Source organism: Plectropomus leopardus, chromosome 9 (genome assembly GCF_026936395.1).
Source record: "Plectropomus leopardus strain MGB_pleo_1.0 chromosome 9, ASM2693639v1, whole genome shotgun sequence".
NCBI lineage: Eukaryota > Metazoa > Chordata > Actinopteri > Perciformes > Serranidae > Plectropomus > Plectropomus leopardus.
In genome coordinates this window covers 25,456,275-26,032,990 of record NC_142184.1, presented here as the reverse complement: position 1 = coordinate 26,032,990, position 576,716 = coordinate 25,456,275, and the positions used below count along the sequence as shown (strand labels likewise).

The 576,716-nt window shown below is 38.8% G+C and overlaps 31 protein-coding genes, 2 long non-coding RNA genes and 3 other non-coding genes across 81 annotated transcripts in view; 17 read left to right on the top strand and 19 right to left on the bottom strand.

The window, feature by feature from the left end:
* The window catches only part of il17rb (interleukin 17 receptor B), an 8,136-nt gene extending 1,492 nt beyond the window's left edge, over positions 1-6,644 (bottom strand). The window contains exons 1-9 of one of the 3 annotated variants that reach the window (XM_088082391.1): positions 6,626-6,644; positions 2,936-3,017; positions 2,833-2,857; positions 2,197-2,310; positions 1,301-1,410; positions 1,040-1,166; positions 740-769; positions 619-633; positions 424-525 (exon numbers count right to left, since the gene is read on the bottom strand). In XM_088082391.1, coding sequence (XP_087938517.1) covers positions 424-525; positions 619-633; positions 740-769; positions 1,040-1,166; positions 1,301-1,410; positions 2,197-2,310; positions 2,833-2,857; positions 2,936-2,998 — 586 coding nt within the window. In that variant the 5' untranslated portion in view covers positions 2,999-3,017; positions 6,626-6,644. The other 2 variants (XM_088082392.1, XM_042491810.2) reach the window with 2 other exon arrangements.
* chdh (choline dehydrogenase) lies at positions 4,148-18,157 on the top strand. Its single transcript, XM_042491339.2, has 10 exons — positions 4,148-4,269; positions 6,502-6,955; positions 7,753-7,983; positions 9,132-9,298; positions 9,427-9,578; positions 10,216-10,345; positions 11,011-11,145; positions 12,535-12,677; positions 14,466-14,568; positions 14,870-18,157. Exons 2-10 carry the CDS (start codon positions 6,531-6,533, stop codon positions 15,286-15,288), a joined length of 1,905 nt encoding a protein of 634 aa, XP_042347273.2. The 5' UTR covers positions 4,148-4,269; positions 6,502-6,530; the 3' UTR covers positions 15,289-18,157.
* Positions 7,847-11,943, bottom strand: LOC148188758 (uncharacterized). The gene is made up of 4 exons (XR_015777545.1): positions 11,295-11,943; positions 9,456-9,537; positions 9,136-9,272; positions 7,847-7,987 (listed from the first exon to the last, which is right to left on the bottom strand). It is a non-coding gene; the product is annotated as an uncharacterized LOC148188758 (long non-coding RNA).
* cacna1db (calcium voltage-gated channel subunit alpha1 Db) lies at positions 15,132-119,139 on the bottom strand. Of its 22 annotated transcripts, XM_088082385.1 has the most exons (52): positions 118,992-119,139; positions 113,644-114,115; positions 112,244-112,349; positions 73,874-74,013; positions 72,199-72,341; positions 69,293-69,445; positions 67,117-67,313; positions 64,089-64,192; positions 63,609-63,778; positions 56,324-56,398; positions 54,621-54,705; positions 54,457-54,483; positions 53,780-53,940; positions 53,455-53,680; positions 52,689-52,896; positions 52,051-52,171; positions 51,720-51,834; positions 51,554-51,611; positions 51,215-51,275; positions 50,284-50,428; positions 49,973-50,102; positions 48,873-48,932; positions 48,727-48,786; positions 46,955-47,061; positions 46,719-46,806; positions 46,472-46,579; positions 46,010-46,062; positions 45,746-45,892; positions 45,343-45,544; positions 44,823-44,981; positions 44,459-44,569; positions 43,292-43,369; positions 42,584-42,667; positions 40,090-40,131; positions 39,138-39,266; positions 38,216-38,281; positions 37,976-38,067; positions 37,711-37,870; positions 37,450-37,577; positions 37,120-37,216; positions 36,416-36,518; positions 35,418-35,519; positions 29,952-30,088; positions 29,428-29,544; positions 27,624-28,078; positions 25,920-25,946; positions 25,458-25,598; positions 23,810-23,964; positions 23,265-23,377; positions 22,985-23,119; positions 22,496-22,681; positions 17,581-22,011 (listed from the first exon to the last, which is right to left on the bottom strand). In XM_088082385.1, exons 1-52 carry the CDS (start codon positions 119,023-119,025, stop codon positions 21,706-21,708), a joined length of 6,879 nt encoding a protein of 2,292 aa, XP_087938511.1. In that variant the 5' UTR covers positions 119,026-119,139; the 3' UTR covers positions 17,581-21,705. The 22 variants fall into 22 exon arrangements, 21 of the variants coding, with proteins under 21 accessions (XP_087938511.1, XP_087938510.1, XP_087938509.1 ...); XR_015777541.1 differs by lacking the exons at positions 43,292-43,369; positions 48,727-48,786 and adding an exon at positions 15,132-15,270 and having other exon boundaries at positions 19,369-22,011; XM_088082384.1 differs by lacking the exon at positions 48,727-48,786.
* Positions 59,315-63,958, top strand: LOC148188757 (uncharacterized). 3 transcript variants are annotated; one of them, XR_015777543.1, is made up of 4 exons: positions 59,315-59,732; positions 60,468-60,597; positions 60,678-60,873; positions 61,294-63,958. It is a non-coding gene; the product is annotated as an uncharacterized LOC148188757 (long non-coding RNA). The 3 variants fall into 3 exon arrangements; XR_015777542.1 differs by having other exon boundaries at positions 59,315-60,597; XR_015777544.1 differs by lacking the exon at positions 60,678-60,873 and having other exon boundaries at positions 59,315-60,597.
* Positions 119,140-120,147: 1,008 nt separating the features above from the next.
* Positions 120,148-133,008, top strand: dcp1a (decapping mRNA 1A). Its single transcript, XM_042492121.2, has 9 exons — positions 120,148-120,338; positions 120,697-120,737; positions 121,607-121,734; positions 125,569-125,635; positions 125,842-125,980; positions 126,437-126,532; positions 128,091-128,708; positions 128,891-129,112; positions 130,430-133,008. Exons 1-9 carry the CDS (start codon positions 120,207-120,209, stop codon positions 130,508-130,510), a joined length of 1,524 nt encoding a protein of 507 aa, XP_042348055.1. The 5' UTR covers positions 120,148-120,206; the 3' UTR covers positions 130,511-133,008.
* Positions 133,009-135,034: 2,026 nt separating this feature from the next.
* Positions 135,035-162,885, top strand: LOC121947100 (transketolase-like). 4 transcript variants are annotated; one of them, XR_015777540.1, is made up of 16 exons: positions 135,035-135,340; positions 137,402-137,519; positions 137,843-137,956; positions 139,062-139,159; positions 142,360-142,551; positions 142,843-142,961; positions 144,942-145,138; positions 145,319-145,483; positions 146,486-146,642; positions 147,592-147,722; positions 147,831-147,914; positions 148,031-148,124; positions 148,248-148,370; positions 151,968-152,151; positions 162,394-162,490; positions 162,595-162,885. XR_015777540.1 is itself a non-coding variant. In XM_088082368.1 (15 exons), exons 1-15 carry the CDS (start codon positions 135,234-135,236, stop codon positions 162,617-162,619), a joined length of 1,908 nt encoding a protein of 635 aa, XP_087938494.1. In that variant the 5' UTR covers positions 135,035-135,233; the 3' UTR covers positions 162,620-162,884. The 4 variants fall into 4 exon arrangements, 3 of the variants coding, with proteins under 3 accessions (XP_087938494.1, XP_087938495.1, XP_042347936.1); XM_088082368.1 differs by lacking the exon at positions 162,394-162,490 and having other exon boundaries at positions 162,595-162,884; XM_088082369.1 differs by lacking the exon at positions 162,595-162,885 and having other exon boundaries at positions 162,375-162,408.
* Positions 162,886-177,589: 14,704 nt separating this feature from the next.
* LOC148188756 (uncharacterized) lies at positions 177,590-185,368 on the bottom strand. The gene is made up of 8 exons (XM_088082367.1): positions 185,210-185,368; positions 184,955-185,122; positions 183,453-183,550; positions 181,472-181,552; positions 180,458-180,605; positions 179,310-179,389; positions 179,136-179,229; positions 177,590-178,640 (listed from the first exon to the last, which is right to left on the bottom strand). The coding sequence occupies exons 2-8, from the start codon at positions 185,064-185,066 to the stop codon at positions 178,231-178,233; spliced, it is 1,023 nt and encodes a 340-aa protein (XP_087938493.1). The 5' UTR covers positions 185,067-185,122; positions 185,210-185,368; the 3' UTR covers positions 177,590-178,230.
* Positions 185,369-186,010: 642 nt separating this feature from the next.
* nsun5 (NOP2/Sun RNA methyltransferase 5) lies at positions 186,011-191,448 on the bottom strand. The gene is given in 6 exon segments (XM_088082366.1): positions 186,011-186,257; positions 186,259-186,319; positions 187,093-187,257; positions 187,536-187,746; positions 189,405-189,928; positions 190,800-191,448. Coding segments are annotated over 6 exon segments (1,506 nt in total). The 5' UTR covers positions 191,201-191,448; the 3' UTR covers positions 186,011-186,113.
* Positions 191,449-191,764: 316 nt separating this feature from the next.
* Positions 191,765-201,361, bottom strand: mybl2a (MYB proto-oncogene like 2a). 3 transcript variants are annotated; one of them, XM_042490974.2, is made up of 14 exons: positions 201,214-201,361; positions 201,011-201,106; positions 200,722-200,781; positions 199,178-199,286; positions 198,811-198,882; positions 198,487-198,579; positions 198,159-198,379; positions 197,862-197,982; positions 197,465-197,518; positions 196,958-197,181; positions 196,046-196,748; positions 195,375-195,617; positions 193,710-193,910; positions 191,765-193,444 (listed from the first exon to the last, which is right to left on the bottom strand). In XM_042490974.2, the coding sequence occupies exons 2-14, from the start codon at positions 201,019-201,021 to the stop codon at positions 192,848-192,850; spliced, it is 2,709 nt and encodes a 902-aa protein (XP_042346908.2). In that variant the 5' UTR covers positions 201,022-201,106; positions 201,214-201,361; the 3' UTR covers positions 191,765-192,847. The 3 variants fall into 3 exon arrangements, with proteins under 3 accessions (XP_042346908.2, XP_087938491.1, XP_042346909.2); XM_088082365.1 differs by lacking the exon at positions 200,722-200,781; XM_042490975.2 differs by lacking the exon at positions 200,722-200,781 and having other exon boundaries at positions 201,011-201,321.
* Positions 201,362-204,760: 3,399 nt separating this feature from the next.
* On the bottom strand, positions 204,761-219,224 carry sgk2a (serum/glucocorticoid regulated kinase 2a). Of its 4 annotated transcripts, XM_088082363.1 has the most exons (14): positions 219,031-219,224; positions 216,281-216,345; positions 215,995-216,097; positions 214,020-214,081; positions 212,953-213,010; positions 212,122-212,205; positions 210,775-210,906; positions 209,652-209,764; positions 209,452-209,488; positions 209,247-209,333; positions 208,999-209,094; positions 208,018-208,173; positions 207,570-207,659; positions 204,761-207,315 (listed from the first exon to the last, which is right to left on the bottom strand). In XM_088082363.1, coding segments are annotated over exons 2-14 (1,176 nt in total). In that variant the 5' UTR covers positions 216,283-216,345; positions 219,031-219,224; the 3' UTR covers positions 204,761-207,159. The 4 variants fall into 4 exon arrangements, with proteins under 4 accessions (XP_087938489.1, XP_042348488.1, XP_087938490.1 ...); XM_042492554.2 differs by lacking the exon at positions 215,995-216,097 and having other exon boundaries at positions 219,031-219,220; XM_088082364.1 differs by lacking the exons at positions 215,995-216,097; positions 219,031-219,224 and adding an exon at positions 216,969-217,995.
* A 1,067-nt stretch (positions 219,225-220,291) lies between these two features.
* On the bottom strand, positions 220,292-242,989 carry l3mbtl1 (L3MBTL histone methyl-lysine binding protein 1). The gene is made up of 22 exons (XM_042491814.2): positions 242,774-242,989; positions 240,722-240,917; positions 238,552-238,739; positions 236,759-236,888; positions 235,097-235,259; positions 234,692-234,830; positions 233,034-233,082; positions 232,399-232,487; positions 231,271-231,375; positions 230,964-231,099; positions 230,159-230,250; positions 229,599-229,750; positions 228,838-228,914; positions 228,473-228,558; positions 227,313-227,423; positions 226,599-226,740; positions 225,975-226,077; positions 225,653-225,841; positions 224,930-224,979; positions 223,805-223,962; positions 223,654-223,716; positions 220,292-222,415 (listed from the first exon to the last, which is right to left on the bottom strand). Exons 2-22 carry the CDS (start codon positions 240,885-240,887, stop codon positions 222,281-222,283), a joined length of 2,523 nt encoding a protein of 840 aa, XP_042347748.1. The 5' UTR covers positions 240,888-240,917; positions 242,774-242,989; the 3' UTR covers positions 220,292-222,280.
* Positions 242,990-243,130: 141 nt separating this feature from the next.
* Positions 243,131-248,872, bottom strand: LOC121946853 (uncharacterized). Of its 3 annotated transcripts, none has more exons than XM_042491647.2 (6): positions 248,670-248,872; positions 248,089-248,249; positions 245,502-245,620; positions 245,162-245,364; positions 244,947-245,033; positions 243,131-244,777 (listed from the first exon to the last, which is right to left on the bottom strand). In XM_042491647.2, the coding sequence occupies exons 1-6, from the start codon at positions 248,774-248,776 to the stop codon at positions 244,336-244,338; spliced, it is 1,119 nt and encodes a 372-aa protein (XP_042347581.2). In that variant the 5' UTR covers positions 248,777-248,872; the 3' UTR covers positions 243,131-244,335. The 3 variants fall into 3 exon arrangements, with proteins under 3 accessions (XP_042347581.2, XP_042347582.2, XP_087938488.1); XM_042491648.2 differs by having other exon boundaries at positions 248,116-248,249; XM_088082362.1 differs by lacking the exons at positions 248,089-248,249; positions 248,670-248,872 and adding an exon at positions 245,722-248,082 and having other exon boundaries at positions 245,502-245,616.
* A 1,066-nt stretch (positions 248,873-249,938) lies between these two features.
* Positions 249,939-256,913, bottom strand: eif2s2 (eukaryotic translation initiation factor 2, subunit 2 beta). Of its 2 annotated transcripts, none has more exons than XM_088082361.1 (9): positions 256,755-256,913; positions 254,386-254,569; positions 254,161-254,282; positions 253,828-253,957; positions 253,645-253,745; positions 252,560-252,708; positions 252,384-252,440; positions 252,142-252,227; positions 249,939-251,374 (listed from the first exon to the last, which is right to left on the bottom strand). In XM_088082361.1, the coding sequence occupies exons 1-9, from the start codon at positions 256,767-256,769 to the stop codon at positions 251,199-251,201; spliced, it is 1,020 nt and encodes a 339-aa protein (XP_087938487.1). In that variant the 5' UTR covers positions 256,770-256,913; the 3' UTR covers positions 249,939-251,198. The 2 variants fall into 2 exon arrangements, with proteins under 2 accessions (XP_087938487.1, XP_042348453.1); XM_042492519.2 differs by having other exon boundaries at positions 254,161-254,261.
* Positions 256,914-258,340: 1,427 nt separating this feature from the next.
* Positions 258,341-267,014, bottom strand: LOC121946602 (charged multivesicular body protein 4b). The gene is made up of 5 exons (XM_042491246.2): positions 266,669-267,014; positions 262,760-262,937; positions 261,678-261,792; positions 260,983-261,109; positions 258,341-259,684 (listed from the first exon to the last, which is right to left on the bottom strand). Exons 1-5 carry the CDS (start codon positions 266,850-266,852, stop codon positions 259,620-259,622), a joined length of 669 nt encoding a protein of 222 aa, XP_042347180.1. The 5' UTR covers positions 266,853-267,014; the 3' UTR covers positions 258,341-259,619.
* A 2,166-nt stretch (positions 267,015-269,180) lies between these two features.
* LOC121946600 (vesicle-associated membrane protein-associated protein B/C-like) lies at positions 269,181-280,834 on the bottom strand. Of its 2 annotated transcripts, none has more exons than XM_088082360.1 (6): positions 280,491-280,834; positions 277,260-277,412; positions 275,672-275,775; positions 274,167-274,247; positions 273,603-273,734; positions 269,181-271,252 (listed from the first exon to the last, which is right to left on the bottom strand). In XM_088082360.1, the coding sequence occupies exons 1-6, from the start codon at positions 280,546-280,548 to the stop codon at positions 271,082-271,084; spliced, it is 699 nt and encodes a 232-aa protein (XP_087938486.1). In that variant the 5' UTR covers positions 280,549-280,834; the 3' UTR covers positions 269,181-271,081. The 2 variants fall into 2 exon arrangements, with proteins under 2 accessions (XP_087938486.1, XP_042347179.1); XM_042491245.2 differs by having other exon boundaries at positions 273,603-273,785; positions 280,491-280,832.
* A 3,650-nt stretch (positions 280,835-284,484) lies between these two features.
* gnas (GNAS complex locus) lies at positions 284,485-316,359 on the bottom strand. Its single transcript, XM_042491384.2, has 12 exons — positions 314,642-316,359; positions 309,924-309,996; positions 302,409-302,463; positions 302,098-302,217; positions 296,276-296,373; positions 291,692-291,746; positions 291,101-291,174; positions 290,877-290,935; positions 290,660-290,780; positions 289,731-289,861; positions 288,888-288,955; positions 284,485-287,036 (listed from the first exon to the last, which is right to left on the bottom strand). The coding sequence occupies exons 1-12, from the start codon at positions 314,778-314,780 to the stop codon at positions 286,890-286,892; spliced, it is 1,140 nt and encodes a 379-aa protein (XP_042347318.1). The 5' UTR covers positions 314,781-316,359; the 3' UTR covers positions 284,485-286,889.
* A 17,037-nt stretch (positions 316,360-333,396) lies between these two features.
* Positions 333,397-359,135, top strand: LOC121947178 (piezo-type mechanosensitive ion channel component 2). The gene is made up of 44 exons (XM_042492112.2): positions 333,397-333,627; positions 334,984-335,092; positions 335,333-335,454; positions 336,223-336,282; positions 338,239-338,387; positions 338,580-338,744; positions 339,032-339,073; positions 339,386-339,418; positions 339,636-339,748; positions 339,994-340,169; positions 340,512-340,688; positions 340,800-340,964; positions 341,782-341,982; positions 342,085-342,289; positions 343,387-343,488; positions 343,586-343,751; positions 345,116-345,359; positions 345,464-345,560; positions 345,801-345,960; positions 347,146-347,235; positions 347,391-347,473; positions 347,922-347,987; positions 348,236-348,348; positions 348,531-348,651; positions 349,144-349,218; positions 349,420-349,586; positions 349,784-349,983; positions 350,173-350,334; positions 350,731-351,054; positions 351,185-351,443; positions 352,391-352,579; positions 352,703-352,910; positions 353,066-353,198; positions 353,341-353,488; positions 353,569-353,783; positions 354,242-354,400; positions 354,615-354,762; positions 355,112-355,300; positions 355,645-355,737; positions 356,370-356,539; positions 357,179-357,295; positions 357,421-357,500; positions 357,698-357,923; positions 358,048-359,135. The coding sequence occupies exons 1-44, from the start codon at positions 333,427-333,429 to the stop codon at positions 358,301-358,303; spliced, it is 6,678 nt and encodes a 2,225-aa protein (XP_042348046.2). The 5' UTR covers positions 333,397-333,426; the 3' UTR covers positions 358,304-359,135.
* Positions 359,136-359,235: 100 nt separating this feature from the next.
* Positions 359,236-360,583, bottom strand: atp5f1e (ATP synthase F1 subunit epsilon). Its single transcript, XM_088082359.1, has 3 exons — positions 360,425-360,583; positions 359,960-360,081; positions 359,236-359,416 (listed from the first exon to the last, which is right to left on the bottom strand). Coding segments are annotated over exons 1-3 (156 nt in total). The 5' UTR covers positions 360,457-360,583; the 3' UTR covers positions 359,236-359,414.
* Positions 360,584-361,243: 660 nt separating this feature from the next.
* Positions 361,244-367,929, top strand: LOC121947411 (PRELI domain containing protein 3B-like). The gene is made up of 6 exons (XM_042492459.2): positions 361,244-361,402; positions 363,121-363,289; positions 364,100-364,189; positions 364,675-364,745; positions 365,557-365,659; positions 365,766-367,929. The coding sequence occupies exons 1-6, from the start codon at positions 361,371-361,373 to the stop codon at positions 365,880-365,882; spliced, it is 582 nt and encodes a 193-aa protein (XP_042348393.1). The 5' UTR covers positions 361,244-361,370; the 3' UTR covers positions 365,883-367,929.
* A 625-nt stretch (positions 367,930-368,554) lies between these two features.
* Positions 368,555-375,321, bottom strand: bpifcl (BPI fold containing family C, like). The gene is made up of 16 exons (XM_042491752.2): positions 375,164-375,321; positions 374,899-375,011; positions 374,479-374,593; positions 374,260-374,391; positions 372,882-373,037; positions 372,731-372,794; positions 372,557-372,617; positions 372,280-372,371; positions 371,542-371,718; positions 371,396-371,455; positions 370,412-370,579; positions 369,746-369,813; positions 369,614-369,656; positions 369,448-369,508; positions 369,022-369,098; positions 368,555-368,911 (listed from the first exon to the last, which is right to left on the bottom strand). Exons 2-16 carry the CDS (start codon positions 374,996-374,998, stop codon positions 368,852-368,854), a joined length of 1,434 nt encoding a protein of 477 aa, XP_042347686.2. The 5' UTR covers positions 374,999-375,011; positions 375,164-375,321; the 3' UTR covers positions 368,555-368,851.
* A 4,683-nt stretch (positions 375,322-380,004) lies between these two features.
* LOC121953983 (uncharacterized) lies at positions 380,005-386,818 on the top strand. 2 transcript variants are annotated; one of them, XM_088082358.1, is made up of 6 exons: positions 380,005-380,345; positions 381,701-381,739; positions 382,966-384,922; positions 385,055-385,126; positions 385,332-385,406; positions 385,756-386,818. In XM_088082358.1, the coding sequence occupies exons 2-6, from the start codon at positions 381,704-381,706 to the stop codon at positions 385,980-385,982; spliced, it is 2,367 nt and encodes a 788-aa protein (XP_087938484.1). In that variant the 5' UTR covers positions 380,005-380,345; positions 381,701-381,703; the 3' UTR covers positions 385,983-386,818. The 2 variants fall into 2 exon arrangements, with proteins under 2 accessions (XP_087938484.1, XP_087938483.1); XM_088082357.1 differs by having other exon boundaries at positions 382,966-384,958.
* A 1,514-nt stretch (positions 386,819-388,332) lies between these two features.
* LOC121947409 (vesicular inhibitory amino acid transporter-like) lies at positions 388,333-392,250 on the bottom strand. The gene is made up of 2 exons (XM_042492457.2): positions 391,407-392,250; positions 388,333-390,363 (listed from the first exon to the last, which is right to left on the bottom strand). Exons 1-2 carry the CDS (start codon positions 391,791-391,793, stop codon positions 389,176-389,178), a joined length of 1,575 nt encoding a protein of 524 aa, XP_042348391.1. The 5' UTR covers positions 391,794-392,250; the 3' UTR covers positions 388,333-389,175.
* Positions 392,251-399,160: 6,910 nt separating this feature from the next.
* On the top strand, positions 399,161-409,845 carry actr5 (actin related protein 5). Its single transcript, XM_042492044.2, has 9 exons — positions 399,161-399,622; positions 400,503-400,741; positions 400,916-401,085; positions 401,577-401,794; positions 402,897-403,061; positions 403,633-403,737; positions 403,947-404,086; positions 404,263-404,395; positions 405,211-409,845. Exons 1-9 carry the CDS (start codon positions 399,227-399,229, stop codon positions 405,532-405,534), a joined length of 1,890 nt encoding a protein of 629 aa, XP_042347978.1. The 5' UTR covers positions 399,161-399,226; the 3' UTR covers positions 405,535-409,845.
* Positions 409,846-412,374: 2,529 nt separating this feature from the next.
* LOC121947288 (cytochrome c oxidase hypoxia associated subunit FA4L2) lies at positions 412,375-419,030 on the top strand. Its single transcript, XM_042492270.2, has 4 exons — positions 412,375-412,534; positions 416,859-416,944; positions 417,872-417,932; positions 418,063-419,030. The coding sequence occupies exons 1-4, from the start codon at positions 412,490-412,492 to the stop codon at positions 418,117-418,119; spliced, it is 249 nt and encodes an 82-aa protein (XP_042348204.1). The 5' UTR covers positions 412,375-412,489; the 3' UTR covers positions 418,120-419,030.
* Positions 419,031-422,133: 3,103 nt separating this feature from the next.
* Positions 422,134-435,277, bottom strand: LOC121947535 (serine hydroxymethyltransferase, mitochondrial-like). Its single transcript, XM_042492617.2, has 12 exons — positions 435,230-435,277; positions 433,985-434,179; positions 430,038-430,117; positions 428,821-429,021; positions 427,663-427,744; positions 427,384-427,506; positions 426,946-427,085; positions 425,046-425,208; positions 424,751-424,850; positions 424,125-424,280; positions 423,734-423,841; positions 422,134-423,160 (listed from the first exon to the last, which is right to left on the bottom strand). Exons 1-12 carry the CDS (start codon positions 435,260-435,262, stop codon positions 423,033-423,035), a joined length of 1,509 nt encoding a protein of 502 aa, XP_042348551.2. The 5' UTR covers positions 435,263-435,277; the 3' UTR covers positions 422,134-423,032.
* Positions 435,278-435,281: 4 nt separating this feature from the next.
* On the bottom strand, positions 435,282-442,800 carry LOC121947479 (neurexophilin-2-like). The gene is made up of 2 exons (XM_042492550.2): positions 442,616-442,800; positions 435,282-437,290 (listed from the first exon to the last, which is right to left on the bottom strand). Exons 1-2 carry the CDS (start codon positions 442,700-442,702, stop codon positions 436,442-436,444), a joined length of 936 nt encoding a protein of 311 aa, XP_042348484.2. The 5' UTR covers positions 442,703-442,800; the 3' UTR covers positions 435,282-436,441.
* Positions 442,801-445,800: 3,000 nt separating this feature from the next.
* On the top strand, positions 445,801-445,915 carry LOC121947607 (U5 spliceosomal RNA). The gene has a single exon (XR_006106097.2). It is a non-coding gene; the product is annotated as a U5 spliceosomal RNA (small nuclear RNA).
* An 816-nt stretch (positions 445,916-446,731) lies between these two features.
* LOC121947605 (U5 spliceosomal RNA) lies at positions 446,732-446,846 on the top strand. Its single transcript, XR_006106095.2, has one exon. It is a non-coding gene; the product is annotated as a U5 spliceosomal RNA (small nuclear RNA).
* Positions 446,847-448,428: 1,582 nt separating this feature from the next.
* On the top strand, positions 448,429-448,543 carry LOC121947604 (U5 spliceosomal RNA). Its single transcript, XR_006106094.2, has one exon. It is a non-coding gene; the product is annotated as a U5 spliceosomal RNA (small nuclear RNA).
* Positions 448,544-450,376: 1,833 nt separating this feature from the next.
* Positions 450,377-452,386, top strand: LOC148188754 (zinc finger BED domain-containing protein 4-like). The gene has a single exon (XM_088081493.1). The coding sequence runs from the start codon at positions 450,377-450,379 to the stop codon at positions 452,384-452,386; it is 2,010 nt and encodes a 669-aa protein (XP_087937619.1).
* Positions 452,387-453,257: 871 nt separating this feature from the next.
* On the bottom strand, positions 453,258-460,218 carry stac3 (SH3 and cysteine rich domain 3). Its single transcript, XM_042491009.2, has 13 exons — positions 459,875-460,218; positions 458,886-458,926; positions 458,285-458,363; positions 457,044-457,197; positions 456,811-456,908; positions 456,616-456,676; positions 456,363-456,460; positions 455,770-455,839; positions 455,460-455,509; positions 455,229-455,311; positions 455,001-455,052; positions 454,716-454,853; positions 453,258-454,519 (listed from the first exon to the last, which is right to left on the bottom strand). The coding sequence occupies exons 2-13, from the start codon at positions 458,891-458,893 to the stop codon at positions 454,412-454,414; spliced, it is 999 nt and encodes a 332-aa protein (XP_042346943.1). The 5' UTR covers positions 458,894-458,926; positions 459,875-460,218; the 3' UTR covers positions 453,258-454,411.
* Positions 460,219-462,204: 1,986 nt separating this feature from the next.
* Positions 462,205-480,169, top strand: mbd6 (methyl-CpG binding domain protein 6). Of its 2 annotated transcripts, none has more exons than XM_042491512.2 (13): positions 462,205-462,434; positions 463,402-463,613; positions 464,529-464,668; positions 466,469-466,571; positions 466,971-467,142; positions 469,366-471,807; positions 472,795-473,813; positions 474,220-474,328; positions 474,480-474,625; positions 475,925-476,686; positions 476,905-476,957; positions 477,450-477,516; positions 478,415-480,169. In XM_042491512.2, exons 3-13 carry the CDS (start codon positions 464,553-464,555, stop codon positions 478,484-478,486), a joined length of 5,061 nt encoding a protein of 1,686 aa, XP_042347446.2. In that variant the 5' UTR covers positions 462,205-462,434; positions 463,402-463,613; positions 464,529-464,552; the 3' UTR covers positions 478,487-480,169. The 2 variants fall into 2 exon arrangements, with proteins under 2 accessions (XP_042347446.2, XP_087938482.1); XM_088082356.1 differs by lacking the exon at positions 462,205-462,434 and adding an exon at positions 462,466-462,807.
* A 2,795-nt stretch (positions 480,170-482,964) lies between these two features.
* Positions 482,965-509,983, top strand: kif5aa (kinesin family member 5A, a). 2 transcript variants are annotated; one of them, XM_042492117.2, is made up of 29 exons: positions 482,965-483,585; positions 487,742-487,829; positions 487,911-487,984; positions 489,001-489,105; positions 489,310-489,358; positions 489,510-489,565; positions 489,752-489,839; positions 495,171-495,295; positions 495,425-495,529; positions 496,228-496,376; positions 497,202-497,350; positions 497,511-497,689; positions 498,032-498,100; positions 498,834-499,040; positions 500,058-500,204; positions 500,368-500,556; positions 501,163-501,280; positions 501,458-501,519; positions 501,886-501,995; positions 502,195-502,296; positions 502,621-502,681; positions 502,993-503,064; positions 503,572-503,676; positions 504,381-504,597; positions 504,752-504,926; positions 505,208-505,287; positions 505,551-505,590; positions 506,282-506,346; positions 507,313-509,983. In XM_042492117.2, exons 1-28 carry the CDS (start codon positions 483,457-483,459, stop codon positions 506,337-506,339), a joined length of 3,108 nt encoding a protein of 1,035 aa, XP_042348051.2. In that variant the 5' UTR covers positions 482,965-483,456; the 3' UTR covers positions 506,340-506,346; positions 507,313-509,983. The 2 variants fall into 2 exon arrangements, with proteins under 2 accessions (XP_042348051.2, XP_087938481.1); XM_088082355.1 differs by having other exon boundaries at positions 482,970-483,585; positions 506,261-506,346.
* A 15,456-nt stretch (positions 509,984-525,439) lies between these two features.
* On the top strand, positions 525,440-563,650 carry LOC121947331 (pleckstrin homology domain-containing family G member 4B-like). Of its 6 annotated transcripts, XM_088082350.1 has the most exons (26): positions 525,440-525,789; positions 537,703-537,900; positions 538,635-540,576; positions 540,679-540,915; positions 541,038-541,241; positions 542,538-542,658; positions 542,832-542,925; positions 543,230-543,316; positions 543,973-544,092; positions 544,195-544,293; positions 544,506-544,657; positions 545,524-545,662; positions 546,904-547,026; positions 547,111-547,308; positions 548,827-549,539; positions 550,256-550,702; positions 551,561-551,810; positions 552,192-552,281; positions 552,982-553,308; positions 553,404-553,574; positions 554,444-554,621; positions 554,741-554,857; positions 556,217-556,501; positions 557,155-557,396; positions 557,685-557,743; positions 561,631-563,650. In XM_088082350.1, the coding sequence occupies exons 1-25, from the start codon at positions 525,787-525,789 to the stop codon at positions 557,721-557,723; spliced, it is 6,576 nt and encodes a 2,191-aa protein (XP_087938476.1). In that variant the 5' UTR covers positions 525,440-525,786; the 3' UTR covers positions 557,724-557,743; positions 561,631-563,650. The 6 variants fall into 6 exon arrangements, with proteins under 6 accessions (XP_087938476.1, XP_042348266.2, XP_087938475.1 ...); XM_042492332.2 differs by having other exon boundaries at positions 538,635-540,915; positions 543,976-544,092; XM_088082349.1 differs by having other exon boundaries at positions 538,635-540,915.
* Positions 563,651-563,977: 327 nt separating this feature from the next.
* On the top strand, positions 563,978-573,197 carry tgm2a (transglutaminase 2, C polypeptide A). Its single transcript, XM_088082354.1, has 15 exons — positions 563,978-564,118; positions 564,496-564,681; positions 564,793-565,026; positions 565,267-565,385; positions 565,817-565,945; positions 567,072-567,240; positions 567,788-567,920; positions 568,055-568,158; positions 569,598-569,686; positions 570,050-570,203; positions 570,502-570,590; positions 571,519-571,702; positions 571,846-572,006; positions 572,523-572,659; positions 572,765-573,197. Exons 1-15 carry the CDS (start codon positions 564,109-564,111, stop codon positions 572,928-572,930), a joined length of 2,064 nt encoding a protein of 687 aa, XP_087938480.1. The 5' UTR covers positions 563,978-564,108; the 3' UTR covers positions 572,931-573,197.
* The last annotated feature ends 3,519 nt before the right edge of the window (positions 573,198-576,716 follow it).

Here is a 576,716-nt window from a genome sequence, read left to right as displayed (position 1 = left end):
TGTGAACAAGACAGGCAGTCTGTGCATCTGCATCAGGTTGAATATTTTTTTCACATTCATCATCTGCAAGTTTAGGGCCTATAGGCAGAGATGTGACCATGTACTTGTTTTTGCAAGTCTCATGTCTTTGCAATAAGTCCCAAGTAAAGATAGGCAAGTCCCAAGTCCTACAGTGTCAACTTGCTGGGAATGAATAGCGTTAATGATGGGAGGTAGGTATCAAGTATATTCAATTCAAAGGGCTCATGTCCATGTGAAGTCAAAAATCACTTGTGGTAAAGTCAGAGACGAGTTGCAAGTCTTTTTTGATTTTGTCTAATGTCATCAAATTTGTGACATTTAGTCCAAGTCATGTAACTCGAAACTACACCTCTGCCTGTAGGTCCACCTCCATCTAAATGTATGTTTAGAAAGTGCATTTACAGATTATGTAGCAGGAAGTCAGGATACCCAAACCAGCCAGTCCCCCGACAATGGCCACTGCTACGCTGATGAAGTTCACATCTGGGACAACTGGTCCCGAGTCTGCACAGACAAACACACATAAACACGCTCCTCATTTTCCTTCATGTAATTAAAATTAAGCTGACAGCATTTAAAGTAATTGTGGAGTCTTACCTGTAGTGGACAACTCTGCAGGGAAATATTCCAACGTATTATTAAAGATAGAAAAATCTACATCTTTTTTGTAAAGTTCAACACATTATATGCACATACACAAGTAAATGAGATCACTCACTTGTAGGAAGTGGAGTAGGCTTTGATGTGACTGAAGAAAACAGAGAAGGAGGTTAGACATTTTAATACTTTTCACCTCACACTGCCTGCATGGAAACAACAGAGCAGCCGTACCTGGGATTAGGAGATTAGGGAACACATGACTATATGGTGCCCAGTACATGCTTGTAAGACTGAAAAATGAGACATTATCACAATGCTTTTGACTTGTACTGAGTTCCTCAAAGTGTGGATAACGAATAATATTCTCAATAAAACTTTAAGAAAGTATCAAAAGGTGAGAATAAAAATATGAGCTTACTTTTTGGAAAAGGTATTACGATCCTGGTATACTTGTAAGATTCAATCTCCGGTGGAGGCAAAGGGAGATTGGAAGCTTGGATGAAGTTGGAGCCATAGCTTGCTTTTACTAAATAATGAAACCATTTCTAGATATGAAAAGATGAAAATCACTGCGTCAAATTGAACATTTTTAAGCCTCATGTAATCTTTAGAAAGTCTATGATTTCAAACTCATGTTGTGCAGAAAATCACCAATTAAACAAGATTCCATCTGCAATACCTGCTCTGATCCAGCAGGGCATGCCTCTGCAAAAACTGGGTCATATGTACAATGGTACGATGCTTCTCCCGAGATCATGATCCGAGTGCCTGTCAGGTATTCATTACTACCTACAAAGAAACAGAAAATGTCAGAGATCCTCTCAGACAAAATAAAGATATATATATGCTCTCCTTCCTTTCCTTCCCTTTCACACCCTACCATTCATAAGTTACACCGCTGTCTCCACCAACTCCAAAATCAGACCATCTTTCCAACCCGTGCACCACTGTATCCTGAAAACTTACCCACAACTCAATTTATGTTGTTATTTAGTCGTAGCAGCTCACTATATGTGTACTGTGTCTGTCTGATTCCTGCTACATGTACAAGTTTATGACTATTCTTGTTTTTAGTGTTTTATGTATTTGGTATTTATAATTAAGGAGCTGTTCATAATTCTAGTTTTGATGATTGTCCTCTGTTATAGAAATCTGACATTTTTCACAATGGTTTTAATAAAAATGAACCTCTGGGGTTCAGTGCCTTTAAAGAAAAATGTATTAGGGTTCCTGTTTTTTGTTTATATTTTGAGCGTTGCAATTTTTTTAAAAAAAAATCTTCATCCTGCTGCAGTGTCAACCAGACCAAAGTCCTGTTTGTTATGTAAATAAAATGAATTTCTGGCAAATCTCCTCATTTGATACGACATACTTCCTTTTTTAAACAGACAACCAGTAATAACCAGTAAGTGACTTTATTGTATTTAAAATATATATTTAACAATCAGTTCTGAATATGCCATATCAGAGAATTCTGCACCATCCCAAGTGTTTGGAAAACTATAATCTTAAAGTAAACAACATCAAGTCATTTTTTTATGTTTCTATGTGGGAAAAATAAAAAGTGTTGCATACCATCAACATTGATTGCCCAGCTTATGTTCAACATATCCTCTCCTCCTTCTTTCACCAGCTCCACTCTCAGGTCCGCCAGCAAAGATGGAGACTTGTCACTACTAGGAGGGAAAGCTGCAACAAGAGATGGCAGTGGCACTCACACTTTATAATGTCTGATATTTCAGCTGTTTAAATGTATCTGATGTTTGCTTACAGTTTGTGTAATGTTCAATGTCAAAACGTGTTCAAATTCACAAGAATCTGGAACTTAGTGGATCAAATGTTTTGAAAAACTTTGTGGCTACTGGTTTTATGAAAATGTCAGTAACACATTTAAATAAACGTATCTCGTTCACCCCTGACCTGCAATAAAATTAAATAAACAGGCAATTAAACTTCTGTCTATATCAAATTGTCTTTAGGCTATAACTTTATCTTGTGGGCTATATTTTGAGGTAATGGAATCTCCACTTGTTCCAAATGTTTCATTTTCATGCAAAATATAAAGATGAAAGCTTTGTAAAACAAACATTAATCAAACAGTACAAAATACCTTAAGAGACTGGTTTCTGCATTGGATCAAACACTGTTATGGCTTCAAAACCAACATGATAGGCCTATAAATAACAAATGTATGAATAATAAATAACTTACTGTGAAATTCATGACACTCCACTTTCTGCAAAGAAATCCCAAAAATAGATGAGTTAAATCACTGTCAACTTCAACTAAAACAACTGATGGCTCAGTAACTTACAATTTCATGAGATGTCACCTGGGCCGCCACAAAGGAGAAAAAAATCAGTATGGGACCCCACATCACCAGCTTCTGGTTGGACCTTAAAAAAGTAGAAATATAAAAATAAGGGATGTATCCACTTTTAGAGTCAACAGAATCTAGCTAACTGGTTACCTGCAGTGGGATCACTTTAATGTGACTCACTGCTTTAATACAGTTAAGTTATAGCCTAAATACAGCCCCGCCCACAGCCGTTTCCTCATTGGGGTAAGCCAGCCTCTACTCTAAACTAGCCCCATTGGTATTTGATATTCGTGTATACAGTAAGCATTACGTTAAGACCGCATAAGAAGTGACTTCAAAATAAAAGCTACGATCCGATGAACGTGCAGGCACACATAAATAGAATGAGTCAACAGTATTTCAATCACTACGCATTTTCACAATAATTCAGTGACTCAGTCAGTCAGTCACAAAGTCAGTCTGCGAAAAAATAAATAATACATGAAATTAATGAGAATATAATAATCTTCATCTGCAAAGTGTATTTCAGTCATCAATTTGATATACTTTCTTTTATAACCTAAATCTAATGGAAACATAGCTAATATATAAGATTTGAAAGGGCTTTAACTTTTAAAATCTGCATCAGAATAAGTGAAATAGTGTGTGTAAGGAGGCCATTTCCTCAAAATTGTAGAAGTAGTAGTAGAAGCTGTAGTTTATTCCGAATTTGAACTGAAAGGAAAAGAGCTGGTATATGACATATAGGGCATCAGTTTTGAAATGTAACATCAGAATGTCGTGGGAATGTCTGAGTGACATCCTGAATCTGTGCACTGAAGTGAAGTGGTCTACTTTCAATTACAAATGAATTTGGTCTGTAGCAACAGGATGTCTCAGAATGAAACTCTGAGGGGGTGTACTCTCGTTTTAAATCAGATTTTCTTTAGAAATGTATTCACTATTATTAAATTTGACTAATTATTCACACAATTTAGAGTCAACATTTTGAGTGGAATACAGTTTGTACGGCTTAGTATTAGATAGTTATTTTCGATTTCACGTAGCCTATCATTAAATCTTATTTATTTTGTTAAACTATTCTTTATGTATATTCATGTTAATTTCATTTCATTTTATTTATTCGTGTATTTATTATTTTTACAGATATTTATTTTTATTTTGAAGTCATCGCTATCACGCTCTTACCGTAATGCCTGTTGTATACACGAACCGTAAAACAGCGTGGGTGTTGCTTTGACCGTATTTTTTAGGAGAAGGCTGGCTCGACCCCAGCTCGGCAGGGGTTAACCCGTTGAACTGTGAGCTAACGTGAGTTACCGAAAACGGTAAGTTTCGCTCTCTCTATTTTTTTTTTTTTTTTTTTTACAGTTCATAATGCAGTTGCTCACGTGCATGTTGGCGTGAATCCACCACCTCGATTCAAACTAAATGTAGTTTGTAGAGTTGCATAAAAGTAATCCCATGCTCTGCAGACGACGTAAACAGTAAATCTAAACAACGGTTAACTAATGCAAACTACAAAAACAAGTATCAGCCGCGCTGCCAACTTAAGCTGAATCCTCCCAACGATATTAGATGCAATATAAACGTGTTTTAGATTACTTGAAATGCGGTTTAACCGAGCAGAAAGGTGTCTTAAAATGTTGCCTGCAGCAGACCTATAGACCCAGACTGTTACACTGATAAGCTAACGGTTGCGAAATTGACCTTTCGTCATAAACATTTATTCGGTCCCAACTTTTCTTCAGTTGCCCACTTGTGGTGAATGTTTTTGTGTCTCAATGTTTTAGAAGGTATTTACCAACATTGTCTTCGTAGAGGTTGTATAATTCAATTTGCCACTGAATCTGCTGGTGAGTAGCTGGTTTTATTGCTCTGACCTATATACCCCCGCCCTGTCCTGCATGACAAGACATAACTTAAGCCCATAGATAAAATATTTACAAGATCAGACACTTTACTGCAGCCTTTGCTCTGTAGCCTTTTATACAGTAGAGTAGACATGATACACATGTCTCCTGTTCTCACACTCCTACACGCACGCGCAGAAAACGCTTTCCTGTTGCTCATCTGAACTAAATTAACACACTTCCTCTCTAACGTGACTAGGTATGATGTTGGGGTCACATCAGGCTACATTACAAAGTAGGACTGCAACAGAGAAGAGCCTCTCAAACTGGTTAAGACACAAAAGCAGTGGCGGTTCTAGCACATTTGGTGCCCTAGGCTCCCCTTCCCCCTTCCCCTCCCCTTAAAAAATTCAAATTCAAACCTGGCTAATAACAACTAAGTGTACTAATTTTCTTTCAGTACTAGTAACATGTTGTACATGTGTTACAACCATCAAATAAATCAATAAATACTCAATAAATAATTGAATAAAAATTGTTCAAAATAGAATTACAAACTAACGTTATCAGAAAAATAAACAATATGTGACAATAAAAAATAACAATAAAAAAGTTCTAATGAACTTTCTAATGAACTAAGGATGCACTGATTTTAAATTTCTGAGCCAATGTTGATACCAATTTTTAAAACAATAATTTGGCCAACAGTTGAAATTGATGTTATACATTGTCTACACTAAAAAAAAAAACTGAACTGTTTTAAAGTAAATAATCCTGTCATTGCACTACCGTTCCGTGAGCAAAAATTCAGTGATACGCATTTATGAAACAACCTCTAATACAACCTTTATTTACATGAAAAATAAGCAAAAGCCTCTTTACTATAAATAATACTTAAAACAATACCTGTATTGTATATTGCTGTGAAAATAGCAAAACTTTTCTCCCTCAAACATGTATATTTATTCAAATTTCTCACCAAAAACTACATCTTGCAAGATTACATTACACACATCATGAGACCTTCACCCAGTACTCATTTTTACTGCATTGAGCTTTAACGCATCACAGTGTAACTAAATAAAACCTGTTAGTTATGGCTACCAGCTTCTTAGACGTAATGTTAATTAGCTCTCTTCCTGTCCATTTCAACACAGATTTATTGTTTGATTTGTTTGGTCTTATCTCTCTCCACATACAGTAGTGCAGTGGCAGTTGATGTTGAAGTTGACGGAGGAGGGAGTAGGTATACTCTTTTTTGTACTCCAATGCCTTTTGGTTAACAGATGGGTATTCTGTAGACAGAAAAATGTCCTCTGACATCCGCTCGACTCGTGCATTTTGTTTTTTCTGGGCACAATTTTGACACCCCCCGTCGAGATGGCGCCCTTGGGCGGCCTTCTATATCGCTAATGGCAAGCACCGCCGCTGCACAAGAGACTATTGGCTAATAAAATATAAGCATTTGGCACTTGATTTAAAAGTTAAGGGAGACGTATAAACCCCTCTCCTTGACAGCAGTGAATGGGCCATTACAAATATCTGTCTCCAGGTCAGGTATTTTTCTAGTTGTCCATTAAACTGCTGGTATTTTAACTAAATGAGTTGAGGCCATGAGAAGGACAAGGTATTGCTGAGCTAATGGTTAATAATACGTAAGCCAAAAGCCCTCAAGTGTATCCTAAAGTGTGTTGTTGTGATTTACAGTGAATAAAGAAAACACTTCTTGAAGCAGAATGTTGTCTTTGGCCACATCAAGCCAAACTGGAGCCCGACGATTCATGACTGCGACCCGAGGGAGGTTTATGAGGGACGGCAGGTGCCTGTTTACCTGTTTTCCAGATGTTGTCCCCAGGACCAGAAGCACTGGCCAGTCCTTCTCCTGGTCCTCTTCCAACCACTACAGATGCTTCAGTGCCACCGCTGCTCGCTGGAACGCTTCATCGTCACCTGCAGCCAATCAGAAAACACCGTCCTACAGTTACATCATTGTCGGGGCAGGGTCGGCGGGCTGCGTCCTCGCCAATCGTCTTAGTGAGGATGCCCACGAGTCTGTGCTGCAGCTGGAGGCGGGCCCGAAGGACATGGTGCTAGGCAACATACAACTCTCATGGAAGATCCACATGCCAGCTGCGCTGACCTACAACCTCTGTGATGACAAGTAGAGTAGTTAAATAATTTTACTTGAAATGTTTTGGTGCTGATGTGTGAAACTATTTTATTTGCCTTACAACTCACCACACTTTTTCCAAGTGTAAGGAAGCACAAGTAACTTAAAAACAAGGTTGCAAAAGTACCAGGCTTTCATGGTATGATAACCGTCTTAAAAACTATCATGGTGTCATTTTATCACAGTATTATCGAATTATTATTATTGTTTTTATTAGTTACAAAAGCCCTTAAAGGAATGAAAACAGTAACATTTTTTTAGGTAAACAAAGTAACCTCTAGCGGTGAGGTTGCAGAACTGAAACTTCTCCTGTATGCAAAGCATGGAGGAGAACTACAGTGACTCATGCGAAAATGGCCCTAGAAATTGGTCTAGAGCCAGTTTTTGGTTTATCCATTGCGGACCACTGTAGAAACAACATGGCGGACCCGCTCAATGTGTCGATATAAACAGTTCATTCCAAGGTAACAAAAACACAGTTCTTATTTTCAGGTGATTATAAACTAATGACAACACATGTAAGGATATTATATACCATTGCTGCCAATAAATCCCCCTAAATCATACATACTGGACCTTTAAAGCCACAATGAATAAAAAATGGATGTATAAGTAATTTGAACAAATCATTCACCCATTTATCACAGTGGTGCAACTTATCAGTCTTGTCTTTTTGTATCTCAGTATAACAATAAATCACTAAACTGTTGTTGTCCAGAACATTTAAGCAGACAGATATTGATTCTACTCCGATGCTATGCTGTATTTCTTTTCAATTTTGCCCTCAGGTATAACTGGTACTACCACACTCTACCTCAGGCCCACATGGACAACCGGGTGTTGTACTGGCCGAGGGGCCGTGTCTGGGGCGGGTCCTCTTCACTCAACGCCATGGTGTACATCCGTGGACATGCTGAAGACTACAACCGCTGGCAGAGAGAGGGAGCCGAGGGATGGGACTACGAGCACTGTCTGCCTTACTTTAGGAAAGCTCAGTGTCATGAGCTGGGAGAAAACAGGTACCTAACAAAAAATATTCAAAGGCCCTTTTGACTTGTGTTAACATCATTAATATATAGTAAATAACATATACTTAAAACTCATGGAATGAAGTTGAGGGGAAACCTGGCTTTGGCAGTGTCAGCGCTTCAGTCCCATAGACTCAACTTGGATCAAAATGCGTCCTGGTAGGTAATGTAATATAATATTCCGTAGCACAATAAAAAAAGTTCCCACACAAAATTGTGCCGTATGAGTATCAAAGATAAAATGCAGTGCGTCACCAGTCTAATGTTACCACAGGAGACTTGGAAATGGGGAAACACATGCAAATGAAGATGGTAGATGGCAGCTCAGATATTAGCATGTTGGTTAATGATAAAGACTTGTGTGGCCTGGAAACAAATATGACATTTCGGAGAATCGATGCACATGGTTGTGTTATTTTAAAATATAGAGCAATCAGGTTTGTAGTATCATGTATCAGACTAAAATTCACTGGAAGCTTATCCTGCAGTTGTAGCTTAACCTATGCTTCCACTGAATTCCTTATCACCAAGTCTTGTTAACACACACTTCACACGGCTAAGCCTGATTAGAGACATTTGATCATCTGTCTGGCATGAGGTTACTTCAGCCTGGGTGATAATTTTTGTTTTTTCATCTACATGCAAAAGTAGGACATTCAAGTCAGTCCTATTGAGCACATTTTCACATTCTTCTATTTTTATGTGTCCAAGCTTTATATTGTTTTCAAACTGTTTGGATCAGATAGATTTTAGAAATGTGTCGATGGTTTTACAAAACAATTGCAGGTAGAATCGTCTCAGGAAATTTTTGTTTTTAAACCCTTTAGGGACTCTACTGTCACTATTTCAAGGCTCACCGTTGTGGGTCAGAAATCTACTTCCTTAAACTCAATTTTTGATTGCCCCTCTATAATTGTTTTATTTAGTAGTGGTTATCAAGTAACAACAAAGACCTGAGATAGGTGCCATTAAAGAAACAACACTGTTTTGTCTGCCTTGCTCTCACACTTGCAGCAAACTGCGCAATGCATGGTTGGAGTTACGTCTAATGCTGGGTTCACACTGGATGTGGAAGCACCTTTGTGTGTTAATTTTCCACACAGCCGCCAGTCAGTGTGTGTGTCTTGTGTGTGCTGTAGGTACCGGGGAGGCAGTGGACCTCTTCACGTGTCCAGAGGGAAGACAAACCATCCCCTTCACAAAGCTTTTATTGAGGCGGGGCAGCAGGCGGGGTACCCCTTCACTGATGACATGAATGGACACCAACAGGAGGGCGTGGGCTGGATGGACATGACGATTTTTAAAGGTTAAAGATTAAAAAAAGAACAACTATAACCACAATTATTTAGGAACACTTTTTACTACAATTCAGTATTTTGACATCTTTTATAAATGAGCTGTATTGTCAACATCTCCCTGCCCGAATCTGTCCAGGAAAGAGATGGAGCACAGCCAGTGCCTACCTGAGACCTGTCCTGGGTCGACCCAACCTGAAGACGGAGGTGCGCTGCCTGACCACCAAGATCCTGTTTGATGGTAACCGTGCTGTGGGCGTGGAATACACACAGAAAGGACAAAAGAAAAGGGTAAGGTGGATACGAGTTCCTCGTAAAGAAAAATTATGTTATGTAAGGTGATAAATTAAAAAGTAACACACAAATTGGGAATATCTTTTTTTGATTATCTTTTTAGTTACTACTCGTCTTATTGTATGTAGATATTTATGGTAATATTGGTCTATTGATCCATCATTTTGGTTCCATCTAAAATATCTTAATAACTGTTGGATGGATCAGCTCAAAATGTTGTACAGAGCACAAATACTCATGACCGTGGCAATCTCCCGACTTTTGCTCTAGCACCATGATGATGATGTCTTTGGATTTTGTAACTTTCTTTACCATTTTTGAATGGAGAGCAGTGAAATTTGGCACAGATGTCAATGTTGCCCAAAGGATGAATCATAATTACTTTGGTTATCTCCTGGTTTTTTGTTTAGCACTACTAGTAGGTCAGAAATTTCACTTTCAAATTTTTCATTCAGTGAAAATCAACATTCTTGGTTCCCAGACAAATAACTCTGATGACCCTGTCATGAACATGTAAGCACCCTGACATTATCGTGAATATTAAAGCATGCCTGTTGGTAATCATATAGCCACTATCATGGATGGAGATTCTTGTTCAATAATTCCCTCATCAGTTTTTCTGGTCCCTTTTCAGGCATTTGCAGATAAGGAGGTGATATTAAGCGGTGGAGCCATCAACTCCCCTCAGCTTCTCATGCTGTCGGGGGTGGGAAACGCTGATGACCTAAAACAGCTCGGCATCCCTGTGGTCCAGCACCTACCCGGTACATTTTGTGCACTCAGAGATGTGTGTTTTTTTAAACCATTATAGCATACAATGTGTAGGATCAAGTGGCATCTAGCTATGAGGTTGCACAAATGAAACGTATCTTCTGTGTGCATGTAGGAGAGATATGGTGTCTGACGTAAAAGCCTGAATGGGCCTATTTAGAGCCAGTGTTTGATTTGTCTGTTCAGGGCTACTGTAGAAACAACATGGTGGACTTGATGGAAAAAGACTCGCTCCATTTGTAGATATAAACGGGTCATTCTAAGGTTTCGAAAACACAATGATTCTCAATTTGAGGTGATTACAAGCCAATGAAAATATTGTTTTTAATATTATAGACCATTTCTGCCAATAGATATCCATAAATCCTACACACTGGGCCTTGAAAAAGCATCATTTTAACAAACTGATAATGGAAAAAACTCTTTGACTGAATAAACTGAAGATGCTGGTTTACACTATCTGCACACTCCACAAACTCCCCACACTGCTGTGAAGCAGACCAGGTTGGAAATCAAGTGTCTTTTTCAACACATCAAAAACCAACACAAACTGATATAGTGATTCCACCTGTTTGATGCTGATAAACATATCAGGCCTGAAATTCATTTTATTAGAATGACTGGTTTCCATGCCTCTCTTGGCTCTGTTGTTTCTCAGGTGTTGGCAGTAACCTGCAGGATCATTTGGAGCTGTACGTCCAGCAGCAGTGCACTCAGCCCATCACCCTGTACAAGGCCCAGAAACTTTTCCACATGGTGAAGATAGGCCTGGAGTGGCTCACCCTGTTTACTGGTAAGCAAATAGGACTTTTCTGTTCGCAGCTTTGGCCATTCTGAGTCAAACCATGTGCTGACTTCCATTTGCATTACCAGTTTAAATGTGCTTAGCTGTGTTGAGTCATGTTCAAGAGAGACATTTTATATAGTAAGGTCAAAACTCACCCAACTGCCGCCCAAGCCAGTTGCATTGACGTCAGATGAGCTTTGTTGTCATTCAGGGCCGGTTCAGCGTCGTCGTTCAGTGACGGTTCAGTATCATCTTTCAGGGATGGCTTAGCGTAAACTTAGCTCCTCCTTTTCTTCTAGAGCCATTTCACCATTTCCCTTTTTCAAACAAGAAACAGTAGATGCCAAGCAAAATCTTAACAACAACCGGAAAATCCATGATGATATGTAGCAAGGTACCAACAACCATAGCACTGTGCAATGAGTAAGGAGTGCTAAAGGAGGCACTGCTTTTAAATGTCATAGACTCAAGACAAACACACCATCGCACGTGGAAAAGGTTTACATTTTTTTTTAAAGTTCTACAAAAAAGTTAATTTCTGAGGGTTGATACCACTGAACTTCAATAAAAACTCACTTAATTAATGCCTATTATTAAAACAGAAAATATAAGTTAAGGACAGATATGGGTCCATATCAATTTGGTGTCACAAAATGTAGAAGTATTTGAGGTAAAACAAAACTACTCTTCCTTACTATCCTCCACAGCCTTATTGGATATTTTATTCCGCAGGTGTTATGCATGTTCAAAGTAGCTCAGTTGTTTTGTTTTTAATCACAGAAGAATAACTAGCCAGATTCAAAGAAAACCTCAGGGTGGTAACTGTTTATATAACCAATTAGCAGTAAATGAACTCTTACAACAGAGTTCTTTCGAGGGTGTGTCGGCCTGCAGCAATTTTTTTTTTGTTTTGTTTTGGGATTTTTGGGTTTGAAGTCTGCAGGCGGGCATGTCTATATTTGCAGGCCTGATGCACGTGACAGAGTCAGTGATTGGTATCACAGCACTATTCATAGGGATCTTTTAATGATTTTTCTTAGTCAGGACTCCTGAATCATTTGGTGGATGTTTTCTGACACAGAGTACACAGCGTGGACTGTAAGGTGAGCTCAGTACAACTTGAATATGGCAGAAAACACTGGTGTCACAATAGCAAAAATTTCCAGAGTTGCCTTCGCAATCATAAACACAAACTACTGACATCACACCACTGGCAACTCACCAGACGCACCAGCAGACCAGACAGAGATTGAAACACGCAGTCTGCCAGTACAAACACTCTGACTGAGTTGTTTGAACTGTCTTTGAAATGTTTGTGAGTTGGACAAAACAGATGCTGCCTGTCTGACTACACCGCATCTCGCCATCTCTCTTACAATGACAACTGTCCCCTAGGTTACGGAGCAACAGCCCACTTGGAGAGCGGAGGGTTCGTTCGCAGTCGGCCGCACGTCACACACCCTGACATTCAGTTTCACTTCCTGCCCTCTCAGGTCATCGACCACGGACGAGTTGCCTCCAAGATCGAGGCATATCAGGTGCGTGTTCAGGAAATGGTGGCTGTGGGTGCGTGTGGAAGAGTTATGAGGTTTTATTCTTTGGAAGTTGTTTGGGTTTGATGTCAAGTATGTGTCAGGTTTCAGGTTGCATGGTTGTTTCATTTTATTTAGGGAGATGTGTGCCCATGCGAGTATGCGTTTCGCCTGTTTGGTATGCGTCAACAGTGTGTCACAGAAAATGGCAAAACATAGAAGTATATATGCTCCATCACTCACTGAAACTACACCACTCTTAGTCATGACTGTCTTGATGAGATCCTTATTTAATACAAAAGACACAAAGGTGTTTCAGGAGTCACAAGTGCTATTCCACGGAAAAACACGATCACTTCTGACATTCAATGCCAGAGCCTCCTAGAAATTTCCAGAGAGGCGGTGAAATTATTTATTGACGCTTTTCCAGGGAGGCATGGTTGCCAGGTGTGAGATAATTGTTTTACACATCCTGAAATGAGGCTTCTTTTGTAGTGCCGCAAAAGGCTTTAGTTATTCGTTTTTAACCCTTTGAAACCTGGATCGACATCACTTTTCTGGTGCTGCATTGAGACACTTTTTGCAAGTATTTAAACCTTGGAACCCTAAGCAAATGGTTTGATTTCTTTCAGAAACATGGGGAAAAAGGCAATGAGAAACGTGGCGAGAAATGTCCCCTGCATATTGCAAGAAATTAGTAGATTAAGAATTTATTTTTAAAAAAGCTCAGGAAACATTTCCAGAGAACTAGATTTTGATATATATAATATTCAAAATTATTTTTAAAGAATTATCATAATTTTCAAGCATTTTTTTCTAGTCATTCTTTCCCTTTTTTGTTTTGTTTTGTTTGTTTTGTTTTGTTGTTTAGTGTTTGTGTTTTGGAAAAAAATTTTGTTGCTAATTTTCAGGTTATTTTCTTATGCTTTTTACAAATTTCTTGTTCATTTGGGGGATGTTTCTTCTTTTAATCATAATTATAATAACTTTATTTATATAACACCTTGAAAAACACAGTTTACAAAGTGATTTGACATCGATTAATATAGAATAAGAAATAAGTCAAAAGATAAATAAGTAAGATAAGTAATAAGATAAATTTAATTAAAAGACAAAATTAAAAAGTATAAATAAATAAATAAAATTAAAAGATGAATTAAAAGTCGACATCACATAAAGTCTATTGATTGCAGGTTGAATCTTTTTAAGAAGTGACTTAAAACAAGTCACTGATTCTGCCAGCCTTTTTTTGTTGCTCATTGCCTTTCTCCTGTTTTTGAAAGAAATCAAGCCAGTTTGCCCAGGTATGAAAGGGTTAAACAATGGGCATGTTTGTTTCAGAAACTGAGGTGCGTAGGAACCAAAAATGCAAAAACACTGGGAATAGCATAATGGGTAGCACCTGTAGTGCTCGAGGACAACAAAGCAGTTGTTTTAAAAGTGTGTACTGGATGAAGGTATTGTTGTGATTCGGTTGACAGGAATAGTTTGGGAGAAAGAAAATAGTTCCTGCATGAAACTGCTCACAACAAAGTCTGTGTATTATCTTGAGTAACCGTGTCATGATTTCTGGAAAGAGACATTGCTGTTGAGTTTTTTTTTATTTATTGATTTTTTGGTGCTCTGAGCACCATGTATTTTGATTTTGGGGTGAAGTTTCTCTGTCTTGCGTTAGGAGTTTGATCAGCTCACAGTGAGTACAGAGAAAAGAAAGTCTAAGAGTACAGCACATGTGCCATGGAGGTGTGAATATAAAACATACCACAGAGATGAGTGTTTCTGCTGGTGTTGCAGGTTCACGTCGGACCAATGAGAAGCACAAGTATCGGCTGGATGAAGCTGAAGAGCGCCAACCCTTTGGATCACCCAATTCTCCAGCCAAACTATCTCTCCACCGGTAAGAGTCAGTCACTGCACTGTCAAGTACAGAAGTCAACAAAAGTCTGAAGAACTTCTGTTTTCCCACAGAGCACGCTTTCTATGAGGCCTGTTGGTTCTGGATGTGCTTTGCTTGATATTAACTTTGACGCTTCATCTGGAGGCTGAGGAGTATTGATATTGTGCACGTGCTCAGGCTTAGTGCCAAGTGCAGAGCAGCAATGTGGAAGATGATTTGACTGTACGCCTGGAGTTGAGTTGAATGGTAAGCTAATCATATAATCATATTAACACCAGTTTTTGCTTGTCTCTCCTCTTAGATGTTGACGTGTCGGAGTTCAGGGAGTGTGTCAAACTCTCCAGAGAGATTTTCGCCCAAAAAGCTTTCAACCCGTTCCGCGGTCCTGAAGTCCAGCCCGGTCCTCAGGTCCAATCCGACGCTGACATTGACGCTTTTGTTCGGCGAAAAGCTGACAGCGCCTACCACCCGTCCTGCACCTGCAAGATGGGCTCGTCAACCGATCCGATGGCAGTCGTTGACTCGAACACACGTGTTTTGGGGATGGAAAGGCTGCGTGTGGTCGATGCCTCCATCATGCCCAGCATCGTTAGTGGCAACCTGAATGCTCCCACCATCATGATAGCAGAGAAAGCTGCTGACATCATCAGAGGTCGCCCTCCTCTCGTCGACCCGGGGGTTCCCGTGTACCAACCACCAACGCTTGACACACAGAGATGAAGAAAGCACGAGCAAAGGGTAAACAGATCACAATACCGTCCGTTATTACACACCAGCAGCGTGTGACCAGCTCACTGTGTGTTTGATCTGGAGTGGATCATTTTGCCGTGGATCTGATAAATGAATAATGTGAGTGTTGTAACACACCTGATTTGCACACACAAGGCAACATATCAGTGTTACATGTTGTCACATTAACAGTAATTATGAAAAAGTGGTCTATGCTATCTCAATTCAAGGCCACAGTGGTGTAAAATACAGTTGATTTGAGCAGTTTACATGTGAAATTTAGGATTAGGAGACGTTTACTTTGTCGCTTCCTTATTTTTCCAATAATGATATTGGTCCTATTGTCATTTCTAAATAACATACGGAATTTCTTTAGTAAACTTCAAGAAACACGTCACTCATAAAATGACCATTTGTTGCCCACTTGTGTTGTTTGTTACCTTAAATTGAGGGAAACATCATTTTTCTCACATGCCTCCACAGAAAACAGATTGATGTATTGATTCAGGACCACGTTTAACAATATAAAAAACCATCAATTTACAAACTCTCCTACAACCCATGCAGTATAACCCAAGTCTCATTTATCAAGTTGTATGTTCAGTTCTTCCCAAACACACATTTTGGCAAAAAAATTTTTTTTTTATCAGAGTCTGGGTTTGAAGAGGGCATAGCTAGGCTTTAATTTAGGTTCAGTGTTATATAGTAAGCTTTTAGGAAAAATTGCATGTGTACTGAAGGTACGACTGGATATGACACTTAAATTAGACTACGCCAGTTGTAAGTTTAATTGATGTTTGAATATATTTTTTCTGTTGTTAAACATGATCCCCAATCCATCAATAGATTATGTTCACCATTTTCCTTGGAAGCATGCCAGAAACACAAATTGAAAAAGCCAAACAAAGCCATAACTTTCAGCTGACAGAGTTTAGATAACATTTCACCCACACACTGCTTTCCTGAGTGGTTTCACGTTAAATTCCACACTACATTAATCACTTTAAAGGGGGCTCTAATTTCACAATGGAAAATTTTTACGCCTGTTACAACACAAGTACAGCTAGGTGCTTTAAAAGAATGAATCCATTAATGAAGCCATTTAAGTCACAGGCGAGCCAAGTTTTGAGGAACAGGTTGTAACTAGAAACACTTTTTTTTCATCCCAATGTTTTTTTCTCATCAGCATTCTGTCTCAAATTTTGTTGACAGCTGCATTCAGTCAATAGCAACAGTCATGTGTGAGTGATCATTACTCATTACTGTTTGTTAATCAGCAACCTGCAGACTGTTTACCCAAACAGCACCTTTTGTTTTGTCAGTCAGATCAGTCGTCACCAAGATAACATTCCACATCATCCTGGAAAACTTCAGATTCAACATTGTGACAAATACTGTTTTCATTGGTTTGTTTCATACAGTGTGAATCAGTGAAGGGATTATCAAACTACAAGGTCTGAGTTAAATCCACTCGAAAACCAGAGTAATTTAGCCTTTGGTGATGCCCCCCCCCCACAACCACTCGATGAGCACACCTGTATGTGTAAGTGGAAAGATTTTATCTGTTGTTGGTCTTACAATAACTACATTCATACACTCATACACACTCATATTCTACATTTACTGAAAGTATGACATATTCTGACTGTGATGCAGGTCATTTTTACTCCTTTTTACTGCAGTTTGCGACTTATGGCCTCTTGCCTGTTTATGGTCAACTCTGTGTGTGTTGTACACCAACAAAGTCATCTACAGTTTGCAAGGCTTGGTTAGAGATGCATGCCCAAAAGAAAAAAACACATTTCATATATGGAGGAAGAAACACCTACTTTTAAACATTCTGAAAAATTCAGGTATCAGCAGGTTTTTGGATATATGGACATTTCACAAGGTCAACCTTTTCAAGAAGGTGGTTGAAGAAATGAAAGAGGGAGGCTTTTCATGTTCAGACAAGTTTGCCACCGGTAGGAAAAAATCCGATTTTGATGGAAAGAAGCAAAATGACACGCGTCTCCAGCTGTTCTAGTTTTCCATTTTTTTAAATGTATCGTGGATGTTTACTAAGAAGCTTTTGATTATTGATCTGATCAGATAACACCGTCTGTGCCTATAAAATCATTATGTCCCGATGTCAATGTGAATTACTGCACATATACAGTCATTGCCGATGAAGTGTGTTCATTTGGTCATGCCAAGCGTGATGCACATTGATGTTGAGAATATTTTAGAATCAGCTTCACCGAAAATCTTAAAATTTATACATGAAGGATTGATTTCAGTAAAATTGACATTTCTAATGCAGCCAAGTGCTAGAATGAATTGATTGTCTTAGTAAGCTTTGCACTATTCTATAAAGTACTTTAATTACAGTGACAGTTATTGTTTACATTATATGCAGTGTTGTACAATATTACTTGAATGTTTAAATCATTTATGTCTTAATGAAGTAGAAACTCGCAGATCATCAAAGGGAAGATTATCATGAAAATTCTTGAGCTTTTATGCTTGCGTGTTCTTATTTTCTCTTGTATGATTGTAAACAAACACTAGAAGCCGTCCTGACCTTGTCCTCGTTACTTTATTCAGCGACCCTTACAAAAATCCTCAGCAAGAATTCAAATGTACAAAACGGGGTTTTTGTTTTCCATTGGTACAAAATCTAGAAGGTACTAGTACTTGTGCTACAAAGAAGATAGAGCTATTGTTTTTTTAAATTTCCATACAACAAATGGGTAGAAAGCAGAAATCTTCATCACTTTATACAAACACTGTACAGATTGTTTACATTGTTGTCGTATCATAGACATCTGTAAAGCAGTGGAACAGTACAAAAAAATAAAGCTGTCAGTTGCACGACAAAGCTTTGTGTTGGTTCCTGTTTCTTTTGTGTGTCTAAATTTGGATGCATTTGGATATTTGTACTGTGAATAAGCAGCAGGTGATCGCTGACTTTCTGACATGTTGTTTGCCATAAAATTTGGTTTCATTGACTTGGACTGTACAAAGTCATGGATTGTTGGCCAGTCAATTTTAATTCAATTAAAATCAAGGATAACACGGAATGACTTATTCTTTTTTTTAAAAAAGTACTTGTAATTAGTGTCTGTTTCTCTCATTGGAGAAACCATCACAGTTTCCTAAAAACAACCAGTGTCCATCCGTCTGTACGAGACGCTGCAGCCCTGCCTCTTGTCTGCAGTAAATATACTAATTTCTTACAGCATGTGTGTAATATGGCTTTTGAAGTGCTCTCAATTATTCTAAAATATTTTTTTTTGAAGTCCGTAAAATCCAAAACAATCAACAGAACCTCTGCATGGCTGCATTTACACAAAGAGATTAGAGACTTTAAATAGGTAACTTTGCCCTTCTTGATTTTTTTTTTCTGATGTTGGTTGTTCCAATTAAACTGCTACACATTTACCTGTCAATCAAACACTGATGCAATTTTAGGGTTTGGAAGGTGAGAGTCTGTGTGTTAGATCACCATTAACCAATCAGAATTTTGATCGAATCACTGCAGAAACTCGCTGCATTTTTACAACTTTAAATATCTTTCTCTCTCCATTTTGTGCAAATGCAGCCTTTGCCAGAGTTTCCCTGACACCTTAACCTACACACCCGGAAAGTTAAAGAGGTAATAATTGAAATATGTCAAAAGTTTAACAAAATTTACATGCAGTTAGAAAATGCATAAGTCATTTTTATCAGCTGTATTGGCAACTAAAAACTGTATATATGTATAGGGAGTACATTTGAAGAGTATTCCAGATACCAGCTCAGGTTAAATTAACCTGCACATACTTGCTATAAGTATATGCAAGAAAAAAAACTTTTAATGTTTTATTACTAAACTTTTAATAATTGTACACAAGAAACAGTACTTCTCAACAACACATTAAAAATGGAATCAAATCAACGTATCTGGAATAATATTTCAATATTAATGTGCATGTAAATGCACTCCTTGTTTTGGTTCTATATTCGAAAGAGCCCTTTGATTGCACAGATTAAATATGTTCCCCTGACAACAGTATTTAAATTGAGGATAAAAAGAAAAGCAATGATTACCCTGCCACGATCCAGTGTTGACCTGAAGACGTTATTACAGTTGGCAGTGGTAGACAAACACCGGTTAGTGGTGGAGCAAACGTGAAGGACAGCAGGTGAGAAGTGTTGCTTCTCGTTAGTGTTTTTAAGTACGAGCAGGTTGTGCAGTTCTCTCTTTACAGGCAACAGCCTAAAAAAAAGGCAACAGCTGACATCAATCATTTCATTCCAAAAACACAAATATACTGAATTTATATATTGTCAGGAAAGTTTACCTTTCTGTGTGATGTTGGAATTACATGACAGTGACAAACAACAAATAACTATCAGATCTATGTGTTGCAGATCTACTTAATGTGACTTTATGATGAAACAAGCACTCAGATGCCTGATGAAGACTGGCAGTTAAGTTTGTTGCTGCTCGGCAGGAAGCAAAGCTCATACAAGCCACATGACTGTAGAGTGATGTCAGATGATGTCGAATGACACTGTCCTGATTATTTTGTGCCTTTAGCATTCAGGCATGAATATCTGGGTCATTTTTAAGACTCATTTAAAACATATTACCAATTGGGGTCTCATGCAGCAGTAAAATAAATGCTTTTAAAGATCATTTGAATATAGGTTTTTACCGAATTCAGGACACATCTGTGAACAAATCATGTTCTTATTCAAGCATTAAAAGTGAGCATCAAAGTATGCGGTACAGCATTAGTTTAATCTACATTTTGCCAACAGATAAGTGCAAGTAAGTGAATACAGTATTAGGTTCAGTTGTAGGTTTAAAGATATTTAACATTAGAATGTAGACAGCCATTTAACACCCTCAACACGCTTTGTACCAATATGCCAATAATTTTCATTTATTTTTTAAACCTGTTTTTTCTCCCACATAGTGTTGTCTCTATAATGTCTTTCACTTGTTTTGTGCCTGCATCACCTAAAAATGTGGACTTTCACTCATAACAGCTTTGACAAACTTAGACAAAGAGAAATTAAAAGATGGATTAATAAAATTAGGTAAAATGTTGTTGGCAATTAAGACCTCTCAAACTGACTTTAAAGTATTGACTTTGAAGGCCTGATATTTTAAAAATTGAATTCAAGACTTTTTAAGGATCTGCAGACACCCTGTACCTCAGTATAAACACTCAGGCAGGTTGTCTGAATTTCACAAATAAGGAGGTCTGAGTAAAGTGTCTCTTTGCATATTCTGAGTGAGGCTTCGAAAATTCGCTATGGAAACGAGTGTGACATTTTGCCATAAAATCTTCCGTAATTTTCAGGGTGTTTAAAGTAATCAAGTCAGTAAAATGGGTGTAAATTTAGTGTAAGTTGTTGATGTAAAGGGGAGGATGACGTGACACACAGAAACATGCTGTAAGGTTTCCATGTGTCATATCAGTGTGCATGTCAAACAGAAGGATATGCCTGAGGACAAAGTCTTTTTTCATTGATATGTGATTTCCTTTTCAAGTCAAGTACCGAGACAAGCAACATTTAACCCTGAAACCGTGAATCCAGATGAGCCTGATCATCACTCTGCACTGAGATTAGTTGAAATAAATTAAATAAAAATATTATATGTTTTTATCACCTTTTTTGTGTTATTTGAGTCATGGAGGCCTAAATGTAATGTAAGTAACCAGCGTTTGTTATCATGACCTCTAAAGGTTAAAATCACACACTGTATATACATGACATTAAACTCAACTGAATACAGGGAATCTTTTGATACACTGGGAAGCCAAAGACATTTTGCAGCAGGACATATGCAGCTTTACAAAGCCAGCGTCTCTCCATCAAACACAATCAATGTGTTTATAACGGCGTCACATTTTCTGTTTTATTGGCTCTTCATTCTGAGTGAACAGTGTACGATTCATGGCCTTATTTAGACAAAGTAACATGATTTAAGGGCAGTGCAGCAGGAAAATGACACACCAACAATCCCAACACTGTTCACTCAATATGGATACAAAGGCCTTCAAATGAAAGCGTTGCAGTATAGAGCCAAAACAATGCAAATATCGATGAGGTGTGAGCTGGCTTTGCGAGGCTGGCAGGTTATTCAGCTGTATCCTGAATCCCTGCTTAATGACAGGCAGCTGGCGAGTAGATTGATTCCCTCTGGTTTGATTTTCTCAGCTCTTCCATATGGCCATCAGTTTCATCTCTAATCTCTCCCACGTTTCCATTTTTATTCCACAGAAAGAGAAAACAAGGCACTTTGTTCTCTTATCCATGTTTTACATTTCCATCTATTGCAGGACGCTGCTGAGCAGAGGCATCCCCTCGCTGTGGAACAGTTGTAGAAATTCAATTGAAAAAACCTAAAAGATCCCATGTGAGCCACTGCTATAGCGATGTGATGCATATCATCTCGTCTGTAAGGTCCTCCTCGCATTTCTGAGCCACATACGGCTCCTCGTCGCTGTAGTCGCGGATACTACGGTCTCTAACATGCGTGGAGTCATGTGGGTCCGAGCTGATGCTCCCGGCTCCCCCAGTGTTGCCGTTACCCATACTCCCATTCAGCAGGTTACTAGCGGCGCTCTCCATCTCATCGATGGTCAATTCGCATGCGTCTGCAATTTCGTGTGTGGTTGCTGACACAAAGTTGGGGTCCCTGGCGAATTTCCCGAGACCCTCAGAGATCAGGACCTGAGGATGACAACATAATCAAAGCTAAAAAGATAATTTTTTAAATAATTTCCCATCAGAATGACCTGAATGTGAGATTTTGGTCTTGAGAACAGTTGTGGATCTGAATTGTATGTGTGTGTGTGTGTGTGTGTGTGTGTGTGTGTGTGTGTGTGTGTGTGTGTGTGTGTGTGTGTGTGTGTGTGTGTGTGTGTGGTGTACATTAGGTTGTTGCTCTCTGGTTTGATATCATCACAAAGTTATTATTATAGCTAAGGAATGTTAAATAAATATATGGGTATTGGATATCATTTTAAAATTTCGGAAATTTAACAAAACATCAAAACAACAATCAAGAATGGAACTGATACTGAAAGTAAAAATTGCATCCCTGCTCTAAGAAACTTAAAGAACCTTCCAAATCATCATCGCTCCACAAATGAATCAATGAAATCTTATCAAAGTGTAGTTCTTATGTTTGAGGCTCCATGTGTTTTTTACTCACAGCCTCCACTACACTGTTGGCGCTGCCTCTCTTCTGCAGGAAGTGTGAGCAGCTTTCTGCAGGTAACTGCAGACGTGAAGGAGAGTGGCTGCGGCTAGGAGGACCGTCTGCACCGTCTGTGTACCACGAGCTCCTCTTCACTGCGCCAGGGATGCTGCTGACGCTGCCAGGACTGCGCCAGTCCACCTGAGTGCACACATGCACACACACACACACACACACACACACACACACACACACACACACACACGGGTGTACATTTGTAAACTACATGTTTCTGGGTGTCAGAGATACTTCTTTGGTGAAGGGTTGGTATCAGATTGATTGATTGATATCAGCCATCAAAGGCTCAATGAGAACTGTTTTTTCTCTTTCTTACAGTTAACATTTACTTTCACATATTTGGCAATATTATATAATAATAATATTATATATAACCTTGATTAAACGCGAGACAACCTGTTGTGCATGTTAACATGTGAACCAGACCTGTATGAGTGGTGTGTAGCATGGTGAGCAGTCGCGGGTGATGGGTGAGGCAGGAGGCGTGACCCATGAGCGAAGCGACCGCGTAGGAGACAGACGGTGAATCCTACTGGCATCGAGTCCAGCCACCGCCATCACCTTAGGTTCAATCAAGTAGGGTGGGCATTTTTGGGTAGAGAGAGGAGACAAAACAGGTCTCTTACAAGAGCAATTCCTGTGCGACCTTTGTGACAGCTGCATTTTGTGAAAATACTATACATTCATTTTGTCACAATATTCTTACTTGTTGCTGCACCAAGTGTAGTGGAAGAGCTGTGCAGGTTGGAGAGGGAGGAGCTTCTTCCTGACTACTTCTTCTGCGAAGACACTCAAAACTGAATGTTGGTCTGTTGGAGGCTGAGAGATAAAACAAAGACCAAGAATTAGCCCTCTGGACTTCAACTTTGGTTACTTACAGAAAAATAAATATTGAGATAAGAAAAAGTCAAATGAAAAACAAGAAAAGCATATTTTTCAGACAATATAGGTATCATACAATATTAACATCTAATAAATCTCTTCTTGATATCAATACTTATTTAATACAATAAAGTGAACCTGAATGCTCATGAGTGAATGAATCAGCCCAGTGTATCAATGTGTGAATAAATCTTTATAATGAGTTGATCACAAAGAAGCTCGAATTAGCTTTCATATAAATACATAACATAAAGAGTTGTTTTACATCAAATCTGACAGTGTCAAAGAATCTTAGTCACCTTTCAACGACTCAGAAGAAATTCTAACAATAATAAAATAAACTGCAGTTTTTGTGCTGTGGCGTATCACCTTGAGGTGAGGGTAAAAGCCATCTCCTGGGTGACCGCCTGCCATCTTGGTAGATTGGTTGTTGGTCATCATCATCGTCATCATGCTGGTGGTCGCCCTTGGAAACCCCAAGGTCAAATTCACTCTCTGCATCATGGTGGTCTTTGTTGGACAACCTGTCAAAAAAACAGATTGAAAAATAAATTCACCATTTTAGTAAAGTGATGTGGCCCTAGGAATATCCCTGCAGTGTTGCAGAATATATGTAAATTACATAATGAACATACATATTTGGAGGGGAAAAAAATTGGAAAAAGGTGACAAATGAATTAATTGTTATTATGTTGTAACTGGTGATGCACAATGAACCATAGGTGCTTACTGTACAACTTCAAATAAAAGCTTAGTCCCAATTAAACACCTGTCCCTTTTACTCGCCAGGTGGGGAAACAAATTTTGACAAATAAAGCCCTTTCTCAATTAGAGCCCTGGTCTGGTAACCATGCAGGTCATTTTTATAGAAGTTCTTTGGATGTATAAACCGAGTTGTTGGCTGCCTGCTGGAGAAAATGATAGTTTGTTGCTTAGATCATGCATACAATATGTATATATGTTGAAACTTTTGTCAATATGGACAAACTACTTACAATGTTAGCTTGGTAAGATTCTCCACAATTCAATCATTCAGTTAATTTTACTGAAACTGTCAGCACCAAAGAAGACGCGATTAGCTGCACGCATAGTAAACAAGAGAGATGCAAAAAAGGGAACAGTAGAAGTAGAAGACTATTCTCTAAAAAGCAAAGGAAAAATGTCCAGTGAATTGTATTCATAATTAAAATAATTATACATTTTAAATTCTTTTACAGAATAATTATAATTGTTACGATTTCTTTTCAGGTAATTTGTCACTTTGCATTTTTTTGTCTTACTTTCTCATTTTGTTTTGTTTTTTGTTGTTGTTGTTGTTGTTGTTGTTGTTGTTGTGGTTTAGGTCATTTTCCTCTTCCCAAGTTTTTGAAAAATAAATAAATACATTTAAAAATGTCATTGTTTTTCGCTATCTTTGCTGAGCAGCAGTTTTGTGTGAAAGGAAATAAAGGCCAAAATATAAGCCTGAGGAGGTCAGTGATTTAAGCAAACAATAGCCCGGGCTATAAACTGAAGTTTTCTGGCATTCTTGATAAATTCTAGATAATAGTGGTGGCCACTCAGAGAAAAAATCCTTTTATAAAGTCATATTAACGACATGCAAACATGGCAGCGGTCCACATGTGGTGCTTGTGGCTACAGCTGCATTAAAGGTCCAGTGCGTAGGATTTAGTGGCATCTAGCAGTGAGGGTGCAGAACTGAAGCTTGTCCTGTGCATCAAGTGTGTGAGAGAAATATGGCAGCCGATGCGAAAATGTCTATCTGGAGCCAGTTTGGTTTATTCGTTCTGAGCTACTGTAGAGACAACAGAGGACTGGAAGAGGACACGCTCCATATGTAGATATAAACGGCTCATTCTAAGGTCGCAGAAATACAACAATTCTTACTATCAGGTGATTATAAACTATATAAACATAATTATGAATATTATTTACCTAAATCCTACACACTGGACCATTAAGTGTGTCAGACAGTTACGTTTCCTCACACTGACAGCTGTCCTTGCCGACACAGTACCTGTCCTTCGTGAGCATGATGTCGTCTTCATGAAACTCCTCCCCGCTGTAGTACTCTCCCGAGCCCCGCTCGTCATCACTGTCCCCGTCTCCCGGTTCCTCTCGACGAATGGTGGGGTAGAGCACGCCGCTGCTTTCTGACCTGGCGTCAGAAAAGTCAAAGATATCATGAGTCAAACACTGATCAGTGAAAACCTTGACATTTATATCATACATTCATATCAGACATACTACAGTCAGTGCAATAAAGCACACACAATTATACTGTGAAACACAAATTTTACTGAAACATCATGAAGCCTCAAAGTTGCATTTCCACACAGTGCTTATTCAGTACCACATTCTTTGCAACTGACATAATTTGGATACGTTTTTTCTCTTTTTTTCCAAGTAAGGAGCTTTCACAGCATGTTTTGCCACAAAAAGTGCATGTTGTGAAATGAAGCTGACCTCCTGCACATACCTAATGTAGGCCTCATAGTAGCGTGTCCTGCTCCGAGCAGAGAAAGCAGGCGGTCAGGGAGATTATTTGACACAGGAGAGCAGGAAAGGAGGGGAAGAGAGGTTACATGCAGTCACAAAAGACGAGAGCACATACATTTATCTATTCAGAAATAGATGTTTATAAAGGATGATAATTAATTGAATGGTTTTACTGCTTTACCAGCTTACTGTCCCAAAGTATACAGGGGAAGATACTTTAATGAAACTACATATCATATGTAATATGAAATGTATAAAATTAGTTGTAGCTGTTGAATAATTATATCAGTTAAGGACTGTATCTTCATCACTATTTGAACGTGTCTAAACTGAAGCAATTCTTGCTGCAATCTTTGGAACAGGAAGCAACATTCATTAAGATCCATTTTGCGATCAGCCATGTGAGAAGAGATTGAGCCATTTGAAAAAAGTACATATTTGTACATCAGTAGGGAATAACCAAGGTTTGACATGGACCACTGAGATGTTGTAATGCTGAACAGGAAATGTGGGGAGGTTTAAGGATGGGTTTCTGTCAAGCATGCCCTTTTTTTTCATTGTCTTCCAGCATCTGTTGAGAGTTTCGAAGGATAGTCTCTAAATCAAAGATGGTATATACAAGAGACGGACATCATGAAAGCTCCTTAAAGTGAAACCAAAACATTGTGATCACCCCCTGTTGGCTAGCTACATTATAGGTCAATGATATCAAAGGGAACATGGGACTGAACTTGAAGCATGTCTTGAGTACATTGTCAAATAAGTATTTCCCAAAGATGGTTTCCTTCATTTTAGGTAGTTCTTATAACACTTATTTTTGTTCAAGTGTTCGTTGTCCTGATAGGGTTTTTTTTTAATTAGTTATATGATGCTATAAAAAGGAGGTTTGAATTCATGATTGACAGCTGTGCTTGCAATGAATAAGGCTGCTACCGATTGGTCAGACAGGTGTATGCAAGGGAACTTGATATCGCAAAGATCCCTACTATGCAGACTCTGGCTCCAAATGACGTCACCAGCGCTTAAGTATTTTGGCTTCATTTTAAGGAGTAAGTGGAGATGTGTTGACCATCCTGATGGACAGTCATTTGTCTAGACAGTGCAGTCAGGCTGGCTGTAATTAATAGAAAATGTTTAACATTTTGGCGCAGAGCCTCCATCAAGCACAGCTTGGGTCTCCTCTCGCTCTCTCTTATCATGTATTATAGTTGTCATTCATAAGCCATACTTTATCAACATGCACTTCCAGGGATTTGTGGATAAACAAAGTGCTGGTGCCCGCTGACTTTACTTGCATGTTAGACATTCCTGCTGCTAACTAGCTGCAAACACCGATTTGTCACTGTCACTGGACCCGTAAACAGGCCTGGTTATGGGTTATGACACCGAATTGCAGGATGCATCACTAACTGACTCCATTTCTGGTGGTTATGGGCTAGGGCCTAACTTTCATCAAATCTCATCTCTGAAAATTTTGCGGAACATCAGATGTGTTTTAGGATTATTATGACCATATTTTAAACAACAACCAAAACAATGTGTATTCAAAACATTCAAACATTCTATCAATCCCAAACCATTTCCAGGCCTAGAAAATAGTTTTCCTTATTTCATAACTTCTCCAGGAATTTTGTAACAGTGGGAACGCTGTATAAATATAAATATAAATCTTCTTTTCACTGACCTTGTGGAGTGTGACTTCCAAAGTTTGTCATGTACTCCTTTGCTGTAAGTGGACACAGATGATCCATTTTTGGTGGAGGACGAGCGGTCTCTCGTTATCAAACACTTCTGCTGCCTTCCATTGGTCATGGAGAGAAGTGAGGGCACGTTGGCATTGTTGAGGTTGGCATTGGAGGGTATTGGCGATTGATGGCAAGTGGAAATACAGTGAGGATAATGATACGGGTGAGGGGTGTGATAATGATGGTTATACTGGATGGGCGAAGAGTTCAGCTCTGTGTCTCCTCCTATGTCAACATCGCTGGATCTCCGGCCTGTTTGGGTGGGTTCAGTTGAGCCACTACAGGAAAAGGGAAGGATCTGTAGCGGCCGTTGGGTGACAGTGGTTGGGTGAGGGTAGCCTTGCTGATCAGCACTGACATGGTTGACATGGTTCCCAAAAAGACCACCATTACGCTGCAGAAAGACACCAAGAACCAGTGAGGACAGAAACAAGCATCATAAACACTGTAAGCTGCTTAAAGTACAACTGGCACGCTGGCCAAAAGTAAAAACATTTTGCATCAATACACATCATTTTAAAGACATACTTTAACCACCAAATGATTGTACAGAACATTTGTATAGCAATTACCCACCCAATGTTGACATTTAATTTGTGAGGGAAATTTTTGTTTTTTCACTCAAGCCTCGAAGATGAAAGATGAATCCAAAAACTGAGCTCGTGATGAATTCGGGTCATAGGCAACCACATTCATCAACATATCTAAACAAACTCTCAAACTTACAAACTCTTTCAAAACTCATGCAATATAATCAAAGTGTCATTTATTCAGTCGCATTTCAGTACTTCCCAAACAGATGTATTCTAACGAGGAAAATTTACCTTGCTGAACACGGGAGGTGTACGACTTCTTTGACTGGTCGTTTGTTTGCGTTATTGTGACACTTTGCTGAATCCAAACTATCTGTGAAGTTGCTCAAAAACACAAACTAAGTGATTGAGGCAACAGTAGACCGGCAGCTCCCGTGTTCAGTGAGGTAAAATTACTATTTTTGTAAATGGGGTCTAGCTTTGAAGAGAGCTTAGATAAGTTTCAATTTCAGCTTATTCAAAAGGTGCTGCTTTGAAAGTACTTAGTATACGACTGGATGAATGAGACCTGGATAATACTTCATGAGTTGATAGTATTTGTGAATTGATATTTTGATATCATTTTACTGTTGTAAATACAGCTCCTTTACTTTAATTTAAAAAAAAAAGAATTTTCTCTGTTTTTGGATTCAGAGTGAGTTCTTGATATACAAATAATAATTTAATGATCAATCAATCATCCAGCCCCGCTCTATGTGTTTTCCTTTAGTTTTTCATACTTAACATCAGCGCCTGTTATTAATCATGTTAATACAGTAAATCTTGAAAAAAGTGCACAGTAGATTACTGTAGATCATTAAGATCTATGTGATATCTGACTGTATCAGGTTTTTCTCTGTGCTGTAATATGCAAACGCCAGACTGAATGGAAATTAATGATGAGTTTTATTCTATTAATTCTTATCTCCATCAGAAAATATAAAAAATAATAATAAAAAATAATGCAATGTTGTGTAATACATGAGATTTTGTAACACTAAGACAGCAGAAACCTCTATTTGAAGGGTGGGATTAAAGACAAAATAGAAACTGGTCTAATAGGGCTTTATTAAGGAAAAAACAAACAAACTGCACCTTTAAAAAAAAAAAGACCTAAAAAACAAAACAAAAACAGTCTGAATGTCTGGGAGGGATCTTCAAGGACGTTTACCCTGTATATTTCTTCTTCTTCCTCTCCATTTGCGTCTACTAACCCCCCTTCTTGCAGGTCACATGATATGGCTCGACGTATCTCTGGCCCAATGTCATGCAGCGTGCGCAGGCCGGCCTGCAGAGAGAGTAGCTGTAACTCCAAACCTACCAGCAATTACAGGCTTCTTATCTACAGCTGAATCTTATCTGGTTAAGACAAATTGAGTTTTAATGTTGCCAAACATTCCAGTTCTTTCCAAGTGACAACATGTCTCTACAGACAGATCCGCAAAGTACTTCAGAAATGCTAACACGGCTTTTCTCCAAATTAACATATCATCTCACTTACTGAGACCATGCAAATAGTTTTGGTTTTTCTTGTTCAGGTTACTCTGACTACAGGGAACCTTTTTTTGGTACAAAAGTACTGTAGATAAAGGACATTTAGTAACATTTAATCACTGATTTGTATAATGCACTGGTGAAGTGTATCTATGTGATTGTATTCCCACAAACACAGAGCATGATACATTGTACTCTTACCTGTAGAGCCATGGTTGTGTTCAGTCTCTCCCATGAGCGCCTTCCTACAAGACCCTGCTCTTTGCGCCTCTTGAACTTCCTGAAGTAGTCCTGTATCAGGAAGGTGGCATAGAACTTCCCCACTGTTACCTCGTCATCTGAGCGAACAGACCAGACACACCCAAGCCTCCCAAATCAACACCAAAATACACCTCATAACTGAAATTCTGTTTGCATCCAAAACACTTAAAAAGTAAAACTATCTCATTATCTAAGCAAACAGAAACACATTTTGTCAAAAAAAAAAACATCAACAGTATAAAGCACCACCACTGCACAATGCTATCTTGACAATAGAACAAAACACCTCTGTAACAATCAAAATGAAAAGAATACCAAGACAGGTTGATGAAGTGCCATAACCACTCGCTGCTGCATGAGCATTACAACTGTCCAGTCTGGAAAACACTACTTCAACAGGATCATAGTAGAGAGATACACACACCACTGCTGTGTCAGAAGAGACTTCAGAGATTTGGTCCAAAGTATATTGAGACACACAGACTTGAGGAACAAACTTAATGAGAGGACTAATATTTGAAGCCGGGGCCCCAGATCAGATTGGTCCCATGTTTTGCTGTCCAGCTAATACATCTACATTTTGTGCCAGTTTTTCAAAGCGTCATTGGATGGGATCACTCAGATCCAGGTACAAACTTTTCAACATGACCAAATCCAAAAGGGGACCACACATCTAAATGGGACCACACATCACAGTATAGACTGCCGGCTACATAAAGAACAACAGGTAGAATAGCCAGCTGAGTGTTTTGAAGGATGCAATTGTAAGAAACTACTTTTGACTGTTACTACTTTTAACTTTACACTCTATGTAGACCTATTATGTAGTCCAATGTCTACTTTATTTACCTTGTCATTAACATTTAAACGAATTGGGTGCAAAATGAAATGTTTATACATATATGACCAATTTAAACGTTTTATTGCAACTTGTTCCTGAAATCCACCCTGAATCCACCGTGCTGCTGGGATCAGGATAATCAAGTTTTTTTGGATTAAAGTTATCCCAATCCTACTAAAAAGACAACACAACAGTTTACAACTACGACTGGCTTACATAATATTACCTGATTTAAGATTTTTTTCTTGAAAAAAACATGAACAAATCAAGATTTAATACACTCAAATAGTCAAAATCCTTAGTCCTCTTATAAAGTTTGATCATTTAAGTCTTTGTACTTCAGTATACTTTTGGACCAAATCACTTTAGTGTCTCCCAAAACAAGATTGCTCTACTCTGAGAGATTCAGACAAGCCTAGAATTCCTTTTACATTAACCTTCATCAGAACACAACACTGTGTCATACACTCACTTTTCAGGTGCACATAAAAGAATCTGTGGTCTTCACAATTTATCTGGATGTAATACTTGCTGTTCTGTCACAAAGCAAAACATAGTCAAATCCCCTTTCAATTTAAATTCAAAAACATAGGAAAAGCTACATTTTATTCTTGGCACTGTTTAAATGTCATAACTGAATGTATTTGAAGGAGGTGACTGTGCTGTGATGAAAAGGCTGAATACCATTTTCAAGAGTTTCTGCAAATGTGAAAGACTGCAAATGACATTTACATAAGTAAATGTCTGCAGCGTGTTTTAACCCAAAACCAGATTACATCTTTGTCAGCAATGCAGATTTTGCTTTGTCTCTGAAAACATGCATGCGGTTTGGAAACAATCCTTTTGCACACAAAAAGAGAAAAACACACAGAATTGCTCATGCATGCAAGTGTGTATGAACCTTTTTAACCTCCTAATTTACAGTAATTTATGGCTGCATTTCCTATAAGTCAAAAGAATATCTAGTTACTACCACACATACTAGTGCTACATCATACGACAGCAAAATTTACTACATTTCACATCCACCACCCCAGAGACAGATGAGCAGAGGTGTTTTTTTATATTTATATATCCCAGAAAAACAACATAATCTGCAGGAAATAGCACATGCAAGAAGGCAGCGAAGAGAAGCAGCGTGGGTCAGATCTACAACCCCCATTTTGAAGGAGAACACACAAACTACATTTAGCCAGAGAAGAAGCTGTGACTACACACACTATCTGCCATGCAGGTAGGCCACTGAAGCATGGGTCTGATTCACTCAGATAAGGTTGCTAAAGCAGGGTGGGGAAAGAGACTAAACAAGAAATCAAGAGACTGAATCTGTGTGTGTGGAAAATGTGGGTGGTTTTTTTTTTTTTCAAATGTCATCTTTCCTTTACCCATTTTAACTTAAGAGTAACTGAGGAAAGGTGACTTACATCAGGATAGCTGCTTTAAAATGGAAGCACCATTCAGTCCAGATCTGATGATCCATCTAAAAGCAGCTGACACATTTTTCCATATCAACTGACACAGCCTGAGATAAAGTGTGAAAAGATCTGTTCAGAAAGAATACCTTTGCCAAAAAGCACACTCAAGGTCATTAAAATGCCACTTTCACTTTCACTAAATTGATATTTTTCAGCTTGTCTGAGTCATACTTTCAGATGTGCATGAAGGTGTAGGCCAATCATTTACCAGATAAATCATGTTTTCATTACACATTTCAGTTCAAATTTTCTTGTTTTTGAAGGAAGTGATCTGCATCATTCTGACATATTTTCAATCAAAAGAAAATAGCTGAGTGATTTTAGGTCTGCGTTTAACCCTTTAACACCTGGATTAACATTAGTTTTGGTGTGCTGAATTTAGATGCTTTTCACAAGCATTTTAACCGAAACCTGGTTTAAGTTAAGTTCTTTTAAAAACATAATGAGCAACTTGGCAAGAAATGTCGCGCTAAAAGAAGAAAGTGAAAAAATAATAGATAAATTGGATATTATTTAAAAACATGAGAAAAATGTCAAGAAAAATATATTCATAATTATCTTACTAATATATTTAAAATTAGGTCACTGAAAAAAATGCTAATTTTCTTGCTCATTTTTGGGCCATTGCTTGTTGAATTTCTCGTTGCCATGTTTTTGAAAGAAATCAAGCCTGGTTGTTCAGGTTTTAAAGGGTTAACTACATAATGCATCAAGCGTGAGCAGATCAGTGTACAGTAAATTTTGTGCCCACAGGTGACAGCGGGTTCTCTTTCTGTACAGAGCCTTTTGAGGTTCTAAAGGAGTATCAGTAGTATCATGCCACCAGACTAAAACAGAACTGCCCCAGAGAGCTCAGGACGGCAGAAAGAGAAGAGAAGAAGACCAGAGACTGACTGAGCACTCTACTGAGAACAGAGGAAGCTGTGGAAGAGCGAGCCTTGGCGGAAAAGATTCAAAAAAACAAGAGAGGTTAGCAAACTAAAGCACACAAAGACATGCAATTAAATGAATTTCTAAAACATAGCAGAGCTGAAGCATTGTAAGCATACAAGGACACTGGATGAACTCCATGAACACACCTACAGAAAGCTGCTTGTACATGCTAGATACAGGTGTCACTATCTTCAGCCCTCTGTTAGACTAAGACTTGTTAGTGTGCGGTGAAAATTACGCTATTTTACCAGCTTTGCATGACTGTACAACATAAATGAACTGAAATCAAACAACACCACACAGTAAAGATCATATTCAGCACATCTTGACTATCTGGCTTTAACTGGCATCAACAATAGATGGAACAAAACATAGCTAGCGACTCAGACCACAAGTCTATCAGGTTTGGTTGAAGATACAGGGACGTATGTAACATTTGTTCTAACTTGTGATGATGTGCAAACCTCAAACTTGTTAAAAAAAAGTTGATTTCCACTTCAAAACATAAAATAAAGTTCATCCAACTAATGGCCGGTGTGTTTCTCGTAAAATTGCTTCTAAAAATGATTGTAAGACTGTTTTAAGAATGTAACCTCTGCACAGAAAGAAAATTAACTAAAAATGCTGTGTCAGCATGAAACACAGTATAATACAGTAATATTATAATACAATACAATAATACAATACAGTAAACAACATACCAGGTCATCAGCTTTCAACTTCATATATCAGCACAGCTTTATCTGATCAGCACAGTATTTTTATCTGATGTATACTTTACACACAGTGAGGGAGAGCAAGAGGAAGAGAGAATGTAGAACCAGATTCAGTGAGATTTATGAGAAACAGAACTATAGGATTATGACGGAAACCGCAGTGAAACTTTGAACGGCTGACAGAGATAAGAGTTTTCTGTAAACTGATGGATTGTGTGTGGTAACGCTGTATGTCTCATTGTTGGTTTTGGTCAGTAAGTGGGCCTCGCTTTCAGAGGTACAAAAACAGGATGCTGACGTCGTCTGACGGACTAACCCTTGACACCAGTGTCGTAAAGCGATATGAAACTTCCTTCTGTGGATTATAAATTACAACATTGAAAGGTAGCTTTTAAAACGTTGTAATTAGCTTCTTCACAGTGGACAGCTGCAAAAACCAATGGAAAATTTTCACAATAGATATTTTCCAATTTTGATAATAGGGTTAACACAGTTATAAATATAACAATTAATAATGGCTGAATTGTATCTAGCTGCTTCAGTTTCAGCATCCTGGTATTGTGCCCGTTGTCTCACTGTCACAGCTTACTGGGACACTTGAAGATAAAAAAAAGCCACTGTTTATGAATTTAGTAACAACTGCGCTTTTCCTGCTCTGAGACTTCAGGATGTGTGCTGTGAAAAAGTACTTTCAGACTGCATCATCTGCCTCTGTACTTTCCACTTGTATGCTGAGCATCTTGCAAACACTAAGAACACTAAAAAGAATATTGCTAAATATTTGTAACTGAGTTCCCGTGCTTTAAGAGCATTGTAGTAAAGAGTGTGAGAACTATTTGGATGGAAGACGCTGAGCATATGTATGCACAGCGGACAAGTCAAGATGATTATAGTGTATGTTCCTGTGAGGAAGAAAGTAATCAACAACTAACAGCCTTTTCAAAGGATGGAGTAAGTTTTTATACCAAAAAGACTACCAAAATGTATTTGAAATGAAGTGTTGTTGTGATGTTACTCCTTGCTAGTGGCCAGTATATATCGTAGTAAAAAATATAGGTGAGACTGTATCCTGACAAGCAAACATAATTCAGCAAACGAAGCGTGTAAATAAAACTGACTTCCTTTTTAAATTCAAATGTAGGTAATATTATATTTGCATTCAGATGCATGCCCACTGTTTGTCATACTTCTTGCTTCTATAAATAAGAACTGTTTGCTGTGTGGCTGCCAAAACATTTTGATGACGTAAAGTTGCCATTACTACCTTTCGGGAAATACAAATGAGAAGCAGCATGTATTCAAATTCATTGTGTGCAAGAACACTACAGATGAGTGGAGGGACGCAGTAAGGTGACTGAACTGTGAATGATGCTCAACAGCAAATAGTGATCACTGTTAATGCAGTGTGCTGCCCACGTGCATGTGTGTAATGACCACTGACCGCCTGCAGGGGGCACCACTTGGTCCAGCAGCTTCATGCTGGTCCTCTTCCAGATCTTCTTAATCACAGCTCTGAGCTCCTCATTGGCTTGCTCCAGGTTACCTTGGAAATGACCAAAAAAGTGAAAAGTTGAATTTCAGTCCACTTTGGTTAAAGGACACAGTAACTGATCACTACATCAGAGTATTAAGTGAAAAAAATTATCTATCTTGTTCTCACACACACAAAACACAAATCTTAATGAATACAGAAAATTCCTTAAGATAAATGAATATAATAGGATTAATCATGAGATGTCTTTACGCAAATTAGAGCATACAAGTAAATGACCTGAATCAATCGAGCTTTTATGACAGTCTGAGGTAGCAGAGAGTTGTACTGATGCTGTGTGTGGAAAGACTGCTTGTTAAAAATCTATAGCCCCCTCTTGTGGCAAAATGTTAAACTGGAATTTAGGTTTTATGACTGCAAAGAGTCAAGGCAATGACACAGTTGTAAATAGCAGATTAATATACTCACAGTCCAAGTTGCTTGACATGATATTAATTCAAAATACACTGCATAAGGCATCCCGGAGTAAATAATTCAGAGGGACAAGGTGTTACATCAAAACATTTGCATGATATTTGACAGACAGGTAGATAACAATGTAAAAACATTTAAATCTCAAATATGATTTCATCACATACTGCAGCCCAATGATGAGATCAATATATCAACACATTTTATTGTTAAATGAACAAAAAAACAAACATTGAAGATGAAGAGGTACAACCTTGGCTGCTCAATGCACAAAAAAATATGCTTGCCAAAAAAACTGCATCTCTGTTCATGACATTGTAGTTTACGGCTTAATAAATGACCAAATAACAAGCACACTGACTGCTCCTGTTGGTTTCTCTTGGCTATTGTCATACAGCTCAAACTTAAATCTGTTTCATACTTTAAGTCCCTTTTATATTGCAGATTTCTGATGGATCTTGACAGTGAAGACTTACCCTCAGTTTTAATCTTGAGTGCAGTGCGGACCAAAGCAAACAAGGTGGCATTGAACATGACTGTGCCATCGCTGTTCAGCGGCATGTTCATCGCCACAAGACGCTGCAACAGAAGTACAGATCCAAAAGGATGCATTAAATGTGAAATAAGCAGAGGGGCAACCGTTGTTTTGAAGGTCACAAGTAAGTCTCTTTGTGCTCGAGTCCCAAGTCAGGACAGGCAAGTCTCAATCCCTAAACTTTTAGTTTAGAGCCTTAAATAAGTTACGCTGCCCTTTTCATCACATCTAATGCAATTTCAGCAACAGTTTTATTTTATTAATTATTATTATTATTTATTATTCAATTTACAAAAAACGTAAATGCTTTTTAAAATCTGTCCTTTTTTTTTTTTAAAAAACAACTTTGTAGGACGTTGTTCTTAATGTTTCTCTTCTGCAACTTATTGGATGCTGTCTGTTTGGTGCAAACAAAGTGGATCTGTGGAATTAAGTGTGGACTTGTTGGGAATGAATAGTGCTGACATTAGCTGATTCAGGAAATGAGGGGAAATTGATTGAATTGTGGAGCACTTTTTAAGTAACAACTTTTAATGTTTTGTACTCTTTCATGTATTTTGGTCACCCTTACCATTCACCACAATAGGAGTCATGATTTCTTTCTGTCTTTATGCATGTGAGTGTTTCATGCTGTGAAAAACCCACCTTACAGGCCACTCTGTGGGGGCAGAGCTTGCCAAACCCCAGCGGAGGCTGGATCCTTCTCAGCAGAGTCACCACATCAAGGTGCTTTATCCTGCCCCTGACAAAGGGACACATTAAATATAAGGCACTATCACACATTCTTGACTGCCAGCAGAGGTTCTAATAAGTGATGGATAATCAGTAAGTTCACTTTAGAAGGTATGGCTGTTGTAAAACAATCACTATGTCATGTGTACTTACAGTATGTAGTATTTATTAGCAGTAGCATCCAGGATAAATAACAGGAAGTAAATGTTGCTGGTGCTCTTCAAACAGGGCCTGAGTACTTACTTGGCTTCAGGGTCGTATTCAGACCAGATCCTTTTAAACTCATCCAGGTGATGCGGTCCAAGAATTGACCAATCACGGGTAAGATAGTCAAAGTTATCCATAATGACAGCAACAAACAGGTTGATAATCTGAAACCAGGACATGCAACATTTTTGTCATATTCTATTGTATTATTACTTGTATTGTAAACTGGTAGATGTATGCTTGAGTCTGTGCTCAATCAGTACTGATACTACACACAGTGAACTATCTGAAGATTACCAGAAAAGCACAGAGCATGTAGAAGCTGATGAAGTAAATAATGGCGAAGCCGCTGCCGCAAGTTCTCTCCTCTCCGGGGTTGTAGTCTGACTCTGAATCACACAGCTTCCCTGGCAGACAGGCTAGCATGATCTCCTGCCAGGCCTCACCTGTGGCACACCTGCCACACAACAAGAAACAACATGAGCACAGGCGCAATGTGGGATTTAAGCATTCAGAGTGCTTTATCATAGTTTGTAACCAAAAAATTAAACTTTTCAAACACCTGAAGAGCATCAGGACAGCTTGAGGAAAGGTTTGAAAGTTGTTGTTGCGATTGATTTGTGTTCCATCTACCATGGCGATTTTCCCAAACACCTAAAAAGGACAAATATACATTGTTTCAAACAATCAGTCAGCAAGCTCTCAAATTCTTAATTATATACAAGAGCATTAGGCATCACACAATGAAAACAGTCACTAAATATACCCTGCAGGGTGTCCAACAGGTTATACACCATATTACCTGCATTCCAATTACGGCATAGATGAAGAACAACATCGCTATCAGGAGTGCAACATAGGGAAGAGCCTGAGTGTGGAAAAAAGAGAAAAGAATGAGACACTGCTGCATAACTCTGGAATCTGTAGTCTCTAATTTGAGTGATGTGCAATGTCAAACCACATTTACATCATCAGATCCACTGATTATCATGCCAAATTATGTACAACTAGCCCCATCCTGTTGCAATATGTATGTTGTCTTATCTTGCTTTGCTACACAGTTTCTTTAGAGCTTCATTTGAACTGCATCCAAAAAAACTTGGTTACAATCGTGGTTACAGTGGTTATAAGTGAATTAGGTCTCTCCAATGATACAGTTCACCCCAAAATCAAGAAACATATTTTTTCCCCTTACTTTAGTGCTATTTATCAATCTAGCTTGTTTTGTTGTGAGCGTTGTGAGTCAGGAGCAGGAGATGCAGACATTAATGGCATTCTCCTCAACTGAGCTCTAATGTCAGCTAGCATAGTGGTGTTAGGTAAACTAGCAGAAGATGCACAATTTCTTCGGTGCAGTGATATGGTTAGTGTAGTTTGGTAGAAAGAAAATAGTTCCTACGCAAAACTGCTCACAAAAAGGTCTGTGGATTGTCTTGAGTTTTTCAAATGTATTTTGTGGTGCTTTGAGCACCACAAGCAGAGTTCGATCTAGTTCAATTTTATTGGCTAGAAGGGCGGACACATGTACGGCCGATATTTCTGCAACACACACAAAACAATCTAAGTTGATAAATAGCACTACAGATAAGGGAAAAATATATATATTTTTATTTTGGGGTGAGACAAATGTTTAAACTTGTGATTTGTCTAATCTCTTATCTCATTGGTTCAAATACTGCAGATTCAAGAGGGCTGTTTAGTGGCTGCATTTGTTGGAGTCTCACCTGGAAGGACTTGATAAAGGTCCACAGTAGAGTCCTGATGCCCTCCCCCCTGCTCAGAAGTTTAACTAATCGCATCACTCTAAACAGGCGGAAGAAGGTGATTGAGATGCGAGCGCTGTCCTCTGTGTTCTGGGGTGATGGACGTAGAGAGTGATTAGAGGATGAAAAAACAAAATTTGTACCATCCAAACACAGACAGTGAGAAAGCTCCATACCACTCATGCAGTCAGTCATACATGCTTTCTTTTAATCATCATGTATGAGTCATCTTAGCTAACTATTAACATAAAAGTAGATAAAACCTGTAAAGACAAAATATTCCCATTTGTGATCTTTCTGTATCTTTGCAATAACAACAAGCAATGTGCATGCAAAGTAACAGAGTCTTAATCACCATTCCCTGTCAAACAGACCTGAAGGACCATCACATACAGCACATTTAACTTTTGATGACCGATTACAGGCAACAGACAGATCATCTGCAGTCCAAAGACAAACAAACCAAGACAAGCTGTAATTTAGTTTCTTACAATTGATACAAACACCAACAGATGGATATTTTAGTCTTGTTACAGTACAATCAGGCAAGACCTTCCACAAGTAATATAATCTCAAACAGTGCATAATGTTGGTGTCTGATTGCTGGGGAAAGCGATGTTGAAATGAAGACATAAGACAAGAGACCATAGAGTGTTATCTCCTCATCTGCCACATGCCATGCACCCAGACAGGACAAGGTCTCAACAAAGTAAATGTCAGCTGAACAATAAAACTGGAGCCAAAATGCAATAAACAAGGCAGATTCAAATCAAACACTGAGTGTTCACTCACAAACCATCACACAATAAAGCATCTCAATGTTTTCATCAGTGAGTGAACGACAGAGTGACAACAAAGAGATCTTAATGCTGGGTGATCACAGAAAACTGAGGGGCTTCGATCGTTTTCTTACCCCCGGCTCCACTATCACCTTGACGACAGGAATGGCTGCCGACTTGAAACCAAAAGCCTAAGGTTAATCCAAGTAACACATACCAGCTGTATAGCACCAAATAGTTCATGAGTCAGTGCTGCTGCAAACATCACATATCATCACTACCTTTGACATATTTAACATGTAACGGCATGAAAAACAGTCCTAAGCACCTTCACTTAAAAAACAACAACACAGGGTTACAATTTATACCACAAGCAAGACCACCATCATCATAAAGCCCGACATGCAAAAGCTTTATCACATATTCTCAGCAGTAACACCAGACATGAGATGCAAGCATTAAATGCTGACAGAAAACATTGCTGTTAGCACTAACAATAGGGAAAACGCATATATACACCTAATTTAAGGAAAATGCTCAAATTGTTATTTTTGCTATTTTATTACTATTGTCTATTTTTTTTCCAAATGCATTTTACATTTTACCTAATGATTTTGAAATGAATGCTGGACATAATAACTGATATTATTTCCATTTGTCCAGTTTTAATAGGAAATGATCTTTTAATATCAAGCTTGATTCAAATAAGTTTTGCCCTGATTAACACTGACATCCCAAATTAAAAAAGACTACTAACTTAAAAAACTTCTTTTAATTTAATTATTTGTTTCTGTTAGAGACACAAATCTCTTTCTGTTAACAAAACTGTTAAAATGTGCTATGTTTCACAAATTGTCTGTTTACCTCTAACAGAATATCCTCCTTGACTCCCACTAATGTAGTTTCAAGGCAGGTCACTCAACTGAAAAGGCTCTCCTTGTGATAACAATGACAGTGCTCCATGCTGCAAAAGTGAACACTGTCCTCATACTCCTAGGCCTATCTGCTGTATTTTATTTAGTGCAGTATCAAATCCTAATCTCCACTCTTAAAGAAGAGGGCATCTCAGGCTCTCTACTCTTACTATTTGTATCTCACCTGACGGGTCAGTCCAAGCAGGTGACACTGAAAGATTTGGTGTCTGAGCCACACAGCCTGACAACAGGAATTCCACAAGACTCCATCCTGGGCCCTCTATTATTCTTCCTCTACACAAGGATACTTAATGCTGCCATACAATCACATGGCTTCTCCTACCAATACAATACTGCTGACACCCAGCTTTTCCTGCATTCACCTCATCTGACACTCCTCCACCTTGCTCCTTGCCTGACTGACATCTCAGGGTAAATGTCAAGGCACCACCTTAAGCTCAAACTGGACAAGTAGGAAATTGTGTTCCTCCGAACTAAGTGTTACACTCACCAAGACCTGCACATGACCAATGTTCCTCGCTATGCCAGTTTGGACAACGAGGAAGCTGGGAATGACATTGCATTCTCGGCAAATGTAACAGCATTCGCCCATAACCATAACCCTCTGCCTAGAGGTTTAGCCATCCCATCTACTTTTTTTGGATATCTAGCTCCGAGTTTGAAGTTTTTCTTTCCAAAATAAACAGTGGCTGTGTGGCAAACATATATATATTTAAGGGAAAATAAAAAAGAGAGATGATGGCTGTTAAATGTCAATACAAAATGGTACAAATAAATAAATAAATACACTAGTGACAAAACCATTGAAAACATACTCAGCAAGCGCTGACATTGTGGTATATTACCTGTTGCTTTAACTCACACAGGTAATAGTCAGGCTTTCTGTGTGCAATGATTACATTGTACATTACATAATATGCTAGAGTTTGACCAGTGATGTTGTACAGTGTGTTCTTTACCTAAAACATTAATTCAAAGAAAGGGATGGACAGGGCAAACCAACATAGTCATACTATAAGGATGAGCCTGCAGCAAGCATAGAGTGTTGACAACAGCTGCTGCAAACTAGGACACAGAGAGGCCTTGAAGTAGCAGTACAGCAGATTCAAAGGAATTAAAAGCAAAATCAATTTGGCACAAAATGATCACATCCAAAATAGTTAGATGATGACTGAGTTGCATTCAAAAACACCAGTTCACAATTACAATTAAGAAGCTATTTTTAACTTAATATTTTATCAATTAGTGGTGGAAAAATGGCTAACTGGGAGGAATTTGAAGGAAATAATAAAGACAAAGACACATTAGCACTAAAGGTTTTTTTACGTATGTACATTTGATAAACATAGTGTACAGAAAAATATATCAAAAGTGAAATAAGTTGCATCTATTGTGTAATCACAACCAGACTGTAACAAATTAAAGCACCATTAAGTGCATAACAAGTGAAAGGAGTCATGATTCTCATATTAAACAAATAAAGCTGTTTACACTCAAACACCATTGGTTAAGCAGCCTCATCACAATACTACCATGTCATGAAACTCTGGTTTCAAGACAGATTCTGGAGTTGTGAAGAATAGTGATTTTTTAAAAAAGGATGTTGTGATCTTGAATGCAACTCTGATGCTAAAGCAAGGCCCTCTTCCTGTGAGCGTCACAGTAACACAGGCTTGAATGTGTGACTACTTACATTGATCTCAGTGATGGCAATGTCAACCACGCTACCCACAACAATTAAGGCATCAAACGTATTCCATGCATCAGCAAAATAGTTCTGCAAGCATGAGCAACAAAGACGCACAGAAAAAGAGAGAGAGACAACAGACCAAGAAAGAAAATGTAAAAAATAAGGATTATGAAAGATAGAAAGAGGAGACCATCAAAAAGTTGTGATTAGATTTGAGAGAGTGAGGTGGAAAGTCAAATCCCTCCTGCCACTGAGTCTGTGGGAGTACTTGCTTGTTTAATTATTCAAAATAATAATAGCATTTAGAGATCCTTTATTATAAACTGATCATCTCTCATTAATCTCGATTTTAAACAGCATTTTTAACTCCCACTGATGCAGTGGCAGGCTGGAAGAAATGGCCAACATAGATTTAAAGCTAAAAAATTTAACAAGTTCCAATCATTATGGAGCAGTGGCTTAAAGTAATTTATGTGTTGGCATTTAACATGCAGGTAGATGATGTTTTTTTTTCAGCCAATCAGCAGGTATTTCAACTATCAAGTCAACAACAGATTCAATGGACTTGCTCCATGAGCCTAAAAAATAAAACAAAATTAAGGCAGGAGGGAGGGAAAGGAGGAAAAATGTGGAGAGGGGAAAAAACAAGCAGCAGCAGTGGGAGAGCAGCAAGAGGGAATGACAGAGTTGTACATACTAACGTCTTTCTACCTGGCTGAGAATGATGTCGACTACACTGCCAATCACGACCAGAGCATCGAAGACGTTCCAGGCGTCCCCGACATAGCCCTGATTATGGCAGCATGCACAGCCAGCAGGAGGAGAGGGGAAGGCAGGAGAGGAGGGGGGTGCAGGGAGGTATAAGAGAGGTTACGGTGAGGAGTAATGGAAGGTGACGATAAAGCAGCGAGTGGGCAAAGAGCCCATGAGGGAGATGTTAGAGGGCAAGGAGGAGTGTATGAGGGCTGGATTAAAAGGAAAAGTGGAATGCTTTCAGAAATAAACAGATTTATTTCTAAAATCAGATCTTAAATACAGACTATGCACACTGCTATTTGCTATTGATCAGATCAGATTTATGATAAGTATCTGTATGGATTGCTGTCGTAAAAACGTAGGTGTCAGTAACTATGTAGGTGCGCTGGTGGCTTTCCAGCGTGGAAGTGGAGGTCCATCATTTGGGACTTCCTAAAAACTTGGTATTTGACCCGGCTGGGTGTGGTTTTGCAGGACACAACTGTGCATGCTTCATTGAGCTCTGTGACCATCTGCTGTGAGTGCATGTTCATACTTTTTATTATAATCTGTATGCACCTTTGTAACTTAAAGTTGTTTGAAGTTGGGCATGAGGTCTCCTGTAGGTTTAATCTTGGAGCTAAGGCAAATACTTAATTAACAAACAAACAACTTTGTTAAGTTGTGGTTTTGCAAGCTTATTCATAAAGTGATAAGGTACTGTGGATTTGATGTCGTTGTTGTGTTTCACATTGCGAGTGACAAAAAAGAGTGTCCGAATTAAGACGCATCTCCAACAATCCAACTGGAATCTCATTTCAAATCACATCCAATTGCTGTTAGTATCTATAAAAATCACATTTCGTGTGGCTTTTTTTGTTGTCCAGACTTTCTGAAAACAATCTGGATACAATCTCAATATGCCAAAAAACAGATCTGGGCTGGCAGTCTGAACAAGATCAAAAACTTGGAACGCTTTTACAGATGAAATCTAAATGGAGTTTTAAAAGGAAAAACTCTAAGAAGATGATTTAAGTAACAGATGGTTTTGAAAACATTTGCATTAATATTGCAGAGAGAAGAGGAGAGGAGAGGAGAGGAGAGGAGAGGAGAGGAGAGGAGAGGAGAGGAGAGGAGACTTACTCTGGGTTTGAAGGCGATGAGCTTGAGGATCATCTCCACAGTGAAAACCCCGGTGAAGACCATGTTGAGGATGTCCATGGCATAGTTAAACAGATGAGACTGACCATGGTGCTGGAAAGACACAGGCAGACTGACTGATCAGAAATGTAAAACAAACATTTAATAATAATACATGTACCATTTTTAAAGTGTATTTTATTCATAATATAAGGCAAGGAAGTTTGATAACCTCAGCTGCATGTAGCATTGTATTAGTTCAAATTGAATTATCTATTACATTCCCACACCATGCGTTAATCTCTCTCAATGTCTGAAAATTGGATAAATTAGATTTACCAGCTAGAACTGAATAAAGAGCACTTACCTGAATGGCCAGACACAGGGTGTTGAGGATGATTAGGACAAACATAACGTACTCGAAGCCAGTAGAGTTGACCACATACCAGAACTTGTACTGGTAGGGGTTTTTGGGGATGTAGCGCCGTAGAGGACGAGCTTTAAGAGCATATTCCACACACTGACGCTGCGGGGGTAGTGGTGAGAGTATGTGGGGGCAAACAAAGAAATGGACAAACAACATAAACAAGTGTAACATGATGTTTGTTTTTTTGTGTAAAATACACAGGCACTATTTGGAACGATCAGTAATAAGATATAGTGAATGAACTGCAGCTTTTATTTCATCTATTTGTACTATGTCATAATTCTTTTTCAAGCAGAAAAGTTTAAATGTAAAAAAACATGCCTCATTATGTAGCCAGATCCATTTGGTTAGAATCATCAAACGACAAATACTTTTCCTACTTAATTTAAAGTTTTCCATAAATGCACCAATACACAGAAGCATTATGCACAGACACACAAAGTCAATAAGTCCCTCCTACCTGGTTCTTGTCCAGCTCACAGTTCTTGTACTCCTTCTCCCCCTGCTCCTGAAAGGTGACAATAACAAAACCGACAAAGATGTTCATCATGAAGAAGGCGATGATGATGATGTAGATGATGAAGAAGATGGAGATCTCTATGCGGTAGTTGTAGATGGGGCCCATGTTCTCTCTGTTGGAGTCGATGGCCTTGTAGAGAAGACTGGAGGGACACACAAAACACACAGGGAGAGTCAAGATAATGAACAGTAGTTATTCATATCAATCTGCTAGTTTCTTCGTTAAGACAGACATGTATAAAGGTGGCAAACAGAGGACAAAAACACATTTAAAAAATCTAACCATTATCCTCCATCACAATATTCAAAGCTAATTTCTACCTAAGATGCAAAGCAGTACTTACGTGGGCCATCCTTCGAATGTGGAGACAGTAAAAAGAGCCATCATAGCCATGAGAACGTTGTCAAAGTTGAAGTCGCTGTTGTACCAGATCCTCTCTTTCACCATGGGTAGCGCTGTGTCCCCGTTGTTGTAGAGAATGTAGGTTCCTCTGTGATTTAAAGATGGGATATTAACCACATGTATGCACAAGCACACACACACAAAACAGGTGAAGGCCAATGTCCAAAGCTGGGAAACATTTAAAAAAATAAAAATAAAACCTCACTTGCATTCCTCTGGGCTGGATTTTGCATCATCTGTGCAGCGATAAAATTTTCCCTATGTGGAAAAAAACAGAGAAAGTCAGAGGTAGTCTTTGTTTAGGTTATTCTGCTTTTGTGAAAATACTTATTGTTTTACAAGAGAGGAACCTGTTGCAATGGTTGTGACCCCATCTTCTTATGTTATTTCTTAAATTCTGTTTTATCATTTTTACCACATTTATTGTTATATCTTATAAAATTTTACTCTTTTAATACTTGAAATCCTTTTGTTTAACTTTTATAGACCTATTTCTGTTTGGCTTGATTGTTAGTGGTTATTTTATTTTTGCCTGAGTTCCTGCATTTGCTTTGTCTGTTAAAGCACTTTGTAAACAACTGTTTTTAAAGGTGCTATATAAATAATGTCATTATAAATAATATTACCATCGATCTCTCCCTTTTGCTTTTCCATCTTTTCACTGTACCTTGAAGAGCTGCACTCCAATACAAGCAAACATGAACTGCAGCAGTGTGGTGACAATCATGATGTTGCCGATAGTCCTAATGGCCACAAACACACACTGGACAACATGCTGCAAAGGACACACAGTAATACACTGTTAGTAGAAATACACAGTATCATATGCAAAGGCACATGCATGAACAACCATTATAGACACACACATTCAAATACACACTGACTGCACCATGTTATGTTATTGTCATTCTGACCTTGAGTCCCTTGGCTCTGTTGATGGCCCTGAGTGGACGGAGGACTCTCAAAACACGGAGAATCTTTACCACTGAAATAGCAGAGGACCTGTGGAAGAAATAAAAACACACTAGTGTATTTCAGAAAGAAATTTCTTTTCGGCTCAAAGAGCAAAGTTTATATGTGATGGCAAGAAATATCACACAGATGCTAAAAGAGACAGTTCAACTATGAAAGATGTTTGAACGATACATACTGAATGCCGAAGGAGACCAGAGACACACCAACAACCAGCAGGTCTAAAAGGTTGAAGTAGTTTCTACAGAACGCCCCTTTATGAAGGAATGCTCCAAACGCTGTCATCTGGACAGAGGAGAGACAATCATCAGGACTAAAGGAGACAGATCTGCCATCAAACAGACACATGGAGCAGCTTCAAGTTAGGCTGAAGTGGGATTTAAATGACTGTTATTACGACTTAAAATATCTGTTACATAAAACTATATGCAGTGTTTTCAAATTTTCAAAAAGACATTTTATAAAAAAAAAAAAAAAAAACAAGTTTAGTTGAGTTTTTCATTTTCTTCTTTCCATTACATTCAAATTGAATTTGAATTTCAAACATGAGTGTTCGTGCAGTCTACAACTTAGCTCGATTTGCAGTTTCCCTGTTGATGGTCCTGCACGGATAGCACAGTCGCCAGAATACATGTGCATTGTACGTGTCTGTTAAGCACAGTTATGTTACATTTGTATATTTCATATGTATCCCATCAACCTTTCTAAAGTGATGTAGTTCAGATAGTATGTATGAATGCTGTGTTTCTCATCAGGAGGAGAGGGGAATTGTGAATGGCTGGAGACCTAGGTGAGATGGTTGCCAAGTAGCAGACAACTGTGAAATTTCCAGCGGTGTTTGTTACGACAACAACTGTGAATTTTAAACATGATGTTTTCGAAACCATAAGAAAGCATTTTTTGTGCCCAAAGCTAACCAAGTGTTTACCACAGTATTCACACAATATAAAGCTAAAAATTGTGTAGAAAAAGGATGCTTTCAGCATATGGAACATATAAATGTAAGATGTACAATGTACAATGCCAACATTTATTCCTGCATCTGGGTTGTTCATTTATATTGTTATTGCAATTATGTTATATAATCCTGGATTCCTACTCACAAACACTTTAAAAATACTGTGGTCAGAGATGCATACATGTGCAATACTGCGTGCGCGCACACACACACGCACACACACACACACACACACACACACACAACTAGACAGATCAGAAACAATGCAAAATGTTCAGAGAGGGGACATGGGGAACAGTATTCAAAAGCCACCACACTCATTTCTGGTGCAGCAGATTAAGCCAGGGACAGGGCCTTTAATCCTCTACTGATCGAATTTTAGGCTTAAGCCATAATATATGAGATTTACCTGGTGCAGGCATGCAGCGAGCAAAGGGGTAAGGCAGAGGATTTGATTCTAGCAGCAAAAATGATAAAACTGTTCCTTATTCCTGTGGATTTTTTCAAGCACATTATTTTGGAGTGCATTATTCAAAAAAGACATGAAAAAAGGGGGAACATCTGTGTGTACAGTATGCAATCAGGCAGTGGGATAAAAAGCTTGAGGTTAGTTCAAGTTTATCTCTCCACAGTCCAGAATGTTTCAAAATTGAACAAACATAATTCTAATTAAAAATCAAAAATGTAATATTTGAACTGTAATATTTGAGAACAGCCAAACAAGTAGTTGTACTCTGGAGAGCCAACGGTCCATAAACTGGTCGAGGATGAAGAGGGGAAGTGGGCCGTGATGGAAAAGTGACTGACAGACATAAAAAATATCTGACGTAAACGCATGATCTCCACGTCAACGGACTGGCGCCATGACAACAAGACAAGCAGGCGGCCATTTTGACCAAAAATTAGAGACAAAAATGAGGGGAAGGAGGACGTGTGCAGCAAGCTTGGAAGTGGTGGGTTGTTGCTGAGGCAGAACAGTTTTTATAGTTTACCTTAATAAGGATCTCAAATGTAAACATACTAGTGAAGACATAGTCTGCATAGCCTAGGATCTGAGGAGGCAATCAGAGTGACATAAGCACGCAGGGTTACTGAAGCTCTACCCAGCACAGCACGACACAGCACAAAGGCCATTTACCTTCAACAGGATCTCAACAGTAAAGATTGCGGTGAAAGCATAGTCAAAATAACCAAGTATCTGCAAGAGGCAATGCACAAGTTCAAGTCATCAAGTCATTCCAGGATAACAGCACAATATGATGCAGTATATATATGTTTATAGTAAGAGTCTAACATAGATGACAAATAACTAACTACCATATCAAAGCTGCACGAGGCAAGATTCTGTTGCAGTATTGTGTGGCAGTGATATAAATTGGTAAGTAGGGTAGCAAAGAGTGTGTTGTTGCTTTCAAGAAAAAAATCATACCAAAGAAAATGCTGTTTGTCAAACATATTGATCAGCCCTGTCTCCTAGAAATCATGTTTATACTGTATAAAACTATTTCAAAACCACAAATATGCTTGAAGAAGGACTTAAGGAAACATAATGCGTCAACAGAGCTACACTATGAAGCTCTAGGTGCCCCTCCAGCATCAGTTTTGGATTCTCAGGGAAAGTTTGTCAATTTACGTTTCTTACATGGAAAACTTCCATTTTCACAGGAGATGAACAGTTTCCAAGTACACGGGTGAAAAAGAAAAATTTGCTTTTAGACAGTGATCATGATGTCACTACAAGTAATTATGAAATCAATCTAGTATGATACAAACATAATTACTAGGAGGCAGGGTAAATTGGTTACTTCTCAGCATCAAAATGTTGCCCAAGTACTAGATGTTTCTATGTAGCTAAGGCAGGTGGTAAAAAATATTATTTGAGTGTCATTTACCAAATCATGTTTTCCATAGGCCTTTTTCACTGCACTTATTTTGACTTGTCAAGGCACAGGTGTTACTGATAACACTAATGATGGCTTTGTCCCAAAAGTCATGACAGTGTGACAGTTAGATAGACTGCACGATAAAAAGACACTGATACTGAAGCAGCTAAATGAAATTTAGCCATCATTCATTTTATTATTTACACCTTGCTTTCCTGCTGTGATATGTCAAAATATCGGCTGTGATAAAAGCCGATGGTCAATTACAGACTAATAAACCTTCCAAGTATGATGTGCAAAATAACATTTAGTTCCCTTTTCAGGCAGCAAAAGACTTCATTGGTCGTCTACGTACGATATTGCGAGCAGAGAAGTTGCGTATTGGGTCCTCAGCAGCCAGAGAGACGGAGCTGAGCATGATGAAGACCAGGATGAGGTTGGTGAAGATCTGATGGTTGATCAGCTTATGGCAGAATACACGAAACCTACAGCGCAAAGACAGACAGTGACGGGAAAGGAGACAGGAAAGATACTGAGGCAGATAACGCACAGTGAGTCAAAGAGACACATCCTTAATTTCTGATATCAGAGTTATTTCTGTTACACATCCATCCTGGTTCTTATGCCTCAGTATCAGTTTCATTTAACAATGTTTCAAAGACTCACGGGTTAGTGCTGCTGAAGACGAAGAAGGCGCTGCCCACAGGGATGGGCGGAGTCTTTTCTTTGATGGTGAGGTCAGACAGCCTCTGAGGGCGGGGCCCTGGCAGGACTTCAGGGAGAACGCCATTCTCTTCATCATCGTCACACACTAGAATACCAAAACTTATTTTAACCCCTCTAAACATAAAACCATCTTGCTGTTGTATATGTAGTTTCACAGCAATGGGTATGCATATGAACACCAGCTTTTTTTAAGCACACACACAGAGCAGACATATGGCAGATCTTGTTGAGATTTTACTGACTTTGACAAAATGTGTGTTAGACTAGAATCGCCGACTCACCCTTTAATGTACAAGGTCGTGCTTTATGTTCTCCTTGTATTATGTAATACTTTGTTTTAAAATTGTTTTGTTTTAGTGTATGTTGGACATTTTATTGTTTAAATTTAAGTCTGCCGTGTATTGATTTATTAAAAACAACCTATTTTTTATGGTCTGTTGAGTTTATTGTTATACAATGCAGAATTGTGCAAAAATAATTTCTAATCACAGGATTATTTAGATACAGAATGTGCTCTTCTCTTATGGATTGGTCAACTTTCATCAAAGCTGCAGGCTGCTGTGTAATATTTCTAACATCAAAATGTTACTCATATCTTTCCTTTAAATCATCTTCTGTTTAAACCATTGTTGTTAAAATGTTAAGAAAACTATTTTTTCCCCATAAATGTCCAGCTGAAAATATTTTGCTGCCTATCTAAATACTGTATGTGTATTTAAAAATAAGAACCTCATCAGCATTAGTTGTACTGTATTAAGAATCTTGTATAATGATTAATAAACTAGTCAATCACAACACCATTAAACTGAATAACTTGATGGACTGATTGTGGATCCATATATGTGTCTCACTCAAGACACGTGACTTTTACCTGGAGAGTCGATGGCGGGATACAACTCCTTGTCTTCCTCCAGCAAGACTTCTGATGGAACCTACACACAGTGATATGTTTTATAAAAATGTGATATATAACAATAAGAGATGAAAACTATATAAATTATGCACTTGACCAGGATCTCTGGGAGAGGAATGACCACTAAAGTACTTGTTTTTGTTTCCCTCTCTTACAAACAAAACAAGCAGAATAACCTGAAAGGATTCTGGAGGACACTGAACTGTAACTCTGCACCAGCAACAGGCCAGTGTTAAAACAAGCTGTCAGTTAAATCAGTGTATATGAGGAGATCTAAAGCTAGTCTCAGTCTTTTACCTTGGTCTCTCCATCCTTGACATCTATTGTTTCAGCTCTCTTATCTGTGCTCAGATCCCTGTTAGAGAGAGATTAAGTGCTTTTAACAAATGTGACAAATGTCTGGAAAAACACTCAAACAGAAAATTGTGAACAGAAATTAAAATGTGAAATACTGAAGCTGTACTTGGCACTATTCTTCCTCTTCTTGGCCTCCTCTTCCTCCTTCTGCGCTGTGTTGAGGCTCTCTGCGTCTGCCAGGTTGTCAACAGCAATGGCCAAGAAGACATTCAGTAGGATGTCTGGTCACATGACTTGAGGAGGAAACACTGACCAACATGAAAAATACATCTGGGCTCCAAGAATATGAAACAACATCAACTGGCTCAGTTTTAAAATATAATTTTTTCGCACAAGCAGGCATGAACATGTGAATTTTTTTTTTGTTGCATGCATTATGTGTGACAAGTGTGTGAGCTTGTGTGTGTGTGTGTGTGTATCTGTGGTCAGTAGGATACAATTTCCACAGATGAAGAGGATGATGAAGTAAATGCAGACCACCATTCCAGAGGATGCTGGACCGCCATACGCCATGATACCGTCATACATCACAGTATTCCAGTCTTCTCCTGTCAAGATCTACAAAAAATAATGTGCAGTGGAAGCCGGTTCAATCATTTATTCGATGACTGATTGACGAAAATGTATACAATGATCCAACAATACAAAGTTAGAGTAGCAGACTGAGGATTAAGACCAAAAAAGTGAATGGCACTATGTGTTCATGCTGTGCCACCTGCACTATTTTACCTTTATTGGAGATAGAACAGCTTAAGCATGAAAGGGGGAGAGAGAGATGGGATGACGAGCAGCTATGGGCCGCAGGTCAGAAAAGCTCTTATGCTCCCTTGAGGTGGTTTTTGCCCTTGTTGTACATTTCCTCTCGTAGAAGGGGTTGGAGTCCCTAGGCTACTTCTTTGTTTCCAGTTTGAAACCTCTATTTCTTCTGCTCTGTTCACTAGTGGATTACAGCCATGAGTAAATTGTAGCCTAAACTGCCAACTTCTGATCAAACAATGCTTTGCAAAATTGTGATCAAATGATAGAATGTCTTAAAAGTTATATCTGATTAAACTGAATAAAGCTAAACACTCACCTGGAATACAGTGAGCAGGGCCTGGGGGAAGTTATCAAATGTGCTCCTTTTGGTCACAGTCTCGTCAAAGTTGAACTTGCCCCCAAAAAGCTGCATGCCGAGCAGGGAGAAAATAATGATGAAGAGGAAGAGCAGCAGCAACAGGGAGGCGATGGACTTCATGGAGTTGAGCAGAGAGGCCACCAGGTTACTCAGAGATGCCCAATGACTGGGGAAGAAGAAATATAAAACAAGTTAACAGACAGACAGACACACCTGTGAAGGTAGTGAGGAAAAAAATTGAAATGAAGACCACATGCCCCTGCATCAGGCATTATCTTTTGCAATATACTCACTAAGGAAATGTACTACTGTACCTGTTGTATTCATTTACTTTCAGTGTAACTTACTTTAATGTGACAAAAGGAAATAAAAATACCATCCAAACAATACCGAGTGTAAGCTGTCATCATAAGAGGTGTGTCACTCCTCTAAGGTCTGCTGCAAACTTCATGCCCTATCAATAGGCTTGCATGTGTATATTGATTTTTTTTAAGTGGAGCATCCATCTTGATAGCAAAGGTTGACAGCAATCTTTACAACTTTAGGGTAAGTGTTTTTTGCCACCACCTTACTTATGCCACAAGCCTGAATCGTACTGGAAATTCAAAACCCTAAAAGTGTTTTCCTTATTTAGTGTAAACGAATTAAATTAAGAATATGGCCTGAAACATTTCAGTCATCTCTATCACATCCAAAATATAAAGAGACGACTTTTTTTCCTCACCGTGTAACCTTGAAGATCCTAAGGAGCCGTACGCAACGGAAAACAGAGATGCCCAGTGGAGACATGATGGCCAGCTCCACCAGGATGGTCTCTATGATGCCTCCACACACCACGAAACAGTCAAAGCGGTTAAACAGGGACACAAAGTACGCCTGAAGACCCAAACTGTACATCTTCACCAGCATCTCCAAAGTGAACATCGCTAGAAGAACTTTGTTGGCTGCATCTGGAGAAGAGCAGGGAGGAGAGGACTTGCTTTATCAAACATCTCATAGTTGACAAAGGTCGAGAAATCTGACCTAAATGCATGAACAGAAAAAGTTACCCTGTACTTCCGTCAGCCAGTCAGGTTGGTTGTAGTGCTCAGAGGCAATGGTGAGAGTGTTGAGGAATACCAAGATGATGACCAGCCAGTAAAACGTCACAGACTTCACAGCTGCACGACACTTTCTGCGGCAGAAACGGTTCCACCGTCGCCACTGCCGACTGACAAATCGCTCAACTTTAGGATCAATGGTCAGGATCCATACAGCCATATTCAGAAAAGTTTAGTTCCACAATAAAACGTCATAAGCCACAAAAAAGCCACACTTTTATTAAATTTAACACATTCTGGAATGAACTCTTCTGACTTTAGACTTCCAGTATGTGTATTAGATTAGAATGTTTCTCACATATACAGTTACACATGCAGTGAAATAAAATGACAGCACAATAGTACTATGTAAAACTTGACAAATAGCGATTATGAATAGGACTGGGGTGGATTTTAGGTGAGAAGACAGGGAAAAAATACAGTGATTATCCTGTAGTGAGGTCAGGATAAAGACTGATTGGTCACATGTAAACCAGACATGAATCAATCGCAAAAAAATTAGATGAAAACATTGGGGATCTGAAAAATTCAAATATGAGGTAAGAATGAGCCATGCCAGATGAGTTGGATCAAATGAATGAAGAGGACATCTGCCATGCAGCATCATGCAGTACCAAAGTACTAACCTGCATTTTGATTTAGTAATTTTTTGACTGGGGAGAATAAAAAATAAAGAGACTTAAAATGACAACATGTGCAAGTGTGCACTCTGTGTTTGAGTCAGATTTTCACATGACTGTCCTTTATGAACCTCTTTTACTGGCTCATCATAATAACATGTCACACTCACCACAGCGGCCCACAGCAGGGGGATTTTTCTTCCTCTCCGTTGTGATTCTCTGTGTTCGCAGACTCTGTCTCACTGGGCATGCTCGCTGTGAAACCACACACATAAACAAGAAAGAGTAACGTGAGTTGAGAATGTGCAAAGAACAAAATTAACAAAGAGGTAATGGATGTAAAAACTGTGTCCTGAAGGAAACAGGTTTCACCTATGAAAATCACATTTATAAAAGATTTTCCTATTGACACGCAGGCATTTTTGGTTTGGCTTGACACTGGAAAGAACAATTCTCAAATCTACTATTAAGAGAATCACACATTAGTCTGAAACTATTGCAAGACTGCAAAATAAATAGTAATAATAAATAATATCTGTTGTAAGCCTTCACTAAATTAAATTCCTATTTTAAAATATTAGCAGTTGATTGTAGTCTCTAATTTCTCTTTTTCTGCTTGTAGATGAGTCAGCAATAACTACATCTTTCTTTCATGTTTCACAAAGCTTACAGGCTGAGCCAAGCCACCAAAACAAAATGCAGGTGTGAATAGAAAATGCTGGGTGACTTCTTCTCAAAGTATGATGTTAATGAAAAGGATATTCAGCCAAGTTTTTCTTAGAACAGAATATTTTTGTTCTCAAAGAAAGAGGCTGACGATGAGCAAAAATGATGTATTTTAAGGTTTCTGTGTAGATCAAGTCACAGTGAGTACATGCTGCCAGACCTGAGTCAAATTGAACTTTGTAAATTTTATGAAACCATTTATCAATTGGAAACATCCGAACACAAATGTTGTTACTCAAATGAAAGAGTTTGCTTGTTGAATGTTGAATATTTTCAGTACTGACTGCAATGTCAAGTTGAAATATTTGATTAAACTATTTGGTCCAGGTCTTTATGCTGCAACAGGTATTAGTTACATAGTCACAGGGTTATGGCATACAGTATATTTGAAATCATACATACTGTCCATGCAGAAAATATTGTCTTTAAAAATGACAAATGAAAGGAAAATGACAATGACTGGATGAGGGATCTGAACACAAATATAAGATAATTCCGTTTACTACTGACCAAAAATATAGTAAATGCACTCATGAAATCAACTGAAAACATTATTATGTATTTCTATACATTACAAGATGTGTCAGAATGTAATATTTGAACTGTTATTAAAATACAGTGTTTTAGAAGTAAATAATTGGCTTATTACACACTTAAACACTTTGAAGTTGATACTGTACATGTGTTTCTGTGTCATATATGTGCTAGATGTTAAAGCATGTTTGAGAACAATGGCAGTCTCTCTTGTTTGTGTTATTCATAACATTATTTTTGTTGTTCTATCCTCCCACATGGTGACACAGAGGTTGAAGGTTGAATTTTCGATTCATCAGCCTTTTGTCTGTTCTACATCACAACGTGTTGATTCAGGCCTTCGTTCGCTGGTAGCGGACAATGTGATGCAAAGCTCAAAAGACTTTATTCATAACGGATGACGAGATATATGTGTTCATTGAAATGAATTTGCTTTGACGAGAATGGTAAGGATAAGACATTTATTAACGAAACAAAGGGCATGCAAACACAAAAGCACAAACAAGGGCATGAGCAAAGCACATGCAAGCAGAGGCGCCTTCCAGAACAAAGATGGTCTGTCCTTATGAACATGCGCAGAAAAACACGCACTCTCAGACACTCGCACATTTACCCTGTGTCTCTGTGGACTGAGTGAACCAGCCAAACTTTCCTTTCTTCTTCTCAGTGAGATCAGCCAGTGTGACCCCTTGGTGTTACCAACATGCAGTTCACACAGCCAGACAGCAGAGGAAGCAGTGAGTCAGTACACAGCAGAACAAGAGAGAGAGGAATGTACGGCAGGAGACAGCTGCAATACAAACTACAGTACAGACACAGCTACCAGCTACAAAACAAGTGTACACAACATACAGTACTATCTTCTTGCGGACTATTTTGTTGTACACTGTAAATTATTCACTTCTAGCATGAAGGGGATTGGCACATAGCAGTCAAGAGGAAGGTTACACAGACCTTGAGACAGTACAGGAAAAGGACTATTTTTTTTAATATTCACAAGGATTTATGGCGCATGTGCTGCATAAATGCTGACATGAGAATAAAAAGTCTCAGAAAAGTTTACTGACATCTGGCACTAAATACTTGCTAACTCAAGTAAGACAGTAGGGCTGAACGATGACTTGTCATCAGACTGACATCACGATGTAATCAAATAATTTTTAAGTCACAAAAGCTGCAATTTTTTTCAACTCTACAAAATCAACCACAGGGTCAGAAAGACATGGGCTTCACAGGTCTTCATTTGACAAATGCAAATGAGAGCAGATGAAGAAAACAATTGAGTTTAATGCCACACGTTAGATTTGATGCCCGCAGTATTACTGTGTGCAAAAAGGCAAAGGCCGGCAATTGTAATCCACATGTTTACATATAGTGTGTGGTCAAGGCAGCAAGAGAGAGAGAGAGACAGGAATTGCAACGAGAGCTGGTGATTGGTGCAGAAAATCCATGTTCTTCCTGACCATGGTTTGGAAGCTGAAGTAAAAGTGGTTAACCTGTTGACAAAAGTTGTAATATTCTTCTGACACTGAAGGTTTTCACATATCAATAACTAAAAAATTATTATTAATATCACTTCAAACATATATTCACCTCATCAATACACATACGCCTTGCCTACATGGAAGAGATGTTTACATTCTGACTTTATCCAATGTTGTATTGGATATAGTATAAAATGACTGCTTGAGTATAGTGGGTTATACGGACATAAGGAACTTTTTTTAAAAATTGCAAAACAAATGTCTATCGCAATCTTAATTTTTCCATCTCGTTCAGTCCCATATGTTAGTAGTATGTTTTAGACGGTAACTGTTTATAAGTCAGGCTTATATAGCTTAATGCAGATACACTAGTGGTGTTTATGTCAGCCAATAAATACCAAGACGGTGCAGTACAGAAATGTCAATGATATGTTTGAGGTATTTTTGAAACACAGTCATCATTGCATTGTCTGCACAATATCTTGCTCAATACATACTGTATATCTCAAAATTCTTTACAAAAAAACAAACACACAAACCAAATTCTCAGCAGTATGAGTCTAAAAAATCCACTATTAATATCAGTTTCTGGAAAGAGAAACTGTTATTATAACATAAGACATAAGAGGATAAGCAATTAACAAGACTTTAGAAAGATAAAAAGAAAACAGGAGGCCAGGAAGAGAAAAAACGTTGGAGACAAGAGAAGAAAATAAGTACAAACAAAAGGAAGAAAAGGGAGAAAAAGGGAAAAAACTAGTGTTAGCAGCAATCTACAGACAAATTTTTACAAGGCACACAGTCCCTGCAGGAATCATGGAGAGAAAGTGAGTGTGTTTTTTTGGGTGTCTTATCTAAAACAACAGCAGCAACAGAGGGAAAAGCAGGGCAGTTACTGGAGGACATAATATTTCTGACTGGTGCACATGTACTGATTGCACCTTGAATGCTTTTAAGGCACTATAGCATTATGTCAAAACCTGCCACGCACATTACCTACAGTAAAACCCTGCCACCCACAACTGACCCTTCCTAAGTCCGCCCCTTCGCTCTGTGCTCCAATTACAGATGAGCAAGCCTGGAACGTGGCTGAACCTCGTCAACTTTTGCTTTTGGTGTTTTATTTAAATATGCTAAGTGCTAATTACAAATGTAGGAGTTAGACTAATGTCAGATCAACATCACCCGGTGTGCTTCCTTCTTATTTCTGTGATATTGTTAAAGAGATTTAGAAAAGGACAGATTGGACAGGTTGGTTGTTAACATATTTTTAAGATGAGATGAATTTTTTCGTTAACCACATCAAGGCTAACATTCCTTTGTTTATTATATCCCTGCAGGACTATGTGCTGCCCCAAAGTAACCAACACAACTCTCTACAGTAACTCTCTAAAGTAAGGACATAATAATGTTCAGCACCATGGTTAGATCCACTGGAGGAGAACTGAGTTGTTTCAGCAAGGTAGAATAAAACAAATGTAGTACAGATTTTCTTGACTTGAACCCTCTTCATATTCAACAAACAAACCAACCTTCAATATAGCAATAAAAAAGCTTACTTATTTTATTTTAGTGTTTTATTTTTAAAACATAAGATTTCAAAAATGGGATTGATTTGACTACGTAATTAACGGTAATTAATCACAACTTTGCCCAGTTTAATGTTTTAAGCTGTAATGTATAATTTCAGTTAGTTTGTTTAGTGTTTGCTCAGCAGAGATTTAACAATGAAAATAAATTAATTAATCACTTTCATTGAGGCAGATTGAAGAGTGTAAGTGGAATTTTGTGAAATGTTGCCTTGATCAGCTTTAAGATTTGCCAAGTCAAATGCTTAATTTTACAAATGAGACTAAAGAAACACATATTAAAATCCTAAAGGCCGGCTGAAAGTGATACACTCACTCTCAGCCAGCCTGGATAGGGCTGTATGATGACGTGAACAGCTGGACATGGTCACTGGCAGATAAAACTTTCTACAGAGACCAGGAGACCGCAGTGAGGAAAAATAATGGAGAACACTGCACACAGTTGTATGATAATAGATATTGGAATGATGTGAAAAACCCTCTGCATCAGTCTGCTTTGATGCCAGAGGTGAGAATTATAGCTACCAATCTATAGTTATGTGCCTTGAATGTTAAGTTTCTGTTCCAATTTCATCAGTTTCTCACTCATCAAAGTCTACTCTTTTTTTCTCTGCTTCATTTTTAGACATGGTAAGGTGGCAAAAAAATACTCTTGTTAACATTTCCTATGATATCAATCATTATTTGTACAAATGCATTAGTTTACTGATGTGGTTCCTCATGTCTTAACGTATTTATCATGGCATGAATACTGCCAGAGATTGGATGGCAAACTACTGTACATGTACAATACTTCTGCACAAAATGTCACTGTAGAATATTTTCAGGGTTGAATGAAACCTTTGTCCTCATTAACAACTCCATGACACGGACTGCAGCGCAGAGCTACTGCAGAGCACATCACACAGACCTGACCAGTGTGAGAAATGGGGCAGAGACTACAGTCAAGGTAAGGGGTAATACAATTATTACACTTTTAGATGTAGATTTAGGTTTACTTTCTTTGCAGATAAATTGGGAAAAAATAGCCAATGTCCGAGTGTGTGGACAGTTAATATGTAGTGGAAATCAAGTGATTATATTTTAAAGGTCTCAATAGCTGCCTTGATGACAATGGAGCTAATGGAAAGTTTAACTACCAGTTTTTTTTTTTAAATTTGAAAGGGTGCCAATAATTATTATCCCACCAAATATGTCATAACTGAAAATACTTGTTTGTTTTTCAAAGTCTGTTAAAAAAGTTCTGAGAGTGAGGTTGGTAAAAAAAGGACTCTTCTCTGGATCTGTATGACCCTGTTGTGATGGAGAACCTCTTAAAGCAGGTTAAATATATGATCTTTGTAATTTTTTCATAAAAATAGGTGAAATTATGTATATTATGTAGCTGATAACTCAGAGCAACCTAAATACAGAAAAATGTACAGTGTAAACATTTATGTCATCATTGTTGAATGTTGACTTGGATTTATAAAAATAGATGCAAACAATGGAACAACTATACTCTAACTGGGAATACAAAAAAATTTACACATAACTGCTTAAATATAGGTGTGAAGCAGGGTGCTCAAAACACAGAGTTCCCAAGTTTGAAAAATGTAAAAAGGTATGAGGATTTGGTAAAGTGTGTTAAGTGAGAAATTCTCTTTAAGTGATAATCTGGAAAGTAAATCTTTCTGTATTTCAGCTCAAACAGTGGCTAAATAAGAAAGGAGTGACTGAAAACATCAAAATGAGCTGGAGGAAGCAGTAGGATGGAAAGGTCTTTCACAAGGAGGAGAAGAAGCCAAAGAAGAGGAAAACACACAAGTCATATGGTATGATTATGGTGAAAAAGGAAACATTAAAGTGTGAGAGTTGCTTTGCTGCAGGTATAACAAGAGCTGTCTTTGTTTAGACTGTGATGGACAATGAATACTAACAACCTGTCACGGCTACCAGCAGAGGAACTGCAGGCCAAAACATATAAATGCAATGCGATGCTGATTTGCATTTAACAATGCGGATCCTGACAGACGGTTCTGTGTCAACACTGGACGCATACAATTTAACAAATAACCCTCTCAGTGCTGGGGGCGGAGGGTTGGGCAAAGGTGAGATATAGATTTAATGAACTGTTAGTATAAAAGATACTCTATATCAATATTTTAATGCTTTTTTATTTCATCTTTGTCTCAGTTTTTTTTTATTTATTAATGCAAAAATCTTCAAATAAGTAAAAATATATTAATTGTAAAAAAAAAAAAAAGCCATGTTTTTGCCTTTATGATATGTAAAATAAGAACTATCAAATTGTTTGTGTATTTCTGCCTCCTGAAAAGCAACTTACATACAGTAAAACAGTTTGGATATCAATATGTTATTATTTTTGAAACTGGACTTTTATTAAATAAGTGGTACCGATAATAAAGGAACTATAACTTAACTGAAAAGGTAAATAATAATAACAGTACATGTCCAGTTTGTGATGATTAAACATTTTCACTATGTCACTTGTATCCTTGCTCAAACAGAGGTTGGCGGACAGAGGTGAGCAAACACATCAGCCTGAGCTGGAGGAAGCGGTTAAATGGAAAGATCGGCCACAAGGAACAGAAGTAAACAAAGAAGAGGAAAGCTGTTACAAAAATGAGGAGTGTTTCTGAAAGAAACTTTTAAAGCTATTGTTAAGCTAAATGTAAACTTTCTTCCTTTTACGGTTGTCTTTTATGTAACGTGCCTCAATATGTTCACAGGAGTTTTGTCGAAAATTATGATTATATACATTCTTGTTATGGTTTCACCTGATTAGATAAGCGAACTTCTAGAAACTTCCTTAAAGCCCCTGCGGTTTGTGCAAATGTTCATGTAACTCTAGAATCTTTCAAATTAATTTAATATCAAACAAAGTGGCAATCTGAGTGAAAATTGCTGTAGTCTACAGTTCCTGTTGCCTTTAGCCCATTAAAAACATATTGACACATCATTACCCAAGCACAGTGGGTATTTAAAAGATTAAAAAAATAAACAAGGAAAATATTTAAATTGTAAATTAGATAATTAGAACACAAGATTATGTTGTCACTCCAAACTACCTAAACTGCTGCTTGTGCTCTTGCTTCATCTGTGAGTATACAACAAATGACTTAGCAAATTTCAAAAAAGACACCCTGCAGGCTTCATTTAAGGATGCACAGTAGATTAGGTTATATATAGGTTAAAACTAGCACATTATTTCTGAAACACAGAAAGAGTCTGTAGCCTCTATTAGTGGCTGCTTGCATCATGTAGAAACACATGATGAGAGACTGTAGACCGCTGCAGAGTACACAGCAGGAAGCACACACCTGTTGCTTCCATCTAATCAAACAAAAAGATCATATCACCAAAAACACTGGTACATTTCCTGACACCACATGCCCCTCATCTCCTACATTATACATGTATTATTAAGGTCATCTACAACAAACAGAGGAAAATAAAAGGAATAACATTGCAAACTGAGTTTTAAAGTGACAATACTTAAAGTTTTTATCAAACCGAATTACATTACAGATTCAAAAATAACTACTAAAGAGAAACAGGTTTAACTGTGAAAGAGTGTCAGAATACCACTATTGTTTTATAGAATAAAGACAGCCTGATATATATAGGAATCATATATTGATGATTAAGTTTTAGTAAATAATAACTTCATTTTTTTTATAGATACTCTTACAATACTTTATGCAACTACCCACACCTCATTTATTCAAAGTCAATCCTCATTTTTAGTCTGGGGCAGCCGCCTCCTAGTTACTGTACCAGTCAAACCAGTAAGTGTAAATGGATTCTAGTTATGTGAAGTCTGGTTTTCTCATCAGAACAGGGTGCAAACACAGTTTCCACACTTCCAAATAAGCAATATTTTTCTTTACACACACAACCAAACATCCACAGTTACCCCTGTGTTGTCATGGTGACAGCACACACAAGGCCATGCCATAAAGAAGACAAAATCTCACAGAGCTGCTGTCGCCCACTTTGTTACTTTTACCTCAGAAGTCGCTACCAAGGTTGACAAAGTCACAATTTTCACTCACTTACTTCACAGCACTGTTGCACCATCCCAAGGAGTTTTTATGTTTCGTTTTTTTTTTTAACTCCTGTAGCATTTATGTCGGGGGGAAAAAAAACAGAATTGATAAGAGGCAGTATATTCCTCTGAGTAGCACACATGGTGGCTGGTTCCAATTAAAGGGGAACACAACTGCCCTAACCTGCCCTAGTTTATGTCTGCTCTGATCAATGCATGATCATGAGCATCTTCATGCACAATGAATAATTATTATATACATTATTTGTATGTGTAACAGTTTAAAACTGTATACACAGTGTGATACCAGAGCGCACTGTGGTTCACGTACAACAGATTTATATTTCTATCCTTGACCATATAGCAGCAGCATAACATTTATACAGTCAAGATGTAAGGACAAAATATAAGGACAACGTAAAATAGTATTGGTCAGACTACATGAAAGTCTCAGTCAACATCTAATTGTGGGAAAAGCCATGTATTATTTGCAGAGCCTGCCACTGTGTCCCAGATACAATGAAACATTTTCTTTTTTGATACATTAAAGGCATTGGTGAGCTTGAGCTCAGAGTGGAATAACAACAAATAGATGAGTAATGGTCTGCCCTCCTCACCTGCCTCCTTCTCCATGAATGAGACAAAGACATGTGCAACATCATTTAAAGGCCCAGGAATGCAAGGATCTGTAACTCAAACTTACATCTTCAATCTTCATTTTCCTGCTTTAGATAAGGATAGAGGGACAAAGCGGATTAAAGCCAGGAAACTCACGGTTACGTTTGCCCTCCTCATCTCCCTCCTCCTCGTTCTCGGGGTCGATGTCCTCGGCCTGGGTGATCCAGTCCAGGTAGCCTTTCAGGTCTTCCTCTAACTGCTGCTTCTCACGCAGCTTCTGGAAATCTCCCCGAGCCTTGGCCTTCTCTCGCTCTTTGGAAAACTCTCTGGACAGGGCAGAGCATAATGACTGTCAAACCTGAGTCAGATAATACTGTACAGAATCAGAAGAAACACCAAACAATCAATCCACCCATTTTTGTAACCTGCTCATCCTGTTCAGAGTAACACAACTGAGAATCATATGGCTACTTCTACTTAAAAAATTAAAAACATACTGAACCATTTCCGATTGTGTCTGAAAGTGTTCTTAGTTTTTGTTACTAATTGGTGGCATTAAGCACATCAGAACAAGTCATAAAACCCAGCAGGAAAACCCCCCAGGAAAACATAATGTTAAAAGCACAACAAACCTACCCACTTAACACACCCAAAACCAAGTTGAGAACAAAAAAGGATCCAAAGATGACCAGACTGACAAAGTAGACCCACGGCAGCTCAAAGCCCATTGCATCATTCATCTAAAGAGAAACACAGGTATAGAAGGAGACATATTAGATATACTTTATTCGTATTTCATGTTTCATAATTGTGCACATATTCTCTCATTATTTTTCTTATTTGTTCAAAACTGATCAAAAATTCTTTCCCGTTTTATAAAACTTGTCTGAGTGAATTGAACTGTTGCGCTCTATTAAACTCAGAGAGACTCATAACTCATGAAAAGATCTAAAAATTATGGAACAGAAAAAGAAAGCGAAAGGGAAGGAAATCTGCGCAGACACATACACACACCAGTGTAATATGTGTAATATGTATGTAGTATTTTTCTACCAAATGGTTTTTACAGCTGGTTTAGTGTTGCAGCTTGGCCAATGGGCTGGGAGGTCGGTTTGTGCAGTGTCTGTGATTATTCACATCTTTATATGTCACGAATAGTATTACTTGTACACTGAATTAATGAAAAGAAATTATTTAATTCTCTTTATTTGCCAGGTTTACAATTTACCTCCAGGCACAGGGATTATCATGATGACATGACTGTAAGTAAACACATGGAGTGTCAGTGGTGTAATTGTGTAGTGCAGGTTTTTGTGCACCTTTACAGATTACAGATTAGTTAATTTGTCTGTAGCTCTATGAACAGGACCCTTCATTTATATTTTCATCAACAGTATTTCTACAATCATTAAATTCTGCAACTATCATACTCGAAATAACAATAATTTGAAACCTTAAATCAGCCGAACATATCATTTACAGTGTGGTAGAGGTTTAGTGATAAGGAAGGAACTGCCATTTTATTTTTTAAATTACCTCCTGCATAATTCAAGAAAACTTTTAAAGACTTGTTTTTATCGCCCATTACCTATGTAATTTCGTTTTATTTTATTGCTTTGTGTACTTGTGTTCATGGATGTCTGTTAGGGTGCAATTTTGTCTTTATTCTTTCCCTCCTTTACATCCTTGTAATATTTACTCCTTTATCTAACGGATTAAGGTATACCCAGGAAAATGACCAGGCCCCCCTGAGGGTGATTTGCACCTCTCCGTCAAATTTCACATTTGTGACAGGGAATTAAACATACTGTATGTTGCTCACTTTCCAAATTCAAAAAATAAAAAATAAATCCCCAATACCTGAGGTATGATTAATATTGTGTAAGAAATGTCTACAAATGTTAAAATTGTTGCTCTTTTTTTGTTTACTCATATGAAAACATGCTTATTAAAGATGTTGGTATAATAAGCTTAAGCTTCAGCCCGCACCTTTTGTCTATATTTTTTGTTTTTCTTTATTTTTTTTCTTTTAATTTCATGCATGGTTGTAATTAATTCTTTATTATGTGCATTTTTTGTCAACAAACCCAAAATAAATTGCTGCTACTACTATTTTATGTTGTTTAATTATATGCTAATTTGTTTTGTTGTTGTTGTTTTGCATATGTGTAATCAACTAAACTAAACTGACTAAACTACTTTTTAGAGTAAAAGCCTATGTTGTGTCACTACCCCAGTACTGGAATTTCATTAAAAAGTAAGTGACTGGAGGCAGTTCAACAACCATAAAGTCCCTCAGAGGGAAAGATAACTTCAGAGAGCTTCAATTAAAACTGGAGCAGAAACTGTGGCCACTAGAGGGCACCATGTGAGAGACAACAGGGATAGTAATGAGTAGAGGAGACATTAGTGGATACCTATTAGTAATGGGGATGTGGCAAACGACCACACTACAGAGCTAAAGTGCCTTTTAATAGAGCATTTATCAATGAGACACTGGGAGTTGATAGCTGAAGTGTGTCCATTTATAACCACAAACTGGCTTTTTACACTGTCCAAAAAACAACTTCATGCTCAACACACAACTTTTCTTCGCCCCATTCACTTCTACTTAAACACCAATATTCCCTCTGAAAAAAACTCCCTACAAGCCGAAATAGCAGAGACAACTCTGCCTTCAGCCACAGCACCATACACAGCCGCCCACCCTGTTGCAATATCTGTGGAAAAGGTCAGAGGTCAGATTTAATCTATCCATCTTTCTATCTGTCAATCTATCTATCCTTCTTTGATGTTTATCAAGTCTCCTTCCTTCACTGCTTAAACACTAGTATTAGCATGGGATTGCCATGGTAACACATACATGCATAAGAGAAGTAAAGAGTCTGAGGGAGAGAGAAAGGATGACAGGGACAGAGGGAGAGAGGTTCATTATTTCATAGATGAGGGTCTCATCAAAAAAAAAAAAGATGTGGGTGGATTGTGATGAAAACTCACTCTGAGTTGAGCGTTGACGCTGAGTGTTCGGCTAATTAAAAGCTGTTGGTGATTTTTTGCTAATGAGAGGCTGAGGGTTTTGAAGTGAGACTGGCTCTTTCAGTTTTAAAATACTTGTTATCAACTAAAAGAAGGGTGATGGTTCAGACTCAGGCTACAGCTCTCAATAAGGACTTCCTTGTAATTAAAAAAAATCTTGAAGCTTGAATTTGGAGCGGACTGAAACAGAATGTCCTTTGAGATTTTGTACATTAAGGGCCTAAATGATTATGTTTCTGCAGATTTTCAGTAAAACAAAACTTTTGTGTATCATCTTATTCATCTTGTCCATTAAATGAGTGTTTCTTGAGGTAAGATATGACTTTTAAGATATGATGTGATATTTAAGATATGACAATTACATAACCTAAAAAAAGAAAAAAATTAATGTGCTCTCTAGCAAATGGGGGTAATCACGACAAATAATCTAAACATGTCACCTTGTTTTTATATGTAATGTTAAAAAACACCCAGCATGTCATCAGTATATTTTAAAAAATACTGGGAGTAACACAGTATTTTATAAGCTTCTGTCCAAATCAAAAATATCAAAGGATGGATTAATAAACCAAAAATATTGAGACCCATTGGCCTTCATGAATCTAATTTTGATGCAGTGTTAGATTACCCAGTAGAGAACGTCAGTCCAGCCCTCCATGGTGATGCACTGGAACACAGTGAGCATGGCAAACAAAAAATTGTCAAAGTTGGTGATGCCGTTGTTGGGGCCTTGCCAGCCCTCTTTGCACATGGTACCATTAAGCAGGCAATGACGACCGTGCCCCGATACCGCACACGGTGTGGGCTCTTCTTCCGCCAGGGCACCTGGTGGACACAGGATTAGACAAATGACTCAACTCATCCAAAGTATTTCTACTGATGTATAATAAAAACTACAAAAAGTTTAAACTGACTTAAAAACATTGACGCTAATATCTCCAAGGTTTGTAATCGATTCATTAAAAAAAGTGATGTGTACATAAATCCACATTTAAGCAAAAGTAAATGCACACGAGCCAGATGGGGAGCCATTTTTCATCAGTAGTCCCTTGCCTGATGTTAAAAGGCATCTTTTAAACACCTCATGAGCCGCCTGCACTGATGCATCTGCATTGTAACTAACTGCTTTCAGTTTGAAATGAAAAATAAATGACACCTCTGTGTTCTTAAATCTCACCTCAAACCCTTTAAATGAAATCCTGTCTTACCAGCATCCTTTTGCTACTTACAGTGCAGCGCTGCCATTATAACACTCTTACTCAAACAGTTTTTTCATCTCCTTTTACTGATTATGCCAAATATTGTCATTACATTACACTAATATTTTATTCTTTTGTATTATTGCGTATTCTGGTGTCAAAAATATCAATTTACCAATACATTACAATTCTAAATATTTCCAGTTTCAATAAGTACAAGCTTATTATAAGGGTTTACTGAAGTAATTCTACTGACTTCTGCTACTAACCACACCTTATTTAAAAAAAAAAAGAATGTTATGCCCTCAATGTCAGTTTTTTTTTCCCTATGGTATTAAATATATTCATATATTAATATATTTCCTTAAATTATTGTATCAAAGTCTGAAATTCCTGTATCCTAACAACACTATTCTTTTGTCATAATTTATCTTTTGTCTCTTCTTTTCTCCTACTCCTTTGTTCTTATGTCCTGTAACAGCATTTTCCTTTGATTTGAAGAGTGGTAATTATGATTATCATCATTTTCATAATTACTCTATAAGGAGATAATCATACACAGTTATTTAAGCTGATCACTGAGCACAAAGAGATCAGCTGTCCATATATCCCTTCACACAGTCCTCTGGGTTACATTTCATTGCTGGATGTTCTGTCATCATGAGATAATTACATAATAACTGCAGAAAACAATGCACACACATACTGTATATATGCATAATCAATGAGCCCACAACATGTTAAACGTTCCCTACTTCTTAAAATATCCACAATGTGCGCACGCACACATTCACAAATACACACATCTACCCTTGTTCTGTAGTAGACATATGCCCCCTCCATCCACACACACACAAAGATCACAAGCTACAGTTAAGTGCCTTTCTCTGGGCAAACAGAGCAGACCCGGGCGAGCAGGGATTAAAGGGAGCTTCCATCTCGCTCCGTCATGAACTCTCAACTTAAGTCTACAATGCCTCTCCTGACGTCCACAAACAAACAGATCAAAGGGAGAAAGGAGAAAGCGGGGGAGATTAGGTGAAAGGTGTGTGAGAGAAACAGCCAACCAATCTCTGTGATTTCAGCTCTTGTCCGTCAGCCATTTTAGAATATGACTGTGGTTAAATACATGTTTGCCTGTATATATAGTGTGTTCATGCTTCAGTCAATTTATCTTTATTTCTTGAATAATTCTACCACATTTGAATCAATGCTGGAGTAAAGGTCAAGCCTGTTTACATAATAGCCAGATATTAGTCATTTAATCACTGGACTTAACCCACCATCTGTTGTTCTGTTCTGTTTTCAGCAGCTTGCCACCATTCACATACAAGGTACATGTGTCCATTCATTCTCAGGGATTAAAACCTGTGTTTATGCTGACATGAGACGTATATGTCTAGCCATACTGTAGGCTGGATGTGGGACTCAATAGAAAGAGGATTTAAAGGGGGCGGTGGGTGGGGTGGGTGGTGGGGTAGAATATATTGGATGAAATTCACCAGGCTAGACTCATCAACGCTGATACAGTGGTGAAAAAAATCAGACATACCAGAATGATACCAACAATTAAAAACAAAATAAAATGACTCAGCTCTATCATACCTGTTTGTGTAATATAGCATGTGGCATGCATTTTGCCAATGAAGAGCTCCAGGCCAATGATGGCGTAGATGATAATAACAAAGAGGACCAGCAGAGCGATGTGAAGCAGGGGAACCATGGCTTTAATAATGGAGTTTAAAACCACCTGTAAACCTGCAAGCACACACAGAAGCAAAGGTTAGTGGGAACACACAGAAACATTCATGTACACCCAGAGCTTTCCAAATTTTTAAGCTGCCTTTTGAGAAAATTAGAACCAGGTTATAGGTTAGAACATAATGTATGCCCAATGCTAAATAAAAATCATATGTGAATAAAACCTATGTGTGGTGCACACCAGAGTAGAAGAACATTAGACTAGAACCAGAATTAGCATTGGGTTTCTTTTTTTTATTAATCAAACAGCTTAGTCCAGAAATTCTGAGTAATTTAAATATAAGAAATAGGAGGCAACTTAAAACTAACAATTTTATTTGTATTACTGATTATTTTCAACAATTGTTTAAACAACTGATAAGCACAAAAAAGAAAACGGACAAATACACACTTATTGAAACACATGCAAGTAATTAAATCTATCAGTTGTTGTAATGGCATTATCTTTATCTCTCAAAACCTTGTGGTATCATTGAATAGGCACAAAAGCCAACAAACCACCTCTGTGGCAACAGCAAACAAGCTGAAATATGACAGCTTAATCAAACTGCACATACCATCTAACAATGACAAATGTTAAACTGGAACAGAAGTGAAAATGTCGTCTCAGCTCAGGTTGTCTTTCCCGGAGGTCCTTTCCTCCCTGAGACCACTAGATGATACATTGCTATGGCAACTCGAAGAATGCAGACACATTAGGGTATCTTCAGGTAAGGTCAAAAACAAACTGAACAGAAATAGTGAAGGAGGCAGTATCTCCTGGTGATAGAGGAACTGGGCAGAACAGCACGGGCTAAGCAGATATTTCTTTGCAGCGGAAGACTTTCACAATTTATCTTTAAATATTTAAGGTAATATTTCTAATCATAGATGCATAACAGATTTCCAGATTAAAAAATTTGAAATGTTATGTTATTTCTATTTCTTTTTAGGTAAAATGATTAAATGGCTGATGTTATAACAATCTTCAGTGTTGCGTACAAGGCAAAAATCAATTAAATACATTCAGTGTAGGTTTTCTCAAATTCAGTCTTGTGTTACATTATCTTGTTATGACAAGTTAAAAAGACTTCTGTGAAAAGAACTGTCATCCACAACAGTATGTATTGACAATGTCCATACAATACTCATCCAGTCTTCAGACTAAGAATTGACCTTCAAAGCACCTTTTAGGTACTTTACTGTACAAGCTCACATAGCAACCTTGCATGTTTTTCATGAAGACTGATGCATGCAACACTTGTTTTCTGTATGAACAAACAATTAAAATAACTTTAAGCTACATAAATAATTATGATCATACACAACAACCAGGCTAGGCTAGTACTACTTAGCTACTTTATTAATTTTACCACGGTGTTCAAACAAACTAACATTCAAGTTACGTCAGCTTAACCTTACTTAGCAGCTAACTGAGGTTTGCCACAGTGAAAGAAAAAAACAAACCCTCCCCGCTAGCTACGTTAGCTTATTGTTGCAAATATAGCAATGGTGTACAAAAACAGATTAATTAAAATATTCTTTTGTTCCCATTTGTTGCTGACTGAAGAAAATTAAAGTTTGGACTCCATTCTCACAAGTGCACCTGTACTAAAATTATACTGATCTGGACTCACTCAGCACACAAATGAGAGGAGTTGTGTTAGCTTTAGCTACAATGGCAGTCTTTGTATGTTTTTAAAAGTGTAGTTTTGTCCTTTAAAGATGTGAGTTTTTTTCTTTTTTACCAAGTAAAGACAGAGGTGCTCCCAGTCTTATTGCTAATGGCTAACATTAATTGGCTAAACTTTGCTAATATTAACTGGTACTAACTACCTACAATGATGCAAATAACAACACAAAGAAATCTTTTCAACAGTTTTTTTACTGAGCTACTCCAATTTTAGTTTATGTATAAATAATATCACCAACCTTTAAACACACTCACTTACAGCTAAGGTTAGAGTCCTGGCTGACATGAATGTTCTGTTTCTTAAAATCAGCCTTCAGAGGGTAGTATTTAGTCATTATCAAACCGCTGCACGTACAGGTGCCTTATTGATATAAATACATTAATTAATTAATTTAAAAGGGTTTTTTTACTTCAATTTTGTGTTTTAGAATGAAATATAATTTAAAATGTTGTTCGTGATAAGAAATTGAAATATGAACAATTATTATTAGAATTATTATTTATTGCTGGCTGTGGAAATCACGCACCCCACTGTACCCTTATGCTACTGCTAAATGGCCTTCTTTGTCCGTCCGCAGACTTTCATATTGTTTTTTTTTTTTTATAAAACTCTGCTTGGGCTGGTTACTTCTTACCTGTGTACACATGTAAAAACAAAAAACATGAGGCCTGTGCTCTCACAATATTTTCTTGATGTTGGTCCTCAGGGTTTGCATTGAACTTAGCAATAAAAAAGCTTTTATATATGCTGCCACTTCTTTTTGGAATAACTCCCTGAAAGACCTGAAATTGTTTGAGCTGATTACTACGGGGACTTAAAGTCACCTTTAAAGGATTGAGAAAATAGCACTTTTGATCAACATGATTGCTACTCAAATTTTAACTGAAATCAAAAATTGCACGTTTATGTATTTGACTGTTTTTGTGTTGCATGAAACATTTCATATCCAGGTTAGGGTTGGGGTGCATAGCTCCACCCAAAATCAACCTGAGTAGGCTGTGTTAAAGTGATTCAAGTCTTTACTTGAGACATGCTCAAAACTGCTTAAGACCTAAAAACAACTCTGTTTTAACTCACTAGGAACTCCAGAGACAAGGCGAAGGGGTCGTAGCACGCGAAAGGCTCGGAGGGCCTTGACATCAAACCCCCCAGGTTTGCCTCCAGACTGGCCGCCAGAGTCAGCATCTTTGGTTATCATCTCCAGAACGACACTGAACAACCTGATGGGGAAGAGGGGAGCAGAAGAGGTTGAGAAAGAGAAAGAATAGAGTAATGATTGAGACGTCATAAAACAGGGAAAATAACAGAAAAACAAGAGACAGAAAGCAACAACAAAAACGCAGCCATGCGTCGTCTTTGTACTGCTCCTGTCTACATGCACCTGTGTGTGCAAGTGTGTACTCATGCTCATGGTTTATGTGTGTGCGTCCTGTATGTCTGTGCATATTTACCTTTAGTTTTTCACACCTCAGCTCAGTTTACATTGAAGTCCTACTGGGGCCAGGTGGTCTACTGATAAAACATCACTCTGGCTGTGTGTGTATGTGTGTACGTGTTTGTGCAGACGTGCCCACGTGTGCATATGCAGAGACATTACAGCCATCTATCTACTGGACATGATGAAAATGATAAGCCGGTGAGCCACACAAATGACAGACAGCCAAATGTTTAGATGCTGGTGCAATTTATATGTGTGTGTGATTTTGTGTCAAAGTTCATGAGAGACTGTATAGGCAATAGCGTGTTTGGTTTAAACTCAAGTGTATCTAAGAAATAATCAAACTGTGTCTCTGTGTGTTTATGCCTTTGATGCTTTGCATATGCACGTACACATGTTTATGTGCCATAGAAATAGAATGAGATTAGAGTGGACATTTCCATTCAAATTAAAGTAGCAGGATGGTCAGAGTGGCAGCCATTTTTATGTGTACCATTGCCACTGCAACTGTTGTATCCTACATGCTAACTTCTTTTAAACAAATCGTTTTGCAGCAAGTCGTGAATTTAGAGAGATAAGATTTTGCAATAACAACCAAATGAACAGTTGAGTGGTACATTTTCCAATAAGCAATGCATTAAGAAATAGGCAATCCGTTACTGTTGAAATGTTACCAAAATTGTTATTTTTGTATTACTTTTGTTGCCATAAATTGCATGTTTGTTGAAAAATGATGCAAGCTAATCTTATTGCAGCAGCCTCTGAAGAATGAGTAAGAACCACTTCTCAGCTGAGTGGCAGAGACTGCAGGGAAAGTCTTGAGCAGATAAGCATTTTTTCACATGTAAATTGATGAATAAGGGTTTATTTCAGCCAAACCAGAGCTGGTGATTGTTGGAACAGTCGACTAACAAAGTAATCAACAAGACTAACTAAGATTATTATCTTAGATTATTATTTACCTGACTGGTCACCCCAGGTACCACCCCATTATGATTGGCTCTGCCCAGTCAGTTTAACCAGTAAATTATTTTTTTCTTTATAGATGCAATTCAGTTTTAAACCTGAGAGGCAGTAATGTGCCAGAGTAGTATTTAACCTGACTAATTTCACATACAAATAAATTGATACAAGTGGTGGTTTGGTTTAGTGCCATCAATTGGTAGGTTTGTTTATCTTTTAAACTAAACTATAAAAAGTAATCTAAGTAATCAAAGTTATCACAGTAGTTATGGGACACGTGTGCAAACAGTACACAGTTCAATGTCTATTCTACTCTGATTCTGTTTCTATGTGTGCTACCTATGAACTCACCCCACTATGACGATGACAAAGTCCAGCATGTTCCAGCCGTTTCTGACGTAGGAGTTTTGGTGCATGACCAGGCCGTAGGCAATAATCTTCAGAAATGTCTCTATAGTGAAAATGATCAGGAAGGCATATTCTACTGTTTCCTGTGTGGAGTTTGGGAAGGGGGTGGGAGAAAGAGAAGAGAAAAGAAAAGAGAAAAAAAGAAAAGAAAAGAAAAGAAAAGAAAAGAAAAGTTTATTCATCCAAGTTCACCCAAACTTTACCAAAGAAATGCACTGTGGGCTAAATATGCATTATGGGGATGCCAAAATAAGAGGTAGCGAGGCAAACAGGTATGAGGCACAACGACAACATTTTCCCTGGTAACCACAACAGTTGGCATGGCAACCAGTTTCCTTTTTTGGATTGACTTTGATCAGATCCACAGCCTCCTGCTGACTTACAATAAGAGCATGTCTTTGACAAAGTGTTAAAAATTGTCTAAGAATACATACATCTTACTTATAATCACACTCTGCTTTGCCACAGTACCCACAGTTTCAATGCCAATTCTGTAGCAAAAAAACAAACTGAACATAATACTTAGGCATGGTTTGGCACTGTTAAGAAATGTAGCCTCTGAGATTTGATGTACACATTACTTCTGGATGACATGTTGACTGTTTTACTGGAAATAAAAAAAGTATTTGTGAGCCAATGCAGTCTGGTGAAATGAGTTTGTGTCTATCAGCTTATGTGCATTTGTCATGACACCCTTTTTATGTGCAATTAAGCTCAGTGATGCAGCAAGAATAGCAGCAGCAATGCAGGGCTGAATCCACAGAGAAGCAAGATAAATTATGAATTTATGAGATCTGAAATCTACATGTAAGGAGGGATGTGAATCTCATGAGTGGGTGGAGTGACTGTCTGGCTGTAGGTATACTGTTTCTGTGTCATGTCCCATTTTGTGAGTAGCAGCCTCAATATGACACTGGTTTGGTCCAGGTTTCTGATTAAGCAACAAGATCTATACGAAACCATTTTGTATTATAGAAAATACTACTACTAATAATAATAATAATAACAATAATAATAATAATAATAATTTATAAAAAACTAGGCCACAAGTTGGCTGTTCATTCCATTACGAACTGAAGTAAGTAGTGATCACAAAAGGAAAACTGATTTTATTTACACACACACAGTATATATATATATATATATATATATATATATATACACACACACACAATTTAACATATTCTGTTGTTAAATACATTGGCATACTTTACATATGACTTTAAGTTATGATGAGCGTCTTACAGGCCCAGTGTGTATGATTTAATGGGGTTTAGTGCCATCGAGTGGTAAGGATTGCAGATTGCAACCAGCTGAAACTTCTCCTGATTAGAATTCCTTCAGAGTTCATTGTTCAGGAGGTTTTCATTAGGAGATGAATTATGCACAGAGGCCTCTTTCTCTCCAAAACAAACAGACAATAAACCACAGAAAAAAGCAGTTTCACGTTACAAAGTAGTACAAACTGTTCTGTTCAGCATGTCATCAAACGCCAACCAGGGGACGATTTATCTTCAGAGGTGTCCTCCTCTCCATAACAAATTTACCAGATGATTTAAACCGGTGAAAATATTGAATAAGCATGTTTTTCCGATGCTGTTAGGCTCATCGCTGAGGGGGTGCTACCTATGGTGGTCAACGTGAAAATGCGAATTCTGCTATCTAGACCCAGTTTTTGGTTTGTCAGTTCTGGGCTACTGTAGAAACATAGCAGTGCAATGTAGCGGGCTGCGTGGATGAGAACCTGCTCCTTATGTAGATATAAATAGCTTATTCTAAGGTCACAAAAACACAGCAATTCTTATTTTTAGGTTACCGTATGGTAAAGTAAACATACTTATCATATAATGTTCTATATCTGCCAAGATGTCCCCCCTAAATCCCACACACCTGACCTTTAAAGTGAGTTCACTTATGCTGGAAGAACACAATACGTGATGATTTTTTCGTTATTTAAAAATGTACATTGTCCTTTTCAAAGCAAGATCCATGGTCTAACTGCAGTATTCAAAGAAAAAAACTTAAACAAGAACTTCATTTTGTAAGCAAAGATACAACTCATGAAATATCTTTTGAGTGCTCAAGGTTTTCATCAAGCAGCAGCATTGTGAAACATGTCAAACACTGGCCTTTTATGGAGGGATGTGGGTGGAGAAGACCGGTATGAAATTATAGCCCTCCTGCCTTGGACCATTTTATGATGCATACCGGCAGCAACCCTCCTTATAAACACAGCACAGCAAGTGATGCATTTTACACTCCTAGTTTGGAATAAATTGAACTGGGCTCATAGCATGAGCAGTGATGGTCACACTGGATGAGTGGACAAAGAAACTCAAAAGATGTCACAGTGATACCATTACTGTTTGATTGACAGATGATCTCAGGGAAACACCAAAGCAATGAACACTTTGGAGAATGAACATGTCGCTAAAAGATAAATTTCAAGGCCAAACCCAAACGTCATCCAAGCAATGAAAAAGCTCTTCAGTCATACTGTATATCCTGCTGCATCATCAGCATGTTTCCATGGCAACACTGTGTCTGGCAACGGAAACAGATCCCTGAATTTGGACATTTCCACACACATCTATTTATTGAGCTTACACATTATTCCACTTTCTCACCTCCAATTTCTTTCTCTCTCACAGAAACACCTTTCACTCTCCTACGTACCATTTTTCTCTCCCTTTCTCTCTCTGTCTCTCCCACACACACTCGCTCTCTTTCTCTCTGTGCATGTCTCTCTCTCTTCGTCTCCCTCAATGCGAAAGGTTAGTGAGTCGGCAGATTTTAAGGCCCATTAAGCTAAGCACTCCTCTTGTTGATTTAAAGGACACAAACACAGAAGGTCCACATGGACAGCGCGCACAAAGACTCACACAGACACATTCATGCCCACTGAAAGACACTGACGACAACAGTTACACGCACACTCAGACTTCACACCCACACACTCAGGCAAGAGACCTGCAGTAGTACACACACTCCTGAAAGGCAGCAAGCCAACCAGACAGACAGTTTCACACAGGGATTATAGACGCTCCTGGCAATGGGGACTCAGCCACAGTTAGGATGTGTAATTAAACAGCAGCCATTGTTAAAACACTTCAGCTTCAGTTTGTTTTTGCAAGTTTTAGCCTAATAACCACATGTATTACCACATATTTAATTCAAATACTGACTATTTATCATTGCCTGGAGAAAAAGTTAAACTTTCAGAATGCATTTTCTTTTCAGTCAGCCACTGGATTTGATTTATTTCCTCAAAGTATAAAGATCATTCTGACTTTTAACTTGCTTGAGTTGTGTAATCCATTACAATCAGCATCAAGTGTGCAAACATTTCTAATGATAAAAATAGAAATAAACTATATCTATACAGAACCTCTCATACAAGACATACAGCACAACATTGTTCACAATAAGGGTATTATAAGCACAGAGTCCTGAACATGAACATTTTATTTAGAAAATCAGAGCTAGGTAAAGGCTAGCGCAAAGGGATGAGTTTTTAGCTTTCTTTTAAAAAATATCTGGTGAGCTGGCTTGTCTGATACCCATAAGTGGTGTTTCGGAGCTTTGGGGCGTTATTAACAAAGACTGCATCCCCAATTTTCTTTTGGCTGTTGCTAGGAACCTCCAAAAAACCAGCAGCAGATTATCGCAGTGTTTGTAAAGGTAAATAATTGACAACCATGTTAGTGCCATCTCTCTAGAGATGGCAGTGTTGGTTACCTTTTTACATTTTTGGTGGAACATTTGCAATTGGGGAGGCAAGCACTGTCATCAAGGTTCACTTATGGTATATATTAAGATACCTTTTACGTGTACGTCCTTCCTTGTTGTTACTTATTTTGGGTTCTTTTTGTTTTTTATATTGTTTGTTTTGAAGCTGTATATTTTGATTATTTTTGTTCTATGTCTGTCTGTAACTTATGTTGCTGCCTGTCTTGGCCAAGACACTCTAGAAAAAGAGACTTTAGTTCTCAAGAGTTTTTTATGGTAAAATAAATGTTAAAATTAAAAAAGTAAAATAAAATGGCTAAAAAATGCCATAAAAAATAATAGGCCTAAAAGATGTATGTCAACTGTGTGATTCCACTTTTACTAATAAAAAACCCACAAATATTATTTGATAATCAGTGCCCAAGAGAAAAGAAAAGAACTCACTGGACCCATTAAACCACAGAAAATTTGCAGGCTGTATTTGGCTCAAGCAGAACACTTTTCAGATAATATCACAAAAGCTTGTGTAAAGTAGAAAGGATTGCTACAATTGTGAAGTCAATGGCACTGACGCATGCTACTGCGAGGAGTAAAAAGGTATGGCAAATTAACTCTGACTGGCTGTGTCAGAAAACAGATCAACATCAGGCATGAATGTCTCATGAGAAGGACTATGGACTTTTCCGAGATGCGTCACAAGTCATTTCATTCATTCAAAAACTATCATAATTGAAATTATAACTCGCTGTGATGGATTACCAAATTCAAGCAAGAGTCTTCTATTTGATTTTCCTACTATACATACCTTCCTTTGAGGTAGGAAAGACACATTCACAAATTCTAAAACATTTCAGCATGGTTTGCAAAGTATTCATCAGTAATGTAAAATATTCCTTAATCTCAGTGAATGTGCCAAAATATGCAAAATCACTGCTATGGTGCTTTCATACTGCAGAACAGCCCAGATGCTTCGGATGAAACAACTAAACTGTCGTGTAAATATTGATTTTTCTACAATGGCCATGTCTTTGTCTGACTCCTAATTGTTAACTGGCGTAAGCTGAGAGGGGTGCCATTCCAGTAGCCGGGTGATGACCTGTTAAGGTCAACAAGCGCCACGGCTCAATGCTGTTAAACACTGATAAGAGCCTCCGAGGCACACATGAACACACACCTGCCTCCATCCGATTCAACATTCTTGTTCCATCCTGCTGCTGTTTACATAGGTCTGAGATGTCCGCTCCTCTGCTCAGTGAACAGCTGACAAAGACCGAGTATGTGTGTGTGTGTCTGTGTGTCTGGGTGTCTGGGTGTCTGTGTGTCTGTGTGTGTGTGTGTGTGTGTGTGTGTGTGTGTGAAGCTCAGTCAACTGCATTCAGGTTCTGACGCAGACGGGCGTAAGACTGATAATCAACAAAGCTGTGTCTGAAGAATGGAGATTACTGCAGGACAATGGAGATAACAAATAGAGCGGTCACATGATCTTACACAGTGAACCAACACACACATACACACACACACAATAGAAACAATGCATATGGGAGAGTAAGCAATTAAATGAATAGTTTAAAAAACTGCCAGATGTTCAAAAACAAAATCAACAAAAAAAAATAATAATAATAAGGAATATCGAAAATTAATACATTTTTGCAGCTGATCGTTGAATAGTTTCAGTAGTTAAATTTTTCTAAAACGCTCCTGAAGCCTTGGTTGTTTCTAACTTTATCTTTTAACTTATTCTCTCTGTTTAAGATATACTGAAGGGCTGCGTTAAAGTTTAAAGATCTGTCGATCAAATTGAGTTTAATTTACACACATTTCATGTTATACACGCATATTTTATATTTCTAATTTCACATACTGGTTTTATACATTGTGTAGTTTTGCATTTTAACATACTTTACACTCTCAGCACATTATACATATTTATAATTTTTTAATAATCACATACAAGTTGTAATTGCTTTTGTTATTACTGTATTTCTATTTTATATTTATATTTTTACATACTATGTGCTGGCACTTAAGCCTCTGGTAGTTAAGCCTCATCCCCACTGCACAAACAAACCCACAAACACCCGCTAACATCAGGCTTTTTAATGAAATAAGAATGCGTACAATCGGCATTCACACCCGGGTCAAATGACTCTGCAGTAGACACATGGGTTTTTCATTGCCTCCAGCTCCGATCAGCATTGATGGGAACACAACACCCAGGTGAATGTGCCAATTTCAGCTCCTTAACCACTGAGATGCAATGATGCATCATCATTAATTACTGTCCAGCACTGTAGCAGCACTAAAACACAGATCCAAATACATCTGCACCTGGTTTGGAAGAGAGACTGAATAAGTAAGAGACATGTAAAAAGAAGAACTCAGCTCAAGTGTTCTTTCTTTGGTTCTTTTTTTTTTTTTAGATATCCTATAGTTTCCAGTTTCCAAGTATTGGTTTACCATAGGACAGTTCCAAACCTGCTATTTCTCTATAAGTCAGCAAACTATGGAGGCATCTGAAACCTATTTTGAACTTAGTGCCAACAGTTTAGTTTTGTGCTCATGTAACTCCCCTCCTCCCTCAGAGGAGAGTGGATTTAATAGGCAAGTACTAGTCTTGACCCTCTGCCCTATTACAGACCTCATCATGGTAACTTTAATACTCATGGCCATCATGTTATATAATATATATTAAACCCCTTATATTTATCACATCCTCAGTGGATTCCTGGATAGTAAGTGAGTGTAAGAGTGTTAGAGTAACACGTGGCGCTGTGCAACAGACTTAGTGTGGGGCTGAGTGTTGACCAGGAGCTGTAAAGACAGAGATGACAAGAGGCGCCCGAACCCTGTCAACCCTCTCCTCTAAACAACACTTTGTTCTGTTACAACTGGGGAGAAGCCTGGGAAACACAATGTCCATACTGTTGTCTTTGGATTAGTTTCATGTAAACTGTTTCCCAAAATGATAAATCAGGGGTGTAGTTAAGGCTCCACCTTTTACAGTCCAAAAGCTAAAGTTAAATAAAAAAAAAAAAACAAAAAACAGAAAAAAGGAGAAACGGCACGTACTAGAACCACGTGAAAATAGCACCTGCTCAAGCTCCTGGTCCCCAGTCAAACTACTCCTCCCCTCTCCTCTCATGCTCTCATTTAAACTGATTCAAATATCCAGCCAGCAGCTCAGCAGAAACATTACCAATGTCCAAATTATAGAGGACATGAGATTTTTGTTTGCTTGTTTGTTTTTTTGTTTTTGAGAATGTGGAATGTTAGAGGAATGAAGAATGAAGAATGTTAGAAGTCATGTATTGTGCAACAGTCTCTCATAGGCATAGGCTTTCATCTTTTATGTACATGCACCTTAAGGCACTGGTTATCATTTTAATGTTTATGCAGTCAAAAAGTACATAGTATTGCTTCTTTTATTTGTGGTTTGTAAATGAAATTTGTTGAAATGATTTCAGTGTGTGTGTAGTATATGCTGAAAAAGATGTTCAGCAGATCCTAAAAATATCGCATTGATACTGAGAACCATAATAATTTCGGTCACTATAATAATGATATGAAATTTTTATACCATTTCATCTTAAGTTCTAACTGTCCTTGTTTCTTGTGTCCAAGCCTTATGAAGACCACCACACTTGAGCATTGTGGTAAACTCCTGCCGTGCTTGTAATACAGCTGTGACAGGAAAAACGTTGCCATGGAAATCGGGCTTGTTTCATGTGTGGGCAGAGACAGACTTGAAGTTGGAATACTCAAGACAACCGCCTGCAGTAGCGCATACCCGGTGGGATAAAAAGGTGTTTACACTGATGCGCTCGAAAAAATGCTGTTCAGTCCTTTGACTTGAACATTGAAAAAAAAAAACATTTTAAATCTATTAAAGCTCTCAAATCTGAACAGCACACATTAAAAGTAAGTCAACATGTGTTCAATACCCTTAAAGTTAACATTTGGTTTGACTATGAGGATATAGTTCCAGTATTTTTTTATTTTTTTTTTTTAACAATTTAAAATACTTCTTTTTTTCAAGTAGTCAGGATCTCAAGAAAATTTACTTTGTAGGCTTGTCAGTAACTATTTGTAAACATATATGCTGGTAAAAGTGAAAATAAAAGACAGTGCCAGACTCATTCTCCTTTGGCATTTTGGCTCTCTATATTAAAGTTTTTTCTTTTTATGTATTGTTTTTCAATAATATTGCACAAAACAAACAAACCTCTATACACATATAGACATGCACACAAAGTATAATAATAGTAATAGTGCATTGCAATTGAATCAACAAGAAGGGGGAAAAGAGGGGGATTAAAAGAAAGTCTATAAAACACAGAATAAATAAATTAAATTAAAAAAAATTTAAAAGGTGACGGATGCAATCTTAATTTCATATAACTGAAGTGATATACACTATATACACATATATAAACACATTTATAGTGCTGTCTCCCACTGTGTCTTTGTGATGTCTGCTGCTTACGGTCTGGCACCTGGTCACTACCTTCTTCACTACCTTCTAATAAAGCCCAGACCTCACCTGAGCACTGCGGGGGTACACACCCATAAGTGTTGTGAACACAGAAAATAAGAATATAAGAACATACTGTCAGAGGGGAGAGTTTCTGCAGGAGAATACACTCTGGGTCATAAGTGATGACTGAGAAGGATTACTTTTGTATAAGTCTATACATTGATTTTTAGTAAAATCCTGCAAAGTATGTCTTTAAATTCTTCTGATGTTTGTTGGTGGTTATTTAAAAAATAAAAACATCACAAAACCACTGCTCCAAATAGGTTCCACCCACACTGCCCAAAGTTCCCCATAAAGGGATATATAAAATTCCTTGAACACTACAATTCCATGTTTTTCTTGGTAATTGCTGCTGGCTGAAGTTTTAAGAGCATTTGTCCTTCTTTCCTTTTAACTTTCCCCCTCTGTGGCTTTAAGATGCCTTTACTAACCACAGCACAACACAAACCCAGGCACACAAAGCGCAGAGAAAACGAAGCAGCTTAATTGATTTAAGGAGGAGCAGTGTGTCCTGTAAGCTCCCAAATCCTCTCTTTTGGGAGCTGGACAAGAAATTTTGGTTGCTGAAGCCAAGAGAGCTCACAGTCTCTGTACAGAGGACAAACAAAATGTCCTACTGTGATGTTTTTGGATTTGCAGAGACTGTTTTCAGTCAGGAGAAATCAATAACTGTATGATTCTGGTTAAAAACACTCCGAGTTGTGCTGGTAATATGAAGAGATTTATCCTCATCCTCTCTATCATCATAGCTTTATTGATCGCCCTTTTAGCCAAGCTAAACCACAATCACCACTTTTGAGACAGAGCTGTACGATAAATGACAGGTCTTTCCTGCACTCAGACAGCAACATGAACGGCTCCTACTGGACAAATGAGTCTTACTGAGTGTAACTTTTGAGTCTACTTTTTTAACCCTGTTTCCTCTAAAAAAAACATGACAGCTGTTCTGGAAACATTTCCAAAACTGTAAAACAAAGTTACAGAATAAAGAAATGTCTAGTTTGTCATGATGGAGTCATGGTAAATTTCACTGATTGATCTGTATGTATCTGGCCAACCTGTACAACAAGTACTATACTTAAGTAGAAATTAAGAAGAAGAAATAAGGTACTTGTACTTTACCTGAGTATTTTCTTTCCATGCCACTTTATACTTTTAGTCCAGTGCATTTCAGAGGAAAATACTATACTTTATTTCACTACATTAATATTTATGCATTTTGAGCTTTAGTTAATTTACAAATTAGGATTTTTGCAGAAAAAACAAAAAAAGAGTTTGTAATATATGATGTTTTGTTATAAATTAAATTACCAAACAGTTTATACAGGTAAAGCTGAAACAATTTGTTGATTAATCAATAAGCCAGTAATTGCCGACTATTTTGCTAAAGTGTGGTATTAGTAGCCTACTTTTACTTATGTAAAGAATACTGAATACTGCATCCACCACTGACTTCAATGAAACATTTGATGGAGGATCCAATCACAGCCTAAAAAAAGAGTAGAGTAGAAAAAGAAGGGTGAAGGATGAGGTGCAGATTATGAAACCACAAAAAACAGAGAAGGAGCAAAGCAAAAGAAGGATATGAGAGTAAGAACGAGATATATGGAGAAAAACAAAAGATGGACAGATGAAGATGAGACAGACAGAAAGAAGGACCATCTGTTTAATGGATGGTTTAGGGACACACAAAGAAATAAAAGGTCTAAAAAAAGAGTTGTTTATCGTACATTAGCTCACTGAAAATCTGTTTGTGAACCCTTAATGAACTCAAATCTATCTTTCAGGCTGTAAATATAGAGGCAGAGTTATGGCTAAAGGGGGTAAAAACATCAGATTCCTGTTTGCTTTTATAGGCTCAGTTTTATTGGTGGTTAGTGAATCAGATTGCATTATATTGCAGTTGTTTGTGTGGTTACTGTATTATACAGTCAGCTGTAAAATGGTAAGAATGGAGAGAATGTATTACTGTGATCTCCAGTAAGATAGACTGGTAGCAGCAGTGGCGATTTGGCTGTTCTCAGCAAGCGCCACATTATGTTGTGTGAATCTTTGCAGTTATACTAACAAGTTCATTTTCTGTGCACTCCCACCACACATGACCACCTAATTAACTATCTGAATGTGATTTTGTCTATCTGATTCAGAATTAGTGTTAAACTCTTCCATGGATACTATAATACAAGGCTTAGTACATTTGTATGTGGCATTTAAAAACAGGTTACAGCATAAATTCACAAAAGCACTGCTTGGACAACAATGCAATGTGATAAAGTGTTAAAATCAGTGTCTATAGCAGTCTATAAAGTCTAAATAGAAAAAGAAACACTTACTCCTCACAAATATATAATAAAGAAGTAATACAAAACACAAAACAATGTAATTAGCTTTGATGTGTTAGCAAACAGCTGACAACTTTTTCTCCTCATGCCATAATTAGATTGACTTAATACGATGTCTCCTTGTTTGTTAGGCCTATTTCTTAATTGAACACTGGAGTTGGTTCCGCTGCCTTAATGAATTATTTATCTAGGTCAAGTAGAGCAAATATTCAATCATAGTGTACACTTGCACCAATATTGTTTTTTTAGGTGCTTAAAATAGCCTACATTTTTGCTGTGGTCCTTGTCCACAGCAGCACATTGCTTAGCTTTCCTGCCAGTAGATTTGGTCTATCAAAGACGCAAAGCAACAAAGTAATTCATAAAATAAGTACAACAGAAACGCCAGACAGGCCGAACCACCATCTTTAACTATACTTTAACATTACAGTTTTGGCTGAAAACTACAACAGAAATCAACAAGTTTGCAGATTTGACATATTTCTGCAATGGAAATGAACTGCCAGATGGCATTGATTGTTGTTAGTGTGACAGCACAGTGACTCTGTCTCTTTCTTGGCTGAATAAAGTTAATGGTCCTTATGCAAGGCAACCATCAGAGACTCCACAAATTGTGGTTTTTACACTGAAGATTTTGAATTGGGATTTTAGGATAATTGGTGAGCTTTAGGGGTGCTGGGACGTGGATTTGTTACCTATGGACAGAGTAAAGCTAGTTGTTTCCACCGATTTCCAGTCTTTCTGCTAAGCTAAGCTAACTGGCTGTTGAGGGTAGACATGAGGGTGTCTTCTCTTTTAACTCTCAGCAAGAACTCCAGAGTATTTCCCAAAATGTAAAGCTATTCCTAAAAAAAAAGGTTGATTGTTATTTAGATATGTCATATTAAATCAGAGCCAGTTAGAAATGACAGTGCTCCTTTTTTCTCTTCGATTAGCCTCTTGGAGAATGATTGTAAATTTGAAAGGTTTATTTTTTCTCAAAAACATTTTTGGTGTTGTGATGATGAGCAGCTGATGAGTGCTGAACCCTTCATATGAATTATGCAGCATGATTTCCCGTATTTCACAATTATACAAGCTTTGTTCGCGACCACAAACTGCAAATCAATACAGAGTTATTATATCATAAAACCACTGGGATCAGTCTGACCTACTACATTTTACTTCATTGTCTGCATTCTCATTACTGGAGCCACAACACACTTTTGAGTTTAACAAACAAGCACATGATACAGTCACTCCACAGGTCCTCTTATAACCAAACACTGGTTAAGACACTATAAACAATCTCACTGGGTCTAAATTGTGCACAAGTAAGTTGTAAGCGTGAAGTCATTACGTGGCTCAGAAGCAGTTTACAAAGTCAAATTGTTCTAACCATTGTCTATTAATGAAGACTGTGTGCACTGTTATCTTCTTATTCATTTTGTTCTTTTTCTCAGACGTAGTGCTGTTAGCCAGCCCAGCTGAAGAGAAAACTATGCCACTTCCTCCACAATTTCTTCCCATCAGTTTAGGATCGTGTTAAGGTTAGGCACGTAGTTGAGATGGTTAGAGCAGGAGAGTCTGTTATGTCAGTGAGGATTCTCACATATAGAATGAATGGAAGCACAAACGTGTAGTGTTTTGATCACTGCGGCTCATGAGGGCTGTTGTGCATTAAAAAGGCTCACAAATGTGTACACACATAAATGAAAAGACTACAGACATCTTTTTTCAGCAGTGGCCGCATCTGAATCACTGTATCAGATTTGAAAAATATCTGCATCAGCAATATAGCAATATATATATATGTATATATATATACACATCAGAAGTTTACATACCACTGCATAGAGTATGTTCTCCTTAACTGAACCTACATCCACTGAAAAACATGCACACAAGTATATGAGAGCAGTACAAACTTAAAATGCAGGGAACAGCAGGGCAGTGTTGTCATGGATGAAATGAAGAACCAACCGCAGGCAATGTGCCTCCTGTCTGGCCCAATTTATCCAAAGTAAATCAAAAACATTATTCAACAGGCTGAATCTGGGCAGAGCTGACACCAAGAATTCAAAATCAACTTCGAAGCATGTGTTTTTTGCTGTTGTTTTTGTTATTGTATGTCAATGACAAGTTATGTGTGTTATTGCTGTTAGTGCTGTAGATTTTACCACATACTTTCAACAGCAACCATAAACAATAATTTTTCACAGTATGCAACCCACTTAGAGTCACATGTAAGTGACATAAATCCACCCAGTTACCTGAGGCTGCAAATATTTTGGCATGGCCGAGATATTCAGACAGAGCGAGAGAGTGAGAATGAGTGACAGGAGTTGACAGGGGCAGGGTTAGACAGATAGATATAATTAAAGTCCCTTCGGAAACACATCATGTATGTTCAAAAAAATACACTGTTAAAAAAAAGTTCAAAAAATGTATGATGTTTCTAAAATCGACAAGTGTTAAATAACTGTGATCTCAATAACGAAAATAATTTTAATAATGATTTTGGCTTTTATCGACAACCAACACATGAAACAGGCGGTGTGATACCTTTTTTTATAATCGCCCACCCTGTCTTCACTACCTGGAACTCACAGGTCTTGTGACTTTCTAAAGATGGCTAGCTACTTTACTGACATTTTCTTCCATCTGATCGTTCATGCCCACTGTTGAAAGTAACAGTGTACATTCTGGTGCATGTGTGCGTGTGTGTGTGTGTGTGTGTGTGTGTGTGTGTGTGTGTGTATGTGTGTGTGTGTGTGTGTGTGTGCGCGCGCGTGTGTTTAAATTGATCAGAGAAAAGGGCTGGCCTGGCACCACTATCATGCCTGACCTGCCTAATGGATCAGCTGGGAGCATCACACACACACACACACACACACAGACACAAACACACACATGCAAACACACAGCAGATGCAGAGTCACTCGATGTCACTACCCTCATTGATGATAACACAAGCTGACATAACACTCAATGCCATGTGGCTCTGTGTGTGTGTGTGTGTGTGTTCAGTCTAACCCTGGTCATTCCCCGCTCCACCAAACAGGAACTGTAGCATCCCATAATGCTTTGTCTCGGCGATGATGTCAGCCTCAGTCACATGATGTAAACAGGAATTTGCTTTATAAAAAACTTTTTTAACTTTTTTTTTATATTCAACCAAACTTATCAGCAAACAAGTTGCAATGGATAACAAATATGAAAAATGACCAGAGACCTTATGAACTAGATTCCATGAGTAAAGCCTGCAGCACCTTAAAGGAACTAATAGTAAAGACAAACAGAATACAGGGCTCCATGTCTTCAGCAGAAAAATCTACTCTCCAAACTCTGCAGGACCAGAAGATGACAATCGAGCAAGTAGGATTATGTAAGATCCTCACCAACTCAGCAATAGATTATACCAGCTTCTGCACTCAGGAAAAATTCTCTATAGTCCAACAGAGATAAAAAAGCTGCTTTCCTCAGGTCACTGGGATGTTGACCTCTGACCTCTGACCTCTGACCTTTGTATATCCTCAGCCTTATCTAGCAAATTGCATATTTGCAATTTAGTGCATGCATTTTATATACCTACATGTTGGGAAATATTCACTTTTGAATTGTAATTACACACATATTCTTGATTTCTGAATTTTATCATTTGTTTGTTTGTACATTTTTTTAATTCATATTCTATTTATTCGTTTTTTTATCGTAAACTACTCTTGAGTGTGTCACCCTGCTTTTCACAACACATACTGTTTGAGCATATTATAAAACCTTTAAATCATGAAAAAGCTGCAGAGTTGTTGTGCCTTTAAGCCGGCAATGGAGGTAGTAACAGCAGTGAATCAAGGTCAATGTAAAAGGGACCGGTGGCACTATGGGCGGTGATGGTGTGACATTTTGATGGCATGTTATGCATATGCAACCCACTGCAGTAGATTTAAAAAGCAGCCAGCAGCAGTTAGCAGCTAACTCAAAGAAGAAAAACAGCAGCCTGAATCTGTGCTTTTTGGGAATACAATGACATCCAGGAGCTTCTTACCCTGCGAGCAAAGGGCATTAACCATCAGAGATGGTGAATGATTGTTATTGCCATATTATGCCATGGTTATTGTTTAGAAAGCACTGCCCGGCTCATAAATTGCATGTCACACTAGAGGAGGACATAGTTGCTGCCACAGTGCTAGCATGCTAAATCACACACTGAGGTGCAAAAATGCAAAGGCCTCGTACAGAAGAGACTTTGTAGCGACCCCCCTGCATAATCTCTGTATAAAAAAGTGCTTGTGTCTCTTGTGAAATAGAATAGCACAATGTCAGTGCTTCTGCATCTTCACAGAAAGCAAGCCATCTATGCATCCAGCCCACAGAGAGTGGACCCAACACAAGATCTAACAAGATCAAGACAACACTGTACTTACAATACAAAAGCATGCTATCATTACCATACTGTCTCTCTCACACACACACACACACACGACCTATTTTATTTTCTCTTTTATATCTTTACTATTGCACTTTAACAATTCAAAAGTTTCTTATTTCTTAACCGATTACATGCTTCATAAAAGGAATAATCTGTAGAATACTCGATTACTAAAATAATCTATAGCTGCAGCCCTACTCAATATATCATAATCAGGAGTGCATTGTGAGTCGTAACTTGGCACACAGGAGCAAAGAAGCAGCTCTGATGGTCAAGTACTGAGTTACAGTCGGAAGTTTGATGTTTGCCAGCTAGGTCTCTATTTTCACCTCAACACCTTTCGAGTTGTTGTGTTGCCTCTGAGACTTGCCTTCTGTATCTGCTAACCAACTTTCTCAGAGAAACCCTCAAAGTGTTTATGTATGAGTATATTTTTTTGGATATCGGTGTGTTCTCGTTTGAGAGGGTGTGAGAGTGTGTCAGTGTGATTCTGTCAGTGTGCTAGTGTGTGTGAGGCCATGTGCATGTGAACGGGTGCATGGAGGTGAATCAGCCAGGCGGCCAGAAGCAGACTAATCAGCTCCTATTAGCCTGTGTTCCCATTGGTCTTAATAAGATTAATGAGGGCCAGAGAGGCTGAGGATGTTCATGCTGATTGCTCCAGAACACGACCACAGGCTGAACAAAAGAGCCGCCAGTATCTACACTATTAGTGCACTTCTTACTCTTACAAGAAGACTAATGGAGTGTTTTCCTTACATCTACAGCATCTGTTTTCTACGAGACCACCGTGTCAGGAAATGATGCTAAAGCCCTTTTACACACATCTAAATTAATAATGTATTTTAAACTTCTCTGAAAATGCTAAGTTAAAAAGAATACAACAGGATTATCATTACACACACATGCATAGAGGACACCGTGTTAACAAATAACTCAGGTCTCCTTTGCTCAGCTGTCCATCTCTCTCTGTCTCTGCATCTTAAGGCCTTTGCAAACCAAGGCTTTATTTTTCATGCGCATGTTTCGCATGTTTAAAAAATGAATGGAACCTTTGTGTCAATTACACAGTAATCTTAATAGTTTTTCATCATTAAAGTTTCAAGAACAGGTTCAATTTTTTGCCATTTTTTGCATCCATCAAAAGCTTTGAGAGAGTTGTTTAACCATGAAGCAGAAAAGAAAATGTGACATCATCTGCAGTGGGAATACAGCCAATCGCTAATATTCAGAGTTTACCTGTGATTAAAAAACCCGTGTGCACACATTTATTTTAGTGGGAATGGGATAAAAGTTTCAAAGGCTTAAAGATTTAATAATCCGAAGTCCCACAACACAATAATTTGGTAAAATACAGTATGTCAAAAAAGACATAATCTTAAAACTGGTCTACTACAGCGGTAGGTTGGACAGACTACTTGTCACTACTTTCAAGACACACCAGATTTACAGAATATAAGAAATTAGAGTATGGCAGAAATCGTCTTCTTACTTGGCCGCTACCTGCAAATTTTTACAAAATCACCCAAGAACAAGCTTCCAAAGCTGTTAACACTACATGACATTGGTGCTTATTTGGTCTGAATCTACATGAAGCCTTCTGTTAACTTGTTACCGTAGAATTTATCCAGGACAGGAGCAACCAAGGAATGAGGGAAGACTGTCAATAATCCTACTTTGTGTCGAAGCACACAGTAGGACAGGAGTAATCACTGAGATGTGATTTATATTGTCATCCTCCCGCCTCTCTTCTACAGCATGTCTGCTTCCCTTGTGTCTCTTTTACTTTTGGTGTCCCCATTCCTCTGTCTGCATCTCTCTTTCTATCTCTGCATCTCTCTCATCTCCGGATATAGAGGTCTGTTCTGTGATATTAAGTTTGATGTGACATAAGTAATGAACAGAGAGAACTCTATAATTGCTACGTGCTAATTATTAAGCTGATAAGTCTTGCCATTTGGTGTGCATGAGGGAGACATTACACTACCGTAGGCTATATTTTGTACATTTTTGTCTATTTTACATTTCATTGGGTCAAATTCAATCTATTTACTTCATTACCTTCTGAGCCCGAGTTACACAGACACTCGCATCAGAGCTATGAAAAGTTCAAACTGTACAGACGATGTGGTCAAAGAAAGGTTATGTGTTTTTAATACTGGCCAAAGACTCAAAGGGAAGCTACTTAAAAACCGAAGTATCCTCTTTGCTCATTGTATAAAGGTTGTAAAAATGTCTTTGAATAACTAAACAAGAAAAAAAAAATTTAGATGATATGTGGTTGTTAACTGCTGTGAAAATATTCTCCTTCTTATTACAGGAGGGTGAATCGTGTGAAAAAAAAAATTCTCTGATGCCAAAGCAACAGCGATAATTTGATATGCAGAAATGCACATTTTATCCTTTGTAGATTGTGACATCCCCAGTTAAGAAGGCATCCTATTCTTTTCCTCTTTTCCAAAATGTTATAAATGTAAAAATCTTTTTACAAAGCAGGAGGACGCAAGCACTTCATTAAGAGAAAGCTAACATATACTCTACATGACTCTTCTTGAGGATCAGAGTTATAGCATGACCTCACTATCAACTGTCAAAATGATTTTCAAAGTTGTTAAATGCAACTCTGTTGCTGTTTTTGATGTGGCAGAGCACCACAGATGAAAAGAAGAGTGCCCTTTGCCCTGATTTTTTTTTCCTTTGAGTGTGTCATCATGCTTATATCACAGCCACCCAAAGAGAAATTATAGCTGCTGAGCAGCAGTGAGTCGGGTCCATGTAGAAAGAGGAAGTTAAAGAAAAGGAAGATAAATGAGAAATACATGAGGGTCTGTCAGCAGAATTTCCCATACCAAATTTACCATAACTTCAAACTTCTTAAATATGAATAAAAATATCTTAGAAATCTAGTTTCTCTAATCCAACTAGCACAATGCCAGCGTTGGAATCAGCATGTTTATTCTGCATCACCCAGGGCTCAAATTCACACTAAATTATTTCTTTAATTGCTAAATCTTGCTAATGTTTGGGGTCATTTCTTCTATCATTGCTTATTGCTTTCCTTCCATGTTTTTGAAATAAAAACCATGCCAGTTTGCTCAGGTTTCAAAGGGTTAACATCTATATACAAGTAACAGTCATAGCCTACTTACTTGGTTATTCATCCGAATGCCAAAGAAAACAAGTGCAGATTTTTTAACTACTGAAAGTAAATAACAAAAAATGCAAATCAGGAAACTATCTGACAGCTGTGGAGCTTCATTTTCACAAATGATATATTCTGATGACCACACTGCACTGATCCCGTCTATCTCCTCTGCCTCTGTGGCAGCATCAGTTCAGACAGCGTGTATCGATGGTTCAGCAGCTGGGTTTGGCCCCTTTGCCTTTCCTCTGCTGGTTTTCCGATCAAGCCCATACAATTCTAACCGGCGTCTATTTTTGGACGTGGATATTCATAATCCTGATGTCAAAACAGCGAGCATGACCACAAACACAGTCAAAGCAGCAGCATTGGTACTGGCTGACCACCAAGAGCTATACTTACTAATCCAAAATTGGTATTAAGAACAACAACAGCGGTGGCAGCAGAGATCTGCCTCGCTACGAAATGTAAATAGTCATGTGTGCAGTGACATGGCTTCATCAGTGTGCAATTAAGTGATGATACACACACACACACACACACACACATTGCTGTTGTTGTTCAAAGCAGCTGAAAACAGCATTACGCCGATTATCAGTTGAGTTTAAACATGTTAATAAGAGATAAGCAGCAGGTTTCATCTAAACAGGATGAGAGAAAAAGGTAAAAACATTCATCTCTTCTCTCTTTCACTTCCCCCCGATTCACTCATCTCTCCTCTTGATCCCTCCTCTTATTATACTGCTCTCCTTTTCCTCCTCATGCTCTAATTTCACCCATTCTTCTCTCCTCCTCTTTAATTCTTCCCTCTCTTATCCTGTCCTCATTCTCCCCCCTCATCCTTTCGTACAATCTTAACCTCTCCTCTCTCCCTCCTTCTGTCATCTCCTTTCCTGTCTTACTCTTAATATCCCTCCTTGTTCTCCTCGCACTCCTCTGCCCTCTCTTGACCGCTCTCCCGTCCTCTGTTCCTCTCTTTTTCCTCTCTCTGTCTTTTCTCTCTCCTGTTGAGAGCCTTCTCCTCGGATACTCCACAAGTCTCCATGGCCACAGTTGTCACGGCAGCAGGCTGTGCTGTATGTAAAATGAGGTGAAGGAGCAACACGATGAATATGGACACCCAGCCATTGTGAAATACATATACAATACATGCATGGCAACTCATGGTCTGGAGGAAGCACGTGTAAGCATCCTCGCAAAACATGTTTGTTTTCTCACAGATCTTGTGTTTCATTGCAGAATTACAGGTGAGAAAACACACTGAGATTTGGAGTGAATGCACAAAATATAATTGGTCATGATGAATAATTTTTTTAGCTGAAGTAAAATGTCGAATATCCTGTTGTTTCTTTTTACATATGACCCAAGTCATTAGTTCATCCCTAGTTTTATCTATTTATACATCTTAAATACATTAATTTATTAACTTTATTTAAAAGTGACCATGTTTGAATGCATCGTACCAGCTTCAAGCTAATTTGCATCTGTGGTGTGTTCGCGTATTAGATTGTGTTTAATTTAACATGAAAATTACAATTAGAGGAATCATGTGCTTTCACACAAATAACTTTTTTTTTAAATGAAATTATTAGTAATACAGCAGTTCAAACATAGAGCCAAGATTAGACTTTTTTTCTGGTTATATTGAAAGATTTTGGCATCATTGGACAAGAATCCCACAACATGAACATATCATAATTCAAGTGGCCTGAGAAAGACCTCTGCATCTCCTCTTGGCTCTGTTTTCAGGCTTCAGAAAATCTAAAAGTGGACAGGAGATTTTGGCCAATCACAGGTCATTTCAGAGAGAGGGCGTTTCTATTGGCTGTCCTCCACCTTATGCCTACTACCTACCTACTATATATATATATATATATATATATTCTGACTAATCTTAATATTGCAACATCAATATGAAGTTACTATGCAGTAATCCTGGTAACTATCCATAAATAACTACGAATTTTTAAAATCCAAACAATATCTATATTACATCATGTTGCAAATTCATAAAGGTTTTAGGTAGCTGCTTCTTCACAATAAAAGCCTCCCTGTCTTTCGCTGATTGAAAGCTATGAATGTGAATTGGCAGCAGGTGGTGTTTGGTCTGTTTGTCATTACAGACTTAATAGCACAGCAAGGTCACAGAGCAGCGAGGCTGTTTTGAACAGAGAGGCAGAAGTAAAATAAAACTCCAAACAGCAGCAACTTAGATGTTATACAAGAGCCACAACACTATGAAAAGATAAATATGGTGTCTGTCTCACAGACACAGTAAGTTAGCATGGGCATAGAGATCAACTGAGGGAAGATGACAGTCCCAGGCCAATAGTTGGCCTAGTAATAGAATGTAATTGTTAGATCTGATCAGAAGGATTAGTATCAGGTCCGATCATGCATTTTTAAATTGATCTGGATTGATTATTTTAAGCATAGGCCCCACCCAATCCTTTGTTTTAATGCCGTCACACAGGTGTTGTAAACACAGAGCATGATTTGGAGCAGATGTTTAGGTTTTATTGTAATGCTGCTGCACCAAAAAGTAGACCAGGATTTTTTTCATGTTCAACTTCAGTTGCTACATCACATTAATTGGAATTTAATTTTTTGTTGTTCATTTTTAGTGAACTAGTTTTACTATAATGCTGTAATAAGCAGAATTGTGACCAATTTTTAATTGTTGTGACTGGGAATGTCAAAGTGCAGCTATAACATTACTTTAAAGTGGAGTTGTAATTATCTTATTTGATTACAATAATACACTAAGTGGATCTGACAGTTTGTTCACTGGTTATTTTTAAAAAAATGCTGTACCACGTGGGATTGTGATACGAGCCATATATAATATTTTTAGTTTGTTCACTTTTTGCTATTTTGTAAAAATAAAATTTTAAAAATTTGCAATTAAAAAAATTGCATTGCAGAGCTTTTAAACTGTAAAGCATGCACTGCATCGATTTTAATACTTGAAGTGTGCATTGTGAAGCTGTTTTAACTAGGTAAATACAAGTATCAGATCAGGACTTGGTATTGGCAGATACTTGATATCAAATTATTTAGATCGGAATCGGGGGAAAAACTTGATCAGGATATTCCCCAGTGATTGTTGACTGCAGTTATATTCCCATGGTAGGTGCTGAGAAGACTCACATCCAGGCCAGCCTTGCTTTGATAGAACAGTAAAATATTTTCAATTTCAATTCATACTTCAAATTCAAACATTTTTAATGATATTTTAAATGTGATGTGTATTTTAAATTAACTAGCACAGTCAAGCATCCTGCTGTTATAAGGAGAAAACTGTTGCACGCTACAAAGAGATTTAAGTTCTCATCTATCCCACAGGCCATAAACCTGCTTAGCTGTAACAGATAATCTCCTCATCATCATTTCCTAGTCATTCAATCTACCACCACTTTCATTATTCATTTTGAACAGTTTTATCTGAATAATATACACTTGTCATCTGAAACAATGAACAGTAACAAAGTGTCTACTGTTGCAACATGATAAATGACTGTGATTAATCCAGACAATAATAACTAATACGATGACACTCTAGTTACTGAATATTGAGCATTTTTGCAGCATTTTCATAAAATAATTCTATTTCATATCTTAATATTTTAACCCTTCAAAACCTGAGAAAATTGGTCTGATTTCTTTCAAAAATATGAAAAGGAGGCAATGAGCAACTTAACAAGAAATGGTCCAGAAATCAGGTCTTTAATACAGATGCAGTGAAAATATGTTTTGTACTATCTTTGTTTACATCAAACACAACACCTGGCCATCAAAGACAGGTTCATGCCAAGGATGTCGATACGCTAACCTCTGCCTCACTTTGTGCCTGAATGTGTATAACACGAATATTTTTTGTTTTTGTATCTTGTCTTTTCACTGAAATTCAATCAAAAGAGCTTCTACTGAGCAGACACCAATTTGGGTCAAGTCCATCAGCACACTGTGTATTCAGTCCCTCAGTCTGGAGTATAAGGCTTAAGAATGAATTCATTAAGTGCTCTCTAATGGCTGCACAAAATGTGGTTTTGGAATACACAGCTTTAAAATTTTAGCGTGTGCATGGGACTGTGTGAGACCGAGTTAGAGATAGAGAGAGAGAGAGAGAGAGAGAGAGAGAGAGAGAGAGAGAGTGTGTGTGTGTGTGTGTGTGTGTGTGTGTGTGTGTGTGTGTGTGTGTGTGTGTGTGTGTGTGTGTGTCCCACATTCTGTGCAGTGTCTGCACTCCCTGGGCCTTTGGGTGCTAAGCAGTCTGTCCAACAGGCCTCTATGAATCTGTGAATCTGTCCCTCATTGGTCTGAAAACCTGTAAAGCCCCTGGGTACCATTTAATATACACAAACACTTGCATAACGCTTAGTCATGCCCACATTAGTCTTGTGTGTGAGCATGCGTGCATGCGTGTGTCACAGTTTATGTAGTATATTGTTTATTAAAAGTAAAATCATAGATCGCCAGGTGGAGTTACAAGAAAAATGTTTCTGGCGAGCATTTTGTGCTAACCCACTGAAAAAATATTTAAGTCTTTTTTCGTGAGAGTTTGAGTTTAGCAGGCCGTATATTTGTGAGCATGTTTGCCGTAGTTACAGAGAGAGTCTATATTTAACGCATGATAATGATGAAGAGGAGTGACAGCTCTGAAAAGGAAGGAAATGACTCACAATGATGGGACTGCACTCTAATAAAGCTGTATGATCACAGATGTCCCAAGGCTACTTTAACGGTGAGACACACACACACACACACATACGCACACACACACACACACACACACAAATAATATAAAGGTTACAAAATAAATGACAAAACATTTTTTCCTTTTTATTACTAAGAATTTTCTAATTTAAAAAAGGTTACCGAATTATGTAGTTACTCTCAGGCACACAATCATTAGGTCTTAAACTAATTATATAATTTATTAATGACTAAATAATAGACCCTTTTCACAGCTGAAATTTCGACATGTCACAGCATAGCCGGAAAACCACCACTTTTTCCTGCAATGTCAAGTCAAATTGACTGCTTGAAAAAAGGGCCCATAGGAGTGGGTGATATTGATCGAATAGATTTTAGGTAACTTTATAACACATTACCAATGTATATTTGTGACACAACACATTGACCACTAATGAATTAAATGAGATCGGAAGGTTTTTGACTACTGCAATGAATTAAACATATGCATATTAAGGTACCTTAGAAAATGTTATCAAAAGTCATATAAACAAATACTATTGTCATAAAAAATCCCACAAGATTTCCCAAAATGGCCTCATACACCAGGATATGTTCATAATATACAGTAAAAAACCACAGTATAAACAAAAAAGTAAAATCTGTGACTGCTGATACTGATTGCAGATTTTGTGAAAATCAGAAAATCAAATGGAAAAGTTATTCTATTTATAATGAAGAACAGAAATCAAGCAGCTCCTCGTTTAGAATTGTAACTGCTGATTTTTTTTTTCAAACAAACAACTCAATAGAAATGATCAAAATTCATCAAAGTTTCAAATTAATTCAGTTTGGTGCTCTGCTCCCAGACACTTGATGCAGACACATACATGCCCTTTTCAATCCAATCCAACAACATTCAACCAAACAATGATTTAAAATTGTCACATCAGAAGCTGCAGCGAGAAAATGTTTTGTATTTCTACCAACTTAATGACTTAACAGAATCCTCTATTATCAAAATAATCATAAATGAATGTTTTGTTAGTGGTCACTGGTTAGTTAACTAAACATTCAGGTTTGACACACAAACACGCACACTAGATGATAATCTTGAACATACTGCAGTTCCTTTGTTAACAACACCGAAGGTTTCCAAAATATGCTTTAACAAGATCCACACATAAACCTTCTTTTCTGCTCATGGTGTGGTAGCACAGTAAAGACACACACACACACACACACACACACACACGCACGGCGACAGTAGAAAGTGAGTGCGCTTTAACAGACTGTGAACCAACAGGGTAAATGAAGCTTTAAGAACATTAAGAATGGTCTTCTTCACACTATACCACCCACTCTTCATGCCTTTATCTCTCCATCCATACATCCATCCTGCCATCCGTCCCTCAGTGCTGCAGGTTTCTGCCAATCTGGCAAATCAAAACATGCGAGCATTGGGACATTATCAAATGCCCAAAACTCTCATACAGATTTATTAAAATGTAATCAGCAACAGAAGTAATAACAAAATATAAAACATCTTTAATATACACTCATATCCATATCCTCTTTATTTTATACATTTAGTGGACTAATTTTAGGACGTCTATTTGTGTCGAAAGCGAGTGTGTGAGCAGCGTTGTCACTTGATGTAAATTTAAAAAATGGGGAAAACCAAAAAAAGCCATGAGCAACTTGGTAAGAAATTATCCACATATTGCAACAAATTAGTAGATTTAGAAAACTTTTTTTTTTTTTAAAGCCAGGGAAAAATGTCCAGAGAAAAAAGAAAAAAACTTGGGAAAACTACATTTATCATGATCATAATTATATATGTACTATAATTTTTAAGTACTTTTTCCAGGTCCTTTCCTTGCTCCTTCCTATACTGTTACTCAATGGATGGATGATGTGACAGGATTGCTGAGGTGGAACGGACGACGAACGGACGGACATTTACACTTAGGTGTGTATAATCAAGACAAACTTGATGCCTATTATTATGTCTTAAACAGCCATGTACAGGACTTTTTTTGTATTACCATGATTTAACTAATTAATTTTGTGTCATGCGGTCCAAAATTCTGCCCACCCTATGGCGAGGACAGAAGTCGGGTAAGGTAAAAAGTATTTACTGTTGTAGGGATGAACAACATTATGTGTATTAAAGGTCATCATGTCCTCCTAATAAGAAATTGAGGCGGTATTAAAAGGAATATTGGATTTCTCTATAATGCTAACTTATAGCGCTAGTTTCATTCACAAAACAAAACAGAGGAAGCTGTTCAAGTGACATGTGTATCTGTGTGTTTTGATCATAGACTGTATATAAGATGGACAACATGACACCTCCCCCAGAGTGAAGCCAAAACAAAAATCTATATAGTCTATGCTGAGCCATTACCTCTTACATTCTGTCACCCAACAACACAGCAAGACATTTTAAGACACCTATGCACTCCTGCAGTGGTAATGTGTTACCCATGGATGTATCAGGAGACCGGTGTTTTCCTCCAGTTTTTCTTTCTTTTACCTCCAGCTAATACTGTGACGTCACCATGATGTTGGCCCTAAAAGGGTCTACATAAAGGAAAAGCCATTTTTCCTGCATTGGCACCAAACTTTCTCAGGATAACGTCAATTAACAGTCCTGATTCCAATCTTAAAAATGTTCCAGTGTTGTTCACAATCATCTGAAAGATGGCATCAAGCATCGATTTGATCAGAAGGAAAACAGTCAGCATCCTTTAACACCACACACGTTATGTCCTGACTGTCAAAGCCACCTGACCCGGACAGCAGTGGTCCAACGTGGCTGAATGTGTGTCCGCTTCCTCGAAATGTAATACCTGCCTTTGAATAATACAATGAAAACACTGACCACCGAATATGTGCCAGGGATTATGTTCATGTGTTTTTATAACTTCATAACGGGATAGCTATGTATTCATTTAATGAGATTTTTGATTCACAGGCGTGACGTCAGCTATCTTCACCAATAGCCAGAACAATTTTAATAAAAATCCATCTCGGTATCCAAACATGTACCACATACACGCACACACCATCCATGCTTCCCAGTGCCTGGCTGTTAATGAGAGGGCCTGACCTCACATACTGCACACTCACATAAAGATACCTACATCCTTTCTTACACCCGCCCACACACACATACAGTACACACATGCATATAGAGACATGCAAACAGACTGAAGACTCAGATGATTAAAAATCAGATGGATGTTACTGTGTGTGCAGATATTATAGTGTGTTTGACTGTGTATGTTTGCATCACAATACTGCCCTAAAGGCTGACAACTTAGTGGGTCAACAACCAGTCACACGCTGCCCTATAGACTGATCACCAATACAATCAATTGATCGCTTTCCTGCTCTCTTTCTCATTTTACATGCTTTAAAATGACAGCTGATACTCAATACTGTCACAAATGGGATAGCATCACACCAAAACTCTCTCACTTCTGTCTTTCTTTTCAACACACACGTACAAACACACACGCAAAGAAGAAGACACGCCCATATACGCCCACACACTCACGTGCTTGATAGAGCAGTGCTGCTTAGTGTGACTCTCATTTCCCTTCCTCTATAAACCTTTAATCCCTGACTTAGAGAAAAATGACGCAACCTGACATTCTGTTCTCAGAATCACACACACACGCAAAAAAAAACCATGTCATACATCATTGCAACACATGCACATACATATATACACAAGTGTGTGTGTAGACTGTGTGTACAAGCTATGGATTACGTGCAAACAGGCATTCATCCTGCATGAATGGATGCACACAAGCACAGAGACACACACAGTTTGGGCAGATGCCTCATCCTCTGAGGTCACAAACATATAGTCTTTGCTTTGACTGTCTGACTGATAAACAACATGCATGTATAAACACACACACACACACACACACAACTGAATGAAATCACTCCCTTTCGGCTGTTCTGGATTAGCCTGCCCACCTTACAGCATTCAGGTCTTATGATTGCTGTTATACAACTAACTCGAACATGTTTTTGAATTATTGAGGAGAAATGTACAGACAAAACAATCATTACAGTTTGTGACAATGAAATGCCATGTGCCCTCTTCTCTTTGTTTATTTGCTTTGACGGATTGTCTTCACTTTCACGATACTAACACCATAAACATGAGCTGCATGTCTGAACAATATAATCAGATTCAGAGTACTTGAAATCTCCCCAGGGGGAAAGTGAAAGACATTACAGTCTCTGTGTCTTTATACTACAAAATAATAAAAATAACAAGAAATATGCAAGCAGAAAAAATAGCATCATGCTACAATATAAGCTCATTAGTGTCAGAAATGTGCACAAGAAAATGTTAAAAAAATATATAAATATGTGCACAAAAATGTAAATAATACTACAAACTTTTTCACAAAAATATATGAAATATGTACAAAAATGTGCACAAGAAAGATAAGAAATATGTACAAACAAGTGCACAAGAAATATAAGAAATATGTACAAATTTTTGCACTAAACACATAAGAAATATTTACCAATATGTGCACAATATATACAAATATGTGCACAAGAAATATATGAAATAGGTACAAATGTGTGCAGAAGAAAATGTGCACAAAATATATGAAAGATAGAAATTAATAAATATGTGCATAGCACAAATGTGTAAAATATAAACGCAAGATTATTCATTGCATTTAAAAAAGCTGCAATACTACACTAACACAGTTGTTAGAGGTAAAGCCAAAAGTTCCTAAACCTTCTGCACAATGAATCCCTTCAAGGTTAAACCTGAAACTATTAAGAAACAAAAGGAACTCGGTTTGACAGTCATACAGGTTTTATGTGCCGTTAGTGACCTCGACTCATCTGATAATAGATTGAGACAAAACAGTCAGACTTTAAACCTACAAAGACTTGTTCAAAATTGCAAAACTGAAATTACAGTGGAAACAAATTGCCATGGAGATTTCATTTTTGCAGCCAGGTTTATGAAAATCAGTTTTTAATTTGAGGCAAATGAAATTAGGGTGAAGTCTGGAGGTTTTCTGCTGTGTGCTTTGACTTGATGTCATGACTCGGGCGCAGTAAAACCCCCCTGCTGCTGAGTCCGCCTATGGTTTTAATCAGAAAATGATGTGGCTCGTTACCATGCTACAATATCCACACCAGCATTAGCCAAAATATTATTTACCCTTTGATCTCTGACTCATGCTGTTCATGAAGGCTCACCCACATGCAGTAAAAATGGACTCCAAAAATGAGGACAGAATGCAAACACATCCAGTGAGGTTAACTTCATCTCATGATTCTCTGAGGACATTTCAGAGTCTAGAATATTGAAAAAATATTATCTACTTATAAGAGTCTTTTACTTCTTTTCATTGTGAATTATCTATTAATTTAAATGCCAATGCAGTGTAGCACTTACAATACATGTTCTCATTGACTATCATAGCTGCTCCTTTCACTTCATGCCAGGTTTCTTTATACAGCAGGTGCTCAGAGAGAGCTCAGTAATGACTCAACAGCTTCTTACCATTTAAGAAAAAAAATATCATTGTGTGATTAATGACAAAATCTACAGAATCAATGTAAGATATAAAATGCCTCAGACTGTATATTTTATTTTGTAAATCATAGGACTGTTCTGGTAAAACACCAGAAAAACAATTTTACTTTATAGATGAACATGCATTTTAATCTAAATGATAGGATTTTTGTATACTATGTTTCATATCACATCATTATTACACAGAGATTAACACAATATTAATGTTGCATTTCTATGAAAATCTAAAGGATGCCCTGCTTATTACCTGCAAATTAGTAAAAAAAAAAAAAAAAGACATTACAGCTATATTATCTACATGATTATCTTGACCTAGTTGTGTTTGAGTTTATAAACATTAATGTTTAGAGTTAATATCTAAAATAGAAGCAGAATTTACATTAAGAAAAGTAGAAATATATCTATACTATGCTTATTTGTCACACGTCACCATCTTGTCGTCATTTCGCCAATAAAAAAATTAAAAGAAATATATCTATACATGATTTTAAATTACAAAAAAATGATAAAAACTATACATCTACATACATAGGCACCCATTCATACACATGCACACCATACATCATACATTTACACATGACCATGTATACATTATAAATGCCTTGAAAACAACAATATAGAGTTCTGTATTGTACAGTATGATGCAGGGTTGCAGCTTACTCCGCAGATTACTGTATAGTTTTTTCATATGATTTATCTGACAGTTTGTTACTCTATCCTCAGAAAATATGAATACAATCCTTGAAACAACAACAAATCACATAAAGACTGCATTTTATGATCATTTGTCTGCGTTCTTTTTTCACAAACCTGACTGAGCATGTCCACTATAAGGTACACACATGCTTTTAAGCTGTTCACTCAGAGTTACACACACACACACACACACACACACACACAAACACACACACACACACACACACACACACACACTACGTCTCTTACACCTCCTCTCATACAGCAGATTCATATAGGACTCTTATGGGATTATAGGCTGATCAGCAGTGTATGTTAGTCAGATAGCGGTCAAAGGGGCCGTCATAAGTCTGCTAAATCACTAACCGGCTTAATAGGATATTAATCATTCTCCATTCTGCACAGGAAGAGGAGGTGGGGGGAGAAAGGAGGTGGGGTGTGTTAAATAGAGAAGAGAATAACTGAGGAGAGAATATGGAGAGGAAAAAAGTAAGAATGGAAAGGCGTAGGAAGAGACTGAGACAGTTAAGTAGACAGAGGGACAAATTTAGTAATCTGAGAGTAATGGAGAGCTGAAGAGAGAGCATGACACATGAGTGGGAGCAACAAACAAAACAAAAGGTCACAAATAAGAAAACAGCAGGCCTTCATGATCAATTTCAAATTTCTTCCTGCATGTTGTATTTGGGGTGACTTTTGATATCTATGTTGGCATGTAATTCATGAGTAACTTCAAGTTGAGCTGGCAGCAATGACAGAAATGTGCAGAATAACAAAACACATCATATAATTTCATGGCCTTGCACTTCTCCTGTTTGTTTGAGTACATTTCAGTTGCAGTCAGTTATTGAGATTCTAAACTGAATAAGGAGTCTGTCCAAAAATATCTAAGTTATATGTTTATATTAATTGCTTTTGTTGTGTGTTGTTGTCCACATGCTAAAGTGATACGGAATAATGCAAGATAAGGGTGCACAGTTTAATTTTTACAAATATGTTTATTTATTCGCATTTGTGTTAAATATTTGGGAAAAAAGTAATTGCAGTGCAGGTTTTGTAGTTTCACTATTTTTGAGGTTGTTTTTTTTTTTATGTATTACAATTTTATAAATATTTATTTATTTTTGCAGCATAATGAGGAGCACTGTTTTAGTTTCTCCCAATTAATTTCTCCACTTTTAACTTTTAAATGGAATCCTATTCAGGGCTGTATTACCTGTTAACATCAGGTGAGATTCCTTACAAGCCACTACGGCTTCTTTAATCTCACTTGAATACGTTTGTCTTCATTTCTGTTGTATTTCTGCTGTTTTGTTTGTGCAAAAAAACAAAACAAAAAAGAAAAAAAATCTAACTGTGAACTGTGGTGGCCAGAACAACTTTGTGATTAAATCCAATATGAAAATCTTTTTTTAGTCATTACTTGTGTGAAAATTGATTGAAAATAAATATGTTGAGCCTGTAAGAATTTATCATGTAGACAAATTCTGATTTCAGCATTCAAATATAAGCCAGGTGCAACTTGGAGGAGTTCAATTTAACACCTGATGAAAAGTAGCTAAATCAGATACAGAGCATCTCTGCTGTTTCTTTGAGAATAATGTTTTGGGTTTTTTTTTTACAAATGACTATAATAAAATAAACATGTAAAGACATTTGCCGGATGGTACCTCCCATTTGTAAGCTCCTGCCCTGCATCTCTCCACCCGTCCACCAATCCTCCCATCAATCCATCCATCTCTCTCTTTCCCCCTCTCCTGCAACCTCCACTCATTTACTGACGACTAATCCACTGCCCAGCTTAATCCCTCAACCTCTACCCGCACACACAGCTCATGCAAACACTTTCGCTCTCCTCCTGCATTCTCAGTCCCTCATACTCACACACAATCTCTTATAAAACACATACTCAAATACACATGTCAAAAACTCATGACCTGCAGTGACATTTCTTCACTGAAAGCAACCATGAATGGTATATGTTACACTTGTATGAATGGGATGAAAATTATTTTTGTAAAACACAGAAACAGAACTGGTGCCTCGCAAAAAGACCTGAAAGGTACAGGTTGAAATTGGTCGTTTTTTATGAACAACAGGTCAGTTACATTTTGTGCCATTCATGCATAGCTCTCCACCAACTGGGTAGCAATGTAGCGGATGTCAACATTCAACAGACTCAAACCACTAATGCACTATCCACAGCGCCAGCCTGTCGTCCAAATATGGTCACCTCTGGCTCCATTAATCCAAAATGGCAACTGCCAAAATGCAAAACTCAAGGCTTCAAAACGACAATGCACAAACCAATTGGTGACGTCATGGTAATTACGTCCATTATTTCATACAGACTATGGAACTGACAAAATTAGACTAGACTTAATAAAAACTTACAACATTAAGGTTTGCCAACAGCAGTGCACTTTGTCTTCTTTGTGTCTTACTCCTTTTTTCTATTTATTGCTATGTGTGAGTTGTCCTATGTGTAAATTAACATGTGCAAATCGATGTGCCTTTCAATTGCTCCTTGGGGACTAATAAAGTAATTTGAATTGAATTGAATTGAATTGAATTGAATTGAATTGAATTGAATTGAATTGAATTGAATTGAATTTGAATATGAATTAAAACCATAGCTGGCTATTTACCTCACTAACACAGCAAACTGCCTTACTGACAGTCTGTCTATTACCATCACTCTCTGTCAAATTAAAAAGTATAGGTCACCTATGATTTGGAGTAGAGAAAAACATTTATTACAGTCTGTAAGACATATCTCTCATTAGACTATTAGTAGAAACAAGTTCTTTCAGAGTAAGAACTGAGGATATCAGAAGATGGAGAACTTGGGGAGCCACAAACACACCATGGAACTCTTTGAGATGTTTGAGAACGAGCTCAGGCTGCTTTGCAGCAACCGCAACGCCCTCAAGCTTGAGAATGTAGCCATAAAACTGCATTAAAAAACAAGCTCTCAGCAGAGAGGAAGAAGAAAAGCTTCAGAGTTCAATCCATGAATGTCAACAAAGTGAACAACGTAAAGATGGCCATTTCCTTACCAGCGCAAACACCTGGTCAACACCTAGAGGTCAAGTGTGCTGCTGAATACCAGTTGTTTGCTCAAAATGGAAAAAAAAAAAGAAACGAAAAGTTCTCTCTGAAAATATGATGGAGCTCAACCACCAGCTCCAAATAGAGAGGAAGCTGAGGACCAAGGCAGAAGCCAAAGCAAGTGAGGCTGCTGACATTGAACAGATGAACTTATACGGAAACTGGAGGAGATGCACAACATTTCAGATGAGCATTCAGTTACGACCCAGATGCTTGATACTGAGCTTAAAACGAAGGTAGAAGACCTACAGTAGGAACATTTGCAGCTAAACCAGATCTCTCAGAAGGACAAAGAATTATGGCCCAGGAAGAGGCTGACAAATCTGAGGCGATCAAGGTTGCAGAGGCACTTTGCAAAGAAGTGCTATGCAAAGGGTCCTCAAGGTTTCAAAGTGCTTTGATAATGCTGACAATGCCCTGCAGACACTCAACACACTGGAGAGAAGCACAGAGAACATGGCCAGCAGGTACACAACAGAGAAGAAGGCAAAGGATGATCTCCAACAGGTGACTGTGGAGCTACTCCAGAAGCAAAACCACCTGAGGGACCAGAATGAGACAGCCAGCCTCAGGGACTTTGAGATCCTGGAAGCTCTTTGCCAAGAATGGGCTGAAATGGAAAAAATCTCCAAGGTGCATTCAGCTATAAGGAAGACTCTTGCAACCAGGCTAATGGATAGCGAGAAACAAAAAGGTCTCTGCCACGACGTATTGCAGCTCATTCGAATTCTCGAGAAGGAGATAGAGTTGAAGGCTCAGGCAGAAACTGGCAAATTCGAGGCCATTGAGGTTGGGGAGGAACTTTGCCAAAAAATGGAGAGTTGTGAAGTTTGCTGAAGAACCCAGAAAGGTAATCGCTGCCAAGACAGTGACACCCAGAGGGAAGTGAAGACCTGCTAGCTAAGCCCTTTATCTGTCTGTCTTTACTCTTGTGACTTTGTTTTTGTCTTGCATTAAAAAATATGAAATCTCTCAAAAATACATAAATAATGGAAAATAAGGACAAATTCCTCCCTAAAAAATAACAAAGTGACAGAGCCACTGTTTCCTAATCCTAAATTCCACTGTAAACATCTAAAATCTTTTGACTTGAAATAAGATAGCGTAGATCAGCCCTTCATGATTATTGGTAACCCATGCCTAAACATCTAACTGATATGTTACCTTTTCCAAGCAAAGTAGCATATACGTTATGCATATGCATGCAAATGGTTCCACACATCACTTGACACAGTTTACCACAGTTCCCTACATTATATCACTGGCTCACCACTGTGAACTCAGATTGTGGGGTGGTCTTTTCTCTGACAGAAGGGAAATACGCTGCCTGCTGTTTAAGGCATTACTCTGAAAGTTACCCCTCCACCTAATCTCTCTTTTAAAAATCAAATCCATTTCTCATCACACATACTCACTTGAATTTTTATCCCTTGAAACGCCTCAGGTGAGTACTGAGCTTGGTAAATTAGTTTTTAGCTTTTTTTGCACCAAATAAATGGAACAATTTACAAGAGGGATGTGTCTGTAGATCATTTTAAGTGTTTGATAGATAGTATGGTTATTGTACAGTGTTCCTGCCTTGGTTAATTCACAGACATGGTACTTATTGTTTTTATTTTCTGCATTTTATTGTTTTTTTTCTGTTGTTGCTGTTGTTACATATCCATGGCTAACGGCAGATTTGTTTGCTATTTAACTTTTTCATCTTTTTTTTTCACTATTTTTATTGCTGTTTATGACTTTTGACCGACATTGCTGCTAGTTATTTGTTTATGTGGAATTCATCGTATTATTGTGATTGCTATCATCCTTTGAGCCCACTAAAGTAAACTCAGGGCATTGCTGTTAAAGACCTTAATGCTCGGTCAGTTTCCCTGAAAAAACAACGGTGTGATTATGATAATGATATCAGGTGCATTAATAAGTCATCACAGTCACATTATTCATTTATATCAGATCGAGGGCAAAACGATCAGTTCCTGATCAAACACACAATAAGCTGATCACTGCTGCTGTTGTCTTATAATAGGTTGTGTTGTGAACTATTGTTTACCTTCTACTCGTTTTCTGTCCATCTCTGCATGGCACGTGGCACACAGGAGCCCGCAGGTCGACAGATAAGCATGAGTGACATGACAGTTGTCAGGGACAGGATTATATCAGAGATATACTGAAAAGTGAGAATGATGGGGTCATTGTTTATTAACTTTAAAGTGATGTAATTCATAAACTACTTAGCAACTAAGAGGGATAATACCACTTGACTTTGCACCATTGTCTGATCAGCTGTGATGCACAAACTGCCACTGCTGAGGGTATAGCAGTGATACAGCAGCAATATCCCATTATGCCTGCTTGCTGCTTGACTTAGCACTTTGTTAAGTTTTCTGTTTTCTGCTACAAATAATAGTGAAATGCAGTGATTTGTACTATTTTTGATATTAACTATTATGAACTAATATTTGTATGTTATTTGTTTATTTGTTAGTGTTTATAATGTGTTGTTCATCACATGATAGTTTATGTAATTTGTAAACAAGCTGAATTTTGCAGCAGTTATTAAGGTTACTGACCTCTGAAAACCTCTGTTATTGTCAGATTAACAGTACATCCTGAGGGTACTGCCTTTCTTGTCACAATACTGTAAACTGATATGCTCTAAGGTGGAAAATTCATTGACATAATTCTTTATTAACCAAAACATATTTTTCTACATTGTATAAAAAGTAGTTATTATGCTGTCATAATTCACACAACATACATCAACACAAATATAACTGATAGGCCACGAGTAGCCCAAAATATCGACAGACTAATTAATCTGCCAGGTTCTAATCTCAAGTGTAAGCATTCATATTTAACAGGATAAAACATACAAAAGTGCCATTTAAGAGCGATTTAAAAGATGCGTCATAAAATCTTATTAGCTAAGTAGCAGACACCAACTGACTTAATAATCTGGATAATTACATCACATTACTGGATAAGTTCATGTGAGGACTTCTTTTAGCTGGTGTAGCTGTGTCCCCCGACTGTCTATTTCTCTTCCTCTCTCCCATCAAAAAGAGCCGATCAAATAACACCTACACACTCTCTAAAAAAGTATGAAGCAGTAGGAAATACTACTGTGGAGAGAGAGTCAACCTGTGTTTCCCGCAAGTTGAATGAGTTAAAAAAAAACAACATGTATGTCTTCTGTAGAATGTATGTTGTTAACGGTCTATAACTATATATAATATCCGCACACAACTATGGAGGATATATATATATATATATATATATATATATATATATATATATATATATATAAGCATTTTGCACTTTGAAATTTTGCAGAAGAAAAATGTTTTTTTATTGAAAAGCTAAACATAATTCCACCTAAGTGTCATGCATGAAATTAAATGTCCTTTCACACATTCAGTGGTTGTTATAAAATGTGCACCTACCAAAGAGTGAATTTATGGAATGGACTTAATTTCATATGAGGAAAAAATTCTGTGTACAAAATCGAATGAAAGATCAACTACCAATTTCTAATATTGCAGAATATTAACAACCACAAAGAAGCAAGGACACTGTATCTCCAGCACATTATACAAAAATCATAATACTTTTTTAAACAACTCTGATTAAATATTTACTGTGACCAAACAAACTGTTAGAAAGGAAAAAATAGCAATTAATGACAAATTGCAGATGATTCAACATCTCATCTCTGAAAGCAGAAAAGAGCAGCTGGACATGTGACTCTTACAGAGATGCAAAAAGCTTCACAAACATACACACACACACACACATACTGTACATTGTGCAGTGAGTGATGACTTGGACAGCGTTAATAATCCCCATCTGTTGAGGGAACATGCTACGTCTCTCTGTGTCCATCTCTAACTATACACACAAACTACTAACACACAAACACACACACACTCACACACACAATCCCCTATGAAGCTAAAAAGGTCTCTTGCTGGCCTCAAAGAAAAAAGCAAATGTTTGCACTGCATGACAAAGTCGTCTGAGGACATTGCCATACTTGCAGGATTAAACTACTACCACAAAATTATACTGCTCTTTTGGCAATAAAATCTGTGGTGTAATGACTTTAAATGAAGTGCGTAAACCCAAAACTTTATCAGTGCACATCCTTTCCCATAGGTATTAAGAATTTAATCTTAATGCTGTTTCCAATTTAGATATGTATTTGTTCTGTCTTGTTGTGTTTTGACTACAAAAATCTAGCTCTAAGGCTAAACCATCTTGAAATAATAATAGAAGACAATCAGAACTAAGCCTTTGAAACACCAAAGTTACTCAATAACAAACAAACTAGTCAGCAGTAGACAGGCAGCTCCTGTGTTCAGTGAGGTAAAATTACTGCTTTTGTCAATGGAGTCTGGCTTCAGAGAGAGCATAGATGTGTTTGTCTGCCCTGTTGCAAAGGGCTGTCTGATGGGCAATATTAAGAATACGACTAGATTGGATTATACTGAGTTGTGGCAGAGTTTGTAAGTAATTGATAAAAGTGATCATTTGGGAGGTAAAGTATTCCTTTAAGTAAGCTTACCTTTCATACATTTTTAAAAATGATACCAGTCCCATCCATGAAGGTGCAACAAAACTAGCAGGACATTGCAGTGAGATATCAATATCAATCAAGCCCAAACAGTAGACGGCAATGCAGATCCAAAAAAAAGGTCTAATCAAGCAAGGCAAGTGAAAACACCTGTCCAACAAACCAGAAACAATCTTTACTACTTACAATTACTACAGGACACATGAAATCAGCCAGAGCTTGCTCTACCACTGACAGTGCAAACAGTGTGGGGACAGACTTGGGAACACAAGCTGTTAAAATGTCAGCATCAGTTTCAGGGTCCTGGTATTGTGCATACTGGCTCACTGCCATGACTTACTGCCACACTTAAATAGAACAGAGCCATCGTTAATGTCAATAGTTTCATCTGTGCTTCACCTACTATGACAAGTCCAACGCCTGCTGTGAGATCCTCTGAGTGGAAAGTAAATTTTTGTTTAATTTTGTTTTGTTTTGTTTGTTTGGTAAAACTTTGCAGATTTACGTTTGTTGATTTTCACGATTTGGGCATACAAGGTTTTCACAGCAAAACATTACAAAGGTTAAATAATATAATAGTATAGTTTTTCTATAGTCAGATTACACTGTCATTATATGGGCATCAAAACAAGCAGGTTTTCATCTCTCACTGCCTCTCTGTCTTTTCACCTCAGTGCCGCTCTCGCACCATGGGGAGCTGCTGCGAAACGCAGAGGGATGACCCGCTGTGTGTGTGGAGTGTATGTATGTGTGTATGTGTGTATACCAGTAATTGTGTGTGTGTCAACAAAACAATGAAACCCGACACATACATCCAAATATTGCCAGGAAAGCCCTCTGACGCAATCTGCACGTCAAGCCGATCACACGCATGCAAAGGTGTTTTGTCTAGCCTTTGTGTGTCATCTGGCTGATGACAAATAGTGGCACGAGCAGCTAGCGGCACAGTCCACGTGCGAAAAAACTCATCTATCTGCATGGTTTGCTACCACTAGGGTTGAATAAGAAAATATAACAGCATCTTTTATTGAAGCCAATTCAAGTGCTGTGGCTTCAACAACATGCAACACCAATACTGTTCTGAATGTTCGCACTGCTTCTCACCAGTAAACTACAGTAAAAAGACACTTTTTGAATTCAACTTTGGCTGAAACTCGGCATTTCCACAGCTTTTTACTCCTGCAGATAGTATAGACCAAAAGCATCACTGCAATGTGTTCCTCTCATAATCCAATTTAGCTCAACACACACTTTCTAACAACAAAAAATACACATTTTTGGCCAATGTGTTACTTCTGACCTGTAACCAAAGCCTTGAAATCCCTCTAACATGCTGATGATCTGCACCATCACACAGTATATCCTCCTGTGCATTTTACAACAACACAATATCTACATGGCAGTGGTGTGTACTGGGGGATGTATAACATATGTCAGCAAACCCCAGTTTATCAGATAGATTGTGTTTTCCAGCCACTCACCAGTTCTTGGTTGGTTGAGTTGGAGTCGTCTCCGGGGAAGGGGATGTAGATGGCTAAGGCCACACAGTTGGCAAAAATAGACAGCAGTATAAAGATATCAAATGGTCTGGAAAAAAGGAACCGTTAAGGAATATGGTTATCTCAAAGAGAGACATTAAAAATATATAATGGTATCAGTGTGTTTGAAGTTAGTGAATCTTTGGACATAGCAAGGCTTCAATTATATAATTGATTAAGTTGATGACAGAGGTGTGTTGTCTTGTCTTGTCAAGGAACTTTGATACTTTTTTTCAACCTGGACACTATTTCTCCATGTTTTTGTGTAAGTGAGTAATGGAGACAATAGTTTTGGAAATTTGGAAATCCAGTATTGAGCAAGACCGCTGCAACCAGCAACAGCAATCAGGCAGGAATGTAACCACTTCAGGCATGTGTGCTCAATCAGTTTACAAGGTGTAGTTTTTTTTACCACTGATAGGCTCAGATTGTTATTATAATGGTCTGACAACATTACTTAACGGATCCCTACAGAGAAAGACCTTTTTGTTAAGGAGTAAGATCCCTTTTGTTTGACCAGAAACAGCCCAGAAATCTCTATTGCCAAACCAATCAGACTCCAATTAAATTAACATTAAATTTAGTGTGTATAACCAGCATATTTTCAAATTTAACTGGGTGAATTGAGAGCTTTTTTAACCAAACTACAGTTGATGATTGTTGGAACAGTGAACAGATGAGCCAAGAAGGTTTTCTGGGAGTTTTACTTTGTTTCTGTTGACTTTGAATAAAGCTTGTTTTACAATTATAATTGTAATGTTCATTTAAATGTAGTCTGGTGGGTTTGGCAGTAGCTATTTCAAAGTTTCTGGTTAAACAAAAAGAATCTTACTGTTTAACAAAAAAGGTCTATCTCTGTAGCGATCCTTCCCATAATATTGACAAATACTTATGATAAAAATCTGAGCCTGTCAGTAACAAAAACAAGGACTTTTAATGGATGTAAATTGACAGCGCGTACATGCTCCAAGTGGTTACATTGCAGCCTGTATCATGGCTGCAAGCAGAAGCATTCTTGCACAATACTGGACCAATTTAAAAAAAAATATTATGTCTATTAGACAATGTACCAGGATCCAGGTAAAAAAAATATCAACGTTACCCTGCAAAGTCCAGCACTTGAAGCCTGAAGGCCGTTCCCATTTTAACAGTTGAGTTACGGTCAATTATTTCACCATCAGATTGAGTTAATTTAATGAAACAATAATTTATCAATCCCCCACCATCCACCTACTAAGCTACAAAGAACTTTATATCTATACAAACACATAATCCATGGAGACACCCCAGCATCTGTCATACATCCATTTAACCAAAACCTCTGTCTCGGGGCTAAAGGATACTTCCACTCCACCAGGCTGATGCAGGCCCTGCGGATCGGGTTGTTGAGGGTGAGGCAGAACAGAGCTCTGGGTGGCCTGCTGTTGGTTGATCCTCCCTGCTTTTTGCTTTTGGCGTACTGCTGCCTCTTTCTCTGCGCAAGTGAGCCCACAGGAGCTGCTCCAGTGGTGCAAACTGAGGGCCGTGAACTCATGTCGGGCTTTGCAACATCGCCGCCCTGTGCTTGGCGAGCAGCGCTAATGGCAGCATGCCAAGCAAGGACAGGGCTGACACCAGTGCCAGTGCCACCAGGGTTCTGGATGCCACTGTTGGCCCCGAGGAGGCCAGAAGAGGAGCCGACAGGTTTGCCAGTGGTGGACGGGGCCTGAAGGGGCTCAGGTGGATGGAGCTGGTGCAGATGGGTGTTGCTTTCTGACCAGAGAGCTGAGGCGTCAGTGGAGAGAGTCGTCCTTTTGTTGCTGGCATACTGTGCCCCTGGAGGGAGAAAGTGTAAAACACAGACAAAATGGTTATAACATTGTGAGACTGTGAGTGTGAGTACAAACATATGCAAACATCATGTTCCCCATGCAACAGCTGATGCTGTGTACGTGTATTTCAGGAAACTAACTTGTTAATAGCTTTTCTTAGTTCTTTTTATCCAAGTTTTTAGTCATAGAAAAATTCATTCTTTAGCACATGGATCAACGGAATTTTTCTTGTGCTTTACTAAGACGCCTTTCACAACCATAAATTTCTGAAACCTGAGAAAATTGGTTTGATTTCTTTTGAAACATGGGGGGAAAGGCAACGAGCCACTGCAATTTGCAAAAAGGATTAAAAGGTGACAGGAATATAACCTGACAATTAGCTGTGGGGGAAAATGGGAAAATGTTCAGAAATTGTATTTATAATTCCTATAATTACATATTTAAAATATGTTCCAGAAAAAAAAGATACTTTTTGTATTTAGTAAATCAATTCTTTAGCATTTAATTTACTTATGGGAATTTTCTTATTTGTTTTTGTTTTTTACATTTACTCTTTTTTTGGGCGTATTTTCAGGTAACTTTTCTACTAATTTCTTACCAATTTTTGGGTCATTTCTTGTGAAGTTGCTCTTATGCATATAAGGATTCAAGCCATTTTTTTCAAGTTTTAATGGTTAAAGGAGCTGTAGCCTATGCAACGTTCAGATAATATCTTTGATTCAGCATCTAAGCCAGGAATGTCTACACACAGCTCTTGACATGGCAGTGTCTGAACCAGCAGCTAACGGTGCTAACAGTGCAAACACTGTTAATTACAGCAACAGTGGCTTAGCCATCATAAAGTGCAATAATTACAAGTCATAATATTGCATGAGAACAACAGCATGAAAAGTGAAATCAACAAAGCTATACATATTTGGCAAAAAATCTCTGCACTCTCTACCCTGAGCCTGGTCCTGATGGAGGGAAGCTGGGGCCTCTGACCTTTTGTTGCGTAGCCAGTCAGGTGCTCACTGTGCGGCTTACAGAACTAGGCCATTACCATTGTCTGTTTTTTTTTTTTTTTGTTGCAAATCTTTATGTGGAGGGGAAGAGGCTTTACTGTGTTATTTTCTACCCTGTCAGTCACCCAAGACAGTTTATATTGTTTGTGTTGTATTATGAATCTGGAAATAAAAGGAAAAAGAAATAAATAAAAAGGATAAATGCTCTTAGGTGGACAATCTATGTGATAGAGACATTGTTTCCACACTACCTCAAATATATATTTGTGACATTACTATACAGGGTATTCATATCAATATATTGCAAACGAGCTAATAACTGCTGGTAATACTGTCCATGTTAATTCATCAACAGCCTCTACTCTTTACTGACACCTTTTGTTGGTATCTTACTTTTTCATGCAGTTTTTGGTTGTTATAAGTAGGCTAACTACAAAATATAAACCTAAATATCTTTAAATCAAACGACTAATAACATAAGTTAACACATAAGCACAGACGCTCATGTAACTACAGCTGGTTCTTTTGAAAAGAAAGGAAAAAAAGAAAGAAAAACAGTGCTCACTCGCTATGAGTTAAGGGATGATGTGTATTTCAATTTATAATGACATGTTTTCAATTTCTGTGAGCTGAGAAGTGCCTGAATTTTATTTGGGAAAACTGCAATAGTCATCTTCAATTAGGGGACTGGAGGTAAGCTACTTATTTTCTATTTCTATTTTCTAATTTTTGCAGATAAGAGTAGTGCATTTTCACATTAAAATTCCACCTTGTACAACTTTAATAGTCTATGTAATGAATATGTATCAGGACAAAAGAAGATGGAAGTTTAACTTGGATTTCAAGGAGAAGATGCAATAAGACACAGAAAAGTGAGGGAAAAGAAAAAGAAGATTGGTTTGAAAGAGTGTGGGTGAGAGAGAGAGAGAGCATGACAGCCTGCATTAATGAGAGAGACAGAGTCATTAAAATCAATGCGAACCACGAGTGAAAAAGACAGTGCCCTTGACACAGTCACTTTGGTTCACTGCAGCTCTACAGCAGAATGACAGCAGAGTCTACAATCACAGCTGACCAACATTTCATGGCATCCAAAACAGTTCTCACGCTGAGATGATCAAATCCACAAAACTGATCGCTTATCAGAAATGTATTTAAAATATACGTCAAAAGAAAACTTTCTGGAAGTCAGTGGTATAACCAGGCAGGCTAAAAACATTGGCATCCTATAGAACCTGCTTCTAAGTCTTTCATTTTATATTTAAAAACATTTAATAACACCAGCTCCTTGAGTTTCATATCATTCTGCAACAAATTCTGGACTGCTCCTTTCCCAATTTTTGTCCAAGAATTTGGGACAGGGAGCATGGAAAGGTCCTGAGAACGCATTGAATACTGTTCGGGACTCTACTTTTGAGAGTAGGCGAGAGCAAGATGAATTAAACTTCTATTAAACAACTAGAAAGGGTGAATAAATGGAAAATACACCAAAGCAAACACTGCAAAAAATTGTCATGTTGATCTTACCTAAAATAATCTTGGAAATCAATTGCCTTGAAAAAGAAAAGTTAATATATTAATCTTAATTTAAGTTTACTATATATCTAATCTAAGTGTGGGCAACTTCAGTAAACAAAGTTAGTTTGACTTAACTTGATCATCACAAAGAGGATTTGCCAATGATGAAGTTCGGAGATCTGATAGTTTGCATTTTCTTTCTTAACATGTTTCAGAAAATGCAAACATGACTGGCTAGTTTGCAACCAGCAGAATACAGATAATTAGCTCAGTAAACTGACGTTGCTAAAACATGGAAAGATTGATTTAATTGAACGTGTTATTTAAAGGTTGCAACAACTTCACCAAACAAATTAAATATAACTGACATTTAAGTAGGTGAGTAAGTAAGACTAATGGTTATATTTACTTACACTTTTCAAGGCAATCAATTTCCTAGCTTTTTCAAGTAAAATTCACATGGCAGATTTTACAGTGCAAATGTTAAAAAATCTATTGTTGACAAAAAGTCACCACCAAAACTATAATATTCATCCTGATGCCTGAATTCAAGTGGTTTGTTTATTCTTATGGTAGAGGAGATGCAATACCCAAATTCACAATTTCTAGTTTCATCTCAGCAAGACAGCTGACCCTTCTCACTACATAGGCAAATGTCACCACGAGTGCAAACTAAAAAGCGCAAACTGTTATTTAATGATGATCACAGCTTCTCTGACATATCTGAGATGTAACAAGAATAATCCCAGCCGCCCTGCTGGACGTCGCACATCTGTTACACGTTTCTGGATAACAACTGTTGACTCCCAGACTGTTATTAACGACATACTGTGACCTGAGGCAGCTTTTTAAAACACCAAAGTACTTGTCTGAACCTCTTCTAAACAGTGAAAGTGATTTAAAACTAACAGGATCTAGGGCTATTTGGAAAGTTGATTTAGCGTCGATCAGTTCATTGTGGAGCACCCACAAATCCAAAACATCCTCCACAAGCTGTCACATGGCTCCAAAACGACCACTTGACCAGAATATGAGACCAAAAATAGTCAACCATTTTTCGGATAACTAGCTGCAACTCGTCTCCCAGTGGATTCAATAATTGCTGCCATTACAATCACCTAAAACAAACAATCACAGTGTTAAGACTCTCTCCACGACCTAAAATAAGTTGTTAATACACCCTGGACGCTGACACGTCTCAGATCATACAATCACATAAAATAAACAGACATCCAGAAAATAAAGCAAACGAGCGCTCTCGCCCCCTCTCTCTCCATGTGTGTCTCGCGCAGCGCTCCAACTCTCCTCCTGCGCTCCACGCACCGTTTTTACCTTCAGACTGTTCATCTGCTTCTTGCATCCTCGAATCCACATTGAAAAGATCCGTTTTAAATCCAACTCATCGCTGGAAGAAAAACAGCCAAAAATGTCGACGCGCGAGCCGGAGCCGTGCCGTTAACCTGAATTATAAAATGTTTTCCGAGCGCAAACCCTGAGAGGAGCGCCAAACATTTTCGCCACATCCGGGTGCCTGCATGCAGATTCACGGCGGATCCGAGGGGACGCGCTGACAGCAGCAGTCAATCCACTGCTGTCAATTATTCTCACTGAGTGTGGGGATGGACAAATGCGAGCTAGAGCGATCACAGGCTTGTGCACGTATACTGAAATCACATCCAAACTGGATATGCACCTGTTGCTGCCCAGTAAACGTCAAACGCGCGCTTTGAACAGCTCAGATCAAGAATAAAGTTTGACAGCACTGTGCTTTCAGACAAACAAAGCCAATTATTTGTTTCTTTAAAAAGCCTATATCTGGAGTTATTTCTATAGGCCTACAAAATAACAGTCATGGATAAACCGGATGTTAGGTTATGTGACAAGAAATAAATCTTTATTAATAACAAACGACCAGTAAAGCCAGCAAGAAGTCAGTTTGCTGCTCATTATATCTAGTTACATAAATCGTAATAACAATGTTTGAATAAATCAAGCACCTTGCAACAATCAGAGAAAGTTCAACAAATGAAGGCCTCGTCTCCAAAAGCTCTGTAAATGAAGCCTTATCCTATAGGTCTGTCCGTCTTAAAGGTAACAATCATTTAAAAACAAGGACTAAAAACAGCATTTATGTGTCGAATCAGCCTTTTCTGGGCTATATTTCTGTCCACGTTTCAGTTCAAAGCTTTACATCACAACCTGTAATTCATTATGATGCGAAATAAACAATTCAAATAAAGACACAGTTTCTGTAATTGACTGTGACTTTCCCCCGTCAGAGTAATCTCAATCAGGATAAACACCATGCCCTCATCCTGTCCGTTAAGACATTGCAGTGTCCCAGGTCCGTGGACTTACCCCTCAGGGGTCTTCCCCTTATAATGAACGGCATTCTGTCACCTGGCTCTTCTCTGGGGCCTCATAGCGCCGTTTTCTGCCCTCACTCCGCGGCGATTCGAGAGGAAATGAGTTGTCGGAGCTGTGCTGGAAGGTTACCAGTGATTGGATTACCTGTGCCTGTATGGAGGATAACAGTTTCACGGTAGCGCGTAATCCTCCGATTATAATCCCTGCTCCAATGTTTTCCCCAACGGAGGCAGGTGATGCAGGCAGCTGCAGCTCAATTTGACCAAATAATTGCGCAGAGAATTGTATTGTTTTTTTTCTGTCGAAATTTAAATATGGTGGTTTAAAAGTTTTCTATCCAAATAATTAGAATGTATAGTGTATGGGCGAGTATTGGGGGTATTTACAGAGAGGATTTACTGAGTTCTTTCATTTATAACCTATTCTTTTCACTACCCGTTTGGCTTTTTTAAGGTGCCTAGAATAAAATAAAATAAAAACAGGAATTAAAATAATTACAGAGATATCATGAATTAACTTTGGATGCAAACAACTGGTTCACTGTGAGTAAAATTACAACTACACAAAGATCCTCAGCGAGACTGGACCCAAACACAAGTACTGCAGCGCAGCCCTGTGGCGATTATACAACATGAAGATACTGTCAGTGTGTTTTCTGTAGATACATGTCTTTAATGCTGAATAAAATGACATCATTCTTTAATTCGCTTTAGTATTATGAATGTCAAATGTGTCTATTAGGCTATTCAGCACACCTATCTATTACGTCTACAGTGCCATATCCCCTTCGATTTACACTTTTTCACAATTGTGTGGCTAATTTCATTTCATTCAAACACGTACAAATACCATTGAACAAAGTATTTAGCCAAATTCTTTGTCACTTTTTGCTGTGTTTACACCATACAAAAAAATTTTTTTTAATCATTAATTTTGTCTATTTTGTTTATTTGTAATATAACTCGTTTGATTTTAAAAGCGCACTGGCTATAGCTAGGGTCATAAAGCTGCCCGTCATTTCCTACAAACATTTCAGTTTTAAGCGGCACTCTACCAAATTGGTAATGGCCTATATTACGTTTTAATCTCTGCGGAATAAATAAATAAATCCGGAAGCTTTCTGAGAGCGGCGATTTCCGGGGACAGTGGAAGTTATGAGTGTGTCTGCAGAAATCTGTCCGTGCGGGAGCAACAATCACATCCAAGATGGAGACCGTAAATGCTGGACAGATGATGAGCTTAGCAGCTCTACAGAGACAAGACCCGTATATAAACAAACTACTCGATGTTACCGGCCAAGTGGCTCTCTACAACTTCAACTCCAAAGCGAACGAATGGGTAAGTTTGTCAAAAGACCCGCAGAAGTTTCGCTAATAGCTACCAAAGGTATGCTAAGAACTCACTTAGCATACTAATGCTAGCTCCTTGATAACAACATTAGAAAACACCAAGACATACATTAATATTTGTCTCATTGTAACTAATACAGACATGTTCACAGAAAAAATGTTTTGATACTAGTGCAATCCTGTTTGTGGTTCAATTACTTGTTCGTCAAAAAAAAAAAAAAATAGCGCTATCTTACCTGAGCTAACACAAGTTAGCTAATGACGCCAGCAGTCAGCAGCTATTTTACTCAGCACGTTTTGGATTAGAGATTGTTGTTTTTGACAAATAGTGTCGTTTATCTTTTCAGGAGAAGACTGAAATCGAAGGAACCCTGTTTGTTTATGCAAGGTAAGTAAAAAAGTGTCGTTAACGTTAATTATTTAACACGGCGATCATGGAGGTTGTTTACTTGAGTAGAGTTGCGTTTCTTGGCGCTGCCGTTTGACGTATCCGGCGCACGTGTGTAGGCCGCAGTCTTTGTAAACAGACATTCACTGCGGCGCGTTTAGGGATACATTATATTTTATGACCTTTAGTTTGTTTGCTTTTTTTTATCGCATTCCCGTGCACACTGTGAGTCTTTATTAGACCCAGCGTGATGTACATGTTCATAGTTTCGAAACTGAAAGAAAAGTACACTATGTTTAGTAATAAAAAACAATTCTTTAAATTGGTTATGTCGTTAATCATACTAATAATCAGGGTTCCCAAAGCCATTAACAACCTGGAAAAGTCATGCAATTTCATAATCACGTTTTCAGGCCTGGAAATGGCATGGAGTAAAAATAATTGAAAATTTTGTAAGTCATTGAATTTGTAACCCTTTTAAAACCGTAGTAAGCTAAATTGGCGTTTTTAAGCAATTTATATGAAGATATAACCCCAAAGATTGCAACAAATTATTTAAAAAGTACAAGAAAATGTCCTTAACATAAGCACAAAGAGTAAAGTAAAGTAAAAAATTTCGTTCAATTTTCCATTTTCTCTACATGCAAGTGTTTTGGCTCGGTGAAACTAAAAAAGCTACTTTAAGGCACCAGCCTTGGCTCTGGTATTCATTTATTTACCAGAAAAGTGGATTTGTAATGTGATATATATATTACTTTTGAATATTTCAGTTTTGTTATATGTTATACAAGTTATGTAAGTTATATCAGGGAGGTGATGATACCACTAGAGTATTATCTTACAATGTTGGCATTCTTTGTTTATTTAAGGTCTGCCTCTCCTCACCATGGTTTCACCATCATGAACCGACTTAGCACAGAGAACCTGGTGGAGCCAATCAACAAAGACCTGGAGTTCCAGCTGCAGGATCCCTTCCTGCTCTATAGGAATGGCAACTGTGAGTATTTTGTAGAAAAGCTCTGTGTAAAAGCTCTTAAACAATTAATATCATACACAATACAGACATGTTGTATGTTTGTGTCAGACTGGATTGAAATAAGATGTAATTAGAGATTGTTAGTCAGTGTCCAGGATCCAATACTTTTAGTGCTTCACTGTTTCTTGAGAAGACACTTGGAACATTTTCAACCAGCTTTGCGTCCTAACAATGTGGCTAGTATGTGTGAAGGAACTATGGTTAACCTGCTTCATCTTGCCAGGACCCAGATCTCCTGCTGAACCTCCCAGCTCAGATTTACAGAATTATGCATTTTGTTTCACCATCTGACAGATTTTTCAATGACTCTAGGGCTGTTGCTTGAACTACAGATTGTACTTTGCATTTTCATATACCTGTCACCACGGACATAAAGAGTATAGAAGCAGGCTGAGAGAGAGAACCAGCCTTCTTGCTCTCTCTCTCTAAACTCTGACCAAATTCAGGTCAAACCGTAAAGTTAGGCAGTGCCGATCATATATGAACCAAGATTCTGTAACTTTGTTGCCTGTTCCTCAAATGTTTTCAGAAACATATTTTGGCTTACTGACAAGATTGTTTGTTACCAGCCGGACGCCATATTGTTTTCTGTGAAAATCAGCCAAGCTCGCAAAGCATCACCCACCAGTAGGAGTGTTATTGGTCCGATGGGGAGCTATGCATTCTGCTAGTTGTAGGTTTTCTACCTCTGGAGCAAAAGTAAATGCAACATCCATTTTCTCTGTTTTCTGTAGTCATATAGCACCAATGTCCAAAGTATTTGCAACTTTTTACTGAATAGACAGCCCAGCATTATGAAAAGAATATCTTTCCAATTTTGAAGAACTTCTTTAAGGGCCACAAGTCCAACATTCAGAATAGCAGGTGAGCTTCGGCCTAATACCAATCCCATATAAATTTTAAGGAACCTGCATGGTGTCGTGTGAGATATTATTAAAAATAATTGTCAAACCACTGTCATTACATCATTACAAATGCTGTGCAAAATGGCAATAATTCTCTGCTTTCAGTGGGAATATTATGCATTGGTTCCCAGCTACAGTATCTGATTCTGTTAGGTTTCTACGTCACTACCATGAAACATTGCTGCTCTATCACAAAGATTCTGTCAAAGAAATGCACACACTGTGCACACTTAGTAGAGACAGTGACAGTATCACACACACATAAACTGAAAAGAACAAAATGGTACCTCTGAAGATGCTGAACAAACAACTTCCCAACGTTCTTTGGAACATCTCTTTTCCTTTTTTCTTGAAGTCATTTTGGCGTCTTGGAGTCGCGTCGAGCAAGAAAACCTCCTCTGAAGATATTTTTCCGCTCATGGCCTCACACAGGCCTAGCAGACAGCAAAGGTTTCAGCTCGGTTTGGCTGCTGTCAATGTCATTATGCATTGGGGCAGCAACCAAAAAGAGCTATTTGTTTGATTATGAATCTGACTACTTCTTGATTTGTATTTTATTGTATACGTTTTGCTTTTGTTGATGGCATTATCTATTAAGGTTCCAATGCTGCAGTCAAACTCCTGAAGCTTAGCCAGAGTTTGATATGAGATATAGTACGAGATACCTTTAGACAGAGTTCCAGACAGAGTTTCGCATGAAGTAAAGTTAAAAAAAAGAATTATGAAATTCCTCAGATCTTGAGAAAGTAACTGACAGCGCTGCCACCGAGGTAATCTATTAGAAGTCTGAACAGGAGTTTCATCAAGGCAATGAATAAGGAATTGGACTCTTTTCCCATTTGTTTGCTTATAAGGAAAAATAACATGGCCAGGGTCAACGTCAAAGTAGACTGCTCCCCTTTTGGACTTGGTTTGCCCATCAGCCTGCCTGGTATGGAGGACATGATGTAGTTTCTTGTTAGTATTCAGCTTCTCCAGTAGCTTCACTTGAGTCCAAATGCTGTTGTTAGCATTTTAATTCCTCTGTTGAGCGATGGACAGATGAAACAGGGTACAGTTGTTGAGTAAAAAAATGATTGGCAGTATTCCTCAGGTTTTTTGGAGAGGCGTCCAACCTCTTGCAGCTCTTGGTCACTTCTGGAAGACTGGTTAGGAGTAAGTTTTCTGGCTGGTCTCTTACTTGCTCACTTTTTTCAGTCCATTAGTGCCCTTCAGTAATGCAGCTTACTGGCTGAGGATCCTTTTCGGTAGTTCTCGGATATCAGCCGGTCAGCATGTAGTGTCTGTCGTAGAGGCTGCGCTCCTGTGAAGGTGTGGTTGTTGTGGAATAGATCTCAGGTTCCTAATCTTTAGAGAGAGAAATATTCTCTAGATGGCTCTGAGACTCCTCCCTCTGCTGTGAACTAGGAAGGGATGATGAAGTTATATAAATAATCCAACACAGGTAGGATGTAGAGATATTAATGATAAATTGTTATTTGTTTCTTGTTCCTCTCTTGGTCCTGGTGAATTCACTGCTTGAAGTTCACAAGTGTACTCAAACTAATAAGAGTGCTGTTTGGAGAGACCAGTGTACTGAGACGCACAGACACACACACAGACACACACACACACACACACAGACACACACACACACACACACACACACCTGTTTACGCCTATCCATATTCCCCTTGGTGGCAGGAGATGCTACAGAAGAGCAAACACTCAAGTTGCTAGGTTACCTCAGCCTCTTGAGGGACCTTGAATACACCAGTATTTCATCACATACGCTCACTCAAATGACACACAAGCAGTGTTTAACAAACTAGTTACTGTTTCAACAAAAACTGCTGATAAAGTTTTTAAAAAGGGGTTTTGTTGTAATACAATTAATTGTTACAGTAAACTCTTGGATCTTCAGAAGTAATCTGATCAGATTTCAGCTATTGGATTGGATTGAGTCTTGACAGTGGATTGTTCAAAGCAACAAAAAAAGGATTCTGAAATCCATTCTTGGTTTTCATGTGTATCAGACTTTTAGTATATGTTAATCAAAACTTCTTTAGTAAGAAAAAAAGAGAATTCAGGATTATCCTGATCCCAGGAGAAAGTTGGATTTCAGACAAAATGTAGAATATATTATGGTGACTTGAAAAATCATGAAAAAATAATAAAATGTTGTCCATGAAAATGTGTGGGATGATTAAAGTTACAGTGATGGTTTTTATACTGTACTTTTGGAACTTGGTAGATTAATATCATAATTGTATTTAAAACAATTTGATACATGCTACATTGAAATTAAAGATATAATATGCAGGATTTTTTAAAAAACTCAATATATAGACAAAGGTCATCCCTTTCCATTATCACTTATGACTCCCTGGAAGTGTGTGGAGGTGTAGTTTTCTGCAGAGACTCTGCCCTCAGGATGTTTCTGTCCATAACACACAGCTGAGGTTGGGACTTAATATAAAGTGAGCAACACTGTAAGCAGCACAGATCCAAGAGAGAGCTGTGGAAATGATGAACACTGCCGAAAAACACAAATAAGCTCATTCCAAAATGAGATTGAATCTGGGGTTGGCAAACACTTTCACTGGGGATACTGTTTACAAATAGTAGCCAATAATAATTTACCTTTAATAACAGTGATAAATGCTATACTGTAGCCCTGAGCAATCTCAGTAGTGTTATAAATTGACTTTTGGTCTAATGGTATTGTGATGATATCATTTTATAGTTATATTATTGTACAGAACTCAAATTTAAACAAACTCTAAAATCTTACAATTAGTTATTGTGGTTGGTTATAAATTTTGTTTATGTGTGAAGAGTTTTATCTAATGTAATGCTGCCTGTAATATATGCTGCAATATAATAAACAGCACTTGTGTTTTTCGTGCAGTGGGTATCTACAGTATTTGGTTCTATGACAAGAGGGACTGTCAACGAATCGCCCAGCTGATGGTCAAGTAAGTAGCTGTCATGTGTACTATACCATATCTGAAGAGCTAACAGTGTACTGTCCAATCTCGTCCAAACAGAGTTTTTTTACCCATTAGGTGTTGGCTTTAGAAGCAGCGCTGCTTCCATCACAGGGAGTATATGAATCCACATCTGATAAAGCAAACAGCAGTTTGTTGTGTAGCCTACATGTCACACTTTAACTCTCCCCCAGGATCGTGAAACAAGAAGCAGACCATGCCCAGAGAGAGTCGCCAGAGAGGGCAGAGCCGGGGAGGACCAACGGTGTTGCAGAACCACGGCCCATCGACATCCTGGAACTGCTCAGCAAAGCTAAGGAGGAGTACCAGAGAGTGAGGAGGCAAACACACAAAAAACATGTTATTTAGGATTTGCTTATTACTTATGTTTAGTACTGGCACTGGGTATTTTTTATAGACAACCAGTAATTGTCATTACAGATTATACATGCAAAAACATAAATTTTGATCACAGGTTGTACCAGGCCTGAGTAAAAATTTTGGTTTAATAGTTTTTTATTCCATCAATTCCTCTTAAACACTGTCTGAAACCCTTTCACAGGTCTGACTAAACAGATAAAGACGAGTCAATTGTATGCATATCCAGGTGTGAGATTACAGTGGTACTAAATTTGTTATTATTTCAAGTCTAGAGGTTTCTTTTTAAGCATCTAGAGATCAAATTTAAATTTATGCCTTGTCTAGTTGCTTTATCCCAGATGTCAGTCTTTATCCTCTGGCTCCTTTAAAAAAAGTACAATTTAATTTCTGTTTGTGTGTGTTTTGCAGGCTCAGGCAGGTGAAACTGATGTCTCTGCAGAGCCTAATATGAAAGCAGCTATCAACGCCACAGAGCATGCTCACACCGCACCACAGCCTGAAAAGGTACATACATTACACAAACATTTATGCAAAGGTTTGGTATTTATCCATTTATCTTATTTTATTTTAAAAGCATTGTCTTTCTGTTAACTCCCACACACAGAGACTGTGGAGCTGATGCATTTCTTTATCTCAGTGTTCCTGTCAACCCATACACAGTTGAGCATTTGGCAGCAGAAAGCTGCTGATAATGTAGGTTATGTTGCAAACAGACAGATATGCTAAAACAAGCTCCAGCTTTTATATCAAGTAAAGGGCTGACTTTAACAAAAAAAAAATTAAATGCAGCAGTTGAAACAATGATATGCAAAATGCTTTTTTGTTTGTATAGGTGGGGTTGGGGGATCCATCTCACTGTCAGTAAAATACTAGATTTCTGAAGCCCCAACAATAACAGAACTCTTTATTTTTATGCAGTTATTGGACTATTCGTGATTGACATCTTACCCCTAAGCCTCGTGGGCTCCTGTTATTACCACCTCCCCAATTTCTTTTTTCAGTGAATCTATTAATTGCTTTATATTAGGACTGTCAGTGTTAATGGGTTATTTGCGATGCAATTTAGATTTGTATATTGTGTTTTAGTTGGAGTTTTTTTAATAGTCTTAATTGCCATCCAACATTTCTGCGCCTAAAAAATGTAAATAAGCATAACTAACTAATTTTGCGATCAATTACAATTAAGCCCTAGTTTATATATAAAATGTCAGAAAATGGTGACTAATGCCCATCTTAAAGGGGACCTTATGCTCATTAATAGGTTCATACTTGTATTTTGGGTTCATACTAAGAACATGTTTACATGCTTTGCTGCTTCCTATTTTCTTCATACTGTCTGTGCTGGAACACCTGTATTCACTCTCTGTCTGAAACGCTCCATTTTAGAGCCTGTCTCTTTGAGCCCTCCTCCCGAGAAAGCTCAGTATGCTCTGATGGGTCAGTGTTTCTGGGTCTTTCACATCTCAGTGTTTTGGTATCATCATTACAGGCAGGGGAATGACTGTAACGTAGTAAGGCGGCACGTGCGAGCGCGAAAAATCACCAATAAAAGCTTCTAAACCAACATGTTTCCACCCGGACATGTTCCAGCAGGAATATGATCTGAAATCAGGAAGAAATTAACATAGACAACCAAGTTTACATGTTTCCTGATGTTAGCCTGTAGCTACATGTAGCAGTGTATGTGATGTAAACACTTGCAGTAGTAAAGCAGATATAAAGAAGTCATTATGATTTGACTTGTAACCAAAGTAGAAAAAGAGTATTCAGAACAATCTGAAGCCTGAGGTTATTACTCACAAGGATTACTTAAACATATGTTTACCTCATTGCTTTAAACTTGCATACATAACATTATAAATGACAGAAAATATGGAAAAGCATAATAGCCCCTGATTAAGTTCCTAGAGCCCAATGTAGCCTCCTAATAGTGCTGGTTTTTAGAGAAAAGCAGCAAATCCTCACAGTTAAACTGTTGCAGTTGATTTTTTTCTGTGTTTAAACACAGCTTTGTATGTTTCTAACTTCTACTACAGCTCACATATTTCTTTGTTATCCTCAGAGCTCTCATACAATGGTGAAACAGATCACAGTTGAGGAGCTGTTTGGCTCATCCCTCCCTAAGGATGCTTCTCTACCCACCATGCCCACACAGAACACCACCACTGCTTCCAGCGACCCCTCCTCTGCTTACCTCCAGAACCAGTCTTATCCGCCTCCAGCCCACCAAAACCCACTCTTTCCCTCCCATCTCACAGCCCAAGACCCTGGGTCAAGTCAGCGGCAACAAGTCCCTGGCCTTCTCCCAGCTCCGTACGTGCTACACCCCAGCCCTGTTTTCCAGTCAGTGGTCCACAGGTCAGACCCCCAACCTCGGTGCTCAGTCTCCCCTCTCATGGTGCTTCCAGCTGGCTCAGAGCCTCGAGGTGCTCCGCCTGGTCCTGCAGCACCACCAGCAGCTCCCACAGCCTATTTGGGACAGGAGATGCTCGGCACCCTTAAAGCACCAGTGCCAACTGTGAATTCCGACATCCACAAACCCATCCTAGCACCCAACTTTTTGCCGAGCACTCTGTTTCCACCTCACAGCTTCCAAGAGCCCGTGGGGAAACCCCTTCTCCAGCATGGCAAGGAGATAGATGTTTTCTCTCAGCCTCCAAACCTGATCAAACCAATGTCTGTGAGTCCAACCATTTTCCTAAGCAGCTGTTTTATGGATCTGTTTGCTGATATTACCCTCAATACAGTGCCTTGTATGTCACATATATGTTTATTCCACAGCATACAAGGTTATAATTAAGCATGTTTGTTCTTATGTTTATACTTCTCCTTTTCTACCCGTCTTTCCTTTTCTATTGTCAGGCTGTCCCCATGAGTCCAGGTCTTGCTGTTCCAGGGCAGCCAATGTCCGTGCTTCTCTCCCCCAGCGCCTTCCAGCAGTCTGTCAGTAAGACAACAGCCGCAGCATCAGTGGTCCCTCCTGCCCCCTCTAAGCTCTCCTCCACCTCTGTAGGAGCTTTAGAGCCTCCACAAGCAGCCTGCAGCAAAACACAGCTACAGGATACTCTGATACACCTTATTAAGGTAAACAAGAGGTGGAAAATACATAAAAGCAGTACTGTTGCCTCTTGGAGAGGAAAACCATTCAGTTAAAGCTGTCCTTCATTACCATACCATTGTAATTTCAAGTGAAAAGACTGTACTGGAAAGTAAATGGGTCAGTTTACCCAATTTTTTTTTTTAAAAAAAAGCTGCATAACATGAAATTTTGATCAAAGTTTTAGGACGTAGATCCAAAGACTTCCATCTAGTTACTGTCGATAGTTCCTTGTAGCAAAACAGTCCATGCTCCAGAGCTTGTACTCTTGATAGTTCAGGAACTTTCAGAATATGTTGGGCTGAAAGTTGCTTATTAGTCAAACGTAACCCCTCCGGCAGCTTTAACATGTATACATATTACAGGGTTTCCCAAACATTCGTTTATTTGTGTTGGGCTTCCACAAGTAAAACATATGCCGCCATGTAATGATTTAGCTTCCTGGCTTCGGGGCGCTTTAGCCTCCTGTTTGAAGTTGAACCCCGGGGGCTTCTTGGAGCTCCATTGCCAGCCACCGAGTAAGGTATCCAACCCTACTACAGTTTTCATTGGAGCTCCTGTCTGCCAAAGAAGCTGCTCCAAGCAAACAGTTGATGGTGTTTTGTGAATATCCTGAGTTACAGAGACCCTGATTCTGAAAAGACACACTGCTGTTAAGATCAGAATGTTTGAGACACACCTTTGAAAGATTTTGGGTTGTCAAAGGATTAATTTTTTTTAAACTGCAATTAATTGCAGCATTTCATTAGTTAAACACCATTAATCACATTTTTTAATCACGTGTTTTCAATTCAGTTATTTTGCATTACACAACAGTTTTGAAGTCCATATTGACAGGATAAAACAGTTCTTACCAGATTGTCTTGATCAGGAATCAAATGACAGCGAAAAACTGCATGGGAAAAGCCTAAAGTTGGCATGTCTGTAAAGGGGAGACTCATTCAGGTCAGAGGTCTAGGGAGCCAAGTGAAATGACTGCCATTTTTCCATCACCAAAATTTAGCCTACTTTTTGTTATTCAGCCCCCATCTGGAGAATCCTCTTTAAGACGGAAATTTCGTCTGGCAGTTAATGCAATTAAAAAATAACAAAAAACGTATGTACTGACCTTAATCGCAAAGCGATTAACATGTTAATGCTTACAGCCCTGGAAATAATTTAGATGTAGTAACAGTTTTACAACTTGTTATTTCTCCAGTGCAAAAGTTGAATTTCCATGTACCATGTTATTGTGTACACACAAACACATACACACTCAGGTGTAGTTTGTTCATTCCTTTCCCATTTCCCTCTTCCCCGTCTAGAACGACCCAGACTTCCTCACTGCCATTCATGATGCGTACCTGCAGAGTCTGTCCAAGGACTTCAGCAACATGAAGTTATAGTCTACATCAGCCCTCGTCGCTGCCTCCGTCAGAGTTACGAGTCCTTCGTGACCTTTGAAGAGTCCAGACGTGAACAGGAGTTAAGTGCAGATAACAGGTTTTTTAAACGCTGCACACCACAACTCTTCTAAACTAGTCTGTGTTTATAAGGGTTGTTATAGCACGCAGTGCGCCATTCAACCCTCCGTCTCCAACTCCTAACTTGTTTTTTGAGTTCTCGCCTGAACACTGACACTCTCCTGGCTACTCGCATTATCTTGGATCGACTTTTTTGTCTGCTTTGTCAATCCAGAACTACAGGGGGAGAGAAGCATGAGATGAAATTTTCCAGCGGGGCCTTGAGTTTTCATTTTCATTTTTTAAATATGAAAGAACAGTTTGCCACATACTGGTAAAGTTAAGCTGTTGTTGGTTTAACTCACTTGGCGGACGGGACCACAGTGGCGCTTCGGTGACCTCGGATCATTTCACTCCTGAACAGACGATGTTGCAGCTTGAACATTAAAGGAATCACAGGCGCTGCTACTCTTACTCATCTCACGTCATTGGACTTCTCGCAGTGCGAGCGAATGGGAACAGAGATAACAGACTGACACTGCTTATCAGGAGAAAGACCTCTGTGCTCGGGACCTCAGAACTGTTTTTGGGGTCTTTGCAGACAAACTGTCTCACTGTCTGGCGTTAAAAAGGACTCTAATTTTCCCTTCTTGACTTAATGAACATTCACCCTCAAAGTATCGATGAGGCCTGTGTGTATTTTTGGTAACACCACAGAGACACCAACAGTTTATGTGGCATTTTTTGTTTGTCAGTGTCTCTTAATAAGGAGGAGATTGTTGAGGATTTTTTTTCAGTCCTAGACCAGGAAAGACAAAAAAAGTCTGTTATTGTTTGGAGAAGCACTTGCAGCTCAATCTGAGAATCAGTTCTTCTCAGCTGCTTTTTTACTGTTCTGTTACGGACTACGACATGCTACGACACCAGCTTCTTCGCTACCTGTCTTTTCTCCAAATTTCTCTTCACCCTTACTCTTTCTCTCTGTGTCTTTCTCCTCGTCTATATCGTCCGTCTTTCCTCCACCAGCTGAGCTCAGTATTTGATGTTTTCGGAGGGGAACGTGCAATAGATGACAGTCGCGATGCCTTTAGGGATTCCAGCATTTTGGCATACACTGGGATGGTACGGTAGAGCTAAATTTATCTGAACCTCTGGGTTCTGCAACGATGTAGAATTTAAATATCACGAGAAGAAAAATCATATATTGCTTTTCATTATGTCTACATTCACACCCCTAACATAAAAAAGGAGCTGATGATAAATATGGATTTGATAGCTTCAGTATATTTCCAACCAGTTGAGCTTCTACACCTAATCCAAACTAATGACGAAAAATATGAACTACCTCCATTCCTGCCTCTAAATTTATTTTTCCAGGCCACAGTAAAGTCTGAAGTCACGAGACTTTGAAGACAAAACAAACTGTGGTGACTTGTTGTTTTTTTTTGCAGTAAAAGGCTACTGCAGTACAGAACACCAATGGGAACACGAAAAAACACGTCCATTTATCGATGAGGGGACAAAGTTTTCATAGCTTGTGTGCATTTGTGAAAAGGATACTGTTAGGTTTCATTTTCCCTTTTTTCACAAAATGTTTTGCTCATACAGGACCATTAAAACAGCCTACAGATAATGTAAAAGCATGAAAATTTGAGTTGTAGTGTTTTCTGACAAATGGCACAGTGATGACCGACATCAGTTTTCAGCTAATGGATGATAGGGCTACTTATTCACACATTACTGTTCAGATGTCTGTAATAGTTTTCTAAACAATCAATATACCAAGTCATTCAATAAGGAAAGCTTACTAGTAGATTTTTTTCCCCAGGTTTGCGAACATGAATTGGAGAAATTACATTACGTAGTCATCATTTGGAAACAACGATGTCAGATAATTACCTGCAGAAACACCTGTCTTGATTGTGACACCATAAATTTTCATTTGGTCGTGCTATTTGAATATATTTAATAACTCGCAATATGTATGTGCCGGTCTTGTTTTCTTCTGTGTCCCAAGTATTTAAGTTGAACTCAGATCAACACACACATGCTATTAACCATGTTTTTCTTCCTCTTTTTCATTTTTCTAAATTAAGATTTATAATGCAAAAATGTCCACAACCAGGGAGCAAATCAAAAAACGTGTTCACCTCTTTGCCCTGTTATTACTATTTAATTTCAGAGGTCATCTTACCAACACTTCTGGCATGTGTTGGTTAAATAAATGCACACAGGATGAATAATTGAAATGCAGAGTTTTTAATCCCGGTCATATATTTAAGATTTTAAGGTTATTTTACGCTTTGGTATAACTAATCGTATCAGCCAGAGATATGACTTTGGGAAAGTATTTGCAAATTATATTAATTTTCCAAGATTGTTGCCACTGTACATAATTTGGTTTATTTTGACTATTTTGTGATATTAAAGAATTGAAAATATAGTTGTCTGTTTTTGTTTGCTGCTGTGAGCAGACACTGTTTGTCAGCTGTGAAAATAAGATTCGAAAATTAAACTGGAAGTCAAGTCAAGGTGTTTATTGTCATATGCAAAGTTAAAAAAATTAAGTTCCCTTGACAATGAAATACTTCCTTTGTTTTTCACACTGAATGAAACACAAAGTATAAAAGGTGAAATATATAAATATAAGAAAATGATAAGATGAAAGATGTCAGAGAGATGAGGAAAAGAAAAACTATCAACATATAAATATACTGTATTAATATAAATATAGTGTATCAGTGTGATTTTTTTTTTCTAAAGAAGGTTCCTAATTGTCTTCCTTTTCTCCCAGTTCTGTAACTGAGCATGAATTAAGAGAAAACCTGCTGTGGGTGAGATTGATGCATTTTCTCTTATTGACCACCAGATGTCTCAGTGTGCTCACTGTGTATGTGTTGTACTGTAACAGTATGCTTCTAACAGTGTCGACATTAAACTATAATCATTTGTTTTCAGGCCCAATCACGGGATTATGTCATTAGAGAATTTGATCTTTAAGTTTTTGTGAGTTTATGTGACAAAACAAATGTGCTGAGACAACAGATTAATTGCCATTGAGAATGTCATTATTTCCCCTTTTGAATCTCCCTCCCCAGGTCTCCTGCAGGCCAAGTGTGAATCTCAGCCAGTGGTAAGAATCGCCCAGCCTTTGGAACGCTCAACATAGCGAGAGAAAAGGTTAGTCCACTGAAAGGAATCTTTAATGACTGTGTCAAACCGAAACAATGCTTACAAATCACGGATGTGACAAATCAGTGTCTGCTAGTAGCTGTGTCAGTCCATTAGTGAATGACATGAGAGAGCATGTTGCAGGTGTAGTTTGCTCTGCAGCTAATCAGGTCAGCAACAGTGGCAAATGTCATTAAGGTAAGATTACAGACATTTGTGATCCTTCCTGTTGGATGTCACTGTTCCTTCCTCTCTTCTTGTAATTGCTGTAGCTTCACAGGACATGTACAGATAGCTTAAAGAGATAACTGATCATGTTACACTCAACTGTATCAGGCACAGTTGAGTGTAACATGATCAGTTATCTCTTTAATCTCTGATTTTGAAAAAGCCCTAAGTGAATTCCTTAGCATCATTAGCCGTGACCTGTTGCCTTAAATATGCACATTTCAGGGTTGTGATTTCAATACCTTCCTCCAATTTTCATGTGTGTGGGTGACGTCCTGTCGAAAATTTTACAGCTGCTAGTTTTTAAGCCCTTAGTGAATCTCTTGGCATCATTATTAGTGACCTAATGCCTTAAATATGCACATTTCAAGGTTAGCTTGCTAATTTCTGAATATATTTACATAATTGACAATCTGAATACATCTAAATAAAGAAAAACAAGCCTGTTGGGCATCCTTAGGTTCACTTTTTAACAAAACTATTAATGCTCAAGCCAAACATACAGTGTGTTTTATAAAGTATCAGTTTGTTCAAAACCATATGCATTTGCATTAGAGGTTTCTTTATGATGTTGGTGCAAATATATGACAAGTTATTTCCACATCCATACTGTCACATGGTTCAACTACAAGGAAAGACCATTAGTATGAAGTGAGAGCAACTGAGAACCCTTTTGTAGGTGTTATATGTGATGGAAGTTGAGGACAGTAATTCATTCACTGTGGCTCCACCATGCAGCTCCAGAATATTTTGCAGTTCTGGCAGTTTATAATGAATTTATCTTAAATTGTATGTTGTTTGCTTTACTAGATGTTTATCTGTTTAATTGCACCCCCATGTTTTTCTCTCTGACTGAAATTCCCTGAAAAATGTAATGACATACATTATAGAACTACTGAAAATAAGCGACCCTGACCAGAGCGTGCCTGACTGTGTGTGCGAGCTTGCCAGTGTGCGTGTGGCCTTGGACTCAGCCCAAAGCCCTCCTACTATTGGCTGTGCTCATGCGTGCCAGTTTGAAGTAACTGTAGGCTGCTTTAGCCCTAGATTAGCCATATTCATAGGCTTTGCTTGCAAACACGCCCCCCTCACCCTCCTCTCTGTCCGTCAGGTTCAACACCGCTGCCTCTTTTTAACCCCTGCAACCATCCACTGCACACTCATCGCCACTATTCTCGGGACAGCAGACCGGGGACTTTTAACTCTTCACTCCATTTAACCGGCTTGTGTGTGCGTGCGTGTGCTTTTTCTTCTGTGCATTGGCCAGATGGAGGACTACCATAAACCGGACCAGCAGACGGTGCAGGCGCTCAGGAACATCGCCACCCGGCTTCGGATCAACTCCATCAAGGCAACAACTGCAGCGGGCAGCGGGTAAGAGGAGGGATCCTGGGAGATTAAACAGATCTGGAGATAAGAGTTTTATTACACGACAAAACAAGGCTAACGTCCTGGACCAGTTGCTGTGTGATTCATGCACTTGCCTGTTTCGAGGGTAAATTATAAAATAGAAACGCGGGATGGAATTTACACAAGAGTAATTCCTGATGGACTGACTATCTGCAAACTGCGTGCCGGAGGATCAACGGTATAAAGCTACAGATGCAGATTATCAGAATATTTGCGCTGTGTGTGGCGAGCCAAAACTGAGGGACTTAACATTTTCTTATCTTATTTTCAGCATGCGTAAAACAGTTAAGTGCCATCATGCGTTGTGCGTAAATTACGCATTTGGCCAGAAATAACAGTTGTTGGTTGTAAAGGGTCAGAGTTAATTTATTTGAGGTTATCCCATCTAAATTCCATTTTAGGTTTCCCAGCAATTAATTAAATTAACAGGCATGATGGTTTGCACAACCTCCCCTTCAAATTATAAAACATTTATTTAAACGTGTCAGATTTGGAGGTTTGGCATATATTGCTGCAGGTGCACCGTGTTCCGCTCTCCCTTAACCTTTATTCTGTGGTCCGTTATGTAACGGAGGAGGAGCAGAGGCAGGATCGGTGCATGATCCCGAGCAGCCAGCTCGTGGGCCGACGTGGTGTACGGCGGCTGCAGAATGGGACCGGGAGACGTAAAGACGCGCTTCTACCGCCGCGCCTGTGCGCCGGTGACACAAATGTCAAGTAACTGTATTTAAATAGGACAAATACAGCCGGGGAGAAATTTCAAAATAAAACCCGAGTTAACAAACGGGCTGCAACGTTATCGGTTTTTTTCAATGATGACAATTTACAGATTACAATTTTAAATTACAGGATACGTAAAACCATAAATTCTGCTTGTTATCAAAGGGCTATAAAGAGTATAGCATTTAGCAGGGTAGAGAAGTTACATTAGACTCACCTGGTATGACTTGACAACACAGTGTTTGAAAATATTATGTGTTAAACTTCTTTTTTCATTATGGTTAGCTATTTGATTTTGTCCAGTGATTGAATATTGGTGACTGAGATCCATGTACCCTACTTTTCCTTAAGTCATTTGAAACGTGCTGGTATTCAAAGGCTGTATGAATAAGTGTACTGAGCTAATTTAAAGCCAGTCAAAATGTTTAAAGTTCTGGAATTCCCGTTTGACAACTGAAACATACACAGAATAAACGGTGGCCTACATTGCTTCCGTTTATCCCATGTTTTATTAATTCAGTGCTTTTATCACAGTCAGCATTCACATTGCAACCACAGAAATAGTATCAGACACATTTCACCCTCTGGTAGAGCATCCTTCATCAAACATTAGGACATGCTTATACAGTTCCCTAAGCTGCCTGTGTCATTATATCTTCACCTCGTTTTGGTTTTTGCTTTTTCTCATTTTTGATTTTTTTTGACCACATTTCACATTTCAGGAGAGTAAGGGAAAAAGCCTTCACAGAGGAGGTGTGAGGTATTACTGGCATGTGGTTTGAAAATAAAGAGCATAATGATGTTCAAGACATAAATTCTTATTATAACCTGTTTGATGTTGTATTGGCTTGACTTGGACCAACAGTTTGGGACTGCATGTAGAATTATGTTATTGTCTTGTATTTATGTGTATTTGCATGTATGAGAAAGAGGGAAAAACATCCTTAAAAAACATTTACCCTTCTTGTGTGTGTTTGAGAGCGACAGATCCTGTATATGTACATATGAACTGTCTGACACTGATAAACTCAGTCTCACTAGTGTACTGTCCGTCTTACATAATAACTCCTGACTGCAGCTGCTCTAGCATGAATTAACAGACTACATCCAAGTTTACAAAGAGTCAAACTCTGCCTCTGATTGCCACTTTGTCACTGCCTTTTTTTCTCCCTTCTGCATCTGCGTGTGTGGACACTATGCTCTGAACATGCATATAGATTTTAACAGAGCAATCAGGATGCACGTTGAGTTTTTAGTTTGACTTGTTGCATATCTAATTCATCTCTTGCCATTATTTCGTTGCAGTCATCCCACATCATGTTGCAGTTCAGCAGAGATCATGTCTGTGCTCTTCTTTCATACCATGAAATACCGACCTGAGGATCCCCGTAATCCCAACAATGACCGCTTCATCCTCTCCAAGGTAATTTACACAAACACACATACACACAGTTATATGTTTGGCAGGTGTTCCTCTGATGCATGCAGAGAGACAACACACACAAGGGACATCTAAAACAACTCAGTGACTAATTATAAAATGACACACATTGGAAAAAATGTGCATGTGTTTTTGCATTCATATTTTATTATTAAAGTGTTTTGTGCCTATAAGGTGCCAGTGACAAATTCCAAACAATACTGTAATACCTTGTGTGTGGATTGACCAAAAAGGATTTTTTTTTTCTTAAATCAGATATACAGTATGTAATTTTACACTCTAACCTTTGACCCCTGCCTCCACAGGGTCATGCAGCCCCTGTGCTGTACGCCGTGTGGGCGGAGACGGGTTACCTGAAGGAGAGCGAGCTGCTCAACCTCCGTAAGGTCGACTCCATCCTGGAGGGACACCCTGTGCCGGTGAGGCGACATTCACACCTGCTGGAAGTTGTGGGTCTGGAAGTTATTTATTCCAGCACACCAACACATGTGCATTAGGAACACATTACACTGCCATTCTCAGTGTGTTAATATTGAGCACTTTACCTGATTTTTAGCAGCAAATAGATGTAGATGTGAAAGTCAATATTTAAAACACAATCATACCAGTATATGAGTATTAAGACAACACTTACAGCACACTCTTGAACCATTAACACATCAGAAAAGCTCCCTAAGCTGCCTGTTTCATTATATTTTTTATCAACTTAAAGATCATTTTGCTAATGTTTTGTGCTTAAGGTTAAGTTTAACTTTGCTTCCAGCCTCTTTCTGCATGTAGCCATCTGTTAAACTGCTTGCTTGGAGCTCTTTGAGGCAAACGTTGACATCTAGGAATCTTAACACATTGATTTGACATGACATAGGAAATATCTATCACTGGATACTGAAACTTTCAAAGATGCAGCTTTTTAAATTCCCTTTAGCGATTTAGGATACTTTTATCTTTCCAGCATTACAATATTGGAACAGTAGTTCCTGACCTGGTGACTGAGACCATCTGATGGGACTGCAAGATAAATAGGATAGTGGAAAAGGAAATATAAATATCTTTCTGCAGCACACAAGTTAAGATTTCAGTTTTCCTGCATTTCTGTAGTATTTGCCCTTCTCCTTCTTAAGTACTGGATTGTTTTACTTCTCACGCCCAAAACTGTGTGAATAACTACTTTATAATTTGCTGCAAGTTCTGTTTATTTGGAGTGATGAACACATGTACTTAGATGACAGACAAACTGTATGCAGGCAGGAACATGGTGACAAAGATGTTCTTGTGTGACAGAGATGGGCTGTCCTTGCCTCCATTCTCCTCTGCTGCAGACATTAATAAGACATTGTGTTCACATAACCCAGATACTGACACACTGCGAGACGCAGACTGTTGCTGCTGTCTCCACAACATGACCTTTTTTCTTGGATGTTAAGAAAAATAATCCTTTCACTGCACTTCACTCTTTCTGTTCGCAAACTTGAACACTCCTGCACTCTGTAGAGTAAGATACATGTTCTGTGTGTGTGCTAACAGAAGCAGCAGTTTGTGGATGTGGCCACTGGCTCTCTGGGTCAGGGGCTTGGAGCTGCCTGTGGAATGGCCTACACTGGGAAATACTTTGACAAGGCCAGGTAACACACACACATACACACACACACACACACACACACACACATAATGTGACACAGAGACTCTCCAACATGCAGAAGACATACATGTAGGAGCACCGCAGCCTAGTTTGTGTCCGCATATATTAAGGTAGATAGTATGAAATTATGCATGACATAATGTACGCTGCAGTGGGCCATGCTGACATGTGACATTTCAGCCTTTAACTCTGGATCAAACCGCAGCTGACAGGTCTAACCTGGGTTGAAATGTAGGAAGCCACTCAGAGCGCCAGGAGATCTGACCTCTGATCAGCTGAACCTTTCCACAAAGGTGGAATTAAAATTCATAGATTGAGAGTAATTGATTTTATTAAAATTGAAAAATAGTGCACATGTCTGCAGCTCACTCTTTCTTTCTTTCTGTCTTTCTGTCTGTCTTTCTTTCCATTTTCCCTTCTTTCTTATTAAACATATTTATGTCACAATAGATTAACAGACCTGAAATGTGCCATTGTCATCTCCTACTCAACTGAATGCAGATCAGTCCTGGTGTGTCTCCTTTGTTCTAGTGTGATCTAGAAAGCGCCACATGGTTTCCAGCCATGTGGCTCCAACAATGGAGAGAGCACATGCCATTCACATTTTCATCGAAAATGGATGTGAGACAAAAGCGTCTGAGCCGAGCTCATTTTTTTTCTCATGGTTTGACAAATTTCACTGTGAGTAGAACAGAGGGAGACATTTTAAAGACAAATTTGTTTTTTTTGGGGGGGGGGGTTTCACACACATTAGATGCAGTGAAACAGGCGGTGAGGAAATGCCATACTTGCAGTCTGAGTTGGCTGCCCTTCATATCTCTCACTCTGCATTCTGTGTGCACTCGATTTGTTTCCGCTCTAATAATCACACATGCGAGAGCACAGCTCCTCCCTCATTTGCCTCACCCTTTACTCCCATCCTATCACCCAAAAAGTGGCAAAATCCTACACTGTGCTTCCGTTGCATCTATATATGCACGGTAGATTATATTGCATGCTCTGTATGTGATTGTGGACGCCGTGTGTGGTCATGCGTGCATGAAGAAGGGCGTGTGCATTTCCCCTGTGATGCTCTGAGCAGCTTGTCAGGCCGATTCACTGCATCATAACGGCTAAGCACTCAGTGTAGAAGGCTGTATCACTTGTTTCATAACATAATCTAAGACAAAAACTGCTGAATGGCGACCATATCAATCCCTCCTAGAGGCACGCACACATATGCACAACTTGCACTGGAGGATCTACAGGAGTGCAGCAGCAGGAATATGTCACGTATATTTTTACTATTCTAAAGGTGTGGCTTATTAAAATAAGATACATGAATGAATCTGTCAAATGTGCTTATGAGCAGAGTGAATAACTGACTCTGTTCATTGCTTGTTGGGACTCTGGTTCAATACTCTGCAGTTGCAAATGTGGAAATAGAAAATTATTGGATTAAACACATGCAGGGTACCTCCTCATGCTCTTTTATGCTTTTGCACCAAACCCAGGAGACAATGCAACCCAACAGCAAATGTATCAGCTGGAAGTTTCCTCTTCATTGGTTTTGTGTTGGCAGGTTGTGTGTGACACAAATTGTATATATGTGTGTGTGTGTGTGTGTGTGTGTGTGTGTGTGTGTGTGTGTGTGTGTGCGCACGTGCCAGTTGGATGGGTCTGGACTGTTCTCAAGTAGAGGTATCACCATGTCTTAATCGGTTATTCTCACCTTGCAAAGATGGGATGAAACAGAAGTACACAGACACACAGACACACACACACACACACACACACACACACACACACACACACTCCTCATCCCTGCTGAGTGGTTACTTTAGTCCTGTAGCTGAAGCACTGCCTCAACCTACTGTAGTTGTACTGGATGCCCTTCAGACTGTGTGTTTGTGTGTGTGTGTGTGTGTGTGTGTGTGTGTGTGTGTGTGTGTGTGTGTGTGTGTGTGTGTGTGTGTGTGTGTGTGTTTACAAATGATACTTACAATTTTGTATACCTCAGAATTGAAAAGGAATACAGACTTTTGATGACTTTATCATCTATGTTAAACATATAGACTGGAACATAGGATCTTTCATACACATGCACATTTGCAAGGAAAATAATTATAGCAAATACCTGAAGGACAAGTAATTTGTAATTTTAATCTATATTTCAATGACACAAACCACAGCTTTTATACAAATCTAAAAAAGACCTATAGTCACTTTTCACTATGTCTTTCAATGTGTTTTGTCTCCCAGATATGATTAAGTGATCTGAAGATGATTTAAAACAATACTGAGATTATATAATTCCTTGAATGCAAACTTAGAGTGGAGCCTAACCTTGCTGACTCTGCTTTTTTGTAATTATCCTAATAATTCTCAGGCAATAAAGGATTTTAAAAATAAATAAATATATACTGTAAATATATTTAAAAACCAGATAATAACAGATGAGTTATTTGCCATTTGATTTTAACAACTACTCTTACTATATGTCTTATTTTAACCTGCTGATACTGAACTGAAATAAATTCTAGATTCTTTCTAACTAATAATAATTAATAATAATAATTCTCTATATTTTAGAGACCTTGAATGATGAGCAAAAGCCAGCTATTTTGCCAGATTTTTTTAGTGCACCATTATATATCAGTAAGGATAGTTTCAGAGGACAGGCGACACATTTCAGAAATCCACCTTTTGAGATCAGTCTAACTGGATTTTTTTTCTCCCTCTACCTCTTTTGTCTCCCTCTCTCCATCTCCACCTCTGTGGAATTCCTCTCCCCTCTTTCTTCCCTTCTTCCTCTCTTGTCTTTCTGTGCCGTGTGTTTTTCTCGGGGTTGGAATGCATGGTGTAATGCGCCATGTCTCGGCCTATCTTCCAGCTTTAATGAGAATGTGTCTATTTGACTGGAAAGCTGTCAGGAGACGTTACGCCACGGGAGCAACTAGTGAGGATGATCAGAGCGCAGTGGGGGGAGAGTGGAGTGTGTGTTTGTGAGTCTGTCTGTTTGTGTGTGTTGAGGTGTGAGGGTCAGCTGTCACATTGAACCCTAGAGGAGGAATCAGGAGATGGGTGGATGTGCCAAGAGGGAAAATGGAGCCGATATGGAAAATTACCCCTCTGAACTATTTATTCATCTCTTTCTAACACGTCTCTTTGTATAATCTCTGAATTGACTCTCTCTGTTTGTAGCTACCGGGTGTTCTGCCTGCTGGGTGATGGAGAGCTGTCTGAGGGCTCAGTGTGGGAGGCCATGGCCTTCGCCTCATACTACCAGCTCGACAACCTGGTGGCAATTTTGGACATCAACCGCCTGGGTCAGAGCGACCCGGCTCCACTCCAGCACCATGTGGAGAAGTACCAGCGACGCTGCGAGGCCTTTGGGTGAGCAAGGGGGGGGTGTCAGAGGGGGAGTGTGTGCACAGGAAGGTGGGTGGGAGGCTGTGAAGTATTTGCGCATCTGAAGTGTGAAGTGAGTGTTAGTCCTTAAGTGCCAAAATGATGAAATAAATACTTGAGTAATCAGCCCAAAGAAAATTAATCAGCAGCAACTTTGATAATCAATGATGATTATTGATTATCATTATTATTATTTATGTCAGCCAGAGTTTAATTCATTCATAGAAACACACATGTAGGACTGCATTTAAAGTTTAATCTCTTTTGTTTTCCCAGCTGGCATGCAATCATTGTGGACGGCCACAGTGTGGAGGAGCTGTGTAAGGTGCTGAGTCAGCCCCGCCACCAGCCACTTGCCATTATTGCAAAGACTATCAAGGGCAAGGGCATCCCAGGTACCATTATCAGGCACACACACATACTCACACACACACACACACACACACAGTGCTCCACAGTATGTGAAATCAAATATCAGTGTGGTTTGATCCTCTTAAATGTAGAGTAAATTAAGTTCTAACATGCTGTGTTTCTTTTTTGATTACACAATAATTCCTTAATAGTGGATATAGGATTTCAGCTGTTGAATGTGCAACATGGATAAAAATGACATTTTTCATCTTAATTAATAACAGTTTTGTCATTATTTTGTGTCTAGATGTCTCTGTTGCAAATTTGGATATCAAGCTCTCAGTGACATAACACATTTCAAGCAGAAAAATTCAGAGTATTTGTTAAAGCATGCCATATTTCATAACCATGGCACTGGGTGCTTCATAGACCTGTTTCTAGATGATGACTCAGTAAACCGGTGGCAACTGACTGGGAATAATATTTCTGTCAGATGTTTTCTTAACTGCCCCGGGAACTCGCCGTCAGCGCAAAGGGGCCCTAACTCGCCGTAATCCAGGGAGCGCTTTAGTGCTTTAGCTGCTGCAGCTGGGTAATCCCTCAGAATGTGTAGGATACACTCCCAGCAACAGCCCATTGTGCATGTGTTGTCATAGCGGTTTAGGGGCAGTGTGTATGACCACATGCGTTTGTGAGGGACAGAGATAAAAAGAAAGTTGTTATAAAAGCAGCGTGTGTGTGTGTGTGTGTGTGTGCGCGTGTGTGCGTGTGTGCGTGTGTGCGTGTGTGCGTGTGTGCGTGTGTGTGTGTGTGCGTGTGTGTGTCTAAGAGAGGAGTCTGTCTTTGTACGTGTAAGATGTTTTTATACAGTAAGCCTGTGGCCTCCCAAATCTTACCTTCTGATGTTTGAGTCGCCTGTTGGGACTCACTGAAGTGGACGAGTGTTTTGAGTGTGACAGCTGGCCATAGTTTATGTTAAACACATGCATAGATGTGGAGGAGATTCCTGTGAAGGATTACCGAATACCGCTTACCGCTTTATAGTTTCAGGTATGTCAGCATTTTATATAAACGCCCTTCAGTCGTCTGTGACCATCAAAATAGGAATCTCCATTAATTAGTCACTTATTTGGTTGTTGCAAGAAGAAAATATGATGTCTTTCCTTTTATGACTTAAATTTTCATACTACTTGTTTTTTGTACTACCAATTTTCTTACTACTATTTGGTCTGTTGGTTGTTCACTGACAAGTTCCTGGTTGCTGTAGGAACGCCTAACTCAAAAATGTGTTTTTCTTCTGCCCCTAAAATGTGTAAGCATAACTATACAAACTGTACTTTAGCCATCTTGGTGCGCTCTTGCACCGGTCAACGTAGTGCGAGCATTGGTTTAGGCAAGAAGGGACGGATGCGTGATCCAGAATTTCTTGAGGGACGGAGTTGATCTGCTTTTAGCCCATTTTCAGAGCTTTTTTAACTAATATGTGGGAACACTGTTGTATTAGTGCAAGTATTTTTATATACTTTAAAACATGTCTGGAGGGGGTCTGTAAGACCACAAATGTCCCAGAAACACAGAGGAGAGCCCAGTGCTAAAACTTTCCTTCTGCTGCTGTGCGTCATAAAAAGTGTCATATATGCAGGTGCTAAGGACTCCTTTTGCCAATGTTGGAATTTCTGTGTTAGCACTCATTATACTCTAAAGACATTAAAATTTAGTACGCTAGTTCTTTTGTGTGACCACTTATAAACCTCCTAATCCTCACAGGATTACACTTTATTCTTTTGACTGTATTATATCTGCCACTTTTAGTTCATGGACTTAAGACAAGTTGACAACATATGCAGCAACTTTGATCACATAAGGTGTCAAGCTTTCTGTTTGGCACCATCTTAATTTTTGTTATGAAAAAAAGGTTGTTTAATCACTTCCACTTTGTAATAACCTATTTTTGTGTATCATACTGTACAATGTAAGTTATAGTTGTTTGCTGTGGTCCTCAGTTGTGTTTATGTGTCTTTCAGTGGCTGAGGATAAGATGGGCTGGCACGGTAAACCCCTGCCCAAAGACATGGCCGACAGCGTGATCAAGGAGCTGCAGAGCCGCATTATCAGCTGTAACAAACGCCTCTATCCTGCTCCGCCCAACGAGGACACATCACCTGTCAGCCTCCGAAACATCCGCATGCCGAGCGCACCCAGCTACAAACCCGGAGACAAGGTATGATCAGTGATGGCAGACCAGCTCAGATGTCTTCAATAAGTTTTAGAAAGTCATCATTTTGGCTTAAATTGTGTGTTATTTTCGCGTAAACAAATTTAATACTTTTTAGACAGAATACAGTTTCAGCCACATTGGAGTACCTACTAAGTGGTTGTCTGTTTGTCCCTGTGTAACCAGATCGCTACGAGGAAGGCATACGGTATGGCTCTGGCCAAGCTGGGACGTTACAACGACCACGTGGTGGCTCTAGATGGAGATACCAAAAACTCCACCTTTGCCGAGCTCTTTAAGAACGAACACCCAAACCGCTACATTGAGTGTCACATCGCAGAGCAGAACATGGTGAGAGAGAGACATGAGCTCTCAAGTCTCAGATGGCGGGAGAGGTTTGGGATCATATAGACGGTTAAAATTTTAATTTTAATAAGTAAAATGCATACATTTTGGCAATATATAAGATATCAGGTTCATTTTATGTCATAACATAAGTATCATTTTTCTCATGTTGATTTCCCCTCTGATTTTTGGTTCTTTGTGTGTCACACTTTTACTTCAGGCATTAACCATCTTTTGGTGTTCACTTTCTTGTTTTATTAACATCTGACATCATTGTCTGACTGAATTTACTAAAAGTCGGCATTATCATGATTTAACATAAAATGTGTGTTATTATGTGCTCTGTTATTATGGGCTTTTCAGAGTCTTTTAATAACAGTGAAAGCTACATTACATACAGATGACAGCGAGGTCCTGGGATAATAGAGTGAATTTTCTTTTCATGCTGCAATGGTAGAATCATGTTTTGCGACTATTTCAAAAAGTACTTTATATTATGAATTTGATTAATTTTGATATCTGCATTTCTATTTGTTGAACATCCTCTTGACATTGTATCACATCTTAAACTTGTTTTGATCTCATAAATGAGTAATCAATTTTGCATGTACTGAATGTACTGCGGTGTAAAATGTGTAAAGTAAAATTTGTCTGACGGCTTATCTAAACAAAACTGTATTTTTAGCTAAATGCTAACATCAGCATGCTGTCAAAGTGCAGCTAAAGAACAATTAGTTGCAAGTTGAACCGCAGTTTGTGTTTGCAGAAGTTGTCACCTTGCCAAACTTTTTTACCTTTCCACACACAGAGTCTGTAAAGCTGAGATATTTCACCAAGAACCAAAGTCAAACTCATGGTGGTCCTAGATGAAACGTCTGGGGATCACCAAAGTCAGCAGACATATCCTCTTGGGGCCAAAGATGTCTGTACTAAATTTAGTGCCAAATTGTTGCCAGTTTTGTAACTCTTCCTTTTCCCTCCTTTCTCGCTCTGTCTTTACCCTTCCAGGTGAGCGTGGCGATGGGCTGTGCCACACGGGACCGTAACGTGGTGTTTGCCAGCACCTTCGCCACGTTCTTCTCCCGGGCCTACGACCAGCTCCGCATGGCCGCCATCTCTGAGAGCAACATCAACCTCTGCGGCTCCCACTGTGGTGTCTCTATTGGTCAGTTCCTATCTCTCTTTTCACCAGTAATGACCTGAAAGAACTGACCTTTGACCTTTCATTGTTTTATTTTAATGTCCTTTTGCTTTTTTGGACTTTTACCGTTAACAGTAATGTATCATTGTTATACAGTACATTTATGGTTGCAGTAGGAGGCATTTTGTAGGATTAGGTAGATTGTAGAATGACATTCAGGATATTATAATAACTCAGGGTAGTGAACGTTTTGTTAGCATCTATATCCCAAGCTGTGCTTTTAAAGGTGGAGCTATCTTGTATGCCGGCCACTAAAGTAGATATTATGTCATTATGACCTTCAATGTGACCCGCCTTTCCTCCCACTTCTTTTCTTAAATCCAGTTTGGCACATACTGAAATGCTTTTGGTGAGACTCAAACCACTGACAGATATAACGACCGACTGATAATATTTTTTAAATGAGTAGCTCTGTCAAAGTAGCTCCAAAACGTTCACAATGCATCTTGCATCATTTTAACTGCTAAACAAGCTGCCTGCAGGGGAGATTTAATTCCTTTATCAGATGTTGTTGCTGCTTTAATGTCCCTGCAGTGGGTTGAACTTCTCCTCAGTGTGTCTCAGTTTTAATTTTATTGATCCTGAACTTTTCTTCCCCCATCTTCTCACCTCCTCCTTCATTCTGTTGTCCATCTTCCTCTCCTGGTATCAGCACTCTTCCTCCTCCCCCTCCTCCTCCTCCCCCTCACTGTCTCTGTGTCATGGAGGTGATGACAGAGCGGCCTGATTCTCTTTCACCTCTTCCTCCTCCTTCCCTTTCTCCTTCTCCTCCACATCGCCAGGTACATTGCATGCACACTTTTCCAGACTGAATGCATGCTCGTCTACCAGAATTAGATTTCCAGTCTACATTTAACATGCAAGCCTTGCTTTAGTTGACTTTAGTCTGGTTCTGATGTGTGTGTATATTTAGGTGAGGACGGACCCTCTCAGATGGGTCTGGAGGATCTGGCCATGTTTAGAGCCATTCCCACGGCAACCGTCTTCTACCCCAGCGATGGTGTCTCTACTGAGAAAGCTGTGGAGCTTGCTGCCAACACAAAGGTACCGTAGTCTCCTGTAACAAGAAATTAATAAATATTAATAATTGACAACCTGAAAAGAATAATCTAAATGTATAGAACTGTGTAAATAAGTTTTGGTTTGTTTCAGGGTTTGTGTTTCATCAGAACGAGCCGCCCAGAGAACAACATCATCTACAACTGCAATGAGGACTTCCATGTTGGTCAAGCCAAGGTTTGTAGCAGCGTTTTTCCACAACCACATTTATCCTTCATTTTCCTTCTGGTATTTCACTGTGCATGTTTCCTTATGGAGTCCAACTGCAAAGTATCTCTACCTTTCCCTTTCAGGTTGTGTATAAAACCAATGACGACCACATGACTGTGATTGGAGCAGGAGTGACCCTCCATGAGGCTCTGGCTGCTGCTGAACAGCTGAAGAAAGGTATAAAGAAAGAAAAAATTAAAGAAATGAACCCATGTCAGCATGAAAGTATACAGTATTTATATCAACTATCATTGACTGAGGTACATTGTCCTCCCTCCTCCCTCCACGCTCCTCCCTCAGAGAGAATTAACATCCGTGTGATTGACCCGTTCACCATCAAACCCCTGGACTCCAAGACCATCATCGAAAATGCCAGGGCCACCAGAGGACGTATCATCACAGTGGAGGACCACTACACTGAAGGTAAGGAGTCACAAATAACTTTCCAAAAGTGGATCGAATGTGGAGAACAAAAAACAGATATAGCTGAATTTATTGAATCGCATACTACAGCCGAGCAAAATGCATACTGCTGCATGGAGAATTCATACATTTGGGTCATACTACTTCAACTTAATATTGCGCCTTGAATCCTGACCCCCTCGCTCATAAGGCTATTACACACCTAGCCAATATCTGAGAACTAGTGGTGATGAAAGCCCCTGCCCCCCCAAAAATGTAATTAAAAAGTAAAGAGTTGCGATCTGAAATGCAGCCAATGTGAAAGGTATCACTTAGCATTAACTGTTGTTACTTTTTAAAACATGTTGTTTGAACTTGTAAGTTATTACTGCATCAATTGATTTTAGTCATTGTGGCTTCTGTCAGCTGTCAGCAGGCTGTCAACTGTCTGTGACTTGGTCGATGTGACGTACCTTCCGCTGTGCAGAGGATTGTGGGTCAGAATAGCCAGAAAATCATGCAGGCTGTCATACTGCAAAATATGACCAATCGGACTGTACAGTATGGTAGTATGGGTATTAGAATGCACCGATTCTTAACCTGAGAGAACATATTGCATTTCACCTTACGGGGAGATACTTTTATCATGTGTGTCTATCCTGTATCTTTCTGCCACAGACTCACCAACAAATGATTTTAAAAACTAAAACATCAAATTAATTTTAAATCTGATTTTAGAAGCACAGAGAAGCGATATCAGTGAGAATTACATTTGTTTCCTGTGGTATATTCCTGAAATTATGATTTGATATTGGATTGATTTATATTGTCCCTCTGATAAAGATGAAGCCAGAAACACATGGTTCCATTTCTGGACACGTAACGTTGCTACATGATGCCACATACATACAATGACGCTCTTCAATAAATTAAACATTATACATTTCAACAGGTTCAAACGATATAGAGCTATACAAAGAGCCACTCTACTGCATAACTCTACTGAATCAAGTCCAATTAAAATCAGGACAGTCACATCTGTGTGGAGTCTTTTGCATTAACAGGGCAGCCTTAACTAGCAGGCATAAGGATTGTTATACAGTTGCTTGCGTGTTTGTGCTCATGAATAAAAATGCCTGCAGCTGCAAAGGACAAAAGGTCTGTCTGCAGACAGAGAAGCTCTGAAGAGGCAGGAGACTGAGGAGAGAGAAGAGCAGCGTGAGGAGGGGAGGAAGATGACAGGTATAGGGATACTGTGTGTGGCAGAGAATCGTGTTGAACATTGTGGGTATGAAGAGATGGAAGATATAGAAAAGGTGAAATGGATAAAAACAGTATATGAAGGGGGAGGGGTGGAGGAGCTGGCAGAGCCTGTCAGAGTTTCTTAATTTCAGCGTCGGCCTTTGGGCTCTCGCTGACCTACATACAGTACCAGCATGACAAAAACAAGTGTCCAGAATTGGCTTTCTCTGTCTCTCCTTTTATGTTTTGTGTCTGTTTTTGTTGTCCTTGTTCTAGCCATTCTCTCCACTTACTGAGATTATTATGTCTGTTTGCCATGATAGAGTCAAACAAAAAGAAGGGGAGACGACACTGTTTGGTCACACACACTCCAATACACATACACACCCAAATTCTGTTTCATGTCAGTAGTTGATTACATGCAAGTGGAAATGTAAAAGGTTTGCAGGAGTTATGATATGTCTGCAAATACAAAGAAAAAGTGTTTTTGGTGTGTATATTTGTGTGTGTTGGCACATGACAGAGGGTAGAAACCAAGTGGTATCCAGGGAACAGGGGGATGAGTTGAACAGATGGGTAAACGGCGTGCTTAGTGCATAGGGCAATATCCCTCCTTATTTAGTTGTAATTCATTTTATTTTGGTGAAAAAGTCAAATGAAGGAAGGAAAAGTTAAGGTCCTGTTGTGACCTGTTAGATTGTCTTCAGTTAGATAATATAAAGAGGATTTCTTTTATCAGTCTTTTGAAAAAGTCTGATGAATGATGGTTTACTTTTTAGGTACCAGATTATATGAGAATATGAACAGAAAAACAGTGTAATTATTCAGAGAAACACTCACCGGTAAAGCCCAGCACCAATGCGGCTCCCCATAAATTAAACATACTAATTCTTTTTGTTTATTTAAATGTTTTTTTTTGTCTCAAAAGCAAGATTCTTTGCTCAGCTGAGATCTGGTATGTTTCCTTTAATTGCTGAAACTGAACAGTATGTTTATATTGAAGAGGAAAAGCAGATCTGTTAAATGTGCTGTGTAAACAATATAGGAAAAGAGTTCCATTTTGTTTACTTTTTATTGTGAACTGTATGATGCTTTATGTAGAAAGATGAAACTAGATATCGATGTTGAAAATATGGAAGATTCATAAGCCATAAGCCAGTTATCTTGAAAAAGCCTGGGGGGAGAGCGAAAGGGCTCTTTGTTGTGAATAATCTCTCAGTGGTTGATGGTTTCTCGTGTGAGCAGTTCACTGAGCATGTCAGTTTTTTGTTTTGTGTTAAATTTGCTTGTTTCTTTTCTTTTTCTTCTCCACATTTTGTTTTGTACCTGAAGGATTGTTGTTAAATATCAGTGTCATGTAATCCCATGTGGGATGGGCTAAAAAGGCATTACGCTTAAATATGAATGGATGGATGGATGGATGACTACATAGTACTATACTACTGGGCACAGTAGTGCAGTAAGTGTTAAACTGTTTTGCAAGTTTATATAAGAAGTATTAATAAGTATATTAAGTATTATTATATAAGAAATTAATTAAGTACAAGGATTTATGACACCAGATCTGAGCTGTTTGCAACTTTGAAATACTACGGGTTGTAACAACATGGTGACAAAATGTGTTATTTCAAAGAATTTATCTTTTCCAAACTTTTTCCAGAGCGGTCACACCACCTTCTGCACTCTTTATATTTTCCCCAGCTGCAAGAAGGTCTAAAATTTCAATAATGCATTGGATTGTCAGACTACGGCATGTAGTTACACACAAAAATAACCCTGAGAAAATGTTTGCGTACGTGCAGGCAATGAAGCGTCATGTGTCATTCCGACATGAACACTCAAGAAAGTCAAAGCATAGATTTTATTTGCATAATATACTGTCAGGCATATTGCATGCCTCTTTCTTTGACTCTCTCACACACCAGTTGGTAGCTGCATCACCGAAGGCTGGGAAATATTTCGTAGTGAAGAAGGACTGAGAACATGTAATGACTTTCTCATTCCTCAGCTTTCATGTTCACTCAGTCAAAATGTCTGAATGACAGTTGAGCGTCAGAAGTTAAAAGGAAATGAGTGAGAGAAGAGAGAGGATAGAGGCCGAGGAGAGTCTTGAGGGAGGGGGGTGACAGTGAGACAGGAGGGGTGAGAAAGACAGGGAAGGTCTTTACCCATCTTGTCACTACACATCACATCACTGCAGAGCTGAAATGCATATGAAGGTGCGAGAGATTTAAGACAACAGGAAGGTGGAAATCGAAAGGAGAAATGATTATAAGAGAGAAATTCTAGAAAAGAAACATTTTTTTTCAGTGTGTGATTTGGGTGAACTGACCCTTTAATCATTAGTCCTGACTGCTGTTTATTCCAATTACTCAGGTGGTCTAGGTGAGGCAGTGTGCTCTGCGGTCGTGAATGAGACCGGCTTCACCGTCCACCGCCTGGCAGTTTCCCAGGTGCCCCGCAGCGGCAAGCCCCACGAGCTACTGCGAATCTTTGGCATCGACCGTGACGCCATCGCTCAGGCAGTCCGCAAAATGCTCAGCAGCTCCGCCAACGCCAAGTAAGAATGCCGTAGCAGCAGCAACAAATATGGTAAAGGACTCCATGGTTAACTGGTGATCACCATGGAGACAGCAAACAAATAAACCAACACATAGGGAGGGGGAGCACTTTTGGCCCGCTCAAGCCCTCCTCCTCGTAAAACAATCTAAAGCATCCGTTAAAAAAAAATAAAAAGATAACCTTGTTTTTCTCCTTAACTGTCATCAATGTGGTTTTGACACCCAAGATTTTTACCCCCTCAGTTTGTGTAAACACACCCCCTCCTCTTTACACACATCCACACCTCCACCCTCTGACCCCTTCCTACCTCCCAGAGAAAGTTCTGGTACTGCTGTAGTGTTTCAGTAAAAGCAGTGAATGTGGTTTGGAGTAAAGTGAAGTCTTTTTTTTTTTTTTTTAAATATACATTTTCTGTGGAACCCCTCTCGCTTCTTTAGCGAGGTGTTTTGTACGTCTGCACCCAGTACCACTCTATAAATCCCACCCCACTAGATCCATCCGGGTGTGGAGAAAATCTGGTTTGGTCTGTTTGAGCACTGACTGTTTTTAACCCTTCTGACCTTGACTTGGATGGGACTGCTTCACACCAATAAAGGGAAGGTTTCTTCACAGTACTTGTGTCTGAGGTCTTTCTTGTAGGTTGTAGTTGTATAAAACTCGTGTTAATTGCTCCATCTTTTTGGCTGAAACGTCATAATATAGTATGTTGTCAAAAATGACTCAAAATGGCACAAAAAAACATCATGGTATAGTATGTCCTCAAAAATGACCCAAAAACATCATAGTATAGTATGTAGTCCAAAACGGCCCCAAAATTGCACAAAAACATTACTGTACAGTATGTCGTCAAAAATTGCCTAAAAATGTCATAGTATAGTATGTCATCAAAAATCACCCAAACTGGCACAAAAACGTCATCGTATAGTATGTCGTCAGAAATGACCCAAGGCTATCCAGCTTCTCACCTCCCATCCATCGCTGTCCCTCTTCTCACCCCACGAGGTCATTGTCGTTATTTATAGTTTTTTTACCTTACTGCTCTGCCTGCCTTACAAATTGTCCCTTTGGGGCAAATAAAAGCTTTTGAATTGTATTAAACCAAATTGTCACAAAAAACCTCATTGTACAGTATGTCGTCAAAAATCACCCAAAATGGCACAAAAACCTCATAGTATAGTGTGTTCTCAAAATTGACCCAAATAGTCATATTATTCTATGTTGTAAAAAATTACCCAAAATGGCACAAAAACCTCATAGTATTGTCATCAAAAATGAACTAAATAGGTGTTACCATAGCACTGGTTCTCAAAAGTTCTATGACGTTTTGGGTCTTTTTTTCAACATTGTATACTATGACGTGTCTCTACAAGCTATAATAAGTCATTTTTAGCCATTTTTGCATTATTGCTTTTTTTTGGCAATTTTTTGACATGCTCAATTATGAGGTTTTTGTCCTTTTTTGGCCTTTATTCCTACTTTTTATACTATGACACATCTCCACAAGCTATTATATGTTGTTTTAACCATTTTCAGGAGCGGTCAAAATTTGCCTTTTTTCAACATACTATGCTATTGTGTTTTTGGACATTTTTTTGACATGCTAACTTATGAGGTTTTGGGCCTTTTTTGGCCTTTATTCCCACTTTTTATACCATGGCAAGTCTCTAGAAGCTATTATGTCATTTTCAGCCATTTTTGGGAGTAGTGAAAATTGGACTTTTTTTACATACTATGCTATGGCATTTTTGTATTTTTTTTGACATGCTAAATTATGAGGTTTTTGGCCTTTGATGGCCTTTATTCCCACTTTGTATACCATGACGCGTCTCTACAAGCTATTATATGTCATGTTCAGCCATTTTTTGGGAGCAGTCAAAATTTGACTTTTTTTGACATACTATACTATTGCAATTTTTGCCAATTTTTTGACATGCTGAATTATGAGGTTTTTGGCCTTTTTGGCTTTTATTCCCACTTTGTATACTATGACGCGTATCTTCAAGCTATTATATGTCCTTTTCAGCCATTTTTGGGAGCAGTCAAAATTTGACTGTGTTCGACATACTATACTACTGTGTTTTTGGACACTTTTTTGACATGCTAAACTATGATGTCTTTGGCCTTTTTTTTGCCATTTTCCCACTTTTTCTTCTATGACACACCTCTATAAGCAATTATATGTTATTTTCAACAATTTTTAGCAGCAGTCAAAATTTGACTTTTTTTGGACATACAATACAATTGCATTTTTTTTTCTCCATTTTTTGACATGCTAAATTATGAGGTTTTTTGGTCTTTATTCCCACTTTGTGTACTATGACACATCTCTAAGAGCTATTATATGTTGTTTTAAGCCATTTTTAGGAGCAGTCTAAATTTGACTTTTTTCGACATACTATACTATTGGATTTTTGTATATGTTTTTGCTTTTGACCTCTTTTTTCCCTTATTCCCACTTTGCATACTATTACGCGTCTCTACGAGCTATTATATGTTGTTTTAAGCCATTTTTAGGAGCAGTCAAAATTTGACTCGGGCTATAGTATGGCAAAAATGTCAAAACATGACATGTCCCAAAAACAGCTGAAAACCACATTAAACCCCATAAAACAGCCTGTGAAAGAATTCCATTGCATACACAGTTGCAAAAAGGGCCAAAACCACCATAATTTGGCATGTGGAAAAAATGACTGAAAATGCAAGGCTATAGTATGCAAAAATGTCAAAATATGACATATCCCGAAAACAGCTGAAAACCACATTAAACCACATAAAAAAAAAGCCTGTGGGGACACGCAATAGTAAAGAAATTTGCAAAAACGGCAAAAAAACAAAATATTTATCAAGTGGAAAAAATGACCGAAAATGCAAGGCTATAGTATGCCAAAATGTCAAAATATGACATAACCCAAAAACAGCTGAAAACCACATTAAACAAAATAAAATAGCCTTCCGAGGCATGCCATAGCAAAGAAAGTTGCAAAAAGGGCCAAAAACACCATACTTCCAAATGTTGAAAAAATGACTGAATATGCAAGGCTATAGTATGCCAAAATGTTGAAATATGACATATCCCAAAAACAGCTGAAAACCACATTAAACCACATTAAATGGCCTTCCAAGACATGCCATAGCAAAGAAAGTTGCAAAAAGGGCCAAAAACACCATATTTTAGCATGTGGGAAAAATGACCGAAAATGCAAGGCTATAGTATGGCAAAAATGTCAAAATATGACATATCCCAAAAACAGCTGAAAACCACATTAAACCACATAAAAAAGCCAATGGAGACAAGTATTAGCATAGAAAGTTGCAAAAAGGGGCAAAAACACCATAATTTGGCAAGTGGAAAAAATGACTGAAATTGCAAGGCTATAGTATGGCAAAAATTTCAAAATATGACATGTCCCCAAAACAGCTGAAAACCACATTAAACCACATTAAATGGCCTTCCAAGACATGCCATAGTAAACAAAGTTGCAAAAATGGGCCAAAAACACCATACTTCCAAATGTTGAAAAAATGACCGAATATGCAAGGCTATAGTATGCCAAAATGTTGAAATATGACATATCCCCAAAACAGCTGAAAACCACATTAAACCACATTAAATGGCCTTCCAAGACATGCCATAGCAAAGAAAGTTGCAAAAAGGGCCAAAAACACCATATTTTAGCATGTGGGAAAAATGACCGAAAATGCAAGGCTATAGTATGGCAAAAATGTCAAAATATAACATGTCCCCAAAACAGATGAAAACCACATTAAACCACATTAAATGGCCTTCCAAGACATGCCATAGTAAAGAAAGTTGCAAAAAGGGCCAAAAACACCATATTTCCGAATGTTGAAAAAACGACCGAATATGCAAGGCTATAGTATGCCAAAATGTTGAAATATGACATATCCCAAAAACAGCTGAAAGCAACATTAAACAACATAAAATAGCCTTCGAAGACATGCCATAGCAAAGAAAGTTGCAAAAAGGGCCAAAAACACCATATTTTAGCATGCTGGAAAAATGACCGAAAATGCAAGGCTATAGTATGGCAAAAAAGGAAAAATATGACATAACCCAAAAACAGCTTAAAACCACATTAAACCACATAACAAAGCCTATGGAGACAAGCATTAGCATAGAAAGTTGCAAAAAGGGCCAAAAACAGCCAAATTTGGTATGTGGAACAAATGACCGAAAAAGCAAGGCTATAGTATGGCAAAAATTTCAAAATATGACATGTCCCAAAAACAGCTGAAAACCACATTAAACAACATAAAATAGCCTTCCAAAACACGCCATAGTAAAGAAAGTTGCAAAAAGGGCCAAAAACACCATATTTTAGCATGTGGGAAAAATGACCGAAAATGCAAGGCTATAGTATGCCAAAATGTCAAAATATGACATATCCCAAAAACAGCTGAAAGCAACATTAAACAACATAAAATAGCCTTCCAAGACATGCCATAGCAAAGAAAGTTGCAAAAAGGGCCAAAAACAACATATTTTAGCATGCTGGAAAAATGAGCGAAAATGCAAGGCTATAGTATGCCAAAATGTTGAAATATGACATATCCCAAAAACAGCTGAAAGCAACATTAAACAACATAAAATAGCCTTCCAAGACATGCCATAGCAAAGAAAGTTGCAAAAAGGGCCAAAAACACCATATTTCCGAATGTTGAAAAAATGACCGAAAATGCAAGGCTATAGTATGCCAAAATGTTGAAATATGACATATCCCAAAAACAGCTGAAAACCACATTAAACCACATAACAAAGCACATGGAGACAAGCAGTAGCATAGAAAGTTGCAAAAAGGGGCAAAACCAACATAATTTGGCAAGTGGAAAAAAAGACCGAAAATGCAAGGCTATAGTATGGCAAAAATGTCAAAATATCACATATCCCAAAAACAGCTGAAAACCACATTAAACCACATAAAAAAGCCTATGGAGACAAGCATTAGCATAGAAAGTTGCAAAAAGGGCTAAAAACACCATATTTTTTGCATGTGGGAAAAATGACCGAAAATGCAAGGCTATAGTATGCCAAAATGTTGAAATATGACATATCCCAAAAACAACTGAAAGCAACATTAAACAACATAAAATAGCCTTCCAAGACATGCCATAGCAAAGAAAGTTGCAAAAAGGGCCAAAAACACCATATTTTAGCATGCTGGAAAAATGACCGAAAATGCAAGGCTACAGTATGGCAAAAAAGGGAAAATATGACATATCCCAAAAACAGCTGAAAACCACATTAAACCACATAACAAAGCACGTGGAGACAAGCAGTAGCATAGAAAGTTGCAAAAAGGGGCAAAACCAACATAATTTGGCAAGTGGAAAAAAAGACCGAAAATGCAAGGCTATAGTATGCCAAAATGTTGAAATATGACATAACCCAAAAACAGCTGAAAACCACATTAAACAACATAAAATAGCCTTCCGAGACATGCCATAGCAAAGAAAGTTGCAAAAAGGGCCAAAAACACCATACTTCCAAATGTTGAAAAAATGACCGAATATGCAAGGCTATAGTATGCCAAAATGTTGAAATATGACATATCCCAAAAACAGCTGAAAGCAACATTAAACAACATAAAATAGCCTTCCAAGAGATGACATAGCAAAGACAGTTGCAAAAAGGGCCAAAAACACCATATTTTAGCATGCTGGAAAAATGACCGAAAATGCAAGGCTATAGTATGGCAAAAATGTCAAAATATGACATATCCCAAAAACAGCTGAAAACCACATTAAACCACATAAAAAAGCCCATGGAGACAAGTATTAGCATAGAAAGTTGCAAAAAGCGGCAAAAACACCATAATTTGGCAAGTGGAAAAAATGACCGAAATTGCAAGACTATAGTATGGCAAAAATTTCAAAATATGACATGTCCCAAAAACAGCTGAAAACCACATTAAACCACATAACAAAGCACGTGGAGACAAGCATTAGTATAGAAAGTTGCAAAAAGGGCCAAAAACAGCCAAATTTGGTATGTGGAAAAAATGACCGAAAAAGCAAGGCTATAGTATGGCAAAAATTTCAAAATATGACATATCCCAAAAACAGCTGAAAACCACATTAAACAACATAAAATAGCCTTCCAAAACACGCCATAGTAAAGAAAGTTGCAAAAAGGGCCAAAAACACCATATTTTAGCATGTGGGAAAAATGACCGAAAATGCAAGGCTATAGTATGCCAAAATGTTGAAATATGACATATCCCAAAAACAGCTGAAAGCAACATTAAACAACATAAAATAGCCTTCCAAGACATGCCATAGCAAAGAAAGTTGCAAAAGGAAAGCCAAAACACCATATTTCGAATGTTGGAAAAAATGACCGAAAATGCAAGGCTATAGTATGGCCAAAATGTTGAAATATGACATATCCCAAAAACAGCTAAAGCAACATTAAACAACATAAAATAGCCTTCATGGAGACATGCCATAGCAAAGAAAGTTGCAAAAAGGGCCAAAAACGCCATATTTTAGCATGCTGGAAAAATGACCGAAAATGCAAGGCTATAGTATGCCAAAATGTTGAAATATGACATATCCCAAAAACAGCTGAAAGCAACATTAAACAACATAAAATAGCCTTCCAAGACATGCCATAGCAAAGAAAGTTGCAAAAAGGGCCAAAAACACCATATTTTAGCATGCTGGAAAAATGACCGAAAATGCAAGGCTACAGTATGGCAAAAAAGGGAAAATATGACATATCCCAAAAACAGCTGAAAACCACATTAAACCACATAACAAAGCACGTGGAGACAAGCAGTAGCATAGAAAGTTGCAAAAAGGGGCAAAACCAACATAATTTGGCAAGTGGAAAAAAAGACCGAAAATGCAAGGCTATAGTATGCCAAAATGTTGAAATATGACATAACACAAAAACAGCTGAAAACCACATTAAACAACATAAAATAGCCTTCCGAGACATGCCATAGCAAAGAAAGTTGCAAAAAGGGCCAAAAACACCATACTTCCAAATGTTGAAAAAATGACCGAATATGCAAGGCTATAGTATGCCAAAATGTTGAAATATGACATATCCCAAAAACAGCTGAAAACCACATTAAACAACATAAAATAGCCTTCCAAGACATGCCATAGCAAAGACAGTTGCAAAAAGGGCCAAAAACACCATATTTTAGCATGCTGGAAAAATGACCGAAAATGCAAGGCTATAGTATGGCAAAAATGTCAAAATATGACATATCCCAAAAACAGCTGAAAACCACATTAAACCACATAAAAAAGCCCATGGAGACAAGTATTAGCATAGAAAGTTGCAAAAAGCGGCAAAAACACCATAATTTGGCAAGTGGAAAAAATGACCGAAATTGCAAGACTATAGTATGGCAAAAATTTCAAAATATGACATGTCCCAAAAACAGCTGAAAACCACATTAAACCACATAACAAAGGCGATGGAGACAAGCATTAGCATAGAAAGTTGCAAAAAGGGCCAAAAACAGCCAAATTTGGTATGTGGAAAAAATGACCGAAAAAGCAAGGCTATAGTATGGCAAAAAAGGAAAAATATGACATAACCCAAAAACAGCTGAAAACCACATTAAACCACATAACAAAGCACGTGGAGACAAGCATTAGTATAGAAAGTTGCAAAAAGGGCCAAAAACAGCCAAATTTGGTATGTGGAAAAAATGACCGAAAAAGCAAGGCTATAGTATGGCAAAAAAGGAAAAATATGACATAACCCAAAAACAGCTGAAAACCACATTAAACCACATAACAAAGCACGTGGAGACAAGCATTAGTATAGAAAGTTGCAAAAAGGGCCAAAAACAGCCAAATTTGGTATGTGGAAAAAATGACCGAAAAAGCAAGGCTATAGTATGGCAAAAATTTCAAAATATGACATGTCCCAAAAACAGCTGAAAGCAACATTAAACAACATAAAATAGCCTTCCAAGACATGCCATAGCAAAGAAAGTTGCAAAAAGGGCCAAAAACACCATATTTCCGAATGTTGAAAAAATGACCGAAAATGCAAGGCTATAGTATGCCAAAATGTTGAAATATGACATATCCCAAAAACAGCTGAAAGCAACATTAAACAACATAAAATAGCCTTCCAAGACATGCCATAGCAAAGAAAGTTGCAAAAAGGGCCAAAAACACCATATTTTAGCATGCTGGAAAAATGACCGAAAACGCAAGGCTACAGTATGGCAAAAAAGGAAAAATATGACATATCCCAAAAACAGCTGAAAACCACATTAAACCACACAACAAAGCACATGGAGACAAGCATTAGCATAGAAAGTTGCAAAAAGGGCCAAAAACACCATATTTTAGCATGTGGGAAAAATGACCGAAAATGCAAGGTTATAGTATGGCAAAAATGTCAAAATATGACATATCCCAAAAACAGCTGAAAACCACATTAAACAACATAAAATAGCCTTCCAAAACACGCCATAGTAAAGAAAGTTGCAAAAAGGGCCAAAAACACCATATTTTAGCATGTGGGAAAAATGACCGAAAATGCAAGGCTATAGTGTGCCAAAATGTCAAAATATGACATATCCCAAAAACAGCTGAAAGCAACATTAAACAACATAAAATAGCCTTCCAAGACATGCCATAGCAAAGAAAGTTGCAAAAAGGGCCAAAAACAACATATTTCCGAATGTTGAAAAAATGACCGAAAATGCAAGGCTATAGTATGCCAAAATGTTGAAATATGACATATCCCAAAAACAGCTGAAAGCAACATTAAACAACATAAAATAGCCTTCCAAGACATGCCATAGCAAAGAAAGTTGCAAAAAGGGCCAAAAACGCCATATTTTAGCATGCTGGAAAAATGACCGAAAATGCAAGGCTATAGTATGGCAAAAATGTCAAAATATCACATATCCCAAAAACAGCTAAAAACCACATTAAACCACATAAAAAAGCCTATGGAGACAAGCATTAGCATAGAAAGTTGCAAAAAGGGCTAAAAACACCATATTTTAGCATGTGGGAAAAATGACCGAAAATGCAAGGCTATAGTATGCCAAAATGTTGAAATATGACATATCCCAAAAACAGCTGAAAGCAACATTAAACAACATAAAATAGCCTTCCAAGACATGCCATAGCAAAGAAAGTTGCAAAAAGGGCCAAAAACGCCATATTTTAGCATGCTGGAAAAATGACCGAAAATGCAAGGCTATAGTATGCCAAAATGTTGAAATATGACATATCCCAAAAACAGCTGAAAGCAACATTAAACAACATAAAATAGCCTTCCAAGACATGCCATAGCAAAGAAAGTTGCAAAAAGGGCCAAAAACACCATATTTCCGAATGTTGGAAAAATGACCGAAAATGCAAGGCTATAGTATGCCAAAATGTTGAAATATGACATATCCCAAAAACAGCTGAAAACCACATTAAACCACATAACAAAGCACATGGAGACAAGCAGTAGCATAGAAAGTTGCAAAAAGGGGCAAAACCAACATAATTTGGCAAGTGGAAAAAAAGACCGAAAATGCAAGGCTATAGTATGGCAAAAATGTCAAAATATCACATATCCCAAAAACAGCTGAAAACCACATTAAACCACATAAAAAAAGCCTATGGAGACAAGCATTAGCATAGAAAGTTGCAAAAAGGGCTAAAAACACCATATTTCTGAATGTTGAAAAAATGACCGAAAATGCAAGGCTATAGTATGCCAAAATGTTGAAATATGACAAAAACCAAAAACAGCTGAAAACCACATTAAACAACATAAAATAGCCTTCCAAGACATGACATAGTAAAGAAAGTTGCAAAAAGGGCCAAAAACAACATATTCCCGAATGTTGAAAAAGTGACTGAAAATGCAAGGCTATAGAATGCCAAAATGTAGAATTATGACATGTCCCAAAAACAGCTGAAAACCACATTAAACAACATAAAATAGCCTTCCAAGACATGACATAGTAAAGAAAGTTGCAAAAAGGGCCAAAAACAACATATTCCCGAATGTTGAAAAAGTGACTGAAAATGCAAGGCTATAGAATGCCAAAATGTAGAATTATGACATGTCCCAAAAACAGCTGAAAACCAAGACATGCCATAAGAAAGAATGTTTCGTGCTTTGCTGTGATGCAGTCCCTCTCCCTCCTCCTCCCATATGTTTTTCTCCCTGTCTGCATACCCTTCTGTGCTCTCACCTGTGTGTATGTTTGGATGTAGGCGTGGTTTTTCTCCATAGGCTGGGCCAGTTGCAGGCAATCTCTTGATGAGCTGGTGGAGTACTTAAGGAGTGGCTTCAGACCTACTTGTTGCCAGAGTATTACTCCTGCCAATCGGTAGATGTTTCTCACGGCCTTTCAGTATTAACTGTTGTTTCTGAGTTTTCCTAGTTGTTGCCTGTGTGCCTCATTCTCTCCTGTCTTTCTACCTCCTGTCTCAGAGTCGCCGCAGCTCCTTGCTTCTAGTCCCAGCCGTCGTGCTGTTCAGTCATCTGTGTGCCTGCCTGCCTGCCCGCTTGCCTGCCTGCCTGCCTGCCTGCCTGCCTGCCCGCTCGCTTCCCACACTCATCCGAGCACTCAAGACCTCACGAAGAGGATCCTTGACTTGGTTTAAACTGGTTGTGTGCTTCACGTGGAGATAACAAGGAGCTTCCCCCTCGCGACACTACTGGAGGAATATCTGACGTCACTCAACCCTTCCCCCCACTAAACTCGTTCATCACTGTAAATAAATCGCAGTATTGTTGCACCGTAATCCTCGTTTGTGTTTCTTGTGACAGCGCTTGGGTTCCAAAATGTCCAACCTGTCACAGAAAGTTGCAAAAAGGACAAAAAAACACCATAATTTTGCATGTGAAAACAATGACCGAAAACGCAAGGCTATAGTATGGCAGAAGTGTTAAAATATGACGTGTCCCAAAAACAGCTGAAAACCACATTAAACCACATGAAATAGCCTTCTAAGATATACCATTGCAACAAAAGTTACAAAAGGGGCCAAAAAATACCACATTTTGGAATTTTGAAAAATGAACGAAAATGCAAGGCTATAGTAAGGCAAAAATGTCAAAATATGACATGTCCCCAAAACAGCTGAAAACCAAATAAAAGCACTTAAAATAGCCTGTGGAGACAAGCCATAGCAAAGAAAGTTGCAAAAAGCGCTAACAATATCATATTTTAGCAAGTGGCAAAAATGACTGAAAATGCAAGGCTATAGTATGGCAAAAATGTCAAAATATGACATGTCCCAAATACAGCTAAAAACCTCTTTAAACTAGGTAAAATAGCGAGTAGAGACACGCCATGGCAAAGAAAGTTGCAAAAAACACCAAAAACAGCCAAATTTGGCAGGTGGAAAAAATGACCAAAAAAGCAAGAATATAGTATGGCAAAAATGTCAAAATATGACATGTCCCAAAAACAGGTTAAAGCCACATTAAACCACATAAAATATCCCTCCAAAACACGCCATGGCAAAGAAATATGCAAAAAAGAACAAAAACAGCCAACTTTGGTATGTGGAAAAAATGACCGAAACAGCAAGGCTATAGTATGGCAAAAATGTCAAAATATGACATGTCCCAAATACAGCTAAAAACCACAGTAAACCACATAAAATAGCAAGTGGGGACACGCCATAGCAAAGAAAGTTGCAAAAAAACATCAAAAACAGCCAAATTTGGCATGTGGAAAAAATGACCGAAAAAGCAAGGCTATAGTATGGCAAAAATGTCAAAATATGACATGTCCCAAATACAACTAAAAACCTCTTTAAACTAGATAAAATAGCAAGTGGAGACATGCCATAGCAAAGAAAGTTGCAAAAAAACATCAAAAACAGCCAAATTTGGCATGTGGAAAATTGACCGAAAAAGCAAGGCTATAGTATGGCAAAGTTGTCAAAATATGACATGTCCCAAAAACTGATAAAAACCACAGTGAACCATATAAAATAGCAAGTGGAGACACGCCATAGCAAAGAAAGTTGCAAAAAAGACCCAAAACAGCCAAATTTGGCATGTGGAAAAAATGACCAAAAAAGCAAGGCAATAGTATGGCAAAAATGTCAAAATATGCCATATTCCAAAAACAGCTATAAACCACATTAAACCACATGAAATAGCCTTCCAAAACACGCCATAGCAAAGAAAGTTGCAAAAAGGGCCCAAAACAACATAATTTGGCATGTGGAAAAAATGACCGAAAAAGCAAGGCTATAGTATGGCAAAAATGTCAAAATATGACATGTCCCAAAAACTGCTAAAAACACTTTAAACCACATAAAATAGCAAGTGGAGACACGCCATAGCAAAGAGAGCTGCAAAAAAGACCAAAAACAGCCAAATTTGGCATGTGGAAAAAATGACCGAAAAAGCAAGGCTATAGTATGGCAAAAATGTCAAAATATGACATGTCCCAAAAGCAGCAAAAAAACACATTAAACCACATAAAATAGCGAGTGGAGACACGCCATAGCAAAGAAAGTTGCAAAAAAGACCCAAAACAGCCAACTTTGGCATGTGGAAAAAATGACCGAAAAAGCAAGGCTATAGTATGGCAAAAATGTCAAAATATGCCATATTCCAAAAACAGCTAAAAACCACAGTAAACCACATAAAATAGCAAGTGGAGACACGCCATAGCAAAGAAAGTTGCAAAAAGGGCCCAAAACAACATAATTTGGCATGTGGAAAAAATGACCAAAAAAGCAAGGCTATAGTATGGCAAAAATGTCAAAATATGACATGTCCCAAATACAGCTAAAAACCACAGTAAACCACATAAAATAGCAAGTGGGGACACGCCATAGCAAAGAAAGTTGCAAAAAAACATCAAAAACAGCCAAATTTGGCATGTGGAAAAAATGACCGAAAAAGCAAGGCTATAGTATGGCAAAAATGTCTAAATATGACATGTCCCAAAAACAGGTTAAAACCACATTAAACCACATAAAATATCCCTCCAAAACACGCCATAGCAAAGAAATTTGCAAAAAAGAACAAAAACAACCAAATTTGGCACGTGGAAAAAATGACCGAAAAAGCAAGGCTATAGTATGGCAAAAATGTCAAAATATGACATGTCCCAAAAGCAGCAAAAAAACACTTTAAACTAGATAAAATAGCAAGTGGAGACACGCCATAGCAAAGAAAGCTGCAAAAAAGACCAAAAACAGCCAACTTTGGCACGTGGAAAAAATGACCGAAAAAGCAAGGCTATAGTATGGCAAAAATGTCAAAATATGTCATGTCCCAAAAGCAGCAAAAAAACACATTAAACCACATAAAATAGCGAGTGGCGACACGCCATAGCAAAGAAAGTTGCAAAAAAGACCCAAAACAGCCAACTTTGGCATGTGGAAAAAATGACTGAAAAAGCAAGGCTATAGTATGGCAAAAATGTCAAAATATGCCATATTCCAAAAACTGCTAAAAACCACATTAAACCACATATAACAGCCTTCCAAAACACGCCATAGCAAAGAAAGTTGCAAAAAGGGCCAAAAACAACATAATTTGGCATGTGGAAAAAATGACCGAAAAAGCAAGGCTATAGTATGGCAAAAATGTCAAAATATGCCATATTCCAAAAACAGCTAAAAACCACATTAAACCACATAAAATAGCCTTCCAAAACACACCATAGCAAAGAAAGTTGCAAAAAGGGCCAAAAACAACATAATTTGGCATGTGGAAAAAATGACCAAAAAAGCAAGGCTATAGTATGGCAAAAATGTCAAAATATGACATGTCCCAAATACAGCTAAAAACCTCTTTAAACTAGGTAAAATAGCAAGTAGAGACACGCCATGGCAAAGAAAGTTGCAAAAAACACCAAAAACAGCCAAATTTGGCATGTGGAAAAAATGACCAAAAAAGCAAGGCTATAGTATGGCAAAAATGTCAAAATATGCCATATTCCAAAAACAGCTAAGAACCACATTAAACCACTTATAATAGCCTTCCAAAACACGCCATAGCAAAGAAAGTTGCAAAAAGGGCCAAAAACAACATAATTTGGCATGTGGAAAAAATGAACGAAAAAAGCAAGGCTATAGTATGGCAAAAATGTCAAAATATGCCATATTCCAAAAACAGCTAAAAACCACATTAAACTACATAAAATAGCCTTCCAAAACACGCCATAGCAAAGAAAATTGCAAAAAGGGCCCAAAACAACATAATTTGGCATGTGGAAAAAATGACCGAAAAAGCAAGGCTATAGTATGGCAAAGTTGTCAAAATATGACATGTCCCAAAAACTGATAAAAACCACAGTGAACCATATAAAATAGCAAGTGGAGACACGCCATAGCAAAGAAAGTTGCAAAAAAGACCCAAAACAGCCAAATTTGGCATGTGGAAAAAATGACCGAAAAAGCAAGGCTATAGTATGGCAAAAATGTCAAAATATGCCATATTCAAAAACAGCTAAAACCACATTAAACCACATGAAATAGCCTTCCAAAACACGCCATAGCAAAGAAAGTTGCAAAAAGACCCAAAACAGCCAAATTTGGCATGTGGAAAAATGACCGAAAAAAGCAAGGCTATAGTATGGCAAAATGTCAAAATATGACATGTCGCAAAGACAGGTTAAAACCACATTAAACCACATAAAATATCCCTCCAAAACACGCCATAGCAAAGAAATATGCAAAAAAGAACAAAAACAGCCAACTTTGGTATGTGGAAGAAATGACCGAAACAGCAAGGCTATAGTATGGCAAAAATGTCAAAATATGACATGTCCCAAAAGCAGCAAAAAAACACTTTAAACCACATAAAATAGCAAGTGGAGACACGCCATAGCAAAGAAAGCTGCAAAAAACACCAAAAACAGCCAACTTTGGCATGTGGAAAAAATGACCGAAAAAGCAAGGCTATAGTATGGCAAAAATGTCAAAATATGCCATATTCCAAAAACAGCTAAAAACCACATTAAACCACATAAAATAGCCTTCCAAAACACGCCATAGCAAAGAAAGTTGCAAAAAAGACCCAAAACAGCCAACTTTGGCATGTGGAAAAAATGACTGAAAAAGCAAGGCTATAGTATGGCAAAAATGTCAAAATATGCCATATTCCAAAAACTGCTAAAAACCACATTAAACCACATATAACAGCCTTCCAAAACACGCCATAGCAAAGAAAGTTGCAAAAAGGGCCAAAAACAACATAATTTGGCATGTGGAAAAAATGACCGAAAAAGCAAGGCTATAGTATGGCAAAAATGTCAAAATATGCCATATTCCAAAAACAGCTAAAAACCACATTAAACCACATAAAATAGCCTTCCAAAACACACCATAGCAAAGAAAGTTGCAAAAAGGGCCAAAAACAACATAATTTGGCATGTGGAAAAAATGACCAAAAAAGCAAGGCTATAGTATGGCAAAAATGTCAAAATATGACATGTCCCAAAAGCAGCAAAAAAACACTTTAAACCACATAAAATAGCAAGTGGAGACACGCCATAGCAAAGAAAGCTGCAAAAAACACCAAAAACAGCCAACTTTGGCATGTGGAAAAAATGACCGAAAAAGCAAGGCTATAGTATGGCAAAAATGTCAAAATATGCCATATTCCAAAAACAGCTAAAAACCACATTAAACCACATAAAATAGCCTTCCAAAACACGCCATAGCAAAGAAAGTTGCAAAAAAGACCCAAAACAGCCAACTTTGGCATGTGGAAAAAATGACTGAAAAAGCAAGGCTATAGTATGGCAAAAATGTCAAAATATGCCATATTCCAAAAACTGCTAAAAACCACATTAAACCACATATAACAGCCTTCCAAAACACGCCATAGCAAAGAAAGTTGCAAAAAGGGCCAAAAACAACATAATTTGGCATGTGGAAAAAATGACCGAAAAAGCAAGGCTATAGTATGGCAAAAATGTCAAAATATGCCATATTCCAAAAACAGCTAAAAACCACATTAAACCACATAAAATAGCCTTCCAAAACACACCATAGCAAAGAAAGTTGCAAAAAGGGCCAAAAACAACATAATTTGGCATGTGGAAAAAATGACCAAAAAAGCAAGGCTATAGTATGGCAAAAATGTCAAAATATGACATGTCCCAAATACAGCTAAAAACCTCTTTAAACTAGGTAAAATAGCAAGTAGAGACACGCCATGGCAAAGAAAGTTGCAAAAAACACCAAAAACAGCCAAATTTGGCATGTGGAAAAAATGACCAAAAAAGCAAGGCTATAGTATGGCAAAAATGTCAAAATATGCCATATTCCAAAAACAGCTAAGAACCACATTAAACCACTTATAATAGCCTTCCAAAACACGCCATAGCAAAGAAAGTTGCAAAAAGGGCCAAAAACAACATAATTTGGCATGTGGAAAAAATGAACGAAAAAGCAAGGCTATAGTATGGCAAAAATGTCAAAATATGCCATATTCCAAAAACAGCTAAAACCACATTAAACAACATAAAATAGCCTTCCAAAACACGCCATAGCAAAGAAAATTGCAAAAAGGGCCCAAAACAACATAATTTGGCATGTGGAAAAAATGACCGAAAAAGCAAGGCTATAGTATGGCAAAGTTGTCAAAATATGACATGTCCCAAAACGGATAAAAACCACAGTGAACCAAATAAAATAGCAAGTGGAGACACGCCATAGCAAAGAAAGTTGCAAAAAAGACCCAAAACAGCCAAATTTGGCATGTGGAAAAAATGACCGAAAAAGCAAGGCTATAGTATGGCAAAAATGTCAAAATATGCCATATTCCAAAAACAGCTAAAAACCACATTAAACCACATGAAATAGCCTTCCAAAACACGCCATAGCAAAGAAAGTTGCAAAAAAGACCCAAAACAGCCAAATTTGGCATGTGGAAAAAATGACCGAAAAAGCAAGGCTATAGTATGGCAAAAATGTCAAAATATGACATGTCGCAAAGACAGGTTAAAACCACATTAAACCACATAAAATATCCCTCCAAAACACGCCATAGCAAAGAAATATGCAAAAAAGAACAAAAACAGCCAACTTTGGTATGTGGAAGAAATGACCGAAACAGCAAGGCTATAGTATGGCAAAAATGTCAAAATATGACATGTCCCAAAAGCAGCAAAAAAACACTTTAAACCACATAAAATAGCAAGTGGAGACACGCCATAGCAAAGAAAGCCGCAAAAAAGACCAAAAACAGCCAACTTTGGCATGTGGAAAAAATGACCGAAAAAGCAAGGCTATAGTATGGCAAAAATGTCAAAATATGCCATATTCCAAAAACAGCTAAAAACCACATTAAACCACATAAAATAGCCTTCCAAAACACGCCATAGCAAAGAAAGTTGCAAAAAGGGCCCAAAACAACATAATTTGGCATGTGGAAAAAATGACCGAAAAAGCAAGGCTATAGTATGGCAAAACTGTCAAAATATGACATGTCCCAAAAACTGATAAAAACCACAGTGAACCATATAAAATAGCCTTCCAAAACACACCATAGCAAAGAAAGTTGCAAAAGGGGCCCAAAACAACATAATTTGGCATGTGGAAAAAATGACTGAAAAAGCAAGGCTATAGTATGGCAAAAATGTCAAAATATGACATGTCCCAAAAGCAGCAAAAAAACACTTTAAACCACATAAAATAGCAAGTGGAGACACGCCATAGCAAAGAAAGCCGCAAAAAAGACCAAAAACAGCCAACTTTGGCATGTGGAAAAAATGACTGAAAAAGCAAGGCTATAGTATGGCAAAAATGTCAAAATATGACATGTCCCAAATACAGCTAAAAACCACAGTAAACCACATAAAATAGCAAGTGGGGACACGCCATAGCAAAGAAAGTTGCAAAAAACATCAAAAACAGCCAAATTTGGCATGTGGAAAAAATGACCGAAAAAGCAAGGCTATAGTATGGCAAAAATGTCAAAATATGACATGTCGCAAAGACAGGTTAAAACCACATTAAACCACATAAAATATCCCTCCAAAACACGCCATAGCAAAGAAATATGCAAAAAAGAACAAAAACAGCCAACTTTGGTATGTGGAAGAAATGACCGAAACAGCAAGGCTATAGTATGGCAAAAATGTCAAAATATGACATGTCCCAAAAGCAGCAAAAAAACACTTTAAACCACATAAAATAGCAAGTGGAGACACGCCATAGCAAAGAAAGCTGCAAAAAACACCAAAAACAGCCAACTTTGGCATGTGGAAAAAATGACCGAAAAAGCAAGGCTATAGTATGGCAAAAATGTCAAAATATGCCATATTCCAAAAACAGCTAAAAACCACATTAAACCACATAAAATAGCCTTCCAAAACACGCCATAGCAAAGAAAGTTGCAAAAAAGACCCAAAACAGCCAACTTTGGCATGTGGAAAAAATGACTGAAAAAGCAAGGCTATAGTATGGCAAAAATGTCAAAATATGCCATATTCCAAAAACAGCTAAAAACCACATTAAACCACATATAATAGCCTTCCAAAACACGCCATAGCAAAGAAAGTTGCAAAAAGGGCCAAAAACAACATAATTTGGCATGTGGAAAAAATGACCGAAAAAGCAAGGCTATAGTATGGCAAAAATGTCAAAATATGCCATATTCCAAAAACAGCTAAAAACCACATTAAACCACATAAAATAGCCTTCCAAAACACGCCATAGCAAAGAAAGATGCAAAAGGGCCAAAACAACATAATTTGGCATGTGGAAAAATGACCAAAAAGCAAGGCTATAGTATGGCAAAATGTCAAAATATGACATGTCCCAAAAGCAGCAAAAACCACTTTAAACCACATAAAATAGCAAGTGGAGACACGCCATAGCAAAGAAAGCTGCAAAAACACCAAAAACAGCCAACTTTGGCATGTGGAAAAAATGACCGAAAAAGCAAGGCTATAGTATGGCAAAAATGTCAAAATATGCCATATTCCAAAAACAGCTAAAAACCACATTAAACCACATAAAATAGCCTTCCAAAACACGCCATAGCAAAGAAAGTTGCAAAAAAGACCCAAAACAGCCAACTTTGGCATGTGGAAAAAATGACCGAAAAAGCAAGGCTATAGTATGGCAAAAATGTCAAAATATGCCATATTCCAAAAACAGCTAAAAACCACATTAAACCACATAAAATAGCCTTCCAAAACACGCCATAGCAAAGAAAGTTGCAAAAAGGGCCAAAAACAACATAATTTGGCATGTGGAAAAAATGACTGAAAAAGCAAGGCTATAGTATGGCAAAAATGTCAAAATATGCCATATTCCAAAAACAGCTAAAAACCACATTAAACCACATAAAATAGCCTTCCAAAACACACCATAGCAAAGAAAGTTGCAAAAAGGGCCAAAAACAACATAATTTGGCATGTGGAAAAAATGACCAAAAAAGCAAGGCTATAGTATGGCAAAAATGTCAAAATATGACATGTCCCAAATACAGCTAAAAACCTCTTTAAACTAGGTAAAATAGCAAGTAGAGACACGCCATGGCAAAGAAAGTTGCAAAAAACACCAAAAACAGCCAAATTTGGCATGTGGAAAAAATGACCAAAAAAGCAAGGCTATAGTATGGCAAAAATGTCAAAATATGCCATATTCCAAAAACAGCTAAAAACCACATTAAACCACATAAAATAGCCTTCCAAAACACGCCATAGCAAAGAAAGTTGCAAAAGGGGCCCAAAACAACATAATTTGGCATGTGGAAAAAGTGACTGAAATTGCAAGGCTATAGTATGGCAAAACTGTCAAAATATGACATGTCCCAAAAACTGATAAAAACCACAGTGAACCATATAAAATAGCCTTCCAAAACACACCATAGCAAAGAAAGTTGCAAAAGGGGCCCAAAACAACATAATTTGGCATGTGGAAAAAATGACTGAAAAAGCAAGGCTATAGTATGGCAAAAATGTCAAAATATGACATGTCCCAAAAGCAGCAAAAAAACACTTTAAACCACATAAAATAGCAAGTGGAGACACGCCATAGCAAAGAAAGCCGCAAAAAAGACCAAAAACAGCCAACTTTGGCATGTGGAAAAAATGACTGAAAAAGCAAGGCTATAGTATGGCAAAAATGTCAAAATATGACATGTCCCAAATACAGCTAAAAACCACAGTAAACCACATAAAATAGCAAGTGGGGACACGCCATAGCAAAGAAAGTTGCAAAAAACATCAAAAACAGCCAAATTTGGCATGTGGAAAAAATGACCGAAATAGCAAGGCTATAGTATGGCAAAATGTCAAAATATGACATATTCCAAAAGACAGGTTAAAACCACATTAAACCACATAAAATATCCCTCCAAAACACGCCATAGCAAAGAAATATGCAAAAAGAACAAAAACAGCCAACTTTGGTATGTGGAAGAAATGACCGAAACAGCAAGGCTATAGTATGGCAAAAATGTCAAAATATGACATGTCCCAAATACAACTAAAAACCTCTTTAAACTAGATAAAATAGCAAGTGGAGACACGCCATAGCAAAGAAATTTGCAAAAAAGACCCAAAACAGCCAAATTTGGCATGTGGAAAAAATGACCGAAAAAGCAAGGCTATAGTATGGCAAAAATGTCAAAATATGCCATATTCCAAAAACAGCTAAAAACCACATTAAACCACATGAAATAGCCTTCCAAAACACACCATAGCAAAGAAAGTTGCAAAAAAGACACAAAACAGCATAATTTGGCATGTGGAAAAAATGACCAAAAAAGCAAGGCTATAGTATGGCAAAAATGTCTAAATATGACATGTCCCAAAAACAGATAAAACCACATTAAACCACATATAATAGCCTTCCAAAACACGCCATAGCAAAGAAAGTTGCAAAAAGGGCCCAAAACAACATAATTTGGCATGTGGAAAAAATGACCGAAAAAGCAAGGCTATAGTATGAAAAACATGTCAAGACATGACATGTCCCAAAAACAGGTTAAAACCACATTAACCACATAAAATATCCCTCCAAAACACGCCATAGCAAAGAAATTTGCAAAAAAAGAACAAAAACAACCAAATTTGGCACGTGGAAAAAATGACAGAAAAAGCAAGGCTATAGTATGGCAAAAATGTCAAAATATGACATGTCCCAAAAGCAGCAAAAAAACACTTTAAACCACATAAAATAGCAAGTGGAGACACGCCATAGCAAAGAAAGTTGCAAAAGACCAAAAACAGCCAACTTTGGCATGTGGAAAAAATGACTGAAAAAGCAAGGCTATAGTATGGCAAAAATGTCAAAATATGACATGTCCCAAATACAACTAAAAACCTCTTTAAACTAGATAAAATAGCAAGTGGAGACACGCCATAGCAAAGAAATTTGCAAAAAAGACCCAAAACAGCCAAATTTGGCATGTGGAAAAAATGACCGAAAAAGCAAGGCTATAGTATGGCAAAAATGTCAAAATATGCCATATTCCAAAAACAGCTAAAAACCACATTAAACCACATGAAATAGCCTTCCAAAACACACCATAGCAAAGAAAGTTGCAAAAAAGACACAAAACAGCATAATTTGGCATGTGGAAAAAATGACCAAAAAAGCAAGGCTATAGTATGGAAAACATGTCAAGACATGACATGTCCCAAAAGCAGCAAAAAAACACTTTAAACCACATAAAATAGCAAGTGGAGACACGCCATAGCAAAGAAAGCTGCAAAAAAAGACCAAAAACAGCCAACTTTGGCATGTGGAAAAAATGACAGAAAAAGCAAGGCTATAGTATGGCAAACATGTCAAAATATGGCATGTCCCAAATACAGCTAAAAACCTCTTTACACTAGGTAAAATAGCGAGTAGAGACACGCCATAGCAAAGAAAGTTGCAAAAAACACCAAAAACAGCCAAATTTAGCAGGTGGAAAAAATGACTGAAAAAGCAAGGCTATAGTATGGCAAAAATGTCAAAATATGCCATATTCCAAAAACAGTTAAAAACCACATTAAACCACATAAAATATCCCTCCAAAACACGCCATAGCAAAGAAATTTGCAAAAAAAGAACAAAAACAACATAATTTGGCATGTGGAAAAAATGACCGAAAAAGCAAGGCTATAGTATGGAAAACATGTCAAGACATGACATGTCCCAAAAACAGGTTAAAACCACATTAACCACATAAAATATCCCTCCAAAACACGCCATAGCAAAGAAATTTGCAAAAAAAGAACAAAAACAACATAATTTGGCACGTGGAAAAAATGACCGAAAAAGCAAGGCTATAGTATGGCAAAAATGTCAAAATATGACATGTCCCAAAAACAGCAAAAAAACACTTTAAACCACATGAAACAGCCTTCCAAAACACGCCATAGCAAAGAAAGTTGCAAAAGGGGCCGAAAACAACATAATTTGGCATGTGGAAAAAATGACCGAAAAACCAAGGCTATAGTATGGCAAAAGTGTCAAAATATGATGTCCCAAAAACAGCTGATAACCACATGAAACCACTGTCAGCAAAAGTAACCCAAAATGGCACGCAAAAATTATGAAGAAAATGTTATAATATACTAGGATGTTAATTATGAAAAAACATCATAGTATATTATGTTTTCCAATATTTAAAAACAAAAACAAAAACAAAACCAAGAAATTTTATTGTACAGTGCATCATCTGATATCTTCAAAGAAAGTCAAAGTACAGTTTGTCGTCCAAGATCATGAAAAAACATTATAGTATAGTATGTCGTCTGAAATCTTGAAAAGCATCATCGTATAGTGCGTTGTCCAAAATCATGAAAAAAAAACTTTATAGTATACTGTCATCCAAAATCTTTTAAAAAATGTCCTATTAATGTATGAAATATGAGCATGAAATAAACTTATAGCATAGTATGTCATCCAGAATCTTGAAAAAACACCATAGTATAGTGTGAAAGTCCAAAACCAAGAAAAAACATCATATTACATTATGTTGTTTTAACTCATGAAAAACCATCATTGTATAGTATGTTGTCCGAAAACATGAAAAACCATCACAGTATAGTATGTCAACCGAAATTATGAAGAAAATTACGCCATAGTGTAATATGTCGTCCAAAATCCTAAAAAACATCATTGTATAGTATGTCGTCTGACACTGTCAAAATTTAAATATAACCTCAACACAATCTAAGTGGGTCCTTCAGGGTTTATTGTCCTAAGTAAACATGTACTTGTCTGTACATAAGCCTCCCCTACTGGAGTCTGTATTGGTTAAGTTTAGGTCAAAGGTCCCCTGTGACTGGTTGAAGTCTGTAGGATCATACAAACCCACATCCACCATCTGGTGTGCATATTTCATGTGTGTTAATAATTGAAAGGCCTATTGAAAGATTTACGGAGACTGCAGCATCTCAATGTGTGCATGCGCACGCGTATGTGTGACAGTAAAACGCACTGGGTATAAGATATACTTTATGGCAAGTAATCAAATCAGCCCATGTCCCATATAGAGTTATTAAAAAGGTTTTGAAAATTCAAGTTTGACTCTGAGTTACTGTAATTTTCCTACTGATTTGCTTTGTTTGCCTTCAGTTGCTGTGGGGTGCTTTTACTTGTGTCTTAATAGTTAGATTTTGAAGGGTTTTATTCTCACGTCAGCAGCTTTACCTCCATCTCCTGATGGATCTGCAAAATCTGTGTGATTAAGTACAAATCATTATTGAATGTAGGAACAATATCCCCTGACTCAACACACCAGCTTTATCGAAACATAAGCAACTGTTTTAAAGTGTGACTAAATGTGTGTAGGTTTCAGGTGAAACAGCTACCTCGGATTAAAATAAGCTCGGTTTTGTCCGTGTAACTAACACTGGTACTCACTGTACCTCACAGTCCATTGTACACAGCGCTGAGTGAACTCAGCTGGTGGGAAGGACCACAGAAGATTGGATGTGATATGTGGGACGACCTTTGACTTCACTCCTATAGCACAGCAGGAGTCTGTCTGGTCTTGAGGTGAACTGTGTGTGTCAGCTGTGAGTGTGTGTGAGGGAGGAAAGTAAAATGGACTGACAGATTGTGTGTGTGCATGTGCAGTATGCGTGTATTTTCATACTGTACACACACTGTATATGCTGGGAGCACAGACAGGCGTGGCGACGGCCCTCTGAGCATCTGTCTGTATATCTGTCAATCTGTCGTATGGATTGTTTTTCACGAGTGCAGAGACAAAGCAACACACACACATTATGGCACATATGAATACATGTGGTGCAGCTCACACACCTCCTGTCAATCTTAATTACTGCTACTTCAGCGCCTTCCAAATGCACATACTGTACACGCAAACATGCAAAAACACGGCATTAAAACATGCTTACAGCACATTTACCTAACACACGCCACACACTGATTAATTATGCACTCGGCAATTAAAACCATATATTTACCACACATATATCAACAATCATTAATGCTGCAACAATGAATCGATTAGTTGCCAACTAGTATATGAATTGTCAATTAATTTGATAATCCATTCATCAGTTTGAGTCATATTTTAAGAAAAAATAGTCAAAATTCTACCGCTATTCAGCTTCTTAAATGTGAATATTTCGGTCTTTGCTTTATTTTTTCCCTCTTCTCTCTTTTGTATTAGAACTGAGCAACCATGCTGCACCAAAACAATTACCACCGACTGGGCTGCATGGCAATAATTATTAAGTATCTTAAGTTTCTCTACTCCTCTGACAGTAAACTGAATATCTTTGGATTGTGGAAAAAACAAAAAATTGAAGACATCATCTCGGGCTTTGAGGAACACTGATTAACATATTTCACCATTTTCCAACATTCAATGGATAGATCAATGAAATGTTTGATCGCGATAATGATCAATAGACTAATCCACAATGAAAATGACCGTTCATTGCAGCAGTACAGTTCATAAAACATGTATTACATGCTTCTACCCTAAAAGTGAATTCATATACATGTATGCTTTACGGTCTCGTCATCTGTAGGTCCAGACAGTGCTACAGGGTTCCCCTCTTCCTTCCACTTCACTGAGCCCCCGCCCCCCCAACATACACACATGCAAACAGTCTTCCTCATGACCAGTTTCTCAGACACAAAGGAATATTAATGAACAGTGCATTGTGTCATATAATTTACAGGGTCAATAATCTAAATTAGGACAAAAAATGAAATATATATCCGCTGCTGAAACATCTGGGACCACAGCAATACTGGGAGAACACTGACTTAAATTGGAATTTCATATCTGATGCCTTAAGCACTGAAAGATTAAAAACCCAACAGTGACATCTCTGTCCAGTAACAATGTCCCGCTTTGTCAGGATAATTCATAGACCTCACTAAGGATAGTTTTTCTTTGGCAACTATCTGCACAACTCGATACCAGAAATAGTATGATAGTAATAGTAACTGTGTTTTTGTCATTTAGGTGAACTGATCCTTTAATTTATAAAAGCTAGGAAAGCAGCAAATGTGAATAAAAACTATTTATTTACCCTCAATAATTATACATCAGATCTTATTATGTACACAATATAAAATCAAACTACCGCACAAAAGCTTACAAAAAACTTTAGACACTGAGCTTTCTCTTAATCCTGTAACTAAAAGACTTAATAGACACTTAACTGTAAACACTGATTACTGTGCGTTTGTGCATCTCAGTGCAAATATACTAAAGCCTGAATGAGAAGCTTCTCTCCCACATTAAAAAACACTTGAGCAGTGTGAGCACACCCTGCAGGAGAAAAGTTCAATCTGTTTAACGACATCAAATATTCAGCGGGTAGAATAACTTCACCGAATTGGAGGCACATAATCTTCGAAGGCTGTTTGAAGTTAAAGGGAGAGGTAAATTAAAACTTGGAATTCCCCAGTTCCTCACTGCTCTTTATAATGTACAATGTAATGTAAAATAATGTATGAGCATAAACTAATATTAATCAAAATCAACAAAAGTGGCAAAAATCTTAATGGCTAACTGAACTGATTTTCATCAGAGTTTGCATTTTATTCTTTTCCACTATGGGGCTGATTTGTGTGAGATGTCTGTCCTGTCCTTTACTTCACTCCTCCTCCAGCCTGTCACTCCCAGTTGCTCCCTCCACCCCCTCTACCTCCTGTACTCATCCCCGCAGTCCCCGATGAGAGCCATGAGGTCCCTAGAGCGTCGTGTCACTGCCTCGATAGCGGCGTGATCTTCCGCCGTCAGCTTCAGGTCAGGGCTGCAGCTACGCAGACTGTCACTGATGTGTTGCCCCGCCCCTGCCATGCCGAAACGACAGCCAACAATGACCCCGCCCACCGCTGGCCGATCCAGCACATAACGTGTTGCCACGCTGGCCACTGAGCAATCATGTCTCCTGGCAGCGGTCTCCAAGGCGACAAGGAGGTCCTGGAAAAGGCTCCAGCCACCCCAAGAGTCGATCATGTTCTTGTACTTAGAGAGGGAGGCGGTGTAGAGCTCCGCCCTGGACTTAGGCTCAGCCTTTCCCAGATAACGCTCTGAGAGTAGACCGCCAGCTGAAAGAGGACAGGGATGAAGGACAGAGGCAGACGAAAGAGTTAAAAGGAGTCAGGGAGGATGGAGTAAAAGAAGAAGTGAGCGGAGGCAGCAGAAATAAAGGGATGGAGGAAGAGAACAGATTAGACGGAGAAGAGCGGAGAGGATGAAGTGGGAGAAGCAAGAGGAGGCAGAGAGACAAAAAACGAAGGGAGGGGAGTGAGGGGAGTGAGGGGAGTGAGGGCGGAGATGACGGCCATTGAGGTCAGGAGGAGGATGGGATGCAGAGATGGAGGGCGAGGAAGGAGGAACGATGGTAGAGGGGGAAGGAAGAGGAGAGAGGATGCGTCGTCACGTCGACTCCATTTTAGAAACCCTCCATTTTACATCTTTATACCATGATGCTGCTTACATCTTTAAACGTGGAGTTCTTCTACTTTGTGATCACTCTACAGATGATTAAAACATGAATAAATGATGACTGGGTTTAAACTTTAATGGTTGGTATATCTCACCCAGAGTGCCGTAAGTGAGGAGCTGAATGTTGTTAGCCAGACAGAACTGCTCCATCTTGATTGCAGGTCGCTGGTCAATCAAAGAGTACTGAACCTGCAGGACACATTAAAAACACGCTTTATAGATGCACCGCATCAGAGTCACACAGTTTAACATGCAGGCGGAGGTGTTACCTGGTTGCTTGAGATGCGGATGCCTCTGTTGGTGATCTCCTCCAGCCGCTGTGTGTCAAAGTTAGTGAGGGCGAGCTCTCCTGAGGGAAACGAGAAGAAAAAGGTTGAAGTCTTCTCAGAATAAAAGTAAAGATCCTGGATAACAGGAAAGAATAAGAAACAGATGCAATGTACTTTTTTTCAAACACTAAAGACAAATTACTAAAAGAATGTGTTGATATTTATGGTGAGGTGTGATAAGCATTACAGACAGATTTTTTTTTTTAAGTCTGCTGCTAATATCGATAACTGAGAGCTAAAATGATTCAATAGGATATATTGGTTCAAACTTCTTAAAAATAATCTGTAAGAGCCAAATATTTGAAACCTGGATCATCATCACTTGTGCTGGGTTCAGATGCCTTTCACAAGAACTGAAATCTTTGAACCCAAAGCAAGCATGTCAACGGGATCCCTCCTCGGTTAAACATCTCGGTAGCTTGGAATAATAGACTAAACTTCTGCACAATCACACAGCAATTTGGCATGATCCATTCATTTGAAAGTGATTTGTGATCATAAATTCACACATGACCTGTATTATCTGGGAACCTCTGGTAATTTATGGTGTAAAAATAAAAACCACAGTATGTATCAAACTTCAAATTTGTGAAATTATTCAAATAATGTTGAATTTGAAGGTTCATTATCGACCATGATTAAAAAGTAAATTCTAAGCACAAGGTCTGCTTATTTGGTGTATCAGAAGCTTTCAACAAAACTTCATGACCTTCCTCAGTTAGAGTTGCCTCCGTTAAAAAATCTTGTTGAAAGCTTCAGAAACCGAGAGTAAGTTACGTTTTTTTGAGATTATTAATGACTCCAACAGCTGATGACAATCATGAGATTCAGTTGAAAGCTGACAAAATAACCTGAACTCAAGATCAACTAGCCCTCATCAAACTTACCATTTCCAGATCATGAATAAACTCAAATATACATCAAATGCAGCCTATAAAAACAACAATATATTGCAATTTTCTAATACTGATATATCTGTGATAAGCCAAAATCAGCCCGCTAATATCTTTTGTGTGTATACCTGGACATAAACAGTTTGTTTATCTGTACATGTTTGCATTATGTTTTGTGTAGCTTAGTGTACATACGTATAAGTCCCTCCTGCTGCATGTCAGACAGGTGTCCCAGTGCGTCCAGGTATCTTTTGTCTCTGTAGTCCCACCAGTGGAACTGAATACAGTCCAAAGTGTCCACCTGCATACTGGTCATGGAGCGCTGCACCGCCTTCTCCACCACCTGCACAGAGATGTGTCAGCCCATGTTTCTACCAGCATCAGTAAAAAGTAACATACTGATACTGGACCAATTTAATGAGCAGAGCTTCCTTCAATTTACAGGTCAAGATTCAGAAGTCTCTCTGCCTTGACAACACAAACACACAATGCCAAAGTACAGCCTGAGTGATACTGGATTTTGAGGCTGATACCAACATTGATATCTGAGGGTTTGAAAACCCTCTATGATATATATATATATATATATATATATATATATATATATATATATATATATATATATATATACTAGCTGACAATAAATATTTTTAAATAAACACATGTGACCAAGATTTTAACTGAGCAGGACATTATACAGTTGTCTGGTCCAATATCTTGGGCTGACATATACACCAATATCTATATATTAGCTAAGTCAATACTGGCCAATGTATTGGTCTAGCCCTAATAACTGTGAATAAGACAGCCTAAATAATTTAACATAAAAAGAAATATCATCTACGGTTGCTTATCTTTGTTTTGCTCTGTCTTTGTTGTTTGTCTATCTCGTCTTTGCTGGTATACAAGCATGCTGTAGGTACAAATGACACGAAAGCACAAATAAATCTGATTACTCGTGATATGAATTGTTTTCTTGGTAAATACATCATAAAACAAAGCCTACTGAGGTAATCATTTGACAAGATGCAACACCAACATATTTCCTGGGAATTTTTTTGGGCAACCTTACAGACAAGGAAAGGCGATACCCTGGTTCTTCATAAAGACCCACACTGCTCTCTAGTGGAAAAAACTATCCTCACTGTTAAACATGGTAGACCGAGTGCGAGTGTCACTCTTGTCTCAACACATTTGTCAGCAGCTCACCTTGCGCTCCATTGGTCCTGGCCTCGGCACGTATTTGGTCAGACCCTGCAGAGCGACATCACTCCCAGAGGATTTGTGTTTCTGCAGAACAGACAAAGAGACAAAAGAAAATATAAATACAAACATTTGAATTGAGCTATGTATTGCTTCTGTGACTTGCACTTACATATTATAGTCTATGATTATCGTGCTAAATATCTTGCACTTTATTAAATACTGCACAGTTTTTGTCTATGTCTTTTTACTGCCAAAAACAATGTTAAGTCATTTATTTAAGAGGTTACAGTGGTTAGGAAGTAACTGTTGATTAGTTAGCTGTAACAGTAACAAAGAGCCTGGAAAGCTTGTGAAAGGAGGTAAAATGTGAGACTGGTTGGAGCAGAGAAGAGCTCTCTGTTTCTCTGCACATTATTCCAGGTGAACGGCTGAGACTATGGTCGATACCATTAGACTGTCACAGCACATCAGCCACAAAAATCTGATCTGAACCACACTGGGACCTCTGTGTGTGTTTGAGTGTGTGTGCATGTGTGTGTGTAAAATAAGTGCAGAGAAAGCATTAGCTCCTCCTCAACGCTTCTGAGTGCTTGTGTGCGTGCATGCGTGTGTGCGTGCGTGCGTGCGTGCCTGCATGCGTGCGTGCGTGCCTGCATGCGTGCATGTGTGCATGCGAGCACAGCGTTAGAGCATTTCTTAATGTGTGTGCTGAGTGTCTGCAGCTTTGTGGAGAACACCGACACTAACAGCTGGATACAGAAATCAATAAACAAGCAGAACTGAGTTTACATGATCATACCGTATGAATGACAGCTGTGTCTGCCATACTTTCCTCTACAAAACTGTATCTATAATACAGCTTCTTATGTGCTGTCAGTTTACTTAAATGTGACAAAATATGTTCTGGAAATTTATACTCAACTATGTTGTTTTTTTTTTAGTTTTGGGCATTGTTTCTTCATCTTTATTCCCGATCCTGGGAATGAATGCTGTTGCAGGTATTTATGAGCAAAATAGCACTTTGAAGAAAAGTCACAGTTTAGTTTGTCGAAAAAAATGTCATAGTATAGTATGCCAAAAAAGTCATGGCATGACATGTAGAAAATAGTCGTATTATTTTTTTTTTAAGTCAATGCATAGGTTGTAATAAAAAATTAAAAAAAAGATAAAGGTTCACTGTAAAGTATGTCCAAAGTCATTGGACTTGGAGTATAGAATGTCCAAAAAGGGGCGTATAGTATGTCTAGTCTTTTTTTTTTTTTAAGTCATAGTATAGTGTGTCAAAAAGTCATAATATAGTGTGTTGGAAAAAAAAATAAAAAAATCAAGTATGTTGGAAAAGTCATAGTGTTGTCTGAAATACTGAAAAATAATTCCTAAATAATTTATTGTATTGCCAAAAAAATCCATAGCATCAAATGTCAAAAGAAGTCATTACATATCATGTTGAAAAAAGTCATAGTATAGCCTGTCTAAAGATATAAAAAATGTCAATAGTAAACTATGTCAAAAATATATATAGCATGTCTAAACAGGTCATTACATATTGTGACAAAAAAAATGTCTTAGTATACTAAGTGGTAGTAAGTATAGTAGTATTGTAAGTGGAAAATTTTTTTAAAAATTTTGTGTTGTATCCCTCCACGCACCAAGTGGAGGGATACAACCACGTTGCATTTACAGTTTACTTTCAAGTCTGAGAAAACACTGACGCTTTACACAGATCATCCCCCAGTAGCACATAAGATTCATATAATCAGCTCAGTTACAAGGTGGACACCCAAGATTAGTATCACCAATTCAGTATCTGACCAAATATCTCCACTTCTTTTCAGTTATGTTGAGTAATGGACGAAAAAGTGTTTTTCCACAACATTATGATGCCACAGTTGAGTTTTGACCTGTTAGATATAAAATGTCAGAATTTTATCATTACAGTTATTGTAATAGTTACTAGTTTAAAGTGTGCATGCTGTGTGTGTACCTTGTAGAACTTTCCAAATATGTCCTCTGCAGGGCCATAGATGTCCGCCATGTCAAACGTGGTCAGACCAGCATCTACGTACGCCTGCATGGCCTCAACTGGAGAGAAAAAGAGGGAAACATTTAGAGATTAAATGCATCACAATTCCATTAATGTGCAAATTATGTGTTTATGAATCTACAGTACTGCGCTAAGTCTTAGCCCAATATAGATTTGTTCTTTTAGCAAAGTTGTAATGAGGAGATATATATATATTAATTTATTTATCTGTATCTTTATTAAGATACAAACAAAGCATACAAGGAACATGTGCAGTGCATCAAAACACCAAAAAAGCCACAACAAAATGGCCTTTTCAGACTGAAGTCAATATTTAGTGTGAAACATGAAATCATACAGCAATTGTCTTGAATGCAAACTGGTGTAAATACACCAGAAGTTTAATTTTTGTAAATCTCGTGCTGTCTGCCCAGGAGAGACAGCACGAGACATGCTAATTGGGAAGGGAGGTCACACTTAATACTTGCAACCTTAGCCTCTTGAAGATGTTTTTTTTCTGAAATATCTGCATTTTTAATACCGTAGACATAATTCTTGTATGTTCTGATTGTAATTAACCCTTTTGAAACCTGAAGCGAAATTACTTTTTTTGTGCTGCCTTCTGACGCCTGCCATTAATATTTAATCCTTTGAAACATAAGCAAATTAGGGTAATTTCTTTCAAAAACATGGGAAAAAGCAACGAGGCAATGAACAACTTGGTAAGAAATGTTCGACATATTGCACAAAATAAGTAGAATTATAATTTTTTTTTTTTTTTAAATCTCTGGGAACAATATATTTAAATATATAATTACATATTTCACTTCACTTTACTTATTATTTTTTAATAATATTCATGTAATTTTTTGGTACTTTTAGATAATTTTTGGGTAATATCTTCTCACTGCTCATTGGCTTCTTCCCATGTTTTAGAAAGTAATCAAGATGCTTTGCTTAGGATTTAAAGGGTTTAGTACAGAGACTACTGAGAAATTAATATGTATGATCATTATAACATTGCTTTAATAGCAAAAGCAAACTTTAGATGTAGTGTAGCTGACCTTTAAACGTTAGTTAAACACTGTAAGACACAGCTTCACTGTACAACCCCTGCACACTGGCAACCGAGGACTTAAAAATCATGTGTAGCTTATCTGCTTTTACAACAAAAATAAACTGTTATCTGTTCTTGCAGCGTGGCCCTGGCGTTATCATCCACGACTTTCCAGTCAAACTGTGGTGCGCTTGATAAGCTAAAACGCACACTCCCTTGATGTGTTTTCATAATTGCATTTGTAAGTTTAACAAGTGAACATCACCTTAACTTCATGATGCGATTATTTAGATCTCATAAAGTACACTCGAACAAATGAAACTAGTGATCCTTCCCTCAGTGCCCAACACACCCAGATGTTTTTAAACCGTCTCCATTATTTCAATGACAAGGGGTCGGTGTGTACCTGATTTGGACATATTCACAGGACCATGCGCCCCGGACACCTGCCACATCCCGTTCAGCACGCGGCAGATCTCCAGACCTCCGGACAGTCTCACTTTGGGCACCGAGGACATCCTGCTGCCAGAGCCGGGGGAGAAGCTGCTGGGAGCGGGCTGCAACAAACACCACTCTGGATAAAGAGAGAGAATTGTCAGTCAACCTCATGCATTCAACTGAAACTGCATTAAAACCACTTATAGCGATACAAATTACTTACTTTACGTTTAAAAGAGAGATGTGTCCGAGCCAGCGCCAGGACGGACAAACTTCACTTCACAACAACGGAGTCCAATAGTTATGAAATACTTGCGTAAAAGCGTTACAAAAGCCAGGAGTCTTTGAACCAATAGTTGACTCTGTTTAGCCGGAAATAAACTTCTTCTTCAGCAGGTTAGCTGATGTTTTCCTGCCCCCTGCTGGACACAAATTGTCACAGAACACCCGAACCCGTCTCTAAAATGAGGATGATGATAATAATTTATTTTTCTTATTATTGATATTAAAAATAATAATAGTAGTAATAATAATAATAAACATGCAACTTTCCTATCTCTGTATTTTGTATTTGTTTGTTTTTGTATGTTGTTAGGTTTCGTTTACTGGACTATCTACTATGGGTCTCTTCAAAGGCCCTATATAAAACCAAGCTATAATAATAATAATAATAATAATAATAATAATAATAATAATAATAATAATAATAATGATAATAATAATTTATTTAGGACCTTTCAAGAGACCCAAGGGCGCTTTACATAGTCAAGTGAACAAAACTGAACATATAAAAACAATCATTTACAAAATACAGAGCTGGACAAGAAGTTGCATGTTTGCCGAGGTGAGAGTTACGTGAGATTGTAGGCGACGGTGAACAGGGACATGATGCGTTACGAATATAAGCAGGGAGAGCACTCCTGAGGAAGGGGACTGTGACACTGAACACTCTGTCTGCAAATATCCACAGTCTGCTAAATAAAAATACTGGCGGGACATTTAGCTATATTGAAACACAGACATATTACAGTAAAAAATAATCTTTACTTTTCCGTTACATTCTCCACAAGACAAGAGCTCTTTACATAAAGTATTCCCTCCAGACAACATGCTGTCTCAGTCCCATTTCAAACTCCTAATCCCTCCACTGTTGCTGCCTTCTTCTTCTTTTTCTTCTTCCTCTTCCTCCTCTTCTTCTTGCCAGGTGTACTGTCAGACTGTCCCTCTGCAGGTGCTGGTTTGTCCTCTGTCTCTGAAGCTTCAGACTCGTCCCTCTGAGGATGCAGGTCTCTTCTTGCAGGCAGACGGGCTGAGAGCTGACGCCTCCGGCTCGCTGTGACAGAGCACCCAGCTTTAGTCAACCTCCACATCTAATGACAGAGTGAAATGGCTCACCTGTGTTTCACTAAGTTTGTGGACATTAAGTTTTGTGATGTTTTTTTGTTTTTTTTTATTTAAAATGATGTGACTATAGTAACTTATGAATAACACACCAAAGAAAGAAAGAATCTAATTTGATAAAATCATAGATTTCATATAATTACACTGCATACCTGCCTAATTCCATTTCAAACTCAACATTTAAAAACAAAAGAAATTGCATTAATTATATATATATATATATATATATATATATATATATATATATATATATATATATATAAATATATTAAAGACCTTAATTAATAATAAAAAAAACCATATAAATTAATTAATTAAAAAAAAATAAAAACTAGCAAACCCACTCTGGAAAACAAACAGAAATTAAACTGAATTAAAACCAAAAATTAAAAAACTAAATAAAAATAAGTAATGAAAATAATAATAATAGTAATATTATATATATATTACTATTACTATTATATATATTACTAATACTATATAATTACTAATACATATATAATATTACTAGTAATAGTAGTATAATAGTATAATATTACTAGTAATAGTAATAAAAATAGTCATGAAAAATACAAAACTGTAATAACTCTGGTCCCTCCCTCCTTATTAATTCTAAGAAAATATAAATTAATTACAATATTCAAAAATATAACAATAGGATTTAAAATGTTGTTGCATTATTTTAGATGACACCTCAGTATTTACCTTTTCAGGACTGTTAGCTCCTGCTTCTCATTCATGGCCTCGCTGTGTTTCTCCAGCAGAGCCACGAAGAAGCCGTGTGTGCGGGTCTTTGCAGTGCTGGCACGCAGACACTGAGTGAGCGGCTCCAGGCCTCGTTCAGGCCACTGAGGCAGCAGATGAACCAACCTGCAGGAGAAAACACAAACACATTCAGGGACCAGCTCCATCTCCAATGATTTATGAAGCCAGAAACTGAGAGCTGGTTTCATATCTTCCATTTTCATTCTAAATCATACAAACGGCAGAGTAGAGTCAAGAAAAAAATAAAACCAAAGGCAGGATGCAAATGTGTACACGATCCAGAATATACAAGAAAACACTGGGAAAGACACATGATCAAATATATGCAGGTACAACAACATCACTAAGTTTGTCCTGAGCTGGTGAGGGTGGACGGTTGCTACCTGAAGCCCGGGTTCTGCTGCAGACAGGCCGTGACGACTTCCTCGTTCTCCTGGCTGTGGATGGAGCAGGTGGAGTAGACCAGGCGCTTAAGGCGAGGGAACTTGAGGCCGTGGTTCAGGCACCGCAGCTGAAAGGAGGCCAAGGAGGCCAGACGAGCCTGAACCTTCTCCTGGTCAGCAGAGGACGCATCGTCCCGGAGGCACACCATACCTGGACCACACACACACACACACACACACACACACATTATAGCAAATAATTTTCTAATTTGTTTGTATAGAAGCACTCTAGTATTCTGGTTTGTGGTGATAATTGAATTTATAAAGGATCCTGTTGACCTGTTTCAGCATGTAAACTGCATATAAAGGGTTAATGCAGACAAATCCTACGTTATATTCAGGCTGTGAGAAAGATTCAATTATGCCAGCATGTCGACAGGTTACTGATCAGCTTCTTCTTTGTACATCTGCTTCTATTATTCAAATGACGAAATCAGAGAATAACAAACCACCAATATGATGCAGCTGATGACAACAATATTTCTGAGAAAGTGAAAAGTCCAACAAAGTATTCTGCAGTAAAATGTCCCCCTGTGACTAATACATGACACACAAAACATTATGTTTACCATTACTCAGTTTTAAATATTGATGCAAATTTATGCAGAATTATTCAGTTGTAGCTGTCACGGTGGAGCCCATTTACCTACTTAAGATACAGTCAGCTTTGGATTTGGTTTTTGTTGTTTTTTTGTGAAGTATTTAATAATTCTACATCTTTGAGCTTCAAACAGTTATTTCAGTGAAACCACTTGAAAGGTTTACAGGGGAAATGTCTCTGGCAACACACTGACAGAATGGCCTACTCTACATTTAACTAAATTTATGCAGATTATCGTCGATTCTGATCGATATTTGTACCTGACAGAATGACCTACCCAGAATGAACTACATTTACACAGGCAGAAGTCCATTCTCACAGATATCTTTACCTGGCAAATTGACCTATTCTACATTTATACAGGTAATACTGTACTGTATACTATAACCTGACAGATATTTGTACTTAACAGAATGACCTACTTTACATTAAATATATTTATGCAGGTCTAACTCCATCATAAATAGGGATGGGTATCATTAGGATTTTATCAATATCGATACCGTTACTGCTTATTGATAGCGATATTCATCGAAACTCTTATTGATACTGCTCTCTATAATTTGGTGCAGAAAATAGAGACATGATATGTAAAGCTGTGAAAAAAAAATGATTTTGTTCTGCCACAAACTGGGCAACTCATTGAATTGTGACTTCTCATGTAACACTGGCTATTAAAATTTCCAAACTACTTCCACAAACTGACACGACCTGCAAGGTTTCTCTTGTCCTGTATGACATATCATGGAGCTTTTTCTTTGACTGACCATACTTTTCACAAGCCAAGAGACCTGCGAGGTCTCTCTACAGTATAACTTCTCATGTGAGGGTGCCTGGTGGCTCAGTGGATGGAGCGGCGTGCCATATACAGAGGCTGTATCCTCGCCGCAGCAGCCACAGGTTCAATTCCGGCCTTAGCCCTTTGCTGCATGTCAGCCCCGCTCTCTCTCCCCCTTTCACGCTCACACTGTCCTGTCCATTAAAGGTAATAAAAGCCCAAAAAAATAATCTTAAATGTATATATATGAAACTTCTCATGGAAAAAAAAAATTCAACTATTGTCCTAGTTAATTAACGTTTATATGAAACTACAGTCACATGTTCCACAGGCTCACTGGGATGTCAAGGACTCAAGAGCTATACCTGTAAAGACAGCTGACAGGTGAACAGAAACCTGGAAAACACGCAGGGATAGCTGGCTACTGTACCTGAGCCACTGCAGGATGGATCCAGCAGGATATACTCAACATCTTTAAACTGCGGGCTGTCAGGGTCCACCTTCAGGAAGTCCTGGTTTGCCAGCTGTTGACAGGTGACCCCAGCTCGGAGCAGGAGAGTCGACATGGTGGACAGACGCTTGGCATCCAAATCAAAGGCAAACAGCTTGCCCTTGTTCTTCATGACGGCTGCCAGGTGGCTGGTTTTGTTCCCAGGGGCGGCACAGGCGTCGATGACATGGCTGCCAGGTGGGGGGTTGAGGAGGTACGCGGGGAGGCAGCTGGCTTTGTCCTGCAGGATGATGTGGCCAGCCTTGTACAGGAAGTGGTCATGGAAGTCAGTTTTAGGAGAGAAGACCAGCAGCTCTGGCAGATGCAGGTCCATCACAAAGTCTTTCTCCTTCAGGGTGACGTCATCCAGCCTGCATGCCTGTCCCTGGTAGGAGAAGCCGTCCCTCTTCAGATAGTCCACAGCGTCCTCCACGGTGGTCTTCAGGGTGTTCACACGAACATACCTGGACAGCAGTGGAATGAAAATAAGTACATGTACTCAAGTTCTGTACTAGTGCTTTACTTGAGTATTTTATTTTCTATACTTTTACTCCACTACATTTCAGAGGTAAATATTGTACTTTTTAGTACACTACATTTATCTGACAGTTTTAGTTACTTCATAAATTAAGATTTTGGCATTATATATGTAACATTTGTAATCCATTAAATTACAAAACAGTTTATACAAATACAGCTGCAACAGTTGATCAATTAATCACAGCTGAGTCACAGAAAATTAATTGCCAACTATTTTATCTTTTTTATTCTTTTTTTTTTTTTTGAATAATTCTAAGTTTGTTTGGTTTTTTTGGGGGGGGGCTATTATTTTCAATTTTCTTTATAATTTTGAGGGTTTTTAATGTTTTTTTCTTCTTTTTTTAATATTTTGAAGTTGTAGGTTTTCCCATTTTTTTCATAATTGAGGGGAGACTGATATTTTTTCTTCTTTTTAAAAACAATTTTTTAATTTTTTGGGTGTTTTTCCTCTTTTTTTTTTTAAACTTTTAATGTTTAAGGTGGGGGTTTTTTTGTTTGTTTGTTTGTTTCTTAAAATAATTTGAGCTTTTAAGATTTTTCTGCATTGGGATACTTTTACTTCTCATACTTTAAGTACGTTTTCCCAATTATATGTACTTACTTTACCTTAAAGCATGTCAACCTATTCTAGTAGACCCCCAAAATACAAATATGACAGAGAAAATGAGCATAACAGGGCTTCTTTCCGTGTCATTGTCAATGCGTGACTTTTACTTGTAGCAGAGTATTTTTACCAGGGTGGTATTAGTACTATTGCTTATGTAAAGGACCTGACAGCTTCCTCCATCACTGTACCTGGGCAGCTTTTCCCCGAAGGGCTGCTGGACGCTGGCCGGGAGCAAGTCCTCATTCCTGCTGACCTGCTGCTTCACCTTCATGCGGGCCAGCACCGCCTGCAGTCTGGGGCGATGCTTCATCATCCTGGTCTTCCAGGACCCGCCGCACTTGAGCCCCTGTCCCAGCAGCAGGTCGTACACCAGCACTTTGGCCAGGTGCATCCTCAGCTTGGTCTGTTTGAGCAGGTTGGTGGACTCGATGATCTCCTCCAGGACGGAGGAAAACTTCTGGGTCTCACAGACCAGAGCGAACAGCTGCTTTATTTTCGGGAATTTACTGTCGTAAACCAGAGTTTTCAAAGCGCCCTGCTTCCTCTCGGCTTTCTCCAGGATCTCAGCGGCTTTCATGTACAGAGCCATGGCGAAAACTAACAGCTAGCTAACGAGCCAGACTACTTTGCTAGTTTAGCGGGTACTTTACGGTGTTTGTCTTTTGTCAGCTGGCCTGACACATTCCCCGTCCTGCCGAAGATTGCTGTTCTTGGTGCGGGTACAACGGGCGGCTTTGTTTTTCTTATTTACCTTTAATAAGAGCAGCTTCATCATTACTTTTCCAACATGCACATGGCCAACGGAGGGTCGTGACACCGGAAGTACTTTTACTTCTTCTGTTAGGTTTTTATGGCAGACCAGGCGCGTCTGGCGCATTGCTGCCTCACGCTGTTGACACCGGTCATTACACCCCAGCTGGCACCTGCTGACCAAAATCCTGGGCTATAGCATGGATGTATTATAGTGGGATATAATACATTACCATTATAATACATCCACGGATATAGGCCTGTGGCATGGAGAAAGTCAAGAGAGACTGTTCCCAGCTTATTAAAGCATACAGTTATAGTTATAGTTATACTCTAACACAGACAGCGCTTCTAGAAAACACAGAGGTGGATGTGAAAACTGAGGACCAAATGTACAGGAAAGTGTAGAGAATAGCTTTATTCTTTAATACAAGTACATTCTCTGAAAATGTCCATGTAGACACAGAAGAGGTAAAAGTTCTTAAATTCACAATGATGTTTACTACCACAATATGATCAAACATCACTGTAATAAAATCAGTTAGCTGTTATTAAATGTGAACTGTGGTTTGTTTAAAAGCCTGCCTGTTCAATAATGTCAGCTTCAGATGCAAAAAGACGTTTCCCATCAGACACTGTAATCCAATTAGGAGCGAAAACAGTTTCATTCATCAAGACTCTGGAAAGAATAACGTATTGTGGCAACTCTGAATCACAGCTGACAAATGAAACGAATATACAAATTGTAAAACTACTAAAATAACCATGGCTTTTACAAAATGCTGAAAGGAACAATCTCTCATGATCTCTCATTCAATATACTGCAAAGTGACCCAATACACAGTTCATCTGCACCTGCTGTACAACGTACAAAACAAATAAATTACAAGAAAAAAAAGATTACATAAATGTACAGAGCATATTCTGGCAGTCTTAAATTTTAGAAAATATTAGTCACTTTTTGCTCCAGGTACTGAACAGCCATGCACACAGAGTAATTTAACTGCCAAAGGGTACAGCAATAACTATCCAATATCTGCTCAAGGAGAAACACCGGCTGATGTAAAGCTGTGACGCGTATCACACTTGTTGCAGATTTTATTGCAGCATCATTCAGTGGCATAAAGGTATACATAAGTGTCTGCCACACTGCCCTTTGTAATACTACCAGTAGGATTCACCAACTCAAAAAAATTCAAATCCAACTCATAAGGACCTAGTTGTTATCGTGTTTTATGTTGTTATTTCAACAAAAGAGAAATTTTGTATAGATTACCCTCTTTTTCAATATACTTTTAATATATTTTGTTGCTGTTGACTTCTACTGCAAGGTTGAAACAATATTCAGGTTGTTTATTCAGGTGTTCAAAGAAATTCACTGGAGACGAATAGTGTACAGTGGGTGTGGAAGCGTCATGTGGAGTACAATAAAGCAAGTGAGGACGACAGAATAACCAGAACCAATTGTCACTGAACCCATCAGTGTTTAGCGACCCCCGCTGGGCTTTTTAACAGTCTTTGTTTTTAAAGAGTTTTTATATAAAAGCAGTCTCTCTGTGGTGTGAGATGGCAGGCGGTTCCTTTTGGCTTTTATAATACATGCTGCCATCGGACAGAGCCGATCGAAGCCTCCGGAGGTGGCCGGTACTGCCATAAGCTTCTTTGCGATGCCCTGGAGCAGGGGAAATCGAGTTGCATTTTTCCAGTAAGACACACTGGAGTTGCTTTCCAGCAGTGGTTCTGCCAGGTACGCATCGAGCTCTGCAATCTTAATGGTCTTTGCGGGCGGCTGGAGGAAGTTGAAGATGGATTTGCGCTTGAGGTCATTTCCATTCACTCTGTCACAGTTGTTGTCATCTGAGCTGCCACCAGATGTCTCCAGCAGCGTGTTGTCTTGGCTCTCCTCAGCAGCATCCTGGTCTTTTGTCAATTCCTTACTTGTCTGGTCTTTATCTATCTCTACGGAAGGAGATGCTGAGGCTCCCATGCTTCTTAATGTGGTTTCGACGATGGTGCGAGCCTCATTCTTTGATGGGGGCGTTAGGAAACCGGTCTGGTTCTCCAGTTTGGCATCAGAAAATGGCTGGAAAAAACATTCAAGCGAGAATGAGCGTTCAGATTCTGAGGAACAATACATAGTTTTTGTCCTTTATGTACTCAGAGATGTAAAACAGAGGCTATTATAAATACAGCTCTACAGAAATGAATAGAAATTAATATAAAATGAGTGTTGGATGGCAAATGAAGCAATTTTGTAGCCTGACTTGCAAGTTTTCAGTCCATCTGGCCTGTATGTGCAAAATGAGATAGCATAACAAAACAGCAATGTTTGTGCTCTATCACAGTACCTGCAGTTTGATCCTGGGATCGAGCACAGCAGCTAGTATCATGTCCTTCTGGTGAATCAGGGACTGGAAATGTGTTTGGAGGCCTGAGCGCAGGGCCTTGTTGAAGTGGGTGTAGTTGGTGACGAGGCCCTCCAAGGTCTTATCAAGGCCAATGAGGGAAGGTGTGATGAAAGAGATGGTCACTCCATTTCCTTGCAGGACCTGAGTTAGAAGAGGCAAAAAGGATATTTTCTCACATAACCTTCTCACCAATAACACAGTACCATAATACTGTATTTCCTAGGGCTGTACCTGATTTAGAATAATGCCTCTAAAATCAGATTTGGTTGTTCAATACGATTATTCGACGACTCATTTCGTTTCCCATACAAATTTTTAAAGTTTGAATGGGCTCCGTAGGACATACAGTGTGACAGTGGTATTCACAGCATGGAGTAAACAAGCTAACAGTGCTAACAATGGATTAGAAATGCCCAACAGCATTGTTTGACAACACTAGATATCAACAAAAGCCAGAAGCTGTATCCTATTAACTTTCTCTGAGCTGTAAATTCACCACCTCTTCACCTTACGGTGTGGTCCCTCTCTCTCGCTCTCTCTCTCTGTGCCGCTGTCTCCCTGTCCACAGCTGCAAAGTAGCATCAAAGTCAAGAGTTCAAAACAGTGTTTCAGCAAACTTTCTGTTGCTGCCGTTACACAGGTGAGACTCGTAACTCGTAGCTACCACTGGTCACCAGCCTGCTGTGACTCCAAGCACTGGGGTTTGTGCTGACTGAATTCCAATTGCTACAGTCGCTAAATAAAGGTCCGTCTCTGGAGCTGCGGCCCACTCTCCTCCCGGCAAAGTAGCCTCCTAGCAACCGGGAGTGAGGCAGAAGGACCGACCGGCGTGCTAGCTAGCCAGTTCTTGTCTCATCTGTGGTCTGATAAACAGTGAAATACTCAAAGGGCCCAATATCACTGTTTTCCAAGCTACTGTAGCTTCCATATTTTGTGGTTCCTGTGTGAGTGCGGTTTCGATGAGAACACAGCTGTTGAGGCTTTTACAGTGTGATTTCATATAAAGAAGGTTGAAGCGGCAGATGAAGACGGATCCGTTGTCAGTGTGAGAGGAATTGAGAGCGGGACAAGAAAGAGCTGTGCAAATTGATGCACTATGCACAGTTAAATAGTAAAACATAAAATAAAATAAATCAACATGTGGCAGTCTTCTGATAATGAATCTCAAATACATTAAAGTACAGGAAAAACTGCATAATATTGTTTGTTTTGCTTCAGTAATTCACAGTTCCAAACTAAGATCAAATGTCTGTCAAAATCCTGTACTGCTTTTATAACCAAGCCAATAATATGTTTTGTAGCACAATGTGGGCTGATGTCAGCTACAGTGCGCAAGAAAGATGGTAATTTCAACGTCTAATACCTGGAATAACAAAAAAACAGTTTATGTTTCTTCTTAAGATGAGAAGTTCATTAGAACTTCACATTTTAAAGTCAACCTTGAACATTTGGCAATTCCAGTACAAAAAGGAGAGGCTTGGTGTGGCTCAGAACATGTTTGGTTTTTAAAAAAATAAATCTCATATTCACAGTTAATATTATTATTTGTTATCTTTGTAAAACATTCTAACGCACTACATTCTAGAAAGTAACTTTTTGTTTTACCTGCAAGGCCTCCTCAAAGGGCTCAAGGAGACCCAGGATGTCAATCACTTGCTCCCTCTTAGCCATGACCAGAGGCGGGACGCTGGCTGTGTCACTGGCCTCTATGCGAGCCTGGGCGAGCAGAGTCATGATGGTACTCCAGGCGGACTCCTGAACCATACGGCGTAAAGACAACATCATGGAGTTCCAGCGACAGTTACTGGTGGAAGGACACAAGGACACATTGCACTCCTTCAACAAGACCTAAACAACGAAATGATACAAAACGGAGAGGTTACAAGAATTCAGGAAAGAAAAATCTGATCTCTTTGAGACTGAACAGTTAACATCACAGTTATACATTTATAAAATGTCCAGTTAAAGTCTGACAATACAATTTATGCGAGTTCATGGCAACAGAGATTCAAAAAACAAAATGTCACTACAGTCAGAACTTGTTGAATTTGTGATTTAGCATAACCCTGCAGCTGACAAACAAACCTTTAGATAATAAATAAATGTCGTGGATAAAGATGCATTTCTTCTTAATAATGTCTGGTTTGTATCATACAAGCACTGATGCTGCTGCCTCAGTTGAAATCTACAGTATAAAATCTGAAAAACAGACTTGCTCAACTGGTTGATATACTTGAAGAAAACAGACTCGCCAAATCAGTTTAAATTTCTCCTACCTCGCTCCAGTATGCGCTGCTCCTAAAAAAAGCTACCACATTATGGACCTGCGAGAGCAGGTTTTCCACCACCCTGGAGTTCTTCAATGCCTCCTTAATCACAAGCTGCAATGTTTGGGCCACGCACGGGGTTCTTTTCCCGATTTGTAGCTCTGAAAAGGGGGATTCTGTTTCAGACATCTGGTCTGACAGAAATGTCACCAACTCATCTCCATCCAATTCTCCTCTGTTTGACGAGCACATGATCTTGTAGTCGCAGAACAAGTTGTTTCCAGCCAGGGCTCCTTTGGCCTGGTTGGTGAGGACGTAGCCGATGCTCTGAGGAAAGATGCCGTAGCTCAGCAGCACACCTTCAAGCTCCCTCGCCACAGCCGTGCTGAGGTTTTTGTGGCTGAGGTGACGGAAGGCCACAATGGGACGGCGGATCTGCCAGGAATCACTGACAAAGTGGAGCTGCACAATGACAACTGGCTCATCCGCTGGATGGGACTGACCCCCAGCCCAGAGGTCAAGGGTGACATGAATGGCACTCTCACCATCTTTGGTTTTGGCAAGGCTGGCTTTAAGGTCACGGATGAGCTGAGGCTTGATGGCTCTCTCCACATCATCATAGAGCTGTAGGCCCATGACACGCTGGGATAGCTTGTTGCATTCAGGGCTGATGGTACTCATGAATGACCGGAAGCCTGCGCCTTCAACAAAACTGTGGGAAACATAGTAAAGCTAAATTGACATTGTGTATTTTCAATTATGAGAATGTGCGATCTAGACAGGTGGTTGGATGTCTATTTGGTGTGCAAACAGAGCACAAAACTTTATTATATTATATTACAATAAAAACTTGGGTATTTTGACAACTTTAGACAACAATCCAACAAGGAAACTGCAACAGCCACTAGCCCTACAAGTCACCTGAGTGGCAGCATGTCTTCAGCGATCATCCTCAGTGCTGCTGTGACAAACTTTTTCTGGTCCACCGGCGCAGCTACTGGTGCAGCGCCTGAGGTAGAACTGGGACTGGAGCTCGAACTGCGGGGTAAAGAAGGACTCATGGACGCTGAAGTCTGAGGAAGCTGAACGGCCATCTTTGGCTTGACTTTCTGACACTCCTGCTTTTTTTCTTTCTCTAGCCTTATCTGCAGAAAAGCAAAGGGTAGGAGAGTGAAACTACGCTTGCAACCTGGGAATATAACATTAGAAGATAAATAAACATGTAGTAGTTTGGCCTATGACAGTGATGCATCAAGGACCACCTCTAAAAAACAACAGTTAACTCGGATGGTTACTGTAATGACTTCGTTTTTTCAGGTACTCGTGATTTTTGACATAGCTCGGTGAAATTTGAGTGTATCTCCTTGGATAAAAGTTTATAATCAAACACAGCTGAGTCATTAAAGAAAATCATCAAGGCAAGCTTACCACTTTGGGGGTTACTGGTTCAGTGTCTAATACAACATCACACTTGAAGTCCACCTGTAACATAACATATAGTGTGAATGCACTAGTGTCACAAATAACACCATAGCTTTTATTTTTCTTTCACAGTCTGACTAGCAGCTTATATGATTATATAGTATATTAGTATTGACTTTAAATTATGTAGCATTATCTTTGCATTTTTGAAACTGTAACCAACAAACATGTCACCTGCTACATCCCTATGATGATTCATCAACTAGCATACAACCATTTTTATTCATTTATCTTATATCTGAATTTACTCACTAAGAAATGGCTGAGACAAAACATGTGTACAAATGGTAAAATTTCTTTGACTGCCTTACACAGTATGCCCTAAACCAAATAAGTGCTGTACCTCTCCCTCCACAAACTGTTGAATATCGAGGGAAATGCTGTCAGCATCGTCTCTGAACGAGCCCAACTCTGCTTTACGTTTGATGGTGCAGTTCCAGTGATTTTTCACTGAATTGTCTGTTCTGCAAGAGGAAAAAAAAAGTACATTAAAGTCCCTATTTCATTTCGGGTTAAAGCAGGCTTATACATCGTTTAGTTCAACACCCTTATTTTAAGAAAGAAAACCGAATAATACAATTGACTCCCCGTCATTCACATTTTTCAGTTTCAGAAAATTAATCACAGCTATCAAACCCACCTTCCAGGGAGCAGCTTGGCAATCTCAGCCCAGCGGTTTCCCAGAATGGAGTGGGCTTTGTAGATAATGAGGTCTTCTTCTTGAGTCCAGGAGCTCTTATTGATCAGCGGGTCGAGGTGGTTGTGCCAGCGCTCACGACACTGTTTCCCCAACCGCCCCTTCAGCTGCCTGGCAATCATGGACCAGTGTTTGGTGCCGTACTTGCTTACCAGCTCCATTATCTGTCCAGAGAAGATACATATGTTAACAGAGGAGTGCAAAGTGAGAAAGGGAACTGTTAGCTACAAACTGTTTTTAAAACTAAGTCTGTATGAGATGTTCTGTGGACCTTTTCATCTTCCTCCTTCGACCAATAGCCCTTGACTAAGTCAGGATCCAGGTATTTTTTCCAGCGGTGCATACAGTGAAATTCTGTCCGCCCCTGTCAAAGCAACAAACAGGTTGTTTTGGAGGAAAAGAAAACAAGGTACATTATCCAAGAAATTTTAAAAAAAAAATCAACATAGAGGGATTAGTAAACATTCAGAGATTTGCATTTTTTAAGTTAACAACCTGTCAGACTTAATGGTGCAACACCCCTGGCCTTCGGAAACTTTAAACTTGTCATTAATTCCCTTCCATTCAAGTGATTTTGCTTCTGATGAGTTCTTACCGGTAAAAAGCTGGCAATGGTTTTCCAGTCTTTTTTCCCAAAGTTGCTAATCAGGATTTTGAGATTTTCATCCTGCACACAAGAAGAAATCAGTTTAGATACAGTATAATATAATTTTAGCTTTAAGGTCAACTCTGGAGCACAGGCTATCTTGAACAGACTTTGAAACTTCTAACATTAGCTGACGAACCAACCAATTATGTCATAAAGTTTCTTAATCATGAGTCTGCACCTTTACTTCAGTTACTTTTAGTCACTGACACTAAGGTAATAAGCTACTGACAATTACAGTGTGTTTCTCCAGATACTATAATCAGAAAAATGCCTGAATTACACATGTCAGAGTCAAAGTCTTCTCTTCACTCACCTCTTCCTGAGTCCATTTGACCGTACACTTGGTACCATCCTTCTTAGTGCCATCTGCTGCGTCTGAGTCAGTGTCATTGCACATATTATTATCTCCCTCTTCTTCCATGCTGCAACCACACAGATAAACAATAATTCAACATGTATTACTGGAATTTTCAACATAAATATATTATTAAGAATGAGTAGACAGACTAGAAGTGGTAACACATCTCAGCAACAAAAGTGTACATCGAAAAGAACATATGACGTGGTTGACATGGACATTAGAAAGGTGTTGTTGAGTTTTAATTAATGTATTTCATTTAAACATTTCAAACAAAATTCAATTCACTTTTCATTGATGTAGCATCAGAAGCTGCAGCTGCACATGTAAAGACATGTTTGAACTAACTTTTTAGCTAGAGCAATCCCCTAAAGACAAACACAAACTTGTGGCTTTTTTTAATGAAGTGTGTTTAAACTCTAAACTTAGAGTGAAACACTTCAAATGCCACTGTTGATTTCAGTGTTGGATCATGTCACCCATTAAAAGTTGCTCTCTACCCGGAGACTCTACAATGCCAGTTCTAACATTTTATATAACACGCATGTTAGGATCCAAGTCAATGGTAAAAGCAATGCAGACACTAGACAGCCCTGTTGGCCAAAACTCTACCTTTATAAATATAACCTTTAGTTTTGATTGACACTGCCAGAGAGGTAAACATTTAATTACATGTTAACTAATGAGGTTATAGTTTGCAAAGATGTTGAATTGGACTGCATTCATGAGAGGTGTTTAGGTTTTGTTATAACACATTTACATATATGAAGGGAGGCCTATTTAACAAACAATGTCCAGTTATTCTCTCCTGTTCTTTATCAATGGGAAGTAATGACACTTGGAATGTGCTAAAAGGCATTGTTGAGGCTAAGAAACAGAGAGGTGCCAAAACTATTTTTAAAACACAAACATGCGAACTTGCACGTTTCAGATAACAAAAATACAAAGAAAAAATATAGCTACGTTAAAAATGTGTTAATTTCTATTTGTGTCCTTGTGAACAAAGCCTGTGTATTTCACTTTCGCTCCCCGCAACCTAAGTCAACAAGCATGCGTGTTGTGCTCCACAGCAGCGAGCTAGCCACTAACTGACCACTGAGAAGTTGACCTAGCTTAGTAGCTAACATTATCTGCTGCAAAATAAAGTGGTTACTTCGACATAAATATTAATCGTTCGGCTACCGTTATACCACTAAACAACTGACAACTCTCAAGAAAAAAATCAGTTTGTCAAAAATTATGTCAAATGATTTAAATTACATTGCAACTTGACTGTAACTTCAAGCTAACGTTAGCTAACTTTGCTAACTGCTCGCCCATGAGCACGCTTGAAGAAACGTTGGCTGTTAGTTTACAAAGTAGAGCGCCTCTAGCGGCGCATGTTGCAACATTTATATGTGTAAATGTGAGCCGTTTGTGTTAATTTCGACGTCTGAGACTGCAACGCTAAAGGGGAAAGTTAGCTGACACGACAGTAGGAAGAACACAAAAATGCCTACCTAAATTTCAGACTGTGCAACTGCTTCTGGAATACAGCCGGGTCCAGCTTTTCCAGCTCACTACCATGAGACAACACAACGGCTTTAAAAGGACGAGGAGCAACCAGCCGTCTCACTCTCAGTCACACACACAACAAAACAATGCAACCACTTGATTTACTGCTGTAACGATTGCTACATTTATATTACTGCTGCTGTGGGGCATGTCCACTCTGTGCATAGCAAATACAAACAGTGTTTTACTGCGTTAACATCCAGTAACGTTAATGTTAATGTCTCCCACACTTACCCGCGCGACATCCCTCCTGTGTATCTGCTCGTGATGCAGACTGGTGCTCTGCACGCTGCTGCAATACTTCAACAGGAACTAAAACAAACGGTCTTTCTAAATTAATGAAAGCAAGAATAACACGCGCTTAATGAAGCGTGTCTTAATTCGTAAAACACAGAAACACTACAACAACTCGTGACGTTGAATCGGTAGAAATTTACCCGGGACTGAAATGCAAGGGCTGTGTTCAAGAGCACCACCGCGGCTACACAATCACTCACTCCCCGGAAACGATCCACGTGAAGGACGGTTTCCAGCCGGAGCCGACGGCTCCTGTTTGCACGGAGGTTGACTGGTCCTCCAACATTAACATTAACAAAAACGTTTATAAAAAGTAACAACTGTAGATTAAACATTAGTGAACGTTGCAGTGACTCTTGTGTAAAGGCAACACCAGAATTTGACACATTTTAACCACATTAACTTCCTCACTGGGGGTTCCTTACTTCTGCTAAGCTACAAATCATGTTAGCTTAAAGATGATCCAATATTCTTTATTTCTTCCTTACTGTTTTTGTCTCAGGGCACTATTATTTTTATTATTAGGGCCTGAGCACCTAATGGTGCCAAGACAATGTCTTTGAAAAACATAATAAGAAGGCAATGAGCAACAAAAGAAGAAAATAAGTAAAAAGAACAAGTAGATTGTCTGAAAATTAGCAAATAATTAATTAATTAATTAAAATATACAAAGTTAAAAATATATATATATATATATATATATATATATATATATATATATATATATATATATATAATTTTTACTGTATTATTATGATGATTATTGGGGCCTGAGCACTGAACAGTGCAAGGACCCTCTTGGAATGCAAGGAATTATTATTTTTCTGCAAAATGAATCACATTTTTGGAGGTTGCAACATGCCCAAAAACTCATGAAAGTTGGTATCCACCTCCAGCCTGGCAAAAAAAAGCTAGTATTCTCCTGGTTTGGGATACAGGTGTGGCAAAATGGCTCCAAAGCGCCCCCTAAGGTGTAGCCCCAATGGTCAGTTTCACCTACAATTATGAAATTCGTTTCAATTTTGTATCATACCAAGAGGCACAAAAAAGCCAACAGGAAGTCAGCCATTTTGAATTTTTGAATTTCAGACACAAATCTAATTGGCATTTATAGCTGATGACATCACAAGTTTGAAACTACTTCCTGGTTTCTGGCCCTGAGAGAGATCAGCTGATGTTCGCAAATATTGATTGAACTTTTCTTGGACATGGAAATAACATTGAAATTCTTAATTTAGATTTAGGTGGTGTTCCCCTTTAAACCAATGTGTTTCCAACACACTACGGCCCTTTCCAAGTTAGAGAAAACATTTTTTTTTTTCAATGTTTATTTCTGACAGCCTATATACACAAATGTCGGCATGTGTTAATTATGCAGCCTCCAGTTCTGTTTTTTTGTCTTTGCATTCTTCATTGACTCTATCACTCCGATCACGTGTTGTGTTTCTCATTTTGACCACTGAGTGGGGCAGTTATACAGTGATGTAGATCACAAGGTCACAACCATCCACCTGTCAATGTTCTTCCCAAAGGTAAACCAGAGTGTCTGTTAGGATTAATAATTGACCTTATGATCACTCTGGAAAATTCAAATGAATAAGTTTCTACTGATAGAGGTGACCACTGCTTGCGCTGTTTTGTTTGATTCAGTTCATTTGTGCAGAGATAAAACATGGAAGTGACAAAAAAAAGATGCAATACAACAAAAAAAAAAAGAGTAAAAACAGCAATAACAAAAATTAGTTGACACTGCTTTTTATATATCTAATAACTTTTTCAATAACTACCTGTTTAGCTTTTTAACTGTTTGCTTTCATTTTTGTTTTACTTTTATATGCTTATTTCTTGATTATTATCTTGGTAATTGATATAATTGGTTTATTATATATTTTAAAATATTTTAATGATTTACTCTTGAAAACCACCTTTTTATGATCCTATATAGAGTTATCATTATTACCAGGATGTTATGACACAACCTTAAACACTTTTACATATAGTAGAGAATAACAACATTAAACAATAACCATAATCTTGCCCACATGTAAAAGCACGTCTTTTCCCTCAGTTTTTCTTTTTTTCTTACCGTCTACTACTTTATACAAAAATATTGTTAGTCCACATCATTGATAATGTCTGAGGCCTTAAAGTGTAATAAACTGATGTGTGATAGTTTGTATATTGTGACTTTGAAGCATTTGTGCTGTCATAAATGTATGCCTTGCTAATAAATCAAAGTGAGTAAACATTAATCAGATGACAGCATTAGTAGCATGATATTTGCAGAGCTGGAGTGTAGAAAGCTGCTGTGTTTGTTAAATAAAACCAGTTTGGTGCACAAAGGACTTTGGGCAATTGTGTGCTCACCCTCACTTTTCTCTTTTGTCTGTTCAATAACTTCATTCAAACCTCTGAAAAGTTAATTGCATTAGCGCCCAGATACAGTCCACCAGTAGTGAAAAGTGGGATTTTAAACACATGTAACACACATGCACATACTTAAACATTATCACTCATGCCAAAGTACGATGCAGCTAAACACACACAAAAACACACACCCGTGCAAGCATCAAAGTGTTGAGCTGATGCTCTCTTGTACATAAATGTAACAACACTGTTACCTGCAGTGTGTGTTTATTTGTTTTGGGTTCAATAATCCCACTTGGCTCTGTTGGCTCCATACCCGGATGATCACAGACAACCCCGGGAACACACAAACACACACTGCATACTGAACTACGAGTGTGTCATGGTTTTTTAAAGGTAGTAAGAAAAGCAGATTTGATGGTAGCCAACAGAGTTGCAATAATTTAATCAAGTACAACATCTGAACACTTATTTGCAAAATGCAAAAGGCGGAATTTGGTTTCAAAAAGGGGTGGAGGGAGTATTCAGATCTTTTACTTTTACGTCAGTAACAATACAACAGTAAAAAAAAGACACAAGTCCTGCATTCACAACCTTTCTTAAGTTGAAGTACAAAATTATTTTCAGCGAAATTCAAGTAACACAAGTAAAAATGTTCATTATCATAAATGGCCACTTTAATAGAGTGACTTGCAGTAAATTATGAGATTTTCACAGATGTTGTAAAAAACATTTGTCTGTAATTAATTAAGTCCTTAAAACAGTATTTTATTAGTGCAGTAAGAATATTCAAAACTTTTTAAAATAAAAATGTCTTTGTATTGTATGTCTTATATTTGAAAACAAGTTAAGTTCACTTTTTCAAAGAAAATAAAACCATTGGCTAAACCCCATTTTTTAATGAATCTAAATAAAATCACATCAAAGTTTTTCAATGGCACGGTAGAAAGGGTTATCATTGACAATAAAATGCTACGTCCTGTCAAACTGCATTACATGAGACAACTTTGATTTGTAAATGTACTTCATTACTTTACACCACTTGCAGCAACTGAACTGTATTTGTGTTTATGATGCCCCCTTATCTCAGTTATAATATTAAGCAATAATGGCGTAATACATTCAAATCAATGTAAGTTAAATTAACCATGTGGGGTCATAGTCTGCCTGTAATCTCAGGTTCACTCAGGTCATCACTAAGGCAAAGTGATTTTTTTAAACATACAGCATTCACAAGCTGCTCACTGAGCGGTTAATTACCAAAAACATTGTTTCTGTTATGCACACATGTTAAATGACTCATCCAGAAGAACACGTAAATGTTTTGACAGATATTTGATTTATTAACACGTTTTCTATGTACACAAACGCACACATGCACAAGCAAGTGTGACCTGCAGTGCAGGATCAGTCAGGAAACAACATGCAGAATTACAGCCGGGGAGCTTGGGTGTGGGTGGTTGGGGGGGGTAATCGGATGTTAAGTATATAGACATATAAATGAGATAGTAAAAATAAAATGCAAGGACATCAGATGTACAAATGTATCATTGCCAGTGTTAAGCACCATCAATCACCAACTTCATTTCCAGCAGAGAGGCACTTTGTGGTTTACACTGATATAATCATAATACTACAGTACATATCATACTGTAAAACTGCTTCTGTCTATTTACAGATGATGAATACAGTATTCAATAAAACATTAGCATGCATCTTGAAACAAAACTAGTCAGCATCACTGTTTCCTATCTACAGGCTAAAATCTTTTCCAAGCTTCCCAGTTAAAATTCATAAAACCACAGTGCGCAGAATAAACACTGCGCACACTGCGATGTTGCTGGCTAACATTTTTAATAGGTGCTACATGCAGCATTTTTAACACCTGTCCATCTTCTGCAAATTAATTTGGACATTTTGACATAACTGCCATAAACAAACAAGACCACTGCTGTGAGACCCTCTGTTTCACACCAGCCGTCTACCCAGCATGTTATATATTATAAAACTGTTACTGCTTTTATCTGGGTTTTGATTTTCTTTGGTTCGTTTTCTTCTTTTGGTCTTCAATGAAGAAAAAGCAGTGAATGTGGTTTTATCATCCATCTGTTACTGCTTTTTTTTTGCACAGGAAGATCATACCATTTTGTTTTAAGTACAAGGAAAAGTGAACTTTTTAACAATAATTACAAAGTGCAGTTTTTGCAGGGAATTCAGCCTTTGCTCCGTGAAATCTGACCCTGCCAAAACAGTATGAAAACCAGTCATCTCAGTTTTTACTTTAGTATATCATATCAATATGATAAAAGCGTGTCATAATTGATGTTAAAATGAAAAACGCAACACTTTTAAAGCAATTGATTTGTTCTTTCTCTAGTGGGTATGAACATGAGACCTTTTTTTTTTTTTTAATTAAAAAGCCTCTTTCATTTTGTTTTCTGGATGTCATCCTGTTTTAAAGCACTGGTGGTGAACCCAGAGGTTATTGTGTTCCTGTTCACATAGGAAATATGTTCATTCAGATCTGTTTTCTTTAAAAGAGGATCAGTGAGGCAGACAGCATTAAGGGCTCTATTTTCCTGCAGCTGTTAAGCCAGCATAAAGGCTATTTTATGCAATTTTCTTCAGGTGCAGGTCTGTTTTCAGGCCAATAGGCTCATAGCCAAAATCAATCAAAGCACCTTTTGTATATGTTAAGTTCTTCTTTGCATTTGATACATTATTTTTCATCAAGGCTACTGCAGATTTATATGTGTATCAAAATACAATATTATTGTGAACAAATATGGACATCCTTGTTTATCTTCTCTACACTGAGCTGACTGTGTGGTCTGCCACAAAACTTAATCCAAAGGAGACGCTCTGTTTATGTGAGGTTTAGAGAACGGGATAAAGTACACTCCATTCTTGAGCGTCTCAGGAAACCTTGTATCAGTGTTGCATTTACCCCTTGCACATCGTTTGACCATTTTTTAAAGTTATAATCGTATAAATCTAAATAAAAGTGCAGGAAAATCTAAACTTCTGATGATTGTCTATGTAGCTGCATGAAATGTTATTGGCTCGTGGCGTTCGAGGGCGGGCTTAGCAATAGATCACTCATCATTCATATGTTCCTTCTTATTATTATTATATTATATTATTTTATTATATTATTATTATTATTATGTTATTTTTCCTGATGCTCAGAGCAAAATCCATGGCAGAGGTTCACACTTACACCTCTTTAGATGCTGTCTGATGATCATACCTGTTATATATATATATATATATATATATATATATATATAGTGTGTTTTTTTTCTTTTAAGCAGACACAAGATGAAAAGTTTGTTCATACAATAATTCTAAAACACATTCTTCATTCCACTGCAAATTAATGGAATAAAGATAATTTACACTGCATCTTAAAGATGCTCCTATCTCTTGCCTGTTTATATGGTAACATGCTAATGTCAATCCTTGCTATCTTTCTAAGAACAGACCTTTGACTTCAAGGAAATTTTTTTCTTTTTAAAAATATTTTAAGCTTAAATATCTCTCCTGCAGATGTGCTGCCACTGCTACACCCTCAGGAGGAAAAAATTCTGTTAATCCCTGCAGTAGTCAAACATGATACATGTCATGTTGGGATTTCTGCAGCGCTGCATGAGGAGTTCTTATTTTCATGAGACTCAAAAGATCACTCCATTAAATTAATCCAACAGTTAACTCCTGCCTCACAGAAAGCTGTCCTCAGTGGCGACAAAGGAGAATCCATTGAAGGCGTTGTTGGAGCTGCTGCTGGCGTTGAGCTCCGGTGTCCGACTTACCGAGTTAGGAACCATTTCTCTGGTGAACTCTGGGTCAATATGTTGAGTGTCTGCCGGGCCTCTCTGAAAGATGAAGCAATCTGTGTAAGTGATAATGCGGGACAAGGTGTCGTCATGTATGAAAACAATGAATGAGGTGGAGGCGAAGTCCCTTTGGCTGATGTCACTGGAAAATGAAAAAAAAAACCTAGAGGGGGAGGTAAATAAGTATTTGGGAAGGTACACAGATGTTTAGATGTGAACACACAGCTGACAGGACAGCAGGGACAGACTTCATATGTAAAGACAGTTACAGCTCACAGGCTGAAATTACTCACCACATTGGGGTTGTAAGGAGGAGTTATTCTCTTGTGATAAAGGTCGTCCCAGTTGATTGGAGAGAAAAAGGTGTGGTTCTTTATTTCTAACTACAAATAAAAAAAAGAAAAGTTAAACATGTGTACTGTAGTTAGACTCACATTTTACATCCCCCCTATAAAGAATCATATATTTATGAGGACAAACTGACACTAATAGAGGTTTGTATTATGATGCCACTTTAAACTATGAGAGAGAATGTATGAAGGGGATGACATCTTGGTTCATTTTCCTCGAAGGGAATGGATGCAGATCTGAGAGGTCCAAACTCCTTTAAAGATGTCTCATAATGTTAGAGGCCAGTTTCTCAAACATGGAATAAGCCTCGTCCTAATGGAGTCTTTTCATCATCCTTCGTCTAAGACCTGGCTTATTCTTGTCTGGGAAACAGTTCAAAGACACACTCACAAAGTCGGCGATGGCCCCGAGGCGTCTGTGCTGGTCTTTCTGCAGGAGACCCACCAGCAGGGAGCAGACGGCGTCAGACTTCCCTGGAGGCAGTGGCAGAGGCTTGTGGAGGATCCCATCATACATTTCACCGACGTCACGGCTGTAGAAAGGGGGCTAAAGTGGAGGGATAGATACAAACATTGTTAGTATAAAATGATACAGTGCAATTTCACACATGCATAATATTGCAAAAGTGTTCGTAGATGTGTCCACTTGTAATGAAGCAGATAATACATGTTCATTATTCTTAGGACCATAACTCTGTAGTGTTTATAATGTTTTTAAAAGGTATCACTTTACAAAGTGTGGGCCTTTGTGACTTGAGTTTAAGGCAGATAAAGAAGAAAAAGGAGATGGGGATATGATATATTTTGTATGAATCAACAAATGTGAGCTGATGGTGATGCAACAAAATGTTAAAGGATCACCAAATCATGAAAATTAATGCTGAGGGAAACATGAATGTCTGAACCAAATTTCAAGGAAATCCAGCCAACAGTTGTTGGATTCGTTTGTTTAGACCAAAGTGAAGGCCTGTCTTACATTTAAGTCCAAAGAGGATGAATCTTGATACTTATCTCTAGGACTGCTGCCAGACCAGAATTTCTACTTGTGCCCAAAAATATCAAAATCTCTTGGGCAGGTAGCCATAAGATTTACTAAGCACTTTTTTGATCCCAGTAGGCTGAAAACCCCATGAGATTTCCTTTTAGCACCAACCTCAAGTAAAATGTTGACCTTCCACTCAGGATATACTGTATAGTTTTCTAACATGAAGATGCTTCCAGAAGGAGTAATGTACAAATCAGCCCCAAACACACACACACACACACACACACACACACACACACACACACAAACAAACACACACAAACACACACAGACACACACACACACACACACACACACACACACACACACACACACACATTCACACACCAGGCTGTAGATCATCTCATAGGTCACTGCTCCCAGACACCACCAGTCCACTGTCCTGTCATACGCTTCTTTACGAAGGACCTCTGGTGCCAAGTACTGCAGACAGAGAGATGGAGAAAGTATCAAATATATATGGTATATTCATGTCACTGTCAGCCCCCTGCACCTCTAACACCAAACTATGTATATGTTGTATGACAGACAAGTTGTCTAATGTCTTTCTTTTTAGATGTATATTTTTTACTCACTTCTGGAGTCCCGCAGAAAGTCGAGGTGGTTCCTTCCGGCTCTACGCCTTCTTTGCACAGACCAAAATCTGTCAGCACCACGTGGCCCTGCACACAACAAACCACAAGCAGAAATTTATATTTAAATTTTTATTTAACTTCACAGATATATAAAATAAAACATACAGAAGAGTTGACGGAAACAAATGCGTTGAACTGGACTCACCTGAGAGTCTAAGAGGATGTTTTCTGGCTTCAGATCTCTGCAAGACGCAAAAACAAGCAGATTATCATGAGAAGAAGTGAAAAACACATCATTTGAGAATCTGTTTTGTGTTCTGCAGTAAGAACACAGAGCATTTACCATTTGGGTGTAATAGATAATGACTCATGAGGTCATTTTAATAACTGGCTGTTGGTTCTGACCTGTAAACAATGTTGAGAGAGTGAAGATAGCCGATCGCGCTCGCTACCTCGGCTGCGTAGAACCTCGCTCTGGGCTCCGAGAAACACCGCTCTCTTTGCAGGTGGAAAAACAACTACAGAAAGAGAGAAAGATGGGTGGACAGAACACAGAGAAGATCGAGGGAGAAGTCAGTAAAATTAAATATATCAAATTTTTAAAAAAGCACATACTTTTACACAAGGTCTGAGGCATCACACTTGCTCATCGACACAGTAGCAAAACAGCAAAGTTTGTGTGTTTGAAAACACGTCTACTGGCTGCAGGCCAAATAGCTCTGTCTGATCTAATGTATATATGATATGTGTAAATAAAGGATTACTTATTAGGACATTGTTACAATGCAGTCTGCTGTGTCCTAGACAAACAACAAATAACTTTTTGACACCAATAGCCTTAAAAAGTTATTCAACCTGGCAGGATGATTTTTTTTTTTTTTTTATTTTATTTTATTTTATTTTATTTTATTTTATTTTATTTTATTTTATTTTATTTTATTTTATTTTATTTTATTTTATTTTATTTTATTTTATTTGGGTTTTTTCTTTTGGTCAAGGACAATACAATTGAAAAAAATAATTAAAGAGGTTACAACAACATTAAACAGAGGTATTAGGTTAGCATGGCTCTGTCCAATTAAAGATATGGATATCTCATACAAATGAGATGGAAAATTAGTGGCATCTGTCTGATGATAGCAGCATTGCCCCTTAAAACGTCTCACAAAATAAATATCCTGTTGTTTACTGTCAGCTAGGATGTTACTTATTGATCCATATACAGTCAAAGCGGTTTGTCATAAACCAGGAAACACATTTTAAAGTCTACAAGGTGTTGACAATGACCTTTATAATAGGAAACATCTACCTGCAGAAAATAAATGGCGACTGGTCGTAAGATTGAGCTAAATTTCCACCAAAACAGCCAGCATCTTGGACGATGTCATACAAAACATAATCATGTTTTCTTTGTTTTGCCTTTTGTTCAATGATATTTACTCCACACCACAGTTAATTTCTGCTCTTATACGATGAAAATAAAGTGTTCTAAATTCATGTATGTATTTATTTAGTTTAATTCATTTACCTCTCCCCCATTCACATAGTCAAGGACAAAGTAGAGCTTCTCTGGAGTCTGGAAGGAGTAGTGGAGCCGGACCAGAAAGGGATGTTTCAGACTCTTCAGCAGCACATTTCTCTCTGCCATAATGTTCTTTTGCTAAAGAGAGAAGAATTCAGGGTGAGACGGTGAATACTATATTTTGTAAGTATATTAAAGCAGAATACACTTTTTTCTAAATACAAACACTATGTACCCAAGTGAATTTGCAATGATTTTCGTGCACAGTACAAGTCGTAGCATTTTGGCTGTAGGTATGCAATAGAGATGGTCAACTGATAAATATTTGCATTCTCTGTGTTTCTTTTATTTCTTTTATTTCTTGCTTAAAAAAATATCATGTTGAAAGTAAGTGACCATCTTCTGAAAATGTTGCCTTTACTATTTATATAAATCTTTAATAATAAAAATATAACACAATTTGGCAAGTCGTGTCAATACAAACAATGTGGAGGTTCCACATTGGATAAAAGCTTTTTGCATAGTTTACTAATTCATTTCACTTTTAGGTAATGGTTTTATTTAGTTCTTGAATTAAAGTTCCACAAAAGTCTCACAACTGACAAGGTTTCAGCCAAGACCTTTAATGTGTAATAATGCTGTTTGAGATTATCTTCCTGTCTGAGATGAAAAACTGAATCTTTGTTAATGAGGATAAAGTCATTATATTCATCTGTTTTCAAGACGTAAACATCAAAATTCTAAATTTAAGTGGCAGACAGACAAAAATAGATGTATAAAACAGGTCAATAATCTCGCCCAAAAAAAATAAATTAAAAAACACTAAACAATTCCACTTCAGCAGCAGCAAAGTAACAAAAGGAGGACAAGTTTATTTTGTGGGAGTTGTAAAATCTGTCCTTTGTACAGAACAAGCTGTAGATTAGATAAGATTGAGATCGTGTTGCTGGGTCAAAATTCTGTTTACTAATAACACTCAAAGATACTGAAACACCCTTCACACACACTTTTTCCTCTTGGCTCATTGAGGTATTTTCCACCTTCATCTGCTTTAACCCGGCACATCAGAATAGTGTGTAACTCAAAATACATTTATCCTGTGGGTGGCAAGTTTGTATCACTTCATCAGTTTAAAGCAGTATTATATTCTTATTTTCAAAAACATTTTTCTCAACGGGACCTTAAATAAAAAGTGATTTTTGAGCCAGACTGCAGAGTGTCCATTATTTTCAAAGATTTAATCTAAAGTTTGGTTTGGTTTGTGTTCATGTGAAGGCTGAGCTCATAAAGGACACTGTAGGAGGGAATTATGAAGTCAGAAATTATCGACTGTCATTAAAAATAGATGCCCACCTCTTTCTTCTTCAGGATGACTTTCTTCTGCAGCACCTTGACGGCGTAGAATTTGTTGTCGGCTTTGAGCTTGGCAAGCAGAACCTGCATGAAGGTTTGTTTGTCATTGGTTTGCTTAGTAAACAGACCGCGCCACCATCTCGACACGCCGCTGTCACGGCATTACATCAAACCCCTCTGAGAACACAACACAGATATGTGATCTGTGGAAACAGATGATACTGAGAAACATGAGAAGTGTGTTGATACAAGGTCTTGAACCGCAGCCAATAAAAACATTATCAACTTTATTTTTATGCAGAAAGACTAATCTGCCAACAAAGAAAAGTAATACCATTGAAGGTTTATTGTATATTTCATGTGAAACACATGCCTGGTGCAGTTTGTTTTTGTAGTATTTTGCCGTCCCATTGACTGGATGATGTTCAGGTAACCTCAAGAGTCCTCAGTGGACTGTAAAGTTAATGATTCATGAAGCAGGCAGCACGGTTTGATCAGACAGTCGTCAGCAGGTAGACTCTCTCTGACCCTGCCTGCAAAGTCAGCAACAGCTCACTATCTCTCTCTTTCTCCTCCGTCTGAAAAGGTCAGAACAATAAAACTGCTGCTGCAAACTGGGAATAACTCTTAATCGGGCCCACCATTAATTCCTGCAACAGAGTCTACCAGTAACGTCACCTGCTGTCCCAGAGACCTAATCTAGTTGAAACCACTTCCACTGCTGGTGAATATGTGACCAGGAGTGAGTAATAATAAGGAAACTGCTGAAAGAGAAATACTATGTATTCAACAATACAGAGATAGATAAATAAGTAATTGCTTCAGTGTTACCTTTCCAAAAGTCCCTTTGCCAATGACAGCCAAAAAGTCAAAGTCAGTGGGTCTGGCACTGAAACGAGAGAGAGAAGTCTATTTAATGGCGGACAAAATTACATAACAACCTCAGAGCGACTTTATTTGAAAAGGCCTACAAATGGTAGAAAAGGTACCGGCATAAAACAAACAGCACTCTGTTCACATGATCCTTCTCTCAAAAGTGGACTTTTTCTTCTGGGATCTGTGTTTTGATATATAAAATACGATATACAACACAGTATATACATTCTTAAAGATTCTGTTTGTGGGATTTTTATTGAATATGTTGGATCCAGACTATTGAAAATATACCTCTATTGTATATTGACACTGTAAAATCAGTTGATTTTACAGTGTCAATAAGTCAGTAATGTCAGTAAGTTGGTCTAACTTTAAAAAAAAATCTTGGAATCTGATTACCTTGAAAAACTATTAATCTTAATTTATGTTTACTTTATATAATTAAGTGTTGAATTTATTTGAATTCCTAGCTGTATTAACTTAATTTTGTAAAGTTGTTGCAACTTGAATTAGACAAGTATAATTAAATTGTTATTAATTATAATTAAAGTGTTGGCAGCTTAACTTGGTCATTACAAAGAGGATTTTCCTAATGATGAAGTTAGAAGATTTGCAAGTTCTGTTTTGTTAACATGTTTAAGGATATACAAATATAACTGACTAGTTTGCAACCAGCAGAATACAGATTAATAGCTCGGTAAACTTGGTTTACTTAAGTGGCTAAAACTTAGAAAGATTCATTTAATTAAACTTGTCATTTTTAAGTTGCAAGAAATTTACAAAATTAAGTAAATGTTACCACATTCTAAGTAAACTTAACAATTAGACATAAAGTTCACATAAACCAAGACTAATAGTTGTATTTACTTGCATTTTTCAAGGCAATTGGTTTCCTTGAATGTTTTTTTTTTTAATTTAAAAAAAAAAAAAATGAAGTAAAACCAGGTGGATTTGTGACTCTGCATCTTGTGTGTGAATATAAAGGGAGCTAAACGCCTATCAGTGAGAGCAGAGCTACTGACTGTGGGTTTGCTGAGGGTCCCAGATTGACGTCATCATGAGGAGAGGAGGACGGTGTCCGCAGCTGGAGGACAAAAATAAAACAACACAAAACAAGTCAACTAGAGAAAGAACACCTGTCTTTGCAGTCATTCTTCTAGATAAAGACACGTGAAAAGGTTTATAAGCAACAATGTCAACGTTCATTGAATTACTATGATTGAGGTTTTTAATGGTAATAACCTGTAACTTAGTTGTATGAGAGGAACGTGCTGATATTCATATGTTGACGTGTGCTTATAGATTTGTCAGTAAAATTGTTTGTGCGACAGAGACTATGTCATGGCTCTGCATGTAAATAAATGGTTTTAGTGTCTGAGGGTTGCTGTGTTTGAACCTGCACAGGGACCGCAGATGGAAATGAGCTAATAGCTAAATCTAGCATAAATCACCTCTTCTCATTTTGGGCAAAAAGGGTTGTTTTTTTTTGCATGGTTCCTTAATAAAGACTGATAATAAGAATATTTTTTAAATTTCAAATCCAGTAAGACTAAGACTAATAATAACTGGTGTTTGAAAATAGTCACTTTAATTCATGTGCACCAATTAACATCACTCAAAATACCATTTTCTTACACTGTTTTTTTGGCAAACAACCATATTGTGAATTGTAACTAAGGTTGTGACAGTATGGGATTTTTACGGTTTGAAGGAATGAAAACAGAAGGGTTGTTTTGGGTTGGTTTGGTTGACAAACTTTTTTTTATAAATGGAAGCATGTAAGTGTGTTTTTTTCCAATATCGTAATAAGCAAATGAAAACGTTATGACAATAGTCAATTTCCATAGAGTTACATATAGTTTCATGATACACCCCTGCAGCTCTAATCACAAGAATCATATGGTGGAGAGTGAGACAGACGCAGGCTTGTTACTCCTCTAAATAGCAGAGTAAAGATCAGCTTTCTCTGAAGAAATTTTAACAACCTGAGCCTGGTGTTTTCAAGTTTAGCAGGCTCACTGTGAACTTCAGTTAAAAAAGTTTGGCACAGCTGGGAAGAAAAACAAATAAGAACACATATCCTCTATTTAAAGTTACAGTCATTTCATTTTTATTTTGAGACCAAAGCTCTCCATAAACTGGTGACTCAAGAACAGTGGCAACAAAAGAGAACGAATATTCAGCTTGAAGATGCGAGCACGAGGATCTGAGTCACATTGCCTCGTTTTGCATGATCACGATGAAATTAGACTGCCTGATGAAAGATCCCACTGTTAGAGATCGGCCATTTGATATATTTAATGCAGAGAAGTGGAGATAAAATGAGATGACTTAATGTAATGTAATATCAGGGCAACTTTGGAGCCATTTACCCATTTAAAATCTGGTTTGATTACTTTTAAAAAATATGGGGGGAAGGCAACAAGTACATGCCCCCCCGCCCCCTCCCAAAAAAAATTACGAGAAAAAAAACCCCTGAAAATAAGCAAAAATTAATAAAATATAAACAGTAAAAAGAAAAGAAAATTACCTAAGAAAGAGTTCAAAATCTAAAACTAGATTTGCATTTACAGTATCTTACATATTTCATTTTTTTCTGTTACACAATTTTAAATCTCAAATGACAATAATTATAAATATAGTTCTCAGAACATTTCTCCTTTTTTTAAAAAAAAAAATCATTTTCTTATAATCCTTCACTCTTTTTTTAAACTGATTTTTATGAGATTTTCTTGTCACCTTTAACTATTTTTTTGCAATTTGTTGAACATAATTTTGCCATATTGGTCCTTGCCCTTTTCCCCCCATGTTTTTGGAAAAATAAGCTCAGGTTTCAAAGGGTCAGTTAGTTTGTGACAGACGTCTGAATGCAGCAAAAGAAAACTGATGTCAATCAGGTTTCAAGGTCTTAATTAACAGTTGTATTTATTTCTTATTTACTATTTCTGTGAAGTCTGTTTTTGTATTTGTATGTTCAACTGTTTTGTGTGTTGTCACCTTAATTTTGGTGCTTTTTGATATTTGTGTTATGTATGAGACCCCCTTGAAAAAAAGATGACTCATCCCAAGGGGCTTTTCCTGGATAAATTTGCATGGATTCCTGTGGGGTTACATGCAAAACAAAAAACCACATTCAGCCCAGATCTGCTTCATGTATCGCTAATAATAATTTCCTCACAAACATCCTTTTCTCAAAGATAGATTTCAAACTGGGCTGCAGGCAAATCCCCGGTCACATGGCCCAAATCATGCCAACAGTGAAGTCAGACTGAAATACACTCACATTACAGTTTGCCATAGCCATCATCCATTCCACTCCCGCTGATCCAGCATCAGTGTCGGACAGACCTGCGAGAGGAGACACTGAGGGTCAGGAGGTCAGCAGCTGTGCACGACGCAACTGTGGTGATGAACTTTTATCACTTCAATCACTTCTTTTCACAGATAAGATTACTTCTCACGAGCCCAGACACAGTGTGTGTGTGTGTGTGTGTGTGTGTGTGTGTGTGTGTGTGTGTGTGTGTGTGTGTGCGCCTGTGTGTGTCCTAATCAACTGCTGACCTCAGTATGACGACCTGAGGATCCAGAAGAGCAGGTAGTTCTGGTTTTTAAGGAAGGAACAAGATGCTGGAACAAGGAAAACAATGAAGGGCATTGTGCAGATATTCTGTGTGTGTGTGTGTGTGTGTGTGTGTGTGTGTGTGTGTGTAGCAACTGTATCAGAGAGCACGTTTACACGGTAAATATTGTTGAGTCATTCACATATCTGTGAAAACATATGGGACGAACAAGGTCCCAATTTACTGCAGTACATTTGTCTCCAGCAATAGAAACATGAAAGAACCAGAAGGTTAATTTTTTTGATCAAATTGAAGAAATTTACACTAGAGATGCACGATACTACATTTTTTTGCCAATATATAAAAAGTAATTCGGCTGATGGCCGATATCGATATATGCACTATCCCCACCTAATTTTAGGGATCATCAAGTCTCTTCTGTATTGGAATTAACATGTTGTGCGTACTCGTCTCTCGTGATGGCCCACCAGCAGATGGAGACATAAAAAACAATGGATTTCAGTGTATGTAATATTCATTCATTGTGCAAAATAAAAATACTTCAACTTAGGGCTGATTGTTTGTACATGTTCACTTTGTCAGCAAAGAAATAATATATCTATATATATATACTTATCAGTTTGTGATATCGGCATCTGTAGCATCTTGGCCGATTCTGATATTTTATTTTAAAGCTGATATCTGCCAATACTGATTACGTGCCGACATTATTGTGCATCCCTGTTTACTATAAACTGATAAAGAAAATGCTAAACTTGGAGCATAAAAAATCATCAGAATGCGGGAAAATAATTGTTTGATGCTCAAAATTTTTCACCGCCCCCCGAAAATCAAACCCCCACCTTTGCTCCAGTTTGTTTGTCCTTCAGGAGCTTCAGCCCCTGTTCAAGTATTTATAGTCATAAATACGTCAGAGTAGCTAAATTTGACATTTAAGTTTGCAGACTATTTTTCTATCAGATGCATTTTTTGGTAATCTTATTAAGTCGTGATGCACAGATAATTTCTGATATTTTGAGACCACTATCACCACTACCACAAAAAGCACTAACACTGACAAATTACTATAATTGCACTTCACGCTTCATTTCTCAAGTTGAAAGCTGAGCTTCAACAATTTATTTCTCCACTGTAAATCAATCCACATGATATCGCTAATGTCAGTCTGTTCCATGAGAAAATATTCTATTAAAGCATCACAGCCTGCAGCACAACATTTGTATCTGAATTGTATTTTATCAAGCCGTGTCCAATGGCAGTCTCCCCACTCTAATATTTAATGAAGAAAAGGAAACAGGGCAAAGATGGACTCCGTGTAAAAGTAATTCAACAATTTGAACCGAAAATGCAAAACATACATACTATTCTCTGAATTCTCTGTTTTTCTTTTGCAGTTTCAATAAGTTGTTTAATGCAGGATAAAAAAAATCCAACTTCCAAATTAGACTAACGTCAAGATGAATTAACATGAGACCTAATTCATTTAACAAGAGCAGAGGGGAATACAAAGATACAGAGGCATGATGCAGAAAAAAACTGCTCTGTTTTTCTGGATTAACAAGATTATGTTATCAGAATTGTTTTTGATGGAAAAAAATTATTCTGCCCTTCTTTTTCTGGTTTAACAAGATTTTAATTTTGTTCGGGGGGGGGGTACATATTTTTCTAAGAACTCTGAGATAATAATCTCCTTAATTCAGGAAGAAATGGTCAAATAAATGCCCCCATAAATGCATCATACTTCTTTACCGTGAGGACACAGATGTCTGCCGGTTAACATGATCAGCAACAGCACAATAAATAGGCCTGTTTTTGATAATTTTTAAAATCTTTCACTATCTTTTCACTGTCAGATAAAGCCATACTTGCCAACAACACTCACGGAAAACATTCAGACAGATGAATGCATTGCCAAATTGACTCCTTGAAAAACTTGAAAAACAAGCCATCATTTCAGGGTTTTTTTAAATTATATTCCAAAGATATCCAACAATAACTCTTGCAGAAGATAGATATGACAAATATAAACCATTATTTAGTTTAGTGCAGAGTTTTCTCAGAAATATTATCCTATGCCCTGTCATCGAAGACGAATAACTGAGTTGGTGATCTCAATAAGAGAAATTTAAAGACCAACAAAGTTAGATTACTCAACCTGAACTCTGCAAAGATTAATCTTCACATCACAGGGATCAATAAACTCAGGTCATTATAAACCCAGTTAGTATCTGTCTGTGTTGGAATGAACCAAATATTAGCATTACACTGAAATTAGCAGCACAATAAGCTCACAAGTAAATTAATTAGCTGAACAACAGCAAAAGAATGAGGATTTGGAGAAAAGTGAAAATGGTGAACATTTTTCTTCCAAAACAGACAATAATCTCTGTAATTTAAGAGAAAATAAGCACTCTACAGAGAACCACGAGTGTGAAATCAGTAGTTTGCTCACCTGTGTGCAGAGAGGAGATCAGTGTGCTCTGTTCAGGACACTGAGAGGCAAAACAGAGAGGCGCGCGGCTGAGGCTGATCTGAGATCAGTGTTTTTACTGTTGACGGTCATGAAGGAAGGTCGACTACCAGAGAGTGAATCATTGATGAAAAGACACATTCAAAATGAGGCGGAGCAAGGCTTCAATCTTCAGTGTGTGTGTGTGTGTGTGTGTGTGTGTGTGTGTGTGTGTGTGTGAAAAAGCAGAGTTAGCTCCGGGCTTCAAACGAATTTTACATCCGGACTCTGCTCGGCTCTTTAAAAATAAGATAAGGGGTGGACCTAAAATAAACTGGGGGGGGGGCGATCGAATTTGTGAAGACAAGTTGAATCATCACAAATTTACATGGACTTGTCTTCTTATATTTAGTCAACTCAAAAAAAGCAAATAGTATATTTCTATGGTATATATAGTGTGGCCTAAACACTATGTACTATATATATATATATATATATATATATATATATATATATATATATATATATATATATATATATACCTAGTTCGTTATTGCGTTTTACCCTATGTTTTTAAAAGAAATCAAATCAAGTTGCTCGTTTACTCAGATACTTTTAAATCATTTTAGCTTTTTTTTACCCCTGCAAATGCAGAAGGGCCTCTGATCTCCTTGGCATCCTTTCTCCAAAGGATAAAAAAAAAATAAGATACCTGACATTCCTTCTTGTATTGCATATCAGACAGAAAACAGCCACTTGAGTACTTTCATTTTGCTGTGTGACTGTAGCAGCAGGTTATCAGCTTGTTTTCTGGCCTCTGCAGTGGAACAAGAATGATAAGCAGTGAAAGCAGTAAGGGCGTGAATGGAGTTGTCGCCACCACAGCCAGCTGTTGACGACAATATGGTCAATAGGGGGATGTGATATAAGCAGAGTGAGTTTATAGTAAATAGTGCTACACACACAACACACCTGCACATGCACAGGAAATGCAGTATCAACCCCAAAAAACGAGAGGCAGCAGCTTTAATCAGACAAGACAGCTTTGGATGTTTATTAATTCATATGGATTGAATGACATTTGTGACCCAAGATTATCTTTACACACACATACACACACACACACACACACACACACACACACACACACACACACACACACACACACACATTCACGCACACACACACACACACGCACGCACACACACACAAAAAATCCCACCAGAGAGACACACAAAGTAAGATTCCAAGAGCCCTTAAAACACTCCAGTAAAATATCTTTCATTTCACAATATTAAATCCATACAGTGTTTTTAACCTGTTCTGACACATAATGTAAACATTTCAAAGAACACACTCCGAACATTGTTTCCATCACACGTAAACTGCAGAGAGCTCCATTGAGTAGATATCAAATCCATGTTTATAGTGCTGAAATGTGGATTTTTTGCACTCTCTAGTGACCAAGTGTGGGAACATCATTGTGTAAAATCCATCTGGGTTTCACAGTTGTGCTAAAACGCCAATGCAAAGTGTCCTTTTCATCTACCAAGAATTGCAAAAATAATAATTTAAGATCTTTTGCATATAGATATAAAAACTCAAAACACTATTGTTTCTGTTCTCTCACTCAGATTCTATATAAGAGGGTAACATTTTAATTCACAGCTCCTGTATCACTTGAGTTTTCACATTAACAGTGTGGTGACAAAGTACAGTGTGGAGAAGTCAAACACAAATGACTAATACTGCAGGATGAGCGGGAAACTGAGCAAAGTGATCCTCCCTGTTTTAACTTGTTCATCTGTCACAAACCTTTTCCCAGCAGTCTGAACAAAGTAGCTTATTTATTTAATTGTAACTGTGATATCAAGTGTTACAGAATACAGTACATCTGTCTCAACATTTTATTGCACAAAATTTGAGGCTTGTTGGAGTCTCACTGACCAGCCTCATCTACTGCATTTAACTCCTTTTTTGGCCACCCCCTCCCTTGTCTACAATCCTCCCATATCCTCTCTTTTACTTAACCTTCATTATTTCACAATTTATCAAGTATTTCAGTATTTTTCCCTGTATTGTTGATTTCACCTTTTTAAGCTAATAATTTAGTCCAAATCTAGGCACAGTACTCATGAAAATGCTGTCATGTTTAAACTTTCTTTCCCCAAAATGTATCTTGAGTTCACCTTGGCCATCTGGCCTGTATTAAAGGGACATTTCACCCCAAATCAAAATTGCATATTTTCACTCTTACCTGTAGTGATAATTATCACTCCAAACTGTTTTGGTGTGAGTTTCTGAGTGTTGGAGATATTTGGCGTAGAGATGTCTGACTCCTCTCCGATATAACAGAGCGAAATGGCGTTTGGCTTTTGGCTGGGTTACTCAAAACAACCCACAGATCTTCTCATGAGCAGTTTAATGTGGGAGCTATTTTCTCTCTACAAAACTACACTCGCCCCCGCCAACCGAATCACCACGCAGTAGGATGCTTAAAAGAGGCTCACAACAGCATCAGATGCAAACATTTATAGCATCCTTGTCAATTGAGCTGTAAAAAAATATGTATTTTTAATTTTTGGGTGAACGGTCCCTTTAGGGCTTGCACCAATAGTAATGATTCTAATTCAGGAAGTAAAAGTACCAATAGTACTAGTATCTCCTGTGTGACTGTGAGCGGCAGCAAAATGCAGGAAGGTAATGCAACAGAAAAATCTGTTCCCATCTGCCTGATGTGCACTTCCTCGATAATGATACAGAACCTTAAACTCCTCAGCAAATTGCGACTTTTGTTCTGAATTTATAATATTTCCACTCAAGCTTTTATTGCACAAATTTGAACTCAGCATCAAAAACAGGTGGTTGCAAATATACTTATTATGTGTAACAAATGCAAAACGTTACCAGTGAGATTTGGGCTGTAAAGTTGTGAAAACCACCAAACATTTGATATTTCACCTTCTCCACATCAGCCTCCTTCTATCCACTCCCCACACCAATCTGTCCATCATCTTTATGACATCACTGCTAAAATATATCTGTATTTTCTTAATTCTCTTCCAACATCTCCATTATGTCTACTTTAAACCCTGATCGGACCTACCCCCCGTCCCCTCCTCCCCGCTCTCCTCTCTGATGGGTACAGGACACCAAACACATGAAAAAGGGATCAGGGTATTTTCCCTGCAACAGAATGAATTTGGCACATGATGATTGGCGGCCCGACGCCTCCGGGCAGGTGAGGGTGAGATCACTTGAGTACCTCGTCTGTGCTCTTGAACATGAGGATGGCGTTGGAGATCTTGAGGGCGGGGCCTAGCTTGATGCTCATGATCTTCACAATGTCGGTCTGAGTCAGCAGCAGGAAGGCCTCCCCATCAATCATCTGGGGGAGACGCAGACACAACAGTGGTGATATAAATGGGCGTGGAGGTGAAAGGTCAAGAAAATGTAGGTTGTGTCACAGGGGTCAACAAAGTAATGTGATTATATAGGTGGCCAGAGGTGTTCAGTTGAGTCAGTTTCCTGAGATTAAACTTTAGGTTTTATTTTATTTTATTTTTTTTGTATTTTCACCTTTAATGGACAGTGATAGTGACACAGCAGACAGGAAAATGGGGGGTTAACATGCAACAATGGTCGCTGGCTAGAATCAAACCAGCAATGTTGCAGCTGTATGACCAAGGTGCAACCTGTTTGTAGTGTTTAGCAAATGTCATGTCCTGTGTCTTAACCCTTTGAAACCTATGCAAATGAGCTTGATTTCTCCCCAAAACATGGGGGAAAGACAGTGAGCAACTTAACACATGGCCCTAAAAAATAGCAAGAAATTAGTAAAAATGTACAAGAAAATGACCTGAAAATAAGCAAAAAAAGAAAAGTTAAAAAAAAAATGAAAACAAACAAGAAAATGCAATAGGAAATTTATAAAATCTATTTTTTTCTCTAACATAATTTTAAACATATAATTATAATTATTACAAATATAGTTTTCCAGACATTTCCCACTATTTTTTGATAATTTTATAATTGATCCTACTCATTTTTTAAAAACTGATCAACAGGTCATTTTCTTCATCACCTTTCACTTATTATCATTTCTTTCCAAGTTGGTCATAGTCTTTTTCCCTTTTCTTTTTTTTTTTTTTTTTTTTGAGGTAGTAGGTCATCTTTATTTGACAGGACAGATTTTAACATGAATGGGGGAGAGAGAGGGGATGACATGCAACAAAGGGACCGTAATCCATTTATGTAATCAATTTATGATCTCTAACAACGCTTTCTTTTGTCTGGAAAGTAACTTGTAACTATGTAACTAGTAAATGCAGTGGAGTAAAAAGTACAATGTTTCAATCTAAAATGTAGAAGAAATACTCAAATAAAGAACCTCAAAATTGAGTACATTTTGAGTACTTGAGTAAACATACTTAAATCTTTTCAACACTGCCTGCCTAGTGTATCATGTAGACGCTCTCCGCTGAAAGACACTTAACAAACTGTTGTTTTCACATCTGCAGTGCAACATGACAGTAAATACAGTATAGACTGTTTACATTTGAATACATCTGTAGCAAATGTAGGAGTTAACCTAATATTTTATTCACACACACTCAGAGATCTCACCTCTTCTTTGAAGAGACGAGCCTGTTCTTCACAGCCGATTAGATTCTGGACAAACCTGAAGACCTGCGGCACAAAACACATCAGATTTCAAATAATTAATCCAGTCGAGGAGAAGAAATAAAAACATAGTAAAGTGATAAAGTTTGCTCACCTCCTCAACGCTCCATGACGCCACCTGGCTGGCGTGAATGCCCTGAACGCCGGGCAGCAGCTTACAGTGCTGCTCCCAGCACAGAGACAGAGTCCTGTCGGACTGACTGCTCAGAGCTGACATGAACAGTGACGGATACATACCCTCTGAGGACATGTCTGAGGACAAACACACACACACAAAAACAGGCCTGGGTACAACCTTTCTTGATTTATGATCACTCAGACAAATATTTCAGACTGAAACTGACGAAAGGTGATTATTTTTTAAGGCAGACATTTTGACACATCACAGAGGATAAAGCACAGGTGTAAAGAACTGGTGGTTAAATGCTTAGGTGGTCTGGCTTACAGTGAAACTTAAGCCAGACCGAGCCACCATTAAAACCCCTTAAACCTGAAGCGACATCGCTTTTCTTGTGCTGCTTTCAGATGCCCTTTGAAATTGTTCTGGTTTCTTTCAGAAACATGGAGAAAAAATGCTATGAGCAACTTGATAAGAAAAGTTCCACAAATTTCAAGAAATTAGTAGATCAAGGATTTCTTTTTAAATAAGGTATAGAGAAAAAATATCCACAATTACATATCCAAAATTATGTTACAAAATTATTATAATTTTTGAGCATTTTTTCAAAGTCTTGTTTGCTTTGTTTTGTTTGTTTACTTTCTTTTTCTTTGTTTTTATTTATTTTATTTTATTTTTAATTTAATTTGATTTAATTAATTTTCTTCTATTTTTACTAATTTCTTGCTAATCTGGGGTTGATGTCTTCTTGGGTTGCTCATTGCCTTTTTTTTTTTTTAAGAAATCAAACCAATGTGCTCAGATTTCAAAGGGTTCTAGCTGTGCTTTCCCTGCTAACACAAGTCAAAATGTGTGCTGTGAAAAAGCACTATAACCAAAGGCTTGTTCTCTGTATTTTTAGGATATGACCATTTTCCTGCCATAAAATTCAAAATCTTTAAAAACTAGTTGACTGCAGAGCAGAATTTGTTGCATCTGGGGAAAGATAAGAGACTGAGACAACATTCACATCTACAGCTTTCACATGAAATCCATAATGAGCTGCAGAGTAAAAATCCTCTCAGCAAAGTAGGATATGTTCAGTGCTCAGAGAAAACTCACTCTGGTAGTCTCTTTGCTGGTTCTTCCTGTATTTGGGAGGACGGCCAATCCTGAAAATGGAGGAAATTATTAATGTGAGACAAATGTAAACATGTATGTATACACACTAGGGGCGTGCCATATCATATCATTCACAATGATACCGGTATAATTTTAATATGACAGAAACAATTAATATCACGATAATGGCAATATTTCAACTGGCATAATGACATCATAGCGTTACTCACGGCAACAACAAGCATAACCGAGAGTGAAATTGCTACCAGTTACTGTTGTTATTTACAAACTAAAAATGTTTATATACATTTTTACATTATTTATAATTTTTGAATATCTGCATCTGAATGTAAAACTAAAAGATATATGTTGCGAAGTTTGTATGTTCTTGAAATCAGTAAAAAGGCAAAACATGGCTGGCACACTGCAGGGCTCCAGTTATCATCTCTTTAATGCACCAAAGTAATAGTGAGGTTTTGAGCTGTGTTGCTCTTTGGTTCAGCACCTGCTCCAAGTTTAGATTGGATGTTTGTGCACACCTCTGTTTATGGTATTGAAATCAATAATAAAATATGTTTGTTTTTCAATATTTTGACATATCATCAAGAAAATCGTTATCGCCAAAATGCCCTGTAATATCATGACATTATTTTAGGGCCATATCATCCACCCCTAATAGACACAAACAGACAGACACACACACACATATACACACAGTTTTACCTGCCACGGTAGTGGGACTTCTTGGTCCTCTGGCCAAAGAAGAGGGTCCTCTTGCACTCTGAGTCCGACAGCTCGGCCTTCAGCCTTCCCTGGTTACGCTCGGCCAGCGGGCAGCCGGATATGCAGTGATGGGCTGTGAAACGACCGGTCACATGGCCTGAGCCATCACAACCAGGAGTTGGACACTTCCTGTTTCAAAGACAGAGCCCCACAGTGCATTACAAAAGACATACAATTCCCTCCTCCTCAAACCTGATGTCAGGTAATAGGCCTGGTGAACAAAGCTCCATTAAATGACCTGACAGAGTTGAGGTGAGCTGACCTGTTGTGGAAGCTGTACTTGTTGGCTCGGGGGTGGCTGATGGGTTTACAGGGAACAGAGGAGGGGTAAGTGGACTGGCCCATAGCAGGAGGCTCCCTCACACCTACAGACATCCAAACACACACAGATGAAGCCTCCCACGTGTACACGACACTCACAAACCCACAGCATTTTGACAAGTCACAGCAGGAAAAGCAAAGGTGTTCACTAATAACATCAATGATGGCTCTGTTCTTTTCAAGTGTCCCAGTAAGCCATGACAGCGAGGCAGCATGCACAATACCAGGACTCTGATAGTTAAGCAGCTAAATATAATTTAGCCACCATTACTTTTAATTTTCACACCTCTTCTTTTTCTAGTGTGACTTGTTAAAATGCCTTGTGTGAAAAAGGCATATTAAAAATATTAATAACAGCAACAACATATACATTGTTTATCAGCAATATAGGCCTATTTCCATTTGTCAGTTGAAATTTAATTGACATGACACCACAGGGCATTGTAGGGACTATATTTAGCTGCATTATATGTGTTTTTGCTATGACTGAATGCTAGCTATCAAGAATCATTTTGAATTTTGTAGAACATCAACTTCCAGTTTTGATTGAAGTGCTGGTTGCTACCATGTGGCTGCTGTGTTTTGGTGTCCCGTGGGGGAACTTTGAGCGGGTGGCCGGTCGCCTCACACCAGCCTGCTGGGTGGATGTCGGGATGATCTGAGTCCATCCATTCATCATAGACGTGACTCCAGCCGTCGTAATGGACCTGCCGGAGAGGTAGAAATATAAAATACTATACATGCACACACACACTAAAACTGCACACAGCATAGAAACTTTTTACACCCTTTCAAAGCTGAGAAAATAAGCAAAATAAGAAAAAGAAAAAAGAATGGTAAAAACAGAAACAAGAAATGACCCCAAAAAAGGGCTAAAATTGAACAAAACTTCTTTTTTTTCCTGTAACACAATGATAAATATATATAATTACAATAAATATGAACATAGTTATCAGGGTTCATTTAAATTTCCCCTTTTCTTAAAAGAATATTTTCAGGTCTTTTTCTTGTCCCTTTCCACAATTCTTTTTACAATTTGTGGGACATTTCTTGCCAAGTTGCTCACTGCCTTTCCCCCATGTTTCTGAAAGAAATCAAACCATTTCAGGTTTCAAAGGGTTAAACAGGTTGTAAAAGGCATCTTAACGCAGCGCAAGAAAACTGGTAGCGATCCAGGCTTTAAAGGCTTAAGCAATATCACACACATACAAGGTCATGACCTTCATAACTTCAGACATTTAGTACTGAAATGTTCAGGAATATCTACACGCAGTATTACCTTAATGCGATGAGTCTCAACTTCCTCCACTGTGGCCACTCTGATCAGACCAGGACTTCTCTTGTCCACGGCCTCCAGTTTCATCTGAGGCTGGAAGCTGTGGGGCGCTCGCTGGAGGCAGAAAAACACACCGACTTGTACTTTCAACTAAACCTCCATTTATGTCTTTTACTTGATATTTTACAGTAGAGAGATGACAGGAAATGAAGGGGGAGAGCAATGGGAAATGCACAAAGGTCCTCGACAACACTTGAACCAAGAATGATCATGTTCAGCATCTTAACCCTTTGAAACCTGAGCAAATTGGTTTGATTTATTTCAAACATATGGGGAGAAGGCAACAAGCAACTTAACAAGACATGGCCCAAAAATTTGCAAAAAAACATTTAAAAAGTACAAGAAAATTACCTGAAAATAGGAAATATAGCGAAACACCATAAAAACAAGGAAATCAGAAAACTGAAAATTAATTGATTTTAAATATATGTATATATAGATAATATATATATATATATATATATATAAATATATATATATATATATATATATATGTGTGTGTGTGTGTGTGTGTGTGTGTGTGTATATATATTCCTGTTACATAATTTTGAATATAAAATTAAATATAACTATATTCTTTTTTTCCTTGCAATTTGTGGCACATTTCTTGCCAAGTTTGTCATTGTGTTTTCCTCATGGTTTTGAATGAAATCAAACCAACTGCTCAGGCTCAAAGGGGTGAAATAGCTTATGAAAGGCATCTGAACACAGCACAAGAAAACTGATGTCGATCCAGGTTTCACAGGGTTAAAGTGTTTTTACATCACATGAATGCGTTTTTTTGGTTTTTTTTTAGAATCTGTATATTTGAATCTGTAATGTAAACACCTAAACCCTGCCTATGTACTTACTGCAGCACTGTCAGTTGTAATCATATTCATAACATACTGAAGGCAACTGATTTGACTGGAACTGTAACAAACCATGCTTCTTATTAATTTTAATTAATCTGACATTTTCAGTCTCTTAATTCTGGCTTTTGCTTCACCGTTGCTGCTGTTTCCTTCCAGGCTGTATGACACATCCACACTACAGTTAAGTTTAACTCTTTTATATCGTACTGTGAAGTGAATTAAAATAGCACATTTATTCTGTGCTCTCACCACTTTAAAGGCGTCAGCGGACACCGCCTTGGAGCCAGTCTCCTCCAGGTAGCGAGACCAGGAGAACCGGCCCTGGTCCGGGTAATCTGGCACAGCAAATGATAATCACATCAGTCAATAAATCCAAACGCAAAAGTTCATCCACTACATTTTCCTCTTTTTTGTGCTAATCTTTGTGATTATGTCAAAGTTCATTCGTGCTCATTGAAACAAGTATATTTCAGGTATTTACATGTGTATTTATAAAGTACTGAATATATATTCAAAGGACACGAGGGATAGGCAGAGTTGTATTAAAGTTAATGATCCATGTTATGACTATGAACATGATTAAATTAATGATTAACAGGGAACACGGTGGTCACCTTGGGGTGGCGTTAGGGGAAGGTCCCTCTCCTGGCACCAGCCAATAGGGTGGATGTACGGACTGCTGGAATCACACCTGCGTAACAAACAAAAACATCTAGCGGTTTGAAAGTTTCACTGTAGGCAAAAGATAAATAACTGCAAGGTTTTCAAACTTTTAAAGCTTTTTGCTGATTTTTGTTTCGAGCTTTATTCTAACTGGCCTCACTCATGATGGCAAACCCAGAACTGACTATAACCACACTGTACAGCTCAGCTGTGCACGTTAGCCTCTTTTAGCTCATCGTTTTGAGTTTATGACACCTTATTAACTGGTTCAGAGCCAGTATTAACCTAGTTTCCAGCAGCAGCTGTTTTCAGCACAGTGCTTAAAATCCTGCATGCTATAAACGAAACAACTGTACAGACAAACACGGCAACTTTCACACAGCCAAGGGCTCGACTGCAACTGTTTCTCTACATGGTAAGATACCATGGGAGTTTGTTTTAGAGTTATTTTTCCTCTTAATTGTAAAAAAGACACATTGTTGTCTTTATGGTTTTGGTCTGCTTCCTGTCCACACTGACTTTTTACAAATGAACCAAGCAAGTATGAAGTTATACAGACTGGACAGTTTGATCAGCGTTTCTTTGGCAGTTTCACAAAATTTCACAAACTTTAGTTTCTCCACAGCTGCTGAGTAACATCTTTCTTCTAGATTATTTCTTCAGTCATTTTCCAGAGCCCATACAGTACACCCCCACTGGGCTGGAGGCTCACCAGTAGTCGTATGTGTCATCCCAGTTGTCAAAATGAACCAGGAAGCGGTCGTCCACCACGTCAGTGACGGTTGCTACACAGATGAGGGAGGGGTTCATACGGTCGACGGCCTCCAGCTTCATTCCTATCTCGAAACTGCACTTCACATCAGTCTAAACAGAAAGCAGAAATATTAAAGACTAAGGGACAATTCACAAAGGGAAGAAGAAACCGACGGAGCTGTGGACAAGCTGATAACTTTATTCAGCTTTGTGACTGTCTTTAAATGTGTTTATGAATTCACTAATCAAAAAAAAATGTGCCAGACTGCTTCAGTTTCAACCAAAGCTTGAACACTGTTTACATTATACATGAGCTTGCAGAGGGAAGTCAACATCAGCCCAAACAAGCATAAAGCTTCTGATGTTCTGGCATTAAATATTAAACAAAAATCAGACAAGACTTTGGCACTTTTTTTCTTTGGTTATTGAGTTTTACTTTTTATCCACCCTAAATCTTTCACCTCATCCATTGATGCTCGTAGATAATACAACTACCGTATATCATATAGTGGCAGTTACCCTCCCAGGACTCGCAAAGAGTTCTTTGGGCGCCACTTGTGCTTTAGTCATCCTCAGGTAGTTGGACCAGGTGAACTCCTCCTCTTTACAGCCTGCAGGAAACACAGAGACAAGAAAAGAGGATTAAAATGATTCATATTTGGTGAAACAGCCCATAATTTAAAGGAATAGTTCGAAGTTTTGGGAAACAGCTTGCCTGGTTCTAAGGCCCAGTCTACACATACAAAGGTATTTTTTAAAACAGGGGTTTTCCCTCTTTTGTTCTCAAAAAAAAGAAGAAAAGAAATCCAATCCACTTACATGAAAACACAAAAACACAAGCAGGCAAGAACAACAGGCAGCGATAAAGTGCCCTAAGGACATGCAGAAAACACCACGAAGATGGTATCAGCCAATCAGAGGTCAGAAAAAAAATATTTGGCTCCCAGAGGGCTACCTGCAATCGGCAGACGAGGTCATATGCAGATTTTGTTTACAGAGATTAGCTAAAATAAGAGACGCACAGAAGAGGAAGTCTATATCCGGATATCTGCAAGCTACATCGGATCAGTCTGAAATATTGGCCCTCACCCCTTAGGCTTTATCCGCGTCACACAACAGCCAATGCACTCTGAGATTGCCTTTGGACAGGGTAAATGAAAGTAAATGAGTGGCTTTCCCAAAATGTCAACTATTGCTGAATATTAGTCTAGTGAAAGATGAAGATGAAGCACAAATGAAGGACAGGGTTTTTTGTCCATGCTATCAAATTCTCTTTACAATCTATTTGGTCTTTCAATATGTCCAGAGTGTTGTGACCTCTGACCTTTGGGAGTGTGCAGTTTGTGTCCTGTGCTTTCACACCAGCCTGCAGCGTGGATGTCAGGGGAGTTGGCATTCACCCAGAAGTCGTGGCAGTCGGAGTAGCCGTCAAAATGAAGCCGCAGCCGGTAACCGCAGACCTGGGTGATGACATGATACGTTAGAGAAACACAAGCAGGCTGGAGAAGGCCACACTGGGCTGAACTCTTCTGCATGCAAAAGCAACCTGTGAAGGAGCTATGATTTTTAATCCTTAATAATCAGCCGGACCATTAAGATTCATCGACCGTGTTAATGGACGTCTATCTCACCTCGGCCACGGTGAGAACAAAGTACATGGACGGATGCTGCGGGTCGATGCCTTCCAGCTTCATCCCCTGCTTAAAGCCGTTCTTAACTGTTGGCACTCTCTGGGTCTGGACACATGGAATAAAAAGAATATATTGCAGTATGGACTATAGAGATTAAAATAAACTAAAATGAATACAAAATATACACAATGGAGAGAATTATATTCAAACTAAGAACCTAAACTGATATTTTTGATGAAAACTGGTCAAAAGAGCTTAACCATTTGTCAGCTATAAGGCTGATTTTGTATAGCCGTAATAGATACATGTTATGGGCATCTTTTCCAACTTCAAATATATTTTTGTTTCCCCCAGAGCAGTACTAATACAGGTTGACTAGAATGTGCAAGTATATGGACGTGTGCTATTGTGTGTGTATGTGTGTATACGCATGCATGTGTGTATACGCGTGCATGTGTGTATTTATGTATGTATATTTGTGCAGATTTTGCTTTTACTTAAGTAGGATCTTTTCTTAGCTTTATTATTCATTTTTGATTTATTGTAAGGATATGTTGTGTCCGGTGAATACATATGTATCACTTTGTTTTGTACACTTTGTTGTGTACTTCAAAAGAAAGTCTAATAAAAAGTAAATTTAAAAAAAGAAGAAAAAATGAAGGACGGTGGGAAACTGGATAAGGATAACGAACAAAGAAAATGTGAGAACACAGAAAATGAAGATTACAGTTTTTATCATTCTACTTAAAATGTTTCATCTTTTCCTGCTGGAACAGAAAGTCTCCTCAAGACAAAACTTTTGATGCAAAAATGTTTTGATTATTAAAGAAATAAATAACTTTAAAACGAAACTCCCTCAACCCCATAATCCTTAACAGAATATTAATGTTTGCCCTTCAGCTGCAAGCATCTCGCTCTCCCAGGTAAATTTACATTTCTCATTTCCTTCCTCGACAATGCAGCACTATTTTTTCACTCGGGGCGATAGATGAGTCCCTGTGCTATAGGCAGAGCTGCAGTGGTAGTAAAAAAAAGCAGTAAAAAATCATGGGCACACTGGGTGAGCCTGTGAGAGCACAGCAGTAGCTGAGCCTGAAACTGCAGTCTGGATATTAAACTCAAACGTACCTCTTGGAAAAGCTTGTTGGGCGCAGCAACAGCTTTGGTTTCTTCCAGATACTGAGCCCACGTCCACTGCTCCGTCTTACTGTCTCCAGCTTCACCAAAAATATTTGAATTATTCATTCAAAGTCATTAGTGCATTCTTCAATGAAAGAGAACAAGGAAAAGAAATGAATTTAATGAACGTAAAACAGGAAATAAATTAGGAAGGAGGGAAAAGACTCCCTAAGCAGCTAATGTTTGATGATACTGTAATTTCACACACAAGTTCTGAGTGAAAATATTCATCTCAGTGGAATCCCACTCCTCTCTTTTTTTAAATTGAAAGAAATGTACTTAAAGGTCAGAAAAGGACAGGATAAAAGGCATTGAAGACATGCAAACGCTGGATAAAAATAACAGGATTACTTAACACTAACACAACAAACACAACTCATGACCGATAGAGTCACAGAGACACTGATTCAAGGTGGTGTGTAATTGCATTAGACTGTCAGGGATATGTTGTCATGTCGTGACGTTACATCTGTATGTGAGGACAGAACAAAGAAAAGGACAGATGCAGTGCACAGCAAACAAATAAGCAAAGAAAACGATAAAAGATGACATATCAGACAAAAGTGAAAAATGATTAGTCCAACCTCCTCTGATGAGTCTGCCATCTGCTTTAGAATCATCCATTTTTTCATCCTACAAAGACATATAGATGTTAATAACGTTTACCTATAAAAGTTTACCTTTAAAAAATGAGTTACAAAGTGCTTTAACAGGCAAAGCAAAAGCAGGATGCCCAGAAGGCTACATTACAAAAGAAAGCCAAACAGTAAGGCCAAACAAAAGCAAGACAAAATTAATAAGTAAGTACAAATAATAAAAGAAATCAAAGGACAACCCTAAAAAGACAATATCACATAAAAGCTAGTCTATAAAATGGGTTCAAAGAGGTGAATAAAGTCACAGATGAGCCTTGTCTCCTTGGGGAGGTTGTTCCAAAGCAGAGAGGCCCTCATGCCGAAAAGTGTGGTCACCATTTGATTTAAGCCTCGACTTGACATCATCAGCCATAAAACCACTCACTTAGTCACCAGCGCACTTATCACTGTAACCTGTATTCCTCAGTCAACTGGCCATCGCTTCATACCAGACAACAGATCCACTGATATCAGTTCACTAATGAAACTATCACTGGCAAATCCCCTCCATGTCTCCGCTCACGACTCAATATCTCCAACAGTAACTGACATTTCCATTCCTTTAATAACTCATTAAAAGCAATAGCTGGTGATCACTGCACCTGTTTGAGAAGCCGCCTCTCAGGAGCAAGGAACATTGATCGTTATTGTTGTACATACTGTACATATTGTGATGTTTTAATTTTGTCTAATGATGTTTTATTGCACCAGTTGTATCTATGTTTGTATGTTTTGAATTGACTTGCATCTTGTCACTGCCTCCTGACCAGATCATCATTGTTAAAGACAATAGGTTTTCAATTGACCTAAATGAAGATAAAATAAAAATAATTTCAGAGTTGAGTTGGAGTTTCTGAGGCTGTGAACTGGTTCATAATGGGGGGCAACATCTCTGCTTTATAACTTGGGCCAGGCCCAGAAATGCTTTAAAAGGTATCAGTAAAATCTTAAAATCAACTTTATATCAAAGAGGAAGCCAATGGAAAGAAGTCAGGATCTGGGTGGTGGGATGCTGTCTGTTAAAACCAGTAGCTAAGAGACAATAGGCCATACAGTCACTGAATTAAGAAAAAAAAACAACTTTTGTATTATTTGCAAGGAGTATTTGACCCTGGTCTGCTTTATCAACCTTTTCAAACCTGAGCAAATTAGCTTGATGTCTTTCAAAAACATGGAAAGAAGGCAATGAGCATCTTAAGAAAAATAAATGAAAGAGAAGTTAAAGAAAGAAGAACAACAACAAAACAAAACAAAAAGACAAGGAAATTATCTGGAAAAAAGTGCTGAAAATAATAATAATTCTGTAACATAATTATGAATTATGAAGCAATTATGATAATAATAAATATAGTTCTCTGGATATTTTTTCTTCACTAATTTTCTAAATCGACTAAATTTCTTTCCAAGTTGCTCATTGTCTTTTATACCATGTTTTTAAGAAGAAATCAAACCGTTTTGTTCAGGGTTCAAAGGTTTAAAAGGCATCTAAACACAGAACAAGAAAAGTGATGTCAGTCCAGGTGTCAAAGGGTTAACATTACTTAAAATACTTATAGAAATGATATGACAGCATCTGGTTGTTAAATGGAGTAAAGAAAATGTCTTACTGTGCCTTCGATGTCAGAGTCTTCCTCAGAGGGACTCAGGTATTCCTTCCTCTTCCTCTTCCTCATGGGTTTCAGGTGATCGGGGTTAAGGGAGGACACCCTGCCGCCGGCTGGCACCTTCTCCACCCCGACACTCCTCCTGAGGTGCAATGAGGACAAGCACAAAACACTCACCAGTCTGCAGTCTGTTCCCTTCTTTTCTATTATCAAGGTATTTATTTCCATCTTCTACTCTCCATTGCAGGATTGATTTCTGTTGTTAAGTTTCGGTACATCCTTTTGTCTCGACACATCTACTTCAGTAAGTTTTTTTCATCACTGACAACCAAAACAAACAGCCTTCTAGACAGTGTGTGTGCCAGCATATATATTTGTAAAGCTGCATGAAGGAGAAGCAGCTGTTACTTGTCAGTGACGGGCTCTCTGCGCAGCTCCTCCGTGTACGTCCTCTGAGCTCGGGGATCATGGTTCTGTTGTCCCAGTCCAACCTGAATGTCATGTTTGACCGGCACCATTCGCTCTGGCTCCACGGCTGCGCCTCTCACAGAGCCCGCAGGAGCCGACACATCTGACATATAAGAAACAGGTGAAGTCATTAAAAGGCTTCGGATGAAGACTGATACAGGTTAACCCTGTGAAACCTGAAATTACATCACTTTTCTTGTGCTGCTTTCAGACGCCCTTCACAAGTATTTAAACCGCAAACGGATTTCTTTCAAAAACATGGGAAAAAAGGACAATAATCGTAAGAAATGTTCAACAAATTGCAAGAAATTACTAGATTTACATTTTTTTTTTAAAAAGCTAGGAAAAAAGACAAAAGGTAGGTAAAAGTCTATTTGTAATGATCATAATTGCATATTTTAAATGGTGTTACAGAACAATTACAATTTGTAAGTACATTTTCTAAGTCTTGTTTGTCTTGTTTTTTTGTTGTTGTTTTGTTTTTTATGTATTATTTTATATTAATTTTCAGGTAATTTTCTAGTACTTTTTAGGAATTTCTTGCTAATTTCAGGGTAATTTCTTCCCTGGTTGCTAATTTTCTTTTTTTTTTTAAGAAATCAAGCCAATTTGCTCAAGTTTAAAAGGGTTAACACTACAGTAGGTAACATTTATGGAAAAAACCTTTTGTCATATTTACTGAAAGTGTCACGACATCCACAAATCATTATATGTCGTCCTCCTATCACCTCTAATGGCATTTATTGAAATCTAGCATGACTCACAGAGAACATCCTGTCAGAGCTGAGGAGTCTGTAATGCAGCTGTCAGTCATGTCAGTCACTGGCCATGAACTGCGGTCAAACGTCAAACTAGGACTCATTGATCAAATATGACTCAAGATTCTGTTACATGTTGCATTTTAAAAAAAAAATCAGTGAACTGCTTAGCTGAATGAGAAAGTTTCTGACTCAGACGCCATGTCGAAAACAGTGTAACTGTTTTGAAAATTCAGCTTGGCCCACCAGCAGGAGCAACCAACTACACTGTTGAAATTGAATATCTAAATCTAAAAAATATATATTTTGCTGTCCTTCTGTCCTTGGTGTTTTTTTTATTTATTTAAATTTCCTTTACTTATTTCATGTTGGTGATGCTACTGCAATAAAAAGATATTACTTACTTACTATTTTTTCAGCTATATTTGATTTTTTTCTTTCAAAGGTGAGTGATGCCTGCTTGATATCATTAACATGAAGCTGCAGCTGCGCTCTCTTCACTTTTTAAGAGGAGCTCTGCTGCAGCTGATGTAATTATTGCTCAAGTGATCACTGAAAAGGATATGCTGTGAAATACTTCAAATAACACTGCAGTCATGTATAGAAAATAACAGTCCTGATCAGGCATGAGACCTGCAACACCAGGAAATGCACTCTGAGTTTTTATTCCTTTTTATTCTTGTGCGCTGAAGCCTAATAGAAGATATGTGGTGAATCTAAAACCAAAGCCAAGTAGAGCTTCACTGTGTCTAATTTAGTGTCAGATGTTGAAATTGGCATCAACTGCAGTATTCTTGTGTTCAGTCCCTGACGTTATTAAAGCTTTATGTAAGCATGTCTGTACCTGGCTTGTCTGCTGGAGCACTGTCTGACTCAGCTGATCTCCCAGAAGTCCCTGCTGCTGGTTCAGTGGTGCTGCTGGTGGTCCCTGGGGTGATCAGTGTGCTCAGCGTTCCTACGTCACTCACACAGAACTACCACACACACACAGACACACACACACACACACACACACACACACACACACACACACACACACACACACACACACACACACAAACAGATCCAACCGGTTACATGTGTCTTGATGTTTTATTATGACGTTTTTGTCTATTCATCCCTTTTTCTCACCAAAACTATTTATTAGATCAATTTAACTCTTTGAAACCTGGAGTGATATCACTTTTCTGCGTTCATACACCCTTCATAAGTATTTAAACCCGTGAACCCTGAGCACATTATGGATTGTGATTATAACAATAATAATCTCTTTAAAAAAACTTTTTTGTGCAACTTTTTTATGAAATGTACCACAAACTGCAAGAAATTAGTAGATTAATTATGATCATAATTACACATTTAAAATTATGTTGTAGAATTATTATACATTTTAATCACTTTTTGTTGCCATTCACTTATTGCTTATTTCTCTACTTCTATTTTCAGTGCATTTCACTACTCTCTTGACACTCTTTCATTTTAATGTTTCAGGATTTTAATGGAATATTTTTCTTCTTCGGTAATGTAGAAAATTAACTGATACAGAACTGCAATGCTTTACAGTATGATTTGCATTTAATTTTGCACCACTTGCACTATGTCCAACTCACACATGTACAGTAAAATTATGCCCACTTCTCATTTAAGTCATTATGTTGCTGTGTTGAATGTGTGTTGAATAATTTTAAGAGTAAAGTACTTTATCTTTAAACATGTGAGTTAAAAGGTGTCTGACTTAAACCTGATCCCCCATCATAGAGGCACTAAATGCATGATGTGACTGCATCTAGTTAGTCTACTGGGACCAGATTGTCACTTATTAGCAATAAAGCTCTATTTTTTTTAATTGCTTTTGGCATTTCTGCTTTTATATGACAGTTGCCAGTTAAGATAGAGAAGAAAACATGAATATAAGATGTAATACTACCTGGTACATGGTATTTTCACAGCATCTTCTAGTTTTTAAATGTATATTTTATTATTATTATTATTATTATTAGCATTAGTGTTATTGTTATTATTATTGTTGTTATTATTGTTTAATGAGTCCATTTTTATTATGTAAATTGTCAAATGATGTGATAAATGTTTGTTATTTCTTGTTTTTGCGACAAAATCCAAAATTAAAAAATAATTCAGTGTAGCAAAACATAAATCTGAAAAAGACAACAAATCTTCACATTTTCAGAAATATTTGGTATTTTTACTTGAAAAATGACTTGATGTGAATATTAATTATCACAGATTAATTTTCAAAGATTAAACCTACTCAGTTCCTCCCCTAAGCATATAAGAAAGAATCAAGTAATGCAATATTTTTTTCGGTTTCTCATGAAAATTTGTCTGTTTCCTGATTTTTGACTGATTTGCACCTTGTTTAGTGTCATGTGACTGCAGTTGATCTGGTGAGCAGAGGTTTCCAATGATGTGTTACTCTAACTGCTGTGGGAAAAAGATCAATCAGACTTTACCAAGTGAGCCACCAGGATGATCTATAAAGCTCTTTAAGAAGAAAACAAGCCAGGGAATACAGTTAGAAATCCTCTCTAAATTATGATGCTGTGGGGGAACTGCAGCTACAACTGAAACAACTGAATAACTTTACAACACATATTAAAACCAGAAACATCACTTTACCTTAAGGTTGCTGCTGGGCAGGATGGCCATCCCCTCCTTCCACTCTAGGACATGGACGATGCTACAAGCCCCGCCCACCTGTGCTGTTAGGGTGGGTGTGGTCGCCTCATTGACCCTGCCTCCTTTACCTGGGTCTCCCATGGCAACCGCTGGAGTCACCTCCAGCTTTTGATGGCCGGGAGCAGGAGCTGAGAAAATTCATTCAGATCACTGAAGAGAGCACAGTCATTCATTTGGTTTTGTCCTCAAAGAAAAGGAAACGTATCTTGTATGCCTACATTACCCACAATGCAACTCAACTACCAAGAGTCCAGCATGAGATTTGAGTGTGTTATGCTAGCTGCAGCTAATGAGTCTTGAGTCGCAAATCTCAAGCAGAGAATGCAGAGAGGTCTGGTCCTGAGCAAATGTCCACAATAAATGTTGGCATTGTACATTTCTGCAAACCATGGATATGTAACATTTGTACATTTTATACATTAAATGTATTCAATCTGTAGGTAGTGGATATGTTTCTTTACGTGTCAATTTCTATGTTTGGATGAAGCTGTGGTTAACATGTGGTTAGGTTTACGTACATAAAACGCTTTCTGTGGGTTAAGAAAACATCATGTTTTTGCTTAAAAAAATACCCAGTTTTGTCACAACAAACATGGCTGGAAATGTCCCGACGTGTCATTGAAAAATATTCTGGTTTGTGAGTTGGTCTCAAAGAGTGATGTGCTGTTGTCTGCTGCTTGGCAGTCGTCTTGCCTAGGTGTCACCACCATCACATCAACCTCCTAGTGCTGAATCTGAAGTACGTCATACATATGAAAAATACAAATGCTACATATCCATGGTCTGCCAAGTACGATGCCAGTATCTTATTGTGGCGACTGGGCTGCTGGTACGCTCACCCATTTCTATCGCCACACCTCCAGATTTCTTTTTCCTTTTCAAACTTGTAGTCTTTAGCCCTAACTGACATTACTGACGCAGCTTCCTCTGGAGCCACGAAAGTCTTGACACAACTTTTTCACATATGTAGTTGCACCACCAAGACCTGTGGACAGACTTTGAGGTGTATAATCAGTTGACTTCCTCTTTTTTGCCATGTAAAATGGGCAAATAATCTTTGTTTCAGTTGTGCAGAAAGATTATCATTATATCTACACCTGAATTTTCCCTCCACAGATCATTATTATCAATATTATCTTATCGTCTATCTGAATACTGACTCAGAGCCAAAAGAACAATCCCCTGCAAGCATCACATTTCAAAGGTGGTAAATGGACCTGCAAGTGGACTTGCACTTTTATAATGCTTATAAGTGCTTTCACACTACGAGCTGCATTACACACACATTCACACACCGGTGGCCGAGGCCATCGCACAAGGTGCCACCTGCTACTCAGCTATGAAACACGCTCTTAAATACGCACTCACACACCGATGGAACAGCCATCAGGAGCAATTTGGGGTTCAATATCTTACCCAAGGATACTTCGACATGTTGACTGGAGGAGTTAGTCTGATTAAAGGGCAACCCACAGCTACACATGTGGTACACACATGTTGTTTTTTTCAATAAATAAATCACTTGTATGTAAATACTCAGACATACAGTTAAAGTTAAGCTACCGGTGCTCCGATGTTACACTCTCATTTGAATGTCAAAAGAGGTCAGAGGTCAGGGTCATGGTCTAAGGGGGATATTTAGCCTATACCAGGGGTGTGAAAACTTTTTTTGAATGGGGGCCAAATTAGATGGTGTGAAAGTACCTGAAAGACAGCTGCTTCTCGCATCATACGGGTTATTATTATTATTATTATTATTATCATTATTATTATTATTTAAATCACATAAAATGACACCAACACAACTGTTTCATCTTTAAGTGAAAATGTCTTCAACTTTGCACCGCTCCAGAAAGCAGCAGCCTTTACCGTCGGCTAAATGCTTCTTTCCTGTGGCCATGTTTGTTACCTTGCAGGAAATATCTGGTATTAGGAAACTATTAGTTTGCTTGTTTACCTTCTGTTTACAAAATCCACTAGTTTTGCCCACGCAGTTGAATGTCTATAAACTACATGAGTGTCCTGCCATCATGAGGTGAATGAAAATAAATGTAAAGTGATCTCTGTAAACTCCGTGTGACCACACTGCCAGTCTCAGAGCTGTGCTCACCTGGCAGGAGGAAAGCTGTGGTGGTGTGGGTTTGGGGCCGAGCCTTCTTGGTCACACCTTCATTCCCACAGATGAGGACAGCTTCACTGGGGGACGAAGAGGACGGGTCCAAAGGGGCGCGATCGGGTTCTTTGGGTGGAGCCTCCATGTTTACTTTGGCACTCATACCGGCGTCCCTGTCCCTTACTCCGGAGCGCTGGAGAGGACAGAGTGTGTGGAACAGGACAAAGTAATGCTCTCTGCTGCAAAGGAATAACTGGGTAACATCATATATTAATTTTACCTGTTATATCTTTTCTCTTTAGTCTTTTAATATAAGTCTCTATCCTTTAATATGTTTTATATTGTATTGTTCTGTAAAGCACTTTGAATTGCCCTGTTGTATTAAATGTATGGGTCAAATAGGTATTGCATGTTTGATGGATTATAAATCCCCTTGAGACAAATTGGTTGATTTTGGCCTATATACATGAAATAAACTTAGCTAAAAAGTTATGGATCCTCCGCCCAACCATCCACCTTTTCTTTTTTTAAACAGTAATTTGATTTATCTCAATATTATTCTTTTTCTTTTATCATTAATTATTGTTGTATGAATGCAATGCAAATCAATAAAAAGGGAGACATAATCAGTGGTGGAAAGTAACTCAGTACATTTAGTCAAGTACTGTACTTATGTACATTTTGAGGTAGTGGTACTTCACTTTCTGATACTTCAGAGTTCTACTCCATCTTAGAGGCTAGATGTTGTACTTTTACTTTACTGTCATTATGGCTTTAGTTACTAGTTCCTTTCCAGATTTTTATTATTGAGAGAAAATATAATCAACTGATAAATAATAATGTATATAATAAATTAAGCTACCCAGCAATATATAAGTGAATAAAAATTGAGCTACACCTTTACCAGCTGCAACACTGAAATGATGAACACATTAATGCATTTATAATTATAATCCAATGATGTATAAATTATTCTGAAATGGGACAAATTCTTCATGAGGTGTACTTTTACCTTTGGTACTTTAAGTATATTTGATACTTTTGTACTTTTACTTAGTAAATATTTAAATGCAGAACTTTTACCTTTACTTTTCTGCACTGTGGTATTGCTACTTTTACTTAAGTAAAACATCTGAATACTTCTTCCATCACTGGACATAATAGACAAGACAAGTTATGCAAAGACCTGAGCACACTTTGGTGCTTTTCACAACATATAAAATCAGATCAGCACTATTTTTAGATTAGATGAGCATGTACCCTCTGCCACTAAGCTCTACTCTCCCTTTTTACCCCTTACCTTCATTTTTTCCCCTAAAATGGCTGAGACATATGGATTAAGATCTAAATTTATTCTAAAACTATCAGAAAATATTTTCATATTTTCCCCAACTTCAGACATGATTAAATAACTTTTGAGGGTGCAATTTGCAGAGTGACAGCAGTGTTCCTCCATGAAAAGCCCTGACCCCGTGTGACTTTTTAACAGCCATCCATTACCTCCGGTGAAAAAAGACAATGGTGACACATTCACACACACACATATTTACGCACAAGCGTCCAAGTCCACACACACACACCGAAAAAAATCATTTCAGTTAAAATGGCGGAGGCATAAAAAAAATCTTGAGGGAAAAAAATATATGTATAAAATCAGTGTTTGAAATCCTGTGAAAATCCCATTTAGTGAAAAATGAAGCCTGTCACCCGTTCCGAAAAATGAATGAGCAACATTTTCCCCTCACAACAACGTTAAGCATGTTATATATTTCAGTAATATCGGCGCGACTGCTTGTTTTTTTGAAGTATTTAACTCGACAGGCTAATTAAACGTGTGGCATCATGCATTAATATACACTAAAATGGAAAGCTTTGTGGTTTTGCTCAACGCCAAAACGCTTCACCTCAACAAATAAAAACATATCAACACTTGTACCCATTAAACAAATGTGTTTACGAGACACCCGTGTATGGCACAACTGAAGGAACAATATAAACGTGAAATAAATTCGTGTTTGCATTTCAATTCGGAACTGAAATTTGGCTTACCAGCTATGATCTCCTGCGGCTCCGGGGCTCCGACTGCGCATGCGTGGGCTCCCAGTACAGTCACCGCTCTTTGGCTGTTAATAAAACGCCAAAAAGACTTCTCGTGCAGCCGCTGCACTTCAAATGTAAAAATAATGTAGTGGACTATCGATTGGTCAGGATATCGGTGGCTTTTACTTCATATTTTATAAACACAGCTTCCGTTTCGAGTCGTAACACATTGATCCTGCTCATTTTTCCAGAGTGCCGCCCCTTAATGAAAGAGCATTTATTATATAATTAGCAGGATATAGGTCATGTCGATACTGCAGTCAAGGTTTCTGTAATCCTGACACAAGGCAACGTCACACAGCGAGATTTTTCATTAAGATCTTTAATTGAACATACAATAAAAAAAGGACATTTTCTCTGTTAGATCTCATTCGCATGGAAGAAAAAAAAATATCAGTTCCACAAGATGGAGAGAGATGGGGGTGCATTCATAAGTCTGATGTTGTTAAACGCACAAACAGACCCTCCGGAGATTTGAATAATGTACCTCACAAGTACAAAAACTCCAGTACAGGCTACACTTTAAATTAGCAGAGGCTCAACAAAACCCTTTACCCCTGGATTAAACTTGCAAAAAAAAAAAGAAAAAGACGACGAAATATAAATTGAGATTAATTTGTCAAGGCTGCAATCAGAACCAAGTGAGAAATGCAAGAAAAATTGGACATTTCACTTGAGGCTCCACGCAAACAGAAATCCAAAAGGGTCTTCAAAAAGATTACCTGCTCAGTTACCCAAAAAAGAAAAAAAGGGGGGGACAAAAAAGAAGAAATCAGTTTTCGATGCTGATTACACAGTCTATGTACAAGAGGTTAAAAAGGGAAAATAGTCCACCTACAATGCAAGTTGTTCAAACCCATATTAACTTGTAAATATGCAGTTCTGCAGCACAAGTTCTTGCATCCCAGTTGTGCATTTTAGAGTACCCAAAGACGACACAAAGTGTGGCCGATTCCTTGAGAAAGCAATTGTTGAGACCGGAAAAAAGGGAAACCATGCTCCAACACTGCAGCCAAATTCTACTTTTCTCCGACAAACATGCAATTTGAATGAGCATGAAACAAAAATGTAAACCGAGAGGCACAATTATGATGACGTAAATGAAGACAACTTCATTTTTGAGCTATTGACAGCTTTTGATTAAAACAGGATTTTGTGATAAATCTAAAGTTTACCTATCAAGTGGCGTCATTTTGGGGGACAGAGTGACTTGAAACATCGCTCACTGCAGCTCTAAAGATCACGACTAGCACTTTAATATCTGAAAAATAAATAGGAAGAACATTTGTGATGTTTGGGTACCAGACAAGACCGAAATTATTCCAAAGAGGAAGATTCCCTGTCGCTTTGGTGCATCCTCTGATTAAACTGCATTTAAAACATGTTTGAGACGGGTGCACGCTTGAAGGAGAAAAGTAGACGAGCCAGGAAACGTAAGCCAGTATGACGACACTGCTCAGTATGTACAGCATACGGATCAACAATGAGAGAAACGCTTCCCTCTAATTCCACTAATCCTGAGAAGCTGATCTAGACCGTGAACGAGACCTTGAGCGGGAGGCTGAACGCTTCTCCCTGGACTTGGACCGGCGGTCGTCCTCGTGTGGGGATGGGGAACGGGAGGGAAACGTGGCGGCATGCTCCTCCTTCCCGTTCTCCATCGGGGAAGCTGAACGGCTGCGGGACTTCTTGTCACCAGACATCTCCTTGGATCGACTGCGAGAATCACGCTCTGACTTTACCTTTGAACGGCTCTTTGAGCGGGATTTGGATTTCCGGTCGGCTGAGTGGGACCGGGATTTGCGGGAGCGTGAACGAGATTTAGATTTGCGGGAGCGAGAACGGGACCTGCGGTTGCGAGAGCGTGACTTGCTTTCTCCTGACTTGGAGCGAGACTTCCTTCCAGACCTGGAGCGGGAATGGTGACGTCTCTTGTTGCTACGGGAACGAGACCTGTAAGACATAAAAGAACCATATTTACTTCTGCCTGATTTTGCCATGTAACAATTTCTTTTGTTAATTTCTGGCACAAGACCCAATACACCTTACTTATCCACATCAATGCTTAAACTAGATCTCCAATCTGTATTTTATTTATTTGAGGGATTAGACTCAATCTCACCTGGAGTGGGATCTGGAGCGGCTCCTGGAGCTCCTACTTCTGTGGCTTCTACGGCTCCTGCTGCGGGAGCGACGGCGACTGCGAGATCTGCGGACAACAGCACAAGTCAAAAACAGAACTACAGTCGATTCTTGTGCAATTAATCAGTGTTACAACTTCATTACCAACACTGACTGACCAGAGAAACTTTGTGTGTACTTGTTTAGTGTTCCTACCTGGAGCGGCTGCCAGAGTACGACCTTCGTTTGCGAGGTCGGTCCTCCACCAGACGAATCTTCCGTCCATTGATATCTGTACCGTCCAGCTTGTCAATGGCCCTCTTCATGTCTGAGTGGGACCGAAACTCGATCACACCCTCATTTGTGCGTTCCTTGTGGGCATCAGCATAGGTGACCTCTCCTGCCTGACGCATGAAATCCTGCGAGACATCAAAAATTAGGAGAAAAACATTTAAATATGCTGAAAGCCTCATTCAGTCTTAACAGTTTACAGTATGAATCTATTGGTTACAACAATTTAACCGAGGAAAAACCAAGCTTGTGTTTTAACATCTACCTTGAGGTCCTGCCAGCTGCAGCGGCTGGACAAGTTCTCCACGATGAGTCGGTACTCAGTACGGACGGGAGGCCCATACTTATCCCTGCCAGAGCGGCTCCGGCTGCTGTAACCGCTACCTTTAAAAACAACAGCACATGAAAAAAGTCAGAAAGGACAAAAATGGCCGAGAAACAAAGAACTACTGGCCTGGGTTATCATATGAACACAAGGTAGTGACTTGCCAGATATAAGTCCAAGGGGGTATAAATTTGAGTTTAATAATGAAAGGAGTCCCTCTGATCCCATTTTCAAACAAAGCTTCAGATAAGTGATCTACAGGCCACTGCACGGGCTCTTTGTACTGTTCAGCATTTTGATGTTGTGCTCTGCTGCAAAGAACACCACTGCATCTGTTTCCGGCAATACAAAGCCTGTCTTACTCCAGTACATCACACTGTGATGCTATAGCCGCATAAACAAATGAACAGTGATGTTCTTTCAAGACCTCCGAACCCTGTAACACAAACAGAAAGGAGGTATCCACATAGGTTGCGGTCAAGGGCACTGTTCAATCAAATTAAGAAAGAACGGTGTGAACAAACACACAGACCAATCTTTTTGTATTTGACCAGATGTCGGTCTGAAATTTTGTTTACCAGTTTTCTGACTTACAACATTTGTTTTGATTGTAAGTTCTTTACTTGAGCCGCTCCACTTATGTTTTCTGTCAACATAGAAACCAATGGCAATCCTCACCATCACCCCTGGTCTATTGGCAAAAGGCTGCTGTCATCATGGCTTCCGGTTAGGTCAGCCAAGGATCAAGGGGGGGCAAAGGTCACACACACATTGTAAGGTGAAAGCCAAGGCCAAACGGGACAGGCAGTCATCTTAGCCAGTCATCTTTAGCCTCAATGGACTCTCAGCCTCAGCCCGCAACTGGACTCTTTCAAATTGAAACATCAAGGACTTTTGTTAATGTCGAATATAAAAATATATACCAAAGTTAAAAATACACATTTCACATGAAAATGTTAGTCTAGTCCTAATAATTAAGCTAAAACTACACTAGCTAGGTTTGAAGTGATTATTTGTGATTAGCTTCCTTATGCGGTGCAAACAACAAATTTGGAAATTCACGCCTTCATAACATGGCACACCAAAATAACAATTATCATCCAGGAAAAATTGCAATCCGTGATAGGGAAGCCTTGCTTCGAGCTATCTTAGCTAATACCAACTTATGAGTTCTTCTATTTGAGGGCTCTGACTTGCATATTGTTGTTCCATCCCAGTTGTGAAACACAGGCCAATCAATGGTGGCCCATGATCACTAGGGGGGAGCAAAAACGAGCAGGTCGATAACCCTTGGCGGTAGAAAATAAGAATTGTTCAGCAAGATGAGACCGAACACGCAAAACATTTTAAACTGCCTGACCAAGAAGAGTGTAAATCAGGAACTTTTCCCTTTGGGCATACAGCTAGATAACTTTATTATTATGAATAGTATGGTACGACTTCAAATATGATAGCAATGGAGATGTCCCGATCAGGTGTGAAGAAATGCTATCGGGCCTGATCAACGCATTTTTAATTGGTTGGGATCAGTTAAATCAAGCATGCTCCCCGACCCAACACTTGTTTACATCCAACGTCACCCAGGAGTCATAAACGCAGAGCACAATTTGCAGCAGATATTCAGGTGTTATTGTAATGCTGCTACTCAAATAAGTAGAAAAACTTTTATTTTCCGCGTTCAACTGTGACTAATTTTTATTTGATGCGACTAAGGAACTTTATGCTTTAAGTTGAGTTAAGCTATAACACTACTTTAATGTAGAACTTTGGTTACATTACTCATTTACAGTAATCAGTACTTACACCAAATATTTTTGAGAGCAGCTTCTGAAGACGAGTTTTAATTAATTTTGTTATTTTGTTGGAAAAAATGCTGCACTAAATACAATTGAGAATTATTACTAAAAATATTTCTGTTTGTTTACTTGGTCATTTTATGAAAATATAAAAAACTAAAACTTTCTGTGCATAGTGGAACCGTGGTAAGAGCTATTTAATCATTTACTTTGTAAAATTACAAAAAAAATTGTGACACTGTTTGGATGAAGACATTTTGTCTTGAAATGTATTTCAGAGGTATTAAAATGTCCAGCACATAAAATATATTGATTTTAATAACTTTAAAGTACTTGCTGTGTGCATTGTGCAACTGTGTTATCAAGGTCAATAAAAGTATTGGATCGTGACTACATACTTAATATCAAATGGCCGGGAACGTGGGCAATTAAAAACTTGATCGGGACATCCCTAGTTAGCTATTTTTGAGTTTGCATGCAATCCAATCCATAGTAATCGTGTAGCCACACAATACTCTATAATGGGATTCAAGACTTCTGATCATAAACCGTTACAGGGTACCTGCAAATCAAGAGTCATTTGAAACAGTCAAACATTTATAAACTTATGCTAAATGTCTGTTAATTAGCGCCAGCATGAAACAACAAAACAGCTCTCTGTGCAGTCCACATCGACACCTCACCCCAAGGGGAAGGGGAAGAGAGGGTATCTTGTAATAGACTGCACTTACTGCGCCCACCACCCCAGTAACCCCCACCGTAGCCATCTCGGTCTCGCCGCGGCCCCCGGGCATGCTCGACGATCACCCGCTCCCCGCACAGCTCCTTCCCGTTTAACTCGTACACGGCATCGTCGGCGTCCCGGTTATCCTCGAACTCCACAAATCCATACCTGGAAAGAGAAAAGAGAGGTAACGCGACGGTTAACAACAATCACAACAATGAAGACACAGTCACAATTACTCGAAACCCCACATGTGTTCGTTTTTAGGGCTAGCTAGCTATGGTTAGCAGGGCCTGCTAGCTCCGCGCTACAACAAACACAAAGACGCCATGTTGGCCATGCGACATATGCCACACGAGAAAGACGAAAAGTTGAGAAATCAAACAAACAACTGACATGGCTTGAGTTTTTTCAACAAATCAATCCAGCTGGTTTAACTTTGCGAGCTCACTTGACCGTAGAGACAAAGTACATTTGCTTTAATGCGTAAAATGTTGCTTTAGCTACGCTGACGTCGTTACAACGATAGGCTAACATTAGCAGCAGCTTGTTGGCTAACCCGTGTTTGCTTTTAGACCCACAACTCACCCATTTTTCAAATCGATTTCCATGAGCTTTCCATATCCGCTGAAAAATCGCTGAATGTCTTTTTCGCGGACATGATAGCTCAGTCGTCCGATATAGACACGGGGCATGGTTCCTCGCCTTGTTCTCGGCTGCTCTTCACGGTTGCTCGGTACCGAAGCTGGTGGCTCCTGCCGTTGGGCTGCTGCGGCTTCTCTTCCAAAAAAAGACGTCAAGCCAACCAATCAGCAACGAGCTGGCGGGGAGGGGGGGGTATTTCCGGTACTATCCTTCAAATTAAAAGTTGATACCGTTATAAAAAATATTATTAAAAGAATAAAATAATAAAAACATGAAAACTGATACGGAGTGGGAAAAAAGCATAGCACTGACAGTAGGGATAATACATTATTTTAACAAAAACCTGTACCCTAAGTAAATGCATAACTAAAAACAATTTAGTAATAAAATGCTGACTAATAATAATCGAGATTAATTTGTGTTTAAAGAGGACCTAACAATCTACTAGTTTAAAAATATTGTTTAGTATTGGCAGTGTTAATGCGGGTGCAGACTCTGTAGTGGTTTTGCTTCCTTTTTTGTTGTTTTTATTTAGCGTTTCTTTGCAGTTGTTATGCATCTTTTTGTGGGTTTGTATCTCTTTGGGATAATTCTGTGTCTGCATGCAGTTTTCTGTTTCTTTGTGGGCTTTGAGATGTTTTTCTGTGTCTTTGGGATGATTTTGTGTATTCTTTGGCATTTTTTTGCGGTCATTTTGAGTCTTTTGCTGGTCAGAACATGTTTATTTAAGCGACTTTTTGCAGGAAAGCAACGTTAGGCCTGTGCCCAGTCGAGCCTGTCTCAATAACTTGAATTCAGTTATTAGAACAGTAATATACACTTTTTAGCCGCTACAGAACATATTTGCATTTAGCTATTTAAAATACTGATTTTTTTTTTATTTACAGACAGTAGATATAAGGTTTTGTTAAGATGAATCTCAGCTATATAAATGCAATATTAGCAAGTAACACTTTTGAGCTTCCAGAGGTAGCAACAACATAGCACCAATGTTAACATTAGGGCCATCCTCAGCGCTGTAAACAGCTGTCAAGTGAGAAACTAACCTGCTGCGGATTCACTGATCTCAAAAAACAAAACTGTCTCCATGCTTAGATTTTCATTGCAATTAATGTAAAAAGAAAACAAAGTTTCAAAAAGTGATATAAGTGTATGGATTTTCTGTACAAAAGAAATTGTGGCATGATGGATAACAGAGAGAGAGAGCAGTAATGGAGAGAGAGAGAGTAGAATATTTTATTTTTGTAAAAACCAGGTTTTAAAATGATTCAAGCCAGACCTTCTTATCCACATTCCTCTAAAACAAGAACAGAGCCAGTATCATGCACGTCATGTATTATTCAATATGGAATGATACCCTTCATATCCTAGCTGGCTTGTGGTGTAAGTTTCTAGAATCACACTTGAAAATAAAGATCTGTTAGCGGACACTGATCTGGCTGTTTATAGGGGGAGGCATTTAGGTGTTTGTGTTAGGGGACTGGCATGAGCTCTTCTTAACAAAACTGATTTATTCATTTTAACACCAGATCGCCAATATTTGATAAAATGTGTTGATTTCCACTTCAAAAGGTCAAAGGAAGAAATAATGAAGTACACAGTTGCTCATCAATGTCACAAAGCACTCATAAACACACTGTTTAATTTCTATCTGTCTCACACACAACCTCTCTATTAAAGTCATCAGTGAGAGGGTGCTCCCTGCTTCAGCAGCCCCTAGTTGTTTGACTTGGTGGTCAACTCCTGCTATAAGATGATCAAAACCAGCTCCGTGCCTGAGCCTGTCAGACTAGTTACACTGACGATTCTTCCTGCATGTACTCCAGCCTGCTGATTTCTATCTTTAAAAAGCCAGAGCAGAAAACTCTGGACTGGCATGTTTTGTGTTTTAGGGCCAAACCAGAAAAAGGAACACAACCTTGAGTTTAAGCAATGTGGAATTCAGGTATAACCAGGTGACCACATGAGCCACACTGATACAACTACCAGAGAAACTTGGCTCTGTCATTGTAGATCGACATAGCTTAACTACACTTTGGCTGACTGAATAAAGAGATGTATTCCTTATCCAAAGAAAGATTCACGTGTGGTGTATGTTAAGCTGGAGAGGAAAAAATGAGAAAGCCATGTTAAATCAGGGTTTTCTTGCAGGAATCAAGAATCACAGCAAATGAAAAATAACAACCTAGGAGGTGGAGGGTTCATCAGCCAGACAACAAATCAAATGCATCCAACAGTGTGTGTGGTACACATCATCTGCTTTCGCTGCCTGAACCTCATCTGTCAGCTCTAGATACTCTCTCACTCCCTGCCCGGTCAGGCCAGGCCACAACTAAACAACAGCCAAACCCTCCCGCAGTTCGATTCAGAGAGTCCTTTTAGCGAATCAAAGGGGCGTCCGACCCGAGCTTCGGCCCTTCTGAGGGGAAAGGGGAGGCCGAGAGAGGAGGGGGAGCCCAGTTCCGATGGTCTTTAGTTGGCTTTGGCGCGGAGCTGCGCCCTCTTGCCCGTCACAGCCTGGAAGCCGGTCTTGATGCTGGCGACGGAGCAGCGGGAGTGGCACGTTTCACACTGCAGGAAATAGAGGCGAGTGTCCTTCTGCAGGATGGTCTCAGGGGAGCGGCAGGTGTGACACGTCACGTATTCCTCTGCAGAGGTGAGATGATATTAGCACTGCAGCACTCACAGGAGCAAGGTTTGGTGCTCTTTTAGATTGTTTTTTTGTAAAAGTACAAGATGTGGAAATTAACAGAGTTGATTAACAGACCACTGACATAGCGCTGCACTGTGGGACTCATGGTGGACAGTTAATAAAAAGAAAAAAAAGAAAAAAAACATTGTTTTCCTTTTCAAAACTTCATATATATATTTTCTTTTTGCAACTTCCACCCCTCACAGAGGATATGTTACATTTACATTATAAATGGATTTTAATGTGACATAAGAAATGTAACATCATCAGAGGAAACTTGTGGGAGCTGTCACTTAATATTTGCATATTTTTATAATTCAAAACTTGTTGCCAATTTGTTCTATTTTTCTACATAATTCTTCAAAATAAAAATGATAATATAATACCCTATACCTGTAGTCAGGGCACATTTTGAATAAGGAATTAAAAAAAAAAAAAAAACTTCTTGTATTATTATATTATACTTTCTGGTGTAGAAATCAGTTTTTCGACTTTCATAACTTTTCCAGGAGTATCGTGACTGTGAGAACCCTGTGTGGTGGCCGCGAGGCACCTTTGTAAACGGGATAACCCGTTCTTGTATTTAATTCAAAGATGAATACAGACACTGAGTGTGTATGATAGAAAAAAGACTTAAAAAAACAAAGCCTTAATTTAAAGAGTCAGGTTGGGTTTGCATGTGCTATGATTCATTGCTAAACACTTGGATTAACTGATACTTACTGATATATCTTCTCAACACATTTTCTATCTGTTTCTGTTGAAATCTGCCTTTGATCACAAGCTGGTTATTTCCGTCTATGGATCCACTATGAGGAGGAAAAAAAGGCACAAAGAAAAACAAAAAAACTTTAATAATGGACATGGAAATGTTACTTTTCATTTTAGCAAGTAGTGGCTAAAATTGACCCAAAATCCAATGACTGTATTTTCATAATTTCATGATTGCAAATACACAAACTTACCTTGTTCCCAACTCAGCCAGCAGGAAAGCGAGGAGATGTTTAGGCTGACGATGCAACCTGTGATGAAATACATGAAAGGCCAGTTTGAAGATGCAGTACTGGTGTCGACTGGGATTGTCAGTAAGAGTGTGAGACGTTTATACAGGCGTGTGCACGGTGGGAGAGGGGAAACTCACAGTTTGCAGATGTCTGTGAAGTTGACGAAGGAGGTTTTCTTGGTTCCCACTCGCACCACTTGAGGAGGCTTCATGACAAACTTCCTCTTCTCTCCGGCCACCATGTCGGGGTTCTTCTCTCTCATGATGTTGAAGACTCGGTTCAGGAGCTGAGACAGAGAAGACGCAGAGTAATGCCAACTGCAGTTTATGCTGAGTGCATATACGCCAGGATAAGATCTTTAACATTTGTAATTATTGTTTCGGTTTATGTGTGCATGCTGGAACTTTCAATACAGGCCAATGTCTGCACAGAACAGAGGAGAATGACAGTAAAACAGAAATATTAAAAAAAAAAAAATCCTTCAGTTTCAGGGCCTTCAGTGACCGCCTGTGGTCGGTGCTCGGGCCCTAAATGTTAAGTTCATATTTAAATATTTGTGACTCATATTATTCTTTGTCTTAATTCTATTTGGTGGATAATCATGATCATGTTTCAATCATTTGGGGACTTAAGTGGAAGTAAACAGAAGCATCACGCCGCCATGAAGTCACTGAGTTAGCTTGAACCCCATTTTTAAAGCCTGTATTGTTTACATTTTGAGCAAATGGCTAAAATTAAAAGTTAGCCGAATTAACTATTAGCAGTTCCTGTTTGCAACATGCCCGTGGATGTACATGTAACCATTACCGCAATATTCTGATACCAAATATATCTTAAAATCGTGATGATTTTCAGGCATGTTCTGAAGTTCTAAGAATCATCTTTTCCCTGCAATGTCTGAGCGGATTTACGGCATTTATCCACAACAGACAACTGATATAATGATGTCCTCAAGACATGACACTGAACCGAAAAATATGCTTGTTATTCATCATGAATACTTCTTGTATTTATTCCAGGTTGCAGGAAATTAAGATGGTAAGAAGTTGCGATACCGTACACAACTGAAAAAGAACGGAAAACATCTGAGTGGATGAAAAGACTGCTTACATCTTTAAATATCCTTGAAAACAAATAAGCTGTCCTTCCTCGTGTAAGATGAAGTGTAAATGTCCAAGTCTTGGCTGTGTATGTGTGGAAAGTGTGTTTACAGCGGTCATACCTCATCATAAGTGTAGTCTCTTTCAGTGCCGGCCCAGGCCGGTCCTGTGGAGGAGCTGAATGAAATGCCATCATTGTTCTTCCCCTCATCGTCCTCCAACGCTGGAAACACGTTACACAAACATATTATTTCACACGTCTTCCTTTAGCTGTCTGTTTTGAACATGAGGTGACTTATTCTCACCGTCATCCTTCTCCAGCGGCTCTCCCTCATCAAAGTCCACTTTCTTTGACTTCTTCTTTTTGGTAGGAAGCATCAGGTCCAGGTTGTCCTCCTCCAGCACCTCCGCCTGCTCTCCCTCGATTTTCAGTTCCTGATTCGGACCAACGAGAAGTGAAATTTGGTGAGGAGATGATGAGAATAACCGTGGGAGTGTGGTTAGGACAAGATGAACAACAGTGAAGAAGTGTTGATGTAAAATGATTTGAAAGGCAGGATGGAAGCACACAGAAATGTGCAGAGTAGAATATATGAGAGGAAAGAGGAAAACCTGGATGTGGTTCAGCAGTGACTGACCTTTAGTCCCTCCTCCACGTCATTATCAAATACTTTCTTGGGTTTCTTTTTCTTTTTCTTCTGATTGAAGAAGTTCAAGTCGTTTAAATCATCGGACGGCTCTGAAGACAAGACAAAACGAACTGCTCACGTCCAACTTAATGTACGCTGACGGTTAAATGTGCAACATCACATCCTTCACAAACAATATGCACTGACGCTGACGCATCTCTTTTTCATTCTTACCTTTCTTCCTGCCTTCATCTTCATCTAGATCCAGCTCCTTGTCGTCTCCGGTCTCTGGCTCTGCCTCCTTTGCCTCCACCTCTTTAGCCTCTTCTCCTCCCATCCCTTCTCCTCCATCCTCATCCAGCATGAAGGGCTTCTTCTTTTTCTTCTTCTTCTTGGTCATGTTAGGATCGAAAATCATCTTTGCGGAGAAACAGAAAAGAGAGAAAATTAAGCTTAACAACTTTGAGAAGTTTTTTTTTTCAGGCAAAATAGCGTTTACACAATCCTGTAGATATTTTTACATAAAACCCTTCCCCAGTTTTTTAGAAAAGCACATATGTATATGCACAGCAACTCATTCAGTCCTTCATTTTCAGGAGAATATATTCATATATACTTGTCCTCATATGCAGGTTTAACATATCTATACACATCTACATCTATATTCACCCGCATAACCACATGGACACAACCCGCAAACAAATGTGTAATCTAACCACAATTTCTGTGTTTAAATCGAGTCTCTGGGGAACTTTTTCCCTTTTGAAAAATGATTTGGGTCTTTTATCAATTGCTTACTAATTTGTTGTTTTGCTTGCACCCACCTCTGCAATTACTGATTTTCATTTTCATTCAATGTATTACGACTCTGTTTTTCTCAGAATGTCTTCAAATCAAAGTTTAAATTTTGTCCACCTGCCACAGTGGCTGGTGGATTACAAAATCTATTCAGTAGATTGTAGCCATTGTTTTTTGGCCTGGTTAGAGAAACAAATCCAGCAGCCACTTGCATATTTTACCAACATTTGGCTCGTGGCTGTCCCTAATTTCCAGCCCTGGTTGTATCCGCTGGGTCACTGCAGGTCATTTTAGGTGTGTTTCACTGTGATCATTATCAATTACGTGACAGTGTGTTCTGATGAGGCAGAGAGACATCTCATCTACTGATAATGTTAAATATGTGTTTTATAGCTCTTATAACATGAAAACTCGACATTCACAGTATGTTTGTTGTCAAATTAACACATTTAATTTCACCAGCTGAAGTCAACTGGTAACATTAAATAAAAGACAAGTGCTGTCACATATTTTGCGCTTTGATATAAAACAATGTAATGAGCACACAGTGAGATATAACTAAGGCCATAAAGGTACAATGATAGTTTAACACAATGTAAGGTGACTAGCGAGCACACAGTGATGTTTATGATATATAAATCTGAAAAATGCCAAAATACACTGGTGGGGGGCTTTGAGTGTCCTTTAATAGAAAGTGACATTACACTCACATTATGATCAATTCACAGAAAATTAATCTGCTGTGTTAATGTCATGCTTAGCAAAAATGGCATGTATTAGTGTTAGACTCTCAACGGGACAACACTATTTAGCTTTATTTATAGTTAATCAAATATCTATGTTTTATCAATATTATCTTATATCTGATATAGACTTTCGAACAAAATGAGAAATCTGAATTTGTCAATTTGAACCTGTAAATTTGTGATCTTCCATTGTCTTCTGTCACTGTATCAGTAAACATTGTGTTGGGCAATTATTAGCTGAATCAAAATGAAAATAATGGAGATGCAGCCCCACAGCGGACACCTGCCTACCTCACCTAAACAAATGAATAAAGACGGTGTGATACGAGACCGGACTGAAACGTTGCGACCCTCTTCTTCGTCTTAACGATCAGCCTGATATTGTAATCTCAGTTATCTGATGCAACTATCTGCCAAACCGGTGTGTCATCGCAGCCGGATGAACACAGAAAAACTGACCTCAAGAATAATGATTTGGAAAATCTGAAACCCATTTCTTTCACTACCTAACATCTGAAACTACAATGCGGACGTCACGCTGCAGCAAGGCTTAATTCATTTAGAGTCCGTAAACAGCTGTTTGAAATAAAAACACAATTCATGAAGTTTGATTTCGATGATGTTAACCATGATACTTCTGACGGCTGTATCACAGAGCAGCCGTTACAGCCGGTAACGGCTGCTTTGTGTTGAGCGTTAGCTCCGCAGCTTAGTTACCAGCCAGCTAACGCTAGCTTGCTAACTTCAACCGTCGTTTTGAGTTATTCAGCAGTTATGACAGGGCGGATTCACCAACCACGGTGATGATTAATGACCCGCGGGAAGTGTTAGATCGTGATACAGTGGTATATTTGGTGTTTTCTTCTCGTTTTAGCGGGCCGCCCGTTGTTAGCTCGGCTGCAGCCATGTGAGAGCTGGTGCGGGCAGGGAGGGGAGCAGCAGCGACAACGAGGCCCAAAGTCATCCACAACACCCATTTCACCCGATAATTCCCCTAATTTCAGCCAACAAGTCCACACACCAACACGGAATAAACAGTAGATAACCCGGGTGACTCACCTCGTCTCCTGACATCTTTGCGGGCTGGAAAGTGACTGAAATCTGGCTACTTTTTGTTCCTCGATCTGTCCCACAAGGCTGCGCCGAAAATTTCTTGCATCAGCGCTGGATCTGCAGTGCGCAAGCGTCAAGTCGCCACATCTGTACGTCACTGCTTTGCGACGTCGCGTTGTAAGTGGGTGTTCAAGAACCGAATTGCATAACCAAAACCGTTACTAAATATGCTAATTAATACGGTTTTAGAGGTTCAGTACTGGTTTTGAAAGATAAGGACAAATCAGTAATTCATTTATAATATTATTAATATAGCTAGATATTATATTTTGTACATATTTCTTGTAGTATAATTTTTATTTTTTTTATTGTGATTCTTTTATTATTTCCTTGAATATACTTCCTCTGTACCACTGTAGGTGATTTGTAAGGGAGGAGAGTTGTTGCAAAAAGGGGAAGGCATGTCAAATAATTTTTGGGGAAGAGACTAAGGGGAAGGGCATACAGCTTTAAACGGCTGTATTTTGTATTCAATTTAGTGCAGATTTGAAAAGAAAACAGGCCCTCAAAGCATGAATATTTTCTTTTTCAAAATAAATAAATACATTTTCAACAGCTCTTGAACACATTTTGTTGGACAAACACTTCTGTCAGGAAAAAACAGAACCAAATCTAGTAATAGTGATACGTCATCAAATTCCCGATATTCTACATGTCATATTTAGATTTTGCCAACAATATACAGTTTGCACTAACTAACCAGTAGTGCACGACAAGAATGAAAAAAAACAGGCTTTTTTCAACTCCAGAATTTCATCTTCAACTTTTCACTTCAAGGGGTAATTTTTTAAAATCTAACAACTAATTTATGGTGGTGTCATGCATTTAAATAAATACATATAGCTTTAGCAGGTTAAAAAAAAAAACATCCCCTGATAAATACAGAACAGTCCCTAAGTGAAAACCTATTTGACAATTAATCTCATTCTAATTGTTATTCTATATTCAGGATAATAACAGTTATTTGGCGCTTCCCTTTGAATGTTAGAGCAAGTCTTTCTGATAAGAATAATTTAAAGCCCAACTGAAACTGTTTTGCGGACACTTGAACAGTCCAAAGTGTGCTGTTAGCATGTACAGTATAAATACAACTGGCTGACATTAAAGCCCTGAATCTAAAACCTGTGAACAATTAGCATCACCAGCAGGATAAATACAGTAACTGCTGTCTGCTACAGGTGCCTGATACCAGTGACTGACATACCGTATATTTTCTAATGCTCGTCTGCTTAGAATATATTTACTGATATGTTGTTTGAGATTTACTGGAACTCAAAGTGTTGACAAACAGCCTTCATCTTTGTGTCTTTCTGTGTGATTTTAAATACAACTTGAATGATTACCAGATTAATTCACTGGAAAATATTTTGATTTCGATTATTCATTTAAGTCGAGCTAAAGTGAAAAGCATCTCATGGCTCCAGCTTCTCCAGTGTGAGGATTTTCTGCTCTTCATTGTTGTCTTTGATAGTATGTGGTGAAAATTAGGACAGATTATAATGTCCTGGCATATCATAAATGACAAAACTACATTCAAAGAATTGAGAACCTTTAATGATTTTGCAAATAATATTCTCATCTGGATAAATAAAACATAGAAATGCAAACATGCTTGTCCATCCGTTCTTGTGTTGTTTTTTCCTATGTAAGAAATGTACATTGGGACTTTGAAAAACTAAAAGAATTAACTCTTTAAACTCCAACATGTTGTAGATTGACTATAATCTAATCTTTTACAAACCACCATCTCTTTCAAGATGCAGTTAATAAGGTGTGACAATAGTTTATTTTATTTTAGTTTTTTCAACATGATACGATTTGAAACAAAAACCCTAATGGAGAGGACCGAGACAGACAGAGCAGGATGAAACTGTTAGGCTTAAAACACCTCTCTTCCAAGCCGTGCATTGTGATCTGTATTGTGATTTCCAATTGTTGCATGCTTCACACAACCTCGACAGAACCTCTCAGTGACGGCAGAAATACAGTATATAAAAAGAGACACGTTTGGGATATTTACACCAAAAAACAAGAACCACTGTTGGGAACGCCTTTGGGGCAGGGAGAAGTCGCTGAAATGTCGACAAGAGGCGAAGAGGAGGTGGGGAAAGGGACAAAGCACGCAGCCTGAAACAAAAGAAGAGGTTTGGATTCTGGCAAACACACAGCTCATAGCTTCTCCATCCAGCTCATGCTCCGCTGTTCTCCTATTTTCAACAGCATTAACCAAAAAAAAAAAAAACAGAGCCAAGGACTGTTATTTTTATCAAGAAAGAAAAAAAAAACACCCAGCCAGATTAACGCCACTAACACAGGTAAATATGTGAGTTCAGAAACAGATTTTTCAGGATTAAGCCTCTGTGAAATCATCCAGTGACGTCAGCAGCATCACGCAGCCTGTAACACCGATCACAACTCTTGATCGCACCACAGAGCTCATGACATCACACCTCAGTATGAACTAACCTCTCATGAACTACCCTCTCTGAGGTCAACGACCAATAAGTGCTAGTATTATGTTAAAATTGAGGGTAAAAATATTAGTTGGGTTTGCAAAGGTTTGTGATAGAGCTTCGATATAAAACCCTCCAACTGGCTTGTTTGCTGAGCACCCCGGGGCTTCTGTATTTGTGAAGGGGAACGGGAAAACAAAGTATACAGCATTTTTGCTTTTTCGTAGTGTTACATGAAGTCAGCGCACCTCAGTCACACAAAAATATACTCATACACGACATCCTATCAGTCCATTCATCCCCCCTTTGCTCCTTCTCTTCCCTCTCTGATGCAGGTATGATGTGGCAGATGCTGCGTTTACATGGCTTCCATCGCCCAGCGCTGCAGGTCTTCCATGTCGTCTTCATCCTCCTCTTTCTTGGCTTTTGGGGTGAAAAGACAGTTGTGAGAGATTTTCGGACCTCATCCTGAACCAGGATCAACCTCTACCTCAAACCTCTACTTTAAAGGGACAGTTCACCCCAAAATCAAAAATACATATTTTTCCTATTACCTGTGTGCTATGTATCAGTCCTGACTGTTTTGGTGTGAGTTGCAGAGTGTTGAAGATATTGCACGTAGAGATGTCTGCCTTCGCTCCAATGTAATGGATGCTCTAAGCGCCAAATAATACATTTGAAAAACTCAAAGGCAAAGTCTCTCTCCAGAAATCATGACCCAGTTAATCCACAGACCTTGTAATGAGCAGTTTCACGTAGGAACTATTTTCTTTCTGGTGAACTACACCCACCCAACCGTATCACTGCACATAATCTACCACTAGCTCACCTAGATTGATAAATTGTACTTCTGGTAGAAAGAAAAATATGTATTATTGATTTTGGGGTGTACTGTCCCTTTAACAGCTGAGAATCAACAGGGTTCCTACAGCTTTAGACAAGTGAGATTTAAGACTTTTTTAATGCCACTTAGAATGAAATATAAGACCAGTTTTACAGAGGCCAATTCTGAAGGGACTCTGGTGTTAAAGCAACAGATATTCAGTGAATTATAATTATTTTTATTATTATTATTAGTAGTAGTAGTAGTTGCATTATTATTTCTAAATTATCCACTATTTTGAGCTTTTGCAATGCAATGTCAGCGAAAACAGATTCATTAAAATCCCATCACCAATGGCTTAGCATTTGCAAGACTTTTGAAGGATTGGTTTAAGGCATTTTAATGCCAATTAAGGCCTTATTTTTAGAATGATGTATTCAATGCCTTTTAGGACTTTTTAAGGACCCATGGGAACCCTGTTAAAGAAAAAGTTCCACATTTTGGAAAACACAATTATTTACTTTCTGGGAAAGAGTTAGATGAGAAGACTGACTCTCATGACCGTACTAGGGACGCAGGACACATGACTGGCTGATACATTACTGGCCGATAAGGAGGAAAATTCAGTTGTCTCGTTGATCAGATAGTGGAATTTCATTTGATAAACATGTCCAATTATGATCTCATCATTTCGTTCAGACATTGGAAATTATTCTGCTACAGTGAAATCACTTGGATAGTCGCCCTGTGTAAGGCCATCATTACTCTTCTCCAGGAACTGAATAACCAGATTTCCCAAAGTGTGAAATTATTTCTTTAACTTTTTTCTTTAACAAAAAAAAAGATTCTGCATTCAGGCTCACAGAGTTGTTGTATCGGTTTATCCAAAGGCTCTTACCAGGTCTGGCAGGTAATGAAGTAGAAGGCACATTGGGGAGAGGGACGTTTTCTGTTCCCCCGATCTCCAGCAGGTTTTTGTCCAGCTCCTCCTGTTCTAGCTCATCCAGCTCCGCCAGCAGCTCATCCTGAAAAACACAGCAAGCAAACACTAAAGGTGAGAATAATCACCAACTAATTCATGCAAAGTCAAACTCACAAAGATATATATCTGTGTAAAACAATACAGATTAAATGTCAAGTGTTATTCTTTTGTTTTTTCATTTGAGTAGGTGGTATGCTGTGGTCCTAATTTTGTGCATCTGCACACTTTTTGAGTAAAATGTCTGAGAGTTGAATCAAAATAGTCAGTTGACTGAGGATTTGAGACAGTGTATTCATTCTTTCTGCCATGTTATCCCTGAATGACTGAATACCATCAATTAGGGTGAAGCTGGTGTGTGAATAAGACCATTCAAATAAGGGCAGCCTTCATGCCGGAGAAAGGACTCAAGAAACACAGACGTCAACACAATGTCTTTAACCTGGTGGGTCACAAAACAATGCTGGGCAGCGTCAAGTATGATGCTGAACTTCACTCCACTGAGTTAACTCTGTGTTATCATCCGTCTGTCAGTTATTACTGTATATTAAAACACAGAGGGAAAACACGTCCGCACAAATGTAAAAATCTAATATCTAAAAAGCGCCGCCCACCTCATCGAACTCTTCTCCAAAGCCGACGGGTTTAGAGATGGCGTCAGAGATTTCCTGGGCCAGCTCCTGCTGCTCTGTAATGTCCTGCATCAGGTCGTCCACTTTGTCAATGTCCCTGAAATGATAAGCAGGGGGTGAATAACATGTGAGTATTACAGAATGCACTACTACATCTTTTAGCCTTGTTTACCAACACATACTGACATGCATTTTAGCAGGGAAGTGTTTGTCATATTATTTTTGAGCTTGTCTGTCACTATCAACATTATAATTACGGTCGGTGCTGATGGGTTTGGATTAAGGAGGTATTACTGCATGTGGATCAAATCCTCTGTATTTTGATATAAAGCATATTCTTCTTTTATCTTTCCATTGATTTAAGACAGACAGACTCTATTTTTACTTTCACTGTGTTCCCATGAAGTTAATTAAGGAGCAGCAGTCTACATACATCATATTTTTGAGCAGGTTTCACTTTAATCTAATCCATCAACCAATCAAATTGTTAAGAACTTTAAGGTATACTAAGCAGAAGTGTTTGTAACTTTTAATAAACACTCTCACCAATAAAAGTGAAAGTAAAGCTAACCCCAGATTCACTTTCATTTGGCACTTCACATTGATATATTTGCTTTTTTTTTCAGAGTGGTGTCTCTTCAATGCCTGCTGCTTACAGTCTTGCACCCAGTTGCTTCTTTTTTTAAGGCCCTGAACTCATCTGAGCACTGTGGGGGTACGCACCCATAAATGTCACAAACACAGAAAGTAAGACAGAAACACTCTGCAGAAAAGTACACCACCACATACTTCCAGTGAGTCAGAAGTGAAAAAGAAGAGGGATTACTTCTGCACGAGTCTATACATTGCTTTTTTTGATGGTACATATTTGTTATGTTATGGTATTTTGCAAGGTATCTTTTTAAGGTAGCTTTATTGTGGTGTTTCTGTTCTATATTTACGTTCTTGACTGTTGCAGCAGCTTCGCCTTTATGCTGTTTCCTCCTAATATGTTCAATGTATACTAATTAATTAATAATAATAATCATTTTTTAAATCTTTAGTGGCTGGGTATTTGCTCTTACATGTTTTCATGGGCACTCTTCATGGCCTTGGCAGCGAAGCCCATGTTCTTGAGCACTTCAGTGTTAGTGTTGGCGTTCTCCAGAGCCTCTCTCTGGAACTCGATGGTCGACAGCGTGCCGTCGATCTGGTTGAGCTGCTTCTCATACCGCTTCTTTCTTTTCAAAGCCTGCAGAGCAGCTGAGGAGACCAAAACAGAAGAGAAGGAGTAAGGATGAATAAATTGTTACAAAAATGATTAAATAGATTTGACGTATTATGACAATGAAGTCAAACTGTGAATCACTGGGGTTGTCCTTCCTTTGACGTCAGCTTATCTTATGCTCTGGTGAATTACAGTGATCCACCACTGACTGGAATCATAAATAAAATGCTTGCACAAGAATCTTCCACGTTAGTGACTGCTAGATCCACGAGGACAATTAGATATGACTAGTGACTGGCTCTTGGCTGATGAGATGAAAAAACTGTAAAGTAGATTTGAATCAGTCACAGCAGTCACATGACCAAAAGGACTAACTCACACCTGACGGGCAGCAGTGAAACTATCAGGGTCGTACTGAGTACTGATTCACTGCATTAACCTTTGTGAAGCTGGAGGAGGAAATAGCTGAAGTACAGTCAGAAAGTATTCAAGCCAAGTCCAAGAACAAAGCTTTTTTGTTGAATACAGTGTAACACTAAGACGCTTTAAAGGTATTTATCAAACTCCAGTGATTCTTTGCTTAACAGATAACCGACAATATAGGTGGGGAGGGACAATATATATTAGTATCTTATCATTGCAATAAAAAATTATGTTTTTTGACCCACTTGTGGTGACGTAAATGGGATGGATGCTACGCAATATACATCAAATCTCATACATCTTTGTATGCAGACCCTCTTGACTAAGGGCTTGACTTTTATCTATTCAGAGATACACTTTAACATTAGAATAATGTTTTTTTTCTTTTCTTGGTTAGTAGCAGAGAACAGCAGAATGACTGTAGTAAATATTAACAATAAGAGAGGGTAAAAAACCGCAGCCAGTACCTGTGAATTGATACTGCTGAAAATGAGTATTGAGTATCTAATATTTTTAGAATAAATATGTGTGGCTAAAACACTATCAGTATATGGAGTATATGGAGAAGGTGGTTAGTACCAGACACCTGAAAAGCATGAAAGTGTTGATTCAGGGTAAAATTTTGACCTGACAGAAGTGCAAAACAATAAGTGGGGGGTAACTAATGCCATGTCGGTCTGGTCATTAGCTGTTGAGATGTGTTGCTCTTGATTGCTCTCAATGTTATAGAGAAACAGGAAATACCAATGGAAAAACTGACCAGTGGATTGATTTCCTTGTGGTACTTCCCAAAACCGCCACCTCTGCTGGATAATACTATCAGATTTTCATGCTCTGTTGTTAAGCAGCTGCACAGAAGACTTAGCATTGAGGTGCCATCCCCTCTGTCCTGCCCACTCTGGTGTAATCCCATTTTTTCAGCTGGAGGAAACACACTAAGTTGCGAAATGTGGCAGAGTCTCCGCATTACAACAGTTGAACAGATATTTAGGGGGGAAAAAGTTATCCTTCCAAAGACTTTAACATCAAATCTGGCCTCTTGGACTTATTCTTTTTGACATATGCTTAACTATCTTCTATTTTAAACATGCAATGTAAAGAGGGAGCTGTACTTGCTTGGAGTGGTATCAGTGTCTTCAGTAGGCAACCCTGTCAAGAGGCGTGGTCTCAAATGTCTATAACTTAACGTCTAGGGCTGCCCCTGATGCATATGTTTCTGTCCAGCTGGCTTAGGAGAGAGAAACCTAAATATATCCTTGACTGCTTCTCAGTGGAACACAATTCAGAGGTCGGCCTTGAGCTCTTCTAAATGTACGAGATTTAAGATTATACAGTGTATGATTCTGTGTAGAGTATAAATTACTCTTGCTAGGTTATCCAAGATGGATGATTAATATCGTTATTTTTCAAGGTATTGTATCAAAGTTCAAGTATTGTGGCAACACCACTGTAGATATTTAAAGATTTATCCAATATTTTTGTTGATACTTTCGGTCTGTATTCCAGCAGTGTCATCAGTCCAAAATGTCCATGTGCACACAAGTAATAATGACGGTTAATTCAACAACCAGCCCACCACGTTAATGAGCTAGCTGATGTCAAATGAAACTTCAGCGCAATGCAAATGACAGGAGACGTTATCAAGTTTAAAACATCTACTGGAAAAAGTTTAAATTACACTCAGTCACACGGTACAAAAAGCATGTGCTCCTGTGCCTAACGCAGCTCTCTGCTCAACTAAACCGCATTACTTCATCTAACAAAATTAAAGGGAGCATCATGTCAAAATTCAACATACGTGCATACATAAGTGATGTTTTATTCGATGTCTTGACTTTTCCATCATATTTATATTTATATATTATTTATATTCACACACTGTCACTCTTACATTAGATCAGATGACCAGGTGTTTGTAGTTGTCAACTACAGCTGAGGAGATAACCATGGAGAAGGTGAAACACATGATCAGAATAATCACTATAATGACTCTTACTCACATTCGTTTCACTACTACAGTGAATTAAATATTGAAAAAAAAATAAAGTCCCATTTTTCTGGGGACTTCCTGAAACTCCCTACGGGACCCTGTTTGAGAACCACCAATCTAGAGTAATAAACAGGTGCCCTATTACCAGTGGTGGGAAGTAAGTACTTTACTGAAGTACAACACTGAGGTGCTTGTACTTCACTTGAGTATTTCCATTTTTTGCTACTTTATTATTCCGCTCCACTTCATCTTGAAGGTAAACACTATATTCTACTCCACTACAATTATTTGATAGCTTTAGTTACTAGTTACTCCAAAATGTAATCAACTAATAAATGATGTTGTATGAATATAGATTAAATTACCCAGCATATAAAGTCATTAAAATGTGCCCCACCATTACCAGCTGCAACACTGAAGTGATGAACACATTGATGCATTAATTAATATGATCCAAAGATATAATATTTATCATTCTGAAATGGGCCGAATCCTATATTAGGACTACTTTTACTTTTGGCACTTTAGGGAACATTTTGATGTAGATACCTTTGAATTTTTGCTTAAGGTAAAAAATCTGAATACTCCCTCCACCACTGCCTGTAACACCTATGTGATTGTATCATGAAAAAAGATTTTAATCATAATAATAATGAGAATAATAATAATTACATTCTATTTTTATGGTTTATATGTTACTTTAATGTTCGAATTGGGTCGTTTAGTTACTGTGATATCTTTGTTTCAATATTACTGATGACAAACAACATTAAAGTTATGATCTTTGTATTTCTTTGCTTTCATTATTAACGTCTCTAATAACCTCTGGAAGTTCCTGTGCAAACACCTGACCAAGGTGCAAACACGCCCACCTCTCTGACAGCGATATCACTTCTTTTTAAAATGTTCAACTCCAACACTCAACCTTTATCCCGACACACTGAGCTCGTATTTTTATTGCCAGTCTCTCTGCAGCATGTAATCAAACGCATAACTGTAGCTGTGTCACTTGCCACACCTTTAACTTTTGATTTTTTAATGGCCACCGATCACTCGGACGAAAAACAAATCACCACAGATATGTTTGGAAAAGGCAAGGCTAACGTTGTAAGAAGTCAACAAAAATCAAACGTGAGATAGCCTTATCAAACCTAACACACTCTCGACCAATCATGCACTCATCTCGGGTGGTATCTCCGCGTTAATGTCGGTAGGTGAGGCTGCCAACAGTTCCATCAGCTGGGCAAAGTTAGCCAACTTAGCTTACGTGCTAACATTTAGCTCAGGGTTGTTTTCCGGGCGATTTGGCGATAAAGCGTAGAAACTATGGCAAAATACGCCTTGATATCTCACCTCTTTTGTTTTTCGTGCCGTTTTTCTTGGCAATTGCCAGCTCCTGTTCGATCTTTTTCTCTAGAAACTCCTGCTTCTTCGTTAGCATCTCCTCCGTCTCTCGGAGTTTCTGGATCGCCTCCTGTGGGCTCGGTCCTTTTCCCCCTTTTCCACCTCCTCCAAATAACTTACCAAACAACGCCATATCTGGTATGCTACAGTCACACTAATTATTAAAAAAATAAGACAACAAATGTGCGAAACACCCAAGAAAATCAAGCTTAGCTACCTCGCTGCTAGGCTACACTGACACTTCGCCCTAGCTTGAAACCTGGAAGGGTTGTTGATGTTTTTCTACTTCCTGGAGAAGGCCCTATGACGTCACGTTGCCCAGTGACTAATGGGCGGGGCTTGTTGGGTCTGTCTCCATCTGCTGGACAACTGGAGCATTAACTGTTTCGCTTCACTTTGTATTTATACTGTTATTATTTATTTTAATTTGTTTTACTCTTTTTAACACGTCTCTTATATTCTCAGTACTGTGTCGTTACCTCCCCCAGCATTTTGTTTTTTTAGGGACTGTGCATCATTTCATTCAATGAAAGACCAACTAATTTCTGGACATTTTAAGACAACCTGCAGGTGCACTGCCCTGCTGCAGTGCACCTGTGGCCACACCCAAAACCACTGACGTCACAAAAAGACTCTCTCGTAATAGTTTAATAATAATAAAAGTAATATAATAGTAAAAGTACTAGTATATAATTAGTAGCATCAATAGTAATAAATCCAGCACACAAAAGCAAACATAACAAAAGACTTGGTTATTACGGAGATAGCTTTGTACCTAAAAGAGTTGGTTACATTTCTACATTCAGACATGTACAAGTGTTCCTCTCTAACTTCAGAGTACGAAAGAATATTTATTTCTTTGCTTATTTCAGTCAAATGAACTGTTTCAATTTAGTTTCACCAAAAAAAAAATAATTTCAGACACTACTTTAGACAGATGTTATGATTCATCTCAAATATTTTTTAAATGTCCTACAACATGTCAAAAGGGATCTATAAGGTTTTTCCAGGTCAGAATGTACTTTATTTATCAAAATGGGGGGATGGTGTTGGTGTGACATTTTTTAAATTTATTTTTTTATCAAATAAAAAAAATGTTCTAGGGGGAAAATGCATGGCCCTCCCTCCACCATAAATTACTATAGTTCATAGTTTGTGGCTATAATAAATGCTGTGATTTGGGGGATTTTTTAAGGAAATGTGTCCTTCAAACCCACTTGCAGGTTTTGGGGTTCTGAGGGTAGGCTATGTAAAATAAAAAGTAAATATAATAATTAAAGTTGAATGCCCCTTCACCAAGCCAAATCAAAAATCATAACTCCCTCTGCAGTGCTCAGTTTTATATTTTATTTATTTATTCATTGGAGTGCCTGCCTCATTTTGCACCACCACCTCCCCTTTTATGGATAATGAACAGTCCATTAAAGGGGTACTCCAGCAGTTTCTATTGTCATTATTTTACAAGTCACAAGTACGTCTCAGGTATTTGCACTTGACCAAGACAGGCATGTCAAGACTCAAGTTCCAGGACTGAGAAGACCCAAGTCAACTCCTAAGTCCCAAACATTTAAGTTTTGAGCCATAAACAAGTTATAATGTGCTCTTCATCAAATGTAATTTAAAATGTGCCATTTTAACAACAGATTATTACTACACAAAGCCTATTAAACAAATCCTTTTTAAAATGAGAACTTAATTTTAAAAAGTAGTGTTGATACTGCACATTCTGAAATGATCAGATAAAGCATTCATTTTTGTTTGTTTTTGTCTTGCTTTGTTGTATTTCACTAATCTTATATTGAAAATAAGTCTCCAACATTCTCCTGTCAAATTAGCAAGGGGAAGGTATTGAATATTTTCAAGTCAGTCTTTTTTTGAGTTGCCAAATCATGTTTAAAAGCATCAAATTTGTGATTCAAGTCTGACTTGAGTCCAAGTCATTTGACTGGAGTCCACACCTCTGGTACCATCTGCATAAAGTTGAGAAACATGCAAAAGAGACATTAGATTAATAAATAAAGCTAAATTGATGTAGAAGAGGATGTAAAATCCAGGCTTTTGAGCACTAGTACGGTCCAAGCTCTTAAAATCCTAGAATGCAGCCATTATCATCTCTTTGGATATTCTCTATCTGATAAATGGCCAAAACAATTGTAACCCACCACATCCACTCTGACAGTTAAGAATTTGTGGTTTCACAGCCCCAAATTCTGATACACTCCCTACAGAGCCCCAGAAGATACAGCTGTCACCTGTAGAGTAAACTGAGCTTCATGTGTACGATCAGTGAAGTGCTCCCTAATAACCTCCTAAATAACGCCATTGGCATGCTGGTTGTGCACTCCATATGTTTTGTTCTTTCACTATCAAATAGCCATACAAACACACACACACACACACTGCAATCTCTTGTCAAATCTATAATAGAACAAAAAAGTAGACTTTTCAAAGAAGCAGACAGTTGGGGGTTTATGTATTTTAATTCATTATGATGCTACATGATCCATGGTGGTTGTTTAATTATCGTCTTCCTTTACTACAGTATGTTAATAACTTTGCCAGTTATCTTTTTAAGTCTTTTTATTTTTATGTACATACAAAAGAGTATCCAATTACTGTGTGATTACATTGTTGTGTGACTGTATCTTTGCATGTGTGGTCTGAAGCGCTGATGCCTTTTTTTCTCTTTAATGTAGTGTGTATTCACAGGTCAGTCCTCCTCCCAGCCGCCCACATTCCCATTTCTCTGCTCCCCGAGCTCCTTCAGGCAACGAAAAATACAGATATTTATTCTTTTTTTCTTCTCTTTAACAACCTGCTTAGATGGTCATGTGACAGCCGAGATAATACAGCTGTGTTGTCTCAGTTATCTCACGACCGCCGGAGCCCAACACGGAACAAAAGAAAAAGATAATCGAAAGAAAATTAAACACACACAAACTGATAAACCAGACTCAAGATGGTCCCTTTTGAGAAGACAGTATTTCTTTTTTTTGTTTTGCTAATATAACTTCAACACTCAAAAAAAATTAAAATAAAATAATCATAATAAATCCAGGTCATTTCATGCAGACTGCAGAGTGGACATTTGAATATAGTGCATTTGAATACTATAAACAACAGAAGCATCGTGGCTACATGATAATATAAGAAAAAAAAGCAAACAACTGCTGTAATACACTAGAGGACGCAAATACAATACTCCATGGGCAAAATTAAACAAGGTGGCCAAAGCTATTGTTACATACTGAATGTAATATATTGAAAATGTCTGCTTTTGCATGACAAGTTCACTGCTCGAAGGGTGAAGGGTGTCTTTTTTGTCCAGTGCCTCTCTCTCAACCTGAGGAAGTTATTCTCAAGAAAATAAGAGTTAACTGGGAAAAGTGGATGACTTGAACTAAATTACAGTATAGATCACCATGCAGCATAAATTCTTTATCGTAGTCTTGAAGATACCAGGTTATAATTTTTACAAATGGCCAAAAAAATTCTTTCAGATTTCTACTGATTTCTTGGTCTGATCAGCAACAAAAAATGATCAAGTTTACATCTGATTTTAAGCAAAGTCCCCCATTTTTCTGATGTGTACAGGAAATCTGTTCAGATGACGGTTTTGTTTTCAAACCACCCCTCTTCCTCGTTCTAAAACAGCCTGTGATTTCACCGTTTGTGGTCTCCTCACATAAAAACATCCACACGCACAGTCACATCGGCCCTCCTGCAGGAGGCAGAAATCAAGACACGCACACACACACAGCTTCCACTGGCTCACACTTTTACCACATACTGGTTAGAAGACAATACATTAAGTTTGAATCTAAAAAAAAAAAAGTCTTTCACTGATCACTTGTGTTCACCTCTCCTTGCAGATAAGCAGATTTAGGTGGAAGAGAGATTATCAGAAAAGGAGTATTAGATCTTTCTTATAGACACTGTGAGTGAGAAACTTGAAGACTTTAGAATCAATGAAAGACTTTAGACATTCAGCCAGCGTGAAGCCACTTCCACACACACCACTAACTGTTACCTGTGCAAGTTGCGGAAGATCATTTAGGAAGGAGGGATGGACGGAAAGAACAGATCAGAGGTGGTGATTATTTCACAAAGAAAAAGAAAAAGGCAAGACCTGTGACAGAAACGCTCGCACTCATGGTTTAACTTGGGATCACCTTCTTTCGTTCTCTTTTTACATGTTAATTATTCTCCATCCAGACAAACCATCAGGATATTGCCTTAAATGTTAAAAAAGAAAAGAAGGAGAAACCAACATAAACCCAGAAGACATCCCCGTTGCCGTCATTGACGCGTGTCCTCCCGAGCACGCCGTCCGCCCGTCTGTCACTGTGTCTGTCTGTGTCTCTACAGGGCCAGCTTGCCAATGATGACTCCAATGACAAAGAAGAGCACGCAGAGCGCCAGGACTCGGGTGCTTAGGCCTTCTTCCCTCATGGCCGAGGTCGCCATAGCGGAGGAAGTAGAGTGAAGAGCGGCCACTGAGGTCACCTTTCTCTTCCGCAGCCCGTCGTCCTCCTGCGTTCAAGACAGAGGTGTCAGAGATACAGTCAAACCTGCTCAGCTCAGAAAAACATACTGAGATACAGATTGTTGTTGCAAGCTGGCGTAATGATTCCCAGAAGTGTCCAATCACAAGTTGAGTACACACAAATCCCCCAAAGATTAGTACAACACTAAGGTGTTACAACACCTTTGTTGCCGAGGTGTGATGATTAGTGGATCAGCCTCACGGGGACAATGTGGAAGAGCATTCATTTAATCTCAAGAAATGACTGCTATAGTAAAGCACACGACACAAATTATTCTTAATAGAGATTCCAACTGAACTTTTTACATGGGACACTAAATAAAGTAATATGTTAAGATGTGTGCTAACGCCCAAAATATTTAATCAGAATATAACTTTTTTGCGCTGGGCAATGTTGCTCTGTCTACTGTGAAGCCTATAATCTGATGGGAATTTAACAGGAGAAGAAGAAGTCTGTTTTTCCAGCCCTACTGAGAAACTTCAATCATTTAAATATCATAAAATACACAGGGTTCCCACACATTTTTCTGGGACAAAATTTCAAAAATTTTCTATGACTTCAAGGACCCATGAACAAATTTATTGACCATTCACATGGAAGGTTATCGACGCAAGACTACTGAAACAATTAACTTCATTACATACGAACAAATCCATGACTTTTCCAAAACTTTCAATGATTTTTTTTTTTTTTTTACCAATTTCATGACTTTCCCAGGCCTGGAAAATAAGACTGTAAAATGTTAAGACTATTCCAGCTTATTAATTACAGTGGGAACCCTGCGTTCAGAAGGACAATAACTGGTCTGCCTATTAATACATTTAAGTAGTGAGTAATGTGTAATTTATGTTATTTTCTGTAACAAAAAAATGCAAAACACCTTGCACGCAGACTATTGGTAGACACTGAGTTTTCCTGATGAAGGTCTAGTTGCTGAAAGATCGCTATTATTTTTTTCTTTTGCAAGTTAGACAGCGTTTGTCTGCAGTGTGTATTAAACGTCCCCCTCCTCTGCGTCCTTTTTGACAAAGATGTGCAAAGTATTAAGTAAGTATAAGTATTCTTTTGTTCTGAGATGTTCAAATTTACCGTTGTTCATTCCATCTAACATGCAGGCGACTGCTACCGCTAACGATAAGACGACTGTTATGTTCAGCGAGTCCACACTACAGCCTGTAACAACAGTGTTACATAAAGCTTCTGTTTCTGAATCAAAGAGCATCAACATAAGGTACAAGGTAGATGTATTAGTCTTTTTTTACAACAGTTTAAAACTGCCAAAATCACACTTTCCAGGATACCTATCCCGACGGTCATCTCTATAGTCGCCACCTCTGCCTCCCTTTGAACGACATTCAAATGTTTTTAAACATAGTTTGAAAAAATGTAATGAAAAGATTTATAGGAACATAGCTATAGCAGAGCACTAAATACTTTGAACTATTCTTTGATTAAATCTGAAGAGGGAGAGCTGGGCAGAAACAGCTGTTGCAGCATATTTTGTGAGGCGCACTCCCTACATCACCTAATGTGACCCCCCACGAGGGGCGAACATGTGCAGAAAGAATATATTTCTTCCAACCAGAGAGAAGTGATCAGATTAGGCTTTTACTTATTTTATTAGCTGCTAATATTTCCCTAATGAACACATCATTAAAAGTTTACACTAAAACTCGCAATGTGATTGCTAATAATTTTCAATCAGGCCAGAATGGACCAGTCTCTTCCAGCTGAGGTGTTTACATTGGGCACATTTTAGTAGAATATTAGGGTCCATGTAAACCCACTTAGTGATAACTCTGACAGCTATATACAGATATGCAAGTTAACGCATGATGTCATTTGGTGACATTTTCTACAGCCAATAGCTTCTCTCTGTGGAAAGCGCTGGCAACACTGGCAGGTGCAGCAGAGAGGAGCCTTTGGACTTAAGCTCTGCCAAATGCAAAAAATTGTTATTCATTTTTCATTTAATCATTAAGAGGCTGTTGAACTTTCCCCTGAAAGAGAGAGCATTATTTTTGGCATTGATGCTGAATGTGTTGCAGGCCTTAATAATATCAGAAAAGTCCAAAACAGATTTCTGACATTTTGAAAAGTTACATCACTTGAAAACAAAATACTACTCATAAAATAATTGAGATCATTTTAGAGAAACTTGGGATGGTGCTGTAGGTTTGTGGTTCACATGATGTCGCAATCTATAGAATAAATGTTTGCCTTTTTCAAACTGTAGATGCCATGTTTAAGAATGAAACTCTTTCTGTGTATGACAGAGGGCGTTCTGGAGCACAAAATGTGCAGGCAGATTGCTTCTGTGTTTCTGTGCGTCTCACCCTGATCTGTTTATTTTCTTCCCGTAGCCTCTGCACCTCCATCTGCAGCCGCTTGCACTCCTCCATGATCTTCTTCACCTCTCCGTCGTCCAGCGAGGCACTGGCTGACTTGGGCAGCGTGGAGTGCTCGGTCTTAACAGAGGAGGCAGAGGAAGACACAGTTTTGTTGGTGTCATCGTCATGCTGTGGAGAGAGTGGGGGTGGGGAGGGTGGTGGGTCGAGAGGCGGGGGGATGAAGAGACATGCAGAGACGTGGAGGGGGTGAGATGAAAGTACAAACAAATAAATTAAAAAATGAATAAAAAAGCATGTAATGGGTGATACAGTGATGTGTTGCTGATGGGTATGAGACCGAGAAAACACTGAGCAAAAATAAATAAATAAACTAAGGATACATGGAAAGTGAATGCCCAATCTGATTGCATTCCTTGAGATCTAAAATGACAATAATAAATCTGCATTCATTTATGACCCTGAAATACATGAGGCCACTCATGAGAAAATGTGACATCTACACCTGACACTTAGTGACTGAATACTTACAGTAGCACAGCAAAGACTTACAGTTTTGTCATTTTCTAGAGGCATCTCAAATGCACATCTCAACTTTGAATCCATCAGCTCTTCAGGCTTTGCTTCCTTCCACTGTGGGTGAGAACATCGGGAGGGAAAGAGACAGACAGGAAGAAAACACAGTGAGAGTTCATACAGGGATTCTTTAGCATCTGATCAGTGCTGTTTATCTTTATTTTAAGTCATTACTTCACAGGAAACGCTAAACAGAAATTATCTAGAACAGTGGTTCCCAACTGGTGGGTCAAGGTTCAAAAGTGGGTCACGGGTCTATGAATAGACTGCCAGTGACTCCCGAACATGTCATGTCTGTAAAAAACACTATTTTGAATTTCTGGCACGGGGCTTTTATTTTGAAGTACCATTTCTTGCTGTTCAGCTACTATTTTATTGCCCTGTTTTAGTAATATTTGGCCTCTTAACATGCTGTGCCTTTGTAGCATTTTAAGTTCACTGATCTTAAGGCAATTTTCTGCATTTTTGTGGTAGAAGTGCTATTTATTTTTTAATTTTCAGGTAACTGTACTTCACTTTTGCAATGTTTTATTTAATTTTAATCCAAGCCCACGTGCTATTTACATTTTGTGAAAAAAGTGAATACATGGTAATCTATCTTATTTGTGGACCTTGAACTAATGACTAAGGACAAAATCTGAAGCCCGTGGCTGGACCTGCTGGGAACCACTGATCTAGAAGCATTACATTTCCCAAGTTCGGGATGTGTATTTTAAATGTTTAAGGAACAGTTTCTGGACAATGTGACAGACAGACGTAAAGTGCAATATTCCTGAGTTCAATTGGAGATAGTGTAGGCTTCTGAAAGATGTAGGTGTAGGGCTTGAGCATGAAAAATTTCTGTGCCTGTGTACGGTAGTTAGAAAAAAGAAAGGAGGGAATAGGATGTATCAATACTGAAACTAAAATGTTCAAAGCTACATGGCATGATGCAACAGATGAAGCAGCAAAATACTCCTTTGTCTATAAGGATCCTGTCTGATGGAAAAGTGCGGAGTGAATAATGAAAACCCCTTGAGTGCCTGGTTACAGGCAACTAAAGCAGGTGAACCATTATGATGTTTATTCTTATTTTGAGTTATTATTTCACATGTTTGTCAGAAGACACTAATGACATTAATGACGACATTAAGAAATTTCCATTCCATTTTCTGCCTAAAGTGCACCTGCATCGACTGTTGATGACTGAGCGTGACGTGACATATTATGCAAGGCGTGCATTACCAGTTGAAAGCTCTGTGAGCAAACAAAACTTTTGAAGGAATTTTCTGAGTTTTTCCTGAAGGAGTAGCAACATTCAGTGAAAAATTACAGCTCAGTGCATCCAAAAAGATATATATTCTACTGTTTGGTCACACAAAAGTATGTTGACTGATAGTACATATTGGTATCTAGTGCATAGTTTGTGCTTTTGGGCACAACATGCGTTTCAAGTATACAAGTATATTATCCAAAATCAAATTTGCTGATCTGGTACTCACAACTCCTTCCATGTCAGTCATGTCGTATGGAGCCAGCATGGACTGCACCATGAATTTGTGTTTACTCTTTTCATTGGGGTCATAGTCAAACGGCTGTAGCATAACTGTGGACAAAAACAATGACAGAATGCAGAGCCAGAACATCAGTGAAAGAGCGACTTCCTGTACTGGCTCATAACAACTATTATGCAACCTGCAAGTGAAAAGATGTCAGTCTGGTTTATGACTCGGGTAACACAGTGTGACCTGCTGATCTGTCTGGATGATCATTTACTTTGTCCCTGAAGAGCACAATAATTCAGCTCCTAATGAATGTTATAAACTTTATCAGTCTGATATCCATGACTGTAGTGCAGGTGAGAGGCGCAGGAGTAGGCAAGCTTTTAAGCTTTTTAAGCAACATACAGAGCAGGGTAAAATCGTGACTCAAGTTGCTGAAACTTTCTTTGAGAGCTTTAAAGTATTACTGAGTTCTGAAGGCTTCCACCTGAAACCCCATTGAAACAGCTGGACTATGTGGGATTTTTTTTAATTTATTTAAATATAAAGAAAACGTTACTTTAGATTAGAAACTAGGACTCGACAGATTATCGGCCTGGCCAGTTACCGAGGCTGATATTTGGCATTTTGACGATCATCTGTATTTTATTTTAATGATCACTGATAAAATCAATTAATTAAAAAGCGCAAAGAAAGTATCAGCAAGGGATGAACTTTTATTTTGTAAAACCTCAGAGAGTTATTTTTTATTTATTCATTTTTTAATTTAAATTTCCACTTGACTTAATGAAAAAGCTGCAGGGAACTTGCTGTATATGTTAAAAGTTTCAGTTTTAATTAAACATTTGCTGAAGGCATTTCAACAAAGTTTTGTGCCTGAGTTTGTTATATTTCAAATTCTCAATATTGACAGAAATATTTTCATTTTTATTGTGAATGCATATCGGTTCCAAATATTGTTTATCGGTCTCATCAACTACTAGCGATCGGTATCGGCCCTTAAAAAACCCAATATTGGTCAACCCCTACTTGACACAAATAAAAATGTAATGATATGTCTTCAGTTAATAATTCAACTATATCTCTACCATTCCCAATTCTTCAAGACAGAATCGTGCAGGTATCTTTTAGTGCAGATGTAGTTACCCAGCACCACAATATTTCTAACCTCAAGAGGCCAACAGCTGTATCTGTATGAGAATTAGAGCTGAGGCTAGATGATTTATTTTGGTTCTGAAACATAATACATGCTGACTGATAGCTTTAACAATGTCTTCTCTTTGTGTTTTATTCTGAGTAAAATGATACAATTTTTAAACTTATTTTAGTGTTGCTGCTGGGTGAAATGATCAATACACGCATCCATTAGATTCACAAATGTAGTGATTTTTTCCTCGGATAACAAATGCCTCGTCCTAATCTGGACATATTGTCTGAAAGCAACTATAGATCTTCGAATTAGGCGCCAAGACAAAAATACAGATATCTGACTGTATACGTGTCACACTTTTCTTTGAATGAGATGTGAAACCTCCACTGTTAGTTTGAACTTTTGACTGGGCCACAAGATGCAAACATGTTTACTAACCAGAAACATTGACGGAGGTTCCAGCGTCAATGATGCCACTGTTTGGGCGCACACAGTATCTGCGAGGCGCGGTTGTCTTGACTTTGAAACAAACATTTCTATCTGTTGGGTTGGTGAGCTTCAGAGTGGCAGTGACGACATCTGTAAACGGGCCTGAGGAGGAAACAGAGAAACAGCACAGTGACTAAAAGGTGTGTGTGAATTTATGTTTGTGTACTAGTTTGAGTGTTTGTCATTTGTGGACATTAGAGCTGTCACGATAGTAGGCTTATTAACCTGATACCAATACCCAGAAGAATACTTGATACCATTTTCGATACCACTGGGGGGAAAAAATGTAAAAAGAAGGAAAAAAAAGAAGCATAAAACATATTTTTAATGAAGATAAAAAACAATACAAACAATAACATCGATGACAACATTTTTGTGTTGCTTAAGGTAGTGGGAAAAAAAACAGCAAGATTACTGTAAGATATTAATGACAACAACATTTTTAGCTTGTCAGAGTTACTGCACTACTGGTATAAAATCAGCAACAATCATATGTATATCCCTATCTATTTTCCGTACTTCTGGTGACTTGGCACCATATTTTCATGGCTAAGCAAAAAAAGTAGGTAGGGTAGGCTGCAAGTGTTTCTGTCTAGTTGCAGGATGACTTTTCTCAGCTTCAGTCTTTGACTTTAAAAGAAACACAACACGTTTCAGACAAAAATGATCGTGTTAACTTGTTAGGTAAACAGTGGATACGGCTTTGTTTCCTGGTTAAGAATCAAAACTGTTCGTGTATGATAAAGTGCGTACACTTATTGTGTGTCTACAAGGATGAATATGTGAGCAGTGTTTGTGAGAGACTACACAGAGCCAGCCAAAAACATTGCACATTAAACATTAAAAGGGTGGAAAGAGCAGCAAAGTGTGCAAGCATTTACTTTATTATTCACGCCCCGCCCTTAACCAAAACCTGGACACTATAGCAATCTGACTACATTTCTTGTTGCTTGTGCAGATCACCCTCACAGGTCCCTTATTAGACCATCTGGCCCAGTTTCACAGAATATTTACCCTCTTTTGACAACTGAACCTTGCTTTTGGAGATGTGTGATGGACAAATAACCTCACTGTGTTTTCTAATCAGATATAGTGGGCATCAGTAACTGAGTGGGCGTATCCATCTTCTCCTAGGTTATCTTTGCATTCAAAGCCCTGTAATAATCAATCACCGAACAACCAGCCACTGCCTGATTCCATCACCTTAGGCCAGATCTTGACCCATTTCTGCAGCAATATCACACCCAAAGGCACTTATTTCTGACTGTAACCATTATCCCTAACACAACAACTCAGCTATTTTCACAATCAGTCTGGATATAATAAAGCTGGAAAGGAATTTCGGTTGCACATTGAGAGTAAACTGTAAATCTCCCATTCGCAGTTTGTTGGCTTACAATATTGTGAAATAAGCATGATAATAAGGCTGAGCAATGGCATCCTGGTCGTAGAAATTGCCAGAATAGTCACTTATTGGTGGTCGCAACAGCGTCGAGAGGAAGGCGTATGCCAAGTATTGGACCACATCAGGGTGTTTCACACGTTGTCAGAAGGTAAAAGAGAAAGCGAAGGGAGCAGCTGGGTGAATTAGAGGCAATAAACGGCGGGCCTACCCTGACGCTGCAATGACAGCGAGTCGTTTGACTTGCTAGCTAAGTTAGCTGAATGCTACCTAGGCTAGACGACGCAGAAGTTCGCTTCCGATTCAGCAGTTAAGGGGAGAGTTAAGGGAAAAGTCATTTTCAGCGCTTACCTATTCTTGAATTTCTGCACCTCCTACTGCTACGAGGGCGTGTTAGACGTTTTAAGTAATGCCTCGACGTTGTCTGAAACCCACTTTCAGATTTCTGAAACCTTTATTCTATTTTTGTCAATGCAAAAAAAGGAAGGTTTCACTGCTTTAGTCACATGTAGACCATGTTAGACCAGGTCCAGATTACAAACTACTCTAATTAGACGGGTCAAATCTGAACTAGATTATCCCAGAGACAGAATATTATTATGAACACAATTCCAGATTTGTGAAATCTATTTTTAAAATGTGAAAATGCAAAAAAGGAAGATTTTATTGCATTCTTGTCATGTAAACTGCAACGAATCAGGTCTAGCTCGAAAAACACTATATTTAGATGCCTCATATCTGGACTAGATTATCCCACAGAGGCTAAATATTACTTAAAACACAGTATTAGATTTGAGAAACCTATATTTTTAATGACAGTGCATAAAATGGTAGATTTTACTGCTTTTTCCTTTATCTAGACAATGACCAGATTGAAAACCACTGTACTTAGAGAGACTAAGTCTGTACTAGATTATAGAAGAAGGTCAATTTATTACATTTGTCTTTTATCCTGCTACATTTTAGGAGTTGAGGGATGAGTTGATTAAAATCAGCAGCTACTATGCAGATTCCATTTGGTTCTTTGGGCATGTTGCTGCTGATGGCATCATTCAATTTCGGCAGTGATTTTTTTTGAATTTGCATCAGAGTCTTGTGTCCTTATGGCTCCCAACAAGGTCCTAAACGACTAAAGATTATTTTAGATAGTTCAGATTATTTTCAGATTTGTGAGAAACACAGTGAATTTTTTATATTTTTATTTGTCATTTTCACAAATAAAGTTTAAGTTTTACAAATATGTAACTGTGTTTTAAATAATCTATGATCTAGTCTTTGATCTGCACCTAGTTCAAAATCGCGAAGATTACAGTGAAATCCTCCTTTTTGCGTTTTCAAAAATGGAATAAAGGTTTCTCCAATTTGAAGGTGGGTTTCAGACAGCGTTGGAGCTTTAGTTTAAAAGTCTGACACACTTTCACCACAGTAGGAGGTACAAATAGCCATGAATAGTCCGTTCAGCATTGCATCTTGCGTTTCCCTTCACTCTCCCCTTAACTGCTCAATCGGAAGCCTCGAATCGGAAGCGAACTTCAGCGTCGTCAGAGCTAGCTAGTTAGCATCGTCGCACACAGTGTCGTTTCACCTGTCATCGCCACCGCTGTCGTATACACACTGTACTGACTCCAGCTGGCCTTCTCCGTCAAATTTAATCACAGCACCAACAAATATCGACACATTAGCAACACTAACTGATGCAGAAATCGACACGGTGGCTGTAACGTTAATTAACAGCTCCTCGGTTAGCTACCTAGCCCCCGGCCCTGCCCTCTGGTTACCTCTGAATTTCAGTTCGTGTTGTGGCTCTAGCACCAGGACTTGTTCTGGTCTGGCCATGTCCCAGAGCTTCTTCCTGTCGTGACGGCGAGGGAGGACAACAGTATTTTACTGTAGGCAGCCCGAGGAGGTGAACCAGCTGGCTCCCGGAGAAACAACCACCGGTCGTCCACGGTCTTTCTACGAGGGGGAAGGAGGGGGAAGATTACAAATGCAGCACCACTCGGACTGACTGGCTGACTGACTGACTGCCACCGACAGCTGCTGGAGGCTAACGGGCTAATGCTAACTCTGCTAGCAGCGGAGGAGAGACGGAAGGAAGGAGGACGACGACGTCACGCGAGGGGTTGGGCCGCCTCGACATGTCACGTGGTTCACAAGCATTTAAACTAGAGCCCTGTTTATTCTAGTGCACTAATTTAAACTAGTGCACTTAAACGGCCCTGATTTAAACCTAAACCTTATTATTTATTTATTTTTTAATCATAATATATATACACTGAAAAACTAATGGGCAACTAATCAAGATATGTCCCACAAAATACAAAAAACTGTAAATTTTTTTTCCTTTTCTTTGTAACCTTTTGCTGATTTCTTCTTAGTTTTTGGGTCATTTTTTGTTTGGTTGCAAGTTGCCTTCTTCCCATGTTTTTAAAGAAATTAGGCCAATTTGATTTCAAAGCGTTAATAGACAAAAATTAAGAAGCAACAAGTTGATGCTTGATTTATCGAGTCGTCTATGATACTAAATTGTTTTTGTAAATTGTGATTGGAGTTTTTTAACTTACATTTTATTGACCAATTTAAAAAGAATAATCTGTAGAGTAAATTATAATAAAAATACTTATTTAATTTAATTTAATGGGGAAATTCTTTATCCATAAACAAAAAAAAAAATAAATAAAAAAAATAGGTTCACACCACTCTTTCTATCTTTTCTGGATTGATTTCAACCCAACGCTTTCATCTCTTGCAAAATAACAAAAAAAGCAACAGATGTTTAGACTTTTACTAAAACTTATTTGGCGGAACCCCCTGATTTGATATGACTAAGAATTATTTTTGTTTGCTTACGTTCGTTTCTGTCTGTGTCCATTCTTTTTTTTAAAAAGATTTTTATTGATTTATGTATTGATATAATGATTATTTATTTATAATAATTTAGTATGTTTTATGTAGAATGTCAGTTGTCTGTACTCTCATGTATGTTTGTGTTCTCTATTTTTCACATATTTTTGTTAAATAAAGCTATGAAAAAAGCAAACATTTACAGATGGTCACAAATGGTCAAAAATCCCCCCAGAGTACTAGATTAAGACCTCCAGGAATACCATAAAAAGTCCATGCTGTGGTATTTGGTTTCAAAAACTTTTGACATTTGGAGATTTCTGCAAGAATTGAATTTTTCCATGATTGGATGGCGAGCATTTCTGTTCTGGAAACTGCTGAGCAACCCCTTATTATCAATATACCTATGGAGGCCAAAAATCCTGTGAATACTCAATGACTCTACATTGTGGTTGCAAAATTCCATGAGGCTGTGATTATCCCACAGGTCACTACACTGTAAGTCATTTTGTATAGTGACGTCAAAACTCAAAGAATGGTCTCACTCCACTGACATGGCCAATATGGGGACTAACATTCATCAGATTCTATCTTTATTATTTTGCAAATTGTGTTATATGTATCACAGGCATGAAAAATTTGCAATTAGTCACTAAATTCAACTTGATTTATCATGGATCTGGCTAAAAACAAGTCATGGGTGGTTGCCATTTTGAAAGCCCAAGACAGCCACCACAGAAAATACAGTTAAAAAAAAAAGAAGTAAGATTTATTTGGGCATTTCTCAGACTAAACTTTACAAAATGTACAGTTTATCAACTCCCCAAAGATTCCTAACAAAGGTTGTAGCCTGGAATTTATGAACCTGACAACCAGACTGGGGAGGATAATTAATCAGGAAGATTATGGACCAGGGCTGCGACAGTATTCTAGAAATGCTGAACTCATTGTGGTTACCTAAATTCCAACATTTTGTTTTAATTTATTTTTTTTACTGTGGCTGACAACTATTCACTTTTTCATTGTTGGCTAACTTTCATCTGTTTGGTTTATTTAATCAACTGCTTTTCCCAACATGACTGTCTAACGCAGCCCCGAAGCCTTCTCCACATCATCAGGAATAGACAATAGTTCTGTTTAAGAAATGCAGATGCAATATGTTGACCTGAAAGTAGTAAATGAAATTCATTCAGTCTAAAAAAATACTGCATCATCCTACAAAATATCTACTATTATAAAACTATCTACTATTTTTAAAAGCAGCCATGGCCCTGTAGCAATTAGGATTCAAGTTGACATTCTTCAGTGCAGGCTTCAGGTTGTGTTGAGTCTTATTACCTCCAGGAAAAAAATACAAATAAATAAATAGATAATAAGATACAAACAAATGAATAAATAAAAATACAAATGTGTGTATGAACATTGAGTATTGGACTAACAATCCCAAAGCCTCATATGAATCATGAAATAGCTGAGTCAGGAGTCTATAAAGATGCCGTTTATGAATCAGTTTCCACTGTTGGGAGTTGAGAAGTTATTTTTTTAGATTCCTACACAGAAGTCATGATTCATAATTAATTCCATAATTCAAAGAATCACACTACCTTTGTCTTTTTCCTGAACATGTCTCTTGAGCGTATACAGTCTGTATACAGTCTCTGATTTTGCCTCACAGCCTTTAATGTTTTCCTTTTGAAACCCCTTTGGCACTACCTCAGTTATTTAATTGTATATTTACGTCATGTCCTCTTTGAAAAAAACAATGTTTAATCAGCTGTTAATAGCATTATTAAGTTTACATTTGAATGAAATACACAGATATATGTAAGGGATGACTTGTTAACATGCTGTACTTTCCCATTCAGGTCACAATTCACCTTTATTAAGTTCAAACTTACTTTTACAAATGGCTTTATTTCCATCCCGGGTGGGGTATTGCTGCCTTTAAATTCCATTACACTTCACTTAAAATGAATGTAAGGTAGAGGCTGGGTTGTTGTTTTTGGTGCATCAATTCCTGTAAAACCTCATGCAACAATTTTGTCATTTTCTACTCACCTCCATATCGGCTGAAACTTCACTGAGGTTGGTCGACCCAACAAAGAGTGAATCAGCTCCTGTAGATCAGCATAGCAATCACCTCACAGCTTAAAATGCATCAAGCAAAGGAAGTGTATTGTAAATTTACTGTGTGGCGATAAAAAACACTTTGGCTTTTGAAGAAAATCAGAGATAAGAAACTTGTGGGTATCCACTATGTATATTGAGCATGTTGAGCACAAAAAAAAATTCTTCAGGGTGAAAAAAGATTTGCGTTGGAGGTATAACAGATGAAAAGTTCAATTTAACAAGTTGTGAGTGAACTATGGGATTAACTCAGTGTGTTTGTGTTTGGTGGTGTGGAGTTAACATTTTTAACAGGCGGCAGAGTGAATAATTTGGGTAGAATTGATCTTTAAACAGTTTCATTTGTGAGTATAGTCATGGCAACACAGACAAAACATTAAAAAACCTGTATCGGAAGTTGTATTTTCCATATCAAGGTTGGATATTTAGAACATGTTCAGTACATTTTTACCTTCCAAGACTCATTGAGGAGCCAACCGCAAGACACTTCCATGAGGCACCTTTGTTATTCAACCTGAATTTCCACATTGTTGAGCTTCTAAACCAGTGACTCTTCTGTCAGAAACTGACTTCATAATCTTCATAGCTGTCCCAATAAACACAGGCTGTGTGTATCTGAAGAGGAAATGACTGGTAAACGAACAGGAAACTTCATTTCCTTTGGCGTGGATTTACAACAACCCTTCCGGCTGATGAAAATTTAGGGATAAGATTGCAAAAATGCAGCTTATGTGAGGGAGTAAAGAGCAGCGCTGCCTGTGTGGGTGAGTTTATATATGTAATGACATATCTGTTGCTGTCTGCACCAAAAAAAAACCTTTATTTCTTAGAGCTTCTGTTCAGAAAGTAGAGACCCATATTTGATGTACACATTAAATGAAGACTCGGGCACTGAAATGAGAGAGATGCTAATACTGTACAGGCCGCCTCTGCTTTGCAAGGCTAGGAAGGAGGACCCCCCTCCCTCATCAGAAAATAAATTGAAATTATTATTTTTTTTTTTTGTCATTTTTTGGCCCTTTTTTTTAGCAAAAGAATAAGATCTGTGTAGAAACAAGCGATGTTTTAACCCTTCAAAAATGTCCTTTGCAGATGTCAACGGAAGAAAACAAAAGAAACCTGAACACAACTTCAGTTGAAAGGATTTAAGTTATAGCAATACGCACACTGTCAAGTGTACAATTTGTCAAGGTTCATTTGATTCTAATAAAATACTTTTTTTTAAAACCCATATACATTTCATATATTTATCTTTTTGGGGTATATGGATTCAAAAATAGACATTTAAATCATAAAGAGAGAATGGGAGGATTGGGGAGAGAAATAAAACTACAAAAGCTACGAATGGGTGTCCTCCGTCCCAGAGGAGAGAGGACAGTGGAGAGAGTGAGAGAGGGATAAAAGAAGAGAGAGAGAAGGAAGTGGCAAAGGAGGGTGGGAGTTAGGAGGGGATTGGCCAAGCTATACAGCGCAGTATGACACCCACTTTAGCTCATTACACACGTACAGTCGTGATCAAGGCACAGGGATCTTCTAAAAGTTATTTTTTTCAATAAAGTTGTACAAAATAATACATTTTACAGTCTGTACAAGAATAATAGTTCAGCAGTAATGTAAAGACAAACATACAAAGGAGCGAGGGGTCCAGGAAGGAGGAGAGAAGAGGAAAGATGGGAGGGAGGTGTGAGCAGGCTGTTTGACCACAAGTTTAAAAAAAAAAGTGTCCTGTTTGTTGTTGTCGTCTTTTTTTTTTATATTCCAGGATTATGTTTCATTTTCTCTTGAAAGAGTACTGCCAGGAAGGTAAAAGTGCAGATGGGGATGTGGTGGTTGGGAGGAGAAAATAAGAGAGAGAGAGAGAGGGGGAGAAATGTCAAGATGGAGAGTGATGGAGAGAAAAAGCATCGGAGGAGAAAGAACAGGGGTGAAATGAAGGAGAGAATGACAGACAGAGAGAGTAAAGATAAAGAAAGAGAGCGCACAGGGCACAATGGCACAAAAGTCCACACAGACAAAAACAGCTGTGGAGACAGTAAAACAGGGTCAATCATGACAAGATCAGAGTTCTCTTTAACTTATATGGTACTGTAGAAGGATGCTTTTTGCCCTCCGTTTAGTTAAGTTCCATAAAAGTTGGCTTTTTTTTTTGTTTCTTTTTGTTTGTTTAAATTCAATGTATCCTCCTCACGTTTTGCTCCACTACCAACAAGGCAAAGTCAAGGTGGCAAAATAGTTCTGTGGAGTCGAGGGGCTGTCATCGTCGTCTCTGTCAAACTCCATCAGAGAAGTTCACACTGGAGTCGTGTCTGTCCCGTTTCAGTGAAGCCCCCGTCCCGCCCCCCACGGCCAGACTGAGCACAACACACCCCTGGTCCGTTTAGTCTGTGCTGCTCCTTGGGGCTCGGCTGTGCAGTCTGTTTAATCTCAAAACACTGTGCCAGAAAAATCAGCTGACAGCTCAACCAGCCTGCCGCTCGTCGGCAGATCAGTACATTTCCGGATCCAACCCGGTTGTGCAGTCCAGTAAAAAGCAGGTGTGATACGTTTCTGTGTGCAAGCAGATCCTGTGTTTGGATTTATGGATGTGTGTAAGTGAAAGGAAGGTGTACACGGTTTGAGTCAAGTCCTGAGCACAGTGCATTTTTTTGTTAGATACAGTGTTCCGCTGATCTGTCATGAAGTGTTTGTTCTCTATTTGCAGTAATTCAACAGTTATCTCTTTCCCAGTTGCACTGATGTAGCAGCTTGCTCACTTTTCATACCGACCGCAACAAGATCGGAGATCTCACAATCTCAGCTGTGGCTCAAGCCCTCTTCACTGCAGGAAACACAGCCCAAACTGGGCCACTCAGGGTTTCTAGAAAGTTGAAGATAACACGTATGGGGACGATATATGGTGTCGAAAGGTGCGGAGCTGGGACTATGGCTGCAGGTGGAGATCAGAGTCCGTTTATGTGTTAACCAATAAAACCCTTCCATATAGATAGCTCTGTCTATTGCAGGTGGGGAGTGCGTCAGGGGAAGTTCTGGGTTCATGGGTCTGTGTACTGTAAGTGTGTGTGTGTCTTTATGTATGTGTGTGCGCGTGCATTTTGGCCCCCGTTCCTTCTCAAGAGCTCACAAACTTCTGTGGAAGAGGGGAGTTCAGAGACTTCAGGGTTTTTCGTAGTCCGATGTGTTTTTGACTGAACACTTTTCTTCTCCCATCACAACAGCTCGTACTGCCGCAGGTGCATCCGCTGGATGATGTCTCGACAGTCATTGAAGACACGGCGGATGTTTTCCGTGTCGACGGCGCAGGTGAAGTGGGGGTAACAGTAGTGCCTCCCGTCCCCACTTGCTGTGCTGATCCTCTGCAGATGAAGAAAGGAGAAAGAAACTATTTCATCACGTATATAACAACTAAGACAGTTGCTGATTGGCTGTTGAGTTATTCCTCTAACAGCAGTCTCTAACTTTTATCTACAATCCAGCGCTGATGTTAAGCAAACACGTAGACGGCACAAACACATTTATAGTCATGCTTTATTTAGCTAATAAAAACTACTCTAAGTATTTGATAATTATCAGCAAATTCCACGAGATAGGCTCTCAGCAATTTAAACACTTTGTTAATCTGTTCTGTAAAAAATCTATTTCACATCTGTCCGTCCTAGAAGAGGGATCCCTCCTCAGTTGTTCTTCCTGTGTTTTTTACCATTTTTTTCCCCAGTGCAAGGTTTTTTGGGGGGAATTTTTCCTCATCCACTGTGAGGGTCTTAGGACAGAGGGATGTCGTATGTTGTAAAACCCTCTGAGGCTAATGATGACTTGTGGCATTGAACTTTATGGATAAATTTGAAATTGAACTGAAATGACTATTTCAACAGCCCTTTGGGGCATGCCTTGTGATTGGCCTATGATGAACTTTGACTTGACTTATTTGTAAAGCACTTTGGGTTGCCTTTGAATATGAAATGTGCTATTAAAATAAATTTGCCTTTCAAACTTTATGAGCCTCTTATGTGTTTGGAACATTTGTTGCTATGAAGAAACACTTTTATAAAACATGTCACAAATACGAGTTTCCTTTTTTAAAAAAAGGCAAAAAAAAAATAATTTTCTAAAAAACAGACAGGGGACTGTAGCTTTTAGCAAACCTTAATATATATAAACAGGACAACATTTTGGTATCAGAGGAATTACTACTGAGGAATTACTACAAAGTACCGATTCACATTAAATCTAAATTTCAGCACTGGAGAGCGCATCTGGGTGAGAATGCTGGACTTAGACAAGAGGCAGGATGCAGAAGCGCCCTGAAGCCATTCATGGAGCTCTGCAAATGCTGTGTCGGCCGCTCCGTCAGCTTCCGAGCGAGCCAAAACTATTGCTGGAGTGTCAATCTGCTATGATAGGTTCAGCATCTGGTCTATTTTCTTTTCTATATTATTCTATAATCACCTATTATCACTGCAAGATGAAGCAGACACACACACACACACACACACACAAGCAGACAGACAGAGAGACGATCAGCTCTGTGTGTGATTAGAGAAGAGCAGTCAAATACATCACAAAGACATTTTTGTTATAACAGAGAAAGTAAAGTAAAAAAAAAAGGTACTGCTGGGTATCAGTTTTGGAACCAGTTCATATGGAACAGTTACCCAACCCTAGAACTGACCAATCACATTTGAAGGGCAGGTCAACAGTCTGTATAGAGAGGCGTAATACATTGGCCACGACTTCACTTTTTGAATCCATATGAGTTCATATAAAGATGTCTATTTTAAGAGATTAGCCAAAATGACCAGTGCACGGCAGAGGAAATCTCTACACCAGATCAGCCCGAAATATTGGCCTGCACCCCCAGAGGCTTTATTGTCATCAAAACAGACAGACACTGAGTTTTGGGATTGGCATTACTCACAATAGGACTAAATAAGTAAAGAGTGCATTTATCAGTCACTATTTTTAGCTGCAGATTGATACATAATTGGTGCTCCTGTGAGTATTTACAGCAGCAGGTCAGTGTAAGAGGTCAAAGGAGGTCTACGGCAGAGAGAGATGAGCTATTATTGGACAGTAATTGTTAATGGAATCAGAATATTGTTGGTTTTGTCTCATCATGGGATTTTTTAGAAAAAAAGGACAATATAGACTGTTACCACACTTTGAACTTTGCACATTACAAAGTACATAAGCAAACCTGTAGCACTTACCAGGAATTCATCTCTTATGAAGTACTTTGCCCTTGTAACACGTGGATCTTCTCCAGGCTCTGGTGTCGCTGGAAGAGGACAGAGAGGGTAATGAAACCACATTTCTTATGATATGCACTCTTTCAGGTGGAGACTGTCAAACACGAATGGTTCATACAACAAACAAGATGGAAACTGGCTTTCTGGGGCTATTTATCAGTAAGCAGGTTTAATGTTAGCAATTATGTAACACGTTAATTAAGTTATTCCTCTTCAATGTCATTGTGAACAAGTGTGAGTGAACTCGACAACCTCACAGTTATCTATGAAGGATGACATCTTGTGGTCAATGGCCGTAAATGCACTGTCCCTCATGGCTTCTTGGACGATAAGTCAGTCAAGAGTTTGAGCAGTTATTATCACAGTTTTAATAATGGGCAAAACCTTGACTTTAAAGTAAAAACAGAGCTATCAGTGTATGTTTTGGTGTATGTCTCTGCATGCTCAGGACATTTTTATAGTAACAAGCAAGGGAATCATTAAAAACTGGGACATATTTTGCACAGGTGGTAAAAAACTAGGACATCTTGGTATTTTACAGAGACCAGTTTCCAGCTGGGACTCTTTGGGGAGTCTGGTCACCCTACTTTACAAACAATAATCAGATCTCTAAGATCTGTAATAATTAGATGAAATAAAGAACCAGTTTCCAAAGGAGATATTTACAAGTTGAATATATGGACAGTGTCTCTGAGAATTAGTGAATTTCGCTCAACTACATTTATACATTGCTGTCTAAGGCAATAGACCATATTGAGGACAACACTTTCTAGAAGTGTCTAAAAATGTGGCACAACTCCTCACCATCGTCAGGTGTGGTGTATCGAGCAAATTCAGGGAAGTATTCCTCGATTTTGGACTTCCCTGCCAGCACTTTCTCTGCCAGCAGGTCCTGTTTATTTAGGAACAAGATGACAGAGATGGTCCGCAGCCACCTGAAGAGAACAAAACACCGTGAATCAGCATCACACACTGGACCATCGAACTGTGTCTGAGTACGAAGAGAGAGACAAAAGGAACACACACTGCTTGAAGCTGATTAAATAAATAAAAATGGGGCCAGTGGGTGACAGCTCTATAAGCGGATGACATAAAATGTGAAGATACTTCATACAAAATACTAATTATCCCAAGATGTTCCTGCATGGATCCCTAACTGCATCAAAACTAGTTCTGTTTCCTGGAAAACCTAGAGGAGTTTTCCACAAGTACAACCTACAACATAAAGGATGAGATAAGTTGTTCGGCACTTGTTCAGCACTGGGGTTGAATACGTTTGAACTCAATGACCACTATGTCTGCTGTGACGTGAGACATGCTGCCAAAGATCTCGGTAATTTTCCGCTGTTCTGTGACTTTATTTGCTTACACGCCGCTGAAATTTGTAAACAAAGTACGTGATCTCTCCTTGATTTGTGTTATGCTGTGTTTGTTGCTAGGGAACCCCTGCACTTGGTTATGCAAACATTCAAGAGAAAAAGCAGGACAGTTTAGAAAGTTTCCCAGCATTGACACTGGGCCTGATCAATAACCATCATCTGTCTGCAGTTACAAAAAAACCCAAACAACTTAAATTCGTGTTCTGAGAGGGCTTTCTGATTTTCAAATCACAGATAGCGTTCCTTGTTGTGAAACTGGGAGTCCGAGTGGACATGCGTTTAGAAAGACGCTTTACTTCTGCAGGAAGACAGAAAAACAACACAGAGACAGATCCACTGTCCGTCTCTCTTCACCTGTTATTCCAGATGTTCTTGAAGAGGTTGAGAGCCTCCTGTAAACGGTTGGTCTGATTGTCCTCTCTGATCACCATGTTGTAACTGCTACTTGCCACCACGAAGATGATGGCTGTTACATCTGAAGACGGGAGAGGGACAGAGATACATCAGACACAGTGACAGAGGGAGATATGAACCACGTAAATAAACAAAATGAAAAATAAACAAGAGTTACCATTAAAGCACTGAATCCATTTCCGGCGTTCATCTCTTTGACCACCAACATCAAACATACTGTGTAAACCAAACAAGAGACACTGGTGAAATACTGCCATCATGTGGAGAAGCTGTGCATCTTGGATTCTGAATTGTTTATATCCTGAGTCACTGTACGTGTTTAATACCGTCAGATGAGTCAGTTTAGTAAAAAACTGCCATTTTCTTTATGTTTTTACTTACTGGAAATTTACTTTGTCCACTTGGAATCTTGTCTCAAAGATTCCTGAGGTCAGAACTCTGCACCGCAACAAATCCTGGTAAAAAAACAACCAGAAAGTTTATCATAAAGGCTCCTAAGATTATAAAAATATCCTGCAGGATCTTTTAATGATTACACTGCAGATCTGGAGCAAGGTTTCCACTTTTCTTCCGTGTCCTAGGCATATTTTTTAGATCAGGGTGAAGAACATAGAAACTGGGACACAAGATGTTTTTATTTTCTGCCCCCATTTCTGTGCTTGCAAAGGGCAACTCGGGTGAAAAGACAACATGAGATTTATCTTTGATGGTTTGGAAAATCATGCCAGGTTTAAAAGTGAAAATAACAGCATTAAGAAGCCATGCTCCTCTACTTTAGGTCAAAATAATTCAATTGAAATCAAAAGGACAACTTAGATCAAGATCCAACTCCAGCACCGCCCCTTTTTACTCTCACACATGGGTGTGAACTATTTATTTTGAGTAATTACTATTAGTGAAATATCTCTGTGGGAGAAGAATGCTTAATAAAGTGTAGATAAATAAACATCAAGGTAGCCAACGTTAACCCACCTGATCTGTTGGTGTGTAGTCACTCTGTTTCACTATGTCGATCTTGTCTAGAAAGCTGAAGAAAGAGAACAAAAACAAATTACAAGTAAGAACACTGTTATGGTGATAATATTAACGATCTCATCATTTCATTCTTTAAGACTTGTATGGATAACAATCCTTGCATTAAGACCAGTTTAAACTGCAAACATGAGATTTTTCTGCAGCGAGCATCATCTCTTTAAAAGCCTGTTTACAGTTAAAAGTATCATGTGTGTTTAAGTAAAAGGTTAAATAAAGGGTCTACTCAAACACATCAGCTGGGATATCATACGTTATACAGCAGGTGTTTTCTACATGACCTGTGTTGTTAAATAAGAAAAACTTCAACTACCATTCCAGAGGCTAATTTTTCTCAAAATCCTTATATTTTTAGGAAAATTGTACTGTGTTGTTAATAAAGTTTAAAAAAATAAGTACTGTCATGGTTGTCGTAGTCTACACAAAGCACGACTGGCTGAAAGAAGTCACATAAGAGGAGATGTGTATAGACAGACATAAATCTATATTTTGGTATCTTTATCATGCTGGGGAATTAATTAAAATAAGACAGATAAAACTAAAACCAATGAATAATTATAGGCATTACAAAAAAGTAAAATTATTGTACATTATGGCATTTTTGATCGTATATCACATAGAGGCCAAAATTGTCATGCAAATACAATAATTATATTCATACAACTCATAAAGCTGTACATGGCCTCTGACACAACATTTTGATAATGTGACTGAAACTTTCGATTTAAACAAACATGAATAATACTGTATTTTGCTCACCAGGTGACCTTTAAGACAGACAGAAGCATCCTCCCTGCTCATTTCACATCCGGGTAAAACACTAAAGCACTCATCCAAAATGTCAAAATGAATCAGCAAGTGCCGTGATTTCAAATCTCCTGGAGACACACCTTCACTTTCAAACTTCTTGTGAACTTAAGATGATCTATCAGTGTTAAATGCAACCCATTAGTAATCTACAGGTATGATGGATTATACAAAGCTCGTGGGTTGCTACAGTTGGCTTTATAATCAACACTGTGGTCGACAGAGGCAAAACCGCAGACATGACTGAAACATTCAAGTGTTGTTCCTTATCAAGTTATTAAATCAAAAATAACTTTTGAAGCCCCTTTTTAGATCCTGATAAAGTTAAAAGCATCAACTAGGTGCATTTTGAGTGTAAAATTAGAAGGCTAGATTTATGAACAACTTAAGGCTTTTGTAATCACTGGCTCTGTTACACATTCACCTTTTAATGTCCTAAGAACATCAGACTGGTCAGGTTGGTCAAAACAACCTTAATTTGTGCAGGGTACCACCATCTCATCATATAAAAATAAAATTTCAATAACATAATTTCCAGATCCTGAAGTTTCAACTGTTTCATTAAGCTATGAACTTGCAGAAGAAGTATTCCACTAATATAAAGAAGGTCCTCACATAATACTAGGCCATCTATGTAGCAGAAAGATGCAAATACATTTGAAATGGATGCTGCATGACCACAGAGAACAGAGAAAGGGGACTGTGCCATTGGCTTTTACTCACTAGGTAGAAAACCTACAACTACCAGAATGCACTGTGCCACACCTGACTAGTAAACATTCCCACTGGAGGGTGATATAATGTGCACTGTTTGGGAAAAAGGCTCGATGATCAACAATCTTGTATTTTTGTTAAAAAAAACATGATTCTGAAAACATTTGAAGTGAGAAATAGGCAACTCTTCGACTGAATTTTGGTTTATATTTGATCAGTGCTGCTTAGTTTTACCATTTCATCTCAGTTTTTCTGCCTCAGTTTTCACTGAGCAGGAAGCAGTATGGCGCCCACCACCTATATACAACTCTCACTTTATAGGCGAGAAAAAAGCAGTGCAATAAAAAATAAAATCTTCCGTTCAAGTAACAATCTGAGAGCCCGCGAAATGCCAGCAGAGTTTCGGGGGTTTTGATACAAAGCTGGTTGAAAAAGTATCGCTTTAAGTTGCTAAGTGCTGGTTTGGTAAGTAAGTCTGACATGTAAGTAAAACACGGGCACATGGCTAAATTACTTGATGCATCATGAGGGAACTAGGAGACAGAGAAAGGAACTTCTCATCTCACAAAAGAAGGAGGATCTATGAAAAATCAGTGTATTCCTGAATTAAACAGCTGAAGGGAAAGGCACGTGAAAAGGAGAGATGAGAGTGCACATGAGAGTGAACGTGAAAGAGGGGATGACACAGAAGAAGAGAGGAGGACACAGAATGAAAGCGTAGTAGCGTCTGTCTGACATTACAGAGCAGATTTCAAAAATAGCTCCCCAGCGCCCTGGCCTCCAGCACGGTTACCATGGAGACCCAACCACGGGCACTATTAATAGTCTATCAACTCCCAATCTAGTGCGGCTGGACTGGGTCCAGAAAGAAGACAGACAGACAGATGGAGATGGAGAAAAGGAAGACAGGGGAGAAAACGAAAGCAAGAGCAGTATGAGATTGTTTTTTTATGCTGGATGTGTGAGCGAGAGGAGGGAGAGAACACAAGACTGGACTGTACCATCTCAACAACCTGAGGGAGCACTCGGGGGGAGAGTTTCCCCTTGTGTCAACTTTCAAAAACAACACACCAATCTTAACTGCTTAATTAAGTGCAGATAATATTCACAAAGTCATTCACTATTAAAAAAAACACCTCATGCTACTTGCTCATAGTCCACAGCTAAGCAGCAACGATCTCCTCACACACCACCCCTTCTCCCTTCTCCTCCTTAAACCATCCTGTGATCTGTAGATGACTCAGCCTCGGCCATGTTTGCTCCCAAACACTGCAAACTGCTGCTGTTACATGAAAACTATTTCTCTATCTTTTATCTTATCTTTGTGTTTTTATCTGCAGTTTCTTTGGAAATGATAACTGTACGCTCAACTCTGAGCTGTTAAAACACATTTAAGATGCTCTAGTGCATCTTTAAACAAATACTTTTGTATGGATTAGATGCAACAATAAAAAGGTTGTTTTGGAGATTATATAGGGTGAAAGAGGTTTTGTGAACAAAAGTCTTAAAGACAGGTGGCAGTGTGGGGCCTAGATAATCACAGGGCACAGCACACTGTCAACTGCACATATTCAAAACTGTATCAGACGTAATGTTCATCAATAAAGAAACAATTTAGTGTTTGATGCACATGACAGAGACACATCAGCCACCAGAGGTTTACAATGTTATGATCACTGCCAGTGACTCCTGTGTTGCCTCAGCAGCTTTACATACAGCCTCCCCTATTTTTTTTCCCATATTTGCTTAGATTTCTCCACACTTCCACTGATAAAAACATCCTAAGAAATGTAGTGATGTAAACTGACCTGGAGCAAAATATTGGTGGGACAGGCAAAGATGTTGCTGATGTTGGTGCTATCTTTTCTTTGACTTAATATGTTTTAGTGCCTGTCTTTAGGAAGCAAATACAAAGATGTTCTCCAGTGGACAATCTGACTTGACTCTATTTTCACTGTATGCCAATGTCAAATAACATAATAACACTTGAACAGATTGAGGCTCAAGTCATATCTCTGAGGTAACTTAACGGGAACAAAGCTTGCGGTCGGTGGTTACCGACAGTTGCCACTAGATGTTACTGAAGAGCCAAAGCCTATAACAACTGTACATAAATTGTGTACTTTAACCCTTTGAAACCTGAGCAAACTGGCTTGATCGCTCTCTCAGAAAAATGCAAAAAAGCAATGAGCAACTTACAAAATGGCACCAAAAATGAGTCTTATTCATTAAACCTGTTAATAAATGTTGGGTAAAGTTAACTGTGTGATGCTGACAGTTGTTCCTGTCATTGTGTGGGTCACTGACTCAGTTGCAGGAGCAGATAAACAGAGAGGGGGCGCCTGAGTGGATCAATCTGCTGATCGCAGCACTACAATGAAATTTGTTTTTATCCATTTTAAATTAAGTTGCAGTAAAGTTGCTGTGATTGGACAAAACTGAAAGGTCACACAGAAAATCATGGCAATTGGCTGAATTTGTGTAAATAGTTGTGATTGCAACTTTGCAAAATCCTGGAGGGACTGTTTAATAGCTTCCCTTTGTCACCACTCCGTATACACAAAACTGAACAGGGGTAGCTGCTCTGTTGCTTTCAGCCATGCAAGACATCTATTATTACAGAACCACCTGGGATGTCCCAGGCCCGCCTGCCCTGGTTTGTGTGTAATCTGGCAATATGGACCAAAACAAACGAACAAAGAAAACGCATTTAAGTGCCAAATATAGACAAAACAATAAATCTGTTAATCTAGAAAATAATCATTATTTGCTGCCCACACGCCAATATTACATCACCACCAACTACATACTTAAAAAGGCCCAGAGTTAATTCAACACCTCTGTGAAAAAGAAATGTAAGTTTTGAAATTACTAAATCACTTCTTTTCTTTGTGTGTGCAAAGCTGTCGTATTGTATTAAATTGTACAGGTGCACCTAATAAACTAGTGCCTCAGGGCACAGATCATATCACCATGTATCTGGACTTGCAGAGGGATACTTACTATTGTGCACAGTCGATTAGCTGGTACTCGTTGGATCTCTCATAGCATGCCTTGACCCCCTCATCTTGCCACAGTGTCTTTGCATGGTCGTAAAACTCCTGAGGAGAAAACAAAAATACATGAATGACAGGACACAGAAACTGTCACAGAAGAGTAACATAATAAGTCTTGCTGCTCAGTAGACTAACTGGAGTAATGCACTGATGTTTGTGTGTCTACCAAGCTGAAATCTGATACACTGTTGAAAACATACTCAGTTTCATTTTGCTGGGATGTCCAATTATATCTTGTATTTTAAGCATAAAATGAACCTTTGCCTTTATTTAACAGGATCATCTTCTGAATCAAAGAAGAAAAGTGGTTCTTCAAGTGGGGTACATTTTGTATTATTTATTGTGCATCTAACACCATACATGACAGCTAGAAGAAAGAAAGGAGGACAGGGTTGTGTCTTGTCGACGATGTGTGTCTGAGGGCACCGGGCACTCAGCATTTTTGTTGACACCACATGCAATGTGCGTTGTGCCTAGGCAATGCCTGCGTACATGTCTGTAAAGGTAAATAGTGGCGGAGAGAAAGAAAGACACCTCACTATATACTGACAGACACTACACACGGACTTGTTTAACATGCTGGGACAGTGTGAATTAACCACAACAGGTGTTCTCTGTACATGTCATCTCACAGATGCTGGGAAGAAGCTGAAAACACAGTGATCCAGGCAGAACATGTGACTTGTGCAAAAACCTCCAATAACACACAAAAATATGTGCCTGGTTTTAGGACTCATTCTTGGGGTTCTCTGTGTAGAAATATCAATTAAAAAGAAGTATGACTAAAGTCTCATTTATCCAATTGTATGCTCAGTACTTCTCAAACACATGCATTTTCTTTAAAGTTTTAATATTTTAAACACTTCCGCATACACAAAGATAAGTAGTGCACCTGTATAAGTCAATGGATTGCACAAGTTGAGTTTTTATGTGTGCTTGCCCAGGACACAACTTGTATGAAGGAGTGTTTTAAATAGGACAGTTTTGGAGAAAAATGCATGTGTTTCGGAAGCACTGAGCATATGAATGGATAAATGACACTTTGATTATACTGCACGAGTTGTTTTAGAGTTGGTTAACAGAAACTAAACAACCTCAGTTAAAGTTTGCTCAAAAACAGCCCAGTTTTTGTCCGGTGAGGGTTATATAAACAGAAATGTGCAATCTTTAATAGAATTCTACACAGGGTGAAAATGATGCTTGTGACATTTATAGTTTTTGACTAGCTCCATTCAATCTAATCCTGTCCGGACTGTTTTTAACTGGTGCTTGTAGGGGAATTTACAATTCAATGTGTATTAACCAGAAGAAATGATCAATTATTCAATTAATAATTGTGAGTTTCTCTAATATTTCTTTTTTTTGATTGTAGATTAGTAGATTATTTGATAATCACAGGTTGTAGCAAGTATCAGGTATGCTGATGTCAAGACTCAGATAAGGTTAAAATACAGGCCAACACCAGTGACTCAGCAGTGTGTTTTGTGTGTTTCGGGCTGTTTAAACGAATTAACAGGAACCTTGTGGTTGATGTGTCTATGAAATGCCCTTAATCAGGTCAAACACAGGCTACTTCCTTGTTCCAGACTGGGAATACACCAACACCTGTCTGTCTCACTCTTATGCACACACACACTCCGCACATGCACACGCACAAGCACACACGTTCTTTAAATTATACAATTTGTAATGGAATAGATCAATTAGCTATATGTAATGATTTACAGGAAATTATCCAATGATTAGTAAAGCATAAAATACAACCGGGTAAATTAAAAATGTCAGTCCCTCCTACAAACGCGCACACACAGACACACAGACACGCACACACGCCTGGTATCAGTGCTGTCCCTCTGTCTCTCATGCCAATTGAAAAGCAGAATATACTTTCGCCATCCTGTTTTATAACTTGGAAACTATGCTGGGCTCGTCATAAACAAGTCAACCAACCAAACAAGTAAAGCCAAACAGAAACCGTAAACAAATAATTGCTTCCCAACAGCTCAGCATGAGTGGAATTCCTGGGCAGCAGCGTGAGTTAGTGGTTAAAGAGAGCATCCCGCAGAGGGAAACTCACAGATTTGATTCCTGTAACAGCTGATGTGTCTTAATGAAGTGTTGCTGAGCAAGACATTATTTAGCTGTCTGCTCAATTGCTACAAATCATTTAGGATAACCGTGTTAGTGCCACCATCTAACTAAATAAAAAAATAAATCAATGTATCTGGTAAATATGGTCACCTGAGTTAAACATACATGTACTGCCCTTTCCCTTCTTTTTATCCCCATGGATAAAACGGATCATCATCTTCCATAAGTAACCTTTTATTCACCTTTCTCTCATCTCTGTTGCAACTATTTCTGTATTATCTATCATAAGTGAAGTGAAGGTGAAAATGAAGGTGAATCCACCCCAAATTACTATTATCCTCCACTGACATGTGAAACTGTATTTCTGTGTACATATTGTGGTTCAAAGATGACTCCAGGAAAATCCAACAGATGTTTCCAATGCAGTTTGTGTGACAATTTAATATTTCCCTTATTTTATTTCCCTGTTTAGTTAATACAGTTTTCTTTTGATCTAAAATTGTTTGCTGGGTTTTATTTGTACTGCTATTTTTTATTTGGGTTTTATTTCTGAATCCCTAAAATGAAGAGCTTTCAAAATGCTGCTGACTCCGCCTGAGTTTGACAATTCTGAGGTTGTGTTTTACACTGGACAATGATGCAGACAGCCATATTTAAAGTGTAAAGCCAAAACACCATAGCTAGGTTGGCATACATCTTGATATTTCATCCTTCTTGTGTGGGTTTTCTATCCTCCCTGTTCTGGTCGATATGTAGCTGTATTTGCATTGCAACAACACCAAACCTATGTTTTTGATGCCTTAACTGCTTTTTTATTCATGTTGCTTTCAGTGACAGCTCCATCTTGTCATTGGTCCACAAAATCTCTGATTTTTTTTTCCTGATACTTTTTGCCATTGCTATTTGTACTATTTGTTATTTTCTGTATTAAGCTACCAACTGCAAAGAAAATCTGCCTCCTTTATATTGGCATGCATGTGCCCAGTGCATGTGAACAGTCTTGTGAGATTGATTTTCAGACGTGTTCGTATATTTTTTCTGAACAGCGCAAAAATGTTTGTGTTCGATTGTTTTATTTTAAAACCCCATCTTAAAATAATGTATGTAAGTGTGGATATGGCCAAAGAAAATCATCAAATTCTCATTTCAGAAGCTGAAATCAACAATTGTTTGGCATTTTTCCAGACAAAAAAAAAATTAAAAAAAGCTTAAAGAATTTATCGATTATCACAATAGTTAACAATTCATTTCCCGATGAACTGACTTGTAACTGCAAGTCTTTATCCTTGTTTGCCTCAGTTGCATCAAACTAGCCGTTAACTTGGTAAATGTGTCTGTAATTGTAATGTCAAAGACCTGTTAGTGAGAAAAATCTTGTAAGCTGCATGGTCATATAAATGTAAAAAAAAAAAATCCTTTCATCGTGCAGTTTTCCATGACAGCAAACTCATCATGTGTTTACAAACAGAGTGCTCTTTTATAATCAGTCATGCGATTTATTCACTCTCTTAATGCAATGCTTTCTCCTTGCTTCCTCTCACTCTTTCACAGACCCCTTTTCTTCTTCCTCCAGGAAAAGTTACATTACAGGAAACCTGACTCCTTAGTTATGAGATGCTATCAATCCCCATAAAGATGTCTGAGTGCCGCATCAGTTTAAATAACACAACCACTGGTGCTGAGAAGCAACAAGTGTCTTTCTCACAGACACTTCAGCAGGGTCAACGTTGACAGGACAGCTGACCCTGTTTGCTGAAGGTCCTCATCTAGGACTGGATGGAAAGAAACAAGAGGCGCTTTAGCTGCCTTATGTCTCATCATTATCACAATCATGCATTAAACACAAGCAGTTGCTCTGATTAGGTCGTTATGCCAATGAATGCATCAATTAACAGGCAAGTCAAAATGGTCATCTTCCGTAATAAAAGAGACATAAAATCTGTACCTCGAACCACTGAAGGACAAGGCCAGTGTTTTTAAGCGTTAACTCATTCACTACAAATCACAACATTACATGACTACAGCAACAGGGTTTTTAAGACTTTTTTAGGCGGCCATTGTTTCCATTCATTTTAGACCGTTATGAAAATCACTGTCTAACATTGTTGTTTTTTAAAAGATATCAAAATGATAACAGCGTGGAAATGTAGTTCAAGCACAGATAAAAGTGTTCTTTAAAACAAATTATTTCAAGCATGTCTCAACACCTCAACACAGCAAGATGACTTTCATTTTGTACTGAAATCAGAGATTTCCAGGAGGTAAGTGGAAAAACAAATCAGCAGAGGTGTAAATACAGTTTGAGATAAATGGGTTAAACATTCAAAACCACTGTTATGGTTGCTCAAGAAAATAGCATTTTCCAGGAAAACCTCCCCCCTCCCCATAATTAATACGCAAATGTATAGGTCAAGTTGCTACAATATTCAATCATGTGCTGTATATGGGAAAACCTGTGGTGAAATTTTGATGATTTTATCATGTACTGTAATTTGGAAAGAGAGACAGGTGGACAAATGCCTCCATAGCAACATATACCGAATATTACAATGACAGGATGTTCAAAGTAAATTACTAGAAAATGAACTACAGCCTCTATTTCTAAGTGAGACTTAGAGAACTGAAAATGAATTAAGCCTGACCCCAAAGGTGACTGTAGATAAACAGTGTGACTCCCAGACCTCAAGGTTTGGTCTCTTGGCTCGGACAATTAGTAGATGAGAACGTCCCACTGAGAATATTTAACTCACACAGATGTTCCCCATCAGGTCATTAGTAAACCTCAGTGTTTGCTACCTGTGTCAAGAGATTATCACCTGGGATGTGGGGCTATTACCTACTATCGTCTATGGAAATGCACTCATACAAAGCTGAAGATACCTGCATCTGTTGCAAATGTATCGTATTGACCACAGCTTTACTTAAACTCAGCCATCTAGCTCACATGGGGGGTCAAAACAAAAAGGGGCCTGAATTACTTAAAATCTTTGAATTCATTGCAATGCTACACCAATAAACTACTATTGTACGTGCAGAAGATCAAAATTGCGTACATGGTAGATGTTTTTGAACTGCAGGCCGCACGGTAAAACTGCGGTGTGTCCCGCACTGTTGGCCCTCATTTGCATTAGTTGGCTTTTCCACTGCTGATTCATCATGTTAAATTGGCATTAGCGAAGCCCGTCGGTGATTGAAATCGTAATGAGGGAAGCCGGTGGCCTTCAGATTAGGTGTGTGGTCTTAGCTAGAGTGGCTAGCGGTTTTTTATATAGCTGGGCATGTAGACAACACCAAGGGAACTTTGCTATACTATAAACTGCAGTGTGTCCCGCACTGTTGGCTCTCAATTGCATAAGTTGGCTTTTCCACTGCTGATTCATCATGTTAAATTGGCGTTAGCGAAGCCCGTTGGTGATTGAAATCACTCTGATTGGCAGTTCATATGAGAAGAGAAACGGTAGTTTAATTATAAATTCCATATATTTAATTATATGGAGTATTTATCGAACATGTTATCATTTGTTATATCTCTCTTGAGAAAGGTTATATTGAAATAATTATTGTTACGGTATTATTATCCAGCCCTACCCAAGACTGTAAAACCATTTCTCATCAAAAAACTGGTGTGAAGGTCATCAGAGTTTGTGTGAGTGTGTTGTCTGATATTGTACTACTCACAGATGGAAACTCAAAGTCCTTTTGGCTGACGAGGTTGAGGATGTATTCGATCCGGTACTGGTTCTGTGGGCACGCCAACTGCACTGGTGGTGCCAGGGTGCTCATCGCTGTTACTATGGTCTGTCACAAACACATAAACCAAAATAAAATACATTTAAGATTGGATGATAAAAGACAGACATAATTAGTAAAGCTAAAAAGGAAACTGGACTGATTGATTGTTCAATATATACCTATCAAATTATCTAGAGCTGTTGAGTTTTGTTTTTTTGTCTAATGATAAGTAGAATTAGACAAGCAGAGCCACTTACCTCAATAGCCTCTTTAATATTATTCTTGATGTCCTGAATTTTCTGCTTCTTTTCTCTGAAACAGACACAATAATTTTGTTGTAATGACGTACAGCAGTAACACAGATGCAATGTGAGCGTCTTCACACCAAAAATAGGAATTACAAAAGCCACTTTTACACAGAGATTGCGCTATAGGGTTGCAATGAAGCCCCCCCTTTACACCGCCCCTACACGATTACACAGAAACAAACGATGGCAGCATCATGCCATATCAGTGTATGTTTATTCACTGCATTGCAACATCCCATGATCAAAGGAGCCATGACGGGGGTGACGTTAAACACATGAGCGTCCGCCTCTAGCTTGACATACAATATATGCCTCGGCAGCTCTTTATAAACAATAACAAAGACATAACGTGGGTCACACGCATAAACACGTCATCAAAATGTCAGACTTGTGCCGCCCATGATCACGTCTTTCCAGCTCCATGTTTTACACAGTCCTCTGGAGCTCTTACTACCTCCTGTCCTGGCTCAGTGGCAAGACCACCATGTTTCCCCTTGCCACAATCTGACATTAAATACAGAAGGGTGACGTCACATAGCGGCGTGATATTCCTGCTTTGAACAGGCAGTGTAAATGTGGCAACAGAAAGAAAAAGATCCTATGCTACATTGATATCCACTGCCTGCAACCCACTGTGGTTCCTGATGCATGATTTTATTTTGATTCCCTTTATACAGAAAAATTACACATTAAGATGGTATTGAAGGGGTGTTACGGTGATTTATCATTTCATTTGTATAAAGATGACGGAGTGCCCCTTTAATTTATTAATTTTATGTGCTTATGTAATTTTGTCTTTGTACACAGTATTAGCTACTTTGGACAAGTTTTCATGTAAAAATTGTTGCCACAAAACAGAATACAACAATCACAAAAAATATTAGAATAAGATCAAACCATTTGTGAAAAAAAATAACTATTCAAATGCTGCAAGTAATAAAAATCTAAATGAATCTAGAGAAAAAAAAACTAATGAATTAAAGTCCATGACATGTCCACCAACGAGTCATCATAGATAGCATGCTCTACATTTGAACACAGCAGAGGGTTAAGTTATAGCAAGTATTGTTTTGGTGAAGTTTAACAGTACAGGGAAGGAGTTCCATGTTACTGTGACATGGAACTCTACAGTGAGCTGCACTGAGTTTGTTTTTGATCTGAGAAAGGTAAATAGACCTTCACTGGCACGCGTGGCAGAGAAACTATGTCTGTCTGCTGTGAAAGATATACTGTTTGTACAAGACATTTGGACTCTCTGTGAGAGAGATGTTTCTATTAAAGGCAACCAGAGAGCCAGTTAGCCTATCTTTCACCTTGAGCCAGCCAGGACAACAGCGCATTGTGTTTACAATAGTTCTATGTCAGTGACAAAGGGCGAGATGGGCCTCTTTGTTGTGTGGAAGTTTTTACTTTACCATTGCTGCAATAAAAACGATGCAAATGTTTATTAATTTCTTTAGATCAGTGCAATTTGTATTTTAAGTATAATCACAGGCACTGACACACCAAGGCGACAGCTGGCCATCTGTCAATGTTGGGCCGTCAGTGGGTGTCTGTAGCCCTAGTTTTATGGTGTGTCCCGCACCGCTGGCACTGGAATCTGCACTGGAGATGGTGGAGCCCATCGAACGAACGAATGAATGAAATCACTCTGATTGGCAGATCAGCTCAATACACGAAAAGAGAAACGGACATGAAGAGAGTAAACAAACAGCTGAAGCTGAGGTCTACAATGTTTTTCAGGCCGATGACCACTTAGCTCAAAGAGAGAGGGATTAGCGACCCCCTCCTACGTATACTGTATAAAACTGATTTGAAATTGAGATAATTCTCTGGATATTTTTGGGTCTTCTAACATATGCAGGCGCATGTAGCTGGCAAGTCAGCAGCAGTTGTTGCATGGCAAGGTGCATAAGCCTTACCCACTGCACTTTCACCAGTGATATCTCAGGTGAACAGTGTGTCACAGTTTCTTGCTCGCAAAGTTACAAAACATTCATTGTGGCTCACAATAATGTCCATACAAGTATTGATTGGCTTGGATGGCGGTGAAGATCAGGAAAGTGCATAGAGGATCTTAAATTTACATACAACTGAACAAGAACAGAGTAATATTGAGAACATACTGTAGGTCAATACTGAAAAAATATTCTCTCACAGCACACTCCAACACAAAATATAAGCACACACACCTTCCTGGGCCAAGCTACCATGTTGTTGCAATGCTTTCATAGATGTCCGTCAAAACATTTGTTCTCTAGCAGATGCAACAATAACATAAAAACAGGAGATGATTATTACATATACAAGAAACTGTATCATTTACAAGAAAGAAATGCTAAGAGGAAATCCACAATTAATAATGTGTTTGTCCTATAAATCCAGTTCAGAATTTAGTATAGAAAGGCTTAAAATACACTATAGTGAGATGTTACAGTCCCACTAAGATCTTTTTTTTGTATTAGACTGACATGTAGACTTAAATACAATTTGTGTAATACTATGACAAATGGTAACAGATCCTGAGAAGTCTGTGAGGTCACTGTGTGCCAAGACAACACAGAGAAAGAGAGAGAAAAGACAGGGTAAGACAGAGTTTATTGGGTTAGGAGGGAAATTGAGAAGCCCTTGTTTATATTTTCAACCTGATGGTCATTAAAAGTCACATGGTGGTGTGTGTGCTCTCTCCTATCATGAGAGTACGACTGCATGCCAGAGTGTGGTTAGAGTGAGGGAAAGAAGACATGACACAACATACTTTAGTGAGGATGTCTGGTGATACATTAAGGTGGATAAATGCAGAATAGATAACAGGGACTGGGGCTTAAATCAATATCACAATAATTACAATTATATAATATAATTCAGTGTGTCATGATATGTATTTGATAATGGACCAGGGGATTAACACTGGTAAAAACACAGAATAAAGCAGATTTACGTAACAAATTTGTGTTTCTCCGACGCTGCTTGTTGTACAAAGGCTTCTAACTACAGTGGCTGTCACTAAAACGCAAATGGCCCTATCTCAAATCAGTGGGTTGTCTGTTCTGGGCTACTGTAGAAATATGGCGGTAAATATGGCAGTGTCCAAAATTAACTTTTGGACTCACTAGCCAAGGTGACTGGTAGTTGAAAATAAGGCCAAGCAAACTTTTTTATTATTTTTTTGGCCAAAATAATAAATTGCATTTTTTGTTTCATATATCGTTTGTTTCATTACATTTGATTGACAAAATAACATACTGCATTGAATACAACTTTAAGAAAAGGCCAAAGAAAAATCTGGCGCAAAATGATTTTAATACACTGATCAACTCCTCACCAAAGTCTCCGCATCTGAGTAAGTTCTCTGTGGTAAGCAGTGATGCAATGTATGTGTCTAGGGCTCTTATTGTGAAAGATAGGAGCAGAGAGTGGAGCGAATGCCCTGCCTTCAAATATGTGAGAGGCAATAAAGAGAGTTTGCCATCTTGGCTCAAACTACTGGGCTGCCTTGTTAATCTATCATTACCTTCCTTAGCACGGGCACAATGCTAGCTAGCAGCAGACCAGCGGCAAGTGATACTTTAGCGGATCAGCTGACGTCGGTACAGTAAACAGTAACACAGAAGTAGTAGAGCTTGACACGGTTTCATGAGACAGCAAAGCCTTAATGACACCAAAACGGAGCAGAGACTCTAAGCATAGGTGTTTTATTACACGACCATTTCAGCCCAAACTTTTACACGTCAGTGTGGTGAAAACCTCTTGACATTTACTTAACATAAAATCGACCCGCAGTTGGCACCTGGAGGGTGTTAATTTCAAACCCTGAAACATGGCAATCTAATGAGGACCGCCCCGCTCTCTACGCATTTATAAATGGCTCATTCCAAGGTAAGGATAAGGAAGCCCAACAATTATTATTTTCAGGTGATTACACACAAAAGAAAATACATTTATAATATTATATTCCATTTCTGCCAAAATATCCCTCTAAATCCTGAAAACTGAACCTTCAAGTAATTCATCATTTCGTCTATACAGTGTCAAGATAATGCCTATCACTGAACAAGAGGAAAGGGCAAATAAATTTACAATATAAAAATGAGAAAAATTCAGAAGGTGGAACCTCCAAACAGATGTTGGCAAAAACAAATATCCGCTTGATATGTAAAACATCTATTATCAATATTTTTACATAAATACTTATGAATTGGTACCTGCTTGCGACCAACCCACAGACAGTTATCACCAGGCTATGCACCTCCCCTCATCTCTGTGGGGTGTTAAGTGTCTTTGAGCCAAATGTTTTGGTTTTACTGAACAGCACGCAACTTAACTGTTTCGATTCAGCCTCATTGCTGTTTCGGTTTATCGGAGCTTTTTCAGCAAAAACAAAAAATGTCACAGTCCTCAGCTCTTGACCACTTGACAGCTCCAGCAATGAGGTTGGCAGTTACATGCCTTGTTCAAGGGCAGCTCAATCATAGTTGAGAAGAATAGAGAGAGCTGAGTCAGTCATTCATTCATTCATTTTTTTTCATATCAGGCCAGCAATTGGAACCAGCAGTCTTCCGGTCACAAGCCAATTACTCTGACCTTTAGGTTACCACAACACTCAATCCATTCACCCGAAATCTTTTATCACAGGCGTTATTGAACTCTTTCAGTCTCACATCAGTAAATTTATGTCCTGCCTCAGGATCCGGGCTTATTAAAACATATTACTATGCTTGTCATGTGGAGACCCACCAGCAACCAGCCTGCAAGTTTTGGTTTTAGCAGATCTTCAAAGACATAGGTGATTCATTGTTACACACTTACAAGACAACATCTGACCGCACATTCAAGGTAAAACAGTCAGACAAATGCACATGGGGAAGAAGCCATACATGGCTTATTAAGAAAAAAAAAATCAACCGACAATCCAAACAATGTCCCATATCTTCCTGTAAGTGATGCTGTATGTGTTTGTGCGGCTTGTTATTGAAGACAACCAACCACCTGTCTACACACAAACACAAACACACACACACACACACACACACACACACAGAGATTGAGTCAAACACACACACACACACACACACACACACACACACAGATTGAGTCAAACACACACACACACACACACACACACACACACACACACACACACACACACACACACACAGCTCAGTGTTGAGGAAACACGAGCTGGGTCATACGCTTCTCTGCCTAAGGTGCTGATTTTCTGGGCTAACCTTGCAAAGATGCTTCCATCTCCATCACAACCACCAGACTAATACACATCATGTCACTGACACACACACACACACACACACACACACACACACACACACACACACACACTTTGGCTTATTGAAACAAGCACAAGCTAGGGCTGTGATCCAGGAAACAAAAAGCAAGACAAAAAGGGGAGCAGAATTGTATTCTTTAGTAAGAAATACTTGAGACTTGTGCTCCTTCAGACTTAATTTAAATGAAAAACGGACAAATCAATAAATTTACATCCACAAAAGCAGGAGAATGTTTACTTTGGACAATGAAGGACAGATGCTGAATGTCCTCTAATGACAAAAGAAAAAAAATTACACTGGTTCTAACAGTTTGCATTCACTTTCTGTGCAGCAGCTGCTCCCCAAGTCCAGCAATCTGATCCAATCAGCTCTGATTAGATCGACTGATCATTAATCAACTTCGCGGCTCAAGTACTGCTGAGGAAAAAAATTATTTCTGTAAGGTTACCATTGCAACATGTCCAGGAGTTCTGGGAGAACCAATGCAGTTCTCAGCTGCTCATATAGTGGATGTAAATTTTAGCTTCGGGGAAAAAAAACTGCTCAGCTAGCTAACAGTGGTTGGCGAAGACACTGTCTAGGGGCTGCAGTTGTCCAACAGGATAAATTAACTACTTTTTTTGGTGTTACAGTGAAATATAACATTAGGCATTCTGACTAGAGCAACCTAATGATTATAAAGTAAACATCAATCAGTAAGCATCACAAACAGAACACATACAATGGTTTCGATTGAATGAGTGAGTGTTGACTGGTTACTCTCAGCCAAATGCGCCATGTTCACTCGTAGTGACAGCAGCTGTTAAAGAAATGAATAGAACATGTAGGTGTCCCTCTAAAAGCTAAATTACTAAAAGATTAGAAGAAAACTTTGCATAACTTTTTCCAAACAGGTATGTAGGAGAGGCATGAGTGGAGCACAACTTAGAAAAGATGCACACTGTCTAACTTGCAGAAATCATTGTTTCAGTGCAACACTTCAGTACTAGATCTTTATCAGATTAACAGCAACTGTTGAAGGTCTAGTACCAAAATGTTGCATTAAAATAATGATTTCTGCAAGTTAGTGTGCAGGAGTTTCTGTCTAAATTAGTAAAAGTTAGGTTGAATATTACTTTAATCAAATTTAAGGATTCATTTGTGTTTATTATCTAAGCTGGCCATTTACATGACTTAGTATGAGCAACCACAAACATTTAGTTGAAAGTCACCAGCTAACACAGTCACTATCTGTCACTGTCAGCAGGTAGTAGTCACTGCGACTTGCCAACACGGTAAGGGCAGCACCGGAAACATGAAGCAGTCGCTGGATTGTCTATAGAAACACTCTCAGGCTGGCCTCAGCGACACACCGTGTTTTTGCAGAGAAGGTTTGTTACAATGATTCTTCTGAAATGTACAGACATGGCATTCTGCTCTATTCTAAGCTCTTGTCATTCAAACTAAGATATAACAATCTTATTTAGCATTCAATGACTGCAGTTCCCATAAGGCTTTGCATGCCTTTCAAAGTTTATTGGAAGATACAGTTCCTGACACCATGGAGATAACACTGTACTAAATTTGAACTCATAGCCATTAACTCAGCATTAAATATTCTCCTTTCTCAAGTTAAACGCTGTTGACTTCTTGAGCAAACAGGCATCTATATTCCCAATACATGGAGCTGCTAGCCCAATAACAGCAGAGGGATTAGCTCAAAAGTCATTTTCAGTTAAAACAATAAAGTATCTATTATCTCTACCTGCCAATATTGACACATCACATTAGTACATAACTTCATAATGCTCCAGGCTTGAGTTTACCTCTTAGCTGTCAAACTTCTATATCTGTACTGCTGTCTGACTATACTACTACGCTGTCTTTAGGAAATAAAAGCATTGGTCTTCCAGTGGTGGTAGAACACTTAAGTGCAGAGTAATATCAAAATGCTTTGGCTGACTAATACTGTCTGATCAAAAAAGCATATGTATAAAACTAAAGACTGCATCTAATTTCAGATTCCTATAAAACCCTCACTTCATAAACAGAGCACATCTTAATAGTGGTTTCACTGGACTGTCTCACTTTAAAGGCTTCTCCAAAAGTAGCCATCTGTATATTACTATCCATTGCATGCTGTGGATACACGCTCGTGTTCAGCTAGTAGGTAATAGGCCTTAACTCATATCATACTCACTCTGCATTAAAGCCGTTGACATGCAGGATCCTCATCTGTTTCACTATGGTGCTCTTTCCTGACTCTCCAGCTCCTGAGAGAGAGAAAGAGAAGGAAATATTAGAGATCTGTGGACATGTGACACAAGACCACACACACACACACACACACACACACACACACACACACACACAAACACACACAGAGTTGTCTGAAATGCCACTTTATAGTATGCGTAAAGCATTGTACTTGACTAAAAGGTTTTTAGAAGTTAATAAGCTGTTTTGATTGTGACTTACTATGCCCTACTGGAAACTTTTATTGAACAGACAGCATATTTCATACATGACAGTGATGTTATTTGGGAAATCTAGGAGGTGAGGCAAGGACAGTGCAGCATGGTCATGGCTGAAAAAATAAAACTTTATTATTCCACTAGATACTGTGATCAAAATCACAAGATTACATTTTTAGACATGATGATGACTGCCTTTAGACATTTCTGTAAAAAGCATGTTTAAATATTTTGCTTCAAAAGCAGGTGTTATGCTGTTAAACCAAATTTTAACTAGACTAAGACTAAATTTAACTTTTTTTAAAAAAAAAAAAAAAAGAAAAGAAAAATCCATCACATGTATGTATGTATGTATGTATGTACAATGTGATCACTGGTCTTGTCTGTGGTATTTGGCTGTGAACAAAACAGTAAATTGCTAAAGTTATAAAACTAAAGATGCTAAAAGGCATTAAGGACCAGTTTAGGGTTGCTAGCAAGTTAGCAATATGCAGCAGGTCTGTGGATGGCCTGTGTCTATCTGCTGTAAGAATGAAACTCACATCTCCTGCTCTGTAATGCTGCGCCTGCAATGTGTTTTACTGCGTGAAGGGCAAGCAACAAGTTGTTGCTCTTTCACACGGCCTGATGCTTTTCCTGCCTCAGACCTTAACCATTTTCTCATTCAGTGATCTGCTCCTCTTTGCCTTTACAACTGACGTGAAGATTAACAATGACTCATAACTTTCCCCAGATACAAATACATTTAACTCTTTGCAAACATAAAGTAGTATTTGAGGCTTAAAAAATTGTTTGTGCAACATGTTATTGATCTGCATGGTTGTAAAGCATTTCAATACCTGATTTAATTTCAATCTTCCATTCTTTTTTTAAGCTATGCAAGATCTGCCCATGGCCTATAGATTAAAATGGCCTTTTTGCTAACTCTGATGCATATACAGCTGTCAATTAATGTACAGCATCCCTGTTAAATAAACCAACGATAAAAGTAATTAAAATACATTTCTCTTACTTACAGTGCAGTGTATGTAAATTATTACCACCATGTGTCTCATTTCAAGACAACGTTGGTCATGTTTAGCCAAATCACACAGAAGATATATATTTCTGTTTCAACATGTGACTAAGAATGATGTTTGGATGTTGCGATTTGTGTCCCACATAGGTGATCTAGAGGCCCTGGTGGTTTTTTGGTGACATTTGGATATTAAGATTTGATATGAAGATGTAGGTGCAACATGTAAGAGGGGAGATGTTATTCTTGGCTACGCTGGATCTCTCTGATGGAGAAAAACAGACAACTGTGACGACATCTGTGCTGTGTGGTGAAGGCTGAATAGCACTCAGCTAATTTATAATGGTCTGATTGGCAGTTTGCAACTGTTTTGTATAAGGACGTTATAACCAGTTTCCCACCCATGAGATGTATTTGTGGTCGTCAGAAACATTATCAGACAAGCCACAGAAGAGTCTGGGACTTGGGCATTTTGGTGGCTCAGCAAACTACAGCGCATACAATTAACTCATAACATCATGCTTTCAAATCTGACTGATGGCCTCATGTCACAATGTCAGCTCTCCTTTTTCTCTCCCATCTCTCTGTCTTTTCCCACACCACACTGTCCAGTGAAACGAGAACCGCCCAGCATCTTGCAAAATACCTGCATGAAAGAGTAAAGTACAATGATGCCCTTCTTGTGTATGAGAAACCATTCTGAGTTGCATGTTTGAAAAAACTTGATCCGAGTATTGCATTGAAACTGAAGCAGAACTGTGTCCATTTTTTGAAAGCATTAAAAACAGCTAAAAATAGCAAACTGGCCCTCACGGCTTGGGTCAGATTCGTGGTCTTAGTTTTTTATTTTTCTTTAAAAAAACATTTCCAGATATTGTTATTTCGGCTAAACTCTCATACAGATGTTTGTAAGGACAGCATTTAAACACTGGTGCATTTGAGAGGTTTGGCTGGCTTAAAAGTAAAATACTGAAATGCTACAAGGGGATCCTGGACATCAGGGGTATGTCCAACAGTTAATAAACCTGCAGTCTGTGTGTATGCTGAAAGTTTAAATCCACACCAATGTTGTTTTAAAAACTAAGCCACAGCTCCAATAACATCAATTAAAAAATATGCTAACATTATGAAAAGACCTTAATGAACTCAAAGCTGTGTGAGTTTCGCAACACACGATACCAAAAAGGTAAAAATTGTTCAATTCTCAACTGATGAGATACAGGAAGACCAGGTAGCGGTCTGAAATAGAGTAAGTCTGGGATGATGGTATTCACAATGCAGTAGTTTCCTCAGATTATGAAATAATGAAAGAAGTCAGAGAGGTCATGTATTATTTTGTTAACAGCTAGCATTGCGGCTGGTAGATCTGCTCTCCTCTGCTCTGAAGGATCTTAAACCCTGATGTCAAATTTCCAGTGGTAAATGAATCTATTCTTAATATGCGACATGTACATACATGGAGCATCAAGTACCACTGTAAAGCAGACACGGATGGAAACTGCAATGTGTTTTATAAAAGTCAGGAATGCTGATTAACTTAAGTGTGAATGACCTCTGGGGCAGGATGCAACACAGTTAGTCAATTAAATGCAGTTAAAAAAAACAGATAGCTGTGGTAGTGCATTACCATATTACAAACATCTGAAGAGTTTTGTGCACACAGGACTGACCCTTTGATTTCCAAATACTGAGGTGATACTGAACATTTAGAATTGCACTGTTAATTCAAATACCTGTAATAGTTTCACCCGCAAGTTCACCTCAATAAATTGTGAAGATTAGAAAAAGTATAAATCAATCTTGGGTCAGATTTGGTGACATATACAAAGATAAATTAACGGATTTAAACATGCATTCATGAATGAAGACTAGCTGAGGGTCATCATTCCCCTAGTAAAGAGAGTATTGTCTGTTAAAGTGTTACTTTGTCAACACAGCGCTTAAAATAACTGCTACCCCTAAATACAACATTCATTTTGTATCATCATTCCTTAGTCAGTTTTCAAAGTGAAACAAGCCCATTAACACTGTAATTAGGTGATCTATTTAATTCAATAACCAGTGTAGTTCTGAGCAACGTAATCCAATAATCAATGACTTCAGCCTGGTGGACAAAAACATTTAAAGTTTTGCTCTGCAAATATATGGCCAACATTTCTATGTCACCTACAATTAACATCAAGACTGACAGCACTAATGTTGAGTAGTTGACCACATTTTTGGATGCTGATTGCCACTTTCACTGCTACATTATTTATGGTGGGAACATGGATTGTACTACAACAGATATATCTTTCCTCAGCATGGATACATACCAAGCACAAGGCCTAGCATGCAGTTTTTCAGCCGCACCAGGTTTGAACTGAGCGACACTTCTGTGCTTCATTTGGCTTTGTTTAAACATATCATCCTACATTTGAAAAATCACAAATACCAGCCTTGAAGGTATACAGGTCTGCGATGAAGTCCAACTCGTAGATTAAACAACTGAAAGGGACTAACTTTTTCGGCAGACATCTTTGTTTTGGTTTTCATGTGGGTCTTGTCCTTCTGCTTTCCTAAAGTCACCACAACTTCCTCCCCAACATAAATACAGGCGTGTCGTACAATACACACCCTCACTGGCATCTCTGTAATCAGATATTATGATTTTAACAAAGAACACCATGACTTCTTAGGAGTGGTAAGAATGGACATACGAGGAGAGCCCGGCAGGGAAAGTTAGACACTTTTGTTTGTCTCTTATGTAATGTAGAGACCCAGCCCACCTCCAGTTCACTGTCTGACACACACAACCACATGTTGACACTTACACATGTTCATTACTACATTTGGAAGTTCTCAGCGTGTTCTCTCTTACAGTCGCACTGTTTCAACTACACATCCACAAATTGGCATGTTATGTAAACTTTTCTGGCCTACGTGCATAACTAGGACTAAAATGAATACTGCATAGCATGCTAAGTAGTCCCAAACCAATAAAACTGAAAAGGGGATTCATTGTGTTTCAAAACCATGCATAGATTAACTATTAATGACAATAAACAATGTTTTTTTTATTGATGTGAGAGATTGTTTCTTCTAGGGTGACCAGACAGCAGTTCACCCACCATATATATTTACCCCTTCATGACGGAATTCTCTCAAACCAACCTATTGACTCAGCTACAGCATGTTTTGGTGCTGCTAGTGGCAGGCTGTCAATTTGACAGCAACATGCTGAAAACCCAGCACAGTGCTGCATTTTTAGCCTTATGCAATGGCAAAGTCACACTGTTGACAATGTTTCTCAAAACAACATCCCAGAAGGTTATGCAGGGAGGAAGCAGGGCCTCAACTTTGCAGACTTAGGACTTGCCTGTAAAGCAGCACAGAAAACAGCAGCAGCAACAACAACAACAACAACAACAAAAAGCCCATCAAACTCACCTAAAAGTAGTAGTCTGTGTGTTGCTCTGTATATCTGCTTGTCTTTTTGGAGCTGCTTCTCTATCTTTTTGTTTGCTTCTCTTTGTGCCTTCTCCTCATTTCTCTGGTCTTCGGTCTTACTGTTGCCCAAACAACCCATCTTCCCGCAAGAAAAAAGAAAAAAGGGGATCCAGGGGAGGAGGAGGAGGAGGAGGAGGAGGTGGGAGAAGTGGAGGTGGAGGGGGGAGGGAGGGGGTATGTAGAAAGAAAATAAATAAATAAACTAAACTCGTCTAGATCCCTTGTTTGACATGCGGATTTGGCAGCAATGTCTCCCACATTTGCACAGTTTAACGTCCCCGGCCGGCTCCAAAAACTGTCCGTGGTGCAGCACTGTAGAAATTATGTGTCCATAACGCGTATTTTGCTGTCAGAGAAAGGGCAGGATACTGTTGCTGACGACACCGAGGCCGCCTTCTCAGTTTGCTGAATCCTGCTCGGGCTTTTTCCTCCTTTAACATGCAGTATAGTTTTTGTTTTGTTTTCCCACTCTCTCCCCCCGTCAACTGTGTAACATTAGCAACTGTAATCCACAACGTCTGTTAAGACACCAAAAAACCGGGGTTTCACCTCAAACGGAGGCAGAAGGAACAGCCTAATTTGCATCTCCAAAAGCCCGGGTCTTGCGTCTCACTGCTGCCCGTGACAAGGAGCCGAAGTCGGCGTGTCCGAAAACCTCGCCCGTGCTGTGGCGCGGCTCGTTTCCACGTCTCCTTTCATGATAAACATTTCCATATGTGAACACTTATACCCTCTATCTATTTCTCTGTCTCCCCGACGGCTGTCTTCGTCGGGGGCCCCAGCAGGAGAGGAGGAAGGAAAATAATATTTACACCCAAACGAGCTACATGTGTGATCTTCTCATTGCTTCCGTCGTCATCCGGCTCCTTTTCATTTGCTGCATCAAATCAAGCCAAAACCGCTCCAAACTCACTGCGGTTGTCTTTTCGGCTGGATCCCCCACCACCTCCAACTCCGAAACGATCAAATACCCCTGATTTGTCCTCCTTATTTGTGATGGCTGTTCCTTGCCGTGTTTTCTCCTCCAAAGGGCCTTCTCTCTCTCCCTGCCCCTCGCTTTTGTTGCTGAAATGTGTTATCAGCCCCTCGCATCACCACCGAGCCTCCAAAACTGCGCACCGATAGACTTTTTTTAAATTCCCGTTTCGGTTTTGAAGAATCCCTTCAAGAAAAAAATCATTAAAAAAAAACTAAAAAAGAAAAGAAAAAGGAAACGTGACCAAGATGCGAAAATCCCTCGAAATGTATCCACGTTTCTTGCAGGTGAAGAAGCAACCCCCGCTGTCAGGCTCAGTTTTTATAGCCTACATAAGGCCTATATATGTGTACACACATACACACTCTGTTACAAACACACACACATATATATATGTATATTCCTCTTGAATCCGAGGTGGGTAAATAGGCTACAAGCCTGAGACTACATGTGCATTTACATTCACAAAAAAATAGGACGCGGGGTAGTTGTAGCAGCACATTCCCACCGCGAAGGCCGCTCCTCTCCTGGCCGCTGGTCGTGGAAGGTGAAAGACAGGAATAACCAATTCTTGGAGGTTATTATTTTCTCCCTTTCTCTCTCTCCGAGAATGGTAGCCTACATTGAGGAGATAGACAGCGCTGAAGAGAGACGGGGTGGGGCCACACAGCGCTCATTGAACCCTGGGAAGGAAGGACCGAGAGAGGAGGAGAGGAGAGGCCGCTTTGCCTCGTCACGTGGCCCGGCCGCGGAGCAGCGTCAGCGGCGCGGCTCTGCGGAGAAAACGGCGCCCTCTTCAAAGAAAACCAACGCGCACGATTTCAAGGGTGGGAGTCATAAACAGCTGCACGTCCTGTCACCCTCCAACATTAATACACATAATCTCACACAAATATACTGTTATATTAATATCGTTACATGACTTCGCTACATGACTATCGTTTCACTCAATGGAGAATCGATTTAGATGTACTGATGACAAATTAGCTTCCTCTCTCTCAAGTGACCAAGTCTGTTTTGCTGTTTGCAAATATTAGTGATATAAATGGACCTGGCAGCTGAAAAATTGAATTCCAGTTTCAGTCATATCTGTCAGTGTTATTTTTTTAAGCATATTTTATACTATAACAGAAAAAAAGTAGGGATGCATTATAATATCGGCACATCACTGGAATAGGCAGATATTGGCTTTAAAATTAAATATAGGATATAGAATAATGGTCACACACAGGTCCTATGCGAGTTGGTAAATTAAATTAAGTGGTTTGCAAAATATAACACTGGTAAAATAGCAACATTTACTTTTTTGGCACACGCTCTGGGCTGAACTTTGAAAAGCTGTAATGTAAAATGAAATCATTGTTCTTCAAATGAATTAATCAAGTTTTATAATGGTCAAAGAGGCAGGCCACCAGCTCTGTTGCTGTTAGGTCTATTTAACGCTAGGTGGCAGCAATCCTCTGATTCTGAGCAGCAGGTTTGGATTAATTTCTTTGCTGTCATCTCAACCCAAACAGCTGCCAATTTGTCACACATTTGTATGTACTAGTGCGCTAGAATAAAAAAAAGGGCTCTGGTATGTATTCTAAATAAATAAATTAATAAAATCAAATAAAAGTATTTTCTGACAACATTGCAAAGTTCAACTGACTGCCTGCTAAATTTCTAGTCTAAATAGTCTTCAATGTTTTAAGAGAATCTGGATTTTCTTAAATTCAAAATAGACAATTAAACTATTATGTAATCAGTTAATTCAGAAAGTACCATTCACAATCTTTCATTCCTGTTGTGTTGTTATGGTGATTATACACGCACACTATACTTCATAAAAACATCAAGATGCCTTGCTGTTTGTTTGGGCAAACATTTTCTGTAAACCATAATGCATTACACTTCCTCTAATACAAGTATGTGATCTACTTCCTTGTCTTTATATGATTTACGAAAACACAATGTATCCTGTACCAAAACTTTCAAACTCCACTCAGATACATAATAGGGGCAAAAAAGCAGGACAGTCGGCCACATGATTTGTCTCAGAAACACTAAAAGTTAAATGCATCTGTGAGCAGACTAAAAGCCGTGGCTCTGTGTTTGAATCCTCCAGCTGTCCTCTGGGCTTTGCGGTGGGCTTTGGTAGTGTGTATTTGTGCTGACCTGCTGCTGTCTAGAGCTTGAGGCCAAATCAGTGTAAGTCTCCAAGGAGTAGCCTCCCATCTGTTAGACAAACATAAAAAACAAACAAACAACAAAACATTACTGCCATGCCTTTGTTTTCATGATATGTGATCTTTAAATTTCTCTCTATGTCAACTATGTTAAGTACTTATGAATAGATGGAGTGACATGACACACAAATAGACAAGTTTTTCATTCATTCTTATCTTATAGCGCTATTTTGCTCAGTTATGAGCCAAAAAGATAATGTTATATTGGCAAGATTCAAAGTCAATAACATTGCGTATGGATAACAAACAGTAAAAGTAATTTGCTAATATGTTTAAAAACAAGACTATGTGGCTATCCAACCATGACATTGTCCCCAAAACAATGACATTTTCATAAACAAGTGATAGTGATACTGTGTAGGCAGTGCAATAAGGGTGAGCAGACCTTTTGAATGGAACTACTTAGTAGATGTCGATTATCAGGAATTAATGGACACCATGCAGCCAATCAGGATCAAGCATTTACCCAATCCACACAGACTAGGCATAGTGTGTAAAAATACTAATTGCAGTAGTCCTTTGTGGGGTTTTGTTGCTTCCTATTACCTTTTTGTCGTGCTAAACTCACCCTTTATCATTGATGTGTTCAGACAAAACATGCATTTGAATTTAAACCTCCAAATAACGGCTTCTGCTCTCTTCCCTTTTTTCTTCTGAGCCCTTTGCATTCACAAACTTTTTACCCAGTGAATATGCATACTCATAGCACACAGTAAAATTTGCATACTGTGAGTGTGTATCACCAACAGTTTGGCCACACTGTCTGTTGTAAATGGTTGCAGGGAGAAGTTCAATAGCTAATACAGGTTGGACAATAAGTAAATATAAGAGAAACTGTAAATATAAGAGAGACTGTTCTCTGTATCATATCCATATTGAGTCAGTCAGCACTTGTCATAACCAGGGCACTAAGAATTTGTAAAATATTATAATTTTTTTTTTGATTCAACAAAATTGATTACATGCTGGGGCAAACATACATATACACTTCATCTTGAACACAAGCACAAGCTGAGCACAAACAAATGAATCAAGCTTTGACTCATTGTGAACTTCACTTAATTCTTCACTATAACTTTTGACAAAATCCTGAGACAAGTGAGGGCTCCCCCAACAGTTTTCCTCAATTTTCTATCCTCTGAGTCTCATAAATAGTGACATGATCACACAAGCACTCACGGACACTTTGTCCCCCTACATCACCACCCAAGACCCTTTTCCAGCATGTCCGATCACAGCTCTTCTAAATTGCACTGTCATGAAATGTTAACTGCCTACTCAGCACTCATTCTCATCATAATCAATTTAAGATCTACTGCTGAGGAGTAATTGAGTGTGTGTTCTTTCCTCTCATTGGGTCAGAGGATTTATCTGTCCATAGAGGAGCATCATCTGTGATAATCTACAGACAAATACACACAAGGAATTTATTCGTTTAGTTTGGGCTTGTTAACTAGGTGAGGACTGTTTGGCTTGTTTGTAGTGTTAAAATGATTAAATGGAGATTAATAAATTAGATGTTATGGTATTCTGAGAATTTAGTAAAACTGAGAAAGAAAATTGAGGCTCCTGTTGTCTGGTGTACCTCGTTATTTTCAGCAGTGGAAACACAAACTGGCTTCAACACCACTATGTCCAAAATATACTACAGTTTGTCATTTAAGACAGCAGTCACAAGTGGGTTTCTAACAAATTATTATTTATATATTATATGAAATAGTGAAAAATGCCCATCACTATTTCCTTAAACATAGCAGGATGTCATCAAAAGCCTTTTTCTTTCAACAAATACTCCACAATTACAAGATATTCAATTTATGACAACCTGAGGACCTTGAAAAGACTTTAAATGGCTAAAGTCTGACACTCTCTAAAGTCAATCTGTTCTCACATTTCCTTGAATCCCCTCCATGTTTACTGTCTACTCAGTTTGCTGCTTCGTATTTGGTGCTGGAGAGAACGCAGCAATTGATTTTTGACCATGTTCACGTCATTGAACTTCAGTGTTTATATCAGCCAAGGCAAAACTTTTTTTACACCAAATGGTCGAGATCACAGGAGTGCACACCAACTGAGGCAAAACTGCCTTTATTTTATTTTGACACTGGAAATTTGTCTGGGAAAGTAAAATCGCTTTAAATGTCGATTGGTGTAAGGCCGGCATTATTATCACATAGAACTTAAGAAAAGCAGCACAATATCAGCACTTTACCAAATCTTTGAATGACTCCGAATTCAAACAAGAATAAGCTCCATTTTCATGTTTTAAAAACACTCAGTGTTAGGAAATGCTTTTGATTAAAGCTGGGGAGAATACAAAACACCTAAAAAAATGGGAGAAAATGTGGATATTTAAGGGCACTACTGAGTGATTTTACCATTCAAGACACTAATACTTATCTCATGTCATTTTATGTGATTTGGGTTTCTGGAGCAGTAAGTGTTTTCTGTATACTTGTACAGTGCCATACTGACCCTGTATCAATGTATTTTACAGTATGAAATTACAGTAACACTAAATACTTTACAAGTATGTACGAGTATTCATCAGCTCCCAACCTTAATGCTCAATAGACTTTACAGCATCCAATGCATAAAATCCCTGTCTGGTGATAAATTAAATTTGCAAACTCTTTTAGCGTCTATCACTGGTAATATAACAATAATTAACCAATTTGCACAACTCACTCCTCTAACAATTGTGCAGTCACAGCTGCTACTTTAGCAGGTTAATGTTGTCAGTTCATGCTGAGAAGAGAAAATGTTATCTGACACACAAAAGCATCATATTAGATTTTTGCTGGAGGATGGTGCAATGCTTTCTCTTACATTTTGGAGTAAAGTTAATGTTTTTGCTCATCTCATTCCTCGCATTGATCATTCCTCTGTAGTCACACTAGCTCTTAATGGCCTCGCAGCCATGAATATTAGATACACTTCCCTTCACCCCACAGCGCAAATATGATGAGCCAGCCTGACGCGGCTGTGCGGAAACAAACACAGTGCTGTATAAGTATTTGTCTGGGTTTCAGAAATAATGGAATAAGACTGTAATTTAAAAAAAAGTGAATAAATGCAAAGATGCCTGTATGCACAAACTGAGCAAAAAAAGGACTTTACAGCACAATTCAAATCAAAGCCATCATAACACTGTGTGTCACAAGTCATTGTTTCTCTCTGCTGTTTGTTGGTCTGGTTTTATGTATTAGCGGGAGCAAGTTTGCAGTCATGCAATGATAGCAGATATTCTCCTGAGTGAGATTAGCCTCAATATGAGCATAGTAACAGAGATGCTGGGTTACAACCCATTAAGTCTGGGAGAGAGACAGAGAAAGAGAGAGAGAGGTGAGGGAGGGAAAGGAGGGTGTGACAAAGACACAAGCGGAGAGCAGAGGGTGTTATCGGCATACAATTTAAAATCAAGCTTCTCCACTCTTTCAGTGCTGCTTGTGACCGGACTGCCATAACCTCTGTCTTTTTATAGTCTGAGTGTGTTGGACTCAAACTATATTTTCTGTATTTTCAATGCTATATTGGAGGATGCTTTGACCGAGGCTGCGTAAATGTTCTTCTGAGAGATGTGTGAGCAGATTGGAGTTTCCCTCCACACTGTTAAGACATTTAACAATTTGTATACTGTCCCACAGTATCTAAAGGAGCAGTGTGGGTGTCTCTGACACAAAGAAGGAGACATGGCGGGGGACCTCGTGGTTGGGATGCTCTATAACTTATTACTACCACTGCTCCTGCTGGCTGGTGAGTTGATATCTGTTGTTTTATTTATATTCATATGCATTTTGCTGATAAAAATTGCATTTAAAGCGTGTTCCTATCCAGAGATCAGTTAGAGAGGAAACATATTATGTTTGGATATACAAATGGTATTTCTGCAGCAGTTTTAGGTCTGAAGATCAAAAGAAGACTCATCTTTAGGTCTTCACTAGAGAGGCTGAATATTTCTACTACATCAAATAATCTTGAATTCATTCCCACAAACTGCTTTGTGCAGAGGCTGTTATTTCTGTATATTAGCATTGTATTCATTTTAATATATTTATTACAATTCCTCCCTTTGGTTGGAACGAGTTATAGTGAAGGTGGTGCATCAATGAGTTGGAGTTGTAGTAAAGCTGGTGCATGTGTGCTTACTGTTGTAGACAGCTGGCCTTTTGCTGAACAGCAGCACCGTGGAAATGCACAGCATTGATTCAGTTTCAGGGATTAATATGGCTTTCTATTAGGTGCATTCATATCTATGATATATGAGTTGAGTCTTGAGTGCTGCTATCGAGCCAGCGTTTCGCAAGAGGCGGCGTGTGCTGCCGGAGATAGACCACGCTGACCACAGGAGATTTATCTGAGCAGTACTTTTGTATCTGCTATTTTCATAAGTGAAGTATACTGTGTAACTTTGACTGTTGTTTTAGACACTGTGTGGTCTTTATGTATCCATGTGTGCCTCTATGTGCTGCGAAGCAGACGCTTAACTTTACAAAAAGTAATTTGAAATTTTGTAGAAGTCTTTTAATATATTATTTACACCTTCAGACAAGTTATATGTTATTGCTGCCCCAAATATGTTGTGATGAATTAATAAACAGATCACTTTATTTTCCCTTCTTGTATTCACCTAAAAACAGTTTAAGGATTCCTGACCGACTTTTCTGACATTTTATCTGTTACCTCACACCGTTCTCATTGGAGTCTTTATTGCAAAACACAAGTTGTGCAGCCAAGAATTGTTTAATCTCACATAATTTTAAATTGTAGTTAAGATGTCAAAGTTCTTGAAATGTACCAAATATAGTGTAAACTACAGGAAATAAGATGTGTGTATATGACGTACTGTTAGCAAATTTAACAAATGTTCCTTCTCACTAGGGATGTGCTCGCATACCCTAGTCTGCACCAAAAATATTTCTTGGATAAAGTATAATTATTATTATTTTATGTGATTGTGTTGACCCAATGAAAATGCTGTTGTAGTAATCAGGCATGTTTCATAAAGAAAACTGTTTTCAGTAATGATTTATTACTATGTATCATTATTAAATTATTACAGTTATTTATCAAGTTTAATTTACTGAGTTGCTCTTGATGTTCTGTAGGAAACCAAGCAAAGTGCCACACATTTCAGGCACATTAAAACTGCACATGGTTATTGAAAAATGTGATAAACAATTTATGGCTCTTAGAATATATGCAATATTTTTTAGACAACATTTAAGCTTTGATCTGGTGTCTTAGATTAAAATAAAAGAGTCACTACAGAGGACTGACATATTGTAGCTTTTAATTTCATTATGTGAACTAAAACAAGTCTGAAATCTCTCACTGGGGACAGGTTTCTCAATTCCACATTTTTATGCTAAGACACAGCTGTGGTAGTTTAGGTGAACTGTTATAATTTCATTTTTGAATGTCTTTTTATTAGTTAACAAACATTCAGAATGTAATGTGTGTGTTCTTTCCTCTGCACCTCAGCTTCGTCGTTCCGCTACAATGGCCTGTCAGTGGTGTATTTTCTGTTTTTGCTCACCTTGCCGTTGCTGCCAAACCCCAGCCTGGTCACCATGAAAGGTGAGAAGGGGAGATAAATTACATCGTATTTAGGATTTTACTTGTGTAAAAGTATTGATGCAAACCTGAAATTAATTTATATTCTTTCCAAAGATTCAGTGTGTCTGCAATTTAAGATAATCATATCAAAATTTCATCATTCCTCCATGTCACAGACAATGTTCACTGAAAATACGGCTGTACCGAATATCTTTTTAAAAATGTTTTTATTTACAGCTTCAACTGAGGTTTTTAAATAAACCTTCAAATGTCTGTCATCATTGATTTCAACGATTGCACGACATCATCCTAAAACTAATTCCAGTTTAATTAAAGTGATTCGTCAGATTAGATGAGTTTTGTCTTTTTTATTAAACCAACTTTCTTTAACGAACAAATGTAATGTTTAGTAAGTGCCACTGAATTGCAGCTAGAGCGCCCCGTTAATACAGCTGAAAATATTGTTTTTAAAGGCTAAATATTAACAAGTATGTACTGAAGCAGAATATTTCGTGAGCTAAAGACAATGTGAATTTTGGAAAGGATAACATCTATCATTTGTCAATAAATTTTGAATTTTGGACTCAACAACACTCTGGAGATATTGGAAATGTCTGAATCACACAACTCATAAGCAATCCTAAACAGGCAGCGCTGCTTTCTAATTCTAGCAAAACCTAATCTTTATCTACAACTGTGTAGCAATAGTGAGTTTAAACAGAAGGAAAAGAAAGGAAGAAAAACTGAGAAAAAGCTGCACAACATTAACTTAGAATATGAATATTATTGTCTTATATTAAGCTTTTAAGTATTTGTTACAGACCTAATTGAAACAGAGGCCGGTGGCAATTACCTCACTTATAAAGGTATTACAGAGCAGAAGATATAATCTCATTAAAAATCTAAGATTATTTATAGTAAACATTTCCTGTGACATTCTATATTCTATATATAAATTCAAGGTTCTGTGTATTTTGTTCTACATTCTCCGTTCTGCATCTGCATGTTTTTAAAGCAAGACTCTAATCTGAGTCCATAAAAAACAATTTCAACTTAATATTAATATGGTAACTCTGCTGAACTTTAAAATCTTAAATCATGAAAAGAAACTTGTTATTATTCTGTCAAAGTTTGACATGGAGAAAGACAGATAAAGGGAGATAAAGGGAGGTAAAATACAAGAGATTGAGTAAGTGTCTGTGTGTGTGTGTAGTTGCTGCATGCGTGCGTGTGTATGCCTTCTCTTTATTGATTACTGCATTCTGGTGAATTAAAGTATCTGTACCCCTCCCTATAAGTACTTTGTAAAGGGGATGTGGTTGGAACGGTCAAATCAATTATACATAGCCTGGTAATTACAGTGAGGAATTAAAAGGTGTGATGTCAGCATTTTGACAGGCATTTTTTTCTGTCTATCACTTTCCATCTAAAAACTGTTTGGCTTTCAGCTTGTCTTTGAAAGCTCCACAGATCCCCTTGTTATCTTCATCTCCCTAATATGATCTCGCTCTCCTTGGGCTAAGTGGTCAAGTGTGTGTGTGCATCCTGTGTGCATTTGTTTCATGTTTTTTTTTTTTGTGCATCCCTATACTGGAGAAAGTGTGTGTGTGTCTCCCTTATTGGGAAGCAGAGAGGTTTAAGTGAAACGAAGCTTTTAGTAAAAATCCTGAACATCAACAGCACATTTGCAGACTCAGCTAATGTGGAGCCACATCAGCTATTAATGCCTTTGTATCTCCAACCTTTTGATTACAAACATCAAACTGTAGACTGAGATTATGAACTGGTGCATTTGTTTGAAGACAATTACATTTAAAGCTACCAATTTTCCCACCATTAAATTCCTACAATTAATGTAATAAATAAATGCATTGGTGTACATGTCATTTGTGGATATACTGACATACTGACTTGTTCACTTGACTGGGTTTGTGCAGTCTATCAAAGGGGGTTATTATTTATTATTTTACCAAATCAAAGGTTAAGCTTAAATATTATGAGACTTAAACACTTCTGGCTTAGGTTGTAGCACACCAGCTATTGGTACGGTATATCCATTACTTACTTTGTGTGTTAAGTCTGTCCTACTATTTTAGCAATGTTCAATTTATTTTTGACACATCCTCGAGAGTCGCTTGTGTCTGCATGGCCAATGTGGCATCACATCATCAGACACAACCCCCATCAAATGTTTTTTTGTGGCAGGTTTTCACCTAATCATTAACATCCTACATTTTCAAACTACACAGATGTGAATAGGTGGAGAAAATGGAGAAATCATGCTTTAGACTTGTGTTTTCGATACACCGTCCCCTAAAGGTTGGGAGAAGATTAAAAAGTTTCCTTGTCACAATTCCACATCAGCTCAGGTCAGTGGAAATCATAACTGAAGCTTAACTACCAGCTAGTTTTAAATCACTATATCAGGTTGAGCCATTAAAGCTTAAATAATGTCTTAGCTTGCAAAGACTTAGTAATGTGTAAATCGTTTCAAAAAGTGTTCTAACAGGAAGTGTTACCACCTTCAACATAATTTCCAATCATAAAATAATAGTTTTAGTGGGCCAAATGATATATGAAACCAATATTTCTATCTATTTCCTAAGTACAGCCTCTCAGAGGCGTTAACGGGGCTGTAGTCATGTTTAAAGAAACAGTGATGCTGCCACGGCAAATGCTGAAATGGAATTTGTAAGAACGCTCTTGTGACCACAAGAGGAACAAAACACTTTTGTACCTGCTTCAGCATTCAGATGAATGTTCGCTGCTAATGCCTGCTGTTTTTTAAAGTATGGTGGAGTGTGTAGAGCAGTTCACTTGAGGACCAGACTGACTTTGACTGACTATTTTCAAGAAACGTTGGGCTTTTTTGTTGGAAGTTTCAGCTACAGTACTCCACCTGCATAACTAGAATGCACTTAGGTATCCACACTCATATATCTCCCTTTAGCCAGCTAATTGATTTGTAAAAGTGCACACAAAGAGACAGAACCAGTTCGATTTACAATACTGCAAAATAATATTGTACTGAAAAAACGTCTTGAAGGGAAATGCAGGGTCCATCAATTAGTGCGTGTGTGTGTGCATGTGTATCTGTCAGCCAAAAACTCTGCTCTGTGGTGGCGTTGTCTCTATATAAGCACACAGATATTAAGTTTAATGACAGTTATAATGCCCCTTATGTTATTTAGGCAGGAGAAATATTATAATTAAATAGAATGGTAGACGAAAATCAAGTGAAGTGAATAAGTGAAGCTGCTCCAATTTATATATTTATATGAGATAAAATCAGCTGAAGATTAAGCATTTGCAGTTGGCAAAATGTTCGCAAATTCACTATAAATTAACTCTAGCTGAGTACACTGTCAAGATATATGAATTGCTCTAAATTATTTTAAAGACATGACTTTGAAATTTGTTGATTCACTTTCAATTTTTGTTTCTTCCTTGTTTCTCTCATTTGATGATCTATTCAGGTAAAACGGGTCAGTTCTTGCGGCTGATCATCTACACTAGTTTGACCCTCCTGTCCCTGCAGTGCTTCATGCAGATCCCCTTCGCCTACATCCCTCCACATGGTAAACAAACATTTGACCCTTCAGACTAAGTGTTTTTGTAAAAAAAAAAGAAAAAAAAAAGAACATAAAACTAAATATATTCATTAGTCCGGTGAGTGGACTTCAAAGAAATAGAGGTTAAACTGACAGTGAAAAAGGACAAAAAATACATATACTGTGATCAGTAACAAATCCCCTTTGTCGTGTAAAAATTTAAAACATTCAGGAACTAAAAAAACAACTTTGTTTACATCTTTATGTGACCATGTTTTCTTAAACAGTTAGCGGCCACTGGGAAGATGTCCTCTACCATCTGGGCATTGTAAGGTATGGAAGCACACTTGACATTCATATTTTCAAGAAGCATATTGGTGGTTATGTAGTTTTATATATCCAAAAATACACTTTATACAAGTTCTAATCATTTTGGATTACTTTCCTATCTCTCAGAAAGTCTTCTAGTTCAGTTAATTTTTGTTGAAGTTATTATATAGAAAAGCAGTACCAATAATGTCATGCTGACAGGTGGAAACTGCATGTTTACTAACTCAAGAAGGTCTCAACAATTTGACTGTCATACCTTTCTGGTATGAGACATCAGTGGAGATCAAACTTATGATAATTTTGATCTGTTTTCAGATTCAGCTCAGTTGACCCTGGGAATGTTGTGCGTCTCCTGGCCCCAGATTTGGGCCTCCTCTTTTCTTCGCTCTTCGTACTGAGGTTGTGCAAAAAACTACTGCGTCCTGTGCCACAAGTCAGTCTGCATGAAAACGGACTACCGCCTTCTGACCCTGAGGTAACCGCAAGCACACATTAACTGTTAGAACTTTAAATTATGTTAAAAAGGCAAATTGATATAAACCTGATTGTTTCATGGGTCTGGCAGGAAGCAGAAACTTCTGAAACAGAATCTGAGGGAGAAAGTGACACAGAGGGCTCATCCTTTGACAGCTCGGATGTGACCACGCTGCAGGTTCAGTCGGGTCCACCCCAGTTTGTCCAGAAGCTGATAGTGTTTGCAGCTGGAGTGAGGCTGCTGCTTTCAGCAATCATGAACACAGCAGGGAAAGTGGTGGTGACTTTACTGCTGGGGCTGGCAGGTACAATAAAGCAGCTGGTGCGAGCATGCTAGTGTATTGTAGTTTTAAATTTTTGAGAAGTTTTGTCTATTTCCCTTTTTTTCTCTAGGCTTGACATACTGTGTGGGTTTTCTTCACGTATATACAGGTATCATACTGCCATCCCTTACCTCAGGTGTGTATTTTGGGGTGTTTCTTGGGCTGGTGTGGTGGTGGGTGTTCAGCCGCTCCATTAGCCTGCTACTCTTCAGCTCCCTATGTGTGATGATGGCCATCTTCAGCGGCGGACACCTGCTGGCTCTGTATCTCTACCAGTTGCCCCTGTCCCAGCAACTTGTGCCACCAGAAGACGTCTACGCCAGGTACAGAAGTCAATAAAATTAGGATTAGACAGATATATTGGAATGATCTGGTGTTTTTATTGAATATTAGGTATCAGCAGGGCTGGGTTATATGGCTTTAAAATAATATCACAATATTTTTAGGGTATATCGTGATACACGATATATATCCTATTTTGAAAGCTCCTCTGAACTACTGTAAACTGCTAAAATACGAAACTATTAAATGAACTACAGTTCAAAGTGGCTACTGCCATAAAAAAAAGTTAGATAAAATACTGTTTTATTAATGTAAAATTAAATAGTCTTATAATGTTAAATAAAGTAAAGCATAAAGTTAAATTAAGTACTGTTACAGTAAAGTTAAATAAAGTATTGTTATAATCTCATAAATCAAAGTGGAAACCATCGGGTTGTTATTTTGAAGGACTGGCTTGTCTCAGGCCGGAAGTTTTGATGTTTTTGCTGTGGACTTAGAGCTTTCGGTCAACAGCTGGATGTAGGCACTAGCAGAAAGTTAAGCTCTGATGTCTGTTTGCACTACTGCAACTACCACTCATTATGTTAGACTGTTAATGCAGGGCTGTTGAACATGATGCTCCATGGTCACAAAATGTGACTAAATAGTGACAGTCAGGAGCTCTGCAAAAGCCCTGCTTTGTGTGTATGTCTGTGAGAGACCAAGAGCCATAAGAGAGGGAAATACAAAACGCTAGAACAAGTCTCATGCCAGTGGCTAAAAAAACAAACTGGATGTTTGCCATAAAGTCATTTTATACATCGCACATGGAACAAGCCACGATACATAGAGTATATTCGATTTATCCCCCATCCCTGGGTATCAGTAATTTCATGCTGGTTTCAGTATGTTGCCATCTTAACACAAATAAGAATTATTAGCTCTAAGTTTTTACATAAATGGTCTCCCCCGGTAGCTCACAAAGTAGCACTTGTCAATTAAGGCTATATGTGAAATGATTACCATTTAAATTCACTTTGAATCATTCACTTTTTTATGTTTGTATGTATGTTATATAGTACACAGTGTGAGGCTGATTTACACTTTTTGTCTAACTGCTTTATTGAGATTGCCCTTTAAGTTTGTTATATCTCTTTTGCACTTGCAGTAAAGGTCCAATATAGTAAAAAGTTAGATTTCTGTCTTTTTTATTATAGAGCAGGCAAAGGTGCTATATAAATACTGTTCAAGTATCAAAAAGCTCAATCCAAATAGAAATGCACACATTCCATATTCAGAAACCGTGCCTTTAAATGAGCCATCAGGTGCAAAACAAGTATGAACCTGAAAATGAGCATAATATGAGACCTTTGAAGTTTGATTGTACACAAACTCAAGTTTATTCTTAATCCTATCTCCACTCCAACTCTCTCCCACACCATCTTTCCTTTCATTCTTCCTTTCCATCTCCATCCTTGTTCCTTCCCCTTTATCTGTCCCAGGTTGTTTGGTATGACGGGAGTGATCAGAACCAACAGTTCAGATCGACACACTCTTAGTCTGCATCCGCATGTCAGCTGGCCCGACTTCATCAACACTTTGGTTTTACTGCTGCTGTACTACACATTGGTGGCTCTGCTGCACAAATGGGTCCACATCACAGAGGAGGTGTGTTGGAGTGTATCCGCTGGAATGGTGGTCTGTTAGATAGTGTTTGTGACGGTGGTGCTTCACAGGATATTTTATGTAAGGCTTTGCATACATGGCCTTGTAACTGCCCTACTGCTGCAGCTTTGATATGGACCTATAAAGCCTCCCACTGCACACAAAAACTGCTAACACCTGCTAACATCTGGCTTATTAATGCAATTGGAATGCGTACAACCGGCATTCACAACCGGGTCAAATGTCTATGCAGTATTCATGGGTATTAATCACCTCTGACTCCAATCGGCATTTATGAAACACAACACTCGGGTGAACGCCCTAACTTCAGCTCCTTAACTGGCGGGATGCAATGACTAGCCACCATTAACTACTATCAATGTCCTCATAAGCATCACTCAAACATTGATCCAAATAGTTTGAAAGTCTGAAAGAGAGACTGAATAATAAGGAGATATATAAAGAGAACTAACCACCATCTGTCACCTGTCAAACAGACACACCAAAACAACCCCCCCTCCGCTCTCCTGGCAATGGGAAACTAGTCCACAGCTTATGTTAGTGGGTTTATTCAAGTTCTTTCAAACTTGAATAAACCCATGCACATGCTAATTTCAGTGGAAAAGGGGTTTATTAGTATTTAACAACTACAGTTGCTGCAACTTGTGCAAACCTTATTGCTACTGATATCACGCTGCTACGTATCACATGACTGCAACCTCTGCTCCAACTTTGACAGCTGAATTGCTTTCTTCGACATGCTGTTTCCCTTAAGTGGCTAGGGGGTTCAAAGTAAATTTAAAACGTCAATAGAACTTTTCTCAACATTTTCAACAGATTACTCTGGGGGCCAAAAGCTCTTAAATTTTTCTTCTAGGCTTACCTCGGGAGTCTTCTATCTGATGCTGTGGGGATTAGCAATGCTAAATTCTACTGCTATTGCTACTACCTGTGGCACAATTGGAAATTTTGTTATAACTACCTGCAGTGGTAAACATACACACACATAAACTTCACAAAGTCTTCAGACGATATTAACTTACGTGACTTTTAATAGCAGATGTGTTTCTCAGGATACTGTTGACAATGAGGAGTGTGAGAGTCCAGCTGAAAGTCCAGACGCACCTCCAAGCTTCTCCAGGGTCATCTACATAACAGGAGATAAGCAGGAGGTACCCTTTACAAACATGGATATGTTTTGTTCTTTATATGTATTGCTGGGTCATAGGATTATTGTTCATGTATTATCTAAGTGATTATTGTTATCCTGTTGTGCTCAGTGTTAGTTGCTCTGTGCAGACAAAGATTTGCTAATATTTCACCTCTACAGCTTCTTCTTCTCAAAAACTGGTTCTACAATATTCAGTAACCAAGCTAATATTCTCTATTTTTTCAGCTTTTAAGCAGCACTGATGATGAAACCTATCTACCTGATGAGGTGAGTGATTTATTGATAAATATTGTTTTCAGGATGAATCGTGTTTTTGACTGATAATAAAGTGAACCATATAAATACTGGTCTAAATTTACAGTAAGATGCTATCTTTCCTCAGCCAATGATTTTAATGGCGGGGAGTTCCTGGCAAGATCTCCATAGAAGTGATCTGGGATCATTGTTAGGAGGGGCGGGGTACACAAACTGTTTCCCTCTACCAGAGTATGAAGGCAAAGACTCCCCATCATATGGTAATCACTACGTTCAAATCTCCAAATACAAGACCTTTGCAACAACTGCTTTCAACAGTTTGTTTAGATGCCTTTAGATCAACTGTAAGTGTGGTTGTCCTAAAACCTCAGCAATAAATACATTGCCCTGTTTGGTCTGTTACTTAAGACTTTCATTTCACCCTTAACTTTTACTGTTCATTGTGTTAGAAACAGAAAGTGAGGGAAATTGTGACGAGAACCTGAAGACTACAACAGAGACTCTGCCTCCCCCTTCAGGGCCAAGTGGCCTGGTCATCTTTGGACGACTCGTGCAAAAACACAGCTATGTCAGTGCCCTTATCATCATGATGGTAAGCTATACAAACATTGGTCTGAGTATGCATGGCTTTTAGCAACCATGACTAGTGCCAAATCTGAAAAGGAAAAAATATTCTGGTGTAGGCCAAGTGTAAGTCAGCTCTGCACTGTAAATAAGACAGAATATAAAAAAGAAAAGTAAGCTTTATGTGTTGTAGCAGTGAAAGGGACCAACCAAACAGATTTGTACACAAAAGTGTAAAATACTATAAAAATTACAAAATTACCACTGTAAGATAGAACTTTATACATATATGTAACTGTCTTTTCATTATTGGATAATCTGTTAATTATTTTAAAATGTATTTACTACAGTGAAGGAGAGGAAATGTGATGTCTTCAAATTGCTAGTTTTGTCAGACATTTGGCTATTAAATTTACAGAGACCAGAGAATGTTTGACATTTTTTTCTGATAAATAACTTCATTGATTAATCAATAATCACAATAATAAGTAATTTTCTTTGACAAACTAACTTTTGGGTGAGTTAATTTTAGGTAGCTAAGCTAAGGTTAGGTTAGTTTAACTAGTTAACTATTCATGCCAGCATGACAACATGAATTAGTTACAAGAGTAGTATTAGAAACAGTTAGTTACCGAGTTAAAATTATGTAATTATTTATTTGACGTTATTGCTATTTTAGAAAACCAGCTGGTATCATCAAAACAAAAATCCAACAATTTGGTTGAACCTAAGTCACGGTTAGTTTACTATCATTATATAAAATTTCTGTTAGCTTAGAAATGTTAGCTAAAGTTACCGTTAGTTTAGGGACATTAGCTGAAGTTACGGCTTAGGAGCATTATTTACAGCTACAGTTAGCTTAGGAACATTATGTACCATTACCATTAGCTCAGAAACATTAGGTAAAGTTACCATTAGCTTTGTAACATTAAAGTCAAAGTTAGCTTCGGAACGTTAGCTAAAGTTACCCTTAGTTTAGGGACATTAGCTTAAGTTAGCGTTGGCTTAAGAACATTATTTATAGTTAGCATTAGCATAGAAACGTTAGCTAAAGTTACCATTAGCTTGAAACATCGTTAGCGTTGGAACGTTAGCTTAAGTTACCGTCGGTTCAGAGACATGATTTAGGGCAGGGCCGGTCCTTGGTATGAGCGATATAGGCGGTCGCCTAGAGCGCCACAGTTGAGCACGCCACCCAAAAAACTGGCGCTCGAGCACACATCTGGTCTCTTATTTTCCACCCAGAAGGTGGCAGCCCTAATTGGTTGCAGCAATGTCACAATGTCAAATATATATTGTTAGGTGTGGAGTATCACCTACAACAACTGGCTGACTTTTGCCCTGCTGGTGTGGTCGTGTGTAATCTGGATGATGCGAGACCGGCGCCGCTACGCCATGATGTCCGCCCCCTTCCTGGCCATCTATGGCACCGTCCTGCTGGTGCTGGGCTTCCTGAGCGGGCTGCGGCTGAGCCGGGCCGAGCTGTACCCCGGCCTCCCCCCGGCTGTGATAGTAGACTTCGACCTGAACAGCTATCACCCTGCGCCCTGTGTCCACCTGGCAGCAAAGGTAAGGCGGGGAGGGGGGTTGAAAGGTCAACAAGTGATATTAAAAATACTATTGTTTTTTAACCTTAATTAAAAACTACACAAGGTAATATAAACATATGAAAGAGAAAGCATGAGAAGCCTACGGGAAGACAACTACTGTAGATTGCCAGTCCTCCAGCTTTACATTTAGCAGATAGAGCTGGTGTAGTTATTCTTTGTTAAAGCACCTAAAACTTGGTTTTACATCAAGTGTTACTTTTTCACATTAAACATGCCGCAGATAGCCTACTCTAAATTTCACAGACTCACAGCTCTTCTAATCCGCTTTATCCTGACTGTGTGGGAGTGTTTATTTGATCAGATAGGGTTAACAATGGCATCTTCCTGGCAGGATGGACATAGATTCTGATTTTGATTTTTATATTGTTAAATATAAATTTCGTTGTACGAGTGCAATGACAATAAAGACTATTCTGTTCTCTATTTTAAATTCAGATCGGTGCATAGAAATACCACACACATTATACCACTGACAAGAACACAGAGAAAATAGAAACAGAAACATGCCATGCCATGTGGAATAAACCAGGATTATTCAAACAATCTCAGATAGAACCAGGTTCATGTAGGATCACAATGCTTATAGTAAGAGACTGATTAAGAAAATTGGTTTTCAATGTCCTTAACCCTTTGAAATCTGAGCAAATTGGTCAGATTTCTTTCAAAAGCATAAGAAGGCTATGAGGAACTTTACAAGCAATTACCCCCAAAAAATAAGCAAGGAATTAGTAAATTACAAGAAAATTTCCTGATAATAAGCAAAAAAAAATCTGAAAAACAAAAACAAAAAAGGTAATGACCTGAAATAAAACCCAGCTAAAATAATATAAAAATATTTCTGTAACATTAATTTGAATATATAACTATGATAAATATATATGTATTTATCTTTACATTTTTTACACTTTTCTAATATGTTTTTCTTTCTTTCCCTCTCTTTTTTCGGGTATTATTTATTGTCACCTTTCTCACCAATTTCTTGCAATTTGCAGAACATTTCTTGCCAAGTTGGTCATTGCCCTCTTTCCATGTTTTTAGAAAGAAATGAAACCATTTTGCAAAGGTTCAAAGGTTTAAATCAAAGGTGTCTGAATGTGGCATGAGAAAAATTGTGTCCATTCAGGCTTTAACAGGTTAAAGCAGACGGGGCAGGAAGGATACACTTAATATTAGCATTTACAGCAGTTGAATAACTTTTTACCCTTCAGAATGAATTATATCTGTTACACAGGTATTAATTGGAACCTAACTATGTGTATCAGATTGTAAAACTGTGTTTGTAAACTAAATGTTTTGTGCTCTGTGTGTACTGTAGGTCTTGTACAGCTTCAGCTTTTGGTTGATGTTTCGTCAGCAGCTAAAGGAGAGACAGGAGGAGCAGATCCTAAAGGGGGAATCTCTAGACGAAGTCAAAGTCATGCCAAGTAATTTATTCTAAAAATGTTTTTCTAAAGATTACAGGTACTGTGTTACAGATTAAAATTTAGTACTCAAGTGTAAGACCCGTGTACTTGTAGAAAACATGCTGACCAGGTTATAAGACTGACTTCACTTTGATTAAAAGTTTGAAATGTCTCCCTTCTCTTCTTCTCATCCTGTTCTCCTTCTGTCTCTTCCTGTCCTTCTCCTCCTCGCCCTTCTATTCTTGGTTTCTTCCATATCAGCAGAGGAAAGTCCGCCATCACCTCTGGCAGCAATGCTGATCTCAGGACTGAAAGGGACGTTGGTGAAATACTGGATCCTCTTCTGCTGCTCCATGTTCTTTGTAGTCAGCTTTTCTGGAAAGGTATTTATTGACAAAGTTAAGAACCGGAGAAGTCCTGCTCAGGATGTGTGTCTAATCAGACTTTCCCAAACACTCCATCTCTTGACTTTGAGGGCTTGATATGAACTCAGAAAACTACAATATCACTGTAATAGGAATTGCATTATATTTAAGCTGCATACCTGAATTAATCTGCCTATGGCTTCAGGGCAAATGCAGTTATTTGTTTTTATAATGTTTCAGTATTATCGTCACCATTTTATCCTCTTCGGTGCTGCTGCGGTGACCAAAATTTTCTCATATTCATTCATTATCCCTCAGTAATAATTTAGGTTCCGATAAAGCCATTCCACCTTATATAATGTGCATTTGCTTTATCAAACACACACCTATGTTCCTACTCACTCAAAACATTATTCATCACAAAACTTTTACAGGTACCAAACTTGATATCGTGGTCATGATTGTATAGGTGACAAAAAAAATCTGAAAAGAAGAATGAAGAACAGAAAATTTGTATTTTGGGGGTGGTGGTGGTGGTTGGGGGGAGGGTCTGTTTCATATGCTGTGTTTTTTTTCAGATGCTGTAAAGACTGTACAAGTGTAAATTACAAAAATGAGTACATTTTCATGCAGAAATAATGATGATAATAACATCATGCAGTCCTAGGACATTTCTTGGAGTTCACATTTTTGATTTTCTGCATGTTAAGCAAGTAAAAGCTAACTGCCCATCATATTTGATTTTATTTAAATTTAGCTAATTTTGACCATCTTTCACGTGTTTAGGTGGTCGTCTACAAGATCCTCTACATTGTCCTGTTCCTCTTCTGTGTTGTCCTCTATCAGGTGAGTGATGTTGATCTGTTGTGTTGTGTTGATGATCTGGCTGGTAATAGACAGCCGACATTTAGTTTGTCTGTGTTTTGAAATAAGGTAAATTGATGCAATACTTCTCAAATGAAACTGTTACTTATCGAACATTAGTATTAGACAGTATATTTATATGATATCAATAATATGATATGAGACTAGATATAGAATTAGATTTTAGATATCATAATATTGTAAGTGTTGTCTTCTTTTGATTTTAAAGGCTAACTTAAGTGATGTAATTTCCGGAACTTAACTGTTGTAGCTCCTCTATTATTTTTAACTTAGTCATTATATCCAAATTGCTGATGATCGTTTATTTAAAATTTCATTATGTAAATATTTTGCAAAAGCAGCAATAGTCAACTCTACAACATCATCTCAATATTGATATTGAGGTGTTTGGTCAAACATATTGTGATATTTGCCCAGCCCTATAGAGCACACTGCCTCTCGTAGAGGACTTACATATATGTTAGTCGTCAGTGTGAAAATCTGACCATTATTTAAACATTAAGTCTCTGAGAAGATGACAGAAATTTGATATTAAGATGGCAGTGGAGAGGAAATTTGCTTTAATAGTTGTTGTCTTACACTTGAAGCCACTATAATTTCAGGTTCATATTCCACTGTAATGTGTTGACTCCTAGATCATCATCAGTGACTCATTCAGCTGTTAGTCTAAAAACTCGCTTAGATCTTACATAAACTGTAGAACACACACACACACACAGACTATGTGCTGCTCATCAATACTATTTTACAGTTAAAAGTATTGATTATGACTCATAAGCACATACAGGTCGTTTTTTTTTGCTGCTGTTATCCATTTTTTTTCTCCCCCTTCTTATGTTTCTGCTGACCTTTTACAAACACGGTAGGCACTTACAGGAAGGCCTAATGGCTGCGACGTAAGACAAGGCAAAACCATTTGTCTGTTTGGACAACATCAGCAACACCTTGGTGTTTGACATGCTGAAGTGTAGAATGAAAGCAATAAAGGCATACCTGTTATAACTGAACATTGAGGACAGACTGTGTTTTGGAGTTTACAATGGAGGAAGGAAGTGCAGCATGGCTCAGGTGGCTGATCTGACAGGTGCTCTTTAGCGGGGCAGATGAAAGTATGAAAAACAGGATCCAGGAAGTCTTTCTTGATATTGAGTGGTGCAACAATAACAAAAAAATGCAAACAAAACACGGGGTATATCCTCATCAGTAGTCCTGTAGTGTGTAGTGATAAACGTTATGATTAAGATCATTTTGTGCCACTCATATGGTGATAGGTATATAATAGCATAATAATGCAAGTACACGCTTTCAAAGAGCAGTGAACTTTTAATTCTTAAGGAATGAAACAAAATAAGATGTAGTCTTGGACTCTCAAAACAAAAATTAGACTTGCATGCTGGCATCATGTTGGCTAAAATGTTGGTGACATTCATACATAAGCAATCATGCATGCAAACACAATAGCGTACAATATACAGTCACGCCCCCGACCATTTTTACCGACTGGATAAATTGATAATAAAATTATTGTCACAGGCCTTTTCCCATTGAAGACCTTGAGTCAAGATGTTTTGGTCCATTAGATTTCCTTTGCTCAAAGAATTAATTCCTAAAATTATCTCATCTGAAGATGGAGTGCCTTGTTTTTTTCCCCACGGTTGTCTGCACAACTTAATATCAAGCAAGACTTCCTGGATACAGTGCTAAATGTTTAACCGTGTTTTTGTTTCATCACTGGAGGTCAAACTTATGAGTTCTGACTGAGTGACCCTGACACCAACAGTCATTAAATACATCAACAGGAATATAAATTACAATGAGTGTGACAGTAGAAAAAGTTGTGAAAATTATGAGGTTAAAATATGTAGCTTCTGAGACAGTCCTGAGGCACTGTATCACTTTTTTTTTTTATCCTATCAGGTCCAGTATGACGTGTGGCGTCGCGTCCTGAAGACGTTCTGGGCGGTGGTGGTCGGTTACTCCATGGTGGTGTTGATAGCCATCTACATGTACCAGTTCAGAAGTGTGTCTGGGCTTTTTAGACAGATCATGGGCATGTCAGAAGATGGGTAAGTGTTTTTGTGTTTTGGCTTAAATTTATGTTTCTTTTTCTTTTCTTTTTTTTTAGTTTCAAGAGTTATTTCAGAATGGAGCAACAACATTTATTTTGTTTGATGGGGAATTTTTTAGAACCATACAGCAGATTAATCCGAAGACAGGCCCTTCTCATTAGTCACCACTACACCTGTGTGACTTTTCAGTCTTCGAGACCTGGGTTTGGAACGCTACAGTACAGTGGAGCTATTTGCACGTATCCTGCTACCTGCTGTGTTCCTGCTGGCTTGTATCCTCCAGCTGCATTACTTCAACGCCGACTTTCTGACTCTCACTGACCTCGACAACGTACCAGTCAGAGAGGCTTCCAGGTGAGATGGCAAGATTATATGGAGGTGGGGAAGGAATATCCTACTAAAATAGCAGCTGCAAGTGTCAAAAAGGCTGCAATTGAAGACTATTTTTATTGTCGATTAATCTGTTGATTACTATCTCAGTTAACTGATTAATTGTTTGGGCTATAAAATAAAAGAAAATAGTGAAAAATGTAAAAAAAAATGTCAATTTACCTGTCTGTTGTCTGTTACCTGTTGTTTCTGTATGCACAGAAACAACAGGTAACAGCTAGCATGTCTGTTCTATCTTTCTTTCCACACAGAGAAGAAGAGCTCAAGAGTTCAGTCAATTTGATATCTGAGACGTAAGAGCTACGTTATCATTTTTTTAATGCACTCACATTTTCACATCACAAGTAACTGCATCCTACACAGTTGATTTGTTGCCTGTAGATATAATCAGTGTTTAATGACTCTTATAAGGAGAACAATAAGTCTTGCATAGGTTGTGTTAATATAATTGAGCAATTGAGTATATAATTGAGTATATAATTGAGTTATTTAGAAACTTGACAGTGAAAAATATTGTTGACTTTTTTCAGCGTTCATCACAGTAACTAAAATATGAGTAATTCTCACTGTATCGTTCACACAACTTTCTTTAATTTTATGCCCAGCATTAAAGAAAACATTGAAAAATTCCACAAAAGGTAAGACTATTGTTCAACTCTTGTTTTTTGTAGTTTACTATAACAAATCAATGTTTGTGTCTACAGCACATACTTTGTATGTTCCCTGTGACGACCAATTTGTGTGTTAATACATGTTGGCCTATAAATCTGTACATACACGTGACAAAACTCTCACCTACTTAGTCTAAGTTTCTTTGAGTATCGTTTTCCAATAACTGTAAATATTGTCCTCAAGGCTCGTGAAGGAGCAAATGGGAAATGGGAAAAGTCAGGAGACTCTGGACAGTGTCGGACTACAAACATCCTCAGAGAAAGGAGCTGATGATCAGGAGGAGACAGCAGACAGGGGTAACTACTCTTCAGCCTCATTTTGTTTGGTCAGTTAGAATTGGAACAAATTATTGATATGGCATTATATAAAGATGTGGTCACTTAAAACAATATGTATTTAACACACTTATGTTTTCCTCTTTGGTGCCCTACATATCGCAGTGTATCATACATTATTTTCCTGTTATTAATTGCTGTCTGAGCCATATAAAAGATGAGATTCAAATTATGTCTGATGTCCTGCCTCATTCTCTTTTCCCCAGAAACTGTCCACAGCAGTCCTGAGGACAAGTGGGTTGTGATTGTGGACCGGGCGAGCCTGCTGCTCATTCACTTTCTCTCAGGACTCCACCGACTCCAGGAGCTTAGCTGGAGACTGTTGGAGCTCCACAGCGTCAAAATCGTGTCCTCTGGCATCATCTGGGTGTCACTGCAAGAGGTGGGATGTTTAATATTGTGCATGTGTGTAAAAATGTGTAGGTATGTTTGTTTACAAATGGTCAAAAATACAAAGAACAATCCCATGCTATGGATTTACTAAGTGCTGGTTTCATGCTTAAAAAAAGGATTTTTTTTGCTTCATCTGCACCTTTCCTTCATGCCACAGGTGGAGGTAAAATCAACCAATAAAAGGCAACATTTTTAGCCTTTAATGTCTTAATTGATGTATTTCGTGGTAAGGATCAGTGTAACCAAAAGTAATTTTGCTCTGATCAAATGTGGTATTTTGTGCTCACTCATGCACTTCATGAAAAAAGTGAAACATTGGGATTTTTCACAGGTATCTCTGATGAACCTGCTCTTCCTTGTTCTCTGGGTGTTTGCACTCCCGTTCCCACGGTTACGACCTGCCGCATCCAGCATCTCTGCTGTGTGGGCCTGTGTCATGGTGGTGTGCAAAATGTTTTACCAGCTGAAAGTCATCAAACCCCTTGATTACTCCTCCAACTGCACAGCTGTGAGTATCCGTAATTGTGTTTGTAAGATTTATCTTAAAGGCATCTCATTCTGATGGCAGGCAGACTGCTGGATCACCTGTAAGCGTGCTTTAACATTGTTTGTGTCTCAGGACCTTGTGCCATCCAACAGCTCAGGCCTGGATGACGGAGCAGAGCTGAGGGGCAACATGATGGAGCTGCTTAAGAGGTCTATTCTTTACATCGAGCCTGTTGATCCCGTCTACTGGTGTGGAGCGCTGCGTAAATGTGAGGGCAGGATCCTCCCCTGTCTCAGGGTACGCTGACACAGCTGCCACAGTCTTAAAACTTTACATCTTTGAAAGGGGTTTACTGATATTGGTTTTTCAGAGCTGATACCGATATCAATTATTAGTAGTCAATGAGACCGATAACCAATATTTGGAACGGATATGCATTTACAATAGCGATGAAAATCTTTCTGTCAGTATTTAGAATTCAGAATATAGCGAACTCCAACACAAAACTTTGTTTAAATACCTTGAGCAAATGTTTCAACAACATACACAGCATGTTCCCAGCAATGTTTTTTATAGGTTAAGTGAAAATTTTAATGAAAAAATGAATAAATACAAGGTTTTAGGTTTTACAAAGAAGGTCCTCCCATGCTAACACTTCCTTTGCACTTTTTTAATCAATTAATTGTATCGCCAATCATTAATTAATACAACACAGATACAAAAAATTGGCAAAATGCCAAATATCTGCCGCAATAATTCAGTCTGATAATCTGTTGACCCCTAATCTTTGACATTTCTTTTAAATCTCAACTATCACACAAAGCTGCTCTTGCATTCCAGTAAGTAATATCAAGTACACTCAGCCAGGTTTAGGATTTAACTCCCTCGACCGTGCATTCACTAAAAGTAAAACTACAATTACTTGGGAAAGTAGTAAGTAAAGAAAAAGGTCTTTCTTATGAAGCATAATATGATGCAGATGGAGGACCAAGATCCAACAGTTAAGATCTCAAACACACATCGAGTTGAAATTAGATGACAATCATTCCACAGTTCCACCCTTCGACTGTTTCCCAAATCAGCTTTTGTCAAAAAAGTGTGCTCTGTGTTGTAGAACCACCTGATGGTGCTCGGGCTGCTGGTGTTTGAGGCGACTGTCCATCGACACCAGCTGTACTTCCGTCTCCATAATGATCTAAAGACCCCGCCCTTCAGCATCATTTTCCATGGCATCACGAGGCAGCACCTGGATCACGGGGTCCTGCCCTGCATCAAGTATTTCATCAACTTCTGCTTCTACAAATTTGGACTGGAGGTATTTTTAGGGGCTTAAGTGTGTGTGTCTGTGTAACTGAACTGTTTGACAACATATTTGACATTGACATTGATCTTTAAACTTGCACACACTTCTGCTTAGATCAGTTTAATCGTGGCGGTCAACGTGATTGGTCAGAGGATGGATTTCTATGCTCTGCTTCATTCCTGCGCCTTATTGGCTGTTCTGTCACGACGACGCAGGAAGGCCATTGGGGAGGTGTGGCCTAAATACTGCTGCTTTACTGCAGGGCTCATGGTGCTGCAGTACCTGCTCTGCATTGGCATCCCTCCTGCTGTCTGTGTCGGTATGGACTTTCTCAACATCCTTTGATTTTTGTAGAGATAATTATCTTAAAACTGAATCATTTATTGTTTTTTAAATTCCAGGGCCAGATGCATAAGACTGTGTATGGAATGCATACGCATTATTATCGGCAGATTTATAAAGCTGCACATACGTCTACCTGGTTCTGTTTTATAAATGATGAATTTTTAAAAAAAAGCAAAAGCAGTTTGACTTGAAAACAACTTGTGAAGAACTGGGTAGCATGAACACTGATTACAAAAAAGAGTGACATTTAACGAAGGCTTGAACTTAAACAGAAAATCAAAGGAAAAGCCTGTAGTACCATCTACATTGTCTGATAAACAAGAGATTTAATGGAAAAAAAGCAAAACATCGCAGCAAAGAACATATAGCATTAAATATGTCACTTGTTAATGTGTCCATATTTTTTAAATATATGATTAATGGTTTAGTAAGTATATAACATAACATTTCAAGATGTTTTCACAGATTTTTTTTTTGTTGGACCCTCAGTCCATAAACCAAAAAATATTAAGTTTATAAAAACAGAAAACAAAGAAAAGCAACAAATCATCATATTTCAGAGGCTGGCCTGGACCCAGAAACATGTAAAATTGACTTGATTGATTAATCACTTTTTAGAAATTGTTGGCAATCAATTTTCTGTCTATTAACCAATATTGGGGCTGTAACTAAAGATCATTTTGTCATTATTGATTAATCCAATGATTATTATTATCGTGATTAATCCATTAGTTGTTTGGTCCTTGAAATGTCAGAATATAGCAAACGATGTCCATTATGATTGAAGTCGAAGATAAAATCTTTAAATTGCTTCTTTTATGCAAACAGTTCAAAACCCAAGGGTAATCTTTTTGCCATCATATATGACAGACAGGAATGCATCAAATTTGCTGGAATCAGCAAATGTTTGTTGTTTTTGCTTGGAAAAATGATTAAAAACAGCAAGCGATTATCAAAATGTTGCTGGATAATTTTCTGTCCACAGACCTATTGATTATTTATCAAATTATTTCAGCACCATGTAACACAACATCACAAATGCCATTGTTTGTTTCTCCTGTTTCTTTTCAGATTACCCCTGGAGAACTGCAGCTCAACCTTTGACCTCTAATGTTATTAAGTGGTTTTACCTGCCTGACTTTGCCATGAGCCCTAATCCTTCATTCATATTCTGTGAGTTGATTCTCCCTTTACTTTAAATCTTTCCCTCATTTTTACTTTTTTGTTTCAGATTTTAAACTCCTCCTCTTCTCTGTCCTGCTCTCTGCAGATGACCACCTCCTGTTGCTCTGCTCGTCTCTGCAGTGGCAGGTGTTTGAGGAGGAGAACCGAGCGGCGGTGCGACTGCTGGCTGGAGACAACGTTGAGATCAGCCGTAGTCTGGATCCGTGTTCCTTCAACCAGTTCATACCTGTCGATAACTTCCTACACTGCAGGTCAGAAATAGCAATGAGAGTCTTGGTTCCATTTCCATCTTATCTCAGGTTTGTCTTGGTCTGAATGTCCATTCTAGTTTTTAGACAGAAGTCATTTTATTGATGTTTGATTTATTTCCTTAAACGTGACTTACCCTCACTGTTGAAGTGTATTTACCTGGGAACAGGAAATAGCATGAACTTCTTATAATCAAGCACTTAGTTAATCTCTTCAAACAGCTTCCTGCTGTGTAGGTTAAACTGCAGGTGCAGAATATTTTGAGTCCATCATGCTTGATTGTGGTTGTTTTAGGAGCATTAGGGGTTCAGTTAGATCATTAATTTATGTGTCTCATCAAACTCATGAAAGCTGTTCTGGTAAACTGAAACTGCTGAATGAGCACTTATGGATGTCTCCCATTTCCACGAGAGGTTGGTGCCTTCATTTATGAGCTTTGTTTATCTTTCTGCTGTGACCTGTCATCACATTTGCTATTGACAGAATATATTTTACTGGAAAAAAACTCAATCAAAGCCATAATTTGGCATCTTTTTATTCGTGGACAAAGTAGAGATGCTGTGTTGTTGTAAGAGAGAAACTATTTAATTGGCTCATGAAATTGGTACTTTAGTTTGACAGTGTTTTTTTATCTATCAATAATTGTCTCATTTTAAAGTCTAATGGGTAATGGGGTTTTTTTCAGTATTGCTCATTGTAATAATGAATGAACAATCTGATAACAATCATAACTAATGCAGAAACAAAAAGTCCATTGATGGATGAGTCAGTTTACTGAAAAATAATCAATGCTTTTTATTAGTCATTTTATATTTTTGTTATTATTTAAAAGTCATTTATCAAGTAAAAAATGACTGTGTTTTGTACCTTGAATGCCTTTGGATCATTGAAAGTTGCTGTGGCCATTTATATGTGTAGTTTTTGTTTTGTGGTGCAAAAAAAAAACCACACCACAATCTGATGATTTTCTTTTTTTCAAACTGCATACATTTTACTGTGTTAGCTTAACAGATTTTAACAGATTTATTTTTAACTTGGACGGATCCAAACTCATAAAAGAATGCTGTTTCCCCTACATTATGTCCTGTTTTCTGCTAAGCTAAGCTATTGGGCTGCTGCCAATAGTCATACTTAGTGTGTGGATGTAAGAGTTATATCCATTATATGCCATTTCACCAAACTGATAACAAGAACGCGAAAAGGCTTATTTCCCAAAATATCAAACTAATCCTTTTAATGAATATCTGGGATTTTAGGCAATATTATTTTCTTTTTTTAAATACCTTTTTTAGAGAATATATAGAATCTATACAAAAATCTCTCCCTTTTTTGTAAGCTGCTCTTTTGCTCTGCGTCTGACCCTCAGGTGCTATCTCGACATGGTGAAGGTATTTGTGTTCAGCTATTTCTTCTGGCTGGTTCTGTGCCTCATCTTCATCACCGGGACCACGCGGATCAACCTCTTCTGTCTGGGCTACCTGGTGGCTTGTTTCTATTTCATGTTGTTCGGAGGCAGCGTGTTGATGCAGCCTGTCAGATACATCCTGCGGCTGTGGGATTGGCTCATCGGATACACCTGCTTTGTGATCGCCATGAAGAACCTGCTGTCTGTGAGTTATCAAGCAGTGAACATATTCATGAGTTAAGACACCCATAACACTCTATATCGTCAATTACATCTTCTCTCTGCCGTTTCTGTGTTTTTTGTGACCAGCTCGGTTCTTGTGCCTACCTGAACAATCTGTTGAAGAGCGGCTGCTGGTTAATTCAGGCCTTCAGCATGGTCTGCACCATCAAGGGCTACGACGTCCGTAAGTGTCTGTAACAGATGATGGTGAAGGACATCTTTAAATGTCAGTGCATTCTTGTGTTTGCACAGTTTACAGGAGTTAACACATTTCGGTTTATGTTAGACTTAAGTCGGAGTTACAGTTCTGTAGAGGAAGCAGAAAACAGGGAGACTTCATTGACCTGATCACCTTTTTTCTTCCCCTAAATCGTTTTGTGAAACTATTCCAACCGAGTTTTTCATATTTCTGTCTTTCCATCAGCTGATCCTGACGATGAGTGCGAGCTGCCGGAGGGTGAGGCCGGCATTGTCTGGGATGCGATCTGTTTCACTGTCCTCCTGGCACAGCGGAGGGTCTTCCTCAGCTACTACTTCCTCTACGTGGTGTCTGAACTCAAGTCTTCTAAGATATTAGCCTCCAGGTCTGTACTTTACACAAACCTCCTGCTTTGATCCTTAACATACTTTAAAGCAGCAACAAGTGAACTTAACAGTTAGGGTGAGGGGGTACAAATGACATCCATGAAGGGTCAATGTTTGAAAACTGAAACTTAAATTTTGTTTGATAAATGAAACCCAACTTAGCTTGTCTTTATTCAGTTCTTAGAAGGGAATTAATGGAACGTGATATTGAAAAGAGTCCAGCTGTCTTTGGATGAAGCAGCACTTACTGGCTTTTTAGGTGACATTTTTATGGCATGCTATTTTAATAATAATTTTTGAGAATTTCTTACGCATTCTGAGATGCTTTCTGGTAAGAAGAGTTTTCCTGAGACAGAGGCACAATTTAAACCCAAATATTAATTATTGCTTTATTATTGGAAACTTAATTCTACATGCATGTGTAATTGTTAAAGATTTTGACATGTTCTGCTGACCTGATGTCCACTGTACTACAAAAGGACTCTAGCTTATGCTTGCAATTAGTTGGAAATAAATAATTACAAACATAGCATCTGAACATTGCCTCTGTTTTAAGTATTATTATTGATTTTCAGGATGAGTCTTGAAAATTAGGGAGCTATTCTGAAATTATGAACCTGTAAAATAATTTCAGTGTTTCTGCAGAGTGACTGTAGCTGACACCAGAATATGATTTGGCAATGTTTGTGAATCTAGTGTCTAGGAGGAAAACTTAATGTCTAATGCAGCCTCGGTTTGTTTGTTTTTTTATGTTTCCTGTTTCCTTGTAGGAGGGTTGCACAACAATTTTGTCTTAATAATGATAACAAGAGATAACTAACCCCTAAACACAATATTAGAATGAGTTTTATGTTGTATGGAAGCTCCTTCCTGCCAGTTTGATGAAAACAAACATTCTTGTAGGTGATTGTAATGAGAAACTTTCTCAGATTATTGACTTATATCTTACAAGAATGACTTGACCTCAAAATAATGATAAATGGTTCTACCTAATTATTTTTGAGATACAAAGTCATGATTTTGAGAAGGTTTCTCAGTGTAATGACTTACAGGATTCTTACAGTATTCTTCCATAAGAGAGCACTAGACAGGAAGATAGTAAAAACACAAGCAGCAGTAATGAAATGAATAGACGTTAATTCATGAAGTCATGTTCTTTTGCTCTACAATTCTCCACCTTTAAGGGGCGCTGAGCTGTTTGAGGCCAAAGTAAAGAAGCAGGTAGCAGCCAGACTGGAAATGGAGAAGAAATCAGTGGAGACTCTAAAGAAACAGTAAGACACATGAAACAGTGTGACATCAGTATAGAAGTGCGTTTTCAAAATCTCAACTCAGCTGTTCTTATTGTGAATGAATAACTAGATAAATGAATGAATGGGCCAATTTCAAAGATGATTAGCTAACTTGTCTTTCCATCCCCCTCATGTAGGATGGAGAAGATCAAATCTAAACAGAAGAGTGGACCTGCAGCAAAACCAGCTCTTCCTGCTGACCAGGAGCAGGTGACACTGGGTAACACAAGTGAATCTATTTTCTGTTCCTTCTATTGATAAACCAGCAAACATTCAGAATTTTATGTCCTGTTTTAGGTGTAAAGTCTGTGGCTATTATTTCACAAAAAAATCTAATCAAATGTCTAACATTACTCTCTCTCCCTTTATTCCTCTTTTGTGGCAGAAGACATCTCCTTGTAAAATTAGATCTCTTATTAAAGCTCCAATCCTTGTTAGCTATATACATTTTAGACAAAATTCAGATTAATAAATAAAGGGTTTCCTGATAATAAAACATAATTTTGTGTCATCATGATGTGTTTTATATGTACCTTTTGCTGAGATATATACTTGTTTAATTCTTTACTTTGTTAAGCTTTTAAAACTTATAACTAAAGTAAAAAAAACAGCAAATATTTGTATATATATTTCTAATATATATAAATTGACTGATCTGTGTTATCCAGGTGATGATGAGAAGGCAAAGATAGACGCTGGAAAATGGTGGAAGCCTTGGGTGTCTCGACCTGGAGGTCAGCAACAACATCAAACAGCCAAAACACTGCTCAGTGCTCTCACAGCGATGTACAAAAACTGAAGAATGCTCTGCTATTACATTTCATTTCCTAAAATCAATTCTTCCTGTCAGAGAGATACTATAAAAGTAAATACAGCCACTAAGCTGCTGTCCTGGAGCAGCTTTTGATCAGATGCCCCATTCAAAAGCTCAACAGTTTGCATGTTTAGTGACACCTTTTTGACACTTCTCTGTTTTACACAGTGGAAAACAACTGTGGCTATCACCTGTTTGAGAGTGACAGTGAGGAGGAAGAGGAGGAAGTCACAGAGAAGAAAGAAGAGGAACCACCACCAAAGAAGAAATCTGCTTTCCAGGTGAGAGCCAGAACACCTGAAACAATAAAACGAATGACAAATGAAAAGGATACATGAAGTGTTTTCTATATGCTCAAGGATGTTCATACTTTAAAAGTGAACACTGACTGTTTTATAGTTGAACTGTCTTTACTTTGTAAGATCATCAGCTGTGATGTTTATCTGTGTCTTTGATACCCCAGTTGGCCTATGACGCCTGGGTCACCAGCTCTAAGTCGGCTCTAAAGGATTTGAAGAAACAGAAGAAAAAAATAAAGAAAGAGGAGAAGAAAAGAGCAAAGAAGGAGCTGCGGAGACAGCAGGGTGAGAGAACAATATGCCATGTTTATGTACAGTGTCTTATCCTCCTAATTTAGTCATAAAAGTCTTTGAATTCAAATGTCAGAGTGACTTCTACAAACCACAGCTTGTGAAAGGATTTGGTGATGAGTTGAACATTCAGAGACAAATTTTTGACTCCAAGATTTTGATAGAGGGACATTAAAATCCACAGTTGAATCCTTTGGAGACCATATGTTTGGAAAATTTATTGGCAGTACATTTTAGACACAGTATTTTATTTAATTTTTTCAAAGTGTTTCTTCTGTCCAACATGCTATTCGGAAAGGGCTGTTAATTAAAACTTCAATCAGTCCATCAGATTTTAACATTTTTCATTGTGTAAAAGAGGGCATTGTAGACCCAAGAATATGGTCAGATCTGACCAGACAAATCTTTGAAGGGATGTTCTGTCATGATCATGGAGCTAAAGGACAAAATGTCAATGATTTACTGGTAAAATCTTCTTTCTTGCAGGCATTGATAGAGCGGACTCTAGTGAGGATGAGCTGGATGAAAGCACTGTGGAGGAAGAGGTAGAGGAGGAAAAAGGTAAACAAAAACAACCATGAGTCATTGCGTTACACTCAGAAGAAACCATGTGATTCTACCACCTGTCTTAGGGAATAACTTTTTATATGATGACTTTCCATTTGTTATTGCTGTAGCATTAAAAAAACATAAAAGAGCAGGGAAAATCTTAAATACACCAACACATTCATACCCACTTACAATTTTGTCCCATCCTTACAGAAAACAATCTGCAGCGCGTCATCAGCACATTGAAGTTCAGCTGGGTGTTCGTTCAGTCTCTTCTTGACGACCTGACGGAGGGTCTAAACTCATTCTGTAAAGACAGCCTGGACATTTCTAAGGTGCTGCGCTTTGAGCGTGCATTACTCAGCCAGCAGCAGAAGAAGGTAAGAGGAAAGGACATAAAACTGTGGGGACTTTTCGCACAAAACGATTAAATTTCATATTACAGACATAAAGAAATTCAACCCAAAGTAATATTTTTATTTTAGAATGACTTTTATGCACTTTTAGTGACAAACTGACAAAAGCTAATATATAGAAATTACAACAATTACAACACTAACATGTGGGGGGTCTGCAGGGTAAAGAGGTGAGCCAGGAGAGTGTGAAGCAGTTTTATGAAAACTGGATATCCCGCCAAAACACACTGTCATCTCAAGATGACTTAGATGACTCCCTGCCTCCTCCCTCCACCCCGCCTGATGTCCCCTCCTCACATCACGCCTATTCCAAACTGAAGAACCAAGCCTCCAAAGTGTCCTGGGGCAGCAGCTTTTCCAGGCAGGTTACAGGAGTCGCTCGCAGATTTACCTCTCTCATGTTTTCATTTAATGTCCTGCTTCTTGTGTATTTCCTCTACAAATGTGTGCATGCAGATACTGCCAACATATAAAAGACACAAATATAATTATGACTGTACATGACAGCTCTTTTAGACTCGCTTGCTCTCTCTCATCTCCTCACCTTCAGCTGTATGACAGATGAGACGATGCTCACCTCCCGCCAGCCGACACTGGAGGAGCTGGATGAGCCTCCTGCTGTGTCGCCTGCTGCTGACCAGCTCAGACGGAGGCTCCTGAAAACCGCAAACATCGACCTGACCTCCTTTGAGACCGTTGACCTTTCACCAAGGTGAGGAGGGAGACTTTTTAAGTTACACACAGTAAAAAGAAAAAGATTGACACACAGATTTGCTGTAGGGTTGTGGGGAGAATCCTGGACTGGAAAACCTGCAAAACAAAACCTGTTAAGTATTTGCATTGTGTGGCAAGTGCACGTAACTTCACTGATTATGCACCTTTCTCTGGGGTTTAATTGTACATGATGGTAAATATTTGTACATATGTAAATTTATTTATTTATTTTTATTATCTTTCTTATTATTATTTTATTTATTTATTTCAAAAATGTATCTAAGGTAAATCTAGACTTCCCTCAAATCTTTAAAGCTTCACAGAACCATCTCTCTAAAATATGTCCTTGATTATTGAAGTTGAAATGTCCCTGTCTTGATCCTTGTCTCAAAAGCGGTGAAGATGGTGCTCCTCTAAAGGAAGAACACGAACAAGAAGATGATGAGGAGGAGGACATAGAGGGTGATACAAAACATGAGCAAAAACAAGAGGAGACAGAGGAAGAGAAACAATGGGAGGAGGATTGTGAGGTGGAGAGAGAAGTGCTGTATGAGGAAACACAGCAAAGAGAAGAAGATGAATGCGATGTTTACCCAGAATGCACCTCGTTGGACTTCAGGCAGAGCGATGGAGAGAAAAGCTTCGACCTCCCAGAATCTCCCAGACCTCTGAGTCAGGAAACGAGGGCCCTCACAGCCAGTGAGCTGCTACTTAACAAGTCAGTACACACAGGAAACATAATGGTCAGAGCATTTTTTATCTTTTGAAAGAGAAAAAAAAGCTGCTCCTGCCTGAAAATATTTTTATCATTTTTGTCTTTTCTTCCCTTCCCTCCTTCATTTCTGTAGTATGTTTGAAAATGACGAGATCTCAGAGTCCGATAAGTTTTTTGTGACATTGCCGAGGCCACTGAAGCTGCTGTTTGCTCTCTATAACACCATGGTGTCCAAGTCAGAGATGCTGTGCTACTTTGTTATCATCCTGAACCACATCGTGACGGCTTCGCTCCTCTCCCTCATCCTGCCCATCCTCATCTTCCTCTGGGCCATGCTGTCTGTGCCCCGGCCCACCAAACGCTTCTGGATGACCGCCATAATCTACACAGAGGTAACCTCCAAACATGAGGGGTTTTATTGTAGTTCTTTATTTTAGCTTTAGAACAAACACACACCAGGGGTGCAAATCCTTTATTTATTTATTTATTTATTTATTTATTTTCTGGTTGCAGGAATACTCGAAAATTTCAGATCAAAAGCAGCAATCAAAATTGAATTATAGGCCATTTATTTTACCATTTATTAGTTTTTCTCACAATACACACTGTTTAAAAAAATGACCAGTAACTCTACCTTCTACCTTCTATTCAAATTGGTAGTATAAATGTAAAAGAATGTTGCATGTTGATCCCTCATTGCTCAAAACACCAAATGGCTCAGTGATTAAACATCATGAGAAGACATCTTGTATAATTTTGTTTACAAATGAAACCAAAATGTTTATCACTCTTAATGTAAAGACAAATATGACAATAAAAAATATGGGACTTTATGACCGATTAAAATCAAGGAGTGGGCACTGATGTTAAGGGTTTTCCAAGAAATGAAGATATTGATGAAATTTAAATGAGTATGTTTATATAATTGTGGTAGATGATGCACCATAGAGATTCAGTTTGGTTCACGTAGGCCTGCCTCACTGATTTCACACATGGGACTCTGTTTACAGGGCTTTACATGTGTATATGTGTAGTGTAAGGCTTTTGTGGCCTCAGATGGAGTTGAGTGAAATCTGATGAATTGCCTTGACTGATGTCACTTGAGTCAGCGTCAGATGTGTCTTCAGAGTTTACCAGACCTCTGTAGCTCGCTCCACATCTCCTCTTAAGGCTAGACGCTAGAGGCTACATTAGCAGCTACTAGCATAACACACCCACTAATTCACATGTCGTTACTTTAAAGCCAAGTCCTTAAAAAATTACATAAATTAGATTTGGATAAAACATTATTCAGTGTTTAACATTTACTAACTAATTCATTCTTCTGTTTTTCTCTCAGCTAACTGTTGTGGTGAAGTACTTTTTCCAGTTTGGTTTCTTCCCCTGGACCACCTCTGCCTACCGAGGCATCAACGCCGAGCGGCCCTTCGCCCTGCCCAACATCCTCGGGGTGGAGAAAAAAGACGGCTACGTCCTTTTCGACCTCATTCAGCTGCTTGCTCTGTTCTTCCACCGCTCTATTCTCAAGGTAACCGTAAAAAATAACCATCAAATTCAACTGCTGCTGTATGTTGTACGAGGGACCACCAGAGTTGTTTCCATGCAGCTACTTTTATATGTTAAAGTTCTGTTTGTGTCTGTAAATGTGCAGTGCCATGGGCTGTGGGACAACAAAGAAGTTGAGATGCCGGATTTTTTCAAGAAGATGAAGAAGAAAGTGGACAAGAAGAAGATGACAGGAGGAGATAAGACAGGAGGCAAAGAGAAGACTCAACGCCGCCTGAAGTTTCTCCCTCTCCAGGCTTCGACCACCTCCATATTCTGTAGAGGAAAGAGAGGCGACTCAGCAGACACTGATGGTGAATATTTTGAAAAGCTTGACATCAAATGAAACCAGATTTAGTGACCCCACTGTGAGACTCTTTTCTGTTGTCTTCTATGTCACTAATAGTTGCTGAATGACATTATTCACTATACATGACTAATATATATTGTTTGGTTTTTTGTACTGGAGAGGTGAAGCCCAAGAAGCAGCACAGCAACAAGAAGAGACGGCAAAGAAATAAGGTCCCGCTGACCAGGAAGCAGAGGATCAGACAGCAGATCAAAGAGAGGATGCTACAGGCCAAAGCTGCTGTCATAGAAGTGTGCGTTGTTGCTGAAAAACCTCATGACAATTTCACAGTATATTACTGATTCTATTCCCCTAAAAATATTACATAGAGTTTGTGAATCTGACAGTTTAGAAAAAAGTGTGTTCTGATGTTGTTTTCTATTTTTTTTCTACAGCGCCCTTCACATTTACTTACCTATAAGACAGTTTTTCTATGACATCATCCACCCAGATTACAGCCCTGTGTGTGACGTCTACGCCCTCATGTTTCTCATCGATGTAGTCAACTTCATCGTCACTATATATGGATACTGGGCTTTTGGGGTACGCGTCTGCCCCGTCTCTTATCAAACCAATAATGTCTACGATGAGACACAATAACACTGATCTTTGTCTCTCTGTAGAAATATTCTGCAGCAGCAGACATCACAGAGTCTCTGTCGGAAGACCAGGTTCCAGAGGCCTTCCTGGTCATGCTGCTAATGCAGTTCGGCACCATGATAGTGGACCGCGCCCTCTACCTGAAGAAGTCCCTGCTGGGAAAGTGTGTTTTCCAGGTGGTGCTGGTGTTCGGCATACACTTCTGGATGTTCTTCATCCTCCCCGGGGTCACAGAGAGGTCACTAACTGAGTTTATTTTTCACCCAGTTGTTCTATTAACTCATCAGTGTGCAGTGTCACCACATGAAAAAAAAATGAAACAATTTATTTTTGAATAGTGTTAAAAATAAAAACATGTTTAATGAGTACTCTGGTGAGTCTCAGCAGAAAAATCTTCACCTTTAATCACTGTAAAAAAACCTCTTCTTACTTTACAGGCTTCATAAAAATCTGTGATGGAAAAGAAACAATAAAAAAATATTTTCAGAAAGTAACTTAACAAGACTAATGGACAGAGTGGTCTTATAAAATTATTATGTTATTCATAAAATCTAGTGGATTAAGACTCAAATTGTAGAATTTAAATCAACAATCACTGAGTGGGGAAAATAACCCATAGATAAAAAAGCAAGAATGAATCTGATCTCAGATATTTTATAATATCTCCTTCCCTCATTGTGTTTTTTTTCTCCACAGGAGGTTCAATAGGAACCCTGTTGCTCAGCTCTGGTACTTTGTAAAGTGTATCTACTTCGGCCTGTCTGCCTACCAGATCAAATGTGGCTACCCAAACCGCATCCTGGGGAACTTCCTCACCAAGAACTACAACTACCTGAACCTCTTCCTCTTCCAAGGGTGCAAAAAGAATTAATAAATATAAATGTCTCCTTTAATTTCACATAGTGATTGTAACACATCAGACACATTTTTTACACTTTAAACACTTATGATAGAGTGTTTTTGATTTGTTCTCTGTTTGGTATTTATTTTTTAGAATAGGTTTTATGCTGTATTTTACAAAATAACCAATAAAATCCCTAATAAATTTTCCTTTGGTCTCCTCATCCAGGTTTCGTTTGGTTCCCTTCCTGACAGAGTTGAGGGCGGTGATGGATTGGGTTTGGACGGACACAACTCTGTCCCTCTCCAGTTGGATTTGTGTTGAAGACATCTATGCAAACATATTCATCCTCAAGTGCTGGAGGGAGTCTGAGAAAGTAATTTAGAGCAAGTGTAGTACAAATATTGTTTGCTGCACTACTACTATAGTACCAAAAACTCAAAGTTACATTTTCATAACATGACAGGTGCATTAAGTATCTCCCATCCATGTTCTCCCGCCCTGTTAATCTGAAGAGGAGTCATTTATCAAGTAAAAATAAATGTATTCTCGTTAGAACTTCTAAAACAAAAGAAGGTATTGATTGAATAGATTTTAATTTGTGACTGCTGGTTGCACAAGACATTCAATTTGTTGGCATCACTCTGATAAGTTGTGAAAAGTATTTGTCTTTTTAGAATTTAGATTTCATAGACTGAACAGTAACGGAACTGTGATTGTTCCAGAAATACCCTCACCCTCCAGGGCAGAAGAAGAAGAAGGTAGTGAAATACGGGATGGGAGGATTCATCATCTTCGCTCTCATCAGCATCATCTGGTTCCCGCTGCTCTTCATGTCGCTGGTCCAGTCAGCAGCTGGAGTGACCAATCAGCCAGTAGATGTCTCCATCCAGCTCAGCATTGCAGGTTATGAGGTTAGGATGGAAATGAGCACATGAAACCGTGTACCAACATTTCAACTTTTGGTGTCTGCGTGCTCATGTTGGAAAACATAAGCACTGAAGCTAGCTGGCTGCTTCATTTTCAAAGTTAATGAGTAATGGTGCTGAATAATCAGGATCTCTGTATTGACTGAAATGACAGTGATAATGATTTTTACCATAATTTAGCAGCGCTAATGGCAACCTCAACAACCATTCCCTTGCAGCACAATAACAGGGTATACCAGTGATGATGTTTTTACTTGCCAAACTGTATACTTCATTGTCCATCTCTAGTGTGTCTTAAGTTTTACTCTTGACTGTTTGTGTTTCTGCAGCCTCTGTTCACCATGAGCGCCCAGGAGCAGAACTTGGTCCCGTACACAGAAGCTGGATTCGGACGACTCACCAAAGTCTACGCGACCCATCCAGTAAGATGTTACTGTAAACACCAAACTGAGACCAACAGGACATGGGACAATATTTTATAAAACTGTGAATTTTTTCTACTGTATATAATAGCTTATTGTTATATCGCAGTACCTGCTTATAGCCATGACAGAGAGCATGTCTGATTTTGTATGTAGCTGTATGTGTTTGTAGTTTTATACACTTGTGTGAGTATGCATTTGTGTTTTGTTTCTTTTTTGTCCATATATGGGGTATTAATGATTTTATTTAGAATGTTTGTTTTCTTTAAATCGCAGGGTATTATAACAGTTTAAGATGAATACATAATGTTGTTTGTGCTGGACCACCAAGAAGTTCAAGTGTATTTGTTTCTAAATATTTGCATATAGTATTTTAATGCATTGCAGAAGGGTTTACATTATTGTGATACATATAGTAGTCATTGTTTTGGAGCCTCCTAGTGGAGGCATGGGCAAGTGTATATGGAGCACTTTTCAATAACATGACCATTCAAAATGCTTTACATAAGACATGAAAGGCAGTGAAGAAAGAAATAGAGGCCTATATAGAAAGACGTATATATAGAGATACAGTGGTGACATTTACTGAAGTAACTGCATAAATCTAACCCCCTTCTCCCTCTCTCTCTTAGTCCGCTATGCAGTTCATAATGAACTACGTGGCAGATGACATTGTTGTCGCTAAGATAAAGAGTGATGCCAGTCTGCTGTGGAGCATCAGCCCGGCCAGTCGAGCAGCCATGATACAGGAGCTCAGCAACTCCTCTCACATATACATGACCTTACGCTGGACGTTGCTCAGGTCAGTGTGTGTGTGTGTGTGTGTGTGTGTGTGTGTGTGTGTGTGTGTGTGTGTGTGTGTGCGTGTGTGTGTGTGTGTGTGTGTGTGTGTGTGTGTGTGTGTGTGTGTGTGTGTGTGTGTGTGTGTGTCTGTCTCTCTCTCTCTTCTTTTCTTAAAATGACCCAAGCTTAGGGCACCCACTTTACCAGGTGAGTTACTGGGTGCCCCTGTGCAAAGGCTATGTCCTGGCTGCATGTCATCCTTTCTCTCCCTTTCTTCCACTCTAAAGTTGTCCTATCAGATAAAGGCAAAAAGCCCCCAAAAAAACATTGTTAAAAAATTCCAAAACTCATTCAGATACAGAGTCCATTACTGTGGTAATGGGTATGCATAGTTGAACATGAAGCATATGCATCTGTACATTAAATGGGTATTATACAATATATTTCGTATCATTTATTTCTTTGGGAATTAGAAATGTTTCAAGTTTATTTTGACTATAAGAGACGTGTTTCTTTTTAATTTGTTTAATTCCTTATGCAGATATCTTAATTTAACTGTTCAGTATCATTTTATGTCATTAGGCTGCATTTTGCACAGATGCAAATGAGCCAACTTTGGCATTTGTGCTACCTTATGCTCCTCTCCTTCCCTTCTCAGGAATGCGTCCATATCAATGAATGCAGAGACGGTAGGAGAACACACTGTGAAGTTTGAAGACAAAGCTTTGAGGGAGGGAATAGTCCACATGCTCAAAGGCAACAGCAGCAAACCTGTGTGAGCACACAGAACCTGAAGTTGTCATTAACGGTCTTTCAGTACTTTTACAACCCAGATATTCAGGTTGCAACATTGCTGAATATTTTCTCAAAAAGGTTTGTTACTGTTATTTTGTCCCATAGGATCATAAATTCTCTGCTGCCAAAGTTCCTCAGGGGTCCCAAAGGACCAGAGTCCAAAATGGCAACCAGGATGAAAGTAGGTCAGTTACTGTTTATTGTACATTGACCATACTACAGATTTTTCTTTTAGAAATCATAACTGCATTTTACTCATAACATCAAAATGAATCTGTCCTGGATCAGCTAACGATCAATCAGCTGATCAGAGTGATCTATCCTGTACCAGTCTCTTGTTTTTAACATACAGTTTATTTAACATTTGCATGTCTTCCCTCAGAGCACTCGGACCGCCCAGACCTCCAGGCGCTGGCTTTCTTCAGGCCCATGTCCGTCAAACTTCAACAGGTCAACGGAGAGTCGGGGAAAGAGAAAGACCAGTGGTGGGTGGTGGAGGAGTGCTCCCCAGTTCCCCCCTTCTCAAACCACAAGTGTCACAGCATAGAGATAGTGGTGTTCAGTGATAAAGTCAGCCCCTCCAGTCTGGGCTTCCTGGCTGGTCATGGGTACGTAACGTGACATCACAACTGTGTTATGACTCTCCACTGTGCTTGCTTATGCTCATGGTTATATCTCTGTCATCCAGACTTATCTGGAAGTGTCCGCTTTCTCTGCTCCTCTTCACCACAGCATCGTAGGCCTGTACATGTCCGTGGTGCTGGTCATCGGAAAGTTTGTCAGGGAGTTCTTCAATGGGATCTCCAGGTCCATCATGTTTGAAGAGCTGCCATGCGTGGACCGGGTCCTCAAGCTCTGCACGGACATTTTCGTGGTCCGGGAGACAGGAGAGATGGAGCTGGAGGAGACACTGTTTGAGAAACTCATCTTCCTCTACCGATCCCCGGAGACAATGATCAAGATGACCAGAGAGAAGAAAGACAGCTAGGGTTTGGTGGCGTATCATCTGGGGTGAAACACCAACTGTGGACGTGTCCACAGCTGAACTCCCATCGGTCAGAATGACGTATTAGAGCAAATAATATTTCACTTTTTTTCTGTTTCAACATGAGTGCAATTAAAATTAGATTTGCAGCAAATGGAATTATCCAGTTGTAATCAAGAACTCTACTGAAGTGCCCATGAGGAGGATTCAGAGTCCCCCTCTGATCATGATACTAATATTGACCTATGACCTTAATGGTAAGGGCAAGCAAAAGACTTCTTCTAATGCAGATCGGCACCCATATAAAAATTGATCAAACGCTTTCATTGTAGTTTCACAGGTATTAATACTGACAAAATCATGTTTCCTGTTTTGATTTTAGTTTCAATGCGGTCATTAATGTGTGACTCATGTTCCTGACATTTATGGTAGTTTACTTTAAAAAATGCATAGAAAGCAGAATTATAGTCATTTTCTATCATTTGCCTGTCTCATTCAGAATACCAAAAATGACCTGTGTTACAGTAACTGAAACTGTTACCAATACCAATACCAATTAATGAGATCTGCAGTTTAGCAAATTAAGTGCCTGCCAGTTATTTGCTGCATTTCTTTGTTTTTGAGCCCACTAGGCAATGCATGCATTTCTAACCATTTTGGATTCAGGTTTTTATTGGTACAGTACACAACACCCTGTTCCCAAACTGAGATTCCTCTAAGATAAATGAAATTTCAACAAACCATTGATATACTCATGGATCAACACACACATACCTCTGTAAATACCATGTTTCTGTATATGAATATGTAGACTACTGCACTGATTTATTTATACCAAAATAAAAAATGTTAAACAAAAAAATGTTTCAGTGTCTCATTCCACAGTGCTGAAAATACTGTATTCACAAACAAGGCAAGAACAGAACAAAGCAAAGTGTATTTCCGACATTCATCTTTAATACAATTTTAATTACAAATGTAAGGGAAAACACAGCAATTTCATTTGGGTCATCTTGATGTCATCCATCTTTATCTTCTTCTCCGCTGTGTGCAGGACACGACAGTGACAGGACCTCACAACTCAAGGTAAAAATATCTACATCACAGTCTCAAATCCTGGAGGCAAAAACAGAGAGGACAAAAACATTACTGAAAATATCCTCATGAAAATCAGTTTGCATTTAAAAACAAGAGGATCATTCATTTAGATAACTGCAGGTGCATGGTCTGTCAATGTGGAGAGTAAACTTGATTTCATATTGGTTTAGCTGACATAAACATGAAAGACTGAGTCCCACTTTGCAGAAAACTGCAAAATCGGGCTATAGGCATCATAAAACCACCTCCATACATGGAGTCAGTTGATTGTTGTATATCAGTTTAGAAGGTATCAAAAGTTATAGGTGTATATACATGTAGCTGATGGTTCTTATGATATTTTGCTTTTATACGAGTTAGGATGCATGACTTTTACTTGAAACTGAACATTGGACACTGCGGTATTGCTATCTAAATGCTCATACTGTCATCCTGCACTCAGTCACCACTCAATGTCACAGCTGCCTCTCCTTGAAACACAAACAGTCAGGGGCATGGTGAATCTATGTGCTGATATTATCAGTTTTTTCGACCCCAGTTTCAAATATCTAACAAACTTACATGCTGTTTTGGGTTTGTTGACTTTGACGTTTGCTTCTGCGGCCTTCAGTGCTTCGGCTTTGAACTGCGGCTTCATCGCAGCCCGCACCGCCTGAGCGCAAATAGCGGAGAAGCGGATGTAGCTGCAGAGAGGACACACTTTTGTTAGCCGCAAGCTAACGGACAAACTGTACTGACAATGAAAGACACAACTGCTTCTTTAATAACAAACGATATGTCCCATGCATTCTTAAAGAGCGACACGTTTTGGTCGGTTATCAACTAGCGCCCTCAGTTCCACACATGGGTGGAAAAACTAGCTAAAGCTAATAATGCAGCTAGCCTGTGTCACTCTCTCAGGGATTAATAAGACAAAATAATAATAAGGACTTTGTGAAAGTATCCGACCGCTATTGAAATCATTATTCACAACAACACTGACCACAAACCTAACTGTTTTGATAGACATTTATATAAGTATTTTACCTGAGGCCTGCCTGTCTCCAGTATGCGACCATCTTGCCTGTGTTATGGCTTCAAGGACAGGTCGGATATGTGCGTGATGACGTTGATAGAGGGACGCTGGTCTTTTCTCCACCCAGTAAAAAGAGTGCTTGATCATGATTGACAGCATTGACTTGTCCCGCCCCCAGATATCACCTCAGCCAGCTAACTAAAAATAAAATTAAATGAAGAAAATAAATAAATAACAAATAGTAATATTATTAATAATTTTACACTTTACCTTTATGAAACCAGAGCAAGATGACTTGATTCCTCCTAAAACCATGGGAAGAGGGTGACAAACAAATTAACAAGAAATTACGCAAAAATTTGCAAGAAATTAGTGAAAGTTTCCAAAAAAAAAAAAATCCTGAAAATAGGGGAAAAAAACAAGAAGAAATTGACTTAAATAAAGTTCTAATAATAATGATAATAATAATAATAATAATAATAATAATAATAATAAAGATTCCTGTCCCTTTTTTCTCTCAACATAAGAAAAGAAAAATACTATAACAACATCGTACTACAGCTGTTTCAGATGCATAGATCTGAAAAATTAGTAGCCAAAATCGAATCAAGCAAACACAAAATAAATCCGCCATAATATAAATACACATTTATTGAAAAACGGACAATAATGTTGGTATGCAAAGACTTCGTAAAATAGCTTGTGACTGCATTTGTTAAATAAATGTATCTGGGTAAAGAAGTGCAATGTTTGCCCCTGAAATAAATTAATAAATAATAAATAAAAAAATAAAGCCCGTGGATTGTTCTGGATGTCAGGGTGCAGTTCCTGCCTCTGCCGGCAGGAGGTGTGTCGTCCACTAAAGCTTTTCTCCTTCGGCTCCTTCCTCCTTCCTCAGCGCGGTCACGCTGTCACTCGGCACCGGCTCCCGAGCCCTGACAGAAAAGCCTGAAAAAAATGAAGATCTGGGCGTCAGAGCACATTTTCAAGTGAGTAGTAATTTGTCCGTGATGATGTCTCACACAAGGTTGCCTATTTAGTAACTGGTTTCCCTTTTTTACTACGAGTTCTTGTGGCTTCCCATCCATACTGTCAGGGACGCAGCTGCTAGCATCTTTAGCCGCTAAGGTTACACACAAGTTAAGTAACTTTCACACAAAGAGCCTGCGGTGAAGTTACCTAACTGTTTGTCGTTAACGTTAATGGCCACATGTGGTAAATGTGACCTCTGCTCGTCATTATGTTTGACATTTATTTCAACAAATATCCACGCCTGCTGCGTATTAGAAGTTAACTGCTTTAGCTAGCTGAATAAACTAAATGGTTAGCTTTTTGCTGTTAGCCTGAAAGCTAACTTGCTATCCGATGCTGTGGTGGTGGCTCAGCCGTGGGCGTCATTCTACATTTAAAGCTTATTGAAACATTTCGGCCATGACCTAACAGCACGGTAAATGATTCGCGTGTTTTTCGCGTGTCTTGGATTAATCACGGGACTTAATCTGCCGCGGAGTTTGACATTATGTACCTTTGTTACCGAGATCAGGAGCGTTACATAACGGTCAGCCTGGCTGTCAGAGGACAGACCCTGAGATAAAAACACAATAATCCGACTGTTGTCTGTGTATGTTTTCTCATTCAGACAACTATAGCGTGAAGTGTGTAACAATGCTGTAAACATTTTTGTCAATTTCTAGAAGTTTCTTATTAAATCTATGACTATGGTAATAATGGTGGTCCGCGGAGGGGGCGTTCCTCCTCCTGTCAGTCTGTCCCAGTGTTTTGGTGATGCCTCCATTTTGACTGCAAATACCTTTATCATTGACAACATCTAATTATATCATTTTAGAAAACTGCCTTACATATTAAGGTAGGGCATGTGCGATCATTTTATTCTCATACACTGATGATTCATGTTTTGACTGCTGTTATGAGTGGAACACATACAGGATTACTTTTCAAGTGCCATTTTTGAGACAAATGAATAAATAACAGGCGTTTTCCACTAGGCTTTAGAATGATCTTCAAAGTTATTTACAGATAACATTTATTTCCTGACATCTGATATCCATTGCTTGACTTCCAACATGTCGTCACATATCATAGTAAGGTATTTTATTTTAATTGCGGGTCCAGACATCACCATGTGTATACTGTAAATAAAAACTTTTATTTGGACACAACATTAACTTGTCTCTTGGCCAAATGGCTGGCGATGTTTAGGGTTGCAGTGGTATACCGGTGTCAAGGTACCGGGATATGAAGGTTGACAGTTGTCATACCATGTATATTTGCTTATTTACAGTATTGGGAAAAAAGAAGCATCTGGATGCAGCATGTCACTTATTTTAGTTCTTTTTAAAAAGGGAGACTTTTTCCTCATACTTCATTAAAAATGGTTACAAGTTTCCATTATAGCAACAACCACTCATTTCTTTTATGGGTCATTCTGACTGATAATAATGATAATGCTGCATTACTGTGATACTGTGAAACCATGATATTTTTTGAGGCGGTAATGATGCCATGAAAATCTTATAGCATTGTAACCCTGTACCAGATACTCAATAGATTATCACTTTTTTGAGTCTGATGAGCTAAGCAAATTGACCAACCGGTATATTTTACCAGCTTTTGGCTAGTGCATGGTGCTAAGTTTGCACCCTTGCCTTTACGAACAGTTTCTAATGTTAAAATTGTTTTTTGACAGCCATCCGTGGGAGACGGTGACCAAGGCGGCAATGCAGAAGTACCCCAACCCCATGAACCCTGGTGTGTTTGGTGTAGATGTTCTGGACAGAAACGTGGACACACAGGGACGGTTACACAGCACCAGACTGCTCAGCACAGAGTGGGGCCTCCCTGCAATAGCCAAGTCTGTAAGTTAGAAGAGGAAGAGAAAGAAAAGAGAAAAATGCTTGAGCTTCAGTCATGGTCTAATTTTGATGGATGACAGGCTTGTTCGAGATGAATGGTGCCTAGCCTCATCTGTAATCATGACAGCGATCATGGTTAGACCACCTCAGTTTGCCACTATATATCAAGTGTCAGCTCAAATTTGATTGCTGGACCTGTTTCTCTCAAAAAAATTCAAGAAATTCAAACATTTCAAATAAAGTCACAAATGACTTGATAGTTAAAATACACAGGAAGAGGAAAGAAATACAAGATGAGATATTTTAAGAACCCTCACATTCCACATTTGAGCAATAATTTTGTGTAGCTTCATTATTCATAAACAATTCATATAAAATAAGTAATATAAATATTTTAGACTATCATATTTTATGCATTTACATAGTATGCAGTCTGTAAGAACTATCTGTACTATAAAAAAAAACACAAAATAGATGCACGCAGTGTAAAATGTGAAAAAATATAATTATATTTCTTCAACAACATGAAAAGCAAACAGTTCTTAAATCAAGAGAGAGCCATGCTTTTTCCATCATGCTCTGAAAGATTGCAGTCAGCAGAGAGAAACACAGGTGTCTGGCTCCTAAATCTGTCTTGAGCTCTTAAGGTCGTCATTGCTTAGTCTGCATGGCGTTGGAGCAACTCAGGATAAAGTTGGACAGAAATCTAGCCAGATGGCATTGTGTAGAGACCTGTCACATCTTAAACAGCCGAATGTAAATATATATTTTTTTTTTTTTTAACCAACCTTGAGCTGTGTTCTTCTCCTGCAGATCATCGGGGTAACAAGAACGTGCACTTATGTTCAGGAACATTCAGTGGTGGACCCCAAAGAAAAGACCTTTGAGCTGAAATCTACAAATGTAAGTTGTGCTAATACTACAGCAATACCGAAATGTACTCTTTCATCAGGAACCACTGTTGCTTGACGGTTATACACAGTGATATCCTAAAGCAGTAATTGTTCACCGTTTACATACATTAACAGCCTTTTGGCATTTCGATTGTGTTAGTTCGTTAAATGTTAAGTTAAAAGTGACATTGTATTTGTTTGCTGAAGTGCTTATGTAGATATCTATGTATCTACACTAAATATTTGTTTTCAAGACATTTGGCTTTTGTAATTTAAACTTAAACACGAGTTGTACTCATTATTTTTAGAAATGTTAAACATTGCTGTAACCACTCCACAAATCCAAAGTGGTGCATGCACAACATGTGTTTCTCCCTCTTCACAGTGTTCATCATGGGTGACGGCTTTATGGCTCTGTTCTCATTAAAAGGCCCACAGATAACATAAACACTGTGTGCGAGAAAGACTAATGCCTACTTCATTTTGTCCATCCAGATCTCCTTCACTAACCTGGTGTCTGTGGACGAGAAGTTAACTTACAAGCCACATCCGCAGGATCCTGAAAAGTAAATGGCTCGTTTTTGCTTTGTTTCTGCTTGAGACTGAGTACTTTGTGTTGAACTTTAATCGCTATGAATGACTGATGGCTTTTTTTTTTGTTTTGTAGTTTTAATTGAAAGATGATAAAATGGATACAGAATCTATAATACATTTACAGTCAAGATCAAATGGATAAATACATTTTTAACCCTTTAAGATCAAATCTCTGTTTATATGCCAAGATATACTAAAATGCATTTCTCCATATACTTTCACTGAAATCCAATCATGATTTCTGACTGTAAACAAGATATGATGTGAGCTGGTACCAATTACAACCAGTAATATCAAGACATCAATGCATCAGTCGATCTGCAACTTGTAGCTGCTCACAGCAAAGACTTTTTTATTAGTCATCTAGCAACATTAAGCTGGTGTGTCTTCAGGTGTTTGCCACCTGAACCTTGCTTTGTTTCCCCAAAATACCGGGCTCCCTGGCTAGAATTTATTCACTAAGGAAAGTGATATCTGTGACCGCTCCAGATTATGCACAAGGCATTTTACAGTGAACTACTTCAGCATCTACATGGAGCATTTTATGGCCTTCATCTGCACTACAGATGCTACTATCTCTTCGTTGTACACTGTCATCATTATGACGGCCACTTTTCAATGATCGTAGTGAAAACCTCCTGACATTATATCCCGCAATTTAATAACATGTCCTGCCGGCTTATACCGTTTCATTCAAAAATACATCACAATACTGAAGCTAGACACTTTAAATGCTGTTCATCTGCTGTGTTGTGAACTTTATATGTGTGATCGTGTGTTCAGGACGGTACTGACACAGGAGGCTCTGATCAGTGTGAAAGGTGTCAGTCTGAGCAGCTACCTCGAGGGTCTCATGGCCAAAACCATCTCCACCAATGCCGGCAAGGTGAAGCCGCCCTTAAAATCTATATACGACTCAACATCTCTTTTTATAACAATATGCGTGTCACTACACACCATGTTTTGTAACACTCTTCCTTTGTCTGTCTCAGGGTCGGGAGGCGATGGAGTGGGTCATTAGACGATTGAACACAGAAATCGAGGAGTTGGCGGCGACCGCTCGTGGTACTATACGAGCTCCAATGGCAGCAGCTGTTGCAGACAAATGATCCAGGCCTTCCCTGCTGCATGAACCGGTGGACCTCTCAGACATTTCCCCTCACCTAACCTGCCAGCACAGCCTAATAACCACAGCCCCACCCTTCATACGTTTGTTTGTACGAATCTCACAAGAACTAGCTGGTCGTCCCTCCTCAGCAGTCTGCGCCGACGAGTTTGATACTCGTTGTTGCGGGCAGTGACGGGGAGTGTTGAGCTGATGACAGTTTAAAAAGCAAACAGGGTTCAATAGGACTGCACTTGAAGCTCATAGGACTTAGTCTTGTGATGTTGAAGCTCTTTTTTTTTTTTAAATAATTCACTACGTGCCTCCACATCATCTCATCACTTCCTTTTCTTCTCTTTCTCCCCTTTGTTTTAAACTTTTCATCTCTCCAATATAATCTTGTTTCCAGATCCGTGTAAGCAAGTTGAGTACTCAGCTGAAAAGAAGTCACTTTTCACAAGCTTGCTTTGTACAGCAGAACTCATCCAAAAATATCAAAGAACCAAAAAGCCACCAGTGCAAACAGGCTGCAACAAAGTACAGAAGTTACTCACTGCTTCAGCTGTCTCGTCTTGTGATATTGAAGCTCCGGGTTTTTATTCTCGGCTGTCCTGTAAGCTCAGATTGATTGGACCGTTTGGATTCCCATCTTTTTTTAAGTGGCCAGACAGGAAAGCCAGTTTGAGGATGTACTTACATGATGGTGTAACACAAATAGTACTTGTCCATGTCTGGCACTTAGATTTTTTAACAAGAAACACTTGTGTGATCATGCCACGGTTTATTTTTAGTCAAAAGTTACAAAGCATGTAAAAGAAGCGGGCAAGTGAGTTTGGGTTTATTTGACCCTCTGCTGCAGTCGAGGTCTGTCTGGTAAAGATGTCAGCTTGGTGGGCTGGTCTTCAGATGTTCTGGCTTTGTTCTGGGTACAAATTGACTTTTTCTAGTCTCTCTTGCCTTTTGTTTGTCCTTTCTCTGACACTGATGATGTGCTGTATTGTTACGTGTTACAGTATAAGAATGTGCATACTTGAATGTCTAACTTATTTACAGTATGTGTACTTAAATACACTTACAAAGGCAGGAGGTCCTTTATAAGCTGCGGAGCTGCAAAAATAAGTGTATGAGCACTGAAAAACATGTACCACAGTGTTTCGATGCGTTGTGAACATTCACCAGTGTTGTAGGAGGAGCTTTGCAGGGTTACGGTCAGGATCACTGGGTGTGCCAACACAAAATGTGAGCATTGAAATAACTTTACAGATTTAATATCCCAAAACACTTTATTATCATGAACAAACACATTCTGTTTGTTCTATAGATAGTGTTATTTATAGTGTATTTGTATTAGTGGACATTGACAAAGGCTGGTAAATTGAGCGATTGCTCCTGGTGTTTTTATACTGCATTTTCCTTCCGTATCCCGTGGCGAACTCTCAGGTGCTACATAATCGACTTCGGTTCAGTTTGCCTGTTTGCTTCCTTCGTAAAGACTAAGTTAAGATGAAGGCGATGTAAAAGCTTTGTAACTCGTGTTCGTTCTTCCCTTTTCTTCTCCTCTTCTCTCTAGAAACTTTTAATAAAGACACTTATACAAATTCAAGTTTACACCAAGGGGGTTTGTGGTACAACAAAAACTATTTTACAATATCACAAGTCTTCCAAGATGCCCCGCAGTCGGTATCTTGCGTGACTGTCATGGTCTCAGTTAGTTTAGTCGATCTCTACAGTGGGTCAGTCTTTTTTTCACACCTTCTTTCAGTTCAGCTGAGCTTCTTTTTTTTAAGGTATAGTTAACTCCTCATCATGTCCGGCTCAGAATCGGTCTGAAGTTTGGTCCGCTGTCTCACTGACAGTCGGCGTCCTCACTCATCTTATGACTCAAGTGTGATGTTTTTCTATGGGGAACATTTTAGGAGCAGTGGCTGTAAATAGGCTTATATTTATATTTTGGTGGTGTTACATTCCAAGAATGTGAACCTGTAACAGAATCTGAAGAGTGCACACTGACACAAATGTTTCAAAATAAAGAGATGTCATTGTTTCATGAATATGGTCCTGACTGGTGTATTTTGTAAAATGTCTCATTTTCCATTTAAACTCTGGAGGTGTATTTTCCAAAATCAAAAAAACAATATTGATCCAGTAATCTGGTCTGAAACATTTATTTAATGTAGCCTCAGATGTTTGATTTTAGTGTTTTAGCCCTAATATTTTTGGCTATCAGTGAGGATATGCAGGAACTGGCTCCTGATAGTTAGTGATAATTCTACTGGAGTAGATACGTGAGAAATATATCAGAAACAGACAAACCACTAAATTTCTTAAATTAAATATTTAGATCAAATCCAGATTCACATTACTGTGCAGTACTGCTGTCCAGTAGACCCCAAAGCCTCTCCATAATTCTGCACATCTAGACATCATTATATTGTACACTGTATATTTAAAATTTGGGGCCCTCTGTTGGTAATATAATCAACACAGTGGCACACAGTATGCAGTATGAACCTAAATTGTCTCATTTATCTATAATAAAACCTTTAGCTCTGAGAAAGATTTAAAAGGTGAACTGATAGTCACATTATATAACATAAGGATTTTATCTCTACCCCTTTTCTCTATCAGTGGAAATGATGTCTGTTAAATGAATAAAAAGAAAATAACTGATGGCAATGAGATTTTTAAGTTTTATTTTTATATGAACAAAACAGCTGCAAAGCACTCTTGCAAATAATTTCAACACAGTATTGTATATTGATGCAGTTTGATGCTGAATCCCACTTTATAAGCATATAAACGGATGAACTGCAAGCATAATGTTGATTTGACATTATGTATTGTAGCAAGGTTTGCCAATCGTTTACAGTCCACAATCAAGACTTATCGTGTGGTGTCTGATGTAGACAAATCCAGGTTGTTTGTGGGTTTAAAGCTGAAGAACCTGAGATGAAGAGCGTCCATGTTTGTTTGTCAATTGAAGCCACTGTCTCTTAGCAACACCTGAGCATCTGAAGAGACGGCTATAAATCCCTGTTTGAAATAAAGATAATGGTCAGCTCAATGACACTTTTTACTCTAAATAAAAATGTCATACAAAAGCCAAACATTAACATCAGTTAGTGATCTTTAATGACACTGACCTCTTCCACTGCCAGTACTGTGTTGACTAGTTCGGCGTGTCTCGTTCTGGGTAAAACAATACCTTTGCCCAGTTCCACTGAAATAGAAAAGTACATTTACATACACATTATACATACTTTTAAATATGTTTGATTAGTATAGCATTGTGTAATGAAGGAAACATGTTATATCCATTTGTGTTGCTGTATTTTACAGTGATGAAGATAACAAAAATAGTTTCATAACATTATGAGCACTTAGTTGCGATTTTTTACAGATCAACTTCCAAAGAGCGTAAAAATAGAACAAAATTAGATTTTGCCAATTTGTGTCCAAAAGTGAGCAAAGCAGACAGACGAAAACAAGTATTGAATATAATTTTGGAGCAGTGGAGATGATTGGAGTGGAGTGTCATAAGTTAATAATCTTTAAACCATGTGACTCACTGTTCACTTTTGCCAAGACTACTTTCATTCCCAACATCATTAAGTTTTCCAAACTATCAACCTGCAGAGAGAAACATGCAGTGTGAGTTGTTTCAGTCACCGTTTAATTCTCCCCAGTTTGTACCTGAGACCAACACATAATGTGATGTAGTTATGTGTTATGTACCTTAACGGGCCCCACTTCACTCGCCACCAGCGTCAGTGTAAAACTGTTTGAAAGAAAGAAACTTTAAGCTACTTAAATTACTTGAAGTTTGAGTTTGTGAACTCTGGTGTTTTAAAACATGGTGGTGCTCACTTGTCCTGTGCCATGGAGCCCTTCAGTCTTCCACCAGCAATCCACACTTTACTGCTGAATTTAGAGTCCTGAAAGACAGAGGTTTCAATTACAGATGCAACTAGTGATTAGTTTTATTATCACTAACCTGTCAGCTGTTTTCTATAAGTTAATGAATTAATTGTTTATTCTATGAAATGATATCCCACATTTAAGAACTAGTTCTAGGCCATCTTTATTAACACTATTGCTTGGTAAGTAAACAATCATCAAAAAAATATGTCAATTTATTTTCTGTCTCAACAAATTAATTTATCTTCAGTTGACTGAAAGATTACGTGAACATTACAATCAAGAGCCTCCTTGTGCAGAACACACAAACACCTGCATGTATTCTTTTTGTCAAGTTTTTCTGCTCAAGTTAAATGATTATTTAGTTGATAATTTTTCTACAAAATGTAATTTATGTTGCGCAATTTTTTTTCTGCTTAAAAATGTCACACAGTGCACTCAGATTGAGGCACAGATATAATGCCTACTGGGTAGCTACAAGGTGTGTATGTACACAAAATATCCACTATCAAAAGTACTTTGATGCACTGTTGACAGGGTAAAAATAAATAAATTAGAAATTAAAAATCCTACAAGAACTTAAATATAAATAAGCAAGAAAACAAAAGTACTCACAATATTGAGGCTGAACAGTGGGATCTGGGTACCATTCGGCTGGATGGCCAAAGCCTTAGCAGCGCCCTGAAAGTCCAGTTTAACCACATTGGGGTGGAAAGAAAACATCGGTACCTCTCTGGCATAAATCTGCAGATTCATCAACAGATCTGGATACATTTTGGGAAGCTGCAGAGAGAGAAGACATTTCATTTTATGACATTTTAAGATCTTTCAGAAGATGTTTTCATAAACAGCGGGCCTACAGAGCAAATCGGTGAGAACAGTTGAGATTCTATATCTATAAATGCTGTATTGGGCTTTGGTATTACAGCGACTTTTTCACATCATAGTTTGAATGTTGATATCATAAATATAATGTAATGTAGGCTTAATCAAACAGTCAATAAAATGTAAAATCATGCCTAAAAAATAACTATTAATTCTCAGTGCCAATGAGCCCATGCACTTTAAATTCAAGACATTTAGTCCCTTTGAAGGACACCTTTTATGAAAGAAAACTAGGCTGATAAAGTCACTGTTTCCTGTTTTATGTGGTTAATGACTATATGTGTAAGCCACAAGCTGTTTATCAGTTGAACTACAATAGAACCATGCAGCCTTATTTCAAACAAGCATTTTAGAGAAGAGCTCCTTTTCAAAGCTGTTTTCTGTGGATGTAAGATTTGTGAGTTAATAAAACTCTTCAATGAGTGTGTTTGGATGAACATGAATAACCCCTTTATGATTGGGCTTTTGGAGTATCCTGTATTTCCTGTATTTGAGCATATAAATACCATATTCCGTTTATGAGAAACCCAAACATGTTATCTGGAATACTCTGAAAGAAACTGGGGTGTATAAGCTGAACGTAAACACCTCATTTCTGTGTGCTTATGTAAATGTCATATCTTGATCAATATCATAACTGGGATGAGCCTCATAAACAAATTATTCACTTACATGTCATAGCAGCCTAATGTAAGCTGATAAATATGCCCTTACCTGAGGAATGAAAGGCCCCATTGAGCTGGTGTTTAGGTGCACAGGAATATACGGAGGTATCTGAGATGATGAACAACATTTCTTAATCACAAGCTTGCTTTATGGCAGAAAGTGATTGCTGCTGTAAAGGTTTCAGGTGCACTTACCATGCTGTCATTGATGATGGCCTGAAGCAGTCCAGCTGAGTAGAGTCCATATGCGGCAGAGTTGAGAGTGAATTCGGACAGACCTACTGACAGCATGTAGCCCGGCTGCTCAGGCACGGTGAAAGGCTGGGCCTCAAAAGGAGGCTCTGCGTGAGTTTTGATATTGTAGAATTCTCCCTTCAAATAAATAGTTACAAATAATCAATTATTAGTTTTGATCACTTTTTTTTCTTTACTATTTCCTCAGCCAGTGTACAGTGGAAATATACTGATAGTTGTCAAATTAAAGGAAAAAGCTTAATAAATCATATAAAAATTATGTAAATACATATATTGGGCTTCATCAACCCAGCTGTGCAGGTGTGAGAGATTTTGGAGCAATGTGTGAGAAAATAATCTTCATTTATGAGCATGTAAGAGCAACACAGTGCTTCTCAAACCTGCTGGGATGCAGCCAGTGTCCTGTAGCTCCCCCCAAAAACTTCTCTCAGTTCAGCAATTACAGCTCTTTATTACAGTTTATCATCCTCACTAAGTAGCATGTTTTGGTCACCTTTAGGTCAAATGATGTCTGGATATCTCGGGCTAAACTGGGGTAATTTTGATCAGAAAGTTAAGCTTGTTTTTCATACCACTTGTGTATCCAGTGCCTTTAGGTGTGTGTTTATATATGATGTGATCAAAGGTCAGGGGTCTTCTGCAATATGAAAATAGATTGTAGATTGTGTGTTTCCTTACCTTAAGACCCAAATTCATACATGAGGCATCAATGATTGGTGCACTGGTGAGAGGGAGGTCAAAAGCAAAGTCTTCATCCACATTGAAGGAAACTGATAAGAGTAGAAGTCATTTATAGACTGAGTTAAACATTTCTAAGTTTTAATTCCTGATGCTTGTTTTATGTTTGGCTGAATGCAAAGCAAGTTTTGGATCAGGAAACTGGTGTCAACTTGTACATTTAAAAAAATATGTATATATTGGGGTTTTTTTTTATTGTAATAGCCTGCTCCAATACCTTTCATATCCTGTAGGTGGTACTCCAAGCTTACAATGTATTCCTCCACATTAGGGCAGATCTACGAAGGAAACAATGAACATGTCCTGTATGTGCAGTAGGTTTCACCAGAGCATTGATGATCATACAACATAAACAGAGCCTCCATGTGACAAAAGACAGAGAATCACTCACATTGTCCTCAATTATAGCCCTGATACGTCCCTTGAAATGCTCCACAAAAGGCTGGAACATCCAACTGTTGTCAAATGAAAATTCAGCGTTTTTATCTTGACATTATTATTACTCTTCCTCTCTCTCCATATCTCCCTCTGTTCTACTGTACCTGGCTCCGCCGTGAAAATGTATGTCCACATCTCCAACCTGAGCATCACAGCTGACACTGGTGATAGACAGATGCCCGTCAAGGTCTCTCCCCAGCTCCACCACAGAGGTCACATCCATACTAAATATAGCCATGTCAAATGATCCTCCATCGTGTCTGAAAAACCACAAAGTCAGCGCATGTTGGTTTTGGTGAACATTTATTCATGCAAAATACATCTCCAAAGCCTTTGCTGTAAGTGTGTGTGTGTGTGTGTGTAATGCACATACACATAAAATCAGCAGATTAGTGACTTATGTATTATGTGACTTATGAGTTTTTATGTACATGCATTATGAATAACACCTGATAGCAAATCTACCTAAAACCATCAAAGTAATATGTTTTGCTTTTCTTCTGCATTGTTTTTCTCCCCTTGCTTCCTTGTTCACATTTGAATGATATTTATCATTGCTGGCAAACCAATAAATCAAGTATTACTGGCAAATTAAGAAATCCGAAGTTAGAAAAAAGGTTAAAGTCACGTAAAAATGCAAGTTAAAGAAGAAGAGGCGTGGCTCTGTAGTCCATAACTCTGTCACTTTGTAAGCTTTGATATAGACTGTAGACGTATGCTTAAAAGACTCAGTGGAGTGCAGACTGCAGACCTCTGTCCAAGGCCTAATAATGTCTCCTTTTAGCTGTTTCTGTCACATTCATCATTAACTGGGTGCATGGCAGTGTTCAGTGGCCTGATGGAACTGAGTGAAACAACAGGAAATCATCAAAATCACAGGTTAAACTAACTTTGTGCCTGCTTCTAAGACACATGTACATTGATCACACCACTGATCCCTGTCGACATTGCAAACTTGACTTACTATTAAACTAGTTAAACTATTTTAACTAACGCAGTTTGGTTCAGGATGACATGGCACGCTCTGGTTTTCATAAAATGAAGTTAAAGTACAAATATTAGTAATTTTTTTTTTGATAGCGAGGACAGTGTAGCATAAATGTACAGGTTTTTCGGCTGTAAAAGACAATACCTCCACACAAGGGAAACAACAAAGCATGACATTTATAAAGATACACTTCCTTTTCTTATTGACCGGAGCTGAACTGAGTCAGTGTGAATCTTAATGTCACTTCCTCATTTAGCCTTTCTATAAGTTTCTCAGCCAACATTTCAAACTGAAGTGCATAACTGATACATTTAAATTATAAGATTAACATGCTATGTCATCTCTCTTAGATTGTGGTAAAGAGGATAATCAGGTGCTCTGCTGTCTTTTGCAGAATGAAAACTGATAAATATCACTACTATTGTTGACAGAACAGCTGTGTGGGGTTAATGACATGGAGTATACATGCAGGGCAGAGATCAGGGAGCACTCACATTATGCCAAAGTGTGTCATCCACCTGCCACGTAGAGCGACACTGAGGCCTGAGATGGACATCTTGAATCCTGTGACGCTCTCATAGAACTCAACAGACGGCTCTGGAAAGTCACACTTTGTTATGGTGACGCTGACGCACATGGGGAGAGCAAAGACAAGTGTGAGGACACAGATCTGTGTGACGTAAAAAAGGTCAAAATAAATCAATGTTTCCTACCCTGTCAGGGTGTAGTCTACGCTGCCAAAGATGCCAATGCCAACTTTACCGCTGATGTCAGGAAGAGTAACAACATCCAACTTCTCCTGAATCAATCCTGCACCTAGATGCTTTCCTGGGAAGCGCACGTGTAAATTTTTAATGTTTTGTGTACAATGTTTTTGGATTCTTTAGCATGCTGTATGTACTTATGTCTTGCAGTTTGTGGAACATTTCTTGCCTAGCTGCTCATTGCCTTTCCCCCCATGTTTTTTAAAGAAATTGCAACAATTAGCTGAAGGTTTAAAGATTAAAATACTTGTGAAAGGCATCTGAAAGCAGCACAAGAAAAGAGATGTTGCTCTAGATGCCTCATGAAGCAGTTATTTTAGGTTTAAATCAACTTAATTGAGTGAATAACACCATCTTACATTGCCTTACCATACTGAAGTCCTTTGTTAGTCAGGATGACTTGTACTGCTGGATTTTCTCCACAGGCTGAGGAGGTGAGCGTGAGCACCACTATCACAGGTAGAAGCATTTTCCTGGGTCTCCTGTGGTGCCAACAATGTACCAAATAGAACATTTAAGCATGAATGAAAGCATAAAAGTCTGCACAGTCAAAGAAACATTTACATTTAATTTTGAAATATAAAATCAAACATGTTTTTCTCAGTAAAGCTGCTGTAGTGATGTTATAGCGTACCTGCTCGCTGCAGGATCAAGCGTTTTTGTCAAGTTGAGAGTCTCCTTCTGAACATGCGTCTTCACTGTTTCTCTACCGGTGATTCATGTGCTGCAGCTTTTGCTTTCCGTTACTAAGAAGCGAAACCTTCTGTCTGACAATAGACTAGGAAAGTCTGCTGAGTTGGTGTGTGTGTGTGTGTGTGTGTGCGTTTGTATCTCTATACTTGTGTGGACCAACCCTTGACAAACAACCTTTGCTGTGAGGACATTTTTCCTTGTGAGGACATTTTGGCTGGTCCTCACAAAGAAAATGCTTGGATGAGCCCCTTTGGTCCTAATGAATGATCTGTATAAGTTTCAGAGAATGTCCTCATTGACTCAGTAAACTCAGAAAAGTGTGTGTTCGCCAGTACGCTTGGGCTCCCCTAGTGGACACACTCATGTAGTGCAGTCAAATTTTGATTTAGAGGGTGAAGAAGCAATCCAATTTTCTGATTGGCTAAGGATGGGAAATTTTGTGATTGGCCATCTTGGGTCATGTGAGAACATGACTGTGGGGCTGTGTAGAAGAAAATGAAAACCCTAGGCAGGCAGTACATTTAAATTGGAAAAACTGCAAATAAAGCATTTTGACTGATCTAACTATTTCATTTTATTATAAAGTACACTGAAATATGAAATTTGAATGATAAAGAAGAAAGAAAGAAAGCAAAAAAAATCAAAACAAAATTATTAGTACTACCATTGGAGATACTTATGCTTTCTCTGTTACTACTTACTACTGCAAGCACTACAAATACTACTACTACATATTGTAGTATATATATATATTTTTTTTTTTTAATTTTTTTTTTTATACTAAATACTTAATACTACAATACTAAATCAAACTTGTCTCACACAGTATCAGGACACAATAACCTTTCGCAAAGATGGTATTTATTTCAAGGCTATTGTATTAGAGTATATTTTATTATAAAGGGATTTTAATTTAAATAAGAACTGAATATTTAACCAATAAAATTAATATTTGATTATTATGTCTATACCCAAGGTGAGCAAACTTGTAAGGTAGTGTTAAGGAAAACTACAAATGTCACATGATAAAACAACCTGCTGACAGCTTTCTCAAAGAGGCATTCCATACAGTGTATTATTAGTATTACTTTGAATATTTTCAAAATATCTTTATCTTATCTTTATAAATATCTTACTACTTTTTTCAACTTCACACGACCAACCAGCACTAAAAAGTAATAATGCAATATCTGTGTTACTGCTGGCTAAACTGATACTTTGAAAATATTTCAACCTGGGCTCTATGTTTATAAATTTGGATGTGTATGTGAACAGTACTGATACAAACTTTTAGAATTGGTCCAGTAGATCGGCTCGGGGGCAGCCGCAACTCTGTGGCAGCGGCTACAATGTAATCATATAGGGCAACCGCAACACTCTTACTTTACGTTACGTCTATTAAAAGTGCTTGACAGATAGCTGTCCATTCGGTCCCCACAGGTTTAGCTGCCTCTTCTACGTTATTTTGGGCACATGAAAGAATGTCTCCAGCACAACCCTGTTGATCAGAGGGGGGAAATGATCACAGGAATACCACCAGTTTCTGGAGCGTTGCATCTTTTCAGCAGCTAGTTCATCCTCCTCTGCCAGTTGCCTCCCCTCCCTCTCGTCCATTCCTCTCTTTAGGAGCTCTTTGTCCATGTACTCAAACAAATAGGGGCATGTAATGTGAGTGTAACTACACTGACTTTCAGTTTTTGTGAGTACTATTCACTTACACACCCAAATTCATAAACATAGAACCCAGGTTGAAAAATCCCAGAACTTCCCTTTAAGTTTATCTTGGTATCTGTGATGTCATAAGAACGGATGTGCACTTTTACACACACTTTTTTATTTAGGGTTGTTACCATATGAAACTGCTGTTACTGTATTGCATTACACTGAGCCAGGACAACTTGGGCCATTATGTTTTTGGAGCATGGAAGCATATTTGATGGGGACAGATATTAATAAATGTTCTTTTGAGCTGGTTTTGTCTTGCCAGGTTAGTACAACAGTAAGATGTCAGTCATTAACAACTTGACATACATTAATCTATATGTCAATGTATTCTAGGGATAAAGCTGATCTGAAGCAGCAGCAGAAGTATTCTCTGAAAGGCAAAGAAAGAGCAAGTTAACAGGCAGCAGCAGCAGTCTAGGTGCAAGGGGGGTGGAGCACCCCTCCCCTTGATGGGCCATTAATTGAGGCTGAGCTGAAGGCAGCAGAGGACCAAACTATAGTCTCCACTTCTCAACTTAGACTCAAGTTAAAATAACACACTGATTAAAGGCTAGAATGTTGAAAATAAAGCAAGAATCACATTTATCAATATAAATAATCTGCAATGGTTAAAGTAAAAAACCTTCATTAAAAATTAAACTTAAGTGAGATACAAATGTATAAGCATCAAAATAAATTTAAATGATGTAGAACAATGCAGTGTGATTTTATCATTTATCAGTGGATTATAATTATTAATGTATTACTGTGCTCACAGTACACACATCTGTAAAATGTAATGAAATTCAACACCACTTTCAACTGTATATAGATAAAGAAAACAAAGTTAAATAAAACTTGTCTCACAGTATCAGGAAACAATGATTTTTCTCAAAGGTGGCATTTATTTCAAGGCTGCTTCACTAGACTGCATTTCATAATCATTCATCAATATTCCTGAGTAATTTATCTGCTTCTTACTCCTTTTCTCATGGTCCAGTCAGTCACGATGCCATCTTAATCTCTGGTAATTTCAGACCCTATTTTTCCCCCCCTTGCCCATCACAATCAGTCTTCTGCCCACTGACTTCCTTCCTTCAGACTCCCCAGCCTTCTAGTCAGCTTTTTGACCAACCTATCTGTGTGCATGACCTCTTGCCTGTTTTTGAGGGCTCCCTGCCTTCCATAATCCATTTTTGTATGTATCTGGCTGTATTACTGGTGCAGTTATCCTATGCTGTTATCCATCATGGCCACATCTGTAGAGTGAAAGGTGTACAGAGCTTCAATACTTCTCTTTGTTTTCTATTTCTTTTCCACTGGTTCAGGGGCAGGTCCCAAGAACTAAGTTTACTTATGCATTCCTTTACATTGTATATTCTGGTGTTGTGTCTTTAAACTGGAGTGTCAGGCCACTGGGCCAAATGTCAAGCAGTTTTTGCTGTGTCCATTTGGTCAGAATGCTTCTCAATGGAGTCCAAGATAAAGCTTCAAAAGTCAGAAAAATGACTACTTAAAAAATCACCAGGAGGCAGAGTCCAAGGCGGCAGAAACTTAAATGCCCGCAACAAAGTGAGAGCAACTCAAAGTGTACAATTCAGACACCAGAACAGCTCTGAGCTCCATCAGCTCAGGCTCTAACTTTTATAAGGCACTTTTCCACGCCTATTGTCCATCCTTCTATACATTTACATTGGTCCAAGATTACACCATTATAGTTTCATTGGTCAAATTCATTATTTCATTACATAAGGCCTAATGTGCAATTTGGGGGGAAAATCCCAGTCCATAGGCACATTATGCTACTCTCTTATCTTGACTCCAGTAGATTCAGACTGGTCCTGTTGCTTATTTTTTTAAAATAATTTCTGGGCAGTTTTACACTGTTATTTCTCTGTTCATTCCTGCAGCCTTTTAAAACAAAAACAAAAACAATGAGATTTAATACAAGTGCACTTAGGATTACACAAAGGTTAAATATGGTATAGTGAGGTTAAAAGAAGACACTCTGGATAACTGTTCTCATATTTGCTTAAACACAACACAACACAAATCACTGTGCTCTTATATCATCAGTGTCAACTCAACACATTATAGCTCTCAATAATTAATTTCTAGCATTCAATCTTGTTATTTTTTTTAGCACATCACATTAGCCCTAAGGTAAATTACACTACACTGGAACCTTCAAATTCATGATATGAAAGCTATACCAAGTTTTACTCAAGAAATTTATCTTTATCTATGTGCAGTTGTCTGTTTGCTTTTCTTTTGCTTGGTATTGTGGATAGGAGAGGAACTTTGCACAAGTCCATCTGCACTTCGTTCCCTCCTTGCACAGTGTTTAATTGTGCTCAATAAATAAACCAAAACCAAACCAAACCATTCTGAATGCTCATATGACATGATTTTGTCTTGCCAGGTTATTACAACAATAATATTTTAATCATTAATAATTCAATATACATGACGCTTCATGTAAATGTATTCTAGGGGTTAAGTTGATCTGAAGCAGAAGTATTATCTTCTGAAGGAAGAGCAAGTTAACAGGCAGCAGCAGCAGTCCAAGTGCAAGGGGGGTGGAGCACCCCTCCCCTTGATGGGCCATTAATTGAGGCTGAGCTGAAGGCAGCAGAGGACCAAACTATAGTCTCCACTTCTCAACTTAGACTCAAGTTAAAATAACACACTGATTAAAGGCTAGAATGTTGAAAATAAAGCAAGAATCACATTTATCAGTGCAAGTAATAATACTACAGTGGTTAAATTAAAATCCTTAATTAGAAATTAAGCTTTAGTGTTTTACAAATGTGTTTGCATCAAATAAACTGTAATGATGTAGAACAATGCAGTGTGATTTTTATAATGATTGATTCATTACTGTGTTCAACAATTAAAATAGTGTAGAGCTGTAAGTTAAATTGCTCTAACTGAATTCATGCCATATTGCTGTGTCCTGTGCCCTGTTCAAAAGTTCACAGGCAGGTCAAGGGGAGGGAAGGGAGCGATCAAGCACTCGCAGCCAAAGCTGCATTCAATGGAAATGGAAATAGCAGCGTTACACCTTATTGACTTTGTTTGTGTATACTAAAATGGAGGACTGTTCAAGTTTCTGATGTTGGGTAATCAAGTATTTCATGACCAAGAGTTAAACAGAAAGTCTTTCTGTGTTACTGAAGAGTTTTGAATTTCATGAGTAGCATTTACAAGTTTTGTAAATCTTCACTACGACATGAAGTGTCAAAGTTCTGATTCTTCCTGTGGAAGTGAATGCATCGCCAGAAACATGCCTCTGCAGAGACAGGTAGAGAGGCTGCGGAGGCTCAGACAGCACTACGACCGGCCACGCACAGCGATATGAAGAGGAAATAACGGAGAAAAACCGAAGAGAACACGACAAAAACTTACAACTAATCAAGGTAAGACATATTTCATATTTTGTCAAACTATATTGTAAGTGTTTACTATCTGTCCGTTGCATTTTCCAGCCCGAGTGAAGCTGTTAGCTTAGCTGCTGCTAACGTTAGCGAACTTTAACGCAATGGACGGAGTGCAAGCTAGCTTAGTTTGTAAGGGAGTAAAACTCAGTAACTGTGTAATTATGTCGGTCTCAGATTTACAGCAATGTTAAGTAATACGTCTTAAATGTGTAAACATAATTTTTTCTTGTATTTTAAGTGACTTTTTTGGAACAAAACACAAAATAAGGAGAATGAAACTCTACATCACACACAGAGAAGGCACATTTATTGTTGAAACAGTGCTATTTAACAGAATTGTGAGTATTTCTGATATGTAAGGCAGTTAATTAATTTTTTGAAGTTTTAAATGTGTCTGGCACCAACATTTGGATGCTTAAAAAAAGGACAATCATTGTCAGTCCACAGAGATTTTAGTATGCCAATAAACCTGAGCATCATGTTTTTCTATAAGGATGCATAGCTCTACTTTATTCTTGGTTGTTAATATTTTCTGAATCATTTAATGTTGGTGTGTGGAACAGTGTGAGCTGGTTGTACAGAACACCATAACACCAATATAGTTAACAAGACCAGATTTAAAGGACAGTGTTTTGTCTGAGTCTTTGCTATTTTCCTGGTAACTCTGAGGTTTGGATGGAATTAGAGCAACTAAATGTAGACCATATTTGACAGGGTTTTTCCTTTTCATGTTACTGCAAACTAATGGATACATAGCATGTGATTTAAGGTGTGCATTATAAAGAGAAACCATGCTGACATGTCTGAATACATATAAGCAACCACCTTATCACCGCTGACTTAAATTTCAACAGTAATATGTTTCTCCCCTGTTATAAGTATTTATATCTATCTACATGTAATTACTGTCACCTTAATCTACATAATCAGAGGATCACAAGCTACTTATTGTCTTATTCTTCCTTGTAATTACTGATTGTAATGAAGAAAAAATTTAAAGCCTGTTTCAATCTTTAGTGCTATGTTTAAATGCCCCTGCATGTATTCTACTTTGATGACAGCATCATTTTTTAAAAATGGTTTGGGTGCTGCACCCAAGCCTTATAATAGTAAGGCAAATCCTGTTTAGTATAATGCAGTCCAGTGCAACACCACCTTTAACCGTGACTTCAATGTCATTGAATTTACATGTTTCACACAGTCACCAAAACGTTGTAAACTTCATAAAGACCCGATAAAGTGGACATTGAATGTATCTATGCTATAGTTGTATGTGTTTGGTTGATGGTCTGTAAAATTTGCATATTTTTTTTTTTTATAATTTTACATGACAGATAATGAAGAGACAAAAGGAGGAGGAACAAGAGGAGCAGGTATGTATTCATTTTGACTTGTTTCTCATTTTGTTGTGGGCAGGAATAGCAGAATAATCTGCTGGAACTGGATAAAAGTATTCACTATATTTACTGCACACACCTATCCATGTAGTCTTTCATTTAGTATTCATTCACAAAATTTGCTTTGCGTCAGTTTGTCCGGGGTGCAACATGGGCACTTGTCCTTTGCAAGTGGCAAGTGAATACTGCTGTCTGACCAGTGAACTTGTCTTTAGGGCTGTCTGGAATGCCTATTTTTGGGCTCAGGAGCTCCCACAAAGATGAATAGCGAGTATTCAAAGCGTCAATTGGGCTTTGTGATGCTTTGCCCTGGGATGTTTCTTTTTTTATATATATTTCTGTATTTTAATGGTCTAAATAAAAAGCAGTTTTGTTTTGTCTTTGTTTAATACTGACTGATTGGATCTATCTTGGCAAATTTAGGGTCAGTTTACATTTAACCACAGTTGCTGATCAGTGGGACAAACTAACCAATGCCTTTGAATAAAGTTTGTTTTATGATGAGATAATAAGACAGTCAATGCAGTGTTAGTTCAGAGAAACAGAGACACTTGAATTTACAAGGTGTGTAGTTGTATTTTTCTGTTTTTGTTTTGTTTTATTTATTAGAATAAAAACATAGTGAACTCGCTGCTTGCACAGACATACACCATTCCATATTATTTTAACATATTATCCAACCGGAGTTACAACCTCTCATTGCATGTTGTTATAGTGATCAAAGCACCATGTCAGCATTATTTGTGGTTGTGTCCCATTCTCCCCTATAGGGAAATGAGGCTGTACAGAGTTGACTGAATACTTGCCTGTTATTTAGTGGTTATATTTTAGTAATCTAATCACATGTTTTTCAGTCAGTCCCTGATATTCAGAAAAAGACTTGATACATGGAAGTTGATTAAAAAAACATTTTCGACTTGGTACTGAAAGGCTTAAATAGCATATGTGTTTCGCCAGCACATTTACTATTGCACAAATCCCAGTTCTAAAGGGAATTAGCCGTAAAATTATACATTTAGGATATCTTTGCCCACTGGTTTAGCATTGAGAAAGTGTAATTTATTTTATGTATAATAGATATTGGATGTTTTGGTAGATTATGCTGCTGTTTCATCAGCCTTTCAGCAGTTTTTTATTAGAATTTCATTCAAATTTCAAAAGTTAGATTAGCTTTAGTTAAATTTTTGATCTATTTCTTTCAGAGGGACTGTGTCACAGATGGTTCTCTATCTGAATCCAGCAATGATCTGGAAAGTGACTACGTGCCAATGGATTCTTCAGAAGATTCCAGTTGCCACAAGGTTAACACAAAGTTGCCTCTCGAGAAAAAACGGAGTAAACTCAGAAGAGCTGATACAACTACAACACAAGAATCAGAATCAGATGAAAAAATCAGCAAAGCAGATGACAATGACAAAGACGCACACAGCGCTGACAATGAGGAGGAGGAGATAGAAGAGGAGGAGGAGGGGCCACAAATCACTGTGAAATTTTGCATCACGGGAGAAAAATGCAAGTGGAACAAAAGACATTACTGTGTATACTGCAAAAAACCACAGAGTAAAATGGTGCGGCATCTAAAGCGGAAACACAGTGATGAAAGAGAAGTGGCCCAAGCAATATGCTTTCCACCAACCTCCAAAAAACATCGCCAGATGTTAGAGGGACTCTGCAGGAAAGGTAATTACAATCATAACATTGAAGTATTGCAAAAGGGACATGGTGAGATAGCAACATACAGACAGCCATCAGAACATACAGATCCAGCGGAATACTTGCCATGCAACATATGTTTTGATTTCTTTATAAAAACTGAACTATGGCGACATGAGAAACTATGTCTCAAAAAAATGGGTAAGCTAGAAGTTCCGTCCAAGAAAAAGCGAAGAGTTCAGGCTTCTGCTTCATCTCTTGTTCCATACAAAGGACAGTTATCACAAAGATGCTCAAACATTGTTAATACAATGATGATTGATGAGGTGTCTCGGGAGATTAAAAATGATCCACTCATTTGTGAATTTGGTGATAGGCTCCTAGAGAAACACGGGAGTGACCCATCAAAAGATGGTTATGTCAGCCAAAGGATGAGAGAGTTGGGAAGATTTGTACTCGCTGCCAAGTCCATTGATGGCAAAGTGAAGCTGTTACAAGATGTCTTGGTGCCACCTAATTTTCAGTTAGCTGTTGGGGCAGCAATAAAAGCTTCTGGATTCACCAAATCTAAGTACAGATACAACACACCATCTCTTGCTTTAAAGTTAGGACACTCACTGAAGGCAGTGAGTGACATTGTGATTGCACAACATGTAAAGGCTGAAGATGAAGCTGCTGCAGCCAGAGTAAGGAGCTTCTCTGGCTTGTTTTCTGCAGAGTGGGGCCTCTTTGTGTCAGGCTGTGCATGGACTAACCTGGAAGAGGACAGGTGGAACAAAAAAGAAATGATCCTTCTCACAGAAGATGTGATGAAGCTTAATAAAGTCCTGAAGGCCGCAGAGGAGGCGGCAAAACAGGAACTTTTGGAAGGGCCTAATGTTAGAGCATACAGGACTCTCAGTGAGTGCCATCTTTCTCAGATCATTCTTTTCAACCGAAGATGCCAAGGTGAGGCAGGAAAAATGCCTCTGTCAACCTACATGAACAGAGCCACAGAGGACCCTAATGAAGATATCATGGAGGGCTTCTCAAAACTGGAGCAAGATTTGAGTCATGAGTTTACCAGGTTGGTGATCAGAGGGATGAGGGGTAACAAAGTGCCTGGGCTTCTAACCAGAGAGATGACCAAATCCCTTGATTTTCTCATTGAGCAAAGGAGTGAGGACAATGACAGTTTGGACAGTAACACGAATGTCTTTGCAAGACAGAATTCAGCATCCCATCTCCGAGGTTCAGACTGTCTGAGGAAATATGCAGCTGTATGTGATGCAAGGAGGCCTGAAACACTCACATCAACCCACCTGAGGAAACATGTGGCTACAATGAGTCGGATAGAAGAAGAAAATCAAGAAATCAAAGAAAATGAGTTAGACCAACGTGCTAAATTCACGGGACATGATATTCGTGTTCATCATGAATATTACCAGCTGACAGAGAACACACTTCAGCTTGCAAAGATTAGCAAGCTGCTCATGGCCATAGATCTTGGAACTGAGGTCTACAAAGGTAAATCTCTTGATGAGATTGATTTAGGCTTAGAGAGTGAGTATGAAAGTATTCCAGTTTAATTCATATTTAAAAAGTATGTGGTGTTTTTGTTAATTTTTTGTAATGTGTCTGTGTGTTCTATCTAAACAGTGCCTTCATCTTCAAAAGTCGGAGCTGGGCAAGAGTCACAAATCAGTGGAAGTGAGGCTCAAGACTCAGATGGTATGAAGTTAGTTTGGCTGCAACTCATTAATTAATGTGCAGATTTTTTATTTTTTATTTTTTTATTTAATGATTGTTGTCTCTGAATGTCACAAAATAACAAAATAGTTGTGTAGCCATTTCTCTGTTTTGTACAAGTGTATCTAGTAGTAGTATCTGCCAGTAGGATGAGCTGCAGTTCATGCTTCCTGTCCCTTTCTTGCAGAAGAACCAGACGTTCTGACTCAAAAAACTTCAACTCCAGGACCATCACACAAGCTGAAAAGGACTGAGAAAAGAGGTAAACTCTTCTTCTGTCCCTCCCTGAACTGATAGATGTTTTGCTCCAATACTGCTCACATGAAAGACAGTTGCCAAGTATTAACCAGAAAGAATGACTACATAGTTTATCTTCTGTCCTTCCCAAGGTACTGCAGGTATAAAAACGGCATAATTCATTTTAATAATAATGATAATAATACTGTCACAAAAATATTTCAGTAGTTTCTCAGCAGTTCTGTGGCAGTGTGTCTTCATAATCTCCATGAGTATAAATTCAGAGTAGAAAAATAAAGCCATCAGTCCCATATGCAGGACTGCATGATTTTCAGCAGTGAGGATGCTAGTACCTTGTCTAATTTGTGTTTCAGGTACGGATCCACCATTTCTCTCCCAAAAGAAATGCGAGTGGAGTTCTGAAGAAAAGGCAGCAGTATTGCAACAGCCAGGACAGTACATCACTCTGAATAGAGTTCCTGGTAATGAACTTTGTCTCAAGGCTCTTAATGCAGAACCGATACTGTGCCATCGCGACTGGAGAGATGTTAAGAACCAAGTCTACAATTCCATCACAACCCGAAAAAGGAAACGGGTATAGTTTATTTTCATGTTATTAAGCAGCTGGAGCTGTATCAACCTACTGTTTAAAACTGTTCAGTGTATTGTTATTCCCAGTATTATTCCCAGTACTATTTTTTTTAGAATGGAGACTGGATCTGACAGAGTTAATAGTAGCTGGATCTGTATTATGATACTGTTTAAAAGTGTTCAAGGAAGTCCTTTACTCAGCTGTCCAGTAGTTTTTTCAGGATAAACTGGGACTGACAGATAAACTGGGACTAACAGGTACTGGATTTGTATTAAGATACTGTTTAAAATTGTTAAAGGAGGTCCTTTGCCCAGCTTTTCAGTATTTTTTTTTTCATAATAAGCTGGAGCTGATGCGCTTAACAGTTGCTGAATCTGCTTAAGATAACTTTCAAGGGAGTCCTTTATCCAGCTTTCTATTCATTGTGGTTGTGGTAATGTGGACCAAAATCTCTGCCCTCCACTAAAATAAAGCAATTCTGCTATCATCTCGAGTTAAATCTTTAATGAAGTCGTGAAGTCATGAAGTTGGTTTTGGACTCTTGGTAAGACAAAACAGGACATTGAAGATATTACACTGGGCTGTGGGAAATTACAAAGTGCATTTTCACTATTTTCCAACTCTTAATTACGACGGAGGATTAGGGCCACATTAAGGGGAAAAAAATTTAATTATTTACGAGATTAAAGTCATTAGTTACGAGAAAAAACTCATTATTAACGAGAAAAAAGTCATTATTAATGAGAAAAAAGTCATTATTTACGAGATTAAACTCATTAACGAGAAAAAACTTATTATTAATGAGAAAAAAGTCATTATTTACGAGATTAAACTCATTAACGAGAAAAAAGTCATTATTAATGAGAAAAAAGTCATTATTTACGAGATTAAACTCATTATTAATTGACTTTTTTCTCATTAATAATGACTTTTTCTCGTTAATGAGTTTTTTCTCGTTAATGACGTTTTTCTCGTTAAGAAAGAGTTTAATCTCGTAAATAATGACTTTAATCTCGTAAATAATTAAAAAAATTTTCCCTTAATGTGGCCCTAATCCTCCTTCGTACTTAATAGACAAAACCAAATCAATTAAAAAAAAAATACTGATTAATTACTAGATTAATCAATAATAAAAGTAACGGAAATTGCATTCCAGATGTCACCTATATTAAAACATGCTTACTTGAGTAATTGTGGAAACTTCATTGAACAATTTATTATTTTGATAAAGGTCTGTTATATTGAAATGTTTATATTATATTATATTATAATATTATATTATATTATAATAATATAATAATAACTGTATATATATATATATATGTATATATAAATATAATTTAATACTGATTTTAAACTAAAGAAATAAACACCAAAAGCTCAATTTAACAGCACTGTATATTGCTGAGTTGAGTCTGCAAAATGCTAGCAATACAGTGTCTACTATTTGCTTTTAAAGTTTCTTTTAGAGTAGCCAATCAAAAAAAGCATATGTTGTCAAATCTACCTAGCAACAGGGGCCGGTCCTCACAGCTATGGAAAAAAAAGATTTTTTTTACTTTGAGTTTTCTGCAATCTGAAGTGACATTCTAACTCCCTACTCCCATCCAGTGGTAGGTCTGTTTTTTGCATCATTCTAGCTACAGTGGAAGTGGTGGTCCTCACAAAGAACTCAAACTACGTGGTCCACACAAAGTAATAAATACATGTATGTGTGTGTGTGTGTGTGTGTGTGTGTGTGTGTGTGTGTGTGTGTGTATGTGAAGAACAGGAAACTACTGTTTGATTACGCTGTCTGGAGGGTGCCAAAAGCTACTACATTCTAAACATTTATTTAAATTGTAGGAGCTATTGTGTTTAAATATTCACATACATTTTAAGTGCAATATAGCCATGGTTAGTGTTTTTGAAGCCATCTAATCAGATGCAAATATTTTGAACATCCTCATTCTCAGAATAAATGACTGTCATGGTTGACAACCATGTTTAAGGAAGTGAAAATGATTTTCAGTTCTGCTGAATTTGACATTCTGAATCAACCAGTATATTTGGATGTGCTAAGCTGACTTCAATTGAATTATTGATATCAACAGTGCCAGTTTTTCTCTACAGTCTGCTCTATAATTTTGGTGGCCTATGCAACCTGTCAGGGGTGATTTTAATAGGCAAATGTAGATGCATACCATCTGACAAGCAACACTGTAGCCCGCAACTCACGGGCTTGTCTTTAACTGCTCACATTGCTGATTTTAAGAAAGGAGAAGCTTAATGAACTTGTTAAAGAAGAAATTTAACAGTGCCAGGACAGTAAAAATAAAAGAGAAATCAACCCTGGCTACATTTCAAGGAAACATTAGAATCACCAGCCATAAAATATTTGATTTATTTATCTCTTAATTCAACAAATACTCTTTGTCTCACACACCATGATTAGAGCCATTAAATCACAATTAACAAGTTCAATAGGAAGAGAATATTATCAGACAGACATTTTTTTCCATATAACACAATTAGGACCCACTTGCTTGCACTTTGATTTCACTTCATCCAGTATGACACTTGAAACACCAAGAAAACAAACGAGCCAACGAGGACTACTATAGGCATAAGATGGAAAATAAAAACACACTGAAACTGAAATAAATCAATTCTGTATAAACAACTACACATACGTTATCAATGGTTTATTATAATCCACAGAGCACCATCTGATCTGATGGGTGCCTTGGTCTTACATTTTCTCTGAAGTGGGATTTATGATATATCTAGCAGCTCAAAAACCAATAATAACATATTCACTCCATTGTTTTTCACATATTTCATTCCCCAGATATAAACACGTACACACTCACAATAAGACCCATGGCGGACATTTTCACTGGGTCTTTGATAACTTTGCATGAAGACTGATACCTGGACAGGCTTGTTAATGCCCCCTGTCATGCGGAGGTTGTGTTTCTCTGTCCAGTTAATAAAACATGTTTTCTGGAATGAGCAGACTACTTTACACTACGATTGTAGAGTTTATTATTGCACATTATCACGAAGGCAAAATAAAAAGATGTACATTTCACACAAATAATCCTCCTCATGAGCTTCTTTGTCAAGTGGTTAACATGATGTTTTGATAAGGTCATGACAACCTGCCGGAGTGCGGCATTTTAGGACATCTCCATTCATTAAAAGGTCATCTCTGAAGCTCTCAGTCTTGGATATTGTACCTGAACGCCTCTATGAGCCCTTCAATCGAGTGAATGAAGCCAGATATGGCGCATATGCCCCCAATAACAAAAATGGCCACATCGAAGAAGACGTGGTGCCAAAGGAGATTCCTCCACTGGAGCTTCAGGTGGAAGAGGCTTGGCAGGAGGAAGCACAGGCCCGCTCCAGTGAGGCTCCCAGTTAGACCCATAAGGAGGGCGAAATGAGGGACAAAGACGGCCATGAGCAAGGTGAAGACCACCAGGCCAATTCGTAGGCCCAGACCCCATGATTTCAACTGCCCACTAGGGCTGTAGCAGTCAGGGAATATGGCCCTCCCACCATCCTGGAACAAGGATTTCTCCAGGACCTCAACTGCAGCAAAGAACGGCAGTGGGTAAGATAACAGCGCCTTGGCGACGAGGAAGATGTTCACCACAGCCCGGATGGTTGAAGGCAGGTTATCTGTGATGACCTCCTTTGTGGCGTCTGCCCAAGTCAAGTAGGCCACCAGGGCGAAGAGGCCCTTGAGGACGCAGGCTGCGATGTGAGTCCACTCCATCATGCAGTGGAACTCGTTGGGCTTCTGCATGTTTCCCTCCAGGGAGGGGAGGAAGATCTGGGAAGTGTAGCTGAACACGATGATGCCAATTGAAATGGGGAATTTCTTCACATCAATATAAAACTTGACCTTGTCCCAGGCCCAGTCGCGCGCCCTGGAGAGGCAGTAGGCGATCACGAGGACGTTGATGACGATGTGCGCCACGGTGCAGAGCAAGCTGAACTTGGACACGGCCTTGAGGTTCTTCAGGAACGCGCACGGCAGCAGCGCCACCGTGGCCACCACAGACCAGGCTTTCTGGGAGACGGGGAACCCCGGGAAGCTGTTGTACATCAGGTTGCCGCTGACCACGACATAAAGAATACAGGTCATGACCAGCTCGATGATCTGAGCCACGTTTACAACGTGCCCGCCCAGCGCGGGGAATCGAGGCGCGCAGCAGGCATTGGCGATATCCACGTAGGAGTCCCTCACGCGCACTTTTATGCCGTCCTCGTTGTCCTCGTACAGACACGCGATGAGAATTTTTCCGGTGTAGCAGCACACCACAGCCGCGAAGATAATGAGGAAGAGGCCGAGGTAGCCACCGTGGAGGATGGCGTACGGCAGGCCGAGGACGAACATGCCCTGCGGACAGAGAGGCGCAGTTGAGTGGTAATGGACGAGGCCCACATCGCAGTGACAGGCCGAGCCAGCCCAGGCATGCAATAACTGGCTCACACAGCTCACATCTTACATAATAACACTAACAAAAAAATGGCATTTTTGTGCCTTAAAATAATAATGTGACGCAGATTTGTTTTTTGTTTTTGTTTTTGCACAGCTGATTTATTTCTAATGTCCCACATTTATTATTTTTTCCTTATTCGCCTTGCCCTTGAAAAGTAGGCCTTTCGTTCGCGTGGGCTACAGCCTGAATCGAATTAAGGGATTAAAAAGACAATTTTAAAACGAATTTTTAATTTCATTTGATTGCAATTCCAATTTGATGGAAACGCAGATAAGCACGTGGGTGCCATTCAGCCGCAGGGCTATCAAAGTCATACAGGCCCAGCCTGCAGCTCCACTGATAAAAAGATTTGAATAAATACATTTTAACATCCAATGGCTGCTATATATATATATATATATATATATGCCACACATTACAAATAAGCAAGCAAAATCTAGTAAAATACTAAAATCTAGTAAAAATGAAACACAAGAATCAGATGAATACATGAATACATAAACATGTGCAATATTATAAAACGATTTCTGTGATTATCTGAATAGCAATCACATTGACCAAGAATGATATTTTGTCGATCCTTTAAAACTGACTTAAATTCCCTGATAGTTATCAGCCCTGACCATTTCAGATCCTTCTGTAAATTATTCCAAGAAAACGGGGCCGCATATTTAGAAGCTTTTCTTTCTTTCTTTTTTTGCCAAGTTCTGTTTGAACCTTTAAAGCTCAATACATTTTGCGACAATATTGGACATATTGCTTGCTTTATTCGTATCTTAGATTGTGTGAAATTGTGCGCATCCCCATTGAACTCTAAATGAAATCTTAAAATATGAAAATCTTCAAGGTGACTTTTAATCCAGTTGCAGGCCTGATCCATGCAGCACGTTGCATTTCTTCACGCACACATGCAGGATGAGAGTTAATCTCAGTGTACTACCTGAATGGCGTTGGTGACGTTCCAGCCCGCTTCCCATGATGTGATTTTTGGCTTTTCCTCCTCCAGAGAGCCTCCTGTCTTCAGAGATGAAGGCCTCCGGCCGGTGCCGTCTCTCTGGTAGTGGCTGTCTCCCTCCAGCTCCCCCTCACCCTCACCCTCCATGTGTCCCCCTTCCTCTTCCCCCTGGAGGACATCCATTTGCATCCCTTGCCTGTAGTCATAATCCAAGTCGTCGCACTCGGCGAAACCCAAACCCTCCTCGTCTGTGGCGGCCTGGAAGCCCAGCCGGGCGAACACCCCGCTGACCTTGGCCTGAGATTTGTTGGACACCGTGTGGGCCGCGTTGGTCAGCTTGTTGGTGAGCTTGTGTCGTATTAGATGAGCCATCTTTACGCGAATGAGATGCGTTCTTCAGCTGAAAATGATATTACCAAGCAAAAAGCAGAGATGCAGATGCATGCAGGGTGATTTATTTGCTTTTATAAAAAAAAAAGAAAACTGCTACTGTAAAGTCATGCCTGTTGCCTCTTCGATGTCGTCGCAAATTAAGCCCTCTGACGGCTGCCCAACCGTTTCACCCAAGCCGTTAAAAATCCTCAGCCGCTTTTCTTGGCTTGCTCATCCATATTACTGTCTAAAAAAACACTCCTTGGCATCCGCTTGAATGAGAAAACGCCCCAAAACAGAGAAAAACGGGAAAAGGTCCTCATTTGTCGCTAAAATTGGCAATTTATCATGTTTTTGTCAGTTGGGGGTCCTGTCGGTGACAGCGCGAGCGCTGGGATCTCTGACTGCATCACAGAAAGAGAGGAGGGAGAGAGAGGGGCGTGCACGTGTCCGCATAGAGTGCCAGTGTCAGCTCGCGCACAGCACAACTGTCACGATGGCAGAGAGAGAGAGAGAGAGAGAGAGAGAGAGAGAGAGAGACGTTAATTCACCGGGCACGGTGGTCACGAGGATAAAGCGGTCAGGTCATTTAAAGGCAGCACTATTACAGAATTGCTCGTGACATTATGCATGAATGAAGAGATCAAACATTTCACCTGCTTTCATGCTGCATTTTGTCAACAGGTTAACTGACACTGTCAGCAACAAACAGCGGGCGTGCATGTATGAGATGTAAGCGAAATAAATATCTAACAAGAGCCCTGCATTATCAACATTTATTGAATTAAAAGGACATATTTTATTTAAATCTCACAGTGATCTACAGTTGCGACATCTGCAATGCGCAAATAGGCCTACCATGCAGTCATATTTAAATGAACCACAGGCTATAGACTATTAATGCAACGTCGATCTAATTTTTTTTCGTTAAACAAAATTTTAATATTTTTCGCCTGATCTGCTCAACTGTATTTTAACACGTGAAATCAATCTTAAATTTGTGAAATGAAGCGCGCGGACCAGCAACGTATCCTACTCCGTGACAGCGTGCAGTCACACACACAGCCGAGAGGCGTACATCAGGTATTGTCTGTATGTAGGGACAAAAAAGCCTATTAATACACTGGACTAAAATATTTAAGGGATACTGACATTTTATTTCTAAATTATGCATAGAATATTTACCAACAGAAAATATTTGAATTCATTTTTCAGTCATGTTTAATTGTTCAAACACATTTTCAGTCTACAGACGGGAGTCAAAAACACAAATGTTTCCATATATTCGCCCCACGTTCATGTTAAAACACTTAAATTGATGTCACTGTTAACCCCGATCTGCGTGTTTGGATTTCTCATGATCGCATACGTGCACAGATTTTAAGTTTCCAGCTCATTTGATTCCAGATGACCATGTTCAGCAGCCTGTGAAGGGATGCAACTCGTTGCTGATATGATGCGCATCCTACGGCTGGCCTGCTGCAGGGCACCGGCAGCACCACGGACAGCTCCTTAACAGACTCAGAGAAAAACGGGTCAGACTCCTGCTCGGACTTTTTTTTCTTTCACTATGAATTATGGGGGGGCAGAGTCCACACATTTCAAACACCCTGCACTTAATCCAAGAGCTATTTTAATTATTGTCTTGTTGTGGGCTACATTTATTAAAGATCTAGGCCTACACGTTAGAAATACTCTCGGGTAGAGAGTTATTTCTTTTTCACCTCAGCTCCCCGGGAAGCACCTCGTCTTTGCCTCCATAATCTGCTGTGACACGGCTGAGCAAAACTGTCATCAGGTTTTTGCAGCGTGCTTGCAGAATTGTAGCCCGCTGTCGCAGGAAGGCTGAAAAATCACAGCCGCTATTTAAAAAACAACATCGAAAATGTCTGTTAATTAAGGATGTTTAAAGCCTACTTCTTTTTTAAGGCGGTGAAAAAATGCCACACAGACAGAAACAAGTAAAGAAATGCGAGACAATATTTTTCCAGCAGCACTGCAAGACAAAAACGCAACATGGAAGAGAGGTCTAAATTTAGAAACCAGCCAGAGGACAGAGAAAGTTCCGCATATTTTCATGCTTGGCTTGGGCTGCTTTGCCAGCTGCCATTTGTGCTCAGGCCAACACAGTGTTTGTTAGCGAGTGTGTGTCATCCGTGTCTAGGGGTATGTGCGTGTGTATGTATGTGCGTGCGTGTAGGACAGTGAGGAAATAGGGAGAGTCCTTGAGGCGTCTCTCCCTCCCCCATCACATGCACAATCCGCGGGCTAACGCTGGGACAGAGGAGCGGCTGCAAATGTCATACACGCGCACGTACGCACGCACAGAAACGCAAGCATGCAAAATACATGCTGCCTCACCCTAAATCTAAAAAAAACCCATCTAGACTGTGAAAGAAAAATAATAATATGGCATAAAATATTTTTGCGAATCTTTAATATAATGAACTCCATATTGAAAAAAAAAATCAGACCACATGGAATTCTCTCCAACAGGATATTTCTACTTCCTCGTAACAAAATGGATTTTCAGTGTTCCTCTTTATTTTTTTCTTTGAAAGGGCTTTAAGATTGGTTGCTGGGGCGACCAATTTAGCTTCTGAGGCTACAAAGAGAAGGATTAATTCAGGCTCAATGTGTGTGTGAGTGAGAGACAGCACTCAGAGAGGGGAGTGTATGCTTGCAACCATGCCTGCCTCAGTGTGTGTGTGTGTGTGTGTGTGTGTGTAGGCCTGAGATATGGAGGGGCTTATAGCCTCCTCTAACAGCCGTGCAGTGCTGACTGGAAGCAATAATCTCTGATAGTTGCCATGGCCACAGTAATTGGACAGAGGGTGTGCATGTGTGTTGAGATTTTAGAGAAAAGATTTTTTTTCTCGGCACAGGTTATTTGTTATTTGTGTCTGAAAGCCTTGACTGCCTAGAGGAGAATTAAAACATTTAAGCCAGTCTTCAACCTTTTGTATTACTATAGCAAGTGACAAAAGAAAAAAGCAAAATACAAACTACGGAACATCCATGTATTCAGGGGCACAGAACCAAATTCTTGGCCTCCACATTTAAGTAGTGTGGGCCCCCTGCCCTTCCTCTCCTGATTCATGTCATGCACCTTTAGATTTCCATCACTGTGCATCTCACATACAGTAATTTTTCATCTATAAAATGTAGAGCATTACATCATGGGATAGTTCACCTAAAGTTCATGCCATGGACTACCTTCAATCAAATACAATGGCAGAAAGCTGCACTAGGGAGTGATTTTGGGCAGAAATGGTTAAAGCCTCACACACAGGTGTTCCCACTTATGTTGCCTGATTAGTCTTACCATACTGCTGTTTCGTCACCCCCCTTTTATTGGTGAAGCACACTTAACACTGGGAGAGGAAAAATTCTGGAGCCGGCCATGTAAACAAGGCAGGGATTCCAAACATGAAACCCACACGCACACTTACACATGGTGCTGAAAAATTAGAATATTTGTATTTTTAGAACCATCCCTCACACACACACACACACACACACACACACACACACACACACACACACACACATTCATGAATGCATGAATAGTGACAGGTGCACAAACACATTAATCACTCTATGGCCCAAAAAGATCTGCTGGGCTTACAGGGCCAGAGACTGAAGAGAGTGGTAGTGACAGACTGTGTGTATGTGTGTGTGTGTGTGTGTGTGTGTGTGTGTGTGTGTGTGTGTGTGTGTGTGTGTGTGTGTAAGCAAGAGAGTGAGAGAGAAAGAGAGATAGTAGTGGGTGTAAGTGTACAGTGTATGTGTATGTATGTGCGTGTGTGTGTGTGTGTGTGTGTGTGTGTGTGTGTGTGTATGTGTGTATGTGTGTGCAGGCCTAACAGGGTGCGGAAAAGAGTCACAGAGGTTGAAGGGGGTTTTGTCCGCAGTGTGACTCTGATATATCGGAAGTGCTAAGAGTCAGGATCGTTACATAAACTGGTCTCGCTTCCTCCATCCATCATTCCTTCAAACTCTCTCACACACACACACACACACACACACACACACACACACACACACACACACACACACAGACACACTGGGATTTTTCTTTTTTTCCCTTTTCTCCGGCCTGTTTCCAGTCACTCCTACATTTACTGATAATTTATGAATTCAAATGTTCTGCTCTAGTGTATTAATGCACAGTATTGTACTTAATTAATCAGTTTGAATTTGAATTGATAATAATAATGACACACAATCCTAAATGGCAAAAAGAAATGTACAGCATGCACACTGATGTTTACAAAAGAAAATTCAGTGTTGTCATGAGGACAACTTAACTGTGAAGAAAACATATGACCAGCTTATTCTTGCCAAAGTACTCTTGAGCAATGTGAAAAAGACACCGTTTACCTTTGTAAAGGTAAAAAAATTCAGAAGAGTTAAATTCTGTATTTAACATCAAATTACATCACTTTCAGTTGGAACCACCCATATATACAATTAATTTTAAAAAAGACAAATAATTACAACTAAAGAAATGACAGTCATTATCAAATCATTGTATTACATTATTCATAAATAGTAGAGGCGGGAATCACCAGAGGCCCCATGATACAATATTATTGCATTTTTTAAAATGCTGTGATATGCTGAGTATTTTGATGCAAATATATTGCTATATATTGCAATGTATTACCTTTTTTCAACTGCAAATTATGTCCCTTTAAGATCTGTTAAGACAAGGTTTTCAGTTTGTACATCTCACTTCAATCATTTTTATTGCAACAAATTGGATTTTTTTTGTCATTTTTAACAATTTTAACATTTCGATTAGTCACACAAAAATATCGCAACATCATTCTGTATCGACCTCTTCATTCTTAATAGATAGTAAACATGACTGACTTTGTCTAACATGATATTTCTCCTCCTCCTCCTCCCCATCAGTGGGAAGTAACAGTCTGTTCATTCCTCCACAAAATGGAGGCTGCTTGGCATCACGCGTGGCACTCCCAGAGTGCTTGTAGCCTATTAGTTCTCCTGCGCCTCATCACCACTGCCTGGATGACAAGCAAAACAAGCAGGGGGCTGCGAGGCTCGTGCACGGACGGCGACACAATGTCACGTCTTGCCTCCTGGGAGGAATGGATGCCAGTGTGTGTGTGTGTGTGTGGGTTGGAGAGGAGACAATCTATGGGGGTGTATTTGTATGAGTTTGTCACCGTATGTGTATGTGTATGTTTGTGTGAGTGTGAATGTGCAGATAGATGTGATTGTGTGTGTCTTAGCAGTGGGTATGTAGCCATGTGTGTGTGTGTTTGAGAGATTGAGCTGACCCAGATCTGCTTATTAGCATCAGGAGGAGGGGGACGGCAGTCACTTAGAGCTTTGTGCCTGAGCAGTGAACTGTGCTCAGGCTTCAGTGACACACCATCAAGCTTCATACAGTAAAACCCCTCCCTCACACACACACACACACACACACACACACACACACACACACACACACACACACATCCTTCATCCTTTTCATCATCAGCTCCCAAATATCTGTGCTATCCAGGAAAAAAATGCACTCATGATACACACTTTCTGCACTGTTTAATTCAAATTATTTGGGCGGGAGAGCCCCTGAGTAAAACAATGGCAGTTTTATATACACAAGATCAATTAAAAATGTAATAATCAGAACAGCAAAAGTCAAATGTATCCACAGTTTGCTACATTTCCTTGCTATATGTCAATACAGAAGTAGCTGAAAAGAAATGTGCAAACCCGAGAACCCATTGTTTTGGCTGCACCATTATATCAAATGCCAATACAGTGTTTTTTACATTACTTTGTGTATTATAATTTAGAAGTTTGTGGGGTGGAATGGTGCTTTTGTAAAGATGGTTTTGCAGATTTATCTTTCACAGGCTGAACTAACAATAAGCCGATGCAAATTTGCATGCAACCTTAAATATTGTACTTTAGTTTGCTTTTAAGATATGCACTGGGCAGAAAATATTCATGTTTAAAATACAAGGCAAAATCAAATTCAGATGGTTATTAACTTGCTTAACTTATTGCACATGGACAATTTAAATAACTGTAAGGTTAAAATGTATAAAATGCTTTCGTTAGAACAAAAGACAGTCTGCACAAACTGCTGCTTTCTTTTAATACAACAACATGGGTTAAGTTTTTGAATAAGCCACATTTATATTTGCCTTAAATTTTCAGTAAATTATTGGATTGCTGAATAAAGGTTTGGATGAAATTTGAAAGCTCTGTGTTGCTAAATTAGTCATACATAGGTAGATGACCTATTTATGGAAAATGAGAAAACTGCAAAAAATCTTAAATGTGAAGCCACATGGGCTGTAACCAGCAGCTATTTTCCTACTAAGCTGAATACACACATAAACGGCTACTCTTCATCCATTTAAATAACATTAGGTCATGTAATTCAGGACAATCAAAATAAAAGTGTGAGATCTCCAACATGAGCATGTGCACTGACTGAATGGTCTCAGTTGAAGTGATGTACAGTGGCTTACATGTGCAGGTGTCCCACATCAGCAGCTGAGGCTTCACTCGGTCAGCTGAGAGTAACAGGATGGCAGACAGAAAGAAATCAGGGATCTCACGGCCTGAGGGAAAATGTCTGTTCTCATGGTTTAAATGTAGATATAAAATGGACTCATCCCACTGCAACATTTATAATTTGCTGGCCCAAAATTTGGGGTGATGAATGATAATAGAGAAATGGTATTTTTTTATGGCTGCATTAAATAGAAACTTTGGGGTCTCTACTAAAATTTAAAATGTAGCTACACAGCATGAGTTTTAACAGACTCGTCAAAAACAAGTCATTAAAATGTGCAATTGCAATATTCTACATAGCAGTTTAACATTTTCAATGATACACATGAGATACAAATTTATGATGCTTCTTTACAGTCTGACGTAAATAATAAACAGGCCATTTTCCCTTCAAGAAGACATGAGTGTGTTTCCTCTTGCAGGGATTTGTGCTTGAATAGAGTTTGGTACGACCTCTGGTGGTAGAAAATGTACATATAATATATTTTTTCACAATTCACAATCATTTCAAATGCGGACACACACACACACACACACACACACACACACACACACACACACACACACACACACACACACACACACACACACACACACACCATCACGGTTACAGTGCAGATTAAATAGGAATGTTAAATTAAAAATTAAGCCATGTGTTTGAAACAGTAAAACATGTATTTTATTTTACCTGTTTAAATTACAAATATTTTAACGATGTCTTTTAAGTTCTGCTCGGATACTTTTTCTTGACATATTGCTGTTTGCGGATTCAATGTCTGCATATTGATAATCGATTTAAAAACAACCGGGAACTAAAAGTCGGCGACACCCAGACTCTACTCGGCTGTATTTTGAGGAGACGCACTTTCAAAATGGCTTCCAAACACGAGCCGGTCTATCAAATTTTCTCATTTCAGGACTATAAATCTTCTTCCGACCCGATTTTTGAACTCCCCGCCCAGTGTGCGAGCCCTGCGCCGGCCCCTATAGTGATAGATAACGGCTCCTTCCAGACCCGGGCCGGCTGGGCGGCTCCGGCGGCAGAGCGGGACTCTCCGCTGGACTCTCCGCGGCTGCTCTTCAGGTCGGTGGCGGCGCGCAGCAGAGGGGCGGCCCGCAGCGAGACCCAGATCGGTAACGATATCCCGAACCTGGAGCCGCTGCGGTGGCTGCTGAAGAGCCAGTTTGACCGAAACGTGGTGGTCAACTTCGAGATACAGGAGCTCATCTTCGACTACGTGTTCACACACCTGGGTATCAGCTCAGAGGTGAGAGCACGCTCCCTGCTGAGTCTGCTGGAGCCAACGCTTCTGTCGCCTCACACCGAGCTAAAAACGGCATCATTTATCCAACAGCAATTCACTTAATGTGTTACTTCTTTCTTTTCCTGTCCATGCCTTTTCAAAAAGTTTATGTAACAATACTTATTGATTTAATCTCTACACATCAGTTAAATCCTGAGGTCTTTTGGCTCTGCATATCCCGGGCTAGACCAAACAGTTAATACATGATTTTGGTTATTGATGCATAGATCCGTTTGCTATTTAAGGCATTGGTAAGTAGGTACAGAAATACTAAGATTATTTTTTGTTTAACTGTTAAGTGTATTAAAAACTCAGCAAATACAGGTGTGGACATACCCTTCAATATTTATAACATTTGCATTTGTCCCCTCCAAAAATGAAAATGAAAGTGTAGCAGAGACCTTTTACCAAAATTCAAGTCACAAAAAAATTGGAGCATGAAATTGAAATTGGTGCATGAAAATTTAGCAGAATGCGGGAAAATGTTTAGATATGTAGCAGTTATATTAGCCCAGATGTTTTTAGAGAAGGCACAGGATGGCATGGCTCACATGTGACTAAATGAAACTGATGACATGCAGTTAAAATGTGTTTAAAGACTTTCCTCTTACTAATAAATGTCATCAGTGATGCAGGTTAAAGAAGAAAAAAACAGATCGTAGAGAGAAAAATCCTTCAAATAACTATAGTGTTGTACCCCAAAAATGCAAAATGCACCTTTGGAACAAAAAATTTTTTTGCTCTTATAGCAAACTGAGTTGCGTTTTAATTACCAGTACCATTTTTTTATGTAATGTTAAACTAACTCATGTTAACTACAACACCTCTCTCCATGCTTCTGTAGGGCAGCGTGCCACACCCTGTTGTGGTGACAGAGGCACCCTGCAACCCGTTGCACTGTCGCCAGATGATGTCAGAGTTGCTGTTTGAGTGCTACCGCGTCCCGTACGTCTCCTATGGCGTGGACGGCTTGTACAGTTTCTACCACAATAACACACAGAGGAATCTGCAGCCACCGCACACGGGCATCGTTCTGTCCTCGGGATACCACTGTTCACACATCCTGCCGGTCATCAACGGCAGGTGAGGATTCACACACAGCTGCTGCTGTGTTTGCCCATCAAGAATTCATTTTTCATAATCTTACTTGCATTTTTTCCTGTCGGCCTTCTTTCCTGATTTGACTTTACTGTGGTCATATACACATTTTCCACAGTTTGTTCTGTAGTGTAAATTTTGATGTGTTTTTTATTCAAGGTTTGATGCGGTGAACTGTAAGCGTGTGAACGTGGCTGGGAGTCAGGCAGCGTCCTACCTGCAGCGCCTTCTCCAGCTGAAGTACCCAGGTCACCTCGCCGCCATCACACTCAGCAGAGTGGAGGAACTGCTGCATGAACACAGTTACGTGGCTGTGGATTACCATGAAGGTACAGTCTGTCAGTGCATATATATGTGAAGCTTCTCTGGTTAAGTTCACAACTCTGTTCAAGTTTTTGAATAGCTGAATGAAATTTATCCTAAGTTAACTTTAATAAACTCCAGATGGATATGAATCTACCTGTAACCAGTGAAAATTTGATCTGATTTGATGTAGATTCATATCAACGTGCAAAAAAGGAAATTATTATGAGAAATTATTACACAAAAGCAGACAGACAAAAAAAGTAATATTAACAGGAAATGAAAAACATAAAGCAAAAGAAATGGTCTAACACATGACAACTTGGATTGTATATGAAGTTCACACTAATTCAATCCCACGCCTTCTCCATAAATCATTGATTTTGAATTAACCAGCTTCCTTATAGATGCAGGGGGTTCTAGACTGACAGAGCTCATGGACAACATGAAGATGCATGCAAACCCTTTCCTTCCTGTCTTTTTTACTTATTTTTCATTTCCTCTTTGTCCTTCACAGAGCTGGAAAAGTGGCGTAGCCCAGAGTTTTATGAGCGGGAGGTTCACCGTATGCAGCTTCCCTTCTCTGGTAAGGTGCCGGGTGGCTGCGTGAGCGTGGAGGAGAGGCAGGAGAGACGAGCTCAGCAGCTTCGACGGCTTCAGGAGATCAACGCTCGCCGGCGGGAAGAGAAGCTGCTGCAGGACCAAGAGAGGCTGGACAGACTTATGGCAATACAGGCAAGCGACCTATTGTATCATTTATTATTAATTTTTATTGGATATTCATTTATATTAGAGGTGTAAGAAAATATCAGTGCACTTGAGTATTGTGATATGATGTATGATGCTGTATCGATTCTTCAAAACACTGAATTGATTTTTAACTCATAGTTTTAAATGCAAGATTCAGCCGTTTTGACTCTTCCATTCCAACATAGCAACAACCTTTTTTTACTCAGATTTGCAGTCTGAAAATTAGAGTTTAAAAAAAAAATCAAAAAATATTGCCTTACTTACAGTATTGCAATATTCAGTTCAATTCAGCTTTATTTATGAAGTGCCTTTCCTGCAAAATTGCAATAAAGAGATTAAAAAAATAAAAGTAAACACTGTAAATACAATATAATTTTCAACACATCAAATAATAACAAAAATTTCAAATATATCACAATTTATTAAATTGTAACAATATGTATGGCAAGATTCTTGCCAATATCCGTTCAGCAGTAACTGCTTATCCTCTTAAGAGTCGTGGGGTAGCTGGGGCCTATCCTAGCAGACATTTGGCGAGAGGCGGCGTACATCCTGGACAGGCCGCCAGACTATGGCAGGCTTTCTTGCCAATACACAGCCCTAATGTTTCTGCATAAGATTTGAGATTGAGGGGTGCCCTGTAGCTCACGTGGTAGTGCGGGCGCCCCATGTACAGAGGCTGTGTCCTCGCCGCAGCGGCTGCAGGTTCAGCTCCAACCTCAGCCTTTTCCTGCATGTCATCCCCTCTCTCTCCCCTTTTCATGCTTAGTCTGTCCTATCCATTAAAGGCCAAAAGCCCCCCCCAAAAAAAAATTTTTAAAAAAAAGAAATATTGAGATTAAATCTGCACTAGGTCATACTTTTGAGCCATTTATATCTGATAATTACAAATAGACAAAACATTTAATAGTCCACTGTCCCTCTAAGGAATTTTGCATTGCATGTTTTCTACAACAGCAACTATAACACCAACTAAATAATCTATACCTTTAACTACATTTTTTGATCTGATGTTTGATTTTTGGTGTGATTGTAAACCGCAGCTGGTGTATGCTCCACAGTAATCATAGAGCTTGTGTTTGTGCAGGAGCTGCTTGAGGACGGTCTGTTGGATCAGTTTCATAAGAGCCTGGTGGAGCTCAACATGGACTCCGCTGAGGAGCTGCAGTCGTACATCAACAAACTGCAGCTGGCTGTGGAGCAGGGCAGACAGAAACTGCTGCACAGCGATGGGGCAGAGGGAAAGTCGGAGGTGGGTGATACTGCACCGAATCAGAGAGAAACTGAATCATCTTGATTCATTGTTACCTTGTAAGTGCTTTGTGCTTATGCTGCAGCTGTGTGTCTGAAAAAACATTTGAATAGTTCAAAAGTCCGATCTTTTTTTGTGGTGACCTATCAATGTCTGATCTTATGTAAAGTTACCTAAAGAGAAAATAAATTCTCCTGAAACTAACATATGAAAGAAAAAAAACTATAGTATTTTATCAATACATGCAAAGATTATATATAACTTGAGTGTATAGCAGTGTTTTTCTATGTACTTGGCTATAATCTACATTTGCAGATGCTTTAGTTGCCAACAGTAACGAGGATGCAAAGTGGACAAACTTCACTGTATTCGCCTAAAAAGTAATGACAGCAACTAATCACCTGGGGACTCACTGAGCTCAGGTCACATTCCAGTGTGCCAATGATTAATTAGGGCTACATGTCATTGCCGTGGATGTGCTGCGGGGCTCTACAGGATCCATCCCTGTTTGCTGCAGTCATTGTGCTGCAGCTGACATGAAGCCTGAGGCTGTTCTCTTGCTCTCTGCCAGGTGTCTGAGCTGGAGCAGCCGATGGACGAGGGAGATGGAGTGTCGCTGATGGATCCTGAATTCCCTGAGGACACGCTGCCAGAAAAACCTGCTAATGTGGTTCAGGTAGTGGCACAGAGAATCTGTAGCTTCCCTGAAAGATATTTAGATCCTCATTAATGCTGCGCAGGCAATTATTTGCCAGTTTACTGTGAGGCGGAAAGTGTGAGAAAACTTTTTGTCCTGGATTATAATGAACTAACTTTGCTCATGAGCTGAAATATTGGGTATCGCACATTTACTTCAGTGAAAATTGACTTTGATCTCGTCCCCAGCCTGTGTTCAACATGGCGGAGTACCACCAGCTGTTTGTAGGGACGGAGCGTCTGCGGTGTCCAGAGATCATGTTCCAGCCCTCACCCACTGGAGAGGACCAGATGGGACTGATGGAGACACTGCAGTACGTCTTGGCCAGGTAATAATGCAACATGACAGCTGCACGGCAAGTACCTAAACTCATAGCCACGTGCCAATGAAATCATGCAAACACTTGCTTCTTTTATTTCTCATGTTAACCTAAATCATTTTTATCTCATAAAATGACGTGAAACACTGACACGTCACTATCTATGTCTTCTATCCCACATACAGATACACTCCAGAGCAGCAGGAGGCGTTGGTGAGCAATGTGTTTCTGACAGGAGGGAACATGCAGTACCCCGGGATGAAGGAGAGAGTGGAGAGAGAGCTGCTGGCGATGAGACCGTTCCAGTCACACTTCAAGGTAGATGGTTCTCCTTAAAACTCTTCATCAACACTCCTGACTTAAGAGCCAAACCAGGCTGTTCTGAATCACTTCCCACTTGATATGTTTCAGGTGTTGACCAGTAAAGACAGATCTCTCTGACACTGGCCAACTTTTTGTATTGATATTTAATAACAAATAATACAGATATAAATAATATGAACTGTGATTTCACAGCAACTTTTCTAAAACAAACAAAATAAAAAATAAAAAAATGCGATGCATGTAAAGATGTTTTCAGGGAGTTTTTTTTTTGCAATGAAATTGTAGGACTAAGTGAAAATTGCCCCCAAAAATTGTGTATAATTTATTAAAAATCAAAGGCAGCTTTTTTCAGTGAGAACAGAACCACACGGTTTTTGATATATTCTGCAGTAACTTTACTCCTAACCTCCATATTTAATATAACTCGCCTTGATTATTTCAGCATGTGTTATGTTATGTTTTAGACTGCTGTGACTCACAAACTTACAATGATGGGTCAAATTTGCAGAAAAGTAGCAGTGACTGGACAAAATTGGAAGTTAGCACAGAATTTACAGAAATTTGTTGAAATTGTGTTAATAGTTGTGATTGCAACATCCTGGAGGGGCTGTTGGAGAGACGGACAGCGTGGTTTCCAAAAATAAAAAAGAACAAAAGAAGTGAAGTAAAAAGTAAAAAAACCTGTATGTGTATATATATATATATATGTATATATATATATATATATATATATATATATATATATATATATATATATATATCCACTCCAGATTTAATCATCTTTTAAAAACATTTGAACCCTTTCCTAGGTGACAATGGCGTCGCGGCCAGCCCTGGACGCCTGGTATGGAGCGAGGGACTGGGCCTTGGAGCATCCACCTGGTGGAGAAGGAGGAGCAGCAGATGGATGGATAAGCAGACAGGAGTACGAGGAGAAAGGAGGCGAGTACCTGAGCGAGCACTGTGCTTCTAATGTCTTTGTTCCCATGAAAATCGCAAAACCAATTCCTGCTCGCTCCACTGAGCCCCCTCTTACCTCACTGACATCAACCGGCACTTCTGCTGCCGTCGCCTCAGTTACGGCCGCCTCGTGTTCTACTGTTGCTGCTGATGTTTCCGTGGTTACCTCCTAGACTGTGATCTCCATTATCGTGAGTCTCTGATGTTCATTCAGTCAAAGGTGAGGACGGCTTTGGTCTTTGGTTCTGAGGGACTGAAACTTGTGTATCAATGTGGTCTGCTGTTAGACGTTTCTCTGTGGAAAGACAAAGAAACACATCACCAAACAACGATATAAGCTCAGAAATTTGAGGTACATTCGCAGTAGCTGTTTAGTTTTCCCTTCTGTACCAACAAAGTGTTGAGTACAGAGTATTGAATCGGAATAATCTTCCTGTCTGTTGTCACTCTTCATCTCTCTGTTTTGGTCTCCTGTGACTTTTTTAACTTCCTGACTGGCACTCTTTTGGAAATACATTTCATTGAATTTTCATAATGCCTGGTGAAACTACAAGAGACCATTCATATTGAACGGTCATCAAATGAAAGATCTTTAAAGGTCGAGTGGGAATATTTTGTATTACTATGTAAATAGAATTTGTTGTTGATATGTTTTTTAAAAATATATTTTCACTGATGGAAACAGCTGTTTGCCTTTGTTTGAATGAAAGTCTGGCAGCTGTCTGATGCAACTGGTTACAGATGAACTGTCTTACTTTGTGATTGGTCCCCAGTTTTTTTTAATTATTACTTTAGCTCACTTTAAAACCAATTAATGGTTCAGTTTCCTGAAATTACACTTACACAGCTACTTACCTTTTATCTGTCCATGCAGATGCTTTTGTTTTGATTCCAGGTTTTATCTGTCCAAACATTTGCTGCCACAAAAATACAATTAAGGGGAAGAAAATTTTGTTTGTGGGCTTACGGCATTAAAAAAATACTTAAAGAGATCAATCTGCAACAGTGAAACAGTGGCCATGTGGCTCCAATAAGCAGTTATTTACAACATCAAATAACATTTTTACTTTATAGATTAGTTCTATAAGGTTTCGTCTGAAAAATGGGCATTGCAGTTTCCCCGAGCATCCAGAAACTCTTGTTTTGTCAGACGAACAGTTCAAACCTAAAAATATTACATTTACAGTAATATAACAGAGTTAAGAATCAAATCCTCACATTGAGTATGTGGGATTAGAGAAGGTTTGAAGCCATTATCAAAGTTGTTGATTTATTTTCAGTTTGGATAAATATCTCCAAACCTTGACGAATTAAACCAATAATAGGATTAATAAGACTAAGGGTTGCTTCCTTTTGCTGTCCCTTTTGCTCTTTATACATTGTTGGCCTTTCCCCTGTCCTGTGCAAGAATATGTCACAATTGTGTTTTGATGGTGTTGTTTCTTATTTACAGAGCCAGGGCTGTGTATGAACTAACACTGTATTTTCTTTCTTATGATGCACTTTGGTTTTACACCACTAGATGGCACAGAGTCACAACACAAAGACTGTTCATTCTGTTTTCACCCTCTACAGTGCAACTGAGCATGTTTGCAGTAACAAATCTTTCATGCAAAATAATTAGACCAATCTCTGTAACAGTAATGTAAATTTTGCTAAAACCAAGAGTTTCACACTTCCTCTGAGAAGGTTATTTATACACATATAGTTGCAAAGTCTGTCATGTTAGGCAACTTTAAGAAGAAACACATCAGTGTTGGTTTCCATTAATGCTTAAAGTGAGGTTGTGGTTTTCTGTGATTAGTTGAACAAAACGTACTTTGTGTTCAGTTTGCTAATCTATAAACCAGAACTTTAATCGGCCTAATGTTCACAAGAACACATGACAGCAGGAACATTTGATTCTTGATAGTGCATACGTCCACTTCTCTCTCCTTTATCTCACCTCAAGGTTTTGCCTCTCACTGAAGAACTGTCAGGTGTGTTGCAGGTGTGTTTGCTGCACACTTTTGTTCTGTGTTGGTCCACATTATTAACCCAGCAGACCTCTGCGGTCTAATAGTATTATGTGGTTTTAAACTGTGCCACAGCTCAAGGTTTAACAGTCCGTCAGCTTGTTCTGTTTCTCCTCAAGCAGCAGTAAAAGACAAACACACACACACACACACACACACACACACACACAGAGTTTCCACAGCAGGGCAGAGCAAGGCTAATCAGAGCCAAAACAGGCCTGTGTGTGACTCCAGGGTGGTTGGCTAAAATTTAACAAGAGGGATTAAAAAGGAAAAACAAGGCAATCTTTTATGTGTAAAAGCAAGTAAACAGGATTTATTTCTATGACTACACCACATTTCAGAAAGACTTTCTTAATAGTATTTAGAGAAAAAAAACCTTAATCTGCAGGTGCAACTCAAAAGAAGACAATGGATAATATGTTTTTAAATTTCCATAATTTAGTTCAGCTCATTGAGATGCCATTATGTGGCTGTTGATTTGTTTTACACCCTAAACAAGCATCTGGATAATCTTTGAAGGCTATTTTTTACTATATTATGTGGTTGTTTTCTGTGTCGATATAATGGCCTGATTCTTCTGAGCCCTTCAGGATATTTCATAGCTCAAATTTAATAAAAAAGACATGTGATGGGTGGTCATATAGTGTCCACTTTTATCCGTGTTCGTACCTGTTTTCACCTCCTCCGTGCTCACCTCTACTGCCTTGCCACATGTCACAGATGAACAAGTCAAATTTACTGCTAGGACCAATATGCATCATCATTAGGTGAGGTTTCTAAATAAATTTCTAACCCCGCAGCCTAAGGAATACAGTGCACGCCTGCTCTGTATTAGACTTGTTTTGGCACCATTTGTGCCATAGTGTTGGCTAGAGTCCAATTAGGAGGATTTATCTGTGAGCTCTGCGCTGCAGGTCAGCAGGAGCAGCAGGCAGGTCTGAGCTCATGTCATGGAGTCCGTGTGTCGGAGGGGAGGAAAAAATAAGGACCCAGAGTTAGAGGCGTGACAGATGCACAATGAGGTTTTTTTTTAATGGTTAGGAAATGTTATTTTATTTAATTTTCTCTGTGTAAAAATGGTCACAACTCCAAAATAATTCTGGAGGCAACAGCATGATCCACTTATTTTGTTCTTGTCTTGATGATTACAGAGTTTAAATAGCCTGTTGGCAGAGTGTCCTGTTGGCACGGTTACATAAGGTGAAGACATGTTGAAATCCAAAGCAACCTTTGTTGCACGACCCCACTATTCCTCGCCATACTTCCTGTTTCTCTTCACTCTGCACCAGGACAAAACTTTTGCATGAAAACAGATGGCCTGTTCACAGAAACAGGGTTATAGCTTGAACCTACTTCGCTTGATGCCTTCCGAATTAAGCTCATATGGTTTGAGGTGTTTTTTTTTCTTTTGTTTTTTTCTAATGCAGTTTAAAGTCAGCAGTGACATGGTAAGTATTCAAATAATTTATTTAATCAAAAGTGACAATATCACACCTTAAAAATACTCAACATACATACATACATACAAATAGAAGTCCTGAAAGTGAAATTATATGATGTAGAAATGAAAAAGTTTTAGTCACAAAATTCAATTTAAGTATCTAAAGTAAAAGTATTTAAAAGTAATATGTAAGCAGTACATACACTTTTGGGTAGTTTGATCTATAGAGGTTTATCAGATACTTGCTCGGCTTCATATGTAAAATCTTCACCTTGAAGTTTAAACACTGACTAAAGCTGTAAAATGAATGCAGTAGAATAACAAATACTTTACATAAATATTCAAAAGGTGGGTGGGACTTCATTAGCCTCAACTGCAGAGGGTACCAGGCCTTTATTCGAAGCATGCTTGTATTAGAGAGAGGCCGTTATTTCTTATTCACTCTTATATTGTTGAATATATTGAGTTAAAATGGTGGAAATGTAAGCTGAAATATTAATCCAGACTTTTCTTCTCCCCAAGCCATGTGATTGAATCGGATTTTATTTTTCATGGCAACCAGCCTTCATTTAAGAAAATATGGTAAGTGCAGTTATTTGCAGACATAGTTACTTTGCAATGCTGCTGCTAAAAAGTCTTTCACGTTGATGTGCTCATGTGAGAAGTCATGACACCTGACATCTACAAAACAGCATTTAGTTTTTTAAGATCCAAAAACAACCAAATTCATGTTATGCTCTTTTCATGTTTGATTACTATTTGTGGCATTGATTTCCAACACAACACATGAATTCAGTGCTTCTTGGCAGCTGTGCATCTCTCAATGTCAGGATTTCAATAAGAATGAGCTGACTAACCCCAAAAGACCTGATATGGACAATTTATGAGAAGCTATTGTCTCTGTGTCATTAATGGCCAGTAATTATATCTTGTTTTATGTATTGTTTACAGGGATTTCTGTTAAATTAATATTTCATTTGAAATCTTTTGAGTATAAAATAAAATCCTCCTCTTGAATGTTTAAATGGCTGTGAAATGATCGTAGTTTCTTTCTTAGTAACAGAGGGTATTTCCAGTTTGAGTTCAAATAATTAACAAAAGATTCCTATAGTGAGAGGTTTACACACTGAAAAAGTGCCCCAAAATCCATATAAACATGTTTAAAAATTTCCAAAGCATATTACATTTCTATATTGTCCACGCAGGAAGCAGCACATTCATCCACAACTTAAAAAAAAAAAAAAAAAATTCAATACAGTGAGCAGTTTGCTTTGAGAGGAGAAGTTGACGTTGTCGCAGGAGCAGTTTGAGAAGTTTCTGTGGAGGCTATATTAATACTTTTTTTTATTAATGTGAGAACTTGTCACCGCTGGAATCCTTTGTAAGTGACTTGAATCCAACTACAAACTGTGCAGAGTCACCTGTCAAGTCCACAGGAGGTGCAGTAGATCTGGGATGGAGTATCTCCTTAAAGCATCTGTGAAACACTGGTTGAATGTGGTCAGATTATTGCTGTTATTTGTCTAATGAACAGTCCAGCTAGCTACATGATTTGAGTGTACACACACACACACACACACACACACACACACACACACACACACACACACACACACACACACACACACACACACACACACACATATAGAGGATGATTTGGCATTTACAAGACAGTTCCAGGAGCTAATTTGCAAAAGATGTAACTACCATCACTGCACAAGTACAACACACACACGCATGCAGGTGCACGCACGCACAAACGCATGCACGCACACACAGTTCTGACAGGTGGGTAAAGGTATGGCCCTGTCTAACACTGGGATTTATTAGTGTCTACAGACACCTCGTCTGAGACTGATGAAGTCATTAGAATGAATCTCTGCTGTTACGAAAAACCTCCTTCCATTTTTTGCAAATTATTGTTTTCATTTGAACTAAAGGTTGATACTTTCGGTATTATTTTATTATAAGTTCATAGTTGAGTCAATTTCTTTTAAGCATAGATGCCACTAAGAGAACCACTTACAAGATGAATTATAAAGACTTATAGTTTTCCTTAAGTGCTGTTTTATTTGGTGTGTGGGAAGTTAAAAATGGATAACTGAAGTGCAATGAATCAGACACTGATGACCATTAAACAGAATAGGAGGTTTTCTTTTGATAAGAGGAAATCATTGTTCCACTGACCTCTGTTGGTTGAGAGTTTTTTTTTTGTTTTTTGTTTTATGTCATCACTTTCAGGGTTGACTGTGCAACAAAAATGAAAATTTCACCTGTTAAACAAAAAAAGGATACCACAACAAAATAAACAGTTTGAAAAGTGTTTCACAAGTGATAATGTGAAAGTAACATTTTTTTCTGCTCTTTAGGCGTCACCATTTTTTTTTCTTTCAGGGTTAACTGGTAACTATCAAGAGCTAATCGTTTCTAGGCTGAATCAAATATGGATCACTTGCTGGGATAATTTCACTTTAATTTACCCAACATATATAGCCTACCTCACCTAAAGAAAACCAAGGCTTTTTTGCAATCAGTGGTCAACAAGATGAGTCGTTTCTAAACTCCTGGTGTCTACGTGCCTCATTTTGTATCTAGGTCATTCACTGTACAGAGTGGCCTTTTGAAAAGTCCTTTAAAAGGCACAGACATGGTGATTGTGGAACATAATTAGGTTTTGGAGTGTCCCTGACTTTCGTTGCCAAGATGATCAGCAGGGAGAATCTGCCATTAAAGAGAAGAAAAATTAGTTTTTTTTGAATGGGATGTTGCATGAAGTCATCATCAAATAAGTCTGTGTAAATGTTTCTTTGTTTGTTTGTTTTATCATCTCTTGCATTATTCCTACTTAGCAAGAGTTTACTTAACATTTGTATAACTTCATTATTGTGATACAAAATATGCTCACATAAAAAGAGCATATTATGATCCATTTGCATGTGTATATATATTTATGTACAGTTCTTGCTCATTTGTGTGGCTATATGTAAACATTCTCCGATAAAACATGTTTGAAAGCCAAAATATGGTCACACAGAAATGACTTTAATTGCAGCCCCATTTCAACCTCAAGGAGCCTTACTCCCGTGTGTGTATCTTCTCCCTCTCTTCGCAGCTTTTAGTTGAACTGTGTTTTTTTTTGGTATTTGTGCTGTATACATCTTTACTGCTGTAATTTGGGCAACTGCAGAAGTCCACAGACTATAGATATTCCCAAGCGGCCTTTAAAAGGACAGAGTGTTTGTATGCTTTTCCACTTCCTCAACTCGGCTCCCAAAGGGTCGAAAAGCCTTCAAACTGCAGTGAAGGAAATGAGAGGAAAAAAGCCTCTTACTGAACTTCTTCTGATTGAACACCCTGATATGAGCATCAGATGTCTCCAGCCTGGATATTTAATGATCATTTACAGGGACTTATCGTGTGAATATAAACTGTTGTACAGTATCCAGCACAGTGTAATCACCCCAACCAGGGAGCAGAAGTTGCTGTAATCAGATGTAAATGACCTCTTTCTCCTCCTCCTCCTCCTCCTCCTCCCCTCCTCACTCCAACATGCAGAGAGCAACAGGTTTAAATCCTGTCTGTGCACGGCTCTATGAAGCTTGTTGATGAGGGCCTGAAACACTGACCCTGAATCATTTAATTTCATGCAAATTTCTATAAACCGGAGCTATGATATTTAAGACAGCAGTAGAACATGCAAAGAAACACCCTGGCGTAAGTAATCTTTATGTCTCTCCTGTTGATTACTTTGTAAATGTCAGTGACAGAAACCTGTTTTCAAATCGCTAAATGTTTTTAACATGTAGCTTAAGTTTAAATGAGAACTTAGATGAACAGCAAACTGTGCAGGATTAATTTTTCTTGAATTTGTTTGAAAAATAGTTATTTTAAACTAAAATAACTGACATGAAAATGATTAAAGTGAACATGCTTTTCTAAATGGAATCACCATTTAGACAGATTGATAACGTTTTTAATAGTGATTTGTAAATTACAACAATGCTAACACTTTTGGGTTAATTGTAGAAACTTAATTTCACTCATAGTCCCTCCTATAAAAGTTCACAGTGAGCGGATCAGTTCTAGGCCTATTTTCTCATTTATTTGTATATTTATTTAATTTTAAGGCAAAGTATAGATATCTTTGTTATATATAAATAAATCTAAGGTAAGGCATAGGCTGTGCACAGCTAAAGCTAATTTGCAGCCCCTATCACAGGTGGAACTTTAAAATTCAGTTTACATTCAGGTTTTCTTATAGGCTACTTATAAAATTGTAATGTATTTATGTTATCTGTGACATCAATATTATATAAATAATAGGCAACCACATCCTTCTGAAATGAATGTGTGTGTATATATCTATTCTGTCTATCTAAAATGAATGCACCATAAATTAAGCCTGATAAAGCCTACTGCATATCAAACTGCTAGACTTAACTATCGATTAAGTTCTAGCTTTAGTCAATAAAATAGACTAGCAGACAAACTGATTGCCTGTAGAGTGTTGCTAAGTTAATTGACGTGATCAGAAGTCTAATTTTGCCTCGTGTAATCTTATTTTAGCTCTAAGTCAGTAGGTTAAGGTTCTGCAGTGGCTCATGTAAAATCAAGCCAAACTGAGAGAAGCTTAAGACTTAAAAACACACACACGCACACACACATGACCTTTACAAACCTCCTAAACCTAAACTGACAAAATCTAAGCATTTAGGAAATGAGTAGCTGGAATAAAATACATTTAAAATATGAGTTGTCCCCACAGGGGATTGGATTATTTCTGCAGCTTTTAACCAGCGCTGCTGTCAGAGAGTGAAGTGACAGAGTTTTAACTTCTTGTCATCAGCCTCCCAGGAGAGAGAGAGAGAGAGAGAGAGAAAGCAAAACAGAGACAGGGACAGAGACAGAGAGAGAGAGAGAAGCTGCAGGAAGGAAAACCCTATGAGACTCTACCAGAGCTCCTTGATTTGGCCGATCATTATGACAGACAGACGGGCTGAGAGACAGACAGTGAGAGAGAGAGGGAGAAACAGTAGGGAGCAAATCCCTGTGAGACTGTAGCAGGATGCCTTGATCAAGTTACAACAGGCAGACAGGCAGACAGGCAGACAGCTAGAGTCGGGAAGTTTAAGAGCCAGAGAGAAAGACAGAAATTTGACCAGAAATGGACAGATAGTCTGACAGACAGATAGAGTCAGACAGGTGAGTGCCTCACAGATACTGAGGCTGCATCCGAAATCACTCATTATTCAAAATAAAGTCCCACTTGTGCTGTCTGAGAATTATTATAGATCATCAATCATCAGTATCATTTATGCTATAGATGTCTCATGTTCAGCTCATTTTATAACTTTGTATACTGTTTGGTGTATCATACTGCAAAAAAATATACTTTCCATTGCCGTGGAACTCAAAATAAGTGGTGATTAGAATAAGTGAGGGATTTCAGTGTAGCAGACTCACAGAGTCACACAGTGAGTTTATCAGATGGATACAGAGTTAACAGACTGACAGAGAGGCAGACAGACATAGAAAACATGTCATAGGAAAAAGTCTGAATGGGAGTGAGACTGTCAGACAGATGGACAGAGAGTCAGACAGGCGGGGAAAGAGTCAGTCAGACAGACAGACAGACAGACAAAGACTGACAGGCAGACAGAGTTAAAGACAGACGTGACAATCTTTCAGTCGTGTTGCTGCGGATCTGGAGCTGACAGTAAAGTGTTTTGTTAAAATTATCAAATTAAGGGCTTGTTTTCTTTCTCTGGCTGCCGTTCAGTGCTATCTTACTTGAGTTAAAGTAGCAGTGGAATTAAGATACTTTTAGTAAAAGTCATGCATACTGGTAAAAGTATAGAAGTATTCCCAGCAAAATGACAAGTATCAAAAGTAAAGAAATGAACATCCCCTGTCACCAATATATCATTATATATTACATTATGAGATCATTAATATTGATGCATCATGAGATTATTAATTGAAGAGAAAATAAAAATAAAGTCTGCTACACAAATTAAATTTTTTGGTGGAACTGTGAACAACTTAGACATGAAAAATGTTTAATTGCATTAGATTTTACAAGATTATGTTTTATTTATCTTTGAGGTATATTCTGTGGAATTTTCCTGAAAATCCATGTATGGACTCATACAGACGGGAAGTTGAAAAATGCAAATATAGCAAGGCAAAATGCCAAGTCTTGGCTTGGCTTTCACTTTCTCTTTCCTTGGCAGGCTTGTTTACAATCAGTGACTGAGAATGCCTGCATATTATAATTTTAATCTGAAAAGTAACTCCTGCTGTCAGATATCGGTAGTGGAGTAAAAAGTACATTATATTCCTCTGAAATGTAGTGAAGTAGAAGTTTAAAGTAGCATAAAATGGACACACACACACACACACACACAGAGCACTGTGTGTCAGCAGGTTCATCAGGATGACGCAGGGTGACTGAGTAAAAGCAGGCCAGTAGTTAATCCTCAGAGCTGTTACAGTAAGTATAATCTGCAGACAGGAAGTGACAAATAAGTATAAAGCATCTGGTGCAGCAGCAGACTGCAGTAAATCTCAGCCACTTCAGCAAAGATATTTCCTACTTCATGAAAACTGTATAATTTAGAATCACTTAATGTGAATTTGGAGTTCATATTTGCCCTGGTGTTATTGTTGATGGCTGACGTGTGAGTCTCTCACAGTTGAATAAATAGGGTGAAAGAAAGAAAGCTGCATCTGCCCCCTCTTTAATTCAAGAATGTGCTTTTATATTTGCATATTTACTGAGACATTCAACAAACACAATGTCAGGAGTCATGAGGTTAAAGCTAACTGAGGCTGATGCAACGGAGGAAAAGAGTTACTGTTTTCCATCATGATAATCGCAGCCCAATCGCCAGAAAAAAATGTGGGATTCTAAAAAATGGGATTCTATCTTTCTGCAAAACATGGATATTTCACATATATGTACTACATTTCATAGGTAGCAGAAGTGTTAAAACTTTTTCTTTAGACATTCGGTCTTCAATTTTATGTTGTATTTTATTATGTTTTGGCTTAAATTCTTTTGTTAATTGTGCAGTTTAGATTATTTTTTAATTTACAAAAAAAGAGCCAGTCTAGCTGTTTGCCCCTGCTTCCACTGTGATGATTACAATTATGTCATGATTTTATGTTTTGTGTTATACTGTGAATTTTGTTTTGGGCTTTTGTGTTTGTGTTTTCCTTGTTTCTTGTTACACGTTTTGTTTACCGTTTTATTTTGTATTATCACTCTTCATGAGTAAGGTCTGGTTTTACTTCCTGTCTTTGTGTTTCCCTGATTAGTTTCACCTGTCTTCTATCAGTCTCATTTGTCCTTCCTTGTTAGAGATGTCATTGCACACCTGTTCTGTTTTAGTCTCATTTGCTCCACCCTTGTGTTCCTGCCTCACCTTCTTTTGTTCCCTGTGTTTCCATCCTGTTCCCAATGTTTGTATACTTGTCAGTCCCTTTTTTTGGTCCTCATCCGAAATCATTCATTTAGAATTCAAAAATCCTGAAAGTGGTGTTCATTTGTGAAAATTATTTTGCTGAACAAAATGTGAAAGCATCATAAGCATTTGTTTACCACAGAGCTTATTTTCTACAATGCATAAATGAAATGAAATGGAAAAAAATCCAACAGACTTCTTGATGAGGGAACCAGGGCAGCGTTAGCTTCTGGGTTGGCCTGCAGAAAAACGTCATCCCCAGGGCACTCTATAGGGTGAGACAAAATTGGAACATTATAGCCCGTATTTGGGCAGTCTGTTCCCACTGATCCTGTGGGCTCCAATCAGTCAAGCGATGCCAATCAATCAAACCATAAAAATGATCTACAAGTATCTATATGGATGATAAAATCGCACAGTTCAACACCCTCAAGTCTTACTGTGAGAGGTTCAGGTTGTATTGTCACTTAGGTTATAAGTGGCACAGTATCCACAATCAAATTTAGAATTAACACATCAACTACATAAAAAAAAGATTTCAAAAGCGTAATATTTTTACAATCTCTTTGCAGCTCATCCCGCAGTTCTTCTTCATCTGTTTGGGAATGGGCGGGGCATCACTGTATCTGATAAGGTTGGCCAAAGGACCCCATGTCACGTAAGTGGCTGTCTGACAGTGACCTGTCAGATGATGTTAACATCCATATATTGTCAATGTTAAAGACTGAGCATCAGAAAATACATTTTCTCATCCTTTTTTATTCAAATGCATCACCTTGCGTAAGGAATCTGCTTACTGGCTTGTTAGTAGGTGTTTTTTTTTCTTGTTTATATATCTGTCTGATTGTGCTTTCACATTATTTGATGACAATTTCAAAAGAAGAATCAATAACCCCCTAAAGGACAGTAACCGGATGAAGTGCACCATCAGAGATATCATTATTCAGATGTGTAAACAGGGAAGAATGGATTTAAGACTTCCGTCTGATTAGAAATTCACCCCCTAAATGCAGATTTGCTTACACTGAAACAAGGCATGGGAGGGGGGGGTTGAATACATTTTGTTTCAAATTGTTACTCACTACAGGGATCCCTGCTCGCTTTTATTCCCCCCGAACCGCCTCTTCCTTGGACTTCCTCTCCTCCTGCTGCTTTCCGAACTGTTGATTTACCCTCAGTGGTACTCAGATAACAAGAAACATAACTACATGCTTTCAACAAGAGCTCATAGGATGGTGCACTGTTGTCTCTCTTTGCAGGTCTTTCATCACTTCTTTGCAGCAATGATTCTTTACAAGCTCAGTTAAATTGTTAGTGGCAGACAGTCTTGTGGTGGTGGCACAGCGTGCATAAAGCACATGCTGTGTGCCGTGTTTGAGTTTGACCCTCAACTTTTGGTTGCCTTTGCTTTTAGTTTATATTATCTTTTATTGCATGTAATCTGTCAGAGCACGGATGAAACAAAGCAGCTCTCAGGGGTATCAGATCGCTTGTTGGCTGAATCTGAAATGAGAGCTTTCTCCATTTATATCTGAATCCTACAGAGACTCACTTTTTCCAATCATGTCCCTATCTGTTTGTTTAGCTGGAACAAAACCAGTAACCCTGAGCCTTGGAATAAACTTGACCCCACATATCAGTACAAGGTAACACAGCATGACACAAATATTCATTAAACTGGGATAATATTATAGCTGTAATTTGATTTATACACCTTTGTTTACATGTGAGATTGGATACAGATATTCCATCTAGTTTAATTTTCTTCTTCCGCAGTTTGTGGCCATCACCACTGACTACAAGAACCTGAAGAAAGAAGGGCCTGAGTTCTGAATCTCCCTCTGGCCTCCTGTCACAAATCACAATGGAAAAAATAATAGCAAATCCTGATCTAGATTCAGGTTCACTCTCCCTCTCCTCTTTATGTCTTCACTGCAGGTAGAAGATGAAATGGGTCCTAGATCAGTATCTATAACACTTTAGTGTCTCTGTGCCTGTGTGATGTTTGTAAAGCAGCTGTTGATCTGCGACTGAGAGTGTCAGTAAATGGATCCTGAAGGCATATATGAACACTGAAAAAAGTTCAATATGCCGTGTTTCTATATAATTACACTAATGCAAGTGAGATATCACACATGTCCACCTGCCCCTCACTGCACCAAACAAGTGGCATCGGATTTTTAGCCAATTTAATGCAAATAAGGGACGATACAAATTCCATTTATTGCTTTCTATTCGCTGTCAGATATGAAAATCAATTATCAGACTCCCAAAAGTTGCAGTGGGTTGTGCTAATAAGCTTCAGGGGTCTGCTTATTGCTTGGAGACTGCACAGATAATAGAGACAAATTGCTGCATGGAAAAGTGAGGAAAATACATAAAAAATGCATCAAGACAGTGTAGAGGTCAAGACCTACAAACACCTTAAAGGTTTCTTTTTATGTCTGGGGGTCAAATCAACACAATGTTGTCTCCTTCTGTGGCTGAAAATGTTGTATTTTTCCCCATATGTTCTGCAAGTATGAAGCTTTAACTTACCAACTTTTGATAAAATATCAGTCTGCTGCAGTGCATTGATGGTCATATCAGCGTGGCTTGACTGCATTTGTTTCTTTATGACTTGCACTTGATTGTTGGTTTAGCAGCCACTAAATCCAGCAATGACTGCAAGTTATGGCAAGAAAAAAAATGCAGAGACATATAAACTGGGCTGAATAATTTCAATAAAGAAATTGTCTGTTTTATGTTTGGATGGGAGTTTTTGTTGCCAACTTGCACCACCTTTTTCCTCAGCCACCTGCATGGAACGGAGTCAGATACAGATCTTTTCCACATCGTACCATAAAAATACACAATCAGTAACTCTGATGGAACAGACCCATCTGTTGGCACTGCAGCTGCCACTTTGCAGCCTGATTGGTGCTTCTATGACCACATTTAATGTGTGTGCGTGTATGTGTGTGTTTGTGTGTATGTGTATGTGTGAGTGGGTGGGTGTTTGCTTGTATGCACTAGTGTGTGTGACAGCAGCCCTGTGCCTTTGATCAGCGACAGCAGTGGCAGGATGCTGAGCAGTCCCCCAGCATGGCGTTGATGTGTGACAGCAGAGCACAGTGTGTTCAACCTGAGTGCTCACACACACGTGCGCGCGCACACACACCACACACACACCAGTCCACCTCCAGATAACACTAGTATCTTTCCATTCTGCAGACACTCACTGATTACTGTACAGATGATGGAGTCAGTCCAGTGAAAACTCTTGCTCTCCTTGGCTTTAAACATCTATTCCACATTTGTCTTTACAATGAGGAGGAAAGTGGTTATAAATCTTCTTTTTCAGCCTGCAGATTAAAGTAATCAACTCGTTCCCATCCAAACTCATCAAATACTGCTGCTTCAACAGTGGACCTACACGGGTATTACGACATGGTATTCTCCATTTTCCCCATTCACAGATGACGTGAATTTATATGAATTGTGTCTTTATACATTCACATTTCCTTTTTAACAGGAAATGCTCAGTTTCTGTTCATTACAAGCATACAACCTTTTTCAAAATAAACGTACAATGTAAGTTTAACACCTCGGGTTTAGGTTTATTTATAGTTTGGGCAACAAACGCACATGGTTAGATTTAGAGAAAAACAATGGTAATTCACATGGTAAAAAGACAGCTGGCTTTTTTAAATCCTACCTCTTGTCTTATCAAATATTGATAATAATAATATCTCAATTCCTTTGCTTTTCCTGAAGGATAAATGAAAAAATTTTAAAAAACTTAGCTTTTTTTGTCTTTGTTCAGTGAAGGTGAGACTTATGTTTCATCCTCTTAAGAAACCTTTCGACCTTCCTTCTAGCTCCCTGGGCTCATATTCATCTCATTTTCTTCCCATAAAACAACAAAAAAAAAGAGTGAATGAAGAAAGAAGAAAGAACAGAGAACATCAAAAAAATCCTCTTACTTTTAAACACCACAGGGATTGTTGTGGCAATAAGGAGACATGGAAGGATGGAGCATGAGGGAGTATGTGATTTCCCAAAAGGATATTTAAAAACGCACACACATACACACTGCGTCAAAGCAGTTGTCAGGTCATGAGAAACAGGCCCAGAGATGAAGCGGATGAATCGTTATTTATGTTGTGATGCTGCATGTGTGCGTGTGTGTGTGTGCCTCTGTGTGTTTTCCGACGACAGAGTTGTGAGAGCTTCCCTGACCTTTGACCTGTGATTCAGCTGGCTGGTCTCTGTGGAGGGGACACATTCCTCTGGCACAAGCACAAGCAATAACCTTCAAGCAAAAACTGGAAGTACAGACCAAAAAGCCCAGCAGGACTCAAAGACGTGTGCCACCAAACAAAAGTCCATTCAGTTCTTCAGTGAAATAAATATTAAATGCTCCAATAGGCAGCAGCGCTTCATGTTGCAAAGCTCGTTTGGTGCTGCTTTATAAAAGACTTTGTGTCTCAGAGGAAACTTTACTCTCAGAATGAGAAATAAATACACGAAAATAAAATAACAGCAAAGTTTAATCCCACAGTGGAAGTAGGAGAAAGGCTCCTCTCTTTTATCTCTCTGGGAGAATAAAGATCTGACTGCAGTAAATTGAGAAACAGTGGGAGAGGAAACATTTAAATAAAAAGAAATGCGAGTTCTCTTAGGGCAGTAAAGGACTCTGGTGTTACATAAAGCTCTCATCTTCTCATGTATATGATGAACTCTGTGTTTATCAGCATTATGTAATGTGGCGTGGCAGGGTGACGTATCACAAAGATAAACTAGAATTTCCGCCAAGCGATTGTTTGCCTTTGCACATTGGTCAAGTTGCACTTACAGTTTACATCCATGTCTATGAAAACATGCAACGTTTTAAGGTGGATACCCAAGATTAGTGTCACCAGTTGGTATCTGACCAAATGTCTCCTCTTCTGTTCCTGATAAATGCCAATTAGTAATGGAAGGAAAAGTGTTTTTACAAAATAGTATGAGTTCACAGTGAAGTTGACCCATTGACACGTTTGGGACAAATTTTAGAAAACTTCCTCAAGGTGTTCTTGAGATACTATGTTTACAAGAATAAGATGGACGCAAGTTTACAGTGACCCTGACCACTCACCACTATTTTCTATTCGTTCATCCTTGACTGAAAGTGGACGTTTGTGCCAAATTATAAGAAATGACCTAAAGGTAAAGGTGCTCCTGAGATATAGAGAGAATGGGATGGACAGATGGATGGACACAGACAACCAAAAAACAGAATGCTTCTGTCTTCATCTACTGCGAGCGCAGAGGCATAAAAATGGCATCAAAGGAAGCAGGAACTTGTACGAATGGCTAAGTGAAAGTAATCTTACCTTGGCCAGCTGCTGTTTGTTTAAAACACTCACATTCTGAATATTGGTCTTCATGTAAAGAAGTTACATTTGATTGCATGAAACAATTTGTCACAGCAGCTGCCCAGTGGACATAAGAAGTCCACATTGGACAAACAAGGCATCTGAAGCTCAGTGAAAAGATATCAACTGGTTACATCCAATGTTTTTTCAGGTTGTAAAGCTCTGACTTTTGCCTTGTCACTGTTTAAAGATCATCTTTTATTTTATTTTTCTGGACAGTTCCCTGAAGCTGACAGTGAGAGTAAAAGGCCAGAGGAAATGCCAGGAGCTTAACACAGATCAGTGTTTATAATCTCTGCAGAATCTCCTCCCTCCTTCGACTATAAACAAAAATCATCTGTCTTTCTAACATATGCATGTGCATCAAATGACAGCAGATCTTCATGAGACCAAAGAAAGTGACCACAGAGCTTATGAAATGTTAGAAAATTCAACAACCATGCAAACATGGAGGATCAGCTTTTATTGCAATAAGGATCTACACTACATATATTGTACAATCTAAAATGTAGTTTATGCTGTTTAACAGTTCCCCTTTTGGTTTGTGGTTTTGTGGATGACCTTCTTGGCTTAAAGTAGGAAACAACGGTCTGAGAAGTGGAAAACGTATAGAACAAGTGCAGCAGCTGTTAAAGCATTAACTGCAAAATAACGTACATTACTGTGCAACACTGTGAACAATAAAGCATTGCTTTCTGGCAGAAAATAGGTTCAAACATAATTTCCCAAAGTCGTTAGGTTGTCATATTGTAATAGATTGTTCCACTAAATGGGCTACAGATACACTGAAATCTGCTTATGTGATATATTTCTGAAAATTACAGCAGTATACGAACCTTTAATAAATGGTTTATAATGCACTATAATGTAAGCAGATATAAAGACATTTTTAAGCTTTAATTGGCAAATATTATTTGTCATTTTATATTTTTACAACTTTGTTTTACTATAACATCATAATCTGTTTAAGTAGTAGTCTCCTTATATAGATGCATCACATGAAAAGTTGTAGTTCCTGACAAATACATGAATAAAAACTTACAGTATATCTGTATTATCTGGCATTTTGTATTATATGACTTTATTGATCAAGCTTTGATTCATCATATTACAGTTTTAATGTTATGTGGCAAATATAAAGTCATTAGCTGAATATAGAAATGTGACTGTGACTGCTGCTGCTGCAAACTGATTAAACAAGTTTCAGCTGACGTGAACTTGACAGTGTTTAAAACAATGCTCTATTTCATGGTAACATTATCAAATGACTATTGCATTGCAGGAGTAATAAAGGTAATATCCATGATGTGGTGAGGAAATTGCCTGCTGCTCTGTGTGTGGTGTTAATCAGTGGTCAGTAAATCCAGGCATGGGGAAGGGTCTGGCGAATAGCTCCACCCGCTGGCGGAGCTCTGCGATGCGAGAGACTGTGGCTGGGTCCTCCAGCAGGAAAGACTTAAAGCTGGCCAGATTTCCTGTTGGAAGAAAAAGAAATCAAAAACAAGTTTAATGATTTAATTTTATAAATGTGTCTGAAAATATCTTCTTGTGCTGTAAAAGAATATTTTTCGTAAATATGTCTCTTAAAAACCCATTTATTAGGGACCGTACAAAACTTACTTGGGTTGGGTTGAACATTGTGTTTTCTATTATTTTGTCCACCCCATGAGGCTATGCTAAATAACAGAAACACCTCTATATTTAATGGAATACAATTCAGTAGCACCACAAACTACATCCCACAAACACCTCTCAAAAAACTATGATTTGTTGCAGGACTGTCATATTCTTCATTAGATTCAGCTAGGTGTGCCTAATAAACTGGCAACAAAGTGTATATTTGTAAAAATATGAATTTGTACAATATTGCTACTATTGAAAACTTTTAAAAATGTTATCTTTGTCACGCATCATTGTATCATTTTTGACCACATTATCACTAGTTCACATTGGTCATAAAGCATTAGAAAGCCTTCTCAATAAACAATATGTCACTATCAGTAGTATCTATCACTATTTCAAACCCCAAACTCTTCCTCCTTTCTCACCAGTCTTCTTCTTCACATCCAGTGCGATCTGAATCCCTTCATCAATAAAGTCCACAACCTTTTCAAAGTCTGCCTCCTTGAACTGTCTGGAGGTCAGAGCCGGAGTACCTGTGAGAAACAATATTATTTTTAAATGTTAGTGTGAGGTGAAGAGAGACACATGCTGACAGGTTGACTGACAGGTCAGTGGACATACAGACAAATATGCAGACAGACAAAAGCAAACACATGACACAGACAGACACACAGATGGAGAAGAAAGAGTCCAGTATCATACAGGCAGGAAGACTGACTGACAGCTTTGTGCCCAAGCACAAATGCAGCTCTGCGTCAACAAAAATCAGGAAACCAAAAATACTGTACAAACTTTAAAACTAATAATTTTGAGTACCGAGCCTGAGTCCTCCTGGAGTGAGAGCGCTTTTGTCTCCGGGACAGGTGTTTTTGTTTGCAGTGATGGACACAAGCTCCAGGACCCTCTCAGCTCGAGCCCCGTCCATCCCGCGAGGTCGAAGGTCAACTAAGACCAAGTGGTTGTCTGTTCCACCTGAGAGGAGGGGGAGGAAGAGGAGGAGGGATTTACTGGTTTTGTTTGTCTTAAGGTGAAATTAAATTCAGCTCAGCTCAGGGGAAAATGCGTCTGACGGTATGATAAATTGCCTTCACTCTCAACTCAAACCTTCCTGCAGACAATGATAAAGTTATCATCACTTTACCCTTAATATTGGCTTTTTTCCCTCCATTCAACTGTCAAGCAAAAGTTACGTGAACTTTTCCAAAGTCATCAAAACAGAATGCAAATGAGGTTGGAGTAAATAAAGAAGCAACCCAAAAGCCGTTGCATCAGGTACTTCCGAGTAGTAGAAATGCATTATTACTTTAAATATTAAATCTGTTTCCATAATCAGTGAAAAATAACTCTGAATTGTAAACAAACTTCCTATGCATATGTGTGGGGGGGGTTATGATAAAATATGAATCTTTATCCTAAAAAGCAGACCTCAGTTCCCTCAGTACCTGACACCAGGGTGTAGCCTTTCTTCAGCAGAGCATTAGCCATGCACTTGGCATTCAGCAGCACTTGAGCAATGTACTGTTTGAACATGGGAGTGGAAGCCTGCAGAGACAGAAATGATGCTGCGTAACAAGAAAGACCGTATCAGGACACTCCAGATGACTTGCATGGTTTATACATGAGCTGCTGAAATTAAGCTGGTGTTAAAAACGTTCTGTGGAGCGCTTCCCCAAAGGATTTTCTCTCTCATTTGCTTTTGCGGACCATTGTTGAATACTAATGATTAATGTTCTGGACCTGTTTGAGTGCGACGGCCACCCCTGCAATGGCGTGATTGTGAGGTCCTCCCTGAAGTGACGGGAACACAGCAAAGTTCACCCTGTCCTGGAGGTCATAGGTCACCTCCCGTCCTTTCTTATCCACAGACCGCACACCTTTCCGGTAGAAGATCAGCCCAGCCCTGCAGAGTGGACAGAGAAAACTCAACTCAACTTGAAATGTCCCTTTAAAAATTCTCTGTTGACAATTACAGTACAATCCTACTTATTATGTGTATGTTAAATTGTACTATACAAAACCATACAGTTTACAGTCACACCATGTCAAATTGTTATATTCCAAAAAAAAAAAATCTGTATTTTTTTCAGTTATTATAAAGGTCCAGTGTGTAGGATTTAGTGGCATCTAGTGGTAAGGCTGCAGAACAGAAACTTCTCCCGTGTGCCAAGTGTGTAGGAGAACTTTGAAGGCTGACGCACAATGTGAATGCCCTATCCAGAGTCAGTCAATGTTTGATTTGTCATTTCCGGGCCACTGTGGAAACAACATAGAAAACTCCATGGAAAATTACCTGCTCCGTTTGTAGATATAAACGACTCAATCTAAGGTGACGAAAACACAAAGATTCTCAGTTTCAGGTGATTACAAATGAATGAAAACATATTTTATGAATACTGTCAGGTGCGTCGTAGTGAAGGGAAAAATGGGACTGATTGCCTGGGGCAACAACAAGAGGGGGGCCCTCAAGAAGCATGCAATGAAGTTTGATTTTATTTGCAATTTTGTATTTATTAATTTTATTAGAAATTTTGTTTAGTAATTAGTGCCAAAATTTAATTAAAATTGGCTAAATAAATTATGCGAAAGACTGAACTTTTTTATAAAAGTTATTGTCATGATCATGGGTTTTGTTATATTGTGGACTTTGTTTTGGGGTTTTCTGTTATGTTTTCTTGTTACTCCTGTTCTGTTTCCTGTTTTATTTTGTAGTGTCACTCCTCGTGTGTCATGTCTGGTTTTACTTCCCATCTTTGTGTGTTTTCCTTGCTTAGTTTAACCTCTTTTATCAGACTCATTCGTCCTTCCTTGTTAGAGTCTTACCTGCACACCTGTTCTGTTTTAGTCTTGTTTGCTTCACCCTTGTGTTCCCTGCTGCTCCTTCGATTATCAGCCAATCCCTGTGTTTCCCTACTTTCCGAGTGTCCACCTACCCCAGCTGTGTGTCGTTCTCCTGATTAGCCCTCTGTGTATGTATACCTGTGTGTTCCTCATCACTTTGTCCATTATTCCTGCTGTGATCCTGCCTGATTATCCTCCCTGCTGTTTCCATTGTGTTTTGCTCCTGTCTTCACCTGTGTTCTTCCTAATGATTCTGGTTTCAGTTTGTTTTTTGATTTATATTTTCTTTTGTACACTGGGTTTTTGGTAACCTGTTTGTTTTTTAGACATCATTATCAGCATTAAATGCTCACTTTTCATTTGCACAACTGTCTGCTTTTTTTTCTGCATTTGGAGCTACATCTAACCTCACCTTGATAGTTATAGTGGGAGCAATGTGAGGGCCCTCTCACCCCTTAAAGGTGCAAAATGATTTAGTACACCCTTATTCTAGGATTTGTCTCTAAACTTAAGCTAAAGCCAAGTGAGTGACTTATTTTGCTGCTTAAAAAAAGAAGGAAAGAAAATGGAAAGGCAGCAAACTTATTTTGTGAAAAAAAAGAAAAAAAATCAAAAGGTGCGTGAATGAAGAGAGGAATGGCAGGGGGCTGCAGACTTTACATAGAGCCCAGAATGTGGTGCTAAATCCCTGAGAATAGATCCCTCTAAATCCTACAAACTGAATCTTAAATATCTTGACCTGACCACCTATTCAACACCAAGTGAAAAAATCATTCCCACACAACATCCAGGCCCTTACCTTGCTCCACGCAGGGACTTATGGGTAGTGGAGGTGACCAGGTCAGCGTGCTGGAAAGGAGAGGGAACAGCTCCTGCTGCTACCAGGCCGCTGATGTGAGCCATGTCTGCCAGCAGGTAGGCATTAAGCTCTACACACAGCTGAAACAGTTAGACACATTTGACATTAGACACATTCATTATCATCATTCTTTTGAATTGTTTTCTCTTTTTGAGTTCATATGTATATATATATATGTATATATATGTGTGTGTGTGTGTGTGTGTGTGTGTGGATATTTCTTAGGCTTTTTTGCCTTTATCAGAAAGTACAGTGATAAACATGAAAGAGGCTGCAAGTTGGACATGAGCATGTAGGCTTCAGAGTTCTCAGCCTATATTGGGCACACTGTCTACCAGGGGACCCCCCAAGTGGACATCATTTCGACAAAAGAGGTACCTTCTTCATGCGAGAATAGTCGATGAGGCGAGCATAGGCACTGGTTCCTGCTATGATGAGTCTGGGTCGGAAGAGTCGGGCCGTCTTCTCCAGCTGGTCGTAATCTATCAGACCTGTTTTGGGCTGAGGTAATACAGGAGGATAGAGGATAGAGACACACATGATAGTTAAAAGTGAGTACCTTGTAATTTGTTTTTTAAAGATGAAGTAACCGTTTTCTCTGCAATTGTGGTTTACAACATAATTTCTATTTACAAAAAGTCTACCCAAATTACTCACATCTAGCTTGTAAGGCATCGATTCAAAGTAGATGGAGGTGGCTGAGATTCTCTTGGTGTCTGTCATGTAGCCGTGAGTAAGGCTGAAATGAATCAGAGTAAAACATTTCAAAGGCAGTTACATTTCACTAGAGTGCGCATCCCAGAAGTTCATCGAGTTCTTCTGCAGCATTGTGAACTTATTCTGACCTTTTAAGATCCATATTTCTCTTCCATGTGACCAGTATTATTTATCTAATAAAACATGCATATCCTCGAAACTGACTTCAGATGTCTTGATGCTTCAAACACCTTCTTCCCGCTGGCTCCTTCCTTTGATCTACAGATTCTCTTTAGTTGCTGCTTCTTGTACATTTGTGTATTTATTTACTATTAACTCATCTGGTCATGTAACGACTTGATCTTCGGTACATTATATTATACTTGTGAGAAGTAAAATGCTGTTTCATGTTGTTATTTTGTGCCCCTGGGTGTATTTTTTTCAACAATCCATTATTATATGCTAAATATATGAAACATTTCTATACATTTATATTAAATTTCAACCCTTCAAAGTCACTCTGCCTTCACCAACTCCCAGCCAGCCATTATATAAGTGTCTGGCATATAAAAGTTGCAGGTCTGCATTCATCTTTAAGCTAACTAGCGCCTGCAGCAGTAATATGACTCAGACGTGCATTTGAGTGTCAGTTTGGAAAAATAATTGTTTACATTTCCCACACTTCTGTGGTTGTAGTTAAAAATATATTCATTTCAAAGAGGGTGGTATAATGTGACAACTCCAGACCGTGTGACTAACATTTTGTCATTTACATTAATTCCTCTTGATGTTAAGTCCCATAAAAACATCCAATATCGTACAGGAAAATGTCAGAACCACTCAGGCAAAATCTCACAACATTTCATGGCACATTTAACAAAACTGTAGCAACTCATATCATAATAACTGTCAGATAATGTCAATAACATGTCTACCTAAATGCATTGAAGAACAGTGATGGCACAGCATTACATAATTACTTTTTGCCCAGAAATTAAGTCTTATTATAATTCATGTAACATCTTGTAAGAATGTGAGTTATTACATTAGTCAGTGTTAACATACACTTCACTTTAGAGTGCTGTTTATGTCACAAAAGCTCTATACATGTTCACTCACTGTCCTCCGTCAGGCAGATCCAGGCCCATAATGCGGTCATGAGGCTTCAATACAGATGTGTAGGCTGCAAAATTAGCGGGGGATCCGGAGTATGGCTGGACATTGATGCCCCAGAGATTTGGGTCCAAACCGAAGGCATTAAGCGCTCGCTTCTGACACAGCAGCTCAATCTGGTCTACAATCTCTGCTCCTCCATAGTACCTGAGAGAGACAAAAAGCATTGATTTCAAAGTGTCACATCTTATTGTATTGTATCATTTTGTATCGTTTTGTTGTGTATCACATCACATCTCATCGAATTGCACTGCACTGTATCGCACCACACTGCATCATATCACATCACATTATATTGCATCGCATCATGTGGCTTCGTATTGCATAGCACATTTGGGTTCAATTATGGCACTTTGGAAATAGTAGTTGTCACTCACTCCACACAGACTCAGACCTGCATATACCTAAACCTGTGCATATAGACCTAGCTTACACAAAGTAGCTAACTAATGCTAATTAGCAGGAATGTTTAAGTGATGGTAGGCAACAGCACAGTCCCATCAGTTAGGGGCCTGTTTGTGTTAGTGGAACCAAATACACAATTAATTAACAAATCATAGGCTTGTAGAACTGTTATATAAAAACAATGTATTGCATATTGCTTAAGTATTGTATAGTTTCATTTTGTATCTCATCATATTGTACTGTTACATGATGTATATCGTTACATATTGCATCATTATGTATTGTTATGTAATGTATCATTATGTATTGTATCGTTGCATGATGTATCAATATATATTGTATCACTACATAATGTATTGTTCTATCTTCACATATTGTATCTCTAAATACTGTGTCATTACATATTGGATTGTTAAGTATTGTGTTGTTACATTTTGAATTGCTGTATATTGTATTGTTACATATTATTTTGTCATGTATTGTGACCATATGGGATTTGGGATTAATTCATGTTGTAATGTCACGTTTTGTATTGTTACATTTTGTATCGCATCTGTATTTTATTGTATAATAGTCTATTATGTTGTGAGGTACTGTAATGTCTTACGCTGAATTGCATCATATACTTTCCAGTCTGGGAGTAAAATTGCCATTACAATAAATTTCACAAAATCATACAGTTGGTCTTCTAAAACATTTAAAAGTTTTGTTATAATTGCAACAATATATTTTGGAAAGTGCACTGGCCATGCGGTTACCTTTGTCCTGGGTATCCCTCAGAGTATTTGTTGTTCAGACAGGAGCCCTGGGCCTCGAGCGCTGCACGGCTGCAGAAGTTCTGACAGGACAAACAAGCACAGTGTCAAAATCCACAGCCACACACGGTCCTTTAAAAAAAAAAAGTGTATATATTCAGAACACTGTCACCATCCAAATATAACCTTTATTTACCTGGAGAGGGGTGACTGAACACCCCATGCTCTTTTATTTTTAGCAGAGCCCAGCTACACAGTAAAGCCACAGTCCAAACTTGACTCCAATATGCAATTTAGTTCAACTACAAGCATTTCTCTTTTAAATACCTATTATAAAAACAATAAGACAAGTCCTACAGTCAAAAAAGGACAATACAATCTATTTAAATCTGTGGAATGTGTTGCGCAAATCTTACAAAAGGTTAATCACAGCCTTTCCTGGAAGCTTCAAAACTGAAATAAATCATATTATCTAAAAATATTTAAGTATTAGAGGTGCCGTAGTCAAATTAAAAGATGAATAAAGAGGAATCTAACTAATACTGAATCCCTGTGGGGTTCAGCACAGTGTCAAATCTCCCAAAGACACTTGAGAGTCAGAGGAGCGATGGAGCTGCAGAAAAGGAAATGAATGTAAATGAATTTTTCTTCCTGTCTCAGTCCCTTTTTTTCTCCCACCCTCACTTCTGCTCATCTTCTCTCTCTCTCTCCTTCCCTCTCTCTCTCTCTCTCTCTCTCTCTGGCCTCCTCAGCCGCCCCCTCTGCCTTGTTATTATACTAAACCTGTCACTGCTCAGGGATCCCTCAATCATTCCACTGGGATTTCAAACCAGTCCCTTATGTGACACAAAACTCTCTCTATAACATTTCAAAACACTATCTTGACACACACACACACACACATACACACATACACACACACACACACACACACAAGATCGCCCCTCCTCTCCTGTCTCAACTTAAAATGTGGAGATCAATGGCAGAAATCAGTGAGAGAACCTAATGGGATCACTTGGCTGTGTTCCTAAATAAGAAGAAGAGAAAAAAAAACAGTGGCTCTCCACTGGGAGTCAGCCTGCAGCAGCGACTGACTGACAGCACAGGAAGATGAAAATCTTTCAGATGTCATTGTGACTGATAGTGCTGTGGATTCATAATTGCTAGAGAATAGAAGAATGAAAGCCTCTTTCTTTTCCCACAGCTTCCACTTAGATGGAATCAGTGACTTGCGAGGTGAAAAATGCGAAGGAAACTCTCTGAAGAAAACAGTTAAATTCTAGAAACTACATCTCTAGTGACTTGCGGTTATTCTGCCAAAGGAGGCTCCTCTGCAGTTTAAGCTGTTCTTCTGGCTTTCTGTCTAACATAGTGCAGTCGTTAACGCCTCTGTCTACAGGAAATTGCAAAGGATAATTAGCAACATCTTCTCATCGCCTTTATTCACAGTTTGAACAGCTGCTATCCTGCAGAAAAGACAAGCATGATTTTGAGACAAACATGCTTCACACCAAACTCCATGCAGATAATGAAGTGCATCTTGTTGACTCACTGATTAGCCATTATACACATCCTGTACTGTGATAATTGCCCAGATGATCTTCACATGTAAATATATAAATTGACTGTGAATATTTGTCGAATACAATTTTTGTAGGGAAAATAAACAGCAAAGAGTTTCCAAACGCCATCATGCTAACCTTTATTTCACCAAAATTTAGCATGACTCTATGTTGTAGTCAAGACCATTAAATGCGAGACCAAGCCATGACCAAAACTTTGAGGGGGTGAGACCAAATCAAGAGGTCAAAAAATTAACGAGGCAGGGTGGGTTCCACACTGCATGACACCATTTACAATAAAACGTGGAACATACACACCATAGGTACTCCTCAAATTGAGCTGAAAGATCCACATTCCCATAAAAGCAGCCAGAGAAAACAAATGAAGATTCATCTCCATTCATCTCATTTATTGCCTTATATTGTATATAATGGATGTGTGAAGGTATACAGTAAGCTTACCAGGAGAAACGTCTTGATCAACTAGTCTAAAGAGGTCAATTTTTATTGAAATTGGGAGGAAATTTTACTTTTTTTATGAGCAAACAAATACAAAGAAACGATTAAGAGCTGAAATCAATTTACTCACCTTTATTCAACACTTGCTTTTGCACAGGCAGTTTAGTGATTACGCCTCATTTGAGGTCTTGACCAGTCTTGTGATAGATAGTCCTCTCGCGCAAATGTGGTCAATTCCAAGACGAGACAGAAAACTTCTTAAAATGGTCTTGAGACTTATCTCCAGACCAAACACGAGTACTTTTTCATCACTTTCCGCCCATTTATTGATAATGATTGATTAAAAAATGTGGATTTGGGGGGCATGAACTTCTTTCGCCTGATGAAGGGGGGCTTGAAAAAGTCTATGAATGTATGTTCATAGACTGACTCGACCACTTTGCTGTCTGATTTGAAATCATACTCTAGCACATCCTCATTTATTTTTAGATTTAACAATCTGAAGCAAGTCAAAGGAAATTCACCTCAGAAAGAAATACACATGCTAAATAAATATACATTAAATATATTTTGACTTTTTGAAATGCTGTACACAAAACCCTGTATGAGTTTATGTGTCAAAACACACCTGTTGTTCCTCTAACAGTTTCACACCCTGATCCTATGTGTGATGTAAGATACTGAACAAACATTTGAACAGTAGCTTCTGATCCCTACCAGCCTGGTGGATATGGGTCATCACTGTTTACAGTCAACCTGCAGTTTCTGGGAAAGTTACTCAGGGTTAAGCAGCCACTATCTGTTATAAGAATATAGTACCAGGCTACACACATTGTTATGGACAAAATTTCAAAACTTTTCAATGACCTTTCAAGGACCCTTTATATATGTTTTGTTATTGTTGCACTTGCCCACAGTTTTTCAAACACATCAGATTCAAACTCTATTCATACATAATTTTAGGTAGCTGGCATATATGAAGGGAGAGAGAACAGAAAAACGAACGCAAAGGGACAACATATGTGACGGTTAACAAAAGTCACAGATTGACACATATTAAAGTGATGTTACTTCAACATAATTATTACGTTACCTGAAAGGATATCCACGAAAAATTACTGTAACAATTTCATTACACACAATAGATTTCCATGACTTTTCCAAAACGTTCAATAATTTTTACTAATTTCAGGACTTTTCCAGGCTTGGAAAATGTGACTTTGAAATTCCATGATTTTTCCAGGTTCATATTAGTAAACATACATAATGGAAAACTAGAGTTACCATTTAAAGGTTTTATCCCTCGGAACACCAGTCAAGTTACACATCAAGTTTACATCCATGTCTGTGAAAATACGGATGCTTCACACACATCTCCCCCTCAACAGCAGAGAAAATCTATACAAATGAGCACATTTCAAGATTAATGTCACTGGTTCAAATGCCTCCCCTTCTGTTCCTAAGATATGTTGTTGAATAATGACCAGAAAAGTGTTTTGCCGAACATTATGATGTCACAGTTAAGTTAACAAATTGACCTATGAACTTTTGAATACAACATGCCATCACATCATCATTATATCCTATTAGAAATCTGTGTGAAATTCTGTCATAGTTAGCATATGAATTCTTGAGTCATGGCCAAAAACATGTTTTGTGAGGTCAAAGTGACCTTTAACCTTTGAACACCAAATTCCAATCAGTACATCCTTAAGTCCAAGTGGATGTTTGTGACAATTTTTAAGAAATTCAATCAAGGATTTCTTGAGATATCCTGTTCATGAGAATGAGAAAAAGACGACCAGTGACTCTACATTTAACTAAGCTTACTAAGTAATCTCATCAAGCGTTAGTAATACATTAGTAGTTTTATAATGAGCGTGCATGTGAATCAAACAGATCATATAACACTCTGTCTCTCCTCTTTACCTCTGATGCAATGAGCTCCAGTCCCCGACACTGCCTGTCCTTCTCCTGCTGCAGGAGACTCCACATCTCTGGGTCATCCTGCGCCAGACTCTCCTGTCCCGTCCACCCACCGGTGCCGCTGAGGCCTCGCCTGCATGACTCCGCTGTGATCTGCCCCTCACGGCCCAAACATCCTGAAACCCTGAAGAAGAGGGGCTGCAAGAGTAGTGGATGGACACACAACATTATCATTTCATTCAACAACTACATGTCCACTTCTTAAACAATAGTTTTAAAAAATCTGTGTTTGGTGTGGACCCTGGAGAAATGGTATTTCTTACTGTTCTATTTAATAACCCAGTGTAGTAAATAAAACTTTCATGAGGATTTGATGCAACTCTCTGTAGTGCTATAGACTGTCTGTGCAGAGTTAAAGTTTCTGAGGTGTTCTTTTTTGTTTTTGTTTTCCAAGATTGCTCCTTTGGTGTCTTTTGAAAACCTCAGGAAGAGTGAGCCTGTGCAGAAACACTTTCATCACTTAAAATTATAATACTTTGCACAGGGGGTTTGGAAACAAGGGAGTTAGAATAATGTGTCTTTTGATGTTCTAAACAATCCACTAAATGAAAGGCAGTGAAAAAAACAAACGTGTTATTCAGTGGAGCAGTTACAGAAAACCGTGGACATGAAAACAGTAACGTGGGCTGGCCACACACGCAGTGACTTATTTATCAGGGTCTTGTTTGTTGAAGGCAGCTTGTAGCTGCATGATAGTTGCGTAACTACGTGTTACTTTGGCCTAATAGAGAGATTACTGTTCAAGCATAAACATATGTTGAAGCAAGTCTCCTTTCATCTTTTGTGTTCATAATGTTTTCCAAGCCTTGAGTAAATTAAGTCTTGCATAAAGCGCGCAGTGTACAGTCAACTTCCCTTCAAATATAGAAATTCTGGGAAAAGCAGTAGCGCCCTTTTTGCTTTTGTCGACTTGAGATAATTACAGTTATCACACAAACACAGTGACATTTATGTAACTGGACTGACAAATAGAAAGTTGAACACAATGTGCATCCTCAATTCATGCATTTCTCTCATGGTTGAGGTGACCTGGATTGACAAACTGACCTAGATTGCAGTAATAAGTGATTTAGTTACAACTGCTCTTAGGAGGTGAGGTGAGGTGAGTAGCATAGATACTCTTGCAGATGCAAGAGTATCTATGCTACGTTTACAAAAATAAAGACATTGTTTAACAGATGTACTCACCCGTAATGTTTGCCGTAATGACAGAGAAAGCATGTCTGTGACAGGTGAGGCCTGGGAACACAGAAAACTTTCCGAGGTGCAAAGGGTGAAAGTAAAATCAGTTCTGGAGGAAAGCCAAGGACATGCGTACTTTGTGTCACTGATAAAAGTGACGGCAACAATAAATCATCTGTTTCATCTCACTCTGTATCAGTTCTTTGGAGAAGAAACATCTAATCAGTCACTGTACAATGAACAAGCAAGGAATTCATTTTATAGGAAAAAAGCACTTGAAGTCCGGATTTCAAAAACTGCAGATCATTCAGTCTTTGACTAAAGATGTGTCTATTTTGTATTATTGATGAGCTTTCAGATAGTGACTATTAAATAATGGATTTCAAGTCTTGACTTTGATCAATACATATTCAAACAAAAAAATCACTAGACACAAAGTAATATCATGGATCAAGTCATTGTTTGTTTTTGTTTCTCCCAAAACGATGTGGAGCTTTCGGCGGATGAGTTCAGGTCATAGACTGAATAAATAACGGATGTAGCTACCCTGACAGCATCCATTGATTTATGGACTGCCGTTTTGAAGCCTTGAGTTTGACATTTTGGTCGTCGCCATCTTCGTCTTTTAGAACCAGAAGTGACCATATTTGAACAGGAGGCTGGCACCGTGGAGGAGCGAAGAGTGGATCTGACTGAGAAGCTGAGGACACCGTCAGGACAGCCCGTCCCTCAAATAGCCCTGCCCATTAAATATGTGTAGCTTTAAGTATTAATAAAATGTAAACTGATAAATTATTGAAAAAATCACCCCGTGTACAATTGTAATGGATGCTGAAATTAGCTATAGTGACAAAAACTTTTTCTTTTTTTTTGTGGACCAGGCTATAAACATGTTTATTATGCTGTACAGTTTGGCATTTTTACATGGGGACTGACTCTGTTTTGGAGCCAGCCTCAAGTGGCCATATGATGAACTGTAGTTTTTAGCATTTCCGCAGATGGCTCCATTTTTCAGTTCAGAGGTTGCCGCTTGATTCAGGCAACACAAAGCTCACATTATAAATCTTCATCTCACTAAGATATTAACACAAGTTTACTCACTGACATGTTGTCTTCAACAGCATATAAAAAAACAGTCAATCTTGAACCTATTTTGAAAACTGAACACGTGATGTTGAAAGATGTATGACAAGTCAGTGTTTGATTCCTCAGAATCTGTCATCCGAAGTGCTGCTGGTTCTGCTCGGTCTGAAAGTTGTGATCTGGACAGACTTTCTGCACCAGCCTGTAATCGGTGCCGGTGAAGGCGATGAAGATGCATATAACCTTAAAGGGTTTGGCGCAGATCCAGGCTGCCTGGGACTGGGTGTTTTCTGAGTAGCAGGTCTGCCCCGGGTCATACATGCAGGGCTTGGTCTTCTTGGACCGGTTGGTTCTTTGGTACTCGATGCGGCAGTTGAGTTCACTCACCATCATCATGTCCTGCTGCTGCTTCTGCTGGTCTGGAGAAGTGGAGCTGGTAGACTGAGGTGGGCTCTGGAACTGGGATGTCAGATCTGGAACCAGGACTGAGTTTTTGGTGTGATCGCTCGGAGCCACTGGATCTAAAACCTCCCATCCTACAGCTTTGGAAGGTGGGACGATGCTGACAGATATGTTCCCCAGACGGGATGAGTTGTGGCGGAAGTAGACACTGAATGTGCCGTTGATGTGGTCCACGATTTTCCCCGTCACCAAGAGGCTAAATTTCATTGTTTTCACATTGAAGTAAAAATCACCCCAACCTAGGAATTTCTTGCCCTTTATGGATGTTTTTGCGGGAGGTTTGGATTTAGGAGGAGGGCGGTACAGATACTGGTCTAGGGCTTGGGAGAAGTTCTGAGGCCATCCATACGGGCCGAGAGAGCCATAAGCAGGTGTTTTTTGTTTGGTGGAGATGATCTGTAAGTCTTTGAAGATATGTTTAACTTTCAAAGCAGCTCCCACAGTGTCTCCTGTGCCTCCTTTCTCCTCTCTCCATTGCTGGCTCTGAAAGTCCAAGTCCAAGGGCTTGGCTGTTTCTTGGACCTGTGGAGAACAAAATGTAAATTAACATTTTCTTGCATACCTTTAACACATAGTTTTGCAAATTGTTTTGTTTTTATCTTTACATACGAAGACATTTGTTTTTGCTGTAACTTAAACACAATGGAGATGAAGGTGCGTTGTTTGTGGTGCTAGTTTGTGGAACTATACTCTGCCAAAGTGGCTATTTTTTAAAAAACCCTGGCAGGTTTTTTGGTCTATCCAGAGGAACAGGAACACTGTTTCTGGGGTGACGTGTTGCTGTTGACTTTCTATGCTGTTAAAACACCACAAAAAAAAACTCACTATTGTTTTGGGATGGATGCTGATATCTCAGGAATAAATATCTCACAACTCAGGCAAATAAGACCTAACCTCTTTACATAACCAGGCAGTAGTAAGTGAAAATAATATATATATATTTTTTTTAAATAATTATTGCTGTTGTTATTTTGGCGAACCAAGTCAGTGTTTGATTTGTCCATTCTGGGCTACTGTAGAGGAACATAGTGAACTGTGTGGAAAAGGACCCACTTCGTATGTAGATATTAAGGGCTCATTTAAAGGTAACGAAAACACAACTATTCTTGTTTTCAGCTGATTCTAAACTAATGAAAACACAGTTGTAAATATTATATTCCATTTCTGTCAACAGATGCCTCTAAATCTTGCACACTGGATCTTTGAAGGACAGAATAAAGGACCAGACGCACTAAACCATGATCAAAGAGCTATTGGTGACAAGGGCAAACTTTTACACTGCCTCATGTTGCATGTGTCTCCCCCAAAAAGTAGCACTTAACCACACGACAAAGACTTCAACCAACAGCCAACTAGCATATATGTTTTGTCCCTGCCTAAATACAAATAGAGATATGGATACAGATACAGATACAAACACAAATACAAATACAGAGGCACACATTCGTTTTTGTCTCACATCTCAAGTTTGTTTCAGTCTCACGTCCTCTTGACTTTTGTTTGCTTTACTCACTTCTGTTTATCTTCTCGTGTGCTGAGCTGAACTGCAGATGTAAGTGATTGCATTCACCGAGGGGCTGCCGTCTCAGATGCCAATTCAACATGCTGAATCAGCAAAAAGAGCCAACAAAGGCTGACTAGTGCTAACGCTGCACGACACACCACAAAAACTTTGGTGACAGACACTCACAGACGGCCTGACATTGACCAATGGCCAACCTTCAGCTTGGTGTGTCAGGGCCTTTAAAGGAAAAGTGGACCTCATGTTTTGGTAAAAAGTGAAATCCACTTCATCTGTATATGTGCAATTCATCTTTTATCATCTTGCTTTTCTATGGTACCATTATTCTTGGTCCAGTTTCATTCCAATAGTAGACAACAAAAGCAGGACACTTGATAATTGGTTTACAGTTTTAAAGGTTTGCCAGGAATTTCTGATGGGCCTCATTCAAATCACAGACACATATAATTTCTATTATTCATTTGAACAGAGTGTGGCGTCTGTGTCGACTTGAAACCAAGAGAGTTCATAGAGGGGCCAGATACAACCTCAGTGGTAATGGTTAATGGCCTGTAAGATAAACTCTGAGAACAACACTATGGCTGTCTTTATATCATTCCACATTCTTTAGAAGTACTTTTTTACTTGTAGATTGTTTTGAGAAGTTCATTCATAATAAATAACAGCTCTGTGGGAGAAGAACTCTTTAGTCAACAGCTGCCAACTCCAAATACAATAAATACAGTATCACAGGAATCTGTTTTGTGTCGAATGAGAGAGAGGAACAACCAGAACGACCGCAAATGAAGGACAGTTTCACTGTAGCAACATCACGAGGCAGCAGAAGATCGATTAAAATAATTATGCTCTGATGTCCTCTGAATGAGAACGACTTGAATGTGATCAATAGGTCAGCTACTTCAGGCAAGGACTACAGTGATGAGGAGCATGACCACATTCACACACACGCTCACATTCATGTTGCCATTAACACATTTTAATTTGGCCATCCTCCGTCACGCTCTCCCTCGCTCCCTTGTTAAAACTCTCAATCCTGTTTTCAATGCGACCTTGATGACAGACTGAATCTATGGGCTTATTAATCAATAAGAGACAGAAACAACAACCAGGTCACTGCTGAAGAAACCACAGAGAATCAATAAAATAATATATACTGTACATGTAAATGTATATTATGTATGAAAAGGCTAAAAATTTGCAAACTGTAGCACCATCCTCTCTATACTGAGCTCCCCCTGTGCTTTCTTAACTGTCTTAAAATCCTTCTTCTTCCTTTTCACCTTTCTCCTCCTCATCATCATCTTAAATATCCCAGTTTCCATTCTTACATTGATTTGGATTACTTGAAATTAATAGGGGATTAAGTTTTTACCCAGATTCACCTTGTCAGGTTATTATTTCATACGAAGAGCAGTTCATGTTTTATTCACTTAGTGTAGCTGTCATTGCATTTCTCTATTGTCACACACATCCTCCTCCTTCTTGTTACCATCCCTCATATTTCTGTACAAACACTGTCTGAAGGTTTCTCAATACTATGTATTCATTGCTATAAGACAGTAGAATACACCTATAAAACACAAAAGCATGCTTAACTCCTGACTATTCCTCTCAATTAAACAATAACACTGCCTAAAGAAGTGAAAGTGCATGTTCACATTGATGAAACAGCAGATAATGAGCCAGGCAGCCACCTGCTCTTGTGTTGATTAAAAAGCTCAAACCCCAATAACTTCAGCCATTAATGAAGCTGTTAATGTAGATGATATTTTTGAGATTCACTGCACAATTGACATGCAGGGCTCCCATATGTTTGAATATAACAAGTGTGAAGACACAATCATAAAATACCAACAAAAATCGCTTAGTAAAGTGTAAAAACTAATGAGGAGTCGGGAGAATACAAGCGTCAAAGACTTTATTTTCTCTGGTTACACACTTCCAGTTTAAAGTGGAAGTGTGGATGCAAGAGTCAAAGTTTTTTGTGTCTCATTAAAGTAGGACTGGGCTATATGGAAAAACATCACAATGTTTTTCACGGAATACCTTGATATTGATAATGTGACAGTATTGTAGGGTGTACTATTTCACAAAACATTTACACCAGTGTTGTAGTTAAGACCACCTGAAGACCAGCGTTTATCACGACCGCGATAAGACAATGACTTACGGATTGAGACCAAGTCAAGACCAAAACCGGTGGCAGTCCCACAGTGCATGATATGTAAACCACAGGCACTCCTTAAATTGATCCGAAAGACCCACATTCCCATAAAATCACTCATGGAAAACATTTATTTGTGTCTTTTATTGCCATTTAAGTACATATATATGTGTATGTACAAGTGTGCAGTGAGAAATGTCTTGATAAAACAATCAAAATGCATTGCAGAAGTGAATTTTATGTGTGGCAGTTAACCTTTGTGTTCTATGACCAAAAAGGTACAAACACTAAGGAGCTGAAATCAATTTATTCAATACTCCTTTCTCCCACAGGCAATGTCTTTGCAGTTTTGAAATAAAATCCAGAGTCCTCTCCGAATGAGCCTGAGACAAGACCAAGCAAAAATGCAGTTGAGTCCAAGTCCGAGTCTGAGACGAGACTTTCAGAAAGTGGTCTTGAGACCAAGACTGATGTAAAGTACAACACTAATTTTGATGAGATTTTTGATGCTTGTTCATGAAATAATAAATATAAAAAGAGCAACAACAGTCTTGTAAGTTATAAAAAAATTACACTACTGTACTGTACTGCAGTCATTAAAACCAAGAAATAATAACACATGCAATATTATGATATCCAAAATCTAAGACAATATCTTGTCTCATATCAATTTATTGATATAACATTGATATGCTGATACGAGCCCTTCTCTTTAATGCTGAGACAAAGTTGGGCCAAAAGTTTTGTGCACTCGTTTAGGAATTGATTTTCATTTTCATCATAATGTGTCGAAGGCAGGCAGAGGTTTACTGCTATTCTCCCCCAGATTTCTGAATAAACAGCTCCAAGGATATCATTATTTCTCAACAACAAGTGGGATTCACATCACCCTGAGCACCCCGGCCCTGTATGCCAATCTTTGTCTTCTCCTGTAACCAAGTGAGCTCCAGCTGTGCCTATTGTTACAAGCCCAGATCTCCAGCTATGTGCTGTTCTCACCTACCCTAATTGGAGCCCACTGTGTGACAGCCGTGTCATTGGCTCTGTGTCAAGATGCCAGCACAGTGACTGCATGCTAGAGTGGATGCACGCGCAACACCTGTGCAAAGGCACCTGCAGAGGCACAAAAACTGAGAAACGGGAGAGCTGTAGCCTAATTGCATTTTAAGGAAACTGAGAATATTTTTGCCATCGGCTCAAAGGATCCTTAATGTGAGCGTTGGGTTTTTCCACGACTTAAACCAACAACAACAACAAAAATGAAATGACAATGTTTCTTTAGCCCTGAGGGGATAAAACTTTTTTAAACTGACAATGGCTGCACAATCATTTAGTTCAACTAGTAAAGCACAAAATTATGTTGCTCTGAAGTTTTAACCTGACAACTTCAGTGTTAAAAATACAGATGTTGCAGTCGGCTGTTCAATGAAATTAAAAACAAGAGAGACTATTTTATTACAGTTATGCCTGAAAGAGAATAACAAACCCCCAGACTGGAACAAATTAAGATTTTGAGGATGGAGCAGACCCATTGTGGCTGAAGTTCACCCTCTAATAGAGGGGTTAACTTTGATCAAGTCCCAAGACAGTCTCTACTGAGACAAAGTCTTTAATTCAGAGTTCAAATGTAGAAAAACAAATCACATCTAAACAAAAGACCTGCGCAAAAAAATTAACTGGCTGAGTAAAAAAACATGTGGCAAACTTTTCACTGGAACATTTTTAAGATTTTTAAGTCAAGTCTCAAACTTGTTAAAACTACCATGAAACTGATTTTATTTTTGGATACAAATGATTTCTTTCTGTCTTTTATCAACAGAACAGTTTCAAATCTTTGTGAAATCATTGATGCTGATTGGTTATTTATGGATTCCCTTTATCATACAATCATGCAAATTCACGAATTAAGACAAAATAAATTAATTTAAAAAACAGCTAAAAAAAAAAAAAAAAAGAACAGTGCTTGATTTCGCAGCAATGCTGCAATATGATGAACGGTGAGTGAACTTAAAGTGAGGGAATTTGAAATGAACCACAAATGACATTCATCTGCATAAAAATAACAATTTCTGGGTTCCAGTTTAAAAACACCTTGCGTTAATAATGAGCAACACAACCTCGGCAGCAGAGCACAAAGCGACTGTTAGCTGATCACACTCACCGCTGAAGGGAGAAGCCACAGACAGGTGATGGCAAAGTTCAAACACAGCGCCCTCATTTTGCAGCAACAGCAGTAACGTTTCTCCATGCAGAGAACCGGAGCGTCTCGGAGGCAATCTGCCCGGCTGAGTAAGTGGTGATTTACTGAGTTAAAGCTTACACTCACTTCAAAAGTAGCGAAGACACTCCGCAGTGAGAGACTCGAAAATCCCCTAGATGTGGAGTGAATACTCGGCTCAGTGCCCCCCACCCCCCCAACACACAACTCCCTCTCTCTCCATCTTTCCTACCTCCCTCTACCCCTCCACACACACACACACACACACACACACACACAACTTCATTTCACATGACCAAAAATTAAAATAAAGCAACTGCCCTCGGGGAGGAAAATTGTGCTCAGTAAGAATTAATCAAGGGAGAATAATACGAATTTGTAGCAGGCTAATTGGTAATGATTGTAATAGAAACAATGTCACACTAAATATTCACACACACACACACACACACACACACACACACACACACACACACGCACACATACAGTCCTCCCTGCTCAATTCCACCACCTGGCCGGCCCTTATTAAGACTCATCAACCCGGGGAAAGGCGCTCTCAGGCGGGCACAGTTTGACAGCCCTCCCCGCTGTCCCCGCATACTGTAGCCACGGGGAGGCTGACAAAATGACAAGGGCTCACACCGGGAAATGTAAAAATCACTGACAAGTCTGGTGAGATTCTGCCACCGCCTCAGCCTATCAGCGGAATTTCAAGCCAACAAATCACTGCAAATACGAAGCAACCAGACAAGTAGCCTATTCTTTAAAAAAAAAGAGCCTGTGTAAATACAGAAACAGATTAAATTTCTAGCTCTCCCATATTCAAGGCTACTCCACCTTAACATTTTTAAGCAAGCTACGTGCACAGCAGCATGGTTGTGAGAGTGTTCAAATTTTTCCACTGAAGACATTTCTGATAAAATGCATTATTAAATAGACTTTTAACTGCAAAGAACAATCATAAACGGAAATGATGGCAGCTCACAGGCAGCCATCTCTGATTGGGTTTAATGGAGTCAGGGTTGTGGGGTTGCATCTTGTGAAATGGGTTGAAATTCTGATTTTCATGTAGGCCTATAAGGTGGGGAGTATTTTTGTGGCAGCAGAAGGCAGAATCTTTGAGGATGCTGGACAGCTCTTCATAACGCAGTGATGCCATATTATTTTTTCATAAAGGAAACAGATCTGCTCTCAAAAATATCTCCCACTCCCTGTTGGTGTTTTCAAAGTTATTGATTTTTTTTTGTTTTTAGTTCTTGGGTGTTGTGTGCAACATTTTGGTCACCTCCCTGCTGATAAAAAAAAAAAAACCCAGATAAAAAACAGCTTATGCAGGTGGCTGGTTTTAGCTGGTTTTAGCTGGTTGAAGATGGTCTTAGATGGTCCTGACTGGGTCAGGACCATCTAAGACCATCTTCTTGCTGGTCTTTGATGGTTTGACATGCTGGTTTGACCAGCCTATCAAGCAGTGCACATTTATCTTTATGCATATCCCATTACAGATTTGACTGATTTATGGCCTTTGCTTTCCCTACTTCCCCCTCAAAAAATGATTATAATTATTATTGCTTAGTAGTAGTAGTAGTAGTATTTCTCCAAACTCAAGGAGACTGATTTGTTTTCCTCTGTTAAATTCTCACTGTGCATTTATGTCAAATGTAACAGTGGAATGATTTCAGTCATTATTTATTTATTACATATTTTTACTTCAACAACTGCCTTTTGAAAATAGAGTTGTTGCTTTTTTTGTTCATTCTCACTGACTGGATTGCAAAAAAGTAGCCTAACTCGTGTGTAAGGATGGACGTCAAGGACGAACCAATTGGTGTGCTCGCGATCAATGGCGCTGCTCGTGATTGGCCGGACGAGTGTGTGGGCGGTAATAAGCGCCCGCGGAGATCGCTACTGCGCAGACTCCGGCTTTACGTGACATCAACAGTGCAGGATGACAGCAAACATATCTGGCGTCATTGGCTTCACATTCGTACAGTTGGGGTAAGTACAGACACGTTGACTATGATTTAAGCATACATAAAATCGATAGCAGAGGGCCTTCGGTAGTATCTGTTTCGCAAACTAGCAGCATTTATGCTAAACAGGTTAACGACTAGGACGGGAGTTGTCTCTCGGCCTGCATGGGTGCAGCGCCACCCCATGGAAATCGTAATTCAGGGTTACATCAGTGTATTTTGTGGTAGGTAACTTCCTCCGACTGTGAAAGGCTATGAAAAGCAGTGCGCTACATTTATAAATTATCCTATGTACATGCTGTAGTTGGCTTGAGTGACAACCATATAACGTAAAGTCTCTGTGGTGCGTGTGAAGTTGGTGTCACCCCTGTAAAAGCCATAGTGTTCAGTTGGCAATAATATTAAGAACACAATAAAGCCTTTACGTGGCAACACCTGTGTTTGCAAAATCAAGTTATATCTGAAAGACAAGTGATTAGCATAGACTTTTTGTATTTATGTTTTTTTGTTTTTGTATTTTGTATTTATGCCAATGCTGTGGGCCCATGTTTACGTGGGTTGGCCTCGTTTGGCAAAATAAATACTAACACAATTTAAGTTGCGACTACATCACATAAGTAAACTTGATAGGAGCTGTCTAGAATGGAATCAAAAGCTTCGTTTCTTAACTTTTTCGGTTTTAATTATACAAACAGTTATTTTGTTCAAAGTGAATATAAATAAGGAACTATATTGTTGTAAAAATGTTGTTTTTTTTAAACAGACGTTGTCATACAGCATGTGCGTAACTAGAAGAATACCTGACAGTTATATATCGGATATTCTCTCAACACAGATCGCCTGAAACCGTAGATTACTCTCTTGACACGAATTCAATCTTTGTTTTGTGTGCGCATGCGTACTAGTGCATGGTTGAAGGCACGAGAAAAGTTAAACTACTGCGCTACTACTTTTTGTTTACAGCATTTCAAACCCTCGCTTTATTCAGGAGTCCTCTAATATTTTTACAAAAGTATAAGGAATATTTTTTTTTATCACAGAAGTGGTCATCATCGTATATCGTAAATATTTCGACAATGCCTCAAGTGTAACGTGAACCCTAACTGAGAGTCGTATGGCGGCGAATCACTTCGGCCACTTCCAAAGCGACAGGACAGTACACTCTTGTTTCTCTTCAGATCGTACAAATCTTTCGCCTTTTACTAAAGATTTCCGTGGAGAGGAACAATAAGAGTTTTAAATAATTTTTTGATGCTCTGCGCAATGTGGGGCTTCTCTATACTTGTCAAGAGAAATTAAATATTAGATGCGTTATAAATGTATATGATGGAGACGTCGCAGTTCTAAAGTGCTCATTGTGCATCCATCTTTTTTGCATAAGTGTAAGGAAATGTTCTTATCTTAGAAGTGCTTTTAACCATTTTAGAGCATGGATGCATTATAAGAAGCATTAAGTATCCAGACTTCCTTATAATACATCCGACTCGAGGTCTGCGGTCGTCATACTCCCATAATGCATAGCGCGTGTGTGGCAGTCACATAACAGCTATTTATCGCCACAGTTTTCGTGGTGCAGTTATTGGGGTCTTTATCATTTATATATCCGGATTTCAAATAATCATGGGTTTTTGAAAAAAAAAGTGTCTTTATTTGGGTGAATTCTGTGCTTAGTACTATTAATATTCTAGACTGGAAACATTAGTAGTGTAAATTGTCAGTGTACTGCTGCTTGTGCGGATATTTCATAATTTATTAATGGGAGATACGACACAAAGACTACTCAAAATATAGTGCATTGACTTTATAATTGCTACTAAAAGTAATTTAAAAATACTTTTAACTCAGACCAATCCATGCTTAAAGGTTTATGTTTTCTTTCTTTTCACATGCATGTTGTCTGATTGCAGTCTGTAGTCTGAGCTGGTAGGGGGAAAAGTTTCATTGTTTAGTGGAAAGAGTGTGAAGTTATATTTGTGAATTGAATACACTGTTCCCAAACATTTCGATAATGCTTCAATTTAACTTGAACCGTAACTGAGAATCGTGTGGCGGCGAATCACCTCGGCCACTTCCGCTGTTCAGAGTCAGTACACTCTTGTTTCTCTTCAGATCGTATAAATCTTTCGCCTTTTACTAAAGATTTCCGTGGAGAGGATCAATAAGAGTTTTAACTAATTTTTTGATGCCCTGCTTATTGCGGGGCTGCCTTATCTTTGTGAAAAATAATGTTAAAATCTGTTACTGACGTTATGTAAAAGGCCATTGTCATGGGCGCGAACAGTTAATAATACGGAGATGCAGCGGTCGTGCACATCTGTATTTCTTAAGTAGTGCCTTGATAAATTTGTGTTATTCCAGAAGAAAAAGCGTCTTGTTCTACAGAGAATAAATGTCTCCTCTCTGCTCCAGGGTGTAAGCTTAACTGGTGTTTTGTTGAATCCGAATAGCCACGGTGTTGGCAGTGACATATGTTTAGTCAAAAGTTTTAGGCTCGTGACCGTTTCTATAATTGGTTCGTGTTGTTAAGGCTGTGGACACTCTGTCATTGCTCAGGGGTCCATGTTTATGTGATTAGGATTAATGGCCATGACAGCCATGACACAAATAACTGATGTCTTGTCCATATCATCTTAGTAAATTCATCCTTAAAAACTTGAGTTTGAATTGGTTTGAATTCTTTCAAAACACGGGGAGAAGGCAATGGGCAACTTCACAAGACATGGCCCAAGCATAAAAATAGTTGAAACAAGTAGCAACAAAACTCACCTGCAAGTAAGACAAAAAAAAACACAAAAAAAACAAAACAAAACGCAAAACTCTAAAACAAACGATAAATGTAATCTTAAAAAAGTGCTGAAACATAATAATAAATATAAAATTGTTATAATAAAAATTATTTTCAGGAATCTGTTCCTCTATTCTTTGGGATAGTATTCTAATAATCACCCCATTTTTTTTTTTTTTTTTAAACTAGTTCTTAAATAACTTTATTGCTTTACAACTTTTACTTATTTCTAGCAGTTTAATGGACAGTTATTTCCCAGTTGGTCATTTCTTTTTTTATTCGTGTTTTTGAAAGAAATGAAACCAAATTGGTTGCAAAGGGTCAAATAGCTTGTGAGAGGCATCAAAACGCACTATAAGACGATTGATATCCAGCTTTCAAGGGGTTTAGAAACTGTGTTCAGATGATGCAGCTGTCTTTATGGCTGTGTTTCTTTGGTTACAAATGCTACTTTTTTTCTCAAGCGCAAATAGAGTTTGCTAAGGTGTTGTGGTAAAGATATTCATTTGTTAGAACCTGTCATAGTGTATGCACCGAACTGTAGCCGAACAGTCGATAACTCTCTTGACAGACATTTAACCGTTGTGTACTCTCTGTTTTATTTTTTAGAGGACGCTTGTAAGCGAAACAGTAACACTATTCAAAAATATTTCGCTAACAATTTACACATTTTAACACATGTCACATCATATTTTGGCGTAAAGAAAATTAAACGTTTTTATCCGTTTTATTTCAGAAGTTACACATAAAAAACAAGCGCTACCAGGGCTGCCATATTCCCATAATGCACCGCGCGCGTGCGATAGCTATAGACTAAACTATCATATTTGTTTCACATCAGCATTTACGATTTTTGGAGACCATCATCGTATATGGATTATATTTGTGAATTGAATACACTGTTCCCAAACATTTCGATTATATTTCAATTTAACGTGAACCCTAACTGAGAATCGTATGGCGCCGAACCACTTCGGCCACTTCCAAAATTTAGAGTCAGTACACTCTTGTTTCTCTTCAGATCGTATAAATCTTTCGCCTTTTACTAAAGATTTCCGTGGAGAGGAACAATAAGAGTTTCAACTAATTTTTTGATGCCCTGCTCATCGCGGGGCTTTCCTGTGATTGTGAAAATTAATACTGAAAGTCGGAGTTGTGATCAAGTTGGTAACGTAGCGATCGTGTACATTTGTGGTTTGTAAGTGACGCCTTGATAATAAAATGCGGAGCTAATTATTTCGGACTAATGAAAATGTGTCAGTTTCGTTTGTGAGTGAAACTGTGCCGCAGTCTGAAGACAGGGACTGAATCAGTTATTTTATGTCCCTGTAGCCACGAGAGGGCGCCCACTTCAAAAAACCCAAACTACTGCCATTAGCCTCTGTACACCGTGCCTCATAGAAACGTATATAAACACAGGCTATTTGTTATGACGCTTTAGTTATGAATTCCGGACAGATTTATGTCAAAGTTAAAAATTGTGGCTTGCAAACTATCCTGTTAGATATGAGCTTTTTTCAGTATCAGTGAGACAAATGCTGCCTCTCTTCAAAAATAATCTCAAAATGTCCTGCAAGCAGATCAAGGTGCGTGACAAATAAATAATTGTCCTCTATCTCCTCGTAATAAAGCTTTCAAAACATATTTTAAAAACGCATGTGGCTGCAGAAATACACATATAGACACGCGCATCCAGTCAGAGATGTGTTTGTTGAATGTCACCACTTTAAAAACAAATCCACTTTCTTTAATTTGCATAAATTCATTTACAGAGATCCACACAGATACGTGGACAGAATAAATAAATAAATGAGAAGAAATCTAGAATGCCAGAGTTTGTGTAATATGCATCATATTATAATTGTTTGATAGCTCAATATCCTAATAGTTTTTCTTGTTTTTAACATAAGACAAGATAGTGCTATATTGTTGAAATTAATTTTGTTTTGTCTGTAAGTGTGTAATCTATTGTCATAAAATCCTAATAAATTATTCTGGAAAAAAACAAAACAAAAACAACAACAACAAAAAAAAACAACAACTGAGTAACTAACTAACTGAGTAGACAAATAAATAAACAAATGAATAAATAACAACTTTACTATAATATATGATGTGTTACTTCAAATGTTATCTCTACTTAAGTACAGCATAAACATATCTGATTTAATCAAACATTTATTTAAACATTCATCAACTTTATTTTTATTTATATTTATTCAGATACTGTTCCGCACTTTACACATGTATATATGTAGATATGTACAGTCTCTTAGTTTTTTTTAGGGTTTTTTTAAGCGTATTCCTTTATATTCTATTAATATTGTGTGCTCTTTATTCTCTGTTCTTACTGTATGGCGCTGCTACATCCCAATTTCTCAGTTTTGAGATCAATAAAGTATATCTATCTATCTATCTATCTATCTATCTATCTATCTATCTATCATCTGAGGTTTCTTTTCTATTCAAACTCAAAATGTGAAATATTAAGCAGCTACGCGCATGAGTCGCCTGTGGGGGGCAGCAACACACCAGCGGCGCAAAGACCTGCAGAAAATGAAAGAAGAAGATACAGTGGGAGGAAACGAAGAAGAAAAAGAGGCAAAACAGAGGAAAGCAAAACAAAATGTCGAGCTCCGTTAAAACACGAGACTGCTGAATATGCGGCGCTGGCGGGCTGCAGGAGGGTTTGTTCTCGGTCAGCCGTGGATTTATTCTGCGCGTCTCAGACATTCAGATTTGCACCGCAGTTGTTGGTGCTGTCGCACCAGCTGCTGAAAGAGGAGGAGGAGCGTTTATACGCTGAATGAAAACATTATTTATTGCGATTGAGACAAGTGGATTAAAGAAAAAGCAGATGTCGCCCAAACTGAGAAAAATCCACGTGTGAAATCTTAAGCACCCTGTAATCTGTTTTACAATTATAAGCCTGTCCTCAGTTTACACGTCATGGATGATTTTGATATTGTAAAGATTGAGGATTTATCAGACTGTGACGATGCTGCAGCTGCTAGTGATCAACAGGAAGTGGATGACACACCGGCAAAAAAGAAAAGGAGGAAAAGTGCAATCTGGAAATATTTCACCACTTGTGATGATGATGTGACCAAAGTGATGTGCAACATATGCCGCAGGGTCGTGAGCAGAGGCAAAGATTTAGGACATCTCACCACCAGCACCATGCACAACCACATGCATTACAAACACCGCAATGTGGCAGGCGTCCGGAGCACTCAGGGCAGCAGGAGATTTCAGCTGTCCCCCTCCCCACCTGCCCCGCTGCCCTTTGCACCAATTGTTTCTCCGGATTTCCAATCTGAAACCCTTGATCCACCAAATCAGCCCATGAGCCAGGCCGTCACTGAGAGCGTGGGTGAAATGATTTGCACGGACCTTTTGCCGTATTCATTTGTGGAGAACAAAGGGTTCTGTAAACTTATGAATGTGGTTGCCCCCCATTACACGCTCCCCGCAGGCATTCACTTCAGCAACACAGTTGTGCCACAGCTTCACCAAAAAGTCAAATCTAAAGTAAAGGAGAGCCTTGAGAACATCGAGGGCCACGTCGTGCACTGCACAGCTGATATTTGGACGCGGAAGTTCTCTGCCAGCTCCTACCTGTCTCTCACAGGACATTGGTTTACACAGATTATTTCAGGGCGCGGTGCTGTGACGCATAAACGTGTCAATGCATTGCTCAGTATGAAAGTCATCGATACAGAGCACACCCCGGCTGAAATCTTGCACCACCTCCAGGACCTGCTTAAAGAGTGGCGAGCTTTGATTTCACGCACATTCACTGTCGAGTTCTTTGTTACCAACAACACTTGCAATATGGTGAAAGCCGTGTCCGGCAGCGGCTTTGAGCACGTCAGATGCATGGCTCACTCGCTACACTTGATCATAACCGGAGCCATTGAAGAGTGCCATGGTGTGGTTACCCTCATCAACACTGCAAGACAAATTACCAACACCGTCCACATGTCAGACGAAGCCATAGCAAAGCTGCACGAGATACAGGATCAGCTTGGCCTTGCTGAGGCCGCCTTAATCCACGATGTTCCGAGCAGGTGGAACACCGTGCTGTTCATGCTGCAGCGCCTGCTGGAGCAGAAGAAGGCTCTGACGGCCATGTCCAAAGAGATGGACCTCGGCGGCTCGCTGTCAGAGCATCAGTGGTCTTTGATGGGGGCCATTGTTAAAGTGCTGGAGCCATTTGAGGAAGCAACGTGCACCGTGTGTCGAGATGACGCATCTATTTCCTCTGTGATTCCATGCATCCAGGCCCTCAGAGCTGCGCTGAGCAAACTTATAGCAAACAAGGATGTGAGCGATCTGTCAGAGACTCGCCAGCTCGTTGGCTTACTGCAGAGTCACCTGGAAGAACACTTTCAACATGTCTTTGAAACGCCCACCAACACCTATTTTAAAGCCACGCTCCTGGACCCGAGATTTAAGATCATGCCCATGGCGCTGCTCAGCAAGCTGGATTTCGGAAGGTTGAAAGCTGCGGTGGCGGTGGAGGTTGAGGAGTTGTTGGAGCAGGACAGCGCGCCTGCAGAAGGTGGAGACGGCTCTTCGTCAGGTGCAGCGCTGGAATCTGAGGACACCGGCAGCAAGTCGACAAGCCTTTTCTGGGGAGCAATGCGGAGTCTCACATCAAATAATGCGGCTTCAAAGACGGTGACATCGTCGGGTTTAGTGGAGACCTACCTAGCAGAGAGCAGCACACAGTCTCTGGCCTCTGACCCGGTGACCTCCTACTGGTCTGCGAAGATGGCACAGTGTCCTGCACTGGCTCGAGTGGCAATCAAATATTTGGCCTGCCCACCGACCAGCGTCTCCTCTGAGAGGCTCTTGAGCGCAGGAGAAGATGCTGTTGGTCCAGATTACAGACTCCTCCCCGTCTGTGTGCCGCAGCTGGTTTTCACCAAATATAATTTGGGGAAGTTTAATTAACTGTCTTTAGTTGTGTGCCCCCTTGTCGTAAATATACAGTGCTTTTTGTATTATAGGTGCGTCTCAGTTTGACATTTCATTGTTCAAATCTTGAATTAAAGGATTACTTGGGCATTTATCAATCTGGACCCTTTTGTCCCGTGATTTCATGTGCAAATGACTGATGTGCACAACAAGTTTTGAAACTGGTCCAGTGTTAGAGAGAGAGAGAGAGAGCTGCAGCCAGCAGCCGCGCAAGGCCCACAGCATAACCAGATGGGGCAATCGTGCATTCTTGATCTAATAGTTCGTTAGCCACGTTGTCTTGCTGAAGGAGGATTCTCCGAAATCTCACTGGACATGACTTGTTGCGGGAAGACAACAGTAAATAATATGTCGTGTTGGAGTAGAGAAAACGTAACGTACTGTCATCTGATCTAAGCTAAAATCCTGAAGTTACACTTTGAGGCATAAGTGTGTTTACAGCCTGATTTGAAGTCTTTTGGAAGGGCAGCTTTTTTTGTTGTATTTTATCACCACACTATTGTCACCACACTATGTGGCATCTTATATTTAAATTTGTATATTTTGGTAAATATGTTGCACTACTAAACACAAAGTGTTTATTATAGTGTGTGTTTGGTATTGTGCATTGTTCCCTTTATTTTCTTTGAATTTTCTGTCATTAAATTTGGGGAATAATGAGGGAGAAAGCAGATATCAATAAGAGTATGGAGGAAATATATCATATATTTATGTGCTTTATATATAAGGATATTTGCTGCTGGGTCACTTGATTTTTTTTCTGTCTGCAGATAATTTGTTTCTCTCTCCGTCTCTTGTTTTATGTACAATGTTGACTTTTTTGGGGGAAAAAAACATCACAGGAATGTTTAAGTGCACTTCAGGTTTAATATTTGAAAGATTTGCTTCTAGCGCACTTTATCAGCATCAGTTAGTGCAAACATTTGAGACCATTTTGAGCAGTATTACTGATTTTTCCCCCTGCAGTGTTTTCATATGGCTTTTTAACAGTGTGTCAGGTCACATGTGAAATTATGTACAAGCCCTATTTAGGAAACTGCCATTGCACTTTCGTTTACTGTCTTTGTTAATATAAAGATATGTACATGTTGAAATGCCTTTAAAGCTTCTATGTATAATGGGCCTAGCAAGCCTTGCAAATGGTAACAAACAGGTCATTGGATATTGTATTAGACAATTATGATTGTCATTAAAATACGTATATTTTTGAAACAAAGAAATGAACACTATATGATATTTGATACCTAAATGAGCAAAAGAGTTTGTAAATTAACAGTAACATTAAATGTGAATAAAATTCTTGTTGTTAATAATATAGATATTTCAATGTGGTGTTCTTTACATTTGTATTTTGATTTATTATCTTTTTTTCCATTTGCCAATTCTTATCACCATTTACGTGGCACTCTGAGCTTTCGTTATGGCCAAGCTCACTAATCTACCTTGAGATTGAGAAACACATCGGCTAAGCACATGACCCCATATGCTGTGCATATAGACATATAACTGTCTTGTAAAATTGATTTAGAAATACATTTGTTAAATCTTATTTCAATTCCTTGTCAAATGTCTACCTTCATATAAATGAATGAACTTATTTATGACCTTTCGCACGGCTCTCCAGGTTGTCTCTCTCTGCCTCATGCTATAGCTAGAGTTAGCAGGTAGTAACTTAAAGCGTCTATTCACAAAGAAAGCCAATACATCACCTGACTGTCTCTTAGCAACTTAATAGTGGATGCATTAATGAAACCGTTTTTTTAAAATATCAAATCAGTCATCTCTCCTTTCCCATGCTTCACTTAGTGTCAAAGCCACAAATACATCACAGCAAATACATTTGTGCTTTGACAAACACAAAAACAGCAATTTTGTTGTTGTTTTTTTCTTTCTGGATAACAAATACAGAACAGATCAGGACGATCTCCATGGCAATGACATCTCCAATTTGTGCTGATGTTTAAAGTGTGTTGCAGGCTCTTTGGTTGCATGTCGTGGGTTTTATGTCACAGTGATCTCCTCCAGCAGATCAGCAGGGAAGTAGCCCAGCTTGCGTCCAGTGCTGACCTTTAAGTAGCCACCTTTCTCGTCTCCTTTCTTCACTACAATCTGAAACACAGAGCGACAGCGGCACAACTGAACATCTCAGCGCCTCTATCAACTTCGTAGATTCTCACAAGGGCCTCTGCGGATTGATTGATGTACCATTTACATGTGCTGAGTACCAACACATTAAAAACATTCAGTGTGTGTGCATAATCTGATGCTCAATAGCAAACAATGTTACAAACATTACTGCAGTTACCTGATCTTTCTTCAGTGTGATTTGTCCCATCTCTCTGTTTCCGACAAAGGAGCGCGTCACCTTAAAAACTCTCTCTGATGCGCGCACTTTTATGAGGTAGTTGGTGGGGAAGTAGCCCGACTTCTCCCCCATCTTTCCCTAAAAATGGAGAGTGAACATACTTTGGGGTTCATTAACTATAGAAAACAATAACAAAAATGGACAAAAAAAACTGGTTTACCACAAACTTCTATTTAAGAGATCCAATAAAAACAATAAATAAATAAAAGATGAACGTAAACTCACCCTCCACCACTCTTCATTGGAGTCATCCAATACTGTGATCCGATCACCAGGGCTAATACACAAACACACACACATTAAATGTCTTTTATCGCTGCCTTTTTGTGTAATAACGACATTTCAATATCTAAAACGTGCAGTGTGATAAAAATTAAGATACATTTTATTTAAATGATCTTTTCCACATGTAATTATTGCACGTTGGGAATTATTTGCATCTTTCGAACATACTGGAAGTCGAGGTCGTCTTTCTCTATGGCCTTGAAGCGATAGAGAGCCAGGTAATAGTGGGTCTGGGAGAATGTACCCTTAGCCTTTTGACAAAACAGACAAAACTCTTTACTCCATTATAACAAAAACATGTAAATGCAGATTTACAGTTGATGTAACATGGAAGTTATTTCAGCAGCTGCTTGAGAGTTAGACTGAACTATTTTGTTTCGCAGTTTGCATTTTTCTTACCTTGTCGTCTGCTTTGTCTCCTCCTTTCTCCTTCTTGTCCTCAGGCTTCCCTGTATGTACATCGGACACCAGAATCATCAATAACCCAGTAACTTTAAAATGAAGAACCAATCATTCACGTTATCTTCACTATTTGGGGTATGTAGCGTGTTTGTCAAATTTGTGACTTCAAAATATTTTTTTTTCTGCACTTCTGAACTGTTTTAATTTTTCTGAATTCCATATTGGGCATAGACATATGCACACATTGTTATTTTAAGGACCAGACCTAGTTTAGTATCTGCCACATTTAAACAGAATATTTGTATACCTTCTCCTCCCTCCTCATTCTCTTTGGGCTGCTGGTTCTCCTCTTCTTCCTCCTCCATCACCATCATCATCTGGGGGGGAAACATTGCAAATCAGAACTGTGCACAAATGTCACATTTCAGATGCTTTCAAAATGTATTTTTTTCTTTAAAGCTGGAGTTTGGATTTTTTGTCTCCCCCCTCTGGCACTTAGAGTAATTACACAAACACTGTCGACATGTGCCAAAGATTTATGCCTGCAGCAGCGTCTCCCCGCCCCTGGGTGCTCTCTCCTCAAGTCTTATTTTGACTTAAACGGGTCCTCTGAGGTTTCTTTTTAATCCTGAGCATCTACTCCAGACACTTTTTTTGGATTGACTCCTATGCACCAGACACTACAACTCCAGTATACTGCAAAACGCAGGGAGCTTTCCCATGGATAGGCCTAATGTGCATCGTGTGAACTTGTTTGGCAAGGGCTTTAAGTCCCACACTTAAGCTTTAATACTGTTATGTCCAGATTCGTGATTTAGACATTTTCTCAACTGATGTTAGGCAAATTCAATGAAAGACTAGAGGACATATAGAAGATACTGTACATTATTGTACACTCACATTTTTCTTGTCATTTTCATTCTTTTTGCGCTCCTTATTTGCCATGATGACACCGACCCGCAGGGTGTCAAAGACAGGGTCGTTACGGTTGGGGTTGTCTAGATAGGAACAAAGTAGTTAGCCAGATAATTATATTATAAAAGCTATTTAGATTAAACACCATCATAAATAGGCTGCACTCTTTCACAGATAATAAACCGATAGATAAAACGGTTAAAAGAAAAGAAAACACATTGTCATTCAGTGGACTCACTTGGATCTGGTTGGTCACTGCTGTACAGCGGGGAGCTGTAGGCCCTTCTGAAGCCAGGTGGCTACAGGAAAAAATGGAGCACATCATATTTCACTATATTCAGCCACTTTTGTTACAGTGCCTGTTTTACCAGGGGTAATCTCGTGGGAATAGGCACACGTTTTGCTGTTTTCACAGAGTAAGAACAGGACTCACAATTTTGCCAAAACACCGTTGGAACTCGACATAGGACTGACATGAATGGTGGATGTTGGTCTTGCAGTTTTTACACCTCAGAGCAAACTTGTTGTTCACTGAAAAACAGTAATCTGGTCAATTAGAAAATGAGATTTGGCATTATATGTACAAAACAAAACATATATATAAGAAAGTATATAATGTTGATGTGTTTGAGTGCATGTTTACTTGACATTATTTCTAATACATACAGACTATCATGCGAGCGCAGACATCACAGAACTTGGGTTTTTTGCAGTAGTGGTCCTTGAACTTGTGGGGTTTGTCATTGACCCGGACAACAGGAGGAGGAGGTTCTGGCTCCTTTTCCTCCACCTCCACCTCCTCATCATATATGAAGTAGACCTGGAAACAGAAAGAGTCATTTAAAAAACAAAGGCAACATGTTGATGCTTTGAGTGAGCTGTTGCCTGCAGTTGGAAAATAATTTGCTGAGAAATAGACAGTGATAAAGTGTCAAATTTGTATGAAATATTTTTAGACAAGTTGTCTTTCTCTTTAGTGTTGCCCAACTTTCATTATTTGGTGTCCCTGATGTGTAAAATCCTGAAAGTTTGAGAAGTAATCTACAGAGGTATCATCTTCTGCAAAACAAACAGACCAGATGATTTAAACTGGTAGAAACACCAAACAAAGCAGTCTCACATTACAAATAATGTTTCTTCGACACTGTTCGGCATGTCGCACACAGGCCGCAAGTGAAGCACCTGCTACTGTGTGCTTACCTTTTTTTCTCTGATAACTTAAGATCCAGACATTTATAAGGTTTATCTGCAGACGTCTCTTTCTCTCTAAAACAAATAGGCGCAGATGATTTAAAGCTGTAAAAACACTGAATAGTGTTTCACAGTTTCACAATATCAGTGTTTTTCTCACACTGCTCATTGCAGAGGGGCTATTAACTACGGTGGCTGACACAAAACACGAGTGGCCCTATCTAGAGCCAGCGTTTGGTTTGTCCGTTCTGGGCTACTGTAGAAACATGGCGGTGCAACATGGTGATCTCTGGCCTTCTATGTAAAGATAAACCGCTCACTCTAAGGAAAAATGCAATACAGTATAATAAGAATGTTTTATTTTGTGTATAATCATTAAAGAAAACATTCTTATTATACTGTGTTGCATTTCTGCCAATATACCCCCTTAAATCCTACACACTGGACCTTTAACCATAACTGCAGTGAGGTATTCTAATGATTTGCACACACAGTCATTAATGTCCTGTGATGTTTGACAAGATTTGCATTCTGTTGTTCAGCCAGCAGTGTTTTGTTTTATCCCACAGGGGATAAAAGACAGAAACACTTAAGTCAAGGCGCTTATTTTTCCAGTTGCCGCTGCGCTGCGTTCCTGTCCCAGCTGGTGGCTATTTTAAACCAGCCCGGGATTGGCACTACCAAGAGCGGGGGGTTGACACGGTCCTGTCACTCACAGTATCTCCGTCCTCTCTCACTACGTTGTCAGGAGCTGGAGGGTTGTCATGGAAATCCACCGAGTTTTTGTCATCCTCCCTGACACACACAGGAAGAAGAAAAAAACACACAAAGCCATGAGTGCAATCAAGTGTTGCAGCCCTGTAACATTACTTTCTCATTAAAAGTGCGTCACTTTAAAGTGTTAAACATGTAAAACAGGATGTGAACATAAAAGTTGTCAAAGATGAGGTCTCGATGTTTTCGTGGGACAACCCCATGGAGTGACCTGATGTAACCGGCATGCTTTGTCCTGATATCAAATTGCCATTCCGCTTCAAAATAGTTGAGTGTTGATTATTTATTCCCGGAGACGTCTATGACGCATTTTCTCTAATGATCACGGAGCTGCTTTATCATCATTGTACTTGAATGAACTGTAGAAAGACATGCTTGAAAACTATGTTGGTTAAGGACGTTTTGGTGCTTCTTAGTCTGAACTGTTGAAACATTTAGCTATTAACATTTAGGCTTGTGGAGATGGTGAAGAGGTGCAGCCAGGCAGGCAAAGTATATTCGTACTGTAAAGGTAATTTAACTGATTTCAAGAAATATACTCACTGGTCCATGATGTTTGGTGGAGAATGTCAGTGCTATCCCACCTACGGAAATAAATATATATATTTATTAATGGAGCAAATAATTGTGAGGAGTAAAGCAGATGAACAATACTGGGCAAAAGGATTTTATCTCATGTATTTTTGAATCAGCACAGTTAAAAACATGCATTTAGGAGATTGTGTTTGTCCTAGTGGAAAAGATTGAGGCAGACACTTTATTATTTTAACTTCTGTATCTTTTAACTCAAATACAGTGCTTAGAAAAGTCTCTATTAAACTATTCCATCTATTACATGGCATGGTTAATAAAATCAACAAAAACCAATTGTGCTTATTTCTAAATGTTCATATAGAGACACAACTGAATGAAATATGAGTATATTTAGCATTTGTCTGCATCTGTCATGTATGAAAACACGTGGCACCCAGTCAAAATGTATTTAATACATTTTGGCTGTTTATGTCATCATCTTTTATTTTCTCTAAGAGGACAATGATATCAAACTATACACACAGCAGCCTTACATGTGGTGTTTGTCATGTGGAAACCAGCACAAACACTATTGTTAAAAACACAGCGACAAAAACCGATTTACAGGATCTATCCTTGTGTCTGTATTAATAAAAAAAAAAGTTACATGTAGCTCTGCAATCGTAGACACACACACACTGTATGAGTGCACTTGTTAGCCTGACCCCAAACTATTCTCGGGTTGTGAAATTCAATCTCATCCAGCTAAATTTGGGTGCCTCTGCCAGTCAGGAAAAAGGAGAGCAAAATTCTCGAAAGTATGACTGCGATAAAAAATCATTTTTTTAAATGGCAAAAACACTTTATGACTCAATATGGTTATTCAGTTAGTATTTAGCATATTTAGTGAATTTCATGCCGTCCCATGCTGAAATTAACTTGACAAACTGATTTACATGCTTTTTTTCATGCAAACACATTTTGCAGTGGAATAACTCAAACTTCAAACTGGAACATACCTCTTGTTAAAAATCACGCAGCTCAGAGAAGAAATGACAACATCCAGTGTGTGGGTAAATCTCTGTGAATGAGTCCTTCACCTGCTGGTGATGACTGGAGCGCTGTGCGGCCAGTGGATCTGGGAGTTACAAACCAGCCGGCCAACCTGCCTCCTCACCTCAGGCCCCCAGGATTCTGTGTCAGCACAGTCTGGGCCCTGTCTTTATGCCCTCTGTTGTCCCTTTAGGTGATTTCCAAGGTGATTTCAGGCTTGGATGTGATGCATATGTTGTCAGTATTTGTGTACATATGATTTTGTGTGTGTATTTGTATGTGTGTTTGTGTGCTTGTGAGGCTGAGCACTCATGTGTCAAGCTGACTGTTTGCGACAGCTGGGGACCTTAGAGTGAGCTCTGATGACGAAGGGAAATCAGATACTTTCTCTGCCTCTGTCTTCACACTGCTCACTGTCCTTGTCCTTTTATCCCTTGGAGTCCAAGAACAATGCACAAAGCGGTGTATCACCTTTTTTATTAAATATTTTATCATTTTATCACATTTTATAATTCAAAGCAGTTTTCACAGCACGTAATGTGGTGGGTATATGAGTAGTTGATTAAGTTATAGTGACCCTGATGGTGGTCTGCGGAGGCTTCAGGTGTTGGGTCATGCATGGGGTCTTAAGAATAACATTTTTTTGCTTTTTTTTTCATGTTTTGGAGCATGAAAGTGTGACACAAATGTTGTGTGTCTACAACTAATGGTTCACCTGAAAATTGAAGGTTTATCCTGGTGGTGGTGCTAGAGGTAACACCATAAGGTAACATACATCAGTGCCAGATTAACCGTCTAATAATCGTCTGATAATGAAAATAAATGTATTCATTCATTTTTTTCTGCTTTCAATATGAATAAGGTGTCAGAGTGCATAAAATGCATCAAAATAGGGCTTCCTTACAAAACAAATAAGGGGAAGGATTCCCCAGATCCTCTGACAGAGGTCTGGGCTAATTATTTATATATTAAATATCTTTTTTTTAAATTATTGTTATTTATTGGTCTCTGTCCTCCTGTCATTTTGCAAAACTGGCCCCTGGGCAAAGCAATTTAAGTATCCCTGATCTAGAGATTTAGGAGTAAACATAAGCTGTAGGCCTACTGCTGCTGCACCCCCACCCCCCTTCTCCCACTTTCTGTGCATTTTAGTTATTGATAAGCTTAATAAGTAAGTATTAACTGTTATAGCAATGGCTACTTTTAAACTCATAATCTTGAGGGCCCAAGAGTACAAGAGTAATAATTCAGGTGTCGCCTTACTGCCTTTATCATTTCCGTTTACTGTTTGTTGCTATATGTTTTAATGGTGGATACAGTATTACCAGTTTGTAATTAATCTAATTATCACACACTAATTGTCATGTGGTGAACTGGAGCCTTTGGGCCCCCTGAGGGTCTGGGGTCCCAGGGCAGATGCCCACTTTACAAGATTATCAAATTCAGTCTTTACCAAAAGCCGGGTATGGTCTCTGAAATATGTAAATCACACACAACACCAGACACACAAGCAAGGCAATTATACTTTTACTGCTTTGACTGAGATTTATAAAAAGCCTATAATGTAACACTGAGGTGGACAGAAAAATGAATAATTATTCAGGGTAAACAAAGAAAGAATGTGAAATGCATTAATTAATTGCACACTGAAACGGTTATGCAATTTGGTATCAGAATCAGAAATACTTCAGTCGCTCTGATGCGAAGCATAGAGAATTAGGGAAAATATAAATAAGTACCAGCACAAAGTATGTAAAAAAAAACAAAATCTAAAATAGAAATTTGGTAATAATAAGAAACAATTAGCACTAGTATGTGAATATTTAAAATTAAAAATATGTATAATGTGCTGAGTGTCTAAAGTGTGTAAAAATATATAATAGACATACAGTAATTATAAGAAACAATCAGCACTAATATGAGAATATTTAAAATTATAATATTTGTAATGTGCAGAGTGTGTGCCATGTGCCTTATGCTACAACAAAATGCATAAAACCAGTATGTAAAGACAGAAATATAAAATGTGTATGTTGCTACAATGCACAACAGATATATACATGTAAAACAAATATGTCTCACATGTAATTTCTGTATCTGGACAAATGCTGTGAGATCTGGGCTAAAATTCAGTATAGACAGGTGCTCTTGAGTCCATTATTGTGAGGCGCAGACATGCATCCCGGGCCTGTTATTATTCTGTCATTATCATGTCCTCTATCAAGGAGCTCCGCACTGATGTCTGTCTGGAGCACTACAAAGGTCCCGTTGCATGTCGGGTACAATACTCCCCGAGCGTCGAGTGCGCATGCCCGACAGAAAACTCCATTATTTTTTTTGCTCGGAATCTGTAAGAAAAAAAAAACAGTGGGAAACTGTGAATTTTGGATTACATGGATCGTTATTGTTGTCGGGATACATTTGAACGCTAAACGGTTTAGCAGAGCAGAAACCAAAGCAACGGCTGGATAATTGTGCACCGGGAGCGGGACATCCTTCAGTCTTGTTGGGACACTCCAGAATCAAGTAAATTTCAGTCAGTTAGCTCTGCTAGCCTAGCTGGTAGCGTTAGCCCCGAGATCCCAGGCGCAGTAAAATAAAGCGTTATTGCCCTTTGTTTTTATATCGGACTGGCAGACGTTGCATAGACGCTGAGAGCTGATTGATCGCGCGAACACGCAATTTGAAAGACGGGATTGTTTATTTCAGGGTTATTTATTCGGGTATCGACCGTTTTCAAAACATTCTCTGGCTAGTCCGTTAGCTAGCCTGCTAACTCTTGATTCTCCCGCGAGCCAGAAAAGCGAAGACTCCAAAACTTCGCCAACACAGAGAGCCTGACGCAGGGAGAGGTTGATAGGTCCTGCTAACATTAACGGTAGCTAACGGCTGTCAATAAGTAAGTGCAATATGGTGGTTATGTTCATAGCGGTTTTCTTGCGAAGCAGCATTATGTCTGGCTCGTTTCTTGTAACCGTGGCTAACACGCAAGAGTTTTGCATCGGAGTGTTTTGTGCGCCTGACAGCTGTCACGACAACATAGTACAAAGTAGGGTAGCTTGCTAGCTTAGCTGCTAGCTTAGCCGCTAGTCTGCCTTGCATCAGTCGTGTAGTTGGTGAGATATTGTTCCGTGGCTGCACACTGCAGACGTCTCGACTGAAGCTCAACTGCGAACGCCGTCCCGATTTTACTTCGAGCTCTTTTTACGCTGCTAGCTTGTTAGCTTGTATGTTTTAGCTGGAGAGGCAGCGGCTTATATTGTAGCTAAACATCCAGTACACCACGGGCCTATCCAAACACACCCTCCCACTTCAAAGTAGCCGCAGCTTGCTCTGAAGTTGTATTCTTTTTGAGACAGTAATGCATCCGATGTAATCATTTTTTTGAAGTATGCTTGAGTCACATCAACAGCAGGAAATGGTTTATCACATGGGTTGTTTGCAATGGTTCTCCTTGTCAGATTACATAATCCACCTCCACCTTTCTTTGCAGGCTCTCCATCTTCATCCGAGATCCCTATCTGATGTGAACAAATACATCTGTGGGAGTCAACTGTGGATCTGCTTCATAGCTGAGGGAAGTCCAGGTGTTTGGCCATTAAGTCAGGTTTTACTGGCAGTCTGTGTGCTTCTAACCCACCAGCATGTACATTGGACAGTGGATACCCTAGCCAACACAGATCGTGGCTTCTCAAAGATGACAAGGTATGCTCAATGTGCTCCCTCACTTTATTTTTTATGATTGTGCCATGACAGTACACACATTTTATTTAGTTGTGGCCACACCCAGTAATGATATGTTTACATCATATGTTGTTAAAATAAGCATTTTATGGAGGCTTGAATTGTGAAAGCGCAGACATAACGAAAGCAAATGTTTGGCACTTTGCCATACCTTTCTGAGGACGTAAAAGACCGCTGGAAAGTAAATTCCTAACTGTTTGAAATAGTGCAATACATTTAATTAGCAGCCCTTGTATGCATTCGTCATGATTTTGTTGAACCTGCGCTGATGTCATCATGGTGTCAAGGTTACATTTTGTAATTGGTGTCGTGTAATCAAATGATGTGGTTGTCACATTTCTGTATGCGGGGTAGAAAACCGATATTCTGAAGACTTTGCTGCAGACACATTCGTTCATCCTTTTTTTGCATGCATGTGTTTACTTATTTAGTAACTCACAGTGAGGCACAACAAACTACACTGATGCATGCATCTTACTATAGTTGCATCATGTATACATGCAATTTTAAAAGAAGTTCAGCTTGGTTGAGAGCCTTTATCTGTATTGGATCATAAAATAAATTTGACTCGAACAATTTAAGCCCTGTTTAAGTGTCACTCCAAAATTATACTGAAATATGATGCTGGTAACTATGAATTTAAAAATTACAAAAGTAAAATTCATTTTTGAATACTACTGATGTTGTAAGATATCTTGAGCCCAAAACATGTTAAATTAACGCATGAAAACATTGACCTCCATGACATTGACCTTTTGCAGACAGAACAGTGACTCCCAGGTGCAAAGAATATGTAGTTAACAAAAACTCAGGGTCTTAAAATTCATTTCATGATATTAAAGAAAAAATGTATTAAGACTTTGCTGCTTCTCCAAGGTGCTGGCAGGCCGCAGCTACAAAATGATGGGAGGCAGTGAGACTGTCAGTGGGGACAAGGATGGGGTCCACAACACTGCAATACACGTCCCCATCGGCTGGCAGAGAAGAGTGGAGGGCGGGCAGGTGATCTATGTCAGGTGGGTCGGTTCAGTTGAACAGAAAGCATTTGCAGACATAATTCTGATGTTTATTGAGACTGTGGCTTCTGTGGCTAGAAATTTCCAATAAGTTGCAGTGTTTTTTTTCTCCAAATAATATTTTGCTTGCCATATTTATCCTAGATTTGATTTGAATAAACTCTTTTCATTTGAACTGTGGTCTGCTCAGAATCAAAGTGTGTAAAATGTAAAAATCTGAAATTGCTTAGGACTCCTGATCACCAGAAGAATATTCTTTTTTAAAAGTCATTTCAAGCCAGTGAAAGGGAGAGAAGTTTGTTAAGATTTTAGCAGCAATGAGCTAGATAACATAACAACATAATAAAATGATAACAACAGCTTAGCCCTGTGTGGGCTAAAACCTACATTTGCAATTAGTTACATCACTAATGTTAACTTGCAAGGCAAGAAACGGTACTTTAAAAAGACACGAAGGCAGATGACAAGGAGACTGGGCGGTGATATAATCAGGCTATTTTTCTCCATTCACCACAAATATCTTGTGGGCTGTTCTGAATCTGCTCAGTGTTTAGTTGTTCAATTTTTCTTCTTGTACTTTATGTAAAAAGTCTTGGGTTGCATTACAGAATATGTCCTTGATTAGAATTAGAGAGCACTTTTCTATATTTCTTTTTTTTTTTTTTTATTTACATATCTTATTTTTGAATTGTTTCAATCAGCTGTGGTAAAATGGGACTGCAGAGTTTCTTTAAAGCTGTGTTGGTTCAGTTCAGTTTGGTATGCATTTTTTGTGTTTTGATTTTGAAAAGTTGGGGATGGAACTGTTCCTTACCGTCCCCATTTTTCATCACCCCTCTGCTTGGGGTACACAGCACATAGATATGGTGCTAAAAGTTGGAGCTAGAATTTGCAGGTCAGTAGAAAATCAACACTCTGTACTCAGGGCTTAGCTGTGGTTGGTTTACCCACAGTTCATACCAGGACAAGCTTTTCATTCATTAATAAACTCTAACTATAAAATTAAAGGCTACTTGCAGCCTCTTACCAGAAGCTGTAGACTGAGAAAAAAAAAAGATTAACTGGGCCGACTGCCAGCAGTTTTTAAGGTTGAAGACTTACTTCTTATTTTACTCAATGCATGAGATGATGACGTGAATCCATCAACACACCGTAAAATTTAAATGTGACAATTTTGACCATTTCATTTGATCTTATTGTCTCCCTTAGATGACATACACTTTTAGTAATGAGTGGATCTTCAAAAAATGCATATTAATTGTGACTGGATTATGTGAACTTTTTAATTTTTAATCCTCTCTTAGAGAAAAAAATTTACAAACATTATTCCTGTGGCTGTGGGCAGCACTTAAACCCCTGCTCTTGCTTGATAAGAAGTGAATGCACAAACCCACTATTTTTAAATATCCAATTGTGAGAGAGTCTCACTGCAGCCTGCTCTTTTTTGCTCTAAAAATGTCTGCAGCCCTGTTCTGTTGCCGATGAATGGGGTGCAGTCTTCAGTCTGTGTCACTGGTGAACAAGGAAATACAACAAGTGACATAACCCTGCCCACATGTAAGAGTAATGTCTGCGCTGGACGTGCCGCACAGATCTAGGGTCTAGGTACATGTTTGTAGGTGTTACTTTTGGTTTCGAAAGCTTTTGTTGGAAACATGGCTTAATACAGCTGAATTAAATAAAGCAATGTATAACATCTTTCACTTTGCATATGCAGCCCTGTGACGATTTGAAGTGCTTTTTTTTAAGTTTGCCTTGAGTTTGCTGCTGTTAAAGTTTGTTCCTTTCTTCTATCTGTAGTCCCAGTGGCACTGCCCTGTCTTCTCTGGACGAGGTCAAGACCTATCTGTTGACTGATGGCACCTGCAAATGTGGTCTTGAGTGTCCACTCATCATCCACAAGGTAAAGCAGGTCTATACGTTTTAAATTTGTTTGTGTTTCCTCGACTGAGGAGATCAGTATATTCTGTTTTTAAAGCCATGTGTCCTGATATTTCTGTAATGTAGAAAACAAGTCTGATTGATTGTGATCTTCAAGTAGCGTAGTACTTACTGGCAGCAGTGGAAGCTTTTCCTTTTTTTTATAAATTAGGGAAATGTAGGCATGTGACACCCCCCGTGAATAAAATATCTTTGACTCACTTTTTAATTGAATTTTGCCCAACTGTGTGGAACCATGGCTAACCCTTTTCTTCATTAAAATGTGCGCACACATTGTCTGCGATAATCAATGATCTTTATGTGACTCTGCATTTTATGAGTGTAAAATACCCCTTTAACTGTCCTAAACGGTCTTCTGCAGGTTTTCAGCTTCACTGTGGGAGTGAAGGTGGAGCAGCACAGCCAGCCATTAGGCAAAGCAGAGCAGGATATGACCAAACTGTGTAACCACCGCAGGAAAGTGGTAGCCATGGCTGCTCTTTGTCGGAGTATGCAGGCCTCACAGCTGCCCTTTGCTAACCTTCATCATCCAGGTAAATTCGGAAACACTGAGGCACACTACTCTTCTACATGTGTACTATGAAACATTGTGAACAAATCATAAACAGATGTATCAAAATAGCTATTAAAATTATTTTCAACAGATTAACTAAACAGATGCTCATCAGCATCATGAAGGAAATGTTCGTTTTTTTGGTGTGGATGTAGTCTCTCTGCAAGGTGACTCTACTTTGTGTTTGTTAGAGTGTAACAAAATATGTAATTTTCCACCAAATCTTTTGATATTGGGGTTGAGTGTATGCATTGCGCAGTACTAACTAGGGTTGGGCAGATGGGCTACGACATTATCCGTCACTGATGGCTGTCAGTCAGCAACCGCTGATGCTTAAGTTGTGATTTAAAAAAGCCCTAGCTCACCCCTGTCCCTGTCATCCTTCCACACGCATGTTTCCGATGACGCTGATAGCCTTCTCGCATGCTTAAAAAATAACATTTCTGATCTACCAGATGAATTGTACCTTGCCAGATCAGTGAGGTGGTACCTTTTTTAATTGTTTGTTGCTGCCATTGTGAAAATTTGCCACTGGTAACGTTGTGTTCCAGCTGCAGGCCAAAAAGTGACAAATCAGCATTCCAAGAAAGTTATTTATAACTTTTGATTAACTATTGTTGCATGCAACAATAGTCCACCTTCCACTCTTTCTCTCTCTATGTCACACTCTCTCTCTCAAACATACATATATGGAGAGCACCCCAGTGCTCTGTCCTTGTCTCAGTCCTGACAGTTGTGCTACTATAATGCATATAAGTTGGTAGTTGGCGGGTTGGGTTGGGTGGATGATTAATGGTTATTTCTACACGGGGATTGCCCTCCCTCCCCTAACAATGATGTCATCGACCATCGCTATGTTTCTCAGTGGACATTGCCCAACCCTTGTATTAACCTCACGTTGAGAGCTGCAGTAAGACTATTGATTTCGCAGGACCAAACACAAATTTTCTCTAAGGTGGGAGCGCTATGCCAGTGTCATCATTTTGGTGGTATGAACTGGAAATTAAATTTTATCTATGAAAGTATGAGAGACCGCTATTATTGGTCTTAATTACACACGTATATAAATTGTCCTCCAGTAAACCACATGCTTTCACAGTAATGCATCAGATGTTTCCGTTTAGTTTCTCCCTTGCTGTTCTTCATTTCCTTTCTCTTTCTCTCCCTCAAGTCTAACATTTTGCCATCTGGTTTGCGTCCGTTTGAATCGACATTAGTTATCAGAGAAACTGACATGATCCGTATTATTTTTTTAGATATACTTTTATGAATTTTGCTTAATGTAGTAGGAACTGAAGGAGCTAAATTTGGTTTATTTCCCTGTGGGAAGGGCCACACAGATTTTCAATAGAAAGCATTTTGGATGGTGTCTGTGATAAGAATCACCACAGGAGTGGGTGGCAGTGGGACAGGGTATCTGTCAAAGCAGTCAGTGATGGTCGGAAATCCCGTGGGTACTGGTGAGTGTGGGAATGAAAAAATAAGTGTTGGTCAGTGCTGTAGTTGTCAGCCACACAGAAGTGAAACCACTGATAGTTTAATAATTGTAATGTACATCCACATCCATAAGTCCAAAGTCTTACAAAATCTCGCTACCATACTTCCATCATTATGAACATTTGGATCAGTCTCCATCTCTTTTTATTCTTTGCAACACTGCTTATATTTTGACAATATTTAAACTCCATTTTAATAATTTCATTGTTTTGTCCCATTACTTGCTCATGTGCATTCAGTTAACACAGATCCATCATGGTACATGTAAAGCATTATTGGAAAAAACACAGATTTTTGCATCACATAGATAGGTCAGGTCAGGTTCCTTTTATTTGTACCCATAGTTAGATTTAGTTTGCAGTATAAGGTGAAAGTACCCAATAGTGGTTGAGTCAAATAGCCACTGTCAGTCGACCTCTCGTATCAGCTTCTTCTACCCATGTTTGGTAGCGTTTCCAAGGTAGGGTGCTTAAGACTGAGCATGGGCTCAAGATTGCATACCAGTTACCTCAAGCATCAAAATCGAAAATCAAAAAGCTCCTCCTGACCACTCAGACTTTTAATTATCTATAATCAGTTTATAGACACTACGGAAAGTCTTTTATGAAAGCAAAGAAAGTGACTTCACCATAACCAATATTTAAGTGCTGTCATTTTGAAGTAACAGCAATTTAGTAAAAGTTGTTGTATGTGTGTCCACTTTCAGAGATGAGCAGTGGAGTGGACAACAGCCGCGATCCAAAGCGAGTACTCGTGGAGCGGGACGAAGAGGACCATGGCATTTACCATCCCAAACTCCATCCGGTCCCAGCTCGACCCCACAGCAACCTCCACATGAACCCCTGTGCCAGTCCCAAGTCCTCCCACCACTTTATTTACCCTTACAATGGTTCCTCGCCTGTCCTCCACACAGGCACAAACTCTCACCATCCCCTAGACACTTTGAGAAGGCTTCATCATCCTCCTCCTATTCCCGCCTCCTCCAGCTGCTCCACCACCTCCTCATTCCCAGCGTACAGCACTGCCCAGAGGTCACCCCACACCCCAACACCTCAAGGTCGTAGAACACCCAAAACCCCGGAGACTCCGGGTTCCCCTCGGCTAGGGCCCCTATCTTCACCTCCTCCCTCTTCCCCTATGGCCATGGGTGGAGGAGGAAGAGGGGCACTGACTCACACTCATCATTCTCATGGTGTCATAGTGGGAGGCCCCCCGGTCTCTCCGTCTCCCTCCCTCTCACCCTCTGTCCATAACATGAACTGTGTGTCTCCTCACCAGCGGTCCCGCCACCCTTCAGCCTCTCCTTCCCCTCTCTCTGATCAGGGAGGAGGCTCAACAGCAGCAGGAGGAGGAGGAGGACTAATGGGAAGTAACTTGCCTCAGAGGAGGAAATCCACCTCTTCCTCTCCACACTCGCCTCTCCCTGGTGGCTCCCCAAACCCCAGCCCCCACTTCCCCAAGTACAAGCTGGAAGAGATCTTGGAGCAGTTTAAGAACTCAGGCAACAGCAGCACTAATAACCACCACCTCCTAATCCCTTCTAACCCCTCCTTACTGACCAACCAAAGCAGTAGCAACCCTAATGCCCTCTCCTCGAAACCCTCAAAGAGCACAGTGAGTCCGATTCCCAGCGCAGGACAACCAGGTTTTGGCTTGAACGCCACAGGGACTTCTGGTTTACCTCTGGGGCCATTTCTGAACCACCACCACAGCCATCAGGGTAAGCTGCCACACCCGGCATCTTTCCCTGCAAGTAGCCTGCTCTCTGCAGCTGCCAAGGCTCAGCTGGCGAACCAGATAACCCAGGGCCAGAGCTCAAAGGTGGCCAGCAACCCGGTGAGCTTGCCTTCTTCTCTTGAGGTTTTGAAAGAGGCACAGCAGCAACAGTCATCAAAGGTAACAAACAGCACTTTACATAACAGCCACCCTCCCTCCTCCAATGCTTCTACTAGGCCTCCCCATCCTTCCCTTGCAGCAGCCTCTTCCGTCCTCTTTCCTCCATCCCACTCTCTGGCCCAGTCCTTGGCCTCCTCCTTGCCCCACCTGCCTTCCACAGCAGAACGCAATGCGTCGCACAGGAAGAGACAACGACGGTCTCCCACAGTGCTCAGCATGCTAAGAGACACCCAGCAGCTGGCTAATGGGCCGAGGAAGACCCCACCAGGAGACGCTGCTTCTGCTACAGTCATCAACCTATCCTCCTCCTCCTCTTCCTTCCCCTCCTCTTCGCACTCCTCCTCTACCTCAGCTGTGCAGAACCAGAATGCTGTCATGTTAGAAAACCATCATCATTTCCTCCCCGGGCAGACGCAAAGGCTCCCTGCTCCCCGACACCTTTCCAGGCCTCCTCGACAAACCGAGGCTCTGGATTTCACTACAGGCCTGACACCTACACCTCTTGGCTTGGATCCTCCAACCCAGCCTCTGTCTGCCCTGTTGCACCTGCTCAGTGTGCAGAACGCGCAGGCCACAGCCTCAGCATCGAACTCTGCTCCTGCTCAGCTAGGATCTGTGTCTATTGAAGGAGGTGGACACACTAATAAACAGAGCCCCAGGCGCTCACCCTCTTCTCCCGCCCCTCATTCTAACGTCAGGCCCCCACAGACTCGCTCACCTTGCCGAACTAGTAACACTAACCCCCTACCGTCTGTGCTACAGCCGCTATCTCCTCCCCCTACGTCCCCTCAGTTCAGATCGGTGCAGTCTCCATCGTGTCCACAGTCCATTAAATCAAGTCCTCTACAGAGACATTCTCCTTGTTCTACAGTGCTGCCCAACTCTAATTTAGCTTTACACAACAGCAGCAGCCCATCTCGTCAAATGTTCCCGACTTCTTCAGACAAGCATCAACCAACTGAGAATCACATTTCTGAAATAGACTCTGTTTCCCAGGCACCATTGCAGGAAGACTCATCACAGAGCACTTTGGCAACAGAGATTGGTAGTAACAGCATATCTACGTCAGTGGACCTGAGTCATTCTCAAGGCAGTGTTTCTGTGGCGATATCCAGCTCCCCAAAGCCTCTTGATCTGAGCAACCATGTTCTGGCCCTTCTCGCAGCATCTTCCACTGTACCCCAGGGGGAGGGCAGCTCCTCCGACCATACCACTGATGTTGTGACGTCTTCCCAAGGAAATCCCACTGCAGGTAAACATAATTATCAGTCTGAAGTGTGTTTTTAGTCTTGAACAAATGACCGTGACTTTTAATTACATTTTGAAGTGATATGGTTAGTTGAGCTTTGCAATATACTGAAAATGTACTCATATAGACAACAAGATACTCTCACTAATTTTGCGTATTTGAGTCTGATGAAATATAAATTATGTGTGTGGTCAGGAGTTTTTCCTTTAAATCAGGTTTTTTGGATGACTACAAGGATGGCTCAGGAAAAGGGTACAAATGTTTTCTCATGAAGTGTTTTTGGACCAGAGATCGAACTTTTCATAGTTCTAAGAACCCCCCAATTTGTTGTCTTCGCACCACAAGAACAAGGAATGATTGTAGTTGTAGGCCAATCACCATACATAAGTGTGTGGTGATTGGTCCAAATGTAAGCATATGTTGATTGGTCGAATGCAGCTAATGCAGCACTGGCAACTGACGTTTTTTTAGAAACCTGTTAGTTGTGTGAACAACAGAAAACACAAAAGCCAAACAACAGCTCATAAAAAAAGGAAGAAAACATGGCCCACAGTGAAATTCAGGATTCACTGATTATATTTGTATATGACAGTAGACGTATTACACAATTTTGACTACAACAGCAGGCTTGCTTGCAGTATGTCACTTCAGCTTTCCTATTGGCAGTGCGAATATATAACCAGAAATTATTTTTTTTAAAACATACCTAGTTCTCAGGGAAATTACCGTGTGCAGTTCTTATCAGGGAGTCCAAAAATGCCATAGGTGTGCCTTTTGTGAGCGTAGTGCTGAAGCAATGGAAGTGCATGTTGATTGATACATTACTGTTTGCTTAAGTAATGCTATTTTGTAGCTGTAACGAGTCAACCACCAGTTTAATCCTGTTTTAAACACTGCAAACTGCCCAGCTCAAGACCCCTTGTATAAAATTTGTTTACTGATTGATAAGTCATCCCAAACATATGTTAATGATTCATGTCTCTCCCACAGGGCCGGAGGAGCCAAGATGTGTGGATCCAAAGGTCTCCATAGTGACCAAACCTCAAGCAGCCACCAGCCCGGGTCCCACGATCTCCTCTCGTCTTGGGGATAATCACAGTCCTCCCGCCCCTTCAGCTGTGGGCGACTCAACCTCTCCCTTACCTCTGGCAGAAGCCTTCCCCTTCATGAACCAGGAGCAGCTGCTTCAGCTGCTGTCATCCACAGGAGGTCTACCGTCCCTTCTGGACCCCGCAGTCCTGGCTTCACTGCCCCTAGGGGGGCTGTGGTTGGGAGGGCAGCAAGCACAGATACCCCCTGCCAATTCTACACCGCAACCACCACAGACTGTTGCAGAGCAGCAGCAGTCGGAGCAGCAGCAGTTACTGATACAACAGCAAGAGACACCACAGCAAAGCCAGGATCAACAACAGAAGCAACAACAAATAAACACCAATCCTCTGTTTCCCTTGTTGCCCTTGTTGAGTGGTGCCCAAGGGGAGCTGCCTCTGAACCTTTTGGGCCTGCTAAACCCGCTCCCACCCCCTGCCTCAACCCCTACCCCGGGACAGGACACTGATTTAGGGCTAACTGAAAAACCTAGCCTGCAGGCTCTGCTCATGGCGTCCTTGTTGCTCGGGCAACAGCAGACGCCTTTGTTACCTCTATCTGGGCTGGGTCAGTTGAGCCAGGTCAGCTTGGAAGTCCCTCTCCAGCAGCCACAGCAGATCTCCACCACATTAGAGGGCCTCACCTTGGATAAAACCTCTGGCCTCCTGGATCCATCGACCCTATCAGGCCCGGGGCTCTTGGAGGTCGCCCAGGGCCTTCTCCCCATTCCCCCAGGAGCTGAGGGCTCTATCCAAGCCCTGCAGTCTCTGCTCCTTCCTGCCGCTCTTCCTCCTCCCCACGCAGCCTTCCTGCCCCTCAGCCCTGCCTTGCTCACTGCTGCCCTGAGCTCTGCCGAGCTCCACCCGCCTCCCCACACCCAATTAGCTCCTGCACAGCAAACCCAACATAACCAACCTCAGGTAGGCTTCCCTTTCTCCTATAGCTGTTTCCTCTGAGCTCTGTCTAGTTCCCCTTGAAAAACCCATGAGCTCATTTCCCTAACTGCTCTGTTGTTTTCCCCTGCACTAGTTGCTTATATTCCTCAAAGTCTTACCAACTGTTTACTTTACAGCTAAAATACATTTTTCTCTAAATAAGTCAAATGAAGCCCTCCTCAGACTGCATGGTTTGCTTGGGTTGGTTATAGTCTGTCTATCTTCAGGAGCAAATGCACATGTTTTTGGGAATATATTTAATTTTAAAGTAAAAAAATGTCTTAGTCTTGACTGTGTATTCATCTAACCCAGTTTCTACCTTTTTGTGTTATTAGTTTGCCTGAAACTAATTAAACTCCTCCTTTGTCCTCTACTGTACTCTACTCTCCAGGTACCTACTGATGCTGGTGTTGACACCCTCATCCCCCTTCCTCTCCAAGGCAAGGACAACCCCATCCTTCAACAGTTACTGCCCACTTTGCTTAACTCTGCTGTATTAGGTGAGTTGGTGCCAACCCTTTAAAAAACGTCTTTCTAAACATTGAATTTGGTATATTTGGAGGAGTGCTTTCGTTAAAACTTGAACCATTTACAGGCATTCTGTAGTAGTAAGCCATTATATAAGTGCCTTTGTGAAATATGTCTTTGTAGGAGATCTTTCTGGCATCACAGGCCTCAATAACATGTTGGGAATTGGAGCAGGTTCCATTCTCCTACCCCCAGTCCAGACCTCGGCATTGGGCATGCCTCTGCTGCAGGGTCCTGATGGAGCTATCAACCTGCTCAACAACATACAGGTTGGTGACTGGCATGGAGCTTAGTGGATAACACACAGGCAGCAGAATCAGAATCAGAATCAGAATGCTCTTTATTGTCATTATACAGTGTATAACGAGATTGGAGAGCTTCTCCATTCCTTCAGTGCAAAGTACAAAAGCTTTTTACAGAATTAAGTACGAAATAGGTAGAAAAATAGCAATAGGAATATGAATAAAAAAGATAGAAATAAAAATAAAAATAGACTTATATACAGCTATGTACATGGGTGTGGAGGTATAAGTTAAATAATAAATATGAGTAGAGTGACTCGGTGTATTGCATGACATATTGCACAGTATGTGAAGTATATTGCACACACACTTATAACACACAGGCAGCAGCTTCTGTTGGTTGGTTTCACGGTTGTGTTTTTTGTGCTTTTTGCAAGCTGGTGTTTATACTCAGCCAAAGAATATTTGTTAGAGGAGAACCTCCACTCTATAGCCTCATTCCCACTGCACAAAAACATGCTAACAACCACTAAAATCTGGCTTTTTAATGCAATGAGAACGTGTACAATCGACATTCACACTTGAGTCAAATGAGCCTGCAATAGTCATGGGTATTTATTGCCTCCGGCTCAGATCGGCACTGATGGAAAAACACAACACCCGGGTAAACACACTAATTTCAGCTCCTGAACTGGTGAGATTCAATGATGCATTGCCACCAATTCTAACTAGCTCTACACCTGAGCAGTGCTAAAACATGGATACAAAATAGCATACACCGAGTTTGAAAGAGAGACTATGTAAGAGAAATATAAATAGAAGAAACCACAGTAAAGTTTTCACAGACCTCTGTCCATGCTGTCTACACACACACACACACACACACACACACACACACACACACACACACACACACACACACACACACACACACACACACACTTTTTGGCCGCAGCGCCATGTATAAGCTCTGCTCTACTGGCAGTGGGAATGCAGTTTATAGCCTATGTTTAGCAGGTTCGCCCATATTTGAAAAATCTATTTGCACGGGTTAATTTTAGTGGAAAAGGGGTATATAACAGCACTGTGCAACTGTGTAGGTTGAAAAACTCCAGCGGAGTGACAGGGTGAGTCGCATTCTCCCAGTTAAACTTTATTAATATAGTATCTACACAGTGACAGGAAGGATCATTTTACCTAACAGTTATTAACAAGTTTATTGAGTGACTCAAGCCAGTGTCAGTGGGAGCAGCACCGAAACGCAAACATGTGAGCGCCCCTGACTGTTACTAATAGCCTCGACGGTTTTCTTTTTTTCTCCTCCAGCTAAATCTTGCACCACCCTCAGAAGGAGAGAAGCCAATGTCACTGCAGGAAACACAGAGCCCTGCCCCACAGGAAGACATTCCAGCCAGTCAGATGGCTCCCGAAATGGTTTCCAGTCCTGTTCCAGCTCCAGCCCCTGCTCAAGAACACACCCCACCCCCACAGCGAGTATCTGAGGGCAGGTCTGTTATCGATCCTTACACCTCTTTCATGGACACGATTTATACCTCCTTCCTTCAAGTCAGTGCTAAAGAACAGGAAGACAGGGCCCACATGGGGCCATCTGACCCCACTTCACCCTTCTGTGCCTTACCGCCGGTTTCTTTCCCTGTGGAGCACCATACCCCATCCACTTCTGTCCCAACTCTGCCCCAGGCAAGTGCCCCAGTCTCCCTCAGCCCACGTCGGGCGTGTTCCCTCCGTAACCCAGACTTATCCCGACTCAGCCTGGAAGCAGCAGCCCATTCCCCAGCCCAGGGGACACCCAAACCCACTGAGGACGGGTCCACGTCACCCTTACAAAGGAAGCCGGTCATGGTAGAGGGACATACCCACCCTGAGCCTCCTCTGCCACCCATATACTTGGAGGAGGCTAAGACAGACTGCACTGGGCCTGCTGCGGCTGTGTGTCCCTATGTGGAAGCAGGGGTGGACAGGCAGGGGCATCTTCCCCATGCGGGGTACCTCAGTCCCAGGGATGGATGCAGTGGACGGCCCAATGAAGAGACTGCTGGGACATTACTGCACAACGAACAGGGAAGGGTGAGTACGTCGGTCTCCTGGTTCTTACTCATAGACTTATGTTATATCATGAAGTGGGGCTGTGTAATCACCCTGCTCAGACACCAGTTTAGTTTTTTTTGTATGGCTCACAGACTGTAAAGAGGAGGAATGTAGCATCATGACTGACTTGTATGGCTTCATATTTACGCCACTGATGCCTGTAGATGATTTCATCTTGATTTTACTGTTGTCCCAAGGATCAAACGGGAGCAGCGGGTGGAGCCAGAAGAGGAAGGAAAAGAAAACAAACGTAAGCTGTCTTCTTAACGGTCCATTTCTCTGACTTACTGTTGACAGGACATCGCCTAGATTAGGGATAGTCATCTTACTTTGCTTGGGGGCCACTTCTGTAAAAAGACAGGAGGTTTTAAGACATTTTAAGGATTTTAAGGATTTCAGGACATTTCTAGGATTTTAGGATGTTTCTAGGATTCTGAGACTGGACTGGGCAACAAAATAAATATCGAATATTATGATAAACAAGCTCTATGTTGATGCTGTTTTATGCATTCTGACATCATATTTTACTAAAAGTACAAAACAACAAACAATTGTCAGTGTGAATCACTTTATTTTTGTTGTGAATTAGAAAATGGTTACGGCCCGGGGGTCTTAAGTTAAGTATCACTGGCTAGTGTGTCAACAACACATTTTTCTGATGTTTCAGAACATTTGTCCTGTCAGGTGTATTGATCATATCATACTGTATTGAGTATTAATGTGCTCTTACCTTGTATGTCAGGCTACAGAATGTGTTGGAAGACTTCAGAGACATGGATGCCACAGCACTAGAAGAAACCAAGGCTACGGTAAGACCCCGTTCCCCCTCACTGACTCACAGATCTACTGGTTTAATCATCAGCAGCGCAGGCTGTTAATTATCTCTCACTAGCGTTACTGAACAGTTTTGAGTCAAATTCCAAGCCACCTCTCGTACTTAAAAGTGCAGCCTGTTTTACCTTTCAGTTGTTGCTCATGAATATGCTCTGTTACTTTCTAACAAATTGGAATCTCACATTTGGTTCACATTTATGGTTTTGAGTGAAATGTCTTGACAACTATTTAATGGATTGTCATGAAATTTGGTACAGACATCACGTTCCCCATTAGTAAAAAATAATAATAAGTAAAAATTATTGGACGTTTATAGGACAGGTCATTGAATTAGTAACTATTTGAAAAATGTGCAAATTGGGAAGAAGTCATTGAGCAACCTATAAAAGGAAATTGCCCCCAAATTAGCAAGAAGTCTTTATGTCTAAAGAAGGGTTTGGGCACGAAAACGTCACACGTGAAGGTAATAAATGTTCATGGGAGCATCATCTAGTGTGTGAAACACTATTTTTGTTTTCCTTAGTTTTTTTTTATTTCAGTTCTTAATGTCATCACTGGATACCACTAAATCCTGCACACTGGACCTTAATCAATTTAAAAAGCAGGGTGTTTGCAAAAAGCTGCTAAAGCAAATACTGGATCTATGCAAGCTCATGGGGCATCATTCAGTTTCTTCCGCTGAACTCTTACGACTGTGTGAAGTTTGAAATCCAAATGCTACACGTGAGGGTTTTGTCAGTGAGAAAGCTTTTTGCTCCACGCTGGGGATGATTGTGCAGTTCTGACTGCAGAAGTGAACGTCATTCCACCACTTGGGGGTTTGAAGGAGATAAGGCTGATGTGACTGTAATTTCTCTCTCTGTCCTGCTCCAGTCAGCACTGCTGAAGCCTGAGAGGTCAGTCCGCGGCAGGAGGCGACGAGGCACCAGGTCTCAGAGGCAGTGACTGGTGAAGTCGGAGCTGCGAGTCAGAGCTGTTGACCAATCAAAGGTGGCCAGACGCCTCTCTTTCCCCTCTCCATCTCTCCGCCATCTTCACCACTGTGTAGACCTTTCTTTTTTTTTAATTCAACTGCACTAATATTATGCCGTTGTCATATCAACCATTGTAATGACAACCACTATGAAAAAACACATAGGAGAGAGATCTTGTTTGAAAAGTTAATTTATAAAAGGTGAAAAAAAAGTGGATACTTTAGGTCTAATTCACAAAATAACATGATCCAAGATCTGTTAATTAGGGTTGGTGTTAGAAATATATCAATGAGAAAACACAAAAACAAGTACTGTTTTCTTCTCATCAGTGTATAACTGTGAGTCAGGATAAAGCCCAACTACTTGAACGATGCTCTCTGTTGTAAGCGTGTCTGTACATGTGTGGATGTGTGTGTCTTTTTATGTGTCTGAGTGTGTGTTGGACAACAGTGCTATTGCTGAGCCCCTCACTGTCCGACCATTAGTGGAATTTATTTTCATTCTAGTAAACGAGACCCTGTCCGTCTGTGTGTAGTCGTTTCTTCGATAAAGGTTTTTTTTTTTCTGCAAAGACACGCAGTGGTTGTATTTCGAATAAGTGTTTCAAAAGGTTTTTCAGAAGGTCCTGGAAGAGAATATAAGAAGGAACAAGACTTGAGTTGTTTTCTTTCACAGTATAGAATATCTTTTATATGGGACAAGCCAAGGAAATGATGTTCACTGTATCAGGTTTCATGAATCGGTTTACATTAGCCAGTGGTCACACAGAAAATATCATGATGTGTCCGATGAGATGTTCTTTAATGGTTTGTACGTCACTAATAATTTTATGAACTGAGAAAACATTAATTTAAAAAATGAAGTTCTTTGTACAAGTCTTTGAATAATGTCATCAGGATACTGACGGTTCAGGAGAATTCATCTTACTGCAACCAGTTTTCGACGTTTGCAAGCAAAGCATCATTTGTCACATTTGTTATTACATTTCATATGCTGTCATTTGTCGCTGTGAAGAGTTAATTGTAGCTGTGGAGTGATGGAGACTATCTGTTGACCCAACACCCACCCAAACGGTCACCCCTCATCCACGAGATAAAAGTCTGGAAAAGGTATTCAATTTTGAAACGTTGCATTTGCAGGAATCCAAGTATGGTATGTCCTTTGATTGGTTGAATGAATGGCTGGAAAATGTAAACACAGGGAGCGATAACGTCTTAACGTGGATCTGTTTAGCCTGTGTGTCACTGTGGATTTGGAGTAATATCTTCCCTCTGTCTCCTCATATCACTGTTTGAGCTCTCCTTCACACACTGCCCTGCCCCAAGAGTACTGGCATCTCTTGCTGTATTTAAAAAACAAAAAAGAATAAAGAGAAGTGAAAAAGAAAGCAGAATATGCAATTTCTACACTTGGAGATTTGTACATATGTACAGTTAATGTGTTTTATTTTGATTTTATATTGTTAGAGAAAGAGACAAGAGAGACAAAACAATGAATTGTGAATTTTTCTGGGAATTGTAATTAAGTATTTTTCTCATTCTACCCCTTGCTTTCAATACTTATGTTTAAAAAGACGATTAAATTGTGGACTGTAGCTTTCTTTTTTATATGGGAGTCTTTTTTATTTAATATTAAACTATTTACAGAAATTGTACCCTGTGTTGATTTCTCTTCTGAAAAAGATGTGGGAAACTTAGTGATGCAGTGTGAAGGTATTCAGATTTTAAGAGTTATTGAACATGGGTGTAACATCCTCGAGCAGGGATGTCAAACTATTGAGTCACATACAACCTGATCTGAACTCAAGTGGGTATGACCAGTTTAACAATCGCACAATAACCAGTAAATAACGACACCTCCAATATTTTCCCTTTCTTTTAATGTAAAGAAATACATTCTGAAAATGTTGATCCATTAACAAAAGCTGAACAGTTCCAGATGTCTTAAGAAAAATAAGTGCAATTTCAACAATTTGTCTCAGTTTTTCCACATTCAGCCAGTCTAAGTCTGCTGCTTGTCATTATGTGCATTTCTTCCCACGCATTTCCACTCCGGTGTCGTAAAAACAAAACATTAAAGTTTTGGCAGTGCCTTGGGAACAGGGCGTCGTCCAATATTCTGTTAAGACAGAAGTCTGATACAGATTAATTTGTACTGAAGCTGCTGATAAAACACTACTCTGCACAATGTTCAGTATTTTAAAATATGACAAGAATTATTTTTCTTTTTTTCAGAGAGTTGTATGCTGGTCAGGGTGTAACAGCCTCCAAAGCAGAATTTAACATGAGGTAGGCCACTCACTGTTAAACTTGCTCCTGAAACCTGACACCTCTTAGCCTTCACAAGTGCAGCAATATTAGATGTGCAAAGTCATCCAGTGATTGAACCCTTTGGCGGGCCGCTTCTGTCCCTCGGGCTGTATGTTTGACACACCTGCATAGACTGTTGTGACAAAAAATGTCGTGAAAGTTGTTTGATAGCTTAAAAATGGGTCTTGAAATGTAGCTTACTTCAAAGAAGTCCCAAAGAGAACAGTACTGAGTATGGAATATTGTAGTTAGCTATTTCATCCTGTTAGCAGGTAGATGTTGAAGTGTTGAGTTCAGGGGCAGATTTCTACACAATGGGCCCCTGGGTACAGACATGCAGAAGGTCCCACCACCTCACCTACACAGGAGCAAGACATACAGACTTTGTTGTTGTTAAGCCTCTTTTTGTTGTCATTTTGTGTCCCTTTTCAGTCTCTTTGTGACACTTTTCCTCTCTCTTAGCAGTGGGTTTGTTGTGTTTCTTTGCGGCAGTCTTGCACAAGTATGTAGTCATTTTATGTTTCTTTGAGGTCATTTGGAGTCTACTTGGTTGTCTGTCTTTTTGTGACATTTTGTATGTGGTGGCCAGGGGGGGCCTGACACTTGTGCTGAGGCGTTCAATAATCCATCCATGGTTGGGTCTAGTCTCTGTTATCCTTGCAGCAATAAAATCCAGGGGCAGCTACATGTTATTTTTAAAGAAAACAGGGCTAAAGATATAGATTATCAGTGCATAGTTATAGACCTTCAGTAAACCACAAATCCCAGTGTATTACCTTCAGGAAGTCTTCAGTTGAGTTTTTTCCTGTTTTTTTTTTCTTAACAGAATATCTTAAAATATTTCATTGAAAGTTGGATTTAAATAATAGGCAATAGTTTGTTGTTAATTTAAATCATGGTTTGAGTTTGGATATTGCATATTTTTAGGATGTCTCAACATCATAAGAATGGACATTTCAGTATGAGCTCTGGCACAATAATCCATAGTTGTCTGTTTGTGTATTTCGATGCAGAGAAATATTCAGAAGTAATTAAAAGAAATTTACATTGGGAGTGTAAATATATGTGCTCATTGATTGCACTCTGAATTGTACTTGTACTACATGTATCACTCATTAGTTCAGTAAGTAAATAATGAGTTGTTTTTTTTTAAATGAGCACAGTGGTGTGTTTTCAGTTTTTGACATTGTGCTGCATCATCCCAGTTTTTAATGCTCCCTCAACGTGAGGCCTAAACTCATCTTTTAATCAATAGTCTCTGTCTTCCCATAATGGTTCCTTATGCCTTCCAAGAAAGTCGGTCAGGCATCGGAGAGGAGCCAAAGTATGACTTTGATGATTAGTCACTGCATCATCAGGCCTGGCAGCAGCTTTAGAGAGACTAATGAAGTTATCCTTTGTGGCTCTGTGAGGCTGTGACGCTGCAGCGTAGGGCTCTGGTTACCACCTGCCTGTGAGGATACTGAGCTGATTTTTTTTTTCTTTCAATCAAATCTTTATTGACAAAATGGAAAGAATGCAAATAATGAAGCCATTAACACAGACAGAACAACGTCAGAGCGAGGGGGATCTTTAAATCAAGATGTTAAACATAGAGCATTTAAAAACACAAAAATAAAGGTTTACAAAGGCCACATTTGGATTTCTGTATGTGGTACCTTTCTGTAATCATCATGAAATTGATAATATGTATTTATTTTTATTGTAACTGTAGAAACCAGTCAGAGTCGATAATAATCTGAGTCAGTGTTATCAACAATATTGCAGGATCTTTCCAAATTGTTTAGTGAAGACCAAAACAGGTGCTTTATATCTTGTATTTCTTTTTTTTCTAGTCACATTTCTATTCTTTTACTCTTTTTTCTTGTAATTTTTTACTAATATTTTGCGAATTCCTTGTGTAGTTGCTCATTGCCCTCTTTTCATGTTTTTGAAAGAAATCAAGCTGATTTGCACAGGTTTCAAAGGGTTAAAGTTGTGGTCCGACAGATTTTACCCACTGAAGCTGCCTTTGGGTCAAGTGTTGGTAAGGAAACTGGTCTTTCTGCTCCTTTTAGGAGAGTTAGAACAGGAGGGATGCTGATGCTGATGCTGTGGTGGGTACCACTTTAAAGACACGGATGCAGACCACGCCCTTCCTTTGCTGGCAGATAGAGGGCGCTGTGGCGACCAGAGCAGGCCGATCAGCAGCAGCTTTACCTCACTGCCCTTCCAGCAGCATCTCACCTTCAACCGGCCTGACGCACATCCACCGCCGCACCCGAAAAGACAAAACACACAGGAGAGAAAGACAGCGTCAAATAAACCAAGAAGGGAAACAGAGCAACAGCGTAGTCGGCTATTTTAATGATGTAGGGGATCGTTTTGCGATTTGACATCTAATTTAGCCTGACGCCTCACTGCGACAAGGAAACAACCGTCCAGCTGCGCATAAATAAACTGCATCCTCTCCCAGCTAACGGATAACACCGTGTCCACTGTCCTCAGAGTCCTCTCGACGAAGAAAGAAGGACGCACTGCGCATCGTTTATTTTGACGGTCAGATCAGGCCCCGACCAGGTCCCCTCCAGCCTCAGCAGCATCCCTCCTCTCAGCAGAAAGCAGCATCCTTCCTCCTCCTCCAATCTGCGCAATGGCCGATGTCCCAGCGGAGTGCAACATAAAAGTGCTGTGTCGCTTTCGACCTCTCAACCAGGCGGAGATTTTACGCGGGGACCAGTTTATCCCCAAATTCCAGTCGGATGACACTGTCCTCGTCGGGGTGAGTAAACGGAGGCGCTTTGTTGTGCATGCAGGCCCTTCATCAATAAATCATCAGCTCCACTCATCTGTTTGGGTCGGAAAACGCGATAATCGGTGCAGCAGAGGACATCACACCGCCCCCCCTCCAAAAAAATCTGTCTTTTCTATAACATGACAAAGCACTATTCCATGTTATGTTGTAAAAGTGCGCAAACTGGCCTCTTGCATCAGCTGACTGCGCTGTGGAGCCCATGAATAAAAACATAGCCAACACCTTGTTATCATAGGCCTACTTTATATGGCACTTTTCAAAGAGATGGAGATGCTAACATAAACTATTTTAAACAGTAAGTTTTGGATTTTTCTGTAGGCCTATATCGGCCATCCTGATTCATAACACACATCTAATACCACCCTCAAAGGTATTTATAAATGAATGTAATTTTCCACACTGACACTGATGGGTTCATTCATTCATTCTGGGTGTTTAACTTCATCAGTCTAAGTAATGCTTAATGCTGCCATGTAACTATTATGGCTTCATTACTCAGCACATACAGACATATATACTGGTGTAGAGATGACATCTGGTGATGATCTTTGTCGTAGATGTCGAAGTTTGGAGATTTGGGGGCTGGTGAGCCAGGTGGATGAAAATCTGATGATGGTGCATGTCTGTGTTTACTCTGAAGATTAGTTTATGTTTGTAAGGGCGGATACACCTGCAAAGATTCAGTGTTTTTTAAATAGCTGGACAGCATATGGTTATGATGTAGGGTGAACACAGATTTATTTCAGGACACTAATTTTATTTCTGTAAAAACAAAGCAAAAAGCTGTTTATTCAACAATGCAAAACATTATCATCTTATTTTTTTATATAAGTGACTCAAAAAACATTATTTCATTAACAGAAAAAACTGCTAGAGTAGCCTTATTTCAGTTTCTTTTTTTCTAAATAGAAAATCAAAAATTAATAGAAATAAAATTATTTTGAGAATTTCATGTCGTCATTTTCTGAATCTTTTGGGCCGCAGTTTGCCTTACTCAGCAAAGATTAAAAGAAACAGACTCAGTTCTAGAAAAATCTTGAAACAACTGGACTTCTATTGGAAACATACTGATATACTCCAGCTACATTGGCAGATTTTCTTTTCCTTTTTTGTAAAATAATTAATTTTGGACAAATAAGCTTTGATAAAACAGAGATTTTGCTACATAGATGTTTTTGTTTTTTTTGTTTTTTTATCAGGTTTTGGCCATCCTTATGCGGTTGACATTTACATCTGAAATTCAGGAAAAATATCTTTTCATTTCAGAAATACATCCAGTTTAAATGCCGATTAAAGGAAGAATTGTAATGTAATTTTTTTTTCAATTAAAAAAAAAAATTACAAATTATGCCTATATATGTTGCAGGTTATAACTTTTTAGATGTTTTGTACTTGGCCAAGTTTTTCATGTCTGAGGAAGGTTATTAAAACCATAAGTAATGTCCACAAGGACTTTGTTTAATCCTGTGATATTTTAACTTTAGGTTTTCTTCTGGCCGATAAATGTGCAAAGGGAGGAATCATATTAAACTTTCTCCAGCGATAACAGAAACATCTCAACCCGGCCTTTCTCTCTCCGTCAGCATGACGATGGGCAATAGAGTCAGAGACTGATCTCTCTAATTGGCCTCAGAGAGGATCAATAATCATCGGATGAGCTCACGCATCACCAGCTGACCTGCTTTGGTGGTCTCCGGCTCCATCTGTCTTCTGTTAGTCTCTCTCTCTGTCTGCAGCTGCCCCTTTCACTCTCAGCCTTGTCTCTCTGTTGCTCATCTGTCTCCAGTTTTATGTCTCTTTCTGTGCCTCCTCCTCCTCCTCCTCCGTCTCCCCCTTCCCCCCTCACCCTGGGACTGAATGTCTCTCTGGTAAATCACTCTGTCATGGGGGCGGTCTGAAATGAGTCAATTTGTTAATGACATTTAATACGGCTCATGTTCTGGCAGCTCACATCATTGTGTTGCATTTTGTCCTCTGTATCAGATGGGACAGTGACATTCAGGGTTTAGGAGTCTGGCTTCTGCAGCGAGGCTTTGTCAGGCCTGAGTCACTGTGTGTCATGCAAGGTATTTTAGAGTCAGATGCATTTTGGAGGCAAAATTTGATCTAAAAAGAAGTGCATCCCTGTGGATTTAGCTTACAATGACCTTAGAAAATACAGGCGGACATCAATGTGAAACTCAGACATCATCATCTAAAGTGTATTGCAGTTCACGTAACACTTTCTACTAAAATGTTATACAAGTGTGTAGCAGCCTTATCTGCCTGTATTTGTTGACCTACTTCCTTGTAGTGTTTACAAGTGGTAATCTGTATACAACATACTCCTTGTTGAAACTCTGTCTTTGAAATTAGAGGGCCTAGAGTCCTGCTCCCTCCTATAAATGCCTTTTCAATCAACATCTATACTAGGAGTCCACAAATGCTGGCCTGGGCGATTATCGGGGCCGATACTTGCATTTGGACGATTATCTGTATCGGCATTCTATTATAATGATCGCTGATAAAATTGATTAATTAAAAAGTGCAAAGAAAGTGTCAGCATGGGAAAACTTTTACTTTGTAAAACCTCAGTGAGCTATTTCTAATTATTCTTTTTTAATTAAAAAAGAAAAAAAAAAATTCACTCTACTATATCAAAAAAAGTTGCTGGGAACTTATTTGTTTTATTTTATTTACCCTTTGTTTAGCCAGGTTGGTCCCATTGAGATGAAGAATCTCTTTTCTAAGGGAGACATGGCCAAGACAGTCAGCAGTGAGAACACAAAGTTGCAGACAGAGACACAAAGGAAAACATACATCATATACTTGCTGTGTATGATGTTGAAAATCTGCATATTTATTGTAAATGCATATCGGTTCCAAATATTGGTTATCGGTCCATTAACTACTGATAATCAGTATCTATATCGGCCCTGGAAAAGCAATTATCGGTCGACCCCTAACCTATTCCCTCAGTTTATTGTCTTATATAGCTTTTATTCAATCAGATTTGCTTTTCATTTTTTTTTATTTTGTTGTTGTTTTATAGCTATCTAAGGCTTCACTGGCCAATAAAATTTGTTTTTATTTGTTTTGTATTTCTGCAATAAAAACAAAAATATTGTTTAAATTTTAAAGTCCTGTACTTCAGATAATATTCCTTTATCTTACAGAAAATCAGGAACATGTTTCTATTTTTTTAGAAAGCTTTCAAAATGAGAAAAGCCACTGAGTCGTAACAGAAGCTCATTAGGACTGACAGACTACACCTGAGGGCCCTAACTGCTAATAACATCTCACTGGATGCCCAGCTACGAGCCCTGTGATGCCTTTCGCAGGACTTTGTCCCCATGTTAGAAATAAAGCCAGTAATGGAAAAGGACATTTTCTTTAGCAACCTTGGTGTGTTATCTGAGGTCACCAGTCCTGGATGAAATATGGCTTCGACTAGCTGGGAGAAAGAAGCACTGCAGAGCTGGCTTTCTCACTCTCTGCTGAGATCAAATTCTTTTGTCGTGTAGTCGCTGCTGGGAAGATGAAAGCAGTGTTGTAGAAACAATCCACAAAATGCAAGCAACAGTAAGAGAGACTGGGGTGATATTGTTTTTCTTTGTTTGTTTTTCATAAGGAGACATTTTTTATGTGCTGATATTAGTTTTGTCACTATAGTAACTTAAAAACAGCCTTGTTTTTAGCTTGAATATGTTTTTAAATTGTATAAAAACATTTCAAAGTGTGTCGGTGAGACATTTGTCAAATTTCATCAGAATTGGTGATTTGAAGTTTTCACAACACAAGCAATATGTGTGATGGCTAGCAACATTAATATGTGTTTTCTACTACGAGAGATGACATTTAAAGGTTAAAAAATGACTCACACACTCTATATGCGTGTATGTCTCATTCGCTCATGGTCAGGCAAACAGAGGATCAATCATGCAGTGGCCACCGCACAGGGCTGACATCATTTCCCAAAGCTCAGACTGATGACCAGCGGCTAGAAAAGACATTTGAAAACATCTAAGATTAAATTCCTCATCTTTGATCTATTCGAGTGTCCTGAGATTAAATTGAAAAAAATCAATTTGGAGATCCTGTCCTCTGTGTTTTTGTTCATTGTTGTTGTTGATGTTCCTCACAGGGGAAGTCCTACGTGTTTGACCGAGTGTTTCCGACCAACACCACCCAAGAGCAGGTGTACAACACCTGCGCCAAGCAGATTGTCAAAGGTATGGATGATTAGTCAAAACATGTCAGATATTTGAAATATATGTGCAGTGGTCTCATCGGCTGTTCTGTTTTTCTCATAGATGTTCTGTGTGGATACAATGGCACTATCTTTGCATATGGACAAACCTCCTCTGGGAAGACTCACACCATGGAGGTACAGTATTCAGAGCAAAGCACATTTCTTTTTTTTCAGTATATATCCAACAAGTAAGTTTCATTTTAATGTCACTCTTACAGAAGTGACTGACCAGTCCCTCTTTTTATGACACTACTCGGTTTATATTGTGTTAAGTCTTTGTGGCTCGGCCAGGATAGCAGTTCCTCCTAATCTGCCTTTTACTGTGGTCAGCTTTGATTTGAAGGAGCAGTGTGTAGGATTTTAGCTGCATCTAGCTGTGAGGTTTCAGTGACTGAATACTACTCGTCCCTGCCCCTCTAAATGTGTAGTAGAAACTTACAGAGGCCACTTTAACCCTGAAAAGTCTTTAAAAACACTAAAAGTCTTTGAAAAACACTAAAGTTTAGAATAATGGACTTTTTAGGGCGGTTAAAGATTTTACGTAGATTATGTAACACTTTTCAGGAATTCTAAAGACTTTTTTAGAGATCTGGAAGACTTTTTGTCGATATTATAGACTTTTAGGGAATATTAAAGACTTTTTAGTGATATTAAAGATTTTTGGGGGATTTTAAAGACTTTTCGGAAATATTAGAGACTTTTCATGGATTTTAAAAACATTTCAGGGTTATTAGAGACTTTTCAGGGACATTAAAGACTTTTAAGGGACATTAAAGACTTTTAAGTGAAAGGCCCACAAAAGAGTCGGTGTTTGGTTTGTCTGTTTTGGGCTACTGTAAAAACATGGCGGACTCTGTGGACGAGGACCCGCTCCCTATGCAGATATGAAGGGCTTACTCTAAAAAAAACAAAATAAGGGTTTACTCCAAAAAAAACCAAAATAATTCCTTCTTTCAGGTGATTATAAACTAATGAAAACATAATTATGAATTTTAAATTCATTTTTTGTCTATAGATCCCCCTAAATTCTATACACTGGACCTATAACAGCCATTCTATGAGAATTTAAAGGCATTGTTGCATGAGGTCTCCATAAAGCTCTGGCCCTGGATAGCTTAACCTTTAATTAACCAGGTTGGTTCATGTTTCAGGGAAAGCTGCATGACCCTCACCAGATGGGTATCATTCCTCGCATTGCTGAGGACATTTTCAACCACATCTTTGCCATGGATGAAAACCTGGAATTCCATATCAAGGTACTTCCTCTGATGAGTGGCATGTGTTTATGTCTTGTGTTATATATTTTTTTGTCTTAATTTTTTCCTTTTTGTATTTTTTTTTGTGTGTCTGCAAAAAGTTCAACAAAAAATGTGTATGAATATTAAAGAGTGTTTTTTATGCCCTGATACGTTTCAGCCGGAGCTAAATTTGGTGTCTGATTTTTCTTTCTCCTCCAACAGGTTTCATACTTTGAAATCTACATGGACAAAATCCGTGACCTTCTGGATGGTTAGTGCTAATAGGCTCTTCTTGAAACACCTGCAACAGTGTTTTGATTTGTGAAATAAAACTAAAGTAGCACCCGTATAGCTACTACTGCGTGGCTTTGTCATATTTTGTTCTGAACAACTTAAAAGCACTTTTCTTTTTAATTTTTCAGTGACAAAGACCAACCTGTCTGTCCATGAGGATAAGAACAGGGTGCCGTATGTCAAGGTTTGTGAAAGTGCTCATGTCATCTTTTTAGGTGAAAATGGCCTGGGTGCTCACCAGATCCATGATATTTAGTCTGACTCTTATTCTGTCTCGTGTTTCTTCATTTCCCTTATTTCTGCTCATTGCCTTTCCACTCGTCTTCCATTCTCTCATCTCCTGTTCTCTTGTTTTCTCTCCTTTCCTCAGGGGTGCACTGAGCGTTTTGTCTCCAGCCCTGATGAGGTGATGGATGTGATCGATGAGGGAAAATCTAACCGTCATGTTGCTGTGACCAGTGAGTCTTTATCTAAAAATATTGTTACTGCAAAGCAGGATGTATGACTATTGCAATTGATGACAAAATTGTTTGTTTTTTAACTAGTGTGTCTATATTTATTTATATATATATATATATATATATATATATATACACATGTATATAATGCAGACAAGACACATTTTTGACACCTTCCATCTTTTTCTCAAAGCTGTAAACACAAACCTCAGTTTTAAAACTACATTCAAAAAACCACTGACTATTCTGGCAAGTTCAAACAGTCACATCGGAACAGTTTTATTTGTGCTAAAATCAAGTATTGTTTTCAGATCACACACACAGCAGTCGAAATAAAAACTCCACCGAGCAGTCAGTACACACTAAATCAAAATATAGAAAACAGTGTTCAGAGATGTAGCTCCCACAAAAGGCAGTTTATTATTTTTAAAACTATAAATTAATTTTAAATTTTCAAAAGTACAACTCCGTAACAGTGTCGAAATTGCCTAGCGTACGTGTGGTCTTTCTGTTTTGCCACAGCAGGACCAAGTCAACAATGATAGCCACCAGTAAATATAGGAATCCTTCCACCCTCACATGGCAACTACAGGAAAACAGATGCTGTCAAAGCAGTAATGGAAACATCTGTAAACAGTAAAATTTTACAGTAAAAACTTCCAAAAAGATATTTGCTTACATTTTACATGACATTTGCATTAAGTGAGTCTTCTTGCTTTTGTGCCGTAGTATGACAGCACGAGATCTAGTTTCTCCTCAGTGCGCGCCGTAGCGCTCTCAACTTGTTACTGATGCGTGAAGTGACAGCTGAGTTCATGTAGCCTGTTATTGTGTCTTGTTATGTAATCTTCGTGTTACAGCCTGCTATGATTTTTAAGCTTCATCCATTCTCATAAATAGAAATAATACCCTATCAGATGGAGTTCACTGTCATGTAGTTTGCAGCGATGGGCAGTTATTGTGGGTGTGGAGACATCATCTCAAAAGTCACTTCTATTAACAAACAGAAACGCTTCTCACTCTTTGTTCCTCTAATAAATTGGTTTCTACAGTATTCAGTGAACTGGTAGCAGTATATTTAAGTTGCAAAAAACTTTCATAACATTAGAAAATTAAAGCTTTCTGATTCCTGCACCTTGTTTTGGCCTCAATGCTGCTGAGTCATTCGTCTGTGAGTCCAGTAATAATGTCTTGCTCATGGCTCCAATACTGCGTGCAATATTTTATTACAGTGTAATAAAAACAGCTAAAGGGGAACTAATTACCAGCAAACCCAGTGGGCATACTCCATCAAATCCACAAAAAGACTTGAATAGTGTTAACATTTGTCTTACAGTATCAGTGTGTCAGTGGGATTGCATTTATTTGGTTTAATGTCAAAATTTTGTGTGAGCTATGGTGAAAAAAGCAATACCGCACTGATACTTTTTTTCATTTTTCATTTCTTTAAGAAATTAATTATAGGTTTGAGGACAGGTTTTGTATTGCAGTGGAGGTATTTTTAAAAGGTGAAATTACAGTAAAGAAACTCTTTTGGGAACTACCAGCCCTTACAGGATAATAATTTATTTTTCTGTGGAGGAGTCTTGTGCTGACTCACAGTGCTGAAGTCGACTGAAGAGAAAAAAGTGAGACTGATGAGCTTTGGGATTCAGTGCCGAACAAAAACAGCAGGACTGCCTCACTGTAATAAATCTCAACCTCTGCAGCTCTTATTTCTTCAGTAAATGCATTTCGTGCCCCTGTGCTTAGTGTGTTTGATTGTCCTCAGATCTCACTTTCTGTGACATTTTCAAGAAATCTGTGATCTCATTTTTCCTTTTTCTGCAAAGTTATTGCCTTTGACTTCGCTTTATTGTCGGCTGTTGCAATTCATCTGTGCAGCAGGACTTGACCAGTGTGCATACTCACGAGAGGGTCAGTTTGATTTAGTTGGAGTTGCATCAAATAGCTCACAGTGCTAGAAACGAACAAATTCCGTGAAATAATTTTTCTAAGTTCCTGATTGACTTGTTGAAATGTAATGCTCAGTTCATGCAAATAAAGAAAAGCTGATTGCTACTACACTGATCCAGGAAGTTCCTGCAAAAAAGAAATGGATTTCTTTCAAAAATCTGAAGAGAAGACAATGAAAATATGGCCCAAAATTAGCATGAAATCAGTAAAAATGAAAGAAAATTACCAGAAAATAAAAAAAAAAAAAATAAAAATTACCTTAAGAAAATGCTAACAAAAAAGAAAGATAAAATTATTTTCTTTTTCTAAAACATCATTTTAAAATCATAATGAAATATACATTAAATATCCAATTATATATGATTTATATTTTATGGACATTTCCCTGTTTTTTTTTATTTGTCTAATAACTACCACTAATTTTCAGGTCTTTTTCTGCTCACCTTATACCTTTTTATTTTCAATTCGTGGGACATTTCTTTCCCAGCTGCTCATTGACTTTCTCCCATGTTTTCAAAAGAAATCAAACCAATTTTCTCACGTTTCAAAGGTTTAAATACTTGTGAAAGGTATCTGAAAGCAGCACAATAAAACTGATGCCACTCCAGGTGTTAAAGAGATTAAACAAGAAAATGTCCCCCTGTAAAACAGTATCACATTATTATTATTTTTTTCTTAAACAGCCACACAGCATTTAGTGGAGTAAATTTAACTGTAGAGTAATCATATAGTATTTATCGGATAGATTTCTGTTATTGTGTCTTATCAGTGGAAAATTCCTGCTTCTCAGTGTGAGTCATTCAAACTTATTTACTGAATAAGTGAATTACTGCAGTCCAGCTTCCTGACTATAATAATCTGATAGTCTGACATGCAAGTAATGAGCCAGAGCGCTCTGACTTAATGCATAAGTCAGAGTGCTACTTAAATTCAAAACCAGGTAACCAGGGCAACACCAGATGGTAAGGGTACAAGTGCCTTTACGGTAATTTAGTGCATTCATTAATGAATGACATAAAATAGTAAAAAATAAAATCAAACAAGAAAATGACCCCCAAAAAGTGCACTGCAGTGCAATTCTGTGAATGAGTATTTATTGATGTTTATGACTAATTAATAATAGAAACCTGTGAACAGCAGAGTTTGAATAAAATGATTTTCTATACAGATTTAAGCAGCTACTCAGCTACAGTGTTTATATGTTGGCTGTGAGATTTCTGCATCGTGTTGCGACTTAAAGGCTCAGATTTCTCGTCTGGTACAGAGTGCTATTAAAGAACATAGGTGGTATAAATCATCCACCCGCTGAGTTGATCTATGAGCAGGCTTTTACTCGACAGGCCAATGAAGTAGTGTCTGACCCAACTCATACTCTTCACACTGAGCTGCAGCCTGCGCTTTGGCAGGAGATACAAAGTCCTTCGGTGCACGCAAAATCACTATGAATATTCATTTCTGCCTGTGTGTTATGACTTTAGATAAACAGCATTAATCTAATGGGGTTGTGTAACAGGCATGCATAGATAATATGAGCTGGAGGATTGTGTGGGTGTTGAATTTTATTAGTGTGGGAGATGTTAGAGGCCAAGAAAAGTTTCTTCATTCAACAAACAAACATAAGATGCATATAATTTGTCACAAATTATATGCATCTTATGTTTGTTTGTTTGTTTGTTTGTTTGTTTGGGTTTTTTTTTTTAAAGAAAATTGTACAAAACTCAAAATAAAAGAGTCGGCTCAGTATACCAAAGATGAGACAAAACATTTTAATGATAACACGATAACAATCAAATTTTAAGAACAATCTAGCCTTGAAAATCGACCAAATGTAAGCAGCGGCTGTACTTGAGGCTGCCTTCACAAAGAGCAAAGTGTTGTGTGTTTCCCGGCTGCTGCCTGCTGACTCACAGTGCTGCAGAGCGGTGTGCTGATAACAGACAAATGGGGCGACGCTCTGCAGACACTGAGCTGATACCCTCAGATATCATCTGCAGAGAAACCTGAACTTACTTACCGTCTGATGATATTTGATATCTGATATCATTCTGCTGCAGTTATGACCTCTTCAGGTTGACAACAAAAGACCAAATTACTTTAAGTTGATGTGTTAGTAGTTGTAAGTTCTCTAAAACAAGGCTTCACATTTAGTGCTTTTTAAACAAACCAGTCTCAGTCCTCTCAAGCCTTTGTAAGCTGGATCGACATCAGTTTTCTTGTGCTGTGTTCAGATTCCTTTAACAAGCTGTTTAATCCTTCGAAACCCAAGCAAATTGGTTCGATTTCTATAAAAACATGGAGGGAAACGCAGTGAATAACTTAATAAGAAATGTTCCACCTATTGCAAGAATTTAGAAAAAAGTTGACAAGAAAATGACTTTAAAGTTGATTTCAAAATGTGGAAAACTTAAAGATTGTACAGAAAATTGTTTAAAAAAACTATGTAACTATATTGTTAACTATATTATTATTATAACCATATATATAAAATTATGTTATTATGTTATGTACAGAATTTATATATATATATACACACACATACAAATTGTTTGTTTGTTTGTTTTTTAATAATTATTATCTTTTAAAAAAACTTTTTTTACCCTTTAATTTTTTTAGGATTTTTTGTGGTTATTTCCTTTCTTTTTTTTTATTTACTTTTTTTGCTTATCTTTAAGTCGTTTCTTCCTTGTTATTTTTTATTTTATTTTTTGTATGTATTTTATATTTATGTATTTTTTACTAATTTCCTGCTGTTTTTTTGGCCATGTCTTGTACTGTTGCTCTTTGCTTTTTACCCATGTCTTTGAAAGAAGTCAAACCACTTTGCTCTAGTTTTAAAGGACTGAAGCAGAGCAAAAAGTGGACTAACAGGGAAGGGGATTCAGTTCTTTTTATCATCACATTGTCAGTTCATTTTGAGGGCATGTTTCCCTTTTTGGTCTCTGATAGGGCCTCAGTCCTCTTTCTGTTCACACTATAGTTTCTATTTTTTTACTTAGATTTTTGTGTGTTTAGACATTCTTTCACGGAACAAACGACTCTTCGTGCTCCTCCCTGCTAGCCTTAGGCTGCCAGTGGATGTGGTTCAATCTAGGGCTTAAATACAATGGCAAAGAGCAAAGCGAACCTGTGTTCACCATGCAAATGATAAATGAACCTCAATGCGGACTTTGAATGAACACTGCAAAGAGATAAAAGTGAACATTTTTGCAGTCAGCCGTCTTTTTGCCTAAGGCTGCAGTTTGATAAGATCTCATTTTTGAATTATTTATCCCACTGAAAAGGAATTTTAAATACCAGTTTTCATAGCAAGACTGCAGGGAGGCCTCTTTGCCTTTAGTTCCACCCAGCTGTCATGTTGCTTTTGTCTCTGTGCAGACATGAACGAGCACAGCTCTCGCAGCCACAGCATCTTCCTGATCAACATCAAGCAGGAGCATGTGGAGACTGAGCAGAAACTGTGTGGAAAACTGTACCTGGTGGATCTGGCTGGCAGTGAGAAGGTAGGGGAAACTCTGAAGAAAAGATTGTTTAGAGACCAACCACTCCCAATGTGCACCTCAGGCGCTTCAGATTAATGACTTCTGTGCGTGATTTCTTACGTTTGACTTCGCTCTCGTCCTTTATTCCAGGTCAGTAAGACCGGAGCTGCAGGAGCCGTCCTGGATGAGGCTAAAAACATCAACAAGTCTCTCTCTGCTCTTGGAAATGTCATCTCTGCACTGGCCGAGGGCACGGTGAGCTATTTCCACCGCACCTCCCTCTATTTGTATAGACAAGAGAGGAACAATTGAGATTGTGTGCCTCAAGATTTGCATTTAAATGATGAAATGATGAAATGAAATTTGGATCTGGAGAAGTAGTAGAATTGGGGGATTTTAAATAGATTAAATAGATTAATACGTAATTATCTAGTCATTATCTGTATAACTGGAGGTGTCCTGTTTACCTTCAGGTTCAGATACAGCAGCAAATAAACTTCCTCTTTCATTTCTAACACTATTGCACAGTAACTATGAGTCTCTTCCATCAGCTTATTCGTTGAATGCATCCCGCCCAGTGCCTGCACCCTTCTCTCCTCTTCGCCAGCTCAGCAGGTTTTGCCATCAAAAGCCAAAACCGTCCCTGCCAATTACAAGATTAGCTGGATGCGGCAAAATCGATCTGGCACTTTTGACAGAAGTTTTGTGGTTTGTTAGAATCCAAAAAAAGAGAAATCAAGAGAAATGGGAAAGTGTACATTTTTGCAGAGTAGAATCTGCTGATGAGTCACTGCTGCAGTGCAAAATCAGGAAGAAAATGAAACACAAATTGCCCAATGATCTTTATCTTTTTTCCCTCATTTCTTTTCTTCTCCTTTCTCACTGTATCTTACTTCTCTCTGCTTCATCTCTCATCATCTTCTCTGCTCTCTTCTACGCTCCCCTCTCTGCAGAAATCTCACGTGCCCTACCGTGACAGCAAAATGACCCGCATCCTGCAGGACTCCCTGGGTGGAAACTGCCGCACCACCATGTTCATCTGCTGCTCTCCCTCCAGCTACAACGATGCCGAGACCAAGTCGACACTGATGTTTGGACAACGGTAGATACTTTTGTGGAAAAAGTCAATGCGACTTTGGGAAGATATAATATTTTTTAAAAGATGTTCACTTTGACACAGAGCAGGAAAACCAACAAATATGTATTCTCAGATTTCACACATGCTGCCACATTTTTAGCAGGGAAAAACTGATTGTAATTACCTCTCAAAAGCAGGATGCTGACCTATTTTGGGACTGACCTACTAAAATCCTAGCATGGCAGAGGTAGATGCTAAAGTACATCACACAGTTTTAACTGTAAAAGTACTTTTATCCTTGAGGACAAGCCGGGGAGAAGTTACTCTCTTTTTGAGTGAAACCGAATCAGCTCTGATTTTTGGGCATTTTATCTTTGAATATAGTCAGTGCAAATTTAGAAATAAATTGTAGTGTAAAGTTAAGCATGAGGATCAAACTCAGTTAAAAAAGTTTCACATACTGTTACATAATACAAAAATATTTTTCAGAAAGGACCCACACTGATCATATTTACTCATAAAAGGAAAGCAATGATCTATTTTCTCCTGAAATCCAAAGATAGCAGATGCAGACGTTAACTGACACTGCCCACTTCACTATATTGCACTTACATTTGAGGAAATTATGTTCTTTTATCAGAGAGATATTAATCTCTTTCTAAGTCAGAAGGCTCAAGAAAGGTCTCAAGAATCAAAACCTACTTCAAAAGCACCTGATATTATTATTGGATCTGGGCAAATTATCCAGTAGAACTGTCAATTAAATACTGATAATCAATTCTTCCTTTAAGTGCTATAAAAATCTGATTTTTCCCCCTTTTCTCGTATTTTTTTCTCCTCCTGCCACAGTGCCAAGACCATCAGGAACACTGCCTCCATCAACCTGGAGCTGACGGCGGAGCAGTGGAAGAGGAAGTACGAGAAGGAGAAGGAGAAGAACAAGACTCTGAAGGAAACCGTCCAGAAGCTGGAGCTTGAGCTCAACCGCTGGAGAAATGGTGAGATACATTCGCCTTTTTTTTGATCCATTGAATTTCAGCTGAAGCCTCATTTCAGCTGCATAAGGTAAATTCTTCCATACTGGCATTATAAACAAAGCTGCCTTACCGTCATGTGTTTGTTTCTCTGTCCTCTTTGTCCCTTCATCCCTCCCCTCAGGAGAGGACGTCCCTGAGACCGAGCAGACCACAGCGGACATAGTGACCCGCTATGAGACTGTGGAAGAGCGTCCCATTTTGGACAATGACACCTCCTCCATTGTGGTTCGCATTTCTGAGGAGGAGCGGCAGAAGTACGAGGAGGAGATCCGCAAACTCTACAAGCAGCTGGATGACAAGGTCCAAACACAGAAAGAGAAACAAACTGCTAACAACACACACATTTTGCCTGCTCATCAGTGAACATGCTCACTTCAGCTCTACTTTGTACTTTGATTTCACCTCTATAGTTATTTCTATAATCAAAGATTAAGTCTTAAAGAATATTTTGGTGTCTTTCCCACTAATGTGCAACATGCTACAGGCTGAAGTGTAATTATGGATTTATAAACATAAAACAATTATGGACAAAGCTGATGAAAGCTTGTAGGATTTTGGTGCCACATTGATGCAAACACACATGAAAGTGACTATGTGGATGGTAGTGAGGTTGTTATTTATTTTAATTTCATGTTCTTGCAGGATGATGAGATCAACCTGCAGTGCCAGTTGGTGGAGAAACTGAAGCAGCAGATGCTGGACCAGGATGAGGTCAGTATATACAAACTCACACGATCAAATACACACAGTATGCACAATTCAGAGGGGACCTATTATGCTCATTTTCATTTTCATACTTGTATTTAACGTGTTAAAACCTGGATTAACATCAGTTTTGTTGTGCTGCATTAGAATGCCTTTCATGGGCATTTAAACCTTTGAAACCAGAGGAAACCTGTTTTGATTTCTTTAAAAACAAGAAAAAAAGACAATGAACAAGACATTGGTGTAAGATGAAAAGGAAATAACCTATAATGTATTTTTTAAGGGGGAGAGTGAAAATGATCAGAAAATAATAAAAGAATAATCCAGTAATAGTCCAGTAACTACATTTATGGCTGTGACAATTATATATTTAATATTATGGTATGGAATACATATATGTATGTATTTTCGATTTTTGACCTTGTTTCTTTTTTATTTGTACTTTTTCTTTTTTGCAAATTTTCAGGTAATTTCCTTGTAACACCTTACTTTTTCCTTCCCCCCCCCCTTTTTTTTTTTTTTTATCTTTGCACCTGTATTCAACCCACAGTCTGAAATGCTCAGTTTACTGCCTTTCTCTTTATAGGTCCCCCTTTAAACTTTAAATCAAGCTCCAGCTTTCAAACAGCCCTTAAATAAATTAGGAATGGACAAATGTTGTCACTTTGAAGAAAGTGTCTGAACTGAAGGTCCTCATCTATCTCCCTCGTTCTCTTTTCTTTCCTATCTGTCCCTCTAGCTTTTGGCCTCATCAAAAGGTGATGGGGACAAGGTCCAGGCTGAACTCGGCAGGCTTCAGGTGGAGAGTGACTGTGCCAAGGCTGAGGTGAAGGAGGTGCTGCAAGCTCTGGAGGAGCTGGCCATCAACTACGACCAGAAGAGCCAGGAGGTGGAGGAAAAAGGCCTGCAGAACCAGCTGCTGGCTGACCAGCTGTCCCAGAAAATGGTAGGTTTTAAGAGGAACAGTGTCGCTGTGAAATTGACAGGAGGACAGCTAAAATCAGAGACAGGAGGTGCAACAGAAGGACACTTGCCTGTTTGCTGCACTAAAGAGACAAGCACCTGCTGTAGCATTATGGCTTACCCTATAGCCTCTGCCAGGGACGTTTTCAATCTGGTTACGTTTATTTTGGTACATAAAAATTGGGATGACTGAAAAAACCCTGCATTTTTGTGATGCAATAGTGTTTTCTCATGGTTTGTTGTGAATTTCGTCTCCATGTGGCCTAACTGCTACCTTAGTATTGTGTAATTAGATTTAAAGGACCTAAAGGAGGCGCAAGCATCCTGATCTTTATTAAAGTCCATATTAATCCACTGGCCATTTGGCTGACTCAGATTAAATCTTGCACAATTCGTCCTTGTTGAAAGCCCTAATAACCGTGGACAGGTTTTAGATATCCTCCAAAAAATATTGCCTTCATCACATAGTCAGTGTAAAAAAAAAAGCTTGAAACTGCAATAATGCTCCTAATTTTTGGCAATTTTTATAGAAAACCTTTGAAAAAATGAGCAATTTTCTTGACTTTTGATAGGCATGTTTCTTTAAACCATTATAATGCTTTTTTCTTTTAAATATTTGGGTGATTTTTGTAGAAACCTTACAAATGTTGGTGAATTTTTTTGTCTGTTTTTTTTTTTTTTAAACAGTTTTAACATTACGCATTTTCTTCAGAAACAGAAATAGTTTTTCAGCGATTGTTGAACATATCTTGTGGGCTGTGGAAATCATGTTTGAATAGAGTTTGAATCTTATATGTTTGAAAAATGCTGGGAAAGTGGGGCAAGAAAAACACCCATTATTTTGGGTCCTTGAAAGTTACAGAAAAGTTTTGAGATTTTGTAGGTAAAAATGATCTAGATGTACATGTAACATTTCTTTGTTTTTTTTCTGTAGGAACAATGGTTTCGCTTCACTGCTTTTTTTCTGCCCCTCTCTTTTTTCTCTTTGCCTCTGTAACAGGCCAGTCTCATGGAGCTGGAGGCAGAACTGTCTCGTATGCAGGAAGTGAGCGGGCAGCAGAGGAAACGCATTGCTGACGTCCTCAATGGTCTGATGAGGGACCTCAGCGAGTTCAGCACCATTGTGGGCAACGGGGAGATCAAGCTGGTGAGTTGGATTTAAGTGTAAAAAGAGGTCAAACTGCACACAAGCCTATACTGTAGGTACACTGAACTACATTTAATAGAGTCCGTGTTTTATTTAGTTTCCTGTGTGCCTGACTGGTGGAGAAACACTGGAAAAGAAAATAATTTTTCCCTTCAATTCCCAGCCAGTGGAGATTAGCGGTGCAATCGAGGAGGAGTTCACTGTGGCTCGCCTCTATATCAGTAAGATCAAGTCGGAGGTAAAGAGCATGGTGAAGCGCTGCCGCCAGCTGGAGAACATGCAGCTGGAGTGCCACCGCAAGATGGAGGAGACCGGGAAGGAGCTCTCCTCCTGCCAGCTCCTCATCTCTCAGGTGAGGGCCAGAGAGAGAGGGACAGGATGAGAGGGGAGGAGGTGGGATTGATCAAAGCCTGCGTGAATTAGGGCTGCTTGATTAAGGCCAAAATCATAGTTACAAATTATTTTGGTTATTGTTGACATCACGATTTTTTTAACTGTGTATTTTCTTGAACTTTAAACATATTTAAACTGAAACACGGATAAAAAACTTAATGTGAAAATGAGATAAGTGAGTAAAATAAAATATAACATAGAGCTATAAACACAGGGCAAAAGGAGAGGGCAGGACCCCACGCTGTTGGCAGCCGTAGACTGTGATTACTCTGAGCAGCATGCATGGGAATGAATTACTATATATTTATTTCTTTTACGCTTTTTACGCAAAGGGGTGCGCTGGATTCTCAGCAGAAGTGAAGCGAGAGCATCATTGTGAAATGGAATTGGGCACAATAACTGTTTTTCTCGATTATCTTGTTTGCATAATCATTGGACACCAAAATCGTAATTGTAAATAAAATTCAATTAATTGCCCCGGCCCTAGCATGAATGAATCATTATTTGTAATTTGTAATTTCTGATTTTTTTTAACATTTGCATGTGGGTGTTTATGTTTGTACAGCATGAAGCTAAGATCCGCTCTCTGACTGAGTACATGCAGAGCGTGGAGCAGAAGAAGAGGCTGCTGGAGGAGAGCCACGACTCCCTGAGCGAGGAGCTGGCCAAGCTGCAAGACCAGGGTAACATGCACACCACACGTGAATACATACACAAAAAAAACTTTTGCAACACAGTAACAAAATGAATGTGCAAGCAAAATGAAACGGGGGATTGTTTTTCATTAATTCATTTGACTGATGATGTTATTAGGTTGTTGCTCTGTGGTGAATGCTTTCTTTTTTCTGTTCTTCTACCAGATAACTCCCTGCTGGAGGAGAAGGATGGAGAGAAGGGTGAGACTGAGGATGGAAATGTGAAGGTAAGAAACGTTGTAAGCCGATTTTCTTTTTTTGTAGGCTTGAAAGCAGTGTTAAATCAGAGTAAACTGATTAAAACTGATTGAAATTCTGACACAGGCATCCTCTCACTCCAGAATAGGAAACAGTGCTTATTGCTCAGATCTGCCATTTCATACCATGTCATACTGATAAATCCCCCCTGTACAATGCTGCACCACAGTACTGGCCCCTCATATCGTCTCTGTTGCACAGAGGGCCCCTCACACTCTCTAGATTCACAGAGTAATCTCAAACAGATTGTGAGGCTTTGTATTAAATTTATTGTCTATTTTTCTTCTACTGCAGCCAGCACCTTTTGAAACACGTCATACTCTTTTTATTTCCAGAAGGTTCCTCGTCAGCAGGGGGAGTCTCACCGCGGCCTCCATCACAAGCAGCTGGCTCGCCTGCGGGATGAGATCAATGAGAAGCAGAGGATCATTGATGAGCTCACTGAGTACGTCACCAAATTAATACGTTCTTTCTCCTTACACAAAGATACTATATATTTTCTTGTTATTAATTATTGTATGTTTTATCTTTTCATACTGCATACACAAATGTTTACTATTATCTGTGAAATAAATTTTCTTTTAGAATCTAATCCCTTTCTCTTTTTCCTCCTAAACACGTATGCCATTGTTGCACGCCTAAAGTCGTAACTCCAAGCTGGAGCTGGAGCTGGCTCAGGTCCGCGCTGACTTTGAACGACTGAAGAGTCAGGACAGCACCAAGAGCGAGCGCCTGGAGGAGCTCTCGTAAGTGCTGCAGAGGTCCACGTTCTCACACTTGACCACTCAGTGAGGTCGAAAACAAAGGCCCGAGTGTAGAGTACTTTATGTTTGGGATGAGTCAGGACACGGTGGACAATATCTAGGGGCATTTTTTATAATTATCTCAATCAATGATATGAAAACATTTCAGTCTAGAATTGATTCAGGCCACACCTCCTTCTCTTAAATTCCAGCAGAGGGCACTCAAAGCAACACATATAGTCAATGTGACAGTGTCCTGATGCACACAGAAATATTATCTTATTTATAGTGATGGTTTTACTGCTTTTTTGTTGTTGTTTTATTCAGATTCCTGCACGAGCGCCACGAGCAGACTAAACAGGACTTGAAGGGTCTGGAGGAGACCGTCGTGAGTAAAATATGCACCACTATTTGTCCACCTCTGTCTCTGCTGAAACATTGTCCACATTTATTTATTTATATATTTATTTATTAATCTTTCTCCAATTATTTTACTTTTTGGGGGTCCGAGGTGGGTGGGGAATGTGTGTTTGAATGTTTGTGGGCCTGAAAAACCTATATATTAATGTTTTGTTTTTTTTAAAAAAAAGAATAGAATATTGTGCTACATCAGTCTCCTCCTATCTTCTGTACAACTTCTCTCTCACATCGTATTGTCCACACTCGTCTTCCTCACCTCATCTCCATCTGTCTCTCCAGGCCCGCGAACTCCAGACCCTCCACAACCTGCGCAAGCTGTTCGTTCAAGACCTCACGTCGCGGGTTAAAAAAGTAAGCAGCTCAAAGATGACAAGAGGAGGCAGTGACTCAGGAAATGTTTTTTTAAATCACTTAAGTGGGTTTTAAGGAATGTGCGACCTGAATACTGATAAACCTCAGAAGGAAGTGCATTCCATCCCTCTAATCCCCTCGACTGTCTGAAATTGTGACACAAGTAATTCACATTTTGTCTAGACTAGTGGATTAAAGATCCAACAGAAAGGTCTTTCAATGAGTTAATATGTCACCATAGACCTGGATGAATAACTGTTCTGATTTTCTTCATAAAGTGTCCTCGTCTGGCACATTTTACTGTGTGTTGATAACTGATCAGGTGGAAGGTTTTGTTCCACAGTGGCTCAATAGTGAGTTTAAAGGTCATTGGTATTTAATATGCTCTCTGTCAGCCCCCGCTGGGTGTTACAGTCATCTTCTACCAAGACATAACAGCAAACACCTTTTTTTTGCCCTTGATTTCTTTTTATTTGTCATCTCCGTCTTCCGTCTTCCTCTCTGCAGAGTTCCGAAATGGAACCTGATGATAGCGGGGGGTCTTGCACCCAGAAGCAGAAGATTTCCTTTCTTGAGAATAACCTGGACCAACTTACAAAGGTTCACAAACAGGTGAAAAATACACAACAAGGATGAGAAGAACTGAAACTTTCAGTAACGTAAACCTGTGGTTCTCAACCAGGGGTGTGTGAGGAAGTTTGAGGGGGTCCCCAGAGAATTAGGGAATAGTTTATTTTTTACTATTTACTTTCACTATTTACAGAAATCTAGTATAAATGATATCAAACAATTATAACAACCAAAATCTTTTCAGATGGAAAAGAGCAAAATCTTGTATCAGTTTAGGGGTCCTTGACACAAAAAAAGGCCACTGATGTAAACACAGTGTGCAGTTTGGATCATAGTAGAGCAGAAGATGGTGTCATTCTGATATTTTCTTGCCAAGAGATCCAGAAGTTTTTAGTGGGTGCATAACAGAATAAAAATATTTATTATCATTTTGAACACACTTAAAGTAAAGTAATATGATTTGTTCAAAACTCACAAATGATTTGTAATGAGCTTATTGTGCTCTCTAACCTAAATTTCCACATGCCTTTTTCTTCGTGACTGGTCAGATCGCTGCATGGATCATGACTAACTAAATTAGCCTATATTGCATTTCTTTTTTTGTGTGTGAGTGTATTTGTACTTCTTGGAGTATTTTTTAAAGAAGACTGTAATTAGCTCCTTAGACTTTAATTGACATACTTGCTGTATATTTTTAATCCTTGTACTTTTCTCACAATGTACTTTTCTCACACTGACCCCTCCAGCTGGTACGTGACAATGCAGATCTGCGTTGTGAGCTTCCAAAGTTGGAGAAACGGCTTCGGTCTACTGCTGAGAGAGTTAAGGCCCTGGAGACTGCACTGAGGGATGCCAAGGAGGGCGCAATGATGGACCGCCGCCGCTACCAGCAGGAGGTGGACCGCATCAAAGATGCCATGAGGGCAAAGAACGCCCTGAGGCGCCCCCATGCAGCACAGATTGGTACTTAACAGAAGCTCGATCTTTTGATTTATCTTTTATTTGTGTTATTTCCTGGAAATTGGTATTTTCTTCAGTGTTTGTTTTTTAACCTTTTTGCCGTAATACAGTTTATTGTAGTTGTACCGTGATTCACATTACTTTATCATCCTGACAGCCAAGCCAGTGAGGCCGAAGCAGCTGACCGTCTGCTCTCCCACCAACCCGTTCTACACTTACATCCGTGCCACTGAACACGCCAACACCTACAGCAACGCCCTCTTCCAGGGTAACGTGACACAGCCGAAAGCCGTCAGCGTCAACTGCAACCCCAACTCTGTCCAGAGCAACACGTGAGTTTAAATCCCTCCTTCCAGCATTTCTAGCCACAGATTGCATGGTTTGAAGGCAGGTCTGTGACAGATGTGTTTTGACCACATGGCCACTGTATTCAAACAACAGAGCATCTCTTTGACTTTAAGTATTGCTTTAACAATGTGTTCCTTTTCACCCTACCCAACTTTTAAATTTTCTAATGACTGGATCAGACAGGTCTCCTTCCCTCGCAACGTTTCATATTGCACTTGTGTTTGACTGTCTTTGTTTTCTGTTTCCTCTGTGGTGTTTCACACAGAGTTTCCACAGCGTTGGGCTACAGAGCAGGCAGATATAATGGAGACATACTGGAGTCCTTCCCACTCAACATTGACAATGGTATGTGTGACAGCACACACACACATACTTGTATTCACACTAATGTTCACATATGTATACATGTGTGCACGTTTATATTTGGCATCAAATCAGTTTTAAACACAAGAATACTGATAGTTATATGTCAAGCGTGTAAGATATTTACTGTGTTCTATATAAAGTATTTGTTATATCATAGTATCAATTTATTAATTTATGATAAGTTACTATTGAGTGTGCTCCTATCAATCAAAAAAATTAAACTATTGTTTTGTTTCCGACAGGTAACAGCATCAGCGAAACGAGAGACATCAATGACAACAGGTGAGGATGTCAGTTACAGTTATTTTACGGTAAAACAACAAAAAACAGAAAAACTGAATTGTTTCTGGTCACTTAAACTAACTTAAGACTAGATTTGAATTAATCAGTTCTTGTCATTTTGTTATCAATTTACTTTTACTCAGTCAATTTACTCAGTTTAGCCCCTACACTTCCTGTTACTGTTATTAAAGGGACGGTTTGAAATAAATACTTTTCCTTTTACGTGTAGCGCTGTTTATCAGTCTAGATTGTTTTGGTGCCAGTTGTCAAATGTTGAAGATGTTAGCCAAAGGGATGTCTGCCTTCTCTCCAATATAATGAAAGTAATAGCACTCAGCTTGTGGTACTCAAAGCGACAAAAAAACAAACAATTTTTTTTAGAAAAAGCAGCATAATGGTGCCAAGTAAGTTAGCAGTAAATGCACTTTATCTTCTGTGCGCTGATGCGGTTGGCAGGTGTAGCTCAGTATGTCTTTGGCTGATATCTACAACACTCAGCAGCTCACACCAAAACACTCTAAATCAATAAAAGACGCTATAGGTAAAAGGGAAAAAAGTGTCTTTTTGATTTTGGGGTTAACCGTTCCTTTAAACACAGTGTTCAGTATGATTATGATAGCGTTCCAGTTGGTCATGTACTGAGTGTTGTAGTTGTATTCTGAATTAACAGAAGTGATGTTCACTGTGGCAGCGAGGTGGATGATTCAAACAGGCACTACATCATTCAGCAAGAGACCGCTGCAAGTTAATACCATGGTAACCAACAAAGAACACACACACACACACACACACACACACACATTTAAATTCTGCTTTGTAAATGCAGTTGCTTGGACCATACAAATGGTTTTGCACACTAAATTAGCGATTCATTTCTCATGATGGGTGGGGACGTGGAAGATGGAGTATAGCCAGCTTGGTTCGAGCCACTTTGTTACCCATTTACAGAGCCAGGGCTTTGTATGAACACCAGATTTTGTTCTGTGCACACACAGAGCAGACAGCCAGTGGACTCCAGGAGATATTAGCAGAATTTGCCAAAAAGTGTATTGGGTCAGAAATGCAAACTGCACCTTTAACTAGAGATCATCTGCATTTTTATTTACTTGATAACATTTTAGATGGATTTCTTTCGTTCTGTTTGTTTTGTCAAGTTATGAAAATCTACTCACAACTTACAGAAATAAAATCATAAGGCAGAAATACATGATCACCGTGATGGGGTGGGGGGTGGGGGGTCAGGCAAGAGAAAGAAAAATGTGTTGAAATTATATCTAAAGCATTTTTGATTTAAGTCATTAAAACAAACAAAACCATTGCTTTGGTCCTTAACCCTTTGAAACCTTGATTGAAACAGTTTTCTTGTGCTGCACTCAGATGCCTTTGCAGGCTGTAAAGCTGTTTAACTCTTTAAAAATTGAGCAAATTGGTCTTTTGAAAACATGGAGAAAAGAGGCAACATGGCTAGAAATGTCCCACAAATTGAAATTTTACCCAAACATTTATTTTACAAAGAAAGGGGGATTATTAGAAAATATTACAAAAAGGGGAAAATGTCCGGAAAACTATATTTATAATTATGATAATTTTATATTTAAAATAATGTTACAGAAAACTAAATACAGTAATAAAATATACAGTACATATATATAATGTAATAGAACTTTTAACAGATTTCTGTGTTTCTGCAAATGATAACTCCTTTTTATATTCTCTTTTCAGATGATGACCAAACACTGTACCCGTCCAGAAACCCTCCCCTCCCATCTGCATGCAGCCTGTCTCCCCGTCCCTCCACTGCATCACTGATGAAGATGATGATCTGTAGCCCTGTAGTCTTCAAATAGATGAAGCCCCTCCTGCTCCTAAGGTGACCACTCTCACCCTCAGGTTTGGGGTCCAGCCTCTTTTAATTCAGTCAGTTCAGGAAGTAAATTAAATCACAATTCGTTTTTTATTTAATACAGAACTTCGGCTTTAGCAGTTTATCGATCACTCGGCCAATCAATTTGTCGCCAGATATCACTGATGCTGAAACCTCCTGAGGTGGCTGAACTGAAACGGGGCTGCCTCCGTCCCTGACGACTTAGTACACACATGTTGTAAATAATAGTGCTGTATACTCCAGTAGAGGTTTTTGACCAGCAACTGTTTGTGTGAACACACAGCCTCCACCGTCCCCAGCACACATCTTCTAAAGGGCATCATGTGGATGACATACTGTAGGCAGACATGACCTTTTTCTCTGTCGTAAATAAGAGTATAGTGTGTAACGCCAGCTTGTAACAGAAGACCCACACTCTGCATGCATGTCGCTTTGCGGGTTAGCTTTCAAATCTTTGCATGTGTCCTGATTCCAGTCAGGAGTTGGTATGCTGCGAGGGAAGCGTCTGATCGACTTCGACAGATGTCACAAAGAGAGAGAGAGCTGGTTTCCTGAAATCCTGATCATGGTGTCAGTGATTTAGATTTTCTATTTTAGAGTAAAACTGGGCTGTTGTGGCTTAAACACACCACAAATCTTGGTCTAGTTTTAATTCAACAGAAGTGAACATAAGTTGCAACATGTGTCAGGGAAACCCAGTCGTGACTCGCCGTCTGTGTTGAGGAAACCTTTTGTAATCGCTTTGATACCGTGATGTCGCAGACGCCATTGTACATTTCAGGTGATGCCGCTCACATCCATTAAATGTGGCTCCCTTTCCCGCATTGCACCCGCACTTTGTGAGTCTTCATAACGAGCCTTAACAAGAGCTGACTCCTCGTGATCGAACTAACACGCTGTCATGTGCATACATTTGTAATTACTACCTCTACAGCTACTCATTATATGATTATTACAGTATAGCAACATACTTTCAAACAATGAATAAGAGCTGATCTTAGAGTTTCTAGAGAAAGTTGCAACTTTAGTACACTAATAACTGTCAGTAGATTTAAATGCTCTTACTGGAGCAGTAGTGAAGTTCTGCTGAAGTTCATTCAGACGCAGATTCCTCCTTCATCTTAAAACAGGATCAGAGCTAATTTGCAAAGATGTTTTACTGCAGCAGAAGACCAGAAAGTTTGGGTTCACCACATCAGGGCAGGTCAGCCAGTGTCACAGTGTACTACATTATATTAAAATAATTTCCTAAACTTTGTGGTGCTTGACAGATTTTCCTGTTTAGTACCTAAAAAGTCACAAATTATTGGTCTCATCATGTAAAGTACCACTATTTACTTACATCAGATCAGGAGTGAACTAACATCCTAAACCCGTTTAAGGTTATTTGGAAGTTATTCAGTGATTCAGTGCTTTTTTAACAGAGCCATTTGAAGTCTGATGATTAGGGAGTTTCTGCAAATGAGTCCCCAGCTGAGCAGCCACCAGTCTGGGATGGACACACTCTTTCAACAGAAGCTCTTGTTATTGTTATTGTTATTGTTATAAAGGCAAGCTGCTGTTCTTCTGTTAGAAATCCTGACCAGCCAATCAGGATAGAAGAAAGCAGCGTGTCTCTGGTGGGCGACAAAGATGCGGATGTGTTTGAACTGAGCTGAGTCACTGAATTAAAGGACAGAAGTGCGTCGCTTGTAAACATGCGTAACAACCAAACAACTTTCCCTTTATATTAAAAAATATCTCTCTATGTAAAGTTCAGTGTATTTCATGGCATGACTGCACATGTTCTGTGTGTAAATTAGCCCAAACAGTACCCAGGTATGTAAGGTGGAGGTCGTCTGATCCTTAACAGCCTCATTCATGACATCACCGCTCTGTCTCGTGCTCTAACTGGCATTAACAACATCTCAGGGCTTCACATTCACAACCACAGCCACCGTCTTCCTCATAGACTTAAAACCATACGAGTGCAGACAAACAATCAGTTCAGTGTGTTCTTCGAGGCTCAGCAGAGGAACAGGATGATAAATCTACAGAAAAAACATCATTTTATACATTGTGTATTATATCTCCATTCTAGCACATGACACCCAAAACTGAAAAAAAAATCCCTCTGGTCAGACCCTACTGTACGTGTCCAAGCAAACCCTCTACTTGACATCTTGTTTTGAGTATAATAAATGAATCTGAAGGAGGGGGGAATGTGTACTATATTGTCACCTGCTGTTCCACTGTCTGATTTCAACATATCTAAAATACATGTGCTATATATTGTTAATCTTGTAAGTAAAATAGCGTGCCATGTTGAAATAGTAACATGCAAAAGAGAGGTACACGCTAACTTTGTTCAGAGAAATGTTTGTTTTATTTATTTCTGTATGCCTATACTGTAGCGTCGACATGATTATGTGAAGAATCACAGTTCTGTATATATAGACTCATCACTATGCTGTAATGTATGTGAACCATTGTGTTGTAGTAAAAAGTTCAATAAACTTGTAGAAAGGAGTTTGCTGTAGGAACTAGTTTGGGTTGAAAGGACATCGGCCAACAGGGGCAACCGTGCTGCAAAAAGAAAAAACACAAGCAAATTAAGAAAACATCCTAATAAAGATTAAGACACATGCAGTATTTGGAGAACGCGCAGCAAATCCCACAACACAACTGGAGTATTTCCACTTACGTCAGTGGCTTTTTTATACAGTCTATGGTTACTGGAGTCTGCTCTCTGTCATTGGTGTTGGAAAATTAGCTAAAATGTAAGTGTTTTTAATGCAGTCAAGCCAGCCTCCACTACAAAAAAGATGGTTTGATGAACCGCTGCTCGTCTAAGAGCTGACTTCAAAATAAAAGTTTCATTCTGCTGAATCACATTCATTCAGTGAGTCAGTCTGACATATATCAATGACTAAATAAAGAGGAGATAAGGCTTGCAGAATTGGCGACTTCTTTTAAATCACCTCTTAAAGCCCGTTTAAATATACTTGCTTTTATGTGATGTCATCTTTTAATTTGTCTTTTGATCTGTCTTTTAATTTATCCTTTAACTTATCTTTTTATTCTGTCTTGACCCTGTTGCCCCTGTCATACATTTGAGTAGAAAAAAGCTCACTGTCCCACACTGCCTGTGGCTCCATCTAGTGGATGGAAAAATTGCATTGATACAGATTTAGTTGAATAAATAGCCACTTGACTACTCCAGTGTATCTGCCCTAGGAAGAAACAGTTGCCTTTAACTTGACCTACAGGTGGAGTAAAAGTATACAGAGGGACTGCCCCCCCCCATACACACAGCATATACTTTAAAGAGTTTTTCAGCCACATTTTGATTGTAAAAGACACAAATTCATCCATCCATCTTGACCTGTTTATCTGGGGCTGGGTTGCGGGGGCAGGAGGCTGAGCAAGGTACTCCAGACGTTCCTCTCTCAAGCGCGGCTCTCCAGTTCCTTCTAGGGAACCCCGAGGCATTCCCAGGCCAGATGGGATATATAATCCCTCTAGTGTGTTCTGGGTCTGACCTGTGGTCTCCTGCCAGTTGGACATGCCTGAGAAAAATGGTCCACTTTAAAATAACTATATTTCAGTGTGTTCCAGTTGTTGGTTTTCCAGCTGTGTTGTTTGACCCTATTAACTGTAACCCCACAGAAAACTTTTTTATTGCTGTCAGTTGCTGCTGGTAACATTTGTGTTGGGTCGGTGCTTTCTGCCGTTATTTCAACCTCTGACCTAAACAGGAGGTGACTTTTGAAACATTGTCATGAAAGGGGAACTTCACCAAAAATTATGACGTTAAAAGGAAGTTAGCTGATGCGGGAAAATCGAAATGAAACAAAGAGCAAAATGAATCAGAGTCAACAGTGCTGTGCTGATACTGTAGGCCTATCTCATATTTGCCCACACTAATCTGTAAGGAGATGTCAAGGTGATGACATCATGGTATACCGTGGAAAGACTGAGTCCTGTAATCACTGCAGTATCGGTTTACTCTTTATAATGGAAGCACATAGGAAAAATGTTTAATTCCAACTGCCAACCATGAATTGTATGTTTTGAATTAACAGTTTGTTTAACAAGCGTTACACACTCCATAGGTCAGTCAAGTAAAACATAAATATGAAAGGAATTTTTGTCATCACATAAAAAGAAGAATGGGAATTAGAAACCCTGAAAATCATAGACTTTACATCAAACACACTAATCAGAAGGAAGTTGTATTTGTACATTGTACATGGATTGTACATTCTTATATATGGTAATTATTTTCTATAATAACATTGTCATCACCCACATTTCTCAAATTCTGTTGAAATGATGAAAAGGAACTTCCTTTGGGCCTTGTATATTTTGATAAACTGCTCCTCGTCGTTCCCACGAGAAAGGAAGTAGTGATGTAAACAGCAGTGAAGCATCATCATACTGAGATGTGGTGTGTGTGTGTGGGTGTGATATTGCATGTCCCTACAGTAGCACACATTACATTCATCAGAAATGAGATAGAGATACAACAGATTTGATAAAAAGGGAAGAAATACATTGCTGTATTTTTTTCTCAGACTTACAGTACAGCCTTATTTGGAAAAACAGGACATCATTTTACTTCTCATGTTCACACAAACAAGTTAGTCCACATTTTAGTAAATTCAAGATCAAACTGTCACACATTAGACATAAACTGATGTCTTTTGACTGCCTTAAGGGCCTGTACTTTAATGTGTGAATGATCAGTTATAAATATCAATCTCCTTTCCTTGTGTATTTGCTTTAATATTTTATCCTCCTTTTGTGATATAAAAATCAATGTAATGTGACAGAGAAACAACAACAACAACAACAACAACAACAAACAGAATAAAGGTAATCAGTGCAGGGTTAATATTCAGATAAAACACATGGATTATCTTTGCATTATCTTACCAGGCTAGCATTATCTTTGGCAGTGGTGAAAGAAATACTCAGATCCTTCACTTAAGTAAAAGTAGAAATACCACATTCTAAAAAATACCCCTTTACAAATAAATGTACAGAATTCTCATTATAAGTGAAACCGGCTATCAGCAAATGTACCTTAAGTATGAAAAGTAATGACCCCTTTCAAAGTGTTCTATTATTACAGAATATTACATTATTCTGTTTATATCACTAATGCATACATGTTTCAATGTTTGAGTTTGTCAGTGTGCACCTATTTGAGATACTTTGAATACTACTGGACAGAGTAGTACTGCACCATATCATATGAGCATTTCAGACGTTTAAATTTCTGCTGTAAACAGCTGTAATAATAGCTGTAAGTGTCAAATTAATTTAGGGAAGCTAAAAGTATATTTGCCTCTGAAATGTAAAGTAGAAATATAAAGTAGCAGAAAATGGAGATACTCAAGTAAAGTACAAGCAAACTATGTCAAATTGTACATAAGCAGCTACCTAAATGTAGGCTATGTAGTTTCATCCCACCACTGATCTTGGGTAAAGAAAAAAAAAATACCAGATAAAATTCTCTATTGCATGTGTGTATCAATGTACAGTATTAAATTTAAATTGATTTATTGAGTAAGTGATTTTTAATTGCCTATAGAGGTGTGAAATGAACGAGTGGACACGTGATGCTTAACATCCCAGAAACGCAGTTTTCCCCCCTTTTTCTTTCCATTTACTCGTCGTCCTCTCTGGAAGCAGCACATTGATTTGCACTCACTCAGCGACCATTGATTTGCGCGTTCCCCGCTGCGCGCGCCAGCTGCCAGGTGGATCACACGCTGGAGACTCTGCGGCACCAGGAGGACGCTGCATCGCCGACCCCAACAACTGGGTTTGACAGGACAGGACAGCGTCCACAACCCCGGGTGGACACACGGATGCAGACAGACTGAAGCCTCCGGTAGCTGCTCGCGCGCTGCAGCAGCGTGTTCCTGCCAAAAACCCAACAGACATAAGGAGCCACGCGCCAGGTAGGGAGCTCCTACAATCTCTAAGTTTGTCAATGATGTGCTCATGACTGATGATTTCTGAACGTTAAAGCTGATTTTGAGTTTATTTGATTTCCTCCTAGAGAGCTAAACCACCGAGAGAGTTGTTAAAGTAGCGCTTCAATGAAATGCTTTGTGTTTAAAGTTAGCACAGACGTGACTAATGGACTTGTCGCATGATGGTGTCAGCAGTGTTTGCCCTTTGGGGAGTCACACAAATTAAGATTTAATTAGAGAGCGAAACCGATTTTAGTTTACAGGTCACGGTTGTAATGTTATAATAATAATAATAATAATAATAATAATAATAATAATAATATAGTGTTTTGTCTTCTGTAGTCTGCTGAATTTGAGTTGGTAAAGACCCAAAGCTTTTCATAAATGTGCACAGACAACTAGAACTGTAGGGGGGGAAATGTGTTTTTTTTAGCACAGTGCTGAAAATGAAGTACAGAGCCTCTATTGTAAATGCATGTACTGCAGTATGTTTCTACTAATGATCACATATCTTCTAGAGATGAACACTATTGGATTTTTTTCCCGATATCTGATATGCCGATATATAACAGTTCATTGGCCAATAACTGATTGCAATATCAACTTTTTTCCCCACCAAATGTTAGTGATCATCAAGTCTCTTCTGTAGTGGAATTAACATCATATTATGCAAACTCTTATCGTGATGGCCCACCAGCAGAAGGAGACATCAAATACAACGCTTTTTGATGTATGTAATATTCTGTCATTGTGCAATATAAGAAAAATACTTCAATTTAGGATTGATGTTTTGTACATGTTGACTCTGTTCATAAAAAAAATCTGTTTGTGACATCGGCAACAATCAGCATGTCGGCAGTTCCATTATTTAATTTTAAAGCCAATATCTGCCGATGATGTGCCAATATTATCGTGCCACCCAATATCTTCTGTCTCCTGTTCCACTTTAATATCAAGCAGAACATTAATGTAACTAAGCTTTTGGATAAACTCTGGCTCTATTTGATTTAAAAAATATCAGATCCAATCTAATAACATAATATGCTGCTGCAGAGCCAAATGTTATCATGTTACACAACACTGTTTCACTGTATCATCAAAAAGTATGTATGCCAGAGGGCATCTTGATAATGGCTAATTTATTTTATGTTTTATTTTCAAACACACATCAGCACCCGGAGGATTGTGTTTCACTCCTACAGAGGCTTGAATTAATTTGTGCAGATATCTTTTTAATCAGAAGCTGACAAGAAGGTGATAATGTCCCAAACTTACTTGCTCTGCAGGCGGTCAGTTACATAAACGTAAGACTGATGATGTGATGACACACACACACACTCACACATGCAGGACTGTGTGCTCGAGTGTCACTCGTCTGGATCAAAATTAGCGTGATTGAAGATGTGACTCCTCTTCAAAGGGCTGATATTTGATATTCATCATTACTTCTGGTGTTATTCCACTTTGAGAGTTTTGTTACTGAATGAGCTTTTTTTGAAAAAGCCACTGACCATATCTCTTCAACATTGAAATCTTTTTTAGACACAATGGGCAATGAAGTGGAAGTGTTTGTAAATAAGCTCATTATTTCTTGTCATGTCATTCATCAACACTACTGTTTAGAGTTGCAGGGATAGGTTGTAATAATAGATAAATTGGTTTGCGGAATTTTTTAAAGAAAATGTTGAAATTCTCTGGCTCTAGCTTCTGAAATATGGATATTTTCTGGTTTCTTTAAACCTCTATGATGGTAACCTGAATATTTTGTGGTTGTGGACAAAACAAAACATTTGAGGATGTCGTCTTGGATTTTGAGAAACACTGATTGACATTTTTCACCATTTTCTGACATTTTATTGACAAAACTGTGAATCAGTTAATTGAAAAAAAAAAGGTTGCAGCCTTGCTGTAGTTTAAAATGTCATGAAAATACAGTAATTCTGGTTTTAGTTGAAAGAGAACATTATATTTTGCAAAAAGAGCAACGCAACACTTAGATATCATTGACGTATTTAGCTTGCAGTTAATTGTGGCAGTAATTTTTACGTCTAATCATTTATTTCATTTACATATATATATACATATATATATGTGTATATATATATATTGGTGCATAGATATCATATTCTGTTTAAAATGGAAGAGCTTACTATTCATGGAGCAATTACTCATTTTCAGCACAGATTCGTCGCATTTTCTGTGTCAGCGCAAATAAACCAAGAAATTGTTTGTTTCAGCTTCACAAACATGAAGTAGTTCATCTTTGTTTCAAGAAAAAAATATCAAAATTGTAATTTTTTATTAAAGGCTTAACAATAAGTTGAGTAAGTACCATAATCATTGATGGAAAAAGCCCTTTTTTATAGGTAATGTTCAGCGTTGCTCCAGTGTGACCTGAAGTCTTTGGTGTACCCCTGTAACCAGCTGCTACTGTCTGTCTATGGCTGTGTCTTCTCTGCTGTGGGGCTTCTCCTCTGCTGTGTGGGCGAGTTATAAATAAGAGGCTGGAGGTTTTTGCGTGTGTGTGTTGTTTGACCAGCTGCTGGGGAGGTTTGTTTGTCTCCTCTGAGTGCAGGTGTACTCGCCGGCCTCTAGATGCTGTTCTCGGGCCTGTTTTAAGGTCAGCACTTACCACTATGCTTTTATCTTAAGGGTTTGAGTCTGCCTGGTTGGGTCAGCTTCACCTGTCTCCTAAACTTTTTGAAATGTACCATTTAAAATCTGTCCCGTTGGATAATAAAATGTTTTGTTTCCATTGCTCTTATTTTGAATGTGATGCAGTACAGATATGAGTGATGTCATAGGATTGTAGTTTGTCTTTTTTTCTGAGACGCCAAGGCTCAAAAATCATTGCAATGACCTCGAGAAAGCTCTAATGATTTAAGAGTTTGGGAGAATTGTCTCTGTAGCGATTGCTTGAAAGTTTACTGAGAGTGCAGCAGAGAAAAAGTTTAAGAACCTATAGTTTGAGGTTTTAATGCTATTTCTGATCTGAACTGCTCCCCTCAGATAAATTATGGCCTTTAGGATTGTGTGTGTGTGTGTGTGTGTGTGTGTGTGTGTGTGTGTGTGTGTGTATGTGTGTGTGTGTTCTCATCTAGACAGAGAGGAGCATGGGAAAGTGGCCCTGGCTTTGCAGGGCGGACCACCAGCAGTGGCAGTCACATATCTAAATATTGACAGCTTGATATCCACAGTGTATAACAGGATTTAGTCTCCATACTCTCATCATGTACAGTGCATACTTCAGTTTTCGGTAATAGTTACCGAAAAGTATGGTTAAGTACCATAGCATCGAGCATGTTAGGGTTGCACCAAAGTTTCAGTGTATCTGCTACACAGTAATGTGCAAATGTAGCATATCTGAGGTTTGCAGAAACAAACAAACATAACAATACCAACATTTTTTACTGGCGACTGGGTTTTACAGTCTCATGCAGTGTGACTTTTAGTCTTGTTTTTATACAGAAATTGAAAAAAAAAAAAAAAAAAAAAAAACACAACAAGAAAATGTGCATCAGCACCCCCGCTGCAGTTGGTGTGATTGACTTTTTCTCCAGGCCTGCTTTGACTTTGCATTGACAGCCAGGTTTGCATGTGACTCATATGGGAGTCACTGCATTAGAACCAGCCTAAGGAACCCAAATTGAATGAGTCAAACATAAAGGTCCGTAAGACCTCGCCACCAGGCCACAACTCGGTCAAGGCTATGGACTAGTTGGTTATTAATTCACTGAAGCATGTTGTAGGAAATAATCATAGGAATGTGTCGACTTGTATCCTGTGTGTTCTCTTTTTTGGTCTGCTTTGGTTGTCTTAGCTCTCATTCATCAATGTCCCAATTCTCTGTCATGCCTGTCAATTTTGTATGTCCATGCAGCTACTGTGGTCATCATATTTCAGTCACACACACACACACACACACACACACACACACACAGGCACAGACACCTCTGTGAGAACACTAAGTTTTAAAAAAATCTAGCCAGCCTCAGAGTCATTCAGAGTGACCCAACCAGCTCACAGTGATTTATGGCCGGCAGGGTCAGCTCCAGAGGAGACTGTGAGGGGTCACACAGTCAGTTGGACAGCCAAAATAGACAGACTCCTCTCCTTCACTCCCCCCACTGGGTCGATTTGTCTGTCTCAACCCAGAGCGGTCGCTGAAGCAAGTACTGAATCTGTTGGATCTCCTAGGCCAGTCTGTTAAAAGACTTTGACTGTTTGAGTTTTCCTGTTGCTCACTGTTGTGCCCATACTGGGTTTAGTGTTGGTGTGGTATAATATTAGCAGCCAGTGGAATACCGAATAGTTTTGTATGTCACATGGGTGTCACAACCACGATGATGACATTCCTGTCGTGCCTGTCTGCACCTTTGCAAAGGAGGTCAGTACGTTTACACGTTCTCCACCATGGCACTTATAGGGTAGCTGTACCAAACTGCAGCTAAATTTCTCTGTTTTGGAGCTAGAAAATCCAGTTTAATGCAACAGCGTTGAGCCTGAAAGAAGCTGAGGTGGGACGAGCAGGTGGGGATTACCGCAGCTAAGTGTTGAAGTGTTCAGACACCTGTGAGTCAAGGTAAACACACACACCAAAATGAGCTCCTCTTCAAGCCTTGATGGCACAGTTATTTAAAAAAAGGAACAAAGACACAAATAGAAAAGGGACATAAGCTTTTATGATTTCAAATTGATGTGTATGGAGAATGGACCTTTAATTGAACGCCTTTTTGTAAATGTTTTTGTATTTTCTGAGCAGTGTTGGAATGTAACTAAGTACATTTACTCAAGTACTGTACTTAAGTATGAGGTACTTGCACTTGACGGGAGCAAACATAAGAACAGTTTGTAAAATATGATGTTTATGATGTGTTTTTTTATAAATTAAATTACTAAAAAGTTTATGCAAGCACCACTGCAACAATTGGTTAATTAATAAATCAGTCGATTCACAGAAAATTAATTAATTAATAATTTTGAGTTTTGGGGTGTGCTATTTATTTATTTATTTTAATTTTCTGCATGAGTAACTTTTACTTTTCATACATTAAATACATTTTCCTGATTATTCTTTCTTACTTTTACTTAACTACCATTTTAAATGCAGGACTTTGTAACAAAGTATTTTCACAGGGTGGTATTAGTACTTTTAAAGGATCTAAATACTTCTTCCAACACTGTCTCAGAGTATCTTTTTAGGGCTTGGCATAGGAGAAGAAAAGTAACATGATGTAATCCTTTTTCTCTGTTTTGTATGAGCAGACTTTTGTTTTGTGAACTGGATCAAACAGTGTTTGGCAGTGATTCACGTAGATGTAGTTTTTGTCTTGTTTGGATGTATGTATTGTGTCTTGTATTTGGTGCTGTGTGTGCTTTTTGTAGAGATATCTCTCAAAGTGTTTGTTGTTTGAGGTTTATCTTTTTTTGCCTGATGATGATATTCATGTATAATGCTGTTGTATGATGGTGTGTAAATGGTTTGTGTTTGTTATTGGTTTGTTATTGGTTTATGTGTCCGAATAATGCCATAAGGGATGGATCAAGTAAAAATGACCAAACACGAAAATAATTTTTCATTCATTTATTGACTTGTAGAAAGAAATTTGACCTTTGACCTCCATGTGGAGATCTTTTTTGGAGCCAGCATTTAGTGTTTAATACCGATACTGAAACTTTCACATTGGTTTGACATTGGGAGGACCAGCTGTAGTGGTTGCTGCTTGGTTAAAAACACAGTGTGGATGCAGCTTAACTCTGTGCACTTCAGCAGCAGAGAAACCATAGGTTTGCTTGCCAGTTCTTCCTTGTCCACTGACCACTGATTACAGATCAGGAAACACAAAGAGAAGGGAATGAAAAGCTTGTGGTTAGTGTTTCTCAGACTGACTTAGAGCCAAATTCTTTTCATATCTTTTCTTTTCTCCAGATGGTTTTACAATCAATGCACCAGGTTGCTGATTTGACCTGTTTTATCTGTATGTTGCCATGCCAGGCAGTAATCCTGTATCTAAAGATGCTTTCTAGCAGAACACTAAACAACTTTTAATCAACACTGTGAATGCAATATTTTGGCAGAAAACAGACCTGTTGAAAAGTTGCAGCTTTTTCGCGTTTTGGTTGCAGCTGTCCTGCACCAGCGGATGTTAAGTTGTTCCAGTGAGACTTTTTTTTTAGAATAAAACTGCCTTGATCTGCACTGTGGTGTTGCTGCTTTGGCTGTGAGTATATCTTCTGAATATAGAATTTGTACTTCGCTTAGCTTCCTGTTGGTAAACTTGAAATTTGCCCTCACCATAGTGTAGGAGCGCAGTACGGTCTTTCTTAAAAACTGAAAAAGTGATATTTGCAAATTGTAATTGTTTCTCTGGTTTGAAGAAACCTAATGATAAATCAAGGCTGTTGATGACGGCTGGCTGTGATTTTTGGATGGTTACAGCAGACAGTGGTAGAAATTAAGGGATGTTGTTTGCTTGGCTGGACACAACTTTTTGGATACACTTGAATGGAGGGCGGCCAGATCTTTTCATATAGACAGCTTTTGTCCATAGTCTTTTATTCAAGACCTTTTTCAATAATTGCAGAATTGCAATTCTCATATATATCTTATATTTTGACCCAAAGCTGACTGCAGATGCCTCAGTGAAACAAATCCATTATCCCCAAGTATGATAACTTGCCAGCTATTGAGCCTTTCGGCAAGTGCAGACCAGTTTTTATTGCACTTGTGCTGCACCCAATGATATAACGCAATATGACACTATGACCTCTCTTTTTTACCTTCTTGTGAGAAATGGGGAAAAGACTGTAATGACTAAATTCTTTCCTTAAAATGCCAACAACATCTTTAATTACAGAGGAGGTTTTTCTTCTGATGATTGTAAGCTTTTATCAAAAATATTAATCTAATGCTGATTCAATGTCTTTCTGATATCTGGAGCAGGTGCTTGTGCGTCCTCCTGTAGATTCAAGATTCAAGAAAATATGCCTGTTTTGTTTACCACCATAGACATGCTTGCATCCCAAGGACTCCATAAATAAGTTTAAGAGACACTGAAGCAGCCAATCACTCATAAAACGCATGGACTTCCTGCCCAGCTGGGCTCTGACTCCCGCCGGCTCTCTGGAGAAAATGCATCCTCAGCTATGTTAACTGCTTTACAGAATGCTAATGAGGTGCTAGCTGCCTAAGCCAGAGTTCAGGACGATGCATGCTCGAAGTGCTGAGGATGCTGGAGGCAAAAATAGAAGGCCAAGGCTTGAGGTGCGTTTGTTTCCATCACTGGCTGGGATTAGCAGCTTCTAAACACTGTCGTTCCATTAAGGCCATTGTAACAAAGAGTCATGAACGCACCCTCACCTTTTTAAATCCGCTCTGACACAGTCGAACATTGACAGCGCTGCTTCCAAATACAGTAAAGCCAGTGTTACATTCAGAGCGGCAAGCTTGTTTTATTGGCTGTTTTTACATGTCTGGAGCTGTTAATGTTGCACAGACATTCACAGTGTGGATAAATAAAAAGATGACAGTGTAGACCACAGATACAAACACCACCTGCAAATACTTTTTATGACATGTTTTATCTGATGTGAGGTGTCAGATCATTAGACTTGCAAATCCAGGCTCTCCAAGCTGATTTGCTTTGCAATGCAGTGACACTTAAAGACTTGATTCTTACATTTTGAACATTTAAGTGACACCAATTTTACTAAAGTGGTTGAAAAAAATTATCCAAATTGCTCATTATATGCAAATTATTCCTGATTTGACTGACAAATCTAGCTGTAGTGTTTGTAGTGTTTGCACTGTTTCCAAATTTGTAGTGCAATCAGCTTCAGTGTAGCTAGCAGAGGTGGGACCAAGTTATTCTTTCGCCAGTCACAAGTAAGTCTCAAGTTTTTAGACTCAAGTCTCAAGTCAAATCCGCAGTCCCAAAACTTTGAGTTACGAGTCCTAAACAAGTCCTAGTGTGCTCTTCACAAAATGCCATGCCAATATTAAATTTACAAAATCATAAATACTTTTCACAAAAATAAAAACATGAAAAGGAAACATACAGTCGTGATTTCATTTTTAGTTCAGCAGTGATTTTAATCTAAACTTTTCTATAGTCCTCTCTCGTTGTTTGTAAGGATACACACGTGCAGAAATTCGTGGATTTATTTTTGTTAAACATTTATTTTTAACCAGGAAAGCCGGTTCTGTGCAGATTGTCATTTACAATGACGACCTGACAAAGAAGCAAAGGAGGAGGGGCAGAGATTTGGGATTAAGTAAAATGTCCTGTTTATAATATGCATGAGTGAAATGGAGAGAGGGGGAGAGAGAATCAGACTGAGTAAAAGGGGGATTTGGAGAGAGAGGGATGAGGACAAGGGCGACAAGGCCTTGGCTGCGACCAGTTGAATCAACAGCTTCTCTCCTCTGGCGAGGACACGCTCGCTCTGCTCAAGCCTAATACCACAGACATGCTGTCACACACACACACACGCACACCATTTTTTCTTCCCTCATCCCCACTGCCACTTTCTCCTCCCGTTCTCCCTCTCTCTCCCTCTCTGTGTCCCTTTGTGGCTTGTGCACATTTGCCTTATCACCCAGTAGAGTCAGTGCATTAGCAGCCTGGAGGAGACCCACAGAGGGGGGGGGGGGTTGGAACATGAAGACAATAATGATCGCTCCAGTATATGACGACAACAACAACAACAACAACAACATCAATGCACATGTTTGTCCTCGGGCTTGTTCTCAACTGCAGAAGTCAAGGCAGAGGGCACGCTACTCTCAGACACATTACGATGAATAAGTTGCTCAGTTGTCGGGTAAGACACAGCTGATATTTTCTTCTATTCTCATTGGTTCATAGCATCAGTCTTTACTTCTGCACAATAAGGGCTAGGTATTGTTTAAATATGATATATGATGATATATTAATACCACAAGTGCAATTTCACTTTCACCCATGCAACTGTGAACATTCTTTATTTAACTGTGGAGTTTCTCTGCGTTGTAAATACTGTATATATTGTTTGTTTATGTCGTCCTCTGTGCTTATTTCCTTCATCTTCATCCTGCACGTTTTTGTACTTATTTATTTATTAATATAGTTTATTTTGCACAGTATTATCTTGCTATTTTGCTATCCCTTTGCTGCTGCAATGTTGGAAATTTCCCCACTGTGGGACTAATAAAGGATTATCTTATCTTATCTTATCTTATGAAATTCACCAGTTAAGTTCACCAGGTGGCCAGTGCTTGAAGTGGACTAGTGCTCACGGTACCGGCACTTCTACATTGTACTCTTGTGTGTACTGTGACTTTTTCTTGTGCACTGGCACAGAAGCTGCTGGTACTATTTTCTGTCCTTCATATTAGGTTCTCTGGGTAAGTCATAATGGCCCTAAATAAACTGCATTTCCCATGAAGCACTGGGGGCACTATGTGACTATTACCTGTTCCTGTTCCCGGTCTGCCTGCTTTTCTCTGTCAGAGGCTAATCTAAGTAACCTTACATTACAGTAATGGTGGCGTAGCACCAAAAGCGAAAGTAAAATCCTACGTTACTGGACGCAGGCTGAAAGCAGCAAGCTAACGTTAGTTTAAGCTGGGTTTCCATCAAAAGCTTTTGGTAAAGTACCTTTGGAACCAAAAGTATGACCTACTGATAGGTACCTAGACCTTAGATCAGTTTAGCGTTTCCTCTGCAGACAGTACTCTCATGTGTTGGGAAGGTTTTGTTATTCGCTGCTCCGTCCAGCAGCCCTCGCTGTATTTCCTTGTTCATCGTTGATGCAGATGATCTGCAATGGCATATTTATGAATATCAGGTTTGTGCATTGACTCCTTGTTTGACAGATATCTTGAGGTCAGAGGTCAAGGAACCCTTGTGAAATGGCTATGCTGTTTTTTAATCGCCAAAATTTTGGATCATTTTTCTGCCCATTTACTGAGAGGCTAGCTTAGTTTCATATGATATATACCAGTATCATTATTCTAGCTTTTAAAGTCAGCCCACTACAGCCCCTTAAAGATGGGGATGTTGGCCGGCACAATTCAGTACTATATGGTAAAGGGTCTTTGTAACATATTTACAACAATCAGTTTCCAACATTTAGAATGTGTTTTGAAACAAATCTCTGAATTCACTTTACCCGGACTTTAAGGTACCATCCACAGCTTTTCACAATGGAAACGCAAAAGAATGCGGACTCAACTGAACTGACCTGCTGGTGGAAACACCCCATTAGTGCCACCGCTAGCAGGGAAGAGTCTTTGAATGTAATGTTAGCATCAGCAAAACTACCACTAGTGATGAGAAGAGCGGTTCTTTAAGTAACCTGGTTTGCGTCTTTCACCTGTCACTTGCAAACCAACTTCTGAAATGACTCTTTTGGTTCAGTTATATGATTGGGTTGTGTTGCCATTCTACCACCGGTGCATGTCTTTTCAGCTGATCTGCTTCTGGAGATGTTATTATTATATTTGTATCGTATCTTCCTTCAGGGCAGATACAGATCATCTAATTCTTTTTTACTTGCTCTCATTATCAGTACCTATGTCTCAGTTTGTCCTCACAATGGTCTTGTGAGAGGAAGATCAAAGCAGTGATTATTGGTGGTTTGCTGCCATAGATACGGCACTGTGCTTATAAAACAATTTGTAGCCTAACTATCCTGCTGCGGTTGGCTGGTTAGCCCTCTGGGAGGCTGACTGATTTCCTCCTGATCTGAGAGTTTGCAAAAAATAGTGTGATGAAACGTATTTGGTATTTTTAGCACAATTTCAGCTTGAGGCAGTAGAAATGTTAGGCATGATGATACAATTAAATCATTCATTAGCTGTAACTTCTTATCCTCTCTAGGGTTAAGAGGGGACACCCTGGACAGGTGCCAGATTATCGCAGGGCTGACACATTTGTAGTAAAGTAAAATATATATATTTACATGATGTCATTTATTACCAGTTTATATTGTACCTGTGAACATTTCCTATGTTCAGAGATACATACAGAAAGTTCCCTCAGAGTCCCATTGTGGATCTTAATCAATTCTACAGAATGTGTCTGGTGTATTTGACCGCGTTTATTTTTGATGCATTTTGATGGTGTGTGTTTTGATCAATTGCGTTTTCAAGCTGGAAAATATATGTTGGAATGGAAATATATGTTTTTGTCCAAAAGGCAAGTGGAAAAGAATTAGCTGTCTAATTACAGTCTTGTGCATCTTCCTATTCATCTACTCTGATCTGACACCAGCACACAGATATACACCACAAGAATTTACACAAATTCCCCTGAGACTTAATCTTAACCATAATCACTACACGCCAAACCTCAACCCTAACCCTTAAAGGTCAAGTGTGTAGGATTAAGAGGGGTATATTGGCAGAAATGGAAGGCAATGTAATATGTATATTTTCTTTAGTGTATTAATAATAAACTTTTCTTAACAAGCTTTCAAAGTGCTTTTCAGACAAGCAAAAGATTAAAAACAAGGCAGCAATAAAACAACAAAAAATGAATCATTAATTAATACTGGGGGTCAGCTGCATTGTCATTTCTCACTGCTTCACGGTACTAAATTTTACACACTGAACCTTTAAGTGTGATGATAAACATCGTGGGGACCAGCTTTTTGTCTATAGGTTTCCAGATTTACATCTCCATGATGTCAGCAATACAGGCACACGCACGCACACACACGCGCGCGCACAAACACACACACACACACACACACACACACACACACACACACACACACACACATACATAGCCTTTTGGTACAAAGGTTCATGTTCCTTGTTGGCATTATACTGTAGGTTAATGAGGGTGAAAATGTGTGTACATATCTAAGCAAGAATACGCCACAGAGCAAAACCTTACCACTTGCCTGTACTTGGATTTACTGTGAGGCTTGTTTCTCTCTCCCCACTCCCTCTCTCACCTCTCTTCATGTTTGGTAACGCTGCCCCTCTCAGACAAACATAGCGCCCGTCACCCAGCACTCGAGGCGCTGCAAGAGGGAAAGAGCAAACACAGAGCGAGATGCAGAGACAGAGAGCAGAGAGAGCACAGTAAATCAGAGACACGGACAGGGAAAGTGGGAGAGGAAAACAAGACAAATCAAAGACTAAGTGCAGCTCAGCTGAGGACTTGACGAATGCTCATCCAGCTGGCTTAAGGTTGTCCTCACTGTCTCTGCTGTGAAGCGTCTGGGCGGAATGGATTTCATTTTGGTCTGGCAGACACCGAGCAGGAGCTCTGTAGATAACTATCACTCCTTTTGGATTATTTCAGACGCCGCTGATGTTGTGATGAATGGGAATGACAGCATGCAGAAAGGAAGATGGTAATATAACAATCTGCTCTGTTTGCTGTGAGATGCTTTCACTTCCAGTCTGTTCTGTCTCTGTTGCACAGGATTGTGCCTCTTTTTGTTTGCAATAACGATCACTTTAGAATCATAAGTGAACTTTAAACTGACCGTAGTGATCATGTAGTTCATCTTAAAAGACATCTTTCCTCCAATCTGGCTCTTGTAAGCTGTTACTACTGGGCTGTTACACATTTGTTATTGATTTATTTTGCAAATATAAAGTTTTGGCAGATTTATTTAAAATCCTGAGCTTGTATTTATATGAAGACTAACCTGTTTAAATATGTTGGACGTCCTGTGCCGTTTCATCTTTGTGGCGTTAAACTCATAATCCATCATTTTCCCATCATAAGCCTCTTTGTGAGATGACAGAGCAGGGTGAGGTGCTTTGTGTTACTTTAGAAGGTGACTTGAATGTCTTACACAACATCTTAAGTGCTGAAACAACAAGTCGATTAATAGATCAGTCTAAAACAGACAGTTGTCAAATGATTAATTGTTTGTTCTCCATCAAGCAAGAATGCTGAATGTTAGCCAATTTAATATTTACTGCTTTCCTCTATTGTACATCTTATGTAAAATATATATATTTGGGTTTTTAGCTGTTGGTCAGACAAAACAAGTGCATTGACGATGTCCTCTTGCACTTGCATTTTATGGCATTTTCCATATTATCTTAAATATTATAGAAGAAATGGTTAATTAGTTACTTGAAATATATCATGACAATCATCCCTAGCAGCCCTTAACATCTCATAATACATATCTGGCCTCTTTTAACACATCATGAATGAGCCATTCCTCAAGAAAGTTCTTGTATTTTGATGGTAACATGACTATTACAAAACTTTTTCCTTTTTTAATACAGTTATTTATTTATTACACGCTGATAAGTGGTCCTTTATGTTGAAACATGTACGCGCTCTGACTGTGTACAGCATAGCTGCCATAGCTCCCACTGGCTGCTGCTCTCTGCTGGACTGTTTTGACTCGAGGTAAAGGTCTCAGGTTACAGAGCATTAACGCAGATTTCACAAATCGGCCAGTGTATCTGCCTCCTTCCTGGATCCCCATGTTCTGGCATGTGAGCCATGCAGGAGAAGAAATCACCCTGCAGCATAAGGGAGTTGATGATAGAAATCATTGCTGTTAGATTTGGAAAGTTCAACTTTCTTTTACTTTGGCCTTTTGAGATTCTCAGCCTGCGTGTCCCGACGAGGACGTTTCTGAATGTATGTGTTGTCACACCTCAGCTGCAGAGAGGGTGTTACCCCGTTGCACATAAAGTAGATTTTGTTTGACTCTCACTGACTGGGAGGATGTTATGTAGGGAGCTGAATTTTAAAATACCCGCCCAGCTCTCCTTTAGGTTTGATTTGGCAGGACACTGTGTGTGTTCGTGTGTGTGCAGCTGAGATTTTCCCGCCCTGTTTCCTGCATATTTGCCGTTTCGTTGAAACCATTGAGTCCATTAACCCGACTATTCCTGTTTTGGCAGTGACCTCAATGTTTGGGTATTTGTTCCTGTGTATACCAGGTTACACAGAGCATCCTTTTTCTCTCAGCAGAAAGACGTCTTGTCCCGTCTCGATGATTCAATGAAAAATACGCAACAGTCAGCGCAACAGCTCTGTTTGCAAAACTACAAATCATCACCTCACCTTTATGCGGAGCACACTATTTTATGTCGCTTTGGAGAGGAAGTAGGTGGCATCTTCAGTCAGAGTCCGCAGCAACTTGTCTGATGATACTAAGAACTTTTGACAGTAACCCTGAGTTGACGGGTTGACTGAACTGGTGCTGCTCTGAGGCAGCTGTTCAAAATGTTTTACTTTGATGGGTGTGGACATGAGCCATTTTTTTCTTTTTTTTAATATGTTTTTTGTATGTTTTTAAGCCAATATACACACAGACATACAAGAACCAAACCTCCCCAAACACTAAAAGTAAACAAATTAGGGAGAAAAATACATAATTAATTAAATAACCAATAATAATACAAAAAATACAGTAACCATCAACAACATCATAATCCCCAAATAAGCGGATTGTTGTTACAATTGGAACCACTCAATAATCAACCCAGTACAATATATATGTACTGTGGGGAAAAAAAACCATACAGCATTGAATCGCGATATTTTGCATGGCCATATTTTATTGATATACGGTTGCCAAGTATTGTTTTTTTAATAGGAATTATAAATTTTGTAAATACTTATTAAACTTTTGGTAGCCTACTATAATAAAATCAATTAATTTTTAGTCCACTAGACACATTTTGCTTTAATTAAAATAATTGAAGCAGGACGAACAGAATATTGACCAAGTTTTCCTACATAAGTACATAAGTAAATGCATCCATATGTACAGACATACACGCAGGTATTTGCAGCATACCCATATTTATACCAACCCACATATCTAAATTTTGAAATACAGTCAAATGGATATGTAAAACCTTATTTTAGCAAGCAAAAAGTCAGGTTTATTGACAATGCGACATGCATAAGGCACTAATTCCAGCCAAATGATCTTGAGTTGTGAGCACATCACCTGTTACCGGTCTTAATACCTGGGAAAGACAGGATAGTTAAGTAAAAGGGAAGAGATTCTCTGCCTGGTTTTTGTATTCAGTGCATCAAAGGTTTTTTATTAGTCAAGTTTTTTTGCAGAGCTGCATGTCATATGAATACACTCAAACATCTAATAAAGATTTATTTGATTCGTAATTCCCAATTAGTGAGATAATGATTTGATCTGTATATGTCTGCACAGTTTTAGGAGTCAACATTTAAAAGATTTGACATCATATATTTTGATGTTTGGCCTGATCAGCATGACTGAGTTCATCTGTGTTTACCCATATCTAAGTGATCATTTCTGGTTGTTTGTAATGAAATCTGCTGGCGTGAGGTACATTAAGCACAGCTGTGGGCCAATTACAGATGAGATGAGTATGTCAGTGAAAGCTAAGCCACACTTTGATATAATAACACACCTCGCACACACACATCGCAGACACGTCAACTAGCTTGCGATGAGTTTAAAGACGTGCTTAAAGTCTTGGCTCATTCATAATTCCCTGACGTGTTTTTAATGACTTAAAGACAGGCCTCGCTGCCTCCTGACTGCTACTTTACAGCCACCTTCAAACCGTCCTGCTGATCAAGGCCGTCATGATTAGTGTTTGCCTTCCGCAAGCTCCAATTTGCTGATCCCTGTGAAGCTACTAAATATACTGTCTGGCCGTCTCGGTGCCTCAGCGGTCATGTACAGTAGCTCCACTCAGCCTGTGTTTATGTCCGACCTCAGTGTAATTTGGTTTGTGCTTGTGCTCGGGTGTCACCGGGTGTGTTGAGGTAGAGAGCCACAGGATGTTGCACTCAGAAACAGATAAAGAAAAAACTTCTGTGACTCTCTTTGTACCTTTTACCCTGAAGGTGCGGCTTTTAGTCTAAAAGGTACAACGTTAGGTAAATCCATTTAGTCCAAAAAAGTAAAGCCTCCTCTTGATAAAAGATGGAATTTTGTACCTTTTTTCTTTTCATGCTGCAGATTTTCAAGCTATAAATAGCACAGGAATAAATTATTTATACAAGAAATGCTCAATACCAGATTTTTTGGGGGGCAACCTGGAAATATCTGGTGTGTATTTTCAGCTCAAATCTTTATTTGGAATGTTGTATAAGGGAGAGATGGGTTTTGAGTAAAAAAAATATTTATTTACTTGTGCACATAAGTATGAAACGTGAATAGTCCTCAGTGATTAGACCCCAAAATGATGTAAAACACTGTGTATATAAGGAGGGAGGTGAAGCCGTAGCAGAATAGGGAACCCTGCTATAGAGTCTAGATGCGGGTGGTGGCAATGAGATTAAGAGGGAGCTGAGGATCTGGAAGTGATGAGGAGTGGACTTTTGATGAGCTCAACCTGGATACTGGATATGATGGCAGGAGGCAGATGGGGCAGAGGAGGGCGTGACAGTTCTGCTTAAAATGACTGTTGACAGCAGCAGAGATGAGAACAGATTTGAAGATTGATAGCATCAACATGATTGGAGAACATGGCAAAATTTGATTGGCGAACTTATGCAGAGCTTCATTATTTAATATTAAAATAATACATGAAAGTTTACCTTAGAGACTTGTAAATGCAATTCACAGCTGAAGGAAGAAACAGAAAATGTGATTAGTAGTATTGACATGTTGCTTCTTCAAGTATCTCAGGCATCTGTTTTAACAAAGGGAACTCTTCATTACTGCATAACTTCTGCGTCAGCGCTAATCCGTTTACTGCACAATTGAATGTCCCTCCACATTACAAATAGTTCAGATTGTCCGTCACTATCGGTGTTTCCTGTTCAGGGCACGAGAGCTGCTGTCATTCAGAAAGTTGTCGTGCTCAGTGAATAGCTCATCAGAGCTGCAGGCTGGAAACAGCATTCATCGGACTGCTGTGATGGAGACGTTAGTGTGGGAATCCTCCCTGCTAAGAGGAAGAGCACAGATGCAGAAAGCCTCTATTTGTTGTAGTTGTTTCTGCTTTTGAAGTCTTATAGTGTTAAAGAGTGTTTAAATTCCACAAATTGCAAAACAAAAGGGATGTGAAATACTACAATATGTCAGGAAAAAAACTTCGACCAGACAAAATAATGACAATTTTCAGCTGGGCTGTCAGCATTAACGCGTCAATCACAATGCAATTAATTATAGCAATACTTAATAATAGAGTAAATAATCTGCACTCACATTACATCATTAATCTCTTTTGTTCAAACCTTGCTTTTCTTGTGACATGGTCACATACTGCAGGGTGGCGTTCAGTGTCTTTTTAGGTGTCAATTATTAATCGAGTGGGAGATACAGACCAGTAGATACCTGTGTGCAGTGTTGCAGAGATTTCTATGATTGAGAAAGGTGAGGAGGAAACTTGCTGAAGTTTTAGTCTTGAGACTTTTCCAGCAGAGGTTGGATACAGGCAAGTTCTCCTGCAGTTAATAGGAATTTAGCTGAGGCATTTCATTTAGCCAGAGTATCCTTCATCCCCCCGACCTTCACTCCTCACTGAGTCAGCATCTAAAAATGATACAGCAGTATTTAAGAATGTTCCAGGTGGTTAAAAGTCACATTAGGGACTCATACTTCCTCTGATTTGTTCTCAGTAGGAGGGACCCAGCAGGAGGATACACGGGTAAAATGTGAAGGTAATGGACATAGACTAATAAGTCTGCCTCTCTAGACTCAGAAATTCATAGGAAAGGCTGAGATTGTAGCCCAAATGTCTTGAGTTGTACAGTAATTAATCGAGGCGTGATTAGCTGTTAGAATTAAGGCTCCTGAATGTGATTAGAATTATACCTTTCAGTCGATTCATCTTCACAAAAAGAAACACTTTTGATGTGAAAGAAGTGGTACCAAAAATGCTTTGTGATCACTGCCAGTGTAAGGATGACAATTGACAATTGAGCACCACCTCTAAATTGTCCGATCCATCGGAATCGTATGCCTCCCAGCTTATCAGTTCCTGTTATCACTGCAAGCATGTTTTTCTGGCTATTGCACGTTGTAAAAAAAACAAAGCATGCTACAAGAAGTCATGACAGAGAGGAAGAAACAGTCCAAACTGTGGCCTCATTCCATTAGGAAAGGCTGCAACAATGCAGCTTGTGATGTTTGTAAAATGGTCATTTCAGGTAAGAGCAGATAAACCAGCAATGTACAGAAATATCATGTATTTGACACTTTCCGCACGAGTGCCACTGCTTCAGAAATGATAAAACAGTTGCGCTGACACTGAAAATTTGTGTAGGTGAACAGAGAATCAATCGGGAATCAACTCGGCAGTCAATAAAATTGGACCAGTCAGCAGAATTGTAATATCAGCTATCTTATATGAATATATCACTATATCCATCAAAAGTGAGTTGTTGAAAAGGGTGCTTTTGCCATGACTGAGGACACAGGTCACACCTGTTAAATGTCCTTTTCTTAACCAGTGTGGCTTTTTAAAATATTTTTTTTATAAATTAAAAAGTGCTCAGGACACTCATTCCCTTTGTTTGTTAATATTTATGTGCAGTTGTAGGGATACATGCACAGACAGTTCACTGTTTAGCCTTTTTTAGAAAATAAATCTGAATAAAATATATTGTGTTTCAACTTAAAAACAAGATTTGCTCAAAGTAGGGGTGGTCGTGGTATTTTGGCAATATTGATATTCTTTACAATATGACAAAATACTGAGAATATTTATTAATTTCAGGAACACAGTTGTAACAAAATAATAGTTTTAAGGCAACATAAACATAACAGTTTGCCTTCAAAAATGTAGGAAATAAAATTAACATATATGATCTTTCAGGTCTTAAGTCATTAATTAACAGTAACTCAGATTGGCAATATCACGATATAAAATTTTCTTATCATATTAAAAATTATCGGTATTATCATGAGCGATATGATATGGCACACTTTCAGTTCAAAGTATCAGAAAAGTTAAGATTGTGAGGAACACGCAGATCCAAAAGACTCCCAAAAGTGTCTAAGGAATTCAGAAGAACGAGCTCCTCCCTGTAAATCCATGTCTGTCCCTCAGCTTTTCCCTCTCTGTGTGGGCAGTAGGAAAACAATTTTAAGTAGTTTGTGTAATCCAGTAGGGAATCTGTGTATATCAGCTCTTCTTTTAAAGATGAAAAACCACAGACGTAAACACAGGAAATGGATTCTTTTCATGCTTATTTAGAGGCAGTATCAGTGTGTTTGGATGCTTTGAAGTTTGGCCAAATCACATCAGTTGTGCTTATTGTGCTTCACATATTTCTCAGGCATTTCGTTAACATGATATTACACAGACTGGATATTTGTGAGTATAATTCATTAGACCTTTTTAAATAATAAAAGTAAAGACAAAATTCATGTTTACCTGAAGTTAGTGAACAGTAGCAATTGTGATACTTTTAATGTTTTTCCAGTTTTCTTTTGTTAAATTCTAAAAGACACTGAATGTGAGATTACCTCTCTCTTTTTACATGCAGTGTGAATGTTTTTCTTTTTCAGCATATGTGTAGTTTTGGTATCCTCCAAAAAAATCATGAAAGTAGCAGAGGGCCTTTGTTTTGACAAAATTAATGACATTTACACCATAGGCTGCCCTAGACACCCCTCCCCAAAAGTTGAAATAATGAATCTAATAATGAAAAATCTATGACTTTGCTCTCCAGATGAATGAATGATTTTTGTACTTTTTCAAACTGTAGTTTCCATCTATCGGCATAGTCGGGGTCATCCTGGTGGCCTAATTTATGGGTGTAAGATGTGTAGCGTGTAATTGCAATAAAATTGCTCAGCTGAAGCCTGGGACCTTTGCTGCCTGTCATCACCTTCCCCAGCATTTCCTGTCTCTCTCTGCCAGTTACTATCGAATAACGAAGGCTAAATTGTTTAAAAAATAAATAAATAAATAAAAAATGGGTAATGCAGTCTTATCGGCTCTCAAGAAGACATGGGAAAAGGACCTGAAGCTGACACTGGAGGATGATGAGAGGGATAGGATTTGTAAAAATATATTTAAACAATGTTAAAGGAAGTGAGGGTCATTTGATTTAAGATCGTGCACCGTTTCTACTGGACTCCCTCCAGATCGTTTAGAATTGGGTTAAGAGAAGTGCTGGAAATGCATGTCCGAGGAGGGTCACCTAACTCACGTGTTAAAGTCCAGTGACAAAGTTCCAGGAATTCAGGACAGGGAATGTGTTAATGTCTGCAACATTTCAGAGAACCAAATTCCATTCAGCCCCAGCGTATCTGTCTTAGGTGATGGATCAGCCTTAAAGCTACAGTTAGCAACTTTTATGATAGTAACTTCTTGGCCAGTTTTCTAAAACTGTCAATATATTCTGAGAGAAGTTCATGAGACAGACAGCGAAAACAAATGTGACAGTTTCAGCAAATATGTTGAAAGTGTTTTTTCTATAAACGTCACAAACTGTAGATTTAATGGGAGGAGATAAATAAATTTCAAGTATGGTCCAAATTAGAGTTATGACAGGCAGGCAGAATCTTCTCAGAGGATGCAAGGCTGAAGGGGTGCGTTCACTCCAAGAGTGGGCTACAGAGATGGAGTGACGGCATTCAAAAAGATGTTCTATAAATGTTTCATCAAATAATACTTAAACTGTTTAGAGGGCTCCTGACATAGGCCACACTTTGTGGGGAGTTGCAGTTTTGTCTTGTTTTGTGTCGACAGCATATGATGGAGCGTGTTTAAAATGATAACAAACGTCAATTGCGTATGTAGTAAGGATGAGTTTGGCTTGAGGGGTTTGTATGAGTATTTTGTGTTATATTTTGTAATGCATTTTATTTTATTTTTTATTTATGAAACAAAACTGTTCATCAAAAACAATTTAATATCACAGCTGAAGACAAATGTCCCACCGGAATGCATTAAGTCACCATTCGCCATTTTCCACTGTTAAATATTTAGTTCTTGTCCAGGCAGGAACTTGCTTGGCATCAGGAATGTTTTGAGACTATTTCTGTTTCATAATGATACTGGAGATATTCAAACTGTCCTCGGCTCCCACACTGGGACATCTTATACACAGTAATGTGAGTCGTCATTTATTTCAGTGGCTGAGTGAGAGAGATCTGGGTGTTTATATAGAGCCGTGTGAATTTTCAGCAACAGTATGCTGGCCTGAGTAGAAAGACAGCTCTATATAGTCCACTTATCCACACACATAAATAAAATAACACACACTCAACAAAGCATTTATGCTGGAAACAGCTTTACAGTATGTATTCTGGTAAGCAGACATACAGTAACTGGTGATGGGTGTTTCTTCTCACAGCTGACTCATATTACCAGCAGGGTTAACACGCTCCGAGTTAAATTTCACTCTCATTTTGTAAGTGCTCCAAAGGCTTGAAAGCATTTGCATGTCCTGTCACTGTTGCCAGGGGACCCAGCCCAACATCACTGTTTAGTTTCCCTCTTAAGGTCACATTCATTTTTATATTTCTGCAGTTTTTAAGCTGCTATTGCCAAGAATCCCACTCCTCCATCAGCAAAAGCACTTACTGATAATGTTTCAGAGTTGATGAAGCAGGTGCTCATTATATTTAGGATAAGGAAGCATTTATTTAAAATTCTATGAGCTGTGAGCTGAATATGTTTCACAGTACACATTGTGCTCCTGAGTGTGCCGCCATCCTCAGCTACTGTTGCGTCTGCTTCCATTACCCTCCTCCTCCTCCTCCTCCTCCTCCTCCTCCTCCTCCTCCTCCTCCTCCATGTTATCATGATGACCGTCACTGTGCTTTGTCCCAGCAGGGTGTGGCAGGACTGACCAGAAAGCTCTGAGTCACAGTGTTGTTTGTAGAGCTGTGGGGGCTGCGGACTGGCTGAGAGTCAAGCATTTTTAGATTATAATATGAGGGGATAAGACAGAGAGGGTGGAAGACCATATTTGCTTTAGCGAAATAAGACTTGGTTAAAACAGTGGTTCCCAACCTTTGATGATAGTAAAGAAGTCCCTGAAGCAATTCAGGGACTTCTTTACTATCGTTTAGTAAACTGAAGACAAATTTTAGGGATATTTTATATTAGATTAAAAGAAAATAAGGCAATGTGCCTGTGGCCCCAGGCCTCCAAATCACTACATCTGCCGCTGGTAATAATAATGACAGCTCAGCGCGAGACACAGAGCAATGCATCCTGGTGTTTCTAAATAATTCCATTCAAAGTCTGACTGAACTTGAAACAAAAACAAAGTAGTCTGAAGAAGTCTAAAGAAATCACTGAAGGCCTTTTGAAGAACACTACAATGTTTTTCTTTCCAAGGTGCAGAGAACGAGATGCACATCAGACAGTAGAGATGTTGAGGCACTGAGCCAGTGTTAGCCTGAAGGGACATAATTCATTACACCCTAACACACCCTTCTTTGTTTCCATCTCCCTATATACATCTGTCTTTCCTCACAGCTGGGCACCCTTGAGTTCAGTGGAATGATTTTAACAAACAGATATGTGACTTAATTCTCCACCAGATAGCAAATGAATGTGCAGCTTCTTTGCAATGGTGTAGTGATGGTTGAGGAGGTTGCATGTACTACAAGGTAGGTAGGTTACTGACGAGGAAGTGGGTATGCGAGAAACCCTTGTGAAATAGTAGCTATAGTTAACCTGACCGCAGGATTTATGGCGTTGAAAAATAAAAGACTGATATACTCCAGTACATTTACTCACCTGGCTGAAAACAAGACTGCAGTCGTTTCAGTCGGGAACCCAACCGCATACTAAATAGTTGACCTATAGTCCACTGGACTGTACCCTTTTAGTGGCTTGCTGTGTAACTTTAATAACATGAGGAGGTCGAGGCCATTTGTAATGATGATCATGTCCACACTGAGCAAGTCAGTCAATTTGTGGAAAAAAATCACTTTTCTTTGTTTTGCATGGTTCACATCAAACATGAGTTTTACTTTTCTGATATTTGCTGCCTGCGGGATTATCTAATGCGTTTATGTCATCAAGTTTCTCCATTTCCAATAAAGAACTCAAGTAATGAGTCCTAAAACCTGGAAATAAGTCCAGCATTTTAGCATCTCCGGTTGCCTTGTCTCTGTGGGTTTATGAATGGGTTTTTGGTTAGATGCCTGAAATAAGGTCTTTGGTTGACAAGGGTTGAAGAGGCATTCGTGTTTACATCTACAACACAAAATACATCAGTGAATACCCTCCTTGCAAAATTTAAAGCTTTTATGTGTCTTAAAAAAATTTTCAATGGAAAAATCCCATAGGCTTTTTGACTAGGGAACCAGGGCGACATTAGCTTCCAGGTTGGCCTACAGAAAAATGTCCTCCCTGGGGCGCTAATCCCACATCCCACAGTTTGGCACGTCACAATAGTTGCGTGATTGCAAACAAACTATTCTCCCAAAATGATGGGATGAGGAAGGTTTTCAAACTAAGACTCATTTCCTTACTTCTACTCTGACACTGATGCAATCGCACAGTAAATGACACTGAACAAATGCCTGGGGGAGAAATGGCAGCAACATTCATACTATGCGTCGACATTCACACACAACCCTTCCTCATGTCATATATCTCCTCATAGAGCCTTAGCAATGCATGCATATACATTAACCCCCGAGGTCCACTGCTGTGGCCTTTGCTGCTGCTATATAAAGCAGGGCCTAAAAGTGGGAAGCAGGCCACGAGTTCAGGTCAAAGGGAATGTGAAACTATAAACCAGGAGGCTAGCTAACCTTGAGACCAGCCATCACACACTGTGTTGACTTGGATGTTTTCTGTCAGGCTGGCTGACTATATGTTTAATGATGAGTGTTTGTGTTTGCGAAGCTATTCTCTCAGAAGGCCATGAGGTCGAGGACGAGGCCTGTGTAATTTACTGTGAGAGACGCCAGTGAGATGAACGTGACCGACTCCAGGCTTCCTGTTGTTTAGACTACAGAGGATTTAAGTAAATGATTTTTGTTGATTTCTCTAGTTCACATGAATGATACAGTCATAATTTCAAAAGAAAAGAGCAAATAATTCATTAGATGATTGTTAGAGTATTAATTAGCAGTTTTAATAATCAGTTACCTGTCATTTATTGAGTGAAAAGGTTTTTGACTGGTGAGGCAAAACAAGCAATCTGAGGACTTGTGCCTCTGGAAATTGGAATGGGCAATTTCACTTATTTCCTTTATCCTAATCATAATCTGCAGATTACTGATGTAAAGTTTAGATTTGATAAATTACTGGCTAAATGACAACTGGTCCAAGCAGTGCACAGCTGCTGTATATTGCACATACTAATGAACCAGTAGGGCTTTTCTTAAACCTTTTCTTGCTCTCTGTTTTGTTTTCAGAACCTTGATTCTCTGGAAAGCTCGATCCAGAACCTGCTGTCGGTGCTTTACCCGCCCTTCGAGGCCACCGCCCCCACTCTTCTCAGCCAGCTTTTCCAAATCATTGATAGTCGTTATCGGGGAGACGCCCTGCGGTGTCTGTTGGACTTTCTGGTCCCGGCCAAGCACATCTTAGACACCGTGCAGCAGGCTGCATGTGTAAGTTACTGTCTTTAAATTGTGTGCGAGTCTTAAGAGACATACATCCATTATATTAATAATATTGAACAGAGCTGCCCTGAGATCTTTTTAATGAACTTAAAGCAGCACTTCACCCACAAAATGAACATTTGTATATCAACAACTCACTCTGTAATGTTTAATTTGTGAAGAAAACTCTACCTAACTCTAAACACTATTTCTTGCATGATTCCATGGTTAACAAAGAATCCAGAAACTTAGAAAATTATTGATTAATTGATGTAAAACAGAGCTGCATTTTTCAATAGCAACACTATATTTAAACATCTGTTTACAAACTCTCACACAACTTGTGCAATGTACATAAAGTCTCATTTATTCAGTTGTATCCAGTTGTATGCTCAGTACTTCCTGAACACATGCATTTTTGCTAATTGAGACTTGGACTTTACTGCAAGAGATGTGTGAAAGTTTGCAAAACAATATTTTGATGTAACTCTCCTGTTGTAAATCACGGCCCACTTTACTTCAATTCATCAAGAATTCCCTGTTTTGTGGATTTATCGTTCTCCACGTCAGCATGCGAAAAAAACAGTTTCTCCACAAATTCAGTGCAGCACAATAATTGACATACAAATGATCATTTTGTGGATGTTGTATTTAATTTAATATCTTGATAAAAATAAACAAAAATGTTGAAACCTCTATAATGTCTGAAAAGCTATAAAGTCATTGTTCTTGTCCTCTTTTAGGCTCAGTACTCTGATGTCCTTTTCCTGTGTGAGGGCTGGCCTCTGTGTTTGCATGACCAAGTTGTCGTCCACCTCGCTCCCATCAACCCCCTGCTACTTCAGCCTGGCGACTTTTATCTCCAGGTGGCACCATTCTGTGACCAATCAGCTCGCATCGTGGTCTGCAGCCTTCTGGAAGAGGAGGGGCTTATAGTGGAAGTGGTCGAGGAGACCCCGATCCCTGAAACTTCTTATCCTTGCATATTCAGCTGTGACTGGTTAGAGGAGATCAACCAGGGCCGCAATGGAACGCCTCTTAGCCAATGCCTGCTCGCCACTGAACAGGGTGTGTTGAGGTTACCATGGAAACGGGTGGCCGTGCCTGACTTTGTGGACGTGCCAGTGTGTGCGGGGAGTAGTATGGCCTCTGCTCCTCCTTCATATCCTCCTTTACCGCCTCCGCTTCCTCTTCCTCCACCTCTTCCTAACTTTCCTGAGAATTCTTCTTCAAATAGTTCATTTCCTCTTTCTCCTTCGAAGGAATCTACACCACAAAAGTATCCTGTAACCATTCAAAAATCTATGTTAGCATCTTCTTCACATCCCTCTGCCTTCTCTGTGGAGACCAGAATATGTCCAGCAAAGCACGGCATTGCCGTGTCACTCTGTCTGGTGGATACAAGCACTGCATCTTCTTCTAGGCTGGTTAAAGTGAAAGAGACTGAAACTGAGCCTAAGCCCATTGGCTGGGTGTCTCCTAATAAGTGGGACAGCTGCCTTACTGGGACAGATCCAAATACAGCTACAAAAACAAGCGCTGTTTCAGGTACATGCATCCCTGCAAGTGGAGATATAATTACATGCAAAGGTGAAGATAAGGGTGTTATCGTTGAAAATATAGGGTCAGATAAACATAAAGATACAAACATTAAAGATATAAGCAGGAGAGAGCCCGCAGGCCACGCTGCTACAGAAGGGGAATATATTGATATTCTGCAGGCAACTATGCTTTTTAGTAGAGCTCAGTCAGCAAATAAAGAACAGAAATTAGACATGCAAATGCAACCACACTCACAAGTTGAACAACAAATGCAAAGATATCCACAAAGACAAGCACCAATGCTACCACGTGCACAGACTGAGTCGCACAGGCAACCAAACACACAGGTATCACCTCAAGGACAGTCACAAGCTCATGTGTGGTTACCTACAAAACCACAAAGTCATTCTAGATCAGAGGCTGCTGTAACAAAGAGGCCCAACATGTCTGCAGAAACACCGCTCCATCATTCCCAGTCCCATCACCCTCACCCTGACTCCTTTGAATCTTCTCAGTGTGTCCGCACTGTTCGCTTCTCAGAGAAACCCTGCACGCCCTGCATGAGGAGAAGACAAGGCGGAAAGACTTCCAGAGCTCAGGAGCTGAGGTGTCGATACCGAGACTCCTACCAGGCTGCTATACAAAACCCTGTCACCTTTGGACAGGAGAGGGAGAGGGAGAATATGTTAGCTGTGCTAGAGGAGGATGGTGATTTCTCACAGTGTGATGACAGAGCACCAGAAATAGGGGATCCATGGTGTAATGTTGAAGGAATGTGGTTTGATCCCGGGATGCAACGGCAGTGTCCTTCCTCTGTCAGTGGAGCCATCTGTAAGGAGTCAGGAGAGATGAACACTGTTCCATATTGGAGAACAGGAGACACAAACACTGCCCCCTGTGTGGATTACAGGGGAACTAATGCTGTAATGTTTGGTGGGCTACCAGAACAATCAACTGAGAAGACCACTCTGCTATTCAGGGAACCAAGGGAGACACACTCGGCCAAAACTTATGGCAGTTTACACAATGTGAACAGGACAAATTCTGCAGAAATGAGAGCAAACAGTAACAGAGCCTTGTCAAGTTTAAATGATCAGTCAGATGCCAAGTCTGCCAAACGCAGCGGATTACCATTTACTTCAGGTGAATTTCCAGCGATGAACATGACCCCCAAGCCTCATGAAAGGCTACAAAGCAGAACCAATTCCACAGGAGTGAATCCAGACTTTCACAAATCTCTTTCAGCGCCACATAACAGACGGGACTCCACATTAGATAGAAGATGCTCATCGCTCTCCACAGCTGTGGTGGATACATCAGAGAAGTGTGCGCTCGTCATTGTTGAAGGTCACAATGTTCGGAGGAGAGAAAACACTGGCTCCTGTGCGGAGATTCCTCAGTTGCATGTGGTCAAATGTAAAAACAGCACAGCCTTTGGACTGGTTTCACCCAAGATCAACCGGAAGAAGACGGTCATTCCAGGTACAGAGTCATGTTGTCACGTGTTCTACTCTGATTTGATTTTAAGCATGAAGGTTTTATAACATTCATTTTATTATGAATTTATTAGCCTCCCTGTAGCGAAATGTATCCACTCTCTACAGATGCTGCTCAGCCTGGTAGTACGCTCATAACCAGTAGAAATGGCCATCAAATGGAGAAACTGTCACAGTCAGATCCACCTCCAGCAGCAGAGACACAGAAGATCTCCCAGCCTGCCTCTACTCGTCCCAGACCTGACCACCTTCCCCTGGGATCCCCAGACCCCAAAGCTCACCCGCTCTACTCAGGAGTAGCATCTCTGACGGGTGAGTCAGTTAGAGATACAGCAAATAACATCAAAAACTTGTTTTTCAGCTTTTCAAAAGTAATGTGATAAAGTTCTTGTAAAAAGGCAACATATACAACTTAGATGACATAAAATATATCTGTATTAAATTTAGGGCTGCTCAATTATGGCAAAAATGATAATCATGATTATTTTGATTGATATTGAAAACATGATTATTTAACATGATTACTCTTTGGCCTTTAGTACATCATGCAGTAATTGAACATTAACTCTCGTGTTTATTTTTTAACACTGAATGAGCTCTAGTTTTTAATAGGCTTACAAATGAACTGAAAAACAATGAAAGCTTTGTGGTGCGGCCACGACGTGCGTGCTTGTTGTCGCTCATGCTCTCTCTGTCGCTGCACGCGCGAGACGTCGAAGTCTCGAAACAGCCAGAGAGTCAGTGTGCAGTAACTCTGTTTTCAACCCGAGCTGAACTTCTGTCTGGACTTTGGTGGGATGGGCAGAGCATGTGGAAAGCTCACGCTTGATTTACAAAATAAAAGACAAAATGAGAGCAACGTTGTTTGACTCATTATGCCGCACATAATCGTTTTATCTCGATTATCTTGTTTTGAAAATCAAGGGAATCCAAAATCGAAATTGAAATTAAAATCTAAATAATCGCCCAGCCCTTATTAAATTTGTCATTAATAGCTTGCCTAAAAGCAGAGAGAGATTACATTTAAATGTGTGTCACAGAAAAGTTACAAAGAGAGCCTGTGAGAACAATGATTGTTGTTTTTTAATAGGGCCGATTATGCCTATTGTCTTTTCTCTTGTCTTGAACATTTACTTTTTTCCTGAAATGGTGGTAAAACTCACCCATTTACTATGTTTAGCTGTAACTCGTTCTGTCTCCCTTCTTTGCCTTTTGTTCTTTATTTTTCAATAAAGAACAAAAGTTGTTCAATGCAACTACAATGCAGTCTTACAGTCTTAGTGTTTTTATATGATGATAGGGATGATAGGGATAGGGTCAGGGAGTATTTGGCTGAAATAATATTTCAGAGGAGGTGCTTTACTGAAAAAAAAAGTCAGAAACGCTGGGTTAGCAATACAGGTTATTTGTCCATGCAACCTTTGCTGTAGTTGCACATTTTTTTTTAGCCATTTGGTCTTCTTAAAAAGAGATCACAGTACTGTAAACAACCTAACAAGACTGGAGGTGCCAGAGTCACCTACATACTGTATAATATTACCTTTTTTATTAGAATGAAGTCTTTCATGTTGGACATAGTTCTCCTTAAGGACCCTCTAACCCCTTCAGGTGGCAGAGACCGGACGGGCAGAGTAATAGTCGAGATCTATGGACACCATCCGGGGTGGAGTTCAGCACTAACAAGCCAGGAGCTCTTCCAGATGCTGCTCTACTTCCGCACTATCACCAGGTAACCTTCATAAGCCAGTAAATCAATGAATGGACTGAGAAATATTTTTATCAGACTTGAAACAAAAAAAACCCCATAAATTTAAAGTGCGCTGGAAGGGTGGTTTTTTTTTTTTAACTTTTTTTTGTTGTCATTGTTTTGTTCTGATTTGCTGTTTTTATCTCTGTATCTAGGAGAGAAATCAGAGAGGCTGGGATGACACTCATTTGTGATTCAAGGAAGACAAATCCTCAGCCACAGCTCTATAAGGCCTTGATGACTCTTCAGGTAAGAAGCCCAGAAACTTCAGCAGATCACACTTTGCTGTTGTTGTTTATTCTTGTCTGGAGTGCTGCTGTTTACAGACAATATGCAGTTTTCTAATATACAGTTTTCTAGTGCTGGTATCAGTTCCAAAATGTAAAATAAATTCATCTCCTTTGATGGCCATATGTTTTTGACTGTTTAAATGTACTCTGATTTATTTGTGATGATCATTAAAGATGCAAATCAAAGATGCACCAATGTAGTTAATTTGGTTTTGTGTGTGTGTGTGTGTGTGTGTGTGTGTGTGTGTTTTAAACTATTGCAGGAGCAGACTCCTCAAGCAGTAAACAGTTTCGTGCTGCTGGTGGACAAGGAGAGCAGCCTTCGGCCAGAGAGGTGTCCCGGCATCCAGGTCAGCTTTTTCATTCTTTGCAGCCTTTATTATTAGCCACTGCAGATGGAGGAATAAGTCAGTTTGGTTTCCCGGAAAAGGTAACCTGTCAGAGTGGGCCATAAACTTTAATGATCTCTTTGATGAGGGCGTGTTTTTAGCCATACTAGCAGCGTGGCTACAGCGATGGCGATGTCAGTTAATGAGTCAGTTTGTGTGCATCACTTTGGTCCACACAAAATATATCCCAATAATGACACATGGATTACCATGAAAATTTGACATTTACTGCCTCCAGAGGATTTATGCTAGGGACATTTTGAGTCACTTATCCGGTTAAATATCTGAACATAACTTCCAAGTTCATTCTCTTTGGACAGATTTAGATTTCCAAAACAAGCAATTTTACAAAATTAAAACAGATTTAATGAAAAATCTGTAAAAAAGAGTCATCATCTCAGAAAACAAGTTAGTGCAATTTTATGGTTTGAGTTTATTTCATCACACTATATGTTAAATAAAAGGATACAGAGTTAATAAACAACATTGCTGGGAAAATATATATATGTTTAGTAAAGGACAGAGGAGGTTAAACAGCGAATAATGTTGTAAGAATATCCCTGTTCATTCTGCAGCTGTGAGAACATGCTGTTACTTTGACACTTGTTGCCTTAAAGCAGACTGAAGTGGTGACATCCATGAAAGCCTTGTTGAAGCTGGTGGAGGTGAGTCAGCTGAGCTCCCGGCTGGACGGCACACTGTCTCACAGCCACTGTGACTGGATCGAGCTGCACCAGGTGAGACAGTCCTCTCTGTCTGTTTTCTCTCTTGTCAGGCAGCGCTCTAGTTATCTCTTCATTACTCATGATTTACTCGGGTCCACATCTTTCATTTTTTAGAAACTCTTCCCATTTGTGTCTGACCTTCATGAGGCATCCAGCCTTCTCCTGAGAGCCATCAGCAAGTTAGAGGAGCCCCAGAGGACAGACACTGTGCAGGTACATTAATGCTTTTTTGGACCTGAATGGCTGGGTTCATTCTCAGTTATGTAACTCCATTATCACTGATAATACAGTACATGCAGTGTGTGTTATGAGGATAAAAACTTCTGTTTAAGTTTTGGTGAATGCATATGAAAAACGGCCTGTGTCAAAAATGTTGAATTGAAGAAGTTTCCTTGCAAATCTTAAAATGTCTTTTTGTCAAACAGACTGTGCAGCAGTGCATGGTGGACCAGAGGACTCTGATGAGGAATGTACTGGAGGACAGCCGATTGGTCAGCCTGCAGAGGGAGGGTGGGGCCATCCTGGCGAGGCTGAGGAAGGAGAGTGATCTCAAATACCCCCACTATGAAAACCTCAGGTAAACTCCTGCTCTCACCTGCTACATTTACACATACATATCAACCTAAGTATTGCACTCTTTTGGGGAGTGAGCTTATTTACATGACCCCTGATACCCTGTGATAAAATATTCTAGCTGCAGGAAAATAAACCACCAGACATGTTCTTGCAAATCACCACACCAAAAACTACTGGCTAAAATTATTATTGTGCAGCTGCAGTAAGCTTTCAGGCGCATTATTTGATAGGAGGTGATTTCCATTCAATTCAATTTTATTATTTGTCCCAGAGGGCAAAGTGCCTTGCAGCAAGCCTAAAAACATAGGAAACACATAAAAGCACAAACAATATGACACAGAAGCATACAACAGTTAACATTATTCTGTACACAGGGTGGCTTGCACCGGTGCACATCCAAGCTTCACAGGAGCAGATTAATAAGTGTCCACCATACCATAATGTCGTAGGGTCTATAATAATTCAGTCATCATTAAACATGAAAACATCTCCTAATAACAACCAGATATAGATACAGATACACAAGACAAAAACAAATATTCCAACTGTAACCTACTGTCCCTCAGGTGTCACAAACTTGGGGATACACCATCATATTTTTGGTATTTTTAGATCAAAATGTAGTCATAACACTCAACATCTAATTTTGTCCAAAAGCTGAAAAGCAAAAGTGAGAGTCAGTGTTTCTGTACCACTCTTAGCTTTCTTAAGCCAGTTTTTCCCAGTTAGTGTTTGTTATTTAAACATTTATAGTTAGGTTTATATGTTGCTTAATCCTCTTTTAATATCTTCAAGAACACCAGTTATTATTTTGTATATGTTCTGTATTTTTCTTAAGCCTTTGATGTTTCTTTCTCCCACATGTAGTGATGCGGTTGACTCAGTGACCAGCCTGTACAATCATGTAGAGGAGCAGGCCCACGTCCTCGTACAGAGGTCCAACGTGTCACTCGAACACCTTGAATATCTGCTGCAAATCAGAGAGCTGGAGGGACACTTCATCCAGGTGCAATATGATAGCAGGCCATCAAATCAGCCTACAGATGTTCAGATAAATGCAACTCACTTTCAAATAACATGAAGTTTGTTCAAGGAATTTTCAACCTGCCCCCCTATTTTCCATGGTTTTGTGTCGTGTATGTGTTTACTGTTTGCAAACACAACATTCAAACTTGCCCCCCCCCTGTGGTCAAGCAAGCTAGAGAGTGAAAGAGGAGAGCGAGCGGTGTTAACCAGAGCAAAGTAGTGAATTGGAAGATAAAATGTTATTTTCTAAAGCACAAATGAACACAACCAAAGCTCCGCACAACCCTGCAGGAAGGTGCTGCTTTGCTCGATTTTGTGGGACTTCAATTGAAGCTCATGCTCGTGTGTGACTTAACCTCGCCCTCGATCAAACAGACACACAGACCTGCAGTTGAGTGAGACGGCTACTTGCTACGTTTCCATAGTCCCATGGAGTCCCAACCTCATGCTGCTATTGGCTGGGGGCTACAAACCACCACCACTCACCATCGCTTTCTCTCATTGTTGTCTCTATTCAACACTTAGACACAAAAACATGAGAAAAAAGGGTCCAGGTTGAAAAATATCAGAGTTTTTTGTTAAGTGCAGTTATGATCCTAAGGGACCAAAGAATATATTAGTTCTTGACTTCATGAACAATTCATCTCGTAGGTTTATTGATGAGCGGATCAAATGCCATTCATTGAATTTCTGAGTTTTGCATTTTAATGGAAAATTAAATATTTTGTTTCAATAGATTTTCTCATGTAAATCAGGGAACACAAAGTGATACAATTTATTAATTTCAAGAAAGACTGACATGACGTGTGGAATAAGATGTATTTTTTTGCCTTAGTTTTATGTCACTGCATACTGTACCACATTTTTTACGGTACTGATGCATAAGTTGCTTAGTTCTGGGTTGGCATTTGTTCTTTCACTAGCACCTGAGTCACGTGAGTGATAAAGAACTTCATCAATTATATTTTTAACTGAGAGAAAAGGGCAGATTTGCTTTCGTATGGCAACTCACTTCTTTAAAACATGCACTATAAAAAAGAGAAACCCATAGGTGAGTGAAAAAAAAAGATGCGCACAGTACTCCCACCCACTAACTCTCTAAAGCAATATACAGAAAGTACAACAAGGGCCGATATACATACAGCTAAACTGATAAAAGGCAATAAGACAATTACCATTAGATTAGAACTTACACAATATTGTTTTACATCTTTCCTTCAGACGCAACAGTGGTTCAGTGTAGAGGGAGAGCGCCACCTGCTGGAGGCTGAATCAGTCGAGGACTCTGGAGACAGAATGGAGCAGATTCTCAACAGCTTCACCGGTTTCCTTATTGAGGCTAATGTGAGTCTACGTCTCCTTGTGGCTCCATTTGTGTGTCTCTGTCTGTCCACCTGTCTGAATCCATCATTCTCCCTCATCCCGCAGGACCGAAGGCACCACGCCATGACGTTGGTGTCGGAGGCAGAGCAACTCCAGCAGAGCGGGCTCTCCTACCCGGAGACGGAGGCGTTCGGGACACTAGTCTGCGCCTTCAAGTCAGGCCTAGAGGACTTTCTGTGCAAGGCAGAGGCATGCGGCAGGGAGCTGCAGATCATGGTCAACGTGTGTGACTTTTGTGAGCAGGTTGGTGGAAGATATGTGATTCTGTGATTAAGTATAAATGATCAATAAGCAGCTCATGCTCTTACCCTGGAGAAAACATTTATTGAGACCAGTTTTGGACCCAAACCCACAAATACATCCCAAATATAATTCTTGGAAGGAATGCAATTATATAGCCACGGTATATGAATGTAGAACTACTACTTTAACAACTGAACATCCTGATGCAGAGCCGTAATTAACTAATCACACGCTAATGTAACTGAGCAGCTTTTTCAAATACTTTTAAATGTGAAAACATTCTTAAATCAGTAATTCTGTGTTAAATTAATTAAATAATTGAAGTGTTTTATCAAATACTTTTTCAGAGACTATTAGCACAGAGTAGACCACGTTTTTGTTGTTTTGGATCAGTCATAAAAAAATAATATATAATATAATATATATATATATATATATATATATAATATATAATATATAATGCTCTTTTCTCTTCAAAAATGACTTTCATTTTCGTTACTTTGGAAAGAGATTAATTGTATACATTCATATACGCTCATGCACTTTTGCTTTTTCATAGAAACTAAATGTCTTAAAATAACTGTTTGTCATGTTCAAAGGAGACATTTTTATATGCAGATGATTTTTATTTTACCCAAAAGATGTTTAGGGAAGAAGGCAGCACTCCAGCAGTCATGAAAATGTCACCTTATGTCTTCATGATGTGTTTTTCTTTTTTTTTTTTTACTGTACATGCAAAGACCTGACGAATTTTTAAAGGAATACTTCACCCTGAGAATGACCATTTATGTAACAATTAGTCATATTTAGTTAACTTGAATGCATGAAGAAAGCTTTATTTTTCTTGCATGACTCCACAGAATAAGGTGAACTACGGTGATTTATTGATTGGCGACCACATTAAACAACAGCAAAACTTTATCAACATCTGCTTACAAAACTCTTAAACAATTCATGCAGTATAATCCTCAGGTCTCAGTTATTCAGTCGTATGCTTACTTCTTCCTAAACACAAGTATTACAGTTTTAGAATAAGTGTGTGTACCTGGGAAGTACTAAGCATACAACTAAATAAATGAGACTTAGATTGTATTGCACGAGTACAAGAGTTGTGAGAGTTGGTAAATGAACATTTTGATATAGTTTTGCTATTGCTAGATGCGGCCCCAAATCAACCAATAAATCAATATGTTTGCCATATTCCATGGAAGCATGTGAGAAAAGGTTTTCTTCACAAATTCAAGGTAATGTAGCACGACTTACTGATTTATAAAAAGTCATTTTGTGGTTGAAGTAACCCTTTAAACTACACAACATGCAGTCAAGAACTGGCCAAAAAGCAATCACATCTGTAGCGCTTTTATACCTTTCCCTGAGTAGTTTTCAGCATAAATACAATCTCACTGCGTAACATTTGTGTCAGGTTACACTGCTTCTGCCTGAGAATAACAAGTAAATGAGAACATGCACTTTTGTTCTTTTGCATAATCAAAGACAACCTCTGTAATCTCCAAACAGGCTACAGCTCTGGCCAGTGAATGCATTGAGTACCTAGACCAGAGTCAGTCCAGTCTCCACACAGTGCAGGACCATGACCAGACTTCATCTGCCAATCAAACAAACACTCAGCCAATACAATACCAAAATCAAGAGTCTATACCGAGCACTGCATCCACAGCTGATACCAGTACAGCCCATGCCTCAGAACCAACCACCACCCGTGTTTTACTGCCAGGCAATGACACTTCGACCCTCCAGACTTTCCAAGACAGGTTCCTCCAGTTCACCCCAGAGAGATTTCAGGAGGTGAAAGCCCAGGCTGGAGCCCTGAGGGGCTCCAGGGGGATGCAGGTGTGGAACGTAGCCTGGCTGAGATGCCAGGAGGCGAGGCAGCAGCTTCAGGAGAGGATGCAGGAGGTGGAGGAGGTCATACATCAACAACCAAATTCAAGCAGCTGGTGTGAATGTCATTATGTCGATGTGGTGAACGTTCAGACTCCGTCCCGTGGGGGCCAGAGTCTGGTGGTGCAGTCAACGCCAGGGCCTCGGCACCCACAGTGGGAGGGCATTGTGTCGGGAGCGGTGGATTTAGGGAAGAGAAGGCCAGTCCTGGGCACCAACAACACTAACTCAACGACTGTAGCCTGCTGTAACATCATTGTTAAACCTGAGGATCACAGTGATGCTGGAACCAACCAGGGGTCAAAGGTCACTCCTCAGTCACCGCACAGGTATTTTTTTGGTGTATTCATCGCACTCAAATATGATTTAGTAGTTAGAATTTTTGGTTTCATTGCCATTTCCAAACAGTCCTGAAACACTGCTGTTCACTGAAGTTCTATGATGTTCAGTCTTTATCTCAGTGGTAGAATATAACTAATTATATTTACCCCGAGTACTGTACTTAAGTACAAATTTGAGGTACTTGTACTTTACTTGACTATTTGTTTTCATGTCAATTTATACTTTTATTCTACCACATTTCAGAGGAAAATATTGTACTTTTTACTTCACTACATTTATCTGATAGCTTAAAATAAAATATATACTAGTTTTCTATTAATAGTATTGAGTTTTGGTTTTGTTGCCTTCAATTTTTTTTTTTTTTATCATTTTGAGTTTTGGAATGTGTTTCTGTTATTTTTTGTAATTTTGAGGTTTTAGTGTGTATTTTCTATACTTTTTATATTTGTTTTTAGTGTGTTTTTTCTATTTTTTAAAAATAATTTTTGGTGTGTGCTGTTTTTTATCTTTTTGTTTTTAGATTTTTCTGCATTGGGTACTTTTACTTTTAATATTTTTATTACATGTTCCCAATTATACTTGCTTAGTTTTACTTTTAATGAACTCATAACAGAGTATTTTTAAAGTGTGCTATTAGTGCTTTTACTTAAGTAAAGGAACTGATGGCTTCTTCCACCACTGGTGACTTTGTATCACATAATAGGTCAGCAAGGAGGTCAGAAAGAGAGTCAAGGAGGAGACAGACAAGCAGAACGAGAAGTGAGAGAGACGCCGCTGCTCTGTCTCAGTCCCACACTGTTGGCTGCCAGTGGTTTCCATGGGGACGAAGTCTTGGACTGCGGTCTGTGAGCCAGGACTCGTGCACCACAGCAGCAGCGACGGCGGGATCATCCACTCCTCCAGAGCAGCGGGTTCGATCCCCGTCCTCCTGCTCCCATCATGGTCAGCCGTCTTGTCGGATCCTCCAGGAAGCCCAAAAGTTCCAGATCTCCCGCCACGGGAGCTTCTGCTCAGAGGACTCCTGTATGAGTGACCGGGGCGCTGCAGGGGGTAACGGGAGTTTATGCTGCAAACACTCCAGCCTGCCCATCGGGAGATATGAGGGGGCCCTTTGTTTGGCAAGTCCGCAGGAAAGTGCCAGCAATGCCCTGTAAGTTTATCACGTGGGTAAAATTCGCTTGCATTAATTATTGAAAAAAAAGATCCAAACTATCATTTTCTTTGCAAGGTAATATTCTGTGAGACAAATAACATGCCTTTATTTTTTCTAATTTTGTGAGTTAATGAGATTTCATGCACTCTTTTCTGTCTCTAAGCTTCCAATGAAGTACGAAAGGTACTGTTTTTTCTTCGTTTCTCTTTTTTTACTTGCTCTCAACTTGATGGATTACTGAACAGGCCTCACCGACACAGAGTGACTGCTATAAATGAGAACCATGTATCGGGTTAAAAAGTTAATGGGCTAAGTCGTAGGTTTGGATATTCAGTCACATTTTTGGCTCCTAATAACAACTTGAGCCTTTTTAAGGAATACTTTACCTGAAGAAATGATCATCTGTATATAAAATACTCACCCTGTGTTAAATTGATTTTGTGGGAAAAAAAAGTTGTTTCGCATGCATTCCTCCACGGTAAACAAAGTATCCAAAAACTGAGAAAATTCTTGATTAATTTAAGCAAATATTTTTTGAAAGCACCAGGGGTCAGACCTACAACATTGTGACAATGTCGGTATCCCATAAATATTGTAATTTTCGATTTTCTCCACATTGCCTAACCCTGTGTGTGACTTAGCACACAGAGTCCCAGTACACAGAACTGGTTTAAAAACATCAACAAAGAACTTTCCTTTTATTACTTGGTTTGTAAATATGCGGAGAAATCCATAAATAAATATAACATATAACATATAACATATTACTGAAATGCATTTATTTATTGTAGTGTAGGTGTAGGTGACAAGTCTGTGTGTAAAGTTAGTAGATATTTGTTCTGTGTGTGTTCGCAGGAGGCTGCAGCGTGTCCTGGAGGAGCTGGTCTTCACAGAGAGGGAGTACGTCCGCTCACTGGGCTACATTTTGACCCACTACCTCCCCCTGCTGGACAGACCAGACGTCCCCCAGGACCTCAGGGGCAAGCGAGGTGTCATCTTCGGCAACCTGGAGAAGCTTTATGACTTCCACAGCCACTATTTCCTGCCAGAGTTGGAGGCCTGCCAGAGGGAGCCCGCCATGGTGGCACGCTGCTTCCTCAGACATGTGAGTAGTAACTGTACACCTGTAAAGGATATAGTTGTTTATAAAGTATAATATTTTTGTAATGTTTGAAATTTAATTGATTTTGTTTATGAATCATTATCTGATTGTTTTTTTTCTCTATTTTTATTATTACCGTACAAGTACAATTAATTAAGAAATGTATCTTTTAACTGATTTATTTGATGGTGATATACAGAATAACCCCACCTAACTTCTTGAAATGTGCAGAAGTGGACATGCACAGTAGCAAGATTTCAGTCAAATGTTTGTGATAGATTATTAATGTGTTACTATTGCAGATGTATGTGGCTCCTGAGAGTTAAAGTTGGCATATTAATGTAGTAATTTTCTAATCGGGCTGAACTTGGGTTCTTTTCACAGAGTGAAAGTTTTGGCCTGTACGCTCTGTACAGCAAAAACAAACCTCTGTCAGACGCCCTGATTCTGCACCGTCGCCATGACATCTTCAAGGTCAGTTGTCTTAACCGAACATAAAATGCAAGAATTTCCCATTTGAAATAGTCTAAAGCAGATTTTTCACATCCCTTTCCTGTTTTGTTTAAATTACACCAGCTTCATCTTCCTCAGATGTTCGCATTTTAGGACATTTCATTTTTGTAAATCACGCCTGAACTGTAGTTTTTTATTTGAGTAGGTTCCATGTCACATTATCAACTTTGATGACTGTAGCAGTCATTCAACCCATCACCCTGGCAGTGTAAGCAAGGATGCATTACTGAACAGGCCTTCCAGGCACAGGCCCAGGGGCCCAAAGTGTCAGGGGCCCTCCTGGCCTGCAAAATGTCACTCAAATTAACATGTATCGATCAGGAAGAGACTCAAAATGACCACAAAGAAATGCAAAGGAAAAATAACGACAGAAACGGGCAAAAGAACAGCAAAGAGATACAGCATGTTGACTCAGAAACACAAAGCAACCACAAGGAGACATAAAATGCCTGCAAAGAGACATAAAACAACCAAGAAGAAAAGCAAATCCTCAAAGCGACACCAAGTTACATCATTACAACACAAAAGACCAAGAGACATACTTAACCTCATAAAGATGCAGAACGACTACAAAAAGAAGCAAAAACATCAACAACAAACAAAGTCTGTGTGTCTTGGTCCTTTGTAGGACTTAATAGTCCCACTTTGTTTTCCCTCACAGAAGAAGCAGCAGGAGCTGGGGGACATGATGGACCTTTCATCCTACCTGCTGAGGCCCATCCAGAGGATCAGCAAGTACAGCCTCCTGCTGCAGGACATGCTCGCTCTGGCTGGCTCATACAGGCCTAAGGACTTGATCCAGGATACACTGCTCGCATCAAGTGTGTGCGCGCAAAGTGTGTGTGGCGCAGGTTCATACTTGCCTGATTTAACGAGCAGTGAGAGGGAGCGGGAGAGGGCTGAGATCCAAGCTGCTGCGGACCTGGTTCGGTTTCAGATGCGACACGGCAATGATTTGCTCACCATGGATGCCATCCAGGATTGTGACGTGAGATATTAAAATGACAGATAAGATATAAAGCAGTAATGCGCAGTCGTTAAATTAACTTATGATAGTCTTATTTTCTTTCTCTGCTCCCTCAGGTGAATTTAAAAGAGCAGGGCCAGCTGATTCGCCAGGACGAGTTCACAGTTTTCTTTAGGAAGAAGAAATGTGTCCGCCGCATCTTTCTCTTTGAAGACCTCATTCTTTTCAGCAAGACCAAGAGGACAGATATTGGCAACGATGTTTATGTCTACAAGCAGTCATTCAAGGTCTGCACACATCCTTGTTGATCAAAACCCATTGGAGCCCATCCACTATTGGGCTGGGTTGCACCAACAAGGGTTAGTTTAACCTAAGATTAGCTCTAAGCAGAGTTTAGTAAAACTGGGTTTAAAATGAGTAAATCCAGATATGAAATTAATAAGAGCTCTGTTGTACCACCAAAAATTACTAAATTACTTTCAGTGTGATAAATCCAAGTTTATTTATTTAAACAGAATTTAAACTGAGTGTAGTAAATAGAGACGAGCATCGTATAAAAATTAAATTAATAAACACATTTTGAAATAAATTAATAAATACACACATAATCAGCATGCTGTTGGCACCTAGTAAATAAAAGAGAGGTGAAGGGTGTTAACTTTTTAAAGGGCGCTGACTCATGATGACAGTTGGCCCTATCTTCCTGTTTAGCCCCAGAACAATTTCAGTTTTAATTGATTTATCTCAAAAAGGCAGCCGTTGTGTAAGTTATACTCCCCAACTGTAGTTTTAACATTAAATCTAGATCACAGTTTAAATTGAGTTTTAAAGTTTTGGTGCAACAGAACAACATTTAATTTAGGTTTAGCGTAAAAACTAAACTAAGATCTAAAGAGAGATTTCAATTTGATTGTTCTCACACTGAAGCTAGTTTTAAAGTTTGGTGCAACAGAATTCAAACTTAAACCAGGATTTAATCAGGTTCAAAAGTTGATCCTTGTTGGTGAAACCTAAGCTTAATACCTTCTCTTCTGTCATGATGACTAATTCATGGGTGTTTTCCAGTAGTTTTAATGCAAAGCTTCCTAGTGAGGCTGAAACATCAACGTTTCCATCAGTGTAATATCTCGGTATTTCTTTGTCTTTTCTCTCTCAGACATGTGATATCGGGATGACCCACAACTCAAGTGTGAACGGCTTGTGTTTTGAGATTTGGTTCCGCCGCAGAAAAAGTGAGGACACTTACACCCTGAAAGCCTCCAGCATGGAGGTGAAGAAAGCCTGGACCACTGACCTGGAGAGGATTCTGTGGGATCAGGCCACTCACAGTAGAGGTATAAAGAGCAAAAACACATCAACATATCTTATTCATAAAGCTCTGGTATCAGAGTACAATTTACAAAGTGTTGTACAGTTTAAAAAAAAAAAAACAAGACTATACTACATGTTCCAGAGCTACGTATGCAGGAGAGGGTGTTCATGGGAATGGGCCGCAAACCTTACTTAGATATTCAACCCAGTGATGCTGCCATCTGTGACCGAGCCGTCAGCTGTGCCCTGCCTGGGAGAAGTAAGGAGCTGCATACACAAAACATTTCTTTACCACCGACTTTAAAATATTTTCTTCAGACAGCTTCACAAGTGAAAACATTTGACGCTAATTTCAGCACTACTTTATTCATAATACACATTATATCTACCGGTTTTAACATGTGTCAGGATTTAGTGATACATGGCACGGCAGGACTTCACACCCACAGAGTTAGAGTTCCTGCAGATGCTTACAAAATCTTAAAAGGCATTGAATGCACTAATACAAAAATAAGGCCTTAATTGGTATTAAATTCACTTAAAATAGTCTTTCAAAAGTATTGATATGGTCAGAAATGGGGAGGAGGATTTCATTTATCCCTTTTCTGACGTTGCATCATAACATCTCAAATTAGTTTATAACTTTTTTTTTGTTAAATAATTAATAATACAATATAATTAATTAATTAATTCCCTCCCTTAAACTCATAATGATGGTAATCCAAGAAGTCGAAGCTTGCACACGGATTGAGAAACACAAAATTGCCCAGAGAACAGGCCAGAAACGCCAGATTGTTTACACTTTTGTTGGATAACGAAATAGATACCTTTATGATAATGTAATTTGTTCATTCTCTTCCAAGTGTTCCACTCCAAAAAAAGGTTGTTTTTCCAACATTTGATGAAGATAATCGAACATTTATACATGACGTTTGTATATATTATTCTTACTGAGATGAGATTTCTCATATGCCTCTAGGGGTTTCTTTATCTCACCTGCACAACCTTGTCCTCTTTTGTATTTCTGTTGTTTTGTTTTGTGCAAATAAATCTTAAATCTTAAAATCAACTTTTAGTAAAAGTTTTAATAATCAAATTAACTGTCAGATGGGTTGCCATGATATCTGATACAGGCATTCATGTTCTCTTCAGGATGAATTGTAATAAGTTTGTTGACTTTTCATCCAGCACCATCATCAGGTTAAAATTTCAATTTTGTTTTATGACCAAATGCCTGCAAAACTAATAAAATTCCCACCAGCCCTAGCTGTGCTAATTAGCAAATGTTAACATGCTAACATGCTAAACCAAATGATGAACATGGTAAACAATATGCTTCCAAAAAATTAAGCACTAGCATGTCAAATGGTGTAAGCATGTTAGCATTTGGCTTGAAGCACTGCTGTTGCAGCTTCACAGAGCAGCTAGCATGGCTGTAGACTTTGTCTTGTTTCCATTTTTACATAGTTTTTAGTTTCTTCAATATTTTTCATCACAAAACTAGTAACCAAACGTAAAAAATAATTGCATTTTTTGAAATAACTGCTTGTGCCATCATTGCTCACTGACCCAGCCCATTATTTTCTCTTTGATGGCATCTATCTATGTGTGTCGTCAGTCCCTGTGGCGTGTTGTTCTCACAGGGGCTTAGAGTATCCACGACCTCACTCCATTGGCTCTGGCAGCACCGCCTCCACCACCCTCAGCCAATCATCTTCCTCCTCTGGTCGGGGCTCGCTGCCCCCTGCTGGTTATCCTGGGAACCACCTACAGGGGTTGGAGAGCGGTCTCGGTGTCTGCTCCTCCCCTGAGGCTGTGGCTGAAAATGAACTCAACAACTATCATCTTCATCAGCATCATCTTCATCGGAACTGTGAAAAATGGAAAAATCACCATCCACTGAGTGAGTTTAATATTAAAATACTGACGGTTGGGTGTGGTTAATATGCTAGTGTGACATTTGAATATGGTCAAGCATTTTTAAAGCCACTGTTGATTTGAAAATTCCTCAGTTTGGCTCTCACTGGTGGGATCATCAAGAGTAGGGATGCACGATATATATTTTTTTTTGCCAATATCTCATATAACAATTCAATTGGTCGATATCTGATACTGATATCAATATATCCGATTTTTCCCCCACTGCATATTCTGTGTACTCTTGTTTTGATCGCCCACTAGCAGATGGAGACATAAAATACAGTGCTACTTGGTGTATTTAGTATGTATTCATTGTGCAAAATAAGAAAAATACTTCAACTTAGGGTTGACGTTTTGTGCATGTTCACTTTGTCAATTTAAAAAAAAAAAAAGGCTTGTGATAACGGCAGATATCAGCATGTTGGTCAACATCTGACATATTATTTTAAAGCAAATATCTGCCGATAGATTGATGACGTGCCAGTGTCGTGCATCCCTAATCAAGAATGACACTATGGCAGACGATGTTACCATGTTTGGATGCCATTATGGATTTTGAAATTATGCAAACCTTCTCAGGAGTTATACACAAGTTTCTGCTTTCATGGCTTCATAAAGTATCTGATTCTGCTTCAGTCGACAGCACTGAATCATCTGCAGAACACATCAACCTCTTCAGCAGCTCAGACCGCAGCTGCCTGTCTGCCATTGGTGGAGAGGTAGTGGACGACTCCTCCTCGATTGCATCCCAGAGTTCAAAGTCCCGTCCATCACTTTGTCGAACTTCCAGCCTGAGGATTAATGGTTCACCTGCGCTTACCAGAAAGAAACCAAGTGTCGCACCCAAACCTCCACACCTGGTCAATGCTCAGGCACAGGTGAAGGATATGACCTGCTGAATTGTATGTATTTATTGTATGTGAGCTGAAGGCGATGGTTCGAGACTCAAAATTGCCAAAATCATGTTTCTCTAATGATAGCAGCTGTGAAGTTAAACATTCTGAATGTGTGTTAGTGTCAAGATGACAGCCTAAATGCTAAAAACTGCTCTATAGGAACGTTACAATTTCCCAAAACAGATGAGTCAGTATTATTAACCAAGCTCTCATGCTTTGTTTTTTTTCCAATTTAATTTAAAAAAAAATATTTGTAATCTTGCATTACAGGGTGATGACATTATAATTGGAAAATCAACAGAAGTTTAGTCCTGGATTTCCTGCTGAAGGTAAGAATGTAATGTTCTCAAATTAACATACATTTTAAGTGGAAATATGTTAAGTAAAGAAAAAAAGATTTAAGGGTTATTTTTTAAATCTTATTTTGAGGTTTTCCATAGAATTTCCCCTCAATTAAACATTATTAAACAGGATATGAAGTAATTCCCGTGGGCTCACCACCCATAGGAGGGGCCGTAGGGGTCGGGTGCAATGTGAGCTGGGCAGCCGAGGCGGGGACATGGCGGTCCGATCCTCGGCTGCAGAAGCTAGCTCTGGGGACGTGGAATGTCACCTCTCTGGTGGGGAAGGAGCCTGAGCTGGTGCGCGAGGTTGAAGTTCCGACTAGATATAGTCGGCCTCACCTCGGCGCGCCAAAGCAGAGCTCCGGAACCAGTCTTCTTGAGAGGATGGACTCTCTTCCACTCTGGAGTTGCCACTGGTGAGGCGCCCGGGCAGGGGTGGCAATACTTGTGCCCAGCCGGCTCGGTGCCTGCAGTTGGAGTTCGCCCGGTGAATGAGAGGTAGCCTCCCTCCGCCTTGGGTTGGGGGCGGATCCTGACTGTTGTTTGTGCCTATGGTCCAAACAGCAGTTCAAATATCCACCCTTTTGGAGTCATAGAGGGGTGCTGGAGAGTGCTCCTTCTGGGACTCCCTCGTTCTGCTGGGGACTTCAAGCGCTCACGTTGGCAGCGACAGTGAGACCTGGAGGCGTGATCGGGAGAATGGCCCCCGATCTGAACCTGAGTGGTGTTTTGTTGTTGGACTTCTGTGCTCGCCCACGGATTGTCCTGCGAACACCATGTTCAAGCATAAGGTGTCCATATGCGCACTTGGCATCAGGACACCCTAGGCGGCCGCAGTTCAATGATCGACTTTGTAGTCGTGTCGTTGGACTTTAGGCCGTAATGAACACTTTCGGGTGAAAGAGAGGCGGGCTATCAACCGATCACCATCTGGTGGTGAAGTTGGCTCCGATGGTGGGGGAGGACGCCGGTCAGACCTGGCAGACCCAAGCGCATAGTGAGGGTCTGCTGGGAACGTCTGGCAGAGTCTCCCGTCAGAAGGAGCTTCAACTCCCACCTCCGGAAAAACCCGACCATGTCCCGGGGGAGGCTGGGGACATGAGTCCAGTGGGCCGTGTTCCGTGCCTCCATTGCTGAAGCGGCCGACCCGGTGCTGTGGCCGTAAGGTGGTTGGTGCCTGTCGGGCGGCAACACCGAACCCACTGGTGGACACGGCGGTAAGGGGTGCCGTCAAGCTGAAGAAGAGTCTATCGGGCCTTCTTGGCCTGTGGGACTCGGAGGCAACGAACAGGTACCGACAGGCCAAGTGCGGCGGCGGCGGTCACCGGGCGAAAACCGGGCATGGGAGGAGTTCGGCGAGCCATGAAGCGACTTCCGGACGGCTTGAAGGGTTCTGGACCACCATCCGGCGTCTCAGGAGGAAGCAGTGCTCCGTCAACACTGTGTATGGTGGCGGCAGGGGCACTGCTGACCTCGACTTCGGGGCGGTGTGGATCGATGGAAGAATGCCGAGACCTCCTCAATCCACCGACCGCCTTCCGTTGGGAAGCAGGGCCTGGGGACCCGGGGTGGGCTCCTCTATCTCTGGGGCTGAGGTTACAGGTGGTCAAAAAGCTCCCTCGGTGGCAGGGGCCCGGGGTGGGCAAGGTCGCCAGAGTTCCTCAAGGCCCTGGATGTTGTGGGGCTGTCGTGGCTGACACGACTCTGCAACGTGCGTGGACGCCGGGGGCAGTGCCCTTGGACTGGCAGACTGGGGTGGTGGTCCTCTTTTCAAGAAGGGGACCCGGAGGGTGTGTTCAACTACAGGGGATCACCTCCTCAGCCTCCTAGTAAGGTCTGTCGAGTTACTAGAGAGGGAGGAGTCCGCCGGATAGTTGAACCCAGTTCAGGAGGAGCAATGCGGTTTCGCCCAGTGGTGGAACTGTGGACCAGCTCTGGACCCTTGGCAGGATCCTTGAGGGTGCTTGGGGTTTGCCCGTGAGTCCCACATGTGCTTTGTGGACTTGGAGAAAGGCATTGACCGTGTCCCTCGGGGATTCCTGTGGGGAGTTCTCCGGGAATATGGGGTTTGGGACTCCTGATCTGGGCTGTCGTTCCCTGTATGACGGTGCGGAGCTTGGTCCGCATTGCCCGGCAGATAAGTCGAACTTCGTTTCGGTGAGGGGTTGGACTCCGCCAGGGCTGCCCTTTGTCACCGATTCTGTTCATAAGTTTATGGACAGAATTTCTAAGCGCAACCAGGGTGTTGAGGGGTCGGTTTGGTGACCTCAGGATTAGGTCTCTGCTCTTTGCAGATGATGTGGTCCTGTTGGCTTCATCGGACGCGACCTTCAGCTCTCACTGGATCGGTTCGCAGCCGAGTGTGAAGCGGCTGGAATGAAAATCAGCACCTCCAAATCCGAGACCATGGTTCTCAGCCGGAAAAGGGTGGCGTGCCCCCTCCGGATCGGGGATGAAGTCCTGCCCCAAGTGGAGGAGTTTAAGTACCTCGGGGTCTTGTTCACAGTGAGGAAGGATGGAGCAGGAGATCGACAGGCGGATGGGGTGCGGCGTCTGCAATGTCGGACTCTGCGGTCTGTCTTGGTGAAGGGAGCTGAGCGAAGGCAAAGCTCTCGATTTACCAGTCGATCGCCGTTCCTACCCTCACCTGTCCTGAGCTTTGGGTAGTGACCCGAAGAACTAGATCAGCGGGTACAAAGCGGCCGAAATAGAGTTTCCTCCGTGGGGTGGCTGGGCTCTCCCTTAGGGATAGGGTGAAGCTTCGGTCATCCGGGAGGAGCTCGGGAGTGAGCAGCTGCTCCTCCGCATTGAGAAGAGCCAGATGGGGTAGCTCGGGCATCTAATTAGGATGCCTCCAGGGCGCCTCCCTGGTGAGGTGTTCAGGGCACGTCCCACGGTGGGAGGCCCAGGGAAGACCCAGGACACGCTGGAGAGACTACGTCTCTCAGCTGGCCTAGGAAGCATCTCGAGGTCCCCGAAGAAACTGGATGAAGTGGCCGGGGAGAGGGAAGTCTGGGTTTCCCTGCTTAGGCTGCTGCCCCCGCGACCCGACCCCGGATAAGCGGAAGAAAATGGATGGATGGATGAAGTAACACAAGAAACATTTTCATATGATTAAGATGTTTCATGGGGTTTTAGTCATTATTGTTGCTAAAAACCACCCCGTATTTTATGTAGTTCCTGTTTCACTAATTCAAGGAACAATGTGTAAGATTTAGAACGATTTACGGGCATCTACATTGCAAGATTGCAGATTGCAACCAGCTGTGATTAAAACTTATGAAAACACTGAATAAAGCAGTTTCACCAAAATAATGTTACTTGGTGGTGGAATGGTAGAATGAATATACAAGTACATTTACAGATAGATGGGGTTTAAATTGAAAGAGTTCATGAAAATACATTTCTTCGGGTAACAGAGATGATAGAAACAGCCAGAAATCACACATTAAACATGTACTAACTAAACTGTCAAGATGCATTTCAGTACTACAAGCAAAGCAGTTTCTGGATTAGAAGACACTTCACTTTCTCTACTGTTCAGTTGTTTTACCACATTTAAAGTGCTGCGCAGAGGTTTGGGGCAACAACTACAAAAGTTGTGGGGGGGTTAAATAAGTTTGCTTTTTTTCTCACTCCTTTTGGAATATGTAAACCAAGTCAGTTTCCTTATGTGTGTCATTGTAAATATTATTTTTTTGTCTGTCTGCTTGTTTGTATAATTAATTCCCCATTTTTTTTACATGTTTGAAATAAATAAGTCAAATCAATTAAAAAAACATAAATTCATATTCTAATAATTATTATTATATTATTGTATGATCATTAATGGCCTCTGTGGTAAGAACTTTTATTCTTGAATATTGTTGCAGATCATTGGTTCATCAGATTTGAAGATCCTGTGGGTGCCCCGCAGACGGACCATTTATCTGAAGTTATTTTATGACGCTACACAGTCACAAGGCAGTCAGCTTTGTCTGGTCATAAGGTTTATTGAATCAATTGAGGTTTGGTGTGTTGGTATCATGTGTCAGACATTCAAATGTGGTTGTCTTATATCACATATAGACTAATAACAACTCTGCAAGAAAGCAGAAGAGGTGACATGGATGATGTGGTGGACAGATTTCTCATAGAGTGAGAGACACAATGTAATGTGGGATCTCCTGTGCTGTACAAATTGCACAATTATGAATATGCAGGGATCAAAGATGATGTATTTATTATCATCATAGAGATCAACAGCTTGTGTGAAACACACGTATTCAGGAGACCTCTGCAAGTGTATCACTGTGTTTCATGCTTCTTTTTACGTGTTAGCAAGCAGAGCATTGCTTGACAAACAGTTGTGTGTTTCATTAATCTCTTGACAGCTGGACGACATTGTTTTGGTTACAAGATCACAAGGATAATGGAGTCTGGTAGTCCAGAGCTGTCCATTGGCCATAAGCCCAGAGTGAGCTGAAGATCTGAACTTAAAGTTGATGACCATAAATGGAGAAGCATGTGGATATGTGCAGATACATAGAAGTAAAAATATTTGAAGATTTATTGTTTATTATAAAAGTGATTAATATATTAAGGTATTTCTTTTTCTCCTAATCTTGAAGGTTTTTCCTGTTGGGCTATTTTTATACTACTGCTGTCTGTCTAAATATGTTTTTGTCTGTCTGGCTCTGAGATTTTTACAGTAGTCCCATCTGTAATCATTTAGGGACAGACCTCTTACCTATGGGTGATCACATCTGGATATGAATTACTCTGTAACCCGTGCATTTAACACAGAGAGAAATGAACTTGAAACATAACTTGATACATAATCGTGATCACACTACTGCTGCTGCATGCTAATAGACACAGTAAATGATGACAAGCTTCCAGACAAAAACCACTTTCTGTTATGTAGGGTCCACTAATGGTTTCATGCTGATCTATGTTCCAGCTACACACTCATGAAAATGACCATTACAAAAAGTTTTTCCTATATTTGTGTTTTTTTAAGAAATGTTTGATGAAAGAAGTCATTCTTTTATAAGGTCTGTGGTTTTTAAAGGTACAGTAATCAAATAATAACAGGATGTTGACAGACTAAGGTTATAAGATGGACCTCTGTTTATTTAATTTTAAAGCCACTAACTTTTAAAGACATGTCAGATCTATGTTTTTTATTGCTTTCTTTCAAGTTTTTGCTTTCGTTATTATGTTAACTCATTTGTTTTTTTGCTGATTCAGATGTGGGGTCAGTGAGTTTCTTTCTTTCTTTCTGATGTTTTGTTTTTTTTTTTAAGATATGCGTTTCGTATCGTGTGGTTTCTCCCTTCTGAACTCTGACCAGAAGGACTGCAGTAACATGAGGATGTGACACCAGACTGCTTCACTTCCTTATTCCAAAGAAAATAATTCCTCAGATGGACAGTTTTAGACACATATTGCAAAAGGTCTCATTTCCCTGCGCACAGGTTTTAGTGTGGTGCTGAACAGGACTGCAATTGAAATCTGATTTTCAGTTCTTTTTTTTATGTTTCAGAGGGTGTTTTTTGTTTAGCCCATAATGAACTTTTCGTTCCTTTTGTGCTCCATAGCAGAAAAACTAAAAACAGGCAAGTTGCAGTTTCATGTTCCATTTACAACTTCCTACAGTATCGGGAAAAAAATTGGGAAAGTGAAAGTCTCATCATATGACCTGATTAAGGTATTTTACTTTCTTGCAAAAGAAAAAAAAGTTGGAGAAAAAAATCAACTGTATAGTGTGTAATTTTTCTGTTTTACAGTTTACACTTTAAGTTGTCTTTTTTTTTAAATTTCTGTTGACTGTTTTTGTTTATGTTGAATTATGCATTAATATACTATATGTTGCAGCTACAAAAATGGCATAAATAATTTATTTCAAAAGTTTTGTTGTTAGTTTTATTTTTATCTTCACAGGGAAAAATATGTATATATCTATAGTGTCTGATACATGTAGATATTTTTTTATTGGTATGACATACACACACACAGGGTTTTAAAAAGCTCAAAATAATTTACTGACTGTAACCAGCTGTAGTAACAGGATTGTATGCTGTTTGTTTTAAACCTTCTAAGTTTCTAGCTGAAATTCGTCACAATGACTTTAATGTCTGGGGTCAAACTGAAGAATAAAGCGGAAGGGGTGTTGTAAGTCTAAAAACAGAATTACTGCTGCAACGAATAGACGGATGGGGGCGTGAAGATCAGGTTTCACTTGCTTCAAATATCCCTTAAGGGGCCGCTTCACTGCCTCTTTCACTTGCTTCAATAAGCAATAAGCGCAGGCTGCAGCTGAAGTGTCACACACGAGGGAGAAGGGGGACAAGAACTTCACTGCAGACATGAGTCAAGGTAATGACAAAGAAAAACTAATGTTTCTTTATTGTTATATATTGTTGTATTATGTTTAAATGTATACAACTGATTATGCAGTTTGTCTCTGTCTTTCATCACAGAGTTTTCTGAATAAGTATCAGATTGAGAGTCAAGTGTGAAATGTGATGAGCAGGGACGGTGGATGACATTAGATATGTCTGATGAGTAACTGTATCTCTGCTGGTGAAAGTCTTGCTGATAACTTCTTGGGATTAATCATCTGAAGAAACTATCAGAGAGTGTTCAATTTTAGATCAAGTTATAAAGTCAAATGTTCTTAGTTTTAGTTTACTGATGTGTGTTGAATTTTATTCGATGTGACGAGTGATCTGTGCGTCCATCTCTACACACAGTTTTGGACATTGAACGCTGTGATCTTGACATTAAGAGCAACAGCAGCAGCCATCATACAGATCTGTGTGAAGAGGAGCGTTTGATTGTGAGGAGGGGACAGCCTTTCAATATCATTTTACATCTTAAACCTGGCAGCAAAGAGTTCATACCAGGCGAAACAAGCTTCACACTCATCGCTGAGACTGGTAAGCTTCTTGCAGTGATTATATATGCTTGTTTATATACAGTATGCACGCATGGGGATTTGAATTTCATCTGGATTTTGATTTAACAGTGATGTATCGCTGTCTCTTCAGGTCCGCTACCCAGAAAAGAATCAGACACTAAGGTTACTTTTGGTCTAAGTGACTCAACAGGGGACAGTGAGTGGAGCGCCTCTGCCACTAATGATCCCTCTGGAAATTCAGTATCTGTATCTATCAGTTCCTCGCCCAATGCCCCAATAGGGGTCTATTCTCTGACACTGGAACAGGAGGGGCAAACGACCAGTTTAGGGCAGTTCACCCTGCTTTATAATGCTTGGTGCGCCCGTGAGTACATACATTTTTTTTCATTCAAATCTTTTATGGTGATTCATTTATTTTACATTTTGTGCACCACTTGCAACTTTTATTCTCTAATGATCACTGTCTTTACATCATTTGCTCAACTTAATGTAAGTTTAAAATAATGAATTTAAGTTACAGCATTTAAATATGGTCAGATTTAAAATGTTATATTGGATGCAATCATGCTTAATGTGTTGGTACTCCGTTTGTACTGACTTGCAGGAGATGCTGTTTACATGCGCAGTGAGGAAAAGAGAAAGGAGTATGTTTTAGCGCAACACGGGCTGGTCTACAGAGGAACACATAAACGAATCAAAGGGAAGCCCTGGAACTTTGGACAGGTACACAAAATGTCAAATGTTACCCAGCTAATAAATAAATCAAATAAACTTTACAGAGAAAAATGTAGCATCTCTAGAGGCTTCTTCACTGTGACAGAAAAGAGCAATAAACACAGTACCTTTTTATTATTGGATTAAATGGATCAATAATAAGATCTAAATCAATATAGTGTACTCATTTCAGATTTTCTGCACTCTTAAACATGTTATTTGAACTGTAAGATATGACCTTACTGTGATGAAACACGTTGATGCTGGTGTTGAGAATGACATTTCCTCCCAAATTGATAAAATTTGCATTTCATGGCCAAAAATTACTGTGTATTAATTTACACTTTAATAGCACTGTCATTAAATAATGAAAACATATATAGCTGACACATCCTTATATGCTGCTTCATTAATCTCCTTCCTAATGTGTTTGTCTGAAGTTTGAACGAGGAATACTGGATATCTGCCTGAAGATCCTGGATGAAAACCCCAAATATGTGTCCGATGCCGACAAGGACTGCTCCTCCAGGAGAGACCCGATCTATGTGACCAGGGTGCTGAGTGCTATGGTAAGTCTGTGTCAAGGCTTTAGTGCGACCCTGTGAATGTCATTTAACCAGCCTGTGAATAGCCTTTAATTTAAATCTGTAGGCAAAGATTACTCTGGTGCACCAGAAAACCCTCTCTGCTTCTTTATATTCTGGACCAGCGGGACCCCTTTCATTCTTTTGAGACTTTCACGTCTCCCAAGGCAACTTTTGTGACAGAAAGAAGGACCAAAGAAAACAGTTTTTTTCAGTTTTTTTTCATGTGCAGTTCTGATTTAAAAAGGTGGCAAAGAGCACTGTAATAGATTAAAGTTGTCTGCATGTTTTTCCTGCTGCACGCCAAAATAGCTATTAGAAATCCAGGACTATCTCTACTGGGCCAGGCACTGTCACTATACAATAAATTAGTACAGGGCTTGTTCCAAGATGAAAGGATCATGCACTATAATTAGGTTATGTGACAAGCTGAGAATGCACTCATGCAGAGCAAACATTGGAAAAACATCATGGAAATGATTCACTTCATATCCCTAACTGTGTGCACTGATTATGTAAACTTACACATCTTATGTCAAGTGTGGACAGACAATGCCCCTCTCCTCTGAACCCAATGTTATTTTTAGACTAAATGACTGACACAACAGAGGCATGACTTCATTGTCACCACCACATGGAGGCTGTACAGCGTGGGGTGGGATATCTGGTATTTTATGTTGTAAAACAAAACAAGAAAATCGCTGAAGCTTTTGTCAACCACAGACCTTACTTCATGCATCTAACCAAAAGATCCAATCAAATAATCCATTGATATGATGACATGGTAACTGGAAGTGCTAAAATAGTAACTCAATTCCAGGTTTTAGTAGTCATTCCTGCAGCACACTATTGTGTTGCTTTATTTATTTGCACATTTTGTTCTTTATTGTTTCCAGGCCTGTGAGCTTGATGAAGTCTGATTATGTAAGATTTATTTATTAAGCCAGTGTTGCTGTCAAATTTAAGCATCATTGAGAAGACTTTTCCCATGAAAGACCTGCAGACATTTGGAGTTTAGAAAAGCAAATTAAAAAAAACCTTTTTAAGCAAAGATTGTACATATTGATTAAAATGTATTTGTCTTTTGTATCCATTCTGTCTGTTCCCACAGATCAACAGTAATGATGACAGGGGTGTGCTGGTGGGATCGTGGGGAGACTTTTCAGGTGGGGTTCATCCAGGAACATGGATCGGCAGCGGGGACATTTTGAAACAGTGGGCAGAAAGTGGACCCGTCAGTTATGGCCAGTGTTGGGTCTTCGCTGCACTCGCATGCACAGGTTGGAGCACAGTATGGACTGCAAGACAGTCTGACTGTCTGTGGTTTCAGACTATCTTTAAATGTCTATTAATTTTCTTTTTTTTTTCATAGGCTAGTGTGCACAAAGTTATTACATTTTGCACAGATGATATTAACATGTTGTTGACAAAATGCCATTTTAACAGAAATTGCATCATTGCATGTTATTGCATGCAGTAAAGTTAATTGGATTTTTTTTTAGTAAAACAACCATATACCGTTACTCATTTTCAGACAATATAGAAACATTTTAAGTACTGACAGCTGCTGCATTTCTCCATTCAAACACACCATCTGTTTTATTAAAGTTTTACCCCCTCTAGTCCTACCTCACTGTTATTTAATCCAACGTTTTTCTTTTAATCAAAACTCTTAATAAAGAGTCTATTTCTTGCCTTTGAAGGCCTGTTGGCCATGTGACATTTTTATGTGATGTTTTTATTGTGAGTCTTTGATTACAGTTAATACTTCTAGCATGTGCTTGAGTTTGCTGGTGTGATGAAGTGTGGCTCTCCTTTCTTCCCCAGTGTCCCGTGCCCTGGGCATACCATGTCGAGTGGTTACTAACTTTGGATCGGCTCATGATACTGATGCCAACCTGCTGATAGAAAACTTCTATAATGAAGAGGGTGAAAGAATTTCTGCAGGCGATTCAATATGGTGAGTGTGTGGGAGTGATAGTGTTGTCAAATTATCTTCGGTAATTCATACATGATAGAGGTTTTTACTACATTATTTTACAGATTGAAGCTACAAAGGTAATGTTAGTGTCCTTTATTGAAAAATTTTACCAGGAACTTCCACGTTTGGGTGGACAGCTGGATGGCTCGCCCTGATCTTGGCTCGCAGTTTAATGGGTGGCAAGCCAGTGACCCAACCCCACAGGAGACAAGTGAAGGTAAACTTTGATTTTAATGTACGGTTGTTTATCCTGTTTTCCCATGAAGGTTCAAAAGATTTACACTTTTTTGGATAGTCTCCTACAGATAGTTTATCGAGTTTTGTGACATTTCTACAGCTTATCAGCTGAGATTCAACAATTAATTTGTTTTGCTTTATTCTGTAGATGTTAAACAGATTATCTAGATTACATGTGACAATATATAAACTAGAATCTCAGAAAAAAATAGCTGAACTAGAACTAAGCTGACCTGTGCTTCATAGGTTAAGTGAATAGTTAAATTCCTCTCAATTATTCTGAGAATATGTTCATATATTGTCACATGTACTCTATAAACATTTAGAGATGAAGATAAGCAGTTGAATTCTTGAGTCTCAACAAATAAGCTGTTAAGATGTTACAAATGCTCTGTAAACTATCTGTAGATGGACTATCCAAACAAAGTGTTACCAGGTTTTGTTTTCCAAGAGCAGGTGCTACATGTGAGACCGTCACCTGACTATTTCCATGCTGCCTTGGCTGACCAGTCACTGAACAAACACAAAATTGGGTGAACACTTCATAAGAAGTGACTGTAACTGTTACTGTAGCAAAACTTCCAAGATGGGTCATAACTGGTTGCATACCAAGTCACAGTATCTAACCATGGTGGTTAGTTTGAGTTTGTGACAGTAGTCACATGTTTTATGTATGGTTACGACCAAACTTATGACAGGTTGTTTGGCATGTTCACATGACCGATCTCAAGACCATGACAATGTAAAAAAAAAAGTCACATATTACACATCATAAAAATGTAATGTTTTTTTATTTACTAATGCACCTGATGCAGATGATGTGGCATTTTTGGAGACCAGTTACATGTCACTCGTATCAGATGTTGTGAGGTAAAGGTCCGGTGTGTGGGATTTAGGTGCATCTTTTGGCACAGAGGAAATGTAATATTATAATATTAGAACATAATTATTTTTTTATAGTTTATATTCCCCTGAAAAATAGACTTTATATATTTATTTATATTAATATATCTAGCCTACACAGAGCAGTCTTCCCCAGAGTCTGCTGTGTTGTTCTACAGTAGCCCAGAAATAAACAAATTAACCACCGGCAATAGATGGGGCCTTGGGTGTTTTTGGGTCGGCCACCATCATACTCTGACACACTTGCCACACAGGAGAAGTTTCAGTTCTGCAATCTTGCCGCCAGATGTAACTAAATCCTACACACTGGATCTTTAAGTCACTAACTGTAAAACATCAGTTAGGCTTTTTAAAATACCTGCCTATTCTCTCTGGAAGTGATATCACCAGAAAACTGTATCATCACTGGTGTATTTTAATCGATTTTACCACTTGAATGACATGCTTGACCTTAATCCAGACGTTGTGTGTCTGACTCCTGCTGAACTCATTCCTGTCTCTGTCTTTTATTTGCAGGTATTTTCTGTTGTGGACCATGCCCTGTGGAGGCCATCAAGGAAGGAGAGCTGACCAAGAAGTATGATGCTCCCTTTATTTTTGCTGAGGTGAGTTTTTTTCTTGAATCTGTTAGTTTAACTTTTTTAAGACAAACACACAGAAAATGCCACTGATTACATTTATGGATTCTATTGACTGCAATGGTTTTAATAAGGTCCATGTTAGAGCTTTTACTTAATGAGCCAAGCTGGCCCACATAACAGAGATGAGTTAATTTTGTGTCCTGACAAAAATATATTTTGAGATATTGAATTTGAATGTGTTTAATGTGTCTATGAAAATATCCCTTTCTACTGTTACAGATTGTGTCAGCTATTAAAAGTTGCTACCTGTTTTCATGACATGTCTTTATAATCATGACTTTATAATAAGCATGAGTTGATGTCATCTTATGTCATGTGTGGGGTCAGGTCAATGCAGATGTTGTGGAACTGGTGCAACTGTCAAGTGGAGAGTTTGTCCAGTTCGATGGATCAACCAAATCTGTTGGACGCAACATCAGCACCAAAGCTGTGGGCTCGAATGAGAGACACGACATCACACACCAGTACAAGTATGCAGAAGGTACTGCAGAGTCACACGTGCACAGATACACATGTGGCACCGTTTGTATCTTTAATGTTTCAATTAAAACATTGTCCATTGAAAAAAATCTGTGATTTGGAGTCAGTTTGAAACCGTTACATTATGCTCCTTTTGCTGTAATCACAGATGCACATTTTACATATATCTCATACTTATTTAAAGGTGCACACAGATGACCTCAACTACCTCAACCACTGTCCATGCCTTCTATAAAATGATATTTTTGAGGAGCTAAAAGAAGATTTTTGTGATTTTCTGTGGTTCTGATGGTTTTCAGGCTCAAAGGAGGAGAGGAAGGTGTATGAGAAAGCTCAACACCACAACAAGCTAAAGCAGCGAGGGGAAGAGCCGGGGCTCCATCTCAAGGTGTTTTTTTTTTTTTCATATAGATGGTAGAAACACATCATAGAAATGATATTTAGCTCTCAGGTAAAGTCTGGTGTGTAGAATATAGTGGCATCTATTGGCAAGGTTGCAGAACTGAAACTACTCCCAGGTACCATGCATGTCAACGAACTAGTGGCCAATGCAAAATACACAAATGGCCCTATCTAAAGCCAGTGTTTGATTTGTCCATTGTGGGCTATTGTAGAAACAACATGCCGAACTGTGTGTGAGGACCCGCTCTGTATGTAAACAGCTTATTCTAAGGTCAAGAAAACACGATTCTTTTTTTTTAGGTGATTATAAATGAATGTAAACATAGTTTTTGATATAATATACCAATTCTGCCAATAGATGCCCCTAAATCCTACACACTGGACCTTTAAAAACATTACTGCAAAGGTCATTCAATTCAAGTTAACAGACAAAGCATTAGAGAGAGGCCTACAGACAGGCCACATTGTCTAAGCCTGAGTTGCATGTTCATTGGTTAAAATGACTGAAACATTATTTAAAATGTGAAAGAGAAATTAATCAAAAATCATGCCAATATCTGTGAACTGTGGCAAGAAAGATGAATAATGGTCACAAGTTGAAAAGTAACCCAGACTGGTATTAAGTGGTAGATAGATGAATGATTGGGTGATTAGATGAAAATCTAATTAATCCTTAATTAACTGCTCTTTCTATGCTGCGTTAGCTTTGAAATTCATTTGACCATCACCAATTTTATCAGCATGATCTGTTCCAAAGATCACAGAAGCCTTTATTTATATAACTAACCTATAACTACCTGTTTATAATTTGAAATATAAATGAATGCACCCATATTATCTAGTGTAGGAATTCAACTAAATAAATCAGTCTATGAAATAAAGTTAAAAAAATCATCTTGTAATTCTCATTTAAGATCAAACTGGCCGATAACATGATCGTTGGTGCGGACTTTGAGGTGTTCGCTATTCTCACTAACAACTGCATGGAGGCAAGGACCTGCACCTTCCTGTTCTACGCCAAAGCCGTCACCTACAACGGAAAAGAAGGAGAAAGCTGTGGATTCACTTCAGACAAAGTGGAGGTGCCCTCTGGAGGAGGTTAGCTATGATCTTAGTGAAAACTCTGCACCACCATCGTATTCATCTCATCCTCCATCTGTCACAAATCTTGTTCTCATTCTGAAATTGCATACAATTAGTTTTAATAACCTAATATGTACATAATGCTTGTGGTTTTTCAGAAAAGCGCATGTCCCTCAAACTGGAGTATGAGCGTTATGGATCAGTCATCACCTCTGACAGGTTAATCCAGGTGTCAGCGATCACCATCGACAAGCAGATTACAAATTACCACAAGGCTGAGAAGACCATTGTGCTTGACGAGCCAGACATAAAGATAAAGGTATGAAATGCATTTATTAAAGAATAGAAATGCTAGTGTTACATTAGAGAAAAACACATAGTGACTAAATAAACTATTTGAAATTCTGACCAGTACAGAACTTGAATGGCAATATTTTAGTGCACCTGAGCTCAACGCAAAGCCAACATCCAATAATTACATTAGTAAAACTCTTCTACCTTGTGTCTTATCAATATAAAACTGTACAATATTTAATAATGTTTTTAAGTTTTATATTATTGACAGATCTGTCAGGGTTGTTAGATTTGACTATAAAACAGTACAGTGTATAACATTACATTACAAAATGACTGAAATACCCAAACCGTTTTTCTCAGTGTCAGGAGATTATTGAACTGTTATTCAGGTAGCCTTGATGACAGAAAAGTTTGGATTTAAATCACTTAAATTCCTTTCATTGTCTTCTGCCCACTCATGCACATGACATGTATTTATCATTTAAAATATACCACCGCTCACAAGATGAAACCTGTTTATCTGAACCCCTCCCTGCAGCTGTTGGAAGAAGCCACAGTGAACCAGTCTGTGAAGGCAGAGCTGACCTTGTTGAACCCTTTGCCAGAGCCACTGCGAGACTGCAGCTTCACTGTAGAGGGGGTCGGCCTCACCGACGGCAAACCCATAACAGCAAAGTATGTTAACTTCATCCTTACTTTTATGATTTTACTCATTTCAATTTGTTTTTTTTTTGTCTTTGGCTGATGATGCTCATTGAATATTTTGTATGATTCCTGCAGGATTGGCACAGTGGGCCCCAAACAGGATGCCAAGGCCACTGTTGAGTTCAGTCCCAGCAGTTCTGGCTCCAATGTGCTAGTGGTGAACTTTGATAGCGACAAACTGAAGGAAATCAAGAGTTTCGTCAGTGTTTTTGTCAAGGAATTAGCCAGTACAGAAGGCTAACAACAGCGACAGCTTTTTTATTTTGTTGTTTAGTTTGACTGCATTAGGCAGAGATTACTCTATTTTTTATTGTATACTAATATACTATCATATCACTATTAAGTGCAGTTCCTCTGTAGCAGGCTACAATACCAGCCTGTTAGCTGCAGTAAAATAATAATAATAATATAATAATAACGACACTAATAATAATAATAATGATTGATATGGTTTATTATTTTGGATATTGTTTCATTTAAATTGACAATAAAGCCTTTTTCCTGCTAATGCTGTGAATAAAACAATTGTTTGTTTTTATTCTTACTTTTTTGGGGAAAGTTTTTTATTAATAGTGAAGGGAAGCAAATCAATTTTCTAACTATAATAAATTTTTGAAAAATAAAAATGTGACTGTGTGTTATTTTGTCTTATGGTGTTATTGTGCACTGCACAGCGAAATAAACTCAGAGGACACACATCGCCATCTGCTTGACTATTGGTATCACACAATCCATTGTGATATATTTGAGTGCCAGATATTTACATTTGATCATTTTAGTGTAATACTTTTATGGTGAGCGATGTTAGAAATTGTGTAACATTCTTTTTCAGGAAAACATTAGGTTACTGTACAGCAATTGTCACCATGATGATATTTCTCAATACCTTAAAACACTGCAGTTGAGAGACACTATCCTCATCTTTTCCTCATGGGATGTGTCTTACACTCAACAGATCAATCATAAATGCAGTTAGGTTACATTTAAAGTGTTTAAAGCATGTATGTCAGAAAAGCATGCAGTCTGTACTGAGATAGATTGCTTATAGCTGCTGTAAATGGGGGGGGACATCTCCGTGCATGTCCCCTGACAACATTTGGCTCCGTCACTGCAGGTGGCGACAACGTCAGACATTTCCACGCGGACACACGAGCAGCTGCAAGGCATCCGATCTGCCGGAAATCCGAAAGAAGTAAACACAGGAGTCACTCTTCAAATTTCGGTAGGCTAGTTTAGGTGGGGGACGTCTCCTGCAGACGGGATCTGTAATTAGTCTTATTACTTGTTTATTACTTTGTTAAACTGCAGTCCTGAAATACACTGTTGACACGAGGACACGAAGTGACAACCGAGTACGACAACACTGGAAGGGAATCTGACGAACCTAAGGACGACAGGTGGGCTAACTGTTTGAAAATGAAACAACACAAAACAAAACAAAAAAAAACTCATAGTATAGCATGTCTTTAAAAAACTCATAAAAATGTCACAGTAACCTATAGTATTTCGGTAAAAAAAAAAGGTAACTTTGTAGTAAGTTGGTCAAAAATAATAATAAAAACATCGTAGTATAGAATGCTGGCGAAAATAATCACTAAAAATGTCATAGTACAGTATATCAATAAAAAAAAAAACATTATTTCATCGTATAGTATGCCATTCACAAAATCATAACAATGTAAAACTACAGCATGTTGTTGAAAAAAATGATTTTAAAAAAAGTCATAGTATACCATGCCAGTCTATGTTGGTCCGAAATCAACAAAACCTCATTGTATGTTTTATACTATGAAATTATTTTCATTTTTTCACCAACATACTATACTATGACTATGATTTTTTCGAGCGACATAATATAGGCCTACTATGGCATTTTTCATGATGTTTTAAGTGAGATACTATACTGTGTAATTATTTTTAAAAAAAATAATTCTTTGACGTATGTTGATTAAAAATAACGTAATAGACCACAGTAAAGTCAAAAAACTATAAAAATGTCATAGTATAGGATGTTGTTAAGAATCATTAAAAAAATCAGTTGGTAGAGTGGGCAACCAATGTACATAGGCTTTGTCCTCGTCTCAGCGGCCATGGCTTGGATTCCAGCCTTGGCCCTTTGCTGCATGTTGACCTTTCACACAACAGCTGTCCTGTCCTATAAAGTCAAAAGTGAGACTTAGAAAACGTCATAGTATAGTATGTCGTCCAAAATTGCTTAAAAAAAATCATACCATAGTTTGCCGTCAAAAATATAATAAAACTGTATACTATCTTGTCAAAAACAGAATGAAAAAGTTATTGTGTAGTATACAATGTCGTCCTAAATAGCATAAAAGCTGTTACTACTATACTATACTACACAATACTATACTATAGAATGTTGTCCAAAGTTGCATAAAAAAGTCATACTATGGTATGTCTTCCACTATCACATAAAATGTTCATAGTGTAGTATGTCGTCAAAAATCCGGCAAAAAAGTCATGCTGTAGTATGTTGTCCAAAATATTTTTAAAAAGTCATACTATAGTATGTCATCCTAAATAGCATAAAAAAGTCATAGTTTAGTATGTTGTCCAAAACATGACCAAAAAGTCATACTGTAGTATGTTCAAAATGTTATAAAAAATAATTCAAACTAGACTATATATCATCCAAATGAGCAAAAGTCATACTATAGCATACCGTCCAAAATAGCATAAAAAAGTCAATGTATAGTCGTCCACAATAACACTAAGAAGTCATACTATACTGTCAGTCAAAATCGTATAAAAAAGTCATAATATAGTATGTTGTCAGAAATTGCATTAAAAAGTCAAACTACAGTATGTCATCCATAATAGCTTAAAAAAGTCATACTATAGCATGTCATCCAAAGTAGCATGAAGAAGTCATACTATAGTGTGTTATCAAAAATAGCATAAAAAAGGCATACTTTAGTATGTCGTCCAAAATTGCATAAAAAAGTATATTGTGTGGTCCAAGATAGCATTGAAACGTCATTCTTTAATATGTCATCCAAAACTGCATTAAAAGTCATACTATAGTATGTCATCCAAAATAGTAGAAAAAAAGTCATGCAACAGTGTCTCATCCAACATACCATTTTTTTGTTATTTATTTGACATGCAATAATGTGATGTTTTTGTTTGTTTTTTATTTCACCATGCTTTACCACCACGCTATACCGCCATGTCTCAACATGCTGTTCCATGTTGTTTTCAGCCCTTTTTTGATGTCATATTTTGACATTTTTCACCATACTATATTATGTCATTTTCTGTAATTTTTTGACATGCAATATTATGATGTTTTTGGCAGTTTTGGGCCATTATTTCAACATGCCATACCACCACATGTCTCAACATGCTGTTCTTTGTTGTTTTAAACCCTTTTTTTTGACATGTCATATTTTGAAATTTTTAGCCACACTATACTATGTCATTTTTTGTCATTATTTTACATACAATAATATGATGTTTTTGGAAGTTTTTAGCCATTATTTCAGCATGCTATACCATGACATGTCTCAGCATGCTATTCTTTGTTGTTTTCAGCCCTTTTTTGACGTCACATTTTTAGCCATGCTATATTACGTCATTTTTTTGTATTTTTCTGACAAGGAATAATATGATGTTTTGGCATTTTTTTGGCCATTATTTCACCATGCTATACAACCATGTGTCTCAACATGCTGTTCTATGTTTTCAGCCCTTTTTTGGACATTTTTAGCCATACTATACAATGTCATTTTCTGTATTTTTTTTTTGACATACAATAATATGATGTTTTTGGCAGTTTTTGGCCATTATTTCACCATGCTATACAACCATGTCTCTGCACATGCTGTTCTATATTGTTTTCAGTTTTCTCCACATCATATTTTGACATTTTAAGCCATACTATACTATTTCATTTTCTGCCATTTTTTCAACATGCTATAATATGATGTTTTTAGTCGTGTTGGCCATTTATTCAACATGCTATATCATGACTTTTTGGCCTTTTTGCTGCCATTTTTTAAACATA

Bases quoted from the DNA above. Each gene is read 5' to 3' on its own strand.
- bpifcl (XM_042491752.2), bottom strand. From the start codon at position 374,998: ATGCTTCTACCTGTGATAGTGGTGCTCACGCTCACCTCCTCAGCCTGT. The intron at 371,719-372,279 runs GTAAGGAAACAC...ATTTATTTGAAG, and splicing joins GTATGAATTTGGGTCTTAAG to GGAGAATTCTACAATATCAA. The intron at 368,912-369,021 runs GTCAGTGTCATT...TATTTCAAACAG, and splicing joins CAGTACTGGCAGTGGAAGAG to GGATTTATAGCCGTCTCTTC.
- LOC121947288 (XM_042492270.2), top strand. From the start codon at position 412,490: ATGATATTTAAGACAGCAGTAGAACATGCAAAGAAACACCCTGGC. The intron at 412,535-416,858 runs GTAAGTAATCTT...ATCTCTTTGCAG, and splicing joins ATGCAAAGAAACACCCTGGC to CTCATCCCGCAGTTCTTCTT. The intron at 417,933-418,062 runs GTAACACAGCAT...CTTCTTCCGCAG, and splicing joins ACCCCACATATCAGTACAAG to TTTGTGGCCATCACCACTGA.
- LOC121947178 (XM_042492112.2), top strand. From the start codon at position 333,427: ATGATGCGAGACCGGCGCCGCTACGCCATGATGTCCGCCCCCTTCCTG. The intron at 339,074-339,385 runs GTAAGAGCTACG...TTTTATGCCCAG, and splicing joins GTCAATTTGATATCTGAGAC to CATTAAAGAAAACATTGAAA. The intron at 351,055-351,184 runs GTCAGTACACAC...TCATTTCTGTAG, and splicing joins AGTGAGCTGCTACTTAACAA to TATGTTTGAAAATGACGAGA.
- LOC121947479 (XM_042492550.2), bottom strand. From the start codon at position 442,702: ATGGAGAAACGTTACTGCTGTTGCTGCAAAATGAGGGCGCTGTGTTTG. The intron at 437,291-442,615 runs GTGAGTGTGATC...TGTTCTCCACAG, and splicing joins TGTGGCTTCTCCCTTCAGCG to GTCCAAGAAACAGCCAAGCC.
- dcp1a (XM_042492121.2), top strand. From the start codon at position 120,207: ATGGAGACCGTAAATGCTGGACAGATGATGAGCTTAGCAGCTCTACAG. The intron at 121,735-125,568 runs GTGAGTATTTTG...TTTTTCGTGCAG, and splicing joins GCTCTATAGGAATGGCAACT to TGGGTATCTACAGTATTTGG. The intron at 126,533-128,090 runs GTACATACATTA...TGTTATCCTCAG, and splicing joins CCGCACCACAGCCTGAAAAG to AGCTCTCATACAATGGTGAA.
- stac3 (XM_042491009.2), bottom strand. The intron at 456,909-457,043 runs GTATGTATTAGA...ACTGTTTTTCAG, and splicing joins CTGCGCTCGCATGATAGTCT to TGAACAACAAGTTTGCTCTG. The intron at 454,854-455,000 runs GTGAGTTTACGT...CTCCATTTTTAG, and splicing joins CCAATGAAGAGTGGTGGAGG to GGAAAGATGGGGGAGAAGTC.
- LOC148188754 (XM_088081493.1), top strand. From the start codon at position 450,377: ATGGATGATTTTGATATTGTAAAGATTGAGGATTTATCAGACTGTGAC.
- cacna1db (XM_088082385.1), bottom strand. From the start codon at position 119,025: ATGCCGTTCATTATAAGGGGAAGACCCCTGAGGG. The intron at 46,580-46,718 runs GTCAGAATGACA...TGTCCTTTGCAG, and splicing joins ACAGAGCCAAGGGACTCAAG to CATGTTGTCCAGTGTGTGTT. The intron at 23,965-25,457 runs GTACTGTGTCGG...TTTTTTTGACAG, and splicing joins ATCATGCTCACGAAGGACAG to GTTGTCCAACAAAGACCACC.
- LOC121947331 (XM_088082349.1), top strand. The intron at 544,658-545,523 runs GTAAACTCCTGC...TCCCACATGTAG, and splicing joins CCCCACTATGAAAACCTCAG to TGATGCGGTTGACTCAGTGA. The intron at 545,663-546,903 runs GTGCAATATGAT...TCTTTCCTTCAG, and splicing joins TGGAGGGACACTTCATCCAG to ACGCAACAGTGGTTCAGTGT.
- LOC121947100 (XM_088082368.1), top strand. From the start codon at position 135,234: ATGGAGGACTACCATAAACCGGACCAGCAGACGGTGCAGGCGCTCAGG. The intron at 135,341-137,401 runs GTAAGAGGAGGG...ATTTCGTTGCAG, and splicing joins ACAACTGCAGCGGGCAGCGG to TCATCCCACATCATGTTGCA. The intron at 148,371-151,967 runs GTAAGGAGTCAC...CCAATTACTCAG, and splicing joins GGAGGACCACTACACTGAAG to GTGGTCTAGGTGAGGCAGTG.
- sgk2a (XM_088082363.1), bottom strand. The intron at 212,206-212,952 runs GTAACACTGAAG...ACCTTCATGCAG, and splicing joins GCAAAGGGACTTTTGGAAAG to GTTCTGCTTGCCAAGCTCAA. The intron at 207,316-207,569 runs GTGAGTAATTTC...TTCATCTTTCAG, and splicing joins CTCCTTACAACCCCAATGTG to AGAGGCCCGGCAGACACTCA.
- LOC121946600 (XM_042491245.2), bottom strand. From the start codon at position 280,548: ATGGCCAGACCAGAACAAGTCCTGGTGCTAGAGCCACAACACGAACTG. The intron at 277,413-280,490 runs GTAACCAGAGGG...TTTCCTCCTCAG, and splicing joins ACACGAACTGAAATTCAGAG to GCCCGTTTACAGATGTCGTC. The intron at 274,248-275,671 runs GTGAGTACCAGA...TCTCACCCACAG, and splicing joins TGACTGACATGGAAGGAGTT to TGGAAGGAAGCAAAGCCTGA.
- LOC121946853 (XM_042491647.2), bottom strand. From the start codon at position 248,776: ATGCCCCGTGTCTATATCGGACGACTGAGCTATCATGTCCGCGAAAAA. The intron at 248,250-248,669 runs GTGAGTTGTGGG...TTCTCTTTCCAG, and splicing joins GAAATCGATTTGAAAAATGG to GTATGGATTTGTGGAGTTCG. The intron at 244,778-244,946 runs GTGAGATTGAGT...TATGTCTTACAG, and splicing joins CGCTCCAGATCCCACTCCAG to GTCTCGTTCCCGTAGCAACA.
- LOC121953983 (XM_088082357.1), top strand. From the start codon at position 381,704: ATGAAGAGACAAAAGGAGGAGGAACAAGAGGAGCAG. The intron at 381,740-382,965 runs GTATGTATTCAT...TATTTCTTTCAG, and splicing joins AGGAGGAACAAGAGGAGCAG to AGGGACTGTGTCACAGATGG. The intron at 384,959-385,054 runs GTGAGTATGAAA...CTATCTAAACAG, and splicing joins GATTGATTTAGGCTTAGAGA to TGCCTTCATCTTCAAAAGTC.
- chdh (XM_042491339.2), top strand. From the start codon at position 6,531: ATGTTGTCTTTGGCCACATCAAGCCAAACTGGAGCCCGACGATTCATG. The intron at 9,299-9,426 runs GTTAAAGATTAA...GAATCTGTCCAG, and splicing joins GGACATGACGATTTTTAAAG to GAAAGAGATGGAGCACAGCC. The intron at 11,146-12,534 runs GTAAGCAAATAG...ACTGTCCCCTAG, and splicing joins GTGGCTCACCCTGTTTACTG to GTTACGGAGCAACAGCCCAC.
- mybl2a (XM_042490974.2), bottom strand. The intron at 198,380-198,486 runs GTCCACAGAACA...TTCTCTGGACAG, and splicing joins CGAAGGAGGAAGATGAAAAG to ATAATGGAGCTGGTAAGCAA. The intron at 197,519-197,861 runs GTACAGCACTTA...GTTATGTTACAG, and splicing joins AACAGTTTGTGGAGGGAGAG to GTGGACTTCAAGTGTGATGT.
- atp5f1e (XM_088082359.1), bottom strand. From the start codon at position 360,456: ATGGTCGCATACTGGAGACAGGCAGGCCTCAG. The intron at 360,082-360,424 runs GTAAAATACTTA...TCCTCTCTGCAG, and splicing joins TGGAGACAGGCAGGCCTCAG to CTACATCCGCTTCTCCGCTA.
- LOC148188756 (XM_088082367.1), bottom strand. From the start codon at position 185,066: ATGTCCTCGGTGCCCAAAGTGAGACTGTCCGGAGGTCTGGAGATCTGC. The intron at 183,551-184,954 runs GTACACACCGAC...TTTTCTCTCCAG, and splicing joins TGTGAATATGTCCAAATCAG to TTGAGGCCATGCAGGCGTAC. The intron at 181,553-183,452 runs GTACACACACAG...TCTGTTCTGCAG, and splicing joins TATTTGGAAAGTTCTACAAG to AAACACAAATCCTCTGGGAG.
- LOC121947535 (XM_042492617.2), bottom strand. From the start codon at position 435,262: ATGCTTTCTCTGTCATTACGGCAAACATTACGG. The intron at 430,118-433,984 runs GTAAAGAGGAGA...TTGTCCTGTCAG, and splicing joins TGGAGCTCATTGCATCAGAG to AACTTCTGCAGCCGTGCAGC. The intron at 423,842-424,124 runs GTACTCAAAATT...TGTTTCTCACAG, and splicing joins TCCAGGAGGACTCAGGCTCG to GTACTCCGGCTCTGACCTCC.
- l3mbtl1 (XM_042491814.2), bottom strand. From the start codon at position 240,887: ATGAGTGCCAAAGTAAACATGGAGGCTCCACCCAAAGAACCCGATCGC. The intron at 232,488-233,033 runs GTTGGACTAATC...TTTTTGGTGAAG, and splicing joins TGGCAGACTCATCAGAGGAG to CTGGAGACAGTAAGACGGAG. The intron at 230,251-230,963 runs GTCAGAGGTCAC...TGTTTCCTGCAG, and splicing joins CAAACTGCACACTCCCAAAG to GCTGTAAAGAGGAGGAGTTC.
- LOC121947409 (XM_042492457.2), bottom strand. From the start codon at position 391,793: ATGGCTCATCTAATACGACACAAGCTCACCAACAAGCTGACCAACGCG. The intron at 390,364-391,406 runs GTAGTACACTGA...CTCTGTCCGCAG, and splicing joins ACGTCACCAACGCCATTCAG to GGCATGTTCGTCCTCGGCCT.
- tgm2a (XM_088082354.1), top strand. The intron at 567,921-568,054 runs GTGAGTGTGTGG...AAATTTTACCAG, and splicing joins TCTGCAGGCGATTCAATATG to GAACTTCCACGTTTGGGTGG. The intron at 572,660-572,764 runs GTATGTTAACTT...TGATTCCTGCAG, and splicing joins GGCAAACCCATAACAGCAAA to GATTGGCACAGTGGGCCCCA.
- LOC121946602 (XM_042491246.2), bottom strand. From the start codon at position 266,852: ATGGCGTTGTTTGGTAAGTTATTTGGAGGAGGTGGAAAAGGGGGAAAA. The intron at 262,938-266,668 runs GTGAGATATCAA...TGGTCTCCTCAG, and splicing joins CGGCACGAAAAACAAAAGAG to CTGCTCTGCAGGCTTTGAAA. The intron at 259,685-260,982 runs GTAAGAGCCTTT...TCACCCCAAAAG, and splicing joins TTCATTACCTGCCAGACCTG to CCAAGAAAGAGGAGGATGAA.
- gnas (XM_042491384.2), bottom strand. From the start codon at position 314,780: ATGGGTTGTTTGGGCAACAGTAAGACCGAAGACCAGAGAAATGAGGAG. The intron at 302,218-302,408 runs GTAAGTGGCTCT...TGTTTGTGACAG, and splicing joins ATATTAAAGAGGCTATTGAG to ACCATAGTAACAGCGATGAG. The intron at 289,862-290,659 runs GTGAAGAGAGAC...TGTTCTCTTCAG, and splicing joins AAGAACATCTGGAATAACAG to GTGGCTGCGGACCATCTCTG.
- LOC121947411 (XM_042492459.2), top strand. From the start codon at position 361,371: ATGAAGATCTGGGCGTCAGAGCACATTTTCAA. The intron at 361,403-363,120 runs GTGAGTAGTAAT...GTTTTTTGACAG, and splicing joins GCGTCAGAGCACATTTTCAA to CCATCCGTGGGAGACGGTGA. The intron at 364,746-365,556 runs GTAAATGGCTCG...TCGTGTGTTCAG, and splicing joins CATCCGCAGGATCCTGAAAA to GACGGTACTGACACAGGAGG.
- kif5aa (XM_088082355.1), top strand. From the start codon at position 483,457: ATGGCCGATGTCCCAGCGGAGTGCAACATAAAAGTGCTGTGTCGCTTT. The intron at 487,830-487,910 runs GTATGGATGATT...TTTTTCTCATAG, and splicing joins CGCCAAGCAGATTGTCAAAG to ATGTTCTGTGTGGATACAAT. The intron at 502,682-502,992 runs GTGAGTAAAATA...CTGTCTCTCCAG, and splicing joins AGGGTCTGGAGGAGACCGTC to GCCCGCGAACTCCAGACCCT.
- actr5 (XM_042492044.2), top strand. From the start codon at position 399,227: ATGGCTTCCAAACACGAGCCGGTCTATCAAATTTTCTCATTTCAGGAC. The intron at 399,623-400,502 runs GTGAGAGCACGC...ATGCTTCTGTAG, and splicing joins ACCTGGGTATCAGCTCAGAG to GGCAGCGTGCCACACCCTGT. The intron at 401,795-402,896 runs GCAAGCGACCTA...GTGTTTGTGCAG, and splicing joins ACAGACTTATGGCAATACAG to GAGCTGCTTGAGGACGGTCT.
- eif2s2 (XM_088082361.1), bottom strand. The intron at 252,441-252,559 runs GTGAGTTTCCCC...ATTTCATCACAG, and splicing joins TTCACAGACATCTGCAAACT to GTTGCATCGTCAGCCTAAAC. The intron at 252,228-252,383 runs GTAAGTTTGTGT...TCCTCCTCATAG, and splicing joins CTGGCTGAGTTGGGAACAAG to TGGATCCATAGACGGAAATA.
- mbd6 (XM_042491512.2), top strand. From the start codon at position 464,553: ATGATGGGAGGCAGTGAGACTGTCAGTGGGGACAAGGATGGGGTCCAC. The intron at 474,626-475,924 runs GTTGGTGACTGG...TTTCTCCTCCAG, and splicing joins ACCTGCTCAACAACATACAG to CTAAATCTTGCACCACCCTC. The intron at 476,687-476,904 runs GTGAGTACGTCG...TGTTGTCCCAAG, and splicing joins TGCACAACGAACAGGGAAGG to GATCAAACGGGAGCAGCGGG.